The 535,402-nt window shown below is 38.3% G+C and overlaps 18 protein-coding genes and 2 long non-coding RNA genes across 49 annotated transcripts; 13 read left to right on the top strand and 7 right to left on the bottom strand.

Annotated features, from left to right (window-relative positions):
• Positions 1 to 8,682: 8,682 nt before the first annotated feature.
• LOC101737283 (high affinity cAMP-specific and IBMX-insensitive 3',5'-cyclic phosphodiesterase 8) lies at positions 8,683 to 309,282 on the top strand. Of its 15 annotated transcripts, none has more exons than XM_062674044.1 (20): positions 8,683 to 8,902; positions 36,088 to 36,161; positions 105,567 to 105,883; positions 177,504 to 177,592; positions 214,691 to 214,756; positions 216,467 to 216,672; positions 228,614 to 228,673; positions 285,939 to 285,996; positions 290,108 to 290,275; positions 290,732 to 290,934; positions 292,129 to 292,309; positions 293,595 to 293,771; positions 294,200 to 294,232; positions 295,247 to 295,336; positions 296,757 to 297,008; positions 302,031 to 302,247; positions 303,861 to 304,042; positions 305,032 to 305,165; positions 305,735 to 305,889; positions 306,617 to 309,282. In XM_062674044.1, the coding sequence occupies exons 3-20, from the start codon at positions 105,634 to 105,636 to the stop codon at positions 306,784 to 306,786; spliced, it is 2,691 nt and encodes an 896-aa protein (XP_062530028.1). In that variant the 5' UTR covers positions 8,683 to 8,902; positions 36,088 to 36,161; positions 105,567 to 105,633; the 3' UTR covers positions 306,787 to 309,282. The 15 variants fall into 15 exon arrangements, with proteins under 15 accessions (XP_062530028.1, XP_062530027.1, XP_062530026.1 ...); XM_062674043.1 differs by lacking the exon at positions 36,088 to 36,161 and adding an exon at positions 58,009 to 58,095; XM_062674042.1 differs by lacking the exon at positions 36,088 to 36,161.
• On the bottom strand, positions 44,233 to 47,824 carry LOC119629950 (proteoglycan 4-like). The gene is made up of 2 exons (XM_062674053.1): positions 47,664 to 47,824; positions 44,233 to 47,274 (listed from the first exon to the last, which is right to left on the bottom strand). The coding sequence occupies exon 2, from the start codon at positions 46,670 to 46,672 to the stop codon at positions 44,453 to 44,455; it is 2,220 nt and encodes a 739-aa protein (XP_062530037.1). The 5' UTR covers positions 46,673 to 47,274; positions 47,664 to 47,824; the 3' UTR covers positions 44,233 to 44,452.
• A 548-nt stretch (positions 309,283 to 309,830) lies between the features above and the next one.
• On the bottom strand, positions 309,831 to 356,510 carry LOC101736873 (ceramide transfer protein). 2 transcript variants are annotated; one of them, XM_004922352.5, is made up of 13 exons: positions 356,136 to 356,510; positions 355,839 to 355,955; positions 354,742 to 354,819; positions 354,573 to 354,672; positions 353,844 to 354,011; positions 352,681 to 352,831; positions 351,201 to 351,261; positions 320,269 to 320,448; positions 318,829 to 318,935; positions 316,885 to 317,006; positions 316,124 to 316,305; positions 315,421 to 315,544; positions 309,831 to 314,690 (listed from the first exon to the last, which is right to left on the bottom strand). In XM_004922352.5, exons 1-13 carry the CDS (start codon positions 356,352 to 356,354, stop codon positions 314,563 to 314,565), a joined length of 1,737 nt encoding a protein of 578 aa, XP_004922409.2. In that variant the 5' UTR covers positions 356,355 to 356,510; the 3' UTR covers positions 309,831 to 314,562. The 2 variants fall into 2 exon arrangements, with proteins under 2 accessions (XP_004922409.2, XP_004922410.2); XM_004922353.5 differs by lacking the exon at positions 354,742 to 354,819.
• Positions 356,511 to 359,664: 3,154 nt separating this feature from the next.
• Positions 359,665 to 360,358, top strand: LOC134200691 (uncharacterized). Its single transcript, XR_009975707.1, has 2 exons — positions 359,665 to 359,878; positions 360,175 to 360,358. It is a non-coding gene; the product is annotated as an uncharacterized LOC134200691 (long non-coding RNA).
• A 1,613-nt stretch (positions 360,359 to 361,971) lies between these two features.
• LOC101737093 (RNA polymerase II subunit A C-terminal domain phosphatase) lies at positions 361,972 to 369,932 on the top strand. Of its 3 annotated transcripts, none has more exons than XM_004922354.4 (12): positions 361,972 to 362,352; positions 362,794 to 362,941; positions 363,535 to 363,672; positions 363,818 to 364,068; positions 364,503 to 364,642; positions 365,389 to 365,716; positions 365,910 to 366,145; positions 366,477 to 366,622; positions 367,687 to 367,845; positions 368,586 to 368,719; positions 369,580 to 369,620; positions 369,732 to 369,932. In XM_004922354.4, exons 1-12 carry the CDS (start codon positions 362,135 to 362,137, stop codon positions 369,866 to 369,868), a joined length of 2,076 nt encoding a protein of 691 aa, XP_004922411.1. In that variant the 5' UTR covers positions 361,972 to 362,134; the 3' UTR covers positions 369,869 to 369,932. The 3 variants fall into 3 exon arrangements, with proteins under 3 accessions (XP_004922411.1, XP_062530038.1, XP_012550239.1); XM_012694785.4 differs by lacking the exon at positions 361,972 to 362,352 and adding an exon at positions 362,398 to 362,612; XM_062674054.1 differs by lacking the exons at positions 369,580 to 369,620; positions 369,732 to 369,932 and having other exon boundaries at positions 367,692 to 367,845; positions 368,586 to 368,718.
• Positions 369,933 to 371,843: 1,911 nt separating this feature from the next.
• On the bottom strand, positions 371,844 to 374,275 carry LOC101737237 (small ribosomal subunit protein uS17m). The gene is made up of 2 exons (XM_004922355.5): positions 372,377 to 374,275; positions 371,844 to 372,308 (listed from the first exon to the last, which is right to left on the bottom strand). Exons 1-2 carry the CDS (start codon positions 372,500 to 372,502, stop codon positions 371,949 to 371,951), a joined length of 486 nt encoding a protein of 161 aa, XP_004922412.2. The 5' UTR covers positions 372,503 to 374,275; the 3' UTR covers positions 371,844 to 371,948.
• Positions 374,276 to 375,462: 1,187 nt separating this feature from the next.
• On the bottom strand, positions 375,463 to 378,370 carry LOC101737384 (peroxisomal membrane protein 11B). 3 transcript variants are annotated; one of them, XM_004922356.5, is made up of 4 exons: positions 377,896 to 378,370; positions 377,619 to 377,813; positions 377,412 to 377,527; positions 375,463 to 376,720 (listed from the first exon to the last, which is right to left on the bottom strand). In XM_004922356.5, the coding sequence occupies exons 2-4, from the start codon at positions 377,672 to 377,674 to the stop codon at positions 376,176 to 376,178; spliced, it is 717 nt and encodes a 238-aa protein (XP_004922413.1). In that variant the 5' UTR covers positions 377,675 to 377,813; positions 377,896 to 378,370; the 3' UTR covers positions 375,463 to 376,175. The 3 variants fall into 3 exon arrangements, with proteins under 3 accessions (XP_004922413.1, XP_012550321.1, XP_062530039.1); XM_012694867.4 differs by having other exon boundaries at positions 377,908 to 378,061; XM_062674055.1 differs by having other exon boundaries at positions 377,892 to 377,906.
• Positions 378,371 to 380,732: 2,362 nt separating this feature from the next.
• LOC101737528 (RNA-binding protein spenito) lies at positions 380,733 to 386,465 on the top strand. Its single transcript, XM_062674058.1, has one exon. The coding sequence runs from the start codon at positions 380,733 to 380,735 to the stop codon at positions 382,977 to 382,979; it is 2,247 nt and encodes a 748-aa protein (XP_062530042.1). The 3' UTR covers positions 382,980 to 386,465.
• Positions 386,466 to 388,461: 1,996 nt separating this feature from the next.
• Positions 388,462 to 423,951, top strand: LOC101737564 (adenylate cyclase type 10). Of its 2 annotated transcripts, XM_062674057.1 has the most exons (35): positions 388,462 to 388,567; positions 390,337 to 390,612; positions 391,696 to 391,916; positions 393,649 to 393,709; positions 393,791 to 393,868; positions 395,365 to 395,584; positions 396,471 to 396,664; positions 396,911 to 396,984; positions 397,379 to 397,536; positions 398,560 to 398,710; positions 399,093 to 399,194; positions 399,712 to 399,803; positions 400,322 to 400,472; positions 400,835 to 400,973; positions 402,702 to 402,831; positions 403,547 to 403,760; positions 404,547 to 404,688; positions 405,186 to 405,326; positions 405,903 to 406,055; positions 406,762 to 406,865; positions 408,322 to 408,429; positions 409,452 to 409,583; positions 410,364 to 410,433; positions 410,512 to 410,655; positions 411,556 to 411,668; positions 412,422 to 412,594; positions 413,349 to 413,502; positions 414,932 to 415,066; positions 415,528 to 415,649; positions 416,641 to 416,840; positions 418,794 to 418,959; positions 419,823 to 419,970; positions 420,739 to 420,875; positions 421,523 to 421,661; positions 423,785 to 423,951. In XM_062674057.1, the coding sequence occupies exons 2-35, from the start codon at positions 390,426 to 390,428 to the stop codon at positions 423,932 to 423,934; spliced, it is 4,803 nt and encodes a 1,600-aa protein (XP_062530041.1). In that variant the 5' UTR covers positions 388,462 to 388,567; positions 390,337 to 390,425; the 3' UTR covers positions 423,935 to 423,951. The 2 variants fall into 2 exon arrangements, with proteins under 2 accessions (XP_062530041.1, XP_037873495.2); XM_038017567.2 differs by lacking the exon at positions 391,696 to 391,916.
• Positions 423,952 to 425,098: 1,147 nt separating this feature from the next.
• On the bottom strand, positions 425,099 to 426,701 carry LOC101737671 (neuralized-like protein 2). The gene is made up of 2 exons (XM_004922358.5): positions 425,794 to 426,701; positions 425,099 to 425,658 (listed from the first exon to the last, which is right to left on the bottom strand). Exons 1-2 carry the CDS (start codon positions 426,485 to 426,487, stop codon positions 425,549 to 425,551), a joined length of 804 nt encoding a protein of 267 aa, XP_004922415.2. The 5' UTR covers positions 426,488 to 426,701; the 3' UTR covers positions 425,099 to 425,548.
• Positions 426,702 to 428,023: 1,322 nt separating this feature from the next.
• LOC732953 (leukotriene A4 hydrolase) lies at positions 428,024 to 444,268 on the top strand. Of its 2 annotated transcripts, NM_001046951.1 has the most exon segments (13): positions 428,124 to 428,277; positions 431,042 to 431,100; positions 432,012 to 432,124; positions 434,010 to 434,149; positions 436,436 to 436,547; positions 437,687 to 437,907; positions 439,710 to 439,908; positions 440,847 to 441,071; positions 441,487 to 441,631; positions 442,613 to 442,784; positions 443,461 to 443,685; positions 444,013 to 444,167; positions 444,170 to 444,245. In NM_001046951.1, coding segments are annotated over 12 exon segments (1,818 nt in total). In that variant the 5' UTR covers positions 428,124 to 428,277; positions 431,042 to 431,054; the 3' UTR covers positions 444,235 to 444,245.
• A 2,709-nt stretch (positions 444,269 to 446,977) lies between these two features.
• Positions 446,978 to 450,795, top strand: LOC101737803 (large ribosomal subunit protein uL13m). The gene is made up of 3 exons (XM_004922359.3): positions 446,978 to 447,487; positions 447,776 to 448,054; positions 450,514 to 450,795. The coding sequence occupies exons 1-3, from the start codon at positions 447,464 to 447,466 to the stop codon at positions 450,745 to 450,747; spliced, it is 537 nt and encodes a 178-aa protein (XP_004922416.1). The 5' UTR covers positions 446,978 to 447,463; the 3' UTR covers positions 450,748 to 450,795.
• A 635-nt stretch (positions 450,796 to 451,430) lies between these two features.
• LOC101737936 (uncharacterized) lies at positions 451,431 to 456,707 on the bottom strand. 4 transcript variants are annotated; one of them, XM_062674061.1, is made up of 4 exons: positions 454,119 to 456,707; positions 453,904 to 453,993; positions 453,103 to 453,824; positions 451,431 to 452,507 (listed from the first exon to the last, which is right to left on the bottom strand). In XM_062674061.1, exons 3-4 carry the CDS (start codon positions 453,135 to 453,137, stop codon positions 451,718 to 451,720), a joined length of 825 nt encoding a protein of 274 aa, XP_062530045.1. In that variant the 5' UTR covers positions 453,138 to 453,824; positions 453,904 to 453,993; positions 454,119 to 456,707; the 3' UTR covers positions 451,431 to 451,717. The 4 variants fall into 4 exon arrangements, with proteins under 4 accessions (XP_062530045.1, XP_062530044.1, XP_004922417.1 ...); XM_062674060.1 differs by having other exon boundaries at positions 453,103 to 453,993; positions 454,094 to 456,707; XM_004922360.4 differs by having other exon boundaries at positions 453,931 to 456,707.
• Positions 456,708 to 458,380: 1,673 nt separating this feature from the next.
• Positions 458,381 to 473,016, bottom strand: LOC101738157 (sorting nexin-2). Of its 2 annotated transcripts, XM_012694689.4 has the most exons (10): positions 472,876 to 473,016; positions 471,798 to 471,911; positions 469,599 to 469,842; positions 467,533 to 467,718; positions 466,982 to 467,103; positions 466,005 to 466,211; positions 465,250 to 465,366; positions 464,041 to 464,160; positions 463,126 to 463,278; positions 458,381 to 462,065 (listed from the first exon to the last, which is right to left on the bottom strand). In XM_012694689.4, the coding sequence occupies exons 1-10, from the start codon at positions 472,966 to 472,968 to the stop codon at positions 462,015 to 462,017; spliced, it is 1,407 nt and encodes a 468-aa protein (XP_012550143.1). In that variant the 5' UTR covers positions 472,969 to 473,016; the 3' UTR covers positions 458,381 to 462,014. The 2 variants fall into 2 exon arrangements, with proteins under 2 accessions (XP_012550143.1, XP_062530043.1); XM_062674059.1 differs by lacking the exon at positions 458,381 to 462,065 and having other exon boundaries at positions 462,956 to 463,278.
• On the top strand, positions 461,965 to 464,007 carry LOC134200692 (uncharacterized). Its single transcript, XR_009975708.1, has 2 exons — positions 461,965 to 462,181; positions 462,664 to 464,007. It is a non-coding gene; the product is annotated as an uncharacterized LOC134200692 (long non-coding RNA).
• On the top strand, positions 472,817 to 483,804 carry LOC101738290 (protein PRRC1). 2 transcript variants are annotated; one of them, XM_012694695.4, is made up of 10 exons: positions 472,817 to 473,029; positions 473,769 to 473,925; positions 474,654 to 474,733; positions 475,454 to 475,572; positions 475,979 to 476,125; positions 477,128 to 477,230; positions 478,336 to 478,506; positions 479,067 to 479,256; positions 480,095 to 480,269; positions 481,922 to 483,804. In XM_012694695.4, the coding sequence occupies exons 2-9, from the start codon at positions 473,779 to 473,781 to the stop codon at positions 480,218 to 480,220; spliced, it is 1,083 nt and encodes a 360-aa protein (XP_012550149.1). In that variant the 5' UTR covers positions 472,817 to 473,029; positions 473,769 to 473,778; the 3' UTR covers positions 480,221 to 480,269; positions 481,922 to 483,804. The 2 variants fall into 2 exon arrangements, with proteins under 2 accessions (XP_012550149.1, XP_004922420.1); XM_004922363.5 differs by lacking the exon at positions 472,817 to 473,029 and adding an exon at positions 473,511 to 473,655.
• Positions 483,805 to 486,571: 2,767 nt separating this feature from the next.
• LOC101738428 (uncharacterized) lies at positions 486,572 to 496,087 on the top strand. Of its 2 annotated transcripts, none has more exons than XM_004922364.4 (5): positions 486,572 to 486,790; positions 488,919 to 489,134; positions 494,213 to 494,377; positions 495,017 to 495,175; positions 495,838 to 496,087. In XM_004922364.4, the coding sequence occupies exons 2-5, from the start codon at positions 488,952 to 488,954 to the stop codon at positions 495,919 to 495,921; spliced, it is 591 nt and encodes a 196-aa protein (XP_004922421.1). In that variant the 5' UTR covers positions 486,572 to 486,790; positions 488,919 to 488,951; the 3' UTR covers positions 495,922 to 496,087. The 2 variants fall into 2 exon arrangements, with proteins under 2 accessions (XP_004922421.1, XP_037873756.1); XM_038017828.2 differs by having other exon boundaries at positions 486,612 to 486,790; positions 488,924 to 489,134.
• Positions 496,088 to 500,209: 4,122 nt separating this feature from the next.
• On the top strand, positions 500,210 to 508,828 carry LOC101738644 (BCL-6 corepressor-like protein 1). 2 transcript variants are annotated; one of them, XM_004922366.5, is made up of 6 exons: positions 500,716 to 500,892; positions 501,107 to 501,293; positions 507,245 to 507,406; positions 507,995 to 508,156; positions 508,326 to 508,490; positions 508,570 to 508,828. In XM_004922366.5, the coding sequence occupies exons 2-6, from the start codon at positions 501,114 to 501,116 to the stop codon at positions 508,759 to 508,761; spliced, it is 861 nt and encodes a 286-aa protein (XP_004922423.1). In that variant the 5' UTR covers positions 500,716 to 500,892; positions 501,107 to 501,113; the 3' UTR covers positions 508,762 to 508,828. The 2 variants fall into 2 exon arrangements, with proteins under 2 accessions (XP_062530047.1, XP_004922423.1); XM_062674063.1 differs by having other exon boundaries at positions 500,210 to 501,293.
• Positions 508,829 to 515,092: 6,264 nt separating this feature from the next.
• Positions 515,093 to 520,572, top strand: LOC101738780 (uncharacterized). 2 transcript variants are annotated; one of them, XM_062674075.1, is made up of 3 exons: positions 515,093 to 515,182; positions 516,893 to 517,036; positions 520,105 to 520,572. In XM_062674075.1, exon 3 carries the CDS (start codon positions 520,120 to 520,122, stop codon positions 520,468 to 520,470), a length of 351 nt encoding a protein of 116 aa, XP_062530059.1. In that variant the 5' UTR covers positions 515,093 to 515,182; positions 516,893 to 517,036; positions 520,105 to 520,119; the 3' UTR covers positions 520,471 to 520,572. The 2 variants fall into 2 exon arrangements, with proteins under 2 accessions (XP_062530059.1, XP_004922424.1); XM_004922367.5 differs by lacking the exon at positions 515,093 to 515,182 and adding an exon at positions 515,779 to 515,895.
• A 1,456-nt stretch (positions 520,573 to 522,028) lies between these two features.
• LOC119630015 (magnetosome-associated protein MamJ) lies at positions 522,029 to 525,975 on the top strand. Its single transcript, XM_038017830.2, has 2 exons — positions 522,029 to 525,097; positions 525,250 to 525,975. Exon 2 carries the CDS (start codon positions 525,256 to 525,258, stop codon positions 525,913 to 525,915), a length of 660 nt encoding a protein of 219 aa, XP_037873758.1. The 5' UTR covers positions 522,029 to 525,097; positions 525,250 to 525,255; the 3' UTR covers positions 525,916 to 525,975.
• Positions 525,976 to 535,402: the final 9,427 nt, after the last annotated feature.

A 535,402-nucleotide genomic window follows, 5' to 3' on the forward strand; every position in this document is an offset into this window, starting at 1 on the left:
TGTTGTGGCCAGTTTCAAAGAAAAAAAATCTACCTAATCCTAAAGCTATTCCAACCACGCGCGGACGTGCTCACGTGGCTCAACCTGAGAGAACTTGCTGGCAGTAGCCATAACAAGTGTACCTAGTGTTTCACTGAAGCTGCCATCAGATCGGAATCGCGACCCACTGAAAACATCCGGCTAGAAACTCATGGGGTTTTGTCTATGGGCTAGATTGCACGTCGAGCTCTTTGACGAATATGACGAGAAAGTATTTAAATTCAATGAGATTTCAACCGCATGTCTTAATTTGGGTGTCTTTTGATATCCGTTCGCCCGGTAACCGCTTAGCACCAGGTTCAATATAATAATTGAATGGCTGAAGGTTAGGTACTTATCATTTTTAAGATTTTTGAGTTTTTACACTGAATGAAGTTGTTATGTGCCTATAAATCATATTATACCTTAATGCTCAGTGTTTAAGGGCTATTTTTAGAAATTGCATGTGATGTACGATGAAAAAGAACAAGTAACAAAAGTTTGTTGCTCGTTTTCTCAAAATGAACAAATTGTATTATATCCTCTTCATACACTCATGTCTTCATTTAAAGACATATCAGTGTTAATGTGGTAGGACTGATATCGTCATGATAATCGCCTTATCGTTGCCGCCGCTGACTACTCCTCGAATCCTGATCACGCAGGAACCAGTCACCGTTGACGCACTAGACACGTCCTTACAGATCCATCAGATCCAATCCCACTTTGATTAGACGCCTTTAGCTCTAACACTAGGAGTAAAGGGCCCCGGTAACCATACTCGTCGAACTCAGCAAAGAGTTCGACGTGCAACCTAATCTAAACATCAGCCCGCTGAGTTTCTCGTCGGATCTTCGCAGCGAGTCGCGATTCCGATCCAGTAGAAGATTCATTCGCGAAGCAGCTACTTTTGATGTTAGGTCTCCTTTGGAGGCGCTCGGGTAGCTGTTAGCAAATCCCACCCCTCCTGTCTGAGCCCGTGCCCACCTGTCCTGGGAAAACCTGGAAAGGTCTCTGGGCCACCAGTAATCTCTCAAACATAAAAAAGGACTAATATGATATGGTTGAAGTCGGGCGGCATATTTTGTCTTATGGCCTTTTTCCTCCAGGGTGAGCCATAGACTTTGCTCAACAGTTCTGGTTAAGCAGCAAGATCCGTGAAAGAACCACGATCGTTCTTTTTAAAAAAAGAGTTGAGTATTGGTTGATATGTCTATAAGAACTGTGGATAACATGATTTTTTTGCCACATGTAGATGAGTATCCACCGTGGTGAGTGATGGTTTACAAATTATATACAATCCGAATATAAACATTATTATACTATTCTTATCTTCTGTCGCAATTAAAAACCCCGAAGTAGAAATTAGACGACGACGTAGAAAGACAAAGAAAATGCGGACGTAGCCTAGTCGATGCCTAGCATTTTATTAGGTACCCAATAGTACATATTTATTTACTTCGTAGATAACTTAAATACAAATTTCAATGAGTACTTACCTAACTGCCTGAAACGTGTTATGATATAAATAGAAAATGAAAGTTACCCCTTTTTATTTTTTTATTAGAGCCATACACCTACTAGATTAAGTCAGCTTTAATCTAAACCTTTTTAAATCTGTAAATTCAATAACTACGACACAAATTTAAATGTTGGCTAGTGCCATCTGTGAACATACTGACAACTTAAAGTAACGCCATCTATTGAAAGTTAACTAATCTAACAGCGCCATCTAAGAGCATACAATATGCTACGTCAAATAGTGTTGTCAGTTATATCGAAATAGCTTCATCTATTTGTAGATGTCACTAAAATAAAAATTAAATAAGGCGACGTAATAGCCAAAAACCAAGTTAAACACTTCCATTAAATTATTTTTTAATTACTTTTATTGTCGAGACGAGCGAATAAGCTCACGACCCAATTCATCCAGGTTATCGCACCGCACAGATATCACAGCGCGAGTGTCGCCATCTATCCAGAGATGTCAAGTCTAAGTCCACATTGTATAAAATACAACGGCTATCATTCAAATTGAGCCACGTTAATGCTTCGAGATAAAAATTCGCAGAGTTGCGATACCTATCCGTGCGGTCATAAGATGTCGCCAGTAAATAGACAAATTATAATTTTTGCCGTTCTGATTTCTGTTAGATACAAGTGAATTTTTATTCTTTCATCGCTTTTAGTACTTATTTAAGGAATTTGAACACCCGCATATACTTTAAGCCACGACACTGAGAAATGGCAAACGGACAGTTTTCTTTATTACTGTTTAAGCGATAAGATGTTAATATTTCAATTATATTAACATTTAAAACGTAGATATACCAGAGATAAAGAAGAATGTCTCAGTCGAATTTATGAATTGGTCATATCGTATGGAAGTTGACGGCATTACATTAAGAGTTGATTTAACCGGATCCTTTTGAATAACAAAATTCGTTATGACTTCAAAGAAAATCAAAGAAGATCTTTGTCCATTCGAAAATGGTTTCCTGTATATGTCTGTTATTTCTTTGTTCATTTTCTATTCCTCTGTTTAATGTTAATGGTGGAAACATGTTGTTTGTATTATTTAATATATTATTATCGTGTCACAAAATAACATGTCGTCTTATCCTTTAGGCCACGACGACTTCAAAATCCTGTAATATTGGACTCCAAAAAAAAAAAGGTTTAAAAATACATAATAATATTAATATCACGACTCCAACTGAAGACGATCAAACGATTTTAGTGGAAAACGTCAGTCAGGAAAACTTTTAGCGAAAGTAACAGAATATAGCCAACGGAGAAAAAATGTAGTAATTGAGGACAAAAAACTGAATAAAGCACTGATCAACAACACTGAATCGAAAACACTGATCGACAATAAAGTTAAGAGGCAATGGTAAACGAGTGCTTAAATTCCGCCCAAGCTTTGTTTTGACTCTTTACATTGCTTTCTCTTTCATTGGCGAAGCAGCTGTCATTGAGTTGTTCTGAACGCTCGGACAGTTGTTAACAAATCCCACCCCTCTTGACTGAGCCTGTACTCGCCCACCTGTCCAGGTGAAAGTGGAAAGCCCTCTGGGCCACCAGTAATCCTTCTTTCACAAAAACAAAAAGAACACCATTCACTTTTCATTGTATTCGAATTGTTATTAGGTGTATGAGCCCTTATTGTGGCGAGTAAATTGAAACCAAAAAGGTTGGCAACTGACTAGGGCCCTTAATATCATCATACATGGTTTGTTTGTTTTGACATGTGGCAACATTTTGCATTCCATTCGTTGTTTTCAATCTTTTATCAGGTCTCAAACTGACATTACTTTACTGTATTTGACAGGTGAATTGTGCTTTGATAAAACAATTTTTTTTTAGCTGTATGTTGAAAGAAACCAATGTGCTCTCATTTTTTCTAAATCAGAAACGAATTGTTAGCAAACTTAGTGAGGCAATATGGCAGTATATTGGGAAATTAGAAATAAAAAAACTAAATAATAAGACGAAGGAGCTAAACTTTGAGACAGTTTAAAGCCCGGAGAGTTTGGCTATGATTGAAATTACGAGTTGATCTTCAGTGATCGTTTAAACCTTCGATTTTAGTTTAAACTACGATTGATATTACGGTCCTTAATCTTGTAACATCAGCATAAGTGCGGGCAGTTCGGAAAATTTACAAGGGAGACAAACTATCTCTGAAAACTTCGCGAGGAATCACGCATTACGGTTTGCTAGGACGGCTGCAGTAGAATTCAATTGAGATTTCTTTTAGAGTGTAGTAAGGCCGTCGGCCTTCGCCGAAGTCCGAGATGCCAGATGGTTTGATTTCTTAGAAGGACTCGCGCCCTCTCAAACGTCTTACTACTGCTTAGCTCGTACTCTCAAATCGGATACGGTAGTAACTATGCACCCCGTCGTAGGCCCCTCAGGCCGACGGCGTTAGATGATGACGAAAAAGCAGAGCTGCTGGCCGATACATTGCAAACTCAATGCACGCCCAGCACTCAATCCGTGGACCCTGTTCATGTAGAATTAGTAGACAGTGAGGTAGAACGCAGAGCCTCCTTGCTACCCTCGGATGCGTTACCACCCGCCACCCCGATGAAAGTTAAAAACTTGATCAAAGACCTACGTCCTCGCAAGGCTCCCGGTTCCGACGGTATATATAACCGCGTTATTAAACTTCTACCCGTCCAACTCATCGTGATGTTGGCATCTATTTTCAATGCCGCTATGGCGAACTGTATCTTTCCCGCGGTGTGGAAAGAAGCGGACGTTATCGGCATACATAAACCCGGTAAACCAAAAAATCATCCGACGAGCTACCGCCCGATTAGCCTCCTCATGTCTCTAAGCAAACTGTATGAGCGTCTGCTCTACAAACGCCTCAGAGACTTCGTCTCATCCAAGGGCATTCTCATCGATGAACAATTCGGATTCCGTGCAAATCACTCATGCGTACAACAGTGCACTGCCTCACGGAGCACATTCTCGTAGGACTTAACCGACCAAAACCGATCTACACGGGAGCCCTCTTCTTCGATGTCGCAAAAGCGTTCGACAAAGTCTGGCACAACGGTTTGATTTTCAAACTTTTCAACATGGGCGTACCGGACAGTGTCGTGCTCATCATACAGGACTTCTTCTCTAACCGCTCTTTTCGATATCGAGTAGAGGGAACCCGCTCCTCCCCGCGACCATTCACGGCTGGAGTCCCGCAAGGCTCCGTTCTTTCTCCGCTCCTATTTAGTTTATTTGTCAATGATATTCCCCGGTTGCTGCCGACCCAGCTAGCTATTTATTTTTGCATTAGTACTTAATACAAAAATAAAAGAATACCTATACATAGGTAGGCGTGTATTATTAATAATAATGTCGTAATATGAAACTGATGATACCGATCGTCGCGTAGATGGGATTTTATTTTTTATTGCCTTGTAGGCAGACGAGCATACGGCCCACCTGATGGTGAGTGGTTACCGTCGTTCATGGACTTCAGCAATGCCAGGGGCAGAGCCAAGCCGCTGCCTACCAAATTCTTTGATTCTGGTTGTGAATTGTAAATTATATGAGGAAATACTTATATGTAATAATGTCATTTTGTCTTCCCGATAAATTCGATTTAACAAAATAACTGTTCCAATAAGCACGACGATATTTTGAAAAAATTACAAAACCGAACAATTTTGCATCCATAAATTTTCACGCAAAAATGATTAAAAAAATTCAATCTTGTCGCACGCAAAACTTACAAAGCGGTTTATTCCAGCAGGTCCCCAAATTATCATTTTAATGGATAGCAACTGAGATGTAACGAACAGGGACCTGCTCTAATGTTTGCTTTTGATCTGAATACGGACGTTTACATCAACCGACACGTTTCACATACCTACGATAAGATGTTAATTGTGCTTAGCCCACTGAGTTTCTCGACAGATTCAGTGGGTCGCAATTCCGATTCGGTGATAGATTTAGAAGTCGTCGTAGCCTAAAGGATAAGACGTCCGGTGAATTGATGCACCGGTGTTTGAAACAAGGCGGGTACCAATTTTTCTAATGAAATACGTACTCGACGAATGTTCACGATTGACTTCCACAGTGAAGGAATAAAATCTTACTTTTGACTTACTAAATATATTTAATTCATTGGGTACAGTTTTAAATGTGTTAGAAAGAATGAACCGTAATTTTGTTACATATCTAAATTAAACCTAAATTCACAGTCGTGAATAAATTATATTTTTAAAATTGATGAAAACAATAACGGTTGGTAGGATTCAGGATCATATTTGCTTTAAATCAATTCTTGGAACCGCAAAAATTCGAGGTAAATTACAAAAAAATTTGTCTGCCATAAAATCGTATCGCATGATATAAAAACGCTTTTTCTGGGGTGTACGGGTCTGTTAGTTTAGGACTTAAGTAATAACATTAGAACCCACGTATTTGTTCTGTCGTGTTATTAAAAGTCACTCAATTTGTAGGTAATTCATTTTTAGTAGTACATTACGTCTTTCAGTAATGTACTGTTTTCTGCGCTAAGCTTGGACCGTTTGCAAAATGGAATGTAATTCAATCCGGCCGCGGTATTTTAAACAAGGCGCGTTTTGTTTTGATTATATACTCCGCGTTTAGTCTTCTTCTGTCAAACATTTGACCGGGCGCATTAGTTAAGAGCTCTGACTGCAGAACCAAGGGTCGTGGGTTCGCATTTAACTCAGCGCAGCATTTTTTACTTTTTGTTTAGGCGTGTAATATTAATAAATAAATATTTTAACGTACATAAACATGTATATGAGTGTCAGATGAACTGTGTAAAAAAATTGGTAACACTATGAACAATTCTGTACTTTGATAGATTTTACTGGATTTTTCCAACAACTGAATCGAGTGACATTTCTCTTCTGGGTCATAGTAATAAACAATTCATAGTAAAGTAGTGAAGACAAGATTCATCAACAAACATTTATGTTATCTCAACTACCTGAATAGAATAAGCCAAAATGAGCCCGTATAGAATTTAACATACACTTCCTCACCCAATCTGCAATAGAGAATCTATCGTAAATCATTTACCATGAATAAATTTAAGTTACATTTAAATAATAGGAGTTAAAGTATGCCGTAATTGCCGTTTTATTGTTATAAGTACTTCGAATTGACATGGAACCTTCATGGTTTGAGATTTTTGAGTGAAACTTTTTTTTAGTGAAACATTTGATTATCGACTTTCAGTTCTTTTTTTTATTCAGCTTAGACAAGAAATATGGATACTTCGAAAATTCGAGTGATTTTTGATTACAGAAACAGCTCGCAATATCAATGTTGCGCTTTGGAGAGGGGACTGCTAATGAACGCACCGTGCGATTATGGTTTAAACGCTTTCGTGATGGAAATTTTGATTTGAAGAACGAAGCACGTTTAAGACTGCCCACACATGTGAATAACAATGAATTGAAAGAGATGGTGGAAGCCGATCCGAGCCAAACTACCCAGGAATTACCAACAATATTGACTCATTTACGTCAAATCAATAAAATAAAAAAATATGAAAAATGGGTGCCTCGGTATTTGACAGATCTGCAGAAAGAAACGTTTCTTGTTGAATCGATACAGAAATTAAGGAATATTGGATCAAATTGTGACATGTGATGAAAAGTGGATTCTTTACGATAATCGTAAGCGAAATATGCAATGGCTGACCCAAGGTCAAACGCCGCAACAGTGTCCTAAAGCAAAGCTTACCAATAACAAGGTAATGGTAACTGTTTGGTGGTGTTATTCACTATAGCTTTTTCCGATCTGGTCTAGCAATAACGGCAGATGTCTACTGTGCCAAACTCCGAACAATGATAGCAAAAATTGCAGTGAAACAGCCCCGACTCATGAATCGATCTTCAACACTTACTGGTGGTAGGACCTCTTGTGAGTCCGCGCGGGTGGGTACCACCACCCCGCCTATTTCTGCCGTGAAGCAGTAATGCGTTTCGGTTTGAAGGGTGGGGCAGCCGTTGTAACTATACTTGAGACCTTAGAACTTATATCTCAAGGTGGGTGGCGCATTTACGTTGTGGATGTCTATGGGCTCCAGTAACCACTTAACACCAGGTGGGCTGTGAGCTCGTCCACCCATCTAAGCAATAAAAAAAACCATTATTGCTCCATGATAACGCGAGACCTCATACAGCACGAGAAACCGTTTTAAATCTACAGGAACAGCAATTAGAAACCATTAGTTACCCTCCGTATTTGCTATACCTTACTACAACGGACTACCAATTTTTTTTCGTGATTTGGACAATTTTCTACGTGACAAAAAGTTTTCTTCCCAGGAGGCAGTACAAAATGCTTTTACACAGCTTGTAGAGTCTAGATCACCAGAGTTCTATCGCAACGGCGTAAATGACCTTCCTATCAGATGGCAGCAATGTATAGATAATAATGGTAGATATTTTGATTAAATAAATATGTTAATTGAAAAAAAAACACGAATTTAATTTTTTTAGTACAAAATATATGCAATTTCATACTTTACCCCCTAATACGAGTATATAGTTCTTTATATTTAAAAGCTTCTTCTAAAAGCTAAAAGCCCAGTCTAGAGTTTTTTTTTTATCTTTAGAAGAAAAAATATATACCTAGACGTTGGATTAATTTTTGACTTGAAAAGCATTTGATTTTTGTGAAAAAAATTCAATGCGTACAGACGCTTCTGTTGCTATAAGTTTTATAATAGTAAAACATGTGATAAGATATACAGATACAAATGTATAGATAAGAAAATATTAAATTTTGAAATGAAGACTGGAATTATATTCGTCCAATTTTAAACGTGATTCTTCTTCTGTTGCTGATATAGCTGAATCAATTGTGTTATAAATTATAATTTCAGAACTGGCAATGGAATGTAAGTACATATCTGTTTAGGATCGCGTATAAATTTCATTGCTGACGGATGACTTGAATGACAATTTTACTACAAAGAAATTCAAAGAATTCGACTATCTTTAATGTATTGTCAGCGATAATATATATTTCAGAAACATATTTAAATTAATAAAAATAGGAGAATCGAAAATTGTGTGAATATTATTATGAAAATGTTTGGGCGGTGGCGGTGGCTAGGGCGGGCGGGGGGGCGCCGCGTATTCCTCATTTTCAGACACTTCAGTTAGTCGCCATGCATCGGCCAGTCGAGGTGCACGTTGATTCCCGTCGGTACAGAATCTCTCGTATCGTCGAGACGTTTTGAAACGGTCTTTCAAACCATCAACTAAAAACATCAAAGACAAAAGTGTTATTTTAATTTATTTACGTATTTTTAGTTTTTCACAAAATTCAACAATCGCATTGTGAAGTGATTTGTTTTTGTTTACTTTTTAAAACTCTTTAAAAGGTGAGTTTTTTTTTAAATACGTATCGAACAGCTGATTAATTAATTCCAGTACAGACAGCAGAGTGGAACGCTTATCTGCTAAAAAGGCATAGCTTTACAACCAGAATTAGTAAAATGTTTTGTAATTTAGATAAACATACCAAGCTGCTTCCTTTTATTTCCATGAATGTACGTCATACGAGTACATTAGTGGTTTGTAGGTATGTTTGTTTGTAAATTGTAACATACTAACATTTGTATAGATTTGAAGGTCGGATTGTCAGGTTTGAGATGTACTTTAATTTTATTACAGGTCATAACATTTTTTTTTGTTACACATAATAACTTCTAATTCAATAATTAATTACTAGAGATAATTAGCGAATTTAGATCTTAGACGAAGACGAAAGTCGATTGCCTACTAATTAATTTAATAGAGAATAATTTAAGTATACTAAAAAAAAAACTTTTAATTTATCTAAAATCTTATACCAATTAAAACTATAATTCCAGTTATTGTAAACAACATAAATCTTAATTTACAACAACAAACCTATATAATCTATGATGTTGTAACAAATACTACGTAACTAAATACTATATTTAGCGTTTCTATTTAACTGTTAACACTTCTGCGTGCAGTGAGCAGGATGAGGATGCGCAGGATCGGTTGTTGTGGCGAACCTTGTGGGAAGCTCATTCCCGATCCTGCGGACAGAATGGAAAGCAGTCGACGTCGCCCAAAACACGTCATCTCGGATCCTCCCGATCCACTAACGGTGCTTCTAGGTACTTCAAGCACCGGTCACCGTTCTCGTCGAACCCGTCGCTTGCGACGAAGGGCTCGACGAGTAAACTAAGTAACTCCCAGACACAGCCCACTGAGTTTCTCGCCGGATCTTCTCAGTGGGTCGCGTTTCCGATCCGGTGGTAGATTCTGCGAAGCACGGCTCTTGCTAGGGTTTTCGTGTTAGCATCGTCGTCAGGTTTGAGCCCCGTTAGCTCACCTACAAACGTTAGGGTTACGCTGGAATAGCCTCTCAAGGCCACCAGCTTAGGTAGCAAAAAAAAAAAAAAAGTGGGAAGCCTATGTCCACCAGAGAACATCCGTGGGTTGAAAAAAAAAACTCACTTTTACTATGAAAAATTCGACATTAAGCTCTCTGGTTTTTCAATGACTGTACACTATGTACTTCATTCAAAAGGACGTCGACCTCTTCGTTGTTATATCCACGTCTTAAAGGGCGTTCCATAAATCAAAGCGCATTTTTCTTGCTCCAAATAGATTCGCCTGTGACATAACGATGTATCAAAATATCATAAACGAATACAAAAATCTATACAATGAAACCAACGAAACACGTTTCACGCATCTGAGACGTAAGGAGTATTATTTATTGTCAAAAGCAAATAGGTATGGAGGTCGGGCGCTAACCATTTCGTCATGTGTGTCCGTGTGTTGACTCACGAGTGACTGACGACTTCCTGAACTGTACTCCACCACATTCAGGTCACAATCTAGCGGAGTGTACCCATTAGAACATATCGACAAGCGCAGCCTCTAATTAAAGCTGTTTTGTCGATTTACAGTTAAGGCTTAAGAACGTTTGTCTCCGTTTTTGGGGTTATTAATGAGCAAACGAACTCATGTGCCATCTGATGTTTTTTTTTTATTGCTTAAATGGGTGGACGAGCCACAGCCTATCTGGTGTTAAGTGGTTACTGGAGCCCATAGACATCCACAACGTAAATGCGCCACCCACTTTGAGATATAAGTTCTAAGGTCTCAAGTATAGTTACAACGGCTGCCCCACCCTTCAAACCGAAACGCATTACTGCTTCACGGCAGAAATAGTCAGGGCGGTGGTACCCACCCGCGCGGACTCACAAGAGTTACTACCACCACAATTGTGCAAATTATAATTTTGTTGTTGTGATGTTTAGTGATTATACAATAGCCCATAGACAACTTAGGAAATAATAACAATGGAGGAGTCATTATTTTCTCGGCCTAATTAGACAAATAAAAATGTTTTTTTCCAAAAATAAAGTCTGGAGTCTCTAACGACAAAATATCTGGAACTTCATTTAAGGACAAAATAATTTCATTTGGACATGTCACACCGACTCACTTACGAACTACCTATACATATATGTATATACATTTAATTAGATACATATATAGACATTAAATGCCCAGACAAAGAGGATATTAAATTCCCAGGCAAAGAGCTAACAAACGATCGTTTGGAACCTCTGGGTCTGCGGAGGGACTTCGGTTCCCTCTGTATTTTGTACCGTATATTCCATGGGGAGTGCTCTGAGGAATTGTTCGAGATGATACCGGCATCTCGTTTTTACCATCGCACCGCCCGCCACCGGAGTAGAGTTCATCCATACTACCTGAAGCCACTGCGGTCATCCACAGTGCGTTTCCAGAGATCTTTTTGCCACGTACCATCCGGCTATGGACTGAGCTCCCCTCCACGGCGGTCCCGAGGGCTATGACATGTCCTTCTTCAAACGAGGCTTGTGGAGAGTATTAAGCGTTAGGCAGCGGCTTGGCTCTGCCCCTGGCATTGCTAAAGTCCATGGGCGACGGTAACCACTCACCATCAGGTGGGCCGTATGCTCGTCTGCCTACAAGGGCAATAAAAAAAAAACCTGTGCACCCTACAATTGTTTGAATCTTCGACCCAGCTATCAAGGGCATTAACTATTGCATCTTTGGTGAGTCTCTATTGTATTTTGGAAATTAAAATATGAATTAATGATGGTCTCCGTACATAACGCATTATCACCAATTCATATGTATATGCATATATTGTTTGAAAAACATTTTCATTGTAAAACGGCATGCTATAGTTCCTAGGTAAAGCAACGTTTAAATTTAAATAATAATAAAAATAAAATAAATTTCTCAATATCATTCATTATTTGTAAATCTCTCAAGGACATATATTCTGGGAAAACTACAATGGAATATCCATGGGAAACTGACGAGTCTTGAATCTAGTGGCGTCAGAATAAAATTAATCAAATTAAGATATTATTACCTTGTGAAACTGGTTTTTTTTTTATAACTTCACGTTTTCGATAGAAAAACATTTTATTGTATCCAAGTAGGCACGAGATCTGCGTTTGTTTGAATAACGAGATCTATCATAAAAATTATCTTCCGCAAATAGTAGGTACGTTGTGTGTTCAGTAAACATACTTAGGTATGTATGTTTTATGATTGTCCTAACAAATTCTATGGGATGTTTTCGATTCGGTATTTACAAGTTTGGAGTTTCAATTTTAATTGGACCTTTACTGGTGGTAGGACCTCTTGTGAGTCCGCACGGGTAGGTACCACCACCCCGCCTATTTCGGCCGTGAAGCAGTAATGCGTTTCGGTTTGAAGGGTGGGGCAGCTGTTGTAACTATAGTGATACCTTAGAACTTATATCTCAAGGTCCGTAGTGTAGATGTCCATGGGCTATCACCAGGTGTTATCACCAGGTGGGCTGTGGTTACTGGAGGACATGAGCACGTCCACCCACCTAAGCAATAAAAAAACAATTTTTGATTTAGTTTTTTCTTTAGTTTTTCATGGACGCTATCAGATGGGGTTCGTATTCTGTCAATTGTCAAAAACCACGATCGTCATTATTCTGTTTTATAACACTCGACTTGATGCAGAATTTAATAAAAAACAATGTAACCAATGTAACGTTTTTTTTTGTAGGGAAATTACTTGAAGTATAGTTGTGAATATAAAATTTCGTTATTATTTGGTTGCAGGACGTAAGTCCGCACGGGAACGTCCCACAATCTCGGCTCTTTCTAGCAAAACAGTCATGGGTTCCGGTATTAAGGGTATAACAGCTCTTATACAATTGAGATTGCGACCTTATTGAAGTGAAACTTCCTTATCGGCGTTGGAAAAAAATTTACCGTCACATTTTTCGGTTACGCGTCACTTTTTTCCGTTACGCGCCATCTGTTTTGTATTCATGTCTATGATAATAAAATCCTTTTGTTTAAACTTTATCTAATTTAACTTTTTTGTATTCATGTCTATGATAATAAAATCCTTTTGTTTAAACTTTATCTAATTTAACTTTATTTAACCAATTTCTAGAAAGTTGCATGTAGATCATTTTTCGAAAAATAAGGCCATAAACAAGTTTCACTTCTTACGTGTGTACACTAGTACACGCACACATTTTTTTTCCTAAGGTGGATTACGGCTTTCACGAAGAGAACTGTTTCGTCCATTTGACCAAAAAAAAGATTACCTTGTAACACCGCGTCACTCATAATAACTATGCAAATATTCCAAGCAATCGAATAAGCAATATCGCCCTTTTAGAATTGATGTTGCTTAACTAAAATTTTTAAGAAAATTAGTTTTATACTTCATTCGACTTATAAGCATGTATTCTAGAAGTTTACAAAACTAAACGCATCTTTTAGTTTAGAAAAGGTCAATGTACTTTTCCAAATAAAGCGCACGCACACATTGAAGTATTAAAATCGGAAAACTAAAAAAATCTATTTCTTGAATTACACTTTTAGAGTTTACCAAAAATTAAGATATTTTTTTTTATTGCTTAGATGAGTGGACGAGTTCACAGCCCATCTGGTGTTAAGTGGTTACTGGAGCCCATAGACATCCACAACGTAAATACGCCACCCACCTTGAGATACAAGTTCTAAGGTCTCAAGTATAGTTACAACGGCTGCCCCGCCCTTCAAACCGAAACGCATTACTGCTTTACGGCAGAAATAGGCAGGGTGGTGGTACCCACCCGCGCGGACTCAGAAGAGGTCCTACCACCAGTAATTATGGATTAAGCCAATTCAATTGTAAATATGCGATATGTGAACGTATAGATAAGCGTAATAAAACAAAATAAATATTTGTTGTAAAAACGATGCCAAACGTAAATCATTGTGAATTATTAATACGCTTTTATTAGTTTCAGACGTAAGTATGTATGTTTGTAAAGAAATCTTTGAACATAATTTTGACCCCCCTTCAAAACGTCGGATTAATTAGAAATTTGGTATACTTATTAAGGACCGATGACAATTCAATATTAAAAAATATATTGAAAACATTAAAATTCAACTAAAAAATGAAAAATAAATAATAGTTTAAAAAACTAACTTAATAAAAAATGATTTTATTGTAAAAAAAAGCGTATAATAAAATCATTTTGTCTTACTTACACTATTTTTAATTCAAATTTATTAAAATTTATTTTCTATTTTTTAAATGGATTTTCTATAAAAGCGTATTTTGTTAGTTTTTTAAACTATTATTTATTTTTCTTAAACTCATTGACTTCTCAGCGACAACATATTGTAACCTTTCACCTCACTACGAGTAGTAATATTATAATCCATTTCACATTCCACGTATTAATTTCAATTTAACGGCTTATTCAGTGAGTGCACTCAGTGTCATTATGAATGAATTAATGAATGAATTATGAACGGGCATCAATTGCTTGGTCACGTCCGCAGACTATAAGCATAAAATACTGATATGTATTAAATACACTACTAAATAATACTAATAAAATAATAATGTATTAAATACACTACTAACAAAATAACGCCATCTTGTTGTGTCCTTAAAGCGGTTAGTTGACCTCAATTAAGAAAAATAGTATTATTATTCGCCAATAGATGTCGGGAAGAGTTGATTATTGAAAACACGAATAAAACAACATATTCTGAAAATAAATCGTAGCTAGATCGGTTTATCGCCCCCCTGTATACTAAATTTTATGAAAATCGTTGGAGCCGTTTCCGAGATTCAGATTATATATATACAAGAATTGCTGTTTTACTGTCTTTTACAAACAAACCAAGCTTTCAACAAAAGTAACATTGAAATCTGAACACAACAGATTTCGTTTTCTAATTTTAATTTTCTTGGACGGAGTAATTGTTTGTGGCCCAAAGGCCATTCTGGCTTCGCCGGGACAGGTGGGCGTGTACGGGATGAAGGGCAGACGCATCGCGAACGAATCTGCTGTCGGTGTGCTTAGTGCGAGTTTTTTAACGTGCTCGATAGCGTATACGTTAACTCACATTTGTATGGAGTTGTAACGTTTGCCTACGTTTGCCGCTAGCGGCGTTGTTCCAACTGCATACAAATTTGAGTTAACTTTTACGCTATCGAGAACGTTAAAAAACTCGCACTAAGTACACGGATCGAAATCGCGACCCGCTCAGTGGGCTGTTGTTATTAGCTGTAATAATTACGTTTGTTACAAAAGACCTGGAATAAACATTGACCTTTTTTTTTAACGCTGGGGAATCCATTTACGGATACCCGGTCGAGGGGGGTAACGGACCGGGTTATGTCGGACTCCGGCGCCTCCTGAGAGGAAGAAGGGGAGAAGAGAAGAGTCGAGGTCCTTCACCTCCCCCAATTTCTCACAGGAGACTACGCCTTGAAAAAGGCGCGCGAAGCACTTGCCCCGCAGAACGACTACCGACTAAACCCCATCGAGCCCCACCACTCCGACTCCACGAAACCCACGGTACCGCACAGTGCGCGCCGAAGGCTCGCCGTCGCCGGTACCCATCCTGTTAATAGGACGGCACTCCATAATAGGACGGCATTGACCTAAAATATACAAATGGAAATTACACATGGAAATTAACCTTATAATTTATTTTGTAAGCCTTTGAAAGAGCTGAAGTCTGTACTAGGTTCAAAGACCTGTATTACTGATCTCCAGGCTCCCTCCTACGTTACAGTCTTATATACATTACCCGGTCGAAACTGTGAACAAATAGAAAATAATGATCCCACAATTTTTTCCTTATGTGCGTTTAAGTGAAACATAATAATTAGTATTCCTAATTACGTTCATACGAACGTACTCGGTAAATTTTCGTCTGAGGAAAAAATAAAGGGAATTTAAAGTAAATTGTTTGATAAGCCTCCAACTATTATTACTATTACGGTTTAATCTTTAAAAAAAATTATTGTATTTCCGGCGTTTCAAATACTTTAAAGTTATCGTAGTCACGAACGACTAAACAATTATACTTCGAAATTTGAATACTGTCTAACTCAAATATTAAAAATGGTATAATGTATATATTAATACGTGAAGCAAAAACTTTGTATCCCTTTTTACGAAAATTACGCGGACGGAGGAGTATGAAATTTCCTACACTTATAGAGAATATAGAGAAGAAGTGCACAATGCTAATATTTTTTTAAAATAATGCATAAAAGATACATTAAATCAATAAAGAAAACATTACACACACTACATACCATGTATTTGAAGCACACACGCATGCATACTATTTATTGTCAAACTTTTGTTCTTGACGTCTGTTGTCAAATTGAGATTAAATATTGTTTGTCTTTGTTAATATTTTTTATAGTGTAGTCTTGGCGAAATTTGTGATTATAGAAGTATAAAATACAATCATAATACTGTACAAACTTACAATTCCAATTAATTATAGTCGAATGTCGACTACTGCGGGACCACTAGTGATAATAAAAACTCGGGATTAATTTGTAAAAGTAATTTCAGTTATGTGTACGAATCGCGAATGGTGTAGAAGATAAGCTGCCAAATGTGAGAATTCATAATGATGACTTCCAGGAAAAGGTCTGTAAGAAAATATAATTATAATATAATTTTGTACTGCAAAATTGGGACTTAAAAGTAATGTATCTAGGTGGGTGGCGGCATTTACGTTATCGACGGCTTTGGGCTCCGGTAAACACCAGGTGTTCCGTGCTTTTTTTTGCTTAGATGGGTGGACGAGCTCACAGCCCACCTGCTGTTAAGTGGTTACTGGAGCCCATAGACATCTACAACGTAAATGCGCCAGCCACCTTGAGATATGAGTTCTTATGTCTCAGTATAGCTACAACGGCTGCCCCACCCTTCAAACCGAAACGCATCACTGCTTCACGGCAGAAATAGGCAGGGCGGTGGTATCTACCCGTGCGGACTCACAAGAGGTCCTACCACCAGTAAAGCTTGTCCGCAAACTGAGCAATAAAATATTGCTATGATTTTGTTTACAAGTATAACGTGTTCTTCGGAAAAACCGTATTGCAAAGTAATTAATGTTTAGACTTCTGTAGCAAGTCCGCATTCAGGAGATAACTTCTTGTAGCAAGAGCAGTCCTCACTCAACAGGCCAAGATAGGCCATTCGCCGTCGCTTCAGCTCATAATCATGTAGATTTAAGATAAGTGCATTCATGTTTAGTTATTTGCTACGAAAATATTATATTATTAATTAAATTTTAAATCACTCGTTTAATTGGCAGCAGAGATTAATTGAAACTTTATTACAACTACTACCTATATTATGTTTCTGGAAATGAGTTATCTAATAGTTTATGTTAATCGAATGCATAAAAATGTTTTGTAAACAGGCAGTGTTGTATAGACATATTTAAATTATTAAAACGATTACAAATGTTTCGTAAAAAAAGACAAATGAGGCTTTGTTATCGATATTTTGTATCGATACGAATTGCAGTTGTTTCTTTTTATCAGCCCACAGACGTCCACTGATGGTCATAGGCCTCCCTTAAGCCTCGCCACAAAGACCTGTCTTGCGTTGTCTGCATCCAGTTTTGTTTACTGTACACATATTATTATAAACTTCACCGACAGTTTCTTCTTTCGAGCACAAATTAAACATTGTAGTAATTAAGGCAGGGGTCTTATACAACGTGGATGATAAGCCGTCTCATCACCCCGCGCTATCAACGTAGATAACAACTGATAACAGCCACTGAGCACTTAGCCGGATTTTATCTCCGGTCAGCCTCACTGAGTCAAGCTGACGTACTGTAACGTATATTGAATTATAGTTTGCTTTGGCCATAGATTAATAAAGTCCGTTGGCTGTTAGCCGAAGTTATAGTTCTGTGGTTTTGGCTTGTCTTAACTCGTAGGTACAAGGTTACGTGTACAATTGTAGTTTAAGCGCGTAAGAGTACTCGTAGAACAACTCTTCCTATTTCTGCCGCGTTGCAGCCATTCAATTTTTGAAAGGTGATATCTCCGTTACACTATGCACTTGAAACTTCCACCTTCATGTCTCAAGTGGGGCACATTTTGCACCTTTAGAAATATAGAGACCCATTTCGAAATTTTTGAATATCAACTTTAATTAAAAAAGTTAACCTAGAACGACCTTTTTCAGCTTTTTTTTTTCACCCTAACGTGCAGGTTAGCTCACGGGGCTCAAACCGGAATGTTGCTAACACTGGCCCTAGCAAGAGCAGTGCTTTGCAAAATCTACCACCGGATCGAAAACGCGTCCCACTGAGAAAATCCGGCGATAACTTAGTGGGCTGGGTCTGTGGGTTAATTCACTCGTCGAGCCCTTCGTCGCAAGCGACGAGTTCGACGAGGACGGTGACCGGTGCTTGAGGTACCTAAAAGCACCGTTAATGGATCGGGAGGATCCGTAATGACTTGTTTACGCATAATGACGTGTTTCGGGCTTTTCAGCAACTCTTAGTAATAAAATGACCAAAAGTAGCTTATAAAGGGACAAACTTATCCATCGGTCTCTTTCACTCCGTCCCCTTCCTCTACCTCTTTTCGGTTTGAGAACTTTAATTGGTGTATTACTCTTTCGTCTCTTTATACAATACCAAAACCCATTTCAACATCGCCGAATTTTAAAGTCTTTGGAACTAAAGTACTGTAGTAAACTATTATTTTATTTTATTAGACCGATACTACTATACTATTGCTGCTACTACAACGGGTAGTAGCATTCACGCTATTTTCATGTCAGGTTTGAGCCCCGTGAGCTCACCTACTAGTTAAGGTTACGCTCATATGGTCTCTCTAGACCATCAGCTTAGGTAGGAATAAAAGAAAGCTGTTTTCATTCTAGATCCTCTTCTGCGCCTCGATGTCTTTAAGACTATAAAGGCCATGACATCTGTGGATAATTTCATCACGGACCCGTTCTCCCATTTTTCGTCTTTCTAAATATTCACATTAAAACTAATACATCCTTCTTCCTAGTTCGCCGAATAATGTAAGTCAAAACTACGTAACGTAATGTTTGTTCTTCATTATATTAGTTCCGTCGAGTAAGGAGCTCGGTTTCGTAATGTATTATTGTGATTAATGGAGTTTTTATCTACATTAGACCTTTTGTTAAGAATACCTACTGTTTGTTGTGGTTGTAATATTTTTTTTTTATCCTTTTAATATATCGTCACGTTGTGTGCACAGATAGGTGGTAAACGCACCCAATGTTTATTAACCCTTTTAGTGCTGATCTTATTTACACATATTTTATAGAAATTGCTAAAGGATTTTTGAAAAAAGGTACCTTATAAGAAGTTTAACTTTAAAAAAAAACCAAAAGTCATGCTATATTAACAGCAAAATAATTTTAAATGTTAATTTATAAAGGTTATTAACTTATTAAAAACGTAAGACATGCGCGTGCTAAGACACATCCGTACAGTTCGATACCTAATACTTATAAATAAACCGCGCAATAGTCGGTATTCCGACGCTCCGCACTTTATACGCGTTAATAGAAAGTCGATCTAACGACGGTTCGCACTCAAAGGGTTAGTAATCATAAAAATGTCAGTATTTAAGTGATTTTTCTCAGTTTTATTATTTTATTTGCAAATCATTTCAAATAGACTACCATATATTATTGTTTTTTTTGGAGTTTACTCCTTAAGAATCGATTTACATATATAGGCCCGGGGTATGAAAATTATGGGGACCAAAATCGTACTAGAGAGTATAGCATGTCACACGAAATGCGTTATGCGCCTGATTGGCTCCTGATTGGCCAATCAGGAGCCAACGCGCGGCCGCGTTATCGCAGGTGACGCCGGGCTGCTGCGCCGGCAGTCCGCCACAAAGCCTCGTACTGATCGCGCGTTTCTCTCATTATTGTATTTTCATATATTTGTTAGTCGTTTGTTTTGTGTCTCGTTAATTTGTTAATAATCTGTAGTGTATCGTGTTGTCGTAATATAGAACTATTTCTCGTATTGTTTCGTTTAATTTACCGACATCGTTTTGCTTGTGGCCGGACGCCGTTCGGGTTCGATTCCTGAACGTATCAACTGTTAGTGGGTTGATACCCGAATATAACCCGCTACAAATCATTTATTAATAAAGCTTATTAAATATAAACAATTCCTTCTATCAGTGAATGGACAACTTATATATTAATTGTAAAAGTGAATTATATAGACTTACTTAATTACCGCATCCACGTGTTCCGCAACTCCCGGATCATTCTCACTAGAATACGTAACTTCCATATTTTACTGTATTCAACTGACACAAATTTATATTTATATCCAGTAAACTCCAGTCGTGCGTCGGAGCGGACACACACACTTTTTTTTCTTTAAAATACGTGGTAAACACCATGAAACCAGTGCGTTCACTGCACTAGATCATTGTCTTTGAAATTATTCGTTTACCTTCCTACACTGTCCCACTTTGACGCGAAAGCGAGCCTTTGATAAACTTAGTTACTTGTTAAGTGACATTCTGCCTACATTACCATACATCAAACGCGAGGTCTTTGAACCGATGCCGAAAATGGAGACAAAACATCGTGGTAATTGTTCGAACTATTCATATGCTACTATCACTTACGTATTCACACAATAGAACACAAACAAAAATGAGTTAACGCATGGCATTCATGACCTTGGTAAGAATAACGGGTATAAGTCGTCGTGGCCTAAAGGATAAGCCGCCCGGTGCGTTCGTATCTGGCGATGCAACGGTGTTCGAATTCCGCAGGCAGGTACCAATTTTTCTAATGAAATACGTACTTAACAAATATTCACGATTGACTTTTACGGTGAAGGAATAAATAACATCGTGTAATCGTGTAGTCAAACCCGCAAAATTATAATTTGCGTAATTACTGGTGGTAGGTCGTCTTGTGGGTCCGCACGGGTAGGTACCACCACCCTGCCTGTTTCTGCCGTGAAGCAGTAATGCGTTTAGGTTTGAAGGGTGGGGCAGCCGATATACTATAAAAACCTTAGAACTATTATCACAAGGTAAGTGGCGGCATTTACGTTGTAAATGTCTATGGGTTCCGGTAACCACTTAACATTAGGGGCTCGTCCAAGCACTTGAGCAATAAATAAAATTAAATAAAAAACCTGAGGGCCCATGAAATGAAAATTAATTTTGTTTATAAGCATTCGTGTTTCTTTTAGTAACCCATATGGCGACACGCGTATTGTTGATTGAATTCATTGAATGACTTATGCAGGGAATTGTGTAAGGAATCACCTATCTATACATCTACCTTTAATTCCTTAAAGTGGTTTAAATACTAGGACTAGATTAGACTAGGATGTTATTATTTTATTATGCTTCATCATCTTCTGCGAGCATAATCCTAGATTTACCCTCAGGTAGCTTGTGACGAGGACCATGGTGAGCGACCATATTCAGTGCCATATGCAACTGACAACACACGAGTCAAACACATTCGTTCTGAAACTCAACGCTATTTGAGTTGCGAAGTTTTTTCATAGCTGCCAGTCGGAGTTGTACTCAACGATTGAACTCTTTCTCGAAGTTAAACTTACCTAGCTGGAGTTTTCACCAGGAAAGCCTGTTCGTCAGAAACTTCGAGCATAGAGTATATGTGTTAGCATAGAGTACCTGTTCTGTACTGAAAAACTCCGTTGTTTTCGTGTTATCCATGTTCATATTAAGGGTCGTTTGCATAAAAGACTTAGTCATCTAGCAACGTCTTCCACTTCTTAGCTATACGGTGTTGTCCAACCATTTCCAGTTCAAAACCATAAAATCCTCTTGGCACTGTTGACAGCAATGCAGAAACAGATACAGCCATGTTCACATTTATAAGTGAAATAATACCTAATTTTTTTTATGTTTTTATTACTTAGTTGGGTTGACGAGCTCACAGCCCACCTGGTGTTAAGTGGTTACTGGACCCCATAGACATCTACAACGTAAATGCACCACCCACCTTGAGATATAACTTCTAAGGTCTCAGTATAGTTACAACGGCTGCCCCACCTTTTAAACCGAAACGCATTACTGCTTCACGGCAGAAATAGGCAGGGTGGTGGTAACTACACGTGCGGACTCACAAGAGGTCCTACCACCCGTAAACCTGCTTATGATTTTCGTGATCGGAATCGTAAAAGGTCAACAACCATGACCTTAGACAAAACTGCTTGACATTATCAATCTATATTTCGGTCTCTTTCGCACTTTTTGCACCCATAAATTCAATTAAAATATTAGCTTAGGTTCGAACACCGTACCATCATTGTGCAGTCATACTTTTTTATGTACATATAAAACAACCATGATTCCTTGAAATATGGGACGGCCTAGTTGCGTTAAAAGCCAATAATATACAACCTCATGTCGCTGAGACGGTACACTAGTTGCCTCGGAACGTGACGTCACGACACAAGTAAAACGGGAGCACGTCGCTTCAGGACTGCATAGTGTGACAATGTGCGACTTCCGATGCGGTCCAAGAAACTGATCAATGTAGAACGTACGATTGATGACGCTTTAAAACTGGAAGTAGGTTGTTCCTGTACATATTCAGCTAGTTCTACATATGGGCCGTTGAAAGGCAAATTTATAGCCTGCATATTGTTTTATTGTAATCAGTAGACGAAACCCGATCATGGCGAAGCAAAGCAGGGTGTACAATACATTTAGAATTTACCTGAATAATTAACCGACTCGACCGCATTAAAACGGTACAGACGTGGGCCATTAAAACAATTATTTATTCAAGAACGAACCCCATCAGCGGATGACAGCGGTTGAGGGCAATAATTGAATGTCGCTTTTGGGATCAAATTGAGGTAGTCTCTATTTTTCAGTATCAAATCTGGATAAGCCGTTGGTTGGTATAAAAAATGCGTCATCACAGTTCCATGTTTGAAATATCAAATTGATGCTCACTCAAACAGATTGACAAGAAAGCGAGTTAATGAAAACGCAGTGAAATCAGGTATCGCACGGGGTTAATGACCTCAAGGGACGCGGTCTAGCGTCGGTTGCTAGTTGATTGATTTAGAATGCGGGCTCAGAAAATGTGAAGTTTTAAAATCTAAAGTATTACTTAGCTTAATCCATCTAGACCGGTCTCCGTTTTATTTTGAACTAATATTGTTTTTATATCTTTGATAGGTGTATGAGATCACGACTCAGCTCGTGTAAAGTGGAGTCATCGATTTTAAGACATGATGTCGAAAACCCGATTTTTTATTTATTTATTGCTTAGATGGATGGACGAGTGTTAAGTGGTTACTGGAGCCCATAGACATATACGCCGTAAATGCGCCACCCACCTTGAGATATCTGTTCTAGGGTCTCAGTATAGTTACAACGGCTGCCCCGCCCTTCAAACCGAAACGCATTACTGCTTCATGGCAGAAATAGGCAGGGTGGTGGTACCTACCCGCGCGGACTCACAAGAGGTCCTACCACCAGTAGTAGTTTATTGCTGTTTCGGTTTCGGGAAATTCTCATATATGCCGCGTATAGTCTTAGTATATTGTATAACGATTATTTCACGGTTCCAATCGGAACGCATGACTGATTCGATGCAGAAATAGGTAGAATGGTGATACTTGCTCATGTCGGCTTATAATACGATCTACCACAAGTAAAAGTATTAGTTTGTGATTACCTTTCGACTCTAGCTTACTATTTCATTATGTAAATGAATGTAATTCAGTTCAATTCGTTTATTTATCAGATAACAATAATCCATCAATTCACATACACATTTAAAATTTACAATAGGCACATAAACAAAACAAAATAAAATAAATAAAAATAATAAAGAAATAGGCCTTCTCAACTTATATTATTAATAATATAATATTGGATTAGATTAGATGATTTGAATACAATATTATTTAAAATGTTAAAAAATATGTTAATTTAATTTATATTTTGATTTAATTTAAATTTTAATGAGATATTACAATGCTATAAGTAATATGACCATCAATGAATTATGTATACTCGGTATATAAGAATCGACGTGTTCCCGAAAATAAAAATTGCTCATTGCAAAGCTTGTCCGAAAACAACGCTGCTTCACGACGGGATTAAACTCAAATTACATTAAAAATTTATATTTAGAAGAAAGACATTTCTAATTGTTTTTTTTTTTTTTTTTTTTGTTTTTTTTATTGCCTTTGTAGGCAGACGAGCATACGGCCCACCTGATGGTAAGTGGTCACCGTCGCTCATGGACGTCAGCAATGCCAGGGGCAGAGCCAAGCCGCTGCCTACCATAAAATACGTTTCTTCACGCAATGTAATAATAAAGCTGAGCTACAAGTTTCACGATCTTCAGAGGGCTGGATAATACTCCGGCTACCGCCTTAAAGTATTCATACTATGCTTAGTAAATGAAGATTGTTTTCTTCGTATGTTAGGTGAATAGTTTATTGCTGTTTCGGTATCGGGAACTTCTCTTACATACCACCCATAGTCTTTTTTTTTTTTGCTTAGATGGGTGGACGAGCTCACAGCCCACTTGGTGTTAAGTGGTTACTGGAGCCCATAGACATCTACAACGTAAATGCCGCCACCCACCTTGAGATATGAGTTCTAAGATCTCAGTATAGTTACAACGGCTGCCCCGCCCTTCAAACCGAAACGCATTACTGCTTCACGGCAGAAATAGGCAGGGTGTTGGTACCTACCCGCGCGGACTCACAAGAGGTCCTACCACCAGTAGTAGTTTATTGCTGTTTCGGTTTCGGGAAATTCTCATATATGCCGCGTATAGTCTTAACATGATCGCATATTGCTTAAGCAAGATCAAACGCGTTTCAATAGCAGCCAGATGCAACATAACACAGAACATAATACAGAAACGCTTCGCTTTGACATGCACTAATTGTGATGTCTGCTTATAATTACACGCATCGACATCGACCACAAATTGGGTCTCGATAAACTAATAGCTTGTAACATTTACGTACGTATGTCCATATGTATATTAGTTTTTATTAATAGTTGCTTTACAAAAGAGGCTGATCGATTTGACGATTTCTTTTTAAAATTCCAAGTTTTTCCTTGCGTTGTCGAGTAATTGTATGCCATCCTACCCGTGTATACCGTCAACTATTACTGCTTTAAAGGATATAAAAGCGAAGATAACCGAGTTTGATATTGGAAATCATATTGTCTTGTTTCTGTACACGAGTAGCTGCATAATACCGGATGGAATGGCGATAGTATAGCACAGACGGGCGTCAAACTAAAATGACTTCAAATATATCTTCATATATATTTCTTCTGTGCGTGTGTTTGTCACTGAATTCCTGCTAAACGGCTGAAATTTTCTGTGTACCTTCAGGTAGACTTAGAATGGTTTAGATTCACAAATCAGCCCGGCAGATGCCGCTGCAGTTGGTATCTAGGTTATTTATCTTTCCTAGAAAAAATTTATATGCCAAAACAATGTTTGCCGGGTCAGCTAGTATGTATATAATATATTACCCTACTTATTCGCTGGTAGCCTAAGCTACGTTATTCCAACTACGTGCGGACGGGTAAGTGAGTTCAAGGGCTCTCAACTTGAGAGAATTTGCTAACACTAGCACTAGCAAGGGCAGTGCTTCGCATAATCCACTACCAGATCGGAACCGCGACCTACTGAGAAGATCCGGCGAGAAACACAGTGGGCTGTGTCTATGGGTTAGTTCGTCTTCTTCTTCATAAAGTGAACTTGTAGTACGACTATTCAAGGATCGATTGTACAAAGTAACATAATTTTCATTACTTAATATATAAGAAAAAGTCACGACACAAATCAAAATAATAAAGTACGGAAACTATTTCATATTTTTTAAAATAAATATTCATTGTTACGCGCTGAATGATGCATGCATAATATGTTGAGCGAATGAAATTGAGTTTAACCACTAAAATTACTCGACAAGAGCGCCCGTATTGTATTTTTTTCAATTTTTTCTTGTCATAATTAAAAATACTAGAGGTCCCGCAATAGTCGAAATTCGACTATAATTAATTGAAATTGTAAGTTTGTACACTATTATGATTCTATTGTCAAAGACTTTTTATGTTATACTTTTATAATCACAAATTTCGCCAAGACTACACACTATAGAAAAATATTAATAAAGACAAACAATATTTAATCTATTCTCAATTTGACCACAAACGTCAAGAACAAAAGCTTGACAATAAATAGTATGCCTGGTGTGTGCGTCAAATACATGGTATGTAGTGTGTGTAATGTTTTCTTTGTTGATTTAATATATCTTTATATATAACATATCTTCTCTATATTTTCTATAAGTGTGGGAAATTTCATACTCCTCCGTCCGCGCAATTTTCGTAAAAAGGGATACAAAGTTTTTCCTTCACGTTATATAGATATTTACAGTTAAATCTTACGTTTATTTTAATTTTATTATTATTATTATATGCTATAAGTTTCGGATACATTTTTCCTGGTCATAGTGTTTATTCGTCAACATTGTGTACTGTAAAATTTTCTTTTAACGTTATTGTCAGTCTTCATTTTCAAGGAACTTCATTGGTTACAATTCGTTAAATCACATTTTAACTTTAATATTTTAATGTATCTCACGAATCTGATATTCTATTTCTCAGATGTCTCATAGGGATTACGAAAGAGACCTTAATTTTCCTTATTCTATACAAAATTAAGGAAGACTTGTCTGATTTCATTTAACTTTTATTCGCTCAACCTTTTAGTTCTCGGCTCCGAGCTGTAGGTAATTTATAGTTTCTGACATTTTCTCCGCGTCCGGAGGAAAGCTGCTAAATTTTAGTTACGAACAAAGACTGAACAAGTTGAGTTATAAGTGTGAAATCTCGTATGTCTTAATTTCAATATATTGATGTTCTAATGTTATGGATTATGTACAAAATATTTACATACAAAATTAAACAGTAAGTTATGGAAATAGCACTAGATTTTTTGTTTATTTTTATTGCTTACTTGGGTGAACGAGCTCACGGCCCACCTGGTGATAAGTGGTTACCGGAGCCGATAGACATCTGCAACGTAAATGCCGCCACCTACCTTGAGATATGAGTTCTAAGGTTCAGTGTAGGTACAACGGCTGCGCCACCCTTCAAATCGAAACGCATTACTGCTTCACGGCAGAAATAGGCAGGGTGTTGGTACCTACCCGTGCGGACTCACTAGACGTCCTACCACCAGTAATAAAGATTTGTGCACTCTTTGCATATTCATCTATTGATTTTAAAATTAACACAGCTTTATTTAAGATAGTTGTCGCATTAAAAACATCATACAGAATTTCATTGCTCTTTTAATAATCGAATTTATTCTAGTAATTTGCCACTTACGACTTTTCGTTTTGATGGCACTGTAGAATTACGTATCTGTAGTCGAAGTATATGTAACGAAAACAACGTAAGCGACATCATGTCATAAACACTCGTATTGAGAAACATGAATATGTTGCCAACATAGTTTTGCTACAATACGACTTGGTTACACAACGGGATAGCGGAACATCAAACAGAAGCAGCGCTTTGATTGTGCGTAGAGCATAATAAACAGTTTTGTATTTAGCTGCAATAAAAATTCGTAATTACGAATTGCCTAGTTAATCTGTTACGATACAGTTGTAAAAATATTCACGAATCCGTCTCCGTAGTGGAGTGGTAATAAAATGAACAGCCGAAAAGTGTGGTAATAAAATTCTTGATTTAGAGGTTCCTTAGCGTACTGGGATTTAGTGGGTATTTTTTTTTGTATGCGATGAACATTTTTCACACAATGTCACTGCACAATGTATTCTTTCTAAGGAACTATGAACATGTTTAAATACATACATAGTTAATACTTGATGCCTTTTTATCGACCCGAAAGAATTTTGTAATTAAGTAGGTTAAGATATGATGAAAAACTCAGCGGACTAATGCTAAGTATAGGCCAGGGGTCGGCAACCTCCGGCTCGTGAGCCACACGTGGCTCTTTGGATATGAAACTGCGGCTTTTTAGTTCCACACGCAAATATTATTTATTTTATAAAAAAAAAAAACATTTTAAAATTGTTCTGAATCGACTAACGATAATTGGGCACCATTTCTATCTCTCAGGCCATTGTTGTAAGTCAATGTTTAATCGTTTTCATTTTTTACTTAAATAATAAGTGACTATCTAATAATACCATTATTAGATAATCACTTTATTAGATAACCATTATCTAATTTGTTGTAAAAAACACTACTTATATAAGAATCGCTACATAGTATAAAACAAAGTCGCTTTTTCTGTCCATATATCCCTATGTATGCTTTTTTTTTTTTTTTTTTTTTTTTTTTTTTCCACAGGAGAAAATCGCCGGATCCCCACCCGCGCGGCAGGTGGGGTATGTGGGAGTTGAACCTCACTAAAAACTCCTGCCGCTCACAACCGGCGCCCTACCTCGGACCGGGCCGGAGCCCAGTCGGGGCTATTGAAACGGCGGGACAGGGTTGACGCAGAGCACATTACATCCATCCCACCGTCCCACGGACGCCGGACCGGTGGCCGCCAGCGAAACGACCACCGGTTCCCTCGTTCAGCGGGCCGAGAGCCCGCTTTGATGGCGCCGCGTTACACCTTCCCCCAGAGCGGTCGGGGGAACGCGGTCTACCATCACCCGGCTTCCTATTGCGGGTGAGCGTGCAGAGCACGCCACCCCTCGTCTGGGTCCCTCCCCGCACAAAACGGGTGGGACCCCTAGCTCTTAGGGGGCCAGGTCACGGATACGACCCCGGTCCCGACCCCCTGCTCGGCGGCGGCGGGTTTCCGCGTAGTGAGGAGAGCTTTCCCTCACTCGCCCCGCCGCCTCCTTCTGCGAGATGGTGCACTCGCAGAAGTCGAGCATAGCCTTCCATGACTCATCGCTGCCAAGCATCGACGCCACGACGCCAGGCAGCGACAAGTCAGGTCCTATCTTTGCGACCAGGACACGGCGCTGCACCTCCCAAGCGGGGCAGACAGCGAGCGTATGCTCCGCCGTGTCCAGGTCGTGTCCACAATGGTGACACCTCGTCGTCGGCTCAGCCCCTATCCGGCGCAGGTACTTCCCGAAGCATCCGTGCCCGGTCAGCACCTGCACCAGACGAAAGGTGAGACGTCCCTCGCCACGATTCACCCAGTCATCAAAGACCGGGTAAACCGCCTCGACGGTCCGTAGCCCCCACGTGGGGTTGGCCAATCGCCTCGACCATCCCTATGTATGCTTAATAAAACTACGCAACTGATTTTGATGCGGATTTTTTTAATAGATAGAGTGATTGAAGAGGAAGGTTTATATGTATAATAACATCCATTAAATAGTGGAGAAATCAATAATAAATTACAGTTTCCGAAGCGAAGCGAAGGCGGGTCGCTAGTAAATATATACTTTTCTTGTTCGTTTCGTTTTTTTATCAACAAAATTATTTATGCAAGAACTATTTATTGTTGGCATGAAAACTTTTTGTGGCTCTTTAAAACTTTGAAATTTTGAAAATTGTAATTTTGGTTCTTCCGACTCAAAAGGTTACCGAGGAGGAGGCTAATTGTAACTTTGAACTCTTTCGCAGATTCAACAAGTACGGCGTCCTTTGCTTTGTTTGTTCGTGGCATTGGAATTAGTAGCGTCAGACTGCATTGGGAATGAATCAGGCGGAATCACCAGGTCGTTGCCTCGCAGGCGAAAAAAAAGCGCACGCTTTTAATACTCCAATATTTTACGTTATTATTTCGTTACAATGACGCTTGCAATTTCGACAAAAATTTCAAAAAGAGATGAGTTCCTTACGTTTTTCATTACCTACTTAACACAATACAATTTTTAGGAATATCATTCGATAGAACTATGCATTCATAATTCACGTGAAACGGTATCACTAAAATTTTATTGTAAGAAGCAAATAAAAATTAAAAAGCTAAATAAATTTAGGGAACTAGGTTTGATTTATTTAATTCATCTCGTATTTGTTTCAGAATGCGTAATTTTAAAATGAATAATACAATTGTGACATCCACCAATGATTCATTCATTGCTTTTTAATGAAAGCAATTGTCGCATTTTCCATTTTTTCATTAATTTGTACTGATTCTGATAATCTATACAACTTCTTCTTCTTTCTCTTCACCTTATGCCACTAGGTGGGGTCGGTGCAGCTAATTTTTCTCTTCCATTCTCTTCTATCAGCCGTCAGCTCAACACTCACTCCTCTCTCTCTCTCTCATATAGTCATTCACACACTCCATCCATGTCTTCTTCGGTCGCCCTCATCCCCTTGCACTACCTTGCACTACCATTTCCATACATCTCCTAGTCACATGCATCTTCTCTCTACGCATCACATGTCCATACCACGCTAATCTATACAACTGGTTTTGAAAGAAAAAAAAACGAATGATAACCTTTAAATTATTACGTAAGGCCTGCTAGTTCTAGTGCTGGTCATATGTATGGCGATCATACGTATGTATGATCAAAATAGTAATGATGATTAGTCTTTTAGTCCGAAGATGGCATTGCTGAAGCTGCATGCAGTTCTTCCGGCAACCAATATGTTGACATTCAACAGGTATGTTGAGATGACGTTTAAGATGAAATATAATTTAATTCGGCTTGAACATAAAAAAAAAACAAAGAATCGGTCGCAAATTTCGAGATTACATATCAAATTATTTCTTACAAATCGAGCACGATAATTCCCTTTTCACATCCCTGGAAACTGATGGGTTTTGTCAGATATATAAATTATTCATCGCATTAAGATTCACGAGGTTGTTAGGGTTGGTGGAAGATTGAAGAGGGTCTGCAAGATGTCCCGATTGCATGAAGATCAGGATTCGATTCAAAACACGCATATGTCGTGTTGAATACATTTTGATCATCGTAATAAATCAAAATTGTCGATTATTCATTATTCAATTCGGTTTTTTCTAGTTAATTTACGACAGCTTCGAAAATATAATTTTGGCGCCTTAACCGGTCTTAATGTACTTGATGAGCGTAAAACTGAATGATTTAATTGCCAGTCCAGTCTGGATATAAAGATATCAGAAACAAAAGAAAAAAAACATTTGAAAACAATCAGTTAATTTTTGGAACATGGAACATGTTATTATGAGCGTTTGAAACATAAAAAATGCGTCTTATTGTTATGACGTGTTTATTCTTAATTTAAAGCTCCACATAAACAATAAACAAAGAGATGAACGAATCATGTATTTTTGATAAAACGCTTTTAGTCGATATTATACACACAACGAGCGCAGTTGTAGAATATATGTACCTATGCCATTTACTGGTGGTAGGACTTCTTGTGAGTCCGCACGGGTAGGTACCACCACCCCGCCTATTTCTGCCGTGAAACAGTAATGCGTTTCGGTTTTAAGGGCGGGGCAGTCGTTGTAACTATACTGAAACTTTAGAACTTGTATCTGAGTCGACTATTATCAAAGCCGGCAATGTGACTTTTGGACAATTATTGGTAAATCAGAAAAACGAATTATTGACTTTGTATTCCATTGGCAGTCACAAAACTCTTCTGAACGACATCTTAGATAAATAACAGGTTAAGTATTAACCTTTATTTAATGCAGGTTTTGAACCGTATTCTTTGAAGGAGACGATTATATTCAAATCAATCTGTATTGACATATTAATACGTTTTTTTTTCCAAATGCACAGATTGCCACCTTTGATAATAGACGACTCATCTCAAGGTGGGTGGCGCATTTACGTTGTAGATGTCTATGGGCTCCAGTAACCACTTAACACCAGGTAGGCTGTGAGGTCGTACACCAATCTAAGCAAAAAAAAAGAAAACATGGACACGTCCCTATTGCGTAGTCGCCTTACTGATTGGTGTACAGACAAAGTTTCAATTAAAATTCAGTAACTCTTTCAAGTTTTGTACGACGAAGTTAACACGGAACAAGCGGAACTACTTGAATGTGCTTTGAAATCTCACGAACTTACGCGGCATGTGGATTAGAATCGTTATTAAACGAAAAGATAAAATGAAGATTTATAGGGTTGTCATGTAAGTGAGAGCGCGTCATTGCGAGGTTTTTTACTGGTGGTAGGACCTCTTGTGAGTCCGCACGGGTAGGTGCCACGGCCCTGCCTATTTCTGCCGTGAAGCAGTAATGCGTTTCGATCTGAAGGGTAGGGCAGCCGTTGTAACTATACTGAGATCTTAGAACTTATATCTTAAGGTGGGTGGCGCATTTACGTTGTAGATGTCTATGGGCTCCAGTAACCACTTAACACCAGATGGGCTGTGAGCTCGTCCACCCATCTAAAAAAAAAGGTTTTTTGTTCTGTATTGATATTGCCGTTTTCGAAATTAGTGTGACGAGTGATAGCCCACTAAGTTTCTCGCCGGATCTTCTCAGTGGGTCGCATTTCCGATCCGGTGGTAGAGCACTGCTCTTGCGAGGGTTAGCGTTAGCAACGTCGTCAGGTTTGCGCCCCGTGAGCATACCTACTTGTTAGGTTACGCTGACATAGTCTCTCAAGGCTATCAGCTTAGGTAGGAAAAAAATAGTGTGACGAAGCAACATTTATATTAATGCTGTGCTTATAATTAATTAATTAAATTAATTAAATAATTTAATTAAATAATTTGTTCTTTTAAAACGCTATGTAATTTTTTTATTTTTTTATAGCCGTTTAGGCAGACGAGCATACGGCCCACCTGATGGTGAGTGGTTACCGTCGCTCATGGACTTCAGCAATGCCGGGAGCAGAGCCAAGCCGCTGCCTACCGTTTAATACTCTCCACAAGCCTCGTTTGAAGAAGGATATGTCATAGCGCTCGGGAAACACCGTGGAGGGGAGCTCATTCCATAGCCGGATGGTACGTGGCAAAAAATACCAAGAAAAGTAGTATGGATGAACTCTACTCCGGTGGCGGGCGGTGCGGTGGTAAAAGCGAGATGTCGGTATCATCTCGAACAATTCCTCACAGCATTTATTAAATTATCAACACACATACTGCATATGTTAATAATAAAGCATAACAGCTTCATAATTAAATTAATAAGTATACCTATCATCATACAAATAGATCCAGTTTCAGATTAGAGAAAGGTTTTTTTTTTCTCAAATCGTAAAATCTCTACATGCTCACTCGCATTGTACACGTTCAACTTAGGCACACAACTAACAATATCAACACAATAGAAGCGTTACAGATAATGGTACTGAGTGATGTTTGACACTTTTAGTTTCATAGCCCAGGTCATTGTACTCATAGCACAGTTCGTAAAAAAAAAGATGTGTGGTGTCGTTGGACACCGGATAGAAACGAAGTTCCTTATTATACAAATGAAAATTTTAAGTTCTATTCGAGGTATAAAGAAAATAATTATTCTTCGGGTATATGTTTTTTATTATGATTTTTTTCTTGATAAAATTAAAAAAAAACTAGAATACTTTACAAAGCTATCAACTTTATTTTATTCATAATTATTTATAAATAACCGTCATCACGTAGACTATACATTAGACACTGTATAGCCATCATACTAAGACTATACATAAATAATAAAAAATCTTACGTTACGGACGTTTTTCCCGGTTTAGGGTACCCTTCCGCATCGTCCCATAAGGAACCTCGTTCCAAAACATCGCGCATTTTCTCGCCAGTTCTTCTCGATTCCGATCCGGTGGTATTTGAGATCAAGAAGCCGCAGCCCTCGATTTAAAAAAAAAATTATATTTGTGTAATTCGTTAATTTTGTTATGTGCTTCTGTTATGATTAACATGCTGTAACACCAATAATTATGTAATAATAAAACTACTGCAGAAATAACAAAAAAAAAAACTGTCGACTAATTTCTATCACTCTCAAACTAAGACTTTCTAATCAATCTAAATTGTTAATAATAAATAAATTATTATACATATATGTAAGTATGTGTACCTAAAAATATTATGAAAGAACGCTTAACATATATTACTTTTATTTGAAAACGGTTTTAAAAAACCTCTCATAAATATTAGGCTTGTGGAGAGTATTAAGCGGTAGGCAGCGGCTTGGCTCTGCCCCTGGCATTGCTGAAGTCCATGGGCGACGGTAACCACTCACCATCAGGTGGGCCGTATGCTCGTCTGCCTACAAGGGCAAAAAAAAAACAAGTTTATAGGAGAACATTTTTATTAATTTTTTTTTTTATGGCTTAGGTGAGTGGACGAGCTCACAGCCCACCTGGTGTTAAGGGGTTACTGGAGCCCATAGACATCTACAGCGTAAATGCGCCACCCACCTTGAGACATAAGTTGTAAGGTCTCAGGTATAGTTACAACGGCTGCCCCACCCTTCAAACCGAAACGCATTACTGCTTCACGGCAGAAATAAGCAGGGAGGTGGTACCTACCCGCGCGGACTCTCAAGAGGTCCTGTCCAGTATATAAATATTTGTGATACATTTTTTCAACATTTCATATATATGAGTCGTCTATTATCAAAGGTGGCAATCTGTGCATTTGGACAAAAAAATGTTATTGATATGTCAATACAGATTGATTTGAATATAATCGTCTCCTTCAAAGAATACGGTTCAAAACCTGCATTAAATAAAGGTTAATACTTAACCTGTTATTTATCTAAGATGTCGTTCCGAAGAGTTTTGTGACTGCCAATGGAATACAAAGTCAATAATTCGTTTTTCTGATTTACCAATAATTTTCCAAAAGTCAGATTGCCGGCTTTGATAATAGTCGACTCATATATATTGATTTAACAACGACACAGTGCAATAAACGTTTCCAAATCACCTATTAATTGCAATAATTACAGTTGTATCGTGTGTTATAATAATATTAATAACGTGAGTGGAATCACCGCCTATTGTTTTACGACTCGGACATTATGTAACAAAGCGACCGATCATTTCTTTGTAACGAACATAACCGTGATAATTGATAAAATTTAGCCCACTGAGTTTCTCGCCGGATCTTCTCAGTAGGTCGCTTTTCTGATCCGGTGGTAGATTCTGTGAAGTACTGCTCTTGCGAGGGCTAGTTTTAGCAACGTCACTAGGTTAAAGCCCAGTGAGCTCACTTACTCGTTCGGTAACGTTGGCATAGCCCTTTAAGGCTACCGGCATAGTTAGGAAAAAAAACTGCAGACTGTGTGGCAGCATTTTTTGTTTCCTAACTACGGGCATCGGCCACTAGATGGCTTCGCTTCGATTACTTTCTCATGGCTCCTGTAGATGGCAGTAACATATTACCTATCGTATATTTTATTTAACAAAAATTTCAACGATATTTGTCGTTGTTTTATTTTTAAAAAAAAAGAACACTTATTGCGATATAACTAAAACACTTAGACATATGCTGCCGCGACGCTTTTCGTAAATAATAATGTGTTCTACAAAGTCGTAACACATTATTTTATTATATCATCAATAGTTTTCGCAGGGCACGCGATGAAAAGAATATTTTAAGTAATTTTTTTACACCTTGTGTTACATTATTGGAGTTTTAGTAAGGATCCGTACGTTTTTTCAAAAAAGATTATAGCCTATGTCACTCGGGAATAGTGTAGATTCCAAACAATGAAAGAATTTTTCAAATCGGTTCAGTAGTTTCGGAGCCTCTTCAATACAAACAAACAAACAAACAAATATTTCCTCTTTATAATATAAGTATTAGTATAGAATTATAGATGAAGGGTTTTGTAAATTTTCAGAAACCACAAATTGATAAAATTTAGTCAATTTGTCCATAACAAATAAAGCCTTGAATGTTTTTTTGTTGTTCTTTGTTTAGTTAAACAATAATTAAATGCATTAACTTTAACAGCATATAAAGTTTAAGGGCATCGCGCAGTCATACGTTCGGTCAATATGATAATTCGAATTCATTCCTCAAGGAGGAATCCATGTTATGACGTCATGTAGTGTTGGCTCCACAATTCACTCAACACCACGGAAGCCAATAGTTCACCCGCAACTTAAGTAATTAAGTAACAACTGAACCGCCACGTTCATTAATTTAAAAACAATGGCGCGTTGCACCTCTTTGCAATACGTACGACCCAAAATGTTGTTACATATAAGTCGACGTAATTATCGTATTTCTCCGGACTTGTTTCTCAAAAGAGCTTTAAAAAATGTTTATGTGACAGGTCCTGGCGCCACGTTGCAGTCATAAACATGTGAAGCCGTGTCTGCTCGGCGGTACATATAGCTTGATATATAGGTATTTGTAGTCAAATTTTAGAAAGTTATTTTTACCTATTTTTAATACGCCTTTATTAGCTTCAGACGTATGTATGTGAGTATGTAACGAATCTGTAATCTTTGAACATGATTTTGAACCCCTCAAAACATCGGATTAACTCGAAATTTGGCATACTTATTAAGAACCGATGATAATAAACTATTAAATAAAAAATGGAAAAAATTAAAATTCAACTAAAAAATGAAAAATAAATAAAAATAGTGTAAGAAAAAATGATTTTATTATAAAGTAGCGTTAAAATTTATTTTCTATTTTTTAGTTAGATTTTCTATAAAAGCGTTTTTTTTTAAACTATTATTTAATTAGAGTCGCAGATAAGCCGACTGTTGTTATGTTATCGGAGACAGAAGCCCTTGTGACGACATTGAAGTCGTCGTGGCCTAAAGTTTAAGACGTCTAATGCATTCGTATCTTGCGATGAAACGGTGTTCGAATTCCACAGGCGGGTGCCAAATTTTTTAATGAAATACGCACTTAACAAATGTACACGATTGACTTCCACGGTGAAGGAATAACATCGTGTACTAAAAAAAAAAACCTGCAAAATTATAATTTGCGTACTAACTGGTGGTAGGGCGTCTCGTGAGTCCGCACGGGTAGGTACCTCCTATTTATTTGTATGTATTTATGTATATTTTCTGCCGTGAAACAGTAATGCGTTTCGGTTCAAAGGGTGGGACAGCCGTTACTGTAAAAACAGAGACCTTAGAACTCATATCTCAAGGTGGCATTTACGTTGTAGATGTCTACGGGCTCCAGTAACCACTTAACACCAGGTGGGCCGTGAGCTCGTCCACATATCGATGCAATAAAAAAAAAACAAAAAAAAAGCGAAGATGGTCACCTAATTCTAAACAAATCATCGCAGTGAGCAACAAAACTATCCAAATATGATAAGAATAGTTAATCTATATATTTATACAGATAAGGACAAAACAGTTGAATCCATTTACTATGTTTGTTAAACGATTTTGCTTTTCTTTAATTTGTTTATTAATTATAACATCTACGAGCTTTAGTGTTATCTATTTTTAATTACTCTAAGATTTTTAAATTATCAAATACAAAATAAAATAATATTTTTGTACATAAAATTAATTTAAATCTAGAGGTGTAACTGATTTGTTCAATATCGATCATTGGCCGAACAATTTTTGCAAAACATTTATAATTTAATCTATATATTAATACGTGAATGAAAAACTTTGTATTCCTTTTTACGAAAATTGCGGAGACGGAGGAGTATGAAATTTTCCACACTTATAGAGAATATAGAGAAGAAGTGCACAATGCTAATATTTTTTTAAATAATGCATAAAAGATACATTAAATCAATAAAGAAAACATTACACACACTACATACCGTGTATTTAACGCACACACGTTGCATACTATTTATTGTCAAACTTTTGTTCTTGACGTCTGTGGTCAAATTGAGAATAGATTAAATATTGTTTGTCTTTATTAACATTTTTTTATAGTGTAGCCTTGGCGAATTTTGTTATTATAGAAGTATACAATACAATCATAATAGTGTACAAACTTATAATTCCAATTAATTATAGTCGAATTTCGACTACTGCGGGACCTCTAGTCTATATGCGATATATACGTGAAGCAAAAGCTTTGTACCCCTTTTTACGAAAATTGCGCGTAGGGAGGAGTATGAAATTTTCCTCACTTATAGAGAATATAGAGAATAAAGTGCAGAATGTTAACATTATTTTAAACTATGCATAAAAAAGACATGAAACCAATAAAAAAAAAAATTTCACACACTAGTATGTATTTGACACATGCATGCTATTTCTTTATTGTCAAACTTTTCTTATATTGCTTATAGTCTGTGGTCAAATTGAGAATAGATTAAATATTGTTTGTCTTTATTCATATCTGTCTAACTGAAGTGTAATCTTGGCGAACTCTGTGATTATAGAAGTATAATAATAAAGTCTTTGACAATATAATCATAATAGTGTACAAACTTATAATTTCAATTAATTATAGTCGAATTTCGACTACCGGGGGACCACTAGTTTAAATTATTAAACCGAATAAATTTAAACAATTCACTAAGCTAAGCACCGATAATCTTGTGACGTCGTAAATGGCTCTTTTTTATGTTGGCCACAAATTACGTCACATGCAGGTCGTAAAGCCGCGATAAGCCATATAAATTTTGAACGTTTAAAAAGCAACTATAAAGGTATAAAATTTAAAAATAACAGACTTATCTTAATTAATACCAAGCTGGCAATAAATATTAAAATATTTTTAAATTTGTATATTGGAGTTCCTATGCAGAACAATGGAATATTTTGTAGAAAATGTAAACAAGGTTAAAAATTTTAAACCACAATGTACTACTCATCCAGAAAGGCACTCACGATATTTTCCGTCACCCCTTTAAGGACCTCATAACGGTTGATGGTATCGTCCATTTGTTCCACTACCACGTGCCAAAGTAACTCGTCTCTAAGTTAGCAAATGACGGCGGATTTTGTGAATCAAAATTTGTAACCATAATTTGGAATACCTACTATTCTCAAAGTATTATTAATAATAATTGACTTATTAAGAAATGCAATGTTATGAAACCCAGCTTTATTTTTACTTTATCCGACTTTTGAATTAGTTTTATGTTAGACTTTGCACTTATTAAAAACAGTTATCTAAATTTTATTAGATTGAAAAGAATATGTACCTACATAATACTAATGTTTAAAATACAAATAAGGGGCAAGGCATTCATAGACGAGAACGCTCTTGTATCTTTGCAGTAACTAAATGCTTTCAATGAAGTGATGGTAAATTCGAAATCTAACCATTTGACTATGAATTTAACGTTTTTGTAGACCCAGTCTGGAAGCGGACTGAATTAAAATTCATAAAGCATAGTATAAAGATTTTTAGCTGTCTTTTTGTGGGTCATTATAAAATCGTCAGGCAGAAGACTTCGAGGTCGATCCCCCATGCGCTGGATTGACCTCATCACCAGCACTACGAAAGCCACCGTAGTACAATGTGCTCGCAATGCCAACAGCCGTCTCCACTGGAGGAATATCGCTCGACGTGTGGCAGCCTTGGAAGCGAGCGGCGACGTTGAGGCCACGCCTACTCTGCCAAGAGTATCCGACTAGGAAGAAGGAATAGAATCGTCGGACTACCGCAGTAGTTTGGCGCTCAACGATCTGCGTTGGAGCTTGGCTGAGTCAAAACTCAGCAGGAGCAGGCTCCTCGCTACCATGCCTCTAGTCAACGTCGAGCCAGTGGTCATCGGTGCCAATCTGAATAGCGAAACTGAGTTTCAATAGCATGCACAACACGATCAATGTATCCTATTCGTATTAATTGTGTTTGTAATTGTCAGACAAAATTGTATTAACGAAATGGTTGGATAATCCAATAGAACAGTGCGATATAAATCTACAGGGGTTTTACAGATGTTCCATTGTAACTACTGAACCATGCATCCGATTGACTTGAAACTTGGTATCCATGTAGAAAATACATGTACTTAATGGATAGGCTAATATTTATATGAGTGTTGGATTCCCTAATAATAATGACAATAAATAATAATGTTAATTTTAAATGCCCAGCGAAGCGGTCGAGTACGGCTAGTGCATAATAAAATTCGACGATCATATTAAATTAAAACGCTCCGCTATCGCTTACAATTCGAACCAACGTCAAAAGTCATCGTATGAAAACGTTAACAATTCTAAATCGGTTTTGTCGTTCTCACGAATGACGTTGTTGATGTTATCACTGATCTTTCGTTTCCTACTCGCTTTGCAAATCGCGTAAGGCATAATGATGCTGGTATGTTTATATTTTTTTATTAGTTACGAACAGACAATCGCATCGCCTCTCTGCTATTAGGTATATAAGTATAATTAAGGACTCGGATTGATACATTGCAACGTGAATTCCACCGTCAGCAGCGAAACTTAAGGTCGAAATTTCTATAGTTTTCTAATAAACTACCAGATATCAATAAATAAACAATCACACTATAAAATTACTAAAAGTTATTAAATTGAATCGATCATAAATCACTTTTATTTTAATAAACACATACATACATACTTAAGAGATTAATATTTTAAATTAGGTACTAAATTAAAATTGATAATTCTAAACATATTCAAAATCAATCAACAAAACACTTGTGGTTAATCATTTGCTTTGGTGTCACTGTGGTTAGCTGATCGCTTAAATTAGCCCCAGATGACGTCATACCTGAACTGCCTTCGAGCTTTGTAGTTTTCGAGACAGTTAAAAAATATTTAAGTTCTGTCCTATTTAACAAACCGGACTGTATTAGTTACCTATATATGTGTGTTATGAATAGAAAAGTAATATTATATGTTAGTATTTTAGTATTTATTTGATTGAACTAGGTAATTAAATTAAAAACATGACCTGAGCAAAACGACGGAAACAATGTATATTGGTGACAAGAGCAGATTACAGAGTATGTTATTTTTTAAACGTCATAATATGACAAATGCACAATATTCATAATATAGATGGCGTTCAGTGTTGCAATTAATCATTTCAACAAAAAGAAATCATTGAGAACTCGATACGTCTATATCAGTAAATTTAAGTTTAAAATACATATTTACATATTTTGATTTTATTAAAATACATACTATATATTTCGGACCCAGTAAGTAGGCAGTGACTTGGCTCTGCCTCTGGCATTGCTGAAGTCCACGGGCGACGGTAACCACTCACCATTAGGTGGGCCGTGTGCTCGTTTATTTACAAATGCAATAAAAGAAATAAAAATAAAAATGTGAGCCGTCACGGGACGCCTGGCAGATGTGAAACATCGACATTATTTTGTAAAAGTAATATGCAGAAAAGAACAGATTGTGATAGGAACTAAATATGTCATAATGATAAAATAAAATTTTACGAAAAAATAATTTGTTTTCAAGTAAAACACAGGTTATGTGTACTGTAGTAAACAACACTGTATACACTACGGAGTATACACTATAGGTATCCGAGCTCAGTGTAGCGAGAGAGATGGCTTAACGCCGGATCGAGTGGGAGAGAATCGCACAGTCGATTGCGCATGGCGACGCGTCGCCACGCCAGAAATCGGTTTTACGTGCGGCTATAGATGTTTCACATCAATAATAACTGGGAACAAATCACGCACGGTTATCACCATCATCAGCCCATAGCATAGTAGTCCACTGCTGGACATAGGCTTCTTCAATTGCTTGCCATTGAGCACGATCCTTGGCTTCTCTCATCCAGCTCTTGCCTGCCACCCAGCACAGATCATCATTCCACCACACACATCACGCACGGTCATCTGGCACCAATTTAGGATTCCCTGTGCTATGGGTACCAGATACTGATAAACAGAGTACTTATATATGTGTAAATATAAATATGTTCATCACTCAATGTTTGCCTTATGTGGGAATCGAAATCACGACCCTCGGTGCAACAGTCAAGAGCGGCAACTACCGCACCACTGAATCAGTCAGTCATAATTAAAAAAAAATCTTTTTCGGCAAACAAAATTCTCAAAAATAATATATCCATTACAGATTTCATGTTTATTTTCCAAATCATATTACCGTTGGTTTTTTATTAATCATCATCATCATCATCATCATCATCATCATCAGCCCACAGTTGTCCATTGCTGGGCATAGGCTTCTCCTAATAGATACCACTAAGCCCGGTCTTCGGTTCTCCTCATCCACCTCTTGCCGTCCACTGTTCGGAGGTCATCGCATCACCTAGCCAGGGGGTGTCCCACGTTACGTATTCCGTTTTATTAATAATCTACTTATTTTCCAAGTATAATTAGTTATATATGTCAGAGACGGTCATTAGTTTGGTAGCTAAACGAAACGCAGCACGATTCCCGAGAGATGGCAGCACGATTGCGGTATCGTCGGAACTCGGCAAACTTCGTGCTACGACAGAGCCTAGCCGATGGAAGCGCGTAAACTTTATCACAATTACCAACCAGCCTTCATGAAGAGCGGTGCCTCCGTCCTAAGAACTGTCATTTTCGTTTGCTAACGTCAAGAGAATATTTCTAAATTGTTCTAAGATGACAAACGTGATTGGTGTACTCAATATTTCTCTTAGCTCGATCACCACCCTATTCGCTCCCACGATCTGACGACGGTGTTAATAATTGTGGTTTCTCTGACATATAGATTTATATACTAGACTAGATATATACTATATATACTAGAATACCTATTGAAAGGTACGGAACACTGAAGTGTTTGCGTACAGTATTCGTTCTTGAAATTCAAATTCTCGTTGAGCACTACAAAGAGCCGAAGTGTTCTCGGTTTATCCGGTTTCGCTCAAAGTCTCTTGTCCGAACGTTATACAACGCATCCCAAATTGAAAACAATAATGTCGGGCGCTGAGACGAAATTGTTGATGAATTCGTCTATCTCGAAACTGTTTGTGGACGTTAGTTCTATAGCTTAGTTGTACGCTTACAAATAAGATTCCGATCCGGTGGTAGATTCTGCGAAGCTCTACTCTTGTTAGGGTTAGTGTTAGCATTTATTTTTTATTTTTTTATTCCTTAGATGTTTGAACGAGCTCACAACCCACCTGGTGTTAAGTGGTTACTTGAGCCCATAGACATTTACAACGTAAATGCGCCACCCAGCTTGTGATATATGTTCTAACGTCTCAGTATAGTTACAACGGCTGCCCCACTCTTCAAACCGAAACGCATTACTGCTTCACGGCAGAAATAGGCAGGGTGGTGGTACCTACCCGCGCGGACTCACAAGAGGTCCTACCACCAGTAAATTTCAGTAAATTTCTAGCAAATTCTCTCAAGTTGAGCCCGTGAGCTAACCTACCCATCCGGGCATATCTGGAATAGCCTCTTAGATTACCAGCCAATAGGTAAGGAAAAAATAAGAGAACTATTTAATACAACAAGACAATTATACATTTTAAATTCGTCCGTTTTTTTACATTTCATTACATTTACAAGTGGTCACAGAAGATGTACCGGAATATATTGCTTTGCTTTAGTGGTCACCGAAGCCATGAAGCCGAGATAACAATATGCGTCGATACGAGGAAATCTGGTATATTATCATGTAAGCCACGATGACTTTACAAAAAAAAACAAGTCATAATTAGAAGTTTCATACAAAAACTAATTTATAAATGTTTCAACTGTTTGATGACAGCCTTAATTTCAACAACAAAAGCACTGTTAGCCGTTCATTCATTTAAATGTATTAGAAAGAGTCTCGGATTGATATACCCATTTTGAAAAAAGAAAAATAATATTGTTGTAATTATTATGCAATCATTCATTTACGTGTACTAAAAACCTAATTGCATTTGTGATGCACTGCCAAATATCTATCACACACTTTATTTTTTGATTTTTTCAGATGTCTTTTAATAAATTTAATTATGTATCCAATGTATTCGCATTTGGATGAACAATCTTATCAGCACCTAACAGTGTTATAAAAGTTTGAGGGAACATGAGCATGGCCGGTATTTAAATTTAATTTAACTGAGTATGTTAAATAATTTCTCTCAAATATTGTTTCCAACTAATAAGCCAAAATTCTACCTTTTTTTTTTTTTTTTTTTTTTTTTTTTTTTTTTTTTTTTTTTTTTTTTTTTGGTATCGATGGGGAATCCTACTCTTTACGGATACCCTGCCGACGGGGGTCGGACCGGGTTATGTCGGACTCCGCGCCTCCGGTGGAAGAAAGAGGAAGAAGTCGCGAACCGAGGTCCTCGCCCTCAACCAATTGGTCCACGGAGACTACGCCTTTAGAAAGGCGCGCTGGGCTAAGTTCAGCTCTCGCCAAACCCGCCCAGCTTAACGACTACCGACTAAACCCCAACGAGCTCCTCCACTCCGGCTGAGCGGAGACCCAGGTACCGCCATGTGCGCGCCATAGGCCCGCCTTCGCCGGCTCCCACCCCAATGTTACGTTGGGCGGGATCTGCCACCGGGGACTTCTTCCCCCTCTCATCTCCACGACTCGTGAGGGGCGCACCAGAGCCACAGCGCACCACCACCCCACAGGACCTTAGTGCCGAGCACCGGGCGCCCCCGCACCCAGCAATCGACGGCCCCTGCAGGAGCCGGGTGGGGGCTTTCTGCCCGCACCACCCGCTCCGCCTTCACTGCCTACGAACCGAGGTCCACGACCTCCTCCTCACGACTTCCTCCTCGGTTCATCGGCATGCCCGGTTCTTCATAAAGCCCCGGTCTTCCTTGTGCCCGACGGAGGCTGGACGTCCATCGGAGTCGTCGTCTCGCCGAGTTGACTTCGGTCTGCAGCAACGGGTGCGGCCGCGGGTGCAGCGACGTCCTCTCTCCTTGGTTTTCTCGGGGGCCTTGCACAGGCCTTGCCCCCCGAAGTGTGTTCCGCTGGTTTCCCGGCGGAGGCGCAGACGGCGCATCGCGGTGCCAGTGTGCATCCGGATGCCACGTGGCCGGTCTGTCCGCACCGGTAGCAGTCGTGGCTGCGGTCGACCGACGACGGGCACCGCGCACCCACATGGCCCAACGCGTGGCAGCGGAAGCATTGTAGCCTCCGGGCCTCCAGCAGGTGGACGCGAACAACGCTCCACCCGATGCGCAGCTTCGTCACTGTAACAATTTTCTTCGCCGCTGCTATCGGGCAACGAACGAGAACCTGGCCCATTCCTCCGGATCCGGGCTTGATAGAGCCAGCCTTGACTGCATCGACGGAGCATTCGCCGATGCGCGCAAGCTCGGTGCATATCTCCTCCTCCGTCAGCGAATCGTCAAGTCCGCTTATGCGGATTGCAGCGGTCACTATCGGTCTTGTCACCGTTACTCTCTTAGAAGAGAGAACCTCCTTAAGCTTCTCGGCCAGCAAGTCGGCCTTCGCGATCTGGTCCTCGCCGCTCACTATGAGTATTTTGGCTCCGGTTATTGCTGACCGGACCTTCTCGATGGGGATCCCTAAGGCTCCGGCGTCGATGCTGGCCCTCGCCTCGGCGAGCACCTCCCGGTAGGAGAGCCCCTTTTCGATGGCCTCCGGGTGCAGCCTCAGAATAACGGCCTGCGAGCGCGGAGCTCGAAGTCTCTTCTTTCTACCTTTCTTCTTAGGCTTGAGCGGGGCAGGGTTTCTGTCTCGTTGGCCTTCCGCGTTGGTCGTCGGTGCTGGCTCCTTTTCCCTTCTCGGCCGTGCTCCTCTACGCGCAACGGTCGCCCAACTGACCGTAAGGGCAGCGGGGGCCGGAGGGAATGCGCGCGGCTCGGGTGGAGCTGGTGGCTCGGGTGGAGCTGACGGCGTCGTCTTCTTGTTATTGCCCTTCTGTTTCTTGGGCTTCACTTTCTTGTTGGTCTCAAGCTGGGGCAGAGCCGCATAAGGCGGCGTTGCCTCCGACACAAGACCTGCAGTGTCTGGATCGATTTCGCTCTCTCTGCTCCTCCTTCTTGCGTCAGCGGCCAAAGGTGGTCGCAAGCGAGGCTCTGGGAGTAGACGGGCCTCCAGACCCGCGAGTCGGGCGTCCAGCATGGACCCGACTGCTCGCATGATTATCTGCAGGCGTCGCTCGTCGTCTTCGTTTGGCAGTGTTGGGGCGGGAGTGGGCTGCGCTGTCGTCTGAGCGAGGCGCACCATTTCCGCTCTTACGTCCTCTACTTCCTTCCTGAGCTGCAGGATCTCCGCCTCCTGTCTCTCGCTGAGTGCCTGCAGCCTCAGGGTTTCCTCGTTGGCCGATCTGGAAGCTAGATCTTCCGTGGCCTCCTTTATTGTTGTGGCCATCTCCTTAAGGGCTTTGATGTACGTCCCCTTCGGATTGCGCGCTTTCGCCGCGATGGTAAGGGCCATCTGGGCGGTCTCCTGGAGCCTAGTCGCGGGATCTGCTGTTATGTTCCCGGATATTAAATGTACTGCGCGCCTCTTCTCACGCAGGTTGTGCACGCTTTCCACTACCTCCTGTTCAGCGCGAAGCTCCAGCTCTTCACGTTGAGCTTTTAAGTATGCCTGCTTCGCCGCCGCCAATCCCACGTATTGGCCGGTCGTTGGAGGACGACCTCGGCCTCTCTTCGATGGTCTGGTCCTGGACACCAACGATCCTGACCTAGACGCCTCCGATTCGGTACTGCTGTCGGAGCTTGCGTTCTTCGAGCCTTTTGCCCTTTTGCGCGTCGTTCTCTTTGGTGATGAACAGCAGGAGCTGACCACCATGCTGTCCTCCGAGCAAACGCTGCTTTCTCTCCTGCGGTCTTCGTTTTGCACCGTTTCTCTTTCGTCCCTTGTGGACCTCTTCCTTTTCTCCCCGTCCTTCTCGGACTCTTTCCCGGAACAGCTTGTGCCCCCCCCAGAATACGAGGGGCAGCGTGCGGCCGATTTCTCGACCGCACGGAGGGATTCTCCTCCCGCAGAGCAAGAGGTACCCTCCTGGGGTAATAACTTTTTCAGGCTGGACATGCTCATGCTTTTTTATTTTTATTTACCTAGGGTGCGGTCCCCTAGGACGCCCTCGAGACTGGTCTCCCACCAGCCATTCGTCCCGTTGCCGGGCGTCAAAACTTGGGATTGGGTGAGAATAAAGAAAGAAAGAAGTGGAAAATATAACAAAATCTAACATAAAAATGTAACCAACAGTACAAGAGTGAAGATAGTAAACAAACAAAACACAAAGAACAAAATAACAACGAAGATAAGGACAGACAAACTCAACATAAATTAAATCAAAAATATAAAGAAAACAAAAAGACAGTAAAAACAAACTCAAAATAATAAGGAAGAAGTCGGGGGCCCGGGCATCCCCGGAAGAAACACCCTTCAACTAGGTGAAGGGCGCAGAGAGCCCAGAACCCCCCCTGCTGGTTTTGGTCCACGTCGCTCAATCTCTCCCGCCATAACACAACGAGAGAGAAGGAGCGATACCCCTGGGAGTATGACTGCTCCCAGAGGCCCGTTATCCGCCACCTACGGACGCGCCCGGTGGAAGTCCAGCAAAACTCCCCCACAGACGCACCCACGGCACGCAGAGTGCGCATCGGGGGCCCGCCCAGGTCCCGGGAGCCAAAATTCTACCTAAAATATGTTTCTAGTTCATTAGTTCAGTTACATTAATTTGGCTGTTTCAATATTGAAGTTGGTTCACATCTTTCGTAATTACATTAAAAGTTAATATAGAAGATATTTGGTTAGGTAATACCGAACTGTAGAAATAATCTTAAGTAGCGTTGCGGGGAAATTTTTATAATCATAAATTCTTGTTGTATTTTGCTGTCCAAGCACATCCGTACACAGAACAAGTGTGCATCAATTATAATGAATGTAAATAACGATTCCCGCAAAACTTTCTCGCGTTTTTTTTTTTCCTACCTAAGCTGAGAGCCTTGAGAGGCTATTTCAGCGTAACCCTAACGTTTGTAGGTGAGCTCACGGGGCTCAAACCTGATGACGTTGCTAACACGAACCCTAGCAAGAGCCGTGCTTCGCAGAATCTACCACCGGATCGGAAACGCGACCCACTGAGAAGATCCGGCGAGAAACTCAGTGGGCTGTGTCTGAGAGTTAATTTACTCGTCGAGCCCTTCGTCGCAAGCGACAGGTTCGACGAGGACGGTGACCGGTGCTTGAAGTACCTAGAAGCACCGTTAGTGGATCGGGAGGATCCGAGATGACGTGTAGTATAAATTGCCTAAAACTGTGTTATGGCATAAAAGGTAGTCTATGATCAAAATTAAATACACAAAATTTATAAATTAGCATATCTACTGGTGGTTGTCATCTAGGTAGGTAATACCATTCGACCTGTTTCTGTCACGAAACAATTTTACGTTCAGGTTTGAGGCATTGAGCATCTATTGGACTATACGTTTGAGATTTCCACTTTTAACTTAAGAGCTACCGAGCACTAACCATCCAGTGCTATAGAAAAATATCTTTGAAAACCCACTGCAAAAAATACAAGAAATCACTAAATAGCGTTTTAAAATATTAACATATTAAAGGAGATTTTCTAAACATAAGTGTCATACAGAAATATAGTGTTCGTCATTTTTGTCTAAAACTTTCAGTAGAGCCAGACGTAATTAAAACAAGGTTAATGGTTATAACCGGTGAACACGTTTTGACTGATTTATTAATAACACCAAACATTTCCAGACTTCTCGAACAAATAGTTTCTAGTGTTTATTGGCGTATATCGCTTTGCTGTTCATGCATTTCGATTTGAAGGTTAGGATAGCAAGGTTATAAAAAAAAAACTTACTTCGATATTACACCACCAGTGTAATTGGGAATTCGATATTATGTCTTCTTATATTATGTCTATTGTTACACCGGTAAGAGTAACGCCATCTATCGCCGAATAGCCGAACGAATATCGAAAGATCTTGTAGCATCTAGAGCGCTCGAGAAGTAAAACGCCATCTATTGTCAGATAGCGGAAACACAATACCCGACTTATGTGGAATATTCTCGATAATTCTAGAGATGTGGTATCAGCTATAAAAGCGTTGCAGAGATGGCACACAGTCATTTAGTAATCGGAACTACTCGAAGCGAAACAGCTAACGGATCACCTGAAGCGAAGCGGTAGAAGCGAATTGAGAATTTTAAGTTTAAGTTTAATCTTAAGTGTGTGAAGTGTTTTAAGTGTTCTATACAGTGTTAACTTGTAATTCGGTAGAATTTTTTATTTATCCCGAACTCCTAGCGCGTAACACATGTCTTCTTCTTGAATATTATAACTTCGATATATTATGTCTCATAGTGAGCAACGGTGCAGTTGAGTCTATGGGCTTTGGTAAACGCTTAACGTCAACTATACTTTGGGCTTGTCTATCTTAGCTAATAATAAGTAGCTAGGTATAGGTTAAAAGCTAAAAAAAGTTGTCAATAACCATGACAACTGTAGAGAATTCGAAGCGTTGGAAATAATACAAGGACAATAAAATTGTGAGTTAAATTGTAAAAGTAGTTCTTATTGTTTCTGTGGCTCACAAAAACCGAAGAAAATATTATACTCAAACAAAAGAGCAAGGGCAAGTTTATAGAACATCTTGAAGTAGGTGAAGATTAGGTACGATAGACACAGTCGCATTTTCTGTAAACTATTGACATACCTGTCGTCCGTTGATGGTACTATCCCAGAAATAAGCTGAAGTCCCAAATTTTTGGAACGAAGTTCCTTATCGCGCGTTGTGAAAGAGGGCTAGACGGAAAAAATCTTACGAAAAGTTGTCACGACACTTTTTGCTATAAATTCTTAAGAAAAGTTGTCACGACACTTTTGGAACGAAGTTCCTTATCGCGCGTTGTGAAAGGGGGCTAGACGGAAAAAATTCTTACGAAAAGTTGTCACGACACTTTTTGCTATAGTAAGCTATTGTAAGCTGTGCGGCGTCGCATGTTTCTCTGTCTGTCTGTCTGTCTCTCTCTCTGTTTCTCTCTCTCTTTCTTCATACCTCGAATAGAACTTTAAATTAATATTTTTATAATTGGGAACTTCGTTCCTATCCGGTGTCCCACGACACCACACATCTTTTTTTTTTTTGTTGATTATATGGGTGGACGAGCTCACAGCCTACCTGGTGTTAAGTGGTTACTGGAGCCCATAAACATCTATAACGTAAATGCGCCACCCACCTTGAGATATAAGTTGTAAGATCTCAGTATAGTTACAACGGCTGCCCCACCCTTCAAACCGAAACTTATTACTGCTTCACGGCAGAAATAGGCAGGGCGGTGGTACCTATCCGCGCGGACTCACAACAGGTCCTACCACCAGTAAAAATTAATTAACTTAATAAATACCATACGTAGATCACGAATAAACGAAAAAAAAAAAACATATTTTCACTATACACGTTTTAAGGTGTTAATACCACAAAGACTTATTGGCATCGTAAGTATTTAGGTACCTGACTTTTGGCGCCTTACATTTTTACGATAAGTACATTCATTTATAGCAGTAGCAAAGGTAGAATAGAAGTTATACGATAAAAAAACTGAATCGCGCGTACGACATTTACAAGATGGAATGTAGGTATATTGATCTCAACTGTGTAGTCATTAATCTACAAAATGTAAATACAAACCTACTTATTACCTAATTATATTACTACCTATTACCTAATTATATTTCTTTAACACCCATAAAAGTATTATTCCGTAACACATATCGATATGAATCAATGAGATGCACACACCTTCACTTCAAAGCGATTTAAATTAAGGTCAAGACGTGCAACAGATGTCAAGTACTATATAGTTGATATTTCGTAACATTCATTGACAAACTAGGCGTTATTATGTTGCATTGCGTCTGCCCTTAAATGCGCTAGTAGGTAGTTTTCATGGAAATAAATTACCTAATTGCTATTTGTCATGTTAAATAACACGCACCGGCTTCTGTGATGAGAATACGATTAAAAGTCGAAGTGTCGTAAGCCGTATCTGATCAAACAAAGGTGTCACAGCCAAGTTATTGTATAAGATGAATTGTGTTGTCTTCGGTTTTTGCGATTTTGAGACACATTTAAAATATATTTATGATTTAGTTTCCGTTTATTATTGTCATTATAAAATATTATGTATTATATAATTTGAAGTCGTCGTAGCCTAAAGGATAAGACGTCCGGTGTATTCGTATCTAGCGATGCACCGGTGTTCGAATCCCGCAGGCGAGTACCAATTTTTCTAATGAAATACGTACTTAACAAATGTTCGCGATTGACTTCCACGGTGAAGGAATAACATCGTGCAATAAAAATCAAACCCGCAAAATTGTAATTTGCGTAATTACTGGAGGTAGGGCCTCTTGTGAATCCGCACGGGTAGGTACCACCGCCCCGCCTATTTCTGCCGTGAAGCAGTAATGCGTTTCGGTTTGAAGGGTGGGGCAGCCGTTGTGACTATACTGAGACCTTAGAACTATATCTCAAGGTGTGTGGCGCATTTTACGTTGTAGATGTCTATGGGCTCCAGTGACCACTTAACACCAGGTGGGCTGTCAGCTCGTCCACACATATAAGCAATAAAAAAATATATATATATATATTATTTTTGGCGTTTCGAGTACTTTACAGTTTTCGTAATCACGGACGACTAAGGTATTCGACAACATTTGAACATTGTGCACTCCTGAATGAGCCTCTGTTCGCCCATCTGTCCTGGTGCCCCATAGACACAGCCCACTGAGTTACGCGCCGGATCTTCTCAGTGGGTTGCGTTTCCGATCCGGTGGTAGATTCTGCGAAGCACTGCTCTTGCTAGGGCCAGTGTTAGCAACACTCCGGTTTGAGCCCCGTGAGCTCACCTACACATCAAGGAGAAGCTGAAATAGCATCTCAAGGCTATCTATCAGCATAGGTAGAAAAAAAAAGTCCTGGTGAAACTGGAAAGGCATCCAGGCCAGTAATCCTACCTTAAAAAAAAATAGCTAAGAACTACTATCTATTTTTCTATGAAAATTACTGCTTTACTTTCACATTTCGATTCAAACAGATCGAACCAACAGTGTCTTTAGGTCTGGCAGGTTTGTTTCATTTGGATTTAATGCCAGATTAAGCCCTAAAGTAGTTTTAATTATGAGATAAATCGTTAGTATTCTTCTAGTAGTATTCTTATCTTTTTTTTATTGCCCTTGTAGGCAGACGAGCATATGACCCACCTGATTGTGAGTGGTTACCGTCGCCCATGGACTTCAGCAATGCCAGGGCCAGAGCCAAGCTGCTGCCTACCGATTGCAACCTAATTCAACGATCGCCCAATTCAACACTCCCACTAGATCCTAAGTTGTAGATAGGCAGGCGGTCAGTAATACAAAAATCGACATGTTAAAACTGTGTCTGTATCGAGCAATAACCTTTAAACCAGCAATTCTTGTATATACTTAATCTGAATCTCGGAAACGGCTCCAACGATTTTCATAAAATTTAGAATACAGGGGATTTCGGGGACGATAAATCGATCTAGCTACAATTTTTTTTCAGAAAATGTTGTTTTGTTCGTTTTTTCAATAATCAATTTTATCGATAATGAACTTTATGACTCTTCCCGACACCTATTGGCGAATAATAATACTATTTTCCTTAATTGAGAGCAACAAATTGCTTTAAATACACAACAAAATGGCGTTATCAAAAAAAAAAAAGGTAGGTCATCGTCTAGTTGTATTTAATAGAGAGAGTCTAGAGACACCCTATACGCCAGCTGATATTTATTTGTGTTACATTGCGCGCAGTACGAAATTTAAATTTTCGCGTATTTTTGAATGTCTTTATGAACCTTACCTAACTTTATAAGCCATCGCAGGTTGACTAACAAAATCCATAAAAAAAAACTCTTTGTCAAATACGCAAAAAATGACGCACAAAACATACATTCTAACAAAATAGCTATTTCAACAAACACGACGTATCCATAACAACCGTTTTTGAATTTCGAAACAGATTAAGTTTTTTTTTTGTATACCATGAAGGATAGTTTCTCTTGTTTAAAATAAATATATTCTTTACCGCGTAAATCGTGACCAACACGTTAACAAAGCATTCGAAAACTAAACGTCTTCCCGCCATTTCGTTACAGCAGTAATGTTTAATTAACGTTCAATTGTAATTACGAACCGTCAACTATAACTGATCGTGTTTGTCTCGTGTACTCTTACGCCGCATGGAAGACCCTGAAAAACATTAGAGGCGATATAACAATGACAATAAAATAGTCTATTATTTTTTTATTTTTTTTATTGCTTAGATGGGTGGACGAGCTCACAGCCCACCTGTTGTTAAGCGGTTACTGGAGCCCATGGGCATCTACAACGTAAATGCGCCACCCACCTTGAGATATGAGTTCTAAGGTCTCAGTATAGTTACAATGGCTGCCCCACCCTTCAAACCGAAACGCATTACTGCTTCACGGCAGAAATAGGCAGGGCGGTGGTACCTACCCGCGCGGACTCACAAGAAGTCCTACCACCAGTAAAAAATTGGGATTCTTGATGTATGTAATAATAATATTCAAGTTTCAGTACGCTTAGTGTTAAGGAATAAGGAATCCAGGTTCTTATTGCATTGACTACCGCTTTTGAAATACACAGCTTAGCCCACTGAGTTTCTTATCGGCTCTTCTCAGTGAGTCGCGATTCCAATCCGGTAGTAGATTCTGTAAAGTACTGCTCTTACTGGGGCTAGTATTTTTTTTATTGCTTAGATAGGTGAACGAGCTCACAGTTCACCTGGTGTTAAGTGGTTATTGGAGCCCATAGGCATCTATAACGTAAAAGCTGCCACCCACCTTGAGTTATGAGTTCTAAGGCCTCAGTATAGTTACAACGGCTGCCCCACCCTTCAAACCGAAACGCATTACTGCTTTGCTTGGGCTGTGAGCTCGTCTACCCATCTAAGCAATAAAAAAATAAAAAGACAATTATTATTACTAAGCAGCAGATCAGCTGCCTTAATTTAATATGTAATCGCTTCCTTGATTTAGCTGTTGTGATATTTTAAGATTGGAAAGGACTGATTGGGCGAGTCCCGTCCCGTCCCGTCCCGTCAGACACCAGGTGGCCTGTGAGCTCGTCCATCCATCTAAGCAATAAAAAAAAATTTAAAAAATTTGAACTGAAAACGACAAATTTGTAGGTCGATTCTGTTTCGAAACACTACAAAAAACCTAATACAGTCAAAAGCACCGAAATATCAAAAACAAAAGTCTTTTCATTTGCATATGAACGTAAAAACGTTATTGTGTTTTTTGAAAAAAAAAAAAAAAGAAATTCTCTCGTCTTTTGTGTCACGTATGACAAATTGTAGAGTTCGTATTTCGGTCACAAGGTGACAACGTGACTTGATAAATTGGTTAAGTAGGTATGTTTACAACGGTTTTGTGCTATGAATTATTTAATTTGACAGGCGTGTGCTGACAGACTTTCCTTTAGATTTGTTTTTCGTAATATCTTAGAACGTTTCAACGTATTAACGATTACGTCATTATAATTATATAATAGATTAACAGCGAATTCTGGATTAGCATTAAAATTTATTTCAAATATTTCCTAAGAAAAAAACTAGTGTCGGCCTGTGTTAAGAGACAATGCGAAAATATATACAAACTTTAAAAAACTATTCTTAAATTCTCACATTCGTTTTTCGTAAATCATAACAATGATATTTTTAAATTTGAAAAAGTCTTCTTCTTCGATTTTATATTTTTAAACTGGATATATTTTTATTTCACAAAGAAGTTTTCACTTAAGGTCTGTGGGTTAAGCATCGACAAATAATTTCTTGTTCGCAAATAAAAGCTTTTGGGTCCCTCGTAACAGTGTTAGAGCAGTTTGCTAGAGCTTATTTGTGGGATTGTTTAAGGGTTGCTTTTCGAAGTATAATAGATTCGATCGTATGTCGGTAAAGTTAGGGGCACGATTAATGCTTTAGCTTTGTGTTTTATAAGTATGTAGTTTAATATTTATGTTATATTCTGTAAAAAATGTAGAAGGTCACTCGTTATAAGCGTTGGTTGGTAAAAAACCGTTTTGGAAATTATAGCAACTAGAGGTCCCGTAGTAATCGAAATTCGACTATAATTAATTGGAATTGTAAGTTTGTACACTATTATGATTGTATTTTATACTTCTATAATCACAAATTTCGCCAAGACTACACTATAAAAAATATTAACAAAGACAAACAATATTTAATCTATTCTCAATTAGACAACAGACGTCAAGAACAAAAGTTTGACAATAAATAGTATGCATGCGTGTGTGCGTCAAATACATGGTAGGTAGTGTGTGTAATGTTTTCTTTATTGATTTAATGTATCTTTTATGCATTATTTAAAAAAATATTAGCATTGTGCACTTCTTCTCTATATTCTCTATAAGTGTGGAAAATTTCATACTCCTCCGTCCACGCAATTTTCGTAAAAAGGGATACAAAGTTTTTGCTTCACGTATTAATATATTATTAGAGGCGACTGCCTCTTAAGTCAAAGTCGATGGGCGGAGCCATTGACGACGAGCACTCACGTGGACTCGTGACGTCATCTGGAGGGGCAACTCGTCATCTGGAGGGGCAACCGACCGACCAGCGGGGACATCACGCCACCTCGGATCACTTTTGCTGGAAGCGCGCGCAGCGTTCACTTGTCTTAGATTTAATATTCTGTGTCGATCGTTCCTACCCACTTTTGTATTTTTTTTATTTATTTAAATTACTAAGCCGTTGCTAAAATCAGAAGTGGGATAGGGCTTGTGCCCTATCCGCTTTTGGGTTATCCTGGCGTACAGTTTATTTTTAAAATTTGCATTAAATTAACAACGTAATGACCGATATACGTGTAACTGGAAGCAGGGTAGGAGGACGCTCGCATTCGCCGAATGTTCGAGACCAATATTGGAGAATAACATTGGCGCGTTTAATTGCTTAAAACTCAAATGTGAACGTTGCGCGTGAGTCGAGCCCGCTAGGGTCGCAGATAGAAGACGCACGTCCCTCGACCGCGGACGGTGGTGGCGCCGGACCCGTGGTGGCGTTGGGAATCACATCACCGCCGCCGTCAGAGTCCCGCGCGTACGACGCTACAGACAGGATCATCGGAGCATTAAGTGCACTGTCCAAAGTAAGGTCGAACCATTTTTATATTTCTAATTTTGACCCCAGCGTTAATGATATCGATTCTTGGTGCGAAGTAGATTTTTTTTGTCGGATACCCTCTTATGAAATGTAATAAATCACCAAGTAACTGTCTCAACGATTTTATCACAACCGACCTTACGGTCTATTTTTATTGACGCGATAGAACATGCTCGAGACTGAATGCTCAGTTTCGATGGGTGGAAATAACATTCGAAGGGTTCAAAATGTTACTATTCGGCACACTCCATCAATACGTCAATTAGACAACAGTCCGACTGTCCAGGTCGGTGATCATGCAAACGGGACGCCGTGTTGTTCCATCGCCGTGTCGATTGTACCCGCGTTTGAGAATAGATGTAAAATAGTTCCACCACGCGTTGTGACAATAAAAAGGCAACTACCACATCAGCACGGAAGTTAACCGAATCCATTAGATTCGTAAATTCAGATCGAGCTCATGGTTACCTTATTTCTAAGTTTTACCCTGCCGTGCAATACATAGACACATTGTGTAAGGAAGTAGAATGGGCGAGATCCTTAACTGGGAAGGCACTGAGTATTTGTCACGAGTTTTGGGCTGTCTTAAGAGTGATGAGCGTACTTGGTTACACGTGTGATTGTCTAGTGACCGGACGTGGGGTAACTTCGTAAAAGACTTTAAGCCGTTGTGTCCGCGAAAGTTAGAGTATGCCAATATTCTTTAAAATGCTATGCAATTAGCATCAGATTGCTTTGCCTCATACGTCGAGTGCGCCAGGAGATCGTTGCTCTGTATTAAGATGGTCAGAGGTCTGACTGACAAACTCGGAACTTTAATAATGATACGGGGCATAATGGGCCTTCTGGTTGACTCGCGAACGCTAGTCTACAGATTCACGATTTGATTTAAATTTTTTTGTGGAGGTCAGGTTAGGCCGAGTCCTCGTAGGGTTCAGGCACTAGTTGAGTCACCAGTGACGCGTAATGTCAAACATTCTTGGGGTTGACTGCATGCTTCCAGAGATTTACGTGGTAACATAGTTCACGTAGATGTTGTAACGTGGTAACATAGTTCACGCAGAGATTTACGTGGTAACATAGTTCACGCAGAGATTTACGTGGTAACATAGTTCACGCAGAGATTTACGTGGTAACATAGTTCACGCAGAGATTTACGTGGTAACATAGTTCACGTAGATGTTGTAACGTGGTAACATAGTTCACGCAGAGATTTACGTGGTAACATAGTTCACGTAGATGTTGTAACGTGGTAACATAGTTCACGCAGAGATTTACGTTGTAACATAGTTCACGTAGATGTTGTACCGTGGTAACATAGTTCACGTATATGTTATGACGTGGTAACAAAGTTCACGTAAAGGTGTTACGTGGTAACGCAGTTCACGTTACGAGTGTATTATTAGCTTGACATGTTAACTTGGCCATGTCAACCAGACTTTACTCTCACAGTATATTATACACCCGATATGGTAACAGTGCCATGTCGTCAGTACATCTAACGTAACTCAACAAGAGCCTACTATACATGAACACACTGAAATGTGATGTAAAATGCTCACAAAAACTACTAACTTTTACTAATGGTTCATGGTACCAAAATCATGATTGTAATGCAAACAATCTATTTCTATGACGATATCATAGAACACCCCGATAGCAACGCTGTGCACACAGTGAGTCCTGCATCGTCAGAGATTGAAGACGGTCATGACATCGAGGTGAACGTGGACGTCCACCAGTCAGGAGAGGCCGTATTAGAGGCGACTGCCTCTTAAGTCAAAGTCGATGGGCGGAGCCATTGACGACGAGCACTCACGTGGACTCGTGACGTCATCTGGAGGGGCAACTCGTCATCTGGAGGGGCAACCGACCGACCAGCGGGGACATCACGCCACCTCGGATCACTTTTGCTGGAAGCGCGCGCAGCGTTCACTTGTCTTAGATTTAATATTCTGTGTCGATCGTTCCTACCCACTTTTGTATTTTTTTTATTTATTTAAATTACTAAGCCGTTGCTAAAAATATAGATTCTGTCAAACCATTGAAAGTTGATGATAAGTGGTGACCGGAGCCAATGTATCTAAATAACAGCATGAATCCCTCAATTCAGCTTGACAGATGATTTCGAAAGCTCAATTGTATTAAATAAGAAATTTCTTACCCTTTTAGAAATGAACGAATAACCAAAACGGAATTCAGAAGAAGATTTGTATCCAAGGGCTTAATTGGTCAAAAGGCGCATTAAAGCCCGCATGGGTAAGTACAGGAAGCCTGCATATTTCAATATGACAGTTGTTATATAATACAATTGTAGTTTGACTTATCTTTCAAAGTGGCATTCACGTTGCTATTTATATGGGCTTCGGCGACTACTTATCGATGGACAGGCCGTGTGTTCGTGCATACATGAATGTAATAGATATAATAAATAAAAAAAGCCAAGATACATTCCCAGATATTAACGCAAAATAAATTTTATTCATAGTCACTATCTTTCTCGTGATAGTCGATACGGAAAACGTAGTAGATACGTTGATTAGAAAAAATGGTACGCCTGAATATCAATAATAAACTAATTTCCACGAAAAAAAGGTAAAATTAAATCAAAACAATACTAGAAATTAGTTTCGTGTTTTGAACATGTAAGTTCTTTACACTATAAAAATATATTTGTCTTAAGCGTTTGTCGGTATCGTAGCCAATATGTATTAGCCACGGAACGCAATCACGAATTAATCAAAAACAAAACCACGGAACGCAGTCACGAATTAATCAAAAACAAAAAAAAAAAAAACAAAAAACAGAAAGGAACGCTTAAAAGAACAAAACGAATTTTAAAATTTTCAACAAACTTATTCCGAGTCGTCGTCAGGAATAAAATACGATACTTCGGTTTGTACTTTTTGTCGTTTTTCCCTCTCGTTTCTAGCTTTCGTCGCTATTTAATTGAAGGCTCTTAATATAAAAGCTACGAAATCAACGTAGCGGAAGTAAAAAAAGATCAACAAAGATATCCATTTAATAACATTGTTCACAGCGACGTTGAGAGAAAATAAATAAAATGTTCAACATTTTCTGGTTTCGTTCACGCTTCTTACACTAAAACCTGAACATTAACTTCGAAGTTAAAATAAGATTGTTTTAAGCCCGCGGCAGAAGCCAAGAGGCTCCTAGATTAATTTATTCTTCGCAAATGTTGATTTATATATTAAAATTCGCTTTCAACTTAGCGTTTGTCATTGCTTATGTTCCATTATTTTCCCGAGTGAGAAGCAGATGGAGAAAGATAGTAGGATAGTAAGTGATATAGATAGGTGGTCACGACCCTCATTGAGGAATATGACGCCAGGAGAAGGATAAGCGAGATTGGAATGAATCCGCAATATTTGGCTTTTTATCGATGAGACTCAGCTTACCCGGGAAAAACTGATTTATTAATGGGATTGCAACAAACATAATCAGAGCAGTTGATATTTACTGAAGCAGAGTTCATCACATACGTGGGAGCGTTGCGCTCGTCATGATATCCAGAAATTTAGAGGTTTCCTTAAACCAGGTTAAAAAGAGTCGTGCTGTAGGCAAATTTTTGGCTGTGCCCTTAAACATACTGTGAGTGACGGTGACCACTCACCATCAGATGGGCCCTATACTCGTGCTGTTTAGAATATTGCGTTGAGTTCGGATCCAAGTATCTTAACCGAGCAAATATAACACACACTTAAAAAAAACGCAATCCCGCTCACTAGAAGATCTTCCCTTTATCGTAGACTAAAGAATAATGGCAACCCAGTTCTTTAGACCAAGTATTTCTCGTCAAATTTTACAATTCGAAACAAAGTCTTGAAATACATTTCTCGTATTAGAAAAATGGATTCAAATTTGCTTATTTAATTTTGACATTCCAAATTTATGCGTATGTAAAAAAATATTGAAGACTAGCGGCCCGCTCCGGCTTCGCTCGGATCAACAAAAATTTCAATGATATTTGACGATGTTTTATTTTTTAAAATAAAATAACACTTATTGCGGCATAACTATAATAGTTAGACATATGCTGTCGCGACACTTTTTGTAAATAATAATGTGTTCTACAAAGTCGTAGTACATTATTTTATTCTATCATCAATAGTTTTCGCGGGGCACGCGATGTAATGAATATTTTAGGTAATAATTTTTACACCTTGGTTTACATTATTGAAGTTTTAGTACGGATTCCTAATTTTTTTCAAAAAAGATTATAGCTTATGTCACTCGGCAATACTGTAGCTTCCAAACAGTGAAAGAATTTTTCAAATCGGTTCAGTAGTTTTGGAGCTATTCAATACAAACAAACAAGCAAATCTTTCCTCTTTATAATATTAGTATAGAAAAACCTAGTTGTGAAAAATACAATTTAATATCGTAGTATTTCCGTTCTAACGCGTGCGCATGCGTTTTGCTGCCCGCGACGAAGATTTATAAGGCGTTCTGCTATTCTTTCAACTGACGTTTACCTCATACAGATCTTTTAAGATCATATCAACAGAAAAACTGATGAATACCCGTGACGTCAATCTATTCGCACCTGCCATTTATACAAACAACATAAAATTTATAACGTCAATAATCTTACTCTGACGTATTATAATAAAGGCGTTATTTCTAAACCACATCGTTATTTGCACCCCCAGAACTGTAGACAGTATTGATCTGTATTGTCATATCATACAAGATAAAACATTTTAATCATACAGTCAAAGGTAATAAATATATAAAACATAGTTCCAAAAACATTTTTCTCGTCTACCACACACTCAGGCTTGCGTCCAAGTATAACTTAGATTTTGTCATATATATATTTTTGAAGATCATGTATATACATGATTAAATATGAGCAATGAAAGATAACTGATGGTAGTTCCTCTTCAGTCCGCACGGATAGGTACCACCGCCCTGCATATTTCTGCCATGCCGTGAAGCAGTAATGCGTTTCAGTTTGAAGGCTGGGGCAGCCGTTGTAACTATACTGAGACCTTAGAACTTATATCTCAAGGTGGGTGGCGCATTTACATTGTAGTGTCTATGGGCTTCAGTAATAACTTAACACTATGTGGGCTGTGAGCTCATCCACCCATCTAATAAAAATAAAAAATAATTAAGTGTGTGGTATTATTGGAGCTCTATCTCTCCTGTAGTGTTCAGTTAGCATCTTGAATCCCGTCCACGCATAGCTGGAATAGCCCCTTAGGCTACCAGGAACTAGGCAGGAAAAAAAATTGTATCTTTTTGGGGTGGTTGGAAATACCTCTCTTTCTCCGAAGGCCGAAACTATAATTTGCTTTAATGAAGGAAAGAGACGAATATATACCTAATATGTCATATTAAATCTATACTAATATTATAAAGCTGAAGAGTTGTTTGTTTGAACGCGCTAATCTCAAGAATTACTGGTCCGAATTGAAAAATACTTTCAGTGTTAGATAGCCCATTTATTGAGGAAGGCTATATAACATCACGGTAAGACCAATACAAGTGGAGCACCAATAAAGAATGTTTCAAAATAGGGGTTTAAATAGCTCCTTAACATTCTATAATTCAAAAATATTTTCACTTTCTACGTAAATGAAGTGGGGTGTAAAATTTAGCGTTATGCCAAAGTAACTATTCCACGCGGACGGAGTCGCGGACAAAAAGCTAGTATTAAATTAAAATACCTGCTCATTTTAAATCTCTCTTTACCACGCTACGCTCAGAATCGTTTTAATTATCTTTATGCTACCGACAACCATTATTTGGAAATTGAATGTGTAAATAATCTTGAGTTGAACTTTTTGTTTGTGGGATGGAAAGATCGCGTATTACGTTGCGTGATTACTATTTAAATGTCAAAGGCATTCAGCTCTGGAATGCTTTGCCTATTAGTATCAGAATGTCACCCACACTTGACATATTTAAGCAAATTGTATTAATAATATTCGTCTTTAAATCTATTTCATATAAATGTTCTAAAATAATAATTCAATGTAACTGAATTTTTATATAAATTGGATTGTGTGTGTGTGTGTGTGTAATAGTTAATTGATTTCAACATTTCTTATCGAAATTGATTTTTAACTATTTAGCTTATATTTTAAATCTCATTATGTCATCAAATTCTCATTTAATTTTAGAAATCATGAACCTTTTGTAATTTCAGCCCTAACTGTATTAACTATATTTACTATATATTAATACGCGAAGCAAATACTTTGTACCCCTTTTTACGAAAATTGCGCGGACGGAGGAGTATGAAATTTCCCTCACTTATGTAATGTAAAGAAATAGTGCAGAATGTTTAAATTTTTTTAAATCCATATAAAAATGAATTGCTGTTCGTTAGTCTCGCTAAAACTCCAGAGCGGCTGGACCGATTTGGCAAATTTTGGTCTTGAATTATTTGTGGAAGTCCAGAGAAGGTTTAAACGGGAGATAAATATGAAAATGCTCGGAATTAAATAAAAATAAGAATTTTGTTTTTCTTTGTGTGTCCTCCGTCGGACGGATTCCTTTTGTTTGTTTTAAATTTATTTTATACAAAAGCTTAGGTATTTTATTTATCGATTGAGGCATTACGACGTCTGCCAGGTCGCTATTATGCATAAAAATACATTAAATTAATAAATAAAAATATTACACACACTACCGCGTATTTGACACACACACGCATGCATATTATTTGTTTATATATCATAATAGTGAACAACTACAAAATTATAATTTCAATTACATAAAGTCGAATTTCAACTACCACAGGACTAGTAGTTAACATAACATGTTCTACTTCTGTATTTTGGTCGCTAATATGATGTTTACCTCCGAGACACGGGAAAGATAATCTCCGATAATGACACTGTTTATCCATCAGTACATGTTAACCGCACCAACATGAACCATGAAAGGCCGTTGCTACAATCGATTTACGACCTTCATCTCTTTGTGATTAAGTACATATTAAATGCTTCCGCACCTCACGAACGACACGGGCTACTTGTCGTAAAATACGTAAGGTGATATACGTTTTGTAAATTAGTTTTGCACCGTGGTTTCTCTCGTTACATATAAATTATAACTGAAATAATATATTTTTTTTTGCTACCTAAGCTGAGAGCCCTGAGAGGCTATTAAAATTTCAGCGTAATCTTAACTAGTAGGTGAGCTCACGGGGCTCAAACCTGACGACGTTGCTAACACGAACCCTAGCAAGAGCCGTGCTTCGCAGAATCTACCACCGGATCGGAAACGCGACCCACTGAGAAGATCCGGCGAGAAACTCAGTGGGTTGTGTCTGTGGGTTAATTTACTCGTCGAGCCCTTCGTCGCAAGCGACGGGATCGACGAGAACGATGACCGGATAAATACCTGTGTCACATCGAATTTATATTAGAAAACGGGATACAATTTACGCTTGATAGAGAGATCGCGGTGAAATTTACTTTATGTCGCATTGTAAGTCGGAAATATTTGTAAATATACCTCCATACGTATTCTATCATATTCCCCGTTTGTAAGACTATCTGGCATTAGTTCCACAGATCACTATACTTTTTCTCACTGCTGTTAATCAACAATATTTGAACGATTTTAATAATGTATATACGCGTTTATGTCGATGCAACGTCTTCCGCAACGAGTCTATCCAAAAATTATTGACATGTATGTATTTCCCATTAGTTTCACTAAATGGCGCTGCTTCGATGTCTTGCAAATCGTAATTTAAATGAACACAATTGAAAAGATGAAATGCTCTTATCAGACGTAGCGATTAGCGGTGATCCTGAAAGGAAATTCATTCGTCACGTACCTTGGTATTCGTGGTAAGTTTACTGCGATTTTGTTTTCGAGTCAATAACCGTTGGAAAAACTCATTATAAAAACTTTTTTAAACTACATGCGTCAATAAAAGCAAAGGGAAATATATCGCTTCAATAAATCACGGCAGAGTAATAGTTCTTTCCGCTTTCCTGACCCTGACCCTTTGATGCTGTCCAGCCGGCGTGGGCGCCACCTACAAGAGATTAAAGCTTAGAGACAAATTAAAAACGGGCACCTGTAACAACTTATCAACATTTAGCCGTGTGAGCTTTTTCATCCATTAATTAATGAATAAAAAATTAAAGGGAAATATAATTAGATGAAAGTTAAGCTCAAATGTACACTTGAACTTTGGAACCAGTATGTTAAGCAGTGATCAGAATTCAGGATTGTTTTCAGACAAAATTTACTTTTGCTTTTTTTTGGATGGATGGTTTGTGGTCCAAAAGCCTTTCCCGCTTTACCAAGACGGGTGAATGAACTCGACAACTCACTCAGGAAGTGAGGCGGCTTGCTAGCATTTGGCCTAGAACCTCCGAAGACCCGAAAGCTGAAGAAGACAGCTACTTATCAACTGTATTTAACATCGGATCGGAATCGCAAACCACTGAGCAATCCGGCGAGAAACTAAATCGGTTGTCTATGGATTCAGTTGTCGAGTACTGTGCTGACTATACTGACGAGTATTAGTGCTGTTGATCATAGCGTTAGAACTAGTAGCTTTCATCTGCTTCAAAAGTTGAGTGGATCTGTCAAGGCATATTTGGGTCGTAGATGCCAGATCTATGAGAGCGGGGATCACGATTAGAGGGTCAATGTGTTCTATTGCCGTAATGAAAGAAGGTCCAATTCTGTCTCTGTATACATAGGAAACAATATTTACCTTCATCTATAATATCACATACACATTTACTATAAATATACATTTTAATATAACTATATTGTTGTGTGCGTGTATAAACGTTTGGAACTTCTGGGTATACGGAGGTACTTCAGTTATATCTGTATTTTATACCATATATTCTATGAGGAGTGCTCTGAGGTATTGTTTGAGATGATCCCATCATCTCGTGTTTACCATCGCACTGCCCGCCACCGGAGTAAAGTTCATCTATACTACTTAGAGCCATTGCGTTCATCCACAGTGCGTTGCCAGAGATGTTTTTGCCACGTACCATCTGGCTTTGGAATGAGCTCCCCTCCACGGTGTTTCCCGCGCGCTATGACATGTCCTTCTTCAAACGAGGCTTATGTAGAGTATTAAGCAGTAGGCAGCGGCTTGGTTCTGTCCCTGGCATTGCCGAGGGAGAGATCCATGAGTGATGGTAACTATTCACCATCAGGTGGGCCATATGCTCGTCTGCCTACAAGGGCAATAAAAAATAAATCAATAAAAACACATTTATACAACAAATATTATAATAAAATTATAGACAGTCATATTATATTTAATTTAACGTCTGAATCTTCATTAACCCTTTTCGTTACCATACCCACAGTACCTAAATGGCAAGCCTTTGAAACCCCTCCCCCACCTTTCAAACCGAAACGCATTACTGCTTCACGGCAGAAATAGGCAGGGTGGTGGTACCCACCCGCGCGGACTCACAAAAGGTCCTACCACGAGTAATTACGCAAATTATAATTTTGCAGGTTTGATTTTTATTAGACGATGTTGTTCCTTCACCGTGGAAGTCAATCGTAAACATTTATTGAGTACCTATTATATTTCATTAGAAAAATTTGTACTCGCCTGAGATTCGAACACCGGTGCATCACTCAATACGAATGCACCGGACGTCTTATCTTTTAGGCCACGACGACTTCAAAATGTTTAGATAATTACTAAACAGATTGTGGTGGTAGCCTACATATAACATAAAAATATTTAACAGATGCCTGAATTTCGCTAACAACATTTTCAAGCTAAGTTTGCTGCAACCTTCGAACAATATAATTTGGACCGTCGGTCTACCGAGAAACTTCAGCCGCTCGGTAGCAGATCTTCCCTTTGTCATTAACCCTCCAAAAAACTTATCGCAAATGAACCACCGTTATATTATTTCTGCCGCGACGCAGTAATTCGACCTCACGTCTCAAGGTGGGTAGCGCGAACGTGAAAACTGAACTCCGGTAACCCTCCCATATTAGGTAAGCTATGAGCTCTTTTGCCCCTCTGAAAATCCATCTGGTAATTTTCCTTTCTAATGACGTCAAATTTTTTTCTTGAAAAATTAAATTTTTCATGGATCGTTGCTCCCCAACGCTATTTTGTAGGCGTTTTAATCTCCGTGACTCGAAAAACTAATTAAAATATTTCAGTGCAGGAATGTTGTACTTTATTTTAAGACATGCTTCATTCATTATTCATAATTTACTTCATTTGTTTTTATAAAAACTAGTGGTCCCGCAGTAGTCGAAATTCGACTATAATTAATTGGAATTGTAAGTTTCTACACTATTATGATTGTATTTTATACTTCTATAATCACAAATTTCGCCAAGACTACACTATAAAAAATATTAACAAAGACAAACAATATTTAATCTATTCTCAATTTGACAACAGACGTCAAGAACAAAAGTTTGACAATAAATAGTATGCATGCGTGTGTGCGTCAAATACATGGTATGTAGTGTGTGTAATGTTTTCTTTATTGATTTAATGTATCTTTTATGCATTATTTTAAAAAAATATTAGCATTGTGCACTTCTTCTCTATATTCTCTATAAGTGTGGAAAATTTCATACTCCTCCGTCCGCTCAATTTTCGTAAAAAGGGATACAAAGTTTTTGCTTCACGTATTAATATATAGATAAAAGCGACCTTCTTCTATGTATACCGTCGAATAATGAAACAGTGAAACGTAAAATTATTCATTAGAACGATAAAAAACAGGTTTTGAGAATTTTCCAGGCGCCACATTGGCTGAGCGACACACTGCCAGTATCTTTGTCGAACTAAATATATTCAATGACGAAGTTATTTACTAAAACTTAATTGGTTAAGAATAAACTTTCTTTCAGTATTGGATTTTCAAGATGGAGAGAATTAGAAAAATATAAAAAAAAGTAGCATGAGGTTTCGCCTGAATTATTATCTCAAGTATACATATTTATGTCTGCTTACTATTTAATAAGTACTACCAGTAAAGACTGGTAGTAGCACGACTCGTGACCCTGCACAGGTAGGTACCACCTTTCTGCCTATGGCTGCTATGAAGCAGTAATGTATTCGTGTTTGAAATGCTATGCCAGTAATGCGGGACAGCTGTTATACTATAAAATTGAAAATTAAACCTCATATGTCAAGGTGGGTGGCGGCATTCACATATCTATTGACTTCAGTAACTATAAATATTGTAGGCTAATACAAATTATTACAATGAAATACACATATTTTATTAAATTTGTACTTAATTAATAAAAGTGCATCCTTTGATAAAGATACAAACATAGACCATAGATACAGGCAGTAGAAAAATCTATGTCACAGATCTATAATAATACATATTATAAAGACGAAAAATTTGTTTGTCTGTATTGAATAGGCTTCGAAACTGCTGAACCGATTTGAAAAATTCTTCCATTGTTTGGAAGCTACACTATTCCCGAGTGACATAGGCTATTACAATCTTTTTTGAAAAAAAGTTGGGAATCCTTACTAAGTCTCCAATAATGTAACCCAAGGTGTAAAAAAAATACCTAAAATAATCTTTACATCGCGTGCCCTGCGAAAACTATTGATGATATAATAATAAAATGTACTACGACTTTGTAGAACACATTATTATTTATAAAAGGTGTCGCGACAGCATATGTCTAACTATTATAGTTATGCCGCAATAAGTGTTCTTTTATTTAAAAAAAATAAAACAACGTCAAATATCGTTGAAATTTTAGACCCGAGCGGGGCCGGAGCGGGCCGCTTGTAAGATATAAGAAAACGATTTATTAATTATTTTAAGTTTTTTTTCTACTTGCCTCATTACCTAACGAGACAGCTCTCCGCATTAAAAAGCTAACATGGTTGCTCGACCGTGTGTTAGTATAATTTGTAGGTAGTAAACGTCATGAGTTCAGATACATAACCGAACCGTGTGCGCTCTCATAAACTCAAGCGTGAAGTAAAGCATTCTACGAATTTACGAGAATAGTCGCCACCGAAAAAGTCCCGTCCGCCATATGCAAACGAAAATTTTCAGTGTTATATTAATAACTAGCGACCCGCCCTCGCTTCGCTTCGGAAACATAAAATTTTATTATTGATGATTATTGATAGCTGAGTCCCGCGATGTAACGCGGTTATTGTCGCACCGCGGGTGACGCCGCGAGGCGAAGCTAGTCTAAAAAAAGTAGCCTAAGTTACTTCTTATATCATGAGCTACCTATCAGTGATAGTCCCGTCAAAATCGGTCCAGCCGTTCCAGAGATTAGCCGGAACAAACAGACAGACAGACAGACAAAAATTGTAAAAAAATATATTTTGGTGTATGTACCGTATATATTCATATGCATGTAGTAAAAAGCGGTTATTTCAATATTACAAACAGACACTCCAATTTTATTTATTTGTATAGATAATCGTTGTAGGACGTATCGTAGGTGAATTACGGTCCATTAGCTGTTAGAATACAGCGCAACGGTTATGCTGTAGCTCACTCCAAGACGTGAACATTATCAAATTAGATGCCGCTTTGTACGCAGACTGCAGGAAATAGGACCTCTTGTGAGTCCGCACGGGTAGGTAACTCCACCCTGCCTATTTCTACAGTGGGGCAGTAATGCGTTTCGGTTTGAAGGGTGAGGCAGCCATTGTAACTATACTGAGACCTTGGAACTCGTATCTCGGGGTGGGTGGCGGCATTTGCGTTGTGGATGTCTATGGGCTCCGGTAGCCACTTAATACCAGGTGGGTTGTGATCTCCCTATGTAATACCCCTCCCTCCCTACCTATCTATGTAATAAATAAATATATAAAGTTTTCGAAAGGCCGAAAATACTTTAAAAATAGTAAAAAACGCAAGATTAAATCGTAAAAAAAACAGTGTTTTAATTATGAATATTTATTTTTAATTTACTTGAGTTTAAAAAACATCCAGTCAGCAGCCAAAGTAGGTCAGCCAGTAAAGTGTTTTTTCCCGCTTAATTTTAAGAGGTTACCGGAATCTCTAGACACTGAGAACGGCATGAGATGAGAGTAACAATCGAAACGAAAAGAAAATCTCTCAAAGAAAAACGTTTAAAGCTATAACAATTATGGATCAAGTCACTTATCAACGATAATTTATGTTTCAGTTAAATTACGAAACAACAATTTCAACCTACATTATAAGTGTGTATTTTTAAGCATTTATGTATGATTAAAAAGTAAGTATTTTCAAGTAATGTTTGCAGTACACACTGATAGAGGTTGGCCATTCTTATAATGCGTGCAACACGTAAGACGCTTCCTATTCCGGACGGCCACCGCTCAGGTTTCGGCCACCACGTGTGATTTTTAGACTTCTTACTCGTTGAAACGTGGTGGCTCGAGTATTGCCGCAGTGGCTGTCGCGGAACGGGTGCTGGGATTGGTTCGAGGAAAATAACGAAGGCTTCAGTATGGCGTTCACACGGTCCTCGTGGCTTGACCGGCGCAGGGCGTAGGAGCGAGTCTCTTCTTGTGCGACGGCTCTCTCCTCTTCTTCTGGAGAGGTCTTGACTCGCCGGCTCGCTGTCTCGAACTGAATTTGCAGCGAGGTAGGCCCCTTATTTATGGTCGCCCACACGCACTCGGCCAGCGCTATTATGAGTCCGAGCACGGTGGGCGTCTATTGTTCTCTCGGCCGCCTCGCTCGCCTATTGTTTGCCTAGTCGCTCTATTAGTCGCCCGTATTGTGACTCGCTCCTGCGTTCCCACGCCAAATTAAAGACCACGAGGACCAATCTTTATTTACAAACAAAATATAACAAATTACTTATTTTCATGTTTAACTATTCCTATTTACATTATCTCTATTTATTTCACAGCTATTTTTCACATACTATCTATTTACGGACATTTATAACTATTTATTCTCTATTTTAACTATTTATCTATTAAACTATCAATGTCCGTCGCGAACAATGTCTATCAAGCTGCATTTATTTATGTCCGTCGCGAACATCCTCCCGCCGTGCAGCGTCGTTCACGTCGCTGCATCCTCCTTGGTGAGCGGCGGGCATCGTGGGCAGCACGATAATCTTCTTTGCCGGGCGTCGCAGGATACCGCCGGCGGTGCGCACGTCGACCACTCGTGTGATGCCGTCGGCCCCCGGGTAAACCTCCTGGATGATCCCTCGTGGCCAGGTGTTCCGTGGGAGCGTTCCGTCTGCTATTATCACGACGTCGCCTATCTTCAGGGCGGGCCCGCGGCTGTGGGGCTCCCGCCGGTTCTGCAGATCGGGCAGGTACTCCCGGAGCCAGCGACTCCAGAACACATCTGCCAGGCGTTGTGCTGCGCGCCAGTGTGCGCGCCCTATGAGGTCGGCGTCGTCAAATTTGCCCGGCACGGGGACTCGCGCCGGGCCTCCCAGCAGGAAGTGGTTCGGTGTTAGAGGGTCGGGATCGTCGGCGCTCACCGATACATGGGTGAGAGGTCGGCTGTTCACTGTGAACTCTGCCTCCGCTAGCAGAGTATGAAATATTTCGGGCGTCGGGTGCCTCGGCTGTTCCGTGGCCGAGAGCGCGGCCTTTACCGCCCGCACCATTCTCTCCCAGGCGCCGCCCATGAAAGGCGCGCCCGGTGGGATGAAGCGCCACTGGATAAGTCTTAAGCTCGCTTCATGCTCAGTCGCCTTGTCCAAAGCTTGGCGCAGCTCCTTGTCGGCACCCCGTAAATTGGTGCCGTTGTCGCTCCATATTTCCGTCGGAGCTCCCCGGCGCGCGATCATGCGCCGGAGTGCCATCACCGCTGAGTCCGTGCTGAGGCTCGCTGCCGGTTCTAAATGTACCGCACGCGTAGTGAGACATGTGAAGATGGCCACGTAGTGCTTCTGGGTGCTTCTGCCGGTGGTCACTTGATAGGGCCCGAAGTAATCGAGGCCCACGTATGTGAATGGTCGCCGATGGTGTGACAGTCTGCTCGGTGGGTGGTCGCCTGTGGCTGGACGCGGTGGAGTGTCCTTGCGGATACGACACGGAAGACAATTGTGGATTACGCTCCGTGTCACTGGGCGTAGGCGTAAGACCCAGTACGACTGTCGGCACTCGGCGATCGTAGCTTCGGTTCCGGCGTGGTGCATCTTTCTATGGATGAAGTCTATCATCAGTCTCGTTTCGCGTCGGGATCCGTCTAGCACAAGAGGCGAGGTGATGACGTCAGCTCCCTCTATGTTGCCGATGCGTCCGTTTATTCTCAATATCCCGTCCGCGTAAGTTACGGACAAGTTTCGCAGTCGGCTCGCTGGGGATATTTGTTTCCCTCGCTGGAGCGTCAAAATCTCTTCCTCGAAGGCCGCCCGCTGACTCTGTTGCCAAATGAGCGTCTCGGCGCGTCGAAGCGTGTCGGCGTCTAAAGTCTTCCATTGAATGACTGCTTGCTCTGGCGTCCGCGGTGTGTTCAGCGGGGTCTTCGAAGTCGTCTTCTTTCTATTCTTCTCCCACGTCGGGTCCGAACGCGGGTTCCGTCTGGTCCTCTTGTAATAAGTGCGCTCTCGACTTCTGCGGCATAGGTCGACGAATTGTAGTATTCGCCCCGTTGCACGCAGGTACTTCTCCCACTTGGAGAAGCGTCTTGGGTCCGGGATCGCTTCGCCGAGGCTCTCTCTGCTCACGGCGAGCATTGCGCACTTCTCTTCACCCGTTTCTTCTGCCCTTCTTGCAGTCCGTTGTACGGGCCAATCATCCGGATGCCGTCTTAGGTATTCCGGGCCTATGAACCAGCGGTGGTTTCTTTCAAAGCCGACGGGTAGTTCTCTAGTGGCGTCGTCGGCGACATTTTCCTTTGTGGGGACCCAGCGCCATTCCTCCACAGTGCTGTTTTCTTCTATGGTGGCGCTGTCAGTCCAGAACACTCGTTTTCTATTGTGTTCTTCCGTGACGGCCGCGGCCATGCGGCTGCTCATCACGGCGGCTTGTAGCTCGAGACGCAGTATCGATGTTAGCTTCACGGTTGCGACTCGGTCTTTGGCTAGGGAGGTCCTTATCTCCCCGTCGGGCGTCTCCACGCGCCAGTACAACGCGGCGTCGTGGGCGTACTTGTTGATGTCCACTTACGTGTGGAGCTTGAGGTAGGTGGCGTCCGGGTACTGCAGTCGGTTCTTCACTTAGATGGCGGTTGCAGGTGAGCTTGTCGCGCCGAAGACGATGGACCTCGTCCGGTATTCTATAGGTTCTCGTGAAGGGTTTTCCCTCCACAAGTACCGGAGCGCGTCGCGGTCCTCGCTTCGGACGCCTATCTGTATGATCATCTCCGTGATGTCCGCGGAGACGGCGACGGCGTGCTGCCTGAAGTGCCTCATCACTTCGGGCAGCGACTGCAGCAGGTCCGGGTCGGTGAGCAGGAAGTCTTTTGGGCTTCTTCCCTCTATTTTTCGCAACGGCGTCGTGCACGATGCGAATCTTCTCCTGCTTCTTGGGATGCGTCACGTCGAAGTGCGGTAAGAACCGGGCTCGATCCTTCGTACCCGTCAATGGAGTTACTTCGGCGTATCCCTTCGCTACCAGCGCTTTTGTTCGTTGCTTGTAGCGCTCTTTCAAGTTTGGATCCTTCTCCAGTTTATTTTCTACGGACGTCAGGCGATTCATCGCGGCTTCAAAATTGTTGGGCATCTTCAGGCTCTCCTCTCGCCACAGCAGTGCGGTCTCGTAGCGGCCGTCGGGTTGCTGTCGAGTGGTCTCTCGCAGGATCTTCAGCGCGCGCTCGTCCGGGTCGTTCTTCGGTGTCTTGGCGGCGACGGTGAGTCCCTCGATCGCGAAGTACTGTTTGAGGGCTTCGTCCATGTTCGTGTCGACCGTCGTCGCGTGTCCCACGAAGTTGACGCGCTGTCTCTTGCCTCCCGGGCGTGCTCCGTGCACGACCCACCCGAGCGGAGTACGAGACGCCACTGGTTGATCGCGTCGTCCCGTCCGCATCTCCTCCGTCACCAGCAGGTGCCAGTTGTCTTGGCCGATCAGTATCTTCGGCGAGGCGTAGCTCGTTTTGAAGTGATGGCGGAGGTCGGTGAGGTGGTGGCACGACGCGAGGACTTCGATGTTCAGTCGCTGTGGTGTTAATTTTAAGCCGTTGACTGTCCGTAGATTCAGTTCTTGCGGTTCCCCCGTGCGTCCGCATAGCTTCAGCGGGACGCGTCGTGAGCGTGTTGCGTCTATCTTATTGTCTCCGATGGCAGTGATGAAGAGGGGTTCGATCGGTCCTTTGGCGCCCACTCGTCTCGCGAAGTCTTCGTCAATCAGCGAGATCGTCGACCCGTCGTCCAGCAGGGCCCATGTATCTGCTTCTCCCGCCGGTCCGATAACGGTAATTGGCGCCATCTTTAGGTAGGCTGTCGCACTTCTTGCGGCCCACGTCGAGGTGACCGCCTCTTCTTTTTCTTTCGGCTTCTGCCATGCTAGCTTCTTATGCAACAGCTCGTGGTGCGTGCGTTCACAGCTGTCGACGCCGCACTTCTTCTTTTTGCATACGTGTCCCCGGGACCGGAACCGTAGGCACCGGAAACACAAATTTTCGCGCTTCGCCGTATCCCAGCGCTCGCTGACGGCTGCTCTCTTGAATTCGGGACAATCTTGTGGGATGTGCCCCGGCTTCTGACATGCTGCGCATTTCCTCTCTTCCTTTGCTTGCGTGGTGTGCGTCCTCTGAGGCGTGTTCGACATCTTCCGCCAGCCGCTGGTGTTCTCCACTCTCGTCTCTGGCTCCGGCTGTGCGTATGGGCTGCACAGATCCGCCTCGCGTTGCAAGAAGCGCGACAACTTGACGAGGTCCGGTTCTCCCGCCGGTTGAGTCGCTGAGAATTCGAACCAGCGGTGGCGTAGAGTGGACGGCAGCTTCTCCGATGTGATGTTGGTGAGCTCCGGGTTGTACATGTAATGTACGCGGTCGAGGGCCCTCAGAGCGGCGACGACATTGTTCACCTTATTCGCGAATACGCAGATGTCCCTCGGTGTGTCCGTGCAGCGTGGCAGCGCGCGCAGTCGTTCCAGCTCCGTTGCGGCGATTGCTTCTGGACGTCCGAAGCGCGATTCTAGAGTCCGCATGATCTCGGCGGGCTCGGTGTAATGCAGCAACAAGTTTTCGACCGCTTCTCTTGCTCTTCCTCTCAACGTACGCCGAAGTCTCGCAGTGTTCTCTGCGGCGCTGAAGCTGTCCGCTGATTCGGCGTAGGCGACCTTGAAGGAGAGCCATTCTTGGTGCGATCCACTGTACACTGGAAGCTCCCCGTAGTACCGATGCGATGGTCCGGGCCTGGCTTGGCGGGCGGCCGTCGCGATGGCAGCTGCTAGTTCGGCGATGTCGCTCTTCGGTGCGACAGGTACGGCAATCGGTGCCGCGGCAGGGGCCGGTAGCTTCAGCTGTTCTATTGGTGCGGGAAGTTCCAGTTGCGGTTGCTCGATGGTGGCTGGTGATCCGTGTGTTGACTGCATTACTCTTTCTTCGACTCCCTGTAGCGCGATCGATCGTTGCTGACTGAGCCATGTATCGACGCGCTGTGTTTGCTCGTTCTCGTCCTCCGTGAGTGTTGTGCGCGCATCTTCCTCCTCTTCAACGAGCGCTTCGGCTTCTAATGTTGAGATGCGGGCGGCGGCGAGCTCTGCTTGGAGTCGGGCTTGTTCTTCCTTGGCGCGAAGATGCTCTTCTTTGAGGCGCGCCATAAGCAACAGCCGTTGTGACTGTTGACTCGACTTTCTCGAAGATCCTCGTACTGGTGGCGCCATCCCGTCGCGGAGTGTGGAGCCTTCTTCTGTCGTCGAGATTTTGGCAGCGGCGTCCGTGATGTGGGACCCGTGTACTATTTGATTGGCCGCGAGCGCTGACTCCTTCTTGTTCTGGCTCGCGGATACGACGCTCTCCGTTGCTGCGTCGCCTGAAGTTGTTGCCGGTGTCGCGGTGCTGGGAGGTCTGACCACTCGTCGACAGACCCCGCTGTTCGGTCCCGTTGGCGACGCCGGCGAGTATTGCGTAGGCAATATTTGGCGGGAGGGGGGCATCGCTTGTGAGCCCCGCGGCACTCCCGGACACTTTTCCACTTGGGAGGAGGGTGCCGCCATCGGTGGCGGTCCCTGCGTCACTCCCGAACGCGGCGCGGTTGACTGGGAGGAGGTTGCCGCCAACGGTGGCGGTCCCTGCGTCACTCCCGAACGCGGCGCGGCCGACACAGCTCGTTGCTGTGCGTCTTGCGATGTTGAGCCCGAGACAGCTTCGTTGCCGGGCCGGTCAAGGCGTGACGACCTCATCTTCTCGGACCGTGTGAGCACCATTTCTTCAATCTTCAATCTTCAATTTTCTTCGATCTTCCTCAAATGAATCCGGCTCTCGAAGGACCAATATTCCGGACGGCCACCGCTCAGGTTTCGGCCACCACGTGTGATTTTTAGACTTCTTACTCGTTGAAACGTGGCGGCTCGAGTATTGCCGCAGTGGCTGTCGCGGAACGGGTGCTGGGATTGGTTCGAGGAAAATAACGAAGGCTTCAGTATGGCGTTCACACGGTCCTCGTGGCTTGACCGGCGCAGGGCGTAGGAGCGAGTCTCTTCTTGTGCGACGGCTCTCTCCTCTTCTTCTGGAGAGGTCTTGACTCGCCGGCTCGCTGTCTCGAACTGAATTTGCAGTTTTTTTTTTTTTTTTTTTTTTCCTACCTATGCTGATAGCCTTGAGAGGCTATTTCAGCTTCGCCCTAACGTTAGTAGGTGAGCTCGCGGGGCTCAACCGGAGAGTTGCTAACACTGACCCTAGCAAGAGCAGTGCTTCGCAGAATCTACCACCGGATCGGAAACGCGACCCACTGAGAAGATCCGGCGAGAAACTCAGTGGGCTGTGTCTATGAGTTAGTTCGCTCGTCGAGCCCTTCGTCGCAAGCGACGGGTTCGACGAGGACGGTGACCGGTGCTTGTGGTGCCTAAAAGCACCGTTAATGGATCAGGAGGATCCGTAATGACGTGCTTTGGGCGACGTCGACGGTTTACCATTCGGTCTACTGGGTCGGGTATGTAATTTCCAGCGGCTACGATGAGAGGGTTCTCATGTCGTGCCGCCTTCTCAAAGTGGCGCAGCGATGCCGACTGTAGATACTTACTAAGAGAGTCGAGCTCCAGGTCATCGTGGAGATCCACATTCCTAAGGAACCATGGTGCTCCGACGGCTATCCTGCAGAATCGTGATTGAATAACCTGAAGGGATTTCAAGTGGGTGCGGGCTGAGTGAGCGAACACTACGCTTGCATACGTCATGACGGGGCGTATACAAGTTTTGTAGAGAGTTACCTTATTGCGGAGGGACAGTTTGCTTCGGCTACAAAGCATTGGATAGAGTCGTCCTAGAATAAACGCGGCGCGGTCGCGTACCGTTTTTATATGGGGACGGAATGTCATCCCTCTGTCGAGGGTGACGCCTAGATATTTGACCTTCGAGACCCACGGTATGGGCTGGCCAAAGAGAGTGATGGGACTAACGGCGGAGGTGTTTGCGCGCCTACTACGGAGTGGGATGCTCGAAGTGATGTTCGGAGGGCGACCCCTTTTGAAGAGCACCGCTGCGCTTTTCGTGGGGTTGATGTCTATTCGCCACTTCCGGAACCACTGTCCCATGGTGGCTACTGCGATCTGGAGTCGCCGATGAAGCAGCGACATCTTCCTACACGAGTAGTAGATAGCCGTGTCATCGGCGAAGAGCGCTAGATGGGTCTCCGGAGACCGGGGTATATCATTGATATACAAACTAAATAATAACGGGGAGAGCGCGGAGCCTTGCGGGACTCCGGCAGTCAGTTGACGGGGACGAGAACGAGTTCCCTCTACTCGATATCGAAACGAACGGTTCGACAAGAAGTCTCGTATGATGAGCACGAGTCTGTCTGGCACTCCCATGTTGTACAGTTTGTAAATTAAACCGTTGTGCCAGACTTTGTCGAACGCCTTCGCGATGTCGAAGAAGAGGGCGCCGGTCGGGATTTGTTTACGCCTATTTAGTCCTATCAGAATGTGCTCCGTGAGGCGGTGCACTTGTTGTACGCACGAGTGTTTTGAGCGGAATCCGAACTGTTCGTCTATGAGAATTTTGTTAGCGGTAACAAAATCCCAGAGGCGTTTCCTAAGGAGACGTTCGTAAATTTTTCCTATCGTCGAGAGGAGACTAATCGGACGGTAACTAGAAGTTTCGTTTCTCGGTTTGCCCGGCTTATGTATACCGATAACGTCCGCTTCTTTCCACACCGCGGGAAAGATGCAGTGCGTCATAGCGGCATTTAAAATTGTAGCCAACATTGCTATCAGTTGGACTGGCAAAAATTTTAGCGCTCGGTTGTGGATGCCGTCGGAGCCTGGTGCCTTCCTAGGTTGGAGGTTGTGGATCGCGTCTCTAACTTCGTCCGTGGTAATGGGGGGTAACGCGTCCGAGGGCGGCAGGGAAGCTCTGCGCTCGACCTCCCTGTCGACTAACTCGGTGTGTTCGGGGTCCGCGTGTTGAGTGCTGGTGGTGCACTGCTCTTGCAGTGCATCGGCCAGCAGCTCAGCCTTGTCATCGTCATCGAATGCCGGTGGTTGGCCTGAAGGGCGTAAGAGGGGAGGCATAGTAGCGGTAGTTTCGGATTTGAGAGTCCTAGCTAGTCGCCAGTATGCTTGGTGGGAGGGCGCGAGTTGTTCTAAATAACTATGCCAATTATCGTTACGCGCGTCGCTTAAGCGGGAGTGGACTTCGCGTTGTAGACGACGCATCTGAATCCGGTTTGCATGCGTGGGAAGACGATCGTAGGCCCGGATTGCCGCGTTCCTAATTCTTAAGAGATTCCTAAGGTCGGGGGACAGTCTGATGCGGTGGAAGCTGTCCTCCACATCGACTTCTTTAGAAGATCTAATGATCGCGGAAGAGATGTGATCGGTAATGATGTTTATGGATTCGACGGTGTCCTCGGGGGATGGATTCGAATCCGGGCCGTAAGGGAGGATTGGCGGAGCGGCGTCGGCTAGGCACGTGCCCAGCTTATTCCAATCCACCATGGTCCTCGTAACAGTGACTGGGTTGTGAGGGCGACCGAGCTGCATAACGACAGGTCGGTGGTCTGAGTCGAGCTCTGACATTGCTTCGATGGAACGCAAGCGCAGAGTTACGTTCCTAAGCAATGCCAGGTCTATAGTGCTCGGACGGAGCGCGATGTTATACGGATAACATGTTGGAGTTGGGGGACCGACTATTTCAAAGGTGAGGTCGTCTATAAACGCGTCGAGACGCCTACCGTTAACGTTTGTACGATGGCAGTTCCACCTAGTGTGGTGGCAATTTAAATCGCCTGCCAGGATGACAGAGTCTCCCATGCTGAACAGTGACTCGATGTCACTGCTCAGAAGGGGCTTGTCCGGGGGGAGATAAACGGATGCGATGACGATCGGCTGGTGTCCCGTCAGCGAGATGCGGCACACTGACGCCTCGATATGTAAGAGCGAGGGAGTATCGAGAGGGACAACGTGCAGGGCCCGCCTATAGTAAATGGCAGTCCCGCCTTTGGAGGCGGTGAGTCTGTCATTCCTAACCATGACGTAATTCGCGACTTTCGGGTCGCGACGCGAGGGCTTCAGACAGGTTTCCTGCACTAATAGAATATCTACAAGATTATCGCGGAGGAATTCAAAAATTTGATCGCGTTGCCGCGCGAGTCCGTTAGCATTATAGAATGCTAACGTAAGGGAATACGGTTTTTCTCTACCTTTTTGCGCCATTGGTTACCGGTAAAGATTTTATAACGTACGCGACACGGACTCGTAGACGTCCATGTGATCGAAAGCGGCCGCGAGCCGCTGTTCGGGGGTTACCGACCTACGTATCGCGTCTGCGAACGATCGCAGACGGTCGAAGTTGACCGCGGTGACGAAGTCACGCACGAGCGCGAAGTCGTTGACGGCAGAGGGTTGCGGGGGACGGAACGCGGGCGCGGGGCGAGGTGCGAGCAGTGGCTGGGGCGCGGGGCGTGTCACGAGCGGGGGCGGGGGTGCGGTTTCCGTTCCCGCCTTCGTATACGGCAGCGGCTTTTTCCACGCCGAGACCGTGGGAACTGCAGCCGGCACGAAGGCGGGTTTCGGCACTGAAGGTGCCGAAGTCTTTGGGCCGACGGTTCGCGGAGCTGGGTGGGTTGGGCGTTTTCGCGGAGCCCTGGGACATCCACGGTAGTTCGCGGGGTGCCCTTGCTTAAGGCATAGGACACAGCTGGGAGGTTCGGTCGCGGTTTCCCTATCTCTAACGCAGTCTAACGTAGCGTGATCGCCGAGGCATTTCACGCAGCGGGGGCGCGCGTGGCAATTACGCGCCGAGTGGCCATAGAGTTGGCACCTGTAGCACTGCCCGGGAGTGCCACGCTTGTGGGGGGCTTCGATCGAGATCCCGGATAGGCCGCAAATTGTCGTGAGACATGCGATCTTCTTTTTGGCCTCCGGGGTGGGTTCTAACGCCACGAGTATCATATTATAGGGCTGTTTGCCCCGCCCGCTGTGCATCCGGTGCACACTAACTATCGGGAGGGCCTGAGCGGTCAGATCCTCCTTAATGTAGTCTATTTCTAGCTCCTTAGGGACTCCGCGTATTACTACGCGGAGCTCGCGGTCCTCCTGAAGAGCATAGGTGTGGAAACCTATGTTCTCCTTTCGGAGGTATGAAGAGAGGGCCCTATGGTCGCCCGGCGTTGCGACCTTTATCTGAATCCCATGCGCGACGTTACGCGCATGGGTGTAATTAATTTTGTTGGCCTGAAGGGCCTGAGACACGCGATTCCACGCTGTCTTCTCTTGAAGTATCAGCGGGGGCGGGGCAGCTACTTTAGGAGCGGGCGCGGGCTTGGGACGCGGCGGCGGGGTTACGCGGCGAGCGGAGTCCGACTCCGGTGTCACGACTACCTGCGGGCGGGAGGCGGTCGCGGATTTAGTTTGCTTCGTCGTGGAGCTCCGGGACTCCACGGCGCGAGAACGCTTTTTACCGCGCGTTACGGTTTGGAACCCATCCGAGGTTCCAGGCTGAGGGCTTGACGCGGATTCGAAATCCATCTCCGATTCGGTATCGGAGCCTGAACTCGAAACGATCGAGGTCGCGACGGACGAAGCGCGCGATGACGTAAACGACGCGGGCGCGGGGGTGGGGGTTGCGTTAGGCGCTATGTGAGCCGCATCGTCGGAACGTGCGCTCGAACTTAACGCGGCGGCGGGGGGCGCGCGGCGTGCCTCCGAGGCACGTTTGAAATACGCGGCGACGGACGCGGGGGGAGAGGGATTGCCACGAGAGGCCCTATATGCCTGATATTCGGCCCTAATTGTCGGGTACCTTTCCCGGAGGAACCCGACAAAATCACTGTCACTGACACTATCACAATCTTCTTTCATCTTCGGTCTTCTTGCCCAGGGGGGGCGGCCCCGGGACTTTTGTTGAACTCGCCGAAAGGCGAGGCCCCGGATAGGATTTGTAACCCCCCTGTGCTGCAGGACAGCAAGGAGCAGGGGGGGGGAATGCCTATGCCGTGAAAACGGCAATCGGCGGGGAAAAGGAAAGGAACCCGCTCGGGCTGTATAGTGCTACAGCAGGCAGAATCGCGAGCGGGGGTCTAGTCTTGAAAAAGACTGTTGTTTTGGGAAGGGTTAGGAAATCGCTAGCCTGTGAGTGCCACAGGAAGCCTGATCGTAGCGATTGGTTTTGCCTTGAAAAAGGCAGTTGGTAAGGGGTGGGTTCGCGGTTACAACACTTTAGCGCACAAAAATGGACTCCGAGACGCAAATCGCAAGCGACCAACGGATCGGCACGTCCGCACTACTGAATTGTAAGCACGATGTATTCACGGTCACTACACTGTCGAGCACAACTGTGAGTTCAGAGACGCAGCTCGCAAGCGGGCCACGGATCGGAAAGCACGTCCGCGCACGACCGAGTCGTGAGCGAGAATAAATTTGCAAGCAAGAAGGGTCGTCGTACCCCCTTTCGGGGGCACGGAACGGGCCTCGGGGCAAACCCCACTACCCGGGCTGAAACTCCCTGCCATCATAGGGCAGGGGTGAAATGATGCAGGGAGGACTTGGGGATAGGTACGCTGTTCGCTGCGTGTTCGGCGGCAATTTACATCTATATATACTTATATATAATACGATGGGCAGTCTGGTGACGGCTCGATGCCCGCGGCGGTGACACCCCGGCGCCAGCTGCTGTCCTCTGCTTCCTAAAGCTAAATTTTTTTTTTTTTTTTTTTTTTTTTTTTTTTTTTTTTTTTTTTCCTTATTGACTAACTACAAGCTAACTAAAACTAAACTACACTACTATTTACAACAGCACAGGACAACAGTCAGCGGATACGAGGGGCCCGCCACCGGCCCCATGCCGCGGCCCCGCCTCTACAAGTCAGAGGGGGAGCCGCGGCACTAGTATGGCGCTCACCCGCTCCGGGCTCCCCAGAAGGGGAAGTCCGTCACGGGGAGGGGCCGACTTAAACACTCCCCAAACGGGGGAGTGGTCCACCCTCGGGGGTGGAAAATGGGTCCCCATAGGGGGGCACCCCAACAATGTGGGGGGAAGTGACGAGTGTGGACAACTCAGTCCCATGGGGGCACTCATTATGAGCACTCCCATATCACTCCGGTTAAGCCGACTATCTTACCATAGCCGGGGGTTCCAGTAGCTCCCTTGGTAGCGCCAGACCATCAGGTGGTCTAGCGTGCAAGGGAGCTAAATTGTGGAGATGCTCGTGGGGTCCACCGTCAGCCCGCTCGTAAAGATTACGAGCTAGCCTCCGGATGAACTCCTCGAGCGACTCCACATCCAGATCCCGGGCGATTACGTCATTTCTGACGTAACGCCCTGCTCCGACTATCGTGCGAAGAGCCAGATTTTGCTGGACCTGTAACCTCTCCCGCATACCCTGCGGGATGAGGTGATACCAGGCCGCAGCTGCGTACGTGATACGGGAACGGACATACGTCTTATAAATGCCGAGCTTAGTCCTGACCGGCAACCTGGAGGCCAACACCGGCCGGAGGAGGAATCTCGCATAGCGAGCTGCCGCCAACGCCGACATGGCGTGGGCGGTCATCCTCAAACTCCGGTCGATATCGACCCCCAAGTACCGGACGCTGGATCTAAACTCGACATTAGCGCCACGGAGACTGAGCTGTCCCGGGACGACTGTTGTGCGGACTGGACCGAAGAGAATAGCCGCAGTCTTCCCCACGTTGACCGCGACCCTCCATCGGTCCAGCCACTGGGGCAGTAAGTCCAATAACCTCTGCATCCTCGAAATGGCCGCAGAGGGGAAGTTGGATGACGCGAAGTAGGCGCTGTCGTCGGCAAACAGCGCCAACTTCACGTCAGCTTCCCACGCTTGGAGGTTGCCCTCTAGCGTGGGAATATCGTTGGTATAGAGAGCGTAGAGGAATGGTGCCAGGACGCTCCCCTGAGGAACTCCGGCCGTGACTGGGCGCACCGACGACTTGGCGCCCTCGACCGCGACAAGGAAGGATCTTCCCTCCAGGTACGACCCCAGCAGTCGCACGTAGGCGTGCTGGAGGTCCGTGTTCTGCAACAGCTTGTGGATCAGTCCCGCATGCCAGACACGGTCGAAGGCCTTCTCGATATCGAGAAAGACTGCGGCCGTGTACTGGCGCGCGTTGGACCGATCCGCCAAGTGATGCATGACGCGGACCAATTGCAGCGTTGTCGAGTGACCGCTACGAAACCCGAATTGCTCGGGTCTGAGAAGGATGTGCGGCGACATCCTTCTCAGCAGCAGCCGCTCGAACAACTTGCCCACGTGCGACAGCAACGTGATCGGACGATAACTGGAGGGATTTCTCCTGTCCTTGCCGGGTTTGGGCAAGGCGATAACCTTGCCCAATTTCCAAATTCCCGGGAAGTGTCCTGTGGACAGAATGGAGTTGAACAGCCGTGTCATATATGACACGACCGTTTCAGGGAAGTGGAAAAAAGCGAGGGAGGGAATACCGTCCTCGCCCGGCGCCTTGCGCCCCTTCATCCGCTTGATGATGAGGCGCAATTCGCTGGGAGTGATGAAATCACCATCTCCCAACGGTGGCACCGAGGAGGAGAGTAGGCTTGCTACGCTCTCTTCCACCGATTGGTGGAATGCGGCCTCTGAGGGTACAGAGTCATTTGGAGCGAACTGCTGCTCCAGCATTTCGGCCAGGATATCGGCGCGGGCCTGAGCCGAGAAGCATCGGTTGCCCCTCTCGTCCACGAGTGGACAAGTCGGGGCAGGCCGATTTGAGAGCTGGCGACAAAGCCGGTGGAGGGATACTGAGGAGGGGTCCTCGCGGGCCTCCTCGATCCTCTCCTGCCAGGCATAGCCCCTAAAGGTGCTAATCTTTGTCGCCAGCTCCGCTTCCAGCTCATTAAGCTCGCGCTTTATCCTGGGACAACGAGTTGTCGCCCAGAGCCTCCTCAAGCCCCTCTTCCGGCGAATAATCGCCTTCAGATGGGCCGGGAGTATACCTCTGGGCCCGCCGCTGGGCACAAGAGTCGTCGCCTGGTCGATCGCTCCCCTGATGGAGTCAACAAGGCGGGTTGCCGCATCGTCGACCCCATCAGGGGTGTTGGGGTCCTGAATCACGGGAAGGTCGACTAGTCGTCTCTTAAAGAGCTCCCAGTCGACCTTCGGTCGTAGGGGCGAGGTCGCAACCCGGGTGAGCCCCATTCCCAGTGTCACCAGGACAGGGAGATGTGGGGTACCCAGGTCGTACAGTGCCTCGATCGTTACGGGGCACCGTAGCCCCTTGTGCACACACACATCCAGCACATCGGGCTGATAGCGCGCGGCGGTCGGGATGTGTGTGGGTTCGTCGGGGCCGACCACAGAGTAGTCGCCCCTATCGGCATCTTCTAACAGCCGCCTGCCCACTGCTGAGTTAAGTCGGGAGCCCCACGCGACGTGCTTCGCGTTGAGGTCCCCGACCAGCAGGGCTGGGCGGCTGTCGTGATTCAGGGCCCGTCTTATGTCCTCAGGGTGAAATTCAGGCCCCGGGGGTCTATACGCGGCATAAATCCGCATATCTCCCCCCGAGGTGTGTACCCTCACACCGACTGACCTTGTCGATGTGAAGGACAGCAAATCCAACTGATCATGCACCACGTCCCGCCTGACGAGGGCCGCAGTGCCCCTGAACGGCCGCCCGGCAGGGGTAAGCTCGTCACGTCGGTACATGAAATAGTTAGGAATCCTGAACGCATCCTGAGGACGAAGCTTGGTCTCGCCCAGGAGCACAACCTCTGGGTTGTACTCCCGGGCGAGAACAAGCAGGTCGTTCTTTCGGGACTTTATCCCGTCGGGGTTCCAATAAATGATGCGCAGCTCCTGGCTAGCCATTGAACTGCGCAGTCATTCGGTAGAACCCCGACAGGAGCGCCCCGAAGGGACTGGCTCCCGAGGCGATCTCACGGATTACTCCGGAGATCACCTCGGACAATTTCTCCCACAATGTGAGCAGCCAGGCAGCAAAACCGGCAGGCTGGGAGGCCTGCCGACCGCTGCGCCGCTCGCGCTGTGGGCGGGGGGGGAGGGGGGGCAAATTATTTATGTTGGCAGTAGTGGTCACATCAGCCGAATGGGCCGAGGGCAATGGTTGGCTTGGTATCGTATGGGCCGGAGTGGAGCTTTCTGTGACCTCCATGTTCTCTGGGTCGGTTGGTTGTGGTGCAGAATTCTGCACTGTAGGCACCGGAATGTCTCCGTTTGCATTCTCCCGTTCCTCTCTTTTCCTTATTTTCCGTTTTAGTTTTTTCCTCCTGTTTTTTTCCCTTTTTTTGTTTAGGGTCGTAATGCCGCTAGTCGGACGGGATATTGTGGGAGCACCAGCAGAAGTGCGACCACGGGGAGCAGGAGTAGGTTGGACTTTCTTTGACTGCCGTGGCGGGTTGGCCTGTGCCATCAGCGTGGACGCCGATGGCAGTGCCTCCACCACCACCGCAGACGGAGCGGAGTGGGAAGAGGGAGGGGGCTGGGAAGTTTTCCCTTTCCCCTTCCCCTTCCCTTTTGCTACAGGTACTGAAGCCGGAAGAGCTGTACTCCCGGCCCGAGGCGCCTGTGGGGCAGGAGGAGGGACGGTTACTCCCATCATCCTGGCCCGCTTGCGGAAGACCGCACACCGTCTGTCGACGGCGGCATGGTCCTTCCCGCAGTTGGCGCAGGAAAACGGGCCGTCCCTCGGCCTCGGGCAGTCCGCTACGATGTGCTCCCCGGCACACCTTACGCAACGGACCGCACGATGACAGTTGTAGGAGGCGTGTCCGAAGGCCTGGCAGCGATGACACTGCGCAGGCCCTCGGATCGGACGCCATCCCTCGACCGTCACCCCCGGCAGGTACAGCAGTTCGTTGACTGCGTACAAGCGGGCGAGGTCGTCCTTCGAGAGGTGGTCCAGGGCTACGTGAAACACGCATCCCGGACGCCCTCTCTGGGACCTAATGCACCTGGCGTATCGAGCCGGGAATCCCAGCTCCTTCAGGGCATTGATGATTTCTGCCTCGTCGGTGTCGGCAGGGAGGCCCCGGACCGCCACCTTCGAAGGCATCTCCTCCGCCAGGGCGTAGCAGTACCATTTAATGGTACCGTCCCTGGCAGAGGCCTCCGACAGGTAGGCCTGGACCGCCCTATACTCCTCAGCCGACGTCGGCAGAAATCTAAAGCCGGCGCCGAAGGGTCGCGCCGAGGGTGCGCGGCCCAGGCGCTCCCTAATGGCCGCCATATGGCGGGACCAATTTGGAAGGGCCTCCACCATAATTGGCGGGTGTCGGCGCAGTTCCTCCTGGGCGCGACCCTTCGGCCTCGGGGGAGGGACTCGTGAGGATTGGGAAGTCCTCTGGGCGGTAGGGATACCTGTCCTAGCTGCCATGGCAGCATAGGAGGTAGAGGGAGTGGGGTTGGGCTTAGGGACCTGTTGAGGTCTGGTAGACTCGAGGTCCATATACCTGGTGGAGTCCAGGTTGCCCGCCGTGCCGCTTAGGGCGGGGGCACCTCGGGTTGAGTCTACCGGGATTGGAGATAGCGTTGGGGAAGGAGAGCGAGGAGGGGATCTTACTTGCCTTAGGGCTGTCCCTGTCCTGGCGGGAGCCCTAGGCTTCGGAATTGGTTGGGCTGGGATTGGACTCCCAGAGGGGGACGAGGACCTAGATGAGGAGGGAGTGACCGATTCGGTTGAGGAATGTGCAGAGGACGTGGTCGCACTCTCCTCTCCCTCCGATCTAGACGAGGGGCCTATTCTTGGACGCTTGTCCTTTTCGCTCGATGAGCCTCGGTCGGACTCGGACCTGGCCTTCTTCCGCGGCCGAGAGGGCCCAGAGGGATCGGTCAACGGGGGAAGGATATCTTCCTCCGGTTCGATCCTCAGAGTCCTCTGGGCCGCGACCGGAGGCCCGGGCCGGCTGTCCGTCCCGAGTCCCATCGAGACTGTACGGGTTGCTGGTGAAGGTCTGAATCTCAGACTCGTCATAACTTGGCGTCCCTTACGGGACGGGCCGGGGGTGCTGATTATGGGGGGTGATGTCCCCCCAGACATGATTTAGCCAATAAGTTTTACTGGTCCCCACGACTGTCGGTACATTCGTAAAGTATATTCGGTGACTGTAGGGCTGACTACCGACCGAAATACTGAGTGGTTCAACTAAGAACTAATATGTACTGAATCTAATACTAATTAGTAGTACTGTAACGTAATTTAAAATAGGATTTGTAAACTAGTAATGAATAATACAACTAATAAGGTAATAAATACAGAATAAAACAAGAGTGAAACAAAAATTAAAAATACACTTACGATTAATCTGCAACGATCCACCCTGCAAGCACCCGCCGCGGCCGGCTACTTATAGTGTGCGTAAAAATTTAACAACTAATAGGCGAATAATAGACCACTCTATCAAAGTTAGCTTACCATTGGGGCTCGAGTTCCAATCTATATATATCTAAGTTAAAAAAAAAAAAAAGGAAAAACATTCAATCTAATAATTAATAAACTTTAATCTAATGTTAATAAAGAAAGAAAAAAGAAAAATTAAAAATAACTATTGACAATCGTGTGTACGCGTTGAGAACGCACTCGCCCTTACACGATACCAGTGCACCTGGAGGATTCCACCCCAGCTTATAATTAAGGTGGGGATAGAACTCCTACAACTACACAATAATTTAAAATTATAATAAATCAAAAAAACTATGTCAGTCAGCAACGACGGGAACCTACAGTATGTTCGTGATATTTACCAAAATAATAAAGATAATAAATGGATTATGAGCTATAAGAAATGAACTATACTATAAATGACCACTTAAGGAGATCGGTCGGTTCGCCAATATGTAACCGTATTTATTAAATTATATTTACAGAATTTAAAATATTAAAACTATGGAGGGTATATTGAAATAACTTAACTTTATAGTAAATAAATCTGCCACAGTGGCGCTAGTAGGTGATTACAATATGATTATTAAAATTATTATATCAAAATGAATTTAAATAATTAAGTGGTAAAAATTAAAATGATTAAACAATAGAAAAAGAAAAAATAAGGAAAAATAACTATGCATAAGGAAAATAACTATGTACTAATTCTAGAACAAACTGTTTACGGGTTCCCGACTTTGCCGTGGTCCACCACCGTAAATTGGCTTACGCGGGTTTAGTATCAGCCCCTCCTAACCCCGAAGGGTAGGGGAGGACTGGGAACGGACACAGCTGGCCAGACTCGAAGGCGCTAACGTAACTCGGTTTTTATTCTTAGAATAAAATGAGTACGCAGCTTTTCCAGGCTGAACGACAACTACCCGCAATTAACCAATGTTAGGAAAGAAAGTGTCGAACAACTCACCTGGTCCCGGGTCCTGCGTTACGTTGCTCGGAACGTCTCCGCGCCGAAACAACACCTCTAGATGCAAACACACTCACTTTGGGCACACACAATCGCACAGCACAACACAATAGGGGCCTCTTAGCACTGGTGTCCCGGGCAAAAATAGATTTTAGGTAGAGCGTGACAATTAAATAATTGTATGTCTAAGTGTTATGTGATTTGATTTAAAAAAAAAACTCTGTTTTTATGAACATGTGAGGAAATGCATGTAATTGGGCGATGTATAGAAATGGTAGTGTAAGGTAGAGGGGGAAGAAGTCGACCGAAGAAGATATGAATGGAGTGTTTTTTTTTTTTTTTTTTTTTTTATATTGCTTAGATGGGTGGAAGAGCTCACAGCCCACCTGATGTTAAGTGGTTACTGGAGCCCATAGACATCTACAACGTAAATGCGCCACCCACCTTGAGATATAAGTTGTAAGGTCTCAGTATAGTTACAACGGCTACCCCACCCTTCGAACCGAAACGAATTACTGCTTCACGGCAGAAATAGGCAGGGCGGTGGTACCTACCCGCGCGGACTCACAACAGGTTCTACCACCAGTAATTACGCAAATTATAATTTTGCGGGTTTCACTTTTATTACACGATGTTATTCCTTCACCGTGGAAGTCAATCGTGAAACATTTGTTGAGTACTTATTTCATTAGAAAAATTGGTACCCGCCTGCGGGATTCGAACACCGGTGCATCGCTTCAACACGAATGCACCGAACGTCTTATCTTTTAGGCCACGACGACTTCAAATTATATAGTACATATATACGAGTATATAGTACATATATACGAGTATGTGTTTGGCTCATACATTGTGATCCGTCACGTTTTATCACTTCTTACGCGAGATGTGTTTTTTTAGGATCGCCCATTTTATGATAATAATCATACTCGTTGTATTGATGGATGGCACGTATGTATCACTATACCACAAACCTCTTAAGTTGACTCCTTAATAATCAATTTTAAAGCTCTCGTTACAAAAAATTTACTAGCAGTAAAATCGAGCATTCCCAAAAAGCTTCTTCTTTTACCTTATCCCACTAGGTGGGGTCGGTACTGCGATTTTTTTCCATTCTCCTCTATCAGCCTTTATCATTGTCTCATAACATCATCCACACACGACATTTTTAAGTCGTCGTGGCCTAAAGGATAAGACGTCCGGTGCATTCGTGTTGAAGCGATGCACCGGTGTTCGAATCCCGCAGGCGGGTACCAATTTTTCTAATGAAATACGTACTCAACAAATGTTCACGATTGACTTCCACGATGAAGGAATAACATCGTGTAATAAAAACCAAACCCGCAAAATTATAATTTGCGTAATCACTGGTGGTAGGACCTCTTGTGAGTCCGCACGGGTAGGTACCACCACCCCGCCTATTTCCGCCGTGAAGCAGTAATGCGTTTCGGTTCGAAGGGTGGGGTAGCCGTTGTAACTATACTGAGACCTTAGAACTTATATCTCGAGGTGGGTGGCGCATTTACGTTGTAGATGTCTATGGGCTCCAGTAACCACTTAACACCAGGTGGGCTGTGAGCTCGTCCATCCATCTAAGCAATATAAAAAAAAAAAAAAAAAAAAAAACACTCCATTCATATCTTCTTCGGTCGACTTCTTCCCCCTCTACCTTACACTACCATTTCTATACATCGCCCAATTACATGCATTTCCTCACATGTTCATAAAAACAGAGTTTTTTTTTTAAATCAAATCACATAACACTTAGACATACAATTATTTAATTGTCACGCTCTACCTAAAATCTATCCTTCCTTTTAAGCTTGTAAGAGTTGAAATACTACATGGATCATTTAAATCGGCTTAGCAGTTTTTTTGTCCCATGATTGAGTACAGACAAGGTCACGCAAATACATCAGTAAAAAGACTAAAGGTTCTTTTTTTAAATTAAAGTTATTTTTTTTTAAATCAATTAACATGTCCACACTGCGTGCACATGTGCGTTCCGTTTGATTTGCCAACAAAGCCACAAAAATACTTCAAACTGTAAACGTAATTCTAGCTCCACATGACATTTTTATAAGCGCGTTCAAAATTATCTTTCTCGATGTAAGAAACTGTATACCTATGTATAATAACGGATGACAGTAAATTGATAGCCGTTTCTCACAAACAATCTGTCGCCAGAGCTTTCAAATAAATAATTCGATTGTAAAAGGAAATCTAAATATAAATTTGCATAAGATTTTAAATATGTCCAGAGATTTTCATAACAAAACTTTGTATTTTTTACTTCACAAAACCCAAAACGAAAACACTGACTTAGCGCTATGACTTGTCCTTCTTCAAACGAGGCTTGTGGACAGTACTCAACGGTAGGCAGCGGCTTGGCTCTGCCCCTGGCATTACTGAAGTCCATGGGTGACGGTAACCACTCACTATGAGGTGGGCCATATGCTCGTCTGCCTACAAGGGCAATAAATATATGTAATACGTTAGATGATACTGGAGTAAATAACGCAAATTTGATTTATCTAAAAATAGAAAATCGACAATTAAAGGTTTTTTGGCCACGTACACAACATACAGTCTACAAGCTTACATATATATATACCAGAATAAACAGACTCAGGCATCTAAGAGAACGCTTTAAGCGCTTGAACTACGAACATAAAATTTAAACTTGACGGCGCAAAGCTTAAGGAATTAAAATAAAACTCTCACCACCATCTTAAAACAATAAAGCATAATAACTGTCAAAATAGATTTCGTGTTTATACAAAGCAACAAAGATGCCATTGCGACTAATAAAATCCATGAAAATAGTCAGTCAATTGTTAATGGCACACCCAATAAACGTCAAGAATTTACTTACAATAATCCGGAGTATTGATATCTACGTGTGTTCCCGTAACACACCTAAACCTATCCAACTGTCCAATAAATTGCAATAAGAAGCCGCAATGGTCCGCCTGCGACAGAATAAACGTTGTCGAGGAAAATTTGGAAACAAGCCAACTCGCAACAGGTGTGCCGTAACACAGCACTCGATGTACGTATGATTTTTTTATGTTGTATGTTGTATTTTTTGAATGTTGGTATTACCGAGGTTTTTGTTTATGAGCTGTTTCCTTCGTTTTATGCGTATGGCAACGATATTGTTTCAAACTGACTTTGCAATGTCTTTCAGTAAGGAGCCTGCTATAGAACTATGATTTTTAACTTTTTTTTTACCTTTGCTACCTGCTTTGAGAACTGAGACCGAAATGTTATTATTTTATTAAGTTATTTTTTAATTTGTTTATTTATTTTAACAGTTAGTAGTTTTAATGTTAGTTATTATATAAACGCTAGTTCTAAATACATAATCTATACTAATATCTATCTATATATATAAAAATAAATTGCTGTTCGTTAGTCTCGCTAAAACTCGAGCACGACTGCACCGATTTGGCTAATTTTAGGTTTGAATTATTTGTGGAAGTCCAGAGAAGCTTTAAAAGGTAGATAAATATGAAAATTCTCGGAATTAAAAAAAATAACAATTTTGTTTTTCTTTTGATGTGTCCCCCGTCCCCCCCGGACGAATTCCTTTTGTTTGTTTTAAGTTTCTTTTATACAAAAGTTTAGGTCTTTTATTTATCGATTGAGGCACTACGAAGTCTGCCGGGTCAGCTAGTAATATAATATAAAGTGATATATTATAATTCAGCTTTCACACATGAATCTAGAAATACGTTGTAATAGAAATAAATAAAATTGAAAAATTAATGAATCAATTAATTCACTAAATAATTTTTTGTTCGTGTCATCAGTACAACTGGTTTAAAAGTTTACGTTTCTAAAGCAATTTCGGAATAGCAATAATCGCTCATGGACAATAATTGTGGCAGGGGTACAATCAATGCCTACAGCTATACTCAAACTATTTGAAGATAGACTAGCACTCGGGAAGCATCATAGAGGAGATTTTTTTTATTTTTTTTTTATTGCTTAGATGGTTGGACCAACTCACAGCCCACCTTACTGGAGCCCATGGACATCTACAACGTAAATGCGCCACCCACCTTGAGATATAAGTTCTAAGATCTCAGTATAGTTACAACGGCTGCCCCACCCTTCAAACCGAAACGCATTACTGCTTCACGGCAGAAATAGGCAGGGCGGAAAAAGATAGTACGTCGCAGAAAAGATATCTGGAAACATGCAATCAAAGATCGCAGTGATTCAGATGAGTATGGATGAACTCTGCTCCGGGCGATGCGATAGTACATACGAGATGAAAATGAATCATTTTGAACATGTCAACCTTATATCTTAAGTATTGGCGATACGCCATGCTAGAAACCCGAACGAAAACAGTGGGCCCTCGCCACCCGTGTCCTATAAAATAATTGATACCCTAATCAGTTGAATAAAACATAAGTGTAGAATAGGGATAGCAGCGCATAAAATAAAACTTCCACTGTTCCAAAATCTTCTGTTATAATAATAATTAATAATTAACACTTTTGTTACGTCTTGCTCATTTTTCAACCGTCTTCGCCATCTTCATCAGTCTGTCATTCTCTTCTCCCTTTCTTTCCGTTTTCTCTCACTCACATCTTCACACTAGTTTCATACGTTCCATTCTTGCCAATCCTACATAAGTGTGTTAGAATTTTTCGATAAAAAATTTTTTGTGCTGCGCTTGTCAATCATGCCTTCGTTTTCCTAAACGATTTACATATTATATTGAGGTTTAAAAACAAACATACATAGACCCCTGATATAGGTAGCGCACATCTGACATGTGGCTCGACCGTCATCACAACAATTCCATTGTTCTCAAATGTCACGTATGCTCCGTTATTTTCAATTAACAAAACAATAGTGGTTTTTCTCTTCGGATAGATCGTATTTCTTTTCATTTTGTAATGAAAGAAAAATTGTATTGGAAACTTAGTTGTTTTCTTCTACATTGCTTGCTTAATGGCAAAACATATTTATTGCTTATACGGCTGGACGAGCTCACGGCTCACCTGGTGTTAAGTGGTTACTGGAGTCCATACACATCTACAACGTAAATGCCGCCACCTACCTTGAGATATAAGGTCTCAGTATAGTTACAACGGCTGCCCCACCTTTCAAACTGAAATGCACTACTGCTTCATGGCAGAAATAGGCAGGGCGGTGGTACCTACCCGTGTGGAGTCACAAGACGTCCTACCACCAGTAAAAAATGTGATATTTAAAAGAAAAGTTTAAATTTGTGGGACCTAGTGACAAGACAGTTTAGTTGGTAAGCTACTAATTTGCTTAAAGTAATTCTGGCCATTCTTGAAAAAAAAAGTGTGCGCTGCACATAATGTAATAAAATAAAATCAAATGACGTGCAAAACGCGTCTGTCAGCTGGTTCGGATTACAGTGCGTATTCACGTAATATGAAGTTAATAAGCAGATTTGTGCTATACATAAATGCTAACTATATGCTACTTAAGTTACTGAATAAAAACTTATGATTTTTGTATAGAAGCTTTTTTATTTTATTGCTTAGATGGGTGGACGAGCTCACAGCCCATCTGGTGTTAAGTGGTTACTGGAGCCCATACACATCTACAACGTAAATGCCGCCACCTATCTGAAAAAAGTGTGCGCTGCACATAATGTAATATAAATAAAATCAAATGACGTGCAAAACGCTTCTGTCAGCTGGTTCGGATTACAGTGCGTATTCACGTAATATGAAGTTAATAAGCAGATTTGTGCTATACATAAATGCTAACTATATGCTACTTAAGTTACTGAATAAAAACTTATGATTTTTGTATAGAAGCTTTTTTATTTTATTGCTTAGATGGGTGGACGAGCTCACAGCCCATCTGGTGTTAAGTGGTTACTGGAGCCCATACACATCTACAACGTAAATGCCGCCACCTATCTGAAAAAAGTGTGCGCTGCACATAATGTAATATAAATAAAATCAAATGACGTGCAAAACGCTTCTGTCAGCTGGTTCGGATTACAGTGCGTATTCACGTAATATGAAGTTAATAAGCAGATTTGTGCTATACATAAATGCTAACTATATGCTACTTAAGTTACTGAATAAAAACTTATGATTTTTGTATAGAAGCTTTTTTATTTTATTGCTTAGATGGGTGCAAGTTACAACGGCTGCCCCACCCTTCAAATCGAAACGCATTACTGCTTCACGTCAGAAATAGGCAGGGTGGTGGTACCTACCCGTGCGGACTCACAAGAGGTCCTACCACCAGTAAGGTTTCGACTGAATTGGCTTTTTAATATTAGTCATTGCAGAGACCAAATCACGAGTATCGTAAAATACTCGTAACAACATGCAACAACGTCTCAAGTCATACTGAGCCGTACAACGGAGCAAAGTACTCAGATGCACTTAAAAGGCTAAGAATAAACATGTCTGCTCTTTCTGAATACTACCCTGATCTTAAAATGGATAAGAGCTTTGAGTTAATTATTATCATAAAGGTGTACCGTAGTAATGCAGAACACAGAAAAACAAACGAACATTTAAGGGTTTCGTAAAAAAAATATGAATACGAAAGATTCGCGTACTTAATTATTATTTTTTATTGCATAAAAATGTGTGGACGAGCTCACAGTCCACCTAGTGTTAGGTTGTTACTGGAGCCCCTAGACATCTACAAGGTAAATGCGCCACCCACCTTGAGATATAAGTTCTAAGGTCTCAAGTATAGTTACAAAAGCTGTCCCACCCTTCAAACTGAAACGCATTACTGCTTCACGGCAGAAATAGGCAGGATGGTTGTGCGCTACCCGCGCGGACTCCCAAGAGGTCCTACCACCAGTAATTACGCAAATTATAATTTTTCGTATTTGATTTTTATTACACGATGTTAATATAAACATAATAAACTTTTTATTTGCAACTGCTTTATAGTTTACGACTTAGGTCGTTGACTTCAATCCAATATCGGATCTGACTATCGATAAAATAAATTTCTTTGAAAATCGAGACAGCAGACACATTATGAGAGTTGATTAAATCAACGCTATAAAGTTTATAGCCGCGTGGAATATCACAGAGAGCACACTCTAATTGAAATGCACGCGTCGCCGTGCAAGTAATTCAGTTAGTTTCCAGTCTAATAGGGAACATAAAATACCTATGTATGTTGGAGGAATACTTGTCTATTTGATTGTACCACAGAGCTGAGTTTGTATACTAAGGCGCGGTCCAAGTAAAATAATTATCATAAGTTTTATACAACGTATAATTTTAATTTATCTCATTATATGAAGGTATTTATACAATACAATAATTTTCGGATACGTACCTACAGTAACAATTGTACCTTAATGATTCTCACAATGTCAAATCAGTTCAGAGTTCAAGAGTTACACAATATTATCATGATTACATAATTACGAATATCATAAAAGATTAAAATCAATAAAAATCAACGAAACTTTTTCAAAATGTATGCATAACTTAAATACCATTTACCATTAATGCATATAATTAATAATGGTAATTCATAGTAATATTCTTTGTATATTTTAAAAGGATTTATAAAAACTAGGGAGACCTGTGCTACTGAATTCACTGCCCGCCACAAATAGTCAATTACCTTGGAACCTGTATGTTCCATGGGGAGTCTTCTTTTTCTTCACCTTATCCCACTAGGTGGGGTCGGCACAGCTAATTTGTTCTTCCATTCTCTTCTATCAGCCGTCATCTCAACACTCACTCCTCTCTCTCTCATATCGTCATTCACACACTCCGTCCATGTCTTCTTCAGTCGACCTCTTCCCCCTCTACCTTGCACTACCATTTCCATACATCTCCTAGTCACCTGCATATTCTCTCTACGCATCACATCTCCATACCACGGTAACCGTCCGCTCTTTATTTTGTTGCTTACCGGGGCTACTTTCACACTTCCTCTGATATACTCATTCTTGTCACTCCACACATCCATTTCAACATTCGCATCTCTGCCGCATGCACTCTTTCATGCTTTACTTTGTACTAGAGGGCAGTACTCTGATGAATTGTTTGAGATGATTCCATCACCTCGTTTTTACTATCGCACCGCCCGCCACCGGAGTAGAGTTCATCCATACTACCGTGAGCCACTGTGTTCATCCACAGTGTGTTTCCAGAGATCCTTTTTGCCACGTACCATCCGGCTTTGGAATGAGCTTCCCTCCACGGTGTTTCCCGAGCGCTATGACGTGTTCTTCTTCAAACGAGGCTTGTGGAGAGTACTCAACGGTAAGCAGCGGCTTAGCTCAGCCCATGGCATTGCTAAAGGCGACGGTAACCACTCACCATAAGGTGGGCCGTATGCTCGTATGCCTACAAGGGCAATAATAAAAAAAAAACAGAACCGTTACATAAGTACAATTATCTCTTCTATTTATCAACTGATATTATTTTTATTTACTTTTTATAACAGCTTATGACAGAATATATTGGTAACAATAAAATCTGGAAAAAAAATCTTCAAAATATCACTAACAGCGTAGGCAGCGGCTTGGCTCTGCCCCTGGCATTGCTGAAGTCCATGGGCGACGGTAACCACTCACCATCAGGTGGGCCGTATGCTCGTCTGCCTACAAGGGCAACAAAAAAAAAAGTACAAACAAAACAGAGTATGTTTATATATCCATACCAGGAATATAAACCTTATGGTTTCAGTTATTGTGGTCTATTTTCTATAATTACGCGGACACTAGTTTAAATGTTTGGTAATTCCCGTGATGATTTCTGTTTTCGAATAACTGTCACGTATTCATCCCACCCGTACAAGTCGAACTCCAAAATTAATTTGAATTTCATATCATAAATTGATTTTAGCTCGCTATCAGTTCACACTTTGTACCGCAAATATATTTCTCTCCAACTTATTCCCTTGTTACAGTTGCTCTGACTTGAAACCGAATATTATTGTTCATTGTGTGACATTCCAACGTACGTACAACTTATAATCATAGGTTTGTGTTTATTGTGTGATCTTCAATCTCAATTTTGGAATTCACTTAAAAAGAGTTTGTTTTGAAAATAACACAACAGCAAAGCCAAGGGCGGATCCAACTTTGGCGCCAGGAGGGGGTCACATAGTCAAATTTAGATGCGTTCGTTCCCAAACGTTTGCCAGTATACAAAGTTATTATATAATATTAAATTAATTAAATATTGAAGGTATGTAGTTACATAAAATCTGTATGGTGACAAAATATATAAATAAAATCATTATATTCAATTAGTGGTCCACCTAAGTCCTGGAACCAGCTCAGGGGGTGGTCATGACCCCCATGACCCTCCTCCTGGATCCGCCATTGAGCAAAGCCTTAATCGTCATTTGACTTAGTACTTTTATTGATATGAACCATATTCCGATCAGTCTGTATGCTTTGATAACAATTCAATTAATAGCTCCTATTTTAAAATTGGAAGAGTAGTATTTTTACAGCTATTTCAAAATTGGAAGGGTAGTATTTTTACAGAATAACCATAGCGTCAAATCGAAAAAAAAAAAAGATAAACAATTTCCCCGAGGCCTTACTGAAGAGGCAATCTCGTTTTTTAATAGCGTAACGATTTATTCGTAGAATTTCCATCCGAAATTCCCATTCAATTCTCTCTCTCTGTGTGAAAGAGTAAATTATTCTCCCTACGGACATAATAAAAAAAGTTGAATAAGCGAAAATTACTGAACACGACAGAAATATTGGGTGGGATCTTTCAGTGCGAAACATCAATTTCGTTTCTGCGGTCGATGGGACCGCGCTCCCTTTGGGTATTTGTTTCGACGAATACAAAGTCGATTTTGAGTTAGGTAGTTTTTTTATTTTTTCCTACCTAAGCCTTGAGAGGCTATTTCAGCGTAACCTTAACTAGTAGGTGAGCTCACGGGGCTCAATCCGGAGTGATGCCAACACCGACCCTAGCAAGAGCAGTGCTTCGCAGAATCTACCACCTGATCGGAAATGCAACCCACTGAGAAGATCCGGCGAGAAACTCAGTGGGCTGTCTGTGGGCTAATTCACTCATCGAGCCCTTCCTCACAAGCGACGGGTTCGACGGTGACCGGTGCTTGTGGTACCTAAAAGAACCGTTAATGGATCAGGAGGATCCGTAATGACGTGTTTTGGGGGACGTCGACTGTTTACCATTCGATCTACAGGATCGGATATGTGTTAGGTATTAGCAGTTGGAAAAACTGCCTTTTGTAATGCTCAGAAAATGTTTGTAGCCTCTGGTTACTGCATTTTGACGAACCACCACCCATCTCGAGAGGTGGGGTCGAAATGTCAACTGTATAACTGTTTTGCGACAAAGATAAGAAGACTGGTAGTATATTCTTTTTTTTTATTGCTTAGATGGGTGGACGAGCTCACAGCCCGCCTGGTGTTAAGTGGTCACTGGAGCCCATAGACATCTACAGCATAAACGCACCACCCACCTTGAGATATAAGTTCTAAGGTCTCAGTATAGTTACAACGGCTGCCCCACCCTTCAAATCGAAACGCATTACTGCTTCACGGCAGAAATAGGCAGGGCGGTGGTACCTACCCGTGCGGACTCATAAGAGGTCCTACCACCAGTTTATTCGCAATAAACCCTACCGTCACTAAATTGTATCAGTAAAGTACGTAAAGAATTCGTAATACGTAAAAAGAAAAAGAATATAAAGGTATGCGGAAGAAGGTCCAGAGGCAGAAGTCCAATGCGATGGTCAGAGCTGATACGCTCTACTCTCAATACTTCAGTCCACAATACCATCCTCGCAGCCGAAGATAGGTAGGGCTGTCGCGAGATAATCCAGGAGAAAGTTATTAAAAGGGGCCACGAGGGCCACTGAGGATTATCGACGAAAGGAAGAGGAGAAAGAATTCACATTAAAAAGATGTGTGGTGTCGTGGCACACCGGATAGGAACGAAGTTCCTTATAAAAATATTAATTTTTAGTTCTATTCGAAGTATAAAGAAAATGAAACTGGAGGTTTCGCAACAACCCACGGTCATACGGTAACGTGCGAACTTATTGTGGTACACTTCATTCACGGTTGTTTGCATAGGAGTTAGTGTATTGCGCAAGCAAACGCTCTGAGATCGTGGTCAACGAATGATAAAAAAATATGTTATTTTTTGTACGTTATTACAAAGTTAAGTCGTACACTGTGCATTACTAATTTGTACGTTATTACAAAGTTAAGTCGTACATTGTTTGCATTACTAATAAATATCTTACGTTACGGACGTTTTCCCCGGTTAGGGTACCCCTCCGCATCGTCCCATAAGGAACTTCGTTCCAAAACTGAACATTTTCTTACGAAGCGCCTTCAAGATCGAGCACATTGGAAGTACGTCACATGTGGTCGCGATCCTCAGTAGTGAGGGAACGATATAGAAGAAGAAGAGCCTTCAAGTCACTAGTTAACACTAGCATTAATTCTAGTACTAAAATATGTTGTATCTTCTGCCAGTTTTCGCCGTCTCAAGGTGATCGAAAAACTAGTTTCAAGTCTCAAACTTAAAACAATAATATAGTATAGCTATTTTAAATTAGCGTAAGTAGGTTACGGTCTATTAATGAGGTGAAAATATTCCGCGTCATTCACTAGTGACGTCACGCGAACGCTTCATAGCTGAATAATAAAACGTAATTTAAGCCTTTGTACAAAATAAGTTTTGAAACGTAGGACTGTGTGTGTTTATATAACTATTTGTACGTGCATATATATGTATTTATGTGTGTATGTATGTGTATGTGCTTAAACATAATATATTTCACTGAATTGATACACCGCGTGTAATTCGTTTCCAAATGATTCTTATCCACCTGATTGTTGTCTGGAAGAGATCACTCTTAGCGATAAGATCGCCAATTCTACTTTTTTTGTATTTAACACTAAACATACCATAACGGGTCAAATAACCCAATTTTGAACTTTTGCATTGAAAATGCTTTCGCAAATTTGACATCATGACTTTTTTTACCAATTAATCTACAGTTATTATACTTTTTTTTGTTTTATTTAGTTTATTTTGAGTAATACTTGTCGTATACCCGTTATCTACCCGCTATGGTAGAAATAGGTACTAATGTTGGTATGATTAGTGTTAATGTATCGCATTGCTTATTTATTTTTTTGTGTTCAATAAAGAATAATCTCTCTCTCTCCCCCTAATTAAAATAAGTAATAAATTCTCTTTGGGCATTTCGACAGATTTTCTATTCGTAGTACGTAATCTTATTCCATTTTTGAAGAACGATGACAATGCTATTTTGAAGAAATAAACATTGCATAAATTAACAACAACTAAATAATATTAATACAGGCTAATTTAATTTATAATATAAAAAACATTAGTGTAAAAATCGAATTATTTAGTTTTTTTTGTATTGCTTTTGTAGGCAGACGAGCATACGGATCACCTGATGGTGAGTGGTTACCGTCGCTCACGGACGTCAGCAATGCCAGGAGCAGAGCCAAGCCGCTGCCTACCGTAATTACCATAAATGATTAGTTCCTGTAAACCAAAAAAGTTAAGCATTGAGATTTGAAGTACATAATAATATTTAGAAGTAAATATTGCTGATACGGTTGGTATTCGTAATAAAATCAAACACTACTCTACGAACATCAAAGTGGTTGTTGTTCGCATTTCGGCTGACGACAATTACTGAACCGAGATAGTTCTGTTATCTTTGGCACGAATAATGAGAGCTAACACTAATTTTAAATACTCAATAAAGTTAAACGTCATGTTTTAATTATCGTAGGACGTATTTTGAGCTCTGACAAGTACATACAACCATACAAACATAGTGCTTCTTTCTTTTTTTTATTGCTTAGATGGGTGGACGAGCTCACAGCCACCTGGTGGAGCCCATAGACATCTACAACGTAAATGTCTATGGGCATGCTATGGGCTATGCGTTTCGGTTTGAAGGGTGGGGTAGCCGTTGTAACTATACTGAGACCTTAGAACTTATATCTCAAGGTGGGTGGCGCATTTACATTATAGATGTCTATGGGCTCCAGTAACCACTTAACACCAGGTGGGCTGCGAGCTCGTCCACCCATCTAAGCAATAAAAAAAAAAAACCACCTTGAAATATGAGTTCTAAGGTCTCAGTATAACTTATTAATGCTTCACGGCAGAAATAGGCGGGGTGGTAATACCTACCCGTGCGGACACACAAGAGGTCTTACCACCAGTAATTACGAAAATTATAATTTTGCAGGTTTGATTTTTATTACACGATGTGATTCGTTTACCGTGGAAGTCAATCGTAAGCATTTCTTAAGTACATATTTCATTAGAAAAAATTGTACCCGCCTGCGGGATCCGAACACCGGTGCATCGCTAGATGCGAATGCACGGGACGTCTTATCCTCTAGGCCAATAAGTATAATATAGAAATAGTATACCTAACTATTATAATAGAAATAAGATAATGATAATATTTAATAAAGCAATTAATCAAACTTAATATTAATGTTACTGATTTTTCATCTCACGGAAGTTGTATCGCTAAATTGTTTTGTTGTTACGTCGCCGTATCAATTAATTCACCCCCTTCGCCGAATGACTGGCATCGAACAAAGACCATCGGGCGCTGATCGATTATACTCGATTCCAATAAATCGTTCATTAATGAAATCGATTTATTCACCCCGTTATTTACACTAAAATTGTAAATGCGTTCTTTATTTAGGTCGGAGGACGATGAAACTGCTATTGCTTCGCCCTTTTTATCAGTTTCATGTATTTCCCTAGCTCGTTAAGTAATTTAACATTCCAGCTACTGGTAGTTTTGCACACACTTGCACGCTACCTTTATGTGAACACGACTTAAAAATATTTCTAGAAAATTCCATCTAAATTCCACTGGTGATTGAGCATATAGCTGTGCGCTCGAAGCAAGTATTTATTCCAGCTTTTTTTTTTGTCCTACCTAAGCTGAGAGCCTTGAGAGGCTATTTCAGCGTAACCCTAACTTTTGTAGGTGAGCTCACGGGGCTCAAACCTGATGACGTTGCTAACACGAACCCCAGCAAGAGCCGTGCTTCGCAGAATTTACCACCGGATCGGAAACGCGACCCACTGAGAAGATCCCGCGAGAAACTCAGTGGGCTGTGTCTGAGAGTTAATTTACTCGTCGAGCCCTTCGTCGCAAGCGACGGGTTCGACGAGAACGGTGACCGGTTATTCCAGCGGACAGGGGAAACCGTTATAAAGAAAAACTGAGAATTCGCCAACGCCATTCTCATTGCAGTTTCTATGAGATTCAGTAACTGGCGTGCAATCTTAAAGTAAACGTACAGACAAAAACCAATTTATTGTTTCTGTGCATTGTATGTGTAATGTTATATCAAACTAATTCTACAAAGCAGCTTTGCTAAAATCAAGAGCTCGATGTGCAACTTAATCCATAGATACAACCCACTTAGTTTCTCGTCGGGTATTATTCTCTCTTCTAATTCAGTCGCGAAAAAATATCTTTATAAAAGAACATTTGGTCAGGCCGCCTAACAGTACCCTGTCTTTGGATACTTGGACATTTTGATTGGCTGTCGCATGGCTTTGTGACAATAAGCAATTAAACCTAAAAATAATAGTTAGAATTTTTGTTTAGTAACGCGGGGGCGCAGTCGGGTGCGGCAAATGGAACAATTACTTCATAGTTCATACATCACTAGTAACTATGCGAGCCTGAGTGTGTGCGGAGTAATTACAATTTTCGTACGTTATTTTATATTTACTTTATGTGGAGCTTTAGCAACGACTTAATCTATATATATATATATATATATATATAAAAATGAATTGCTATTCGTTAGTCTCGCTAAAACTCGAGAACGGCTGGACAGATTTGGCTAATTTTGGTCTTGAATTATTCGTGGAAGTCCAGAGAAGGTTTAAAAGGTAGATAAATATGAAAATGCTCGGAATTAAATAAAAATAACAATTTTGTTTTTTCTTTGATGTTTCCTCCGTCGAACGTGTTCCTTTTGTTTGTTTTAAGCTTATTTTATACAAAAGTTTAGGTCTTTTATTTATGGATTGTGGCACTGGCACTATGAAGTCTGCCGGGTCAGCTAGTTCGTAATAAAATCAACTTTACTGTTGATCTTTTTTAAGTTTCCTATAGGTGTTATTGAGCATACGACCAACCCAATGCTAAGTGGTTACCGAAGCCCATAGAAGTAAACACGCACTTATACATGATATCACAGTCTCAATTGCATTACAACGTATCGAACTGTTCTGCTCTAAAAAAGACAATATGGAGCGCTTAATAACGATCTATACCCATCTCAATCCCTACTATTACGGGCTTTAATACACCTTAAGACCAGATAAGTGACAAACGTCTTTGGAAAACGTACGGAAACCGACCGGAATTTGAATCCGTGTCCCGTACCCTGCGGGACGGTAATCCGGGCCGTTAATAATTGTAAAAATGAAGAAATCAATAAAGAATAATAACAAAAATCTTACGTTACGGACGTTTTTTCCCGGTTAGGGTACCTTCCGCATCGTCCCATACGGAGCTTCGTTCCAACAAAAATAAAAGTGTATATAAAAAAAAACACGGACAAAAGACAAAGCTTACATAATTAACATAAAATACTTCGTTATATTAGAACAAACTGTAGTTAACGGTATTAATGTTTCGTTTAGAAATGTATTACAGTTTGTTTTGACATATTTGTTAGATCAAAGAAGCGAATTATATCCACGGAGCTTTAATATTTGTTTTACAAAAGACGTACTAAGATTTGCCAAGATGTGTTTTGTGAATTCATGATATTTATATGTTCAGTGACGACCTCAAATACGCCATCTTTTACTTTTGGTTTCGTAATAATAAAAGGATTCATTCACTAGAGAAGTGCCGCTTTCTCCGTAGATTAAATCAGTACATCTCTATCGCATTTACTGATGTGCAGTTTAACGAACTGAGGTCTATGTGTCAACTGTGTTACAAAAGTCCCACCCTGCAAACTTCTAAAAGTATATTAGCTTTATGGCAATAATAAGTAAAATGGCGGTACCTACCCGTGTTGACTCACAAAAAGTCTTCGCACCAACTTCTTTTGTGCGTACCTAGTAAGTTTGAGAGTTATACTAGGTTCGTCGAATGTGTAGGCGAGCACACAGGGCTAAGCATGACGAATTTGCTAACTCTAGCAAGAGGTTTTTTTTCCTACCTAAGCTGACAGCCTTGAGAGGCTATTTCAGCGTAACCTTAACTAGTAGGTGAGCTCACGGGGCTCAAACCTGACGACGTTGCTAACACGAACCCTAGCAAGAGCCGTGCTTCGCAGAATCTACCACCGGATTGGAAACGCGACCCACTGAGAAGATCTGGCGAGAAACTCAGTGGGCTGTGTCTGTGGGAGCAAGACCAGTGACTCCCTGAATCTACTGCCGTATCGGAATCGCGACCCACTGATAAATTCCGGAGAGAAAACTCAGTGGACTAATCACACCAATAACAGTCAATAATTTCCGGTAACTAGGTGAACTGCTTCCACAATTTACCTTATACATAACTAATGCAAAAAGTTTTGATTTTTTTTTTGTATCTATAGACAAGAAGTATCGTTACAAAGTTGTATCGTAAGTAGAAAGATACATCGCATCGTTCATAATTTCTACCGCGGAACCGTGTAATAAAGAGCGTAATTAAAAAAGTTTTTACACAAAACATGCTTAAGTAAATCGATCTGATATGAGTCTGGCTTAACTTGGAGCAAGTAAAGAAAATGATGTTTTATTTACAAAACTATTTAAGTGGTCGTTTAAAATAATTAAAATGGGAAGGAAAGAATCTCATAGGCACGACCAAGGCACGACGCATTGAGTTTCTGACCGAATCTTCTTGGTGGGTCGCGATTCCGATTCGGTGGTAGATTCAGCGAAGCATTGCTTTTGCTAGGTCATACGTCAGCAAATTCTTAGTTTGAACCCCCCGAGCTCGCCTACTTATTCAGATACAATAGCCCCTCAAGGCTGCTGGCAGATAAGTAGACAAAAAGAGAACAAACAATACATTGGTCAATATAAACCTATTTTAACAGACCTGCTAGACAATCGCTAGTCTGCTAAAATTGGTATATCATCAATTTAAAAACGAATATTGTTGTAATCACTTCAGATAAGGTTTTGTCGTAACACCATGAACACACAACAGGTTGCGTGGGAGTAATTGTAAAAAATGTATATATTTATCATTTATATATTGTTATCTAAATTTAAATATTGGAATTTTGGGAATGTGTACTCATAAACCAGACCTCGAGCTGGGTCTTATACCATGTAAGTTCTCCTCTATCCAAGCTCTTTCTTGCTAAGCATTTGAACAAAATAAGTAGTCAATTCAACACGATGATTGTTTTTTTCTTCCATCACGTTCTGAATTATTAAATTATTTCACATTTAGTTACATAGGTACTATTTCTATTTCAATCAAAATGCTATTGACCTAGATTGATTAGAATCCAATACTGTAAGAAAATTGAGTTCAGAACTAAAACTTTAGGTAACATGAGATTCGTTCATCGGTAAACAGGAAACCGAAACATTTCTGTTACCCTTTCGGTATTTTATTCTTGAATATTCTTGCAGAAATGTTTTAAGTTTATATGCTGCTTGAGATACAGGTTTTATCACCTAGTTCAAGCACAGATGCAAATTATGATTGTGTTTCTACTTCTATATTAATAATAAATAAAATAAATAAATTTTCTAAGAGGATCAAGGCGCCATTGAAAGAAAAAATTTAAGACACTATCGGTTTTAGAAGATTTGTATTATTACACGATCTATTTATTGCGGTGTGAATAATATTAACATCGAATCTACGTTGTTCCAGATTTGAAAAATGCTGCAGTCAAGTGCCAGTGCTGGTGTCAGTGCTAGTGCCAAAGTGTAGTGCCAAAATGGGGTGTACCCCAAGCATGCTTCTCGATCACAAGAACCGGCGCCGGGACAGCACCGGCTCCCAAGAAGCGGCTTTGGCCAAGGTAGCTCCAACTACGCTATGCAATAAAGCTGTGCAGGCCGCAAGAGCGCCACGAGCCTCATTAGAATCTGATGGCTTCAGCATTCAACTATCCAGCAAAAAGGACAGCTATGTTTCGCAAATGGGAAACAATTTCGCGACCCAGCTTCACATTAAGAGGATTTCTGGTGAGTGAAACGCGTTTACTGATAACCCTGAATTTATTAATTTAATTATTATATTATCGCAGATTTTCTATTTATAAGTAGCTTTACCTAAATAATTATTACTTTTATTCATTTATTAGGTTGTTTTTAAAGTAAAATAAGTAGTTTTAATTTTACATGTATAACGTATTTTGATATCAATAGAATTTATCAGTGAACGTATATTTAATTAATGTAATTATTTTTCACAAATATTATGGTTAGGGACCAAAATAAGAAAATTTGACCGATTGTTTTGTAGTTTAAAGATATACAGAGAAAAAACAACTATTATACAAGAACAAAAACGTATGCAAATAATAAATAAACACAGACTTTACAGACAGAAAAAAAACTTTTGTGGTCGGGAGAGCTACATCAGTAGAAACATGCTTAATCGTTTAGACGCTAAGCATATAAACATTATTTTTTCTCTACTGTTATGTAGTAAGTAATTAAATAATAAGACACAAAAATGATAGAGAGCGGCGTACGCGCACTTTTTTTGTTCTCCCCCACGCTCGGCTCCTCCGGGAGTGGGGTGGCCTTGGCGGTGTCCGTGGTTCGTAATAGGGGGGGCGGTGGATAATCACGGAGTGCCATGCTACCTTCGCCGGCTGGTGGGTTCCTACTTTTAATGCAACTATCGAACATGGGCTATTTTGTTTCTCAAATAATGTCGGCCGCAAACAGCGTTAAGGCACTTCGTGCAAAAAAAAACATTCACTTATACTTTAAAAGATAACATCACTAAAATCGATTAATCTTTCATCGGAATCAAATCAGAAAGCTTTAAATCAAAACGATAGCTTCTAATAAGCCACTTAGCTTTCACTACTACGAATCAAGTTGCGCGATCGAATTTTTAAATTCATAATCTAACAACATTAGGGCCTTTCGGATGATCAAAGGAATTGCGTTTAGGAACATCAAAGTGTCTGTTGTTCGCATTTCGGCTGACGACAATTACTGAACCGAGATAGTTCTGTTATCTTTGGCACGAATATTGAGAGCTAACACTAATTTTAAATACTCAATAAAGTTAAGCGTCATGTTTTAATGATCGTAGGACGTATTTTGAGCTTATTAAAATTTATTTTTGTATTTCGTTTTGTTTTAATTAGACTAAAGCATTAGTTTCATTTTCTGTCTAAGCATTTTTTCCTGTTTACTCTCAAAACAAACTTTAGTACACATTTTTTTCGCAAGAAACCTTCTTTGTTCCCTTATACAAGTTTTGGGTAATGACCCAAGAGATATTAACATAAGTTTACGGTTTCCGTTGACAGTGTGTTTACCTGCATACGCGTAAAATCACACGTTTGAAATATTAGATATCGTCATCCTTCATAAGCCTGATAAAAGTAATAAAGGTTAAAATATGAAATTGCCTTTTTATTGTAATAGGTACTTCGAATTGACATAGAACCTTCATGGTTTGAGATTTTTGAGTGAAACTTTTTTCAAATGGTACCTATGAGGTCCTTCTTTTAAAAAACGTGCAACATTCGATTATCGACTTTCAATTGTTTTTTTAATTCAGCTTAGACAAGAAAGATGGATACTTCGATAGTTCAAGTGATTTTTGAATATGAGTTCCGACGCGGAACATTGATATTAATGATTTATTATTTTGATTAAATAAATATGTTAAAGAAAAATTAAAAAACAATTTTCAATTTTTCCGTAAAAATCGGCAATTTTATACTTTTTAACCCCTAATATAATAAAACTGTGTAAAATTTCAATAAAAATCTCCTAAGGAAAAAAAACATCAGTCATTCGTTCATGAAATATACATTGAAATGTAGATTAAGTACATAAACATAAAATGGCTACGTCAGTTTTATTAAATCAGAATTCTTAAAATTTCGTTTGCTTAAAGACCGGGAAAATAGGCTGTGAGGCTCCTTTCGCGTCATTCTAAATTAAGGGAACGCTCTGAGGCGCCTTAAATGACATTTCTCACATTTTTCACGGAGCATTGAAGAGGCTCAAAGGCTGATAATGACGTAAGCCCAGCGACGACGACCTAGAGTATATACGCACAATGGTGATGAACTGATTTGAAATATTTTACTCTTCAGTGAATCGGTGGTGGCTGTGATCTGAATAGCCCACGGTAAATTACGACTTATAAGTAAAATTTAAAGACATAAATAATACATAATAAATGATCTAATAAACACTCGAATGTATAAAGTGGCTACAAAAAAAAACTTCATGCAAATTTGTGACAATTAAGTTTATTAATTTGGATTTTATTTAATGTTCGGAATTTTAAGGTTGCAAACGTCGAAAAATAAACGATAAAATATGAAAAAATCATTTTGCAAAAAGAAACAGAAATTTCAACAGAAAAGAAACATTTTAGTGCTTTAAAATATTTTATTCATTATTTTTCATAAACTCTTTTTTTTTTCCTACCTATTCTAGTAACTTCGGGGGGTTATACTAGATTCACCGAACTAGTAGAGGAGTTCACGGGGCTCAAATCGGTAGTGTTGCTAACACTGGCCCTAGCAAGAGCAGTGCTTCGCAGAATCTACCACCGGATCGGAAACACGACCCACTGAGAAGATCCGGCGAGAAACTCAGCGGGCTGTGTCTATGGGGTAATTCTTAGGAAGAGCTATTACTTGAGCTAAAAACAGCGCTGCCCCATTTTGGTCTCTTTAACTGCTTCCAGTTTCCTTGATATATCCCAAATTAAGTTATCAATAAGATCTTGAGAAATTGCATTCCATTATTGCTGTAACGCGATTTTAAGATCTGTCATATTAGCGTGTCAGAATTTATTTTCTTAATTTGTTTGATTGCGTCAGTCGTATCAAAGTTTGAAGTCGCTTTATTGATCGCAGACTTTCGTCAAAGGATGGTATCTGAATGTATGATGTGATCGAACTGATGGTATCGTGGAATTCCATACATGTCTTCGTACCTGATTTTTCTTCATGCTATAACTTGCCTTCTAGCAAATACTTCTCTTCCAATGTTTCACTGAGTCGGCCGCCCTGTCACTTCTATATTTCCATCATGTTTTTTCAAGCAAAATCTGGCTCGTCTATAAATCGAATAGAAATCCAAAATTCGTCATTCCAATTTTCATTATTACGAGTAGCATTAAATCGATCTCCGTAATGTTATGTCGCAAATAGCAGTCCTCTGGCAGGCAAGTGTGAATGTATTTCGTTCAATTTATGCTTCTTCTTATGGTTTTTGTTCTTATTCTAACCTTAGAGCTTGTTTCCTACCTCAGTGGAGTCAAGGTCTGACTCTAGGCGCACTGGTAACGAACTTGACATCTCGGGTTACAGTTACGTCCTGTCTTGCGAATGTTGGCTACTGTTCCGTCTGTGAATTCTCTTGACAATAATATTACAGACTGTTGGTATTCACATTTATTTGGACTGCACATATATCTCCGGTTTCAGTTAAGGTAACATCCCTAGCTACTTTAGTTTGGCATTCTCAGTTTAATTGTAATAATAAAAAAATAATATTATAAAAGAAATAAATGCAAAAGCAGGCAAACGTTTTCGCAGTATGAAAGAACATATTGCGCTCTTATGCATAATTTAATAAAATTATTGAAAAATAATAATAAATTAATAAGTTATACCAAGGATTTGCAGTGCGTACTAGAATCACACAACAAAATATAAACCTTTTTCCGGCTGATACCTAAATATACCTATGTCAACCTATGTAAAACTTCCTATAAATTTTTTATGAGTTTAGTTATTTATATAATGATTTAAATTATTTTAAAAATAGCAAATGTGAACCTATAGTACATATAAAATTAATTCAACCAAAAACAAACAATTACACAAAGTAATAAATCTTCTAAAAGTACACTTTTTAATGAACCGTTGGTGCGTGTTGGGTTTGGATCTTGGGTAAGTTTAAGCGGTAATTGGTAACCCTAGCCACGCTCAGCTCATTACCTCATGAACCATGAGCTACGTCACTTGGATGTGGTAAATGAGTTTATACGAACTTTAGGAAAATTTATCATATTGTTACGCGCTGGGGTTCGGCATAAATAAAATTCTACCAAAGTACAACTAAAAACTGCATTCAACACTTAAAACACTTAAAACTCTCAATTCGCTTCTTCCACTTCGCTTCAGATGATCCGTTCGCTGTTTCGTTTCGAGTAGTTCCGATTAATAACTGACTACATGCCATCCCTGCAACGCTTTTATAGCCGATACCACATCCCTAGAATTATCGAGAATATTCCACACATCTGTAGTGTTGTTTCCGCTATCTGACAATAGATGGCGTTGTACTTTTCGGGCGTTCCAGGTGCTACTAGATCCTTCGACATTCGTTCGAATATTCGGCGATAGATGGCGTTACTCTTACCGGCGTAACAATATATTTTTAATCCACTTTCTCAATATGGCTTGAGTTCGAAACTTAAAGTCGTTTTTCTATTATTGCATTATTACATTGATCATTAGTTTTCATGTCATCTATTTTTCTGTCTAACTTTGCTAATTGAATGTGGTTGTATCTTCATTTAGTCGTAGGTAAGCAGACTCACCTCACGTAGTCAATATTAATAAAGTTATCTCATCCCCGACGTGAGCACGACTAAACTTATTTCTAATCTAAACGTGATCGCCTTTCTCCGGACCCATACGAACGAAAAGCTAAAAAAAAAGATGTGTGGGGTCGTGGGATATCGGATAGGAACGAAGTTCCTTATTATAAAAATATTAATTTTAAGTTCTATTCGAGGTATAAAGAAAATAAAACTGGAGGTTTCGCAGCAACCCACGGTCATTCGGTAACGTGCCATCTTATTGTGGTACACTTCATTCACGGTTGTTTGCACAAGAGTTAGTGTATTGCCCAAACGAACGCTCTGAGATCATGGTCAATGAATGATAAAAAAATATGTTATTTTTGTACGTTATTACAAAGTTAAGTCGTACACTGTGTGAATTATTAAATTGTACGTTATTACAAAGTTAAGTCGTACTTTGTTTGCATTACTAATAAAAATCTTACGTTACGGACGGTTTTTTCCCGGTTAGGGTACCTCTCCGCATCGTCCCATAAGGAACTTCGTTCCAATAACCGTAATTGAGTTTTTCGCATTTCAATACACCGAAAAAGGTTGTTGTCGCCGAAAAAGGAATGTTTTGTTTATAAATGTTATTAGTTTCAAAACTGTGTTAGATTAGAGAATTTTAAAAAACAGGTTCACTCGATGCGTTTCTATACTCAGTAGATCTCGGTAAGGCCAAATCTACGTCAATGCCTACGTGTTTTGACGTATCCTTGAGCTAAAAAACAGTTTTCACGTAACCTAAAGCTATTAATACAGCATCGTAGAGTGACGTCAGTACAATCTCGTGGTACCGAAAACTGAAGCGTGAACTGCGTACGTGCTGCTTATAAAGTAAAAATTACTGATACTGTAATCAATTTGAAAATGAAGCTCGATCAATTCGGCAGACCATTAAACCCAAACTTCGTGTACATAGAATATTTTTCTGTAATCAAAATTCGGTCATGGATTTGACGGACAAAATGTTTACAACTGATTTCCAGGTCTGTTGTGAGATTTTGTTGCTTTCTGACCTCAGTGTCGTTCTTTGGTATACCCTCTGAGAAATCATTGAAATTCATTCAAGTCGAAGTCGTCGTGGCCTAAAAGATAAGACGTCCGGTGCATTCGTGTTGAAGCGATGCATCGGTGTTCGAATCCCGCAGGCGGGTACCAATTTTTCTAATGAAATACGTACTCAACAAATGTTCACGATTGACTTCCACGGTGAAGGAATAACATCTATATACTATACTAATATTATAAAGAGGAAAGATTTGTTTGTTTGTTTGTTTCGAATAGGCCCCGAAACTACTGGACCGATTTGAAAAATTCTTTTTCCATTAGAAGCCGACATTGTCCCTGATGAACATAGGCTACTTTTTGAATTTTTTTTTTTTTTTTTTTGTTTCATGTGTGTTTTAATGTTTACGAAGCGAAGCGAGGGCGGGTCGCTAGTCGTGTAATAAAAGTGAAACCCGCAAAATTATAATTTGCGTAATTACTGGTGGTAGGACCTGTTGTGAGTCCGTGCGGGTAGGTACCACCACCCTGTCTATTTCTGCCGTGAAGCAGTAATGCGTTTCGGTTTGAAGGGTGGGGCAGCCGTTGTAACTATACTGAGACCTTACAACTTATATCTCAAGGTGGGTGGCGCATTTTCGTTGTAGATGTCTATGGGCTCCAGTAACCACTTAACACCAGGTGGGCTGTGAGCTCGTCCACGCATATAAGCAACAAAAAAAAAAAATTTTGCTACCTCGGTAGGTTACATCCGTTTAAAATCTTTCAATACATCATTTACCACGTGCCGTCTGACTGAAGTTACCTCTTGTTCATAGCGCTATAATATGATCTCTTTCAAACGTGGCTTGACCATCCTTAGCGTTTAATGATATGCATGAGCGAGGCTAACCACTTGCCATCAGGTGGGCGGTAAGCTCGTTTGTCTTCGATAGGAACAAAAACTGCAAAATAAACTAATAAAAAGAAACATTGTAAATATTTGTTATATTAAACCGTATGCACAGAACAAACACTCGGTACACTTATTCCCTCAAAAGCAATCCTAATTATGTCTACGACTAATGAGAAAGAAATGAAATTATGTATCATAATGTATATGTATAATTATGAAAGCATTAAACCTTAGAAAAGTATTGTCAGGCGGCTCCAAACCAAGTAGTAACAGTCTATAATTTAATCGACCTAATGATAAAGCTAGGCGTGTTTGTTTTAATAACTATAAAAATATGTGGTGTCGTGGGACACCGGATAGGAACGAAGATCTTTATTATAAAAATATTAATTTTAAGTTCTATTCGAGGTATAAAGAAAATAATTATTCGGGTATACATTTTTTATTATGATTTTTTTATTGATAGGAATAAAAAAAACTACTTTAAGTTATCAACTTTATTTTATTAACAATGATTTATAAAAAACATATAATAAAAATATGTTATTTTTTGTACGTTATTACAAATTTAAGTCGTACACTGTGTGCATTACTAATAAAAATCTTACGTTACGGACGTTTTTTCCCGGTTAGGGTACCCATCCGCATCGTCCCATTAGGAACTTCGTTCCAAAAGCATTTTACTAATATGTTTCTGTTCGTAATCGCCTAGTGGAATAACAAATTCGCTGTATGTACCCAACACTCGCGACTCGTTAACGCACTTCGTTCGTTTGATGATCTCGTTTACAGTTTACACTCCACGTCAAAACAATATAACATCAAACTAACACATAGGTTTTTGTTTGTAAAGCGAAACTAACTAAGCCGTACTTATTTTGTGTTTTAATTTACAAATTTTTATATGTTTATTAGGTAAAAAATTTAAAGTCGATGTATAATAGTTTACTGGATATCAAAAAAGTATTCTTGTAGAATGAATGTGCTCGCGACGGGAGCACATTCATTCTACAACATACTACAACATACATACGACAGATGTCGTCGTAGTTTTTTTTTATTGCTCAGATGGTTGGACGAGCTCACAGCCCACACAGGTGTGAAGTGTTTACTGAAGCCCATAGACATCCACAACGTAAATGCGCCACCAACCTTGAGATATAAGTTCTAAGATCACAAGTATACTTACAACGGCTGCCCCATCCTTCAAACCGAAACGCATTGCTGCTTCACGGCAGAAATACGTAGGGTGGTGGTACCTACCAAATTATAATTTTGCGGGTTTGCTTTTTATTATACGGTGTTATTTATTCCTTGACCGTGGAAGTCAATCGTGAACATTTGTTGAGTACGTATTTCATTAGAAAAATTGGTACCCGCCTGAGATTCGAACACCGGACGAAAACACACGAACACACCGGATGTCTTATCCTTTAGGCCACGACGACTTTACATAGTTCTGGGGCAGTACCTCTCCTTACCGGCTGTTGTCGTTCGCATAGTAGAAGACTGGAGCTCGTGGTCGGGTTTTGGGACGTGTTTCCCAATCTCCGGATTCCCGGGAATGATATACCGTCTCGATCGTAGGACTGGTACCGGCGAAGGCAGACTTTAAGCCGGTCGATAAAAATAAGGGCCACTAATAGCGAAACCGGTATTGAATAGGCTTGATATATGAAAGAGGTCAAGAGGTAAAACCCCAATTCATACCGACTGCCCGGCGTCAGTGTGTAGGTACGAAAAGATATTATACTGTAAAACTAACATACTTTTTTTTATGATTGAAGAATTACTGGTGGCCCCGAGGCCTTTCCATTTTCACCAGGACAGGTGGGCGAGCAAAGGCTCAGCCAGGAGGGGTGGGATTTGCTAACAGCTACCCGAGCGCCTCCGAAGGAGACCTAACAGCTGAAGAGCAGCTGCTTCGCGAATGAATCTACTACCGGATCGGAATCGCGACCCGCTGAGAAGATCCGGCGAGAAACTCAGCGAGCTGATTCATGGGTTAGGTTGCACGGCGAACTCTTTGTCGAGTTCGACGAGTACGGTTACCGGGTCCCTAAGCCTGCTCCTAGTGTTAGAGCTGAAGGCGTCTAATGCAAAGGTTATTGGATCTGATGGATCCGTAAGGACGTGTCTAGGGCGTCGACGGTGACTGGCTCCTGCGTGATCAGGATTCGGGGAGTAGTCAACGGAGGCAACGATAAGGTATTATCATGACGACTAACATACTACTAACTATACGAGACTCATCCAGGAAAACGAGTATGCGTTCCGACGTATTCACGTTCTAAGCCGTAGTAATTGAACTATGTATACCAGCGACACAGCCTGCTGACCGATTCGAATCAATTCATTTGTGTCATTTTAACCCGCAACTAATGCCGTCAGCGTTTATAGCACACATTTCTTATCATTATTATTACTACTAGATGATGACCGACCTTTGCTGGTTTTTTTTTTGATAACTCCATCTTGTGGTGTCTTTAAAGCGGTTAGTTGCCCTCAATTAAGAAAAATAGTATTATTATTCGCCAATACATGTCGGGAAGAGTTGATTATTGAAAACACGAATAAAACACTACATTTTCTGAAAATAAATCGTAGCTAAATCGATTTATCGTTCCCGAAATCTCCTGTGTACTAAGTTTTATGAAAATTGTTGGAGCCGTTTCCGAGATTCAGATTATATACATATATATTAATATACAAGAATTGCTCGTTTAAAGGTATACCGTAAAATAACATTTTTCATTAATTACGAAAAACAATGTAACAAAATATTTTTATCAAAAGAAATAATGCTAATCACCATTTCCAAGAAAATCGGTTTTGCAAAAAAATTACTCTTGTTAATAGAATAAATATCCTTAGAAATCCCATTGTACCAGTGTCCTTCTCCCCCTCTGTTTATCTTTTGTAATAGAATAAAGTACGATACGCCTGGAGCTTACTTGCTTTAGGAAAAAGAAAAAATACGTCAGAAATTTAAATTGCAAAAAAGCTACAGAGATTGACCTCGGTCGCGTTTGGCTTTCAAATTGTTTTGGGTTCTTAAATAATTATAAATCGTGTTCAAAGAAAATCAATAAATTAACCTAATGAAAAATTAAGTTTAATACTTAATAAAATTACTATTTCATACTTCAAATGGATCCATCCATCGATCTGGACTAACATGCTTATAAAATGGTATGTATACATTGAATAAATTAATGTACATATTTGTAATCTTAGACACGCCATTTGAAATTTCTCTTCAATAGCAGTAAGACGAATTTTTTCACTGTACATTGTGCCCGAGATTACTGAAGTCTTTGAGGGCTGTAACGGCCTAAAATCGTATAAAAAGTCGTATAGACTAATCGAGAGAATGTGGTAAATAAGAAATTCTACTCCAGGAATTCCCAAACTATTTTAGACAATTGACCCCCTGATGCAAAATGAACCCACATCACTTCTTCTTTTTCTCCACTTTATCCCACTAGATGGGGTCGCCACAGCTAATTTTTCTTTTCCATTCTCTTCTATCAGCCGTCATCTCACTATAAAAATTATGTTTCAAGTTTATTTTTCTGTTACAAAATACTTATCAATTTAAAAATATATAAAAACATATATCTCTCGTGTTCGTCCGTATCGACTACGGCAACTTTGCCGGGGTTGAAATCGCTTAATGAGATACCAATTTTTTCAGGAAACACGTACGCTCTACACTTTTTTCACGGAAAACCTTCAGGATGAGGAAACAACATCGTATAATAAAAACCTAACTTGCAAAATCATAATATAAATTTGTATGCCTAATTACTGACATTCATTCGGAAAGTTGTACTACGATCATACCCCACCTGGTTTTGCCACAGAAGCAGTTCAGGTATGAAGAATAAAATAATCGTCCTACAATAAAAATTGAGATTTCGACCTAGATTTTAAAAGCGGATGTTAAAAATTCTAAATCAAGGTACCTACGACCGCTTTTTCGGACCGGTCTTGTCTGGACACCAAGCTCCATGATGCCCTCCACGAGGCCAAGGATCGCAGCAGATGGAGAGCAATCGTACGAGAGAGATTGATGCAGCGGGGGAGTCATGACCCTCAGTAATGAGGAGGACGACCGCTTCTATCCGTGTTGTGAAATAAATAAAAAGCAATTCTTCTTTGTCGTAAATCTCCACTTCATTTATAGTCCAAACAAAGAACGTAGATTTATCTACCGCGCCATTTAATACAAAATATTAGTGTCTGAATAAAAAAAATATGAAAATACCTATTCCAATTTTTACAAATAAAGAATGGGATAGCCGGTGTGCTGATATGTAACGATATGACTATGCTATGTAAATCTCACAAGCAGGTACCAATTTTTCAAAAATAATACTCAACACAACCCACTCACACTCACAACTCAACACAACAACGTACTCAACACATGCTTACAAACGATTTTCTTGGTAAAGATATAATATAGTGCAATAGAAATCTGTACAACTGCAGAACTGTACAAAAACATTCTTAATTACAAAACAATTGAGATATAGAATCAAGTTTCAAGGTTCACGTTGTGTCGTCTATGGACTCCCTATCTATTGTTCACCTGTCTACGCAATAAAAAAAAAATACGATCTTCATTTATCTAAAATGTAACGTCGGTCAGTAATGAGGCGATAATGTTAGCGGCGTGCATGAAAGTCTAATTATAAATCGGATTACTTTGGTGCGAAACACATTGTGTGTACACGAACTGAAGGTTAAGTCACGGAGCATTATCACATGAACTCTTGCTTCTTGAATTCAAATTTGAAGAATATCACTTTACATCAGATGGGTGGAGGAGCTCACAACGTGTGTAAAGTGGTTAACGGAACATATTTAAAGTATTTTTTGGCGAAAAACAGAAGGAAATAAAGAAAGTTTTATAGTAAAATAAAAGTTTTTGATGTGACAACGTCTTATAATTCGATGGAGCCGGCTGCACGCACGAAAAAATATGACTCTGCGGCGTTACCTCGCTCTGAGACGTATTTTCTTATAACGTTGTCACGTTCAACTATTGTCAGTAAACCGACTTTACAGACAACCGATTTTTTGTTCAATTTTCCTTTTCCAAAAACGCCTTTTTATGGTTTTCTATAGGGAACTGCTCCTTGCCAATTTCACTCATCATGAAATTCTTGCTATAGGGCTAAGTGAATGGAACTACATAGAGCATATTTTATCAACTTTTTACACTCTACGCTAGTACTGTGGCATATTATCCTTCCACCGATGCGGCTAAAAGAGCATGTGTACCTTTTGGGTATGTGTACCAATTGACTACCTTTTCCACCTTCAGGAGTGTCCACTCGAGAGCACAAAAAAATATCTAAGTATCTTATGAATGTTTTATTTTGATACTCATCAAACAATATGAATTGTTATAGGAAATCAATTCCCAAATAGGTCGGGGATGCCGCAAGTAACTACTAGTCAATAATTCACTTATTAAATTATCGACCTAAGTATAGTCAGGCATCGTAACTATGCAGATGGCGACAGATAACCCACATAGATAAACTGATCGATGAAAGATAAGACTGAGTTATTTAATAGATATTACTAAGAAAAAACGTTAAAATAGACACTAAAAGCCTTGACAGAAGTGACAGTAATAAACCTGCCCATATAGATCAGGCTTTTATGGCAACTTGAACAGGCGTTGGAAAGGTAAATCGTAAACTCGATAATCCTTATTTCGAGGGCAATAACGTCTAAAATAGTATTGTTATCGCGGGCCAGCGTCATCCTAACTGACGCTTATCAGCTATTATCTTTATCAAGGCAATGACGCACGTGTGGCAGAGACAAGCACTAATTTACATGTAGCTATTTACTGTAGGCCTAGTCAGGACTTACCTAAGCTGTCATCAATAGCTTCTTTCCGAAAATGATTACATCTTTACCTTGAGAGGTTTGTTCAACAGGAAAATGTAAAAAAAAAAGACCAATTGCAATTGTACTAGTTGTGAAACACTTTAATACAGCTACTGGGTGTTCAGATGTCTAATATGTTAAAAACGCTACCACGACATCTTTGCCAGGAATTTTTGATAACTCAAATCATGTAACCCAATATTGAGTTGCAAAAGGCATATAAATAGCAGCTATGAAAATTACATTAGCTGAAAAGTAAATAACTATAAACAGACAAACATTTGATAACACAGGAAACACGAATACACATAATGTACAATTTTGTGACGAATGTTAAATTATTAAGATTGCGATAAGGCATTTTTATCATATTTGGAAGGACAATAGTATAGTCGGTTGTTAATAAAAAGAAACGACCTCCTGGTGGTCCTGCCATTATTCCCTCATTATCCATTCTGATGATAGTAGTATGATGTGAGTATGTAAGACCTTGTGTGCGTCCATTTTCAGCTATAATTCCAACACAATTAAGGCTAAGAACTGACATGTCAGGACTTCCATAGAAAGGTTTCACGAAATATACTAATCAGTCAATCCACGTTAATACGCACTAGCGGTAAAATATCAGTCTTCTTCTTGTCTTTATTTTGGATCTTCGAGGATTGTTGAACACAATGCCATAATTCGTTAAGATGTTTTATGTATCAAAAACATGGGTGTTTCTTGATAAAAACAAGGATTTGAGTAAGATGATTAAAAGTTTAACCATAATACATCCATCAATAGTCAAACAGTAATTAGTAAATATATTTTAGACCATACGTCATCCGGGTATCCAGCGTAAGACGATTACATTTAAAGTAGAATACATAATTTGCATCAACTAATAACATGATAAGTATTCATAACAATTACACGGTAATTAATGGAAGCAAAAACAGATACGAACGGTGTTGGGTACGCAGCACGTCACCCGTGTCGATAAGGCGAGTGACGCCAACCCAGGTTGGACGGGTTTATGAATCTTATAAGATTTCTTGAAATCCTATAAGACGCCGGATGCCCGTCTCGTGGCGATTATTCGTGTCGATCTGAAGCAGTCGATGTAGGGTCCTGAGGTGTACGATATCGTACAAGCTCACTCGAAATTAAAACTCAAAACTTTACTAATTAACGTAAACCGAGCCGACCGATCTGTCAATACAACCGAATTCAATAACCGACGATCTTTTCAATGGTCTTCAAGTCTTCAATAAATATCTTCGAGGCGCTGATGTCTTTACTCGTGCGTTTTTTTGTAATCTTCGTTCGGAGGGTCGGCGGCCGGCGGTTGGCAGGTAGTCGGTCGAGGGTCGGTCGGTAGGTCGGCAGGTACCTGACAACGTCGCAGGGTCGCTTAACTACCTCGGAATGTTACCCTACAGAGATCTCGTGTAAAATACGGCTCTCGTCGAGATCATTTTCACTATGATCGGCTCGGTTTATTCGTTATATCTATTTATTTAATAAATGTATATACTAATGCCTTATACTTAACTATTCTATGTTGTAATCCCTATCGATACATATAACTTATTCTATGCTTAATCTATATGACGCGCCCGTATAAACAAAATACCCGGTCCTGAACACAGATAAATGCTGTTTGTTACATCGTTTCGGGACGCGGGCCTTCAGGCAAATAAAATTAATTATACCCATGCGCGTAACGTCGCGCATGGGATTCAGATAAAGGTCGCAACGCCGGGCGACCATAGGGCCCTCTCAGCATACCTCCGAAAGGAGAACATAGGTTTCCACACCTATGCTCTTCAGGAGGACCGCGAGCTCCGCGTAGTGATACGCGGAGTCCCTAAAGAACTCGACATCGACTACATAAAGGAGGATCTGACCGCTCAGGCCCTCCCGATAGTTAGTGTGCACCGGATGCACAGCGGGCGGGGCAAACAGCCCTATAATATGATACTCGTGGCGTTAGAACCCACCCCGGAGGCCAAAAAGAAGATCGCATGTCTCACGACAATTTGCGGCCTATCCGGGATCTCAATCGAAGCCCCCCACAAGCGTGGCACTCCCGGGCAGTGCTACAGATGTCAGCTTTACGGCCACTCGGCTCGTAATTGCCACGCGCGCCCCCGCTGCGTAAAGTGCCTCGGCGACCACGCCACACTAGATTGCTCGCGTGTTAGGGAAACCGCGACCGAACCCCCAAGCTGTGTCCTATGCCTTAAGCAAGGGCACCCCGCGAACTACCGTGGATGTCCTAGGGCTCCGCGCAAGCGTTCAACCCTCCCAGCTCCGCGAACCGTCGGCCCAAAGACTTCGGCACCCTCAGTGCCGAAACCTGCCTTCGTGCCGGCTGCAGTTCCCACGGTTTCAGCGTGGAAAAAGCCGCTGCCGTATACGAAGGCGGGAACACAAACCGCACCCCCGCCCCCGCTCGCGACACGCCCCGCGCCTCAGCCCCTGCTCGCACCTCGCCCCGCGCCCGCGTTCCGTCCCCCGCAACCCTCTGCCGCCAACGACTTCGCGCTCGTGCGCGACTTCGTCACCGCGGTGAACTTCGACCGTCTGCGATCGTTCGCTGACGCTATCCGTAGGTCGACAACCCCCGAACAGCGGCTCGCGGCCGCGTTCGATCACATGGACGTTTATGAGTCCGTGTCGCGTACGTTATAAAATCTTTACCGGTAATCAATGGCGCAAAAAGGTAGAGAAAAACCGTATTCCCTTACGTTAGCATTCTACAATGCTAACGGACTCGCGCGGCAACGCGATCAAATTTTCGAATTCCTCCGCGATAATCTTGTAGATATTCTATTAGTGCAGGAAACCTGTCTGAAGCCCTCGCGTCGCGACCCGAAAGTCGCGAATTACGTCATGGTTAGGAATGACAGACTCACCGCCTCCAAAGGCGGGACTGCCATTTACTATAGGCGGGCCCTGCACGCTGTCCCTCTCGATACTCCCTCGCTCTCACATATCGAGGCGTCAGTGTGCCGTATCTCGCTGACGGGACACCAGCCGATCGTCATCGCATCCGTTTATCTCCCCCCGGACAAGCCCCTTCTGAGCAGTGACATCGAGTCACTGTTCGGCATGGGAGACTCCGTCATCCTGGCAGGCGATTTAAATTGCCACCACACTAGGTGGAACTGCCATCGTACTAACGTTAACGGTAGGCGTCTCGACGCGTTTATAGACGACCTCACCTTTGAAATAGTCGGTCCCCCAACTCCAACATGTTATCCGTATAACATCGCGCTCCGTCCGAGCACTATAGACCTGGCATTGCTTAGGAACGTAACTCTGCGCTTGCGTTCCATCGAAGCAATGTCAGAGCTCGACTCAGACCACCGACCTGTCGTTATGCAGCTCGGTCGCCCCCACAACCCAGTCACTGTTACGAGGACCATGGTGGATTGGAATAAGCTGGGCACGTGCCTAGCCGACACCGCTCCGCCAATCCTCCCTTACGGCCCGGATTCGAATCTATCCCCCGAGGACACCGTCGAATCCATAAACATCATTACCGATCACATATCTTCCGCGATCATTAGATCTTCTAAAGAAGTCGATGTGGAGGACAGCTTCCACCGCATCAGACTGTCCCCCGATCTTAGGAATCTCTTAAGAGTTAGGAACGCGGCAATCCGGGCCTACGATCGTCTTCCCACGCATTCAAACCGGATTCGGATGCGTCGTCTACAACGCGAAGTCCACTCCCGCTTAAGCGACGCGCGTAACGATAATTGGCATAGTTATTTAGAACAACTCGCGCCCTCCCACCAAGCATACTGGCGACTAGCTAGGACTCTCAAATCCGAAACTACCGCTACTATGCCTCCCCTCGTACGCCCTTCAGGCCAACAACCGGCATTCGATGACGATGACAAGGCTGAGCTGCTGGCCGATGCACTGCAAGAGCAGTGCACCACCAGCACTCAACACGCGGACCCCGAACACACCGAGTTAGTCGACAGGGAGGTCGAGCGCAGAGCTTCCCTGCCGCCCTCGGACGCGTTACCCCCCATTACCACGGACGAAGTTAGAGACGCGATCCACAACCTACAACCTAGGAAGGCACCCGGCTCCGACGGCATCCACAACCGCGCGCTTAAACTCTTGCCAGTCCAACTGATAGCAATGTTGGCTACAATTTTAAATGCCGCTATGACGCACTGCATCTTTCCCGCGGTGTGGAAAGAAGCGGACGTTATCGGTATACATAAGCCGGGCAAACCGACAAACGAAACTTCTAGTTACCGTCCGATTAGTCTCCTCTCGACGATAGGAAAAATTTACGAACGGCTCCTTAGGAAACGCCTCTGGGATTTTGTTACCGCGAACAAAATTCTCATAGACGAACAGTTCGGATTCCGCTCAAAACACTCGTGCGTACAACAAGTGCACCGCCTCACGGAGCACATTCTGATAGGACTAAATAGGCGTAAACAAATCCCGACCGGCGCCCTCTTCTTCGACATCGCGAAGGCGTTCGACAAAGTCTGGCACAACGGTTTAATTTATAAACTATACAACATGGGGGTGCCAGACAGACTCGTGCTCATCATACGAGACTTCTTGTCGAACCGTTCGTTTCGATATCGAGTAGAGGGAACTCGTTCTCGTCCCCGTCAACTGACCGCCGGAGTCCCGCAAGGCTCCGCGCTCTCCCCGTTATTATTTAGTTTGTATATCAATGATATACCCCGGTCTCCGGAGACCCATCTAGCGCTCTTCGCCGATGACACGGCTATCTACTACTCGTGTAGGAAGATGTCGCTGCTTCATCGGCGACTCCAGATCGCAGTAGCCACCCTGGGACAGTGGTTCCGGAAGTGGCGAATAGACATCAACCCCACGAAAAGCGCAGCGGTGCTCTTCAAAAGGGGTCGCCCTCCGAACATCACTTCGAGCATCCCACTCCGTAGTAGGCGCGCAAACACCTCCGCCGTTAGTCCCATCACTCTCTTTGGCCAGCCCATTCCGTGGGTCTCGAAGGTCAAATATCTAGGCGTCACCCTCGACAGAGGGATGACATTCCGTCCCCATATAAAAACGGTACGCGACCGCGCCGCGTTTATTCTAGGACGACTCTATCCAATGCTTTGTAGTCGAAGCAAACTGTCCCTCCGTAATAAGGTAACTCTCTACAAAACTTGTATACGCCCCGTCATGACGTATGCAAGCGTAGTGTTCGCTCACGCAGCCCGCACCCACTTGAAATCCCTTCAGGTTATTCAATCACGATTCTGCAGGATAGCCGTCGGAGCGCCTTGGTTCCTTAGGAATGTGGATCTCCACGACGACCTGGAGCTCGACTCTTTTAGTAAGTATCTACAGTCGGCATCGCTGCGCCATTTTGAGAAGGCGGCACGACATGAGAACCCTCTCATCGTAGCCGCTGGAAATTACATACCCGACCCAGTAGACCGAATGGTAAACCGTCGACGTCGCCCAAAGCACGTCATTACGGATCCTCCTGATCCATTAACGGTGCTTTTAGGCACCACAAGCACCGGTCACCGTCCTCGTCGAACCCGTCGCTTGCGACGAAGGGCTCGACGAGCGAACTAACCCATAGACACAGCCCACTGAGTTTCTCGCCGGATCTTCTCAGTGGGTCGCGTTTCCGATCCGGTGGTAGATTCTGCGAAGCACTGCTCTTGCTAGGGTCAGTGTTAGCAACTCTCCGGTTGAGCCCCGCGAGCTCACCTACTAACGTTAGGGTGAAGCTGAAATAGCCTCTCAAGGCTATCAGCATAGGTAGGGAAAAAAAAAAAAAAAAAAAAAAAAAAGGGACGCGGGCCGGGCGCGTGTTCATTTAAGTTAATATGCTAATCTTAAAACTATCGGGAATAATAAAGCAAAAGTGTATACTATTTATTTCAAAGCAACTTACGTTCTATTCTTAGTAAAATCTATGTGCGCGTTATCTATATCCTTATCTATCTATATGCACTCTATATAATTTATCTATTTGTTATTTATCTATTTGTTATAACTCTATGTCTATGTACTCTATGTCTATATACGTATCTATATAAATCTATTATAAATTCTATTCAACTTATTCTATAATTATGAGGCGACGCCGCTGTCGCCAACAAACGGTATCCTTTCTTCAAATCGTGTATTTAATTATGTCAATGACGAAACAGCGATAATACTTTGAAAACAATATCGATAAACGTTCCTTAATAATGAATGTGTTTATGAGAGGATTATTATGACAAACGAGGCTTCAATTACTTAGTTAATTTTTCCTGAGTCGCGGCACATTTTTAAATGTTTGTGACGACTTTTTTTTTTTTTTTTTTTTTTTTTTTTTTTTTTTTTTTTTTTTTTTTTTTTCCTACCTATGCTGATAGCCTTGAGAGGCTATTTCAGCTTGCCCTAGCTTGTGTAGGTGAGCTCGCGGGGCTCAAACCGGAGAATTGCTAACACCGCCCTAGCAAGAGCAGTGCTTCGCAGAATCTACCACCGGATCGGAAGCGCGACCCACTGAGAAGATCCGGCGAGAAACTCAGTGGGCTGTGTCTGTGGGTTAATTCGCTCGTCGAGCCCTTCGTCGCAAGCGACGGGTTCGGCGAGGACGGTGACCGGTGCTTGTATTGCCTAAAAGCACCGTTAGTGGATCAGGAGGATCCGTGATGACGTGCTTTGGGCGACGTCGACGGTTTACCAAACGGTCTACAGGATCGGGTATGTAGTTTCCGGCGGCCACGACAAGAGGGTTCTCATGTCGTGCCGCCTTCTCAAAGTGGCGCAGCGATGCCGACTGTAGATACTTACTGACGGGGTCGAGCTCCAGGTCATCGTGGAGGTCCACGTTCCTCTGGAACCATGGTGCTCCGACGGCTATCCTGCAGAATCGGGATTGTATTACCTGAAGGGGTTTCAAGTTGGTGCGGGCCGCGTGAGCGAACACTACGCTTGCATACGTCATGACGGGGCGTATGCAAGTTTTGTAGAGGGTTACCTTGTTACGGAGGGACAGTTTGCTTCGTCTACAAAGCATTGGGTAGAGTCGTCCTAGTATAAACGCGGCGCGATCGCGTACCGTTTTTACGTGGGGACGGAATGTCATCCCTCTGTCGAGGGTGACGCCTAGGTATTTGACCTTCGGGGCCCACGGTATGGGCTGGTCAAAGAGAGTGATGGGGCTAACGGCGGAGGTATTTACGCGCCTACTGGGGAGTGGGGTGCTCGAAGTGGTATTCGGAGGGCGACCCATTTTGAATAGCACCGCTGTGCTTTTCGTGGGGTTAATGTCTATTCGCCACTTCCGGAACCACTGTCCCATGGTGGTTACTGCGGTCTGGAGTCGCCGATGAAGCAACGACATCTTCCTACACGAGTAGTAGATAGCCGTGTCATCGGCGAAGAGCGCTAGATGGGTCTCCGGAGACCGGGGTATATCGTTGATATACAAACTAAATAGTAACGGGGAGAGTGCGGAGCCTTGCGGGACTCCGGCAGTCAGATGACGGGGACGAGAACGAGTTCCCTCTACTCGATATCGAAACGATGTGACGACGTGACGACAGTCCCACGCATACGTCTCGTTCTAATGTTATCTGATAAGCGATTTAGAAAGTTGGAATGTCATTTGGAATTACAGTATTTAGGGTCATTAAAGTGACGGACGAGTATAGTAATTATATGTGCTGTATGTCGAATCTTACTATGAAAAATTGTTATGAGTGTGTTTTCAATCTACGTTGTTTGTTAGTGCTTATTTTTGAAGAACGGTAAAATTATACTCCGTCATTTATAGATATATCCATTTCGGTTTGTTTTTCCCCTATCTATTTGCTGGTAGCCCAAGGGGCCAGCCACGCGTGGATGGGTAGATGAGCTCTTGGGCTCTAGCTGAGAGAATTTACTAACATCTGCCCTAAGAAGAGCAGTACTTTGCTGAACCTACCACCGGTTCGGGATCGCGACCCACTGATCCTGCCTGACACTGAGTTGTGTCTATGGGTTAGTTCGATTCTAGTTCGACTAGGACCGGTGCTTGAAGAGCACAAAAGCACAAACTTTATCCGGGGGATTCGACATGACATGTTTCGGGCGACGGCGGATTTGCGCTACCCTGTTGTCTGGATCGGATATGAGCACTTCGGTATATTGTACTGGTCCGGACGGACATTCACATTTGGCCGCCTATTAACTAGATACCGAAGACATACCACATTGAAATTGAAAGAGAGGGAGAGAGAGAGACAGAGAGAGAGAGAGAGACAGAGAGAGAGAGAGAGAGAGACAGAGAGAGAGAGAGAGAGAATATACCTTATTGCACACCAAAACACGACATTGGAAAAACAGTCAACAAATAGATAAGGCATCTTGTATGACCACATAAGCACTACCACCCTGCGTATTTAAACGATGTGACAGCCTATACAAATTAATAGTTATAATTGATGTCTTAAGGTGGATAGCGGTATTTACGTTGTTGATATCTATGGGCCCTGAAAACCACTTAACCTCACGTGGACCGTGATCTCGACCTATCATAGATATCAATAATACCACCGATTTGCGTTATTAATGTCTATGGAGTTCAGTGACCACTATATACCAGGTGGGCGGTGAGATCGTAGACTTCGTTAATCAATACAAAAACAGACATTCTAATTTGTATTAGTTCATTGGTTTCGATCAGAAAATACGTTAAATAGTGAAATGGACCATAATCCAACGTAAAGTAACTGACACACATACATTTAAAGTATTAAGATCAGAATGTTATATCTTATTATTTTGCAGAGTTTGGGGTTGATATAAAGTTTCGTGACTTTTTTTTTTATTGCTTAGATTGGTGGACGAGGTCACAGCCCACCTGGTCTTAAATGGTTACTGGAGCCCATAGACATCTACAACGTAAATGCGCCACCCACCTTGAGATATAAGTTCTAAGGGTCTCAGTATAGTTACAACGGCTGCCCCACCCTTCAAACCGAAACGCATTACTGCTTCACGGCAGAAATAGGCAGGGTGGTGGTACCTACCCGCGCGGACTCACAAGTAATTACGCAAATTATAATTTTGCGGGTTTTTTGATTTTTATTACACGATGTTATTCCTTCACCGTGGAAGTCAATTGCGAACATTGATTCACGTGCAATTCACGTGAAGGCACACCTAAGTTTTTGTTCTAGATTTTTTTTTAACACGTAGCGGCATTTTGAACATATTCAAATGTACGGAGTTTCGATAATCACAATCAAGACGTCCTGACCAATCCAATGCCTTTGAAATTCTCGAGTCTCCGTTAGATTATTCATTAAGCGTAATGAATTTAGCTATCAATCAAAACATTCGAAATCAATGTGGAAAATTAAAACCTACATGTTTCAGTTCGTTAACCTGGTTATCGACAGTAAGAATAGTAATGGTAATGAAAAATCGTACTTATCGATGAGAAATCGTATCGAAAGTACTAAAACCAGTTCGAACGATCCAATAGCCTTGAGTAAATACACAAAAGTAGCGTAAACATTCAGCGGTTATATCCTATAACACTAAATATTCGTAATTGTAAGACCAATAAAATATATGAATAGTTTAATTTACGTGGTTAAGGAATGCGTTTGCTTATCAGTCGACCTCCAAGTCTTGTTCATACCGACGTCTCGACGTTTAAAACGTTAATTATTTATAATTAAAACAGTTCTGTGCAAAATCGTTTCGGCGAGACCAAGATAGCGAGGACAATGTGAAATTATACGATCTCGCATCTTGGACGTGGGAAAGTGTTCAGTCTCCCGTCTAAAGAAAGTGACCGCGTATTATTAGTGCATCAAAAAAAAAAAATACGAATGTGAAACGTTTTCAAACACTTCGTAAAATAATATTCATTCAATGTTGTTTCTAAGGATAATACAAAAAAATATTTTGAAAATTCGTCTAAAGTGCAAAGTTTTTTTTCTTTTGTGACTTCATTAAAATCTCAGTGTTACAATCAGCAACCAGCAAACTCGATATCGATTGCGCTGACACAATATTCCTACGAAAGTAATGACATTATTCAGCTACTGGTTTGTTTATAGCCACAGCCCACACGTATCACATTACTGGTGATAACGTGTTGCCGACTCGATATTCTGGTACATGACGTTTCATTAACTATTCTCGGTCAACGTGTGGTTTCTGAAGCCGCGTGCTAAACTATACGGTAGCGGTTCTATATTTAAAATTCGGAGACCGTATCGATACATCGTTAAGTTTGTAAATATAATCGCGCGCATCACTATGACAGTGTTGTTTTGATTCAATTTTCGTTACCGTGACAATATAGTTAAATGGAACTCTTTTGGTACCGTATGGTCATATGCGATACGACCGTAATTAATTTTGCAAAACAGTGCAATGATGTGATTGAAAGATGTGACTTATAAATAGTTGTGTTAATTATTTATAACAGTTCAGATAGCAGTTAAAATGGATATCGACAGCGATGACACAGGTTCGTATTATTTTGACTCTTGATTTTAAATAAATATAAATAAAAATGAATTGCTGTTCGTTAGTCTCGCTAAAACTCGAGAACTAATGGCTAATTTGGCTTTTGGCTAATTTGCTTTGTAACTTTGGCTAATTTTGGTCTTGGATTATTTGTGAAAGTCCAGAGAAGGTTTAAAAGGTAAGTATGTAAGATAAGTACGAAAATTCCCGGAATTATATCAAAATAACAATTTTGTTTTTCCTTTGATGTGTCCCCCGTCGGACGGATTTCTTTTGTTTTTTTAAGTTTATTTTATACAAAAGATTAGGTCTTTTATTTATCGATTGAGGCACTACGAAGTCTGCCGGGTCAGCTAGTTTTAAATAAAATTTGGATTTTAATAATGCAATTTAAAGATATGCAATGTGTATTACGATTTATCTTAACTTCCTTTCTTCCCTTTAGGTCGACACATTGCGAGTGCTAATAAATAAATCAAAGTAAAAACACCTAGTGTGACACTGAATGTTTTTTTTTTTAAATATGAGTAGAACAATTAAATAATGAAGTAAATTATTTGATGTTTTTCATAGTATTTATTCGAATATAGCGTGTGAAAAAAAGACAATGTTTTCCTTGTATTATATGCTATATTTATAGCAAGACTAAGGATACATAATACGAGTATTATTTTAATAAAAACGGTTACGTTGTATTTGTACATTAAATACGTAGCAAAAATACTATTAAGAGAAGAATAATGGAACGTTTAATCGCATTTAATTTTTAATTTCTAATAAATATGTTATATAATAACATTATTATTTATATAACAATCGTCATCATCATTATAATTTATATATTATAATTTATATAATATTAGTAGGATAATTAGCATTTGGGGGGGAATACTTATTGTATTAATTTCGGATTATAACCGAATCACAAGATATTCGCCACTAAGGATACATACTGTCTTATCGCTCTGTCGTAAAGGGTTACCGTAACCAAATCAACATGACACAATTAATTTAATTCCCTATCAATTAATTTATGACAAAAAAATAAAAATTAATCTGCGCTTGTTTTTACTACAAAAAAAGAAAAAAAGAAGTTACTAGTCCGAGATTAAGGTAGGTAACAGGTATATAAATCAGCAATTATGGGTCGCTATATCAGTCTCGTCGTAACCCGTTTAATTTCTGAGGCGAAGAAGTCACTCGTTTCGGTTTGAGAGTTTTCGCTTAGAGCAGTAATTGTATACAATATACAACTGAAACTTAGAACTCATGTCCCAAAGTGTCTGACAGCGTGTTGTTGATGCATGATGACCTCGACCATGATAGTCGTCATGGCCTAACGGATAAGACGTCCGGTGCATTCGTGTTGAAGCGATGCACCGGTGTTCGAATCCCGCAGGCGGGTACCAATTTTTCTAATGAAATACGTACTCAACAAATGTTCACGATTGACTTCCACGGTGAAGGAATAACATCGTGTAATAAAAATGAAACCCGCAAAATTACATTTACAAATTACGCAATTTGCGTAATTACTGGTGGTAGGACCTCTTGAAAGTCCGCGCGGGTCGGTACCACCACCCTGCCTATTTCTGCCGTGAAGCAGTAATGCGTTTCGGTTTGAAGGGTGGGGCAGCCGTTGTAACTATACTTGAGACCTTAGAACTTGTACCTCAAGGTGGGTGGCGCATTTACGTTGTGGATGTCTATGGGCTCCAGGTACCACTTAACGCCAGGTAGGCTGTGAGCTCGTCCACCCACCTAAGCAATAAAAAAATAAAAAATAAAACCTGGACCTAGAGGCCATTAGTAAGTATCTACAGTCGGCATCAATGCGCCATTTCGACAAAGCGGCACGACACGAGAACTCTCTCATCGTGGCCGCCGGTAACTACATTCCCGATCCTGCGGACAGAATGGAAAGCAGTCGACGTCGCCCAAAAACACGTCATTTCGGATCCTCCCGATCCACTAACGGTGCTTTTAGGTACCTCAAGCACCGGTCATCGTTCTCGTCGAACCCGTCGCTTGCGACGAAGGGCTCGACGAGTAAATTATCTTCTCAGTGGGTCGCGTTTCCGATCCGGTGGTGGATTCTGCGAAGCACGGCTCTTGCTAGGGTTCGTGTTAGCAACGTCGCCGACGGTTTGAGCCCCGTGAGCTCACCTACTAGTTAAAGTTACGCTGAAATAGCCCCTCAAGGCTATCAACATAGGTAGAAAAAAAAAAAGATGTCTGTAGGCTCTAGTAACCACTTTACACTAGGACCCGCTCATCCGTCTAGGTAATAAAATATAAATTCTACCATAGCCTAAACACAATCTATACAGTAAATCATATAAAATATGTTGTGTAAGCCGCTTAATCATATTAACAGTAAGCGACTTTGCATTTTAATAGCTTGCAATAAAGCGTAAATATGCATGGCCGAAGTCGCGTTTACTAGCATAATTATATTTGACCCTAGAGTAAATTAGTTACGCATGACTTCAATAAGGCTTAATTTCGTTAGACTTCCACATAACAGAGGTCCATTACCTAAAGTGTCTATTGAAAGGCTTGGGATCTTATTGCCAAATGAAATTTCAATGACTTCTAAACCTTATCTATAAACTGCTATTCTATAAATTCAACAAAGCTACCTCGCCTATATATTTAAAAAAAAATGAAACAAAAATATGGATAATGTTATTCTCACTTACGTATGTTATATCCCTAGTCGAAAACTCAGTCTTTCTCCTTCGTAAACTCTTTCTACACATACCTTCTATTATTTAAAGACATCTTGTGGCTTACGTCTCAATCTCACTTTAATAATGACCAATCGTGCTCAAGCTAAAACGTATGTGCGCTTCGGGCAATAATAGGCAGAATTGTGGATGGGCACGTTTCATATTACTAGTGAAAGTATTTATAGAACATAAATTGCTAGGTTATTTCCAATAGCCTCCGCATTTTCTCTGCAAATTTGCAAGATTTATATTTTTCTACCTAGCTTCAAAGCTATACAAATATTCATCTAAAGCAGCCTTTCACAAAGTGGGTGATAGCGCCCCCTTGTGGGCGCTGCAAGCCTAAAGGGAGGCCATAAGAGACCCAGAAAAAAAAGGGGGCAGTGTGTAGAAGCTTGGGAGGCAATTTGTAACTTTATCTAGGAGTACTCTGAAACACCGACCGAGCTCTCGCCATTTACTGGTGGTAGGACCTCTTGTGATTACTGGTGGTAGGACCTCTTGTGAGTCCGAGCGGATAGGTACCACCACCCTGCCTATTTCTGTCGTGAAATAGTAATGCGTTTCGGTTTGAAGGGTGGGGCAGCCGTTGTAACTATACTGAGACCTTAGAACTTATATCTCAAGGTGGGTGTCGCATTTACGTTGTAGATGTCTATGGGCTCCAGTAACCACTTAACATTATGTGGGCTGTGAGCTCGGCCATCTAAGCAATACAAAAAAAGTGGTTTTGAGGTAGGTAATAAAAATGGGGGTGCTAAAAAATAATTAATTCTCAAAGTGAGCAGTAGACGAAATAAGTTTGGGAGCCCCTGATTTAAAGTAATCTCTAACTTTCGCTCCGCATCGATCGATCACAGATTGCGAATGCTCGTACCTATTCCGTACCTGTTCGTTTACAGAGTATAGCAACACGTTGATCGTTTACGATTTCGCATATCTACGCCGCTGGAGTACGGACGAAAATCAATATTACAATATTTACACTGCAGCCTTGATAACGTGGTTATTGATGTGTCGAACTTAAACACGTTCGCACAACAGCTACTGGATCACTGATAAGACTTTCGATGCTACGTAATTTGGAGGATATATTGTGGAGTGAAAATGTTACCTAATTTCGCTCTTGTGTGGTTGGTAACTGGTTTTATAAATGTATGGACAAATTAACATTACTTTAACCTTATAGGCTTTACTTTAACCTATTACTTTAACCTTATATATATAGAGAGAATCTTTCAGATCGTATGAAAATTCACCCTAAGCTCGAAGACGCGCAACTCATTTGGATACCATAGCGACCCATTTTGGGAGCTAATATTGAAGCTTCAATATTATAATGTAATAATTGTTGCCTTATGACTGAAACCAAAATATGTAATTCAATATACATTTTTTTAAATGGAAGAATTATTATTGCCTCATGTCTTTACCGATTTCATCAGAACTGATGAGCTTCTGCCTCAACCAGGAGGGGGGATGCTTCGAAAATAACAATAAAACGTCATTTACTATTTATCATAACTCTGTTTGACAGTTAAGAAAAAATTCACAATCAAGACGGACCATAATACAGAAGGGTTATTTTAAAATATTAATAATAAATATTTAAAAAATTATGAATTAAAAACTTGAATAAAATATATATCTAATAACAAACACGCCAAATACTGAAGCACGTATTTTACTAATAACGATAAAAGTGCATCTAGCACCGGATTAGAATCGTAATTAACTGAGAAGATCCGCCAAGAGAATCAACGGGCTAATGTCATGATGACGAGTGCGGTGACCTGGGGCTAGCAACTGCTAGTGCTAGATACAGAAACATCGTACATTACCGAGATTCAGGCGGATTGTCCGGGACGTGTCTAGGACGTCAACGTTGGCTGCTGCGTGAGCCTGGTCACGGGTGTAGTTAGCGACGACCGTGATATTTGAGGTTATCGTGTCGCATCGCCGTCACGAACTAGCGTTCCGACGGTGACTTGGTATACACACGGATGGGCTCAAGACCTAGAGCGTGGTGACGATCTACATTCCTCACGTGCCGCGGTAAACTCATATGAACTCAAAGACGAAAATATGTTCGGACCATCACGTGTATTCACCGAGAACGGTCTGGCGTTGAGTGGAAATGTTAAATGGGTTTTAAAAATATACTAAATACAAGCTTATATTAGTCATTTAGGTACTTTTATTTTTGAGGTTTGACAAATCGGAAAATACTCGTATATAAACTTTATATTTGCATAATTGTACGTTTTTCTGTTCTTAGTTGAAAGAATTGACTGTCTGAAAGAATTTATGATTCTTTTATAAAATCTTATTTATTGTTTTTTTTTTATTTTATTTTTTTATTGCCCTTGTAGGCAGACGAGCATACGGCCCACTTGATGGTGAGTGGTATTCTTTTATAACAAAGAAATTCAATTGAGAAGCGATATTGATAATCATTTTAACAAGCTTAGGCAATCCTATTATTTAAATGGCTTCATTTAAAAAAAACCTTTAAACAAGCTATTAGAAGTAAAATAGAATTTATGTAAATTAGAAAAAAAATATTACATGATGCAAAAAAGAAACGATATTGGTACATGTAGAATGTGATTTGAACTAATTATTTTCAAATATGATTAAATAGATCTCAGACTAGATTATTCTTGATAGAAATTGATCGAATTATTTGGCAGTTTCATGGACATAAAATTTATTAGATACAAAATAATTACCGTATCGATTTTTGGATTTTTTTCAATACCAGTAGGAAAATAAAATAAAAACAATAAAAAGATAAAAAACCTTGCAATTTCAAATAGTAGCAAACGATCAGGTTCCTTCATTTAAAAAGAAAAAAAAAAAACAAATAAAATTTTAAATCAGAGAAACGATCAAACCAATTGGATACCTACGTCATATATTAATATGTACTGCAATAATATTAAGACATGTTCTAATTAGAAATAGATATGTTTCACTGCCCGAGCAGTTTGGCTGGCGGCCAAATGTCACAACGGATCACATCAACGCGAATCACACTGCAATCTTATTTATACACGAATATTATGTAAGACAACATCAAAATAACGCTTTAAATTTGTCTGAGTTTATTATGCGATGTCGCATATAGAATTCTATCACACATGAGCACTGCGCCCACATAAAATGCTAAAATAGTTACGTTACTCAATTTTCCATTTTTTTTTTTTTTATTGCCGTATAGGCAGACGAGCATACAGCCCACCTGATGGTGAGTGGTTACCGTCGCTCATGGACGTCAGCAATGCCAGGGGCAGAGCCAAGCCGGTGCCTACCGTTTAATACTCTCCACAAGCCTCGTTTGAAGAAGGACATGTCATAGCGCTCGGGAAACACCGTGGAGGGGAGCTCATTCCATAGCCGGATGGTACGTGGCAAAAAAGGTCTCTGGAAACGCACTGTGGACGAACGTAGTGGCTCCAGGTAGTATGGATGAACTCTACTCCGGTGGCGGGCGGTGCGATGGTAAAAGCGAGATGTCGGTATCATCTCGAACAATTCCTCAGAGCACTCCCTGAATTTTAGCAGTGATTTTATTAGCTAAATTTAGAAACTGTGTTTTTATTAACTAGAGTGGGATTACGAACTCGCAAGCCATTCAAGCTACATCGATTAAATTGAAAAAAAGTTAGAGTCGTCATAACTTTTTAAAGCAACATCGCTTTGGGAGAGCAGTACATCCCAGGTCAGATGGCAGATTCCAGAAATTTCTGATTAAAATTTGAATAAATGTGCAATAATCGTTATTGTATTACATGCTCTCTACAACGAAGTGTAAAAATGAAAATAATCATACAATCTTTAAACAAAAATTTATAACATATAACATATCGGACCGTGTCGCTATTTTGTGCTTGTGTTGTATTTTCTTTATTATTTTAGAGCAGTTAATAACTCCACGGATGTTTTTCTGAACTATTTTTATTTTTATTACTACTATTTATTACTACTAAAAACACATCTTATTCAGCATTTGCAGTGCAAAAAAAAGAGATGGGAATCAGACAAAAGATAGCGCAAAATCGAACATTACGAAAGCAAATGAAAACTCTATATAGAAACAAAATGTTTGAATATTAGTTATTAGCTAGTCTCAAGACTAGACCTCAAGACCAGTATTAGAAAGGATTATTTTCCCTTAAGTTATTAAGGCAAAATAATCCTTTCTAATACTGAATAAATACTTTCTAATAATGAAGTTATTCAATTTACAAATTACTTAATAATAACGCTTGAATAATTCCCTCAATTTAATACTAAAAACTCGCCGCTAAATTCGATGCTACGTTATTAGGCAAAGCGTCAAGTTTAAACAATTAGTCTTTATGAAATCTAATAACATTGACACTAATCCAGGGGACTGCAATGATGCGATATTCCTATGTCAGAAGAGTCATTAGGGATTAAAAACGATTTAACAAAGAGATTATTATTTTAAACCAAAGTAATTTTGATAAAAAGATCATCATAACACAGTTACTGCTTAATAAAGCTTTTAATCATAAGTCAAGTCAATGAAAAATAGTATAGTGATACATTTCACCAAAATTAGGAAATGAGACACGGATAAATAAAAGTATTGATATGATGTGATTAAAATAGGGAAACTTGATTGTATCGGAAACTTGATTGTATCGGCAAAAATATTATTGAAAATAAGTGTGTGCGATCCAATACAAAAATAAAATTAAAATTACTAATTACATGTTTTTTCTTATTTATTCTCGGTGGAAACGATTGTTGTTTGATCATATTTGCTGGCGTTGTAAATGACTGAAAAATCGGAAAAATAATTTAAAAACACCTTGAACGAACTAAAATAACAATCGATCTTCGTTTTATTTAACGTTTACAAGAAAGAATTTTTTTTTTCTAATCGAGTCAATAATTACTTTTCACATCAATAACTATCAAAATATAACAAACCGGTTAAAATGAAATCTCTTAAATTCCTTCGAAACTATACGACATTTACGAAAACAATTGAACAAGAGTAATGAACAAATATTTATTTCACAATTTGATTCTCAGCTTCAGAACTTTGTGTTTCATTTAAAAATTGAAGGGAAAATTTGAGAATCGAAAATAACTAAGTAACAATAATGATAAATTTCATTGCTTTAAAAGCATTAAGTTAACAAAATATACTCTTAAATACGTGATGATGTATTGCAAACGCTATCGAGTTATTTAACACGTAACCTTATTAAACCAGCTCATAAAAATTCACCCGTGTATTTGACTTTTTTAAGCTATTGCATAGCTTTTATCGCGGGCCTTGAGCGCGGCGACCGAATCCTGAAATTCCGTAACGAAACCTTACATCCCTCACTCCGCCTACCATGTAGCTCGCGCAACGCATTCACACGTTGCGCTTGTGTGGTGTTTGGGAATAAGCGCGTAGCGTGACGTCACACTGCATGCGCATCATGAAAAGTCTGCCCATCTCTCTCTCGCGCGGTCTAGCTTATGAGTGTGAAGGGGACAGTTAAGGTTTTGCTTTTATTAATGTTTAATATAGCGTGGTCTTGTTTTATTATTGTTTTAATATCAAATTATCATTGTCTAATTATAATTGCATAAATTGATAAAAAATGCTATGCAATAGCTTTGCCACACGTTCTTTTTTTATCTAAACCAAAAAAATCTCGTATCTCTTCAGAAGGATTTTCATAGTGAATTATCTTTTACAGAAAGCAATTTCAGTACATTATTGTTACATGAGGACTATTCGAATCGCATCCGTAGTTACTGAACGTAGTACGTAACGGAAATGGATTCTCTGTTTACAAACGCTTCCGTTGACAGTATTCCGACTTCTCTGCGTGAAATGTTTGTAAATAAAACCGAATAAAGTATCACAGTGGTTTCTGTGTGTTTACGTGTAACTCGATTATTTAAAATCATATTTTGCTACGTCCATTTGATTTCATACAGAAACGGGCTGTTCGGATGATCGATAGTCGATAACCCCGTTCTCGTGGATCGCTCAGAACCTCTGGCCTCTGGGTCTACGGAGAGACTTCAGTTATCTCTGTGTTTTATACCGTACTAGCGACCCGCCCTCGCTTCGCTTCGGAAACTGTAATTTATTATTGATTTGTCCACTATTTAATGGATGTTATTATACATATAAACCTTCCTCTTCAATCACTCTATCTATTGAAAAAAACCGCATCAAAATCCGTTGCGTAGTTTTAAATATTTAAGTATACATAGGGACAGACAGATATAGGGACAGAGAAAGCAACGTTGTTTTATACTATGTAGTGATGTTGCATGGGGAATGCTCTGAGGAATTATTCGAGATGATTCCCTTATCTCCTTTTAATCATTGCACCTCCTGCCATCGGAGTAGAGTTCCATCAGATGTAACATCAGGTGGGCCGTATGCTCGTCTGCCTACAAAGGCAATAAAAAAAGCGGTTCGTTCTGGCTTTGCTTGTTTTGTGCTCATGTTCGTGCGTCGCGTATTAACTCGTTTTACGAAACAACTGACCATCGAGCTAAGTTCTATTATGTACGAATTATGTCTACTAAAATTACCTAAACAAAGGCACTTCTGATATTATATTTTAATTTCAACATAAGAAATTTAAATTACCGGTGGTAGGACCTCTTGTGGGTCCCCGCGGGTAGGTACCACCGCCCTGCCTATTTCTGCCATGAAGCAGTAATGCGTTTCGGTTTGAAGGGTGGGATGGCCGTTGTAACTATACTGAGATCTTAGAATTTATATCTCAAGGTGGGTGGCGCATTTACGTTGTAGATGTCCATGGGCTCTAGTAACCACTTAACACCAGGTGGGCTGTGAGCTCGTCCACCCATCTAAGCAACAAACAAAAAAAAGAATATTCTAATTAAACTTGTATACAACTAGCTATTTATCTAATATTTGCTTCTTATTAAGATGACAATAACTAGAATATTTTGAATAATTAACATGTAATTTAGAGAATGTTCCACTAGTTCACGTCCAAGCTCGGGTTACATTAAATTTGTCTTACAATTTTGACATTTAAATTTTGTAAATAAAGAGTAGGAAATACGTCCTCTTCTACGGAGATGAATATTAACATTTACATGGACAATGGCTATGTACATTTCCATCGAAAAGTTGTCAATAAATGGATGTTTGGAAAGCATGTATAACTCTTCACTCTTTGTTAAAGACTTTGTTATACTCTTCACCCTTGGATTTGTAAAACATAGCAAATAGAGTATTTAAAATACATGAATAATTCAGAAAATCTACATGTTATCTAGATAGATTAAAATTACTTAAAAAGGAAATTGTATTTCATCCGCAGTTATACTAAAGTAAACGATAACAAGCAAAAACAAGAATCATGTTTTTTATTTCAAACCTCCACACGTGAACATTAACAAAAGTTCCAAAATCGAAAATGCGTTGTATCATCTCTATAGCGTATATTTAATGTTTATTCTTAGCGTTATTATTTCGGGCAAGTTCAATGAATGTGGCGAATGGCCAAGCAGTCGAGAGATTCACGTTTTAATGTAAATACAAATAAAATAAGACTTCGTTAATCTGTCGCGTGTAATACTAGATTCTACGATTGCCCTGTCGTTCTTACAGCAGAATATGTAAACGTATTCAATTATTTTGACACACTCCGTCACGTTTTTTAGTGAGATGAGCGATTGTATTTTGGAGGAATTCCCTAAGAATATTTACTGCATAATGATATGAATCAAGCTCACATTTATGGATAACATCAACTCATAGTCTGTGGTCAAATTGTGAATAGATTAAATATTGTTTGTCTTTGTTAATATTTCTAAGTCTACAGTGTAGTTTTAGTGAAATCTGTGATTATAGAAGTTTCATAGGCTTTGACAATAGAATCATAATAGTGTAAAAACTTATAATTTCAATTAATTATAGTCGAGTTTCGACTACAAGGGGACCACTAGTAGCTCCTAATATATAGAGAATAAAATTCTAAATGTAAGATTTGAAATTTTTGCGCTGCACTATAGATTTGTGCAAAAAACAAAGGTTCACCTGAAACTGGGCTCACCTGACATTGATTGAATAAGCTGTAAAATAGCGGTTGTTTTGTTATTCAACACCGGCTTCTGTTGTTGCGAGAATTTAAAACTAGATCTTAAATCATAGGCGTTTAAACTTAATTTTTTTAAGACAAAATTAATCAAATACGATTTCGAATTGGAGTCACGATTTTGCACGATCGTTATTTAGAAAAATTATACAAGTACATAAATAATTATATATTTTTAAGTTACTAAGATAGATTATATATAATACTTACTAACAAAATATAATATTTTTTTTCTAAAATATGGTATTAATAATAATTATAAATAATATATCTCTATACGAGTAAGCCCGTTAGGCTTAATATAGTTTTCTCTTTTTAAAATTATGTTGCTAATTTTTATAATACCACTTATGATTTTTTTTATTGCTTGGATGGTGGACGAGCTCACATCGCACCTGGTGTTAAGTGGTTACCGGAGCCCATAGACCTCTACAATGTAAATGCCGCCACCCAACTTGAAAAATGAGCTCTAAGGTCTCAGTTCAGTACAACGGCTGCCCCACCCTTCAAAGCGAAACGCATTACTGCTTCACGGCAGAAATAGTTAGGGTGGCGGTACCTATCTGTGCGGACTCACGAGACGACCTACCACTAGTAAGGTCATTTAAGAAAGATTATAAAGAAAGTTTTTTGCTTGTCTAAAACGTAAAAGACGAGACTTACATTCATTACTATAAAACTCTTCAACATAGAAGATGAAAGAAGAAGAAGAAAGAAGAAGAATCACCATATTTTTAGTCCATAACTGAATAAATTACAATTCAGCTACATTCACACTTTTTGACATCCGAATTCCGTAACCAAAAGTACTGATTAGGAACAATCCTACTAAGTATTACCTAAATAATTTTGAGGTACTTTGTAGTGAGATGTATACAATAGATACGGAATGCTTATTACACATTTCCTTTTTGATGTTATCATATTTAAAAAAAAAACCATAAGTTTGCACCGCTCGGAGGCTCAGAGATATTAGTTATCTGCTGTCTAATTTTTGGAAGCCAAAACCGGTGTCACGTGGACATGAACCGAACATAAGCTTGTGCGAGGTCGCAACTATTCCAATGCCAAAGGTCGAACACAAGTCCACACTCATGTAGTTGCATCTAAAAGAGGCTTCACACTTCAAGTATGTCCGTAAAAAAACCTTACAAAAACGACTTAATGACGTCACAGTTCCGCGTTACATACACGTCAACAACACGAAACGGCTTGATGGAAACAGTCAATGAATTTGAAAACTTGTAACAATACATTTTATCACTCAGACGTCAGATCGCTTGCTGATAAAATCGAGGAGAATACGCGGGCTCAGTTTAAGTGTTCTTGCCGCGACGGAGACAATCGTTTTCGTTGCCGCGTGAAATGATATCGCGAAGTGAACTTTGAAGCTAGAATGTATCGTCACACCAAGTTTCGACGTCGCAGATGTGAGTTTGCTTTAAATTTCGCATTATTTATTACGTTTAAGCCCAAAAACAAACTATTTAAAAATGAAAATTCCATATCCGAAACAAAAATCTGTATTTGAAATGATGCAGCCATTTGTTTACTTCGTGATTTGAATGTTTACTTAAACATCAAAGTTGTTATTTGCTTAAGGTTATGACGTTGAGTACTTCGTCTAATATCTTTTACTTTTCATTTAATGTATTATAATAAACTAGTTGTCAATGATATGAGGCAAATCAAACGCATTAAATAAACCCGAATATATTTCTGTTGCCGTAGATTAGGTATCAATAATATACTTATAAAATTATCAATTATATTCTAAATTATATCGATAATAATTATTCCTTATCGCCTATTACTACCTAACGAAGTTGATTTCGACATCCAGTATCCATTTAGAGTCTTAAATAAGCCATACGTAGGAAATTGACGTTTACTCTCACAGCAGAACAATTCTACATTACTTACTAGATTTTTTTATTTTTGTTTTCAAAATATGAAGGAACCTAATTAAAGAAACGGAAGTTGTGATGCGTGAACCTGAATGTGCTTGAAGTATGACTAGCTGCCGTCATTTAAAATGCGAATCTTTCTCTAACTCCCAAGTGTATCATGCTGAATGCTATGTAGCACATATGTAGTCCTTGTAGGGATTACATATGTACCCATATTATCAACATCCTATTATGCTCGGTCCTTAAGATATATTACATACAATAATAGACATTTTCATTCCTGATGTCCATAGGTGACGGTGACTAGTTACCAACAGGTGGACGGTATGCTCGTATGCTTAGAGAGGCAAAAACGTTAGCAGGGATACTGCTCAAAAGTTGCGACATCTTAACCAATGTGCTCTTCCAAACTCTTACAATCATCAAGAAACATCTACCCATAGACACAGCCCACTGAGTTTCTCGCCGGATCTTCTCAGTGGGTCGCGTTTTCGATCCGGTGGTAGATTCTGCGAAGTGTTGCTCTTGCTAGGGTCAGTGTTAGCAACACTCCGGTTTGAGCCCCGTGAGCTCACCTACACACGTTAGGTTGAAGCTGAAATAGCCTCTCAAGGCTAGGCATAGGTGGAAAAAAAAGATACATCAAAACGAGCAAAGCATTACCCACTTCATTTTCCTGAAGAATAAGACTTTTTTTTTACATTAAGACATTTGCCGACAGATAGGGTATGTATTCCACAAATGTATTATTGCAAAAAATACATCCTATTTATGATAGAGGTAACTTGGCGTTAAACATTTGGATCCATTCATAAATTTTCTTATGTTTCTGCTATTTATAGCAAATCTATTCGGCATTACATTATTTGCCTCTGTTACTAACGTAAAACAATACTACCATTCGTTACAAAAAAAACAGATAATAAGCATTAAATAATTTTAACCTGACGATTACACCGCGTCAGATGATGGATTTCAGTAATGTCGTAAAATTTAAAATCTCCTCTTTAGTTTAGTCGGTCAAATTAAAATCAAGATTGATTAATTAAGTTACGGAAATAGATAAATAAGGTTTATTACCTTATTTATCTATTCCGTGAATTAAGTGCACTCTATTGAAGGTTCTTACTCTCAGAGCCTTATTCATTAAAGTAATCTAGAAATTGGTACACTGTCTTTTGTCAATCGGCTTTAAAAATGAGCGAAAGAGACACCAAACTATGTAAGTAACCACTTAACATCAGGTGGGCCAAGAGCTCATCTACCCAACCAAGCAATAAAAAAAAAAAAATACGGCGTTTTTTCGGCGAATAAATATGATAAAGATTTGCTACTGATTATAAAATAATAAAGAAATGTTGTATTATATAAAACTCTACATTGACATATGTAGTAATAATGTTCCGTTTGTCTAAACAGAGATGCTACGATACGATATGATATGATACGATATGATACCAAGTATGAGGTTCTGTAGCCTGCTGTTCTGGAAATGCAAGTGTAAGGATAGAGAGAGCTACTTACACCACGTTTAGTAATAACAGGCTAATGGCTAACGTTACATCAGAAGCTTAGGACTGAAGACTAAGCTACATGCTTCCAATCGAAAGTTATTAAGCGGATTTTGTAGAAAAATGATGAAATTCAATTTTCCGAGCTAAAAATGTAGCTTTAGAAAATAAATTCCCATTGAAGTCGTATTTTCATTTCGTTGTACACAATTTAACTAGTGCAAGTGCACTGAATGGCCCCATAAATCGTGCCCCTTAATGGCAAAAACCGTAACCGTAAAAACACGTTTTTCCAACGTTCTAAGTTTTATGCACACAAAGCAATGCGTACAAGGTGTACATATTATGAAGTACATTGCTTATGTCAAACGAGCTTAAAACAATAAAAGTGTTAGTTTTGATTCCCAATCCATTAAATAAGAAGAATTAAATCACAAACATCGATCGCGTTGCGAATGGACGAGGCTAGACTAGCCAAACGCCTTTTTTTAAATTTTTTTTATTGCTTAGATGGGTGGACGAGCTCACAGCCCACCTGATGTTAAGTGGTTACTGGAGCCCATAGACATCTACAATGTAAATGCGCCACCCACCATGAGATATAAGTTCTAAGGTCTCAGTATAGTTACAACGGCTACCCCACCCTTCAAACCGAAACGCATTACTGCTTCCCGGCAGAAATAGGCGGGGCGGTGGTACCTACCCGTGTAGACTCACAAGAGGTCCTACCACCAGTAATTCTAATGAAACCATTGTAAATGTTTTTCACGACATTGTGGCCTGAATTAATTTGACAGAAGTTTACTAAAGACGTCACTTTTGTTTGGTAAATTAAACTTAACTTATCTCTGTATCTCTTTAATCCAGCACAAGGCAAAACTAGATAAATATGCCGTGGAATTGGGCAGATCATCCGTCCATGTAGAAGTTACATTACAGTATGTTACATTTTAATTACCAATCCTGCTATTCATAGGAATGGACTGTCAGATATTATTAATTCGTGCTGGCTATCCACATACCATAATACTGTAGGTATTAAGGCAGTTTGGGTATGAAAATAGATAAGCTACTGCTATGGATACATGATATGAATGTATTTCCTTACTCAGAATGCTTTTAGACCCGAATTTCGCGATTCACCGCCTCCTTAATAAATTGCCGTTTGACGAAATGAGTCAGCCATTTTAGAGTAAGTTTATTGCATTTACGTTTATTGCACTAAAGCGGATTAGCTGATTATGATACATTATAAATCCTATTAAAAAATTCAAGCACAATTCATTTCTTTATTAATTTTACTATTTAAAATTAGCATATATACCATCGCTAATATTATACCTTATGTTATCTTGAGGAGTAGTTCTACTTTAAAACGTTACCTTACTGAGCATGGATCTACCGGAATCCTACTTAAGTCCCACACAGACTAAAACAAAATCATTGGATAAACTTTCATTTCATCATAATTTCGAATGGCACTGAAAGACAAAATCTTTGACAAAGTGACTACTGATTAAACCAATGTCTAGTAAAATGATGAATGAAAAAAACATCTGGTCGCTCTTTGATCTCATCATAATAATATCAACTTGACTTATTTTCTGAACTTTTGACTTTGTTGTATCTATCTAAATTAGTATCAGTTCATCGCTATCTGTGGCTGTTCTACTAGGCATACTAAGGATTCACCGGAAACTAGACAGAGGCCTTCCCTGATTATCAGCGTACTGCGAACGTGAATTGGCGTATACTGATGGTAAGGAATATTGTAAATACGCTAGGATATGTTCCAAGATACTGCCGCTAGATGGTGGAATTAACATTATAATATCTATGGGCTCAAGTATCCCCCTAACACCAGGCGGGCCGACTACAAGGGTTGGCTACAGAACCTCATATGTGGTATCGTATCATATCATATCGTTTCATAGCATCTCTGTTTAGACAAGCGGAATATTATTAGTACACATGTCGATGTAGAGATTTATATAACATTTCTTTATTATTTTAAAATCAGTAACAAATCTTTATCATATTAATTCACCGAAAAAACACCGTATTTTTTATTTTATTGCTTTGTTGGGTGGATGATCTCTTGGCCCACCTGATGTTAAGTGGTTACTGGAGCCCATAGACATTTACAACGTAAATGCCGCCACACACCTTGGGACATGATTTGTAAGGTCTCACTTTTAACAGTACAACGGCTGCCCCACAATTCAAACAGAAACGCATTACTGCTTCACGGCAGAAATAGGCAGGGCGGTGGTACCTACCCGTGCGGGCTCACAAGACGTCCTACCGCCAGTAATAAATCACTGGTATAAATCATCGTATCATGGCAAATTTTACGATCACGACTTTCTATAAGACATCATACGAAAACCAAATAAAATAACACAATAAAAACGTACGTAAAATGCACTCAGATGAGATGTAGTGGCGTCTCGTATTTTCAAGATATCGTGGATGACGCTATAAAGCTGCAGGGTATAAAGCTTCTCTATAAATCGTGTTTAGTGTCTCTTATGAATAGAAAACACGCATATTTCATATCTTATGCATTTCCTCGGTTGTTGTACGATTTATTGAAATATGTTCGACTTAGATATTTTGTACCTTTTTTTTATTGCCTTTGTAAGCAGACTAGCATACGGCCCACCTGATGGTAAGTGGTCACCGTCGCTCATGGACGTCAGCAATGCCAGGGGCAGAGCCAAGCCGCTGCCTAATGGACGTCAGCAATGCCAGGGGCAGAGCCAAGCCGCTGCCTAAAAACCTATTCTAGTAACCTCAAGGGGTTATTCTAGATTCGCCGAGCTCGTAGGTGAGCTCACGGGGCTCAGACCTGACGACGTTGCTATCGACGAATCCTAGCAAGAGCCGTGCCTCGCAGAATCTACCACCGGATCGGAAACGCGACCCACTGAAAATATCCGGCGAGAAACTCAGTGGGCTGTGTATGTGAGTTAATTTACTCGTGGAGTCCTTCGTCGCAAGCAACGGGTTCGATGAGAACGATGACCGGTGCTTGAGGTGCCTAAAAGCACCGTTAGTGGATCGGGAGGATCCGAAATGACGTGTTTTGGGCGACGTCGACTGCTTTCCGTTCGGTCCGCAGGAATGTAGACGTAGATAAGGCATTCGATATTGAACTAGATCGTGTTATTTCCAATGAGCACGCGAAATACTATTTAAAAAAAACTGGAGTATACGTTGACACCAAGAAATAAAACAGACGCACACGCCTGCCCCGACATCCAGTTATGTACCGCATTCTCATTAAATTGATTGACTAATGCCAACCTAATGCCCTAAATACTCACCGTATTGATCATAGCCGTTATTATGAGAAGCACCGAGCGGTCGTAAATATTAAAATGTGTGTTCTTGATTTAAATATTACGAGTCGACAAATAATATACTGTTTGTGTATGTCTTTATAAAATACAGATGCTTATTATTTATTAATATAGCCGTATATTTTGTGTGGCTTAGTGCTGCTTGGCTGAGTGAGGTTCATCATGGGTTCGATTCCTACTACCGAAAAATATTGGTGTGACGAAAAACTTTGTTTGTTCTATCTGTGGGTTTCTAATGTATATAGTTATATTTATTTTGAAACGCAGACCCATGGGACCAGATAACCCTGTGTGACTTTGGACTGATTTTTTACTTAACACGTTCGCTGCGGCAAGTAAAATCTTAAACCTTTGTCTGGTGCGGCGGCGTGCCAAATTGTGCCCCCAATGATTTTTCCGCCAGTGCGTGGTAGGTCTTTTTCGACACGTCAGCACAAGGTTAGATTAAATTGCTATAACTTTGCGAAAACATAATGTAGGTGAACAGTTTTTGGACTGTTGGAAAAACCTTGAACCTAACTTCTTTAGATTTGATTCGCCCCGGGATTTGCCGAACAGAAAATGAGAAATAAACCAGGGAAAGTGGCGGGTCGATATCGACCAGAACCGCACTAGAAAGTATTTTTAGTAGTGATGGGAAAGACAAAAATAAGGGGATATCGAAAATAAAACAGAATTAAAGTAAAGAAATAAAAATTGTTTATTTAATTATTTATTAATGGCTGTCTTTAAAACATTTCGCACAAAGATTTTGCTTGCACATTCTGCAGTATGTTTTAATTTTTTTTACTTTCCTTTTCACCTCGGAACTCTTCATGGTTTCCCGCAGTTTTTCATTTTCTTGAAGGAAAATATCTCCTGACTGCTGTCACTATCACTATCTGCACCGCAAATTAATTTATTTTCCAAAATATTTATCTTTCTTTTGTTGCCTGACATCGTGCCTTTAATTTTAAGGAATAAAAAAAACGTAACGTACGTCAGTTCCGATAGCTTGCCCAACACTAATTGGCGAGGCGGGCGCTCTGTGCGGTATCGGGCCGCCAACAGCCTGTTGGGACGGCGGGCCACAATAGGCCTCCTCCCGCACCGAGTTGATATTTTTTACCGTCAGTGCGTGATAGGCCGATAAAGGCCTGCCGTGATGTTTTTATAGGGAACACCTATACTTTTGACCACAATCTCAAATATATATTTGTCTTTGTCGTACCTTTACAAACACCTGAGATAATCGTTCCGCACCAGCGAGAGGGACATAGTTTTCTTCGTCCGCACCAGGTGAAATTCCGCGGCAGGCTGATTTGGGCCTGTTCCGCAGTGAACGTGTTAATTTATTTTCCTTTTAATTCACTAGGAGAGTTCGTGGTTAATGAAATTACTAAGAATAACAAATCATAATGATCCTTATATATTCAAGACAAATTAAAATAAATTATATATTTTTATCAGTTGAGTTCTCACGACGAATGATGACGTCCATGATGCTCGCAGTAGCCATTAGGCTTAATGTATTTTAATGCCTATACTAGCTACTAAATATGGGTAATTTAAATTATATTACTGGTAGTAGAACCTCTTGTGACTCCACGTGGGTAGATACCACCGCCCTGCCTATTTCTGCGGTGAAGCCGTAATGCGTTTCGGTTTGAAGGACAGGGCAGCCGTTGTAACTATACTTGAGACCTTAGAACTTATATTTCAAGGCGGGTGGCGCATTTACGTTGTAGATGTCAATGGGCTCCAGATCTCAAGGTGGGTGGCGCATTTACGTTGTAGATGTCAATGGGCTCCAGTAAACACTTAACACCAGGTGGGCTGTGAGCTCGTCCACCCATCTAAGCAATAAAAAAAGGTCATAAGTGGTATCATAAAAATTAGCAACATAATTTTAAGAAATAAGCCAAACGCCGGGTGCCTACTCATATAGATTTATTTATAGTTATTAATACATTATTTCAGAAAAAACATATTACATTTTGTTAGTAAGTATTACTTATAATCTATGTTAGTAACTTAAAAATGTATAATCATTTATGTACTCATATAATTCTTCTAAATACCGATCGTGCAAAAACGTGACTCCAATTCGAAATCGCTTTTGATAAAACTTGTCTTCAAGAATTTATGTTTAAACGCCTATGATTTAAGAACTAGTTTTAAAAGTTTTCTCGCAAGAACAGAAGCCGGTGTTGAATAACAAACAATACAACCGCTATTTTACAGCTTATTCAATCAATATCAGGTGAGCTCTGATTTCAGGTGAACTTTTTTTTTTTTTTGCACAATGCTATTATAGTGCAGCGCAAAAATTTCGACTCTTACATTTAGAATTTTATTATCTATGTATTAGGAGTTACTAGTGGCCCCCCTGTAGTCGAAACTCGACTACAATTAATTGAAATTATAAGTTTTTACACTATTATGATTCTATTGTCAAAGCCTATGAAACTTCTATAATCACAGATTTCACTAACACTACACTTTAGACTTAGAAACATTAATAAAGACAAACAATATTTAATCTATTCACAATTTGACCACAGACTATGAGCAATAAGAAAAGTTTGACAATAAACAAATAGTATGCATGCGTGTGTGTATCTAATAGAGTGTGTAATGTTTTTTTTTATTGATTTAATGCATTTTTTATGCATAATTTAATAAAATATTAACATTCTGCACTCCTTCTCTATATTCTCTATAAGTGTGGGAAATTTCATACTCCTCCGTCCGCGCAATTTTCGTAAAAAGGGGTACAAAGTTTTTGCTTCACGTATTATTATATAGATTACACTGTAGCACTCGTCCCAATTAAGTTCGCGATCGTGCGTGTCTATCAATAAGCCTTCAGTTTACTTAATAACCGCGGTCGGTGCGCACGCTTCTATCGAGGTACACTCGCCAATAGATCGAACGAAAGCGAAATAAAGTGAAGAAATTAAAAAAAAAAAATGCGAACATACTCTCGGATCGTTAACGCGAACGTCACTATTACGGCTTAATTTCGTGATTTCTTTACAATTTTAATTTAAATTTTAACATTTGTTTTTAAGTGCGGTTGAAATGAGAGCAATGTAATATTATTATTTTTGTGGGTAAAACATAAAGAATGACATTAACTGTAGGTGTTGAATTTCAAAATAAAATACGTAATCCAAACGTCAAAACATTTTTTATGAATTACGAAAGAAAACGTTTTGCGGTGCAAATTCGATATTTCCGTGTTTATATCTCTAAGTGCGCTACTGTATTTCTGTACGTAAATCGGTTTTCAGGGAATTGTGCTTTTCAGTGGAAATGTGTGTTCAACGAAACAATTTCTCATACGATATTTTTATAAACAACGTCGCGGATAGAGCGCCGTAGAACTGACAGTTGAGATTAGATTATAACAATTTATAATTACTAGTGGTCCCGCAGTAGGTAGTCGAAATTCTACTATAATTAATTGAAACTTATACTTTGAACATTATTATGGTTCTATTATAAAAGACTATTATACTTCTATAATTTCACAGATTTCACCAAGACTACACTTTAGACAAATATTAACAAAGACAAACAATATTTAATCTATTCTCAATTTGACCATAGACTTTATGCAATAAGAAAAGTTTGACAATAAACAAATATTATGCATGCGTGTGTGTGTCAAATACATGGTAGTGTGTGTAATGTTTTCATTATTGATTTAATGTATCTTTTATGCATTATTTTAAAAAAATATTAACATCGTGCACTTCTTCTCTATATTCTCTATAAGTGTGGAAAATTTCATACTCCTCCGTCCGCGCAATTTTCGTAAAAAGGGATACCAAGTTTTTGCTGCACGTATTAATATATAGATAACATTGGCAGGGCGTGTGGGAATCTGCCTGTACCCGTCGTGTCGCGAGGGAGTCATGCATTTGAAGAACGAGATACCTAACCTCATGTCTAATGGCATCATTCATGTTCTCATATCCACGATATAGCAGAAGGATGTCCGTGATTTTACCCGTCTGCCTAGAGTTATAAGAACAATACAAATTGAACGATGCCAATATTACAAAATACATATCCAGAATGAATGTTCACAAGCAGTAGTTTAAAAAAATAAATGCAATTGTTTTCGTAAACGATTTTATTAGATTAGTTTTATTTAAAAGCAAAGCGCAAATCAGAGCAAAATAAAATTTCAATGAAAATTTAGGTTGCTTTGAATTTTGAATACAAAATTAAAATCTTTAATAATTAACTTAACGCTTATTTTATACATCATTTTGTATATCATTCAATGAAATTACGACCTCTATTTACACTTTCATTTATAGTCAAGCACACGGCTAGCCTGATCCACTCATGGGCATGATAATGCCAATGGAGTTTAATTTAAAACTACTTTTAAAATTAAACATTTGAATCTACACAAACAAACAATTTACTAACAGTGACAGACAGACAGCGAAGAGCGATCGGATTTCATTCGTTATTATGTACTGACTAACATATATTCAGATATTTTTGAGGTTTTGTAAGTTTTGTAACACGCTCCTAATCATACTAAGTCAATAATAAGTTCTCGACATTTTAGTCAAGCGCTCAGATCCCGAGTTTAATTGAACTCGGATAAAAGGTGGCCAGTTAGCTAATTTGACTTTTATTTTTGTTTCATGCTTCAGCTTTAAGGGTTAAATTTGCATAAATATTTAATTTTATAAGCCTGTGTCGAATTACGTGGAGAATAGACATTAATACTGAACAGGTTGAAATGTGTAGTATATTTTTATAGCTGAGGTGGATCAACGAGCTCACGGCCCACATCGTAGCCCATAGACATTAAACACATCAATGCCACCGTCCATCTTGAAACATGAGTTCTAACTCTCACTTTTTACAGTACAAGGGCTGCCGCACCCTTCAAAACGGAATGCATTACTGCTTCACGGCAGAACTAGGCAGGGTGGTGGTGGTATCCACCCGTGAGGGCTCACATGACGCCCTACCACTAAAACGCGGAATAGTGGCCATCAAAATACAACCACTCCTCATAATGTCTCAATCATAACACGTCAACGACTGACTGGTTCGCGGCAGAAATAAGCAAAATGATGATTTATGCCCATGCGGGCTTAAAATTCACCGCAATTCCAGTTCTAAAATCAATTAATTAAATGCTAGCTATTTTAATAAAATCGTTCGTAACTTCGTAATCCTTTGCTGTACTAAGAAATTTTAACCAAACTGTTGGCTTATAAAAAATACAACCTTCAAATAATATGTAACCTAAGCTATATTGGATAACTTTTTTAACGTTATGTATATTTGTCATACTACGCACTCATTAGGAGACACGTAATAATTGGTAAATACATAATGTTATTTTGTAGCGCGAGTGACCGATCGAAATAAATTTTCGTTACGCATTGAATACGTAAACAATTTATCTATATATTAATACGCGAAGCAAAAACTTTGTATCCCTTTTTACGAAAATTGCGCGGACGGAGGACTATGAAATTTTCTACACTTATAGAGAATATAGAGAAGAAGTGCACAATGCTAATATTTTTTTTAAATAATGCATAAAAGAAACATTAAATCAATAAAGAAAACATTACACACACCACATACCATGTATTTGACGCACACACGCATGCATACTATTTATTGTCAAACTTTTGTTCTTGACGTCTGTGGTCAAATTGAGCATAGATTAAATATTGTTTGTCTTTATTATTATTTTTTTATAGTGTGGCCTTGGCGAAATTTGTGATTATTATATGTGTACAAACTTACAATTCCAATTAATTATAGTCGAATTTCGACTACTGCGGGACCTCTAGTAATATGCTTTCGACCTTTACAAAAATCGTTTTCTTTTAACAATAAATTAAAAAAAAAGTACGAAAATAATCTTACTGGAAATTTTAAAAATATTATTAATTATTCTAGAAGAATGTGAAGAAAAATCGTGCTCGTATCGAGATTTCAAATGAAAAAAGACGCCTCGTTCCTTATAACATATTTAAAGGAGAATTTAAAATCGTACAGTACTTTCGGTTTACGGAGACCAAAAAAGACATATAGAGATCGAAGTTAATGGTATCGCTTTTATCTTCAGATTTAACTTTCGAACACATTAAACATTTCGATGTCACATAAAACAATCATTTTATCGTTAAATTGATTTAAACAGTCGTCTACGGCCGTCTGGTGTAGTGGTAAGTGACATGGTCACTACACAAGGGGGTCGCGGGTTCGAATCCCGCCAAGGGAAGATATTTGTATGATAAATATAAAATGTCATTTCCAGGGTTGTGGATGTATATTAAAATATATGTATGTGTGTGTGTGTAATAAAAATCTTACATTTATTTCCGTTATCTGGTACCTGTAACACAAGTTCTTTACGAACTTATCACGGGACCAGTTAACGTGGCGTGATTGTTAGTAAATATATTTATTATTGTTATTAGTAGTCTACAATCGCATTCAAATTTGGCTCAAGTCACTTAAGTACAGAAGCGTGAATAAATAAGACAGGTTCTCTGAATGTACTCTACAACAATGATTAATATTTAATAGCAATAAAACCAAACAGTTACACTATCTAAGATAACGTGTTATTCGATTAGCAATTTGACTATCGACAGATTTCATGCGTCGAAGACATTTTTTTATTAGTCTCAATTAAATGTATCCGGAGCAATTATTTGATCGGCCTTGCACGATTGAGGTCTTACATGCTATTACCATTTTGTTTTTAATTATAATAATTTTTTATTTCATTGACATTTAAAATTCTTCATTGACGATATAAAGGTAACTAGAGGTCCCGCAGTAGTCGAAATTCGACTATAAATAATTGGAATTGTAAGATTGTACACTATTATGATTGTATTTGATACTTCTATAATCACAAATTTCGCCAAGGCTACACTATAAAAACATATTAATAAAGACAAACCATATTTAATTTATTCTCAATTTGACCAAAGACGTCAAGAACAAAAGTTTGACAATAAATAGTATGCATGCGTGTGTGCATCAAATACATGGTATGTAGTGTGTGTAATGTTTTCTTTATTGATTTAACGTATCTTTTATGCATTATTTTAAAAAAATATTAGCATTGTGCACTTCTTCTCTATATTCTCTATAAGTGTGGAAAATTTCATACTTCTCCGTCCGCGCAATTTTCGTAAAAATGGATACAAAGTTTTTGCTTCACGTATTAATATATAGATAAATATTTCAGTAATAAATCGTTGAGATAAGTAAAAACGGTAACGCGAAACTGTGCGACAGCGTAAATAAAACAATAACCTTCCTTTATACGTTTAATTGAAAAAAAAAACGAATATTTCAAGAAAAAAAGTTTCTATTAGCATAGGTTAATTTTCCAGCCAGACACCTAATATTTAGTTCCAAGGAACGAAATGCGACCTACAAAATAAAAATATCCTTTCAGCGTTTTATTAAGAAACAAATTAAGTTTTCGTTATTATATTATACTTGAGCTACATAAATGAAGTTACTTCTTACAAACTTACTAGTTAAGTTGCCTGCACCTGTCGAATGTGGGTTAAGATAGACATAAATCTTTTAAATTGTTTTAACGTAATGACTTTGATCGGTTAGAAAACTGTTATAGGGTTTTATTGAGTCGTACTTATACTCCACATACTTAATTCGCTATGACTAATCCGTGTGTTCCGCTACTTATATAAAAAAAATATTGAAGGAACTACTAAGTAACTAAGGATCATAAGCGATTGTGTTCAATTCACAAAAATAATAAATTAAAAAAGCATTAATAGTTACTCGACACAAAAAGACAACTGTATCAATTTTCCCAGCGATCCATTCAAAATTATGTCGTAATATGACGTTCATGATAATATCTTATCGGACCACGGCGGAGCAACGCAAAACCGTTAACACCCGAAACATGTCTTGTCGGACCCCCCGGATTCACTCTCGGTGCTTTTAGGCCTCTCAGTCACCGTCCTCGTCTAACTCGTCGAACTAAACCATAAGACACAGCCCTCTGAGTTTCTCGCCGGATCTTCTCAGTTGGTCGCGATTCCGATCCGGTGGTAGATTCTGCAAAGCACTGCTCTTGCTAGGGCTAGTGTTAGCAAATTCTCTTAGGTTGAGCCCGTGAGCTCAGTAACCCGTCCGGGCGCAGCTGGAATAATCCCTTAGGCTACCAGCGAATAGGTAGCCAAAAAAAAAATGATAATATTCTCCTGAACGGCAACATTCAGGTAAGAAATGTCGGGCACACCTTTTAAATGTTAGCTGTTATATTTGAATACTTATCTAGTATAGCTAGTATGTACTAGCTATTTAAATTATAATCTATATTAATATTATGCATGTGAAAGTGGGTTTTTTTGAGTTTTTGTTAACACACGTGATATTTTATATCACTTGACCCTGGCAAAGCCGGTCATAAAAGATACATTAAATAAGGCAATGCGTTCGCTTCGTACGCTCGTGATGCTACGTACCTGGTAGTTACAGACCAGAGAAGGATATAAACAAGTCTTTTTCGTGAGAGAACAGAACGTGTTCCATTATTTCTGAATCTATACTAATATTATAAAGCTGAAGAGTTTGTTTGTTTGAACGCGCTGATCTCAGGGAATCCTGTGCGATTTGAAAAAAATATTGAATTGTTAGATAGCCCATTTATTGAGGAAGGCTATAGGCTATATAACATCATGCTAAAAGCAATACGAGCGGAGTGCTAATAAAGAATGTTTCAAAATCGGATCTTTTTTTCTTTTGAGAGCTGTCGCTGCGTGCGCTGCGGAAACGGTTAAAGTTTCTTAAAGAATAACAAGAAACACCCAAACTACTTCAAGATAGGCTTTGAAAATTGAATTTTTTTCTAGATTTCTCCAGTATCCCATCATTATAATTATCATTAAATGGGTTAGTTTTTAATGATTAATTTAATTTATACTTTTAACTTTAAGAGACAACTTTTAAATTATTTTTGAACTCAATTATCTTGCTACGCGCAAAACCACGCGCTACTTTTATCATGCAAGTAAGTAAATCGAAACCGGTCGAGTTTGTCCATTTCGTTTTCGTAGCCAAGCGTAAAAGAAACAAAACATTCAAGAACTAAAACTAAAGCGCTTATGAATAAGCAATGACTGTAATTTTTCAACGTCCATTGATAAAATCATTTAATAACGCTTATAGTCACAATATAAATTGTTTCGCAACCGGTCACCGAGCGGGCTTAGATATCGGCTTTATGATTTATATTAGCCACCTGGTCGAGTCGGCTATGCGCTTAGCTACACGAGGATATTAGGTCGATCAAACATTTGCTCAATTAAATGTAGCTGTAATTAATTCGTGATTGGCATCGCAAGTATCGTAGATGATCGGATAATGACTAATTGACAAACGACAGAAATGTCATTCAAGTCTATGACTATACTTCGGTTTGTCTTCTTTGAAAGACGCAATGTGGCAATCAATTTGAGTTTTTAAAAACAAACAGTCAATGAACCGGCTAAAGTTCTTTTGTCTCGAAAAAAAGTGGGTGCTAACATGCTTCAAGTGTTGCAACATGGTTGTAGTTGTGGTGTGTAGAAAGCGTGCATGGGTTTGTATTGGATGTTGTTTAATTCCTTTGCTATTTTTGTTGGATGAGCGATAGTAAATAGTAATGCTATGTTGACAAGTGAAAAATGAATCGTTTTCCCTTTGAAATGTTTCCATGAAAATTACCTTTTACATTTTCCGCCTTATTATTAGAAATATTTCGGTCGTCATGCTGCTACATACGTCCTCGTGCTTGATACTGTTGATAATCGCGCGCCCCCGATGTGTTAAGTGTTTGGGCGATCACGCCACGGCCCTCTGCGCTCGCGACCAAAAAACCGCGACGGAACCGCCTAGCTGCGTCCTGTGTCGAACACAGGGTCACCCCGCGAATTACCGTGGTTGCCCCCGAGCCCCTAAAATAAATCGCCGCGTCGCCCGCCAAAACCGCCTCCGAGCTTCCGGCCCAGACATCAAAGCCTCGGCACCCTCTGCGTCGCAGGCTAAGCCAGCGTTCGTTCCGGCGGCGGTGCCCAGTGTCTCGGCCTGGGCAAAACCGCTGCCGTACACGAACACGGCTACAACTCCCTCCTCCGCGATTCGTCCCGCCCCCGCGACTCGTCCCTCTCCCGCGACTTGCCCTCCGACCGCGTCCGACAATCTCGCTTTAGCGATCGACTTCTTTCAGTCGATCAACTTTGAGCGCGTTAACGCTTTGGGCGACGCCATTCGCGCTGCCTCCACTGCACAACACTTTATCGCCGTTGTGCAGGAATACGCCGACGTATACGCGTCATTAAATACGTACGTCCTCCCCTCACTCCGCCGGTAATCAATGGCGTATATAAGTAGAATAAAGCCCCTATCCGTAACGATAGGATTTTTTAACGCTTACGGTCTCGCAAATCAACGTGATCAGGTTTCTGACTTTTTGCGTGACCACCAAATTGATATCTTTTTAGTGCAGGAGACACTACTTAAGCCCGCGCGCCGTGACCCTAAAATCGCGAACTATAACATGGTCAGGAACGACAGGCTCTCTGCCCGTGGTGGTGGTACCGTCATTTACTATAGAAGAGCCCTGCATTGCGTCCCGCTCGATCCTCCCGCGCTCGCTAATATCGAAGCATCAGTGTGCCGAATCTCACTGACGGGACACGCGCCGATCGTTATCGCGTCCGTTTATCTTCCACCGGATAAGATCGTTCTAAGCAGTGATATCGAGGCGCTGCTCGGTATGGGGAGCTCTGTCATTCTGGCGGGCGACCTAAATTGTAAACACATCAGGTGGAACTCACACACCACAACCCCGAATGGCAGGCGGCTTGACGCGTTAGTCGATGATCTCGCCTTCGATATCGTCGCTCCGCTAACCCCGACTCACTACCCGCTAAATATCGCGCATCGCCCGGATATACTCGACATAGCGTTATTAAAAAACGTAACTCTGCGCTTACACTCGATCGAAGTAGTTTCAGAGTTAGATTCAGACCACCGTCCCGTCGTTATGAAGCTCGGTCGCGCTCCCGATTCCGTTCCCGTCACGAGGACTGTGGTGGATTGGCACACGCTGGGCATCAGCCTGGCTGAATCTGATCCACCATCGCTCCCGTTTAACCCGGACTCTATCCCGTCTCCTCAGGATACCGCTGAAGCCATAGACATCTTAACGTCACACATCACCTCGACATTAGATAGGTCATCGAAACAAGTTGTAGCGGAGGACTTCCTTCACCGCTTCAAATTGTCCGACGATATTAGGGAACTTCTTAGAGCTAAGAACGCCTCGATACGCGCCTACGACAGGTATCCTACCGCGGAAAATCGTATTCGAATGCGTGCCCTACAACGCGACGTAAAGTCTCGCATCGCCGAAGTCCGAGATGCCAGATGGTCTGATTTCTTAGAAGGACTCGCGCCCTCCCAAAGGTCTTACTACCGCTTAGCTCGTACTCTCAAATCGGATACGGTAGTAACTATGCCCCCCCTCGTAGGCCCCTCAGGCCGACTCGCGGCGTTCGATGATGACGAAAAAGCAGAGCTGCTGGCCGATACATTGCAAACCCAGTGCACGCCCAGCACTCAATCCGTGGACCCTGTTCATGTAGAATTAGTAGACAGTGAGGTAGAACGCAGAGCCTCCTTGCCACCCTCTGATGCGTTACCACCCGTCGCCCCGATGGAAGTTAAAGACTTGATCAAAGACCTACGTCCTCGCAAGGCTCCCGGTTCCGACGGTATATCCAACCGCGTTATTAAACTTCTACCCGTCCAACTCATCGTGATGTTGGCATCTATTTTCAATGCCGCTATGGCGAACTGTATCTTTCCCGCGGTGTGGAAAGAAGCGGACGTTATCGGCATACATAAACCCGGTAAACCAAAAAATCATCCGACGAGCTACCGCCCGATTAGCCTCCTCATGTCTCTAGGCAAACTGTATGAGCGTCTGCTCTACAAACGCCTCAGAGACTTCGTCTCATCCAAGGGCATTCTTATCGATGAACAATTCGGATTCCGTACAAATCACTCATGCGTTCAACAGGTGCACCGCCTCACGGAGCACATTCTTGTGGGGCTTAATCGACCAAAACCGTTATACACGGGAGCTCTCTTCTTCGACGTCGCAAAAGCGTTCGACAAAGTCTGGCACAATGGTTTGATTTTCAAACTATTCAACATGGGCGTGCCGGATAGTCTCGTGCTCATCATACGGGACTTCTTGTCGAACCGCTCTTTTCGATATCGAGTCGAGGGAACCCGCTCCTCCCCACGACCTCTCACAGCTGGAGTCCCGCAAGGCTCTGTCCTCTCACCCCTCCTATTTAGCTTATTCGTCAACGATATTCCCCGGTCGCCGCCGACCCATTTAGCTTTATTCGCCGACGACACGACTGTTTACTATTCTAGTAGAAATAAGTCCCTAATCGCGAAGAAGCTTCAGAGCGCAGCCCTAGCCCTAGGACAGTGGTTCCGAAAATGGCGCATAGACATCAACCCAGCGAAAAGTACTGCGGTGCTATTTCAGAGGGGAAGCTCCACACGGACTTCCTCCCGGATTAGGAGGAGGAATCTCACACCCCCGATTACTCTCTTTAGACAACCCATACCCTGGGCCAGGAAGGTCAAGTACCTGGGCGTTACCCTGGATGCATCGATGACATTCCGCCCGCATATAAAATCAGTCCGTGACCGTGCCGCGTTTATTCTCGGTAGACTCTACCCCATGATCTGTAAGCGGAGTAAAATGTCCCTTCGGAACAAGGTGACACTTTACAAAACTTGCATAAGGCCCGTCATGACTTACGCGAGTGTGGTGTTCGCTCACGCGGCCCGCACACACATAGACACCCTCCAATCCCTACAATCCCGCTTTTGCAGGTTAGCTGTCGGGGCTCCGTGGTTCGTGAGGAACGTTGACCTACACGACGACCTGGGCCTCGAATCAATTCGGAAATACATGAAGTCAGCGTCGGAACGATACTTCGATAAGGCTATGCGTCATGATAATCGCCTTATCGTTGCCGCCGCTGACTACTCCCCGAATCCTGATCATGCAGGAGCCAGTCACCGTCGACGCCCTAGACACGTCCTTACGGATCCATCAGATCCAATAACCTTTGCATTAGATGCCTTCAGCTCTAATACTAGGGGCAGGCTTAGGGACCCCGGTAACCGTACTCGTCGAACTCGACAAAGAGGTCGACGTGCAACCTAACCCATGCATCAGCCCGCTGAGTTTCTCGCCGGATCTTCTCAGCGGGTCGCGATTCCGATCCGGTAGTAGATTCATTCGCGAAACAATTGCTCTTGAGTTGTTAGGTCTCCTTCGGAGGCGCTCGGGCAGTTGTTAGCAAATCCCACCCCTCTTGGCTGAGCCTTTGCTCGCCCACCTGTCCTGGTGAAACTGGAAAGGCCTTCGGGCCACCAGTAAACTTTCAATCATAAAAAAAAAAAAAAAAAAAAAACTGTTGATAATAGATACACGGCGATGACGTAATTACGAGTGTACTCCGCGCGGGAATTCGAAAAATACGATAAAAATCTTCGATATAGGTAGCAAACTGTGACGTAAATAAATGGAATGACGTTAAATATTTGATTGAAGCTAGTACTGCTAGTAGTAGTTTTATTTTTCCAACTTCAAAGGCAAAGGTGTAGAACGGCATACAGCCTAATATTTTATACCTATTTTATACCTAATCTTTTTTACCTTCAGCCTAATCCTAATATATTTATATGAAAAGTGATAATAAGAAGTGAAGTGAAGTGAAATGAAATGAGATGAGATGTGATGATATGGGATGAAATATAATCTCAGTAAAATAATGGTTATTTACTGAGACTTTTTCAGCGGTGGATCCCGAGAAGTTACGTCCAGCGGCTTTGTTTTATTTTCCCACATTTGTGCACTTTCACAGTAATAAACCACCACTAAACAGTTAATAAACCACCGTTATTATGCATTTTAACCTGGAGAAACACTAAATAGACAAAATCAAACAAATCACACAACTTCACTCCTCGCGTTCACGCCAAAAAGTCGATTGAAGTTAGATTCGAAACATAGTTTTTGTTTAATTCCGTAGACAAACGATTTAGACTACCTTGCTAAGTGCCTACGTAAAAATCACAGCCTGAACGATACTCCCACCCTTCAAACTGGATCGCAAATCACCGCTTCTCAAAGTTAATAAGTAAAATTGTGGTATATATCTGTATGAGCTGACAAGACCTCCTACCGTGCGTAAAGTAGTAATATTTCTCAAACATTGAAACCATAAGTCGGCGGCATCTCGAATAGCCCGGGCATTACGGGTGTCATTTTTAAATAGTACATATAGTTCATTTATATCTGATAACAAAATACATTTTTTTTCAATCGTCACCAAAAAAGGCTATCGGAGACTCACGTTCATACATTTTATATTCGAAAAATCGAAGACTGTTATCATACATCTATATATACATTAATACGTGAAGCAAAAACTTTGTACCCCTTTTTACGAAAATTGCGCAGACGGAGGAGTATGAAATTTCCCACACTTATACAGAATATAGAAAAGGAGTGCAGAATGTTAATGTGTTAGTATACAGGGGATTTCGGGGGCGATAAATCGATCTAGCTACGATTTATTTTCAGAAAATGTTGTTTTATTCGTGTTTTCAATAATCAACTTTTCCCGATATCTATTGGCGAATAGTAATACTATTTTTCTTAATTGAGGGCAACTAACCCCTTTAAAAACACAACAAGATGGCGTTATCAAATAAAAACCTCATCATCATCTAGTTAATAATTATGGTCGAATTTCGATCACTGGGCGACCACTAGTATAAGTAAATATAACAGGTTTTTTTTTTTTTTTTTTTTCGTGAACTTCGTTCTATACTAACGCACCGGTTGATTTGTAAATCCATTATTTCGTGATGCCAGCATTAGTGGAGCTCGGCGTATCGTTAGAGCTGATAAGTCGCAGCCTTGTGCTAATTTAACATATTATTTCATGTTGCGTTCACGTACGCCGAGACCGGCATAACAAATCTTTGAACGTGTCCATACGATTGTCGTAGATGAATTAAATGCGATCTTTAATTCAATGGTTTTTTTTTTGTTCTTTATTCTTTATTGCTTAGATGGGTGGACGAGCTCACAGCCCACCTGTTGTTAAGTGGTTACTGGAGCCCATAGACATCTACAATGTAAATGCGCCACCCACCTTGAGATATAAGTTCTAAGGTCTCAAATATAGTTACAACGGCTACCCCACCCTTCAAACCGAAACGCATTACTGCTTCACGGCAGAAATAGGCAGAGCGCTGGTACCTGCCCGCGCGGACTCACAAGAGGTACTACTACCAGTAAAATAATTTTAATTACCTATATTTAGTAGCTAGTATAGGCATTAACATCAGTAATTACGCAAATTATAATTTTGCGGGTTAATACAATACAGTAATTGCGAAAAGTTATAAAATTGCGAGCTTAACTCAACTATTAAGTTATCTACCAGCTAACCGTTCTTAAAGACGGAGAGCTTTATGTAAGTGGGTAGAAGAGTACAATCTAAACAATTTACTTATTGATACAATACACAATAACAATAATAATAATAATAATAATAATAAAAAAGACTAATACATAATATATCAGACTATATACATACACAATTACACACATAACTAACATAAACATATACATACACGTACATATATAATGAAATACATAAAATAAATGTAATTTGTTGTGATAGATTGTTTATTTCGTGCATGTACTTAGAGTCCATTGATTGCAATAGAAGAGTGGACGAGCTCACAGCCTAGCCCTTGTAAAGTTTATATCAGAGCCTATATCCCAATATGAATCTCGTCACCGAGTTTGGGGCAACTCGATATGTCAATTAAATTCAATTCAATCTAACTCAATTCAAATTATATATTTGCTAGACATAAATAAAGGTATTATAAAATTTTAACATTCCACTTGAATAAAAAGTGTGCAAATATAAAATTAATTGAAGATTAGGTACGGGTATTTACCACCACCCCGCCTATTTCTGCCGTGAAGCAGTAATGCGTTTCGGTTTGAAGGGTAGGGCAGCCGTTGTAGCTATACTGAGATCTTAGAACTTATATCTCAAGGTGGGTGGCGCATTTACGTCGTAGATGTCTATGGGCTCCAGTAACCATTTAACACCAGGTGGGCTGTGAGCTCGTCCACTCATCTAAGCAATAAAAAAAAAGAAGATTACTAACATGTCAATTTATAATATGACATTCATAAATTATAGTTATATAGAATTTAATTACATTCATAATCCATTAAAATCATAAGATTATAGATCTAATCAATTACCTACATATTATTATCATTTAAAAATTCACCAATATCATAATAGCAGCATTTCCTTAAAAAAAATATTTACATTCTTGTTATCCTTGAAAATATCAGGTAAACGTTTATAAATTTTAATGACCATACAATAAACATTTTTCTGATATGATGACCTCTAACATTTCTTACATTTTGAAATTAATTTAATTAATTTAAAAGGCTCTAATTAAAGACTGTAGCGTGGGTAGGCCTCCCATAAGATGGACCGACGATCTATCGAGGTTCGCGGGGATCCGCTGGATGCAGGCAGCGCAAGGCCAGTCTCTGTGGCGAGGCTTAGGGGAGGCCTATGTCCAGCAGTGGACGTCTCTGGACTGATAAAAAGAAGAAGAATTAAAGACTGTTGCACCATTCAAACAGAAAGGCATGACTGCGAAGCGAAAAAAATTATAAAGAATGGTACCAACACGGATAAGTGACGGCATTACATTACATTAATATATTATATGTATTTTAAAAACTTAAAATAAAACGCCTAAATAGCCAACCAAATAAACAGTTAATTTGTTTATTTTTTTATCCTGTTGATACACGGGTTTTAGAGGGCAGTAATAATTTTTTTGCATTATTATCGGTCCTTGATTTGTTTGCAAATTCTCAAGTTAAGCGGACGTCTTGAAATTGATGAAAATTACTTTCAAAGACTCGGTTATATTTAAAAAAAAAACATTTTTTTTATTGCTTAGATAGATTGACCAGCTCACAGCCCACCCGGTGTTAAATGGTTACTAGAGCCCATAGCCATCTACAACGTAAATGCGCCACCCACCTTGAGATATAAGTTCTAAGAATCTCAGTATAGTTACAACGGCTGCCGCTCCCTACAAACCGAAACACATTACTGCTTCACGGCAGAAATAAGCGGGGTGGTGGTATCTACCCGCGTAGACTCACAAGAGGTCCTACCACCAGTAAACATACACATATACCAAGCTAATAAAAGCGTGTTAAAAACTATTAATATATATCCAGATAGTATAGGTCTCAATCAGTGTTTATTATCAACGGGTAGGTCGTATACTCATCTCAAAGCCTCTGCTATTCCTTGAGTAAAACGTTTCAATACTAATTCTCACGACAACGAAATATTCCATGCAATATAAACAGCTATCAGACTCCCCAATTAGCGCTGTTGATTACGTAAATTAATTCATAATTAATTGTTCGAATCATTTAAGCGCAAAATTCGTTCGTTTTCTGAACAAATTTATTCATGGAATCTACAATTGACTGTTAATGTAATATATGAGCCTTTTTTTTACCAATATCGAATCCCAAAACCAAATTATAGTGCTGACAACATAAAAAAAAATCGATGAAACATAAATACAATGAAATAAAGAATAGTTTAAAAAAACCTAAAAAAACACGCTTTATATAAAAGCACCCCACGCTTTTTTTTACAATAAAATATATATATTTTTACACTATTTTCGATTTAAATTTATTAAAATTTATTTTCTATTTTTTAGTTAACTTCTATATAAAGCGTGTTTTTTTAGTTTTTTTAAACTATTATTTATTTTTCATTTTTTAGTTAAATTTTCTATAAAAGCGTATTTTTAAAACTATTAAGTACTTTAACATCAATTCCTGCCTTATCGACTATAGATAAAAATTATATAAATTGGCAAAAATCTTATTTTGCAAATTGAATAATGGAATGATCTTATCAAATTAGTGTATTGTCATCGGTTCTCGATAAGTCTACAAAGTTTGAATGAGGTATGGCCGTTTAAAGTGGGTCAAAATCGCGTCTAAAGGAGTCAGTTACAAACATACAAACATACATACAAGTGAAGCTAATATAAAGCGTGTAAAAAAAGTTTTATTCCCATAGTAGGTACGCTCAGGAAATATCTAAAAGAACTAATCTCCCGAACTCACCTACATATTATATCCAATATTAATATTTGTGGTCTATAACTTTTTATGAGCTAATATTACTTTTTCGTACAGTAAAAGCCGTTTAATAATACATAATGTGATGTATATGAACTATGTATGTAATGCTTTTTTATTTATTACCTGCTCTTATGAAGAGATAACACGTTATTTACATTCGAGTCTGCGTTTTTATGAAAATATACGGGGACGGTGCGTTCATAAAAATGTAGTTCATAAAAAAAACAATTTCGGAATATCGTAGGGCGTACCTTTAAGAAATAAGAAACGCGTGGTCGTGTCATCATCGATATTCAATCTTAACCATTTTAGTGCTGAGCTTATTTTCACATATTTTGCATTCTGTTACCTGTAAGGGACATATCAAAGTATTGAAATGAGATATTTATTACTATATATTATATACTATAGCTTTTTTTTTTTATTGCTTAGATGGATGGACGAGCTCACAGCCCACCTGGTGTTAAGTGGTTACTGGAGCCCATAGACATCTACAACGTAAGTGCGCCACCCACCTCGAGATATAAGTTCTAAGATATCAGTATAGTTACAACGGCTACCCCACCCTTCGAACCGAAACGCATTACTGCTTCACGGCGGAAATAGGCGGGGTGGTGGTACCTACCAGTGCGGACTCCCAAGAGGTCCTACCACCAGTGATTACGCAAATTATAATTTTGCGGGTTTGATTTTTATTACACGATGTTATTCCTTCACCGTGGAAGTCAATCGTTAACATTTGTTGATTACGTATTTCATTAGAAAAATTGGTACCCGCCTGCGGGATTCGAACACCAGTGCATCGCTACATACGAATGCACCGGACGTCTTATCCTTTAGGCTACGACGACTTGAAACGTATTTATTTAATAATAAAAAGAAAACTGCACAATTGTCGGTATTTCCACGCTGCGCACTTTATACGCATTTAATACAGTGTCGATCTATCGACGGTTCGCGCTGTAAGGGTTAGGTAAAATTAGTTTTTTTGAAACCAAAATTGAGTTTTTTTTCGGTTTTTGCGAGGTTTTTTTATCCTACCTATTCTAGTACCCTCGAGAGGTTATTTTAGATTTGCCGAATTAGTAGATAAGCTCACGGGGCTTAAACCTGATGATGCTGCTCTAGCAAGAGCCGTACTTCGCAGAATCTACCACCGGATCGGAAGCGTGACCAACTGAGAAGATCCGGCGAGAAACTCAGTGGGCTGTGTCTGTGTTAGTTAGTAATTGTTAAGAAATATATTTAATACACCTACGCTAAATAAAATAAAGCATGTTTTATAATTTATTAAAACACTGTCTAGAGTTTGGACAGTGTGCTCTTCAATTTCTTTCACCGTTTTCGTTCAATTTATAATTCAAAAATAATGAAGTCCGTTGCATTTTCTCAGGATAAAAGTTCCTTGTAGAACTGTTGAGACGTAAAATCACGAACTAGCGAATACACTATGGTATTTATTATAACTGATATAACCGGCGTTGTCCAGGTCATGTCATTGACCATGACGTAGACCAAATATTGTATGTGATAAATTCAGGTTTCAACCAAATTATTTTTACGTGATTAAATTACAAACATACAAATTTTTACATTTATAATATGAACTATCTATCTATAAATACATACTTGTTTTTATTAGACATTGATGATATTTAATAATTATTTTTTAATCTATATATTTTATTTCTTCAATATAGACAACAAAGTACCATTTCCTTTATCTATGGAACCACCGTTTTTTTTTTCAACATTTAAATATCAAAACAATGATCAAAGTCTAATACATAAAAAGAACATAAATCGATTATTGAATTATTATTCTAGTCTAGTTATTTTAATTATATAAGTATTTGGTACTGATAGTATAGACTAACTGGAAGAGAAAGTGACACTTTCTCTCCTAAATTAGGAAGCGAAACTGAATTTTGGCTCCCGGTTCCGTGGTTAAATAATAATTTATAAACGTTGTGATTTGTTACCGTATAATTTTTATAGAACTTTCAACAGAATTAAAAATAGGATGTTCTCTGCGTAATACATCAAATATTTTTGGTTCGCGGTTTCAAGGTTTAATAAGGTTTTATTCATACAAGGTCACCAGGTCACCAGCAATAACATGTGCACAACCAAGATACTTAATTCCAAGGGCACTTTTCAAACATCACCTGAAGAATGACAAGCAGTTTCTACCCCATCATTTGTAATACAATTGATTTACATATATACTTAAATATTTAGAGATCCTAAAAAACGTTTTCTCTTTTAGATTTTTATAGCATTTAACCAAAAAATAACAGGCCTTTCTCAAATATCTAGATTTTTCTGCTCCTCCCTCTCTGCTCAAGCAAATCAAATATTCAACGTCGAAGCGTAAATGTGGAATCCCAATATTTATTTTTCTCGCTGCGGTCGCGACGAACGCTCGCACTGAAACCGTACTTAATTAAAACCTCTCGCCGGAGATTCTTGGTAATTAGCCTTCTCGTGCACGTCTGTGACTCAATTAGTCACGAATAATGCAGTTAAGGTTTTCTGTTGGCTTCGTGCTAAACATGTTTAAGGGACTAGAATAAAACCGAGGTACCTCAAATCGTTTTTTTTTTTAAATTAAGAATAGCTCGCCCCAGTCCAATTTGAGACTAATGTTGCTAATGAAATGATTAGCTCATATTATTTTGGTCCACCTAATTTTATTTGTGTTTATGGACGAATATACCCGTCCATTTCTGCCTTAAAAAAAACTATGCATTTCGCTGCTTATGTTCTTTTACTTCGTTTGTCCATGAACGATGGTAGCCCATCAGTGAGTCCATCAGAAAGGCAAAAAAATTACACATATGTATATATTACACAATATTGAGGGTTTGATTTTAGTACAAGATATTATTCCTTTATAACACGATGTATTGAATTCTAATGACTTTTAATGAGTATATTAGAGGAAGTCTGAAAGTAACCCCGGCAATCAACAAATTAAAGAGCGGACGGCTAGCATGGTATGGACATGTGATGCGTAGAGAGAAGATGCATGTGACTAGGAGATGTATGGAAATGGTAGTGCAAGGTAGAGGGGGAAGAGGTCGACCAAAAAAAACATGGATGGAGTGCGTGAATAACGATATGAGAGAGAGAGGAGTGAGTGTTGAGATGACGGCTGATAGAAGAGAATGGAAGACAAAAATTAGCTGTGCCGACCCCACCTAGTGGGATAAAGTGGAGAAAAAGAAAAAAGAGTATTGATTTCTAAAACTCGCCATGACCGGCTATAAAATTTGAGCCTCGACATAGTCTAATCACTTAAACACACCAGGCCACTAGACCACATAAGGTACTAAACGTAAAACAATAAAATCACATTTACGACCAAACTCTATCAATATGGAGAGAGTTGAGTGAGCGCCAATAGTAGCAGCATTCATATCATGTATTCTAAATTTAACAGGTAATAGTAACATTCCAAGAATAATAATTAAAACGTAACAATGACACAGTATGATAATTATATTCTATATTACAGCATTGATTGATGCGGTACACTTTTTATGTATGCACACCCACTACACGGGCTTGTTCACGTTTCACGTTTTGGTATACCAGGTTTTTATAGTCTGCAAAGTTGATTTAGGTATAATGCGTTGATCGATTATTCACACCGGAGTTGAATCCCTCCCGCCCCCTCTCTTTTTTAAACGAGAGCACACGACCTTTTTGTACCAAAAATATGCTGTGCGTGGTAGCTATCAAATACATAATAATATGTATATTAGGCGGATTGGCGATTGCAGTATGTTTTTTGGTATTGAAAGAATTCCGCCACCCATGTTGTACCTTTAACACGCCCACGAAAAGATGATGCCATTCTGGGCTAACAATTAGGAGTCATGTTTTTTTTTTATAGTTTTTGAACGAGCTGTCTTTGTTTTCAACTAGATCTGTTTAGTTTTATTTGATCTGTGTATCTGCTGAAAAATATTGGCTGCGTGTTTATTCTGTAAAGTTTATCCCTAAAATGTTTGAGCAGTATTATTAGTATTATAGCAGTAGTTTTAATGTAACGCATATCTGTAATTAATGAATAATCCGGTCACCGTTCTCGCTGAACCCGTCGCTTGCGACGAAGAGTTCGACGAGTAAATTAACCCATAGACACAGCCCACTGAGTTTCTCGCCGGATCTTCTCAGTGAGTCGCGTTTACGATTCGGTGGTAGATTCTGCGAAGCACTGTTCTTGCTAGGGCCAGTACTAGCAACACTTTCGGTTTGAGCCCCGAGAGCTCACCTACACGCTAGGGTGAAGCTGAAATAACCTCTCAAGGCCATCAGCATATGTTGAAAAAAAAAGAGTGAATAAATTAACAACGGGCTTTCAAACAAAAAATGAATGGATATAGTACGTATCCAGCCTCCAACTTACGACTTGCAAAAATACCCTACACAAATACACATTGGAGATACGACGTTAAAGCGTATCAAAAATATGCAATGGATTTGAAACAAAATGTCAATTGTCAAAAGACAGTTCTTCGCTAAATAAACCTGAAGATTTTGGCCGGTTGTTGTTGTAATAAATAATAATACTGTCAATGAACTGAATTTATGAATATTCGGTTCATTCTCTTGTGACCTCACGAGTCATTGAATAAATAGTTCATATCTAAAGGTGCATTACGTAAATATTACATCACACAAATTGTGTGACTCGCTGACGGTGGCATGTATTATTGACCCGAACGTATTTGTACCGGCCTGCTTAGATAGCGAAGCAGCCATATGTCTCGTTCTGAAGAGTGGCATCTCGGGTTATAAAAATAATAACTAAAAATATGAATGTGGTTTTACGGAGACGTGGTATTAGTGGATTCCGTTGACCTCTTCACACCAGATAGGGCACAAACTCCTCAAATCACCAACGCAATTGAAACTATTCGATGGATTTTCCATTGCTTCATGAAGTGGATACCGAAGTCCATAGACGTGACTACCTGCCACTTGAACCTTGTCCTTGAAATTTGAACTGATAGAATCAATTATGTTATGTACTGTTATGACTAAAAAAAAAATAAGTCCTGTTTTATCGTTTGGCAATAAAAATATACGTTGTGATTACATAACTTGAGCCTCTGCTGACGAACCACAAGATAAATGCGATAATCAAGTATCATATGTAACGTAATTCTCAAAATCGTGTTACCTACAAACAATCAAGGCCTGTTGACTTCATTACAAGTTATTAAACGTGAAATTATAATAATGTTGTCATATAAAGTTTTGTAGATGACCTTGAAAACGATCATGGCATTTCGATTTCTTTTTATTTGTTAATTTTGCATTACACTCCGATAATTTAAAAAAATTCATCCAACGGTATGACCAATCTTGACTTAAGAAAATCTTTATATTGTAATTTTTACTGCTTATTTTGTGGTGCCCCATGTGTATTGGAGGACCTTAGATGGTCATACCACGGGCTACGCTAGCAGCTTAAAGACGATTGTCATCTAAAACTAGAGAAGACATATTTAAACAGGGACCCATTTAGAAACATAAAACTACATATCGCCTTTAATAGAGTCACGCTAAAAAAATAATTATAATACTTCAGTATGAATTTATGTTTTGATTTAAAAAGTAGAAACAGCTTCAAGTAACCACATGAAGTGTGTATATTTAAGAACGCATTCATCATTATAATTCATGATTTTCAAGTTAGAGCCACCTAATTTGAAATTTTCTATGCATAATACATATATTACACAAGACACATTAACTTACAGCCTTTGAAGGCAATTTGACTGGCACGATTTACATCGTAAATGGACGAAGAGGATAGAGTTTTCAATTCATTGCATAATTTAACGTAAGAGAAACCGTGGGCATTCGGGGAAAATAAATTCATGGAGATCAAAGTCGGTGATTGGCGTTCTTTTAAAAATCTATCAAACAAATTAAGGCGCGTGATGGCATTCTCAGTGGGTCGCGTTTCCGATCCGGTGGTAGATTCTGTGAAGCACTGTTCTTGCTAGGGCTAGTGTTAGCAACGTCCTTAGGTTAGAGCCCCGTGAGCTCACCTACTCGTTCGATGAATCTAATATCTCTTGAGGTCACTAGAACAGATAGAAAAAAAAAAGATATCATAATGCACTTAATTTAACAAGGTGGTCCTTGAGCTCGTTCCCATACGGCAAAAAAAAGATATAATGCAACTTGCATGAACTATTAACTGCTATGATAAATATGTTCAAAGATAAACTGTCTCCTAGATTGGAATTGTGCTCTATAAAAAAACTAAATCTATATTATGTACGACCTTCTTCCTCCCCAAAAATACTAGCGATTATGAATAAGCAAATGTAATTTTTAAAGTAAGGTAATAAAGTTGAAATTATCTACAGACAGAACTATCAAAAAACGCTTAAGGTACTTACTAAACGCTCCGCCGGTGTAAATCAGCGAAGTGATTTTAGATCACATTTTTTTTATTGCATAAATGTTTGGACGAGCTCACAGCATGGTGTTAAGTGGTTGCTGGAGCCCATACAAATCTACAACGTAAATGAGCCACCCACCTTGAGATATAAGTTCTAAGATCTCAGTATAGTTACAACGGCTGCCCTACCCTTCAAGCCGAAACGCATTACTGCTTCACGGCAGAAATAGGCGGGGTGGTGGTACGCAAGTGTGTTTATTCATAAAGAATTACCAGTAGATAATAAATAAATATCACGTAACATCAAAACACTTGATCTGTAACTCTTATAACAAGCAATCTGAGCATGCATTAAAGAAAGCGAATGTATTCACGCGTACTAGTTTAAAAATATGTAATGAACACGCTCTTCAACCAGAAACTCTTATCAGCGGTGGTAGCCCGCTGCCGGATATCGTCCAGAATTTTACCACCGATGACGTTGCGTTATAAATTTTACTTGATTTTTTACATCCAAAATTATTCTTTTATTACGGAAATCAGTCGTGAACTAATATTTTGTACGTGAGATTTTTTTTATGAATTGGAACGCTTCCAGTATTTAACAAACTGCGCCTGTTAATTAAATCAAAACCTTGATTCGATCACTATTTTCATGAAATAATACGTAATTATTTATACTAGTGGTCCCGCAGTAGTCGAAATTCGACTATAATTAATTAAAATTATAAGTTTGAACATTATTATGATTCTATTGTCAAAGACTATTATACTTCTATAATCACAGATTTCGCCAAGACTACACTATAGACAAATAAACAATGTTAACCTATTCTCAATTTGATCACAGACTAACAGAGCAACAAAAGTTTGACAAAAAACATGGAGTATTCATATGCGTGTGTGTCAAATACATGGTAGTGTATATATCGTTTTTTTTTATTGATTTAATGTATTATTAATGCATAATTTAAAAAAAAAACATTCGGGACTCCTTCGCTATATTCTCTATAAGTGTGGGAAATTTCATACTCCTCCGTCCGTACAATTTTCGTAAAAAGGGATACATAGTTTTTGCTTCACGTATTAATATATAGATTTTCAAATTTTTTTATAAAATGGAATAATTCTATTCGAAATATTGGCTATTCGCTATTCGAGGCTTTGAGTATATATTATATGGTCAGTTCTCTTTTATTTTGGCCCCGAATGACGTCACTCATTATCATGTTGCGTTTGGTCGCGTTTTAGAAAGATCGCGCAGCCGTTTCGAAAAATAATAACCATCCTTTTCAGTTGCGTTCCAATAAAATTTCCATTAACAGAAAACCGAAACATCCTTGTAAGGTTTCTGTTATATTCAAATTACTTTATCGTGATCGAAGGCAATCATCATTAAAGCCGCAGCAGTTCTTACAAAACAATCTAATGACATCAATTTGTTTACCACCGATTCAAGGAAAATTGAGAATCGTTAATCTTCAATCTTTTGAGTTGTAGAAGCGAAAAAGGTCTCGAGTTTATCGGTCTTGCGTTTTAACTTTGACTTTGTTCGCATTAACATTTTTCTTTTTATTTCTTTTGTATGTTTATTCTGGGGTGATCGTTTAGTGATTATCACTATATCTTCTATCTTCTATATATGTAAAAATGACTTGCTGTTCGTTAGTCTCGCTAAAACTCGAGAACGGCTGGACCGATTTGGCTTATTTTGGTTTTGAATTATTTGTGGAAGTCCAGAGAAGGTTTGAAAGGTAGACAAATATGAAAATGCTCGGAATTAAAATCCTTTAATGTGTCCCCCGTCGGACGGATTCCTTTTGTTTGTTTTAAGTTTATTTTATACAAAAGTTTAGGTCTTTTATTTATCGATTGAGGCACTACGGAGTCTGCCGGGTCAGCTAGTCATGAATAAAATTATAGTAAGACAATGCGTCTGTTTTGAAATTGATAAGATACATAAAAGTTGGAAAAACTATCAAACAAATTATGTATTTGTTTTAAATTTTAAATTCGTTAAATCTCGTCTCGATAATTTTCGTGTTAGTCGCCTATTTAACTTATATATGTGTAGTCTGTATTGTAAATTAAGTACGTTATTATTCGCGCTTACAAACAGCGGAAAGCAACTGATTGTTAAACTACTAGTCCTCTTTCGTTAAAAAGGGATAGCGAATACTTTTGTGGAAACACGTAATGCTGAGATGCAAAATTGAATATTATACCTTTAAACGAGCAATTCTTGTATATTAATATATATAATATAATCTGAATCCCGGAAACGGCTCCAACGATTTTCATAAAATTTTGTATACAGGGGATCCTGTATACTTAGTATCCTGTATAATGTAGTATACAGGATCCCCTGTATACTAAATTTAATGAAAATCGTAATTCGGGGGCGATAAATCGATCTAGCTATGATGTATTTTCAGAAAATGTTGTTTTATTCGTATTTTCAATAATCAACTCTTCCCAACATCTATTGGCGAATAATAATACTATTTTTCTTAATTGAGGGCAACTAACCGCTTTAAAGACACAACAAGATGGCGTTATCAAAAAAAAAACCGTCATCATCTAGTAGTAAATAAACTATCAACGTACGAAATTCCTATTCTATTTTATTCGTAAACGTATATTATAATAAGCATGTGGATTATCAAGGTCGTTCTTAAATGCCCAATAACAACTCTATAGCACGAAATAAATATTTTTTAATTGAACTCTAATTAACGTACGATTTACGTAATAAACATAAAGAAAAATCCTCCGAAATCATGTCTTTTGTATTTTTTGCGGTAATTTAAGAAACTCGACATAACCAATGACATAAATAGTGCTTTAAATCAATCGATGAATTAACGAATTTTCTAGAAACCTAGTCCATCGGGCTTCGTGAGCTATTTAGTTACTATTCAGACACCTAAGCAAAATCGTTCAGCGATTATTCTATTGATTAATAAGTTCAACAAGGAAGCTTTAAAATTATGTAATTCTCAACTAGCACTCCCTCACTACTTTCGGTTCATTTGCTTTGTCCTACATTCGCTCCAAGGTGACTACATTCTCGCCTCACCGACACAAGAAACTGCAGGGAACGCTACAAATAAAAATGGGCTTATTAAACTGTGCGCTAGACGGGCTTAATCGTGTACCTGGTGGTAGGACTATTTGTGAGTCCGCACGGGTAGGTACCACCGCCCCGCCTATTTCTGCCGTGAAGCAGTAATGCGTTTCGGTTTGAAGGGTGGGGCAGCCGATGTAACTATACTTGAGACCTTAGAACTTCTATCTCATGGTGTGTGGCGCATTTACGCTGTAGATGTCTATGGGCTCTAGTAACCACTTAACACCAGGTGGGCTGTGAGCTCGTCCACACATTTAGGCAATAAAAAAAAAAATGGTTTTTTTTTTTTCGGCGCATGCTTCGGTTCGCGAGTATAAATTTGTTTGATCTCCGATGTTCACTGCTTACAGTCGCCCGTTGATAGTTTCATTAATACGAAATTTGAACACAGTACTTATTGACTTTACACTAACGTCGGGCGCTCCGTGGAACAATCTAGTACTAAAATTCATTTATATGTCGTGATCTTTAAATATAATTCAGCATTGGTATCGTAATTAGATGATTTTTAAACATAAAACGTTTTCTTGTCAGTGAAAGTGTCAACGCGTGATTCGAGACATTATTATGTCGAGTGGTTTTATAAATGTCGTAGCGTCGTGTCATAACGAAATGAATTTGTGAATCTAAGATGTTGGCTGGTGAAGAAGCCAGCATTGAATTAGTTCAAAGATGGCTCCAGAGGCGAGACAGCGATGAACTTGAAACAGAAGAAAACCCATCGAAAGAATGTAATTATTGCAAATAAATATTTTCTGTTTGAATAGCATGTATATTAAATACACATACATAATTTAAAATTTAAAATACGCTTAAATAATAAACCCAACTAACAATTGATTTCATCTTTTTTTATTCTGATTTCACTGGTCAGGATATTAGAGCGAAGCTATAAAATTATTGTATTATCATCGGTCCTTGTTGCAAATGCAAATTCTCAAGTTAACCGGACGTCTTGATATCGGAGATCCTGTCCTGGTGATACCGGAAAAGTCTCCAGGCCACCAGTAATATTTCAATCATAAAAAGAAAGATGTCGGGGATAATGACTTTCAACCATTCCGTTCCAAACAAATAAACATACCAAGGTATTAAAAGCGTGTTAAACCAATTCATTAATAATTTTTGTGAAGACTCGAACGTATTTTAAAAAGATACTGATAGTCCATTAAAATGTTATATTTTTTAGGCCTTAGCGTGCGTTTTTCAGAGAAGACCTTTTTTATGTGTAGGGGGTGTAGTTTAGTTAGATTAGTTCTACAGATAATCTGTTTTAAATTTTCTGTAGGGATGCTAGTTTACGAGATCGAGATACAGCGCAAAAACCTTTTACACCCCTTTTTTCAAAATGGTGGCTGGGAGACAAAGGTGGCAACCCCACAAACTTAAACTTAAGCTTATATTAACCCGCCCTTATTCACACTTAAAAAAAAAAAATTGCGTCCTCTGAAAAACGCAACCCTAAATGTAAATTTTCAATAGACTATAAATGCACTCCAAAAAATTATGCAAAGTTAAAAATAAATTTCGACACCATCCAAATATCAGAACAAACAAAAAAATATTCATAACGTCCCAACAAACTGTTCGATCAGTTGTCTAATACATGCTATTACACAACTCAAAACAATCGAGATGATGGATCGTGACTCACGCGTTTGTCACTACCAAAGGCCCCGCGTCATTCTTATAAGTATTTTTCTAATCAATCTAGTTAACCTTAAGCTTTCGTTGAATTAACTAATGAGCTACGGCACTTCTGTTACTGAGCAACAATCTAAGGTCAAAACCAACACGGCTCCATCGTCAATCGCACAAGTAAAATAAACTTTGTATATAAAACAAATGCGATAATATCGATCTTATAAAAAATAGCTTTACAATCATACAAGAAGTCACAATCAATTCTTCGCAGAAATAGCCATGGCCGTAGTAACTTGGAATTATATTTAGGAATAAACTTACACACCTAGATTGCAAAAAAAAAAATTAAGCTTCAGTACTCTACTTATAAAATAAAAAAATTGAACATGTTTTAAAAATAGTTTTTAACCTGTCTCAATAATTTGAAAAAATAAAGTTCATTAAAACCGTTGTACTTCCAATTATCGGAATTTGACCATAATCACTTACATAAAGAGATTTAGAAAAAAAACTATCGACTAATTTTTTTATTTCCTTCACTAAAACATAACGCACAAAAAAGAAAAAAGGAAAATCGATTGACAAACAGAGAAGTCAATGGTATTTAGCTGATTGACCTTTGCCTATTTATATATATAAAGAGATAATAATAAAATGCTTACATACACTCAGATTAATCAAAGTAAAATACGGATACGTACAAATATGGATGTTCAGAGTAACATACTTGGAATAATTATTTAAAAAAGTTATGTCTGAGTTCGATATTTTAATTTTACCTCAAGGTTAATTATATCAAATAAAATGTATATTACACAGATAATATTATAACTAGAAAGGTAAATTTTTTAACAAAAGAGCGAGAAATTTAAAAGTTCAAAAAAATGGTGCGCGTGTAACTTGCTGCACTTGATAGAAGTGAAACTTTTTTGGGGTGTGTAGTATTGTGTATTTTCTTCATTTTTAATTAAAATAGATTCTTCATAAAAATAAAATATAAGATAGTTAATATATTACTGCCATCTACAGGAGCAATGAGAAACTATTAACAGCCATCTAGTGGCCGACGCCTGTAAACAGAATTTGTATAATAGAAACGACCTAGCTCGCTTTCTCTCTCTCTCTCCAAAGTCGAGTGGTTCACGAGACGCCCTGTCTATTTTCTCACTCTCGCTCGTTCTAAATTGTATCTTCCCTCTCTAGCAGTAACGAATCTGGCGCGAGGTAAATTTGATTCTCATAGCGCCTAAAGAAGTTTCGCTTAAAAAGAAACGTTATCTAAGTTTTCACTGTATTGTTTTTTGTTTAAAACAGTCCTCGAACACATAAAATTGCTATGTGATTGCTATGTGAGTCCTACGAATGCTGTCGGTTCAGAAATTATTAGCCATAAATTCGCAACGTATATTATTAGCATTTGTGGCGGCAATCAAGATTGGGACCGACCGAATAATTTACTTATGTAATCGTTGTGTCTACGGAATGTAATTTAATGCTTCTGAATTAATGATCGTTCTGTTGTCAACAGGCAGTTCAAGTGGGTCGCCAGGAGCTCGTGCCGGCCGACGTTCCTCCCTTGCTCTAACACCAGAGGATGAACCTTTAGTTGATGTCACTGTAAGTGCATTTTATTATGTATATTATTACAAAATAGTTTCGTCATTTATATTTCTAAACGATCGCGTTAACGAGTGCACAAGAAAGGTCGTGGTACGTGAGAAATGGCGACGTCGTGTGAAGCGCACCATCACTCATGACCACGACCACTCTGGGTGCAAACGACCAAGAAGAAGATAGTATTGTATAATACATGATACTGGGCGCTTGATACTGGGCTTACATAATAATTTCGGACACGGAATATTATGTAGTTAGTCAAATGGGAGTCTAATAAGGTTGTCGTACAACAAAAATAGCTACACGACTTTCCTTTTACGTCATGTTCTATCAAAACTTATTCATATTAGAGCTATCACATTTGTTCACTATTGTCTATCACGTCATCGGAAATCACGAATATTTATTTTCTCGTTTGGAAAACCAAAAACAAATAGTGCATATAAACCTCTAACCACCACCAAAAATTACCCGAAAAAAGCATCTCAAACACTAACTCCTCTCTCTCTCTCATATCGTCATTCACACACTCCATCCATGTCTTCTTCGGTCGACCTTGTACTACCATTTCCATACATCTCCTAGTCACATGTATCTTCTCTCTACGCATCACATGTCTATACTACGCTAACTGTCCGCGCTTTAGTTTTTTAATTACCGGGGTTACTTACACACATCTTCTGATATACTCATTCCTTATCTTTCTTCTTTCTTTCTTTCTTTCTTTTTTCTATTTTTTCTCCCTTGTCTCTTGTTGTTTCAACATTCGCATCTCTGCCACATGCACGCATGCCGCAAATTGATAGAAAATTAAAGACAAAAAACGGTACTCAGCCATTTTGTGTTTGCCTCTTATAATATGTATTATTATATAAATCATTATAATTATAGACAAGAGCAATTTGATTGCACGACATCGTAGTTTAAATAATACCGGCTGTTTCACGAGCACCACAATAAATCATTCCAAATAATCTGGTACCAGAGATTTATTCGTCATCAACGTAATCGATACGTTTCTAGAACATTGACGCGAACTTTCATACGCACCCTTTTAAGTCGACCGGCTCTCGATAACTTTTGACACAAATAGGACCCCTCTATTTACGAAGTCCGCTGATTAAGAAAAATAAAACATTTTTGGCGAATCAAACAAACTCGACCTAAAAATGATGTCATATCAGGAGGGGAAGTTTCATCTTTAATATTTTCTTTCAACAACAAATCGCTATGGAGAAATCGACTGAAATATTTCGTATACGTGTTCGGTATATATATCATGATAAATATTTTTAATGACCGCGACTAATTCAAGAAACACCCGATGTAGTGGTATCGAGTCATACGACTATGGGGACTTTCAAATCTTCTGATGGGAATCAAACCAGAAAAAATATAATTTGCATTTTTACTGATAGTAGAGCGTTTTGTGAACCCACTTAGGTACCACCACCCTGCCTGTTTCTTCCGTGAAGCAGTAACGCGTCGCGGTTTGAGGAGTGGGGCAGTCGAATGTAAAAACTGAAACGGAATGTGCAAATTTTGAAAATACTTGGAATTTGCTACTCAATTACGCTCAATAAAGCTTTGAACGTCTTGGAAATTAATGTTACTTTTTACACGGGAGAAGTCACGATCTGAACTGGTATCTGATAATATTCTCGAACGACATCTACGACAAAGAAGTAACACCGAGTAACGAAATAAAAATATGAAATTACTATATATAGATGTAATGTGATACTTGGTTATACTCGTAGTAGGTTATGAGATGATAATAATCGATTCCATATCTGTTTTGAAGAGCGGAGCAGTAGAGACTTGTCAGTATGCTAGAGAATTCGACATCATATCACAAACCCGACTCTCATTAACATTGTGATATAAATGGGCTCCGGTAACTACACCATGTTGGTTTCGTTGTAAACTCGTAGAACAATCTAGAGTAACAAAAAAATTGTAAGCAATATAAGATTTCTTATTAAGGACTTTTTATTTTAATGCATTAGGTATCTGTGCAATGATATATCCTATCCGACGTACCAAAGTCGATGTATACGCAACCTGATCGGTGCCTTCATCTTTAGTATATTAAACTAGCGACTCTCCTATTTTACAAATGAAATTATCCAAAAAACTACTTTAAAAATATTAAGCAGGCAATTTATAACAATAATTATGTAAGCGATACTGTATTTCTTTCTCTCGAATTTAACGAATATTTAGTTTCCGATTTTTAATAACACTTACGTAGTATAGATATGTAATATTCACTGCATCAATAAATCTTATCTTATTTACTGTCATCAGTAAACCAACGTGCATAGTAATAATCTTAAATCGTAAGCTAAGACAGGACATTATTTTCGATAGGGGTATAATATAACCTAATCTTTTCTCTTCACGACTGACGAAGCGTATGGCCGGACAATCGAGCCCTTCTTGATTATCGACAGCTCAACAAAGCGGCTCTAAGTCATCCCAACGTACACGTGTCAAGGGTTTCCGGAAGCTCCAGGCGCTCCAGCTACATACTCACATCCGGTGTGATGCGTCCTTTGTTAACGATGAAGATAATCTATCCAAGTCAATCAAAAGATAACGAAGCTGTGAAGAGGGTCTGATTTGTATAACATAATTACATAGAACGTATCTTGAGCAAAATGTCAATGTTAACAATATTAGTAAATTTTATAAAAATTGTGTTTCATGATAAAATTCATCGGAGAAGTTTCACTGTCCCCGTATCTATGGTATATATTATATTTTTGCTTTATATTTAACTTGAAATGAACTAATACTCTCCCTTTATGATTTAACTAAAGAATGCGTTCGATATCGTTTGGTCAAACTCGAGATGTAACTATTACTTTAAAGAAACTTTACTACCTTTCACAAATGAAAAACGGGATTTCGATTTCACATACTTACTCCAACGAACAGAACGACAGACCACTAATTTTTTTGGGTAGTAGGTATAGTTAGTCATCAGCCAAGCCGCTGGCGACTCCAATATGTTTGATGCTTGATAAATTACAGATAATAAATGAAGACACATGTTGCTGAACTTTCAGAAACACATGTATATACTCAATTAGGATACTCATTTAAATGACTTGCATTACGTAAAAATTCACTTCATTACTATTACCAAATTAGGTTTTTTTTAGAAAGTATTATTTTATTTCTTTGTAAATCCTTAAGAAAATTACAATCTAGTACATAAAAATTTTAGATATTTCCCAAACGACTACCTTATATTCCTTTTAACGGAACTTGTAATTAGCCGTAATCAGTGCAAGTCTAAATGATAACAAAAAACTTATCGAATTTAATCAAGAATTTGTACTTGAGTGTTTGTTTGAGCTCTAGTTGGAGCATACGTGGTGTTCGTCAGTCAGATTACGTGAATAATACATTCGTTATGATGTCATAATTATTTCTTGAAGTGGATATTATAACAGATAAATTAAAACGTCGCGTGAATTTAATTTCGTGTGAATTTACATTCAATTTTAATGGTGATAGTGAAATTAATACAATACGCGGAAGTATTTGAACTGATGCAACTGACAAATAGGAAACACTGTTAATCAACATAATTCATTAAAATAAGCTACCTACTGATAACTTAATCAACAACTAAGTTGATAGTGTCAGAATTTAATTTAGTACTTCATAATGTAATACAATAGGTTCGATATAAAATGGATAAAAACTCAAAAAACGATCAAGTTAAAGATGATAAACAAATCGGATGCTGGGCGAAATTTAAAAGTCTTTTCGAAGGCAGAGGTTTCGATTTGGAGTTCGAATATAACAACCACAGAACTGCAGTAGCAGTCGGAGACAATAATGATGGCTACAAAAAGATAGATGACAGAAAATCTGTTGAAAAAAGGACTGTATCGGAAAGTTCAGAAAACAGCTTAGAAGGCGAATTAGCCGGTGTGATAAACTTCTATGAGCAATTCTCTTCTTTAGGAGACGATACTAAAGATGATGTGGACGTTTGGAGGAGATCTTCAGGGGTTCGAAACAGAGTCTCGATTAGACCTAGTGCCTTATTAACAAATATAATTGAAGAGAACGGCGAATGTGAGGATGACGTAGAGTTGGTAAGTGCAAAAGAAAAAATTAAAAGCGAATACGCTCATTTCGGACGGCCGCATTACTATCTGCGATCATAAAAATGTAACATACTTGTTGATAATTGATTTTATTATTTCAATGACGCGTTATTTATGAAACTACTTTTACTAAATACTATTTATTATCAAAAGGTAAAAGAAAATCGACGTTTTAATAAATTAACTTCGTATGTTAGAATGAAAAGTGTCAATCAGTACATAGATCTAGATTTACGATTTGCTCAGACATCTAGTTATAGAGAATATAAAAGCATGCGTATTCAAGTGTCAGTCATTCAACTATTTCACACAGATAATTGGCGTGTTATTCACAAGTAAGGTACAAACTAAGTTAATAATTGTTAAATGTGTCAGGCCCTGTCTGAACGTTTTAGAGTATATTTAATTTATGTTTTCGTTGTTGCCAATTTATGGCTTAAGAAAACGTGTGTATGTCACAACTGATGTCTAACAATCTGTCCGCCTTTCGCTAATTAAACCAAAGCGCCAAAACATTGGCCAGCTAATTGAAAACACGAGTAATCAAAACCTGTCCACATTGAAACTAAGTTGTGTTCTAATCGAAACATGCATTAATTAATTCTTCAGTTGCCACACATCGTTGCCAGTGTTGCTGCAAGCTCACATTTTAGTAGGTGAATTAAAAAATACACACGAACGAGATGAATCTAGGGGCAATAGTTTGAAGTCGTCGTGGCCTAAAGGATAAGACGTCCGGTGCATTCGTATGTAGCGATGCACCGGTGTTCGAATCCCGCAGGCGGGTACCAATTTTTCTAATGAAATACGTACTCAACAAATGTTCACGATTGACTTCCACGGTGAAGGAATAATATCGTGTAATAAAAATCAAACCCGCAAAATTATAATTTGCATAATCACTGGTGGTAGGACCTCTTGGGAGTCCGCACGGGTAGGTACCACCACCTTGCCTATTTCCGCCGTGAAGTAGTAATGCGTTTCGGTTCGAAGGGTGGGGTAGCCGTTGTAACTATACTTGAGACCTTAGAACTTATATCTCGAGGTGGTGGCGCATTTACGTTGTAGATGTCTATGGGCTCCAGTAACCACTTAACATCAGGGTGTGAGCTCGTCCATCCATCTAAGCAATAAAAAAAAACGTATTCAAGATTAATTAAAATAGGCGAGTTTTCAAAGTACTAAAGCTATGTATCATTTGTTTCAATAACAACTTCTCAAGTAACAATAAAAATATTAAAAGTTTCGGAAAGGGAAGCTCATTGATGCTTCTTAACTGCGTTTTTAGTAATCTAAAATAGACTTCTAATCTAACCTTTAACCTTTTTAAAATTTTGCTAACAATGCCTTCAAAGGATTATTCATGCCGAACAATGTCACATTATCATCATTTTGTAACCACCTTTTTCTTTCAAGTGTAAATGACTTTAAGTATCTCAGTGTACACAGTCGTCCCAACTAAAGAAGGTGATCTGTACATTGCAGGGTTTTATTGCTAATTGAATCCCAGAAACACTATACAGCCAACATATCAATCAATTATATTGAGGAATAATTATATTGAGGAGGCTGTTTGGTTTAAGCCACATTTTTGCAACTTTACATTCAAAGTTAAAAAATTGGAAAAAAATATCATAACAAAAAAGTTATTCAGTTATTTGAATGGGGTATACTTAATTGAAGTTCAATTAAAAATCAATTTAAAACAACAAATTGTTGATACTAATCTACACTAATATTATAAAGCTGACGAGTTTGTTTGTTTGAACGCGCTAATCTCAGGAACTACTGGTCCGATTTGAAAAATTCTTTCAGTGTCAGATAGGTTATTTATTGAGGAAGGCTATAGGCTATATAACATCACGCTAAGACCATTGCAAACGGAGCACCAATAAAGAAAGTTTCAAAATCGGGGTATTTTTCCTTTTTGAGAGGTTCCGCTGCGTGCGCTGCGGAAACGATTAAAGTTACGCTAAAATAATGTATGACAAAATTGTTCCCCTTTAAAAGTTTTAAAAATCCTCCTAAAGTTTTAAAAGCTCCTTATCATTCTCTATTATGCAAAATTATTTTTATTTTCTACGTAAATGAAGAGGTGGGTAAAATTTAGCGTTATGCCAAAGTAACTATTCCACGCGGACGAAGTCGCGGGCAAAAGCTAGTACCATATAAAACGGACCTATAATTACAAAAATAAATGTCGCGTACTAACCGAAATGTCGCTTAAATAAACCAAATAGCCCACGATACTAAATTTACGGATGTTTAAACGCGAAAGTGCATCTACTATTTTGTTCATATTTAAGGCGGTAACATAGCAACGGGTCAACTAGTTTATAAGCCGTAGATAAAAGTTTTTATCTCGAAAAAATGACACACTTGATTCGATCAATAATAGTGACGTGTTTAACTAATTTAGAATTATAAATTTAATGCGGATGACAAAGTGAGGCACAACTAAAGCAAATAAAAAAGGACACCATGAATATTCGTTACATTTTATCTATATTTTCTTAATATTGAAACTGGTGGTAGGGCGCATTGTGAAAGTGCCACTCTTGCTTATATTTGACCTAAAGCAATCACGAGTTCCAATTATAAAGCCTTGAGGCTTTATGTCTCAAGCTGGCGACTGTCTGTGGCTGTGGGAGTTGTCAAATAGTTGTCAACCTATTTCGTGTGTTTGTCAATCAATAGTACACAAATATTTATTTTAAAAAGAAAGGTGTAAATACAAAACATGCTAAATGAAACCTAAAACCCGGATAAACATCTTATATCATAATAGCGGTAGGCAGCGGCTTGGCTCTGCCCCTGGCATTGCTGAAGTCTATGGGCGACGGTAACCACTCACCATCAGGTGGGCCGTATGCTCGTCTGCCTACAAGGGCAATAAAAAAAAATGTTTTTTTACTAGCTGACCCGGCAAACTTCGTAGTGTCTCAATCGATAAATAAAAGACCTAAACTTTTGTATAAAATAAACTTAAAACAAACAAAAGGAATCCGTCCGACGGGGGACACGTCAAAGGAAAAACAAAATTGTTATTTTTATTTAATTCCGAGCATTTTTATATTTATCTACCTTTTAAACCTTGTCTGGACTTCTACAAATAATTCAAGACCAAAATTAGCCAAATCGGTCTTACCGTTCTCGAGTTTTAGCGAGACTAACAAACAGCAATTCATTTATATATATAGATTAGTTAATATGATTATCAACTGACTATGACGTAAAAGTAAACAGTTTTACTAAGATATTACTTAAAAGGTAAAATCAAGCAAATAATCTGAACAAGTCCTTTTTCATCTATAAAATTTTCGTAGCAAACGAAATAAAATGCTTTGTACAGGAAATAACAGGAAAGAAATTCTAGAAATATTAAATAATTCCTTTTTGTTTCATCTCTTTTCACTTGAAAATATATCTGTTTTTCGAGAAGAACTAAACACCACTTTTGCCAAAATTTTGTTTTTTGAAATTTGAAAAATAATCGTTACTATTTATTTCCAAAGATTTTTTATTGATAACATTTAAGCTCATTAATGGCTAGTAAGTAAATAAATAAAAAGTCGGATGACACACCAGTTTGAGAGACTATACTTTTGGAAATTTATATGTCATTTTCAGGGGCTCTTTCATATCGTCTTAATTAGTAAAAATAAGAAAATTTATTCCATAAATTAAGACTGTTATGATTTTTTATAAGATAATTTAAGAAGAAATTAAAATTCAGCCGTAAAAATAGTTTTAATGATGTCAAGGATATATATGTGAAATATTTGTTAATTTTATTTCCGAGTAACTGATAATTTGCTGTTTATTTTAGTAAGCCATTGACACTTCAATTTTTGTTTTTTTTTGCTAATAGGTTTGGACTAGCTCACGGTCCACATGGTGTTAAGAGGTCACCGATGCCCATAGACATCAACCACGATTAATACCGCCGCCCATCTGGATCTGATCCAAGTCTCAGTTTTTACAGTGCAACATCTGCCCCACCCTTTAAACCGAAACGCATTACTGCTTCATAGTGGAAATTAGAAAGGGTGGTGGTACCTACCCGTCTTACTCACAAGACGTCCTACCACCAGCGCGTTATAATGTTGCAGTTCGTATTATTTTATGTTCAATGTTAATAATTAGTAGTTATAGTACAGTATTTTTTCTAATGAAATTTGTACTGTTATAATATCCGATTACAACGTGGTCAATATAAAGTAAACTGCTGACCTAGCCTCAGTTGTTTACTTCGTTTCTAAGTAATGACGCAAATCAAAAGTTCGTCAGAATTTCCGTTACCACAGAAAGGCAGATCGGTTTGAAACCTCGTGGTGGACACTCATCTAAAACGTGACAAACTTGTACTTTCTTATAATAAAATTACTTTTTTCCCAGTTTCTGTAAAAAGTGTTTAAAAGTCTTCATCATCCCACCCCGTAACAGTACCCATTGTGTAAAAAAATTATTCCGGTTTTAATTTATTTATATACTACTGCTTTAAAGAAATTTATGCGAGTGTTAGCGGCTACCAATGTTTTACAATCTCTTTATTCATTAAATTATATTCTATATGACTCGTTACGATTTTTCAGTATTTAATTAATCGATCAATAAACTTGTCGAATATCGATACGACAATTCGTTTTTTCATCAAGGTCAAATCCTTGATTAATATTTTAACATGTCCGTGCATCTAATAATTATGTATCCCTTATCTGGCATCGAAATTATCGTAATGTGGCGCTTGCGGACCCCGATAATTATATCCCAAAGATACTGTGCGCTTCAGTACGAGATAGTACAGACATAAATAAACTAGAACTCGATAAACGTGAGTATCTTATCGACGAAACAGTAAGTGTCTATTATATGATACGATATCTTCGCAATCTTAAGCTCTTAGGTGATCTGAAAAGTGTTAAAAAGTGCTCGGACTTTTGAGACTGTCGAAATTTAGAGAACTTATTGGCTTACCAATAAGATGACGTCACCAAGACCCGGGTAAACATAATGAATATAAAAGCAATTCCGCAATACGTAAGGCTAGCAAAAATAAATTTTGTGTTCAAGCGAATTCTTCATAGTTACTATATTTTTAATTATTTATTGCTAAGATGGGGGGACCAGCTTACGTCATACGTGGTGTTATGTTAGCAGTGGAGCTCATAGGTATTAACTACGTTAATTCCGCCGACCATCTTGAGATATGAGTAGTAAATCTCAGTTTTTACAGTACAGGGGCTGCCCTATCCTCCTAACTGAAACGCATTACTGCTTCACGGCAGAAATAGGCGGAGAAAATGTGGCTCCTCCCGGTGTAGACTCACAAGATCTATCAGAAATAGGCAGAGTTGTGATTCCTCCCGGTGCGGGCTCACAAGACGGCCTAGAATACTTAAAGATGGGTATACAAGTCCATAATCCGCTTTAAAATTAAAAGCTTTAAGCTCAATCGAAACCGACTCACAGCGGGCGAACACTCGTGTTTTGCGATAACCATTTACAGCATCAGAATGTGGCGTAAAACCATAAAACTTCAATCATTCCTGTAGACACATCGACACAGAATCACATCGCCTTTAACGGTGAAGCCAATCAATCGGTTATTGCATTTTAAACGACTCTCAGCCATACGGAGATCTTTCTGGGAACTAAATACGCGTAAGCAGTTAGATAGAATGTATAGACAAAAAATAACGGGTAAGTGCGTGTGGGACGACTATCTATGGTTCCGTATATAGTCGGTTTGTTTTTAATTGCTAACATAGGTGCAGAAGCTCACGACCTACCTAGTATTAAGTGGGACATCAACAACGTAAGCACCGCCACCTTGCGATATGAGTTTTAAATCTAAGTTTTTACTAGACAGCGAAAAGCATTACTGCTTCACGGAAGAAATAGATAGGGTGGTGGTACCTACCCGTATGGGCTCACAAGACACCTGAGTAATTACGCAAATTATAGTTTTTGTGGGTTTCGTTTTTATTACACTACGTTATTCCTGAATTCCTACGTTATTCCGCCGTAAAAGTCATTCGTGAACATTTAAGTACGTATTTCATTAAAATTTTTATACCTGTCTCCGGGATCCGAATACCGGCACAATCCCATCACTCGATACGAATGTCGTCTTATCTTTTAGGCCACAAAGACTTTAAAGATATGAACTTCGAAACGTAAATTATTTATTTTTATTTATTTATTTATTACACTTCATGTAAAATTTACATTGGCGTTTATTTTTTAATTTATTATTAATTACATAAAATACAAGGTATTTTAGTATTTTGTTTTCCCCCATTAAACCTGTAATTGAAAATAAATTTTAAATCAATAGTTATTCGACTAATGAATTGTTTACAAGTCTCGTACAATTTTTTTTTTAAATATCAACGATATTTAATCTTCACATGATGATTAATGAATTCAGTCCTAAAAAATCTGCATTTTTACGATTTGGTCGACTGCTTCAGGCCGCGACTATATTGTGAAAACATAATATTCTATTTATTGGAAATTCTATCATACGGTCAAGCCAGACACACATTGACTATTTGAGGTATCCACTGCTCTATTCCGATATCCTCATGCAGCTATCCTCGCCTCCATATCTCCGCCTGACGTCGTAACGATCGAGACCCATGAAAAAGGAAATATATAAATAAATAAAAGAATGATTGGGAGCAAAACACACCGGTCACCTGATCCCAAACTTTTCCCTAGGATTTTTTGCTCTGCTGGAACCACTGTTGGAACTCGAGTTTGATAAACATACGTTAAAATAGATACATTTATCGGCACTAGTGGTCTCCCGGTAGTCGGAATTCGATTACAATTAATTGAAATTATAAGTTTGTACACTATTATGATTTTATTGTCAAAGACAAATACTTCTATAATCACAGGTTTCGACAAGACTACACTTTAGACAAATATTCTGGACAAACAATATTTAATCTATTCTCAATTTGACCACAGATTATATGCAATAAGAAAAGTTTGACAATAAACAAATAGTATGCATGCGTGTGTGCGTCAAATACATGGTATTGTGTGTAATGTTTTTTTTTATTTATTTAATGTATTTATGTACTTTCTATGCATAATTAAAAAAAATATTAACATTCTGCACTCCTTCTCTATATTATCGATAAGTGTGGGAAATTTCATACTCATCCGTCCGCGCAATTTTCGTAAAAAGGGGTAGGTACAAAGTTTTTGCTTCACGTATTAATATATAGATAAAAGACACAGACAAAGAGTGAACAAACCTGTTTGACGCACGAACATTTGCCCGGTGTGTGAATAAGCATAGTTAACTACTTCGACAACGATTCTGTTAAAATTAATTACGATTTTCTATTCTCTTTGTCAACTAGTATTCTTTTTTTATTTGTTAGCTATCGATTAACTTTAGTGTTCAATACGTCAACAAAAACAAATTTTAGAAATGCCAGTGTTTTTATTCAAAATGTCATTTTCAAAACAAAGGATTCATTGATATTGGTAGAATTTCCATTGTTGTATCAATACTAGTACAGGTAAATCCGTGTTTTTTTTTCTCTTTCAAAAGTAGATTCGAATTTGTTCTTTTTGTGCTCTGCTAAAATAAACTTTAAAGAAAATTGCTATCTTTATACTTCTAGATATTCGCTATCCCGAACAATCACATTAAGGGGCTACACCACACTAATATTTAAAAAAAATATCCAGGCTTGATGAACACGGAATTTAAATCCCAAAGTTACAAGCAAATGTGTATCTTGATTTGTAAACTTTTTGATCAATTTCATAATAGTAGAATCGAATTAAAATAATGTTTATCATAATTAAAAAAAATCGATGTTAGGTCGTCTTAAGATGCATGCTCGATCTTGAGATTACATTCGATTATCAGTGAAGCATTATAAAGTATATTAACAACAACACTCACTTCCAAATAAAACTTCCCTTGACAACGAAAACCATACGGAGATTATGGATCACAAAAAAAACGCCAATACGTAGTACGGCTTCGTTTCCAATCTGAACGGTAGTAGCAGCCTCACAGCTGCGAGAGGCAGCCTATTGTTAATCGGAGGCCAAAGAGAGACCATTGTCGAGGCCTATTGTTCAATATATAATCGGCCATTCAATATCAACGCCGATGAATAAAGCATTCAGCGAATTTTCGTTGACCATGTACTATGCAAAATAATATTGTTGACCCGAATCTTCACGAGTTCGTCTAAACATTTACATATTGCTTCGCTAATATTAGTCTATAGTTCGTCTGTGTGTACGTAACTTTCTCATACAATTACTGGTGGTAGGACCTCTTGTGAGTCCGCACGGGTAGGTACCACCACCCTGCCTATTTCTGCCGTGAAGCAGTGATGCGTTTCTGTTTGAAGGGCGGGGCAGCCGTTGTAACTATTCTTTGAGACTTCAAGGTGGGTGGCGCATTTACGTTGTAGATGTCCATGGGCTCCAGTAAGCACTTAACACCGGGTGGCTGTGAGCTCGTCCACCCATCTAAGCAATAAAAAAAAAATACAAAACTTTATATCGAAGCTTGCTGTTGATCACATCTACTTTGGGTTTTGTGCACGTAAAATACAAATCAATTACGTAAAACGTGCCTCGTATAGCCATTCTTTATATAAAATTTAAAATTGTGAATTACTTACTACTCTTGACTTAACTTAGACTAGTTTGTTGACCTCTGAACGTCGCCGGTCAATGCTCTTTTCTTCAGCGAATCAGACGCTACGTTTGCCAAATTGCTGTCTACACTATACACTTCAAACCTTTTTCATTTGTATAAACCCTTATTGAAATGCAACGGATTCTAGGTCTAATGAAGCTAACATTTTAACATCTTTCATTGACTTCTGCGTATTGAAATGTTTCTTGGAACACAGAAAGAACCATCAGAATCTTAGTAATTTATTATGTTTCTTGTATCTTAGTAATTTATTATGTGTGCAATAAAGTGTATTCTCTCTCTCTATTATTTTTCTTAATAAAACATTCATCGTCCGTAACCACAGAACTGGCAAAAAATATTTGAATACAAAGCAACGGAAATTTAAATAAAATTGAAAATGTTAAACTCTAATGCGCCATTTTGAGAAGGCGGCACGACATGAGAACCCTCTCATCGTGGCCGCTGGAAACTACATACCAGACCCAGTAGACCGAATTGTAAACCGTCGACGTCGCCCAAAGCACGTCATTACGGATCCTCCTGATCCATTAACGGTGCTTTTAGGCACCACAAGCACCGGTCACCGTCCTCGTCGAACCCGTCGCTTGCGACGAAGGGCTCGACGAGCGAATTAACCCACAGACACAGCCCACTGAGTTTCTCGCCGGATCTTCTCAGTGGGTCGCGTTTCCGATCCGTTGGTAGATATTGCGAAACACTGCTCTTGCTAGGGTCAGTTTTAGCAACTCTCCGGTTTGAGCCCCGTGAGCTCACCTACAAACGTTAGGGCGAAGCTGAAATAGCCTCTCAAGGCTATCAGTAAAGGCAGGAAAAAAAAAAACTCTAAAAATAGTTATACGTATCTCAAATGACGAAAGCCCTAAAAATATCAGTGAAGTAGGTAATTTAACAAATTTGATAATGTAACAAATCTTGTTTTCGAGACAGATATACAGAATCTAGTATTAAAAATTAAAGCGTATAGGCAATACAACGTGAATTCTGCAACCCACCACCGAATTTTAATTGTACTGTACATTGTCTCACTTTTCATATCGTAACAGTTTAATCATTGCGAGTCAGAAATACATACATTTTAAGACCATTTTCTCCTCTCAACTGATTATCATTTTAGTGGCTATTAAAAAAACTTTGTTAATGATATACTAATTTTCTTTACCAATATATTTTTTTTATTTCATGAGCAAAACAGAAGATAATGTAAATAACACATCAAGTTAATCGAAATCTTGAGATATCAATGATCATCGTCTGATTTCGCTCATCGCGCGCACTCTACTTTAAATAAATATTAAGCGTAAAGTGGAAACATGCCTTACAAATAAAATAATCAGAAGGAATTGTGAAAATTCCCTTAATGTTTATAAGAGGAACGTTTATTGACGTATTAAGGCGGATCGAATAAGAAAAAAAGCAATTTCCGTTATCGCTCGCTTAAGCTGAAGATTATATTAAATGATCTACTCCAGTAATGTTTGACGTAATGTTTTTTTTTTAGTTAAGTTTCAATTTATCAAATCGAATGCCTCAAATCAGAAACTTGTCAAATCGAGCAAAACATACTGACGTCTTGTAAGACCTACACGGTTAGGTACCACCACCCTGCCTATTTCTGAACTGAAACGGTAATGAGCGCAAGTACGTTTTACCTCTTACTGGTGGTAGGACCTCTTGTGAGTCCGCACGGGTAGGTACCACCGCCCCACCTATTTCTGCCGTGAAGCAGTAATGCGTTTCGGTTTGAAGGGTGGGGCAGCCGTTGTAACTATACTGAGACCTTAGAACTTATATCTCAAGGTGTGTGGCGCATTCACGTTGTAGATGTCTATGGGTTCCAGTAACCACTTAACACCAGGTGGGCTGTGAGCTCGTCCACACATCTAGGCAATAAAAAAATAAATAAAAAAAAAACCTTGGAGACAGTCTCGTATTTCCCGGGACGTCCCGTATTTTAGGCTTAGTTTAAAATTTCCCGGCGGGACTGACTCTGTCCCGTATTCGAACCGTACGATTATGATTGTAATGATTTTTATAAATATGTTTAAACTAACTTACTCCTCGAAGTATTATCAAAAAAATTAAAAAATCTCACTATATAATTTTGTTTTTTATTTGCTCCGGGTAAAAAACTAAATTCCTGTATTTTTTGCCTATTTAAGCATTCTCCCCTTATAGGCTGAAAAAAATTCTGGCAACCCTAGTACTAATATAAACCCGTATTAAAATGCAAACTCGCTCGATCCGAACACACCGGACTTCTTATCCTTTAGATCAATGACACTAAACATTAACATTACATTGAAGCCTTGCGAAATCAACGGTACGCCATAATAGGTAGGTACTACTAAACTACTAACTGTAATACAAACTGTACTTTTTGTTATAATTTCAAAAAGTCTTCAATGTGTTGCACTGTAAAAAACAAAGAAACGACATTAAAAAATTATTAAAATCAGTTAAAAATTAATACAAATTAATTTCATAACTATAATACAATAAAACTTAATGAAAATTTCCGTAGCGAAATTTTAAACGAAATCTTCGATTCCGATCACGCAGTTGTTACGATAAACAGACTTATTTATCGATTCCGTAATCACTGTTTATATATTATATCGTCTAAACGAGCGCGCCATTGAAAATTACAAACACTAGTGGATTCACGTTACTACTTCATACGAAACATGCTTTACCGATCGTTACGAACAAGTATTTGTAAACATTACGTTCGCTTTGATTCCGATATTAGCCCCGACTTATATTTGGAAAACGAAAGATTTAAATCGAATCGAATTAATCACTCAGACGGTCAGCGGCTAAGGAATAACGCGAACAGAATTCGATTGTTTAAAGAAATTACGCGTGTTTTGCTTGATTGAAATTTATTTGTGAACAGATTGTAGAGATGGGTCGTACTAGGTAAATCAGATACTAGGTCCACCTGTTCCTAATCTTAAGAAATACCTTCTTGTTTTTTTTGCTTAGATTGGTGGACGAGCTTACAGCCCACCTGGTGTTAAGTGGATCCCATAGACATCTACAACGTAAATGCGCCACCCACCTTGAGATATAAGTTCTAAGGTTTCAAGTATAGTTACAACGGCTGCCCCACCCTTCGAACCGAAACGCATTACTGCTTCACGGCAGAAATAGGCAGGGTGGTGGTACCTACCTACCCGCGCGGACTCACAAGAAATCCTACCACCAGTAAAATACTACTGGTCCTATCCAAAGCCCTATCCAAAATCCAAACACCTAATCCACATAATCTTTCTAATTTCAATTAGAACCAATACTTTACTTAGCAAGCGATCTCAATCTGCCCATTCCTAATCTCAAGTTCTGAGTTCGTTATTAGGATTTGATTAATGTAATCGTTGGATCATTATTTGAATGATTAGTATTAGGCATTTAGGGATTGTGAGATACGTTGCAACATGTGAGTGAGTGAGATAGCGCAGGAACAGGTGGGAGCGTATGCTGAACATTCGATTTTATGTTTTAAGAATACGAAGATTAAGTGGAACAGGTGGATTATACACATTGACAAAATGGGATTAGGTGCAGCCTAGTCTCGTAAAATACCTAATATTCGGGTCTGTTCTAATAAATCCGACTCATCTCTAGCAGATTGTTCGACGCTCTAGTGTCGTCGCTGTGGGACGCCGCGCGCAATTACGGGGTAGAATCACGATCATTGATTTATTTCACGATAAATTAAATAAATTCGTTTTTTTTACTTAATTTTTTTTATCGCTTAGATTTGTGAATGAGCTCGCGGTCCACTTGGTGTTAAGTGGTTACCGGAGCCCATAGCCATCTACAACCTACATGCGCCACCCACCTTGAGATAAAAGTTCTAAGGTCTCAAGTATAGTTACAACGACTACCTCGCCCTTCCAAACGAAACGCATTACTGCTTCACAACAGAAGTAGGCAGGGTGATGGCACCTACCAGTGCGGACTCACAAGAGGCTCTACCACCAGTAAAAAACTAGCCTTGTAAATTAATAGTAAACAAGCCTTGTGTACAATTCGATAATATTTTTATTGTATATCGTTCTGCGAGCTATCATAAAACTCCGACATATTTCTGGCATTTATGTAGTGTAGGACAATCGTTATTAGAAATCAATTGAGATATCTACTAATTGTGATATTTATAATCTTCAGTAATCATTTAACACCAGACGGACGCACCGAAATTCGTATCCCACCCATATTTATTTATATATTTTATTTATTACACTTCATGTAAAATTTACATTGGCGGACTTCATGCCTAAGGCATTCTCTACCAGTCAACCAAAGGTAGTGCAGAATAATTGGTGGTAGGTGCAATGAAATTTATATTAAATTACAAATACATACACAAAAAATATATATATACACATCACATATACACATACATACATACACACATATAATAGTTTATACAGTATTGAAAGTAATGTATTAATAAATTCACTTAACAAATAACTTCATCTTAATAAATTCATGACGATTCCGCTAACTTTTCCAACAGCATTCGCCGAACCCTTAACTTGAACGCGCACCGGTTAGTAATAGTCCTGATCTCGAGAGTTAGCGCACTCCACTCTATATCAATATTAATAACGGAGAGATGGTCGCCAAAGCAACAAAAGTTATCGTGCCTTCTGACGTCATCCATCAAATCGCGTATTACGTGAAGTGTGTGTAATTATCGTGATCTCGCCGAAGCAACAGATACGCGAAATCAAATTACGGTTCCTATGACGTCATGAGTGCAATGAATCAAAAGATTATAATGTGTTTAAGTCATCGCGTGACGCTTTTCCTGCTCGTTTCGTACGAACGGACACGATATTCTTACAAGTTGTTCAATTTATAATTCTCTCCTCTTCCTTTTCTCCAGCTTATCCCAGTAGGTGGGGTCGGCACAGCTAATTTTTCGCTTCCATTCTCTTCTATCAGCCGTCATCTCAACACTCACTCCTCTCTCTCTCATATCGTCATTCACACACTCCATCCATGTCTTCTTCGGTCGACCTCTTTCCCCTCTATTTATAATTCTCTCTTGTTTCAAAAAGTTTTCGAAGACTCTCTTGTTTTGAAGGTCTAATTTACTTTTCTATTGCCATCAATCGTCCGCTCAAACATTAACTTCGAACGTGTTCGCACGTGTCAAAACATGCTTGGTAAAAACAAAGATAATTTCTATTGAGGGAATTATGGATCACAACTGGTTCTCGCGTGTAAAAAAATGTGTACAATAATGATAAGATAGAATAGGCATAATTATGGCCTAAAAATACCCACTCAGAATAGAGGGGTTTATTAAATTTTGATTTTTATGAATTTATCTGGTGGTAGGGCATGCGCTACACGGGTAGGTACCGCCACCCTGTCTGTTTCTGCCGTGAAGCAGTTACGCGTTTCAGTTTGAGATATTGATCGGCTTTGAGTAAATACACCTAAGACTCACATTTTACTGCTAAGTAGGGTGTATTGTGAGCCGGCATGGGAGATATCGCTAAGCGGCAATTTCTGCCGCGAAGCAGTCATTCGTTCCGATTTGATAGGCGGGACAAGCATTATGCAAATGAGATTTCGACCTCAAACTTCACTGGTGATAGGACCTCATGTGAGTCCGCACGGGTAGATACCACCACCACCGCGCCTATTTCTGCCGTAAAGCAGTAATGCGTTTCGGCTTGAAGGGTGGGGCAGCCATTGTAACTATACTGAGACGTTACAACTTATATCTCAAGGTGGGTGGCGGCATTTGCGTTGTAGATGTTTATGGGCTCCAGTATCCACTTAACACCAGGTGGGCTGTGAGCTCGTCCACCCATCTAAGCAATAAAAAAAAACTCAAGGAGGTTGGTGGCATTCATGTTGTCATAATATGTATGGACTCCGGTAACCAGATTACAGTGGGTGTGCCTCGCAACTTAGAAAAAACTCAGCGGGATCGTGCAGATCCATCATTACGCATAAAAAGTCTCTATTTCTTTGAAATAACGCCTATTTTTTTTTTGAAACGCATTGGACAGTTGATGTGTGGAAATTGAGCCCTCCAAATCCCGTCGCTCTCGTCTAATTACCAATTAAAACTTGTTGGTTCTTCGTCGACCGCCATAGTATTTAGTAGACAGCGCCATCACAACCAATCTGACTAGAATAACACACTAACAAAATAATACAGATGTCGAAGTTCAAGGCAGCCGTGGTCGCAAACGCGTCTGTTAATAGCCAGACGAAAACAACTTTTATAAAACGTTTGTTTGTAAGTCTAACTACATACAAACATACAAAAGCCGTATTTTGCTTCGATTGAACAAGTCAGAATCTTCTTACTGCAGGACACAAATATTTACTAAATTAGCGAGTATCTAAATGCTTGCGTCGGCTTTCTCATCAAAAGTCAGCACAATTTAACTCGTCCTGTCCTAAAAGATAAGATACCTGGTGTTCTCTGTGACTATTTTGTTTTTCAAATCCCGATCAGAAATTGCATCTGCATCGTCAATTGAATCATTTGCAATATAATATATTTTGAGTTGGTTTGAAAAATAAGCTCTATTAAGAGAGGCATAAGAACGTGAGTTTCTCGCCGGATCTTTTCAGTGGGTCGCGATTCCGATCCGGCGGTAGATTCTGCGAAGCACTGCTCTTGCTAGGGCTAGTGTTACACCATAATTACACCAAAACGCAGGTCGAGACCGCAGCCAAAAAATCCGCTATTTTTTAAAAAAATTGTAGTGTACATAAATTTTCTATAACGGGCATAGACATGAGCTTAACAGCAATAAAACACTGTAAATGTTTTGTTCTAATTGCTTTTCTTTAACAAAAGTTCACCATAACGGACAAAAATCCAAAACTATCAATAGTGGTCCGGGAAGGGCCCGCAAGTGCTCAGGGGTCACATCAGACACCATTCTAGCATCTCGACAATTCGCACTATAATATACTAGAGGCCCACTCCTGCTCCGCTCGGGCCTTTAACAAAATTTTCAACGATACTTGACGTTATTTTATTTTTTTAAATAAAATAACACTTATTGCGGCATAACTACAATAGTTAGACATATGCTGTCTCGACACTTTTTATAATTAATAATGTGTTCTACAAAGTCGTAGTACATTATTTTATTCTATCATCAATAGTTTTCGCAGGGCACGCGATGTAAAGAATATTTTAGGTAATTTTTTTACACCTTACATTATTGGAGTTTTAGTAAAGATCCCTAATTTTTTTCAAAAAAGATTATAGCTTATGTCACTCGGGAATAGTGTAGCTTCCAAATAGTGAAAGAATTTTTCAAATCAGTTCAGTAGTTTCGGAGCCTATTCAATACAAACAAACAAATCTTTCCTCCTTATAATATTACTATAGAAGTATAGACAAATGTTCACTGAAACTTTTAACGATCACAGTTGAAAGATTTCCCGCGCCTCATCGTAATTCTAACTGCACGCTAGTCATTGAACATCAGTCATTTGATCGAATTTTCCAAATTTTAAGGCTCCTACTTCCCCTATCTCTCATTTAGTTAATTCAGCACTTTTCCCGGAAGTCGAGCACCGGGGCTCACGTAGAACGTGTCTCCTTTGAATACCGAGTAGGGTCTTCTGATATCACCTTCCCGGAGCTATCTATCAAGACCCAATTTGATACTTGCGAATTGACTCAGTGAGAAGTTCTTATACAAACATGACAAATAACGTCGTTACGGTGTTTAAAAAACAGAATGCACGGTTTTTATCTGGACACAAAGGCATAACTGAAAAAAAACGACTATTAGTAATAGGGGTTAAAGTATGAAATTGCCGTTTCATTGTAATAGGTACTTCGAATTGACATAGAACCTTCATGGTTTGAGATTTTTGAGTGAAACTTTTTTCAAATGGTACCTATGAAGTTCTTCTTTTAAAAAAATGCGCAACATTCGATTATCGACTTTCAGTTGTTTTTTTTTATTCAGCTTAGAAAAGAAATATGGATACTTCGACAATTCGAGTGATTTTTGAATACGAATTCCGACGCGGAACTAACGCCGCAGAAGCAGCTCGCAATATCAATGTTGAGTTTGGAGAGGCGACTGCTAATGGCAAGAAGATCTACAACCAAATAATCTCTGGTTAAACTGGAGATACAAGTTGACTAAGATAGAAAGATATAAGATTACAAGAAGAAAAGACATTGAGTTTCTATGTTTAGATCAAGTTTTTTTAAATCTAGTTTCCATAAATAAGATACAAAACAAACAGTGGAAATCGTATATATTTTTGTTGACATTTCTTGAGAAAATGTTGTTGTCTGTAGGTAGTATTATGGTCGTATTTTTAACGCTTACTGAAAAAGACAAAGATGTGTTTAATATAAAATTTACTTCCAACAAAAAATTTTGTTTATAGTTAGAACTATTTACACTGTTTATTACTGCGACTTTTCAGATACCATACAATTCGTGGTCGCGGGTAACGATTAGAGTCATTTAAATATTGTGCATTGAGATACTACTTGCGAAAACAGGAGAAATTATTAATTTTATTTAACTGAATGCAATCCGGATAGAAGAATAAGACTGCAATTTTAAAATACCTAATGCACAAATTATGTCTTTCTCTATTCGTTTTAATTGTGATTCGATAATCAATTGACGCTGTTGACACTTTAAATATTCCTACCTTCAGAAACAAGATATCCTGAATTTTTATTTTAATACTATGTATAAACGGATCCTCAGGGTGGCGGCGACAATTGAGACAATTTACATCCACACGAAATAATATATTCTCTTTAGTACACGTTATGGTGGGTAGAATACGAATGCAACAGAGATATGCTAACCGTCGGTATTTATACAATCATCTTGACCTATTTTAATACAAACTGAGTAGGTAATATTAAACATTGTTCAATTTAATTATTCTGCTGATTATTTACGTACAATTATTATTTAATAATATCGAATTATGTAACAAATAACATTAAGGCTTATTGCGCCGGAAGCTGTCAAGCGGAAGGCGCCAATAAAATATTATAAGTATAAAGAAAATATGAATGAACTATTTACTTGATTATGAAATTACTAATTATATTATAAGAATAATAAGTTCTATATATTTCCTAAGTTCGTAAATAATTTATTATGTGAGGCCGGAAGTGTTGCTCGATAACATATGTTACTGTTTTAATGTGATTTTCAATTTACAAAATCACTTTGTGTGATATTATATAAATAATGTTACGATAGTATGCACGACATATGTTTTAACATTTTTTTAAATACAAAATTTACGACCGAAACCATCGGACGAAACTGAAGGGTCCTAGTAAATAAAGTAAATAGTAAATAAAATAAACATAAGCCTGTAAATTTAATACGTATTCTCGGCTGAATTACTTCAACATCTGTATACGTTTTAATATAACAATTACAGCGTAACATTAAACTTACCCGCGTCGGGAAACGTTTTCCTCTGCTAATTACGTAGTCATAAAATACCATAATAATTATTATATGTACCTAGAAACGCGTATTATATGACCTCGTAAATATATTAATAAACAGTACGTGAATTTCAAAATGTACACATGCACGTGTATTTTTTTATTATAAACTCTTTTTTAGCCTTCGTGTCTTTGTAGCTTCAGAACTTACTCAGCAGATGTTGAAACATTAATGCAGTACCGAGGTGATTACATGAATGGGAAACTTACTCAAGGAAAGTTGAAGCCTCAATGGTAACTAAGAAATTACCACTCTCGCGATTAATCGATCGAATAAATAGAATGATGGTAGAAATAGGTATGTGAACTCGCAATACCTAACTATCGACAATTACGCAACTTCGAAAAAAAATGGCTTTCTGTTTTAATAATATTGCAACACGAATGCCGCGATCCGCCTTGAGACGTGTAGTCATCATTATCCTGCCCTTCTCCCAGTCACCTAGGGTCGGCGCAACATGTTTTCTCCTTCCATACTCTTCTATCATATACCATTTCTTCGCTCACTCCCCTCTTACCCATATCGTCTTTCACACAATCCATTCATTTCTTCTTAGGTCTACCTCTTCCTCTATATCCTTCCACATTCATAGCTAACACTCTCTTACAAACCTCATTTTCATTTCGTCTCATCACATGTCCATACCATCCCAAACGCGCGCTCCTCAGCTTCTCTGTCACAGGTGCCACTTTAAGACCTTGAGACGTGTAGTTTATAACGTTTATTCACGTTGTGATGTCCATGGACTTCTTTATAGAAGATCAGTTTTAACGAGGTTATCCAGTTAATACCGGGTGCACTGTAATCACATTGACACGTATAAGCACTAAATCAATAAAAAAAACGCAACATAAATGTAGGTGCGGGTCTAAATGAAACACTATTTTGGGTTTAACTATACTTTTTATTTAATTCTTAGAGAGCACATTAAACACGTCTTACTCCTAATGGCGGCGTCGTGCGAGAGAGCGAGCTAGAGCTACATCCGTCCCTTTCACACACCATGCGTTCAGAATCTTTCACTCGTTCAGAAATGTTTTACAATAATTAGAAATGTTAGTAATAATTAAATAATTAAATCCTACATAAATAAGATCGATTCTACATCACTTTCGATAAAATTTGCGAAATTACGGTTATATTTAATCGGATTATCGATTTCCAAACGAAATCAACCCCTGAGAATTCTAAGAAACGATACATGTCCTATCTTATATTATGCGTTACCGATTAAAATGATATGAAAATATTAAACGCCTGATTTACACATATTAATGCACACAGAAGGCTTAGCGCAAGATAAATATTGATTTTTGATAAGAATTGATTTCTTTGTTATTGTGAATTCGAATGGTGATGTGTACGTACGGTTGTAAGAAAATTAAAACGTACAAATGTTCGAATTGTTTTTTGAATTCAAATTAATTGCGAGCGCGCGATGAGTTTTTGAATAATTTTAAAATGGACGTGATTTGTTCTAATTGTTCATTTTCATCTTTTATTTCAAATGTGAAATCAATGTACGAGAAATGCTTTTCTTTCAATCATAAGGTATGTTAGTTTTTATTTTAAATCACCTCTAAGAAATGGTTTCGAGTAATGTTCATTTCATACAATTTTGTTTCCGTTTGCTCTGCCAATTAGTATATTTGCACCCGTGGCTTGCTTCGTGTCAAAATGTTTACCAGAACGAATAGATACAACAACGAGAATATGTAACTGGCGGTAGGACCTCTTGTGAGTCCACACGGGTAGGTACCACCACCCTGCCTATTTCTACCGTGAAGCAGTAATGCGTTTCGGTTTGAAGGGTAGGGCAGCCGTTGTAACTATACTTGTGACCTTAGAACTTATATCTCAAGGTGGGTAGCGCATTTAGGTTGTAGATGTCTATGGGCTCCAGTAACCATTTAACACCAGGTGGGCTCGTCCACCCAACTAAGTGACCTCATCTAATGCAATTATTGATTCAATTGAATCGCTACGGCTATTTTAAAGCTTTGCTTGAAGAAAATTTTATAGCTCTACTGAAGATAGATCATAGTCTTTTGGAACACCACGAACTAAATTTTCAGACAGTGACAGAACAATTTTACGGTTGGGAGACTTATTGCTCAGAGCGAACTCTAACTCACAAAAACCATGAAAATAATCTTGGGAAACGCAATAGTTCTAATAAAAGAGAAGGAAAATATTTTGTTTATAAACAGGCAATGTAACTCAATATGCCCGATATCTACACTCTGAAAGAAACTAGGCTAGGCTTCTTTATTTTTACGCGTGCGATACATTGCGGGTCCCTTTTTTTTTTTATATTTACTAACAATCACGCCACGCTAACTGGTCCCGTGATAAGTTCGTAAAGAACTTGTGTTACAGGTACCAGATAACGGAAATAAATGTAAGATTTTTATTATACACATACATATATTTAATATACATCCATAACCCTAGAAAAGACATTTATATTTATGATACAAATATCTTTCCTTGGCGGGATTCGAACCCGCGACCCCCTTGTGTAGTGACCATGTCACTTACCACTACACCAGACGGCCGGTATATTATGTACTTAAAGAAATCCTAACCTTTCCTAATGCTATGTTGTAATTGTTTTTTAATACCGTCGAGTGATATTACTACGAGTATTGAAAAACCTTTACACCACGTTATGGTCCATTAAAATTATATATTTAATTTTCCCATATACATACATATATATTTTATGCTAACCTTGCCCACACAAATACGAACAAGATCTCACCCAATTCGGTAGAGCCATTCTCAAGTGAATTTCCTTTATAAATGTGGCAATTGATTGACTGAAAACAGATAAACGCCAATTCAGACACGTAATGTCCTGACGATTTTTCAGACATTAGAGTATTATTACGTATTTATTACCTTTGAAAAGTTCCCCGAGACTAAAATTAAATAAAGTAGTCTTAGATAACAAATTGATTTTCGAAAAAAAACTAAACCAGTTTTTATTTATTATTGTTATCGGTGATTATTGCAGCAACGAGGAAATGCGAAACTGTTCTACTTGATTGCTTATCGATTGTTTTCATTTTTAATATCTAATTCGACTCATATGTAATCATATACTGTAATCATATACTGTAATCATATACTAGAAGATTGCGCAAAGCGGGAATGAGTTGCTCGCTCCGGGCATTTCAATATTGTAGTAATTGTAACGTTATAATACTCATTGTAAAAAATTCATATTTAAAAAATTTATCTAATATTAAAAAATTAATAAATAATAATTTCTTATTTAAAAAAAAAAAAAAAAAAAGACATGCCCGCTGAGTTTCTTGCCAATTCTTCTCAGGACGGAGGCTAGTTCTTGTGAATTGGCGGTAGTTCTTTTGACGTTCAACAAGTATGTACTTTCATTTATGTTGAATAATTTTTTTTTGATTTGATTTGATTTGATACAATATCACGTACAATACTGGGTATTAGGAGACCGCTCCCGAAAACGAAGACAGACGACGTTTGTGTTTGTTTTGATTTTGTGTTTCATTGCTGATTTAAAAAAAAAGTAAAGTTATGTATTTTTTATGAAACTATCGTTTCATTTTGTTGTACTAACATGATGGAGCGTAAATAATGCATATAAAACATTTTAAAAATATGATTTTTGAAGCTATTGCATAGCTTTTATCGCGGGCTTTGTACGCGGCGACCGAATCAAGAAATTCCGTAACGAAAATAAAACCTGACACCCTACTCTGCCTACCATGTAGCTCGCGTTCAACACATTCACACATTGCGCTTGTTTAGTGTTTGTGAGGGAGCGCGCGGCGTGACGTCGCACTACATTTGCATCAGTAAAAGTCTGCCTATCTCTCTCTCGCGCGGTCTAGCTTATGAGTGTGAAGGGGACAGTTAATGTTTTGTTAATGTTTACAAATATAGCGTGGTCTTATTTTAGTATTGTTTTAATATTAAATTAATATTGTCTAATTATAATTGCATAAGTTGATAAAAAATGCTATGCGATAGCTTTACCGCGGCAGTCCCCGAGTGCCACACGTGTTTTTTTTTAAATCCGAATCCATTTTTCCCGTCCCATCATCAAAGGTGTCATTAGTACTATCGTCTATCTTCGTTTTCGGAAGCGCTCTTCAAACACCCAGTATACTTCCCAACGCACATGTAAAATAAACGTTTTCATGGCTTAACTTATACTAAAATATCTAAGACGTATGCTTACAAATTATAGATTTATGAGGTGTTTAACAATCAATTAAATCTGACACAAAATTTACTACTCGAAAAAAAATAAGTACTCGAAAATGTTACCAGTATATTTAAAAAAATATATATCGGTGTAATTATAGGTGTGTTACTCACGAGTCACAGAGTTCACAGAGCCGGGGATTATTACCGCTGGTCACACTGGCCCCGTAATTAGGGTCTCGACATCGCCCCTATATTGACTAACAAACAATGAGGCACCGTGTTCCTGAACTCAGACTGGCTTAATTTATTTTTGAGACTCTTCGCTGGTACACCGAAAAGTCAGAGTATTATTAAACGTAAGCAATTCGAGAATTCAAATTGAATCCGGAATGTTTTTACGTTATAATACTCATTGTAAAAATTAATATTTAAAAAAAAACCTAAGTAGAATGAAACAAAAAAAAAAAAAGACAATATGCCCGCTGAGTTTCTTACCAGTTCTTCTCAGGACGGAGGCTAGTTTTTGTGAATTGGCGGTAGTTCTTTTTGACGTTCAACAAGAATGTACTTTTACAAGATTTGATTTGATTTGAATCACATTTAAATTATGGAAAAAAATCCTTGGAAATCAGTTAACTGACTTTTAAAACAGAGATTGTCATATTGATTTGATACTTTACAAATATCATTTTGTCGCTTAGACGAAGATACAAAATTATGGTCTAGTGATTAAACTTAATTAAACTAGATGAGCATACGTAAACCAGGCTCACCTGATGTTAAGCGGGTCGCAGCTCCACCACTCGTTTACCTATCTATATCATTAAAATATACTTGTAGAGATAATTCTAACTAAAACTTAACGCTTTGAACGCTGAGTTTTCAATTAATGTCGCAAATTAATTACATCCACTAGGAATATTCTGAAGTCAAGAACCACATTAACTAAGAACTGTTTTAAGCAAATTCCACTACAGCGAATAGCGATAAATATGGTACTTACTAAAGTAGTGTCTATATATATTATATACAACATGTATCGTGAGCTTATTTGCTGATCCACAATTTACTAGACAGACCACAAATAATAATAAAGTCTAGATCGGTATAATGATAAAAAACGCCAGATTAAATAGTAAAAGTGGTCTTTATTATGTCTACACTCGCGAAATCGAAACACAATACTATATCACAATAAATAATATAATAGATGAGCTAAATTTTATATCTCCCACAGCTAACTTAGAAATCAGGGTATGGGAATTCGATAATATGTTGGTAAATAGTATCATGGAAGTAACAGCAGTGCCTTGAAGGATTCAGAGTCTGATAACTGTATCTGATGATGATTAGCCGGAAAGAGTTTTAGTATTTCCATCGTCAGGATACAAAGTTAAAATTCTAATAGAAACCGGAGCCATTTTCAACATTATCATCATCATTAATAGCCTATTTTAGTACACTGCTGGATATAGGTCCCTCCTTGGATCTTTTTAGTACTGTAGAATTAGTCTAATTATTTTCTAAAACCAATAAACATTATTTCCAATTCAGCTACAGTGCCAATTACGCTTAACTACAAGCCAATTCAATCATAGGATGTTTTATCTAACGACGTAATGACAAAAGCATTGTTTTTAAACAAATAAAATACGAGGTCAATAAAATTTTATACCGTCGTCTACGCTAGGTCTCCATTAAGCTTTGTCCCCGCGTATAATTCAGCTTCACGGTCGGCTGTCAAACAGACAGTAATCATGAGCGAAGTGGCACTTTCACAGAAAAATGCGTACGTGGATCAGACGGCAGACCTTTTATTTAATTTAGACAAATACAGATGCCGCATCGTAAATAATAAATAAAAGGTAAATTTCCCAATACAGACCATTCAAACGATTAATTATGTATGAACGGAAAAGTTTGGCAATTTCTACATAAAGACCGAACTCTTACTAGAAGAGAAGAAAAGTTTTTTTTTTGTATTCCGGTCATAATGAAAACATTTTTTTTTATGTATTTATATTCATTACATACATACATGAACGAGCTAACAAGGGAGGGTGCGTATAGCCGGATATTATCGAGTAATGAGCTAAGCCCAAACATTGAAATCTGAATATATTTATAAAAATAAAAATCAATGTTTATAATATGTACTTAAGTGTTTTTGTATAATTCTTGGTATAACTTATAATTGAAAATGATTCATGGAAGTTTTCATTATTTCTTATTAACCCTCCAAGAAAGGGGTTCGGCATAGTACTATTAATACAGGAAAGGTGGCATGCGAGTAGTTTTAAAAACCGATATTTTTCATACAAGTAGCGATTGTTACAGCGGAATGTAACCGGGTTTTGATGGCTTATGATTTTATATTAATTCTGTCCGCGTTAGGAATAAGCTAGTCTATTTATATGTATATTACTGTATTTAGGTGTGTGTGTGTGTGTGTGTGTGTTTTTTTCCTACTTTTTTTTTATTTTTTTTTATTGCTTAGATGTGTGGACGAGCTCACAGCCCACCTACTTATTCGCTGGTAGTCTAAAGGGCTATTCGGAATCGCGATCTACTGAGAAGATTCGGCTAGAAACTCAATGAGTTAGTCTGTGTAATAAAATAACATATTTACTCTTTTCATATTTCTTGGTCTCACGGTAAAAAAATAAGACTTACTGCAATTTTAAATGGAAAATCAGGGTTCAGGGCTTAAAGGGTTCATTCAAAGGTTCAATTCGAGGTTTAAATAACTACATTAGAACAATTTAATCACAGAAAATAGGCTATCAATCGAGATCATAAAAATTAATTCGATGCTATATAACTATTCTGGTCAAGTATGGTCCATACTGGACCAGAGTTGCAGAGGACCAAGCCCAATGGAGAGAGCTGGAGGAGGCCTATGCCACGAGGCACGCCGAACTGCGAGATATGTTATAAGAAATAAAATGAAAAAAAACACAAAAATGTTAAATTTCACCATGGTTGTGGTTCGGAATTAAAGGGCTTTATTATTGTTATTTATATAACTATTAAAGTAAGTCCGTGTTTGAAAGAAATCCCTTAAGAAATATTTTTTATGTACCAATTATTATTGATCCTTTAACAAGATTCGCTGTGCTATCTTAAAATAAAAATATAAAACCCTTTTAAGGTAAAAAAAAGGCTACGTAAGTGTAAAGTTATATGTTTGCTCTGAGCAACTACGGCGCAGAAGAGCTGAGCGCTAATGCACTTAAACTTGGTTACTTCAACAATATCTTGTATAAGCTTTCATTTCGTGGGATCTAAGGCTTTAGTGATATATTCGACGACATGGAGCCTGCATTAAGTTTTTAAATTGACTTCAGTTTCAATAAATATATTTTAGAGAATATATCATTTAACGTAAAGCCATGAAAATATTTTAAGTTTAAGACTTATGCGTTTAAAGCATTTAATAAATAAAATAGAAAAAAAAAACGATTTAAATATAAAATAATGTAACTCTTACATATATATTTTTTTATATTTACTAACAATCACGCCACGTTAGCTGGTCCCGTGATAAGTTCGTAAAGAACTTGTGTTACAGGTATCAGATAACGGAAATAAATGTAAGATTTTTATTATACACATACAGATATTTTTAATATACATCCATAACCCTGGAAAAGACATTTATATTTATCATACAAATATCTTCCCTTGGCGGGATTCGAACCCGCGACCCCCTTATGTAGTGACCATGTCACTTACCACTACACAAGACGGCCGTTGGTTTACATTAGTGTGTATTATCGGATTCTTATGTATAATCGACATAATTTGGCGAATTCAATTATATCTAATTAAAACGTATTGGACCGTTAGGGAAGATAGAAAAAAATCAATTAAAGAAAAAAAACCAACAATATAGAGGAGCGATATTAGACTATATTATCATAGGATATATGTCTCTGTATCTATTCTATTCTTATTGATGTAGACGATATGACGAATTTACGGTCGGCTATATTTTACTTGGGTATTGGAGATAAATAAGTTAATTACGTCGCCCATCTTGCGAGATTAGGCCGTAGTCTCAAATGTATTGTAATATCGCTCATCTTGCTCTTCAAATCGGATTGAAGACGACTATAGGACTAACCGTAGAATGAACAGCGGCGTACTCTGCGTATTATACTGTTTTTTTCTTTTTTCTCCACCTATTCGCTGGAAGACTAAGGGGCTATTTCAGCTTCTGGCGGACGGGTAGCTGAGCTCACGGTTTAACCTGAGAGAGTTTGCTAACACTAGGCCTAGCAAGAGCAATGCTTCGCAGAATCTTCCACCGGTTCTGAATCGCGACCCATGGAGAAGATCCGGCGAAGCTCATTAGGTTATTATAGAAATATACTGCTGGTATTAGGACCTATTATGAGCTAGCGCTGGTAGGTGCTACCATCCTGCCTATTTCGAAACAATCGTGCGTTATAACTTGAAGGGCGTAACAGCCGTGCTCTGATTTCAATGCTGAGTCCGAAATTCATCATTAACGGCCATTGTGAAACAACAATCACACGACGAATATCGAAACACCTCACGAATATAATCCTTAACTGTACTGTAATATTTTATCCGACCTTATAGCGAAAAGCAAAAGAATAATCTCTATGGGCAAAATTTCACAAATCGGATTTTCATCCCTAAACCTTAGTGCAGAGTACTAACCCCAAACAACCCTTACGCCAGCAATAATAAACCCATGTCACACTTACGTTAAAGCCACTCCGAATATATAATATTATACATAGCATTTTTATATTAATGATGAACTGTCGTGTGACCGAACAAAACAAAACAATGGACGATTATTATTTAAATTAGCTACATAGTGTTTGTACAGTGCTTAAAACTCGACCACAGTTCAAACTACATAGAATATTACGAAATTTGAACAAAAATGAAAACCGATTGCTACAAATAAAATGAGAATATCAACAATGTAGTCGAGTCAATTAAATATTAATTCCTAGTCATATCTTCATAATATTAAAGTATTATTTTAACTTGATAAACACCGTCTTCCAAGTGAAAAGAGAATCATCAAATTGATTCACCTATAAATTCTGAAATAACACAACACAAACAAAAAAACTAGTCGAATTTGTTCGTTACAAAAAAATTTGAAAATCAGCTGAAAAACAGAGAAAAAAAATGCTAATACACTATTTTTTCATAAACAAGTCTAGTAGAAAACTAATATATATTATTATTTATTGGTAGTGCGTATAATATTGGTATTGTAAGTCAGTGTTTCTAATAATATTAAAATTATAAGTCAGCAATCTGTACCTATTTCTCTCTATATTCCAATATTTAAAAAATATAAAAAGCGTAAGAAAATCATTCACGAAACTACCACAATCGGGTCTATTTCTGTCTCGAACGAGGCTTGCAATTTAAAAGTAACCTTTAAACATTTGACCCTTTACCCTCACGTCTCTAAGTTAGTCGCAACTTAGACGTTCTGACGTCTATAGAATCGGATGATAACGGTAGAATGTAACTGGACACTCGGGCTTATTCTATGACCATCTGTTTTAATGTATACCTAACTGAGTGATTCTTTTATACTTACGATTTAAGTCTTTAATCGCGAGTAAATCATGAAATCAAATAGCGTTGTCTCCCAGCTAATACTTAATTTCGTTCATAACAGAAACTATAATTTCGTAATTGCATCAGATTTCTAATAACGTTTTCTTTCCTTGGAGATTTCCGACGAGCGGGTAATGAGGCCTCATTCCGCGTTCCTCACGCGAAGGCTCGCGCGCGGAATACAACCAACCGCTTCTGGTTTATTTCTCAAAGGATTTCTTACGAGAAATAGGGCAAAGCCCAGTTTATGACCGTCTAATTGTTTTATGGGGTTGGTGAACTTGCAGGATCTGTGTCGGTCGCTTTGATAAGGATTTATCTGTTACAAATTAGTAAAGGAAAAATGGGAAAGGTCATGACACATGACGCACTAAACGTTAATTTACACTTTTGGCTCTTTGACTTGAGAAAATAGCATCGTCGTATTTTTTCTATTGCTCTTGTAGCTAGACGAGCATACGACCCACATGATGGTGAGTGGTTACAGTCGCTCGTGGACATCAGTAATGCCAGAGATAGAACCAAGCGGCTGCCTGCCGTATATTGCTTTCGTTGGTCTCGTGAAAGACGACTAAGAGAATCAGAGGGTAGTTCGATGACTGCGATCTCCAATCGGTAGTAGGGCGTAGAGATAGGTACAGTTATCGTGCCTATTTCTACGGAAAAGCAATCGTGCGTTGCAATTAGTTGCCCAGTCGTTTTTCAATATAATTGAGCCTTCGATCCCGGATTTCAAGTTGGTTTGGGCCACTCGAAATACGTGTCAATGAGATCCGCTAATAATATAATTCAATACCAGTTCGGCCGTGAGCTAATCAGGGTATAAAGCAAAGGAATAATTCACTGATTCGTTCAATGACCTTTCTTAAGTACACGAGTACTAGATCGAGGTATTTTCTTACTTAGACGCTATTAAATTACTCCTACTTTTGTTTCTTGAGCAGCATTTAGAACAGTTTAAATAGCTGTGGAATGAAAATGTAAAATTTAAATACATTTCCATAAACAATTGCAAATTATTGTTTTTTGCGACATGCCGTTAATTTTGCCACAGCATATCATTACTTTTGTTATAGTAACTAATATTGTCGGGATTATTGACAATGTCTTCTAATTCGATGGAGCTGGCTGCACGCACGAAAAAACATGACTCATGCGACGTTATGTCGCTCTGAGGCGTTCCATTTAAGGCTTGAATTGCAAGCGAGAGCGCCCAACGAGCGACAAAGAGGCACAATGGGCCTCCGCGTTCGGCAGCGTTCGACATCTGTCTCTCTCCTACTTGAATGAGCGATGCATCCGCGTGGGCAGCTGCTATACAATAATACATTTACATGTTTTTGTCCAATATTTATAGGTCCAATATTTATTTATTAATAATTTCCATTTACCTCCTTCTCTATATCCATACAAAATATCTATCAAACAAATAAAATTAAAATTTTCTTTTGAAAAATGAAACCATTTTATTTATTCATTCTTATGACGTTGTCACGTTCAACTATCGTCACTAAACCGACTTTACAGAAAACCGTTTTTTTTTTTTTTTTAGAATATCAAGCCCAATTACTAGCAAGGCTCTTTTTCTCATATTTTCTCGGAACTCATTGTTTCGGATTTGCTTACGTACATTCTCTTGAAAAATTACTCTTGTAATAACATCGTAAAGTCTTCGAACTATATGAAAAACGGGATAAACCCTTCTCTATATAGCTTTCAAAATTGAACCGAGTGAAGTGGATTATCTTGTTACAATACTTGAAAAACGCCTAAAGGCTTTCTGAAACTAATGAGTGGCTTTACAGATTTATAACCATGAGCTTGAGAGACAATTTAACGTGTTTTCTTTGATAGATGTACTTAAAAAACTAATTGAATCCGTAATGTAATTAATAAAATTTGTAAAGCTATTTTATGAGATTTGAGCAAATCCAACTACGCGGCAAAGAAAACAAATGATGGTAAAAAGAAAAAGTAAGGTGCCCGAGGCCATTGAAATAAACAATCCTTAAGAACCCCACTTAACGAGTGGGTGCGCCAAACCTCAGCTCGTGAACTATGTAGAACATTTGTCAAGGCTTTAATAAACAAGGATACTATAACCTCTACTGCTCTGCCAAGAACAACTGAGTATAACATCTAACATCTGGAATCAAAGAGGATAAGAATCGTGAAGATGAAAACTCAAGTCAAACAAACTGTCAGACCTCAAGACATGGCTAGTTCGTTCTGAGTGAAACGAAATATAAAAATCCAAAAAAATGTTGACATAGAAAAAAATAGATATAACAATATATTAAAATGTCAACGAATAAAACCTTAGTCGTCCCTGACAAAGGTTAAAAAGCGTAAAGTATTCGAACCGGAAATGATATAAATAACAATAAAAAACGCGAAATTAAGCCGTAAAAGTAGTTATAATTATTCCTACGAGTCGCGATAATCGAAAAAAATATGATTTGCTATATTTATATAAAGACCAACATTCCCCACAGAGCTCCACCCGTGTAGACAAACTACACTTTATATTGTGTGGTCAGCAGAAGCGGGTAGTATATATATGTATTATTTCTCAGAATTCAAACTATTTAGGGTACATTCGACCTAAATATTTCATTAGCTAGAACTACTACATGACATTAATACATCAATAATATTCACTAAGAGGTACACTTTCCCAATATAAATGGACATACACTGACTGATAGTTTATGTCTGGATTAAGATTTAATATAAAATACAATATCGATAAGAACATCTCCCGCACTATATTGTAGCTGAAGTAAGCTCGTATTTTTTTTAAACTACGTCTTTATTTATTTATTTAAAAATTTAAACATTCTTCAGGCTTATATACATTTATTTATACACCTAAAATAATAATAATAAACAAACGTTCACCGCTTCCAATCTTCTTTATAACCGTGGCAGCCCTTCTCAATAACATAAAAATGAACGGTAAACTTCACGTTTCGTATTCCACGCTACTTTTATAGAACATTCCATCAAATGTCAATCAAATTACCTACCGACGCTCGGGGAAAATTTTGACGACGAATAAATTTACGAACAGGGTGTTCATTTGCCATTCACATTCATTTGATTATGTTTTGAAATTGCTTGAATTGTTACAGAAACAAAAACTGTTAAGAATGTTATGATAAAAACATAACGAATACTCATAAAATATAAGGATCATCATCATCATCATTATCCTGCCCTTCTCCCAGTCACCTGGGGTCGGCGCAACATGTTTTCTCCTTCCATACTCTTCTATCAAATTCCATTTCTTCGCTCACTTCCTTCTTACCCATATCGTCTTTAGGTCTATTAGGTCTACCTCTTCCTCTATATCCTTCCACATTCATAGTTAACATTCTCTTACCAACTCATTTTCATTTCGTCTCATCACATGTCCATACCATCCCAAACGCGCACTTCTCTGTCACAGGTGCCACTTTCAGACTTCCTCTAACATATTCATTCCGTATTCTATCGCAACATTCGCATCTCTGCTGCATGCAATCGCCTCAATAAAATATAAGGATCAAAACAACATAAACATAACGTCGGAGGTGTATTAAATACTAAGCTGATAGACGGTAATAGATAAGTTGATAGAACTTAAATTTGATTTTTTACTTAGAAAATTCTGTTTAACTCTTCCAGTAATAAATTTTAAAGAGCGTTTTTATTGAAGCTGTGAAATTGCGTGAAGGTTTTGATCATTATTGTGGCTTTCTACTTCAAACTTAAAGTTCTTTCTAGCGTATCAAATTGTAATTAATGTACTAAATGCAATATAGTTAGTAAAATACTAAATGGATTTAATATTTTGGATGTCGAGTCTATTAATTATTATTTATTTTGAACTTAAATATTTGTGTGGCGGGTAGCCATCATACAACGCAGGATAATTGACAGATGCCTGAATCTCGCTTGCGACATTTTCAAGATAAAGCGCATATATACAAGTTCCGAACAACAACATTCGGACCGTCGGTCTACCGAGCAAAATATCACCCGCTCGGTGGAAGATCTTCCCTCCGTCGTTAAGCCTCCCAAAATTGTTAAATTTATGATTGAGCAAAATTAAATACATTAGATTTTCTCAGGATTAAGAGAGGCCTGTGTCACTAAACTAAGTTTTTACTTTTCGAAATTCCTTCAGCCTTTTTGCGTGATTAAAAGTAAAAACATTTAATCATATTTACAATTAAACTAACACTTTTATGATATTATTTCACAGACGAACCGTCAGACGACCGCTCCCCTAGTATTAATTGATATTCGTATCTCATACACGTAAAACGAACACATTATCACAATCAGTCCAAGTCTCAGGAAGTGTTTGACAGCTGTCCCACATATTCAACACGCCAAACAACGCTATATGTTAATACGTACACTGATTATGTGGACGAACTGTTATGATACCCTCTGGTTCCTAGCTTTCCTTTCATCATCACCTTTCCCGAATAGCATCAGTAGTTATGATCCTTTATTAGAGAACAATCCCCTCCCTATCCAGTGAGTCCTATTCCTAATTCCACACGGCACGGCTGCCGTCATAATCGTCATTAAATCTTTATATATTCATTTCGTCAATAAAATCTTTTTTAAAAACATATTTTTTCAACTCCGTATAACAGAACTCACATTAAAATACTCGCATAGATCACAGAGCATAATGAAAAAAAAAATTATAATTGAACTGATTTTTAGGATTGTCAAATAAATTTCAGTCGGATCTAGATTTAGTCTAGTATATTTTGCATTCGTTTTTTATCAATCAATGGTTTTAAATCGTCAATTATAAAAATTGACTGTCTTAAAGCAATATTTTAAATATAAGTTTTTGTTACAAATAAATATAATAGTACTTATGTAGCAAGTATGTTGTTGGATGTTACAAATTATATTGATATATTTGCAGAACAGATCACCGCCGCCAGCAAACATCCCAACCGCATTAATCTACTCACCGCCGGAACCTTTAGAGGTAAGTTGTTCTTAATTCATCATCGTGCACGAAAACGGTAATTTTATTTTTTTATTTTTAGTGTAATGAATTTTTTTTTATTACTTAGATGGGTGGACGAGCTCACAGCCCACCTGGTGTTAAGTGGTTACTGAAGCCCATAGACATCTACGACGTAAATGCGCCACCCACCTTGAGATATAAGTTCTAAGGTCTCAAGTATAGTTACAACGGCAGTTGTAGTTATAGTCGACAGTTATAGGTTTGATTCCTACACTGAGCAAGCTTTCTTCGATTCCTTTCACGAACAAGTTTGTTTGCTGTATTTATTGGTGTTTAGTTTATGCATATTTATTTATTTGAACATGTATAGGTGTGTTTATCGTTTATATATCAAGTAGCCGTGTAGGATTTTATTTTTATTGCTTAGATTAGTGGGCGATCTCACAGCTCATCTAATGTTAAATGGTTATTGGAGCGAAACCCTTCAAACCAAGATCCATTACTGCTTCACAGCTGAAGTGGTAGTTTAGTAGTGGTTAGAAGGGCTCACAAACGATTTCCCTATCCGTAATTAGGCAAATTTGTAATCTTTACGGGTTAAATTTTTATTGCACTATGTGCTCTTTCACCGTGGAAGCTATTAATGGATATCTGTTAATGGCAATCGAACACCGACACAGTCGCTTCGCTACACCGACGAGCGTATTTCGAAGTCGTCGTGGCCTAAAGGATAAGACGTCCGGTACATTCGTATCTAGCGATGCAACGGTGTTCGAATCCCGCAGGCGCCGGGTACCATTTTTTCCAATGAAATACGTACTTGAGAAATGCTCACGATTGACGGGTGGGCCGTGGTGAGCTCATCCACCCATCTATGGAATCTACATATATAAAAATGAATTGCTGTTCGTTAGTCTCGCTAAAACCCGAAAACGGCTGAACCGATTTGGCAAATTTTAGTCTTGAATTATTTGTGGAAGTCCAGAGAAGGTTTAAAAGGTAGATAAATATGAAAATGCTCGGAATTAAATAAAAATAAAAGTTTTGTTTTTCCTTTGATGTGTCCCCTGTGTGATTCCTTTTGTTTGTTTTAAGTTTATTTATAGAAAAGCTTAGGTATTTTATTTATCGATTGAGGTACTACGAAGTCTGCCGGGTCAACTAGTCATGTAATAAAAATCAAAGCAAAATTATAATTTGCGTAATTACTGGTGGTAGGTAGGTTCTCTTGCAATAAAAAAATTATTAAAAAATCAGTTGTCTCTAAAGTCTGTTTACTGACAATAATTGAACGTGACAACGTCATTAGAAAATACTGATGGAATGGTTTCAATTTTCAATTATCGCAATTATCGTTGCTATAAACAATTGACACCACATTCACTTTTCACTGAACTTCATACTTGACGGAAACATGTAAATGTATTATTGTATAGCAGCTGTCCACGCGGATGCATCGCTCACTCAAGTAGGAGAGCGATAGATGTCGAACGCTGCGGAACGCGGCCGCCGATTGTGCCTCTTTGTCGCTCGTTGCGCGCTCTCGCTTGCACTTCAAGCCTTAAATGGAACGCCTCAATGAGTCATGTTTTTTCGTGCGTGCAGCCGGCTCCATCGAATTATAAGACGTTGTCACGTCAAAAACTCGATACGAGTGCACCGGACGTGCATTCCTTTAAGACGACTTCTAGCTTGATGATTGTTATGTATTGATTTTCTGTTTAACAGTTGCTATGCGTGTTCCCCGAGCGCACGTCACGCGTGTGCGCCGCGGCGTGCTCGGCGGTGGAGCGGGCAGGCGGCGAGGCGCGGTCCCTGCGGTGCGCCAGGGAAACACTCGACGCGCTACGTCGCGACAACGACACGCGCGTGCCCCACGTCATCGTTGTCGACGCGCGACAACCGCAGCAACTCGATGCATTGCTGCTCGCTAGGTTTGTACCTCAATTTTTAAGCTATTGCATAGATTTTATCGCGGGCCTTGAGCGCGGCGACCGAATCCTGAAATTCCGTAACGAAACCTTACATCCCTCACTCCGCCTACCATGTAGCTCGCGTTCAACACATTTACACGTTGCTCTTGTGTAGTGTTTGTGAATAAGCGCGTGGCGTGACGTAACACTGCATGCGCATCATGAAAAGTCTGCCCATCTCTCTCTCGTGCGGTCTAGCTTATGAGTGTGAAGGGGACCGTTAATGTTTTGCTTTTGTTAATGTTTAATATAGCGTGGTCTTGTTTTATTATTGTTTTAATATTAAATTATCATTGTCTAATTATAATTGCATAAGTTGATAAAAAATGCTATGCAATAGCTTTACCGCGGCAGTTCCTGAGTGCCACACGTTTTTTTTATGTCTCGCCCCGTCGATGTATTAAAAAATTGTGCGGCTGGATAGGCATTAAAAAATTTGAATAATTAATTTTTGTCAGTACTGAAAAAAATAAAATGCTCATAATCCAGAAAAAGACTCTTTTCCACGACAAGCGTTATTTCAAATTACGATTGAAAATGCACGTGCATTAATGACTCATTTTTAATAACAAACGGTACAACATACATATATTATTATGTACGAATAATTTTTAATCTGATTTAATCCGAACAATAAAAGTTTTAGTGACGTTAAAACAACGTCAATTCCTCAATTTTACACAAAATGTTTAAGTGAATCCCCAATTTTGAATATGAAAGCATTTCGAATATTTCATTGCGTCAAAATAATTGCACAACACAATACGCCGAAGCCTATACACGAGCTATCACCAAATTCGACGGAGTCCGACATTTGGTGACATGAACTATACAGATTGCAATGCACGCTTTCATTATCCGAAAATAGCTGCACGCTACAGCTTTAATCCCTTTCTATTTTGGTCAATATAAATATGAGAGTGGGAGACTTAAAATGCTTTTACTGTGAGTGAGTACACGCGAAAAATGTGTCGAGTACAATCACGCGGTTGATCGTTAAAAGGGTTTTTGAAACGATGACTCTTTCGAAATATTCGGAAAATTGTTGCGCATATCTATATATTAATACGTGAAGCAAAAAGTTTGTATCCCTTTTTAAGAAAATTGCGCCACTTCCACAAAATTCCACACTTACAGAGAATTATTGCACAATGCAATATTTTTTTTAATAATGCATTAAAGATACATTAAATCAATAAAGAAAACATTACGCACACTACCATGTATTTGACACAAAACATACATAAAAATATACTCTTTGTTTACTGTCAATTGGCAAACTTTTGTTATTGTTTAAAGTCTGTGATCGAATTGAAAATAGATTAATATTGTTTGTCATTAATATTATTGATCTATAGTGCAGTTTTGGCGAATACTGTGATAATATTATCGAAATATAATAGAGTTTGACAATAGAACCATAATAATGTTTAAATTTATAATTTCAATTAATTATAGTCGAATCTCGATTACTGCGGGGCCACTAGTCTGAAATAAAACGTATAGAAGTATTAACTAACTTAGTGCAACATAAAACTGGCACAAGGTCAATGTCCAAAGGTAAATTTGAAATACCCATGGTACAAAATTACTATGGAGATAGAACGTGAAAAAAACGAGTTCCATACTTACTCAATAGTTTACCCGAGGACATAGATGTGAGCCTATACCTGCTAAATTTAAAAGTTTATTAAAAAAAACACTCGTTAAATACATTTTAACCGTTTACAAGGTTTTGTAAACTATTTAATGGTCACATGTTTGAAAGAACACCAAGATGGCAAAACAAAAAAAAACAGGCAATTTCGCTTCTCACACTCCCGCCAAAACTCCTCTGAACCTGTAAGTAAAATGCGACCAATGCAAAAAACTGTGTACATACATCAAATTACAAATTTGACACCCTTGGAAATGGAAGATAAAAATTTTTGATTCCACCAATAAGTTAGAGAAGAGACTTATCAGGGATTTTATACAGCTTCCGTCAATATTCCGGTCCATTACATCCGCATTATTCGTTTCCCGTCAGAGAATCCTTTTCCGGCAAATACCTTTATTCTTTGGTATTATTAGGTAGGTAGGCAACGGGTATCTCGTTCGAAGGACACGTATTGAGATGTCGCCGGGGACAAGTTCGTTAAGTCCGACCCTGTATTAGCGTTTTCCTTGAAAAGGCCGTGTGGAACCCTTAAAAGAAATCACTTCATCTTCACAACAACATAATAGCCTCTTTGAACGGTCTGAAGTTTTCTGAGCGTATTTCGAATTTGTCGAAAATTTACAAACTCATTGTAAACTTATGACATTGTAAGCTATTTTACAACATTTATATTAGAAAATTGAGAATTTATTTATTTTCAATTAAATAATTGATTTCTTGTTTTATTAATGGTGATATATACCTGATTGTGATTCTATGCGGATAGGTTATATCCTCTATATTATTTATTTCTGTCGCAAAGTCATCATGGATTTTATTACAAAGAGCAATTACAAGTAATGTTAAAAAAATCAAGCTTTTAAGATAATTTTCTCGTAGTTGTATGTATCGAGTCTACGAACTACTTGGAATCGAGGCTTCTCCCTTCTCTATCCTCCTATAGTAATAAGATAACACTACTATACTTGCAATTTCAATCCAACACACCCACATCCAAAATTTTAACTCAGATTCGTCAGTTATCAACATAAAAACTCCATCTTAATTTTCAAACGAATACACCGCATTATATCATTCACATAATGTCCTCCATGGTGCCGGAAGTCGACAATACCCAAGGAAAATACACATGTATACATTGGGCACTTATTCGAAGAGATTCATTTCCTCGGCCGAAATCGCAAATCATCGCAGTGTCCCGCGGTCGGACCTTTTTGCGTGACCCACGCAATAAAGTAAGGTTTTTACAGTAAAGAAAGATTTACTGTGGAAATAACATTGGCGGTCGGACACTAGGTTCCGAGTTTTATGTATGAAGAACTTATATCCTACGAATACATTTCCTAGACAGTTAGCCTTTCTCGTTAAATCGTTTTTTATAGCCTCCGTTCAAGATAAAGACATAACTAAATGCGGATCATATGTGAAGCACTTAAGACAAATAAAGAACTAAATATGACCAAGTTAAAAAAATGTGTGCGTGTACTAGTGTACACACGTAAGAAGTGAAACTTCTTTATGGCCTTATTTTTCGAAAAATGATCTACATGCAACTTTCTAGAAATTGGTTAAATAAAGTTAAATTAGATAAAGTTTAAACAAAAGGATTTTATTATCATAGACATGAATACAAAAAAGTTAAATTAGATAAAGTTTAAACAAAAGGATTTTATTATCATAGACATGAATACAAAAAAGATGGCGCGTAACGGAAAAATGTGACGCGTAACCGAAAAATGTGACGGTAAATTTTTTTCCAACGCCGATAAGGAAGTTTCACTTCAATAAACAAAACCACTGTTTATCTTCAAAGGCATACGAACATTCACTACTTCCAAAATATCTCCATACCAATCCACAACGAGTATTCTCGGCCTGTATAAACTATTGTCAAAGCCACTATTCCATTCTCCATCAATGTTATTACGATACGAAATTCGTACGTAACTTTATCACATCTCGGATCGAACTCATCACTCAACTCACACATAAATCGCTAGAATAGTGCACCGCTCGGAATATGTTCATATTTAATACACTGCAGATTCTTCAATTACGACAACAGACTTTAAATCAACAAAAAGGGTTGCGATAAACAATAAATCACTGTCCGAGAGAAACTGAAGCCGGCTCGGCTCTCCGACATCAGTGCTTTGCTTCTAAGAACCCATATCACAATAAAATATAACAATCTATCTATATATCTATATATATAAAAATAAATTGCTATTCGTTAGTCTCGCTAAAACTCGAGAACAGCAAGATCCATTTGGTTAATTTTGGTCTTGAATTATTTGTGAAGTCCAGAGAAGGTTTGAAAGGTAGATAAATATGAAAATGCTCAGAATGAAATAAAAATAAAATTTTGTTTTACCTTTGATATGTCCCCCGTCGGACGGATTCCTTTTGTTTGTTTTAAGATTATTGTATACAAAAGTTTAGGTCTTTTATTTATCGATTGAGACACTATGAAGTCTGTCGGGTCAGCTAGTAAACGATATAATTCAAAAAACATGGTTTTTGGTATGGGAGAATCGCTAATAATCTTGCCGCTTACCTCTGACGGATGAGCGAACTAAATAGCTCAACTCGATGGAGAAGGCTTATTATCGGCCCAAGTGCTCTCAGAGGAGTCACTACATCTCAAAGGCAGTTGCTTCGAGAGTTCATCTACCGTCGGATCGCAAACACGACCCAGTAAGGAAATTCCGACGAGAAACAAAAGGTTTAATATTTTAATGAATTGCACGGTGTCTAATGAGATTTGCACTGATATCATCAATTAATTACAAGCCATAAACTATACAAATACGACCTGATAATATCCGTTAAGCCGTAACTAAAATGCAAGTTTTAGCGTCGTAACTTGCAGAATTTAAATTAGATTTCTTGGAAATAGTTCGCAAAAGTTATAATTGCGCATTTGCTCAGTCCAGTTACATAGGAACGACTGTGGCTAATATGGAAGCGTCCCTTGCCAAACAGACAGACAGACGACAAAATTTCTGAGTTCTCGTTATGACTTATGGTATTTAGTACCATGAGCTCACACGAGTAGAAGCTGCAATCACCCATCATACTTATTCCTGCTGGAAAGCGATCATGAGTTCAGGTTTGAAGGGTGAGACGGCCATTTTGCAAAACGGCTGGATCTTCGACCTCATGTCTCAAGTTGAATAAGGGAATATACGTTGCAACGACCGTAGACTCCAGTGAAATTTTCATAGCAGGCTTACTATCCACATAGTTTAATTTTACGAGCACCGTCCTTAAGGGACACATAAGAGCCGCCTCAGGTTGCAGCTCCGCTCAGGGACCGAGGGACCGACTCTTGGATGACCGCCAGCATGCACATCACGTAGAATGGTTTTCTGTAAAAGTTATACGATTATCAAAACAATTTTTGAGAGAAGTTAGCTAAAAAAATCAATGTTTAATAGCAATTAGCAATACTACAGCAAAAGGAACTTTGATAACTCTACTTCTGAGCACTTAAGAAAGTATAAGAAATGCATGATGATGCGTTGTTTGTAGTCTGTAAGAACGATGCCCTAGAACGCACGTCTTCGGTCAGAGATATTCCAACCAAATTATCTATGAGCATTAGTGTTGTCTATTCCCTAAAAACATCGTGAAAATCCTAATTTGGAGATGCGAGTCGAAGTATCTTTTAGCTTCTCAATAGTTCAGAAAAAGAAAAAAATTTGTTGTCTGTTTTGATGAAAAATTGTGTATGCAATTCATAAAAATATTTTTATGAATTGAATTGAATTATTATCGCTGAATTATTATTATTTTGTATAATGCAAAGAAGGAGTTAATTGAAAATTACAATTTTTTCGATAAATTAACGTTTGGGCTGATCGTGCCTCTCTATCGCTTGTTCCGCGCTCTCGCTTGCACGCTCGGGCTCAGGCGGAACGTGACACTTTTTCGTGCGTGCAGTCGGTGTTCATCGACTTTATCACGTCAAAAGAGCGTTTATTACGTTCATATTCCAAGATTTGATTATTAATTTTTAGGTATATCCTGTACGATCACATCGTAACGAAATAAAGCATTTTAATAGCATTGCTTTGAAGACAAATTGCTGCGTAAAACAACTATACAATGACAATACCGTTAAAGTGTGAATTTTAATAACAATAAAGTTTCATAGTAATCCCTTCAGAGTATAATGAACAATCCTCCAAAAATATTTCATTTTTAAGAAAAAGAAAAAGAAAGTAAGTTTAAAACGTCTCTGTTGCATACGTTTGTGTCACATAAAGAAAATAGTAGACCTCAAATATGTCATTGTGTAGTCCTTGAAGTGTGGTCTAAGTCAAAAGCTCCTAATGCGTCATATCTTGAAGGCATTATATAAAAAGGCATATTTATACAAGGCATATTTTTTTGCTTATCATGTCAGCGCTATTCTATTTCTCTTAGACAAAAAGTTGCAAAATAATATCTAATATAAACAAAGTTGAAAATTGCCATATTTTTTGAGAGCTTGATGGTTCCGTTCATATCAATACCTAAAAGTAATGTAGCAGTACCTAAAGTACAGAAAATATTAAGAAAAAAACCTGTATAACCCTAATGACGTTTTCAAATGAAATGTACTAGGTTATTCAATATTTAAGTTCTGAATATCAACATTTAGACTATCTCCACACTGGGGATCTAGCAAAAAAGCAGTATTCACACTTAACCATCAGAACGCTATCAACTTTAATTAAAGCAGCTCCTACATTCTCTCACAATCCAACAAAAGCTATCAACAGTCTTTCCACAGCAAGTCAGCTTCGCAGCTCTAACCGGTGCATATCGGCCCACTCGCCTCACTTCCTGCTCCTGTGACATTACCATAGCCGATTCTTTGCTACATACGTTAATCCCCCAATCCATTAACGGTGCTTTTAGGTTACCACTTTTAGGCACACAGGCTTTTAGGCACCAGTTACCATCCTCGTCGAACCCGTTGCTTGTGACGAAGGGCTCGACGAGCGAATTAACCCATAGCCCACTGAGTTTATCGCCGGATCTTCACAGTGGGTGGCGTTTCCGATCCGGTGGTAGATTCTGCGAAGCACTGTTCTTGCTAGGGCCAGTGTTAGCAACACTCCGGTTTGAGCTCCGTGAGCTCACTTACACGTTAGGGTGAAACTGAAATAGCCTCTCAGGGCTATCAGCATAGGTAGGATAAAAAAATACGTTAATAACACGACTGTATCATATACTTCTCATACCAAAACCTCCATGTTCGACGCCGATAAAGTACCACGTTTAATTTTTTTCGGAAAGTAAACACTACTATAACAGCCAGTTTCGTAAAATCCATTCACTTCAGCTATATATATCACCTGCAGGTGATCTCTGATTTAAAAAAGATGTGTGCTGTTGTGGGACACCGGATAAGAACGAAGGTCCTTATTATAAAAATATTAATTTTAAGTTCTATTCGAGGTATAAAGAAAAGTCATTCGGTAACATGCGAACTTATTATGGAACACTTCATACACGGTTGTTTGCATAAGAGTTTGCGCCATACACTAGTATGGCGCAAACGAACGCTTTGAGATCGTGGTCAATGAATGGTAAAAAAATATGTTATTTTTTGTACGTTATTACAAAGTTAAGTCGTACACTGTGTGCATTACTAATTTGTACGTCATTACAATGTTAAGTCGTACACTGTGCGCATTACTAATAAAAATCTTACGTTACGGACGTTTTTTCCCGGTTACGGTACCCCTCCGCATCGTCCCAGAAGGAACTTCGTTCCAATAATAATGTAACATAAAAAAGTGTTGCTTTCGTGTCTTACACCGCTACAGAATGTGGAGTGCCCCGTATCTCGAGGAGATGCTCGACTATTCATTTAGTTGAAACAGACCGACCGACTCAAGCACGGGAGCTAAACAACGACCCCTTTGACTTCCAAGTAATGAAATTAAGGTAACGCCCCCCCGGAGAACAAAGGATTTCCCAAACAAACGTGAACATTTTGTTAGTCTTTGTACTTTAATCGTAACACGTTTGTAGATTATTCAAACTTATGTTGATTATGAATTATGTTGTATTACATGATGGTAAAGTGTTAGAACTTTATATACATAAATGATTGACCTTTTCGGCCCACCAGGCTTTAAGTGGCTGTCATAACCAACACTCGTAGACGTAATAATGTAAATGCTACTATCCGTCTTGAGACATGAATTAAAAGCCTCAATGATATTGAATTTTGAAGTGAAAACTTCTTTAGAATCGTTGTGATTTCAAAACGGATGCAACGGAAAAAACGACAGGTAAGAGACACAAATACAAAAATGTGTAGGATGAAGCCAGCAAAGAATGAGACAGAAATATACATACTATTTAATACAGCGCCATCTGTGAGATTTTTTAATACTAACGTGTGTATGAAAGCTCTTGTAGTGAATTTTAATTTAGGATTATACGTGAAATTAAAATATCAATTCACAGAGGGCGCTACCTTACAATTATTTACTGAAGACAAAATTTTACATATACATACTTAAGACGTTTAGGATAATTGTATTTTAATTTTGGAAGGTTTCACTTCTACCACGTGTGAATTGCACACATTTTGTTTTTATTTTTATTGGGGGGTATTATTTTTTATTACGTTGTAGATGTCTATGGGCTCCGGTAACCACTTAACACCAAGTTAGCTTTAAGCTCGTCCACCCATTTAAGCTATAACAAAAAATCCTAAGTCACAGTGAAGTGCAGGCTTTCAATTTTATGACATCAGAATTTTGCAGTAACAAAATAAATGTATACAAGTTATCAACGGTTTTCGCTACAACAAATTTCACTTACCCTAATAATTACGATTCACGACCAACGCAAATCTCAAAGTGATTTGTATGTAATTTTCATGAATTCACTTTAACTACAATCCTTTGGTAAGTAATCATTTGAATTACGCATTTCAGCCAGTGTTTTATCTCGCATTGTTTCACATACCTATACCAAAAATATCTAAACAGTTTAGAAGAAAATTTGGGTGCGTAAACAGTCACTTCGTGGAAACTTCCTTAATAATGAGCTGAGTTTTGGTGATGGCGGCTTACTCCGCCATCTGCGGCTGCCCTCGCACACTCAAGTTTAATTATAAATATTATACCTTTACTTATAAGGGATCGGTTTGAGAGGCTTCTTCATTATAATGGCGATTAATTAATTATCTGGAATAATATGAACTGTTTCATTTCGAACTAAAATTAACAGAAGAATCTCTATTCAATTATTACTTAAATTTAAGGTGTTATTGTTCAAAATTAACACTGAAAATCTAATAGATGTAAATCATCTTACAATAAATATATTTACATTTAAATTTTTCCTTATTGGACGTCTGGGTGAAGACGACTATTACTCGTATTCATTCAACTAATTGTAAATACTCGTGTTTAACTTGGTTTCATCTGTGTTATATTTATAATTTTAAATAGGAAACATTGTTTTTTTAAACGATATCTATACTACCACCATAACATATTTTAGTCCTAAATCCAATAAATCATTACGCCTAACGAATGTTTCTTCCAAATTTTAAATATATGGATCCACTGCTTGGCCTATTGTTTAGTCCACGCTTTTGTAAACTACAGTAAATTTTCTATTAACTAGACACACAAAGTCAACCACAAATACCGAACAATTCCTAATTATGAAATTCCAAATCGTGTCAATAACATCGTCTCAATTTCCAGACGCTGTCATTGCTCATTGAATTGGAATGCAAGTAATACGAGTATTACACAATTACGTACTGGCTCCATGTAGACTAAACATGAAAAGTATCTGTAGATACGAAGTAAAACGCAATTGCTTTTAGTGAGGGAAAAAAAACGTAAATAATGTGTCTAATTCCAATCTTAACGCTAAAATGCTTTTTACCGAAAAGATATCCAATGATCTGCCGAATCGTGTCTACTAGACAATCATAATACATAGTGCTATTAGTATTTAGCTTTGGATACTTTGGAATCTATACAAAATTTACAAGAAAAAGCGTCTTAATATTTTATGAGTTCAGCGGGCTTTTAAATACAAATAGTAATACCAAATAAAGTAATCAAATTTACAAAACTAATCTACTACAAATCAAACTACAAAATTTAATGTTAAATTCATCTGTTCTCTATTGAAAATTAACTCAACATTCAAATCGAGATAAATGTTGTTTTACTTCTGTATCGAAACATTATTAAATAGAAAACATTTAACTTAAAGCTAATGGATAACTAGAATAATCTTTTTCTTTTGTGCTAGCGCGTTTCATCGAAATCCGCAAATGTTTCTTTTGAACGAAGCTAAATGTTTATCTCCTCCTATTTACTGTTTGTTTTGTTTATGAATCTGTTTCTTTAGTATTAAGTAACCTTTGCTTGTTTCGTTACGTTATTAAGAGAATATATTTTATTATTAATGCGAATTATCAAAGCGGTCGTCGGCAAACGTAATATTTCCGTAGCTTATTTCATTTCGTGCGGCTAATTAAAAGGCGCTTTTAACAAAAACCGTCGAATTAATTACATGTTTCCCTTTATGTTTTTCTTCTACGTTTAAATAATAATTTAGTTTATGAAAAATACATTACAATGTTGCGTACACGGACATTTAAAATGTGAAGCCTAATTATATTTTTATTATTTTTCTGTTATGAATAGATAATAAGAAGATAATAGGTAATATGGTGCCCAGAAAACCAACAATATATTCATCGAGGGACTGTGCTATAATGTGAATTTATTGAATTGAACTTAGCAATGTTTTACAAATTATAGTGTTTTTTCAGAATTTACGTAAGCAAGAATTATTGCTTATTACATATACATAAAATACACCAAAAAGGTATGCAAGAATTATTACTTATTATACATACAATACACCAAAAAGGTATGCAACTAAATGTATTTCCTTAAACACTATATTCGCTTGGTATTCATCGAAGGTTTGCGTACCAGATAAATGAGTGTATTAAAACGCCGTCAGTTTTGGACCAAAATATCAGGCCTACGTCATGTTAGTACTAAAAATGTTTACCAAGGCACTCAAAACCATGTCTCGGATATTAGAAGATGACTCAGGACTCCGAAGCCTTTTGTTTGGTGTTGATTCATTCGATAGCGCCTGTATAGGCTTATTTGCACAACCGTCTTTTAATTTGTTGTAGATACTTTATTTAAATGTGATAATCTGAGGACTAATCATAGCACAGTCCATAATACAAAAAGTTTTAAAAATGTTATTTTTGTTGGGATGTGTGTACTGTAAAAGGTACCTAAATGAACAATAAATAAAATGATTGAAAACATGCAATACCGTAATATAGAATTACTTCACGAACTTTGTATGTAATACATTAGCAATGTGAGCAGATATGGCTGTAATAAGATCATTTTAACCACTCGCATGTGAACCCGTTACATGTAAAAGTCATGGCAAGAACCCGTTCAATAATAATGTTTGTAATGTAGACAATCGCGAAAATATAAAACAATTCATTACTCTGTACTAAGTAAAATAATCTAAAATTAACCTTAAGACTGTTCCAGAGTGAATTCGTTTAATAGATGGTTAATATGCTTTATAATTACGAGATGCACGTGCATATATTTTTCTGACTACCTACATACATGCCGGTCTTTGTACCAGAGCAAACTGTTTAATAGACGGTTAATAGGCTTTATAATTACGAGATGCACGTGCATATATTTTTGTGTCTACCTATATAAATGCCGGTAACCTCAAAGAACTATTCTTCAATTTTCCTGGAGAGCTTACGGTGTTTGTTCAGTCTGAAAGAATTTGATAATATTTGCACTAACAAGAGCAGTGCTTCGTTGAATCTACCAGGGGATTAGAATCGTGGCCCTTTGAGAAGATCTGGCGAGAAACTCGCTCGCTTTATCAGAACTAAACTTACTGGTGAGGACCTCTTGTGAGTCCGCGTGGATAGGTACCACCACTCTGCCTATTTCTGCTGTGAAGCAGTAATGCGTTTCGGTTTGTAGGGTGGGGCAGCCGTTGTAACTATACTGAGACCCTTAGAACTTATATCTCAAGGTGGGTGGCGCATTTACGTTGTAGATGTCTATGGGCTCCAGTAACCACTTAACACCAGGTGGGCTGTGAGCTCGTCCACCCATCTAAGCTATAAAAAAAATAAAGTTATTTGTGCTTCGCTCAATCAAATTTTCACATAAATCCGTTTTGTTTCAGAGCTATACGAGGAACGAAGAACACTCAGCACGTATACCTGATTGCCATCGTGAAGAAAAGGTACGTTAGATTATATTATTGAGAATATAAATGAACGTATTTTGTTTGTACAACGAGATCTTTATCTGATCAGCTTTCTGTGAATTGTATTCGGGTAATAAGAGATCTGAGGATATCTATACATTAATACGTGAAGTAAAAAAAATTTACACCTTTTTACGAAAATTGCGTGGACGGAGGAGTATAAAATTTCACATACTTATAGAGAACATAGAAAAGGAGTGCAGAATGGTATTTTTTTTTTAAATTATAAATTAAAAATATATTAAATCAATTAAAAAAAAATTACATACCACCATGTATTCGACACACACACATAATAATATATTCTTTGTTTATTGTCAATCTTTAATATTGTTTATCTATAGTGTAGTCTTCGGGTAATCTGTGATTATAAAAGTATAGTAATGTTCAAACTTATAATTTCAATTAATTATAGTCGAATTTCGACTACTTCGGGTCTACTAGTATAAATAAATATATAAAAAAATGAAAATATTGATAATGTAAATGTAACAATGTTCTTATATATTTTGTTAAGCACAACAGTAAAAGCTCTAAAGGACTCTGACTATAACTGCGTAGCGTCGCCCGTATATGGGTAAACTAACATGAGCCACTGTTCGTATAAATTTACTTTGTGTTCGTCGTATTATGCCTTTGCAAGTTTTGTGCTTATCAATTCTACACACGTCCCAATCCCACCTAATTTCAATGGGATGATTCAACTTCTAATACTAGTAGTCTAAAATAGCAAAGGCACTGTACTTTTCAAACTCATCGAAGAGTACAACATGACACTAAGACTATAATATCAGCCCACTTAGCGTCTTGCTGGGTTTTCTTAAGGAGCCGCGATTTCGAGACGATGTAGGTGCACTGGCGAAGCAGCTACTCTTCATCGGGTAGGCCTCTTTTGTAGTCGCTGACGCGGTTGTTAGCGAATCCCTCGTGGCTGAGCCTGTACTCGTCCGTCCATCCTGGTGATGTTGGGTAAACCTTAAGCCCAAAGTACCCAAAAAAACCTTTCCTTCAGAACATATATTCATAATAAGATGTCTAGTGGACTCACTTGCATTAAGTCTATAAATATTATTTATAGAGGAATTATTTGAAATGATTTTATCATCTTTTTACCCCTATCGTACCATAAACGACTGAAATAGAGCTAACCAAACTACCTAAAACCTCTGCATTCGTTGACAGCGTGTTTCCAGAGATTCTTGACGCATTTTATCGTGATATTTCCTGAACTCTATAACATGTCCGTCTTCAAATGAGGTTTAAAGAGATTCCTCAGTAGCAGCTGGCGGATTGGTTGAACCTTTGCACTGCTGACGTCCATGAGTGAGAAGAACCACTGTAAGTCGGGCGACATGTCGAAACATTGCTACGTGAATGAAAAAAATCAATAAATGGAACAGAAAAGAGAGTATTCCAATAATGGTTAATAATATGGATTATTAAATATTCATCCAACTTTCCTAACCCTAATGAAAATATAACGCGCTATTCGTAATGCGAAAATTCTCCCGTTTTCCAAAAAGTTTGTTGTACTTATGAAGCTCCACGGAGAATATATCCGTTGTAAATACGTCAAAGTTGTTCGAAGTTTTGTTTAGAATTTTTCGCCCTAAGACGACATTGAAGAAAATCGATATGGCACCGAGATGACGGGTATTTTATATGGAATCATGGGTTTTGGTATTTTAATAATTTATAATTTTTTCTTGCGTAACTTTTAATGGCCGCATTTTTACGACCTAAATCTTAATCGTACCTATACACGACGTCTCGTTTATGTTCTGAGCTTTTGAAGTCGTCGTGGCCTAAAAGATAAGACGTCCGGTGCATTCGTGTTGAAGCGATGCACCGGTGTTCGAATCCCGCAGGCGGGTACCAATTTTTCTAATGAAATACGTACTCAACAAAATAAATGTTTATGATTGACTTCCACGATGAAGGAATAACATCGTGTAATAAAAGTGAAACCCGCAAAATTATAATTTGCGTAATTACTGGTGGTAGGACCTGTTGTGAGTCCGTGCGGATAGGTACCACCGCCCTGCCTATTTCTGCCGTGAAGCAGTAATGCGTTTCGGTTTGAAGGGTGGGACAGCCGTTGTAACTATACTAAGATCTTAGAACTCATATCTCAAGGTGGGTGGCGGCATTTATGTTGTAGATGTCTATGGGCTCCAGTAACCACTTAACACCAGGTGGGCTGTGAGCTCGTCCACCAATCTAAGCAATAAAAAAAAAAATTTGAAACTATGTTATTGTATGGCCGAATCATCAGCACCATCGGATAGGCGGCGTGACATGCCGCCGACCGTAATAACTGATATCGAGCGGTATGCGCCCAAAACTACGTCAGTCGAGTGTCTTTGAAGCTGCAGTTTTGACCTAGGACACCTATTCAACCTCTGTGGTAGTGCTTGAACGCTCTAATGAAAAGGCAATGGAGTCGGTAGCAGGTCGCTTCGACAATCCCACGAACACCACACGTTTACGTCATCAAGAGCTTCTTTAAAACGCTAATTACGCCACCGGGTTAGAAGAAGGTCACATACTCAGAATACCAATAAATATTTAAATATTTTTTTTTTATTGCTTAGATGGATGGACGAGCTCACAGCCCACCTGGTGTTAAGTGGTTACTGGAGCCCATAGACATCTACAACGTAAATGCGCCACCCACCTCGAGATATAAGTTCTAAGATCTCAGTATAGTTACAACGGCTACCCCACCCTTCGAACCGAAACGCATTACTGCTTCACGGCGAAAATAGGCAGGGCGGTGGTACCTACCCGTGCGGACTCACAAGAGGTCCTACCACCATTGATTACGCAAATTATAATTTTGCGGGTTTTATTTTTATTACACGATGTTATTCCTTCACAGTGGAAGTCAATCGTGAACATGTGTTGAGTACGTATTTCATTATATTTAAATGTTTCCTGGAACCCATTTCCATGACATTGAGACATGAAAAAGAAGTCTCAAATATATGTACTTTACGTTTTTTGCTTGTGCTTCACTGCAGGATGGTATCACCTACCCATGTGAGTACACAATACGCCCTATCACCAAATAACGCTTTTTTTTATTGCCCTTGTAAGCAGACGAGCATACGACCCACCTGATGGTGAGTGGTTACCGTCGCCCATGGACTACAGCAATGCCAGGGGCAAAGCCAAGCCGCTGCCTACCGCTTAATACTGTCCACAAACCACGTTTGAAGAAGGACATGTCATAGTGCTCGGGAAACACCGTGGAGAGGAGCTCATTCCAAAGCCGGATGGTGCGTGGCAAAAAAAATCTCTGGAAACACACTGTGGATGAAGACAGTGGCTCTACGTAGTATGGATGAACTCTACTCCGGTGGCGGGCGGTGCGATGCTAAAAACTATCTATATATGTGCATTAACTGTCGTTGTACGAGGGCTGCACTAAAAGTATCGTGAATTGAATATTTCCACTGTTCCTGTCATATTAAAATCTTTGTAATTGAAAAATCCTTGGTTTTAAAAATCGAATACCATTTATTTATTTAAAAAAAGATTCTCGGTCTTGTCACGAGGTTTTGTCAAACTTGTTTAGTCGTTGAGAAAATGGAATTGACTCGAGAAAATTCAAGAGCGATGATTTATTATGACTTTCGTAGTGGTTTAACACAAAAACAGTGTGTTGACCGGATGATTTCTGCATTTGGTGATGAAGCCCCATCCAAAGCCACAATTTATCGCTGGTTTGCTGAGTTTCAACGTGGACGTGTCAAGCTCAGTGATGATCCCCGTCAAGGTCGTCCAAAAACTGCAGTCACCCAAGAAAACGTTGATGCTGTGCGTAAGCTGATTGAAGAAGATCTACATGTGACATACCGCGAAATTCAGGCAACTTTAGACATTAGCATGAGTCAAATACAAATAATCTTGCATGAACAATTAGGTGTAAAAAAGTTGTTTTCCCGATGGATACCGCATTCGCTCTGTGAAGAGCAAAAAGCGGCTCGCGTTACTTGGTGCGTCAGAACTCTCGAAAGATTCCACGCAGGATCCTCAAATGCTGTATACAACATTGTATCAGGTGACGAATCCTGGATATACGCGTACGAACCCGAAACAAGAAACCAATCACGAGTTTGGGTGTTCGAAAATGAGTTAAAGCCAACAAAAATTGTTCGTTCACGGAGTGTTGCAAAAAAAATGGTGGCCACGTTTGTCTCCAAAACCGGCCATGTTACGACTATTCCTCTTGAGGGACAAAGAACGGTTAATGCAGAATGGTATGCTAGCATTTGTTTGCCACAGGTCGTTTCTGAACTCCGTAAAGAGAACTGCAACCGCCGCATCATCCTCCATCACCACAATGCGAGTTCTCACACCGCGCACAGAACAAAAGAGTTTTTAGAGCAAGAAAACATAGAATTATTAGACCATCCGCCGTACAGCCCCAACCTAAGCCTTAATGATTTCTATACTTTCCCTAAAATAAAGAATAAATTGCGTGGACAGAGATTTTCATCACCTGAAGAAGCTGTGGACGCCTACAAAACGGCCATTTTGGAGACCCCAACTTCCGAATGGAATGGTTGCTTCAATGATTGGTTCCATCGTATGGAAAAATGTGTCAAATTTCGCGGAGAATACTTCGAAAAGCAATAAATACATTTTGAAATAGTAATGTTTTGTCACTTCGTTAATTTCCGAAATTTTCAGTGCCGCCTATGTATATATGTATGTCGGTGAAGTTAACGTTCAGAGTGGTGGTCTTCTCCGGTGAACATACTACGTGGGCAGTGACGTAGCGATCTTAACTCGCGCCCAGGGCACAATACCTTTTTAGCGTAATATTTTCCAGAAATCAAAAAAATAATCCAGCATTTTTTTGTTTTGTGGACCATTTATCGCCCTTTGTGAATAGCGCCCGGGGAATGATGCCTCTCTTGCTCTGTCCCGCTACGCCATTGTATGTGGTTTCAATGTAGATTTTGAGCGAGAAACAGCTTATTCTATTAACAGTAGTTTCTTCGACAATTCAAGTTCTTTGGATACAACGAGTAGTAAGAGAGTTTCCAAACTAGTGGTCCATGCGGCGGCTCATTGGGAATTAGGTTCGGTCGATCGTGAACAACATCTTAAGCTCAGCTCGGACGTAAATCAACCGGAATCTGCCAAAACGATGACGTCACTATCGCTTATGCCTCGTTGACAAACAGTCATCGTCGTGCATCCTTATGGAGGCACTTCCGGTCACCGTCCTCGCCGAACCCGTCGCTTGGGCTCGGCGAGTAAATTAACCCATAGACACAGCCCACTGAGTTTCTCATCGGGTCTTCTCAGTGGGTCGCGTTTCCGATCCGGTGGTAGATTCTACGAAGCACTGCTCTTGCTAGGGCCAGTGCTAGCAACGCCCTCAGCCCTGAGAGCTCACCTATACGCTAAGATAACGCTGATATAGCCTCTCAAGGCTATCAGCATAGGTAGGGGAAAAAAGGAGGCACGGAACGGGTCTCGAGCGAAGCCCTCTATCCGAGCAAAATCTCGCTACTTAATGAGACAAGGGTAACTACTAATGACCTCGGCGAATGTAAATATACTTAGAGAGTCAGTATACCGATACGAACAGTCCCGTTCGAGACACGTCAATGCAGTACATAAGCAATGCGTTGTCAATGGCTATAAAACTAAAAATGGCAATGTAATATATATCTGTAATCTAGATATAACTAACATCCTAGATGTCTAGGTGTAATCGTCAGACTGGCGCACATGACCTGTCTTTATTTCGCATCGATATAAAAAATAAATATCTACGATAAATGCCTACATACGTCAATCACATTGCTGTCACACGACAAACATACATGTGTACATAATAGACGCCGCTATTCTGCAAATATTAGTTTTTAGGTTAGGTAACATGTTACGAAATTAAAGTGCAAAATAAATGAATATAAACATAAATGAATATGAGGTAGTTTTCCAATTACAGAACATAATGCGACTCAGTGACGCACAATGCCGAATTATGCTGAAGCTTAATTGGAACGTGAATTAGTTTTCAAATGCATCAGCAGGGTGCGCTAAGTTAGCACAGTTTTAATTAACATTGATTATTTCTAAGAAACTACGACGAAACGAAAGCCTTACAATTTTTTTCAACATTAAATAATATTATTAACGATAATATAAACAAAATTTCGATCAATGCTAACTTAAAGAAAAAACACTTTTCAATTTTCTGTCACTGAGTCGGTATCGATTGCGAGTATCACGCGAGAGCAATACTTTTGAGAGTGCTCGATTGTGCGAAGCGTTGCTGTAGTTGGAACATTCAACGTTGAGTATTATGCCGCATAATGTACTCTTGTGCTGTAATTGGAAAACTACCTGAGTGAACGTAGATACATCGATAGTCGAAGCTTAAAAATAAAATAAGCTTTTTCGTATTCTATAACATATTAAATCGATCGCCTTAATGTCTTGCTATATCAATTATGTAAAACGAAGGTGAATTTTTTTGTCATTTTTAGCATTACGTTTACGCAATTATATGGTAAACATTCACTACTAAGATAGGCTAACAGTGTAATTATTTTTTTTAAATCTGAAATAAGTCGTATATTTTTTTATCGCTTAGTTGATTGAACGAGCTCACAGCTCACCTGGTGTTAAGTGGTTACTGGAGCCCATAGACATCTATAACGTAAATGCGCCACCAATCTTGAGATATAAGTTCTAAGGTCGCAGTATAGTTACAACGGCTGCCCCACTCTTCAAACCGAAACGCATTACTGCTTCACGGCAGAAATAGGCAGGGTGGTGGTACCTACCAGCGCGGATTCAGAAGAGGTCCTACCACCAGCATATCATATGGTTGAATATTTCATTATTTCAATAAATCAAGGAACTTTAATAAAACAATAAATGAGTACATGGCACTATTAAGACTTAAACATCTTAATCATTGATTAACGACGCATTTAAAAATAGAAACCAATATTAGAATTTAATTCTTTTCAACATTCATCTCCTATATCTTATCTTATACCTTTAAACGAGCAATTCTTGTATATAAATATATATAATCTGAATCTCGGAAACGGCTCCAACGATTTTCATAAAATTTAGTATACGGGGTATTTCGGGGGCGATAAATCGATCTAGCTACGATTTATTTTCAGAAAATGTTGTTTTATTCGTGTTTTCAATAATCAACATTATCGATAATCAACTTTATGACTCTTCCCGACATCTATTGGCGAATAATAATAATACTATTTTTCTTAATTGAGGGCAACTAACTGCTTTAAAAACACAACAAGATGGCGTTATCAAAAAAAAAAACGAGCAAAGCTCGCTCATCATCTGTTTAACTATAAACGAAAGAATACAAGCTAACTGTTTACCTGATCATAATTATCTTTCTGCATCGCAATGATAATATTAATAATAATAATAATAGGAGCATGCACTACCCTCACACAAACAGACTATACACACAGACACAATCAGGTAGCAAATATTATTCATCAAAAATTTGCACTCAAATATGCACTCATACAAGACACAAACACTCCATATTACAAATATAATCCACAAACCATTCTCGAAAATACTACACACAAACTCTATTACGACCGCGCCATTCTCACCGATAAGACAATTCATTATAATAGACCAGACATAACTGTACAGGACAAAGTTAACAAAATCACTTACCTTATTGACATTGCTGTTCCTAACACACACAACATACAAAAAACAATAACTGAAAAAATAAGCAAGTACGCAGAACTCAAAGATGAAGTGAGCAGAATTTGGCGACAGGAAAAAGTATACATAGTACCCATAGTTCTCTCCACAACAAGCGTCATTCCCAACCATCTTCTCCATAGCCTAAAACTATTAGACCTCAAAGAAATTCTCTACATAACTCTCCAAAAAGCCGCAATCTTGAATACATGTAGAATAGTCAGGAAATTCTTGCAGATAGACGAAAACGAAATTGCCCCTCATAATAACATACCGTCAACATAAATTTTCCTTAGTACACGCTGTGTTCACTTGGTTTAGGCCCGTGGATGTGGTTCAGACTAGCCAAAGTGCTAAGAAAAGATTACCTTTCTGAAAAATAATAATAATAACTCTTTATTTATATAACACCTTAATATGTACACAGTAAAGTAATAAAACAAAAGTCGGTATATAAATCGGCGGCCGTATCGCTGAAAGCGATCTCTTCCAGGCAACCTTACAGGGAGAGGAATAAGTTAACTGGACGGTGCTATATCTTAATAAACTTACATAAAAATATATACTTAAATACACATGTGAAAAATAAATACCATATAAGATAAACTTACATACGATTAAATACAAATAAATACTAAAAATATACAAGATAAAATACAAAAGAAGTAGGAACTTATACAGTTATATCATAGGAGCAAAGTAGTGCGATTTCAATCTGGACTTGAAAATTTAACACACATGATTTTAAGCTATTTTCATTGTATAGTAACATAGCGAATAGCACAGCTATCTCTTTACCCTCGTAAGTAATAAGGCCACATAGTCAACGTGACCTAATTTGAGTGGGACCAATGAAGAAATTTCCCGAACAAACGATCTGTCCCCACCAATTAACCTGTAACGCTCAGCCAGGGTTAACAACCCCAATGTTTCTTTTTTAATATATTTAAATATACATTTTCAGTATAGTCGTGGGTTTAATCCAATCAAAATTAAATTTTGTTCGTGGTTCAGAAAATATTTCTGATTTAGTACTACCAACATATGTATAGAATACGTAGATTTTTATGAATCATTACACATTCATGTACAAATTTAGAGCAAATCAAAAAAGGTTCCATTTCTCCAGTTATTATTATTAACATGCGTACGTACTGGCCAGAATATTAGTGAATCATTTTATTCTTTTGAATTTAAAATTAAATTATTCCTTCGATTTTCATTTTTTTAAACAACACAAATCAAAATCTACCTAACATATTATTAAAAATAAATTAAATTTACTTAAAATGTAAAAGATAATATGCTTATCGACATAATTTAGTTAAATAATACTAAACTCGACCTATCATAAACACACATGAAATGTCAAATCGCTATTTGACACTTCATAAGTCTACTTAGGTATCTATATATTAATACGTGAAGCAAAAACTTTGTATCCCTTTTTACGAAAATTGCGCGGACGGAGGAGTATGAAATTTTCCACACTTATAGAGAATATAGAGAAGAAGTGCACAATGCTAATATATTTTTTTAACTAAAGATATATTAAAGCAATAAAGAAAACATTACACACACTGCATTTCATGTATTTGACGCACACACGCATGCATACTATTTATTGTCAAACTTTTGTTCTTGACGTCTGTTGTCAAATTAAGATTAAATATTGTTTGTCTTTGTTAATATTTTTTATAGTGTAGTCTTGGCGAAATTTGTGATTATAGAAGTATAAAATACAATCGTAGTAGTGCACAAACTTACAATTCCAATTAATTATAGTCGAATTTCGACTACTGCGGGACCTCTAGTAATATAAAATTAACATTCTTAAAATAATCATTAATTTGTGTCTTTCGTATCTGGATTCCATAAATGAATTAAATCGTAAAATAAAAGTCGTATGTATGTACATAAAAAAATATTGTTAATTTAATTTAAATGTCGGAAATACTAGTTTTCGCAGCGTTTATTATAAATATTTTAAATAACTGTACCAAGCTTGATATTTAAACAAGAATAAATACAGTTCAGCAGAAATTATTCAAAAATGCTACTCGTCATTTGAAAATAATTCTAAACTGTTAAAAAATGTCATTTCAGACTCGAACATGATAAAATTTGATATGTTTCGTAGCCCTGAAGTGAATTGATTCTCTTTTCTCATTATACATAATTGCCTCATCTTCGCTTAGTATGATATATAACTATTCATAAGCCCCATTTAAACAGGTGTCATTAAAATCAGGACTTACGACCATTCATAACGTTACTGGTTAAGAGTTCAATTGGAATTTTATACCTTTTCCCGCCGCCGCCTGCCCATCTTTAAATATGAGGTCCAATAGTAGTCACCCTAACGAGAAACGTATTATTCCTGGCTGAAATAAGGTAATACTAATTCGTGGGCTTTCTCAAGATATAAAGACATATTCTAAGGGACATGGTACACTCGTAACAAAGGGTGCGACAATGTCCAGTTGCCATTTTTTTTAAGTAAACACATATCAAACTTCTCTTCACAAACGACTTTCTCGATAAAGAAATAAAAAAATTACAATTCAAATAAAACTCAATATCAACAAATGAGTTAAAATTTTTATAGCCACATCAAAATATGGTGCAGTTTAAACAATGTCATAAATTCTCAATTTGACTCATGATTTGAATGAATCAATTTTACTATTCAATTCAAGAACATTGTCGAGTTTTTTAACTTTATTCTAAAATGCAAACACGGCATTTAAAATTCAAACTCTTGAATAGTTACGAATCATAAATAACTAATTAACCGGTCTTCAACCATCAAAAACTTCTGAAAACGTAATAAAAACGAAGATAATTAATTTACTAAAATAAAAAGCAGATTTGCTTTTCGTTTTTTGAACCGAGAATAATAATTATTTTATTCTTTCATTAGTTTAATTAAAATGTTATTAAATAAACGTAATTAAAACCGTCGGTCTGATTAATGGTGATCCGAGTTTAACAGAATTTTCTGATTAGAAATTCTCCTACGAGCAATAAGAAAATGATAATGTAAGAACCAATTGACGATATACGCAGTGTCTGGCAAGAGGTGTATGAGAGAAGCCGAAGATCGTGCTGATTGGAGTGCAATTGGAGTGCAAAATTTAACGGCCGTCTGGTGTAGTGGTAAGTGACATGATCACTACACAAGGGGGTCGCGGCTTCGAATCCCGCCAAGGGAAGATATTTGTATGATAAATATAAATGTCTTTTCCAGGGTTATGGATGTACCCTTCGGCGCGCACTGTGCGGTACCGTGGGTTTCGTGGAGTCGGAGTGGTGGGGCTCGATGGGGTTTAGTCGGTAGTCGTTCTGCGGGGCAAGTGCTTCGCGCGCCTTTTTCAAGGCGTAGTCTCCTGTGAGAAATTGGGGGAGGTGAAGGACCTCGGCTCTTCTCTTCTCCCCTTCTTCCTCTCAGGAGGCGCCGGAGTCCGACATAACCCGGTCCGTTACCCCCCTCGACCGGGTATCCGTAAATGGATTCCCCAGCGTTAAAAAAAAAAAAAAGGGTTATGGATGTATATTAAATATATGTATGTGTATAATAAAAATCTTACATTTATTTCCGTTATCTGGTACCTGTAACACAAGTCCTTTACGAACTTATCACGGGACCAGTTAACGTGGCGTGATTGTTAGTAAATATTTATATTTATTACAAAAAAAAAAAAAAAAAAATTGGAGAGGTCTATGTTTAGCGGTGGACTGCTATAGGTCGATCGATAATTATGATGATGAAGAACCAATTAACTTACGTACTATAGGGGCATACGATGGCATCTCAACGTCGCTCTTTTAGGTGGTTGACAACATGGAAGAGACTATTATGATTTACTCGTTATCAACATTAAAGAATACGCTGTTTGAAAGGAAATCTCACATTTGTTTCACATATTGTTTGTCTCACAAACTGTTTATTATTTAAAGGAAGTTAGTTATACCTTCTTAAATATTATACAAGAATAGCATAAGAAGCTTTATAAAAAAATACAAACTAAACTAACTAAACCTAACTTTGTAATCCAATTATTTGATACTCGACTAGTTTTTTTACTCTCAGAAAGCCTATCCGTGTAAAAACTCACAAGTATAAGTTGAAGCTTGTACTAAAGTAAAGTACTGTTAAAGAAAAATCTCAGGAAGAAACACTATGAGGCAACATCGTAAATGTATCATGAAATCAGATTAATCCTGAGGGCATATCTTCAGCAGACGCGTGTCGCGAAATGAGATCGAAATCTAGTTGTTGTTTTGTTTAATATCTCACTCCTAAAAGCAAAAGGAGAATTGTACGTACTTGTTTAAAAATATGCCCTAAAGCTAGTAGGTACTCGAAAGGCATAACATTCAGAATTGAGTTTTTTTTTTATAGCTTGGATGGATGGTTACTGGAGCCCATAGACATCTATAACATCAATGCGACACCCACCTTGAGATATAAGTTTTAAGGTCTCAGTATAGTTACAGTGAGTGTGTGACTCATAAGTGCTATAAGTATACTAGCATGTTTACGTTGAATTGGTAAGAAACCAAAAAAAACAACTTATTAACCTACTTGAAACAACCGATCAAATTAAGGTAGAACACGCGAAGTGTGCATTGTTTGCCACAAAAAAAATCTTCATGAAGATGAGATGAGATAAGTTTAGATATTAAATCCTTAGCTAGAATAGGAACCTAGATAATGAAATTGTCGGGAGCGAATACCGCGCAACAGAAAAAGAAACCAAATAAACGGAGAACACGTTCGCGTGGTGTAGTTGAAATAAAGAGAGAAAGACCAAGAAATGTGTTAGAAATTGAAAACAGGGTACGGAATTGTATCTTACACAATAAGAACAAAGCAATGGCATGTAAAGATTATTTTATTAATTATAAAGATTTGCAAACGAAATATAAAGAAGGAGAAGAAAGATAGCTTAATCATGCATTACTCATATTAATTTACAATTACATTCATACAAGGTTTGCCTACTAACTATTAAGAAGTTTAACTATTAAGAACACCATGAAAAATAAATTGTTTGTTCTAAAGTCCATTCCATATATGGCAGTGGGCATTGAGCTTTTTTTTAATTTAATTTAATTGAAAAACGTTTTTGTGGAATAGGCTAGCTAATTATAGAAAACTTTAACCAAAAAATTTATTGAAAATCTTTAGCTACCAATATTTTTATCAGGTTTGTTCGACTTTGCTTGCGTCATCATTGGCTCTATTCAAACAGATACTCCATATTTTTATATGCTCTGTGCACGACTTAAATATCAGTTTTGTTAGAGACTTTTTGGCGGGAACGCGAGAAGTGAAGTTGTGTGATTTGTTTTATTTTGTCTATTTAGTGTTTCTTCAGGTTTAAATGCGTAATAAGACGGTGGTTTATTAACTGTTTAATATCTGTGAAAGTGCACAAATGTGGGAAAATGAAACAAAGCCGCTGGACGTAACTTCTCGGGATCCTCAAAAAGTCCACTGAAAAAATCTTAATAAATAACCACCATTTTACTGAGATTCATCCCGAATCATCTCATCTCATTTCATTTCATTTCATCCCAGTTGATTAATGTCTCAAATTAATCATCTTCATTTCATTTCATTCCATAATATCATTTTTCATAAAAATATGAATATAAATTAAAATAAGATGTGACTTAAAGGTCTCAGTTACCAGGTCATAAAATCCCTTAAAAAATCAGTTTTGTTGGACTTTTTGGCGGGAACGCGACGAGTGAAGTTGTGTGATTTGTTTTATTTTGTCTATTTAATGTTTCTTCAGGTTTAAATATGTTCTAATAACGGTGGTTTATTAACTGTTTAATATCTTTGGAAGTGCACAAATGGGGGAAATGAAACAAAGCCGCCGGACGTAACTTCGCGGGATCCTCCAAAAAGTCCACTGAAAAAATTTCAGTAAATGACCACCATTTTACTACGATTATATTTCATCGCATATCATCTCATCTCATTTCGTTTCATTTCATCCCAGTTGATTAATGTCTCAAATTAATCATCTTCATTTCACTCCATATTATTTATCATTTTTTATAAAAATAAGAATATAAATTAAAATAAGACTTGACGTAAAGGTCTTAGTTGCCTTAGATATTAATAAAACACGTCTAGCAATTATTATATATCCTTTAACTTATCTCTAAGAAAACTAGTTTCTGTTCCTTGTTTTATTTATTACGATTTAAGTAATTTTTTTCAAAATTGTCAACAGCGCACAAACTTACAAATCTAATGTTCTTTTTGTATATAAAGAGAAAATTTTTTATGTTCAATTCGAAGAGTAGTAACGTGTTACTTGTTTTGCGTCACCGATTTTATGCGTTAAATAATAAATTTTTGATGTGGACGCGTACGGAGCATGGGATCGGTTTTTATGTCTCGTTAAAAATCTCTGACCAATAAACCGAAACGAAGTCACGGCTTTTTGATAATAAATTAGATTGTGATCGAATAGTATGTTGCCCAACATAATTTTTTTTATTGCTTAGATTTGTGGACGAGCTCACAGCCCACCTGGTGTTAAGTGGTTACTGGAGCCCATAGACATCTACAACGTAAATGCGCCACACACCTTGAGATATAGTTCTAAGGTCTCAGTATTGTCACAACGGCTGCCGCACCCTTCAAACCGAAACGCATTACTGCTTCACGGCAGAAATATGCGGGGCGGTGGTACCTACCCGTACGGACTTACAAGAGGTCCTACCACCAGTAATTACGCAAATTATAATTTTGCGGGTTTGATTTTTATTACACGATGTTATTCCTTCACCGTGGAACTCAATCGTGAACATTTGTAAAGTATGTATTTCAATGTACGTACGTATGTCATACGTATCGTCTGCTAAGCTCGATCACCCTATTCGCCCCTATGATGTGTGACGATCGTGTTAATAATTGTGGCTTCTCCGACATATCTTATATTTGCTATTTCGTATTCTGAAATGAACAGAAATCGATAAAAATGTAGTAACATAAAAGAAAAGAAAATGTAATAGGGAACCAGTAGGTACTTTTAGCACCATAAACGTAACGAAATGTGTCATTTTAAATGATACCATTTTATATTACCATTTTTAATGATACCATTTTAAATGTTGGTCAACGTAAAACGATTCTCTTTATAAACCTAAACCACTTCAATGTAAAGAGAGCGGTTGTTAAGCGCTGAGTTGGGTGACCTTTTAAAAGGTTAATAATTTAGTACGTATTTTGAGGATGAAATGTAAAACACGTATATTATACATGTCGAACTTAAAATTCAATATTGTAGTAATTAAAGTAAAGCTCACATTGAATTTTAAAAACGAATTTTGTTATTAACAAACGAATGTACCACCGGATCGGAATCGCGACCCACTGAGAAGATCCGGCGAGAAACTCAGTGGACTGTGTCTATGGGTTAATTTACTCGTTGAGTCCTTCGTCGCAAGCGACGGGTTCGACGAGAACGATGACCGGTGCTTGAGGTACCTAAAAGCACCGTTAGTGGATCGGGAGGATCCGAAATGACGTGTTTTGGGGTGACGTCGACTGCTTTCCATTCTGTCCGCAGGATCGGGCATCAAATATCAAAAAAGATATCAACAACAGTTTTTTTAACAATTTAAATAAAAAAATATAGTTTCTAAAATTTTAGAAATTTTGAGCACATTTTGATTATCCTATTGCTTGCTTATGTTTGTTCGAGTTGAATTTTGTACTTGATTTAAAAAAAATAACTAAACTAAATTGTTTAATGGCAAATACATAATGCGTGTAACTGAGACCCGTATTAGAAAGCAAGGTATTGCGAAATGGGCATGAATAAAAAAATCACACTTTTAATTTCATTTTGAAAATGCAGTCAATATATGAGTAGTAAAGAATACTGTTTCAGCACTTCATCTAGTAATGGAACGAAAAAAACTGTGTAATAAAATGTTATAACAATATTGGATCGGTTGGCTACGTGACGCCACGAGAGACAATTTAATTCTAAGTCAAGATAAATTCAATTTGCGGACGGCATCGACGACTAAACAGATTATTAAGTGCAAACCGGATCGGGGAAAACCTTTGATGAAGTTTGACAAAACATTTTGACCGACTATCCGACTGAATGCGTGATTACACAAAGTTTTACATTTAATTCGAATTGTTTTAGGACGTATTACGAACAATTGTCTAGTGACGCATCATTGAAACGAAAAAGATACAGTACCAAAAACATTAAGGATATTTATGAGAAGAATTAAAACAAATAAGTCGATGGATTTGTCGAAAATAAATGAATTAATATTTTATTAATTTAATTCATTATCGTGTACTGGAAATACTTTTATAAGGGTGAAAAAAAACATTAAGGCTATGTATGACAGGAATTAAAACAAATAAGTTGATGGTTTTGTCGAATAAGTTAATTAATATTTTATTAATTTAATTCATTATAGTGTATTTCAAATACTTTTATAAGTGTAAAAATTAATTGATTATTCAAGTTTTAATGACTTAAAAATGTTATACTGTCTATGTTCGAATATATTTCATAGAAATTCTTGATGCTTTGTAATTAATCTTGATCCATCATCAATTTAATATTCGAAGGAATCCGTCGCTCCCTTCTTCCGTATTTCAATAACTAAACATTAACTCGGCTCGCCTTTCTGCGGGAGCTTCTTTGTCTGGGAACAATTATTGAATTTCGGTTCACTCCGCTGCGGTTACAATAATCAAATAATTTCAAATTTAGGTTCGTTTGTTTAAATCTCGTGAGAATGACAAAGTTTCTCTTCAAATTTATTTTATTAAATTTTGTCTTGAGCTTTTATAACAACTAAGAGCCAAACAAGCAAGACGGGTCACCTGATGGTAAGTGATTCACCGCCGCCCACGGTCAGCAGCGTTTACGCCAGTGCGTTGCCTACCCTTCAGGTAAGAATACTGAAAAATATAATTATATATAATACTGAAAAAAGTAGTGTCTCCTTTTTTTACATTAACTAATGGCAGGGCGTTAGGTTTAATCCGCGTGTTTAATTAATTTAATAAGTGTACTATTTTTTATTTTTTTATTGCTTAGATGGGTGGACGAGCTCACAGCCCACTTGGTTTTAAATAGTTACTGGAGCCCATAGACATCCACAACGTAAATGCGCCACCCACCTTGAGATATAAGTTCTAAGGTCTCAAGTATAGTTACAACGGCTGCCCCTCCCTTCAAACCGAAACGCGTTACTGCTTCACAGTAGAAATAGGCAGGGTGGTGGTACCCACCCGCGCGGACTCACAAGAGGTCCTACCACCAGTAATTACGCAAATTATAATTTTGCGAGTTTCATTTTTATTACACGATGTTATTCCTTCACCGTGGAAAGCAATCGTGAACATTTGCTTAGTACGTATTTCATTAGAAAAATTAGTACCCGCCTGAGATTCGAACACCGGTGAATCGCTCAACACGAATGCACCGGACGTCTTATCCGATAGGCGACGACGACTTCAAAACTATTTTACATGTTTCTGTCACGAGCCAACCATGTTTTCCTTAAGATGTGTAGGACAGCTTTTATGTCTATTAACTACCACCAGTAATAAACAAAAAACAAAAACAATCTGCCGAGCTCACTGTGAAATTGCATTTATTTCGCAAGTTTCTTGTAGATCATAACATATTATTTTTAGTTTTTCTTAAAGCAATATTTTATATGTAAATTTTTATTTCAGAAGGAAAATATTAAATGAAATAAATTATGTTCTAGAAGACCGCTAAAATGCACTCAAATATCTTTATTTTCACGGTAAAATTCTTCGACGATGCTTTGAATTTCACATACAAAAAAGTATATGTACGAAACTTCACGAAAGATTATTTTCTTGTTTCAAGTTTCATTTTTATAGCCCGCGGTACTTTTTAATTTCGGTCTTTTAATATTTGTATAAAAACTCGCACAACCAAAGTTGGTAATGCAATTTATTTTGTATTCGCTTTATATCCATTGTTAAAGCTTTTTATTGAATTATTATCTTATTTTGCTTTAAGCTCCATGAATTCCTTAATATACATTAATTTCAAATATTAAAAGTACCATTCTAAATGTTTCCTATCAATAAAATTGAATATAGTATCTATACATAGATAAATAAAAAACGAAAATAAGTATGTATATAAAAACTGTTTTCATTATAGTTTCTACTTGTAATAATACGTATTGCGAGCACGTACTTATTCACGCACTGCACTGTCTGTATGTGCCTCGAAACCGCTAAACGTTTCGTTTTTAAGGCTCAAACCGTTATAACATAATCTACAGTATATCTATAATTTGTTTTGTGGTACAATAAATAAATAAAAAAAAGAAACAAACAAAAAATAAAAAAATTAAGATGGCGCCTTCTTAAATTGAGGCCCACTAACTTATTCGCCGGATTTTCTTTCTTAGTGGGTCGCGTTTCCGCTCCTCTGGTAGATTCTGCGAAGCACTGCTCCTGCTAGGGTTAGTAATAACAAATTCAGCAGGTTAGAGCCTCGTGAGCTCACCTATTCGCCCACTTACACTGGCATTACCCGTCAAGGTTACTAACATAGGTAGAAAAAAATAAAAAAATTATAACCATTGATTTCTAAGGGTGGGCGGGGCGATCAATGAATGCCCAACAATAAGAAACATAAATACTCATCCAAGGTTAGAGCCTCGTGAACTCACCCATTCGCCCACTTACGTTAGCATTACCCGTCAAGATTACTAGCATGGTTAGAAAAAATAAAAAAATGATAACCGTTGATTTCTAAAGGTGGACCGTCAATGAGTGCCAAACAATAAGAAACACAAATACTCATCCACCTTTAAAAGCTAATAAAGATAAAGCCAAAACAAAAAAGTCTGTCATCAATCTTTAAAAAAACAAATCAACTTAACTTCCCGCGAAAGGAAATGAAACAATACGGACTTCAATCAAATAAAAAAATACTTGTTGCTTTTTTAATAGTCACGATACTTCTATTTGAAAATAAAATCGTATACCATCTTGTTTTCCGGTACGCGTTTCGGTCCTCGTTCCAATTATGTTTTTAATATCGGGAGATTGCTCTTGAACCGGCGACCGACGAGGGAATTTCATCCCATTTGCAGTATCGCTTTACTTTCAATGAAGCGCTGGACAATATTCGTACATTTATGTTATTTAGCCTCTAAATTTTGCAGTGGCGTTCTACTAGGATTACTTTACTATTTTTAAATAGAAACTCTTTGATAAATTAAAATATATTTTAGAATTTAAACTTGATTATAATAAATTTAAATGTAAATACACAAGTACGGGTATGTTTAAAATCATAATCTATGAAAATTAAATTTTAAATTTACTTTTCTTTTTGTTTATTGCTTAGTTAGGTGGACGAGCTCACAGCCCACCTGGTGTTAAGTGGTTACTGGAGCCCATAGACATCTGCAACGTAAATGAGCCATCCACCTTGAGATATAAGTTCTAAGGTATCAAGTAAAGTTACAACGACTGCCCCACCCTTCAAACCGAAACACATTAGTTTCACGGCAGAAATAGGCAGGGTGGTGGTACCTAACCGCGCGGACTCACAAGAGATCCTACTACCAATAAAAAAAATCCCTTTTGTATTGGCTTCTAGTCTCATATCACACGGTTTCGCACTACACGTAACAAACGTATCTACCGTGCCATAGGAGCAGTAATGGGTTTCGGTTTAAAGGGTGGGGCAAAGGTTCTAACTATACTGAGACCTTAGAAATTATATCTCAAGGTGGGCGGCGGCATTTACGTTGTAGATGTCTAACCGGTAACCACTTAACACCAAGTGAGCTACGAGCTCGTCCATCCAACTAAGCAATAAAATAAATAAATAAAAAGTTATTTTATTCTATAATAACTACTGCGACTACTGAGCCTAAATAAACAAATGAACATTCAATTATTAAAATTTAATATACCTTCAACGACAATTCAAAATTGCTTTTTAAAAAAACTAGTAAATAGTATATAACCAGGCTTTTAAACTGGTTTTTCTTCGCGATCTCTTACACTGTTATTCTGAGATTAATTCAGTTCCGAAATCAGATATCTAACTTATCAGGCCGTTACTGTATAGTCCAGTAAAATATTCTAGCTGAACAGAAATGTAGAAAAGTGTATAAAAAAGGAGTCAAAAGGTGTCCTAGGTTAAAGACTCCGTAGCATATTGCTACGCCGTAGCAATTAGACTAACAAGGTTTTTAAAGCACTAACTAAGTATTTCCCGCCGCAAATTGTAATTAGAATTAAATGATACTAGCGACCCGCCCTCGCTTCGCTTCGGAAACATTAAAACACACATGAAACCAAAAAAATAAAATATTTTTTTTTTTTTTAAAAGTAGCCTATGTTCATCAGGGACAATGTCGGCTTCTAATGGAAAAAGAATTTTTCAAATCGGTCCAGTAGTTTCGGAGCCTATTCGAAACAAACAAACAAACAAATCTTTCCTCTTTATTTTTTTTTTTTTTTTTTTTTTTTTTTTTATTGCCTTTGTAGGCAGACGGGCATACGGCCCACCTGATGGTGAGTGGTTACCGTCGCCCATGGACTTCAGCAATGCCAGGGGCAGAGCCAAGCCGCTGCCTACCGCTTAATACTCTCCACAAGCCTCGTTTGAAGAAGGACATGTCATAGCGCTCGGGAAACACCGAGGAGGGGAGCTCATTCCATAGCCGGATGGTACGTGGCAAAAAAGATCTCTGGAAACGCACTGTGGATGACCGCAGTGGCTCCAGGTAGTATGGATGAACTCTACTCCGGTGGCGGGCGGTGCGATGGTAAAAACGAGATGTTGGTATCATCTCGAACAATTCCTCAGAGCACTCCCCATGGAACATACGGTATAAAATACAGAGGGAACCGAAGTCCCTCCGCAGACCCAGAGGCTCCAAACGATCCGAGAGAATGGGATTATCGACAATCCGATATATTATAATATTATAATATTAGTATAGATGTAACTTACCGTGCAAATGATACTATGTGTAGTCCACATAAATTTCTGATTACTGATTTGCAGTGAATACACTATTCGCGTAAAGCTTAGAAACCGTTTCCACAGTTGAAAAAAAGATGACACGGTATCTATCGAAACATAAAAAAGAAACGACGCTTTTCTGGGTCCATCCCTTTAATTAAACGATACCTTTTAGTGATAATAAAATTCCTCACGACCCATCCGATGGCATCCACCAATTGTTTATGGTTAAGTTTGGTTTTAATTAGAGAGCCTAATGCATAGCACGATCAATGACATTAACAATGCGCTTGTCAATACACATCCAAATTAAATTCTAGACTTTCTTGATATCATTTTTATTTTTATTTTTATTGCTTAGGTGTGTGGATGACAGATCAGACTTGTGATCAGAAGGATATGCTGAAAACCTTATGAAATATGGCGTTTCAGAACTGAATTAGCACTAAAGTTTCAAAACTATATTCTGCGTTCGATTGTGTGAGACAGTATGATTACGATGGTCATTCGTCCACTCGTCTGACAATTTGCCTTGCTTGGTAAAAGCAAACTTGGCAATGCGTAATCAACTTATTAGTTATAATATTTTTGACTGCTGTATCTTTTGTGGTAGCCGGGCTTTATGAGAAGGCTTAAGGTCACCCAAAGAGCAATGGAGAGGGCTCGGAGTTTCCTTGCAAGATCAAATCAGAAATGAGGAGATTCGCAGGAAAACCATGGTAACGACATAGCCCAAAGGATTGCGACATTGAAGTGGCAGTGGGCAGGACACATTGCTCGTAGAACGGATGGCCGTTGTTGCCAGAAAGTTCTTGAGTGGCGACCGCGTACTGGAAGACGTAGCGTCGGTAGGTCTCCCACAAGATGTGCCGACGATCTATTGAGGTTCGCGGGGATCCGCTGGATGCAGGCAGCGCAGGACCGGTCTTTGTAGCGAAGCTTGGGGGAGGCCTATGTCCAGCAGTGGACGTCCATGGGCTGTTAAGAGGGCAAGCTATTTTAACAGCGAGTAACGTTAAAAAGTTTATAAGTATAAATCGGTTATTGACCGAGGAAAATTCGAAATTATGTGACGTCATATAAGAAACATATAAATACTCTAAAACAAGATTGAATTTCTCTATTCAATTTCCGACTAGCGTTTTTCGATTCCTTTCGCTCGATTACAAAACGTTTACTGTTCGCTTATGATTGATCCCGTTTTGTTATTTGAAAGATGCGAGAACATTGTTCAGTGAACCTTTGAAATATGTGTAGCTGTCGGGAAAAATGAGATAAGTGTAATACTACAATAGACAGTTTAACGTCCCTTTTCAAAGTTCTCGATAAACAAAGGGCAGTTTTTTTTTTTAAATCGAATAATACGTTTAATCTCAATTCGAAATTTACACAAAAAATTTGAAGTTAAAAAATTGAGGCACAAGATTTATGTTTTATTTTATTTATTTATTACGCTTCATGTAAAATTTACATTGGCGGACTTAATACCTAAGGCATTCTCTACCAGTCAACCAAAAGTAGTCTACAGTAAATAGTGGTAGGTGCAATGAAATTTATATTAAGTTACGAATACATACACAAAAAGTATATAAATATACATACATACATATATACACACATGCACACATACATACATATAATAGTTTATACAGTATTAAAAGGAATATATTAATCAAAGATTTAGCACTAATAGATCCTCTATTTCACTATGCAACAATATTTATTTTTACTACAACTCTACCTTGGATCGCTTTGCGCTTCGTATCGTATCACTAATCATGTCACTTCGAGCTTTATGGTAGAGTATCATTTTTCGCGTTGGTTCGCGCTTAATCACGCAAATGGGCAGGAATGAACGGCCGAACCTTTCCAAACAAAGTCCAACACTACGGTAATTGATAATGTCTTCGTCCGTTCTACTGACTACTAGATGGATTTATTGCACTATTTGCTAGTGCCGCTATTCAATGACAACAGCTCTCTCCGCAACTCGCTGCCGTTGTAGTATTTCTTCTTCTTCTCAATCGTGTCACTCTTGACAGAGTGGTCGTGATCGTCATTAGTGTTGGATGGGGCAGGCTTGATGTGTCTCACGATTTCCCGCCATCTCTCCTTGCTCGAAGCAATTCTACTGCACTCATTTAGGGGACCTCCCACTGCAGTTTTAATTTGGTCGGTCCACCGCATTGGTGACCTCCGGCGCGGTCTTGTACCATTAACCCTTCCCTGTACAACGAGGCGTTCTATGGACCGGCCATTTCTAATAATACGTATGTAAAAAAGCATTATATTATATTGCATTGTAATTGTAAGTATGCCCGTATTCGTTGCGACGCTTTCTTTATTGCCTAGAAACGCTGCAGCTGTTATTAGCACTTCATAAAAAGTTTCCAGCGTTGTAGTCGGAACATGAATCGTTTTGACAAACGTTTTTGTCTTTCACGAATCTAGCAACACTGCTATATTTGCACTGCTAAATTAGGACTTTTTGGCGGGAACGCGAGGAATGAAGTTGTGTGATTTGTTTTATTTTGTCTATTTAGTGTTTCTTCGGGTTTAAATGTGTAATAATGGTGGTTTATTAACTGTTTAATATCTGTGAAAGTGCACAAATGTGGAAAAATGAAACAAAGCCGCTGGACGTAACTTCTCGGGATCCTCCAAAAAGTCCACTGAAAAAATCTTAGTAAATGACCACCATTTTACTGAGATTATATTACATCCCATATCATCTCAATTCATTTCATTTAACTTCATCCCAGTTGATTAATGTCTCAAATTAATCGTCTTCATTTCATTTCACTCCATAATATCATTTTTCATAAAAATATGAATATAAATTAAAATAAGACATGACTTAAAGGTATCAGTTACGAGGTCATAAAACCCATTAAAAAAAAAAGAACACTGCTAAATTACACAATTTCACAAGCCTTTTCTTTGATAATTGAAATGAACAAACTCAACAAATCTCTGTAAAATGATAAACGATGAAACAAGTTGAGAATGATTATTTTTTAATAAAAACACAAAATTAAGAAAACAGAAAGAAATGGGTAATATAAAGACAAACGTCAAAAGTGAAGTATATAAAAACTACATTAGTTATCAAAATAGCAAAGAGGTTCACAACATCCTCCCCCTCGTGCAGAAAAGCACAAACTGGTTATGCAAACCAAGGTCAGTCAAGGCCTTAGGTGGAGAGCCTAACCAGCTTTCGTACGGGTCGGCGTAGCATTCCCCCTGCTGTTGCAACGTCCACTACCCTTATCACGCCATCTTTCCCAGGGTACACTTTCGCAACACGTCCTCGTGGCCATATTCCGCGGGGCAAGTTAAAGTCAGCAATAATTACTACGTCACCCTCTTGAAAAGCTGTTGAACTGCGGTTGCCTCTTGACTGCTCACGTGGTTGTAGGGTCGGGAGAACCTCGCGCATCCAACGCGACCAAAAATGATCCGCTAGCCTCAATGCTTTCCTCCATTCGGAACGGCTGACCAAATCGTGATCGTTCAAGGCAGTAGGTAAGGTCTGCACGGACGAAGAACCGATTAAGAAATGAAATGGTGTGAGTGTTGTCGGGTCGTCAGGATCTGTAGATACATGAGTTAATGGACGTGAATTGACAATGGCTTCTGCCTCGGCTAGTAAGACGCTCAAGGTTTCTTCTTTTGGAGCTCGTTCGGTTAATGTTGCGTTCAGAGCTACCTTTACTGATCGCACCAAGCGCTCCCAACATCCTCCGAAATTAGGTGCCGCAGGTGGGATGAACTTCCAGAGTATTCCTTGAGTGCTTGTGAAATCTTCGACATTTTCTCCGTAGAAACCTCTGAGAATGCGATTGGCACCAACAAAGCAGGTTCCGTTGTCCGAGAAAATAATGTTTGGACAGCCCCGTCTTGCAATGAATCTTCTAATAGCCATGATAGCAGAGTCAGTCGATAGACTATGTACCATTTCTAGGTGAAGGGCTCTGACAGTTAAACAGGTGAAAAGGGCCACATAACGTTTTTCATGCCTGCGCCCGATAGTCACGCTTACGGGGCCGAAGTAGTCCAGACCCGTAAAAGTAAAGGGCCGTCGATGGTGAGCTAATCTTTCAGGTGGCAGATCTCCTGTTTTCGGGTTCACCGGCAAGGATTTTCTAATTCTGCAGAGTGGACACTCTTTTGCTACTGTTCTCACTGTGTTCCTCAGCCTTAACAACCAGAATTTTTGTCTTAATTCGTTCACGACTAGTTCATAATTTGCGTGACCCGCTTTTCGATGATAAAATTGTACCAATAAACGTACAATTGGGTGACGACCGTCAAGAAGGATGGGGAAGCGTGTGTCAGGGTCAATGCCTTCTGCGGCTTTAATTCTTCCGGCTAACCGCAGCAACTTGTCCTCTCCCAAAGCGGGTGACAGTTTTCTGAGACGACTGTTCGGAGGAATAGGCTTCGAGTTCAGGATATGAAGAAATTCTATGGAAAAGCTCTCGACCTGTGTTCGTTGCATAATTTGCCTTTCAGCGGCCTTTATTAATTCCGCACTAAGAGGTGGTAGAGTAGTGGACGTTGAAGGATGGCGGGCACAAACTATTTCGCCTTTCAATTTAGAATTTCTAATGGAAGCCAAAATTACACCAAACTTTGCCGCAGCTTGAAGTACCCGGGCTGTGGCACGTAATAAGCGCTGCCAATTACTAAAATTAGCAAAAACGGCTGTGACCGGAGTCGGTAACTCTTCGACAAAGGAAGTTAGTCCGACCAACTCATAACTATTGGTCTTAAGTTCATCGGTGTTTGGTGAGGCAAACCTTGGCTCTGTAGGCCAGTCCTCAACGGATTTAAAAAGAAAAGATGGACCGCGAAACCATCTGTGGGACATGTCGAGGTTAATTGATCGCGTTCTGGTAGCGTCGTCGGCAACATTCAAGTCTGTTGGTACCCATCGCCAGTCTCTGACGCAAGAGTTTTCAATAATTTCGCCTAAACGATGGGCAACAAAAGGCTTAAAAGAGCGCGCATCATTACGTAACCACTGAAGGACTGTCATAGAATCGGTCCAAAAGAAAGTATGTGCCGGTTGTTTTCTATGACTGTCCTTAATGGTGACCGCGAGACGAGAAGCTATTAAAGCGGCCTGGAGCTCTAAACGTGGGATAGAGATAGGTTTCAAGGGTGTAACTCTTGCCTTACTAGAGATGAGAGAAAGCTCGATGCTGCCGTCTGAGTATAAAAGGCGCCAATAAGCGACACATGCGTACGCGAGCTCACTTGCATCAGCAAAAACGTGTAACTCCCTCTGAGTTGGTTCAGAGTTTTTAGAGTTAGAATACCAACGCGGAATTTCCAAAGAAGTTACTTTTGACAACTCCTGAAACCAATCAGACCATCTTAATGCTTCCGTGGGTTGGAACTCGGTGTCCCAGTCGACATTAGACCTCCATGTTTGTTGAAATAAAATTCGACCCTTAACAACTATTGGAGCTAATAAGCCTAACGGGTCGTACACACGCATGAGGTGACAAAGAACTTTGCGTTTTGTGAGAGGGTTTGGAAATGTTTCACCTAAGCCTGAGCGGAACCCTAAATTATCTGTTATGGGATTCCACAATACTCCCAACGCTCTAATATTGTTTGCAGAGCAGCTGCCAAGGTTGATTTCCAACGACGGTTGAGTGGCCCTAAGATCAGCAGGAATAAATTTAAGCGCTGATGGATCGTTGGAAATCCAGCCCCGCATCTCGAAGTAGGCATCATTGTGAACGGCAACAATATCTGCCGCCAGTTGTGCTGCCTCTTGAATGTCATCGAGAGAGTCAATATAATCGTCCATATAATGATTGTACAAAATAGCATGAGCTGCTTTAGGAAATAAACTTTCGTGCTCACGGGCGTTTTTATTTTTAATAAATTGCGCTATAAATGGACTGCAGCACGCACCGAAAATGATGGCTGTCATCCTAAACTCCTTTATAGGTTGGTCTCTGCTTGACCTCCAGAGAAACCGGAGGGCGTCCCTATCTTGCTCTCTGATCCTTACTTGAGGGAACATTTCCCGGATATCAGCAGTGAGAGCAATACGGCCCTCGCGAAACCGAAGTAAAATACCTAACAAGGACTGAAGCAGGTCTGGACCAGGTAGCAACAAAGAGTTTAGGCTGACGCCCGCATTCGTGGCTGCGGCGTCGTGAACTACACGAAGCTTACGTTTCTGAGGGTGATACACGCCAAAATGGGGTAAATAGAGCCTCAAAAAAGAAGATTGTTTATCTTTAATGTGGTTGGCGTAGTATGACTCGGGAGCACATTCTTCTGCATAGCCTTTAGCGATCATGTTTGAAATGAACACGTTATATGCTTTTGCAAAGTCAGCATCTTTAGCCATGCGCCTTTCTAGACTTAAAAATCGTGACATGGCTTGAGGGTAGCTGTCGGGAATGCGTTGTATATCGTCACGCCACGGCAAACCCACCTCAAATCGACCAGAAGTGGGGAGACGTCTAGCAGTTTTTTCTAAAATCTCGACTGCACGTTTATCTGACTTAGAATGTAGAGTTTCTTTTTTAGAAATACCTAATGAATCAATTTTGTATTGTTCCCTAATAAAAGAGTCTAATTTCTCCTCATCGGAAGGTTCGATACACACACCGTGATTAACAAACTCCACTGATTTAGTTTTACTGGACGCGATTCCATAAAGCACCCAGCCTAAGGCAGTTAAACAGGCAACGGGTTCATTCTTACCACCACACCGTACCTCGCTGCTGATTGACAAATGCCAATGCTCTGCACCAATTAAAACTGTTGGTGTAGCATCTTCATAAGTTACGTTGCAAGGTAAATTCGCTAAATGTGCGAAAGAAGCAATAGTTTCCTGCCTAATCGTTTGAGGACGCAGAGACAAAGACTCCATAGCTCTCGCATTTTTCACTAAAAATGTGTCTCGTGTGTGCCTACCCTTAATGTGAAAATCTACATACGATATCGTAGCGTTTCTACTGAGACCGCCTATACCATTAACCGTTATTTTCTGGTGAGGCCCTGTCGCACCGATTTGAGTAGCAATACTTGAGTCAATGAGCGTAGCAGTGCTACCATCATCGAGAAGTGCGTAAACATTGCAACTTCCTGAGGGACCAGAGACAGTAACGGGTAAGATTTTCAGAAATACACGTGGGCACAGAGTTAAGATGGAGCTGGGTTCTTGAACACCTGTAGAAGTGGTAGAAACTATTACCTTTTCGACAGATGCAGGTTCGTGGTGCTTAGTCGTATGATCATTTTCGGTGGATCGCGTGTCGAACATAGTATTGACAGAAGAGACAGGTTCTTTACCATGCATTAACGGGTGATGACGTATTAGACACCCATCAACACCACAAGGGTTAACTTTACATGTTTTCCACTGATGTGAACTACGCCTAAGACATCTATAACACGCTTTTACCTCACGCAGCCAGACCCACCTTTCATCAACAGATAAGGCTTTGAACTCAGAACATGACTTAATATTGTGATCTTTTTTGCAAAACGCGCATTCAAGTTTTTGTGTAGACGCCGCCTTAGAATTTAGTTTAGAGTGTGTAACTATGTGAATATTTTCCCGTTTATACGGTTTGTTTAGATGAGTGTTTTGTGGTGAATGTTGGATCGAGCAAGAATCCGGTGATAAACCGAACCGAATAAGTTGATCTAACTCGCGCCTCAAAAAATCGGACATAATTTCTAATTTAGGACGTCCTGTAGTATCTTGCATAGCAAAGTCCGTCCATCTTACTTTAGTAACCGGGTTTAATTTTCCTAAGACGGCGTGAAATAGTTCTGGAGAATGCAAGTACTCAATTTTATTCAGTATTTTAAAAGAAGATATAGAATTACGTACCTTATTCGTTATCGTAATTAACTCTTTCAAGTCATTTCCCAAACGTGGTAGATTTTTAAGAGCGGAGACTTCCTTAAATACTATAATTTCCGGGCGAGCGAAGTTCTCCTCCAGAGCTCTTATAATGTCGTTCGGGTTGTCTGTAGCCAGCAACAGTGACGCGACTGCATCTCGGGCCGCGCCGCGAAGTGCATTTTGTAACCGACTAATATTTTCAATATTTGAAAAATTGTTTTTGGTTAAATCAAAAATACGTTTGAAATGTAGCCATGTTAAGGCGTCTCCGTCGAAAGGAAACAATTCGATCTTATGTTTATGACGGTGCGAAGTAGCAAGCGCCTTGGCCGCAGCTGCAGTGTCAGCAACAGCCTGAAGCAGACTACTCTGATCAACCTCCGTGGAAATGAGCGGTCGCGTAAGTACGGCCGCCTCGGACGCTTTAGTGACGTTTAAAAGTTGTTTCTGATGAACAAAACGGTTAACAGGGGATGCAGTTGACCCAGTGGCCGGCAGAGGTGCCTGGTGGCCGGGAGGCGGAACCACTACTTGCTCTCGCCCTACTGCGGGAATGCCTCTATTAACTGTATTTTCGCCAACGCAAACTGGCTGTTCTAAACTTTGTACCCATCTTTCTGTTCTTTCTACGCTTACCCTGGCAGAACCACTGCGACTGCTGTGACTTGCCGCGGCTTCCGCGTCGAGAGCGGCAAGTTCGGCCTTCAGTTCGCCCTCCTCTACCTGCTGACGGAGTGCTGCCAGTCGACTTTCACGTTGCCTCTCACGTTCAGCCAACTCCTGCTCGTGCTCAAGACGTCGGCGCAGGGCGAGGGCCTCTACGGCGGCCTTTTGAGCCTTAATTGTGGATGACGAGCGTGATGATTTTGACTTAGACGTCTCACTCGGAGCAATGCTGTCTACATGTTGGGAAGTACTAGGTTGTATAATATTAACTTGCAAACCAGTACTAGTCGCAGGGTTTGTCGGCATGATTTTACTTTTACTGCGGGTGATCATTAAGCGAGAAACAAAAATGAAATAAAGCAGTGAAAATTAAAACAAATACTACGAAATGAACGAATAACTAAAGCTACGTAATGAAAAATAGGTACGCTGGAAAATTACTGGTGAAGGACCAAAATGAAATGAACAAACTAACCAACTCTCTGTAAAATGATAAACGATGAAACAAGTTGAGAATGATTATTTTTTAATAAAAACACAAAATTAAGAAAACAGAAAGAAATGGGTAATATAAAGACAAACGTCAAAAGTGAAGTATATAAAAACTACATTAGTTATCAAAATAGCAAAGAGGTTCACAACACTCACACCATTTCATTTCTTAATCGGTTCTTCGTCCGTGCAGACCTTACCTACTGCCTTGAACGATCACGATTTGGTCAGCCGTTCCGAATGGAGGAAAGCATTGAGGCTAGCGGATCATTTTTGGTCGCGTTGGATGCGCGAGGTTCTCCCGACCCTACAACCACGTGAGCAGTCAAGAGGCAACCGCAGTTCAACAGCTTTTCAAGAGGGTGACGTAGTAATTATTGTTGACTTTAACTTACCCCGCGGAATATGGCCACGAGGACGTGTTGCGAAAGTGTACCCTGGGAAAGATGGCGTGATAAGGGTAGTGGACGTTGCAACAGCAGGGGGAATGCTACGCCGACCCGTACGAAAGCTGGTTAGGCTCTCCACCTAAGGCCTTGACTGACCTTGGTTTGCATAACCAGTTTGTGCTTTTCTGCACGAGGGGGAGGATGTTGTGAACCTCTTTGCTATTTTGATAACTAATGTAGTTTTTATATACTTCACTTTTGACGTTTGTATTCACATTACCCATTTCTTTCTGTTTTCTTAATTTTGTGTTTTTATTAAAAAATAATCATTCTCAACTTGTTTCATCGTTTATCATTTTACAGAGATTTGTTTAGTTTGCTCATTTCATTTTGGTCCTTCACCAGTAATTTTCCAGCGTACCTATTTTTCATTACGTAGCTTTAGTTATTCATTCATTTCGTAGTATTTGTTTTCATTTTCACTGCTTTATTTCATTTTTATTTCTCGCTTAATGTTCACCCGCAGTAAAAGTAAAATCATGCCGACAAACCCTGCGACTAGTACTGGTGTGCAAGTTAATATTATACAACCTAGTACTTCCCAACATGTAGACAGCATTGCTCCGAGTGAGACGTCTAAGTCAAAATCATCACGCTCGTCATCCACAATTAAGGCTCAAAAGGCCGCCGTAGAGGCCCTCGCCCTGCGCCGACGTCTTGAGCACGAGCAGGAGCTGGTTGAACGTGAGAGGCAACGTGAAAGTCGACTGGCAGCACTCCGTCAGCAGGTAGAGGAGGGCGAACTGAAGGCCGAACTTGCCGCTCTCGACGCGGAAGCCGCGGCAAGTCACAGCAGTCGCAGTGGTTCTGCCAGGGTAAGCGTAGAAAGAACAGAAAGATGGGTACAAATTTTAGAACAGCCAGTTTGCGTTGGCGAAAATACAGTTAATAGAGGCATCCCCGCAGTAGGGCGAGAGCAAGTATTTGTTCCGCCTCCCGGCCACCAGGCACCTCTGCCGGCCACTGGGTCAACTGCATCCCCTGTTAACCGTTTTGTTCATCAGAAACAACTTTTAAACGTCACTAAAGCGTCCGAGGCGGCCGTACTTACGCGACCGCTCATTTCCACGGAGGTTGATCAGAGTAGTCTGCTTCAGGCTGTTGCTGACACTGCAGCTGCGGCCAAGGCGCTTGCTACTGCGCACCGTCATAAACATAAGATCGAATTGTTTCCTTTCGACGGAGACGCCTTAACATGGCTACATTTTAAACGTATTTTTGATTTAACCAAAAACAATTTTTCAAATATTGAAAATATTAGTCGGTTACAAAATGCACTTCGCGGCGCGGCCCGAGATGCAGTCGCGTTAATTTTGCGTTCAGAGCTACCTTTACTGATCGCACCAAGCGCTCCCAACATCCTCCGAAATTAGGTGCCGCAGGTGGGATGAACTTCCAGAGTATTCCTTGAGTGCTTGTGAAATCTTCGACATTTTCTCCGTAGCAACCTCTGAGAATGCGATTGGCACCAACAAAGCAGGTTCCGTTGTCCGAGAAAATAATGTTTGGACAGCCCCGTCTTGCAATGAATCTTCTAATAGCCATGATAGCAGAGTCAGTCGATAGACTATGTACCGTTTCTAGGTGAAGGGCTCTGACAGTTAAACAGGTGAAAAGGGCCACATAACGTTTTTCATGCCTGCGCCCGATAGTCACGCTTACGGGGCCGAAGTAGTCCAGACCCGTAAAAGTAAAGGGCCGTCGATGGTGAGCTAATCTTTCAGGTGGCAGATCTCCTGTTTTCGGGTTCACCGGCAAGGATTTTCTAATTCTGCAGAGTGGACACTCTTTTGCTACTGTTCTCACTGTGTTCCTCAGCCTTAACAACCAGAATTTTTGTCTTAATTCGTTCACGACTAGTTCATAATTTGCGTGACCCGCTTTTCGATGATAAAATTGTACCAATAAACGTACAATTGGGTGACGACCGTCAAGAAGGATGGGAAAGCGTGTGTCAGGGTCAATGCCTTCTGCGGCTTTAATTCTTCCGGCTAACCGCAGCAACTTGTCCTCTCCCAAAGCGGGTGACAGTTTTCTGAGACGACTGTTCGGAGGAATAGGCTTCGAGTTCAGGATATGAAGAAATTCTATGGAAAAGCTCTCGACCTGTGTTCGTTGCATAATTTGCCTTTCAGCGGCCTTTATTAAATCCGCACTAAGAGGTGGTAGAGTAGTGGACGCTGAAGGATGGCGGGCACAAACTATTTCGCCTTTCAATTTAGAATTTCTAATGGAAGCCAAAATTACACCAAACTTTGCCGCAGCTTGAAGTACCCGGGCTGTGGCACGTAATAAGCGCTGCCAATTACTAAAATTAGCAAAAATGGCTGTGACCGGAGTCGGTAACTCTTCGACAAAGGAAGTTAGTCCGACCAACTCATAACTATTGGTCTTAAGTTCATCGGTGTTTGGTGAGGCAAACCTTGGCTCTGTAGGCCAGTCCTCAATGGATTTAAAAAGAAAAGATGGACCGCGAAACCATCTGTGGGACATGTCGAGGTTAATTGATCGCGTTCTGGTAGCGTCGTCGGCAACATTCAATTCCGTTGGTACCCATCGCCAGTCTCTGACGCAAGAGTTTTCAATAATTTCGCCTAAACGATGGGCAACAAAAGGCTTAAAAGAGCGCGCGTCATTACGTAACCACTGAAGGACTGTCATAGAATCGGTCCAAAAGAAAGTATGTGCCGGTTGTTTTCTATGACTGTCCTTAATGGTGACCGCGAGACGAGAAGCTATTAAAGCGGCCTGGAGCTCTAAACGTGGGATAGAGATAGGTTTCAAGGGTGTAACTCTTGCCTTACTAGAGATGAGAGAAAGCTCGATGCTGCCGTCTGAGTATAAAAGGCGCCAATAAGCGACACATGCGTAGGCGAGCTCACTTGCATCAGCAAAAACGTGTAACTCCCTCTGAGTTGGTTCAGAGTTTTTAGAGTTAGAATACCAACGCGGAATTTCCAAAGAAGTTACTTTTGACAACTCCTGAAACCAATCAGACCATCTTAATGCTTCCGTGGGTTGGAACTCGGTGTCCCAGTCGACATTAGACCTCCACGTTTGTTGAAATAAAATTCGACCCTTAACAACTATTGGAGCTAATAAGCCTAACGGGTCGTACACACGCATGAGGTGACAAAGAACTTTGCGTTTTGTGAGAGGGTTTGGAAATATTTCACCTAAGCCTGAGCGGAACCCTAAATTATCTGTTATGGGATTCCACAATACTCCCAACGCTCTAATATTGTTTGCAGAGCAGCTGCCTAGGTTGATTTCCAACGACGGTTGAGTGGCCCTAAGATCAGCAGGAATAAATTTTAGTGCTGATGGATCGTTGGAAATCCAGCCCCGCATCTCGAAGTAGGCATCATTGTGAACGGCAACAATATCTGCCGCCAGTTGTGCTGCCTCTTGAATGTCATCGAGAGAGTCAATATAATCGTCCATATAATGATTGTACAAAATAGCATGAGCTGCTTTAGGAAATAAACTTGCGTGCTCACGAGCGTTTTTATTTTTAATAAATTGCGCTATAAATGGACTGCAGCACGCACCGAAAATGATGGCTGTCATCCTAAACTCCTTTATAGGTTGGTCTCTGCTTGACCTCCAGAGAAACCGGAGGGCGTCCCTATCTTGCTCTCTGATCCTTACTTGAGGGAACATTTCCCGGATATCAGCAGTGAGAGCAATACGGCCCTCGCGAAACCGAAGTAAAATACCTAACAAGGACTGAAGCAGGTCTGGACCAGGTAGCAACAAAGAGTTTAGGCTGACGCCCGCATTCGTGGCTGCGGCGTCGTGAACTACACGAAGCTTACCAAAATGAAATGAACAAACTCAACAAATCTCTGTAAAATGATAAACGATGAAACAAGTTGAGAATGATTATTTTTTAATAAAAACACAAAATTAAGAAAACAGAAAATTAAGAAAACAGAAAGAAATGGGTAATATGAATACAAACGTCAAAAGTGAAGTATATAAAAACTACATTAGTTATCAAAATAGCAAAGAGGTTCACAACATCCTCCCCCTCGTGCAGAAAAGCACAAACTGGTTATGCAAACCAAGGTCAGTCAAGGCCTTAGGTGGAGAGCCTAACCAGCTTTCGTACGGGTCGGCGTAGCATTCCCCCTGCTGTTGCAACGTCCACTACCCTTATCACGCCATCTTTCCCAGGGTACACTTTCGCAACACGTCCTCGTGGCCATATTCCGCGGGGCAAGTTAAAGTCAGCAATAATTACTACGTCACCCTCTTGAAAAGCTGTTGAACTGCGGTTGCCTCTTGACTGCTCACGTGGTTGTAGGGTCGGGAGAACCTCGCGCATCCAACGCGACCAAAAATGATCCGCTAGCCTCAATGCTTTCCTCCATTCGGAACGGCTGACCAAATCGTGATCGTTCAAGGCAGTAGGTAAGGTCTGCACGGACGAAGAACCGATTAAGAAATGAAATGGTGTGAGTGTTGTCGGGTCGTCAGGATCTGTAGATACATGAGTTAATGGACGTGAATTGACAATGGCTTCTGCCTCGGCTAGTAAGACGCTCAAGGTTTCTTCTTTTGGAGCTCGTTCGGTTAATGTTGCGTTCAGAGCTACCTTTACTGATCGCACCAAGCGCTCCCAACATCCTCCGAAATTAGGTGCCGCAGGTGGGATGAACTTCCAGAGTATTCCTTGAGTGCTTGTGAAATCTTCGACATTTTCTCCGTAGAAACCTCTGAGAATGCGATTGGCACCAACAAAGCAGGTTCCGTTGTCCGAGAAAATAATGTTTGGACAGCCCCGTCTTGCAATGAATCTTCTAATAGCCATGATAGCAGAGTCAGTCGATAGACTATGTACCATTTCTAGGTGAAGGGCTCTGACAGTTAAACAGGTGAAAAGGGCCACATAACGTTTTTCATGCCTGCGCCCGATAGTGACGCTTACGGGGCCGAAGTAGTCCAGACCCGTAAAAGTAAAGGGCCGTCGATGGTGAGCTAATCTTTCAGGTGGCAGATCTCCTGTTTTCGGGTTCACCGGCAAGGATTTTCTAATTCTGCAGAGTGGACACTCATTACGTAACCACTGAAGGACTGTCATAGAATCGGTCCAAAAGAAAGTATGTGCCGGTTGTTTTCTATGACTGTCCTTAATGGTGACCGCGAGACGAGAAGCTATTAAAGCGGCCTGGAGCTCTAAACGTGGGATAGAGATAGGTTTCAAGGGTGTAACTCTTGCCTTACTAGAGATGAGAGAAAGCTCGATGCTGCCGTCTGAGTATAAAAGGCGCCAATAAGCGACACATGCGTACGCGAGCTCACTTGCATCAGCAAAAACGTGTAACTCCCTCTGAGTTGGTTCAGAGTTTTTAGAGTTAGAATACCAACGCGGAATTTCCAAAGAAGTTACTTTTGACAACTCCTGAAACCAATCAGACCATCTTAATGCTTCCGTGGGTTGGAACTCGGTGTCCCAGTCGACATTAGACCTCCACGTTTGTTGAAATAAAATTCGACCCTTAACAACTACTGGAGCTAATAAGCCTAACGGGTCGTACACACGCATCAGGTGACAAAGAAGTTTGCGTTTTGTGAGAGGGTTTGGAAATGTTTCACCTAAGCCTGAGCGGAACCCTAAATTATCTGTTATGGGATTCCACAATACTCCCAACGCTCTAATATTGTTTGCAGAGCAGCTGCCAAGGTTGATTTCCAACGACGGTTGAGTGGCCCTAAGATCAGCAGGAATAAATTTTAGCGCTGATGGATCGTTGGAAATCCAGCCCCGCATCTCGAAGTAGGCATCATTGTGAACGGCAACAATATCTGCCGCCAGTTGTGCTGCCTCTTGAATGTCATCGAGAGAGTCAATATAATCGTCCATATAATGATTGTACAAAATAGCATGAGCTGCTTTAGGAAATAAACTTTCGTGCTCACGAGCGTTTTTATTTTTAATAAATTGCGCTATAAATGGACTGCAGCACGCACCGAAAATGATGGCTGTCATCCTAAACTCCTTTATAGGTTGGTCTCTGCTTGACCTCCAGAGAAACCGGAGGGCGTCCCTATCTTGCTCTCTGATCCTTACTTGAGGGAACATTTCCCGGATATCAGCAGTGAGAGCAATACGGCCCTCGCGAAACCGAAGTAAAATACCTAACAAGGACTGAAGCAGGTCTGGACCAGGTAGCAACAAAGAGTTTAGGCTGACGCCCGCATTCGTGGCTGCGGCGTCGTGAACTACACGAAGCTTACGTTTCTGAGGGTGATACACGCCAAAATGGGGTAAATAGAGCCTCATAAAAGAAGATTGTTTATCTTTAATGTGGTTGGCGTAGTATGACTCGGGAGCACATTCTTCTGCATAGCCTTTAGCGATCATGTTTGAAATGAACACGTCATATGCTTTTGCAAAGTCAGCATCTTTGGCCATGCGCCTTTCTAGACTTAAAAATCGTGACATGGCTTGAGGGTAGCTGTCGGGAATGCGTTGTATATCGTCACGCCACGGCAAACCCACCTCAAATCGACCAGAAGTGGGGAGACGTCTAGCAGTTTTTTCTAAAATCTCGACTGCACGTTTATCTGACTTAGAATGTAGAGTTTCTTTTTTAGAAATACCTAACGAATCAATTTTGTATTGTTCCCTAATAAAAGAGTCTAATTTCTCCTCATCGGAAGGTTCGATACACACACCGTGATTAACAAACTCCACTGATTTAGTTTTACTGGACGCGATTCCATAAAGCACCCAGCCTAAGGCAGTTAAACAGGCAACGGGTTCATTCTTACCACCACACCGTACCTCGCTGCTGATTGACAAATGCCAATGCTCTGCACCAATTAAAACTGTTGGTGTAGCATCTTCATAAGTTACGTTGCAAGGTAAATTCGCTAAATGTGCGAAAGAAGCAATAGTTTCCTGCCTAATCGTTTGAGGACGCAGAGACAAAGACTCCATAGCTCTCGCATTTTTCACTAAAAATGTGTCTCGTGTGTGCCTACCCTTAATGTGAAAATCTACATACGATATCGTAGCGTTTCTACTGAGACCGCCTATACCATTAACCGTTATTTTCTGGTGAGGCCCTGTCGCACCGATTTGAGTAGCAATTCTTGAGTCAATGAGCGTAGCAGTGCTACCGTCATCGAGAAGTGCGTAAACATTGCAACTTCCTGAGGGACCAGAGACAGTAACGGGTAAGATTTTCAGAAATACACGTGGGCACAGAGTTAAGATGGAGCTGGGTTCTTGAACACCTGTAGAAGTGGTAGAAACTATTACCTTTTCGACAGATGCAGGTTCGTGGTGCTTAGTCGTATGATCATTTTCGGTGGATCGCGTGTCGAACATAGTATTGACAGAAGAGACAGGTTCTTTACCATGCATTAACGGGTGATGACGTATTAGACACCCATCAACACCACAAGGGTTAACTTTACATGTTTTCCACTGATGTGAACTACGCCTAAGACATCTATAACACGCTTTTACCTCACGCAGCCAGACCCACCTTTCATCAACAGATAAGGCTTTGAACTCAGAACATGACTTAATATTGTGATCTTTTTTGCAAAACGCGCATTCAAGCTTTTGTGTAGACGCCGCCTTAGAATTTAGTTTAGAGTGTGTAACTATGTGAATATTTTCCCGTTTATACGGTTTGTTTAGATGAGTGTTTTGTGATGAATGTTGGATCGAGCAAGATTCCGGTGATAAACCGAACCGAATAAGTTGATCTAACTCTCGCCTCAAAAAATCGGACATAATCTCTAATTTAGGACGCCCTGTAGTATCTTGCATAGCAAAGTCCGTCCATCTTACTTTAGTAACCGGGTTTAATTTTCCTAAGACGTCGTGAAATAGTTCTGGAGAATGCAAGTACTCAATTTGATTCAGTATTTTAAAAGAAGATATAGAATTACGTACCTTATTCGTTATCGTAATTAACTCTTTCAAGTCATTTCCCAAACGTGGTAGATTTTTAAGAGCGGAGACTTCCTTAAATACTATAATTTCCGGGCGAGCGAAGTTCTCCTCCAGAGCTCTTATAATATCGTTCGGGTTGTCTGTAGCCAGCAACAGTGACGCGACTGCATCTCGGGCCGCGCCGCGAAGTGCATTTTGTAACCGACTAATATTTTCAATATTTGAAAAATTGTTTTTAGTTAAATCAAAAATACGTTTAAAATGTAGCCATGTTAAGGCGTCTCCGTCGAAAGGAAACAATTCGATCTTATGTTTATGACGGTGCGAAGTAGCAAGCGCCTTGGCCGCAGCTGCAGTGTCAGCAACAGCCTGAAGCAGACTACTCTGATCAACCTCCGTGGAAATGAGCGGTCGCGTAAGTACGGCCGCCTCGGACGCTTTAGTGACGTTTAAAAGTTGTTTCTGATGAACAAAACGGTTAACAGGGGATGCAGTTGACCCAGTGGCCGGCAGAGGTGCCTGGTGGCCGGGAGGCGGAACCACTACTTGCTCTCGCCCTACTGCGGGGATGCCTCTATTAACTGTATTTTCGCCAACGCAAACTGGCTGTCCTAAACTTTGTACCCATCTTTCTGTTCTTTCTACGCTTACCCTGGCAGAACCACTGCGACTGCTGTGACATGCCGCGGCTTCCGCGTCGAGAGCGGCAAGTTCGGCCTTCAGTTCGCCCTCCTCTACCTGCTGACGGAGTGCTGCCAGTCGACTTTCACGTTGCCTCTCACGTTCAGCCAGCTCCTGCTCGTGCTCAAGACGTCGGCGCAGGGCGAGGGCCTCTACGGCGGCCTTTTGAGCCTTAATTGTGGATGACGAGCGTGATGATTTTGACTTAGACGTCTCACTCGGAGCAATGCTGTCTACATGTTGGGAAGTACTAGGTTGTATAATATTAACTTGCAAACCAGTACTAGTCGCAGGGTTTGTCGGCATGATTTTACTTTTACTGCGGGTGATCATTAAGCGAGAAACAAAAATGAAATAAAGCAGTGAAAATTAAAACAAATACTACGAAATGAACGAATAACTAAAGCTACGTAATGAAAAATAGGTACGCTGGAAAATTACTGGTGAAGGACCAAAATGAAATGAACAAACTAAACAAATCTCTTTTTTCAACAGTTGATGATAATGTTCTGAGTTCAAAGCCTTATCTGTTGATGAAAGGTGGGTCTGGCTGCGTGAGGTAAAAGCGTGTTATAGATGTCTTAGGCGTAGTTCACATCAGTGGAAAACATGTAAAGTTAACCCTTGTGGTGTTGATGGGTGTCTAATACGTCATCACCCGTTAATGCATGGTAAAGAACCTGTCTCTTCTGTCAATACTATGTTCGACACGCGATCCACCGAAAATGATCATACGACTAAGCACCACGAACCTGCATCTGTCGAAAAGGTAATAGTTCACACCGTGATTAACAAACTCCACTGATTTAGTTTTACTGGACGCGATTCCATAAAGCACCCAGCCTAAGGCAGTTAAACAGGCAACGGGTTCATTCTTACCACCACACCGTACCTCGCTGCTGATTGACAAATGCCAATGCTCTGCACCAATTAAAACTGTTGGTGTAGCATCTTCATAAGTTACGTTGCAAGGTAAATTCGCTAAATGTGCGAAAGAAGCAATAGTTTCCTGCCTAATCGTTTGAGGACGCAGAGACAAAGACTCCATAGCTCTCGCATTTTTCACTAAAAATGTGTCTCGTGTGTGCCTACCCTTAATGTGAAAATCTACATACGATATCGTAGCGTTTCTACTGAGACCGCCTATACCATTAACCGTTATTTTCTGGTGAGGCCCTGTCGCACCGATTTGAGTAGCAATACTTGAGTCAATGAGCGTAGCAGTGCTACCATCATCGAGAAGTGCGTAAACATTGCAACTTCCTGAGGGACCAGAGACAGTAACGGGTAAGATTTTCAGAAATACACGTGGGCACAGAGTTAAGATGGAGCTGGGTTCTTGAACACCTGTAGAAGTGGTAGAAACTATTACCTTTTCGACAGATGCAGGTTCGTGGTGCTTAGTCGTATGATCATTTTCGGTGGATCGCGTGTCGAACATAGTATTGACAGAAGAGACAGGTTCTTTACCATGCATTAACGGGTGATGACGTATTAGACACCCATCAACACCACAAGGGTTAACTTTACATGTTTTCCACTGATGTGAACTACGCCTAAGACATCTATAACACGCTTTTACCTCACGCAGCCAGACCCACCTTTCATCAACAGATAAGGCTTTGAACTCAGAACATGACTTAATATTGTGATCTTTTTTGCAAAACGCGCATTCAAGCTTTTGTGTAGACGCCGCATTAGAATTTAGTTTAGAGTGTGTAACTATGTGAATATTTTCCCGTTTATACGGTTTGTTTAGATGAGTGTTTTCTGGTGAATGTTGGATCGAGCAAGATTCCGGTGATAAACCGAACCGAATAAGTTGATCTAACTCGCGCCTCAAAAAATCGGACATAATTTCTAATTTAGGACGTCCTGTAGTATCTTGCATAGCAAAGTCCGTCCATCTTACTTTAGTAACCGGGTTTAATTTTCCTAAGACGGCGTGAAATAGTTCTGGAGAATGCAAGTACTCAATTTTATTCAGTATTTTAAAAGAAGATATAGAATTACGTACCTTATTCGTTATCGTAATTAACTCTTTCAAGTCATTTCCCAAACGTGGTAGATTTTTAAGAGCGGAGACTTCCTTAAATACTATAATTTCCGGGCGAGCGAAGTTCTCCTCCAGAGCTCTTATAATGTCGTTCGGGTTGTCTGTAGCCAGCAACAGTGACGCGACTGCATCTCGGGCCGCGCCGCGAAGTGCATTTTGTAACCGACTAATATTTTCAATATTTGAAAAATTGTTTTTGGTTAAATCAAAAATACGTTTGAAATGTAGCCATGTTAAGGCGTCTCCGTCGAAAGGAAACAATTCGATCTTATGTTTATGACGGTGCGAAGTAGCAAGCGCCTTGGCCGCAGCTGCAGTGTCAGCAACAGCCTGAAGCAGACTACTCTGATCAACCTCCGTGGAAATGAGCGGTCGCGTAAGTACGGCCGCCTCGGACGCTTTAGTGACGTTTAAAAGTTGTTTCTGATGAACAAAACGGTTAACAGGGGATGCAGTTGACCCAGTGGCCGGCAGAGGTGCCTGGTGGCCGGGAGGCGGAACCACTACTTGCTCTCGCCCTACTGCGGGAATGCCTCTATTAACTGTATTTTCGCCAACGCAAACTGGCTGTTCTAAACTTTGTACCCATCTTTCTGTTCTTTCTACGCTTACCCTGGCAGAACCACTGCGACTGCTGTGACTTGCCGCGGCTTCCGCGTCGAGAGCGGCAAGTTCGGCCTTCAGTTCGCCCTCCTCTACCTGCTGACGGAGTGCTGCCAGTCGACTTTCACGTTGCCTCTCACGTTCAGCCAACTCCTGCTCGTGCTCAAGACGTCGGCGCAGGGCGAGGGCCTCTACGGCGGCCTTTTGAGCCTTAATTGTGGATGACGAGCGTGATGATTTTGACTTAGACGTCTCACTCGGAGCAATGCTGTCTACATGTTGGGAAGTACTAGGTTGTATAATATTAACTTGCAAACCAGTACTAGTCGCAGGGTTTGTCGGCATGATTTTACTTTTACTGCGGGTGATCATTAAGCGAGAAACAAAAATGAAATAAAGCAGTGAAAATTAAAACAAATACTACGAAATGAACGAATAACTAAAGCTACGTAATGAAAAATAGGTACGCTGGAAAATTACTGGTGAAGGACCAAAATGAAATGAACAAACTCAACAAATCTCTGTAAAATGATAAACGATGAAACAAGTTGAGAATGATTATTTTTTAATAAAAACACAAAATTAAGAAAACAGAAAGAAATGGGTAATATAAAGACAAACGTCAAAAGTGAAGTATATAAAAACTACATTAGTTATCAAAATAGCAAAGAGGTTCACAACATCCTCCCCCTCGTGCAGAAAAGCACAAACTGGTTATGCAAACCAAGGTCAGTCAAGGCCTTAGGTGGAGAGCCTAACCAGCTTTCGTACGGGTCGGCGTAGCATTCCCCCTGCTGTTGCAACGTCCACTACCCTTATCACGCCATCTTTCCCAGGGTACACTTTCGCAACACGTCCTCGTGGCCATATTCCGCGGGGCAAGTTGAAGTCAGCAATAATTACTACGTCACCCTCTTGAAGAGCTGTTGAACTGCGGTTGCCTCTTGACTGCTCACGTGGTTGTAGGGTCGGGAGAACCTCGCGCATCCAACGCGACCAAAAATGATCCGCTAGCCTCAATGCTTTCCTCCATTCGGAACGGCTGACCAAATCGTGATCGTTCAAGGCAGTAGGTAAGGTCTGCACGGACGAAGAACCGATTAAGAAATGAAATGGTGTGAGTGTTGTCGGGTCGTCAGGATCTGTAGATACATGAGTTAATGGACGTGAATTGACAATGGCTTCTGCCTCGGCTAGTAAAACGCTCAAGGTTTCTTCTTTTGGAGCTCGTTCGGTTAATGTTGCGTTCAGAGCTACCTTTACTGATCGCACCAAGCGCTCCCAACATCCTCCGAAATTAGGTGCCGCCGGTGGGATGAACTTCCAGAGTATTCCTTGAGTGCTTGTGAAATCTTCGACATTTTCTCCATAGAAACCTCTGAGAATGCGATTGGCACCAACAAAGCAGGTTCCGTTGTCCGAGAAAATAATGTTTGGACAGCCCCGTCTTGCAATGAATCTTCTAATAGCCATGATAGCAGAGTCAGTCGATAGACTATGTACCATTTCTAGGTGAAGGGCTCTGACAGTTAAACAGGTGAAAAGGGCTACATAACGTTTTTCATGCCTGCGCCCGATAGTGACGCTTACGGGGCCGAAGTAGTCCAGACCCGTAAAAGTAAAGGGCCGTCGATGGTGAGCTAATCTTTCAGGTGGCAGATCTCCTGTTTTCGGGTTCACCGGCAAGGACTTTCTAATTCTGCAGAGTGGACACTCTTTTGCTACTGTTCTCACTGTGTTCCTCAGTCTTAACAACCAGAATTTTTGTCTTAATTCGTTCACGACTAGTTCATAATTTGCGTGACCCGCTTTTCGATGATAAAATTGTACCAATAAACGTACAATTGGGTGACGACCGTCAAGAAGGATGGGGAAGCGTGTGTCAGGGTCAATGCCTTCTGCGGCTTTAATTCTTCCGGCTAACCGCAGCAACTTGTCCTCTCCCAAAGCGGGTGACAGTTTTCTGAGACGACTGTTCGGAGGAATAGGCTTCGAGTTCAGGATATGAAGAAATTCTATGGAAAAGCTCTCGACCTGTGTTCGTTGCATAATTTGCCTTTCGGCGGCCTTTATTAAATCTGCACTAAGAGGTGGCAGAGTAGTGGACGTTGAAGGATGGCGGGCACAAACAATTTCGCCTTTCAATTTAGAATTTCTAATGGAAGCCAAAATTACACCAAACTTTGCCGCAGCTTGAAGTACCCGGGCTGTGGCACGTAATAAGCGCTGCCAATTACTAAAATTAGCAAAAATGGCTGTGACCGGAGTCGGTAACTCTTCGACAAAGGAAGTTAGTCCGACCAACTCATAACTATTGGTCTTAAGTTCATCGGTGTTTGGTGAGGCAAACCTTGGCTCTGTAGGCCAGTCCTCAACGGATTTAAAAAGAAAAGATGGACCGCGAAACCATCTGTGGGTCGTGTCGAGGTTAATTGATCGCGTTCTGGTAGCGTCGTCGGCAACATTCAAGTCCGTTGGTATCCATCGCCAGTCTCTGACGCAAGAGTTTTCAATAATTTCGCCTAAACGATGGGCAACAAAAGGCTTAAAAGAGCGCGCGTCATTACGTAACCACTGAAGGACTGTCATAGAATCGGTCCAAAAGAAAGTATGTGCCGGTTGTTTTCTATGACTGTCCTTAATGGTGACCGCGAGACGAGAAGCTATTAAAGCGGCTTGGAGCTCTAAACGTGGGATAGAGATAGGTTTCAAGGGTGTAACTCTTGCCTTACTAGAGATGAGAGAAAGCTCGATGCTGCCGTCTGAGTACAAAAGGCGCCAATAAGCGACACATGCGTACGCGAGCTCACTTGCATCAGCAAAAATGTGGAACTCCCTCTGAGTTGGTTCAGAGTTTTTAGAGTTAGAATACCAACGCGGAATTTCCAAAGAAGTTACTTTTGACAACTCCTGAAACCAATCAGACCATCTTAATGCTTCCGTGGGTTGGAACTCGGTGTCCCAGTCGACATTAGACCTCCACGTTTGTTGAAATAAAATTCTACCCTTAACAACTATTGGAGCTAATAAGCCTAACGGGTCGTACACACGCATGAGGTGACAAAGAACTTTGCGTTTTGTGAGAGGGTTTGGAAATGTTTCACCTAAGCCTGAGCGGAACCCTAAATTATCTGTTATGGGATTCCACAATACTCCCAACGCTCTAATATTGTTTACAGAGCAGCTGCCAAGGTTGATTTCCAACGACGGTTGAGTGGCCCTAAGATCAGCAGGAATAAATTTTAGCGCTGATGGATCGTTGGAAATCCAGCCCCGCATCTCGAAGTAGGCATCATTGTGAACGGCAACAATATCCGCCGCTAGTTGTGCTGCCTCTTGAATGTCATCGAGAGAGTCAATATAATCGTCCATATAATGATTGTACAAAATAGCATGAGCTGCTTTAGGAAATAAACTTTCGTGCTCACGAGCGTTTTTATTTTTAATAAATTGCGCTATAAATGGACTGCAGCACGCACCGAAAATGATGGCTGTCATCCTAAACTCCTTTATAGGTTGGTCTCTGCTTGACCTCCAGAGAAACCGGAGGGCGTCCCTATCTTGCTCTCTGATCCTTACTTGAGGGAACATTTCCCGGATATCAGCAGTGAGAGCAATACGGCCCTCGCGAAACCGAAGTAAAATACCTAACAAGGACTGAAGCAGGTCTGGACCAGGTAGCAACAAAGAGTTTAGGCTGACGCCCGCATTCGTGGCTGCGGCGTCGTGAACTACACGAAGCTTACGTTTCTGAGGGTGATACACGCCAAAATGGGGTAAATAGAGCCTCATAAAAGAAGATTGTTTATCTTTAATGTGGTTGGCGTAGTATGACTCGGGAGCACATTCTTCTGCATAGCCTTTAGCGATCACGGTGTGTGTATCGAACCTTCCGATGAGGAGAAATTAGACTCTTTTATTAAGGAACAATACAAAATTGATTCATTAGGTATTTCTAAAAAAGAAACTCTACATTCTAAGTCAGATAAACGTGCAGTCGAGATTTTAGAAAAAACTGCTAGACGTCTCCCCACTTCTGGTCGATTTGAGGTGGGTTTGCCGTGGCGTGACGATATACAACGCATTCCCGACAGTTGAGAATGATTATTTTTTAATAAAAACAGAAAATTAAGAAAACAGAAAGAAATGGGTAATGTAAAGACAAACGTCAAAAGTGAAGTATATAAAAACTACATTAGTTATCAAAATAGCAAAGAGGTTCACAACATCCTCCCCCTCGTGCAGAAAAGCACAAACTGGTTATGCAAACCAAGGTCAGTCAAGGCCTTAGGTGGAGAGCCTAACCAGCTTTCGTACGGGTCGGCGTAGCATTCCCCCTGCTGTTGCAACGTCCACTACCCTTATCACGCCATCTTTCCCAGGGTACACTTTCGCAACACGTCCTCGTGGCCATATTCCGCGGGGCAAGTTAAAGTCAGCAATAATTACTACGTCACCCTCTTGAAAAGCTGTTGAACTGCGGTTGCCTCTTGACTGCTCACGTGGTTGTAGGGTCGGGAGAACCTCGCGCATCCAACGCGACCAAAAATGATCCGCTAGCCTCAATGCTTTCCTCCATTCGGAACGGCTGACCAAATCGTGATCGTTCAAGGCAGTAGGTAAGGTCTGCACGGACGAAGAACCGATTAAGAAATGAAATGGTGTGAGTGTTGTCGGGTCGTCAGGATCTGTAGATACATGAGTTAATGGACGTGAATTGACAATGGCTTCTGCCTCGGCTAGTAAGACGCTCAAGGTTTCTTCTTTTGGAGCTCGTTCGGTTAATGTTGCGTTCAGAGCTACCTTTACTGATCGCACCAAGCGCTCCCAACATCCTCCGAAATTAGGTGCCGCAGGTGGGATGAACTTCCAGAGTATTCCTTGAGTGCTTGTGAAATCTTCGACATTTTCTCCGTAGAAACCTCTGAGAATGCGATTGGCACCAACAAAGCAGGTTCCGTTGTCCGAGAAAATAATGTTTGGACAGCCCCGTCTTGCAATGAATCTTCTAATAGCCATGATAGCAGAGTCAGTCGATAGACTATGTACCATTTCTAGGTGAAGGGCTCTGACAGTTAAACAGGTGAAAAGGGCCACATAACGTTTTTCATGCCTGCGCCCGATAGTCACGCTTACGGGGCCGAAGTAGTCCAGACCCGTAAAAGTAAAGGGCCGTCGATGGTGAGCTAATCTTTCAGGTGGCAGATCTCCTGTTTTCGGGTTCACCGGCAAGGATTTTCTAATTCTGCAGAGTGGACACTCTTTTGCTACTGTTCTCACTGTGTTCCTCAGCCTTAACAACCAGAATTTTTGTCTTAATTCGTTCACGACTAGTTCATAATTTGCGTGACCCGCTTTTCGATGATAAAATTGTACCAATAAACGTACAATTGGGTGACGACCGTCAAGAAGGATGGGGAAGCGTGTGTCAGGGTCAATGCCTTCTGCGGCTTTAATTCTTCCGGCTAACCGCAGCAACTTGTCCTCTCCCAAAGCGGGTGACAGTTTTCTGAGACGACTGTTCGGAGGAATAGGCTTCGAGTTCAGGATATGAAGAAATTCTATGGAAAAGCTCTCGACCTGTGTTCGTTGCATAATTTGGCTTTCAGCGGCCTTTATTAAATCCGCACTAAGAGGTGGTAGAGTAGTGGACGTTGAAGGATGGCGGGCACAAACTATTTCGCCTTTCAATTTAGAATTTCTAATGGAAGCCAAAATTACACCAAACTTTGCCGCAGCTTGAAGTACCCGGGCTGTGGCACGTAATAAGCGCTGCCAATTACTAAAATTAGCAAAAATGGCTGTGACCGGAGTCGGTAACTCTTCGACAAAGGAAGTTAGTCCGACCAACTCATAACTATTGGTCTTAAGTTCATCGGTGTTTGGTGAGGCAAACCTTGGCTCTGTAGGCCAGTCCTCAACGGATTTAAAAAGAAAAGATGGACCGCGAAACCATCTGTGGGACATGTCGAGGTTAATTGATCTCGTTCTGGTAGCGTCATCGGCAACATTCAATTCCGTTGGTACCCATCGCCAGTCTCTGACGCAAGAGTTTTCAATAATTTCGCCTAAACGATGGGCAACAAAAGGCTTAAAAGAGCGCGCGTCATTACGTAACCACTGAAGGACTGTCATAGAATCGGTCCAAAAGAAAGTATGTGCCGGTTGTTTTCTATGACTGTCCTTAATGGTGACCGCGAGACGAGAAGCTATTAAAGCGGCCTGGAGCTCTAAACGTGGGATAGAGATAGGTTTCAAGGGTGTAACTCTTGCCTTACTAGAGATGAGAGAAAGCTCGATGCTGCCGTCTGAGTATAAAAGGCGCCAATAAGCGACACATGCGTACGCGAGCTCACTTGCATCAGCAAAAACGTGTAACTCCCTCTGAGTTGGTTCAGAGTTTTTAGAGTTAGAATACCAACGCGGAATTTCCAAAGAAGTTACTTTTGACAACTCCTGAAACCAATCAGACCATCTTAATGCTTCCGTGGGTTGGAACTCGGTGTCCCAGTCGACATTAGACCTCCACGTGTGTTGAAATAAAATTCGACCCTTAACAACTATTGGAGCTAATAAGCCTAACGGGTCGTACACACGCATGAGGTGACAAAGAACTTTGCGTTTTGTGAGAGGGTTTGGAAATGTTTCACCTAAGCCTGAGCGGAACCCTAAATTATCTGTTATGGGATTCCACAATACTCCCAACGCTCTAATATTGTTTGCAGAGCAGCTGCCAAGGTTGATTTCCAACGACGGTTGAGTGGCCCTAAGATCAGCAGGAATAAATTTTAGCGCTGATGGATCGTTGGAAATCCAGCCCCGCATCTCGAAGTAGGCATCATTGTGAACGGCAACAATATCTGCCGCCAGTTGTGCTGCCTCTTGAATGTCATCGAGAGAGTCAATATAATCGTCCATATAATGATTGTACAAAATAGCATGAGCTGCTTTAGGAAATAAACTTTCGTGCTCACGAGCGTTTTTATTTTTAATAAATTGCGCTATAAATGGACTGCAGCACGCACCGAAAATGATGGCTGTCATCCTAAACTCCTTTATAGGTTGGTCTCTGCTTGACCTCCAGAGAAACCGGAGGGCGTCCCTATCTTGCTCTCTGATCCTTACCTGAGGGAACATTTCCCGGATATCAGCAGTGAGAGCAATACGGCCCTCGCGAAACCGAAGTAAAATACCTAACAAGGACTGAAGCAGGTCTGGACCAGGTAGCAACAAAGAGTTTAGGCTGACGCCCGCATTCGTGGCTGCGGCGTCGTGAACTACACGAAGCTTACGTTTCTGAGGGTGATACACGCCAAAATGGGGTAAATAGAGCCTCATAAAAGAAGATTGTTTTTCTTTAATGTGGTTGGCGTAGTATGACTCGGGAGCACATTCTTCTGCATAGCCTTTAGCGATCATGTTTGAAATGAACACGTTATATGCTTTTGCAAAGTCAGCATCTTTAGCCATGCGTCTTTCTAGACTTAAAAATCGTGACATGGCTTGAGGGTAGCTGTCGGGAATGCGTTGTATATCGTCACGCCACGGCAAACCCACCTCAAATCGACCAGAAGTGGGGAGACGTCTAGCAGTTTTTTCTAAAATCTCGACTGCACGTTTATCTGACTTAGAATGTAGAGTTTCTTTTTTAGAAATACCTAACGAATCAATTTTGTATTGTTCCCTAATAAAAGAGTCTAATTTCTCCTCATCGGAAGGTTCGATACACACACCGTGATTAACAAACTCCACTGATTTAGTTTTACTGGACGCGATTCCATAAAGCACCCAGCCTAAGGCAGTTAAACAGGCAACGGGTTCATTCTTACCACCACACCGTACCTCGCTGCTGATTGACAAATGCCAATGCTCTGCACCAATTAAAACTGTTGGTGTAGCATCTTCATAAGTTACGTTGCAAGGTAAATTCGCTAAATGTGCGAAAGAAGCAATAGTTTCCTGCCTAATCGTTTGAGGACGCAGAGACAAAGATTCCATAGCTCTCGCATTTTTCACTAAAAATGTGTCTCGTGTGTGCCTACCCTTAATGTGAAAATCTACATACGATATCGTAGCGTTTCTACTGAGACCGCCTATACCATTAACCGTTATTTTCTGGTGAGGCCCTGTCGCACCGATTTGAGTAGCAATACTTGAGTCAATGAGCGTAGCAGTGCTACCGTCATCGAGAAGTGCGTAAACATTGCAACTTCCTGAGGGACCAGAGACAGTAACGGGTAAGATTTTCAGAAATACACGTGGGCACAGAGTTAAGATGGAGCTGGGTTCTTGAACACCTGTAGAAGTGGTAGAAACTATTACCTTTTCGACAGATGCAGGTTCGTGGTGCTTAGTCGTATGATCATTTTCGGTGGATTGCGTGTCGAACATAGTATTGACAGAAGAGGCAGGTTCTTTACCATGCATTAACGGGTGATGACGTATTAGACACCCATCAACACCACAAGGGTTAACTTTACATGTTTTCCACTGATGTGAACTACGCCTAAGACATCTATAACACGCTTTTACCTCACGCAGCCAGACCCACCTTTCATCAACAGATAAGGCTTTGAACTCAGAACATGACTTAATATTGTGATCTTTTTTGCAAAACGCGCATTCAAGCTTTTGTGTAGACGCCGCCTTAGAATTTTGTTTAGAGTGTGTAACTATGTGAATATTTTCCCGTTTATACGGTTTGTTTAGATGAGTATTTTGTGGTGAATGTTGGATCGAGCAAGATTCCGGTGATAAACCGAACCGAATAAGTTGATCTAACTCGCGCCTCAAAAAATCGGACATAATTTCTAATTTAGGACGCCCTGTAGTATCTTGCATAGCAAAGTCCGTCCATCTTACTTTAGTAACCGGGTTTAATTTTCCTAAGACGGCGTGAAATAGTTCTGGAGAATGCAAGTACTCAATTTGATTCAGTATTTTAAAAGAAGATATAGAATTACGTACCTTATTCGTTATCGTAATTAACTCTTTCAAGTCATTTCCCAAACGTGGTAGATTTTTAAGAGCGGAGACTTCCTTAAATACTATAATTTCCGGGCGAGCGAAGTTCTCCTCCAGAGCTCTTATAATATCGTTCGGGTTGTCTGTAGCCAGCAACAGTGACGCGACTGCATCTCGGGCCGCGCCGCGAAGTGCATTTTGTAACCGACTAATATTTTCAATATTTGAAAAATTGTTTTTGGTTAAATCAAAAATACGTTTAAAATGTAGCCATGTTAAGGCGTCTCCGTCGAAAGGAAACAATTCGATCTTATGTTTATGACGGTGCGAAGTAGCAAGCGCCTTGGCCGCAGCTGCAGTGTCAGCAACAGCCTGAAGCAGACTACTCTGATCAACCTCCGTGGAAATGAGCGGTCGCGTAAGTACGGCCGCCTCGGACGCTTTAGTGACGTTTAAAACTTGTTTCTGATGAACAAAACGGTTAACAGGGGATGCAGTTGACCCAGTGGCCGGCAGAGGTGCCTGGTGGCCGGGAGGCGGAACCAATACTTGCTCTCGCCCTACTGCGGGGATGCCTCTATTAACTGTATTTTCGCCAACGCAAACTGGCTGTCCTAAACTTTGTACCCATCTTTCTGTTCTTTCTACGCTTACCCTGGCAGAACCACTGCGACTGCTGTGACTTGCCGCGGCTTCCGCGTCGAGAGCGGCAAGTTCGGCCTTCAGTTCGCCCTCCTCTACCTGCTGACGGAGTGCTGCCAGTCGACTTTCACGTTGCCTCTCACGTTCAGCCAGCTCCTGCTCGTGCTCAAGACGTCGGCGCAGGGCGAGGGCCTCTACGGCGGCCTTTTGAGCCTTAATTGTGGATGACGAGCGTGATGATTTTGACTTAGACGTCTCACTCGGAGCAATGCTGTCTACATGTTGGGAAGTACTAGGTTGTATAATATTAACTTGCACACCAGAACTAGTCGCAGGGTTTGTCGGCATGATTTTACTTTTACTGCGGGTGATCATTAAGCGAGAAATAAAAATGAAATAAAGCAGTGAAAATGAAAACAAATACTACGAAATGAACGAATAACTAAAGCTACGTAATGAAAAATAGGTACGCTGGAAAATTACTGGTGAAGGACCAAAATGAAATGAACAAACTAACCAACTCTCTGTAAAATGATAAACGATGAAACAAGTTGAGAATGATTATTTTTTAATAAAAACAGAAAATTAAGAAAACAGAAAGAAATGGGTAATGTAAAGACAAACGTCAAAAGTGAAGTATATAAAAACTACATTAGTTATCAAAATAGCAAAGAGGTTCACAACAATAATAATATCACAAAAGTAAAGAAATATCAATAAAGATTTATTTACGTTTAAAACTATAACATATGTTTTCTTCGGTCACCAATTAAGATTCCATGTTTAAAAAGAAATTGAATCGCAAAAATTAAAGAATCGTTAAAGTACCCGTCGAAATCTTTGACTGGACTTTTGCTGACGCTCACCCGACACGGCCCGCTGGGCTGGAAAACCTTGAGCGTCCTCTCAGACAACACCCTCTTATAAAATACTTGTTTATTTTATGAAGCGTTCAAACTGACAGCTCATTTGATCACGCACGTCTATACATAAATAATTGATGAATAAAAACTAATCAGAGTGAAGTTTACTCTTTTTTTATTTATTGCTTAGATGGATGGACGAGCTCACAGCCCACCTGATGTTAAGTGGTTACTGGAGCCCATAGACATCTACAACGCAAATGCGCCACCCACCTCGAGACATAAGTTCTAAGCTCTCAGTATAGTTACAACGGCTATCCCACCCTTCGAACCGAAACGCATTACTGCTTCACGGCGGAAATAGGCGGAGTGGTGGTACCCACCCGTGCGGACTCCCAAGAGGTCCTACCATCAGCCATGAAGAATTGATTTTATTTCAAACCGTCGTTTGAACAATTTGATGGACAGTAAAATCAAGGGTTAACAGGAAAGCTTCGAATTCTTTGTTTGAATACAATGTTGATCTTTATATGAGCGTCTTCTTTTCTGCAATACAGTTTTGTATTTAGAGTTTAAACGCTTGAAATGCAACCTCTTATGTAATCAATAAATCCTCCTAGAAAGCGTAAGAGATTTAATAAAATGAATCCCTAAAGGGCATAATTTTAAATTTCATCCGCTTTCAAAGTAGTAGTAGTTTAATTGTGCCATTGGTATTGCTGACGTCCATGAACAACCCCGACTACTTACTATCTTAGGTGGGCTGTATGCTCATTTCCCTGCAAAGGCATACAAAAGCATTTGTCCTCTTCGAATTTCTGGTTCCTTATATCTTCTTCCTATTCGTACACTCTTGACAGAGTGGTCGTGGTCATGCGTCAGTCGGATCCTGCGATACCGATGCTCTCGCGATGCGACGCCATGTGGCACGATGTTTCGCAGAGTGAGAGCAATCATTTATGTTGGAGTGAGTCACAGATTTTATGAGGTCGGTCCATCGTGTTGGAGATCGTCCGCGAGATCTTTTGCACCCGACTTTCCCTTGCAAATCAAATCAAATCAAAAAATTTTATTCAACATAAATGAAAGTACATACTTGTTGAACGTCAAAAAGGCCAATTCACAAAAACTAGCCTCCGTCCTGAGAAGAACTGGCAAGAATATTAGCGGGCATGTCTTTTTTTTTAAATATTAGATTATTTTTTTCTTCTAGTCTTACATAACACGGTTTCGCACTACACGGGACTTTGTAGGCACGTATCTACCGTGTCATAGGAGAGTTACCTGTAATGTCCATTTTTCATTCAGAGCGGAAATTTTTCTCTTTAATCTCATGTTTGAAGATGAAGTGGTGATCGCTAGTTTTTTCCAAAGTTTCAAATTTTTCAAACTCATATTTCGTCTTCATTATATATTTGTTATTGGTGTTACCGACTCGCGTAGACAACATTTATGCCGCTTTGAAAATGAGGTCGACGTTTCATTTTTACTAGGGCTGCCCCGCCATTCGATCCAGCACGCATGTGTCCTTCGAAGCAGAAATACGCAACTCTCAATATGAGGTCTACCCAGCGAGCAGGAAACGCAATTACCATAATACACATTCTGTTTCATTTCCCGATTATTGTTATGGTGTTTAAAATCCCTGAATTTTGGCACACAATTTTAATTTATTTTATTACTTAGATGGATGGACGAGCTCTCAGCCCACCTGGTGTTAAGTGGTTACTGGAGCCCATAGACATCTACGACGTAAATGCACCACCCACCTTGAGATATAAGTTCTAAGGTCTCAAGTATAGTTACAACGGCTGCGCGCACCCTACAAACCGAAACGCATTACTGCGGACTCACAAGAGTACCACCAGTAAAATCCCTATTTTACCTATAATCCCTATTTATATGGGTTCATGTCTATTTTATTTATTGACGTGCCACTCCACCCCGTGAATAGGTAATCAATGCTCTTATCACGAAACGCGAGCATTATTTACGACGGATATATTCACGCCGACTTGGTTGTTTTTCTGGGAATCTGGTAAATTAGCGTTGTCATAGCTACGAGGCTTCCAGTTTCGGATAACGAGCTGTGACATGTTTTATCCGAGATAAAACAAGAGAAAAAATATCTAATGGCCGCGATTTAATCCGTGCTTTCGACAACGTAACGACAGCGTTATTAGCTTCATTGCTACAACGTTATTTGTTAAGACTTTTTGAAGTGAAACTTTTTTAGGCGCATGAGGGTAAAATTTTTACATATGTAACGTCACGCAGGTATGCAACGGAAGTGTCGAAAAATTTTAATACAGCGCCATCTATGAGATTTTTAAAAACTAACGTGTGTATAAAACCTCTTGTAGTGAATTTCAATTTAAGATTATACGTGACGTTAAAATATCGATTCCCAGAGGGCGCTACCTCATACTATAAAAGATGATTGACAATTATTTACTAATGACAAAATTTTACATATACTTAGACATTTAGGATAATTGTATTTTAATTTTTGAAGGTTTCACTTTTGTTTCTTTTTTTTTTTTACTTCGCTGAATTTAAAAGCGTTGTTGGTCCTATTTTATTACGGTAGCTCAATTTGCAAGTTGCGATTTATATAACATATACTAGCTGAGCCGGCAGACTTCGTAGTGCCTCAATCGATAAATAAAAGACCTAAACGTTTGTATAAAATAAACTTGAAACAAACAAAAGCAATCCGTCCGGCGGGGGACACATCTAAGGAAAAACAAAATTATTATTTTTATTTAATTCCGAGCATTTTCATAATTATCTACCTTTTAAACCTTCTCTGGACTTCCACAAATAATTCAAGACCAAAATTAGTCAAATCGGTCCAGCCGTTCTCGAGTTTTAGTGAGACTAACGAACAGCGATTCATTTTTATATATATAGATTAATATTCACAAAACCGTGTGCATATTATTAAACAGAAAAAGGATTATGTTTGAATGCGTAAATAAACGTTAAGTAAACGTTTGGTGCATCATCGTTATTCCTGTTTCACCTCATTTACATAAGCCAGCGTGTTGCTCAGAAACTCCTGCTATTTTTTTATCTGGTTCCATCATCCGTATAAGCGAAGACAGACTACTCAGAAAGGGAATTGACAGTTCAGTATTAAATTAGGTACTGGAACAATTCATACGGTGTACTGACGGTAGGGCATCTTGAAAGCACACATAGGTAGGTAAAATACACGATATACGATAAAATACCTGCATATTTCCGCCACGAAGCAATAATGCGGGTCGGTATGAAGGACGGGGTAGCCGTCGTTCTATACTGAGAATTAGAGCTCATGTCGTAAGATAATAATATGTATTATGAAACTTTGTATGAATCGGCAGAGATCTTCCATCGAGCCAGTGAAATAACTCGTAAATTGACGATCCGAATGTTATTGTTGTGATAAAACTTGTTGTATAAATGAAAACAACTCCAAAAAAGTCGTGAACGCGAATCAGGTATTTGTTCAATGAATTTCATATCAATTTATTTCATCTGTGTATAGTATCATATATATCTATAGTATCATATATATTAAATGAGACATTTAGCTAATCTATATATATAAAAATGAATTGCTGTTCGTTAGTCTCGCCAAAACTTGAGAAGGGACTGATTTGGCTAATTTTGTTCTTGAATTATTTGTGGAAGTCCAGAGAAGGTTTAAAAGGTAGATAAATATGAAAATGCTCGGAAATAAATAAAAATAACAATTTTGTTTTTCCTTTGGTGTGTCCTCCGTGGGACGGATTCATTTTGTTTGCTTTAAGTTTATTTTATACAAAAGCTTAGGTCTTTTATTTATCGATTGAGGCACTACGAACTCTGCTGGGTCAACTAGTTTAGGAATAAAAATTACCCCAACGTACAAAACAATACTGCGATGTCGCGCCAAGGTTTTTCCTAATTTCAACATTAGCCAAATTTTTTTTGCAACTACGAGTAATACTACAACAAAAACAAACACTTGTTGCGCTTTAGCGTGCGTCATAGTACAAACGATGACACTAATGCAAACTGAAACAAAGGATATATGTTTTATGAAAACAGCAAGCCGCCGTCACGTTATAGACGACACGCTCTCTGACGCTTCGACGTTTACACAAGAACACAATTCACACGTTCCAATGCCTGACACATGACATCGCATAAAGAGGCATCATTTTCATCACACCAGAGGGAAAAATCTAATTTGATTCCTCATGTTTCGTGTATGGTGTCGAATTAGAGCTCTGAGATAAGCGTATGTTTTGTATAACACGGTACGGAATCCCACGGGCTATATGAAGCAAAGAATATCGTAATTATTATAAGACATAATAACAGCAGATCATGTAGATTTAACGGCCGTCTGGTGTAGTGGTAAGTGACAAGGTCACTACACAAGGGAGTCGCGGGTTCGAATCCCGCCAAGGGAATATATCTGTATGATAAATATAAAATGTATTTTCCAGGGTTATGGATGTATATTAAATATATGTATGTGTATAATAAAAATCTTACATTTATTTCCGTTATCTGGTACCTGTAACACAAGTTCTTTCGAACTTAGCACAGGACCAGTTAACGTGGCGTGATTGTTAGTAAATATATATAATTATTAAAAAAAAATATATCGAGGAGTTAGATTAATTACTTGGTTTAAGTGATATTTATGCGACATTACAAAAGAACCAACTTCTTTAGCCATTTGAATGAAGTAATTGAAATTAAATTAAAAACATCAAACTTTTGATGCTAATACCAAATCACACGTACCTTTAACTACAAAGATTAATACCCCGTATTAAGAGAAATGTCGCTTAAACCAAATAACCCTTCATCCCTCGGTATATGTATAACTTAATGGATTGAAATTTAAATTGGTAGAAACTTTAAAATGACCGTAATAACCCAATAATAAATCGGAGGGAATAATAGGAATAATAAATAGATTGAAAAAGAAGAAAAAACAACACAGCGGCATGGCTGTACCCCTTCTGAATTCCATGAACGAAGGTCTGGTTTGGTCTGGTCTGGTCATAGTTACAGCGGCTGCCCCATCCTTCAAACCGAAACACATTACTGCTTCACAGCAGAAATAGGCGGGGTGGTGGTACCTACCCGTGCGGACTCACAAGACGTCCTACCACCAGTAGTAGACACTCACGAGAGGACAGGAGGATATTCTTTTTCGAAGCCATTAAACAAATCTTCTGTTTTGTTACAGTGCATATCTCAAAGATGAATTCGGTGTGCTGGCATATTTAGAGGCAGGATTCAACAGGGTGAGTATTGTTCAAATTCTTCCCTGACTCAGGCATCGATCTAAATAGCATATTATAATAACACACTACATCCCGGGTCGAAGTATCCTTTGTCAACCATGAAACCGAACATGTGGAGTGAAGTGTCGGTTCCATTCCTGTCATTTGTAATTCAAATAATTCTGTGTCGACACTAATATGGGTTCTACTTATCTTCTATCACTATTTAAATAAAATATACACATATGTACTTAAGTATATAGTTTTTGAAGTTTCCGAAAACGATTACGCAATAAGCTATTAACGTAACATTATTTTATTTAATAATAAATAATAATTTAAGTGGCGGATGAAAGGCGATTGCATGCAGCAGAGATGCAAATGTTGCGATGGATGTGTGGAGTAACGAGAATGGATAGAATACGGAATGAATATGTTAGAGGAAGTCTGAAAGTGGCACCTGTGACAGAAAAGCTGAGAAGTGCGCGTTTGGGATGGTATGGATATGTGATGAGACGAAATGAAAATGAGGTTGGCAAGAGAACGTTAACTATGAATGTGGAAGGATATAGAGGAAGAGGTAGACCTAAGAAGAAATGTATGGATTGCGTGAAAGACGATATGGGTAAGAGGGGAGTGAGCGAAGAATGAATGATAGAAGAGTATGGAAGGAGAAAACATGTTGCGCCGACTTCAGGTGACTGGGAGAAGGGCAGGATAATGAATGATGATGAATAAATAATAATTTAAGTTATAATATATATGAGAACAATTTCATGAATGAAGTTCCTTATTATCAAAAAGGTGCCATTAACCAAAATATATTTTTTCCAAATTCACTCAATCATCTATTCAAAAAAGCTATAAAAAAAAATCTGTTTTGAGAGTTTTGTAAATAAATAAATTAGTTTACAGTTTTCATGGTCATCTTTAGTAAATGTACGTGAAGTAACTTAATCTGACGAAATTACAAGCTTAATCGAACAATAAAAAAACCAATACATTTGATAAAACATTAGTTGTAATGGTGGTAAAATTAGTTGTAATTTGTTTTGTGCATCAATAAAGAGAAAAAAATATGCAGTTGATTGTTAGCGTTGTTGCTGTAATATATATTCTTAAAATATCCGATAACATTACTGTTTGAATGTTGAATAGGATACCAATAGTTATTTAGAGATAATTACTATGGAATTTTCCACGAACAAAGGATTGCATGGATACCGAGATAGCTCTCTAATCGCTAGTCATATCTATCATTGATTTTGTCGATTTAATGCAAACACGCTTGAAAATTACAACGCAATTTAAATATTTTTTTATAAACCGACACATTTCATGTTTCCATTTTTATGGTAATCATTTACAAGACAATTATCTTCAATTTTTAGCTAAACACAAAACATAATATAATCCCCGTGAAAATCTTTTCAAATATGAGTATTACGTAATAGCCTCACGAGAAGTCTAATACAAAAGTTTCGAAAGAAAAAATACGAAAATACAATCGTAACCGCTCAAGCTTAGCGAATTGTTTCGTAAAAATCATTATTCCGAAAATTTGTTACGACAATGAAAAACGATTATTTACACACGCGCAACCCTAAGCCAGGCTCTCATTAATATTCGAACCATTGATATTCAAACGTAACAGCGCATTAACATCGTTCTAGTTTTCTGTTCTGTCAATAGTGTGCCGTGTACAAAAGCTGCAATACAAAAATAATAGAACACGATAATTCTGAATTATCATACGGCAACAGCAAAGACGTTTATGTAAATGCGAACAAGTCGTTGCGTTGCGTAGCGTTGACTTAAAGTATTTCAGTATTTGAACATTAGTCAACGTTTTGCAATTCACAAAAGTTTCGGGTCTTTAGCGATACGCAACTCTTATCGTGGTCATTTTCGAATTATATCACAAGTTTCATGAATAAAATAAATTAATGTAGATTGTCGGTTTTTATACTAAAATAAAATAGTCAAATGTGACAAGTTCTTAAAATAATTGTGACCTGCTGTTAGATTGACGTCAGTCCCAAACACATTTCAAACCAAAATACATGATTGCTTCTTAGTACTCGTCGAAATAGACTAGAAACTATTTGAAAACACGAGTTCTAAGAAAATCTCATATCTATTTAGTGCGTATGCTTTTCATGGCATAACAAATATTATTTAGTGTTGAATTCATAAGTAGGGGTAGATTTATTATTTTGTTATTAATGGAAACTATTTTGTATATCAGATCATTAAAAGCTTGCTTCACAAAATAATTTACCTTGATAATTTACTTTGCCTTCAAAGGTAATGCAACAAAACCCCATTGCTATTAATTATAAAAAATCGCAAGCATATTTTTAATTAATTATATTTCGGGGATCTATCATGACATGAATGAACAATATTTGCATTGCTCTTTCCAGCTATTACAAAATTTTAATTCTCATTACATAAATTTTGTGCCATCCATAAAAAGAATGAATTACAGTATCAAAATCATTGAAGAGATCTTAAGTAGCACAGCACAACTCAATTGAATATTGATAGAGATGGCAATCGACCGCGTCATGACGGTAAATCAACTCTAATCTAAGCGTCTTTGTGCTGGCTTACAATTAGGGCTGTCACCAAATAAAACTGCAATAGAATTTCAATAGATAGCTCTTCTTCTATTTCTTGTGCCTATTTCATATCATATCATGGTCGCTCTTATCATGCTGGATAAGACCTTGGCATGTTTTTACAACTGGCTACCTACCTGACGTCCTTAGATTATCTCTTCAGCAATATATCCATTCCAACGTGCCATAGGGAGAGACTTTTTCAGTTTTTTTTATTTATTGCTAAGATGGTTGGACGAGCTCACAGCCCACCTGGTGTTAAGTGGTTACTGGAGCCCATAGACATCTACAACGTAAATGCGCCACCCACCTTGAGATATAAGTTCTAAGGGTCTCAGTATAGTTGCAACGGCTGCCCCACCCTTCAAACCGAAACGCATTACTGCTTCACGGCAGAAATAGGCAGGGTGATGGTACCCACCCGCGCGGACTCACAACAGGTCCTACCACCAGTAATTACGCAAATTATAATTTTGCGGGTTTCACTTTTATTACACGATGTTATTCCTTCACCGTGGAAGTCCATCGTGAACATTTGTTGAGTACGTATTTCATTAGAAAAATTGGTACCCGCCTGCGGGATTCGAACACCGGTGCATCGCTTCAACACGAATGCTCCGGACGTCTTATCTTTTAGCCCACGACGACTTCAAATTTTTTTTGTGTTTATTCTTTTTGTGTTTATTTTATTCTTCTTGGGTTCAATTATCTGTATTTTATTATTATAAACATAAATAAGTAAATTTATACAAAACTAATAATGAGTTCGTCCGTGACCACAAAAACTCTAAAGTGTTTGAAACATCGAAACTAATACAAGGACAATAACAAACTCAAATTTAAAGCATAAAAGTAGATTTAGTTATGTATCATCATCATCAACAGCCCACAGACGTCCATTGCTGGACATAGGCCTCTCCCAATCCACACATTTTTTATGTTTAAAATCCTTAAATTCAGTAATTTTCAACAACAGATAAACGCGTGGACTATGTCCCTTATGTGTCAGTTGAGTGACCTCTCACCGCGACTCACCGTTGTTCACAAAGATGAGTCAAGCAAAGACAAGCAAACTTTTGCAAGTTCACCGGTACTGAAATCTGAAGGCCCCTCACAATAATTATAATATCACGACAAATTTAACAGAGCCTCCGAAGCAAGAATTTTGTGTGTGCTCCGAAGCTCTTTTAAAATTTGTTAACGTCCATGTAAGCCGCTTTTGTTTCTCAATCTCATGGAAGGTAATTTTCGAAAGTCGAAAATAAAATACCTGTACCCACCGCCACTGCCTATTCTGCCGTGAAGCAGTAACGCGTTTCGGTTCGAAGGGTGGGGCAGCCGTTGTAACTATACTGAGACCTTAGAACTCATATCACAAGGTGGGTGGCGCATTTACGTTGTAGATGTCTATGGGCACCGGTAACCACTTAACAAAAGGTGGGCTGTGTGAGCTCGTCCACCCATCTAAGCTATAAAAATTTTTTTTAAAAAAATATTCTCTGAAACAGGTAATGGTGGAAACAGTAAACACGACAGCTTGGTGCGCTGAAGTACTACAGGCGCGTTCCTCAGCCGCGTGCTCCCGGGCACAGATCGCAGCCACAGCCGCCTTGGCCGCTGCCGCCGACCGTTGCAGAGATTTGGTTGCTATCACTGACGACCAGCAGAGGATCCTCGTGAGTGTTAATCTTTTGGGTATCTTAAGGCAGCGGCTTGGCTCTGCCCCTGGCATTGCTGAAGTCCATGGGCGACGGTAACCACTCACCATCAGGGTGGGCCGTATGCTCGTCGGCCTACAAGGACAATAAAAAAAAAACTTTAATTATTAGGGTTGTAGAACATGCGAAGTAACTTTGGATTCATCGTCAAACTGAAAGAAATCCGAGCTAATAATAGGGCTGGTACCTACATTTTTCATACTTATGAGTATTATACCTGTTTCAATATTATACATGCTCCTGAGACGCTGACTACTAGAATTTTCTGAGTTTTTCCCCAGTATATTTTAAGATTATAATCTCTAAAACTTCTAAATTCTAACTTCTTTCTCTTCAATGAGCATCAAATGGAGCACTTTAGGGTAAGTAGCGACGTAGATACTACTTTTGCTTACGGTCATTACTTTCAAACAGCTCACTAATAAATCCTGGTGCCGTATGCTGGGGTGGCGTTTGGAGGAAGGTCCGAGGCCAATCCACGAAGCGGCTGGAGGAGAAGCTCTACGACTGGCAACAACCGGAGCCAGGGACTGGGAGGCGCCAGTTACTCTCCGTCGCAGGGCTGCTCCAGATCCAATCATGCTGCCATGCAGGGGTGCCACTATAGGGCTCACTAAGTAAATTTTATATTTCAATTATAATGTTTAACTTCAATATATATTTTGTTATTGCTTAGATGGGTGGACGAGCTCACAGCCCACCTGGCGTTAAGTGGTTACTGAAGCCCATAGACATCTACAACGTACCTAAATGCGCCACCCACCATGAGACATAAGTTCTAAGGTCTCAGGTATAGTTACGACGGCTGCCCCACCCTTCAAACCGAAACGCATCACTGCTTCACGGCAGAAATAAGACTAATATTAATAAATGCTGTACATTTTTGTACAATACTATTATAGTGGGTATATTAAGTGACTAAATTAAAATAAGTAGTTGGCCTCTCGTAAATATGTACTTTTAAACAAATAAATGCCCAACACTACACCGAAAGAACAAAAATTCTGAAGACACTGTTTAACTCTATACTATTTACACAATGATTATTTTCATCATTCTCCTGCCCTTCTCACTCACATGGGGTCGGCGCAACATGTTTCGTACATATCTCGTTTCATACTCCTCTCTCATATACCATTTCTTCACTCACTCCCTTCTTAGACATATCGTCTTTCACGTAATCCATCCAATTCTTCTTAGGTCTACCTCTTCTCTATATCTTTCCACATTCATAGTTAACATTCTCTTACTAACCTCATTTTCATTTCGTCTCATCACATTTCCATACCATCCCAAACACGCACTTCTCAACTTCTCTGTAACAGGTGCCAGTTTCAGACTTCCTTTAACATATTCGTTCCGTATTCTATCCATTCTCGTTACTCCACATATCAATCGCAACATTCGCAGGAATTCCTATATATTGTAGATGATCGTTTCATGTCTTTTTAAAATGGCACAATCCATCCATAGTGCATTTCAAATCTGCAACGTACCATACCCGTCTGTTACGAGCTCCTTCTTTTATTTTATCCTACCTATGTTGATAGCCTTGACAGGCTATATCTGCGTTACCCTAGCGTGTAGGTGAGCTCTCGGGGCTCAAACCGGAGGTGTTGCTAACACTGGCCCTGGCAAGAGCAGTGCTTCGCAGAATCTACCACCGGATCGGAAACGCGACGCACTGAGAAGATCCGGCGAGAAACTCAGTTGTGTCTATGGGTTAATTTACTCGTCAAACCCGGTTCTACGAGGACGGTGACCGGATCGGAATCGACAGATTTATTTTACACTAAATACTTGTATTACAGGACAACTTCTCACATAGTATTCGTCTGTGAGCCGAGCGCAGGAGAGGGCGACCGTGGTAGGGGCTCGCTGCACTCGATCAGACGCGGCTCGCTTGACGTGCGCTCAGTGGCCTCGGACGGACTGCGTCGAACCTCACTGGCCAAACTACAGGGACTACCTCTCGAAGCACCCATCACTAAGGTATATAAATCATCGAACTACAAACCTAAACTTTAAATGCTTAGAGTCGATTTTCGATATTCAAATTGTATTATTGATCTTGATGTATTCGAAATTTTTGCAATATTTTCAAGATTTTTCTTGAACAAACTTTTCTTTGAATAATTAAAGACGTAAGATAGATTATCTGTAATTGAAGTTAATTCGATAAATCAATTGTATGGAAAATTGATAATTAAACTTTAAATATAATATGGTAACAATAAATTTGTTAAGTTTCAATTATGTTGATCCTTAAACATTCTTATATAGCATTTATCATTCATTATTTCCGAAGTAACACGAATTATAAAATAACATAATATTATTTAATAATATAATACAATGTAACCCAATTCGATACTAATTACGATTGCATTATGCTGTTTTAACAAAACATTATCTGGATTTACCAAATGATGAGTCATGCAATGATTCTTTCTCTTTTATCACTAGTTTCATATTGATATATGCAAGCGGGCTGGGGGTCAATACACGAACAGTTGATGAAGCAACGATACACTGACATCAACTGATTCCCCCTTATTAGACAATGGAGTTGAACGCCTGATAATTACAAAATAAGGAATTAATTATATTTTAATATAACTAAGTAAAAAACGAGCGGTGTAGTGCGTGGTTGTCTGTAATGGAAGTTTAATTTTATTTAAAAAATAAAGTGTTGCTGTTTTTTTGGCTAGCAAGTAATTTGTCTGAAAAAAATCGATTCAAGCAATAAGAAATCCCGTTTTGCTTTTACATATTATTGCATGTATTCTTTTTTTAAATTTACTTTAGTGTACCATAAAGCATAGTCTCGCTCTGTCTCTGTGAAATAGTTGTCGCATACAGTTTTTTTTTTTTTTGAACGAATTTCCTTATGCGGCTATGCGGAGGGGCAACCTAACCGGGAAAAAACGTCCGTAACGTAAGATTTTTATTAGTAATGCACACAGTATACGACTTAATTTTGTAATAACGTACAAAAAATAAAAAATTTTTTTATCATTCATTGATCACGATCTCAGAGCGTTCGTTTGCGTGATACACTAACTCTTATGCAAACAACCGTGAATGAAGTGTACCACAATAAGTTCGCACGTTACCGTATGACCGTGGGTTGTTGCGAAACCTCCAGTTTTATTTTCTTTATACCTCGAATAGAACTTAAAATTAATATTTTTATAATAAGCAACTTCGTTCCTATCCGGTGTCCCACGACACCACATATCTTTTTTTTTTGTAATTTAATCGTTGGCAACTCTAGGTGATATCTCTACTATCGGCGGCTACGGAGGGTGCTCCGCCTTCCACCGTGGCCTGTATAGAGCGAGCCGTCGACATGCTCAGGACTTCAGAGCTGTACTCACCACAGATGAGAGACGAAACCAAACTCAGAGTCGAGGACCCCATAGCCACCGATCTCATTGGCGCACTGCTATCGGTAAGCGATTCTCTATAAAAAATAATAATTTAAAATAATTTAGCCAAGAATAAAGGTGCCCTAAAACTAAATCTGTTATTATTTATCTAAAATTTAACTTGTAAATAAAAATAAAGAAAAACGTACGCTTATATATATGTACGTTAAAATAATGTAATGTAAATCATGTATGTATCTATTGACTACTTAGTAAATAATATAAATATAAAATTCAAATTATTTTTATTTTATTTATCTAAATGTATTATTATAACGACATTATTGCATGCTATTTATAATAGTTGTGTATCTAAAATTCTTATTCTCCTCCCCTACATTATATTTCTACATTTAAACGATATATTAAGCATTACATATAAATACATATATGTGTATTTTATTACTAACATGTTATTTATTTGTTTACGAACCTGTTGGACAACGGATAGCGGGAGCAAGTGAACCAAAACCTTGTCTATATGGTAGGAGATTTGTTATTACAACAAATGTATCGTCTTCTGAACTCCTTCGTAACGCTAGCCGCTTTCTTAATGAACACTATTTACATGAGCTTCAGCTATTTGTTCTAATCAATCTTATAATCATTGAAATCCTAATTTATGTGTATAGAATATGTCTTGTCGTCTTTCGATAATTATACCTAATTTACTTCTCGGGGTGTAATTGTGAAATTCAAATTCAAATTCAAAATAATTTATTTGAACTTGGATGTCATCAAAAACACACTTGTTGAATGTCAAAATGTAAAAGAAAATGTTAACTCTACCACCGGTTCCAAAAAAAGCCACAGTCCTGAGAAGAACCGGCGAAACAAACTCAGCGGGCTTTTTTTTTTTTTTGTTCTTATTACCATAAATGAGCGTACAAATAAAATCATGACAATTTATTAATGCATTTGACAATTACCGACCCCTCATTTTTACGTTATTGTTTACTAAAATTTCTCACTCAACTATTTCTAAACTTGACACTTACTAACATTTTGTGTTTATTGTTTTATTTATTAAGATCTTTATCATAAAACAATAGTATGATTTAGTGTTTACAGCATGTAAACTAGAAAACTAGATGACAATGTTTAAATAAATTTATAAAATGTTAAATGTAATAGACAGAAAAAATCTGTACCTACCTGTTTTTACTGTGCCACCACCCCGCCTATTTCTGCCGTGAAGCAGTAATGCGTTTCGGTTTGAAGGGTGGGGCAGCCGTTGTTACTATACTGAGACCTTAGAACTTATATCTCAAGGCGGTTGGCGCATTTACGCTGTGGATGTCTATGGGCTCCAGTAACCACTTAACACCAGGTGGGCTGTGAGCTCGTCCACCCATCTAAGCAATAAAAAAAACCTACTTATAAATTAAATTATAGAACAAACTTATCAAAATATATAACTTTTTTAATTGAAAAATGTTAGGAAACAGATTTTTGTATGTTTTCTTGTTATATTATATTACTGTTTTTGTCTCAGCAGGGAAATGCTAACGTCTTATCGTCGCGTCGAAGCAGCAATGACTCCACCGTCGTGCGTTCACAAACTAACCGAACCAACATCAAACACAAGGTAATTTTTACCTAAATACAGGGAGGGACCTTTTTTATTTTTATTTTTATTGCTTACTAGCTGACCCTGTACCTAAATCGATAAATAAAATACCTAAACTTTTGTATAAAATAAACTTAAAACTAAGAAAAGGAATTCGTCCGACGGGGGATACATTAAAGGAAAAACAAAATTGTTATTTTTATTTCATTCCGAGCCTTCTCTGGACTTCCACAAATAATTCAAGACCAGAGCTTTAGCGAGACTAACGAACAGCAATTCATTTTTATATATAAAAATAATTATTTTCTTAACTCTTGACTGACTGGAAAAATTATTGGTGGACACTACGGTCCTTGAAATCTTTTGCATAATTTCCCTACTACTCTTCATTTTCAAACATAGCTTGGATGGTTTTTCTATTAGGGTTTAGAAATTAGAACCTATAAACATCAGTGCATTTTCTTCAATTTTTTTCTTTTTCTCAATTTAAGATTATAGGCTGAAATCTGTTGGCTGTAGATTTCTTCAAAGCCGGTTTTGCCAGTTAAGCCAAAGCCAATTATCGATTGCAATTTGTAGATAATACTGGTGTACACCGGATCAGACGTGGGCTCGTTCACGTAATAAAATAAACTCAATGTAAGTAAACTTGTACATTGATGATTTATCGAACTCCTGGTTAGCTCACAATGCAAAGTTATATTCGTGACAAAAAATTTAATTATCGCTCCCTGGTATTCTGATTTGTGGATCGACGACCTGTTGAAGGTCCCGGGAATTCTCTGGATGAAGGCAGCGCAGGAGTGGTCGTTGTCAGTGATGTCCGGGCCTAGGGCGGTATGATTTGAGGGGCGACAAAATTGTTGAAATGCCTAAATATCAGAGACGAAAAAAAGTAAAGACAGTCCTCCTTTGAAAATGAAATCAGATAATCTATATATATAGAAATGAATTGCTGTTCGTTAGTCTCGCTAAAACTAGAGAACGGCTGCACCGATTTGGCTAATTTTGATATTGAATTATTTGTGAAAGTCCAGAAAAGGTTTAAAAGGTAGATAAATTTGAAAATGCTCGGAATTAAACAAAAATAACAATTTTGTTTTTCCTTTGATTCCTTTTGTTTGTTTTAAGTTTATTTTATACAAAAGTTTAGGTCTTTTATTTATCGATTGAGGCACTACGAAGTCTGCCGGGTCAGATAGATTTTTAAAAAAAAATATGAAATTAATATAAATTTAAAATAAAAATATTGGATCAAAATTAATAAAATTTATTCTAACATTAAGGCCAACGCGATAAACAGGGCTTGAGGTTGCATCAAGCTTAAATCCATCCAGACTTGGGACGACCTAGGTCTATAGCCGAATGATAGATAAACAGATTGTATTCAAAAAATATTAGTGTGAGGAGTGACGTCAAATTTTATTAAACTGTTCAGACGACTGGTCAACTTCGGGAGCTTCTGGACACGGCTCTGAGCTGGGACTTCGAGATCTTCCGCCTGGAGGATCTGACCCGCGGACGGCCCCTCGCGCACCTCGGGCTCGCGCTCATGGGGGGCAGGTTCGACGTGTGCGCCGCCCTGGAGTGCGACGAGAGAACGCTCCTGCACTGGCTCACCGTCATCGAGACCAACTACCACGCCGTCAACACCTACCACAATTCCACGCATGCGGCAGATGTACTACAGGTAATTCAGATCATCACTAATTCGTACATTATAGAGCACCTACTAGTGGTCCTTCAGTAGTCTAAATACGACTATAATTAATTGAAATAATAAGTTTGAGCATTATTATGGTTCTATTTCGCCAAGTCTACATTATAGATAAGTAAAATTAAAGACAATATTAATCTGTTCTTAATTTGACCACAGACTTTAAACAATAACAAAAGTTTGACAATAAATACAGAGTATATACTTATGTGTTGTGTCAAATACATGGTAGTGTTTTTGCACTCTTTCTCTATATTCTCTATAAGTGTGGGAACTTTCATACTCTCCCGCAGGCGCAATTTTCGTAAAAATCAGAATAAAGTTTTTGCTGCACGTATTAGTATATAGATTTATATGAGGTCAACAAACACCCACAAAATAAAGTATAATATATTTTTATATCTAATAATACGAATAACAATAAGTAGGCTCAATTAATATAATGAACACTTTTTTCGCGTGGTGTTCAGTGATTATCAATCCATAGACATCATTACGCGAATATTAGCACCCACTTGAGACATGAGGTCCAAGTCCCAATTATAATAGTTCATTTACTAATTATGTAGTTATTTATGTCAGTAAAAGTATGAAATACACACAATTTATTGGAACGAAGTTCCTTATCGCGCGTTGTGAAAGGGGGCTAGACGAAAAAAATTCTTACGAAAAGTGGTCACGACACTTTTTTTTTTTTTTTTTTTTTTTTCCTACCTATGCTGATAGCCTTGAGAGGCTACTTCAGCGTACCCTAGCTTGTGTAGGTGAGCTCGCGGGGCTCAAATCGGAGAATTGCTAACACCGCCCTAGCAAGAGCAGTGCTTCGCAGAATCTACCACCGGATCGGAAGCGCGACCCACTGAGAAGATCCGGCGAGAAACTCAGTGGGCTGTGTCTGTGGGTTAATTCGCTCGTCGAGCCCTTCGTCGCAAGCGACGGGTTCGGCGAGGACGGTGACCGGTGCTTGTATTGCCTAAAAGCACCGTTAATGGATCAGGAGGATCCGTGATGACGTGCTTTGGGCGACGTCGACGGTTTACCAAACGGTCTACAGGATCGGGTATGTAGTTTCCGGCGGCCACGACAAGAGGGTTCTCATGTCGTGCCGCCTTCTCAAAGTGGCGCAGCGATGCCGACTGTAGATACTTACTGACGGGGTCGAGCTCCAGGTCATCGTGGAGGTCCACGTTCCTCTGGAACCATGGTGCTCCGACGGCTATCCTGCAGAATCGGGATTGTATAACCTGAAGGGGTTTCAAGTTGGTGCGGGCCGCGTGAGCGAACACTACGCTTGCATACGCCATGACGGGGCGTATGCAAGTTTTGTAGAGGGTTACCTTATTACGGAGGGACAGTTTGCTTCGTCTACAAAGCATTGGGTAGAGTCGTCCTAGTATAAACGCGGCGTGATCGCGTACCGTTTTTACGTGGGGACGGAATGTCATCCCTCTGTCGAGGGTGACGCCTAGGTATTTGACCTTCGGGGCCCACGGTATGGGCTGGTCAAAGAGAGTGATGGGGCTAACGGCGGAGGTGTTTACGCGCCTATTGGGGAGTGGGGTGCTCGAAGTGGTATTCGGAGGGCGACCCCTTTTGAATAGCACCGCTGTGCTTTTCGTGGGGTTAATGTCTATTCGCCACTTCCGGAACCACTGTCCCATGGTGGTTACTGCGGTCTGGAGTCGCCGATGAAGCAACGACATCTTCCTACACGAGTAGTAGATAGCCGTGTCATCGGCGAAGAGCGCTAGATGGGTCTCCGGAGACCGGGGTATATCGTTGATATACAAACTAAATAGTAACGGGGAGAGTGCGGAGCCTTGCGGGACTCCGGCAGTCAGATGAAGGAGACGAGAACGAGTTCCCTCTACTCGATATCGAAACGAACGGTTCGACAAGAAGTCTCGTATGATGAGCACGAGTCTGTCTGGCAGTCCCATGTTGTACAGTTTGTAGATCAAACCGTTGTGCCAGACTTTGTCGAACGCCTTCGCTACATCGAAGAAGAGGGCGCCGGTCGGGATTTGTTTACGCCTATTTAGCCCTATTAAGATGTGCTCCGTGAGGCGGTGCACTTGTTGTACGCACGAGTGTTTGGCGCGGAATCCAAACTGCTCGTCTATTAGAATTTTATTCGCGGTAACGAAGTCCCAGAGGCGTTTCCGAAGGAGCCGTTCGTAAATTTTGCCTATCGCTGGGAGGAGACTAATCGGTCGGTAACTAGCGGTTTCATTATTCGGTTTGCCCGGCTTGTGTATACCGATAACGTCTGCTTCTTTCCATACCGCCGGAAAGATGCAGTGCGTCATAGCGGCATTTAAGATGGTAGCCAACATTGTTATCAGTTGGACTGGTAAGAGTTTTAACGCGCGGTTGCGGATGCCGTCGGAGCCGGGTGCCTTCTTAGGTTGAAGGTTGTCTATTACTTCTCTAACTTCGTCAGAGGTAATGGGGGGTAACGCGTCCGAGGGTGGCAGGGAAGCTCTGCGCTCGACCTCCCTGTCGACTGCCTCGGTGTGTTCGGGGTCCGCGTATTGAGTGCTGGTGGTGCACTGCTCTTGCAGTGCATCGGCCAGCAACTCTGCCTTGTCATCGTCATCGAAAGCCGGTGGTTGGCCTGAAGGGCGTACGAGAGGAGGCATAGTAGCGGTAGTTTCGGACTTGAGAGTCCTTGCTAGTCGCCAGTATGCTTGATGAGAGGGCGCGAGTCCTTCTAAGTAACTATCCCAATTCTCATTTCGGGCGTCGCTTAGGCGAGATTTTACATCCCGCTGTAGACGACGCATCCGAATCCGGTTTGAGTGCGTGGGAAGTTGATCGTAGGCCCGGATTGCCGCGTTTCTAACTCTTAGGAGGTTCCTAAGTTCGGGGGACAGTCTGATGCGGTGGAAGCTATCCTCCACATCGACTTCTTTTGAGGATCTTATGATCGCGGAAGAGATGTGATCCGTGATGATGTTTATGGATTCGACTGTGTCCTCGGGGGATGGAGTTGAATCCGGGCCACAGGGGAGGATTGGTGGAGCGGCATCGGCTAAGCATTTGCCCAGCTTCTTCCAGTCCACCATGGTCCTCGTAGCTGTGACTGGGTTGTGGGGGCGACCGAGCTGCGACCGAACGACAGGTCGGTGGTCTGAGTCGAGCTCTGACATTGCTTCGATGGAACGCAAGCGCAGAGTTACGTTCCTCAGCAGTGCCAGGTCTATAGTGCTCGGACGGAGCGCGATGTTATACGGATAACATGTTGGAGTTGGGGGACCGACTACTTCAAAGGTAAGGTCGTCTATAAACGCGTCGAGACGCCTACCGTTTATGTTTGAACTGTGGCAGTTCCACCTAGTGTGGTGGCAATTTAAATCGCCTGCCAGGATGACGGAGTCTCCCATGCCGAACAGTGACTCGATGTCACTGCTCAGAAGGGGCTTGTCCGGGGGGAGATAAACGGATGCGGATGCGATGACGATCGGGCTTTTTAGATCCGTCATTCTGACCAATCAACGTGTAGGCGCTTATCGCGTGACATTGCTCGTATCCGATTGGTCCGCGTAATGAGTACAGTTTCTCGAGATAGCGTTTCAACAATAGTAATTTAGTTCATAGTATTGTTTTTTTCTTCTTCATAATGCCGTAATTTATTATTATAACTTAAAAAAAAAAATTACAATTCCTTCACTAATTAATCGAAAGGAACTTCGTTCCATCCGGGTGTCCCTTGACACCTCTGAAGTTTTGTAAAGTTTTGCGCGCCACCTGTTGTGCTTGGTTTTTTGGGTTAATCTCGCATTTTTAATTGACACTATATAATTTTCGAACGACCTCATTTTCCGTAACCACGAAACCTGTAAACTATTCGAAAAGTCACGATACGAAATTTAGCTAGAATAAAAAACGCGAAATTAAATCTTAACGTTGATTTAATTATGACTGCCACTCACGAAAACCGAAGAAAACACTTAAATCTTCCCTGAACTGGCAATAACAACAGAATTAAGCTTAAAGTCGATCTGCTAAGCCGTGAACGAACGTGTGGATTACGCACAAACAAACATTTTACACATTTGTCATGACGCATAAACAAAAATAAAAATAAAAATAAAAAAAACACCTGTATTTCCTTATCCTTAACTATCATTTCAAATGTGGTATTTGTTTGTTAATGTTTAGCTAGTTATTATGCTTATTGATTAAATGTTAGTAAGAGTTAGTTTTTGTTATTGGATATGAACCCCTCCTCGGGTGAAGGCCTCCTCCAGTCCTTTCCACTGATCTCTGTCCTTGCCAGTAGTTTGCCAGTCCTTTATTCCAGTCATGACGTTTATTAACACGTAACTATTTTGTTAAACAAATACATTTGATTTAAAAACTTTTTTAATAAAATTCAATTTAATTATCTCAGTTAGATTTTTTATTGTGTCATATTAATAGACGACGTTACGACTAAGCTTTTTTAATTTCTCTAAGGCAATTTATAATTGGTATATCCTTTACAGCTAGGCTTATGCGATGTTTCACTAGCCAATGTTAAAAGGGAATCTCATGCTACGCCCACTATTACCTACGTGACGTACACTAAGTTTGAAGTCGTCGTGGCCTAAAGGATAAGACGTCCGGTGCAATCGTATCTAGCGATGCATCGGTGTTCGAATCCCGCAGGCGGGTACCAATTTTTCGCGTAATAAAAATCAAACCTGCAAAATTATAATTTGCGTAATTACTGGTGGTAGAGGACCTTTGGTGAGTCCGCACGAGTAGAGAGACCACCTCCCTGGCTATTACTGCCGTGAAGCAGCAATGCGTTTCGGTTTGAAAGGTGGGGCAGCCGTTGTAACTATACTAAGATCTTAGAACTCATATTTCAAGGTGGGTGGCGACCTTTGTGTTGTAGATATCTATGGGCACCGGTAACAACTTAACATCACCCATCTAAGCAACAAAAAAATCTTTATTGCCTCATCGACGCATTACGTATGTTACATTGTTGGTATGTTGTAACAGGCAGTGGCGTACTTCCTGGAGAAGGATCGGCTGAAGAACCTTCTGGAGCCAGTGGAGGCGGCCGCGGCTCTGATCTCGGCGGCGGCGCACGACATCGACCACCCGGGCACCTCGTCCGCCTTCCTCTGCAACGCGCGACACCCGCTCGCGATCCTCTACAATGACGTCAGCGTGCTCGAGTCGCATCACGCCGCGCTCACATTCAAACTCACGCTCAGTTAGTACATTAACACATTGACACATATTATGAGTTCACAGCCCACCGAATACAGCATCTCCACGCTTAGTTTACGAAAAAATAATTTAATCGATTAGCTGTAAAGTCGATTATTATTTTTTTTTTATTGCCCTTGTAGGCAGACGAGCATACGGCCCACCTGATGGTGAGTGATTACCGTCGCCCATGGACTTCAGCAATGCCAGGGGCAGAGCCAAGCCGCTGCCTACCTAGGACAACAGTTTTAGGTGAATTTTTACTGGTGGTAAGACTTCTTGTGAGTCCGCACGGGTAGGTACCACCGCCCCGCCTATTTCTGCCGTGAAGCAATAATGCATTTCGGTTTGAAGGGCGGGGCAGCCGTTGTAACTATACTCAGATCTTAGAACTTATATCTCAAGGTGGGTGGCGCATTTACGTTGTAGATGTCTATGGGCTCCAGTAAACACTTAACACAAGGTGGGCTGTGAGCACGTCCACCCATCTAAGCAATTAAAAAAAAAAACATTAACACACCAACACACGTTACGGTTTCACAGCCCACCGAATACAACATGTGGTTAGCTGTAAAGTCGGCTTACAGACGGTATAACGTCAGTAGCAGAACTATTCGAACTGCTAGCTCTGACGTCACGCAAGAAGAGAAATAAATGTGTCACAAGCCAAACGCTTGGGCTGATCGTGCCTCTCTATCGCTGGTTCCGCGCTCTCGCTTGCACGCTCAGGCAGAACGTGACACTTTTTCGTGCGTGTTTATTGATTTATAAGAACTTATCACGTCAACATGAGGTTCAAGTCTCAGTTGAGAGCCTCCATCTTATTTGAAGTCGGTTAAAACTTCGTTAAATCTACACGTTTTACCATTCATTATTAGCTTCATTTTTAATACGCTTTTATTAGCTTCAGACGTATGTATGTTAGTATGTAACGGAATCTTTGAACATGATTTTGACCCCCTTCAAAACGTCGGATTAACTCGAAATTTGGTATAATTATTAAGGACCGATGACAATTCAATATTTAAAAAAAATATTGAAAAAATTGAAATTCAACTAAAAAATGAAAAATAAATAATAGTTTACTGGTGGTAGGACCTCTTGTGAGTCCGCGCGGGTAGGTACCACCGCCCTGCCTATTTCTGCCGTGAAGCAGTAATGAGTTTCGGTTTGAAGGGTGGGGCAACTGTTGTAACTATACTGAGATCTTAGAACTTATATCTCAAGGTGGGTGGCGCATTTACGTTGTAGATGTCCATGGGCTCCAGTAACCACTTAACACCAGGTGGGCTGTGAGCTCGTCCACCCATCTAAGCAATAAAAAAAAAAAAATATTAAACAAATTAACAAAATATCATGGCGCATGGTATCAGTAGTTATAAATATTTTATGAACAGATATGAAGTAGAAGAGTTATTTTGATAATATCCTGAAAAGCTTTTTTAACAATAAAATATTTTTTTCTTACACTATCTTTAATTCAAATTTATTATCTATTTTTAGTTGAATTTTCGATAAAAGCGTATTTTGTTATAATAGATTTTTTTAAACTATTATTTTTCACTATCAATTCGGACACGACCGTTGGATGTTAAATACGGCGAACGAACATTACAGACGACGACCGCGTGAACATATTCAAGAATCTCGACCGCGACACGTACAAGACGGTGCGGCACCACGTCATCGACATGATCCTCGCGACGGAGATGACGAAACACTTCGAGCATCTCGCCAAGTTCGTCAACGTGTTCTACGCTAAGTCCTCCGGTAGCAAGGAGGACGGCATGCACACTGATGTAAGTACCACCACCATGTTTCATGTGGAAGGAGAGAGGAGTACAGGAGTGAATGGACGAACATAGTCCTAACAAAAGTGCTCCGTAAAGGTCACAACCCTCAGCACTGAACAATACGACGCACGGAGGAGGATGGCTGATCCCAAAAATGAAAACTTTTTTTTATGGCCTAGATGTGTGGACGAGCTCACAGCCCACCTGGTGTTAAGTGGTTACTGGAGCCCATAGACATTTACAATGTAAATGCGCCACAAACCTTGAGATATAAGTTCTAAGGTATAGTAAGTATAGTTACAACGGCTACCCCACCCTTCAAACCGAAACGCATTACTGCTTCACGGCAGAAATAGGCGGGGGTACCTACCGGTGCGGACTCACATGAGGTCCTACCACCAGTAAAAAATGTCGACGTTAAATCAACGCGTTTAATCCGATTTAATAACCGAATCCCGGTCCTCAGTCTCCGCTAGGCCCATTATCCGACCGTACTAATAATGGCGGCCTTACCAAACTTCCCCTAAAGTCCATCCTGTCCTTTATAGGAAAGCACTAAAAGCTTAATAACCCTTTGTTGTATACTTGAATACCGGTATTAAAGTTGTGAAACCGCACCGCACCGCTTCGATTTCATCGTTTGGGAGCCTATCATGGATTTCAATGGGACGTGATAGAAACAGCCAATGGTATATCATATACCACATTTCCATGCAAAATCCTAATCATGTTCCTATGCAAACGAGACCTCGAGACTCGATAACCATTTATATATATTTGAAAGAGCAAATACGCTTGTAAAAAGGAAGGTTTTTTTGTATGAATTTATTAAAAAAAAATCATCAATTTTCAAGTCATAATTTCGGTTATCTTATCATTGATTCCTATAACTAAGCTTCCTAATATGTATAAAGTAATTAATATATAATAAAATGTTAAATGAAAAAGCCTAAAATTCCTTAAGGCTGTATGTTTATTTTCACGTTATATTCCAGGAGCCATTATCACTAGACACCACAGCACTTTCTCAACCAGAGAATGTCTTGTTGGTGAAAAGAATGATGATCAAATGCGCTGATGTCTCGAACGCGTCACGACCTCAAAAGTTCGCTATGGAGTGGGCTAGACGGTAAGATCCACTACTCACTCCCGTAATAAAAACCAGTGTTATTTATAATGAGGAAATCGGGAAATACAAAAATATCGGCGCATCTATCTTTTAAATATATAAATAAAAACGAATGTTTGTCCTCAAAGCGTTCCCCCCATTCGCCTGATTTTGATGAAACCAGTGTGCTTAGTGCGAGTTTTTTAACGTTCTCGATAGCGTAAAAGTTAGCCCAATTTTGTATGCAGTTAAAACAGCGCCCCTAGCGGCAAACGTAGGCAAACGATCCAACTCCATACAAATACGAGGTAACTCTAACGCTATCGAGAACGTTAAAAAACTCGCACTAAGCACACTGGTACAGTTGTGGTTGGTACTCCAGGGGGCATTATAGATTTTTATCACAGTACCACCAATGTATACACATAATAAGTATACCTGATAGTCACAGCATAGAATGACCAGCTTTTATTACATATTTTTAAATGAATATAATAAACCCTCTATTTGTTGGAACCCCCTCACTAAAGGAATGAGGGGGGAGAACAACTGTTATATATGTAGCATTAACTATATTATTTATTTATTAGGATTGCTGAGGAATATTTCCTACAGACGGATGAAGAAAAGGCGAAAGACTTGCCTGTCGTGATGCCAATGTTCGATCGAGCCACCTGCTCTATCCCGCGCTCACAAATCGGCTTCATCGACTACATCATCATAGACATGATGGAGGCCTGGGCTGGTAACATTGATTTCTAGATAATATTTCGTAATATAGGCCTACAAAGACTACAATTGACTGAAACTACAACGATTCACATCACTAAACTATAATTTGTTTTTTTTTTGGAGTTTATGTCCTGGTATCTAGACCTTTAGGCCATACACTAAGCTACAATAGCCACTCATAAATTACCAGGTTATGTGGATGACGTAATAGACAAGTAGATGTTTTCATTAATTCTATTCTATTCTATTTCATTAATTTGCAATATAAAAACTGAGATATCTGAAATATTGAGAACACCCGAATACGTCATTTATGAATAAAGGCGGTTAGTATGCGTAGAAATGCGTAACATAAAATTATATTTTTATATATATACACAAGTTCTTGACTTTTACGTTTCATTTCTATTGCCTTCTAAGAAAAACTAGTGTAATTCATCTCATAATTAATAATATGTTCGTCACTATCTACAGTAACTCATGAAATTCGTTTGAAGAAAAAGATGTTTAATGCTTACTCAACACCGTGTAGGAGAATTAATTTCAGAGTGTGTAAGTAGTACGTAACGAAAAAGAGCTCTAGAAATGAGCTGAGGAATTTAGAACATTTCTATATCGAACTTTAGGGAGATTCCTCGGGGTATTCCCCATGGAACTTGCAAGAAGTAGAAGCATGGACTCCAAAATTTATTCGAAACCTGTAGGTACAAGATACCTTTAATAAAATCTTCGTTTTGTAGCCTTCATCGACATGCCAGAACTAGTGAACCACGCCAGAAGCAACAACCAACACTGGCGGGAACTGGACGAGGCGGGAGTGACCACGCTCGCCGACGTCAAACGTGTTCAACGACAAAACGCTATACAAGCCCCTCCCACCACTACCGCCGAACCGACAACTGAAGAATAAATTCACTATGTCATATCAAACTATCGATATACAGGGTGTAATGGAACAACTACCGAAAATTAAGATGTGTATTGTTAACTTAAATAAAATTAAATTACACAAAAAATTGATTTTGGAATTTTTGTGACAAAATAAAGAATCAGCTGATGCGCAGGATTTACTATCGCAAAGATATTCGGGTTGGATGGCCCTGGATGCCTTTGCCTTGTAAAAATAGAGATAAATCTATGCTTGGAAAATGAACGTCGTTAAGCGTTTCCCGGTTTTTTTCTTTGTTGTTTCGGATTAGAAAATGTTCCTCTACACCCTGTATAAGTTACTTCGAAAATTAAAGACATGTTTGTTATTAATGTATGTTATGTACATAATCGCGCCTAAAACCTAATCACAATTTTATATTCAATTAATAATTCTGCTAAATATCTTGTGAGTACTGAGATCTCAATCCACTTTCGTTGTAAATTCGCGACCCTGAGAGTCGAGATCTGATCACTTGACAAAAAAAATGACTTGGATCAACCACAATCGAAAATCTACTGAAAATATTTAGATCTGCGTGTACATATTAATAAAAAATTGAAATGTGAAATCATACAAAGTAACGAACTCTAACATACAGTAGAAATGATGAAAAAGGGAATTCTGGAATTATGGTGCCTATTCTTTTTCAGTGCACCGTCGTGTATGTTCAATTCTGAGTGTTGTAAACCCAGATAAAAAGTCAAATTAACCTCCTCAGGTTCTCAGAATTACAGCCAAGCCTTATAAAACAGATTTATAAGCTATTAAAAATGATTGGAAATATTTATTGTCTTGATTCACTCAGGTTTACAGACACACTTTAAATATTAGGCTATACCTAACGTTTAAAGATTGGGGTAATTATGTCCGTAAAGGCGCTTCTTTAACAAAGATGACACAGATAACATATTATATCGACCAAACAATTCGTATTGCGTGTGGAGTTCACAGAACGCGCCCCGATAGTTTGAATGTCAACGTAATAAGTCTGAAACGGATCATAGGCATGCACAGTGCCGACGGATGTGTCCGATAATACGCTTATTTTATACTATTATATCCACGTTAGTGTAGATATCAGTCATATTGTATCTGTTGATATCTACTTTTTAAGTAGTCGTATTTATTAGATCATAGATACTAACTAATATTATTGATATACTGTATCGAATGTATTCAAATTTGGATTTTCATCTTATTGTTATAGATTCTAGACTATCGACGTTTTACAATATAATATTGTGATTATGTATTATTGTAGTTGCCATTTACATACACGGGTAGATGTGTGTTAGTTACATGTGCTGTGTGACTTAATCCGTGATTTATGTGCCATAATAAAAGTATTGGCCAATATTCATTTAGTAATCGATTTTTTCAATTCTGAAATCATTTATCGCTGCATCCCATGACAGTATATTGATAAATCCTGAATTCGAACAACCATCGTTTCACTATTACCGTATTTTTCAGGCACTTTACTGTGTGCGTGTTATATGTATGTATTCAAATTTCGAAAATTTCTTAAAATTGTCATAAAATTTGGAATGGTCCATTTATATACTTGAGCTTTCAAAGAATTCCTATTTTTATATTAATCTTTATCTTGTACTCACATTCTGTATTATCGTATAGAAATTCAAAAGTTTTCTAATAATGATTTACATATTCAGGTGACTAAATAATTCCGTTTCATTCCTCTGGAATATTTATACATTTTTATCGTATTATTATGTGTAATAGTCGCTAATGTTCTACTTAACGCTACGTCGTAACTCCACGGAAAAAACAAAGTGAACTTTAATGTTATAAAAAAAAATGCTTGTGCACTTTTAAACATATTAAAAACTAAAGTACGCAAACATCCTCTGTGGTTACGACGCCAAGAAATACATTAATGTTTCTTAAAGTAACAATTTATTAATCGTGTCGAATAAGGTCTAACATATTTGGAACGGTGTTTAATGAGTATATTCGTCATTGCGACGCTGGTATTTAAGGAAAAGTGTAGTTTTTAATTACAATGTCGTTATAAATTACGCTTTCTTGTGCTCAATGTCAAATACATAGCGGTCTAAATGTTCTGCGCCGTAATTTTACTACTATATTGTTCACGTGTTGATAATTTTTTTTTTTGGATATCTACCGAAATTGATAACTGTTACTAATCAAAAAATTGACGTTTAAATGCTGTTTAGCTCAATTTTTTTTCGCTAGGACGTAGTAGCGTCGTTTAACGAAATATCTTGCAGTTGACGTACTGCTTTTTTTCCCTAACCCTACTGATTTTAATTGTAAGTTTTTATGATTGAGAACTTTAATATAAGGGGGGCTGGTCCCCGCATTCATGTGCAAGTAAGTTATTGTTGTTGTGAATTTTATAATGCGGAAACTGTGTGCGCTATACTACTCGTATAAGTACCATTAATGTTATCGTAAACTGAAATAAAGATCAAATACTTCCAAAAAGGAAAATTGTTTTTTTTTTTATAGCAAATGTTAAATGAATGTGTCGCGAAGCTGTAATGCGTTCCAGTTTGAAGGGCGGGAAAACCGTTGTACTATAGAACTGAAACTTTGTAGTGGTGAGTGGCATTTACGTTATTGATGTATACCTTTGAGCTCTGATAACCACTTAACACAGAGCTAGTTCAGCCGACTCAGCAATAAAAAAAAAGATAGATACCTATTGACCATTTTTTCTTTTGTTTGCTTGGATCGAAATCGCGTCTCATTCAGAATATCGGCGAGAAAATTACTTGGGCTGTATCTGTGTGGGTTAATTTTCACGATGAACCTTTCGTCGACGAGTTCAACGAGAACGACGTTTGGTATTCTTAAGTGTTTTTCTGGAGACGGCGACCATTTACCGTTTGCCTTTTTTTAGACAATTTAAAGAAATAGGCCATTTAAAATCTATTTCAGAATCCATAGTAGAGATATACATAGGTGTTCTGTAATTTAAAAATGGAATGGCAAAATGGACTTACTATTCATAGTGATTACGATTAAAACACAACAAATCCATGATAAAACATTTTTATTATAAACAAATAATCAAAAAACATATTTTACAATAAAACTTACAATTCCAACATTGCGTATTTATATAAATGCAGTTTTATTTCTGCGTTCGTCCGTTCTTAATTATACAAATCAAAATATTTAACTACAGTTGAAATTTTCTTCTTTTATTTTTATTTTTTGATTCGTAAGTTTTATTAGAATACCTTGCTTATGACTTAACCGGCTCCCGAATCACGAATTAATTCGTATGTACAAACTTTTAATGTGTTACTCTTCATTTTGTATGCTGAAGAAAAAAACTAAATGTATTATATTACACGAGAGTTTGCGGTGGATTATTAATAGTTATGTTACCACTTCAAAAATAGGCGAAGGGTTTACTAATGTTCGGCTGTGTTTTTTTTTATATACGTACACAGATTTCTCAGGCCTTACTACACCTTTTTGGTTGTAATGTGGTCCCATTGTTCAGTTCAATTGGTGTATTCCTTGAAATGGGTTTTCAATTCAATAATATATTTTTATCCTACTAATATTATAACGCGAAAGTTTTTAAGAATGTATGGATGTTTGTTTGTTACTCTTTCAAGCAAAGCTACTGAATGGATTTTGATGCAACTTTACAATAATATAGCTGACACATCAGAATAACACATAGGCTATCGTTTATAAGATATATTGTAAATTACCCAAAATATAACGATAAGTGTCAAGTAAGTAGGAAAAAAATCTGTTTTCCAATCCAATATCGCCAATCTAACAAATATGGCGTCGTTTCTAGTCTAGCGTATTAGATCAACGTTGAAACGCAAAGTAATTGCGTCCTTTTCACAATAACAAAGTCACTTACAGTAAATAAAATACGCAAGAGTAATTAACATCCGACGTTTAGTGTGGCAACACTGGAAATTTGATGGGAATATACTTTGACAGGTATGGGCATGAAAAAACGAAATGTCAGCAATTTTTTTTCCAAAAACCTTAGATACACAAAAACTAAAATACCCTTCATAATGAAAAACAACATTATTCGTCGCTGGCTATAATGTACTTACCTCTCGATTGTGAAGCTCAAACAGACACGAATATAGTAATGTAACAATTTTAAATTAGATGTATAAATTAAATAATCTACATGTATCGAATCCGAAGCTGAACAATTTTGTTTTTTTTCCCATTTAATCTAGTCAGGATTTTACGCCAAATTAATAGTAATGTGTATGTATTTCTGTGTATTTTCCCAAGAAAGCTTCAAGAGGCCACGACCCAGAGCATTGAGGATTATCGACGCATTAAAGAGGAGAGTAGTAATCTGCGCAAATAGTCAAGTTAATCGCTTTGATATTGTCAGGCCAATCGAGTCAGATCAATACAAAAAGCGTGCTAAATAAATGTAGGTATGTGCACACTCCCCGGCAGTCGCATACTGCGGTGATTAAGTCAACTTGCATACAATGTATTTTTATTTACAAGTAATTTTACAATTTACAATTTTACAATCGTAAACAGAAAAAAAAACAAAGGAAAGTTTGTACGGTTAACACAATCCTGATTGAAAACTATTTTAAAGTTCGATCATGCGTATTTTTATTAATTACCCATTTATGTCCCTAATTCTGTATCATTCACGTAGCTACGAACGCGACCCTGTATCGACGAACCTCAAAATAGTTTCAATCATATCTCAAAAGAAAAGTCTAGAAAATTATCGGAAACTTTCCGATACATTACATCGAAACCAATGAGTGCTTGTGAACTGAAACCATCCCAATCTTAAACGAAAATTATTAATTAAACAAGTGAAAATGAAATTATAGGTTCCTATAAATAAATTCTGCATCAGGTACTACTACATAAGAATATAATAAATATAATTCGCAATGGTTCTCGCTCGCTGGAATGGTTGGTTATTATAATTAATTCAAAACAGTAACATAACAACAAAAAATAAATATCGATAATATATTTTACTCGGTATATAATATGATTAACTGGTTTTTCTCCTACACTAAAAATATCCTGTATTCATAGTAAATTATTGTATTTACTTGCTTTTACATTTGCATGAATATAACAAAAAAAAAAAATATCGATATTCAAATCCGCTACAAAGACAAATGTTTTTGAAATCAATATACATATTATGTATGTATATTCTGATAATGAAATTGTTTTTGTAGCTTCAAAAGTAAACTTAAAAAATATATGTATGAAACAATATTGAATATATTTTCAAAGGATGAACAGTTTTATTTTAAAAACCAGTTCCAATTACAATTCTTTGGAGAAAAAAAACACGGTGCCAATAGTACAATGCAGGCTATTCGATAGATTTGCTCTCCAGTACATACTAGCGGTAGGCAGCGGCTTCGCTCTGCCCCTGGCATTGCTGAAGTCCATGGGCGACGGTAACCACTTACCATCAAGTGGGCCGTATGCTCGTCTGCCTACAAGGGCAATAAAAAAAAAATACAAATTCAGTAGGACGAGCCAAAATAATTACGAAAACGTAATAATACTATTAATTACACACGTAAATTAGTTAAACATGAAAACAAAATTGTTTAAAAACATAATTATTTAATAGTTTTAGCAGCTCGGCTAACAAAGAACAGAAGGAACTATAGCGATATTTTTTTTATGAAATACTAAAATCTAAACGAATCTATACACAAATCTCGAGTTTATTTGAACAATTCCAAATCTTGTATTTTTTCTAGTGACAACAAAAGAAAAGATACGACTCAAGAAATTGAAAATGAAGATTCTTGTACAAAATATTTTGACCGTTTTTTTTTTGAAACATATTAAAAGATCTCTGTCGTTAAATAGCAATTGTACATTGAACATTTTAGAAGATCTTTTGTCCTTAAACAGCAATTATGAACAAAATAATGTATAAAACAATTTTATATTTGTCTTCGGGTATTTCCATATTTAAAATTTCATGAATAAGATAACAGCGACAATTTAGATATCGACCCTGTACTAAATACGAGTAGGAAATGAACTACATACATATTTTTATACATTCATTTTTTGTTTGTTTAGATTCGTAATTCAATTAGTGTAACGAACACATCGAACTATCACCAATCCCTTTTAATTACCCTTTGACTTCGACTAATGACAATCTAAGAAAACAGATGCTAATAATATTACATATAACAATTAAGCTGAGGTTCTATAATACGTTATTTTTTTTTATTTTTTTTATACGCCAAAGCTAATAATTTCTTAATAAAACCTTTCCGAATCGAGATCAAACAGATAAAACAAATAAATAAAAAAATACCTGTATCGTTTTTCAACTCAATCGATTTCCAAGATCGATGATTCTTATTAAGTAACACTTAAGTCATTTTCGTAAAATTTTAATGTGTCGAAATTTACGTATTTTAAACTCAACCAAATACATACTCAGTGCGATACGGTTCCCCGAGCCGAAGCGGCAATGAACAACTACCCTCTTTTATATTTATTAACCTAAGCGTAAACACCTGTTAATTCGTGTTACATTTCATAATGAATGTCTATGAGTCCCCTTTATATATACACTGCCAAAAACTGTTACGATTGTACCAAGATGGTAAAAATATTTATATAGCAGTGGACGTGTGTGGGCTGATGGATTATACGCAATGTAAAGCAAAAGTGAACTGTCCCCAAATTCCCAGGTGATCTCCCGTCTCAGGTGATTATTAATTATGTTACAGTTTTTTATTGCTTAGACGGGTGGACGAGCTCACAGCCCACCTGGTGTTAAGTGGTTACTGAAGCCCAGACATCTACAACGTAAATGTGCCACCCACCTTGAGATATGATTCTAAGGTCTATAGTTACAACGGCTGCCCCACCCTTCAAACCAAAACGCAGTACTGCTTCACTACAGAAATAAGCGGGGCGGTGGTACCTACCCGTGCGGACTCACAAGAGGTCCTATAAATAATGAAAATACATGTAAAGTGAACATACATGTTTCGTCGCAAATATATTGATATTATCGTGTCTGAATTCGCCAGTACTAAATGTATAGGAACGGCCAATACCCCCTGACCTAATAAACCGATCACCTTACGCCGAAAAACCTAGTGTAACCATGAACCATAAATATCTAAACTTTCCTGTACATACCTTCAGTTTGTATAAGTCGATCAGGCACCTCACGACATGAACCCGAATATAATCCACTAAATACATTCGAATTCAATACTCTATAATAAATTTTAAATAATCAAATCTTTCGATTATTTTATTTTTTTGCAATAGATGGGTGGACGAGCTCACAGCCCACCTGGTGATAAGTGGTTACTGGAGCCCATAGACATCTACAACGTAAATGCGCCACACACCTTAAGATATAAGTTCTAAGGATCTCAGTATAGTTACAACGGCTGCCCCGCCCTTCAAACCGAAACGCATTATTGGTTCACGGCAGAAATAGGCGGGGCGGTGGTGCCTATCCCCGCGCGGACTCAAGAAGTCCTATCAGCAGTAATTGATTGATATAAATTTATATATACAGCGAACATATTAGAGTTGATAATCTGTATTTAGAATAACTGGTTTATCAACGTTCATTATTTCGGCTGATTTGAATTTTTATGACGATACCTTCTTATCACGCAACATCGACGTTATATAACGATAACACTAAAACATAAGAATAAATAACGTGAACTCGCATAGCGTGCGGGCGCGCGCGTCAACAGTTGAGTTATCGCGCCGCTAGATGGCGAGAGGTTTGTCCTTGCACTGGTCGACGACGTAGCCGGTGAAACGCTTCAGGAACTTGGGATATTCACGTTTGTACACGGCACGGAGCACGCCGGCCGGTGCCCAACCTCCAGGGTTCACTGGAAACATTTAGAATCGTTGTATTATACTATAATGTAAACAAGATTGTTTCAATTTTTTTTTTTTCTTTTTCCCCATCTGAGCTGATATATAGCATATAAGCCTAAGTTTTTTTAAATACGTTAAATATTGGACGCTACTCGTTGCTAACACTCGCGCTGGCCTGTAACGGGTATACTACGCGCATGCGTTTGAGTGCCGCGCATTCGCTCTCGCTCTGTCTCTTTCTATTACCCCTCCCCACGTTTAACGCAACCTTGATGGAAGTCGCATTAGAAGCTTCACTTCAAAAAGGCAAAAGGAGGTGGCTCAGCTAATGCTGTTCAAAATAGACGAATGACAGTAGATATAGAACAGAATCATTCCCGATCCTGCGGACAGAATGGAAAGCAGTCGACGTCGCTCAAAACACGTCATTTCGGATCCTTCCGATCCAATAACGGTGCTTTTAGGTACCTCAAGCACCGATCATCGTTCTCGTCGAAGCCGTCGCTTGCGACGAAGAGCTCGACGAGTAAATTAACCCTCAGACAAAGCCCACTGAGTTTCTCGCCGGATCTTCTCAGTGTGTCGCGTTTCCGAACCGGTGGTAGATTCTGCGAAGGACGACTCCTGCTAGGGTTCGTGTTAGCAACGTCGTCAGATTTGAGCCCCGTGAACTCTCGTATTAGAGCTTAGGTAGGAAGAAAAGAAAAGAACAGCGTGTGTTTATTTTCATACTAGACTAACCTGTACTGCAATAGGCGATGCTCGTGGTGATATTATCCCGCGTGGGCTGCTCGCCGGCCGGGTACGTGCTGCGGCAAGCCAGACACACGGTCACGAACAAACGGATGCACGCACTAGAGTTCGCCTGAAAACAAATTACGGGAATCGTACAACCGATCGAATATACGATACGTTACCAAAAATTATAAATGAAAGAAATTAAGTTAAAAAACCTCAGAGATCAAAAAGCAAGAGAATCCTTGAAAATTCTGGTGGTAGGACCTCTTGTGAGTCCGCGAGGGTAGGTACCACCGCCTTACCTATTTCTGCCGTGAAGCAGTAATACGTTTCGATCTGAAGGGTGGGGCAGCCGTTGTAACTATACTTGAGACATTAGAACTTATATCTCAAGGTGGGTGGCGCATTTACGTTGTAGATGTCTATGGGCTCCAGTAACCATTTAACACCAGGTTGGCTGTGAGCTCATCCACCCATATAAGCAATAAAAAAAAATAACAGAGCTTCGTAAGCATGACGGTCGTCAGCGACAAGTCTTCTCCTGTGACCGCGACGAAGTTGACGTGTTGTTCGTCAAAAACCTGAGCAACGCACCCAATTTCCAATTATACCTGCTTTTGTACTCTTTTTTCAATGTTTTTTGGTATGCAATAAAATATACTGCCTCTCTTTCTCTCTCTTTTTAGATCAAAGATTCGCAACTCACTGGGTATTCCGTGTTGGTAGTGGAATGGTTGGTTACAGCGAAGGTGTTTTCGCTGGAGGCCCTCACGTGTGACCAGAACAGTGCGTCCCGCTGCGACGCCGGCCAGATCCGCTTGAACGTTTGGTGGAACACCAGCGCATCTGATGAGATCTCTTCTACTATCGTCATCTGTTCTAGGGTAGCTGAAAAATGAACGTTATTATTAGATTGAAAAGAACTTAATTTTATTAAATCATATCGTTCACTTCTTGGCAGAGAGCCGTCGTTTTAATCCCAGTGCAGGCAAACATTCTTGTGACTAAGAGGTTTGTTTACTGTACATCTGTGCATTCTACATATGTATATATATGATACTGGTTCCCATATTACAAAGAATCCTAATTAGAAGACATTGTGCCACATCATTGCTTAGATGGGTGGACGAGCTCACAGCCCACCTGGTGTTAAGTGGTTACTGGAGCCAATAGAGTCCACAACGTAAAAGCGCCACCCACCTTGAGATATAAGTTCTAAGGTCTCAAATATAGTTACAACGGCAGAAATAGGCAGGATGGTGGTACCCACCCGCGCGTGCTCATAAGAGGTCCTACCACCAGTAAAAGTTATGTTTAGATTTACTTTGATTATAAAAATCGCTTTGAAAATTTGGAATTATCTATATTTATCATAATAAGTAGAAGAGTTTAAAACCGCAATTTGAATCTGACGGTTAGGTTATTTGTCAAGGTAAATTACTTAACTTACTAAATTACTAAACTTACTTTCCCATTCATATCTGTATCTCGGGTTGAAGAAGTAATGACACATTTCACGCGCAGAGACGCCACGCACCTTGTGCATCGCCTTCAGAGGATCCATCACCATGCCGTCGACTTCCACTTCCCTGATTAATTATAAAGTTGGTTTATATTTATGATTGACTAGCTTACCCTGCAGACTTCGTAGTGCCTAAATCGATAAATAAAAAACCTAAGCTTTTCTATAAAATAAACTTAAAAAAAACCAAAAGGATTCGTTCGACAGGGGCAAATCATAGGAAAAACAAAATTGTTATTTTTATTTCATTCCGAGCATTTTCATATTTATCTACCTTTTAAACCTTCTCTGGACTTCCACGAATAATTCAAGACCAGAATTAGCCAAATCGGTCCAGTCGTTCTATAGTTTTAGCGAGACTAACGAACAGCAATTCATTTATATATATATAGAAAGAAGATAGGTTATAGAGGTTAAAAACCGGGTAAAGTAATGGGTAAGTTAAAGGGTATAAACCGAAAGAAACTTCAATCTTGTTTATTTGTCTATACAAATAGTCCGTCATTTTGGAGCACGCTCTATCACTATACAGGGTGAGACTTTTGGCATAACCGATGCGTTCGCGAAATCGAAAATACGATAGTAGAACTAGTATTGTTTTTAACGCTGCACTTAATGTAATTTAGAATGACCGAACCATAGAAGATATGGTCTTAGGAGAGCACGAAGGTTGGTTTTTTTGTGGTTCCGTAAGCCCGCACGGGTAGGTCATCTCTATCCTGCCTATTTCTGCCCCAAAACAGACATACACTCCAGTTTGACGGGTGGGGCGACGGTTATGCGGTATTCATATTGTAATGGTCCTAGACCCCAATAACCATTGATCACCAGGGACATGACATCTTTTCCCCACATATTCTTTTTCTTTAAAACTCAATCTTTTTTTAATAAAAGAAAAAGTAACTACCCATTAGATATCACATAATCGTAATGAAACACACTAATGCTCGGTCAATGCCACGGAAGCCTTCAAAGTATGGATTTGTTTGAATTAACGCAGGATCAATCAATAGTGAACGTTATTTTGTGAAGGATTTTTGTGAGTACCATAAAAACTCTACCAATGCTTTACATTCTTCTGAACTATTTGTATAGCGAGAAATAAGCAAATGTCTAAATTAGGTATGAGATTAAAATGAAGTTATCTGAGATCAGTGATTACCAAAAAAACAGAATCTGGTAATATCAAGCCTACTGTACACAACAACTCAGACTTAGGAATACGAGTCATAACTCATAGTCATAATTAAGTTATTTAATCAAAATTAAAATAATTAATATCACTTTTACGATATCGAAACGTCACAAATAATATTGTCAGAATTAAGTATTGATAATAAAAAACGCAAACCTTAAAAAAACTACTTCAATTTATGTATGTGATTCGCGAAAACTTAAGAACTTATTTATAATAATACTAGCGACCCGCCCTCGCTTCGCTTCGGAAACTGTAATTTATTATTGATTTCTCCACTATTTAATTGATGTTATTATACATATCGACGCTTGAAAGGCAAACGTGACTAAGCGACAATGCGTGAACTTTACAGTAGACTAATTTAAAGTTGAAATACCTGAAAAAATTCTATTTTAACGAATCTAGCTGTAGGATTTAAATGATTTTAATAGACCTAGAAATATTATTTTTTTGCGCAGCGAATATGGTTATTGCCAATCATTTATGTACAAAGCAGTTATTGTCGCTTAGTCACGTTTGCCTTTCAAGCGTCGATATAAACCTTCCTCTTCAATCACCCTATCTCTTAAAAAAACCGCATCAAAATCCGTTGCGTAGTTTTAAAGATTTAAGCATAGATAGGGACCGATATAGGGACAGAGAAAGCGACTTTGTTTTATATACTATGTAGTGATATATTATTTCTATGTACCTTCTGTACATCCTCATGTCCCCCTCTTCAGCAAACAACTGCCACCCGATTTCACCGCCGACACCTTCGAACGCGGCCTGTATTTGTTCTGTCGATATCCTGTCAATCTGAAACAATATTATACAATTGCGTCACAAAAAACCTTTTTGCCGTGGTTGGTAAGCAGACGAGCATACGACCCAGCTAATGGTGAGTGGTTACCGTCGCTCATGGACGACGTCAGCAATGTCAAGGACACAGCCATGTCGCTGACTACCGTTTAGTACTGTCCACAAGCCTCGTTTGAACAAGGACATGTCACAATTGTCACAGCGCTGTCCAAAGCCGGATTGTACGTGTCAGAAAAGATCTATAATCTATAATTCTAAGTAGTATAGATAACCTCTACTCCGGTGGCGGGCGGTGCGATGATAATAACGTATTAAAAAGTACCAGAAAAAATCTCATAATTAGCTTTTATTTACATGATTTGGGTTAAAACAGAAAATTTAAATGCGTCGGTACATCATGTACCTATACTGCTGACCGCTTGTCTGACGAGGGAATTAGTGAGATAAGTTTTGAAAATAAATAGGTGGCTGAAATATGAAGAGCACTACATCACATCGTATCGCCCGTATCATCATCATTATCCTGCCCTTCTCCCAGTCACCTGGGGTCGACGCAACATGTTTTCTCCTTTCATACTCTTCTATCATATACAATTTCTTCGCTCACTCCTCTCTTACCCATATCGTCTTTCACACAATCCATCCATTTCTTCTTAGGTCTACCTCTTCCTCTATATCCTTCCACATTCATAGTTTACACTCTCTTACCAACCTCATTTTCATTTCGTCTCATCACATGTCCATACCATCCCAAACGCGCACTTCTCAGCTTCTCTGTCACAGGTGCCACTTTCAGACTTCCTCTAACATATTAATTTCGTATTCTATCCATTCTCGTTACTCCACACATCCATCGCAACATTCGCATCTCTGCTGCATGCAATCGCCTTTCATCCGCCACTTTTGTTTTCGCATCGTATCGCACGTATCATCAGCTATTAATCCGGTCATCGTTGTCGTCGAACTCGTCGCTTGCGACGAAGGGCTCGACGAGTAAACTAAACCCACAGACACAGCCCACTGAGTTTCTCGCCGGATCTTCTCAGTGAGTCGCGTTTCCGATCCGGTGGTAGATTCTGCGAAGCACTGCTCTTTCTAGGGTTAGTGTTAGCAACTTCGCCAGGTTTGAGTCACATGAGCTCACCTACTCGTCCGATAATGCTGATATAACCTCTCAAGACTATCATCATAGTAAGTAATAAAAAAAGCTCATTAATAACCCATCTAAAATTAAAAGTGAAGTCTAAAATTCAATAATCCACTAATATTCCATCTAAAATTAATAGTAATCTAAAATTAAATAGTGCCAAGAATGAGTACGTAGACATACCTCCGGCCACAGGGGATGTACGGTGAGACGGTTATCGATGGCCGGCGGTGGCAATTCAATCTGGTCGCGGGTGTGTACGGTCGGCACCACCCTTGTGCACCGCTCCTCCTCCATTTTGTCGAAGCCTGTCTCGATCGCATCGTGGAACTCGTCGTCGGGGAGGGTGGAGTGTGGACCCTCCTGTAACCAAAAGAATTTTTTTTTTCATCAGACTAAACAATATAGTTTTAAAACGAAAATTGAGGCGGAAAACAAAATTGCATTAGGTATTTTATTAACACGTATAAAAAGACATTTTAATTATTCAATTTTGTCACTCAAATGCTATAATGGGTCACGACCCAAATTTATAGTTTCAAGAAAACATTATTTTACATTACATAAATACAGACTTTTGTTCAATTTAACTACATATTTTGTTCTTTTCTTTTTCAAGCCAAACTAATTTGGCTTTTCTTTCGTTCTTGATCTCCGAGTTCAACAGGCTTATATCATATTTTATGTTTTTTCATTACTTCGTTATTAGATGTAAGTTTTGTGTGTTAATTTCACATATTTCGCAAGCTTATGCTATCAAACACGGTCTAATATAGTCATGCCACGCAAAGACCATCGCGGAACAATATAGAACCCAGCTGCCAACTACCGTGCTTTGATTGGTGAATTCAAAAAAACATCTTAAAATTCCTACAATGTATACCTATAAGGACTTTTAATTCAATCGGGATAACCAGGCGCGAACACGAATGAACAAACCAAGCCGTACTATTATATATGCCCCTCCTGGCTGAGCCCTTGCTCGCCCACCTGTCCTTGTGATACTGAAAAGGCCTCTTTAGGCCACCAGTAATCACTTATTCATAAAAAAAAGAGTAAAATTATATATGTTTTTAAATGTGAATTACAGCTATGTGATGTTTAACCTTGCTTTACGTACAGAAAACAATCATCTGATTGAGTTAATTCTTAGATAATTGCCGCTGGTTGCTTTCGAGGAAGTTTCTGGCATTGTGACAAATAAAGTTTGTATCGCATATACCTAGTAATTATAGAATAGTAGTACCATTAACGTATGACAAGATTGCAGAGCTTTTTAACAAAAAAAATTTCATACATTAAAAGATGCGTCGCAAAACCATTGTTGAGGTTAACCAAGTTTTATTTACTCATTTACCAAGATATTTATTTATGTTAATCAAATCAATCAAACATGTTTTTTGTTAGAACATTCTCTTGTGTGTCAATTTCATTTATCAATGTCAGTGTCAAATGTAATCCGTAGTACATTAAAGTTTTCTTTCCTTTAGTCCCGGCTACGAGGTACTGCTACCGCTTAATATTTCTTATTTTGGTTCTTACGACTAACCAAAGCAGTTACTAAATGCCTAACATCTGAAGACTCAGCCCATCAAGAAAAAGTATCCAACGAAACGAATAACTTTCAAATTTGGTATAACCAAATTAGAACGTCACAATAAAAACGTATGAAGAATTTTCACAATACGGAACCTAATATGTATGCGTTCAGCGACAATGCACGACAAAGAAAAACGCAATCGACTTAATTTATTACTCAACGACCTTAAGGCTGCGTATGTAGGTCGACTTTACATCAAAACAATTGTCAGCGGTTGTTATTCAAACAGTTGTAATGGGTAAACGATGCGCTGAGCACAAGAGCCTTTCTGTTTAATTTGTAACTACATAATAATATATAGTCGACGAAACTAAAACCTACTGTATACGTTCTTGTTAATGTGGGGAGGTTCTTTTACAAATCAAAGAAAAGATTTGGTTTTTAAATGATTTAGAATAATAATAAAAATTAAACTAATGATATATAGATTAACTTCAATTAATAACTACTTCAAAGCTATACATTAACTGTACTTTTTTTTAATTGTTTAAATGGTTGGACGTGCTCACAGCCCACCTGGTATTAAGCGGTTACTGGAGCCCAAAGACATCTACAACGTAAATGGGCCACCCAGTTCTAAGATCTCAGTATAGTTACAACGGCTGCCCCACCCTTCAAATCGAAACGCATTACTGCTTCACGGCAGAAACAGGCAGGGCGATGGTACCCACTCGTGCGGACTCACACTCAGGTCCTACACTGTTCTTAAAAGTATCAATTACATTTATAGCCTTGCGACATGTAATAGGTTACATTTAATTTTGATCACGTTTCGCTTTGATTTTATTCCAAACTGGGTTAACCTGTGATTGCCACCAGTAACCTATATCCACGACACAATGGATTGCTTCGTTTACCTTTTAGCGGCCCCTTTTGTTTCAGAGACCTTATTGACTGGGGATCTGTGACGTATTGTTTGAACAAATTCAATATCTCGCTAATGTCTATTAACTATCGTAAAAACATTTAAGGTCATTATTTCAGATACTCTGATAAATGTTTTAATTATCTTTCTTGTCTGTCTGTCGGTATGTTTGTTTATGTTGACGCTACATACGTCTTAAGGTATTTACATTATTGAAAGACCCTCCCGCAATATTATGGGAATTATTTCTTAGGGTACAACAGTGACTGCCACCAGTAACCTATATCCACGACACAATGGATTGCTTCGTTTACCTTTTAGCGGCTCCTTTTGTTTCAGAGACCTTATTGACTGGGGATCTGTGACGTATTGTTTGAACAAATTCAATATCTCGCTAATGTCTATTAACTATCGTAAAAATATTTAAGGTCATTATTTCTGATACTCTGATAAACGTTTTAATGATCTTTCTTGTCTGTCTGTCGGTATGTTTGTTTATGTTGACGCTACATACGTCTTAAGCTAGGTATTTACATTATTAAAAGACCGTCCCACAATATTATGGGAATTATTTCTTAAGGTATATACATTCAGCATTTATGCACCATCGTACTAACGCTTCTACCGCGAAAAAATCATAAGCTTCGATTATAAAGTTAGGATATTCAAATGTAACTCAACTTTCTACATCATATTTAAGAGTTTCAGGAACCTCATTAGCCCAGATCGGTCTTGCCCTCGTGTACCTTTCTACGCTAATAAATAATAATAAAACATTTATTATTGAGCAACTATTATTTTTATCTATAAGTTCTATCAGCAACGGCATTGCCGCCGGAAAAGCGCATGTCAATAAAGTAGATTTAATAAATACATTGCACGTATCTTTTATGTTAGAGGAGGTTTAAAGTTTACTGGTGGCCCGAAGGCCTTTCCAGTTTCACCAGGACAGGTGGGCGAGCAAAGGCTCAGCCAAGAGGGGTGGGATTTGCTAACAACTGCCCGAGCGCCTCCGAAGGAGACCTAACAACTCAAGAGCAATTGTTTCGTGAATGAATCTACTACCGGATCGGAATCGCGACCCGCTGAGAAGATCCGGCGAGAAACTCAGCGGGCTGATGCATGGGTTAGGTTGCACGTCGACCTCTTTGTCGAGTTCGACGAGTACGGTTACCGGGGTCCCTAAGCCTGCCCCTAGTATTAGAGCTGAAGGCATCTAATGCAAAGGTTATTGGATCTGATGGATCCGTAAGGACGTGTCTAGGGCATTGACGGTGACTGGCTCCTGCATGATCAGGATTCGGGGAGTAGTCAGCGGCGGCAAGGATAAGGCGATTATCATGTCGCATATCCTTATCGAAGTATCGTTCCGACGCTGACTTCATGTATTTCCGAATTGATTCGAGGCCCAGGTCGTCGTGTAGGTCAACGTTCCTCACGAACCACGGAGCCCCGACAGCTAACCTGCAAAAGCGGGATTGTAGGGATTGGAGGGTGTCTATGTGTGTGCGGGCCGCGTGAGCGAACACCACACTCGCGTAAGTCATGACGGGCCTTATGCAAGTTTTGTAAAGTGTCACCTTGTTCCGAAGGGACATTTTACTCCGCTTACAGATCATGGGGTAGAGTCTACCGAGAATAAACGCGGCACGGTCACGGACTGATTTTATATGCGGGCGGAATGTCATCGATGCATCCAGGGTAACGCCCAGGTACTTGACCTTCCTGGCCCAGGGTATGGGTTGTCTAAAGAGAGTAATCGGGGGTGTGAGATTCCTCCTCCTAATCCGGGAGGAAATCCGTGTGGAGCTTCCCCTCTGAAATAGCACCGCAGTACTTTTCGCTGGGTTGATGTCTATGCGCCATTTTCGGAACCACTGTCCTAGGGCTAGGGCTGCGCTCTGAAGCTTCTTCGCGATTAGGGACTTATTTCTACTAGAATAGTAAACAGTCGTGTCGTCGGCGAATAAAGCTAAATGGGTCGGCGGCGACCGGGGAATATCGTTGACGAATAAGCTAAATAGGAGGGGTGAGAGGACAGAGCCTTGCGGGACTCCAGCTGTGAGAGGTCGTGGGGAGGAGCGGGTTCCCTCGACTCGATATCGAAAAGAGCGGTTCGACAAGAAGTCCCGTATGATGAGCACGAGACTATCCGGCACGCCCATGTTGAATAGTTTGAAAATCAAACCATTGTGCCAGACTTTGTCGAACGCTTTTGCGACGTCGAAGAAGAGAGCTCCCGTGTATAACGGTTTTGGTCGATTAAGCCCCACAAGAATGTGCTCCGTGAGGCGGTGCACCTGTTGAACACATGAGTGATTTGTACGGAATCCGAATTGTTCATCGATAAGAATGCCCTTGGATGAGACGAAGTCTCTGAGGCGTTTGTAGAGCAGACGCTCATACAGTTTGCCTAGAGACATGAGGAGGCTAATCGGGCGGTAGCTCGTCGGATGATTTTTTGGTTTACCGGGTTTATGTATGCCGATAACGTCCGCTTCTTTCCACACCGCGGGAAAGATACAGTTCGCCATAGCGGCATTGAAAATAGATGCCAACATCACGATGAGTTGGACGGGTAGAAGTTTAATAACGCGGTTGGATATACCGTCGGAACCGGGAGCCTTGCGAGGACGTAGGTCTTTGATCAAGTCTTTAACTTCCATCGGGGTGACGGGTGGTAACGCATCAGAGGGTGGCAAGGAGGCTCTGCGTTCTACCTCACTGTCTACTAATTCTACTTGAACAGGGTCCACGGATTGAGTGCTGGGTGTGCACTGGGTTTGCAATGTATCGGCCAGCAGCTCTGCTTTTTCGTCATCATCGAACGCCGCGAGTCGGCCTGAGGGGCCTACGAGGGGGGGCATAGTTACTACCGTATCCGATTTGAGAGTACGAGCTAAGCGGTAGTAAGACCTTTGGGAGGGCGCGAGTCCTTCTAAGAAATCAGACCATCTGGCATCTCGGACTTCGGCGATGCGAGACTTTACGTCGCGTTGTAGGGCACGCATTCGAATACGATTTTCCGCGGTAGGATACCTGTCGTAGGCGCGTATCGAGGCGTTCTTAGCTCTAAGGAGTTCCCTAATATCGTCGGACAATTTGAAGCGGTGAAGGAAGTCCTCCGCTACAACTTGTTTCGATGACCTATCTAATGTCGAGGTGATGTGTGACGTTAAGATGTCTATAGCTTCAGCGGTATCCTGAGGAGACGGGATAGAGTCCGGGTTAAACGGGAGCGATGGTGGATCAGATTCAGCCAGGCTGATGCCCAGCGTGTGCCAATCCACCACAGTCCTCGTGACGGGAACGGAATCGGGAGCGCGACCGAGCTTCATAACGACGGGACGGTGGTCTGAATCTAACTCTGAAACTACTTCGATCGAGTGTAAGCGCAGAGTTACGTTTTTTAATAACGCTATGTCGAGTATATCCGGGCGATGCGCGATATTTAGCGGGTAGTGAGTCGGGGTTAGCGGAGCGACGATATCGAAGGCGAGATCATCGACTAACGCGTCAAGCCGCCTGCCATTCGGGGTTGTGGTGTGTGAGTTCCACCTGATGTGTTTACAATTTAGGTCGCCCGCCAGAATGACAGAGCTCCCCATACCGAGCAGCGCCTCGATATCACTGCTTAGAACGATCTTATCCGGTGGAAGATAAACGGACGCGATAACGATCGGCGCGTGTCCCGTCAGTGAGATTCGGCACACTGATGCTTCGATATTAGCGAGCGCGGGAGGATCGAGCGGGACGCAATGCAGGGCTCTTCTATAGTAAATGACGGTACCACCACCACGGGCAGAGAGCCTGTCGTTCCTGACCATGTTATAGTTCGCGATTTTAGGGTCACGGCGCGCGGGCTTAAGTAGGGTCTCCTGCACTAAAAAGATATCAATTTGGTGGTCACGCAAAAAGTCAGAAACCTGATCACGTTGATTTGCGAGACCGTAAGCGTTAAAAAATCCTATCGTTACGGACAGGGGCTTTATTCTACTTATATACGCCATTGATTACCGGCGGAGTGAGGGGAGGACGTACGTATTTAATGACGCGTATACGTCGGCGTATTCCTGCACAACGGCGATAAAGTGTTGTGCAGTGGAGGCAGCGCGAATGGCGTCGCCCAAAGCGTTAACGCGCTCAAAGTTGATCGACTGAAAGAAGTCGATCGCTAAAGCGAGATTGTCGGACGCGGTCGGAGGGCAAGTCGCGGGAGAGGGACGAGTCGCGGGGGCGGGACGAATCGCGGAGGAGGGAGTTGTAGCCGTGTTCGTGTACGGCAGCGGTTTTGCCCAGGCCGAGACACTGGGCACCGCCGCCGGAACGAACGCTGGCTTAGCCTGCGACGCAGAGGGTGCCGAGGCTTTGATGTCTGGGCCGGAAGCTCGGAGGCGGTTTTGGCGGGCGACGCGGCGATTTATTTTAGGGGCTCGGGGGCAACCACGGTAATTCGCGGGGTGACCCTGTGTTCGACACAGGACACAGCTAGGCGGTTCCGTCGCGGTTTTTTGGTCGCGAGCGCAGAGGGCCGTGGCGTGATCGCCCAAACACTTAACACATCGGGGGCGCGCGTGACAGTTACGGGAAGAGTGCCCGTACAATTGACAGTTATGGCACTGGCTAGGAGTGCCTTTTTTATGGGGGGCTTCGACAGCGATACCAGAGAGCCTACAGACGGTCTGTGTGTTAAAGATTTTCTTACCCTCGGGGGTAGGCTGGAGAGCGACTAGAACCATATTATATGGCTCCCTACCGCGACCGGTGTGCATACGGTGCACAGAATTCACTGGTAGGCCTTGTTCTAACAGGTCGGCTTTTACGAGCTCTACATCTAACTCTTTAGGGATTCCGCGTATTACAACGCGGAGTTCGCGCTCCTCCTGGAGCGTATACGTATGGAAACTTATACGCTCCTTACGGAGGTAAGAAGAGAGGGCCCTATGGTCGTCGGGTGTTTGAACCTTAATTTGAATGCCGTTCGCGAGGTTACGGGCATTCGTGAAATTTATATTTTTGGCCTTAAGGGCCAGGCAAACTCGATCCCAAGCTGCCTTCTCCTGAAGGATAACCGGGGGAGGGGTCTGGGTTTTATTTTGTGCCACCGGACGCGGCGACGGAGTGGCACGGGCTGGGGGCGCAACGGGAGTCTGAGGGCGGGGGCGCGACGCGTTCACGGCTTTGCTAATTTTAGCAGCCGCGGGAGCTCGAGACTCCGCGGCACGCTTCTTACCCTTCTGTACCAGGGTGAATCCATCCGTCGATGAGGCGGGGGCGAGGTCGACCTCCATGTCTGAGTCAGAGTCGGAGCACGAGGAGGCGGGTGCAGGCGACCTACGAGCAAGTGTAGGTGTTTTAGAGGGCGCGACGGAGGCCGCGGATGATCGCTCAGCTGAAACGATGGTCACGGCGGACGACGCAGCAGCTTTTCTCGCCAGTATAGGCGACACGGGAGCGGCAGGCACGACAAAGGCTGCGGTGCTCAATGCAGAAGCTCTGCACGCAGGTACAGGCGACGCAGGAGCAGCGAGCGCGGCGGAGTCCTCGAGAGGGCTCGCAGTGTGATTGGCCTTGAAGGCCAAAAACTCCGAGGCGAGCTGTGGGTGGCGAAGTCGGAGGAATTCCGCGAATACAGCGTCCATGATCGCTGAGTACCCAGGTGGGGCGGCCCCGGGTCTTGAAAACACTCGCCTTGCGGCGAGGCCCCAACTTCTCGGACCTGAGCGGTTCTATTGAACACAGGTGGCAATGCGGCGCGATTACTACAGGACAAAGAAAAAGCACAACAAAACAGAAATTACGAAAAGAAACAAAACAAATAAATACTTGCAGGAAACCACTTTGTCGGCAGATGTACCACGAACACAGAAACAACAAAAGGAAACAAAACAAATAAAAACTTCCAGAAAGAGCACTTAGTCGGCAGATGTACCACAAACACAGGCCGCGCGAACAATGGCCGGGCTAACAAAAGCCGGGCGAACAAAGACCGGGCGATCGACTGGACGATGAGCACGTCCGCACGTGACGGGTGCCTCTATCGGAATGTTAGAGGAAGTCTGAAACAGGCACCTGTGACAGAGAAGCTGAGAAGTGCGCGTTTGGGATGGACATGTGATGAGACGAAATGAAAATGAGGTTGGTAAGAGAATGTTAACTATGAATGTGGAAGGATATAGAACAAGAGGTAGACCTAAGAAGAAATGGATGGATTGCGTGAAAGACGATATGGGTAAGAAAGGAGTGAGCGAAAAAATTGTATATGATAGAAGAGTATGAAAGGAGAAAACATGTTGCGCCGACGCCGTAGTCGTCGTCGTGGCCTAAAGGATAGGACGTCCGGTGCATTCGTATCGAGCGATGCACCGGTGTTCGAATCTCGCTGGCGGGTACCAATTTTTCTAATAAAATACGTACTCAACAAATGTTCACGATTGACTTCCACGGTGAAGGAATAACATCGTGCAATAAAAATCAAACCCGCAAAATTATAATTTGCGTAATTACTGGTGGTAGGACCTCTTGTGAGTCCGCACGGGTAGGTACCACCGCCCCGCCTATTTCTGCCGTGAAGCAGTAATGCGTTTCTGTTTGAAGGGTGGGACAGCCGTTGTAACTATACTTGACACTTTAGAACTATATCTCAAGGTGTGTGGCGCATTTACGTTGTAAATATCTATGGGCTCCAGTAACCACTTAACACCAGGTGGGCTGTGAGCTCGTCCACACAACTAAGCAATAAAAAAAATAAAAAAAAACCCCAGGTGACTGGGAGAAGGGCAGGATAATGATGAATGATGATGATTGCACGTATCTTTTTACTCTTTGTTCGTTATACGAATCTACAAAACCTTCACTCGTATGTTACCTCCAATGCAAATCGATAAATATTAAAAACAAATAAAAATAATTTTATTAAGCGCACATTTGCAGTCAACAAACACTTATAACGAGATACAATATTCACATACAAGTTACACCGACGTTTATTTATTTGCATAAATGTAACATAATGAGCGTTTTAAACGTGTTAATGTATGCAAAACCGAAACAACACAATTTACGCTACATAAAAGTGTTTATTTTTAAAGAGTCAATAATAAAGAGTTTACCTCATTTCGTTCCCTAAGCACAAGACTATTCGAGAACCAAATAAATACATTGCTAAGTAACTAAACTTGACAATAACTATACCTGTACATGTAACAACTGCTTGTATTCCGTGAATCTATCAAATGAAAATAGTTTATAAAAATAATACACAAAGGGGGAGTGCCGTATTTTTTTGTCGTTGCCTTTGTCGTCGTACGAGCCATCGGATACGGACAACAGCAATACCACAGGCAGAGCCAAGCCGCTACCAATCTCTTTTAAGCTTCGCTTGAATATGAAGACGTGGCAGCTATATGTTTTGATAAAACATACTGCCTGACAGATAGATTATTCCCCAGACATCATTTAAATATTTAGATTATTTGTGCGTCACGTCTCACGCAAGAACGAGGAAACTGTCTCTTAAAACGAAATCTTCATTAAAACTACACAACTATAGACAGAATTGTACGAAACCAGGTGGTCTATGAGATATATTGCCTATTTGTGCCAGTGAAAATCTTAAATAAATAGTATAAAACAAAGTCGCTTTCTCTGTCCCTATGTATACTTAAATCTTTAAAACTACGCAACGGATTTTGATGCGGTGTTTTTTAATAGATAGAGTGATTGAAGAGGAAGGTCGATATGTATAATAACATCCATTAAATAGTGGAGAAATCAATAATAAATTACAGTTTCCCAAGCGAAGCGATGGCGGGTCGCTAGTCTTAAATAAACGTCACATAGTGTCCAAAAATAACCAAGGCTATCTATTTTATAGGCGTGCATTTAGGGCCATTTTTATCCCTGACATTTCCACAGATGGACACACCCCATAAAACCCGCGGGCGATCCATTTGCCCGGTGACGTCACAGCCGCTCCCCATGGAAACCGGAATGACATAACGATATAGAGGCATCGTAATATGGTTCCCCTAACAACGGCGAAAAGGCTACCCATTACATTATGGAGATACATTTTATGAGGTCACGACAGGGCAGGTGATAGTTATAAAAAACGGTACTAACGCAAAGGACCTAAACTGTACATTTAAAACTATTTTGTTTTTATTTGTTTTACTTTTAGAATATAACCCTAATTACATTATTTCTTTCGCCTCTGCGTGTCGACCATCATTTTATTACTGATACAGCACGCATTAAATTTCACAAACACGCAATGCGAGCATCGTTCAAAACGATGTCCATAGCCTATATGATGTTAATAACATGTTACTTTATTTAAAACTGCAAAACAAATCGATTTCAACAAAAAACTAACTCGAATCAGGTGCCGTTCAGCTAATTTTAGTTTCTTTCACGCATTAATAAACAGCATTTGTATACAACACTGGTTGATTGCTTGGCACTGGTTACAACACTGCTGGACTACACTAACGTGACGAGAAAACTTTACGAATTAATCTCGTTTTTTATATTGTCATTGTATCATTTACCACGTTTCGAAAACTGTAAAATATTCGCAATGTCCGGATAAAGCTTTTTTTTTTTACCATACCTATTCGCTAGTAGCTACGCACGGACGGATAGGCAAACTTTTTTTTCTATTGCCCGCACAGGCAGATGAGCATACGGCCCACCTGATGGTAAGTGGTTACCGTCGCTCATGGATGTCACCAATGCCAGGGGCAGAGCCAAACCGCTGCCTACCGCTCTTCCTCAAACCTGCAGGAATTCACTAACACTAGCCCAAACAAGAGCGAGCAGTGCTTCGCAGAATCTAGTACCGGATCGGAATCGCAACTCACTGAGAAGATCTGGCAAAATAATATTATTTTTATAGATAAAAATTCACTATTTAATCCGGTTTAACGTTATTTTATTATTTCGGGCATTTGAAAAACTGTAGGGTATTAAAATTTTATCTACAGTACAAACTTTTATTGTTCGCATGATTCAAATTGATATAAGTACGCAGAAGCAAGAAGATTACCGCATCACTAAAAGATTGTGTAGGTATCGGTCGTGAAGCAGTGGTTACTAATTATAGTACACAATGGTAACGTTGTTTTTTGATAATGTTACAAATTAACGTTCAAAATGCAGATTACGTAAGCTAAGGCAGCCACCATTAATTGTACTAATCAATGGAGATCAAGCAAAACGAATAAAGTCATCTTTATTAAAAGGCAAAAGCATTTTTTTTTCAATGGCGCAATCTAAATGTTACAGACAGTAAGAAACGGTTCGTTTACGGATCAATGCATTTTAATAGTTTCCGAGTATCAACTTTCGGTTTCCGAAATCGTTACTTATCAAGAAACAATAATCATAAAAAGAAAGATATAATAGCAAAGGAACAATAAACATAAAAAGAAAGATAACAACTTTACGGTCCGCATTACCTTATTCGAAAACCAATTGACTCGTGAGGGGCATTATTTCGATGCTTTCATTAACAAATATTATGAGAAATACAAAACGACGCTTGAAAGGCAAACGCGACTAAGCGACAATGCGTGAACTTTAAGACTAATTTAAACAGTAGTACTACAGTAGACTAATTTAAAGTTGAAATACCTGAAAAAAATCTAGTATAAGATTGAAATTATTTTAATAGACCTATAAATAATTTTTTTTTGCGCATCGAATATGGTTATTGCCTATCATTTATGTATAAAGCAGTTATTGTCGCTTAGTCACGTTTGTCTTTCAAGCGTCGAAAAGAACACCACAACTCGAGCTTAACACCAATGCATCACTGACTCATTTATAATTGTGCGAACAAGACAGGGGTAGAAGTGACGTAATACCGACCCTGATAAGGAAGGATGTTATTATAATATTAGAGATATAATATTATATACTTACGCCTACTAATGAACATGATAAATAAAAAGACATATCGTCTTTTCGCATTAAAAGTGTACAAATTTCACAAAAATATTCGAAATTGAGATAATACCCGGAATCATTTGGTATCACCAGTATTTTTCTAATAAATACTGTCAAAAGAGCGTAGTTTAGTTTTTTTTGTTGTTTACCTATGTTTTGACTACTATAAACAAAATTAATACATAATTTTATCTTACTTTAAAAGACAGATAATGTAACTGGTACAAAATAAAAAATGAATGTTACAAAGATGATTAATATTAAACATATCACCTCACCATCATTAAACCTTTAAAACACTCTCCTGTAAAATCAGTAAGTTTTAAGATTTTACAGTTTTAATGCGAGAAGACGATATTAATTATGTTTTGATCAAATTTATACAAATTAAAGAACAAAATAAACTCATAATATACGATGCGAAAGTTGACGGACGATTAATCCGCTTGTCATTCAATTGATATAAGAGCCTATTTTCATTACAAAACTGGAACACATATATGTAGTCTGATTACTTGTAATTTTATTTAAAGGAATGCTTTTAAATATTTCACTAGTAATCTATTTTTATTGAATGTTTTAAGTTAATTTTAACGTCAAATGAATAAATAATTATGTGCGGTGTGGACTTGTTGCGTGTCGGAATCTTAGGTTAAACTTCATGACCTTTTACGAATAATCGATTATTCATCAGCCATTAATAACCATACTAAGAAAGTTACAACAAAGACAGTTCACAAAGCCAATTCGTGAAAGAAAAATATGTATACAAAACTACGAATTTTCTACTCCACGATAGTTTTCAATAGCCTCGTTTGGAACAAATCAATATAACTATAATGGACGTTAATTTCAAATGATGTAGAGATTAAAAACCGCGCGTTACGGTGAAGGTCATCATGATGCGATCAGATATAATCTACACAATATAGACGAAAATTACAGAGATTGTTTCGATAAGGGGAACCGGTGACGCCAGTTTATTCAAAAATATTAAAATCGATGATCACAACAGTACTCTATTATTTATGTTTGATACGATGTGTGCAGTAATAAAATAATTGAAAAGACTTTGAATTTTGCAAAAACGCATTGCGCACGAAAATCATTATAACCGCAATCAAACTGTGTGTTGTTTTCATAAATTTCATTATCTATAACTGACAATAAGATAGACCTTATAATTGTTACATTGAAAATTGAATGATAAAAATATATATAAAGAAATAATAGAGTTTGTGTTCCTAATTCTAATTTCCTTCTGCGGACCTTTTTTTTTTTTTATTGCTTAGATGGGTGGACGAGCTCACAGCCCACCTGGTGTTAAGTGGTTACTGGAGCCCATAGACATCTACAACGTAAATGCGCCACCCACCTTGAGATATAAGTTCTAAGGTCTCAGTATAGTTAAAACGGCTACTCCACCCTTCGAACCGAAACGCATTACTGCTTCACGGCGGAAATAGGCGGGGTTGTGGTACCTACCCGTGCGGACTCCCAAGAGGTCCTACCACCAGTAAAGACCTACTGGAAGAGATTTCAACATGAAATAAGTAGTGCCCTTGTACGCTGTATCCTTATTGCCGTGTTTCTTGTAACAGATGTGTGTACAAAATATATTAAACAAATAATTTCGTAATAACCAGAGCGCGCTAGTATCAAATAGAATCAGCAAAAAATTGTACTGTAGAATCAGGGTAATGGATTTGATTCCCCCCAATTTAAACAAATACGACAGATGATTAATTACGAATTCGATCATCGCACAAATGAATGTCAAATCGCTCCACTTTACGAAAATAGATCGTGAGCGGTCCGGTCGTACGATGAGTTGATAACATCAGGAATATTTCGACGATGACGAATGCATCATCAAAGTAGTAACAGATGTTTTTTCGTTCATATACATACATATAATGTGAAACCAGTACGCTCTTAACCATCAAAATACATCCATTTCCACACTAATATTATAAACTAGCTGACCCGGCAGACTTCGTAGTGCCTCAATCGATAAATAAAAGACCTAAACTTTTGTATAAAATAAACTAAAAACAAAAAAAAGGTATCCGTCCGACGGGGGACACATCAAAGAAAAAACAAAATTGTTATTTTTATTTAATTCCGAGCATTTTTATATTTATCTACCTTTTAAACTTTCCCAGGACTTCCACAAACAATTCAAGACCAAAATTAGCCAAATCGGTCCAGCCGTTCTCGAGTTTTAGCGAGACTAACGAAAAGCAATTCATTTATATATGTATATAGATGTGGAAGTGTTTTTATTTGTCCTCTTTTCACGTTGACACGAAGCAACGGATTGACATGATTTTTTTAAAGTATTATTACCTTGAGAGAGCGTCATAAGTTATCTTTTATCGCAAACAATCCAATCGGAAACTATACTGGCACTTTTCGTTGACCACGCGGGCGAAGCTACGGATAACAGTTAGCTGTTTTATTATAAAGGCTCTTATAGAAAATTCGCTCATTAGTTTTATACATGAAGTAATATTGTCATTGTTAATGAAACCAAAGAGCCCATACTGAGCTATCTTGTTACAAGATGAGTAATTACAATCGACTAGGGAGCGATCATGACGAATATGGCTCAAGTGCGATTATGACTTAGGAATATAACGTCACGTTGTCGCTAGCAAACAATTCCAGATGATTAATATGCATGACGAATACACTTGGCAAAGTTACCTTGCAGTAGTTACACCAGTATTTTTATTCTTTCTTTAACTATTGTCTCGCGATCTATTAAATTTGAACCCTAACACTGTTGTGGCTATTTCAAAACTTTTTACTGAATTGAAGGTTTTTTTCGTTTTATTTAATTACTAGCTTTCGCCCGCGACTCCGTCCGCGTGGAAGTTACTTTGGCATAACGCTAAATTTTACCCCCCCCCCCCCCCCCCACTTCATTTACGTAGAAAGTGAAGATATTTTTAAATAGAATGTTAAGGAGCTATTTAAAACCCTATTTTGAAACATTCTTTATTGATGCTCCACTTGTATTGGTCTTACCGTGATGTTATATAGCCTTTCTCCAAAAATGGACTATCTAATACTGAAAGAATTTTTCAAATCGGACCAGTAAATCCTGAGATTAGCGCGTTCAAACAAACAAACTCTTCAACTGTATAATATTAGTATAGATTATTATTATGTGGTGCACCCATTTATTAGTATTAACCGCGTGCTATCCTTTTATTTATCGATGGTACCTACTAAATAAATTACAAAAAATGTTCACTTTGTTTCAAGTTCATTGAATGAATAGTTCACGTACACCTCAGGTGAGAGCTCCGTGAGCTCATCTACTCGGCCGATTACGCTGGTATAACCCCATAAGTTACCAGCATAGGTAGGAGAAAAAAACATATATAAAAAACAGAATAACACCGAAAATAATTATCTTATTAGTATAGCTACTAGTGAATGCGGTCCCTCTCCACTGTAATTATTGCGAATAAAATTTTCTTTGCTTTTCGAGGACATAACACACTACTCCTAAGGTTCGATTTCGCGTTTAATATTTCCGTTTCAATATTTACGACCTTTTAAATATATTACAGTGTTCGTGGTCGCCGACGACTGATAGTAAAATGAAAATAATACCTATACGCGAGATTAAACCGTAAAATAGTTGAATTACAATCACGATTTGTACATTCAAAAATTTTCGAATTATTGAAACTACTATGATAGTGCCCCACCTCTCTACGTTGTAGGTTTGTGAGTGAAAACTTCCCCAGGGTACTACAAGAACTGTAGCAAGCTTCATCATAATCCGATGAATGATTTAGAAACGCAGTTTACAAAGATCAAGACAATCGTTCATTGCTATTTTCTTATATAGTTTATTTTCTATATACATATTTCATTATACACATACATTACATACGAGCAACTAGTTCAAATTATTTTATTATTATATTTTTTTTAAATAAAATTCATATGGTCTAAATCCCAAAATATTTTAGGCAAGAAATCCCATTTTCAAAATAATCTAACCTCAGACACACCATTGCCAAATACATGGCTTTAAAAAAACCTATACCGCAGACACACCATTGCCAAATACATGACTTTAAAAAAACCTATACCTCAGACACACCATTGCCAAATACATGACTTTAAAAAACCTATACCTCAGACACACCATTGCCTAATACATGACTTTAAAAAACCTATACCTCAGACACACCATTGCCAAATACATGACTAAAAAAACCTATACCTCAGACACACCATTGCCAAATACATGACTAAAAAAACCTATACCTCAGACACACCATTGCCAAATACATGACTTTAAAAAACCTATACCTCAGACACACCATTGCCAAATACATGACTTTAAAAAAACCTATATCTAGTTTTCGATCGGTACAAAATACTTACCGATTCAAAAGCTTCAAGGTTGGTTAAGTGAGTAAACATGACATGTAATAAAGTTACTCGTTGTCGGATTACGTTCACGATATCATTTTTTACTTTAAACATAAATCTTTACAAATAAATAAAATCGAAATGTCATGTCAGCGTATAATTTCGTAGTAAATGCTTGTTTTCAGCTCACATTACATACGTTGCGATTGCGAAATGCACGTTCTGTTTTTTTATGCGAATTGATCTTCACATCATTTCTGACCAGACTGATTGGGATATAAACAATTTCTACGATAGTAACATAAGGCGTATTTTGAATTTAACCACATAAATTTCATTCTAGATTAGGAAATATTGAAAATCCTTGGCAGCGGCCTTGGAATATTTATGGAGAGCACACTTGTGGAATCAGGACCCTACCTGATTCCTATTAACGGATAGTGATAGTTTCCAAAGAACAGTTCTCTGTCCTAAATTATTATTACATTATTTTTTCCTTACGTATTCTCTGATAGCTTAAGAGGCTATTCCAGCTACGTCCGGATTGGTAGGTGAGCTCACGGGCTCAACCTGAGAGAATTTGCTAACACTAGCCGTAGCAAGAGTAGTGCTTCGCAGAATCTACCACCGGATCAGAATCGCGACCCACTGAGAAGATCCGGCGAGAAACTCAGTGGACTTATTATTAGAAATTTAATCTAGCATGTATTGCAGCTACGTCCGGACTGGTAGGTGAGCTCACGGGATCAACCTGAGAGAATTTGCTAACACTAGCCCTGGTAAGAGTAGTGCTTCGCAGAATCTACCAGCGGATCAGAATCGCGACCCACTGAGAAGATCCGGCGAGAAATTATAAGAGTTGTCTGATTTATAAAGGGTAACAATCCAAATACTTTCGTCTATTTATTATATTTTTAAAACTCTGCAAAATAAAAAATAAAACATATTCGAAAAAAGATCAAAGCAACTAAACGTTGATAATTGATAACGAAACGCATTATAAGTTTTTGAAACTTGGCATGTGTAAGGAAAAACTGCTTTACTAAACGGAATGAAATCGATACTGTACAGACAGACAAAAATTACCTCTACAGCAGTATAGACCTAACAAAAATGACTTTTTGCTAAAAAATAATTGGAGGAAGGCTTGGCTGTATGGGCTGTGTATCCTTCGCCTGTCCAAACGGACGAATCGACGAAAAAACGCGTATGCCGGTTCCACTATTTAAAAAAAATATACTGCTAGCGTTAACAGTTCTGTGTACATTGTAGGTATTAATATTGTGTGTGTGTGGTTTAGTTTTTGACTAAAGTCATAACACCACAAAACACTAAAATATTGAATACAATTTAAGAGCGCCACATGACATTTCTGCATTCCCGTTAAAAACTCACAACGTATGAAGGCACAATACATATCTAAAATGTTCTAAAAATCAGATAATTAAAATTATATTCGACAATGATATTATCTTTTTTTTTTATGATTGAAAGTTTACTGGTGGCCCGAAGGCCTTTCCAGTTTCACCAGGACAGGTGGGCGAGCAAAGGCTCAGCCAAGAGGGGCGGGATTCGCTAACAACTGCCCGAGCGCCTCCGAAGGAGACCTAAACTCAAGAGCAATTGCTTCGCGAATGAATCTACTACCGGATCGGAATCGCGACCCGCTGAGAAGATCCGGCGAGAAACTCAGCGGGCTGATGCATGGGTTAGGTTAGCACGTCGACCTCTTTGTCGAGTTCGACGAGTAAGGTTACCGGGGTCCCTAAGCCTGCTCCTAGTATTAGAGCTGAAGGCGTCTAATGCAAAGGTTATTGGATCTGATGGATCCGTAAGGACGTGTCTAGGGCGTCGACGGTGACTGGTTCCTGCATGATCAGGATTCGGGGAGTAGTCAGCGGCGGCAACGATAAGGCGATTATCATATCATACGCATAGTCTTATCGAAGTACCGTTCCGACGCTGACTTCATGTATTTCCGAATTGATTCGAGGCCCAGGTCGTCGTGTAGGTCAACGTTCCTCACAAACCACGGAGCCCCAACAGCTAACCTGCAAAAGCGGGATTGTAAAGTCATGACGGGCCTTATGCAAGTTTTGTAAAGTGTCACTTTGTTCCGAAGAGACATTTTACTCCGCTTACAGATCATGGGATAGAGTCTACCGAGAATAAACGCGGCACGGTCACGGACTGATTTTATATGCGGGCTAAATGTCATCGATGCATCCAGGGTAACGCCCAGGTACTTGACCTTCCTGACCCAGGGTATGGGTTGTCTAAAGAGAGTAATCGGGGGTGTGTGATATTATCTATTAAATAAATAAAACTATATGAAAAAACATGAAACTTTATAGTGGTACAATTGTCCCATACATTCTTGCTATTGTCCTTTCTTTATTTAATTGAATTACTAGAGGGAGGAACGGAAATTGTATTGACCTATTTGCATCAACATTGCAGAAAATCGACCTTCGGGAAAATACGTCAATAGTTTAGTCAGCTGTATAGTGCCACTCACCCTACATATACACTAAATGCTTTCTTAGTTAATAAAGTGATTATGATAATTTGTACAATAGTAATTGATTGATTTGATAATAAGAGGGAATTATTCTCTGTACATTTACTTCAATTTAAAAAGAGGCTTCTTTTAATTACGAATACAAACGTTAAATGTTCGATGTTACAAAGCAACCATTTCTTGTTTGTCATGTGTGACTCTTCGTTATTGATTTGGGTTGAAGTTGTCAGTCACTTAATTAAATGACAAAATACACAAGTACACAAAAGTAAAATGGTGATTGGTGCTTAAACTGGTTTGTTTGTATTTTCGGTATTCAAGTAAGGCGCAGTTACAACAGGCTTCACAATTATCACAAGTCGGTGTCCTGCAATGTGGTGTAAAAAGAGCCAGCCGGTCACGTTGCATGCCGCCGGTGTCCCTGGCCCGTATCCAGATGGACAGTCCGTACAAGTATAATGTTACCAACAGCGACGATATTGCTGCGTAATCTATATACCCATAATACCCATACAGACACGGTTTTACGGTGAAAGAATAACATCGTGTAATAAAAATCAAACCCGCAAAATTATAATTTGCGTAATTACTGGCGGTAGGACCTCTTGTGAATTCGCAACGGGTAGGTACCACCGCCTTACCTATTTCTGCCGTGACGCAGTAATGCGTTTCGGTTTGAAGAGTGGGGCAGCCGTTGTACTATACTGAGACCTTAGAACTTATATCTCAAGGTGGGTGGCACGTTTACGTTGTAGATGTCTATGGGCTCCAGTAACCACATAAAACCAGGTGGGCTATAAAAAAAATTCAAAACAGTTAAGAACCTATTTTATTCCTCTGTTCGTTAACCTCTTTGTTGTGGCTATTGATGAGATGGACTTTAAAATAATAAATATGTAGGTAGTCAGTATTTATTTTTAATATAAATGAAAGATTTAAAGGGTATTTATATCGTGGAATAAGATTACCTCATATTCAAAACTACTGTTACGGTTAAGGTTTGGTTTTTTTTTTGGTCGTTATATTACTTCAGACGTTTCAAATACTTTACAGTTTCCGTGGTCTCAAGGACGAGTTTGTGTGAGTCGTTAATTGACGTAGAAAACGTAACTAATCAAGTCACTTGCATATTTATACTATCAGTAGTTATTATAGAGACGCAAATAAATTTTTTGAAGATTTGACTTAACAATTCCATATCACTACATAGTATAAAACAAAGTCGCTTTCTCTGTCCCTATATCTGTCTGTCCCTATGTATCCATAAATCTTTAAAACTACGCAAAGGATTTTGATGCGGTTTTTTTAATAGATAGAGTGATTAAAGAGGAAGGTTTATATGTATAATAACATCCATTAAATAGTGGAGAAATCAATAATAAATTACAGTTTCCGAAGCGAAGCGAGGGCGGGTCGCTAGTACTTTATAAATTTCAAACTTACAAAAAAAAGTTTTAAATTAAAGGGAAGGTAACAAAAGCATTTGACGAAATTTAATTATTAAAGTTTAAAAAAAAGGAATTGTTTGCTCTTAATTCAAAGAGAATTTACTCGAGTAATCGAATCGATAAGATTATGTTATATTGTGCATCTCTAAACACTAATACTAGTTTTTTTTTCATTTCTTAGACGGGTGGACAAGCTCACGGCCCACCTTGTGTGAAGTGGTTACTGGAGCCCATAGACATCTACAACGTAAATGCCGCCACCCACCTTGAGATATGAGTTCTATGGTTAATATAAAAACGCATTCCTCGAATCAATTATTGTCTAAACTGCATACATAATTTTCTGGAACCTGTAAGTAATACGATCGGACCTTTGTCAATGACGTCGATAACTAATGATGTTATGTTCGCTTCACTCGAGCGACATGTCGTTTGTTCGTACGTTACAACGTTCGACATTGTTATCGATAGGTTAATGATCTGGAAACTATTGAACGGATATAACACGATTTGTGTTATTATATACAGACAGCCCTGACGATAAAGCGATACTTTAAGATGCAAATCGTGTTTTATTCGTTTACATGCGAAAGTCTATGTAAACACATCCGTACTCAATTCCATTAACAATGTTAACAAACCCGCCCGGGCAACCAACCCTGCGATAAGTGGAGCTATATTTTAACTTTGACCTCGTATATGACGGATTCTTACCACGTTCTACGTTTTTCTATCGCGAACCTATCACTATCGTATACTGGTGGTAGGGCGCATATGAGCCCGCGCGGGTAGATCCCACCACCCTGACTATTATTACCGCGAAGCAGTCATACGTTCCGACTTGCAGAGTGGGATATGCATTATACAAATACATTTGGGATTTTGAAGTGGCGACATTCGTGGCGACATTGGACGAGTTGGGAAGGAAAATAAGAAAAGCCTCGCCTTCGAAAAAAGGCTTCGCCTCGGCCAACAATTACATGTGATCTGAGGTTTACTTTTTACTTTCCAAGGGCTGTATACAATTTTTTGTCCGACAAAGGCGCAAAGCGGCAACTTTGTTTAGCGCAGCGGGACGAAAGGTGCCATTTTCCGCTCGGAGGGGAAAAAAACAATATAAACGAAAACCGGCAAAAACTTGAATCGCGCCAATGACATTTACAAGAACATCTTACTTAGATGCAAATTCCTATCAGCAACACCGAACATTCGAGACGTCGATATTCTTTTATTACTTTCATTTAATTAAACTTAATGCACTTCGTGAAATAATAATAATAATATTTATTCAAGCCTCTTAAAATGCAAACACGTACAAGAATTCTTAACACTAGTATATTAATATACATGGCTTTTTTATGAGGTATACAATAACAAAATTCCCTGACTTTTATGCTAGGAAAACCTGTGTTACAAATGTCAGTGATTCAGTGCTGTCTATTCCAGCATTCCGTACAGATATGTATATTATGTAATCAAAAAATTTTCAAAATATTCCAAAATCGAATCATTTATCCATTATAACCACGTTAAAGCATTAGTACACATCACGCAGCCGACGAGATTATTAATAGTTTCAAATAACGACGCGTTGATGATAATCTATGAATGTCTGAATAGTTTTTATCGTGGTCACTTAACTGGGTTAGATAGCAATTTACGTATGTTATGTCACACGCGTAATTACATTTCGTCTTACAACAAAATATGTGCAAAACAACTTTCAATTTATGTAACATCACAACGATTTGCTAGTTACGGATCTTTAATGAAGACGCATTAACGTTTTCGAAATTCAATCGTTTACCTTTAAACGAGCAATTCTTGCATATATATATATATATAAAATCGTTGGAGCCGTTTCCGAGATTCAGATATATATATATATATTATATATATATATATCTGAATCTCGGAAACGGCTCCAACGATTTTCATAAAACTTAGTATACAGGGGATTTCGGGGGCGATAAATAGATTTAGCTACGATTTATTTTCAGAAAATGTTGTTTTATTCGTGTTTTCAATAATCAACTCTTCCCGACATCTATTGGCGAATAATAATACTATTTTTCTTAATTGAGGGCAACTAACCGCTTTAAAGACACAACAAGATGGCGTTATCAAAACAAAAAACCGATCAAAGCTCGGTCATCATCTAGTAATAATTAATCAATGTTATGGAATAGACAAGAAGTTCGTCTTCGTAATATTTATCACACGACCAAACAGTCGAATATCTTAGGTGATGTTAAGATACAACCCTGCAAGGACTTGTTCATAATCTTTTGAATATAATGATAATATAACACACGTGTTAATAATAATGATAATGATTATCATTTTCCATACCATTCATAATGTAAAAATTATTAATCATAAGCACTCGCTAACATTTATCGCTTATATATATATAATAGTTTTATATCGTAATTGAAAAATACAATAGCGGTAGGGCGTACCACTATCCTATACATTTTGCGAACGTTCGTATTATGCTGGAACCACACTGCGTTATGCGCTATTCGTTATGTGACTACGCCGTATTCGCCAAAATATTTGTTAAGCGCGCAAACAACAAACATGCCATCCACACTTCGAACCTGTGCGCTGAATTATGCCAAATAAGGCAAATATGTGTCTTGTTTGCGTGGAGCGATGGACGTGTTGAGAGTTGCCGTAATTAATTATTTCCTAAATGTTTCTTACCAATACTTGTTGTACAAAGTTACTAAAAGACCGAAAAGAAAACGCTGGTGGATGATTACAAGTCATAAGACACGTCGATACACGACTGCCACAACTCACAAGCGAGCGAATGACACACCGAAGTGTGGGCAGTCGATGCGCATATTCGCCTTATTCGTGTCCTTTGAAGTGTGTCAAAAAACCGACAAGTCGACGGATACGCGTATTTGCTATTCGTCCTTATGTGTTATGCGTACGAATAAAGCGAATATTGGCGAATATACTCTTCACACTTCGCCGTATGCGCGTGAATAGCTCGCATAACGAATAGCGAATAGCGCAGTGTGGTTCCGGCATTACAGTGTGTACTATTGAGGTGTTCATCGGTCTCAAAGTAGACGGTGTTATTTAGTGACGCGTAAGGACTGCGGTCAACAATAACACCTTGTAGTTCATGGGCTCGTCCGCCATTGTCCTCCTTGCATCGATAATCCTCCATGCTGAGGATCGTGGCCTCTTCTAACAACTTTCTCCTGGATTATCCTGCGCCGTTCCCGCCATTGTAACGTAATTAAAATATATCTATATGTACATCAGTTATTATTCGACTTTTCTTGAAAACGAGTTTTTTTTAAATGCTTAGATGGGTGGAGGAGCTCACCATGGCCCACCCGGGGGTTAAGTGGTTACCGGAGCCCATAGACATCTACAACGTAAATGCCGCCACCCACCTTGAGACACGAGTTGTAAGGTCTCACTTTTAACAGCACAACGGCTGCCCCGCCCTTCAAACCGAAACGCAGTACTGTATGGTGGTACCCGTGCGGACTTACAAGACGTCCTACCACCAGCGTAAAGAGGTTAGTACAATTTGCTGATAAATTCAACGAATAAAAATCACACACAAAAAAAGAAATTGTTTTACGAAATTTCTCCGTATAGCACGCAATGTAACACAGTCAAATATCAGCTGACGCGCGGATTCTACCTTCACGACACGGGGATATCGCCCATTCGATTGTGTTCTCAAATATGAACGTCTTTAATATTTTTATTGATACTTGCTTAGTTTAGAAAATTTCTGCATTCTTCAATCGTAATACGAACAATTAGAAAGTTTTCTTTGAATTCTTATGTACTGCTTCGAAAGAAAGCACGTTTCGTCGACCTTCAAGAACGGAGAAATCAACTACATAGTTTGTTTAACCTTGTACCAACATAACCTAGACGTTCTTTATATATAAAGGTTACGATTTAATGAAATAGTATCAAATAAATAGTAATTTATCCAGATCACAGGCTGGAAATGCACAACATGAATAACAGTTCGTTCAACTGGCTAGGCGAATGATCGATAAAAATTTAAAATAAACTTAGGATCACTAAGCCCGTACATTATGCTCCAGTGTTCGCTCACGCGGCCCGCACTCATTTAAAATCATTCCAAGTCATTCAATCCCGTTTTTGCAGGATAGCCGTCGGAGCCCCGTGGTTCGTTAGGAACGTCGACCTCAATGACGACCTGGACTTAGAGTCCATTAGTAAGTATCTACAGTCGGCGTCGATGCGCCATTTCGACAAAGCGGCACGACACGAGAACCCTCTCATCGTGGCCGCCGGTAACTACATTCCCGATCCTGCGGAAAGAATGGAAAGCAGTCGACGTCGCCCCAAACACGTCATTTCGGATCCTCCCGATCCACTAACGGTGCTTTTAGGGACCTCAAGCACCGGTCACCGTTCTCGTCGAAGCCGTCGCTTTCGACGAAGGGCTCGTCGAGTAAATTAACCCTCAGACACTGCCCACTGAGTTTCTCCCCGGATCTTCTCAGTGGGTCGCGTTTCCGATCCGGTGGTAGATTCTGCGAAGCACGGCCCTTGCTAGGGTTCGTGTTAGCAACGTCGACAGGTTTGAGCCCCGCGAGTTCACCTACTAGTTAAGGTTACGCTGAAATAGCCTCTCAAGAATATCAGCTTAGGAAAGAAAAAGAAAAAGAAAAAAAAGATGAATACGACGCAAGGAGGAGGATTGAATGGAAACGCAATTCAGGATTTCTGAAATATTTTCCCTATACCAGCTCACAGCCCCAGTAACGCCGCCCGTAATCAGGACCACGTGAATTCATACATTCCGACATCCAAGTCCCCAAAATCGATAAACTGTAATGGAAGAAATACTATCCCACCAATCCTTCAAATCAGAAAGCCTTTACCAACATTACTCATAATATAAGGGAATAGTAATGTCGGAAAATAGTTAATTATATAGCTTCAATGATGGTATTGAAGTCGTCTTGAGGTTACGCATAACACATTCGCTGTACTCCTGTTGAGTAATACGATTATACCCGGTTCAAATCATGCCGGCGTGGGCTACATTTATAAAACAAATGAAGAGCTTCCACATTTAAAAAAAGCGTTGTGTAATAAAATGAAATCGGCGAAATTAATTAAGTTCTAGTGGTGAAAAGTATTGTGAGCCAAACGAGTTGCTATACAATCCTGCTTATTTCATCGCGGAGTAGTAATGCACTCCGGGTTGAAGGGTGATACGACCGTTTTAAGAAAAATTCGACCTCATATTCATGTCAGCGGCGTTCAGATTGCAATGGACTCCAGACTAACTTTTTTTTTATGTTTGAAATATTACTGGTGGCCCGGATACCTTTCCAGTTTTACCAGGACAGGTGGGTGAGCAAGGGCTCAGTGAGGAAGGGTTGGATTTGCTAACAGCTATCCGAGCACCTCCAAAGGTGTCCTAATAACTCAAGAGTAGCTGCTTTGCGAATGAATCTACTACCGGATTGGAATCGCGACCCGCTGAGAAGATCCGGCGAGAAACAGCGGGCTGATGTTTAGATTGATTAACTTAACCGTAGATGAGCAAAAACCTCGGCTGTCCACTAAAGCAATATATACAATATATTAGCAATAAAATAGCAATAAAATAGCAATAAAATTACGGAGAAATAACTGTATACACTTGAGGAGATTGAAATTACATATTAATATATTCTTCTTTTGAATAGCCTGACAAAATACGATCATATATGATAATCTGTATGTCTCTTATGCTTGGATTTGGGTGTAAGCTTCATTAGTCCTGTATATGGTATCCTAAATACGAAAGCCAAATGGTTATGTGTAGGTTATGGTGTAGCGGTAGCTATATGAGAGTCAGCTCCATCAATTCACTGAATCAGTTCATCCTCAAGTCACTAAACTTCCACTGAGGTCCCTCTCTTTAGTTTAGTGACCAGCGAGATAGTGATTTTATTTTATCACAGAAGCACAGAAGCGTTTACCTTGATTTCTTTATAAAACCTTCTATGTGTATGCACTAATTTTATTAATATGAAACCTTATCGTGTTATCAATCACTTTCAACGACATAATACAAACGTACACAGAACGTGTAAACATAGCCGCGAAAACAATCAGAGAATAGTTCGTGTCTCATGATGCGTTAAAACTTTAATAGCTAAGATAAAAACGAACTAATGATAATAGTTTTAAGTAATAAACTCGAATGTGTTAATTTAGTTAATTAAATAAAACATGTAGTAAGGTAATTCCCGAAACATCAACATGCTACATTATGCCTCAGTTATAGGCATGGCTAATGACAATGCCGATATTCACGAGCAACAAAAATCGCTTCGCTACGGTAACCGCGATCACGTCTTTCGTTTAACCTAATCAAAAGAAACAGAAAATTCAGGATCGCAAACCGGTTTAATCAAACATGTTCTATTTCAAGAAAACCAGATACAAACAAAACTGCAATATTCTGTAAATACTGACGCATGTAACGCTAAACACAGAAATGATAAAACAACAAGAGCTTGCCCACCTGATGAAGTAGTTTCTTGAAAATTTTAAATTTCATTATCAAACACGAATTTCTCAGAACAAACACTAGAACATCACAATAATTTACTGTAACGAATTTAAAACCAAGGTTGAAGGTAAAAACACGTGAAAATTAATATCGGATTTTAGTGTGAAAACGGAAAAAATAAATACACGCGAACGCGAGACGCGACCGATCGACGCAACGGACGCGCCGTTTGTGACTCGTGTTGAGAGTTGTGGCTGTAAAAGGGGGAGAAAGGAATTTCTAGCATAACTTTATTATCGTATAACCCTTACTACGGAACGCGATTAATGAGTCGCATAGGAAGTAACACGAACTGAACATTCATAGTCAGTTAGTTTACTTTTCAGTATTTGTCTTAAACAACGTAAGTATCATTTTTAACTAAATAAATAATAGTTTATATATATAAATAAATAATACCATGCACCCCACGCTTTTTTACAATAAAATATTTTTTTCTTACACCATTTTTAATTCAAATTTATTAAAATTTATTTTCTATTTTTTAGTTGGATTTTCTATAAAAGCGTATTTTGTTCGTTTTTTTAAACTACATATTATTTATATTTCATTTTTTAGTTGAATTTCAATTTTTTTATTTTTTTTTTAATATTGTGTTGTCGTCGTTTCTTATCAAGTATACCAAATTTCGAGTTAATCCGACGTTTTGAAGGGGATCAAAATCATGTTCAAAGATTCCGTTACATACTCTGAAGCTAATAAAAGCGTATTAAAAATACATCAATCTAGACATATTCGTGGTAGAGAAATAAATAATCAACGATGTTTTGTTTGTTTGTTAAAATCCCCGTGATCTACATTCGATGTAATAAACCGGAATTATGCGCTTATCTTTGGTAAACGCACAGAGCACACGCGTCAACCAGAAAACATCGCCATCGAACTCAATAAGACAAATGTTTGAATTCGCAAAAGAAGATTATAAGAAATACGCAACTATTCCAATTAAAAAAATTCACTCTATTTTTTTATGTTTTGAATTTTGTATGTCTAAATCATGACCAAGATTTAATATGGCATTGATACCAAAACAATTGGAAAAACACTTACTAATTGAAGAAGACTTAGACATGAGATGACATAGACATTCATGCTTGGTATATGCATCAGTGTGCTGATTGGATGGTGAAGCTGAGATCAGACTCAATTCTTAATTGAAGGGGGGTGGGATGTACATGCCGAATGGAGGTTTCGGAATCACGGGTTACCATAATTTTTTTAATATTATAATATAATGCCTAATATAATGCCTTTCGAAAGTTTTTATTTAGAATTCATTCATACGTTAAAGTCACTAACAATGAAAATGAATGTCACTGTCAAATGATCACGACAGTGCACAACATATTGGAGAGATAAGCATTTTTTTTATTTTACGCCCAGATCATTTCCACGAAAAGAATTGTAAAAAAAAAAAAAACTCAAGTTTTATATGTAGTAACTGTCTTCGAAAACGCAATTCCGGATAGCGTCAACGATTTTTGACAGGACACTAAATAAGAACAATTAACTAAAAATAGGTATGTATGTACCTAACGACGTCTGACAAGACATTAAATAAAAGCAATGAACCTGAAATAGGTTCTTTGCTTTGAAGTGAGAATCAGTACCTGAAATAGGTACTGATTCTCGTTTAATTATAATTTACACATGACCCTAGCGGTGACACCGTAATGTTTTAACTTTTTAATTAAATGACGCGCGTATTCTACTGTTTTATGTAAAGATCATTTTATTATATTCAACAACTGACAGCTTTAATTTCACGGGGTATGAACAAAAACGGCGAGTGGCATCTGAGCTTATCAAATTAATGTTACTCACGGTGACTCAACGCAGTTATTTTTCCGGTTTTCTTCAGAAAAGCCCTACAATCTGTATAAATTTTTTTCACAACAGAGTAACAATGAAATAACTGGCATATAACTGAGTCACCGCTTAAAATCGACATTAAAAATTAGACAGAATGTAATGTTCTTTTATAGTAATTTCTGTTCAAATATTTTATGAACATACAAGACTTTAATTGACTCTTCCATAACCAATAGTTTCGATAAAACTAGCTCGGACTCTATCATTTTCGAAAAGAATTAATTATAGATCATTTTCTATCAGACGATACGTGAGCCCCTTTTCTATTATTAGCCAATAACACGTTTTAACATCTGAAGGACATTGCTGTAGAATTTGAAGCCCGTGCGAGTTTAAATACGAGGTTTATCTATTTTATTTGCGCTTCAAAAGTTTTTGTTTTATAGTCTTTTTATTATCATCATATGGTCGTGGTTGAAAATTTAAACTAAACAAACACTAGACATAGTATGTATTACGTTTTGTATACGTATTCATCGATTTTAATATTTAAAATACACATGTGTTTAATTATGTATGTTTAATGTGTTTACCTACGGTGAATTTCTTTGCATTACCTTGGCTCGCCTAATAGAGAATAACATAAGCATCAAGTCCGCCAGTGTACCAAAATTCATAAAGTGGTATCCAAGTAATATATATAAATGGACTAGCTGACCCGGCAGACCTCGTACTGCCTCAATCGATAAATAAAAGACCGAAATTTTTGTATAATATAAACTTAAATCAATCAAAAGGAATCCGTCCGACGGCGGACACATCAAAGGAAAAACAAAATTCCAAGCGTTTTCATATTGATCTACATTTTAAACCTTCTGTGGACTTCCACAAAAAATTTAAGACCAAAGTTAGCCAAATCGGTCCAGCCGTTCTAAGTTTTAGCGAGACTAACGAACAGCAATTCATATATATATATATATATATATATAGAATATAGAACATAGAATATAGATTACAATAACACGTTACCCAAGTTCTTCGTCACTTCGGGTACTATGACAAAAACGACCGAAGTCCGTAATAGTTCCACCATTACTTTGTAGAAGCGTATAAGACAAAAATATCTTCTATTTATTTAATAGGTCCGATCACCTCTTTAACGAGGAGACGCGCAGGGGTGAGGAAAATTGAATCGTAAAATTATACTCCTAATGTCTAATGTTGTTTTCACGCAATGTGACACTCATGTCATGTCAAAATTATAAGCTTCTCTAGCTCACTAGAGAAGCTTATAATTTTGGGTCGCATAGAAGGCAGACGCGCCGTAGGCAGAACACCGGCTAGATGATCAGATCTGGTTAAGGAAGCGGTTGATGGTAGTCTGTACCATGCGGTCCATGCCACCGATGACAGAGCACTATGGAGGAAAGTCACATGTGGTCGCGATCCTCAGCTTTGAGAGAATGATGAATAACAGAGAAGAGAACACAATTTTAAAATGTATGTGAAGAGGGTTTCGTCCACGGTTTTGTGAGATTTCTGGAATGCACGTCAACTGGCTCCTTTTTACAATTACGGTTTGGTGATACATAAAAAAAATTTGCACTATTAATACGCTTTTATTAGCTTCAGACGTATGTATGTAACGGAATCTTTGAACATGGTTTTGATCCCCTTCAAAACGTCGGATTAACTCGAAATTTGGTATACTTATTAAGGACTGATGACAGTTCAATTTTGAACAGAAATTACTATAAAAGAACTTTACGTTCTGTCCAAATTATGTCTTTGTTATGTAATTATTAAACTATTATTTATTTTAAGTCTTCATTTAAAGAATATTATTGGCAGTTAGTGTTCAGAAGTAGCTGCCGTTTCGACTTCAGGAACGACCTTATATCGTGAATGAAAATTTCATAAAAACTCACCTCGTGGTCTGGTCCGGGTTTGGATGCTAATCTCGCTTCATTTAGTTGAGTCTTGAGAGCCCTGCATATTTAAAAATAATAATAATAATCTCATCAATAATTCACATTTACAACACATGTAAAGAAACTCATAGTTACAACAAAGACAGGTAGTATGAGTCATTTTTATTACTGGTGGTAGGACCTCTTGTGAGTCCGCGCGGGTGGGTACCACCACCCTGCCTATTTCTGCCGTGAAGCAGTAATGCGTTTCGGTTTGAAGGGCGGGGCAGCCGTTGTAACTTACTTGAAACCTTAGAACTTGTATCTCAAGGTGGGTGGCGCATTTACGTTGTGGATGTCTATGGGCTCCAGTAACCACTTAACACTAGGTGGTCTGTGAGCTCGTCCACCCATCTAAGCAATAAAAAAAATTGAGGACATAAAAAAATTAAAAAAAATTACAACAATAAATGCTTAAAAATCAGCTAACCGTGGTAAAATTAGGTGATACGAAACAAGAAATAAAAAAATAAGATGACTATTAAGTACTACAAACATGACGAAGATGATAAGCTTTTTGGAGTAGTAACTCTAAAGGACCAGACTTTACCCGAGTCCTTATCTACACTATTATCATATCGGTCTTATTTTAAGTGGAGAACATATGATAATCAATCAATAACGAGCCGTTAGATCGCGCCATAAGACCATAAGATTACTTAAAGGTAAATATATCTGCCATATACGCCAGCAAATCGTCACTGTCAAACCAAAATCTGCTATATGCAAAAACTCTATTTTGAATTAACGAGTAAAAACATTTTCGTATATAATTTTATATGAAAATGAATTTTTAAGAACTATATCAAATGAAAGCTATAGATAAATATTAAAGCTATAGACACATAAGTTTTTTTTTATACGGTAGATAGGGCTGTGAACTATACGAAAAGGTCAATCTCAAAAAGTGCACATAGCAGATTTTGGTTTGACAACGACGAAATATGATGTTAATATCACGGATCAACACCGAATTTGACTTTGATTGCAAAGCATAAAATTTCGATATTTTAGATCGTAATTAGACGAAAAAAAATACATGGCATGAAACAGTTTGCTTTTGAACTTTAATAAATTGGCCACATATGAAACAAAATGTATCAGCATCGTATTTACACTTTCGTGACATTTTAAGTATTTCTGGGCTTGTACAAAACACCTGATCGTTGTTTATGACTAGAGTGCCATCTAGTGGCACTGTGTAAACGTTAACACCCCACTCTCATAGCGTGGTTTTTTTTGAAAGTTTTAAAATTTATAAAAAAAATTGAAAAATGAGTATTATTACTATAACTATCACAAAAGCAAACTTTATACCAAAAAAAGGTATTTTATTTTCGTTTTTGTGAATAATTAACCGGAAAAAACCTAGTGTAAACCTTAGGACAAAGAACGAATTTTTTTTGTAGAGTTGTGTTATTCCACAATTCCGACGTACATATATAAGTCCTCGGCTTGTCTCGCCTGCTTCTCGCGTCGACGCAACAGTTCGACGCAGTGCTGCAGCGTCGCCACCGTCGCGCCGCACGTCGCTCGGAACGACGTACTCGTCGCCCGCACTTCGCCTGCGTGCACTCTGAGATCGTTGCCTGCATGTACATAAGAAAATGTATTAATGATTTCTAGGTAGACCTTTTAAACGGTAGGCAGGGGCTTGACTCTGCCCCTGGCATTGCTGACGTCCATTGACGAAGGTAACCACTCACCATCAGGTGGACCGTATGATCGTCTGCCTACACTGCAATAAAAAAAAAAGGTAACATGTTTTTTTTTTTTAATACCCTTTTATTAGCTTCGGACTTATGTGTGTTAGTATGTAACGGAATCTTTGAACATGATTTTTGAACCCCTTCAAAACGTCGGATTAACTCGAAATTTGGTATAATTATGAAGGACCTATGATAAATCAATATTTAAAAAAAATATTGGAATAATTGAAATTCTACTAAAAAATGAAAAATAAATAATAGTTTAAAAAAACTAACAAAATACGCTTTCATAGAAAATCCAATTAAAACATTTAAAATTTTTTTTAATAAATTTGTATTAAAAATAGTGTAAGAGAAAAACATTTTATTGTAAAAAAAGCGTGGGGTGCATGGTACAGTAGTTAGAAGGGTTATTTTGATAATATCCTGAAAAGCACCTCACACTTTGTTAGTTTTTTTTAAGTTATTATTTATTTAATTTTTTTAAGCTATTATTTACTTTGACTGTTTACCATTTCGAAATTAAGGCTTTTAACGTAGTTATTTACCGTTGACTAAAACGATAAGACATATTTTTTGCTGTTTGTTTCTTTGTTTACTCCCCATTAGTTTTACATTTTAAATTTTACACGTGAATGTATTTCTTGCTTTAAACGTGTGAGTAAAATCTCGGAACGCATGACAGCTTCCCTACAGAAATAGGCAGCTAAGTGATACCTATGTGCGCTGTCTAGCCTTACCACAATGATTATAATTCGTGCCTCAATCTGGAAGTCGATTTGACGACGTCTAATTTAAATATTCTCATGTAAATCTGTTTCTAAGAATATATTCATAGGAATGAAGCCCGGCTGATTTTTTTACAAAACCGAAAATGGCAAAAGAACCTTACCATCGGCTAATTTAACAGCATCTATCGCATCATTAGCATCATCAATTTTTGGGTAAGAATCGATACACATATCAAAGTATTGTTGCAGTTGTATTGCTTGCTTTGACAGAAGCTCATTGTACGTTTCCAGCTCAGTGATTTTCTCTGTGAGGCGACGTGTAGAGTGACCTGCAATGAAGTTATCCAATAAATATTACAGTTATGTTTTTGAAAACAAAAAGTAAGCCGATGTTAAATCAATTAACGAACATTGATTTAGTTCTGTTTATCAAAATAGTTATTCTGTACTGGACATTTAATGATAACATTCACTATGTGGATTTTGCAAAAAAAGATTATTGAGGAATGAAAAAGTTTTTTTTATTTTATCTAAAATACCATATATTTAGAGCCACAAAAAATGCTTATCGACGCTTGAAAGGCAAACGTGACTAAGCGAACAATAACTGCTTTGTACATAAATGATAGCCAATAACCATATTCTATGCGCAAAAAAAATATATTAATAAAAAAATATATTTCTAGGTCTATCTATTAAATCATTTAAATCCTACAGCTATATTAATTAAAATATAATTTTTTTCAGGTATTTCAAGTTTAAATTAGTCTACTTGTAAAGTTCCCGCATTGTCGCTTAGTCACATTTGCCTTTCAAGCGTCGATATATAAACAAACACTTTCTCTTTACTATGAAATAAAAAAAATGAGAATAAAAATTGATGTAGCTACCGTGTGACCCTGTAGACTGTAGTGAAGTGGCAGAACCATGCCTTTGAAGACCTCCTCCATTTGAGCTACTATCTGAACTTGTACCGTACCCTGATTCAACCTGTAAATTAATTACTATTTTTATAAGGTTAAATAAGTAATGTGTCAAATCGGTGCATATTTGCAGTACCTCTGGCGTTGGAGATGTCCACGGGCGACGGTGACAGTTCACTGTCAATTGAACAGCCCGCTCATCTGCCTTCAGTGGCTAGTGAAAAATACAAATTCCAGTTTACCACTAATTTCACTTGAATATCTAATTTCATTTCCATTACTCATTATTCATTGTTAAATTATAAAATTATCATCAGATTGTTTGCCTTAAAACTTTTCTTTCTATTAATAATTTATTAGTTGCTGTAGACGGACTATGTTGGTAATTCCTGGCATTTTTAAAACTCAAAATGATGAAAATAATATCTGCTTAATCTAAATGCGGATTAAATAAATTGTAAATTATGAATTTTGTTATCAGATGATATAAATGTTGATAAAAATAATGTGCCAGGCTTGTATGGATAATAGTTTGCCAAAAGATTATTTGGAATATGAATCATTTTGTTACAAATTCACTTGTATTGAATATGTCACACTCACTTCTATACATTGACCTGATTTTTATTAAATAGACTGAAGTTCAAAATACTTTATAACTTGACTGCAGATAAATTCACAGCCCATTGAAATGGGCAGCTCGCAATTAATAGTAATTCTATGTCCCAATTTAAAAGCTAATAAATGCATAAAATGAATGATGAATGATAATTAATGATTTAATACATGCACATTACCTAATATATTTTTATCTATCATACAATTAAAATTCATATTTATTTATAATTTTCTCAATATGGATAATAAAAGACAATTGTTTTTCTTTCTTGATTAACAGCATTACGTTGGTTAGTAAATGTGATTATTTAAAAATTGTAAATATCTAGTCATAGACATCAGCAACTTCACTATGACCCTAGCACTACTGAAGTCCAGATGAGCAGCAGTAACTACTTACCATCAAGCGGGATGCATGCCTACAATGGCAATACAAAAAGTATGAATTTTACTTTATTTTAGTACCTATTTTAATGAACGACATTAACTTCATTCATCGTTATTAAAAATGTACCTATGAATTGATATATTTTCGTGTTTTTTAAATATTTAATAGACTTAAATGAACATTATAAACTAGTATCAACTGGTAAACTATAAACTAGGAAGACTTACTTTGAAAGACTCTAGAATATCAATCCATTGCTGTTTCTCCTCTGGATTAGACGCTCTTAAGTACCAAACGCAGTCGCTAACAGAAACATCGAATCTACAGTCATCAAACTCGTGAGGCTGGAAATAATAAACATAAAAGCAATCAAGGCTATCCGTAATACTTGATATTCGCACGGTTCATGCATCGACAACCGAAACTTGTTAAACATTAAATAAATCTTATAAAAAACTGGGCGCCGCAAGGACAAATTAATTTCGTTATCTGTCTAGCTTTGTTCAAACGCAATGAATACTCACCTTGACTTTAGCTTTTTTCAGACATAAGGCACCGCGGCATCCTAAATTGCTTTCGAGTTCATTCTTGTAATAAGATAAAGTAGAATCCTTAAGGACAATAAATCTATCCTGCCAGCCGTGTATATAGTTTGTCCATTTGCTTAGGTATCCGCGAAGTTCAGGAGTTCCGCCCTCTTCTAAATCAGAACTATCGCTGACTGTGATGTTTTCGTCAATCATATTGTGTTACGTGTATGGAAGTGTTAACATTAAATCAACTTTAAACAAAATGACACCAAACAATGAAAAACCAAACTTTTATCTGATATAATTCCGTTTTTACAACGATTTGTTGCTTGTTGCCGTTTTTTTTGACATTAGCTGAGGAACTGCCATAGAGTAAAATAATAAATTCTTCTCCATTTTTTATTTTTTAAATAATTCTGAATTTAAGATCTCTCATAGCACCTACATAATATTTCTTAGAATTGATAAAAATACCTTGTAATCATCAGACATTTAGGTATAAATAATAATTTGGAAATTACAAACACCTGCATTTTTTTACCTATTAAGCGTTAGATACGATTATTTATTTATTAAGTTATGAATTTAAGGATGGTAAATGTTTTCTTTCCATTCACACTCAATTAAGTACACTTTTTAGATTAGTTGTATTAAGATGTTAACCTATCACATAATATAATTCGACACGACGTCTAAGGTACCACCCCTTTCGCAGAATAAGTCTTTTTTATTTTGAACTACACTCGCGAGCAAAAGTTTGGAATCACTTATTTGAAATTGGTTCCGCGCGATCTTGTGTACTGAATATTTTTTTGATAATCATAAAAATGAGATCATTTTAAAGGTTCAACTCTTAACTTTAAACTTATAACAAATTCATTAAAATCAAGCCAGTATTTATGAAGCTATCCCGTATTAAGTGAAGGAATAACGAAAAAGAGGTGTTTCAATTGTTTGATACGTCACGAGTTGCGACCTATTGACCCCTATAAAAGCACTTGTTATCGGATTTTCTTTATCAATCGACTTTCCCACGTTGACTGGTACACATCTCCGCTACTTTTGACCCTTTACCTTGTACGACAATGGAGACAACACCTACAGAAGCAGCACAAATCGTAGCCCTATTGCAAGAAGGGCTCAGCCAGCGAGTTGTCGCTCGTCGGCTCCACATAAGCCAGTCCTGAGTTTCAAAAGTTTGCAAGCGCTTTCGGAAGACTGGTAGCTTTATCCCGAGACCAAGATCTGGACGGCGCCGGTGCACATCGGAGAGGGATGACCGTTTTATCGTGTCGACTTCTCTCCGAAATCGGCATTTACCTGGTGTTGACGTCCAATAGGAGCTCCGAGATATTTGTGGGGTAGCAGCCAGCGAGTGGACAGTTTGTCGACGACTAAAGCAAATGAATCTGACCCCAAAAAGGCCTGTCACAGGCCCGAAACTCACGACAGCTCAGCGACAAACACGCCTTCAATTTGCTCGCACTCATCTTAATTGAGAAGTTGAGCAATGGAGGCAAGTCCTGTTCTCCGACGAGAGCAGGATGTGTTTGCACGGTAGCGACCGAAGAGGTCGGGTCTACAGGCAGCCTGGGGAGTGATTTGCGCAGTGCTCTTTCACTGAAACAGTGGCTTATGGGGGCGGCTCTTGTATGATGTGGGCCGGCATTTCCTTCGACGGTAAAACCGAGCTTGTTTTCGTGCCTGGCGGGGGACGAGGAGGCGGTCTAACTTCGAACCGATACATTTCCGATATTCTGCTGGAACTTGTCGTTCCCTATGCGGGATATACCGGTGATGACTTCCTCCTTATGGACGATAACGCTCGTTGTTACACTGCCCGTGTAACAACTAAATACCTCGAAGAAGTCGGTATCGCCACATTGGACTGGCCTGCGCTCAGTCCTGACTTCAACCCTATTGAGCACGTGTGGGATGAACTGAAGAGAAAAGTTCGTTCCAGAACTCGTGCTCCTTCATGTCTAAATGAGCTGAAATCGGCGTTGATTGCGGAGTGGGAAGGTATCCCACAAGAATCAATTCAAAAGCTGACCAGGTCTATGAAGAATCGATTTCAAGAGGTTATTAGGGCGAGGGGAGGGAACACAAAGTACTGACACTTAATTTTAAGACTAAATAAAAAATTTTTTTATTAATTTTTGTTGTTCTACTCATTCATTATTTTTTCATATTTCCTTGTTTTCCTACCTCCTTCACTTAATCCGAGATAGCTCCTTAACTACTGACTCGATTTGAATGAATTTGGTATCAATTTAAAGTTTACAGTTGAACCTTTAAAATGATGTCATTTTTATAAAAATTAAAAATTTATTTAGTAAGCAAGATCGCGCGGAACCTATTTCAAGTAAGTGATTCCAAACTTTTGCTCGCGTGTATACATCAAATCCCGCGCTAATTTGTTTTAGCTCAATAATACATTTCGTGTAAAATGTATTTGCATGAAACATCATATTATTACGTGCTCGAAATTAACCATATTTCTGCAGTTGCTGCGTGGTAACACGTCGTATTGAGAAATCTCTATTAAAATATTTTGACAGCTTGTCGTAGACTCTTCCCATCGATCACGTATAATCAAACTATTTGAACTAGTTGAAAATTTCAGTAACACTCTAATTTTATTGTTTATTCCACAATCTATACTATGTTATCTCTCGAACCAAGACACCGGTATGGTGATAAGCCCGATCTGTAATCGACATCAACCCCACGAAAAGCACAGAGGTGCTCTTCAAAAGGGGTCGCCCTCCGAACACCACGCTGAGCATCCGTCCATTCGCCCAATCACGATGTTCGACCAGCCCATACCGTGGGCCCCGAAGGTCAAATATTTAGGCGTCACCCTCGACAGTAGGATGACATTCCGCCCTCACATTATGACGGTACGCGACCGTGCGAAGTAAAATGTCCCTTAGAAATAAGGTGACACTCTACAAAACTTGCATACGCCCCGTCATGACATATGCAAGTGTATTGTTCGCTCACGCGGCCCGCACTCACCTAAAATCATTTCAAATTATCCAATCCCGTTTTTGCAGGATAGCCGTCGGAGCCCCGTGGTTCGTCAGGAACGTCGACCTCCATGACGACCTGGACTTAGAGTCCATCAGTAAGTATCTACAGTCGGCGTCGATGCGCCACTTCGATAAAGCGGCACGACACGAGAACCCTCTCATCGTGGCCGCCGGTAACTACATTCCCGATCCTGCGGACAGAATGGAAAGCAGTCGACGTCGCCCAAAACAGGTCATCTCGGATCCTCCCGATCCACTAACGGTGCTTTTAGGTAGTTCAAGCACCGGTCACCGTTCTCGTCGAACCCGTCGCTTGCGACGAAGGGCTCGACGAGTAAATTAACTCTCAGACACAGCCCACTGAGTTTCTCGCCGGATCTTCTCAGTGGGTCGCGTTTCCGATCCGGTGGTAGATTCTGTGAAGCACGGCGCTTGCTAGGGTTCGTGTTAGCATCGTCGTCAGGTTTGAGCCCCGTGAGCTCACCTACAAACTTCGATCAACAATAGTAACTAGATTTCGGGTCGGTGCATAAAATCCGTCTCGTCAAATAACAGCGCACTTGAAATGTGAGCTCTTATTTTGTTTAGTTCACTTCAAACACAGCCAATGTCAACCCGTCTCACAATACCGCAGTGTGTATTCAAAAGTTGCAAAAATAAGGCCCGAAAAAGCAATTTAACGGCCGGAGTATCTTACTTTCGGTAAGTACATGAAGTATAAACTATATTGTAAGCTTTAAACTTATAAATAATATTAAATTTTGAACAAAATTACCGATTTTTAACCACCGCTACAAATGTTGGCCAAAGCTCGGCCAACACATGGACAAACTTTTGCTTAACAGAACAGTAAATGCATGGAGTAGATTTGTGTTGTAATAATTTTTTAAAATTTGTTAGCAGCACTTCAAAATTAGTTGGTTAAAATTGGTTAATGCTGCTTTTGTGTCTGTTTGTTGGACTCTCATTAGATACTTAGCTTTCCATTTTTATTTTAGCTTTCCTAGCAATCACGTGTGCAGAATGGATCTCGATTGTCGCCAGAGAAAAAAGAGATGACTTTTATAAGCCAGCTAAGAACTCCGCTTATTGACACTGGACATCTTTGCCTTCCGAGCTCACGGCTACTGAAATGTGGCCGAAACATTGTAATAAAAATACCACGCTTGAAACCGTTTAAACGTTGTTTTATTATGTGCACTGGTCGCGAAAACTTAAAAATATATATTACACAAAAACGTAACGCTAATAAAATAATAAGTAATGTATAGATACTAACAAACATACATTTCCAAAACATAAAAAGTAAACAACTAAACTTTTACTTTAATTCATTAATAAATTATTTTAGTGTTAAGCGCGACTCCCTTACCTCCTGTAATAAATAGAAATCGGCATTTCAAGAAGCAAAAATAAATAAAGCAAAACGATGTTAGTTCTCAGAGCAATTAAGAGAAAAGTTACTTTATTTGTTGCACCTTAAGATTGATTTAACATTAAAAGTTGTTTAAAATATGTCTTTTTATTGGTAAGTGACAGGAGTAATTTATTGCTTTGCTCGTTTTATGTGACGAATGATCGTAAGTATTAGATAATGTTTTGGAGACTTGTGACTTTATTACTCGGTGCCATAGTTGTTATTAGTTTGAAAGTATAAGTGTTTCAAAACTTTTTTCTCCGTTTGTTAGTAAACGAATGTAGCTATATAAGTATATATTCACGCGGACAGTTTTTGCTTTAATTTTGTACGTATCCCTTTATCTAGTTACTATTGTTGATCGAAGCCTACAAACGTTAGGGCGAAGCTGAAATAGCCTCTCAAGGCTATCATAGCATAGGTAGGAAAAAAAAAAAAAACGATCCGTATGATTGCTGACTAACGACCGCGTAGTGTGTAAGTTGAAGTCGTCGTGCCCTAAAGAATAAGACGTCTGGTGCATTCGTATCGAGCGATGAAACGGTTGAAGGTCGGTTTGAAGGGTGGGGCAGCCGTTGTAACTATACTGAAACTTATATCTCAAGGTGAGTGGCGCATTTAAGTTGTAGATGTCTATGGGCTCCAGTAACCACTTAACACCAGTTGAGCTGTGAGCTCGTCCACCAATCTAAGCAATAAAAAAGGTCACATAGACAGATATCCAATTAAAACCGTAGCGTATATACGTAGCGTTTTTAAGTATTGTGTACAAGAATGAAATTTTAATCAAAAAATATTTTCTTACGTGGCTTGTTTTCTTTTTAAACAGCGAATAAATTAAATATGCATATTGCAAATTAAATATGCTTAAGGATAATACACCTAAATTATGTAGGTAGTGAATATGGATCATAGTGTTAGTATCTTTACTCCATGTAACTCCATGATATGGATAAAGTGCAAAGAAACAATTTATTTAGTTAGTAAGTAGTTTAGTTTAATAGAATCCCTACATTAAAATTAGATACATCGTCTCTTGGAGAGCAAACAAGTTTTAGGCCTGCATTAGCATTTTAACCGAGAAGTAACAAAAATTTAAACAAGCTCTATTATTTTATTTTGTTAAAATAAATATTCGCTCCTGGCTTTTACACCCTGTCGCACATTATTAATTGGTACTCTTGCATCATCATAGTTTTTATTAGTAATATGCTATTGATGATATCTACTGTACTTGGCTTAATTTCTCAGCTTTACACTGCCATCGTGCGTGAACAATACGTTTCATACTCGAAAGCATTTCATACTTTTTTTAAATAAGTCTATGCTCTATGTATGCTCAAAAGCAGCCAGAATAAAAAAGGAAAGAAATTGTCTCTGCTCACAGCACGTTTTGGGCCGGATATGAACTCCTATTCGCCATGAAGATGATTGAACCTGTACTTTATTCTCATTGGCAGGAAAAGTGAAGCCGCCAAAACTGTTTTCGAATCACCAATAAGGTACTAGGATTTTGACAAAAAGCGTTATATCCGTTCAAGATGGCCGACAAAACTATACCTATTTTTGTTCCATCAGAAAAGCCTGTGAAACTCGCAAAGTGGAAAATAAAACAAGGTACTGTGGTAACACAAGGCCAAGTATTATTTTTATACAAAGATTTAGCGGGCGATGGTGAAGAGTTAAAGAAATTTAAATCATCACACGCTGGTACTGTGTCATCGATCAAGGTGAAAGAAGGAGACGTAGTAGAACCTAGGTAAGTGACGTCATGATAACAACGATAAAATAAAAACGGTGCATATATTTCATGATAAAATGTCTAACATTTATGTCATGTTTTATTCTCATTAGATGTGAAGCATATTAATAAAGCAACGCCATTGTTGCAAATCCATTTTATCGATTGAGCGCCAATTTTGAATGTTGAAAACATTTCCCGCCCTGCATGAAATAGCAGCTCGGCTGTGCCATTAACATTGAGGATGTTTTTAAGCGACGGTGATCACTTAACATCAGGTGGGCGATACCATCGTCTGTCTGACTTTAATTGCAAGCAATGACATCTTCGACTTTATTTTGTAAAGAATGTTATTTTTAAATTTGCTTCTAATGTACAATGTAAAATTTTATATCTGCCATAATATATTTATCAGACGATGTTATCGATTGTTTCAAACGTAGTATTTTGCGTTTACAGTTCGGCTGTAGCAGATTTGGAAGAATGCCGCCATCCAACAGTGATGATGGAGATGTGCGCGGAGTGTGGAGCAGACCTCCGCAGCGAGGAGACCAAGAAGCTGGACGTGGCCATTGTACCAATGGTACACTCTGTACCTGAATTAAAAGTAAACACTTTTGATTATGTCAATTACTCTGGAGAACAATTTACAAAATGTATTTATTTTCTGATGACAAAACCTAGTGGTAATAACATTTTATGAAAAGCCATTAGATCAGTTTAATTAAATAGATAAACAGTAGGGACAGCTTTAATTTAAATGAGAAGCTCCACTGAAAGAATGCAAAAAAAATCTAAAATATATCCTGAACTGAACGTAAGAAACGTTATTCTTAATAAAAGCCCTGGATTTGGGACTCATATTACAATTTGAATGTGAAATGTCATTGTCTTCAAAATCAACATTCTCACGTCTTAGATTTCATGTAGATCTTGATAGCAAATTATACCATCAATGTATATAAATCAAACTTAAACATATACATAATTACAATTTAGTGTATGTACCTACAACACCTTGAGCATTAGTTACCTGGACTGTGATATCCATACCCTATTTTCAAACTACATTCACAGGACAGTATTTATTAACAATATTAACAAGGGTCATGCGGGTGGTATTTGGAGATCTTCAATAGGGGTGTCATACTCAAGCTAAACTTAGATTTAGTAATATTTTGATTATATTTCATATTTCAGGTGTCTGAAGAACTGGCACAAAAACTAGGTAAAGAGGATGCTGAGCGTCTTCTGAAAGACAGGAAATTAGTACTTCTGGTAGATTTAGATCAAACATTAGTTCACACTACTAATGACAATATACCACCCAATCTAAAGGTGAGGGGTTTTTATTTTTCTTCTTCTATGCAATTGATTCTTCCCTAATAGTTTGAAATTGTGATTAAATAATATGTGATTTCATTAACTAGATACTGATACTATGTATACAATCTAATGTAATATGATTTTTTTGTTTCTTCAGGGAGTATTACACTTCTTCCTAAGAGGACCTGGAGGGCCAGGGCGTTGGTGTCATACGAGGCTTCGACCACGCACTCAAGAGTTTCTTGAATCAGCAGCAAAGAACTATGAACTTCACATATGTACATTTGGAGCCAGGCAATATGCACATGCCGTAGCTGAGCTCCTAGATCCGGAAAAGAAATATTTCTCACATAGGATACTATCCAGAGATGAATGCTTTGATCCTAGAACTAAAGCAGCCAATCTGAAGTAAGAATGATATTGCTAAGTAAAAGGCCTTTCCAACATTTTCAATAAGTTTTTTCTCTTGATGAGACAGACAATCAATTGTGGATATTCAGTATAATCTGAATCAAAGTAGGTTTATTAATAGACTAAAAACAGCTTTAAATTTATCAAATTGTGCTGACAGATAGAGTTTTTATCTAACTTTATCTATTAATTATCTAATCAACACTTTCTTTTATAACTGAATACTTTTTTAATAAGAAATAATTTGTGTGGACAAAATATTCTAAAATAATGCCTTTGTAAAGTTAAAATCTCTGAGTCCCATATCAATCTTGAATATTCATAACCAAAATTTTTCTAACGTATATAATTAATTTTTAAATTAATTTTAAATAGTTTTAATTGTGACTATTGTACTTTTTTGACCATTTTTTATGAACTATAATTTACAGAGCACTGTTTCCTTGTGGTGACAACATGGTTTGCATTATTGACGATCGGGAAGATGTGTGGAGACATGCTGCTAATCTAATTCATGTCAGGCCTTACTCATTTTTTCAATCGACCGGCGATATCAATGCACCGCCACCAAGTAAGAATCTCGTAAAAGAGAATATGAAATAAAATATTAAAACTAATAATTCTGGATTAACATACAAGTTTCAAATTTAAGAATGTTTGAATCTCACTTGTAATCCATACATTAGTAATAGTCCTTCTGAAGACTTTCTTTTGTATAGCTTAAAAAAAAAGACAGATACGAGGACAACATTTTTTTTGCTAACAAACACCTCATAGTCCACTTGGTATCTAGTAATTTGTACTATCCACCTAGAGATGAAATCAAAGTGGTACTATTACGGTTGTATTGTTGAAACCGTAATGCATGACTGTTGCAAGGCAGGATGATGGTTACCTGCCACAGTGTGATGAAAATGTCATATGACTAATAACATAATTTAAAATGTTTACCCTTTCTGATCTTCATGAGCTCTCAGACTACATCATAAATATCAACACTCACTATCCCGTTGAAGATTCACGTTTCATTGATTAACAACTATTGGGCACTGGTTATTGACTGATTGCCTCATGGCAGAATGAGGGTTTCAACTTATTGAGAATAAAGATAATTACGGGTCTTACCAACATTATCGCTAACATTATTATTAATTATGGCAATATTGTTGAAGAAACAATATTAACAATTAATTAAGTTATCTGTTTTAAAAAAAAGAGGTTTTCACTAGAAATTACTTTTCCAACTTTTTTTGTTAAAAACATCTACACTTTACTAATGAATATATTTTCTGAGTTTATTTTCTTATTTGATTTTAGTTGAAGAGAAACCAAAATTGACGATCGGCAAAAATGGTACTCAACCACAAGTACAAGAAATGCCGACTTTAGATGCAGAACCAGATGAAAATCTAGAAAAACCTGCTAACAACTTTGAAAAACCTACTGAAGGTAGCAACGGAAAAGTCATAAAAGAAGTAATGGAAGAGAAGCCAGTTGATATTAAGGAAGGCAATGAAAAAATTGAGGAAGTTGAATTACCGCCAGCTGAGCCAGTATGGACAGAGACATCTGATGGACAGATAGAGGTGGAAGATCCTGATGATTATCTTATCTATTTGGAGGATATTTTGAAGAGGATACATAAGTTAGTATAAGTTATAAATTTAACTACATATGTTAAAATTTGGTTGGATGGATACAAATATAAATCATATATATTTACAGCTCTGAATACTTTAAAATAATTTTAGATCGTATAATTTACATGGAAAAATTTAAAAGATAAGAATGAGCACAATAACAATAAATGCATGTATAAAATACTTATTCATTTTCAGGCATTTTTATGATGTCTATGACAAAATGGGTCAGAAACAGATACCAGACCTTAAAATAGTAATACCTGAAGTTAAAAGTGAAGTGTTGACTGGAACTAGTTTAGTGTTTAGTGGTTTAGTGCCTACACATCAGAAACTGGAAACTTCTAGAGCCTATCTTGTGGCGAGAAGTCTTGGTGCTGAGGTGACACAGGATTTTACTGATAAAACAACTCATTTAGTAGCTGTTAGAGCAGGTAAGATACATGTTACTCTTATTTAGTAAAAATATGTTAAATACATGTGTTTTAATATAAAGTTGTGTGAATAAAATAACCTTTTGCTATGGTTTAATCTCACTAATATTCATAAATTAATATGCTTTATGATCACAACAAATTCAGTATTTATGTCGTCAATAATGGAAAATGTAAGCTTAAGCTTAAAATTTCATATAAATATAATATGAAGGAGCTGCAATTGAACAAATATTTATCTGCAGCTCATGAAAATACATTGTTGTTTAATCGCGATCTTAGGTTCTTATGTTAAATATAAATCAATATAAAATAAAATTGTAATTTACAGGCACGGCAAAAGTAAACACAAGTAGGCGAATGACTGAGAAGAAATCCAGCAAATTACATGTTGTTACACCAGATTGGCTGTGGTCATGTGCGGAACGATGGGAACGAGTGGAAGAGAAATTATATACATTACAAAGAGGTGGACAGGTAATGTACATGTCCTACTTTGGTATTGTACCTAAAGTGAAGTCGTCGTGGCTTAAAGGATAAGACGTCCGGTGCATTCGTATCTAGCGATGCACTGGTGTTCGAACCCCGCAGGCGGGTACCAATTTTTCTAATGAAATACGTACTTAACAAATGTTCACGATTGACTTCCACAGTGAAGGAATAACATCGTGTAATACAAATCAAACCCACAAAATTATAATTTGTGTAATTACTGGTGATAGGACCTGTTGTGAGTACGCGCCGGTAGGTACCACCATCCCGCTTATTTCTGCCGCGAAGTAGTAATGCGTTTCGGTTTGAAGGGTGGGGTGCCGTTGTAACTATACTGAGACCTTAGAACTTATATCTCAAGGTGAGTGGCGCATTTACGTTGTAGATGTGTTTGGGCTCCAGTAACCACTTAATACCAGGTGGGCTGTGAGTTCGTTCACCCATCTATGCAATAAAAAAAAACTTATGTGTATAATATTTATTATGAAGAGCATTTGTTCTTGATAAATTTTTTTACGCTTTTTCTTTATGTACATCTGCCATAGCGACTTACTGCATGTTGTTTTTAAAAAAAAAACGTGTGTGCAACTTGGTGCACGTGAATGAAGTGAAACTTCTTTTTCGATGTGTAGTATTATGGTTTTCTTCATTTTTATCCCTAAATCAGATTGATTTTGTAAAAGGAAATGCTGTGTATAAAAGATGCGACATCCTCAACATTTATATTACATATATATTTTTTAAATTATAGATGGAAAAATAAATAAATATATATATATATTTTTTTTAAATACTTCATTAAAATATGGGACGCTACTCGTTGCTAACGCTCGCGCTGGCCTGTAACGGGTATACTACGCGCATGCGTTCGAGTGCCGCGCATTCACTCCGCTCTGTCTCTGTCTATTCCCCATCCCCGCGTTTAACGCAACCTTGCTGGAAGTCGCATTAAAAGTATCACTTCAAAAACGACTAAATTGCTATCATAGTAAATACAGGACATTAGAATTGTGCGAGGTCTATAAGAGAACGTGGATGTGTGTGAACAGAGCAGCTGTCGTCGGCCGCCGGCGCACTGCAGCAGCCCGCCCCCGCCGCCCGCGCCCGTCGCCGCCCTCCGCCGCCGCACGCCCTCGGGACGCTTCATGGACACCATCAACCCGCTGCTCTCCTTCTCCAGCGACGACATTGCTGATATGGACCGAGAGGTAACCATCACACGCTGCCCATCTACGGCTATCTTGAAGATCACAGTCGTCCTCTCCGCTACGTACCAACTTTTCGAAGTAAATACGTAACTAACATGTTCGCAAACGCAAGACACGATGTAGGTACGTCCCGTAGAAAAAATGAAATCCGCAAAATTTATAGAATAGCAACTATCACCATCGTTTCTATTACTGCCGCAAAACAGTCAAAATTGAATCTGTAGGTGAATGTCGACATTTACGTTTTTAATTCTATAACACTGCTACCAACAGGGTTTGTATGAACTAGTCTATCCGCGTACAGAAATTAAGACAAAACACTAAAAGTTAGTTAAAATGTGATTAATGTTATAAAACTTTTTTTAATATTTATGATTTGTGAACTTGGGTTGTGATTGCTTAATGTTGTAAAGATCTGATTTTTTAGATAAAGTATAGCGAAAAAATAATTTACTGGTGGCACAATTAAAAATGCTTTTAAGGTTCATCTCGTATTTATTATTTCCAACGTTTCAAATACTTTACAGTTAACACCAGGTGGGCCGTGAGCTCATCCACTCACCTAAACAATAAATTAAAAATTAAAAGTTTCGTCGACATTACAATAATACCATTATTATTTTAGTCAACAATTTTTTATACGAAGAAATCACCGACAGATTTAGAGATAATTATGATATACGGTGCTTTCACAATCCACCTGCTAACGATTTATTTATTTATTTATTTATTTATTATAGGTTGAAGATATTTTCAATGAATCAGATGAGAGTTCCACTGATGATGAGAAACCATCCCAAGATGATGTTGATGATGAAGAAAACTTAAAGGAAGATCAACTAATTAGGATAGATGAAGAAAGTACTCAAGACAGGTACTTATGAAATATCGATATTTCTTTCAATAAACTACACCCTAGCACCCAAATCAGCTCTATCTTATTACACTTATTACAGTAACCCTTCTAGTATTTAAGTTAATTTCAAACAATACACATGGTTTTATTCGTTATTATTGTTAGCAAAGAACTATCAGACTATAAACCTGCTAGTCAGTGTAGTAACACAGTAGTAGTATAACTAATTTATGTGTATTATCTATGGTAGTAAGGTAGTCAGTCACCCTAAAGTAGGGGCTCCCAAATTTACTTTGTCTACTGCCCACTTTGAGAACAAATTATTTTTTAGCGCCCCCATTTTTTCAGAGAGCTCAGTCGCTGTCAAAGAGTCCTCCTAGATGAAATCGCTTTCCAAGCCTCTACACAACGCCCCCTTTTTTGTGGTTCTCTTACCGCCCCCCTTTAACCCTGCAGCGCCCACAAGGGGGCGTTATCGCCCACTTTGAGAAAGGCTGCCCTAAAGCATTAAATCCACTATACACCTAACTACATTTCTTGGATAGATTTTTTCGAGATTTTTTGTACACCTAACTCGTTTCCCAACGCGACGCCACTATAAACAGTTGCATTGGAAATTTTGCGTTTTTTAATTGCATAAAGCAAAATCTAATACAGGTATCAGCTGACGAAACAACAGCGTAACGTTCGGTGCTGAGAGAACGCAGGAGACGCCTTTGTGTTAAATTTTGAGTTCTGTTATGGTGTTGATTCTGTGTGACTAAGAAAAATTGATTTCAAATTGTCTACTGACTTCATAATTGTTATAACGCCAAACATTTTATATTCGCAGCATAAAATAAAAAGTTCTCTATGATTGTATGTATGTTTGTTTTCAGATTACAAGAAACGCAAGATAGCTCTAATGAATCAGAAAACGGTAAGTTTCATACCAATTTTTTACCTTTTAGTCAGAATAATGTCCATTGTGGATTGAGTAGATGACTCTCTGTATAAAAAAACTAAAATACATATTTTTTATTATACACAGACGAAGAACAGCCAAGACCACGGAAACGACCGCGCAAATCGACACCGCCGTCAGACGAAGAGCCGCCGGATGATGACGACAGCTCTTGGAACTTGATGGGCGCGGCACTTGAAAGAGAGTTCCTCGCGCAAGACTGATGTCACCTCTACACCGATGTTTTAAAAATACAAGCACCCTGTTCAATAAACCGTTCTTTTCTAATGTTTTTTTAATTGAATTTGCTGAATCACACTCTATTATGTACTTTAGACATTAATATAATTACAGCGGCAGCCCCACCCTTCAAACCGAAACGCATTACTGCTTCACGGCAGAAATAGTTGGGGTGGTGGTACCTACCGGTGCGGACTCACAAGAGGTCCTACCACTAGTCATTACACAAATTATAATTTTGTAGGTTTGATTTTTATTGCACGATATTATTCCTTCACCATGGAAGTCAATCGTGGACATTGTCGAGTTCGACGAGTACGGGTCCCTAAGCCTGCTCCTAGTATCAGAGCTGAAGGCGTCTAATGCAAAGGTTATTGGATCTGATGGATCCGTAAGGACGTAAAAGCTCTTTACTCGCGGGGTATACGTTCCGTAAGTCTGCCGCGAATACAGAAACCGTGAATATTTTACCTTTTTATTATTAGTCCATTTGACGATGCGTTTACAAAGGATATTCGGTTGGATACGTGCATGTTGCAATCCTTTTTATCCATGTGTATGTACCGATTTATAGACTAGATAAAATTGGGCGGAAGTGTAGTTTGCTGCAGTCATGCGCGTGCACAACTCAGGGAACCAATCACAACCGACGATCTGATGACTTAAAAGGTGACGTGGGCAGATCCAATCACGTAATCAACATGGTCGGCACCACCTCCCTCTCCCCCTTGTCTCGTTCCCCCAAACGAGAGACTCAAAAATGTACTCCTGCCCATGTCAAGGTCAGAGTTCAGACTCGTGCCGATTATTATACGTTGAGTATTGTGTTGTTGAGTAATTGCCTACTAAGTTTCTCGATTCCGCGTGCTTAGTGCGAGTTTTTTAACGTTCTCGATAGCGTAAAAGTTAACCCAATGTTGTATGCAGTTCGAACAGCGCCCCTAGCGGCAAATGTAGGCAAACGATCCCATTCCATACAAATATGAGATAACTTTTACGCTATCGAGAACGTTAAGAAACTCGCACTAAGCACACTGTTCTTGCTAGGGCTAGTTTTAGCAGTCTTGAATTTATTGTCAAAAACTACTATATTGATTACTTATAATAGAACATAAAATAAGGTTGTTATTCACAAAGCCAAATTATTACTCGAACGGAGCAAGATAAAAATATCTACAATTATTATTATCATGCAACATAAGAAGCCTTTTTTATATTGTGGCTCGCACGGTTTTTGCATTAGCCAGTGTCAAGTATTAAGACTTTTTTCGCCGTTATGTTTATGTACAGTTTAAGAATAATAATAAACGAAGGAAACTGTCCAGGTTGGCCATTATTAATATCAGTGTAAGTATGAATTAAATTAGCAACATGGTACAGTATAGACAAATTAGGTTGAGAAAGTAATTTTATTAATCTAGTAAATATGTACCTAACTCTGCAAATGTTAATATGAAGTGAAATGAAATGAAGTTGATTAATATTATGAAAAATGGCATGAAATGAAATCAAATGAGATGAAATATAATCTCAGTAAAATGGTGATCATTTACCGAGACAATCCCAGTGGACTTTTTAAAGGATCCCGAGAAGTTATATCCTGTGACTTTGGTTTCATTTTCCTACATTTGTGCATTTTCACAGATAGTAAACCACCATTGTTACACATTTAAACCTAAAGAAACACTAAATAGACAAAATAAAACAAATCATGATTTCTCTCCTCACTTTCCCGCCAATAAGCAATAATTTGTGAGCTTTTTACAGAACACTTTCACAGATACTAATATTATATTTGATAAGCACCTCCTTACATATTCAGCAATATGTGAATAAATCGCATTTACTGAATATTAGGCAGCATTAAAATTTTAAAAAACATATCATCCTAGTTATTTGTAAACATAAAACTTGAGAAATTGTAAAATGAAAAAAATAAACTGATTAAAACTACTAAAATATATTATAGTTGGTAGCTTTATTGATTAATGTTCAATAATTACATTTTTTTACTACTAAAATTTGCATTATGTTCACTAATTTAACTAAATGAATGTTATGGAATCAAATACCATATGGATCATTTTCATCAAAAACATGGAACTTTGTGTATGTTGGTTTAGAAGTAAAATCTTTTTTGCCATCCTGCCAACCTCTCGGTGGAGCTTTATTGTAGTTGAATGTAGACTTTAACCTTCCATACAATTCAGTTTGTCTTTCTATATCTTCTTTATATTGCTCTTTAGAAACTTTCTTGCCTGTAACAGGGTCGGTTATATCGCCAAACGGATAAACGACTTCTTTTATTTCATGGGTTATTAACTTGGTTAGCTTCTCAGGTAACGCTTGGATCAGGACTATGTCTCCAGTTTTGCATATTTTCTCTGAATCGTGGCAATAGTAAAACTCCTCTTTCCTAAAATACTAAATTGCATAAAATTAGAAATCAAATCAGCAAAGAACTTGATCTTATTGTTTAAAGTGATATTTACCATTAAAAGGTTTTCATCTAATTCTAACCTCTTTACTCTAATTTTTGCAGCATTTTGTTTAACAGTCGGTACACATTGTCCAAGTAAGAGAAACTTCCTGGCTGCATCAGCGACATTTCTTGACATTTCTTGGTTGTTTTTTTAATGATTCGTTTTGCTGTATTCCTGTATTTTGAAAATATTCCTAAATAAAATATGATTTAGGGATGGCGATTTGAATCGATTTTTTTTACGAATGAAAATCGAATATTAACTTAAAGTAACCAATCAATCGCTTTGTAAAAAAATCGAGATAAAAAAATTAAGTTCCGAAAAGTAGGTAGCAATCGTAAATTATTATACAGTTGGATGCCATAAAAACTCGATAGATCCTACAAGTGTTAATTTTTCTTTGTCTTATTGCAATAAATAAAGGTAATAAACTAAAAAAGCTATTGTTTGTAATGCCTTTTCAGAAAAGAACGATTGTTTTTTAATTATTATTTTTTCAGGCTTATAATAGTTTTTAATTGATGAAAGAGAACATGTGTAGGAAAAAAAAATTAAAAACGTGGCCCTTCGCGCTCTTTTAAAAAGCCTATTGAAATCTCAGCAAATTCCTACCATTTACTGAGAGCATCTCGCGAACCGCTTGACCGTGGCGACAGCGAACTGACAAAGCGAGCTAAGTCATTTTTTTTATACACAGCATTCTCTATTTTAAGAGAAATTTTATTTAAGTATGAAAAATGGAGAAAACCACAATATTATACACACCGCAAAAGAAGTTTCACGTGCACTAAATTACACGCGCACCATCTTTTCGATTCGCTAGTAGTCTGTGGGGCTATTCTGGCTACGCCCAGATGGGGAGACGGGTAGGTAAATTCACGGGCTCAGCCTCAGAAATTTTGCTAACACTACCCCTGCCAAGAGCAGTGATTCGCAGAATTTACTACCGTATCGGAATCGCAACCCGCTGAGAAGATCCGACGAGAAACCCAGTGGGCTGTGTTTAATGGGGACAATGAATAGACATTGGCTTTTGTTTCTGACAAAAAAGAATAGGTTGTTTAGGTACGTGATGATAAAGAAAAGAATGTACGCAAATTATTCAAATGAGAATATAAACTTTAACAAACTATTAATGTAAACTTACTTGATTTATTAGCGTCGTGATTAACTGTTTCTCATCTGTCATGATTAATTGTCAAAATTGAACCGCGTCTTTTTTTCTTTAAATATTAAAAGTTCAAACAGAATGTTTAAGAAAACGATCAGTTTTTTGAAAAGTTCTTTTTCGAACTCGGTATTTTAGTGAACAATTCAAACATTGACATATTTCGGGAAGAATCCACATCCCTAAAACGGTCAACGACCGCACCGGCCAGTGATGCCAGCTTATGAGTTTTCTTCTTCTTTAGAGGAAGAGAAAATTATAAACGAGTATTACAGTTTTTTTTATTTTTTTTTATTGCCCTTGTAGGCAGACTAGCATACGGCCCACCTGATGGTGAGTGGTTACCGTCGCCCATGGACTTCAGCAATGCCAGGGGCAGAGCCAAGCCGCTGCCTACCGCTTAATACTCTCCACAAGCCTCGTTTGAAGAAGGACATGTCGTAGCGCTCGGGAAACACCGTGGAGGGGAGCTGATTCCATAGCCGGATGGTACGTGGCAAAAAAGATCTCTGGAAACGCACTGTGGATGACCGCAGTGGCTCCAGGTAGTATGGATGAACTCTACTCCGGTGGCGGGCGGTGCGATGGTAAAAACGAGATGCCGGTATCATCTCGAACAATTCCTCAGAGCACTCCCCATGGAACATACGGTACAGAATACAGAGGGAACCGAAATCCCTCCGCAGACCATGTCCAATAGCTGACCAGGCAGACTTCGTAGTGCCTCAATCTATACTTCTATACTTAATATTATAAAGAGGAAAGATTTGTTTGTTTGTTTCGAATAGGCTCCGAAACTACTGGACCGATTTGAAAAATTATTTTTCCATTAGAAGCCGACATTGTCCCTGATGAACATAGGCTACTTTTTTTTATTTATTTTTTTGTTTCAAGTGTGTTTTTAATGTTTCCGAAGCGAAGCGAGGGCGGGTCGCTAGTCGATAAATAAAAGACCTCAAATTTTGTATAAAATAAACATAAACCAACCAAATGAATCCGTCCGACGAGGGACATCAAAGGGAAAACAATATTGTTATTTTTATTTAATTCCGAGCATTTTCATATTTATCTACCTTTTAAACCTCCTCTGGACTTCCACAAATAATTCAATACCAAAATTAGCCAAATCGGTCCAGCCGTTCTCGAGTTTTAGCGAGACTAACGAACAGCAATTCATTTTTATAATAGTTTAGGGAAGATCTTCCACCGAGCGGATGATATTGCTCGGTAGACCGACGGTCCGAATGTTGTTGTTCGGAACTTGTATATATGCGCTTTATCTTGAAAATGTCGTAAGCGAGATTCAGGCATCTATCAATTATCTTGCGTTGTATGATGGCTACCCGCCACAATAGATTTAATTTTGGATTTGAGAGATAAATACGACAAACACTACTTCTACTATAAAAAAATATAAATCATATTTAGCTTATTGGATGCTGATTGGCTAGGTAGTCCAGCATATGTTTATTTATAATTGTAAATGTATGTCTAGTAGATTGGTCGTATAGTAAGCCCACTCGAGCAGGTTTCAGCACTTTCAGTACTTAACTTATGAATAAGCTTTCAAGTAAAATTTGGACAAACACGCTATTCATTGATAATCAACGATTCTATTGTATTATTTGCAAGTGGTGGAGCGTATTGTAAGCTGGCACTGATAGGTACAACCATTCTGCATGCTTTTGCCGTGAACCCGTTATGCATGAGCGTGAAGTATGCTACTATAGAATACAATTGAGCCTCCAAATTCATATCTCCAGGTGGTTTGCGCTTTTGATCTTGTAGTGTAGGTATACAGGCTCTAGCCACAACTTAGCATCAAGTATGCTGCAGAACCAAAATCAATCTAGTGAAGTCATTACCTAACTCAACAGTACTCGTTCAGGTAGAATACAACATTAATGAAAATTACAAAATCAAAAACTTTAATGTAAATAATTTATATATTTTTTAAATCCCTTTAGTACCTTATGTACAAAATAAAATATAATTTTCCTACACCAATACCAGTATTCACAAAGTCACTCACTACAGCCTTATATATGATTAAAATTATTACATGGAAATATGTATACTGTAAGACAGCAAAAATATTTTTTACACATTTAATTTTGCTTGCAAAATTGAGAATGAAAAAACTTTATATACTTCAACAATTAAAAACTGATTCTCATCCACTGTATGCATCATGTATTCCTCAACAAAAATAATTTCTATTAATAACTTTGAATAAATCCCCATACATATATTATTTTGTACTTTTTATTTTTCATTCAAAATTATTATCACTATTTGAGAAAGTAGTCAGAATACAACTTTTAAACCTTTATTATATTTGAATTATGGCAAATTTGGAAATAGTTAAGTGTACTGCAATAAAAAAGTTGTGTATCACTGATCAAAGAATTCGCCAAATGGATGTCAGAGTATCTACTCATGGTAAACACTCAGTGCATTAAAATTATTATTATTATGTAACTAATTTATTCGTGAATGATGATGAATCATATATATGATATTGTATTTTATAGCATTTCTCATGTTCACTGAAACATCGTGACAAGACTTGATTTTGTTCATTCAAAAATTTAACAAACAATACAGTTAAATCTGTAATTTGTCACTTATTTTATGCCATTATGATGGTACCAATTTAGATATAGGTTGAACTAGAGTTATCAAAGCAGCAATGGAAGAGATAGCACCTAAAGTGCCAATCGCACTTGGACTCAATTTTATAAACCCAAGAGCTGTTAAGGGTATGAACAAGTCACATGCATTCTTCAATGTATCAACAAATATATCTCTATGACAAAGTAATAACACATGAATGTGTTTCAAAGTAGACATTAGATCAAATTTATGTACTGATAGATTTAATAAATCAGAAGGCCTTAGAAATTTTGAATTGTGTAGTTGTAACAAATGGAGTATTTCATAAAAGTCTCGTGCTAAATTTGCAATAATAGACAGTAACCAGAATTTATTTGCAGTTTGATTCCAAGTGTCTGAGTCTGTTTTTAGAAATCCACTTTTGGCCAACCATACTATGTGGTCTGCATACAAAAATAAACTATGTGATAACTTGCTAACTGTTATTGTTAATCTTAAAAATGGATCTTCTATGCTCATGCTGTCTAAAGCAATGTAGCAAACGTCTATGCATCTGCCCAACCTCAGAACTGAAAAGTTATTATATCCACATTTTAACATTTAATAATAATAATAAAAGCATTTATTGCCTTTCACACAGATTTAAGACTAATAAAAGTAGATAAATAAAAGAAAAGAAAAAGACAAAAGGAGGTGGTTCAGCTAATGCTGTTCAAAATGAATGCATCAAACAGTGCTGATTTCAGTCACCCCATTTCCCTTTGGTTTAATAAATTTTCATATTTTTTTTTAATAACTTTAAGGTAAGTGACACAAGGGTGAACTGATGGTGATTAGACACCATCACTCATGAACATCAGCAATGCCAGGGTCACAGCCAAGTGGATGCCTACAGTGATGTTTTTCAAACTAAATTTGAAGAAGAGCATGTCCTTAAACATCATATAGGAAAGTTTATTCCAGATCGATTTGACCTAATAAAATATATTTTTCTAGAAAGCGGGCACACAGTTGTTCCGAGAAGTAGAAATGAGTTTGGTAGGGGTATGATGGTATCATGGAGATCACCGGATCAACTCAAAACAATTTCTCAAATTTAAAGTACCCAAATTGTTCTTTAAGGTTCCAAGAATTGTGTAATATTGTTTACCGGTCAATAGTATTTTGTATTATGCTCTAATAAATAAAATAATAACATCCCAGTGTTCGTTTGTAGTTGGATTGTAAGTCTTACGAATGGTACAAATAGTATTTACTTACTCTTTCTAAATGAACTAAATGCATTTTCCAAATTTTTTATTCTATCTATGGAGTATTTATTAGCATTCCTGGTCTCCAATTGATGCCATACAAGCTTGCTAATATATTGAATAAATCTAGACAAGACAAATAAATCTATTATTAGTAGAGTAGAGATTAATAAAAGCCAGTTTGTATAAATAAACCTCTTCTGTCTATGAAGTTTACCTTGCCAATTTGTCTCTTCCAATGGATTGATTATTTACTTTTATAATTATATCCATTGCGATTTCGTCATGGACTTTGTGGAGTAGGGTCAAATCAAGTGAAACGCAAATAAAATGTAAACGCTACGCCAAGAGCGTTCTTAGTACATACTTGTAGTAACTTGCTCGTATGTTAATGTGGATCGTTTTTTGGAAACTGTAACATAGAGTTGCGTTTTCATTACTTAATATAAATGGCATATGCCTTTAAGATTACTTAAGTCTTACAACTTACTTACAGTCTTACTTACTTAGCAAAAAAATAGAATGTTTATCTACATACACTGGTAGCTTTTTTAAGGGATTTTATGACCCGGTAACTAAGACTTTTAGGTCGTTTCTTATTTTAATTTAATAAATTCTTATTTTTATGAAAAATGATAAAATGGAGTGAAATGAAATGAAACGAAGAGGATTAATTTGAGACATTAATCAACTGGGATGAAATTAAATGAAATGAGATGAGATGATAAGAGATGAATTACAATCTCAGTAAAATGATGGTCATTTAGTGAGATTTTTTCAGAGGACTTTTTGGAGGATCCCGACAAGTTACGTCCAGCGGCTTTGTTCCACTTTCCCACATTTGTGCACTTTCACAGATATTAAACAGTTAATAAACCACCGTTATTACACATTTAAACCTGCAGAAACACTAAATAGACAAAATAAAACTATTCACACAACTTCACTCCTCGCGTTCCCGCCAAAAAGTACCGGTAAAATGGGGCGATTAGGGATTGAAAGGCGAATCGGGAAAAAACCGGGAAAATCTTTCGACGCTCAATATAAGTTTTATATTCGTTGCAAAATCTTCCATTTTTTTGTAGTTTAATAGTAGAATGTTGAAAGTTCACAAAACAACTCTGAATATGCATGATAATAGCTGCTAACTTATAAAAAATCGCGTTTCAAATTAACTTCCTGTGGTGGTAATTATTTTAGTGCTAGAAACTTTGCTCTCTTTTATTTATTTGATAATAATAGAAGACGACTATGATTTATAAACGTTATTTAGTGTTTGAACCAGCATATATATTAAAGGTAAGTCTCAGTTGTTATTGGTTTTAATGTATTTGATTAAATAAAAATACATGTAAAAATCTGTTGTTTTTGGGGATATTGGGGACGTCTTAGGTACAAATAACAACGAAAAAGAGGTCAATTGGGATGAGAATACGTGAAATGGAAACGACCTAAGTATAAATAGGTACAGATTTGTAGGGTTGTCTATGTAGTTATAACAATATTTTTTAAATTTGTTGGTAAAAATCTGGTTTATCGAAGCGAAATTGGGAATAAATCTTTAGTTGAAATAGATAAGCAATTTAATATAAGTAAGTCGATTTTGCAGAGACATGTAACAAGATCAATGAAATCTCAAGGTGGACAAAAATGTCTAAGTAATACATAATAAAATATTTAATATTTGTTCAGAGTGGGGGTATTCATCTGATTAATCCATGGAATAACCGACACACCTAATCTCTTAACCCAGATAGAAATATCAGCACTGTCGATTGCACCTATAATTGAGGTGATGTCTGCCATGTACTTTTGTCAGTTTTTCAATTTTTTTTATTGATCACTTTGTTGGTGCAACTAAATAAATAAATAAATTAAAACTATATATAAAAATAAAAGTAGTGCCAACCCTAGCAAATTTCTCATTTCGTCCCAATTAACCGCAATTTTCGGGTAAATAGGGATTAGACCTATTTTTGCATTTTTTGCTTAAACTGGAATGCTAGTTGCATAATTTTAAATTAGACAACAAAGATGCCCCCAAGACTCAATCATTTTGATCCTGATATAGCATTATATACATCAACAACTACCATAAAATTGCTCATAAAGTTGGAATTTGTCCCTAATCGCCCCATTTTACGGTACTACACTGGTAGCATTTTTTTAAAGTGATTTTATGATCTGGTAACTAAGACTTTTTGGTCATGTCTTTTTTTAATTTTAATGACAGCTTTTTTAATGAAAAATGATATTATGAAATGAAATGAAGTTGATTATTATTATACATGGCATGAAATGAAAACGAAATGAAATGAAATGAGATAAGATGATATGGAATGAAGTATAATCTCAGTAAAATAGGGGTCATTTGCTGAGACTTTTTCAGTGAACTTTTTGGAAGATCCCGAGAAGTTACGTTCAGTGGCTTTGTTTCATTTTCCCATTTGTGCACTTTCACAGATACTAAATAGTTAATAAACCACGTTATTACACATTCAAACCTAAGAAACACTATTAAATAAAACAAAGCACACAACTTCACTTCTCGCGTTCCCGCCAAAAAGTCCAGATCATAGGTAGCTTTACTTCTCTTGGGATACAGATCAGTAATTTTCTCTATTAAGTATTCAGTTTAGCAGTCCATATTACAACAATTAGTTAATTAAATCATAGCAATTTCGACAGTAGCATGGATGTGACTTGTTATGTGGGGGTTGTCCAAAGAATTGGATGGTCTAGACCATGCTGATGACTAATGTTTTTTTAATCATGAAGTTGTCTGCATGCAATCCAAACTGGACGATATATAGTTGGAAGCGCCAAAGTTGGTTTTAAGATCAACTCGATGAAGACCCAAAAAACACTTATCGGACAAAATCCGCTACCCGTAAAGCTGGTTACAGAACCGAAACAGCGTACCTATCGTACATAATACAACTCAGAAGAAACGGCAAAATAATTTGGGGAAATATGTACAAGAAATTCAGAAATCACATTTGGCAACCCTCAGCCAAACTGCCATTTTGTGAGATTCCCATGTAATGGTCGATATTCTTGATGCTTATCAGCGCTTCTAATTTCAAATTTACATTAAATAAAGTTGAAGTGAACGTGATTATTTTAAAATAATTGTCTACTTAATAATACGAATTAGTTCGTCCAAGATTGAGGTTTTCAGTGATCTGCTGAGTGATTAGTGTTTGTAATTCGTTTGGGGTAAGAATAGTGCATCAGTGGGTTACTTTATTGTATCGACCAAAACTAATTTACAGTGACGTGTAATATTGTGATGTGTATTTCAGATAGTAGTTCGTCGAAGTGAGCTTTCATGATTGGATTACCGCGTAGCGATAGAGATAGAGATCGAATTACGGTGAAAATTCGCAATATGAAGCGAAGTTCGTCGCGTGATAGTATGCCGCGATCAAAACGGACACGCAGCAGTATTGGTAGGTATGACGATAGCTCTGACGAGCGTGGAAGCCCGGAACGAGTACGACGTCGAGTACGCTCCCCTAGCCCGCGCGGTCGATATGTGTCACCTCATCGCGATGATTACGTGCGTTCTCGTGATGCTCGAGATGAATCTGTCCGCAGCTACTACAAAGTACTATGTGTTAGTGCTTTACACCCTAAAGCGTCGGATGAGATTGTCAAGGATACTTTGTATAGAGAATATAAGAAGTATGGTGACTTTAGTATAAAAATATCCCATGAGTTGGATGAGAGAGTAGCCTACATCTGCTTCCGAAGTGCAGAGGATGCGAGAGACGCTAAACATGCCAAGCCTAGGATAATACTGTATGATAAAGTTGCTATTGTTGATCCTGTTTATGAACCTGTACGTTCTGAGTACAGACCGAGGCCTCGTAGTATAACTCCTCCTGACTATGATCGCCCTTATTCATACGCTTGGTCTCCTGTACCAGAGAGACGTCGTCCCCCTCCTGATGAGAGAGCCTATGGTATCCCTCCTACAGTGCCACCTCACCATAGAGATTTCCGCCCTCCTATGCATGAGTATCCCATGGCAGGTCCTCATGGGCCTCCAATGCATCACAGACCACCTATGCATCACCCTCCACATCCCCATTATATGCCACGTCCATACATGCCCCGGCCTCACCATCCTCCATTTGAGAAAATTGAGAACAAAAAAGATAAATTTCCAAATTACCTACACCATGTTCAACCTGAAGATGATCCATTAGCTACAAGAACTCTTTTCGCTGGTAATTTAGAAATAAACATTTCTGATGAAGAGTTACGCCGAATTTTTGGACGCTATGGTATAGTAGAGGACATTGACATTAAAAGACCTCCTCCAGGTACTGGAAATGCTTTTGCATTTGTTCGTTATCAAACTTTGGACATGGCACACAGAGCCAAAGTTGAATTATCAGGCCAATACATTGGCAAATTTCAATGTAAAATAGGTTATGGCAAAGCTACACCCACAACACGTGTCTGGGTGGGTGGCCTGGGACCATGGACTTCAGTAGCACAGTTAGAGAGAGAATTTGATAGGTTTGGTGCCATTAAAAAGATTGAATATGTGAAGGGTGAACCTCATGCCTATATTTTATATGACTCTATTGATGCAGCCCAAGCTGCTGTCAAAGAAATGCGGGGCTTTCCTTTAGGGGGACCGGAGCGACGTTTGCGTATTGATTTCGCAGACGTTGGAACAGGTGGACCCTATAGACCTAAACCTTACAGTGCACCTGTTGGTGAAGATGGTAGGCCTGTTGAAGGATATGAGGGATATGAAGGTAGTTCTTGGGAGGATGGTTATAGCTATGGTACTTATAGGGGTAGAGGTGGGCATCGTGGCCGTGGACGTGGCTCCTACAGAGGTGTCTATCATGGTACAGGAGATTATCGTGACGAAGAATGGAGACGTGCTCCATTAGATTCAGAATATGAGAGTCGCTTGCGTCGTTCTGGATCAAGGGAGCCTGGAGTCGATAGGTCACGCTCACGATCTCGTCGTAGATCACCTGATAGTGACTCTGATGGATCAATGCGTAGAAGTAGTGGGATGCTATCTTCGTCACGAACAATGGCAGAATTAGTTCGTAAAGCAACTACAATTTGGCATGGAGCACTGATTCTCAAAAATTCATTGTTTCCTACTAAGTTGCATTTAACAGACGGTGACTCTGAAATTATTGATAGTCTCATGAAAGATGAAGATGGTAGAAAACAGCTCAGAATCACACAAAGATTACGTTTGGATCAACCTAAGTTAGATGATGTTCAAAAACGTATTGCCACATCTAGCTCTCATGCCATTTTTGTGGGTGTGTCTGGTTCTACTGCTGTAGTCACCAATGAAGATGTTTCGATACAAACACGACCAATGAGGAATTTGGTATCATATCTTAAACAAAAAGAAGCAGCAGGTGTGATATCACTTTTGAACAAAGAGACTGAAGCTACTGGAGTTCTTTATTCTTTCCCTCCATGTGAATTTTCAACTGACCTTCTCAAAAGAACGTGTCACAATTTAACTGAAGAGAGTTTTAAGGAAGATCACCTAGTTATAGTAGTAGTACGAGGTGGCACTGCTTAATTATTCAAACACTGCTTTAGTATATTGTATTGTTATTTGTAGGTATATACTCTTAATTTAAGTTTTTTGTTCTACACTTTTTACTTTATATTCTTGTGATGTGTGTGATGTGAGGTGCATAAGATGTGCAAGTTTAAATATTTGTGCAGTGCTGTGTTCTCACAGTGATCAGAATTAACTTTGATGAAAATGTACAGTATAGAAGCTAGTTCAGCTAGATATCCGACTAAAAGAAGTTTATCTTACTTTTTTAAAGTTAAGTGTATAATATTCAGTGTATGATTTAGGTGATGTGTAGTGTGTGAACAAAACAAATAGATTATTTTAATTTTGAAAGTTGTTTTTTTAAACCTTGTGATTAAGTGACATATCCAGTGCAGTTGATCCATTAGTGGTTTTGTGATGTTAAGGTGTTCCAAAAAAAAAAGTATTGTGAATTTATGTTTTGGTATGTCCATTAATTTGCAAAAAAATGATTATAAAAGGATGTACAGTGGAACAACAAGTCAGTGGTGTGTTGTGGTTTTAACAGTAAAATTACCAAATTTAGAGTCAATTGAAGACAAATTTTCTACAATTTACAAATATGGTGATATAAATGTTGACTCAGTATTGTTTGTGATTTGACGTGTTTCATATTATAATATAAAACTGAAACTGGGTAAGTCTGTAGATATATTTCACACAACACAGTAGGCACTGTATTGGTAATTTGTGTGTACTTTAAAAATAGTTCTTTACAATTCTGAACTTTATAGAATTTTTTTAATGCTTACAGTTGTATGGTACATAAAAAATAAAAAATCCCATGCACTAAATGAGCTAAGGTATAATGTAATATAAATGTGATTCATTAATACGAAAAAAAAGGAAAATTACCTAAATTACTATTATCATTAATATTATAATATCATTATCATTATAATTACTATTGCATTACCTAAATTAAAGATGGAAATTGAGATCAAAAATGTAAAGAAACAATTCAACCTTTTCTTAAAGAGTACAAATAAAGTTAAAATCTTGATTCAAATTCAACAACAGTTGTCCATGAATTTTTGTGTTTCTTTACATTTGAATATTATTGAACATAAAACATGGGTCTATCTAGAAAATTCTAGATTCGAACTCTGACGAGGTTAATGGGCACAATCATAACTAACTTAATACGAAAGTGTACGATAATTTCCATCAGTGATAGCGACACTGGGGTGGTCCAGTCGAAGTTGGTTTCTATCCATTGATTTTTAATGTTGAGTTTTTGAGTTGAGTAATTGAGTTTCATAAAAAAATCACGATTTATATTTTTAACAATTTTAAAACATTTCTTACATAAACATAGCTTTAAAGCCAAAATTACGAATTTTAAGTTTTATGTTTTTGATTTAATAATGTATAGTTTTATGAAAATTTTGTACTTTTCGACTTAACTTCACAAATTATTTTATCATTTTGAACCGAAAACTATTTTGTTTACTAAGATCATATGACCTTTGGGATTGGATGGGGTCACAGATGAAAATGACATTAAATAATTCTGTTTTTCCAACTGTAAAGGCAAAGGCATCATACTATACGGTCTAATCTTTTGTGTATTCTTTTTTATGAAAAATGATACAGAGCGAAATGAAATGAATTTGATTAATTTGAAACAATCAATTGACATGAAATGAAATTAAATGGGATTAGATGTAATGAGATATAAAATCTCAGTAAAATGGTCAATATTTATATATTTACTGTATATATTTACTGAGACTTTTTCAGAGGACTTTTTGGAAGATCCCGAGAAGCTACGTCAAGCGGCTTGTTTTCATTCTTCCACATTTGTGCACTTTCACGAATACTAAACATTTCATAAACCACCTCTATTTCATATTTAAACTTAAAGAAACACTAAATAGACAAAATAAAACAATTCACACAACTTCGCGTTCCCCTTCTCGGATTACATAAAATAATTTACTTAATGTAGGTACCCATTTCTTTTGTAGCTAAGCGAAAGTTTTAATAAAAAGTTGCAAGCTGCAGTGATCTGATAATTTGTCTTTTTTAAATATGCACTTTCAAACTTAACCAATTTACTTTGAATGTGTTAGTAAGCTTATTACTTAATTTAAACTTGAAAATGATATTATCTGAGCAAAGATCTATTTGTATGTTAGTCTTACAATTTTGACATATTTTTTTAAGTTTTTTTTTCGAAGCTGTTTCCTAAATATTAGTCAAATGAATCTGGTTTTTGAAACAAGTGACCTTTTGCTCGGATCAAAATGGGAACTTACTGGTATCTACTCGTACGGTACCTAAAATCCTTAACCTTACCTTACCTATAATCCAGACATGTCATTGAGGATCAAATGAAAAAAAATCTAAAATTGACTTCACAGTGTAAAATATCGAGACGGATTTTTAAAACTCTAAGTACTTACAACACAGAAGACTTAGAATATTCACATTTTTAGTAAAAGATACCTAAACGTTATTTAATTTAATAGGTAATTAACTATCTTTTATTCTTGCTTTGATGGTTGGTGGTGCGACCCTTTTTTATGGAAATGACACTTAGAACATGTGTCCTGGTGGATGGGGAATTTGCGTTGTTCATGTCTGGGCTCCGGTAATCACTGAACATCTAGTGAGCTCGTTCACTCGTCTAAGCAATAAACAAACAATGAAACTACGACTGTTTTAGTCTGTTACGTTTTCACGACCAAACCACCGAATTTTTATTAAATTCAATAATGAAATGGTTTGAACCCTGGGAAATAATAGGATACTTTTCACACTACTGTTGAATATGGATCTCCACCCCATAATAGAAGATAAGAGGATAGAAAGTAATTACACTTTATAACGCAAACTAAAGCTGTAGATGGAAACTAGACAGTCATAAGAGTAACCGTTGTCCTACTTATTTAATGCCATAAATAATATTAAACCAGATAATATGTTAAGAAAAAAATATCTTTCATTTATTTATTTCATAGAAATTTGTCCATTTGGTGTTAAGTGGCTACGGGAGCCCATAGATTGATATCTAGTTTGCTATCAACCTGAATGCTGTTGTTACACCAAGACACGACATCGAAGACTCAATTGTATAGTGTATAGTGAATTAAATCGGAATGTGTAAATTCCCCATGGCCGAAATCGGCAAGAAGGTGGTATTGATAATAGTGTTACGCCGGTAAGAGTAACGTTATCTATCGCCGAATAGTCGAACGAATATCGAAAGATATAGTACCTAGCACCTAGAACGTTTGAGAAGTACAACGCTATCTGTTGTCAGGTAGCGGAAAAACAATACTTGAAATGTGTAGAATATTCTCGATAATTCTAGGGATGTGGTATCGGCTATCGCAGTCAGTAATCGGAACTACTCTAAGTGAAACAGCGAACGGATCACCAGAAGCGAATTTGAATTTTAAAGTTTTTGTGAAGTGTTCTAAGTGATCTAAGTATTGAATACAGTTTTTAGTTGTACTTTGGTGGAACATTTATTTATCCCGAACCCCAGCGTGTAACAATAGTACTTATATACCACAAAAGAGGCCAACAACTCTGGAATCAATGCTTTTTTTTGCTTAGATGGGTGGACGAGCTTACAGCGCACCTGGTGTTAAGTGGTTACTGGAGCCCATAGACATCTACAACGTAAAGCGCCACCCACCTTGAGATATAAGTTTTAAGGTCTCTAGTATAGTTACAATGGCTGCCCCACCCTTCAAACCGAAACGCACTACTGCTTCACGGCTGAAATAGGCAGGGTGGCGGTACCTACCCGTGCGGACTCACAAGAGTGAGTCCTACCACCAGTAAAAGTTTGAATTCGCGAGTTGCAATTTATGACGTTGAACGGCGAACATTCATAACATTTTCGGCATTATAGTTACTGCAGCACAAGAATTTCTGAACAGCGCGATTCGGGCCTACAAAATGTTGCTCAGAAACTCACTAATGAGATAAAAAGGTAATTATTGTTTAAATTGTTAGATAGTAATCAGACAATACTTTTGATTTGGAATTGTCTCATTTTAGCATGTCCTCAGCGACTCTTATTGAGTTTTTGGAGAAAATTGAGATCCTTTTCAACCCAGCCAAGCGCAAAGTTTTTCGTACCTACTCAAGTGAAATCCAGAAAGTTTGGCGGGTATCTTTTTCAAATTTTCAGTCACTATATTTCACTTTGCGATGTTAACTTCAGTTGCAGACGTTGATGGCCTAAGGCTGATAATTCAATTAGCAGATAAAAAAATCAATTTAAAACTTTATATTAATAGGCAATTCTCAGACAACGGATAAATTTTCTTTTCGTTTTCCCGACTATAGTAGTTTTTTGCTATAGTTCCTTTTTTTATGTTTTTCCAATCTTCACTATTGCATTTAAGTAAATTTTAGAAGATTGCATGGGTACTTATTGATTTCAAAGTAATTCTAAACTATAAAGCAATTTATTCGTCCATCAGCTTACTTCCTGTAAAGTAAGAATCAAGCAACATTAAAAAAATCATCATGTGAAAGTCTTGTTTGTAAAAGCGAGTTTAATGCAATAAACGTTTTTTTTATAATAAAAATGTTGTTTTATTTTGTAACCTGATTAAGTTAATCAATTCTAATTTTTTTTATAAGGGTAAATTATGAGCTTAATATCACTTGTTGTGTACCGCCGCACATGGTGATCGCCAACGCTAGTTACTCTAGCGGTCTTGAGCACGTTACTCCAATCTCATTTTAAGGACAATTTTCGCTAATGTTATAAAGAATATCAAAATTAGTAGTAGCTTCTTAACAAATAGCAGGGACGCTCTCCCGAACATGTGACATCCTAGATGAGAATGTTCCATAACAAAATACGCTGAAACTCAGGTCTCTCGGTGCTTGTAGCACCGGTCACAGTCGAACTCGTTGACTCCGACGAAGAGTTCGACGTGCAAACTAACCCATAGATACCGCCCACTGAGTTTCTCGCCGGATCTTCTCAGTGGGTCGCGATTCCGAGCCGGTGATAGATACTGCAAAGCACTGCTCCTGCTAGGGCTAGTATTAGCAAATTCTCCGTCTACCCGTCCGGGCGTAGGTAGTTGGCATTGCCCCTTAGACTACCAATGATGAAGTAGGGGAAAAAATTGGGATTGAGTTTTTATTTGGATTTTACACTCTGATATAAATATAAAATTGGGACCAAGGTTTCGAGTTAAAAATAACTAATTATCTTTGACCAGAATGCTCTAAATATTCAAATGGAACGTTCTTGCCAAAAAGTATTTATTGATAATGCATAATTCCACTTCTTACATAAGCCCTGGTGTCACTAACGTCAACATCCCTGTTGTGACAATAAAACTAGTTTTATCGAGAACTCGAGTCTTTCGATTTTAGATCAGTTCATAATACGGGATAGTTATGAGTCGTAAAAGACTGAATAGCATTGGATATATGCAAAGGAAACGTGAAGCTAATTATGATGAATACCTTTTAGCAATGAAACGAGTTCATCGTCGACATTCCAGCAAGATTACGGCCCCTCTGGAGACACTTTCGACGAGAGAACACTACAGACAACGTGATTCGCAAGAACAGGAAATGTAGGTATTCACAGAATGTGCTGAGGGTAGTTGACTAGGCAGGTACCCAACACGTAATGACTGCGAAATTTTTACTAAGAGAAACATTGCAGGCAGGCGACACGATTGAATTATGAAGTGTTTGACGGCGTTTAAATAGATTTAAAATACTCACATAATATTTATTAATTAACTAGCTGACCCGGCAGACTTCGTAATGCCTCAATCGATAAATAAAAGACCTAAACTTTTGTATAAAATAAACTTAAAACAAACAAAAGGAATCCGTCCGACGGAGGACACATCAAAGGGAAAACAAAATTGTTATTTTTATTTAATTCCGAACCTTTTAAACTTTCTCTAGACTTCCACAAACAATTCAAGACCAAAATTACCCAAATCGGTTCAGCCGTTCTCGAGTTTTAGCGAGACTAACGAACAGCAATTCATTTTTATATATAGAGACGAAGACAATTAATTATTTAATTGATGGTTTTTTTTTTTAAATAGCTGTTTTAAAATGCCTCACGGCTTGGACGGGGTTTTTGTTATACATTACATATTGATGTTTTACTGATTCTAATATGTTTTCATTTTTCATTAGGTTAAAAGACACCACTAGTACATTAACAGAAACCACCCGTATTAGTATAATAGCGTCAATGGTACCTGACGAGGTTATTTACAAACTTCACGAGCCTTCCGTCAGAATTTATGAGGCGGCTCTTATGTTTATTGATATTTCTGGTAACTAACTATGTTCTATCTGTGTTATATGCTATAACTGTATGTTCATTTTTATTCTATAAAAGCAGGGGAAAAGAAAGAAATCAACATTGACCACAGGGAAAAATAACCTGTATAGGTACCTATACCTCCTTGTAGGATATTTTAATCATTCGATGACATTTCTCCAACCTCACGTGTCCTTTTTTTTTTTAAATACATAGGTACAGAATCAGTTAAATATATTTGATTATGCTGTATAAAACGACTAGGTATCCAATAGGATAGGAGGTAGCATATATTGAATAGCCAACACGCAAAAAAATTCTAGTAATTGTTAATGCTGTACAAAGTAAAATAACTTTGAAACAAAAAAGCAACTTTGATTTAGTTTGCTGTAGTTCGCAAAAACGGATTATTTTCTTTAAAAAAAATTGTTTTGATGTATGTGTTATATTTGTAACATCATGTACCTATACCTACATATACCTAAAGACCATTGCTTGGTATAATGAGTGACACCATAACCACATCCATGGTGAGCTAATAAAGTGGTTGATTACTAGTTTTATAGGTACTTCTAAATTCTTGGTTACTTAATCCTTACCTTAAATAGGTACTACTGGTAACTGAAGCTCGCTTAATACCCAGGTATTCGTTAAACCCATACAATTAAGACATCGCCAGTATGGACTGTAGTATTTGTGATATGTTGTCCATGGACAGGCTCCATGTAATCGCTTAGCACAATGTGAACCGACAACTTAAATATATTTTGAGATGAACTAGGGATTTTAATCAACCGACATTACAACAATGAGAATTAACAGCTTATATCGTCACAAGCAAGGGAACTATCCGGGTGAAAAACTTCATAATAATTGATTAAGGCTAAGAAAAAAAAAACCTTCATTATCTGCGGCACGGTAAAGCTAGGAGGTATATGTAGGTCCACTTATTGAGTTACGAAAGACCGGTCAACTGAATTGAACAAATGAGATTCTTAATCTTCAGCTTTAAGTACCACCTGTAAGCCTCTACATTAGGTTTATAATATGTTTAAGGTTTCACCGATCTGTGTGAAAATTATACAAATGAAAATCGAGGTGGTCCTTCTAAACTTACGCAAGTTCTCAATTCATATATCGGAGCTATGGTCCAAGAGATTTTAACTCATAACGGTGACGTGCTAAAGTTTTCTGGTGATGCATTTCTGTCTATGTGGAAGAAAACATCAAGATTAACCATGCAAGATGTCGTTCACAACGCTATCGATTGCGGTCTTATTATACAAAAGAATTACGGAACTTATTTAACTGATGTTGGAGTGGTTCTCAAAGGTTAGTAAGACTTAGGTTGTAAAGCTTAGGCATGGTTTCGATCTCCATTTTTATCCCCAAATATTCAAATCCCCTAAAATGTGTAAAATAATGTAATGAAAGATATAAAAATTGAACTAAATGCCAGACTTACCTATGCCTATGTAGGAAATTTATTGCATTAATACTGTACAGTAGTAATAAAATGAAATTAATTTCAATACCTATATTATTAAATTAGTATTAAAATTAAGTTATCATTACATACACCTTTATTATTACAATATTCTTGTAATCAAGAAATAAACTCAACTTCGCGCAACGTAGGTCACTCACTGCCTAATTAAAAATTATCGTAAATATCTTTAATGTATGTACAGGTATAGGCAATTTAGTTGTGTTATAAGCGTGATTTTAACAAAGAAGATCGATGTTTGATACGAATCTTAAACTCTTATGCGGAATTTACATTACGAAATTAGAGTCAGGCATGTTGTAGGTACTCAGTTTCACGAAAGTAGTTTCGATATATGCGAAAGTAATTTCGTAAAAAACTGAGTGTCGCGAAATCCACAGTATCGCAGTAACCATGGCGCCATCAGCATCAAAGCTATATTTTGCTATATTCAATGTAGCTAAAGAAATGCTTATATATACTTAAACATAAAAAAGATATCAAGAAAAAAAAAAGACGTTGGTAGATTTGAGGATGGTTAACAAGAAGGCATTTAGGTGCAATGAAGTTAGTCTCTGAATTAGCAGATGAAGATCCTGAGAGCTATAAAAACTATTTTCGAATGAGTGAAGATAATTTTAATTTTTTACTCTAGGTGTTTCAGGTTCCAGAGAGACACGCTTGTCGCTGTTATGAAAGCGCAGGCGCTTTCGCGACACTAGTTCACGTCGCGTCTACACTATCTATGAAATTAGTTGCATGACACTAATTTCACCAAAAAATCGCGCAGGGCACGAAACTTATTTGCATTCATGAAATTAATGCACGCATTACGAAAATATTAAATTACACGTGAAACTGTTGGTAAAACTAATGTCACGAAATTAATTTCAAGCCACTAATTTCGTTATGTAAATTCGCCCTTACAGTAAAAGTGGCCATATCAGCTGGAGTTACATACTTTTCGATCATCGAAAGCAACTGCACAGATCAAAGTCATTATGTGATTGTCGGTCAACCGGTTTGGGATGTTAAGGCAGCCGAGTACATGAGCTCAGCCGGAGACGTGCTCACATCAGCCAGCGCCTGGATGTATGTGAACGAAGCCGAATATTGCACTCAGCCTTGTGGAGACGGAAGGCACACTAAGGTTATTCGGCTTAAAACACGAAACATTATTCATTTGTTACAAGTATAATTCCTGATAATAATAATTTAATATTTATTTATTTATTAGACACAAAATACACATAACATGCTAAAAAAACATACACAATAAAGAACAACAAGTAACTTAATATAAAAATATTAATTTTAAGTTCTATTCGAGGTATAAAGAAAATAAAACTGGAGGTTTCGCAACAACCCACGGTCATTAGGTAACGTGCGAACTTATTGTGGTACACTTCATTCACGGTTGTTTGCATAAGAGTTAGTGTATTGCTAATCGAACGCTCTGAAATCGTAGTCAATGAATGATAAAAAAAATATGTTATTTTTTGTACGTTTTTACAATGTTAAGTCGCACACTGTGTGCATTACTAATAAAAATCTTACGTTACGGACGTTTTTCCCGGTTAGGGTACCCCTCCGCATCGTCCCATAAGGAACTTCGTTCCAAAATCTAGCTTGTAACATAAGCCATTTGCGCACGACTAATCGAGATAATGTGCTAAGTACACAATTTTACTTGCAACTATAGGATCAAATAATGTGATAACGAAAAAACTCCACGACACTCAGCACGACAACTACAAACAAAATCAATAATAGATTTTTATATAAATTTCTTAATTGAAGTAAAATACTTTAAGAGTATTTATTGTATACAAAGTACCTAAAATATTACCAGTAGGTATTAGTTTTTCAAACAATCCTGTATACGTGGTCTCAAATTACGCCAACCTGTTTTGTCACAAGTAACTACGCAAAGCAATAAATTCTGCGGATTTGATTTTCATTACACGACCGAGGCCTTCATAATGGAAGCCTTTTATGAACATTTTTATTGGGTTTGGTTCACTCGGTATACCTATGCCATTTACGTAGTAGCGAAGTATTATAGTAGGTACTACTATTTTTTTAATTTATAAATTGCTTAGATGGGTGGACGAGCTCACAGCCCACCTGGTGTTAAGTGGTTACTGGAGTCCATAGACATCTACGACGTAAATGCGCCACCCACCTTGAGATATAAGTTCTAAGGTCTCAAGTATAGTTACAACGGCTGCCCCACCCTTCAAACAAAAACGCATTACTGCTTCACGGCAGAAATAGGTGGGGTGGTACTACTAGTACGTTTTTATTATATTTTCGATTTGTTAAACTTTTCTGGAACCTGCTAATAACTTATTGATTGCTTTACGCTTCTGTTCACATTTAGGTGCGTAAGACAAAATATGTAGGTATGTCGGGTTACGACTCAGACATCAGGAATGTAACCGAGGTATAGCACATAGGAATTTATTACTATTAAATAATCACTGATCGTAACCCAGTAATTTAAATGAACTATAAAAACGGAGACTGAACTAATTAAATGACAATCCTGAGGCGTGGTCACGGCAGTACTATTTGTCAGACGGACAGAGTTCCGTACACCCACGGCAATAGGGACAGTACTTATCGTCAAGGACAACGTTCCACATCCAATGTTGTGCAGTACTAACTGTCGAAAGATAGTGGTTGGTACGTACACCACGACGCATCCGCTCAAATGCGTGCAGAACCATAAATAATCTATGTGCAAAACTAATTCCCCACCCGACGACACCGCAATCGTGCTGCCATCTCTCGGGAATCGTGCGGCGCTTCGTTTAGCTACCAAACTAATGACCATCTCCGACATGTATATCAAACAAGACGATAACATTAAATTGCAGGTATTAGGAGTAGGGGCTTCTTGGAAAAGAGTAGAAAAATTACGCAACACATTGGTACAAGGTATATAATTTATATAGAATTTTACTACAGTTGAGTATATTTTTTTTACGAAATTCAAATTGATATCACCTTGTGTTTCAGATTCAACTGTACCTAATGTTTCGAATCATGTTGGTGTTGAATCAGAATGTATATCGAACGATTACAGGGAATATTCACGTAAGCCTTACGCTGTGCAAGTATTATACGATTTATTAAAGAACGTATCCAATCATTAATTCTTCTCAATAAGCTTGAGCGTTTGCAAAATTTGTGCATCCGTTTTATTTTTGGTCTCAAAAAATATGATCATATTTCTGAATTTCGCAAAAAGCTCAAGTGGCTCCCAGTCCGTTTCCGGAGAAATACTAGAATGTTGTGCTTCCTATTTAATATCCTACATAATCCTAACTACCCACAATATTTACGTGATCGCTTTACCTATGCCCGTCCCTCCATTGCTCCTTGTAGAACCCACATTAAAACTCTCCTCAATTGCCCTGTTCATAAAACACATGCTTACGCAAAATCGTTTTCTGTACAAGCAGTTATACTTTGGAATTCCCTCCCTCCAAGCATACGAGCGTGCAAAACCATAGCAGCATTTAAGAAATCTGTTAAGGAACATTATTTATCCTTACCATCTTAAATAAATTATATATATTTGTATAATGTATTATAATATAAAGTAAGTATATGTGTGTATGTTATATATATGTATGTGTGTGTGTATTTGTATGTATATATATTGTTTTGTATCTTGTAATATGTATATATTATTATATGTAATGTTTACTGTATGCACTAGGTTTGTGTTCTTAATTCTTTTTTCCTTTTGCGGGCCTACTGGAAGAGATTTCAGCATGAAATAAGTAGTGCCCTTGTACTCTGTATCCTTATTGACGTGTCTTTTCTAACAGCTGTGTGTACAAAATATATTAAATAAATAAATAAAAAAAATTAATTTAGTGCCGTCATAAAAAGTCATTATTAAGTCCATGGATCGGTTAAAGAGCTCAAATCTTTCATACCTACATTAATAACAACAGTAAATAATTGTTTTGAAAATAAGGAAATGTAAAAGTAGGTACCTACGTACACCTAAAATTAACGCCATACGATCGTTTTATTTATGCCCTAATCAGCTAGTGCTTAAGAGCAGCATCAAATCTTGGTGTATCCACCATCTTTGTACTAAGTTTGAAAAATTACACCTAAACCGACGAAAAAACGGGCCTAAGATTAATATAGTGAAGGAGCCGCCTGGAATCAGTGGTTACCGATCGAAGTTTTAATTGTAGGCGTTTCTCCCTGCCTCATGTCTCAATTACACAACGGCTTCTCACTCTTCAAACAGACAAGATTATGATATTTATAACTTTACGGGCCCCTTTTAAAATATACATAGGGCCATATATATTCGTACTTTAATATTTAGGTACTACCAGTGTGCTTAGTGTGAGTTTTTTAACCTTATCAATAGCGTAATAGTTAAATCAAATTTGTATGGGGTTGGAACGTTTGCCTACGTTTGCCGCTAGGGGCGGTGTTCCAACTGCATACAAAGAGTTACTTTTACGCTATCGAGAACGTTAAAAAACTCGCACTAAGCACGCTGATCATGATTACCTTAATTATAGGGTTCATTCATTCAAATTATTCTATGACCTTATTAGTTCGACCAGCAGTAGTAGCAGCCATGCGGAGTACGTGGTGGCCGTCTCTGCGTCGCTTCATGCTTGGTCCTGTACTACGAGCGGTGGACAACGACGAGCCCATGGACTTCTTGACTGAAGTTCGTCGGGTCGTCGTCGTATTTCTGAACATAATCACGAACAGCGTTTCCGAGAATGTTTTGACTGATATTGTAAATGAGGCATATAAGCGTGTTTCTTGGTTGGTTTTTGTCATTTTATCGTTAAAGTGAAAATCTATTTGTTTACGTTTAAATTTAGCAGAAGCTTATAGTGAAAATAAATGCACCTCGGTTTGATTGACTAAATTATTGTTCATTGATCATCGTAACTTATTTAAATACTATGATTTATCTATACTATTCTATACAGTACAGTATAGGTACTCGTAGTACAGTACAGTTTTCAATTTAATTATATTGCATATCAATCATTATTTTATTTAGCTTCAAGCACACCATGATTATTATCATGTTTTTTTTCACACATTTGTACAATGTCAGTTGTATTGTACAACGTACCTATCTCCCCTTCAAGTCGGAATGCATGACTGCTTTACGGCAGAAATAGGAAGAGTTATGGTACACAGTTGTATGAACTCATTAACAATACTCCATACTATTAATAAATGCCAGTTGGCGATCACATTTTTCCTGTATGAAATAACGATAAAGGTGCTTGCCATTCTTAGATTATTCCTATAGCGCCTTTTACGGCACCGCTGGAAAGATGAGATGACGCTATTTCTAGGCCGACACCGCACAGCTAAAAATCATCAAATCAATCATGTCTATACTAATATATAGGTATATAAAATTACAGTGGTTTTTACGGATGTTCCGTTATAACTACTGAACCATGCATCCGATTGACTTGAAACTTGGTATTCATGTAGAGAATACTTGTACTTAATGGATAGGTTAATATTTATATGAGTGTTGGACTCCCTACACCAGTTGCGGGGGCGTTAATGATGAGAATCTTTGTGGGTGTGAGAAATAATAATGTTAATTTTAAATGCCCATCGAAGCGGATGGGTACAGCTAGTCTTTAATAATTATACAAATCGCGTTAGTTTTTTTCCACAGTGCGGCATCGGATTCCGGTGGCTTAGTGAACAAAGTTTCAATGTTCGATAAAGACATGATGTTCCTGGTCGTATTTGGACTAAGAGGTCTGAAGCAAGAAAATGAAGCTCAAAAAGCTCTAGCGTGCGCTGATCAGTTGAAACAGACTTTGAATGAACCTAATATTAATGTTGTCTCAATCAGCGTTACTTCTGGTCAGTCAAGATTTTCTTTTAGTGTGTACATTAATAAATAAATAAAAGCACAGTAGATAATATCGTAGCTAATAAAAATCGTAACGTAATAAAACTTACCCTTGATTATTAAAACGTACTATTAAAAAAAATTTAGGAAATTTTCGATTAAGCAACTTTATTATTTAAAGTAGTCTTTTCTAAGATTTTTCTAAGTCTAAGTCTATTTTTGAAGTCTAAGCTTTTTAAATTACATTAAACTAACAGGAACAACATATTGCGGAGTCGTCGGTCATGTTCTACGGCGTGAATATACTGTGATAGGTCCAACTGTGAATAAGGCAGGTATAAAAGGAATTAAACAAATTACTAGTTTTTTCTCGGTATAAAAATTATTAAGGCTGTCACAGTAATGACCACCTTAGGGCCGATAGGCAGCGGCTTGGCTCTGCCCCTGATATTGCTGAAGTCCATGGGCGACGGTAACCACCAGACCAGCGGGTAGGCGAGCGCCCGCGTGATCTTCTCCCTTCAACCTGACCAACTACCATCAGCTTATCTAAGTTTTTTTATTGCACTTGTAGGCAGACGGGCATACGGCCCACCTGATGGTGAGTGGTTACCGTCGCCCATGGACTTTAGCAATGCCAGGGGCAGAGCCAAGCCGCTGCCTACCGCTAAAGTCTAAAGTCTAAATAGTAAGTTCGAAAAACCATTAACTTTTGGTGATTCCAGGCGGCCCGTCTGATGATGGCATATCCAAACGTAATTTCGTGCGACAAGGAAACGTTTCTGAAAAGTAAATTAAATCAAGAATACTTTAGGGTTTTGGAGATAAAGCCCTTGAAAGGCATAGCTAAGCCCGGACCGGTATACGAGTTCAGCATGACAGGGTTGGTAGAACATTATCGTGTTTGTTGAATTTCTACTGGGCTCTTGAAGTGAACGAAAACACTTTTCGACGAATGTCGAAATACCATCGCACCGCCCGCCACCGGAGTAGAGTTTATCCATACTACCTGGAGCCACTGCGGTCATCCATAGTGCGTTTCCAGAGGTCTTTTTTGCCACGTACCATCCGGCTATGGAATGAGCTCCCCTCCACGGTGTTTCCCGAGCGCTATGACATGTCCTTCTTCAAACGAGGCTTGTGGAGAGTATTAAGCAGTAGGCAGCGGCTTGGCTCTGCTCCTGGCATTGCTGAAGTCCATGGGCGACAGTAACCACTTACCATCAGGTGGGCCGTACGCTCGGCTGCCTACAAAGGCAATAAAAAAAAAAAGAATGTCGCATCTTTTCCAAGTGCAACATTTTCAAATTCCCTATAATTTAATTTTCATTTTTAATAAAACGCTCATAGTTCTGCGTTGAATAATACGCTATAATAAACTACAAATCATGCTACGTAAATCGTGTATACCTCAATATTTTCAAATGGAAATGTTGGGTGCATGTTCAAAATCGTATGGAAATGCAAAATGAAGGGGTGCATGTTCAAAATCGTACATACATTTTATAATTAATTGCATATTTTTTTTCCTACCTATGCTGATAGCCTTGAGAGGCTGTTTCAGCTTCACCCTAATGTTTGTAGGTAAGCTCACGGGGCTCAAACCGGAGAATTGCTAACACTGACCCTAGCAAGAGCAGTGCTTCGCAGAATCTACTCAGTAGCAAGAGCAGTGCTTCGCAGAATCTACCACCGGATCGGAAACGCGACCCACTGAGAAGATCCGGCGAGAAACTCAGTGGGCTGTGTCTATGGGTTAATTCGCTCGTCGAGCCCTTCGTCGCAAGCGACGGTTCGACGAGGACGGTGACCGGATAATTGCTTCATACACGTGCATACTACGTTAAGTTCATATGTGGTGTTATAATTTGAGTTTTAATGGTTTGAAATTAAACTTATATTCCAGTTGGTCGCAACGGAGTGTAGCCTCCAAGCATCCTATACTGGGCCGGACCGAAGAGCTAAGTCAGTACGAAATGTACTTGCATAACGCGATACTACAGCATCAACAGGATTTCACACGTTATCGAGACAATAAATTCGCCATTGCTTTTATTGTTAGTTGCAAATTGTTTCTCGTTTTCGTTTTAATCACTATATAGTATAAAACAAAGTCGCTTTCTCTGTCCCTATATCTGTCCCTATGTATGCTTAAATCTTTAAAACTAGGTACGCAACGGATTTTGATGCGGTTTTTTTTAATAGATAGAGTGATTGAAGAGGAAGGTTTATATGTATAATAACATCCATTAAATAGTGGAGAAATCAATAATAAATTACAGTTTCCGAAGCGTAGCGAGAGCGGGTCGCTAGTACTAAATAAAGTAGTATTTTTGTCGACGTCAATATTAAAAGCATAGGGGTTTTAGAATACCAAAAGAAATTAAGAATGTAGTAATAGTTTATGTAGGTGACATTAATTAGTAAACCTGTTTACAGGGTCCGAATTCGATAGGCAAGACTCGGTTGCTGGAGGAATGTCTTGTAAATACGCCGAAGTTTATTAAATACGAAAAGTTCGTACTGGATCACTACGATAAGGTAACAGCTTTATTTAAAAAAAAAATCGTTGTCATTACGAGCAAACAAGTTATGTGATCTTTCAGTACTATAGCTACTGTTTATTGATATGGACTGTTTTGAAACCTTTTTGCGGAAGTGTGTATGTACCTTGTGATTGGATCGAGTCTTTGATCTCATATCTGGCGGTAGTGACGTCACGATAGGGTTTTTACTTTTTAACATTTCACACAAGTGACTTAGGTAAATATAATTTATTGTCAAAGCCGTTACCAACAGTCGCCTTTTTATTTAGAATAGTTTCAATAGTTTCAGCTAGTTGCTAGATGATAGTTTAATGCTGAATTTATTTGGAGAGATATTTTCAAGAAATAAACTTTTTTGGCATTGCGATTTAAAACACGATGTAACGTTATTATGTCGAGGCTAAAAAGAGAAACATCATACACACATTACAACAAATAATAGTGAGAATAAGCGTTAGAATATGTACTTCTGAAAGTTTTTCTCTCCGAACTGTACTCATATTTTCTTTTAGGTGTCTTTCAAAGGCTTTCATTATATTCTTTCAAAAGTCTTCACTGGATCAAAGTCTTTTCGAGAAAACTCTGAAAATAGAGTTAGATTCAGGTCAGGCTTACAAATTATTTTTGATATTAGATTGTGTCTTAGTATGTAAGACCCACCAACCACCAACATGTAAAAATTAACAGAAATTAATTTAATATGAATTAAATAAATCGATTGAATTACTCTTGAAAATCCATAGTCGAGATATTTTTCGCGGAGAATCTGACTTGACCGTAAAAAAACATTTTTGAAATTGGAATTTGAAAAAATTAGTACAAAATGTTGTTGTCGAAGAAGCATTTAAGTATCTTTCTGAATATTATTTCTAATTTTTTGCGTACTTATTTCACGCTTTCATTTCATTTTACAATCGCTTTTTTTGTATGTTCGACGTGTCGTGGATAGTTTGTATTATTATATATATTTATATTTGATTTGAAGAAGAATTCTTGCTGTATCGCAATAAAACCTCAAGATAGGGTCTCGTAATATTTGAGTTATAACATATTGCCGTCGTAATGGATCTATACTTTATTGACAGTATGATTATATTTGCACTAAATGATTATATTTTGTAGTATTGATCTGAGTTACGCTACACCGATTCAAATACACGCAGTTAACATTGTTTTCGATTGTCGTTTTCCATTACCGGAAAATTTTCAACACGAAGAAGATTTGTTGGACGATTTGAGCGTCAAGCAGGTGATACGTAATGTATGGAAACGGGTTAGTTCGTTCTTCTTAATTATGAAAGGTCAGAAGTGACGTGAGTGTTGGCTGGACATGTGATGCGTAGAGAGAAGATGCATGTGACTAGGAGATGTATGGAAATGGTAGTGCGAGGTAGAGGGGGAAGAGGTCGACTGAAGAAGACATGGATGGAGTGTGTGAATGACGATATGAGACCGAGAGTGTTGAGATGACGGCTGATAGAAGAGAAAAATTAGTGCCGACCCCACCTAGTGGGATAAAGTGGAGAAAAAGAAAAGAAGTGAAAGGTCTGCATTTAAAGGATAACCGCCATTTGTATTACGTCATGAATAAATAGAAATGTTGAGGCTACCAAAATATACGGAATTGTATTTCAGCAATTCAAAAATTTATGGGTGGCCGCTATTGATAACGCACATTACTTGGACGACGAGTCTTGGAGAGTTTTACTGATAATTTTAGATACGAAGACCGTTTTTATGGTCATTGCCCTATCCGACGATGAGGAACATACGCGTGAGTATCTCCAAATAGTAACCACTGGTAACTTTCTATAGCAAATTTATAATTAACTGTGTAGGAAATAGCGTGAAGATCGGACGGCCGATGGGGCAGAAAGCTCCTTGAGTGGGGACCCCGTACTGGCAAGCGCAGTGTGGGAAGGCCACCTACCAGATGTAGCCAATGAAAATCGTTGAGTCACGTTGGATACAGGTGGCAACCGACCGTCCACACTGGAGATCGATTGGAGAGACCTATGTTCAGCAGTGGACAGTGGACAGGCTGACGATGATGATGATGTTGAGCAAACCCAAATTTAATTTAAACAGGCAGTCCTGTGTTCTGTTTTAAAGGGTCGGATAACGGTTAGCCTTTATAGTAGTAAGTATGATTTCGACCTCATGTCTAAAGTTGACTGGTGTCATTAACATCATCATGTGGACAGCAGTAGCCTTACACCAGGTAAACCATGAACTCAGCCACAAACCTAATACAATGAAAAAAGGTACGTAGACACAAAACATAGGTGTAAACTTAATATGTACATTTTATATTCAATGTACTAGTATAGATTTGTATTTTATTATTAACTAGCTTTTGCCCACGACTTCGTCCGCGTGGAATAGTTCACAAATAAATATGCAAAATTAAATGTACATTTTTCAATATTTCTGAGAGATTTTCTTAATATTTGTTTCCGTAAGAACCTTGTACAGAGTATTAGAAAACTACAAAAAAAAAAAAAAAGCCAAATCGGTCAAGCCGTTTTCATGTTATGTCGTGACAACGGAAAACGGGTTTCATTTTTATATATATAGATAAAGGGACGTCACTATTCGCCGTAAATTGTCAAGTTAAAAGGGTCGTTGAGAAGCCTACTTTTTAGCTCTTTGCTAATTTGTACGGTTTAGTGGCCAATGGATCCTCTGTTCAGAATTAAACTTTTTGGTCTTTTTTTTTATTACTTAGATGGATGGACGATCTCACAGCCCACCTAGTGTTAAGTAGATACTGGAGCACATAGACATCTACAACGTAAATGCGCCACCCACCTTGAGATATAAGTTCTAAGGTCTCAGTATAGTTACAACAACTGCCCCACCCTTCAAACTGAAACACATTACTGATTCACGGCGGAAATAGGCAGGGCGGTGGTACCTATCCGTGCGGACTCACAAGAGGTCCTACTACCAGTAATTACGCAAATTATAATTTTGCGGGTTTGATTTTTATTACACGATGTTATTCCTTCACCGTGGAAGTCAATCGTGACCATTTATTAAGTACGTATTTCATTAGAAAAATTGGTACCCGCCTTGCGGAATTCGAGCACCGTTGCATTACTAGATACGAATGCACCGGACGATCCTTTAGGCCACGACAACTTCGCACTGATTGTATGTTAATAAAGAACTTAGATGGATTTTATTGAAAAAAATAATTAGATAATTTATCTGAAAAAAATATTCCTTCAATATTCTAAGCAAGCATTCAAGCAGTTTTCGAAAATTCTCACCAAATAATACACATTGTTACGCCATTCTGAATAATTTTTGTAGTTAAACTTGGCTAAAACAAATTTTAAGATGAATTATATAGAAAATACGATATAGATCTTAATTTTAAATAGTTAGGTAAACATTATATCACATATTAGTTAGTAACATTATAATAAATTTTGTAGAATATAACTTTCACCTTCACGAATTAAGCTCTTTTCTTCTCTTTCATCCTTTACTTTAGCGACGATCAAAAATTGTCTAGAAAATAGCATGATAGTTAATATCCGACTGTCGGGCATAGACAGGTGGTTCCATGCAGCCCTGGCATGCCAATTGCTAGACGTTCAAGCGATACCGGCTGATCTAGAGAAGTTTGTATTTTTTTTCTTTTTGTTTAAGTCAAAATGTTCTAGTTTATGGGTCATGGAAGGTCTTTAGTCTGGACAGATTGTTACTTAACCTTTAATTTATTATTATTTTTTGTTTTTATTATATTTATGTGCATTGCTTTGGCTTTGATTCATATTATACTTCGTAACATCGAATATGGATAAATAAGAAAATAATAAATGTTTTCTTCTGGTTTGATAATAAAACGTATAATTTGGAATCTACCTTAGGTAGGTATGTGAAAGTAAAATAGTGTCATTGAAATTGGCATCTTGCTCGAGGTGTTTATCGGTAAATGGGAGAAATAAAAATATACATAGACAAAGACGTATGATTTCCAGAATCTTTCATATGGTGTAAAAGTGGCGGAAAAAAAAACGGAAATTTGATGGGAAATCTTTCACTTCTTAGTTGCAGAAAACGAAGAAAGGCTGTTATTGTTATCACAATAACAATCATATCTATCGATTGCTTTCTTGTACAGTTATCAATAAATATCAATTTACGAATCTATTGCTAAAATATCCAAAGCTTAACTTGTACACTATTGTACCTAACATTGTACAATCTGGCTAGTTTTTCAATATTTCTCACATTCTTCTAATTTGTTTAAGCGCTAGAGACAAACGTGGTTAACGTTTTCTAAAATTGCACAAACTATACTTATATACTGATTTGTATTTTTGCTCTTAACAGAGTTATAGAAACGGCCAGTGCTGGGATGCCGGGTTGGATACAAAACTTCGTGATCTCACTGGTTCAACGAGGAGCCTTGTCAATAGTAACGGTGACTCGTGAAGAAGCAATAGATTTAGGTGCTGTGGTTCCATCATCGACCCTGCTGCGTCGGACTGATGTTCATATAGGAGCTCAGTATGACGATGCTTTATCGAAGAGGCTTAGTTACCAAGTTAATACCACTGAACTTGTCATTCATTGTTTTTTTTTTATAAAATCCATTAATTTTACAATTCATTAATGAATAATCTGCTCCCCAGAATCAACTTCCAGGGGTAAAAGGTTCTTTGGTTTAAGCGATGTTTCGGTTAATACGCGACATTTATTTTTGTAATTAAAAATCCGTTTCATTTGGTATTAGTATCAACAATTCGATTTTTATAATTGAACTTAAATTGTACCCCATTCAAATAGCTGAAGAAGTTTTTTTTTGTTATGATATTTTTTCCCAATTTTTAACTTTAAATGGCTCTCTTGTAAAGTTGCAAAAATGTCGCTTAAACCAAATATTCTTTCACCCCTCGTCGTGGACTTGTTATCCTGTAATCTCCATGTGCATATAATTCATAGTGGGAAATCATTTAACTCGCAATGGTTATCCATAAAAACACCTGTATATAAGTATATAGGCATTGGGGGATTAACCAACCAGATTTAGTCGGCGGAGCTTAGGGCAGATCTAAGACGCGGTAAAATTGAGTCAAAAATATTTTTTTGTGTCTAGATACATATCTATGTATCTAGACACAAAAAAATATTTTTTACCCCATATTTATAATTTATGAACTAGGCTATCAAAGTGTACAAGTCGGTATAAGTTGCAGAATTTTAAAAGCTAATTGGCAGCAAACGTATAAATTTGCCATTGTCTATAGACTCCTACCTCCAAGCTTTGTTACAAAACTTATGCCAGCACAAATTTTAACAAGATGAGTTAAAAACACGTCACCCGTTTCAGAGTATCTACAGTATATTAAGCATTAGTGCCTTTAGTAAACAAGGAAGCACTTTCACGATCCAAGAAATGGATACTATACAAATGGCTGTGCTAGCGGAATCTTTTAATTTTGATGACATTACAATGGACATGAGTATGGACGGTAATAGATAAACGCTTTACGTTTGACAATACAAAATGTACTATATACACTAAAAACAAATAAAAATTGGATAAGATTGATTGACATGTTAAGATTGGGTCGGACTAGAAAGAGGGTTGACAGCCTTGTTTGTTCCTAACATCGTGGTCTTCAGTCTATAGTCTATAGACTTAATATGTCCATCCGTGTTGATGGCGCCAACAACAGCGCCCAAAATATCGAGAACTCATTGAATAATCGTATTTATTAGTTGTACTTTGTCTCCCGGTTTTTTGAACATTGATTGTTGGAAAAAGTTTCTAACTTAATGCCCATAAGCTCGGATTTTCTCCTGCGTAGCATGTACCGGAAATACATTCGCGACATAACAACCCAAGCCCAATTTAATTACATATTATATTACGTATATTCAAAAATGGGTGATTTTTAAACCCAATTAGTTAAGTTTAAATATTGTTTGACGTTAAAATTGAACTGAATTTATTGGTTTTTTATAGCTGTAATCCTGAAAACTTACGATTCTCTTAATCCATACGAAAAAATGTTGCTCAAATGTGCATCGGTACTTGGAGACGTGTTTTCAAGACGAATGCTTATGCACTTACTACAGAACGATTCTCCGAGAACTGTTGCTTTAGGTATTCACAGTTGATTTAATAATGTCAGTAAAATATTCATCTAATTATTAGTAATTAATTTTAATTTCATAATAATTTTATTTTATTTTATCAACCAGCATACGTCGGTACTACTGTAGCACTTTTTTTATTAATTGCTTAGATGGGTGGACCAGCTCACAGCCCACCTGGTGTTAAGTGGTTACTGGAGCCCATAGACATTTACAACGTAAAATGCACCACCCACCTTGAGATATAAGTTCAAAGGTCTCAAGTATAGTTACAGCGGCTGCCCTAACCTTCAAACCGAAACGCATTACTGCTTCACGGCAGAAATAGGCAGGGTGGTGGTACCTATCCGCGCGGACTCACAAGAGGTCCTACCACCAGTAAAGCACGTTCCTATTACGGCTTCTAAACAATCATGCCATACGGTTTGAAGATGTAAGATATGGTGTTGTTCTATGCGATTGAGAATCAGACTGTGTCTCAAGATAGGTGGCGGTACGTAAAATCTGTTGCTTGTAGGGTAACAACCATACACCATATGAGCCGTTTGTTCGTCTTGTTTGTAAATTTTTGTTTTTTATTCCAAAGCTGTGGCAAAACTTTTCGTCATCAGAGTGTTAGAATGTGAAGGGGGAGATTTTACTCGAGATCTATCCATGGTGCTAGTCCATCCCGCTCCGACTTTACCGTCCATGGCCCCTTCTGCACCATACTGTAAGTGCCTTGGAACAAGACAACCAGGTAAGCTAATGTTGAAGGCGATTTTTAAGTGTATTTTTTTTTTTTTTTTTTTCACAATTTGTTGACAACCCTTTGGTCTTTGTGAAATGGCGAGAATGCACTGAGACTTTCAACTTTTTGCAAGAGTCCGAAAAACTATGTACTGCTATTTAGATATTATTATAGAAACACGCTTCTGATCTTTCTCGAAGACTAAGCCCGCTATGACAACTTGGTTTAAGCCTACAGAAAAAATAAACTGGACAATTAGGACTGATTAAAACTAGCTTTATGGTTTAATTTCGTATTTTATTTATAGTATTTCGTATTCGTATTATCACTATAATATTTCCGACGTTTCGCGTAGGTACTTTACAGTTTTCGTGGTTATGGACGACCAAGGCGTTTTTCATCGTTTGAATATTATGCTAACTACCGTCTATGTTACTAAAAAAAATATTTCTAGACTTTTCGTTTAATTAAAACATGCGAGATGTAGTTTTATGTTTACGACTAAGGAAAACCGAAGAAAATATAATTAAGATCTGATACCTCGACGTGAGAACGGGAATCCGCGATGCGATCTCTGCAACTTCGATAATTATAATAGCTTAACACTCGGTGTGCTGTAGGACCACTTAAGCAAGACGAGACGACGGCTCTGAGCTGTTCTGTGTTAAAAAAAAATATGTAGCATTTTCAATTACTCACTATTTTTGTACTGTAGCGTGCTGCGAAGATCTCCCAAATTATGCTTTCTGCGGGTACATGAAATTCAGGCATCCCTTATTTCGGTCTACAACATACGATCTTCTGACTGAGAATCAAAAGGTTTTTATTATTAAACTCCTATCAGTAAATCGAATTAGCGTTTAATGTAGATTAATTTGAGTATAGTCTGTAGTGAACAATTTTAATTTTGTTATCGTTATATGAGTCGTCTATTATCAAAGGTGGCAATCTGTGCATTTGGACAAAAAAAAATTATTGATATGTCAATACAGATTGATTTGAATATAATCGTCTCCTTCAAAGAATACGGTTCAAAACCTGCATTAAATAAAGGTTAATAGTTAACCTGTTATTTATCTAAGATGTCGTTCCGAAGAGTTTTGTGACTGCCAATGGAATACAAAGTCAATAATTCGTTTTTCTGATTTACCTATCATTGTCCAAAAGTCAGATTGCCGGCTTTGATAATAGTCGACTCATATAGACACATAGAAATTAAGTAAAAACATCGTAATGGTAAAATTTTGCTCCTTGTCATTTAAATGTTATAGTTTTTGTTATAGTACATATTTATATGAACCGAATTAGCTGTGGCGACCCCATCTAGTGGGATAAGGTGAAGGAAAAGAAGAAGAAGTAGCTATTTATTTGGACCGGTTTTGAAAATGATGACTCGTGATTTATTTATTTATTTATTTAATCAACAATGTTTCAACAGCATTTAACTAGACACAGGGTACAGAGGATGTTTTCCGAAACATAAGCCAATTAAAGAAACACATTGTTTTCAAAAAATGTTAACATAATTAATGAACACAGGTAGTCCAACTAAGGTAAAGGTAAGGCAGTTAAATAGGTAGATGAATTTTGTCGAATGATAACTTGCAGAATAAGTTTGAATCTGATTATGTTGTGTCGATGTGTGTAAGTGCGTGTGATTTTTGTTTTTATTATTATCAATGGCGGATCTTATGAATTACATGGGGCTATGGCCTATGTAGGTACGTAAGGGGTACCGCATCGCTACCTACCTGAGCCAGTCTCGAGGGCATCGACCTTTCCGATACATTGAAGGCTCATGAAATATGAATGCAATCTACTACTCAAACAACACGTAGGTATACGTATGTAGTTAGATTAGTAGTAAGTGAATATTGTTTCCAGTTTAATTTCGGTCTACTTCTCATATAAGTACGTAAGTCAGTGCATAAATTAATAAGCCATAAAGGTGCAATGTGAATTTCAATTTGATTACGATTGCTTTCATGACTGGATTCTTTCATAAATACTCAAGATTATTTTAAAATTATATACTAATTATTTAGCTTTGCTTATCATTGATTAAATAAAACATTTCCGAAATGTTAATTCAGTGTGATGTCATGTAATAAATACCTAGGTACTGGATGTGCATGTGTACCTACTGGATGTGGATGTGTACTGTGTATGTGTGGGTACCTACAGGATGTGTATGTGTAGTACAGTGTAGTGAACAAAGTATTTAATATTATTTATATAACCACTACATATTTCAAATGAAAACATTTTTTTCCAGCACGATATGCACGCTAGAGCATTACTGTATTTGGAACGTTTCACACGTCGCTGTTTACCATGTGGCGGTGGATGCTTCTCGAAGTTCGTTGGTTTGCGCTGTGATGATGTTAGCACCTAATATCTTGCCAATATTACAACTAACTTTAAAGACCACGACCCTCAGCATTGAGGATTATCGACGCAAGGAGGGGATAACTAACTGGATAATGTTTTTTGAATCATTCAATTCAGTTTTAAGCAATAGCAACCCTGCGTGGAGAGAAGGTAGACGTGTATACGGCTCACCAAATGCTTTAGTGGTTATGGTGAATAATAATTAAAAAATCTCAAATAATACAATAATAAAATTGAGTAAGATGCACGTAAACTGTGAAACGTGATGCTGTCGTGATATGACGCCAAAGGTACTCGTAACAATAAGCGATTACGCTGGTGTTCAAATCTTGCAGACAGTTATAAATTTTAATAATTAAATACGATCTGAACACGTTGTTCACGAACAAATTCCACGGTAAAGGAATAACAATCAAACCAACAAAATTTATAATGTAAATTTATAATGTCGTCGTCGTGGCCTAAAGGATAAGACGTCCGGTGCATTCGTGTTGAGCGATGCGCCGGTGTTCGAATACCAGGCGGGTACCAATTTTTCTAATGAAATACGTATTTAGCAAATGTTCACGATTGACTTCCACGGTGAAGGAATAACATCGGGTAATAAATATTAAACCTGCAAAATTATAATTTGCGTAATTACTGGTGGTAGGACCTCTTGTGAGCCCGCACGGGTAGGTACCACCGCCCCGCCTATTTCCGCCGTGAAGCAGTAATGCATTTCGGTTTGAAGGGCGGGGCAGCCGTTGTAACTATACTGAGACCTTAGAACTTATATCTCAAGGTGGGTGGCGCATTTACGTTATAGATGTCTATGGGCTCCAGTAACCACTTAACACCAGGTGGGCTGTGAGCTCGTCCACCCACCTAAGCAATAAAAAAAATCAGTAGTGACGTATTATTGTTTTTCCACATGGGTAAGTACCTCTATAAAGGCATTTTTTGTTGTAAAGGAAGGCCGTGAGTTCTTTCATCCATGAATGTAATAAGAATAAAATAGTTTATCTTAAATAGGGCTTAGTACAAGAAAGCGAGGCAGTAAAACGAACCCGGCATCAAATTCGTGCGTTGAAGACTGAAACAGTTGTTCCAGGTGACCAAGATCAGCTATCTGTATTCGCTCATGAAGAATCGTCCGATTTTGCTGTAGGTATAAAAGCGTATTTGAGTAATATCTATGTAATTTCTTTAATCTACTTAATTTACAGTTTTCATAATCTACAGTGTAAAAGAGAAACGTTCCCGAAAAAGAGAGATTTTTATTATAATGGTAAGAGTAAGTGTTTTAGGGGATTTGTAGTTTGTATGATTTTATAAACTACAAATCGATTAGTAGTTTATGAATCAAAGAGTTAGTGACTCAAGTAATCTTTTTTGCTTGGCATAGGGAACGTGTTCCGTTCGTTCCAAATAAAATAAAAAAAATTACCGCCTTTCTCGTCTAGCGGAAAATAAGAGATTTTTGGAGCCATCGTCTCATAATAAAAACATTTCATTAGGGAAATGCTGGATGGAAATCAGGACAGTATATTCCGACGATTACACGCTTCGATTGCTTTTTAATTTTGTACTTGTTTATGAAAGTAGATGGTAATATTGTGGTAATATGCGGAGGAGGTGTCCTAAAAAAATTGCATGGGCTGTGTGAAACAGGATATGCAAAAGAATGGTGGCGAGTGCAGAGATGATATATTAAAGGCCTGAGTGGAAAAGAGGACATGCTGCGCCGACCTCACATAGTGTATTACACAAATATTATACATAATTGTGTTTCATTTGTACAGCAATTGAACAAAAGCAACGTTCTTGTTTTTTTTTTTCGTTTATAGATCATGTAATAGGAATGTTTACGATTTGCGATGTTACGATCCTAAATTCACTACATAATTGGGAGGTTGCTTAAAATCGATGATGTATACGTTTCAGATCCATATCATACCGGAATGTTCTAGCTTGGAACTATTGAAAAAAGAACGCTCATCTTCGAGGTTTTTAGGTATGATAAAAAATATTGTGTCGAAGTCAATTCTTAATTTTATCTGTTTCTCTTGAAATACGAATATTATTACTTCAGAAATGAAGAGATTAAAGAGATTGAGAAATAAACAAATGAAGAAGGGAGTCCGTTCGTTCTCGTCGGTCGAAACAAACAACTGTGAATGTTTGACTATTCTGATGACCGTTTACTCTCAGATTATTGATCATTGTAGAGGAGCTGGTAAGCATTACGTTTTATAGGCGTTTTTGAAGGTGATTGGCCGTTACGGCTTTGACTTAAATGTAGATATTTCTAATTCTCTATCAAGCATCGTCACATATCTACCGTTTAAATTGAGGTTAGTGTTGTAGAATCTGTTACCGGATAGGTGGATACTGCCGATTTATGTCACAAAACATACAGATGATCCGTTTTGAAGGGAAGGGCAGCCACGATATAATAGAGATCGTAAGCTCCATCTTTTAACTCGGTTGGTTGTATTATTTAACCGAATAGCATTCTGCGACGCACTGCTCTTGCTTGGGCTAGTGTTAGCAAATTCTCACAGGGTGAGCCCATGAGCAAGGACGTCTTAAATTAGGCTGGGGCCCTTGGACACACAAGAATTTGAGGCCCTTTTGGAAAGTAAAAAAAGCGAATTATAATAACATTTTTTTACTGAGTATGACAATTTATTATAGGTAATCAAATAAAGTATGATATAATATGTCATTAATGATATTAGAATGCTGTTGGTTTTTAGATGCGTTCGGAAATATTATTAATTAGTACAGTAGGAATAGGCGCAGTCATCGATATAATGGCGTAGTATATGCCTTGTAAATACCTTCTGATAAGATTACTGATTTGTGAAAAAAGTGTAATGCGCCCGACAAAAATGTTTTGAGAATAAATGTGTGAGAGAAATTGTCGGTCCTTAGGGCCCCCCTGAGAATAGGGGGCCCTGGGCACGGGCCCCGTGTGCCCTTATGGTAAAGACGGTATTGCCCATGAGTTCCGCGAGAAGCTGGTATAGCCGCTTAGGCGACCAGCGAATAGTTAGGGGAAAAAAAACATAATTAGAAGACAAAAGTTCTATTGAACATGAATTTGAAAATTTGTTTTTTTTTCTTTTCCCAGGCGAGTTCAATAAACTATACGAAGCTTACATTGAATACGTTGACATAAACCTCATTAGCTTAAACGTACCGCAGGCTATCAGACTTTTGATCGAAGTTGAGAATTTTGTTCAGGTAACTTTTTTAAACGTGCAAAAAAAAAGTTGAAATTACAGGATTTTTAACACATAAGGCAACTAAGTATATATGTATGTACTGATATGTATGTATTTACTTATTCTTTGGTGTAGGTACATTATAACTTCTGTGCTTCTGGCTGTTCATAAATTTTGAATGTGGTGTTTTTAAGTCATAAGAACTCATTCATTATTGTAAAAAAAAATATTTGGCGCGAAATCGAATTATTTTTGTAAGGTTTACGTGCAGCTCTTACCACCAAGCGGAGCGAGATTTCGTTCGTCTAAAAAAGCACTAAACATTAAATAGTTTCAAGTTTGTACGATTTCATTCTGAACTGCGATAATATACAAAATACCCCGAACGCGCGTTATTGGAATAGCCACGTAAGCTACCAATGATTTGGTAGTTTTTTTTTTACTAAATACTAAATTAATACTTAATAATAATTAATACTAAATTTAAACTATTATATGTATGTATGTATGTGTGTATGTATATGTGTATGTGTATATATGTATATATATTTTTTGTGTTTGTATTTGTAATTTAATATAAACTTCATTGCACCTACCACTATTTATTCTGCTCTACCTTTGGTTGATGGTAGAGAATGCCTTGGACGTGAAGTCCGCCAATGTAAATTTTACATGTAGTGTAATAAATAAATTAAATAAATAAATAAATTTACATTAGAAAACATTTGTCAACAAAAAAAGAAACGATAAAATGCTATCTATCAATATACAGAACGAAGACCTTTTTCCGGAAAACGTTCATAGGAAATGGATAAAGAGATTTCAGTTAGCGAAGATTTGTTCAATGCGAGGTGTTTGTATGTTGGAGTCCGGTGACCTTGCCGAAGCGAAGAAACAGCTGTTGCACGCCATGGAGCTTTATTACTATCCATTTCCAACTTCTAAGTGAAGTTTTATTTTTGATTTTTTATTCTTTAACTATTATTTATCTATATGCTTATTCAATTTTTTTTATTGGTTTGATGGGTGGACGAGCTCAGAGCCCACCTGGCGTTAAGTGGTTACTGGAGCACATAGACATCTAAAACGTAAATGCGCCACCCGCCTTGAGACATAAGTTCTAAGGTCTCAAGTATAGTTACAACGGCTGCCCCACCCTTCAAACCGAAACGCATTACTGCTTCGCGGCAGAAATAGGCAAGGCGGTGGTACCTACCCGCGCGGACTCACAAGAGGTCTTACCACCAGTAATCTATTATCTATTATCCATATATATTTTTATTCTATAACTATGATTATTCTATATTTTTATTTTATAGTAATAATATTACACAGGGTGATCACTTTGATTTCCGTTTATAAACTGATTTCTTGTAGGAAGCTACTTTTAAACAATATCTTAATTTACCTATTGAATTTGATTCAAAAAACTACACAGCTGGTTGGAATCGATAGAAAATTCCATAGACATCATGGAATATATTGTTTTTAGGAGATACTGCATTGGACGTTTTACTCGAAGTGTTGTTTTTTTATTTGCCTTATTTATAAATGCGGTGTTATTGATATTACTTTACAAAGTATTTTGTCTCTTTCTATCACTCACAAAAATGAGTGTTAGCATAAGTGTTAATGCGATATAACTAGTCCTAGAGTAGAGATATAGAGTTTATGAATAAAATTGAATGTAACCGCTTAGGCACTGGGTCAAATTACGCAGCTTTGGAGCCTCCCTTCAACAATTAATGGCTGTATATTTACCGAAGATATACCCAAAACGGATATCTGGAATCATCGGCTATTATTACGAAGATATCGCCTTCACGTTAAATATACTATACCAATTATTTTCTGTGAGTATATAGTTTTAAAATTTCGAATTTGTTTTGAGTTCGTCCGTAAGTAGTAAATAGCATTGGCGCCGGAATGCTTCCTCGCGACAGCGATAAGACACGATAACCTTCTTATCGTGGTCGCCATTAATTACACCCCTAACCCGGTTCACACAGCAGTCAGTCGCCATCAAAGCCCTATGGACAGACGTCCTGATGAATCTGATCTAGTTTTAGTGTTGTTGGACACTTCTAATAATTAGAACAACTATTGTAAGGCAAGCACGCAAGTTCACCGCATTCGTAACAATCAACAGATATCATCAGCTCGCTGAGTGTCTCTCTAGTTTTTCTCTGTGGGTTGCAACCAATTCTACTGGTGGTACATTCCCGATCCTGCGAACAGAATGGAAAACAGTCGACGTCGCCCAAAACACGTCATCTCGGATCCTCCCGATCCACTAACGGTGCTTCTAGGTATTTCAAGCACCGGTCACCGTTCTCGTCGAACCCGTCGCTTGCGACGAAGGGCTCGACGAGTAAATTAACTCTCAGATCAAGCCCACTGAGTTTCTCGCCGGATCTTCTCAGTGGGTCGCGTTTCCGATCCGGTGGTAGATTCTGCGAAGCACGGCTCTTGCTAGGGTTCGTGTTAGCATCGTCGTCAGGTTTGAGCCCCGTGAGCCCACCTACTAGTTACGGTTACGCTGGAATAGCCGCTCCAGGCTACCAGCTTAGGTAGGAAAAAAAAACTGGTGGTAGGACGTTTTGTGAGTCCGCACGGGTAGGTACCACCACCCTGCCTGCCTATTTCTCCCTTGAAGCAGTCATACGTTTCGGTTTGAAGGGGGGGCAGCCGTTGTACTGTTAAAAGTGAGACCTTACAACTCATGTCTCAAAGTGGGTGGCGGTATTTACGTTGTAGATGTCAATGGGCTCCGGTAACCATTTAACACCTTGAGCCGTGAGCTCGTCCATCTAAGCAATAAAAAACAAAAAAAAAACCCGATCCGGTAGATGCACTTGCAAATCAGTTGTCCTTGAGCTGATACGCCTTCTACGATAGCATTAGGGCAGTTTTTAGCAGACCCTTGCCTACCAGACTACCAGTCTTGGCTAAGCCTTGTCTGTGCCCAGGTTATTGCTGACGCCCATTAGGGCTACTGTCACTAACAAATGGGCCGTATCATCTTCCAAACGAAAGCAACAAATAAAAAAACGTGTGACACACGCTTGATACCGATAGGTTGCGCACGAGTGCCTTCAATAATTCAACATTTAAACTAATTTGTTTTTACCATTGTAAGTTTGATTGGAGTGGAATATGATTTTGAATATCTCCGTATTTGAATTTGTGAACGTAATGTATTGAATTACAACGCTAAATTTCAATACGCTATCCACTGATGTTTAAATTTGTTAACGTTTGACGATTTTTCGCTTATATCAGGAATGCAAAGAAACCGAGAATGCAAAATTGGAGGCTAAATGCGCTTTGAATTACGCTTTAAAAACGAATGCAAATTTTCGTCTGTTGTGCATCTGTTATGGGAACATGATCAGTGTTAATCGAGAGGAACGCAATGTAAGCTATCGCACAGACATACCTACTAGTGATGTAACGAATAAATTTAGTTATTAAATATAAAAACTACTGAAAATAGTCATGTCCATGCGGATCCATCAAATCCAGTAACATTTGCATTAGACGCCTTCATAACCCATGCATCAGCCCGCTGAGTTTCTCGCCGGATCTTCTCAGTGGGTCGCGATTCCGATCCGGTAGTAGATTCATTCGCGAAGCAGCTGCTCTTGAGTTGTTAGGTCTCCTTTGGAGGGTCTCGGGCAGCTGTTTGCAAATCATACCCCTCCTGGCTGAGCCTTTGCTCGCCCACCTCGCTCGCGTACGCACCACCCTCTCTTGTTCCGTGGGTGTTTTAAAAGACTAAGGACAACGAACATAAAATACTTTCAAATTTACACTGTTAAAATAAAAGTAATCGATTACTTAATATAACATTTATTTATCGGATAGTATTTTCGCAGTTCCGAAGATGCTTAAAATTAAAAGAACGAGCAATGGAGCTGTGTCATCGTAAACGAGGTCAGTTGGACGTAACGGAAGTGCAAGCCGTCTGCTACCTCTATACTTGCATGTTTCTGTTCTAGTAAGTCTGGTGTAATGAAAACAAATGTTAATTTGTTACAGCCTATAAATGAATATTAGTAAGTTTATATATATGTCGTCGTGGTCTAAAAGATTACACACCCGGTGTACTTGTGTCGAAAGGTGCGACTGTGCTTATGTTCAAATCGCAGGCAGGATTACCGTTTATGAAAAGAAATGAAATAAAATTATAATTTGCGTAATTATTGAGGGCTATATTCCCCCCACCCTCTCAGGGATGGGCGTCACAGCCGCTGCAGTCCCTAACACTATTGTTGTAACTCTTATTGTATATACTTGAGGAGAGGGGGATAGGATTCCAACGCAGAAAAGAAGAGGACTGTAACGGCTAACACTTCAGCTCCAGAGGATAGTTTTAAGTTAGGCTATCATTTTTACTATAATTTTTTGGACATACCTTCCGGCGAGGAAATAACTCCATAGAGCGCCTTGTCGTTCAGGGCAAAGTGGAAGGCACCAGACCGCGTGGAAGGTTGCGCGTGCGATAGACCGATTAAGTAAAGTCGGCAGTTGGTGGTTGTTGGTACTGAATGACGATCACGACCGCTCTGACAAAAGTGATACGACAAAGGAAAGAGTTACTTGAGATAGTCGCCCTAAGGTCGAAATTCTGCTCCGTGAAGAGCTACGAGCATCCGACGTGCTATACCTCTAGCATTGCTGATGTCCATGAGCGACAGTGACTACTTAAAATCAGGTGATCATTATGCTCGTCTGCTTACCACAACAAACAGTTGCTGAGACATTTCAACAAAAAATATATACGTGTATATAACGCAAATCTATAATAATAGATAATGAGATTTTCCGAATGTTTAACTTTTAGCAATTTTTTCGGACTGGAATCATCAGAAATACCTTTTTAATTAATACTTATGACTGGTGCAGATGTTACTCGAACAGCTCGTTGTGGAATACAAACGTGAATGAACTCCTTCCCTCAAATAATGTTTCTAGATTATTTCTTTTAGTGTGGAGTATGGAAAAAAAATGGAGGGACTCGAGTTGGGACTCTCAGTGATACCGATGCTATCGGATTTAACTGATCTGAACACACGACAAATGCTTTTGCTTTGGTTATTGAAGCTACTGTTGGCCGACTTGCGTATTAACGAAATGGTCAACATTATAAGAGAGTTTTTCTACATGACCGATCACTATGATTTGAGTTGTAAGCTCTTAATGCTCTAAACTATAGTCGGATTTTTTATTAGACGAAGTTAACTGACGTTTACTGTGTTGTCAGTTTTTGATGAAATAAAAATAGTGTTGTGACAAAGTGAACGATTGAAAAAACTCCTGAATTAATGAAATTGCCTCGATTGTCTAGTGAATAGTTGGTGTGCCGAATTGCCGATATCGGGTACGGGGTTCGAATTTTAGGCGTGCTTTGTACATACCAACGAGTTTTCGACGAAATATTATGTTCCTATAGTATCTACCTGTACTGAATACAGAGTGTTTTAAACATTAAGAAAAACATTGCGAGGAAGCTTGTAAGACTGTCCTATTTGCAATACAGTTGAAATTATACAAAAATAACACAATAGTTGAAATTATAGATTATAGACGTATAAAATATAACAATTATGGGTAGGTAATGAAAAAAAAAAAACTGATTGTAGTTACATACTACTAGTAACATATATTGGAGCACTTTAATACAATTTCATTGTAAAATATAAATAATATTCTTTTATAGTTTGAAATTAATGATTAACTCTTCACACTCATTGTTCATTCATGTGATTGAACGAGAACTGAACGCATCACTATTACTTTAAATATAGCAACATTATTTCACAAAGTGACATTAGCTACTGTCAGCTGGCTTCGTCTAATTAAAAATCCGACTATACATACCTATATCTATACTTATAATATTATAAAGCTGAAGAGTTTGTTGGTTTGAACTCGCTAATCTGAGTAACTACTGGTCCGATAGCCCATTTATTGAGGAAGGCTATAGGTTATATAACATGACGGTAAGACCAATACAAGTGAAGCACCAATAAATAATGTTAAAAAATAAGGGTTTAAATAGCTCCTTAACATTCTACAATAATTCAAAAATATTTTCACTTTCTACGTAAATGAAGTGGGGAGTAAAATTTTGGCGTTATGCCAAAGTAACTATTCCACGCGGACGGGGTCGCGGGAAAAAACTAGTATTAAAATAATCACAAGAGCGAACTTTTTGAAGTAGTAACCGTAGTACTTAATCTTCATCTTAACCATCTCCATCACTCCTATTTATTTATCCTTCATTCCTTGCAATAATTGCTTCACTTTAAGATTTTTACTGGTGGCAGGTCCGCACGGGTAAGTACCACCACCCTGCCTATTTCTGCCGTGAAGCAGTAATGTGTTTCGTTATGAAGGGTGGGGCAGCCGTTGTAACTATACTGAGACCTTAGAACTTATATCTCAAGGTGGGTGGCGCATTTACGTTGTAGATGTCTACGGGCTCCAGTAACCACTTAACACCAGGTAGGCTGTGAGCTCGTCCACCCATCTAAGCAATAAATAAAAAAAACGTTCACCGGGATATTTGGGCGAGCGCGTGCACAGGGGGTGCGTACGGGAGGGGTGGAATTTGCTAACAGTTGCTAGGTTGTGTGCATTGAATAAATATACTCGTACCTATACTGCGATGGGTGAACCCTTCAAACGAGAATGCAGTTTGTTTCGTAACAACTAATCAAGGGAATTCAACGCGAATCTCTTCCCGCATTAGACGTTGGAATCATACACCCCCGATCACCTTCTTTGACCCATCAATACCCTGGGCCAAAAAGGTTATCTGGGAGTAGTCCTAGATGCACCTATAACATGAATTTTACATCTCAGTTTTATAGTACAACGGCCCCACCCTTCAAGCTTAATGACTTCACGGTAGATAGGCAAGGTGGTACCACCTATCTGTGTGGGCAAGAGGCCCTCTCAGCAGTATTTTTGGTTGCCATATTTTATTGATTAGAGATGCTACTCACATAACCTTACTTACTCATGGGAAAAACGCGCGCGGCTTTAAGACCTTCATATATGGAAGCCAGTTTAGTTTCAATCAGGTTATTTTCTAACAAAAACCATAGAAAACAATTAAGATTATACATATTTTCAGCTGAAACCTGGTATTATTTTTATGCCATAGTGATACTGCTAGATACGGGCTATTGCGTGGAATCTTATGGATCCTGTGAGAAATTCTATATAACGAAAGGTGATGCTATATTGAGATCGAAAACTCCAGAAGCGGCTTGGAATTTCTTTGTTGCGATGTGGCTAATGTAAGATATTTTAATGGAACGCTTATCTCTTTAATGTCGAACAACGCACGGCTTGCCGAACGGTATTGAAGCATAAAATTGTTAAAAATAATCCGTTAAATATGATAAGTAGTACCTATTTGTCGTTTTACACAAGAAGTCGCGCGTATTTGAGAATAACCTCCTGAGGCGGCTTAGTAAAGGCTGAAAAGTTGTCATAAACTAAGGTTCGTTTTTGAGCCGAAACGTAGGTAATGTGTCATTATTACTTTGGAAACGACTACAAGACAGCTAATACGAAATCGTAATTGAAGTCGTCGTGGCCTAACGGATAAGACGTCCGGTGCATTTGTGTTGAGCGATGCACCGATGTTCGAATCTCAGGCGGGTACCATTTTTTCTAATGAAATACGTACTCAACCAAATTTCACGATTGATTTCTACGGTGAAGGAATAACATCGTGTAATAAAAATGAAACCCGCAAAATTATAATTTGCGTAATTACTGGTGGTAGGACCTCTTGTGAGTCCGCGCGGGTGGGTACCACCACCTTGCCTATTTCTGCCGTGAAGCAGTAATGCGTTTCGGTTTGAAGGGCGGGGCAGCCGTTGTAACTATACTTGAGACCTTAGAACTTATATCTCAAGGTGGGTAGTGCATTTACGTTGTGGACGTCTATGGGCTCCAGTAACCACTTAACACCAGGTGGGCTGTGAGCTCGTCCACCCATCTAAGCAATAAGTTATGTCCGCCACCCAATAAGTTATCAAATATTTTGAAAATTTTTAATACTTTTGTTATTCGATTATTGCATTCCGCAACTAATGGTGGCCACCTTAACAAGCATTTCCTTTGTGTATGCAACATTTATCATTTTCAATAGAACAGTCAGAATAGGCTCATGGGAACAATCAATTATATGGGAAGAAAAAATACGAAAAATATTATCGATGAAATATAAAGAGCACGAGTTCAATATAATGATGCTAATTCGATTGGTCGAAGGACTGTTGATCACTTTAGTGAAGGAGGTAAGTATTTGGATGATTACTTTGATGTTGTATGTGAATCATTCGGATGTAAGTAGTGTTTTATTTATTTATTGCGTACCCATTTAGTAATAAGCTCATGGCTTACCCGGTGTTCAGAGATTACCGGAGCCCATAGTTATGTATACTACCAACAACATGAATATGACACCATGAATGCTCTATGTCAGCGCCCCTAATGGCAAACGTAGGGGCGCTGTTCCAACTCCATACAATTTTGAGTTAGCTTTTACGCTATCGAGAAGTTAAAAAACTCGCACTAAGCACACTGTCACTCAATTATATCGTAATTACGTAAATTATAATTTTTGCGTGTTTTAGTTTTTTACACGATTTTATTTCTTCATCGTGGAAGACATTCATGAGTATGAGATATGTATGCATTTTATATTTAAGAAAAATTAAACTGCCTGTTAGTACTGATTTGAATTTTGTAGATAATTATAAATGATCAAAGATGTATTTAAAATGTATATTTACCACATTGGTCAGGCTTAGCTCTGCCCCTGGAAATTCTGACATCCATGAGTGACGGTAACAACTCACCATCAGATGGGTCGTATAGGTCTACCGACAAGGGCAACAAGAAAAATCTCTATAATTACCTAAGCCAGTCCAATATTTCATTATAATTTATACATTAAATAATTAACAACTGCCTCATACACTCTCGACAGCCTTTCTGCAAAATTATTTTTGTTTTTTTTTAATTAATTTCTTCCTTTTCGAAACTGTTTCTTTTTTTTACAGACGGATCAGAGAAACCTTAATAAAATTTTGTTGCTAAAAAAATCGATAAAATCAATGTTTAGAGACATGAACAAGGCATGTTGCCGAGCTCCTATGTACCGGCCGAGGTTAAAACTCCTACAGATTATAATTATTTTGTCAGTCTTGTTTTGTTAAAATGCGTTTTATTTAGTTTTTGTAAGTCATACTTTCCAATTAGCAGGCAATTCATAACGAGCTGCTAATACCGATAACATTTGAAATATCGCAGGAATCTGTATTAGCTTGGTAATCACTACTTTAGTAGACTTAATTTACCAAATTATTATTTTTCCCTTTTTCCTGAGGAGATATTGTTACTTATTATTCCTTACACTTTTGATTATGTAGAAAATCTGATGACCCGTTATGATCTGATCGTAGTGTGAAAATGTATAATATACATATTTTTACAAAATGCGTAACTATCCCATAGTATATACCAAATTAGTCGACATGGAGACCACGCACTGGAAAACGCATTGTGGGAAGGATAGGCAGTGCGTTGACTTGCGAAGGGTGGCCGGCAAGAAATTTACGAGGAAAACCGAAGATCAGACTTTGTGGTATAAATTGGGAGAGATCTATATTCAGCAGTGGACGACTACGGGTTGATGGTGATAATGTAAATAGGCGATGACAGCTTCCAACAAAGATTGATTAAGTAAAAAGTTATTCTATTATATATAATTAATTTATATATTATGGCTTAAGAGAAAAACCTAGATGAGCAAACTTTTATAAATCTAGTAAACATTTTCCTCAGGTATTACCTTTTATATGCATACTTTTTGTATATAAAAAAAAGAAAATTACAAGCATTTAATCTCTTGAAAAGAGCATACGAAAGTGCTAAACAGTGCAAACATATTTCATTACTCATTTGGATCGAACACACTCGAAGTGTAAGTACCTAGTAAGTAAAAGTACCTATAATTTAAACGGTACTTTTATGATTTAATCTCCTAGTTTCATTTTATTATTTTTGACGTTTAAAATTCGAGAAACGCTTCGCCTCGCCTTCGTTACCTACCGCCATAGATTATACACTTAATATTTGAGACATACCGCGACCGAGTTTTGTCACTGGCGAGTTTGGATGTAAATTGTTGATTTATAGGTCAACTTCAGTATACCCGCTCGCCGCACTCAACGCGTGTGAGAAAATCCTACAATTCGGTATATTAAACTGTGGCGGTAGCCATCATACAACGCATGATATTTGACAGATGCCTGAATCTCGCTTACGACATTTTCAAGATAAGCTTGCATATACAAGTTCCGAACTCAACCGAACCAAAGCATTTTCGAGTACCGTCGAATATTCTAGCTGATCCAGCGCAGGGCTATACTAGCCCAGGGCCGCACTCGGGCTCGCCACAGCACTCCCCTCCGAGATCTCGTTACAGCGATCGAAGTTCTGATCTATCTAGGCCTGGTCCGGGAATCGCACTCGTCTTCCACTTCTTGTCCTCTTCTCGCACTCTGGTGCAGGCAACAAAGAGGGTGCTGGGAATGGAGTAGGAGGTGTAGCTGGAAAATTTGTAGCTTCTTTTTTTAATTTTTTTTATTTATTGCTTAGATGGGTGGACGAGCTCACAGCCCACCTGGTGTTAAATGGTTACTGGAGTCCATAGGCATCTACAACGCAAATGCGCCACCCACCTTGAGATATAAGTTCTAAGGCCTCAGTATAGTTACAACGGCTGCCCCGCCCTTCAAAACGAAACGCATTACTGCTTCACGGCAAAAATAGGTAGGGTGGTGGTACCTACCCGCGCGGACTCACAAGAGGTCCTACCACCAGTAATTACGCAAATTATAATTTTGCGGGTTTGATTTTTATTACACGATGTTATTCCTTCACCGTGAAAGTCAATCGTGAACATTTGTTGAGTACGTATTTCATTAGAAAAATTTATAACCGCCTGAGATTCGAACACCGGTGCATCGCTCAACACGAATGCATCGGATGTCTTATCCTTTAGGCCACGACGACTTCCAACTTCTTGAGTTATAAAAGGTGGTTTCACACGATCTATTGAAACGTTGACCTTTCTACCCTGGAGTGCAACCTTGAAAAATGTTTTCTGGTGTTTTAATATTTTGTGTGAGCCAGAATATACCGCCACAATACCTATAGGAGAAAAAAGAAGCCGTCAGCGCTAAATTATTTTCGTACGCTCTACCGCAATATCATATTTAAGATTAAATTGCATTGAAGTACGAAGTTTCTGTGAGCCTCTTTTCTACGTTTAATTAAAAAGTTGATTAACAGTTCATTTCACAAAAAAAACCTACTACGGGTTTTCATTAGCATAGTCTCTCCACAAGTTAGGTTAATAATAATTAGGAGAACAGTTATATATCTCATGAAATGTTAATAACCATAGGTATGCAGGACATTACATTTCGGATTCATGGTTTAGTTGATAATTCGCACAATAACCCAGGAATAATGTGACCTCATTATTCAATTGTTTCGCTTTAGATTAGCCAATCAGCCACCTCTCACACATAAAACTAAAATTTAGGTTATTACCTATTTTAACTTGGTCATTTTAACTTCATTTAATTCATTTAATAAATATCACATTTAGCACAATTTCCTTCAGTAAAATGTTACATTTTTTTTTCATATCTGATTCAAACAAATAACTACCTACTTAAAATTGTTTTGGTTGACTCGTAGCAGACTGAATCAAATAACTGTTATATACCGTTGCAAAACAATAACAAATGTATATAATATCCCTTTTATTGACTAGCAATACCTACTTTATTTGATATATTATTATAACAAATGTGTTTATCATAAGGTGAAGTTAGTGTCCGTATAAAACATCGTAATTAATGCTCGAAGATATTAAGACGGTCCGTAAGATAAATATGTTTATTACTTTATAAATAAACTGTTTTATTTTTGAGTTCGACATGACTTTCAAGTGTCTCTCAATATCCCAAGTGCCTCCTGGCGTGGTATTTGGAATTTGGACCGCTTTGTAATTGAATTATTTTTAAATTTCAGCATTGGAGGGGTACTTTGACACAAGCATGTGTGGATCATTGGATTTATCATCTTGAACCAGACAATTTGTTGGATTATACCGATTTTGATCCTGAAAAAATTGATATAGTGCCTTTCACATTACCGTTACCTAATGATATTGAAAAATAAAAAATAATTTTTAAATATCTTTTGGTTTTTTTTTCTTCCTACCTAAGCTGAGATCCTTGAGAGGCTATATCAGCGTAACCTTAACTAGTAGGTGAGCTCACGGGGCTCAAACCTGACGACGTTGCTAACACGAACCCTAGCAAGAGCCGTGCTTCGCAGAATCTACCACACCGGATCGGAAACGCGACCCACTGAGAAGATCCGGCGAGAAACTCAGTGGGCTGTCTGAGGGTTAATTTACTCGTCGAGCCCTTCGTCGTAAGCGACGGGTTCGACGAGAACGGTGACCGGTGCTCGAGGTACCTAAAAGCACCGTTAGTGGATCGGGAGGATCCGAAAAGACGTGTTTGGGGCGACGTTAACTGCTTTCCATTCTGTCCGCAGGATCGGGAATGTATGGTTTTCTATTTAGAGGTAAGACTTTAAAAAATAAATTGTGTATAGTGTTACTGCACTTGAGTACTTCAGTCATATTGCTCGGAAATAACACCTGATAGCTTAGAGACTATTCGTGACAGGGAAGATCGAGGGAAGAGACCTCGCGGGTGCAGCCCGACAAGTTGGTTCGATTAAATGCGCACCACACTAGAAACCCCATTCCACGAGGCCCTTAACGCGGGGCCAATGATCGGATACGCGAGAAAAACAACAAAAAATAAAACTAAACATGATGGACATGACCCTCAGCAGTGAGGAAATGAAGCAAGGAGGACAGAGTTATTGTATTTACTTTCTTGAAAACTATTAACTATTCAGATAATTATTTATGTACCTATACAGCTCTTGTACCTATAATACAAAAAAGAGAATCAAATAACATCAAATATCCAAGACATAAGTATAAGCTAGTGTATGAGGAATTTACTTTTAATGTTATGCACATACAACCTTGTATAAGTTGAAAAATGTAATTGTTATAATATTTAATTAATAAATAATTATATTTTTAATAAATATTTATTATGATATTTGAATCATAATAAATATTTATTTCTAGGAAAGAAACCGGAGATATATTCGTATGGCAAACCACAGGCTATCTTCTCTAAGAAAATAAAATGAGATTATAATATGCTCAGACCTAGAATAACTTAATTATCAAACTTAATTAAATTAAAAGCATAAATAAATACACTCTGAAATGAAGAAATAGGAAAAAATATATATACTGACATCTTTTTATTTACATGTTTCAGTGAAGGTTTACAAATAAACTTTACATATATTATATTGGTTCGAGCGTTCATTTCTTAGTTCAGGCTTTTCATCACTAAAACAATCTTAAAGCAGGGTTTTTAAAGGTTAAACCATTGATAAGTAGAACAAAAGTAATATTCTTTGCATTTTTTTGTCTTTAATAAACATAAAACTCATTCTTTTGTAAGCATTCTTCTGCTTATTTATAGAATATTTTGAACTTATTTCCACATTAAAAAACCCTGGTAAGACCTTCCGCAACTAATCTTCTGCTAACACAATGAGAAACTTCAATTTGTAACAGAATTATCATCTGTATGCAAATTGTGCCACCTGTAGTGGTGCTTCAGACAATTGCAGACATTGCAGTTTTGCCATATGCCATTATTGTCATGCAGTATGTTTATAACTGCAGTATTATGATAACAAAAAGTCTTTTAGGCTTTTAGGTAAGGGTAAAGATTTCACCGAACCATTTTTCACATTCTGCAGTATTGCATCCCTGCAAATAATCTGAAGAGATTTCACTGAAAAGATAAATATACAAACTCATATTAACATAATAGTTTGAATTAAATTCATTTCTTTCAAAATACGTGTTGACTAAATTTACTCATCAAGTTGTCTATTTTATTAACATTTGAGAAACATTTACAACTCACCTCCATAAAGTTGTACAATCTTCACTTGTTTTGTTGTACCATAGACATCAACGACTGCATGTAAAAGACCTCTTGTGTAGGGTATCGATTTAGTACAAGGGCCTTGATCTTCACCATTAATTATAAAGTGCATTTCAGCTAAGTCTTGGTCATTTTTATTAAGTTTAGGACAAGGAACAAACATTACTCCAATACGGCTGCCAGCGTCCATAGGTAAAATACCTTGGGGTGTTCCATTCTGTGAGACAGTCTGTGGCTTTAAAATCATCTTAGATATGTAACCACGTGGCGTTTTTACTACATGACCATCGCCTAGGACCGAAACCCGCGGCTCGTTTTCCCATCGCCCTGGAGATACTTGGTTAACAAGTTCGACAAGTACATTGTTTTGTGATTTCGAAATCGGGAATATCCATGACATACCATTGTTAGCGAGATCTGGTAGCGCATACTGAGGCAATCCTTTGTCACCCAGAGCCGCTGCTTGTGGCTCAAGAAGTGTTAACCCGAGCCGCATATGACCACTCCATCCTCTTTCGGTTTTTTCAATTTCTACTAGAAATATTTCACCAGGTAGAAGGGGTTTTTCACTAAAAGTCAAGCCGTGTGCAAAACTAGCTTTTCTGTAGGCAACTGTATTTTCTTCGAACAATATAATATTCGAGCCATGATAATGATGGAATCTCGATAGCATATTTATAAACACATCTGATTCGACTTTAGTAAAATAATTTAATTGACTATGAACTATTGTTTATATCTAAATAACGACACAATTACACACATCGTATTAATATTACTGTAAGAATTTAAAATTCTGTTTCGTTAAAATATTTTTTTAGTCTACTACCTACTTCAGTGTCCTAATTTGCTTAAACTTTAAAGTTGACATATAAAAATTAGCTGTCACACTGACAGTTGAAGCTGTGTCACAAAAAGGTGTCACAGGCACCTTGTTGCTGTTTTTTTTCTCAGTTTATGGCAATCGAGTTCTTGGGTTGCTATTGGTGCCAGAGTTGAATTTAAATAAGTACATGTAGTTCAAATAAATCAATAGGTTTGAAAGATTTGAAGTAAGAAAAAAGAAGGAACGAGCTTCTCTCAAATAATAATTAAAGAACCTTCATTCCTGCTTTATAGCTCTACGAATGGGTTTGACTAGTGGGATTTCAACCGAGGGATTCCAACATGAGGATATAATTAATTAAACAAGGAAAATTGCTAAAACTACTGAGCATATAGCCACGGGGTCACGCCGCTGCCTCAGCCACATGGAACAGTGTTCGAACTTGTGCTATGCCGCACATTGTCACAGTCGCATCATCATTGTGACTGCGAACTCCATTATCGGTTCCCTCCGTGCAACGCGGCGCAGGTACCGGCTCAAACACCCATGGCTGATAAGCCTCTGCGTCAGTCCGAAGGTGAGACAACCACGTTCGCGGTTCACCCAGTCTGCAAGGAACGGTCCGTCCGATTTTCATCTTTTAAACTATAGGGCGAGTGAATATGAAATCTATTTATAAAATAAAAAATGTGTGTGTGTATGTATTTTCACTTAAAGTTATCTTATATATTTAGCTTTCTGAATTGTTTATGGCTTTTGTGTTTTAATTTAAAAATGTATTTTGTTTGAGGGCCAAGCTGCGGGCGCAGTTAGTTAATTGTATGATTATCATTTTACAAATGGCACAACAACAATGATTTCGTACTACTTACTACGTACTCGACCTTGAAATTATGTTCAATTGGATGAAATTCGATGAAAACGATGAGAATGGAATGAGATTATATGAAATGAAATTAGTAGGCTCGATAGACTGTAATGTCGATTTCAAACGCTGTAAGCCATTCAAGTCAATTAAGCCTAGTTTTCCAATTACAGAGCATACTGCGACTCAGTGGCGCACAATGCCAAATTATGCTGAAGGGAACGTGAATTATTTTTCAAAGGCATCAGCAGAGTGCGCTAAGTTCAGTGTTGAAAATAATGTGGTAAACAATAATAATGGGTTGAAAACATTTACGGTTATTTTAAGTAATTTGGATTTTAATTATTTCATTAAAAAATTTTTACGTCTTGAGTATTCTTTTAAATGAGTTCTAAGAAAATTATATATGCAAAGCGTTGCTGTAGTTGGAACATTCACCGTTGAGCATTATGCCGTATGCGCTCTAGTGCTGGAATTGGAAAACTATTAAGATACCTACTACGACATGAAGTCAAAGACATTTGACATTTTCCAACACAGCATTAAATTTTTGTTTATCTATGATAGGTATTTGCTTATGTCTAAAAATTAACATGTCATTTTATTCAAAAGTGGTCACGCGACCATTCCTGAATAATTTGAAGACTAGTTTCTTTAGAAATAAAATAGCATTCTTCGTTCCTGTAAGACTGATAAATTGGAAACATTCTAAAGTTAGGCATTCTCTAATAAACTTTGGTTTACACATAAAACAAACAAGGTCACGCTTCAGGTATGTAATATTGTCAGTTCAATAACCGGCAAATTGTCCTTCATCCCCTGAACTCTTTTTTCTAAAGCTTTTTCAGTCAAAGCATCACCTTTAAATTTGTTATTTGTAAATCAGTGCGACATATGATAAGTACGTTATTGCTATTGTGGAACATATTAACTTCAAATCACATTTTTAATGGATTTTGTGCTCGAATGATGATAATGGGAAATGAAGTTGATAGACTTAAATAATACAACCGAGCATTCAAATGTTTTGATTTGAGACTAACCGTTTCCTGCGATTTCTCTGGTGTTGAATTACGAAATTCATCTGTAGCATTGTTGTTTGAAATATAATTTATCTTCTTTGCAATATATAACTCAAATTTTTATTTATTATCATCATGTATAATGATATGTTTTATATTATAAATAATATAATGTACTTCTAAATTGTAAATTGTGTAGTGAAAGTACTATGCCATTTCTACCACAACTATTTATTAGTTTACTTATTGAGAAGAGTTAACATTTTTATTTATTAAAATTTTTACAGTAACAACAGGTTTTGTTATTGACATCCACTTTAATTATATAGTGTTTGTCCAACAGCAAATAGTGCTATTTCGTAGTCTTAGTTGAAACTAAGAAAACATTAAGACATATATAAAATCTACTGGCAAGATGATATTCAAAATTATGCCACAATGTTGTCATCAGGCATATATTGTATTTTTTTTTCAGTGTGCAATTGCTGGCCAGGTTTGTAATCTCATCCAGAGATTTGACAGACAAACCTTTGACAAGACCTCTGGATAAGATTACAGATCGCTGGATGAAATTACAAACCTTGTGAATAACAATAAGCACATACCATGAGGTGGATTACATGAATGTCCTTTATTAATATCAATACAAAAAATTCTGATCTCCATTTTTATTTATCTTGCTATTTCTTCTTTTAATTCAATTTCTGATTGAAGTCATGCCCCTATGAAAAATCTTCTGGGCAATCTCTTGTCCAACAAAGGTATATGTTTTGTTTGACATTATTGTGGTCTAAAGGATAAGAGACCTGCTGCATTTGTATCTTCTAACATTGTTATTAGACACCTACAGCCCTAAAGCTAAGTATGCTTGCTCATCTGTTCTGACGAAACTGAAAAGGCCTCCGGGCCACTTCTTAAGTACCAACACCCTGTCTATTTCTGCCGTAAGCTATAATGCGTTCCGGTTTGTAGTACTATAGAACTGATATTTAAAACTCATGTCTCAAGTATAGCGACCCCATGGTTTTCCAAAGTAAAATTAGCTCTATCCATTCTTAGACAATTAGAACTAATGTGCACATTTATAACTTATTACAAAACAATGACAAACCTGAGTTATTAAACACATTATTGGCTTAATTGCATTATTTGTTTAATAATAATATAAGTATAAACCAGAGCTTCTGTGTCATAAATCATTTTAGACCACTTCTAATATTATATGTATAATGTAATTGCATTGCATATAATGTTTTTGAGGAAGTAAGTCCACATATTTTTTGTAACAGCTACCTTCTGACAGTGCTTTACCTGTAAAACAGCCGAATTACTCTTATATCACAAAATTCCCATTCCGATAAAATCTTTGAAATGCTTAATACTGAGAGTTTAAAAAAAAACTTATTGACAAACGAGGTCACAATACTTATTATAACTTAAATAATAAACTAATAATACTTTAGAATTAATGATGTTATTAAAAGCAATTGATTGGTAGAGATGTAGTGACAAAGATAATATATCTGGTTTTGGCACACTTAACTTGTGAAATTCCCTATTTGTGTTTCGGAATGATAATAAATAAAACTTGTGGTAAAAAATTGGATATTGTGCATGTAGTTTTTTCACACAATATTGATGCCAAAAATTTGTAGGCGTTAAGTAAAATTAGCATTAACATTGTTTACAGGGAGTCTCTCAGTACACTATAATGTAGGTAATAAAATGAGAGTAATATTCCATTTCTTTTTGTTGTTATACTCTTTTCGTTGCATTTTTATTATAAATTGGACGCTATGGAAGTGATGTTGTGGGCATAGTTACTAATCAAAATCACATTTACTGTTGGTAGGGCATTTTGTGAGCCCGCATGATTAGTTATAGTTAATAAGAGTATTAAGTGGTATGCAGGGGCTTGGCTCTGCCCTTGGCATTGCTGAAGTCCATGGGCGACGGTAACTACTCACCATCAGGTGGGCCGTATGCTCGTCTGTCTACAAGGGCAATAAAAAAAACCTGCCTATTTTTGCCTCGAAGCAGTAATGTGTTATTTTTTAAAAAATGTGGCAGAAATTGTACTATAGAATTGAGACTTAGAACTCATGTCTCAAGGTGGGTGGCGGTATCTACGTTGTTGCCTATGACTTATGAGCACCGGTGACCACTTAAGATCAGGTTGGCGGTGAGTTTGATCAACCGTCTAAGCAATAAAAAAATGATAAAAATAATACGTATCTTAAATTACTTGACCTATAAACCTATGAATTATTAAATTGATAGCTCTATAAACTCTGTTCAAGACAGTTCTGTTATGTATTATAATGAGCAAAGTTAATTTAGTTTAGACGTGGACGTAAATGCGTGCAGACATGTTGAGCCGTGTACTCTGTTCTAATCAATTCAGATAGTGTGGATCGGGAGTTGTTATCGTTTCAAAATACCATTCAACTCTCAGCTTAGATTCGAGATGGACACGAAACATATAATTTTGTTATATTTGTTAAATTGTTTCAGTCAAGTTCCAGTCATGGGTGCTTTCAGTCCTCTGGATCCGTCTTCCTTTTCGCGGCCTGGTTAGTAATATAATTAGAATTAATTAATTAATTAATAATAATAATAATAATAGTAAACAAATGCGATATAGCGCAGCTACGTACCTACTGCCCTTTTCTGCTTACGACTTTAATCGAAACATCTTCGTCGCTTTCTTCATTGCTGAAGGTCGTGTCCCTGGAACACTCGAAACATGAACTTAAAAGGATAATTACAATACATATAACCGAATAATTCCGTTACCATAGTAACAATACTTATTCAGATCTATAGTTCCGGAATTGAAGTTTATGTTATAAATAAAACCCAATTTATTAAAAAAAAAAAACAACATATTTATTCATAACATTAATTCATTATTTTTGTTTAAATAATGTTCGTTAAGCGATAATAGTAAACGAGAGATTAAACATTAAAAGTAGATTTACATGTTTGTGGAACTCACGAAATAAAAAAAATACACATTATTAATACTATTTTGATTTCTCATTGTTTTTACGTCTGTAAACACTAAGTACCAGTTTTTCCTACCTATTCGCTGGTAGCCTAAGAGGCTATTCCAGCTACGCGCGGACGGGTAGGTAAGCTCACGGGCTCAACCTGAGAGAATTTGCTAACACTAGCCCTAGCAAGAGCAGTGCTTCGCAGAATCTACCACCGGATCGGAATCGCGACCCCTGAGAAGATCCGGCGAGAAACTCAGTGGACTGTGTCTATGAGTTAGTTCGCTCGTCGTAATCAAGTTCGACGAGGAAGGTAACCGGTGCTTGAGGGACTACCAGTTGTGATCACTTGTCTACAATGTCCAAAGTTACGTTATTTTTCGACAGTTCAACCTGAACTGGTGAGACGGCCACCAGAATATTAGGTCAAAGAATATAGCAAATGATAATATTAAACAAAAAATCTAAAATATTTTCTTTTTTTGCAGAACAAGCTGTAATAAAACACGTGACTTTATCGTTGAACGTGGATTTTGAAAACAAAGTCTTAAACGGATCCGCCACTCTCGACGTTGACGTGCTCCAAGATATCGGAGACGTGGTAAGTAGGAAGGAGATAAGTCACTCGATAATGTCACTAAGATGGCGTTGATAAAATATATTATGTTGTCATTATCATATCGCCCATCAAAACATTAATTATTGAAACGGTTCCATGTATTAAAGGATAGGTAGCAGCTTGGCTCTGCCTTTGGCATTACCGACATCCGTGAACGACGGTGACCACTCACCCTCATGTGGGCCGTATGCTCGTCTGCCGAAAGGTCAATAAAAGACGATGAAAAGCATTGTAATTCACTCCTACTTAACTCTTAATATTGGCAACATTGGATTATATTCATTTTTTAGTACTTGAATTTAAATATGAAAATCCAATTTCGGCAACGGTGTTTGTTATCCACAATCGGATAAACAGGTTTGTAGTGCCTCTGGCATTAATAATGTCGATGGTCCTATGGTGACCATTAGGTGGGTTTCAACTCAGTTGGATGAGCGATGTGCATGTATGGTTGTACAAGTCGAGCGAATTATCCAAATAAGCTGATTAAACGATATTTTCCTATAATATATCGTCTTCTCGCATTAAAACTGTATAATCTCAAAACTTACTAATTTTACAGGAGAGTGTTTTAAAAGTTTAACATTTAATATTTTTAATATTAATCATATTTGCCACATTTATTTTTAATTTTTTACCAGTTACATTATCAGTCTTTTAAAGTAAGATAAAATTATGTATTAATTTTGTTAATAGTAGTCAAAATATAGGTATACTAAAAAAAAAAAAAACTAAACTACGCTCTTTTGACAGTATTTACGAGAAAAATACTGGTGATACGAAATGTTTACGCATATTAACTCAATTTCGATTATTTTTGGAAATTGTACACTTTTAAAGCGAAAAGGCGATATATTACTACATTAAGTGAACTGTTAGTTGTACATTGAATGTATACAAAAGGACTGCAGTAAGAATGAGATTGATCCAACACCAGATTAAACGCAAAATTTCGAGTTGACAAATTGATTTACCTCTTAATGTTTCGTTAGAATATAAATGATAACTTTTTTTTATCATAAACTCAAGGTCTCTTCAAAGCTACGTCGCTTGTTCGATCATGACCCGCCAGACTCAATCTTTCAATAGACGGACATTAGCTGTATCGACGGAAGAAAGCGGAATTTTTTGAACTTGAAAAACCCAAAAGTGATTTAGCCCAAAATGCAAGTTACGAAGTTATCGCTTTCTCCCCTCGATATGATGGAGATTAAAGTAAGGGGTAGACGACTAAACGTGATCTAAAAAAATTGGGTTAGATATAGAATATCTGGTCAGATGAGAGAGAGAAAGAGTATTTACTGTACACCAAAAAATAAATAAACAATGCGATACATTAAATACAAACAAAGTACAATTGGAGGCATTGAATAAGCTTTCAGTTTCAAACCCTCTATTCGAATTATATGGAAGGAAAGCAGTACTGTCTAGGGCAGGGGTGGGCAAATATTTTGATAGTCGGGCCACATTGTAGATGAAAATTTGACCTCGGGCCAAACAGTTTTTTTTTCTAATTGGATATTGTGCGACTATTATACATACTGTAATTGTTCAATTATCATAATTATATTTTCGAATAAGAGGCGCTGAAAAGAGCGGTTGTCAATGTACAATGCTTCACGGGCCAGACAAAATTCTACCATTTGCCCAGGCCTGGTCCAGGGCATTGGTGGTTATAACTGTCGCGTGCGGTCAAGATAATGGCTAATGCAAACGAAGCATCGATCTTAAAGTCATAAAGTTGGGCGACGTTTTTCACGCAATGACCGTGAACTCTGATAACCGCTTAATTAAAATTTCGCTCTTCTATGGCAGTAAAATCATGTATTTTATCGGTATATCGTACTAATAGTAATGTGTATTTCAGGTCCTTGATTCGAGTGAACTGACAATAGAATCAATAGAACTAGACGGTGCTCAATTGACGTACAAATTAGATGACCCAGTGCCGAACTATGGCTCCAAATTGACTATACAATTGCCGAAACGAGCCTCAAGTGGCGATAAGTAAGTAATCTTTATTTTTTTTGTCAATTCGAGTACAATGAAAATAAATTGTGACGGATAAGGAATATATAGAGTTGACTTTTTCATATCAATATTTTAGGTTCGAGCTGCAATCGTTTTTATGTTATATCCATGAAGAGTATACATAAATAATAATTGATAATTCAGATCACAACAGTGCTAAAAAAGTTAAATTAATTAAGTGAATTAAATAACTTAAAAAAACTTTAAGTTTTTCTGCAATTGCGTTTCTTTTTAATTGTTCTTGATACAGTTCTCCGAAATATACAATTGCAAGAATATAGTATCTATATCAATATATCAGTAATAATAGTACAACCTATTGGAAGGCTATTGCCCGACGTTCAAACTATGAACAATATTTTCTTGGAACTCATTTTGTGCTATAGAGAAATCTCTGTAGTCTTTTGTAATAAAAAAATATGTTATTTTTTTTCTTAATATGATAATGTTAATTTTATTAACTCAAGAGTCGAATCCAGTCGAGGAATTTCAAAGGAATCTTCATGGTCCGAAAAGAGTAAATGTTGTTCTGAGGATACGCCTCTGACCTACACGGGATTCTTGTACGAACCGCAATTGGGTGGTAAAGCCGATGTTTCAACTTCTACAAAATCGGATAGCTTATGTGAATGCTGCTCTTGTACAGATGAGACATATACCGGAAACCATTCTGGGTATAATGGTTATCGAAAATAATATTGTTTCTAGTCAATCTAATAGACAATAGATAGTCAATAGTATAGTTACTAAACAATTGATAAAGATTAGTTAGCTTTTGTAGTGTACCAATAGCGTGTAGGTTTTAAAAAAAGTATCGACTACATTTAGTTTTAAAATTCATCGGTCATATGAATTTACTTGTTTAAAAAAAAGTATATTTATTTATCTTTGAAATTGGATATTCAAGATTTGATTATTTTTATTGAAAAACATTTCAATTTGTTATCTTATCTTATACCTTTAAACGAGCAATTCTTCTATATATATATATATATATATATATATAATCTGAATCTCGGAAACGGCTACAACGATTTTCATAAAACTTAGTATACAGGGGATTTCGGGGGCGATAAATCGATCTAGCTACGATTAATTTTCAGAAAATGTTGTTTTATTCGTGTTTTCAATAATTAACTTTATCGATAATCAACTTTATGACTCTTCCCGACATCTATTGATGAATAATAATACTATTTTTACTGTTTTAAAGACACAACAAGATGGCGTTATAAAAAACGAGCACAGCTCGGTCATCATCTAGTCGTTTCTAATGCAATAAAATTATAGTACATACAAGATATAAAAAAACCCGTAGATAACTCGTTGAAAATTATACACCAATTCGTATAAAAGCTATTTCTGTAAAACGTAGATCTTAGTTAGTACCTTTGCTTATAATGTCGAGAATGTATTTAATTGACAATTTCTATTCTTATGAAGCTCTTAAACTTCTAAACCAATCAACAGTCTTATGTAGGTATTAGAATCCGGTAAATACAATGAAACGATAGACGTGGTTAATAATTGTAGTAACTTCAGGTAACCTAATGAATGTACTTCAGTGTGCTTAGTGCGAGTTTTTGTCACTCTCAGACACAGCCCACTGAGTTTCTCGCCGGATCTTCTCAGTGGGTTGCGTTTCCGATCCGGTGGGAGATTCTGCGAAGCACGGCTCTTGCTAGGGTTCGTGTTAGCAACGTCATCAGGTTTGAGCCCCGTGAGCTCACCTACAAACGTTAGGGTTACGCTGAAATAGCCTCTCAAGGCTCTCAGATTAGGTAGGAAAAAAAAAAGCTAAGTAGTTTTTTAACGTTCAGCTTATGGAATGGGATCGTTTGCCTACGTTTGCCGTTAGGGGCGCTGTTCCAACTGCATACAAAATTGGGTTAACTATTACGCTATCGAGAACGTTAAAAAACTCGCACTAAGCACACAGGATCTTCCACGAAGACCCTCTGACCTGCTCGTGTTTGATTTGTTTTATTTTTATTGCTTAGATCGGTGGACGAGTTCACAGGCCACCTGGTGTTAAGTGGTTACTGGAGCACTTAGACATCTATAACGTAAATGCGCCACCCACCTTGAGATATAAGTTCTAAGGTCTCAGTATAGTTACAACGGCTGCCCCACCCTTCAAACCGAAACGCATTACTGCTTCACGGCAGAAATACGTAAAATATTGTAATGTATAAAATGTACGATTTCCGTCAGTTAAATTCTTTTGAAGCGAACAAGATATTTATTCTGTGGCTTTTTCAGGTTAAAAATTAAAATTAAGTACACAACGTCCCCGTCCGCGACTGCGTTACAATGGTTACAGCCAGCTCAAACTTCGGGGAAGAAACACCCTTATCTATTCAGCCAGTGTCAGGTAACTACAGCTTAATACAATTATTATAATTTTTTCGGAATTCAAACTTTACAAAACATGGCGGTACGCGGCGTCATTACGTGTGACGTCACTGAAGGCTAGATTGATTTTTTTTAATACATTTTACTGGTTTGGAAACAAAGTCCTTTAAGCCAAAGGCTAGTTTGAGACACCAATTGACCATATATCATACAACTCACAACATCCATTGTGATCGGGATTAAAATTGTCAGAAATATTGGATTTGATTTAGTGATTGAATCGTCATTTTAATTCAATTAAGATCACTTAACTATTTTTTGTGTTGTTTTGTGGTTAGTAGTACCGGACGGTAGCATTCTGTTGGTGAACAAGCTTTACAAATTCGATTCATAGAAATCGAATAAATTATTAAAATCGCTAGTATTTTCCCGGTCTTGCCAGTTTAAATCTCTCAGTTATATAAAGGCTTGCAGCAACATAGCTTTGAAATCTAAAAGTTTACTAATAGACACACCACTAAAAGTAATAGGAAAAAGAAAGGGCATTGAGAAATTTGTCACTAAACGTTCCACACAACAACAACAAAGCGACACCCACATTCCATTTTGTATAAGAATTTTAAAATAAACATCCTATTTTCACAGAATATATTTCAATAGTTTTACTTTGTACTAATTTGCAGCCGTTTCATGATTTTATAATAAACATCCTATTTTCTCAGAATTTATTTCGATAGTTTTACTAAATATTTTGTACTAGTTTGCAGCCGTTTCATGATTTTATAATAAACTAGCGACCCGCCCTCGCTTCGCTTCGGAAACATTAAAACACACATGAAACCAAAAAAAATAAAAAATAATAAAAATTAAAAAAGTAGCCTATGTTCATCAGGGACAATGTCGGCTTCTAATGGAAAAAGAATTTTTCAAATCGGTCCAGTAGTTTCGGAGCCTATTCGAAACAAACTAACAAATCTTTCCTCCAACTATTACTCCAAATATTAGTATAGACATCCCATTTTCTCAAAATTTATTTCGATAGTTTTACTAAATATTTTGTACTAATTTTCAGTCGATTCAAGATTTTATAATAAACATCCCATTTTCTCAGAATTTATTTCCACACAGTTTTACTAAATGTTTTGTACTAATTTGCAGCCGATTCATGCCCGTTCGATTCTTCCGTGTCAAGACACTCCATTTGTAAAGTTCACTTATGACGCTGAGGTCACGGCGCCCGAGGAGTTCACAGTACTGATGAGCGCGCTCAGAGGCGAGAGTCGCAGCACTAAGACGACCTTCAATCAGCCGATGCCTTTGCCGTCGTATCTTTTGGCCATTGCGGTCGGCGTGTTGGAGCACAGGACTCTAGGACCCAGGTATGTGTATCTGTATACATTATTATTTGTATTATCTGTATACATATTACATAATTAGCCAATCAGATGGAGGTAATATTTATGCTGTTAAATAAACGTATTGACGAAAAATATACTGTAAGACATTATTTATAATGAGAAAAGGTTTAATTTATTATTAGGAAAAAAAAAATCTTCTAAGAATTAGAACTGACTATAATCATTCCTTTATCTATACTAATACATATATATACTAATATATAAATCTACAGTGATTTATACGGATGTTCCATTATAACTACTGAACCATGCATCCGATTCACTTGGAAACTTGGTATGCATCTAGTAAATACATGTACTTAATGGATAGGCTAATATTTATATGAGTGTTGGACTCCCTACACCAGTTGCGGGGGCGTTAATGATGAGAATCTTTGTGGTAGTGAGAAATAATAATGTTAATTTTAAATGCCCAGCGAAGCGGACGGGTACAGCTAGTCTTCTATATTCATGATTATTAATTTTGATAACAGTCATATGTAATACGCAAACAATTTAATATTACAATTATTAATAATATTAATTTGCCAATGTGACAATATTTAATGTGGTGAATTTCCACAAATGAATGCTCTTTATTAATTAGCGCCTTTGAATATATTAATTATTACCTATTGAAGCACTATGATCACATCTGCATGCTACTGCTGCTTGGAAGTAAGACAACCGAGCGAGTTGCCGGCGTTAACGTCGAGTCGTCACTTTATTTGCAATATTTATTTATTTGGGAATACAAACGTAAAAAACAAACAAATAATGTATTAAGAGAAAGCTAAAATAAAAACCAAACAAGTTTCCACCATCAAAATCACCAAATAAAAAGAAAATGAACAAAGGAAAAAAATATATAAATACATATAAGTTTAAAAAAAACAGCAGTTGTTTACATTACAATTGACATTTCGAATTCGTGTTTGTTTGTGAGCCTTGTAGTCGTTTTGTCATCGTCATTTACACAATATTAAAAAATATATCGAGGGGTGAAAGAATTTTAGTTTTGGTAGTGGTCAAAAATGGTTCAGGGCGTTATCAGAAGTGATATAATTAAATAACACAACTGGTTAATCGGAGCGTTTATTCGCGACTCAACTTAAAATGTAAAAAGCAACGGAGCTTGCGGGCGCGGCCGCATGCTATGACTACGAACAATTTTGTTTACATAACAAACTGTGTCCCTACAGACTATTTAATTTTAGTTTACGACATTTTTACAGGAAAGCCATTTAAAGCTTCAAATTTGGAAAAGAATACATATTATAACAAAAAAACTTCTTCAGCTATTTGAATGAAGTAAACTTAATTGAAGTTCAATTAAAAATATCGAACTGTTGATGTTTATACCAAAATGAAACGCACCTTTAATTGCTAAGACAAATGTCGCTGAAACAAAATAGCCCTTCACCCCTCTATATATATTTTTATATTATACTAGCTGAACCCCGCGGTGTTACCCGCGGTTATTGTCATACCGCGGTTAACGCTGCAGGGCGAAGTTAGTCTAAAAAAGTAGCCCAAGCTACTCCTTATATTATCAGCTACCTATCTGTGAAAGTTCCGTCAATATTGGTCCAGCCGTTCCAGAGATTAGTCGAAACAAACAGACATACAGACAGACAAAAATAAAAATAAATATTATTTTGGTATATGTACTGTGTATACATACTTACTCGTTTAGAAAAAAGTGGTTATTTTTTTATTACAAACAGACACTCCAATTTTATTTATTTGTATAGATTTTATATTTCGTTATATTTGATATATAGGTCTAAAGTTTGGTCCGAGAAAGAGGAGATCGAACGTAGCGCTTGGGAGTTCGCTGAGGCCGAGAAATATCTGCAAGCCGCCGAAAGACTCTGCGGCGCTTACGAATGGAAACAGTACGACTTGCTGGTGCTGCCACCTTCCTTCCCTTACGGGGGGATGGAGAACCCGTGCCTTACTTTTGTAACGCCCACTTTGTTGGTGAGCATGAACACAAATCACAAGTTACTCAAGTCTCTATTACCAATAATAATAAGTTGTCTGTTCACTGTCTGCAAAGATATGATCATTCTCTTAAAGTAATTTAAATACTAACTATACTTGAGACCTTAGAACCTATATCTCAAGGTGGGTGGCGCATTTACGTTGTAGATGTCTATGGGTTCCAGTAACCACTTAACACCGGGTGGGCTGTCCCCCTTGTAAGCAATAAAAATAATAATTAAAAAAGACAGGGACTCCCTTACTTTTTTATCTATTATATAAAGGGACTCCCTTTCTTTTTTAATATGCTTTTATTAGCCTCAGACGTATGTACGTTAGACGGAATCTTTGAACATGATTTTGACCCCCTCCAAAACGTCGGATTAACTCGAAATTTGGTATACTTATACCGATGACAATACAATACTTAAAAAAATATTGAAAAAATTGAAATTCAACTAAAAAATGAAAAAATAAATAATAGTAAATTTTTTTTTATTAAAAACTACGCTTTTAAAAATGACTAAAAAGTCTGCAATTGTTAATATGTGAAGATGTCGATTGTATTGGTGAGATTAAATTAAATTGCCAAACAGCATAATAATTACTAACTCTGATAAATGTTTTTAAAAGTATTTAATATGAAGTTATATCATTGACCATGACAGATGAAGTGGAAGTCTATATTATGGAACAATCCCACTTCATGCTCGTTAGTCTGTAACATGCAATAGGTTCTAATCTCCTATGCTTTGAAATTGTCATAGTTTAGAAAAATTATTACTCTGGTATGCTTTTAATATGTATACTTGATACATAAAACTCACCACGAAATATTGGATGTGTGTTTCGATTGAATAACTGATACCTTTTTCAAACTAAATGAAATGATTGCTTCACGGCATAACATTAAATCTAAAATTAAATATACCCAGGCTGGTGATAGAAGTCAAGCAGACGTGTTGATCCACGAGATCATGCACAGTTGGACCGGTAACCTCGTCACGAATAGAAATTTTGAACATTTCTGGCTAAACGAGGGCTTCACTGTATTCCTGGAGAGAAAAGTCAAAGCTTCTTTGATAGAAGATCCAATTGAAGCCAAGAAAAGCAGAGACTTTCATAGTATACTCGGACTGGAGGAGTTAAGTGAAGCGGTGGTAAGTGTAGATTATTATATAATAACTAGCTGACCCAACAGACTTCTTAGTGCCTCAATCAATAAATAAAAAACTTAAACTTTTCTATAAAATAGACTTAAAACAAACAAAAGGAATCCATCCGACAGGGGACACATCAAAGGAAAAACAAAATTGTTATTTTTATTTAATTCGAAGCTTTTTCATATTTATCTACCTTTTAGACTTCCACAAATAATTCAAGACCAAAATTAGCCAAATCGGTCCAGCCGAGTCTCGAGTTGTAGCGAGGCTAACGAACAGCAATTCATTTTTATATATATGTATACATAATAATAAACCCTTTTTGCATACTTGTTTATGAGCTTTATATTTTACTCTTGTATATTTTTAATCCTAATATATAGCTTTTAATAACTTTGTTTTTGTGATACAGGTAAGTCAGTTAGGCGTTGACAATCCTCTGACCCGGTTGGTACCCGACCTCCATGACGTGCATCCTGACGATGCATTCTCCACGGTTCCCTACGAAAAGGGCTCGCTGTTTTTGCGATACCTTGAGGACTTAATAGGAGGACCAGGTCAGTGCTCATTCCGTAACTAAAATCATAATGTTTTCCTGCATGTCGTGATCTTTTGGTATTCATGATTACAACACGAATTGTGGCCTGTTATCATCTTAAACTATATTATAAATGATTGCTCTGATATAATTATGTAGATAAGTAAATAATTTTCTGGCCCATCTGGGTAATAGTAAGAAGTTACCGAAGTTTATATAATATGTATATGAAAACTTGAATACTGCTACCTACCTTGATACAATACATGTGGCCGAAATAGTAACTTGTATACGTGACAAGAATAATTTAAATAGTGCCGCCTATACATTTGTGCTTATAATATCCTATACTGGATCCTACTAGTACCATAAGGTTGGTACTCAGTTCAACTTATATTGTGTTCAAAATACCATATAAAATTAATTTATTTAAAACCCTCGATAGGGTAAGAAATATTATTATATGAAATAATATGGAATTTATTACAAAAACATGCTGTAATTTATACCGAATCTTACAAAAGTTGAACAAAGTATGTTAAAGTAAACCAGATAGGATGGCATTGTAAAATAAATTGTTGCCTCTGTCTATAGGATTTATAGTAAATTGATACTCAACTGTAATGACTCCTGATGAGCAGTCACTAACTGTAGAAAACTTAGTACTGCAGTCTCAATCTCAAAACTGAGACTTTTAACTTGTCGCCGTCAGATTTCTCAGTTGTCATCAGTAATGTATTTTATGTTGCCAAATTTTCAGAGGGGATATGTTTTTCAAGTTCACTTAATTTTCATATTTTGTTATACTAATTACAATTGCACTAGTTGCACGTTCTGTAGATGAATTTAAAATGTGAACGCTAGATTTGCCTTAATTGTGAGAGTGACGTGTTTTTTTATTTTGCCATCTGGATATCATAACATAAAGCAAAGCAATCCTAAAGATACAAAAACACGTTCGTGCCACAAAATTTTATATTTCCTTTACTTTTGTTTACAGAAGTATTCGATGATTTCCTACGATCGTACCTGAAGAACTTCAGTCGGAAATCTCTTGACACGGACGAGTTCAAGGCCTATCTGTTTAACTATTTCCAAGACAATGAAAAATTGAAGAGCGTTGATTGGGAAACATGGTTGTACAAGAGCGGTATGCCCCCCGTCATACCAGAGTGAGAATTATAATAATATATTATCTACAATTTGGATATGTAAATATAGACAATAATCAAAATACAAACTCATAATCATAGTTGACCTTAGGAATCTTTTGCATCAAAATCCTTTTGTAAATAAAACTGCAACCTTGTATCGCTAATTAGGCCAGTTAAAATAGTATATCTCCATCCATTTGATGATTGAAAGATGAATCATTCATTGGGTGTCAATTTTACATATTGAAGTTATACTTCTTTAGGCGCGTTATGAAAAATTGATGAGAGTGAAATTTTACGATGAGCGTGATACAAAATTAACAGAAATGAAGTTGCCCACAAGTGCTCCAATACAATTGAGGTTAACTATCCGTATGTATTATTTAGTAATGACAAACTTATTATTTAATATAATTCATACTAAATATTATTAAATTATGAACGTTAAATATTTATTATTAATTATTTAAAATTTAAAAAAAAAGAAATGAATTTAATAAAAATAAAGTATAACTTCTTACGCGCATACATAAGTACACGCACCCTTTTTTTATATTAGAATAAATACCTAAAATATACATACACGAAGTGTAAAATCCAGTCCAATCCAGTAATCAGACCAACAATTTAAAACCATTCAATTAAATAACTGTCTAAAAAATTACTTTATGGGTGATAATTATTTTTGTTTCAGCTACGACACTTCAATGACGAAACCGATAACGGCTCTCGTTGCGAAGATCAACCAGCGCAACGCGTCGCTGATATCGTATCAAGACGTGCAAACGTTTACTCCTCATCAAATAATGATATTCCTGCAAGAACTGATAAAACATCCTCCACTGCCGCTAGACATTCTCCACACTCTTGGCGCAGAGTATAAAATCGATAGTAGCAAGAATACCGAGATTTTGTATAGGTAATAATATTTCAGAGGTATAATGATTCGATACTTTTTACAAATTTAATTAAGTCTAAAACATTAAGTCACCGTAGCGCTAGTGTTGCAATAATGTAATTCTGGTCTACTGACATTTTGCAGAGTTTTTGTTAGATAAATAATTAAAAAAAAAAACGTTTTTTCCTGTTACTTGAATGTTTATCTATAATAGATTCGAAGTTTTATTGTTTAAAGTAATAAGCTTGCAATAAAGCAAAACGTGGGTCTATTCCTCATTCAGGATTCGGTTACTGTTGATATAATATGATACATTTGAAATGCCTTAAAATATCCAATATTTTGTAGATGGTTGCGGCTGTGCCTTAGAAGCAAAGATCAATCGATCTTGGGCGAAGTGTTCGATTTTGTGAACCACATAGGACGGATGCGGTACGTCCGTCCACTGTATAGAGACCTCTACGATTGGGAAGACGTTAGAAATCAAGCAATAGAAAACTTCCTCAAAAACGAACAATACATGATGCACGTGTGTGCTCATACTGTGAAAAAAGATTTACATTTAATTGACTAGTTGAAAATTAAATATCGTTTAATTTTTTAATCTTTTTTTTTAATCCTGTTTTTTAGGCAAACGGATTTTTGATACCAGCTTAGCATTCGTTCTGTCTCTTCTTTATTTTTTTCTCTCATTTATTTTAGTATTTTTCATTGGTATCTTACATTAACATTATTGACACTGTCGAATGTTAAATTTCATTGTGTATTAAAGTGTCCAGTTACTTCACAATTGAATTCTGTGATATAATAACAATGTTTTTTTTAATACTTTTATTTATATATATTTTTTATTGTCTTATTTTTGTCACAGAATATTAAATAATCCTCAAAACACGCCATTACGGAGCCTCCCGATCCAATAACGGTGCTTTTAGGTACCACAAGCACCGGTCACCGTCCTCGTCTAACCCGTCGCTTGCGACGAAGGGCTTCTACGAGCAAATTAACCCATATAGACACAGCCCACTGAGTTTCTCACCGGATCTTCTCAGCGGGTCGCGTTTCCGATTCGGTGGCAGGTTTTGCGAAGCCCTGTTCTTACTAAGGCCAGTGTTAGCAACACTCCGGCTTGAGACCCGTAAGCTCACCTACAATATAGGTCGAAGCTGAAATAGCCTCTCAAGGCTATCAACATAGATAGGAAAAAAATAAAAAAATAACTAATACATAATTGATTACTGATTTATTAATAATAATATTTTAATTCCAACTAGTTACGAAATAAATAAATAGAAGTTTGTCAGTGGTGTTTGCACTATGCGCAACTTCGATTACAGAGGACCAAAATCCAGTTTTCTAATATAGGGCACACAACATTTATGAAATACAGTTTATATTAGGAATCAAATATTCACTGAAAATTCCAGTAATTATTTAATATCAAGCAATACCCGACCTACGTACAAATGATTCGTGGTCTCGAAATCTCACTATAACAACTTGCTGGAACAGATGAAACACAAAGACTCATGCGCTGCAGACACTGGTTTTGCAACATTTTTGCAATGTCACAGATGCATGATACAATGATATTTTAAAGAGGCACCATAATTACACGTTTAAATGTTTAAAAAAAACAGTAAATTAACAATAAAAGGCAGTTTTTCCTTAAAAAATTAAATTTTGCATTTTTATGCAAGAAGTAAAAGGTGCCAAGTAATAACTGCTTCTGGTGTTTTTTGCAACTCGAGTAATACCTATACATATTTCTACCACGCCTAATATTAAAGAAAAAATTGTTAGTCCTTTGTACTATAGTTTATATTGAATAAATGACGATACCATAAGGTCCTTGTATTCTTATGTCGTGAAAAAAACTGTGATGAATTCGTATCATTTTATTGAAGTGAAACTTCTAATGCGACTTCCAACAAAGTTGCGTTAAACGTTCAACGCTTCTGGGGAGGGAGAATAGAAAGAGACAGAATGAGAGTGAATGCGCGGCACTCGAACGCACGCGGGTAGTATAGGTACCTATTATTTATTTATTTTATTTATTTATTACACTTCATGTAAAATTTACATCGGCGGACTTAATGCCTAAGGCATTCTCTACCAGTCAACCAAAGGTAGTGCAGAGTAAATAGTGGTAGGTGCAATGAAATTTATATTATAGGCCAGCGCGAGCGTTAACAACGGCTGCGTCCAATATTTTAATGAACTATTAAAAAAAAAAAAAAAAAAAATATATATATATATATATTATTTATTTTTCTTACAAGAGCAATCTAATTTAAGGATGAAAAATGAAGAAATCCACAATATTACACATCACAAAAGAAGTTTTACTTCATTCACGTACACCAAGTTAGGTGAATGAAGTTAGCCCCTCAAAAAAAATTTTTTTTCCTATTTTATACTTATTTTCTATTAATTCGTTTGTTCATCATTTGTTCATGATTGTTCACTGTTAATAATTGTTTGTTCTGCAATTATTTATTTTAAAAAAATATTTAAAAATATACCTACAAGTTAGCCCCTCTAATGCAATTTTTAATATTTTTTCATCCTTAATGACTTGTAAATATTCATTTTGGATTGTTCTTATATAAAACACGTTTGTTCTCTTTCGAAATTATTCGTTTTTTGTTTAATTTACTATTTTTATTAGTTGAATAAATGTATGCAAAAATGTGTACTGCGCATGCGTCAACTATAATGCCTAAACTTTCTACGCGGTTTTAATCGTGAAAAAAAAAACAAACATAAATCCTGAAGGAGCAATTAATTGGTATATAGTTTAATTAAAAAAATTAAAACATAAATAAATGAAATAATGTGCATTGGCGTTAAGTTAGACCAAATACATTTTTTCCATCCTCTTACCTATCGTATTAAAATGTTATTTTACTAATGTTAAGAATATAATTTCAACTGTGTAAAAAAGTTATTATAATGTATACCTATATTATCTCTTGAAAGATAAATAATGAACATATTTACTTATTTGTTTATATTACCTATGTAAACTCCCTATCTTTTTTATACCTTCATAACGATAAGTAATTAATTGCTCCTTCAGGATTTATGTTTGTTTTTTTTTCACTATTAAAACCGCGTAGAAAGTTTAGGCATTATAGTTGACGCATGCGCAGTACACATTTTTGCATACATTTATTCAACTAATAAAAATAGTAAATCAAACAAAAAACGAATAATTTCGAAAGAGAACAAACGTGTTTTATATAAGAACAATCCAAAATGAATATTTACAAGTCATTAAGGATGAAAAAATATTAAAAATTGCATTAGAGGGGCTAACTTGTAGGTATATTTTTAAATATTTTTTTTAAATAAATAACTGCAGAACAAACAATTATTAACAGTGAACAATCATGAACAAATGATGAACAAACGAATTAATAGAAAATAAGTATAAAATAGGAAAAAAAAAATTTTTTGAGGGGCTAACTTCATTCACCTCACCAAGTTGCACGCGCACCGTTTTTTTAATAGGTTATTTTATTTTATGTAATTTTATCTTACCTTATTCATTTAATTTTTTGTAGTTGTGATCAATTTTAAGAAAGTTTACATACAATAGATATAGGTAGCTTCAGTTTTCACCTCACTAAGCTTGAATGAATGGGTTAGATTCCCGTTGCCTGTCTAATGAACGAATCCAACAAAAAAGTTCTACAAAAATAAAAATAAATATAACCTAAAAAAAACATATAGTAATGTTACGTTATATTTTTCAATAAATTTATAAATCAACATCTAAGCATTAAGATATACAATGTCAGCAGCGAAACGAGTACAGGTATAGGAAGTATAGTTTAAAGTATAGATATAGGCATTTAGAAACATGAAATAAACAATTCATACAAAAGTGACATCATATTTTGATAATATTGTTTATTGCTTAGATCGGTGGACGAGCTCACGGCCCACATGGTGTTAAGTGGTTACCGGAGTCCATTGAAGTCAACAATATAAATGCCGCAATCCAACCTGAGACATGAATTCTAAGTCTCCGTCTACATTACAATTTTACAGTACATTATGTACAGTTTTACAGTACAATAAATTTATTACAATATTTTTACAGCAATGGGCAACATTTGCTCGTAGTTGGCACATATTCGACTGCAAATGGCAAGATCCTTATGAATCCGCTCACGTTATAAAAAAATATTTGATGGGCATGCACAAACCCATATACCATCCTATGAACGATTGTGGAGATGTTGTTGTCTGTATAAATAGTAGAGAGATAGCTCTTCGAGGCGACGAGTGGAGGAAACGTGCTTATTTCCACCACACTGGATACCCTGGAGGTGCTTCGTGGACTTTAGCATGGGAGTTACATAACAAGGATCCAACCATGGTAAAAACTTAAATTCGTGACAAACCATATAACAACATCGAATCTTATGTTCTAGTTCCAATAAATTATGCAATTGTATGATAAGAATGAATCTGATAGCAGTTTGTATATTTCAGAATAAATAATCTTTGTTTAAATATGTCACATGATATTAGAAAATATTAAGCTATAAAGTTATAAATAATATAGATAAATTAATAATGAACTGAAAAGAAAAATTAATAATGACAATATTTATTAGTCAAAGCTGGTCAGCTTTGCTGGCCGATCTTTGATTTTACTTTGATGTGATTGCTACCAAACTTCATTAGATCACCTGCTAAGCCAATCTCAAAATTTCATCAAAATTTGTTCAGCCATTTCAGTGTCTGTAGGGTACATACTCAAATTGACTTAAATATAACGCTTATTAAAAAATAAATATATACAAGTATTAAATAAAATATATGACAATAAAAAAACAATTACCAGCAGACAATGAGCAGCATTTAGAATAGTTGTAACAGCACAAATATGGAACTGCTTCAACGTGAACTCTTAAACGTTAAAACAAACAACACTGATAGTCGACTGTGTTTTGTAAAATAAAAATCCAGAATTATCTATTTGCTCAGAATACCGAAAGCAATAGAAAAGCTCATAATATACCACAGTCTACCTAATATTATTTCACAATTTCAGTTGCAATGAAACAACAGCTTTCCAGTCCTTAATACTGGCATTATTGCTTCAGATTAGAAATGAACAACCACTCTATAAAATAGTAATTGGGGACAAGAGATTAAAGATTAAAGCTGAGACTAAAGCTAAAGAAAATGGAATTAGCTTAATGTGTGATGGGCTGATAAAGCTAATTTCAAACAATCACTTTTTGTCTTGTGTGCTCTTATTTAATACAGCTTGAGAGTAATTTTATTATACTTGTGTAGTTTAGATGTCTTCGGTTTTTTTCAATCTCTCTTTTCGGCTGGAATCTGTTTAAACTGCTTGAACTGGAATATAATGTCTTTAGCATTAGAACTCTGTTTGAATTGTGATCTTTTGGATCAGTACATATTAAAACAATTAATAAAAATGAGGATACTGCTATAATAGGTGGCCAGGATTGTAATAGGGCTTAAAGTATGAAATTGCCGTTTTATTGTAATAGGTACTTCGAATTGGTAGCGTCGAATTCGAAGCGTGGTATGGACATGTGATGCGTAGAGAGAAGATGCATGTGACTAGGAGATGTATGGAAATGGTAGTGCAAGGTAGAGGGGGAAGAGGTCGACCGAAGAAGACATGGATGGAGCGTGTGAATGACGATATGAGAGAGAGGAGTGAGTGTTGAGATGACGGCTAATAGAAGAGAATGGAAGAGAAAAATTAGCTGTGCCGACCCCACCTAGTGGAGAAAAAGAAGGGGTACTTCGAATTTATATAGAACCTTAACTTTAAATTTTTGAGTGAAACTTTTTTCAAATGGTACCTATGAGGTTCTTCTTTTAAAAAATGTGCAACATTTGATTATCGACTTTCAGCTGTTTTTTTTATTCAGCTTAGACAAAAAATGGATACTTCGAAAATTCGAGTGATTTTTGAATACGAGTTCTGACGCGGAATTAACGCTGCAGAAACAGCTCGCAATATTTTTTTTTCTTTTTTTTATTTATTGCTTAGTTGGGTGGACGAGCTCACAGCCTATCTGGTGTTAAGTGGTTACTGGAGCCCATAGGCATTTACAACGTAAATGCGCCACACACCTTGAGATATAAGTTCTAAGGTCTCAGTATAGTTACAATGGCTGCCCCGCCCTTCAAACCGAAACGCATTACTGCTTCACGGCAGAAATAGGCAGGGCGGTGGTACCTACTCGTGCGGACTCACAAGAGGTCCTACCACCAGTAATATCAATGTTGCATTTGGAGAGGGGACTGCTAATGAACGCACCGTGCGATTTTGCATAAATTTCTTTCCTATTAGATGGCAGAAATGTATAGATAATAATGGTGGCTATTTTGATTAAATAAATATGTTAAATGAAAAAAAAAAAACAGATTTTTAAATTTTCAGTACAGATCGGCAATTTCATACTTTCAACTCCTAATACATTTCGACGCTTGAATGGCAAACGTGACTAAGCGACAATGCGTGAACTTTACAGTAGAATAATTTAAAGTTGAAATACCTGAAAAAAAAATTATTTTAACGAACCTAGCTGTAGGATGGAAATGATTTTAATAGACCTAGAATTTTTTTTTGCGCATCGAATATGCATAAAGTAGTTATTGTCGCTTAGTCACGTTTGCCTTTCAAGCGTCGATTTGGATTCAGAACAGTAGAACATTGTTATCTAAGATCCTTTGACTTGGTGTTTAATGATTAGGTTGATTTCAATAGCCACTGTAAATTTAATTCTTGAATCAGTAATGTTACCAGGCATTCAGAGTTTAATGCAATCCTTTGAAAATTTTCAGATCATAAAAAAAGCAGTGTACAGAGCAATGACTGGAAACCTTCAGAGGCGTCATACAATGCAGCGTCTTTTTATATACCCTGGAGAGAATGTACCGGAAGACGTTTTGCAAAATGTTACTAATCAAATTAGACAAATACGTTACGTACCGAAAAGACTAGACCACATACCCGAAGAAGAAGTGAAAAATTATCCCAAAGTCATGGAATACCCAGAAGATTTTGTTGTTAAATAATTATTGTATTTAAAAGATTTAGTGTGATAATAAAATGTAGTACTGTAATTTACTGGTTTAATTTGTAGCATTTTAAATGTTTTGGGATTTATAGACAATTTAGAAAAAAACAAGTTATGGTTAAACTGAATGTGTCTAATTAATGGGTGAGGCTTAGTGGATAATTGTATAAAGAGTCGAAGCTCAGGAAAAAGAATAATTTGGTTTTAACGAAAATCATGCTTACAGTTCTTTGAATAAAAATTAAAATATTATGTTACTAGCGACCCGCTCTCGCTTCGCTTCGGAAACTGTAATTTATTCTTGATTTCTCCACTATTTAATGGATCTTATTATACATACAAACCCTCCTCTTCAATCACTCTATCTGCTAAAAAAACCGCATCAAAATCCGTTGCGTAGTTTTAAAGATTTAAGCATACATACGGACAGAGAAAGCGACTTTGTTTCATACTATGTAGTGATAAGAAACCGATGCGTACTCACTATATCTATTACGCACTAGTTTAAGCGGCTCTATGATATTAACCCAATAGGTTTTACTGTAATATTGGCCTTCTAATTAAAATGGAAGGATTCTACGATTAATTTTCTAAGGGAAATGCACTAGCAAGTATTTTAATTCAAGTGGACCTTCATCGTGTCTGTAGACAAGAGCAATGAAATTAAAATGAAACTGCAAGTTTATTAACTACTTGATTTTATTTTGTATCAAACAAATATAAACTTTGTCATTGACAATCCAAAAATTAAATTTTAAAATAATGTTTTAAAGTTGCTTACGTTAAGACACAAAAACTAGTCGAATTGCGCATTTACAAGGTTCAGGAATAGTTTGAAGGATACACAAACTTTTAGTAAAAAAGTATAAAAGAATTAATTACTTATATAAGAAATGTTATTTATTAAATACAGAAAAATTATGAATGTAAATGTTCTAATTCAGATAAAAACTTGAAAAATATATAATTTATCGCCATGTAGCGTCCGGGTATCTTTTGCCGGGGTATTCACTTTGACTGTTCTCAACGATGGGGTTAACTACTTGAACAGGGCTTAAGTCTTCTGGTTCAGCGACATTTTCGACGGGAAGGTCAACAAGCTGGGCTTTCTCTAAATCTTCGGGTTGTGCCTCAATAGGTAGATCAACAATAACAAGTCCGTTTCCATCTTCGTCCAATTCAGCAGGATATTCAACCCAGCTGATCGAGCCAACTTCACTGTCATTCTCGATTTCCTCATTCGTCTTTTCAACTGGTTCATCCACGATGTTCACAGGGGCGACTTGTAAATCGGCGTCCTCAACTGGAGCATCGACGTTGTCTACGAAGCTGACAGAATCAGCCGGGACATCGGCGTCCTCAACTGGAGCATCGACGTTGTCTACGAAGTTTACAGAATCAGCCAGGACATCGGCGTCCTCAACTGGAGCATCGAGGTTTTCTACGAAGCTTACAGAGTCAGCCGGGAAATCGGCATTCTCAACTGGAGCTTCGACATTTTCTACGAAGTTTACAGAATCAACAGGGAAATCGACGTTGTCAACGGGAATTTCAATGTCAAAAATCGCAACGTTGTCTACATTTTCGCTCAATTCAATCCCGGCCAAGGCGAGTTCTTGAATGACTTCGTCGGGGATGATGTACATTCCAGCGTCGATGCTTTCGTATTTCGGTATTGGGATATCCGCGATTTGGACGGGTTTGATTGATGCGGCGGCCGCCGCTCCAATGAGTGCGAGGACAATTAGCAATTTCATTCTGAAATGAAAACGTTACATTGCAGTACATTATTTTGCAATATTGTCAAGATCTTGGGGTGTTAAGTGATGGACCAAAACGAGCAGCCCACAGCTTGAGATATGAGGTCCTAGCCTCGATAATTTATGCAATATTTTTTTAAAACACTAACAAGCTCACGAGTCTAGTTAATTTTTAACCAATTACTGGGGTCAAAGATACTATAACTTAATATCCACCACCTAACCTTTAAACAAGATTCGGAAACAATTCGAAATTCCGATGGTATTGGAATAACGGCCTCCGTACCCTTTAAACAGAAGAGGACAGGAATAAGTCTAAAATGAGATTCACTTTTCACTATGACTATCGCTAATTCCCATAACAATAGCGACGTGGACCACTCACACTCAGGTGGGTCGCATTCTACCATCGAAGAAAATTAAAAAAGCAATTTTAAAAATAGAATACTTCACGTTCCTGTGTAAAATCGATTTAATTATTATTTTAATTTTTAAATTGTAAATAAATAAAAATAATATACCTACAAAGTGTTGATAATTTATGAATTACGAAAAAGTATCATTTAATTAGGAAGAATAATCAAATATCTTACCTGTAAGTTTTATTGTTACAAAACAAACAAATCATAATTAATATTTCCGTCACTTGCTTTTATATTAAGCGACTGAATGAATTTATCAATATGATACTGTTATAATCTTCAGATTACGTTTATCAGGTCGATTTGATTTGTCCACGTATTTTTATTGGGCATAAGTTATTTTGAAAGAAATGCATAAAATCCCCTGAATTTACATCATTAATTTCCTTTAAAAATATTTGACTCATCAATTATATTCCCGATAGACCTGATTAGATACATAAAATAAAATACAAATCTCATTTCTATCTTGTTTGAACAATGTCTGGTTTCAATCGGAGTAAATAATTTGATGTTAGCGATATCATTTATTTACAGTCTGGAAAACGTTAGGTTGTGGGCACACGGAGACCTCCTATTTTTTATCCTTATTTCTTATTAAATTTGCCAGTAATGGTAGTAGGGTATATCAAAACATATATAGCTCAATCAGTAACGCACTCAGTGTACTCGTATCGTATCGTATCCAGTTTAAATCCTGGTTTTTTTTCAAAGCAAACACGTCTCTGGGTTACACATGTTCACATACCATAATATGGTGGAACTTCATAGTAAGTAAACAAATTAGAATTTGCGTAATTACTGATGTTAGGGATCCGCACCGCTAATTACCGTCGCCGTGCCGTATCTTCGCTGCGCGCACACATTCTGTTTTCAAGTGTAGGGCAAGCGTTCTACAAATTGAGAGTAACATCTTTACTGATAGTTGTCTGTCCGACTAGTCATCAGGAGATAATCGTACGCGATAACCACCTCTTAATCTAATTCTAATAAACATACTCCTATTTGTAGTAGAAGTGCCCATTTCTTAATTACCCTCTTCCTCCCAAAATTTTCTGTGTGCTTAGTGCGAGTTTTTTAACGTTTTCGATAGCGTAAAAGTTAGCCCAATTTTGTATGCAGTTGAAACAGCGCCCCTGGCGGCTAACGTAGGCAAACGAACCCATTCCATACAAATATGAGCTAACTTTTACGCTATCGAGAACGTTAAAAAACTCGCACTAAGCACACTGTTCCCGCATCGGTTGTGCTACTGTGAGTAAAATTAGGTAATTATAATCACGGTAGCACAACCGTAACCCCTCAGGGGCTGTTTACTTCTGACTGACTCCTATCTGCCGTGAAATTTGAGTTCGGACAATAAGGTATAGGATAGACATCGATTAATAGGTAGTAAATAGATATTACATAACTCTTAAGAGTATTAAGTGTGCGTCAGAATTTAATTTGTAAATGTCTTTGCTGCGGTAATCATTTAGGATTGACGGTAGTGTGATTGTCTACATGTCTTTGCTTATTAAGAAAGCCGGACAAGGGCGTTTGAAACTCGCGAACTGAGGGTTCCGTGTGAATCATGTATTGTTTGTGTTTTTCGTGCTCATACCTATGTATACGCACAATAAAAAAAATGTAACTGAAAATTTGGATTTAGAAATAAAATCCACGTAACGGTTGACGTTTTACCTGTAACGCTTAAAATCATGTCTTTTCCGTTTTGTATAACTTTTGTATAATTGCCGCTTATTTATAAATATGCCGTTTATTTATAGAAAGAATTTTTTTATAAATATTTTTATTTCCGACCGATCGACCGATTTTGAGCAGTCGAAAAATATAAAAAGAACTTTTAAAAGATATACTATCTGTTGCTGCCCCACCATTTTACCGAACGCCTTTCTGCTTCACGGCATAACCAGTAAATGGTTCATCTATTATTTTACCCACTTAGGAGTGAAATTTCGAAAATCCCTTAGCGAATTCGAATTGACTCCTTTCAACATAAATGTCAAATTGACTGCCAAATTTTAAAGTTTTAACCCTAGCGGCTTAGGTTTTTCGAGAATGAATCATTCAGTGAGTCAGGACAAATAATAATAATATGTATATTTTCGATTCGATTATCTTGTTTCGGAATTAAAAAAATACTAAACAGTGTTGTCTTATCTTTCGTTCTTTGCGAGATTTGTTTGCTGTCTTAAGATTCAATTGAATGGTAATAAAGATTGCGTTTTGGGCCTTCATTATTAAAAAATGTGAAGGTCGTTGTTCTAATTTTGTAGATAAATATCCAGTTTATTTTTGAGTAGATTCAAGTGACTAAAATATTTCAAATTAGAGGAAAGACCATACTTGTAAATTTATTATCGTCTTGTTAATCCACTAGTGTACCTAAATTGAATTAGTAGAATGTACCAAATTAAAAATTAATTTATCTAATCCTCCTCCTCCTTCAGTCGATCGCTCATAGCTGAGCATCGTGATGCGCCCGCCTGTGACCATTTTTTGTAATTTTTAGCCACTTATGTCGGTCAGTGGCACAGTGAAGTGCGTGGCTCAGTCTCATGTCCAGATACTCAGACACTTGGTCACTCCATCTTTTTCGGCTACGACCTCTGGATCGTCTTCTATCCACTTTACCCGTCACTATGAGTCTCTCCAGGTCGTCAGAGGGTTTTCTTGCTATATGACCAAAGTATTGGAGCACTCTATATAGACATTTGGTGGATAGCCTCTGGTCAACTTTTAACTATAATAAACAAACATTATGAGTCATAATGTTTGTTTATTATTTATTATCTATGATTATAATTTATGACTCTCTGCTGCAAAAACCAATTCAGATTAAACAAGTTTCAAGTGTCATTTTATCCACCATTTTATCGAATCCTCTCGAATGCAAATTGAACTGCCGCCGACTCAGTAAAAAGCAAAAATTGCATTATGGATGCTAAAATGAAAACTACTACTCTACATTACTACATACGTACGTACACACGTACCAGTTTTTTTGCTCATAATGAGCACACGAACTGCTGTGGTTTTAAACGGTTTCCGGAGTTCATTGCAGACATGGAAAACATCACAGTGCTATTGCGTTTATCTTGAGCTTGCCAAGCTTGAGCTCACGAGGTCATTTATAGTTAAATATAAACAAAATACCTTATGAAACAATCAAAAAGTTCTCTCCCTAGAAGTTCATTATGAAATTTGACTTTCCTAACAACTTAAAGCTATTTCGTTGTTTTGTTATGGCTGTAGGTTGCAATAGTGCAATTTGAATAACGATCATCGTTATCGTCAAGCTATAAACGTTTACTGCTGGTACTAATTGTATATATTCTATATTTTAATACGACCTTATAGGAATACATATAGGATTATAATTATCCTTATTAATGGTGGGAAATTAAAACATTAAATAAAAATATGAATTGTGAGCATCTAAAGATTAAATCATCATCATAATTTTTTCATGATAATTGTTCTTGTTTTCGTACTTTGTAAATTTATTCGTATAATAAATTTAATAAAAATAAAATAACAAAATATAATTTTATTACATTTTTTAACTATTAGTCTGCTTCGAAGCGATACAGGGACTTTTTACTACGCTAGTATTTTTGATTAAAGGGATTCCCAAAATTTACTTGTCTGTTCGATAAGGGTTCAGAGATTTCTTATCTGATAATTTTCAAGACAACATTAATTATTTTTACTGCTTATCGAATACTGTGCTGGTTTGATTTTTTATTCCTTATTTGAATAGACTGAGTACATATTTTACCGCCAGTGTTATCAATCATATTTGTTTGTTTCCTGATTAGTGTATTTCTTTTTTTTTTCTACCTATTCTGATAGCGTTGAGAGGCTATTTCAGCTTCGCCCTAACGTGTGTAGGTGAGCTTACGGAGCTCAAACCGGAGTGATGCTAACACTGACCCTAGCAAGAGCAGTGCTTCGCAGAATCTACCAACGGATCGGAAACGCGACCCACTGAGAAGATCCGGCGAGAAACTCAGTGGGCTGTGTCTATGGGTTAATTCGCTCGTCGAGCCCTTCGTCGCAAGCAACGGGTTCGACGAGGACGGTAACCGGTGCTTGTGGTGCCTAAAAGTACCGTTAACGACCCCCGGCGACCCCTTTTGAAGAGCACCGTTGTGCTTTTCGTGGGGTTGATGTTAATGCGCCACTTCCGGAACCACTGTCCCATGGTGGTTACTGCGATCTGGAGAGTGTATTTCCAATCACGTCTGTCTATACTGTGTACTATGAGTTTAGTACCAGGGCATTTACCCGCCACTCGCTCACTCTGGTTATCCGCCGACAACAAGTCTCGTAACATTGTACGACACTGATATGCACATTAGATTAGAATTTGTTGTTAGAAATGTTTGTAATAGAATTGTTAGAAATGCAGAGAACAGAGAACTGTTCACATCCAACCTACAGGGAAATCGGATTTTCCTCTAGTAATTTTGACACATATTGCTCGTTTAGAGGGGATGAAGTAATGAAGTTATTTTATTGTAGTTTCTAAAGTAGTAAGGTAGGATAGGGATTCTGAAAGCCTCAAGCAATCCCAATGCGCCAAGTGGAATAACGCTAGGACCCTAACATTTGTTTGGTCAAGCAGAACTATAACCAATATTAACCAATATTGTGAAGGAAAAATCGAAGCGCTTAGACATAATTGGCAAACGGATGAAGAATTACTAGTCTTAATGTCTGATCCGATCTCCTGCCAATACTTAATTCTAATTGAGTTTGGCCTATAGTTTGAAATATAAAGCGTCTCCAAATCGACTTCGGACAGTGGCGAATTCTCATTATGAACCGAGGTCTAACCACCGCATCTTTGTTCTTGGGTATTGTATAAGGGGACTTTTTTTTTATTGCTTAGACGGGTGAACGATCTCACAGCCCACCTGGTGTTAAGTGGTTACTGGAGCCCATAGACATCTACAACGTAAATACGCCACCAAACTTGAGATATAAGTTCTAAGATCTTAGTATGGTCACAACGGCTGCCCTACTCTTCAAACCGAAACGCATCACTGCTTCACAGCAGAAATAGGCAGGGTGGTGGTACCTACGCGTGCGGATTCACAAGAGGGTTTAATTTTTATTACACGATGTTATTCCTTCACAGTGAAAGTCAATCGTGAACAATGGTTGAGTACGTATTTCATTAGAAAAATTGGTACCCGCCTGGTATTCGAACATCAGTGCATCGCTTCAACACGAATGCACCGGACGTCTTATCCTTTAGGCCACGACGCCAGTCATGCGTTAAAGGTGGTTAGCGACATTTACATGTCTACGGGCGCCAATACTTTACGCCGATCAGATATTCAAAGACCACATAGAAAATATTTAATGTAGACACATTTATATGTGAAGAAAAAACCGATTTAATATTAATAAGGTAGGATAAAAAATACCATTGAAATGGATATCAACAATATACTTTATTTATTATATCCCCATCTCTTCAATTACACCGAATTACAGCTAAAATATATTTGGCAATATAAAAATAAGGAATACATTAGACTTGATACCTTTCAATCGTACTAACTACGTAAATATAATTTATACCGTACGTCTAAATGTATAGAAATTTCTGGACATTATTTGCCAATTTTTAAATGTTCACTATCTACATTAGTTATCAACATAGCCACTTTTAATAAAATTTCGAATTAAATCTCGACAAAAATTTAAACGTACGCCAATATTACAAATCAAATTGACTATAAAAAATATATTAAAGAAACAACATGGAAATCTTATAACTAAAAAGAGATAATTATACATTAGGAAATTGCTTAAAAAAAGATAAAAATGCTCTTGAAGAATATTAAATTATTTTGCTCTTGGCTCTCGTGAATTTCAAACCAACTTCCAAAGGAAATGCTAAAACATCTATGGTTAATATTATCAGACTTTTTACAATGCATAAGTCATGTATTATGTATTTTGATTATAATTTTTTTTGCTATAATCAAAGAGATCTCACGAGTTCTTCCGCTAAAAAGGTGCTTAAGATAAACTAGTGCAACGTTCTCGCACAAGACAGAAACACAAAAAAAAAAACTTTTAACTTACACAAAAAGATATTAATTAATCAAATAAGTTCTTGATTAAGATAACAAAATTTGTCTTTATACGAGAACGTCTTAATGCAGATAATAATTATTATATCTAAAACATTACACATAATATATAGTTAGATATTCCTGTGAGGAAAAATGTTTTTATATAGAATCATATATATAACATAACCATCCTTTAAGGAAATTATTTATGAAAATTATTAGACATCACATTTATTTAAATTTCACACTGAGCTTCATACTAGTTGATATTAAACTAGACATTTTGGACAAGGCTCGTCATTACGAACCTTAAGTTTTGATAGAAAATATTTCTTGGAATGCTTAAATACATTATTGTGTGAAAAACTGTTTTATTTTCTCTTACACATACATACAATAGATATATTCGTTTTACAGTTCAATGAAAACAATAGTATAGATTGTTGATCAATAAATTGATAGTGAGATAAACAAAATCAGTATCAGTGTTAACACCATTTATATCTGGTAACTTTACACAGTATGCTCAATTTGAGTTGTAATCTGATGAGTGTTCTATTTCCGGAAAAAAAAAACTTTTTTAATTATTCAAATTATAAAGATAACAAATACATTTCTAAAGAAATTGTTTTAGATATTTCTACTTGTGTTCTATTTAACGGTATTGTGAATCACAAAAGCAAATGACAAGTGCGTATATATACCCAATGCATGCATGATACTTGAGCATCATCTATAGATATATATATATATATATGAATTGATTTATTATAATATAAATGAATTGCTGTTCGTTAGTCTCGCTAAAACTCGAGGGCGGCTGGACCGATTTGGCTAATTTTGGTCTTGAATTATTTGTGGAAGTCCAGAGAAGGTTTAAAAGGTAGATAAATATGAAAATGCTCAGAATTAAATAAAAATAACAATTTTGTTTTCTCTTTGATGTGTCCCCTGTCGGACGAATCCTTTTGTTTGTTTTAAGTTTATGTTATACAAGAGCTTAGGTCTTTTATTTATCGATTGAGGCACTACGAAGTCTGCCGGGTCAGCTAGTAATATATATATCACTACATAGTATAAAACAAAGTCGCCTTCTCTGTTCCTATATCTGTCCCTATGTATGCCCATGGACATCTACAACGTAAATGCGCCACCCACCTTGAGATATAAGTTCTAAGATCTCATTATAGTTACAACGGCTGCCCCACCCTTCAAACCGAAACGCATTACTGCTTCACGGCAGAAATAGGCAGGGTGGTGGTACCTACCCGCGCGGACTCACAAGAGGTCCTACCACTAGTAAACATATTCTACTTCTCGCTAAATATAGTATTGTCTACTCAAATGAACGTCTACAGTCTACACTGTTGTTATCTCCGACAGGAAATAAAACGCACGACAAAGGATCAAATTGCGTTATCTAACTATTTTTGTGGAGCGCGCGTGTCCTAGTATCATTTAGGGCGGTCATGTTTCATGTTTTTTTTTAAATACTCGTTCATTGAGCCGACTCTTTCTTTTATTACAGTTATTATCGATCTAGGAAAGTCAATTAATTTTCAAAACATACATAACTTTTAAAAGAATACCCTTAATTCTTAGTGCGTGGTTTTTATACATATTATACTAGCGACACGCCGTCGCTTCGCTTCGGAAACTGTAATTTATTATAGATTTCTACACTATTTAATGGATGTTATTATACATATAAACCTTCCTCTTCAATCACTCTATCTATTAAAAAAAACCGCATCAAAATCCGTTGCGTAGTTTTGAAGATTTAAGCATACATACGGACAGAGAAAGCGACTTTGTTTTATGCTATGTAGTGATATTAATACATTTAACTGTCGTGACGTTTAGATAATATCGTAATATCAATGACATCTGTTCTTTTTCATATCTACACCTTTTTTTTTTTGTTGTAGTTTGGTTATAATAGTTATTAAAGTACTTTTATTACCCGAAAGCAGTATTTGATGATAAACGATTCTGAGATATATTTCATTTACTGTAAAACCTTTGCTGCAAATACAGAAATCGTCAATATGGAAACGCGCGTTTACAAAGGATATTCCGCTCGATATCTAACTAGGTACTGGAATCCATAATGGCATTGATTCTAGTTAACAAAAAAACTTTCCTTTATATTATAATATGCATTTGATTTTTTCAGTGACACGATTAGTTTTAAAATTATTGTGTATCTATATTGTTGATCAAACTATATTCATTTATTAATAATAATAATAAGATATATACGTATTAACTGAAAACTTGTAAATCTATTTAATATTATTAATTATAAACGATACGTAAACGCATACTATACGAACGTATAAATATACTATTTTTATATACATTTTATTTTATTGCCTTTGAATGCAAACGAGCATACGGCTCGCCTGATGGTGAGTGGTTACCGTCGCCCATGGACATCAGCAATGCCAGAGGCAGAGCTAAGCCGCTGCCTACCGTTAAATACTTTCCACGAGCCTCGTTTGAAGAAGGGCATGTTATAGTTCTTGGGAAACACCGTGGAGCGGAGCTCATTCCAAAGCAATGTTGATATTTTACTATAGATTTTTCAAACAGCTGTCACTTTCAGATTTCGTATACGATAAATGGAGATTTTATGTAAGTTAATAATAATATCGACGCATGAAAGGCAAACGTGACTAAGCGACAATGCGTGAACTTTACAGTAGACTAATTTGAAGTTGAAATACATGAAAAAAATCTATTTTAACGAATCCAGCCGTAGGATTGAAATGATTTTAATAGACCTAGAAATATTTTTTTTTGCGCATCGAATATGGTTATTGCCTATCATTTATGTACAAAGCAGTTATTGTCGCTTAGTCACGTTAGCCTTTCAAGCGTCGATATATTGGTTATTATGTATTTGTTATCTTTACAATTGTTCTGTTTATAGGTACGTGTGTGCCACGCGTGTACAGCTCGAGCCCGCGGTAGTTTCTTCACTCATTTGATGGCGCGCGCTTCGGGAAGGAACGCGTCCCAATATCTAATCGCCTGTAAAACGTAAACTTTAGTTAGAAGCACATGCTTAGAATCTACTAATCTATATATATCTATACGTGAAGCAAAAACTTTGTATCCTTTTTTACGAAAATTGCGCGGACGGAGAAGTATGAAATTGCACAATGCTAATATTTTTTTTAAATAATGCATAAAAGATACTTTAAATCAATAAAGAAAACATTACACACACTACCATGTATTTGGTACACACACATGCATTCACACTTTTTTGTTTATTGTTAAAGTCTGTGGTCTAATTGAGAATATATTAATATTGTTTATCTTTAATATTATTTGTCTATAGTGCGAGATTATAAAAGTATATTCTTTGACAATAAAACCATAATAATGTTCAAACTTATAATTTAAATTAATTATGATCGAATTTCGACCACTGGGCGATCACTAGTACAAATTATTAGTGAACGTGTCTTTATTGCTTAGACGGGTCAACGAGTTAACTGTTCATCTGATGTTGACATCAGGAGCCCATAGACATCAACAACGTATATGCCACCACTGACCTTGAGACATGCGTTCGAAGCTCTCAGTATTGTTACAATTACAAATTATCGATAATTTTTTTTAGTACATCCCTACTCATACAAGTTTCACTACTGATGCGGACCTTTTGGCGGGAAAGCGAGGAGTGAGGTTGTGTGATTTGTTTTATTTTGTCTATTTAGTGTTTCTTCAGATTTAAATGTGTAATAACGGTGGTTTTATAACTGTTTACTGAAACAAAGCCGCTGGACGTAACTTTGCGGGATCCTCCAAAAAGTCCACTGAAAAAATCTCAGTAAATGACCACCATTTTACCGAGATTATATTTCATTCCATCTCATCTCATTTCATGCCATGTTTCATATTAATCAACTTCGTTTCATTTCATAATATAATTTTTCATATAAAAAAGTTTTCATTCAAATAAAAATAAGATTTGACCTAAAAGTTTTAGTTACCAGGTCATAAAATCCCTTAAAAAAACTGTCTATTGCTGACGCATTACTAAATCCAGTAAGTACGCGTGCTGCGTATTGACAGCCCTGACCTGAGCTTGATGCTTCATGTGTTCCTCGAGGTAGTGCAGCAGCGTCGCCCGCAACTCATCGACCCGGATCTCCTCCCATCGCTCGATTTCCTTCTTGATGACGCGCGATATCGAGTCGAACTCTTGTTGATTGCGTTCGACTTTTGTTTCCCACTGTATTAAAAAAAAAATATACAGGATTTAATTAAAGTGTTTTAAGTCGAAAAAAAAGGCAATGTTAGACGATCGCTTTTATTAGCTTCATGCATATGTTAGTATGTAGTTGAACATGATTTTGACCTACTTCAAAACGTCGGATTAACTCGAAATTTGGCGTACTTATAAAGGACCGATGACAATTTAATATTTTTAAGCAGTTAGACCCGTTATTTACTTTAAACAGTCGAAACAACAAATTTATTTGAGCACCTTATTTTTTTTACCTAAGCAATTTGGAAACTGTTGTATTTGCCTGAAGGTACGATAATGAATAATTTATGATACCGTATTAAACTAATACCATTATGATACCGTAAACTAAAAAAATAAAAAACTATTTTTAACAACTGTTTTTAATAATTTAATAAAAATTATTAGAACATAGAGTATATATTTATGACTGAATTAGCATACAAATTTTTCAATTTTTCATTCTTATTGCACAGTAAATTATTACAAAACAGGATGGGGGAGTAGTTCTTAAAATTTTCTTAAATTATAAATTAAATTTTAAGATCAACTGGAATTAGTTTCGAGTATGTAGGATTTAACACAAAGTGGTACGTACATAGGACTCTTCAGAGATATTGTTTAGTAACAGGTACTGAATTAGTACATAATTCAGATCTTGGTACCAAATGAAATACCTTATTAAGTATAAATAAAATATAAATTAGTTCATAATTGTTTTTCTCTTGTTATTATATTTGATTTTACCTCAACTATTTCATTGGCTGCTTGTTCAGCTTTATCCGGTCGGTTCGAGAGTTCAGCCTTGGCTTTGTTCTCGCGCCTTTTAGTGAGCTGCATTTGAGCGTGTTGCCAGTTTTGGAACACCTAGAAGAAATTCACGAATTTATTATTGAAACAATACTTTTAGACCGAACTCCAAAATGATGGTTGGTTACTTTAGCACACTCACTGTAACAGTAATATTATTAGGCAGCGGCGTGGCTGTGTCCTTGACATTGTCGATGTCCATGAGTTTAATTATTTACTATCAAATTCATACAACCTACGCTCTTCAGTTAGCAATATCAATAATATAAAATGAAAAAAATTAATAAAAAAAATATTTCATCCTTCGGTCACGGACGTTCGATTAACTTAAAAACTTGCGCATGCATCAATGACCAATACAATAATTTTATTGTTTTGACTTAATATCCAGATCCAAGTCACATGATTATTACTGTTGGTAGGACCTCTTGTGAGTCCGCGCGGGTGGGTACCACCACCCTGCCTATTTCTGCCGTGAAGCAGTAATGCGTTTCGGTTTGAACGGTGGGGCAGCCGTTGTAACTTACTTGAGACCTTAGAACTTATATCTCAAGGTGGGTGGCGCATTTACGTTGTGGATGTCTGTGGGCTCCAGTAACCACTTAACACCAGGTGGGCTGTGAGCTCGTCCACCCATCGATGCAATAAATAAAAAAAACGTGAACATTTAAGAGACCCTCAACCTAACAATGAAACGAAACACTTATGGACAAAGTTTAAGGAAAGCAAAAAGTATGTATAAAACGATAGGTCACGCATATATTGGATAATTCATTTACTATAAATGAGTCGACTATTATCAAAGGCGGCAATCTGACTTTTGGACAATGATTGGTAAATCAGAAAAAACGAATTATTGACTTTGTATTCCATTGTCAGTCACAAAACTCTTCGGAACGACATCTTAGATAAATAACAGGTTAACTATTAACCTTTATTTAATGCAGGTTTTGAACCGTATTCTTTGAAGGAGACGATTATATTCAAATAAATCTGTATTGACATATCAATAATTTTTTTTTGTCCAAATGCACAGATTGCCACCTTTGATAATAGACGACTCAAATAATCATTCTAATACATGGTACTTATAGAGGAGCGTTTTTCTAAATTTGTCATTAGTTTTATAATAAACATATTTTTTACCTTTACTCGTTCATGGAATACGTCTTTGATTGATCCGATAAGCCCGAGGTAATCTTTGATGTGTTCAGACAGAATGAAGAAGTCCGTGTTTGATTGTTCCAGTCTCAAGTTTTCAATCTGAAATAATAGTAATATGTTTTTTTTAAATAGTTTTTATTAAGACAATGTTATTTGTTATAATTATTTGTATGTTACATTTAATCATCAAGTAATATTTTACTATTTTTTGGTATTTTTATTTTTTATTGCTTAGATTGGTAGACGAGCTCACGGCCCACCTGGTGTTAAGTGGTTACCGGAGCCCATAGACATCTACAACGTAAATGCCACCATCCACCTTGAGACATGAGTTCTAAGGTTTCAGTATAGTTACAACGGCTGCTCCGCCTTTCAAACCAAAAGGCTTTAGCGCTTCACGACAGAAATAGGCAGGGCGGTGGTACATACACGTGCGGACTCACCACCAGTAATTATGCAAATTACGAATTCCAACACCGTTGCCTCGCTAGTTACGAATGCACCGGTCGTCTTATCTTTTAGGCCACGACGACTACTTATTATTAATAGGCCGCATTATACTATGTGTGTGCATGAGGTCACTGAGGTGTCAATGTGCGTATTGCGGAGTACCTTTTTTTTTGGACCTTGTAGGCAGACGAGCACACGGCCCACCTGATGGTGAGTGGTTACCGTCGCCCATGGACTTCAGCAATGCCAGGGGCAGAGCCGAGCCGCTGCCTACCGAATATTTATACCTTCTCGTGCAGGTCGGCGACGTGGGAGAGCGCGCGGGAGAGGGGCGCGTGCGGGTCGGCGCCGGACAGTGAGGCGTGCGCGCGCGCCGCGTCGTGCGTGCGCACGGCCAGCTCGCGTCGCTCGCCCGCCAGCGCCTCGCACGCGCCGCCGAGCCGCCGCAGGCACGCCTCCAGCGTCTCCACGCGAAGCGCGCGCTCCTCGAACCACTGTAACAAACACATTCAAAATTTACACTATTACTACTTATTGAATATGCAATTTCGAAAAGGGCACATGTCGCATATTTTGTCAAATACGTTTTTTCATATACATGTAGTTCCTGAGGCTTACCTACACCCATTTTATAATAATTCCAGTAATTTTCAATTGCTAATTAACACTAAAATATATCTCAATAGTTAATATTTGAAATTTTACACTGCTTTAGAAAATAATCAGTTTTTTTCATTTCCTGAACATTTTACATTTTCAGAGATGTGCCTTTTTCGATATTACATTTTCAATTATATTAAACGGTGTGTTTAATGCGAATTTCTAACGTTCTCGATAGCGTAAAAGTTAACTCAATTTTGTATGCAGTTGGAACAGCGGCAAACGTAGGCAAACGTTCCAACTCCACACAGATTCGAGTTAACTTTTACGCTATCGAGAACGATAAAAAACTCGCACTATGCACACAGAGGTGAGAGTTAACCGTAAATTGGTATTTTATATCACATACTCGTTAAAAAACCCACAGAAAAAAGTATGACAAGTATTTTAATTAGTTCCTATTTGAATCTTTTTTGAACTTATACTATTCTTATCATTTAACTTTAAATATAGAAATGCAATTTCAACTGCATATTTTACACTAACAGATAACAGGTTAGCTGTGCCTCTGGCATTAGTAATGTCGATGGTCCAATAGTGACCATTAGGTGAGTTGTATGCTCGTCTACCTAATATATCAGTAAAGACTCCATTATGGACTCACCGGATCAGCCTCGTCCATTCTATAAGTGATCTTGTTGACGGTCTCACCGACTTTATTGAAGAGACGTAACATTCCCGCTCCACTCAACGCCGATGTACTTGTGGCTTTCGGTAGGTCCATTCCTGCAGGAACCATGATAGCGTTATTGTATTACAATAAAATATAAAGACTGCAGAATCGAGATCATGAAAGCTTATGAGGTATCGCCGTATAGTGTGCTTCATAAAATCTTCTACTGTATGCTATATCTTATTTCGTTTTTTTTATTGCTTAGATGGGTGGACGAGCGCACAGCCCACCTGGTGTGAAATGGTTACTGGAGCCCATAGATAGTAAATTCTCCACCTACCTTATAAGTTCTAAGGTCTTAAATATAGTTATAAAGGCAGCCCCACCCATCAAACCGAAACGCATTACCTACTGCTTCACGGCAGAAATAGGCAAGGCGGTGGTACCTACCCGTGCGGACTCACAAGAGGTCCTACTACCAGTAAAGCAGAAGAGGTCCTTCCACTAGTAAAATTATTAAACAAGAATTCTAAACAACTAACCTGACTCGAGGAATTCTCTAAAATCAGGGTCGATGCTCAAGACCGGGTGCTGGGCTACACGATTAAGGAACCTCTCTAGAGCGGCCCGCCGACGTTCCACGAACTGAGACTGCACCCCCGCGCTCGATACGCTTCCATTCACGTTCTCCGTTGAAGGGGTCGATGTCATCTTTAGTTTCGTTGTGCCTGTTCCGATAATGTTTATCTATATATTAATACGTGAAGCAAAAGCTTTGTACCCCTTTCCCGGTCATCGTTCTCGTCGAACCCGTCGCTTCGGCTCGAAAGTAAATTAACCCTCAAACACAACCACTGAGTTTCTCGTCGGATCTTCTCAGTGGGTCGCGTTTCCGATCTGGTGGTAGATTCTGCGAAGCACGGCTCTTGTTAGGGTTCGTGTTAGCAACGTCGTCAGGTTTGTGCCCCGTGAGCAATTGCTTGAATGGCTTTTGTGTTTAAACAATTTATCGTAATTGTACCGTAACCATTCATGGCCGAACAGAGACACATAAATAGCTAGCCTGAAGGTAATAATTAAATCTACGAGTTGTATTTGCAGCAGTAAAAATGAATTGTCGTTAACGTGATAAGGCACGCCGCAGCGCCGTATACTCGCATTGAGAAACCCTATTACGGCGGCATATCTACACGCTGCTTAGTGTCCGGGAAGCATCTAATAAATGGCGGCGATTCAAAATATACGTATCATTTGTGCTACAATTCGTTTAAATATATAATTAAAGATCAATTTTTGTCATCTATGCATTTCTGAACCTTTGATCCTTATTTTGATGAATTTAACTATTGATCTTTATTCCGATGAATATTAGTTTTATATTTTACTTAGAGTGTAATAACGGTGATTTATAATTGTTTAGTATCTATGAATGGCTTCTCGGGTTCTTTCAAAGCGTCCACTGAAATCTCAGTTAATAACTACCGTTTTGATTTTTTTGATTTTTTATTGCTTAGATGTGTGAACGAGCTCACAGCCCACCTGGTGTTAAGTGGTTACTGGAGCCCATAGACATTTACAACGTAAATGCGCCACACACGTTGAGATATAGGTAAGTTCTAAGATCTCAGTATAGTTATAGTTACAAGATTAGCTGTTGTTTCATCTCATCTAATATTGTTCCATTTAATTTCTCTCAATTGATTACAGTCTCAAATAAACCAAATTCATCTCGTTTCACAGCATATCATTTCTTCAATTAACAGAAAAATTATATGTATGTATGTATATTTATAAATTGTACACTGGCAAGGTAAGAAGCCATGCCATAGGTACTTAAAAAGACGAAGAAGAACACTATAATCTGAGCCTCATGAGTTTTCATTAAAGACATTGTGATTTGTCATAAGTAACACAATGGTGCAAGGAAAAAGCATTATCTATACATATCGTTGCTATTTTTATCTATTTTAGTTTGGCTTTATTAAAATACGAGGTATTTGTTATCATTTAAACAGGAAAGGATTGAATCATCCAATATATTAAAATTATAATATTTAATATACTGAGGATAAACGGATACGGATCGTGTTGTTCAGCGACCTTTCCGTTTTTCGATTTCAATATCGTGTCATCAATTTAGTTTTAAATACATTGCTGGTTTTGAAAGGAATTTAATCATTTACAGCGAAGCGAGTTGAGTTTCAGATAATGTCGACATTTGACGTATCTATTCAGATAAAATCTAATTTTCAGATTAAAATGTTTAGAATTAAAACTAGTTTGCATGTATTATTAACATTTATATATATACTGAAACGGAAGCATTGTTAGGACAATTCTTTGTGTAATTTAACATTATATAGTCTTCAAGTTGTGACCCAGAAAAAACCCACTACATATGCAATATTTTTATAAAAAAAAACTGCCTTATGCTTATTACCCTTTCAGCACACGAGCATACGGCCTTTTTGACAATAAGTAATCACTGTGGCTCATGGATGTCACCAACGCCTGGGACAAAGCTAAGCTGCTGCTTAGAGCAAACTTATGCTTTTGCCATCTAGTATTGTGATTATAGCCGTGAATAGATAAAAAGTTAAAAACTTACCAACTATGCTTTTTTCAGGTGCAGGTGGTATTATCCTTCCGGAGCGCAGATATTTCTCAGTGAGCTTTTCGTGTAAGCCCAAGAAGTCACTGAAACGTCTGAGCACAGCGAATTCGTGCTTACTAAATATCGGCATGTTTGTTTTGGTGAATACTCGATACGCGACGTACGAACTCATGCCTTCTCCAATTTTTTGTGGTTCCGTTACCGTTATTATGATATTATTTGAACGTTCTGTGGCAATCTGAAAATTAAACGTTTTTCTCTGGTTGATGGTGGATTTGTTAGTCTTGTGGTTCGTGATTAAAACTTTTAAAGATTAATCCATACAGTTCTACATAAAAATACATTGTCTGTCGTCACAAGGGTTGAGAACTTATTTTGCATATTTGTTTCATGAAGTTTTAAATTAAAGATCCTTAGGTGTTTGATGTGAAATATATATTAGATAGGATACCTACTTGGCTGTACTGGGTCTCAAATAAGGAACTAAATATTTTAGATAGCAAGTTTTGGCGACGAAGCCCTAAAATTAAGGGTTTCATTAAATTACGTTTTCAGAGCAATATAAATATTCCTAGCATCGACATGTCAGTAAATAAAATCTAAGAACTCTCTTTGATGTTAGAACCAGTCAGACAATTGTATTTGTGTCTATTTAATGGTGTCCTTTGAGTTGTGAAATAAATATACTTTCCGATCTAATGAAGACAAAGTCAAAAAATATATGCACCGATCTACAAAACTTTTTTATTATGATTAACTATTTTAAATATTGCATAGTTATTGCAGGCAAGTACATAGATTGATATAAAAACAGCTGAGTGTTTCTGCATGTATTAAGTACATAAAAGCTAATAGTAGTCTATGATATTCTAAATACATATGCCTTGTGTGTAATTTTTTTTCTACTTTTTATTTTTATTTTAGATGTGCACACCATTGTATAACCTACAAGCAAACAAACAAATATTTCCTCTTTATAATATTAGTATAGATTACTTTATTCTATCATCAATAGTTTTCGCAGGGCGCGCAATGTAAAGAATATTTTAGGTGATTTTTTTACACCTTGGGTTACATTATTAGAGTTTTAGTAAGGATGCCTAACTTTTTTCAAATAATTATATTGCCTATGTCACTCGGAAATACTGTAGCTCCTAAACAGTGAAAGAATTTTTCAAATCGGTTCAGTAGTTTGAAAGCCTATTCGAAACAAACAAACAAACAAATCTTTCCTCTTTATAATATTAGTATAGATAAACTATTTACATTATAGGTAACAATAAAGGGTATGTAACACTGACATTTTATAGAGAAAAATGAAGAAAACAATATAAAGCTCTCTCTCTGATATAAGTTCAATAGTTCAGCTGATCTCCATAGGTACTTACGGTACATATTCTGTTTTTAACTAAAGCTACAGCATTGATTTATATTTACTAATAATTGCTGTGAAATGCTTAGAAATGTATTAGTTCCATATAATTGTAGACAAGCAATCTTCTCTGCTGAATATTATATTTAAATATTTTTTTTTCTAATTATAATATTTTATTAAATCATATGAATCATCATAGCTTTAAATTTGTTTTTACTCTCTATCTAATACTAAAACTTCTTAAATTTGTTATTGTTGAGTTATGATGTGAAGCTCTAGGCAAATAAGTAAACAAGTTCACCATTCAGGCAGCACAGCGTTTTTTTTTTTTCCCCAACCTGTGCTGATAGCCTTGAGAGGCTATTTCAGCTTCACCCTAACGTGTGTAGGTGAGCTCACGGGGCTAAAACCGGAGTTGCTAACACTGACCCTAGCAAGAGCAGTGCTTCGCAGAATCTACCACCGGATCGGAAACGCGACCCACTGAGAAGATCCAGCGAGAAACTCAGTGGGCTTAAGCATGGCGTTGCTGACGTCCATGGGCGATGGTAACCACTCACTATCAGGTGGGCTGTATGCTCGTCTGCCTACAAGGGCAATAAGAAAATGTTAACTTGGTAACTTTGAGGATTTGTCCACCTGATCTTAGTATTTTTCGTAAATTAATACAATAAAAAACGGGTACACACACCTGTTACAATTTCAACCTCATATGTAGATATCAGAGAACATTGATTGCCTATTAACATATACTATGTGTATCAAAGAATTTATGGGATTAAAATTCTGTAACCAGGGATAAATTTGATATTGTTTACCTCTTCCATAACTGGACTGTTGAGAGAGGTACTTATTGAGGCTGGAGTGTCATCGATGGAAACTTTCTCCAGACCCTCACGAGCTCCATTCACTTCTGGATCCAGACTGACTTCCTAAAATATTTATTTTTATCAACAATAGACTAGGACTACGTTATTTAAAATTATATGTTTGTAATATGAATGTTAAAAAGTAGTAGGTTTTGTTAATTCTTTGTAATACATTAAATAATGTTAATTAACTTAATTCTTTTACTTAAAGATTTCAATGCATGCTTTGTTTTAGTAAAAATAATATTATATTAGTTTAATTAAAGGTGTAGTATGAAGTCACTTTAAATTAGACTATTAAACAGTAATCTATTGAGCAGATAATTTAATATTTTATGTGTACAGCTCTTTCCTTTTTCTTTCCTACGAATGTATAAAAAAAATAAACTTTCAGTAACAGATGTGATGTTAATATGATCTTGGAGTTTATTTACTTTTTAGGTAACTTAAAAATGTTTTAATTAAAAATGTTTGTGAAGCACAAATTAAAGCTAATAGTAATTTCTATTTGCTTATTACTCGACAAAAAAATGTTTTTATTTGGAAATAAATGTACAGAACATCCCCTTTGTATCTTCACTTTCCAAACTTATATCTCAGAATTTTATTTATAGCTATAACAACAGACTGATTCTAAATACGGATAAGATACATTAAAAAATTTCGTAAAAAAAAACATTTCTTAGATCTTCAAGCATTTGTAATAAATTACGCATTCTAAGAAACTCCGAATGTGTTTTGCATTTAATTGTTTAACATTCAATGACTCAGACTTGAAAAAAAAGTGTATCATTAAATTTCTTTCTGAAGATATTGACATTCACTTTGTTTTGTTATTTGAAAGGTGAAAATACAGATATTTATTTATCGGTGTATGTAGGTACAAATAATTAATGTTTTTAATTAAATATCCAAATATGTATTGCTATCAGATTAAATGTATTGTTTAAAGGGGCGTCTACGTGGTCGTCGACGTCCCTGGGGGCGGATGCGAGACACCAGTAGATATTACAAGATTACCAGATACCTGTACAGCGGACGCAAAAATATCCTCGTCATCTCGGCTATCATTGTTGATGTCAACGGTGCTAAATGGCGGAGTATCTGGGCCCGCCGACATGATGTACTTTCAGTAACTAATTGAGGATTTGAATTTTTAAAGAAATACCACTGACAAGTAGGTAAGTACCCACTTTTTAATTTGACTAGTCAAAATTTAATCAAAAACAGAAACGCTGATGATGACAAGAGTCGTTAATTATTACTTTTTTTTAAATTGTTATACCATTGACTACTAGACTTTTAAGCATATCCTAGTTGTTCAGACGACCTTTATAACTTTCGCGCATAATTGACGGCAAATTAAAAGAATTTATTAGTTCATTTAGAAGAACTGTTAAGAAAAATCTGAAGAAAATTGAGCTTTCATTAAGTTTCGCTTTTCGGAAGTATGTGACTGTCTAATAATGGACTATGGACGAAGATGTAGTGCATTTTGCGGTTTTATGGATATTCCTGAAAAGGCCATTAAATCTTGGCAAAAAAAAATTTGAATCAGTACGAACATAAAATATGCTAATTATATAACATTATTCTAGAGTACTTTGCGTCAAAGGGTAACGAAAAAAAAATAAAAAAGTCATAGTGACAAATTTTTCCATTGTCACTTGTCAAATAAAAATTAAAAAGACAACATTAACACTCGGTTTTATTTTGAAATAGATACATACATACGTTTAAAAATATTGATAATAGCTCAGTCAGCGTTGTTTTTATCTCTTAAACAACAGGGCAAAATTTAAAACAGGTTAAGCAATCCTCTCTTGTTTCGATAAAGTATTTTTGTCGAGTTACACGTATACTAAACATATTGTTGATTAACAACGATGACGGATTGAATTTATGTTTTGATATTTGTAGATTGCTAGAGATGAGTTCTGATAGAAAAAAGATTCCTGACCCTCCGACACCAGTTCCTTCAACTGGCAATTTGCTTTCAAATGTAGCACCACCGCTTCAACTTCCAAATTTTGTGACTGCTGTCGCTGAACCAATGCCTACGTCCCAGCGTGAACCGGTACGTTGGAGTTCAGTGTTGTAATAATATCGAAACATCTGTATCAAATTACAACAGTGTTGGTTGCGTGTGGCTTGTTATAAGTCGTTATAGTTAATTATATAATTATATGTATTTAAGACAAACAAATGAAAAAGTACAGTGCGCTATATTTTAAACTAAAACATAAATGTACACTACTAATGAATGGGTAGACAAACGCAACAATAACAGTAAGTATTCACATAAACTGCACTGTTGAGACTGAACTGTTCCTCAAGATACTGCAGAGATTTTTATTATAGATAATATGAAATGCTGATACAAGTAACATATAGATACCTTAAAACATAAATACAGGTAGATCAGAAATCATTCGAAAGATCAAGAGTGTATGTTAAATGTATGAACACTAAACAGATCTGTTTTCATGAACCTTTGATTGCCATTAAAATATTTTGAAGATAGGTGTATACCTACTTCCTACACTTTGATTTTGTTATTAACATATTATCTTTTTGGAAAAATTTCAAGCATTGTATTGATTTTGTGGTGAAAAAAATTCTAACATACACTTCGGTAAATCTACAACATAATCAGTTGAGTTAAAAAAATCAGTTATTAATATCAAAGATACAATTTAGGGTATAAAAGCTTAAACATATATAGAGCAGTAGATTATTTATATGCTTTCCTAGATTACTTTCTGAAAGTGAGTAGGCTCAATAGTAAAAATACTTAATTTGTAGGTGGAGCATCCAGTCCCAGTTCAGCCAATAGTAATACAACAACCTACGAAGATAGATCAGCAAGCATCAGAGAAGTTTTGGTGAGAAATTTAAATTTAACAATTATTTGGTAGAATACGGAGAGTTATTTGTTGCAAACTAAAATAATAAGATAATATTTTTTTTAATAATAATAAAATATTATAATTATCTGAAGAATATTAATTTAATTAAAAGAATAAATTAAATTACTTATAAGAAACAAAAATACAGAAAGCATTTTAGATAACATGCCTGAGTAAAATAGTCTAAAAATTCACATTTAACCAGAGGGGGCTTCCAATTCATGTTTAAACTTATGCAACAGCATTCATAGTCCATCGGCTGCTGTAACTGTTTAGCCCTTCTCTACTATACAAATTTGAAAGCAATTTAACATTTTTTTTTTCCTTACCATTGCTGATAGGCTTGAGATGCTATTTCAGCTTCGCCCTAACGTGTGTAGGTGAGCTTATGGGGCTCAAACCGGAGTGTTGCTATCTGGAATCTACCACCGGATCAGAAACGCGACCCACTGAGAAGATCAGGCGAGAAACTCAGTGGGATGTGTCTATGGGTTAATTCGCTCGTCCAGCCCTTCGTCGCAAGCGACGGGTTCGACGAGGACCGTGACCGGTGCTTGTGGTGCCTAAAAGCACCGTTAATGGATCAGGAGGATCCGTAATGACGTGTGACTTTTGTAAATATTCAACATTATCTTTTTCAAGTTAGTGAAGTAAAATATTGTGAACCAAATTAAAAGTTGATGTATTTTATTACAGCCCTGCAATCCCGCCTAGTAAAGGAACACCATTAATGTCTATACGATCACCCGAAGACTCGGAGACTGCACAAACTCCAGAATCCATACCAGAAATTTCACCCGAGATGGATTCATTCAGTTAGTAGCATAGTTATTGTATATCAGTAGATCCTACCGCTTTTCTATGTAAATGCATACCCAACACATTTTCACGAATTATTACGAGTTATAAATGAATTTACATTGCACATTGACTTTGCATATTAAAAATAAAACCAGCTAAAAATAACAATTTGTATATTTAATACAAAAACTACTTTTATGGCTTAATCTCGCATTTCTTATTGTCATACTATTTCTGATGTTTTGAAAACTAGGTTTTTCGTGTTAATGGTCGGTTTGCATATTTGCTGGCTGTGCATTATATTGTGAATCCTCACATGGGTAGGCACTGGATAGGTAGATGGGTAGGTCTTTAGAAGCAGCTCTCCATCTGAAGTATTTAGGCTCTGAACAAAATTTATGTGCTGAGTTTCTTGTCTAGGTGATATAATGCCAGGCACCGGGTTGCTGACGTGGGTGAAGGGTGCAGTTGCCAGTGGTGGTATTCTACAAAGAGTAGCCGAGAAGGCGAAGAATTCAGTAGATTCAATGATCACTACCCTTGATCCACAGATGAAGGAATATCTTAGTGAGTATGTTAATTATTGTGTAGTTTCCATATTTTACATACATTACATATTTTTTATACATATTACTGGTGGTAGGACTCTTATGAGTCCGCACAGGTAGGTACCACAACCCTGACTATTTCTGCCGTGAAGCAGTAATGCATTTCACCTTGAAGGGTGGGGGCAGCCATTGTAACTATACTGAGACCTTAGAACTTATATTTCAAGGTAGGTGGCGCATTTACGTTGTAGATGTCTATAGGCACCAGTAACCACTTAACACCAGGTGAGCTGTGAGCTCGTGAAACCATCTTCAGAGGTTTTAACCAACATTTCTCAATATAAAAATGTACAGGTCACAAAATATTGTTTCATAGTCTGCTCTGTACTTATAAAACGACACAATACTAGAGAATCTACTATTAGTAATTGTATTTTTTTACCTGGTGGCATGTCCACGGTTGTGGTAGTTTATTTCTATAGCGAAGCAATAACACATTCCAGTGTAACCATCTGAAATTAGGTGGGCTGGTTATTTCATCAGCGCTACTTAGAATTTATTCTTAGTTATTGTTATATATCTGTATTTCAATACCAAAAATATAGCTTCTGATAGAATGTATAATGTTAAGAAACAATGTAATGTTTCTCTTTTTAACCGACTTCAAAAAAGGAGGAGATTCTCAATTCGACTGTATGTTTTTTTTTATGTTTGTTACCTCATAACTTTTGACTGAGTGAATCGAATTTGATGATAATTTTTTTAGTAGAAAGCTGACGCTTCCCGTGTGGTCCCCTTTAAATTTAGTCCAGTTCTGATTATGGCATCCATGACAAAACCGTATAAGTCTTAAATTTGCATTAAGTACGTGAGCAACAAATAGATGAATAACTCATGACTGAATATCACGCCAACCGATTTCGATGATTATTGTTTTAGTAATATCTTTTTTTTTAATATTTTTAAGTCGGTTTTTGTTAAAGCTTGTTTATTTACAATTATTTATGTTATTGTTATTCAGAAAGCGGAGGAGATCTGTACATAGTGGTCGCATCGGATAAAGACGTGAAAGTATCACCAATAAGAGAAGCTTTTCAGACAGTTTTTGGAAAGGCGACTGTGGTGTGAGTATCTTAATATCGAACTAAAACGTATGTTTCCACGGAATTCGGTGTTGGAAATCTGATCAAAACATGACAAAGCGTTAGTTTTTAGTGTTAAATGGCTTAATGTGGATTTGTTCTTGAACAGAATATGCTTTTCACAAAGCACACAGCTTTGTTTTTGGACCAAAGCAATACCAGTTGTGACATATGGTAGATTCAAGCCTGCTCAATTTGTACAATGTTGTCAGCGCTGGGTCAGGTTGCGTCGTGAGCCAATACGGACAATATGTACATAGGTATTAATTACCATTGAGCTTATTTTTGTTCCGAAAAGATTTCATCTTCAGGTTTCAACGAATGGTCAGCATTAGCAGAAATCTTTGATAATTCTTGATAATTCATTCGTAGCTCCAGTAAGCACTTATGGCTTGTTCCTTCATTAGTAATAAAAACTTGTAGTTCACTTAAAAAAAGAGCTTTTGTTTCTATGTAGTTATACATATACGTAGTTGTATAAGTTTACGTATATTAATTAAGGCCGTCAGCGCACAAGTGGCCTAACCTAAAATTTTTCATAATCATGCTTATAATTATGTATATTGCAATTTATTTAAAATATAATAAATTTTGATACTGAACCGGCCTATCCATAGTTTCGGCCATAGATAACAGATGGCTTTGTAAACATTATTTTTGCGCGTATTGTTTTTTACCCACTACAAGTTCCAATTCATGAAAACTTATACCTCTTTTGTTCTTCCCCTACCTAAGCTGATAGCCTTGATTATATACCTACTAGTTAAGTTTACGCTGAAATAGCCTCTATTTCAGCGTAAACTTAACTAGTAGGTGAGCTCACGGGACTGAAATCGGAGTGATGTTAACACTGACCTTAGCAAGAGCAGTGCTTCGCAGAATCTACCACCGGATCGGAAACGCGACTCACTGAGAAGATCCGGTGAGAATCTCAGTGGGCTGTGTCTATGGGTTAATTCGCTCGTCGAGCTCTTCGTCGCAAACCACGGGTTCGACGAGAACGGTGACCGGAGCTTAAACCTCATTGCTCCATAATAGCTATGGTAAGCTTAGGTCACTTTTGCGCTGATGGCCTCAATTGTTGTAGAGGTTTCGCGGCTCAGTCTGACGTGACAGCGGCTCAGCCGGTCGGCTATGCGGCCGCTTATGCAGCAGCGAAACAGAGGTTAGCAGATCTTCGGTCCAGACATTCGGAAATAACAAACAATGTTCCCCTAGTGGCCGTTGAGAGTTTCTTGCACGAAGCGATCGCAGACAGGTATGTAGGTCTGTTTATATCAATACTCGCCAGTATATTTATCGACTTTAAAATCGTTAGGGTATTCATCACAATCGACTATCATTGTTGAAATAATATTCTGAAAATATTATGTAAGATCGATATTTTTATATTACATTACCGTATTAATGAGAATGTATTATATATCCAAAGCATAAGCATAGCTAATTACGCAAATTAAAATTTTGCGGGTTTCATTTTTATTACACGATTTTATTAATTCACTGTGGAAGTCAATTGTGAAGATTTGTTGAGTAAGTATTTCATTAGAAAAATTGGTACTCGCCTGCGGGATTCGAACACCGGTGCATCGCTCGATACGAATGCACCGGACGTGTTATCCTTTAGGCCGCGACGACTTAATATACTGTAACTTGTAACTATACTTGAGACGTTAGAACTTATATCTCAAGGTGGGTGGCGCATTTACGTTGTGGATGTCTATGGGCTCCAGTAACCACTTAACACCAGGTGGGCTGTGAGCTCGACCAACCATCTAAGCAATCAAAAAACAGTGTTGTCGTTTCGTTGCACATCAGATGGTACGAGATGTCGTTGATGATCCTGTCGCAGCCGTCTCTAGGCGTTGAACTGCAAGTGCAGTCGCAGGGCGCGGGCGTGCCGGGCGCCGCCGTGTCCGCCGCGGCCGCCGCCACCGCGCCCTCCTACCCGCACGCGCAGACCGGCTACAGCCTCACCGTAGGATCCATCATGGCCGACAGCCTACAGGTCTGAACGCCCGGTGTGTTCCAGTGTGCTTAGTGCGAGTTTTTGAAGTTATACTTCTTTAGGTGCGTTATGATTGATGAGAGTGAAATTTTACGATGCGCGCCCACCGTGACACAAAATTAACATAAATAAAATTGACCACTAAATCGCTCATTACAATACGACCGACGTAACTTGGCGAGTGTGGATATAGCCGCAGGTGAACTTTCGCGCATGTACACTCGTAAAAAAAGTGTTATTAGCATTCATTTTTAACGTTAAATATTTATTATTAATTATTTAATATTTAAAAAATAATAATAATAAAAATAAAGTATAACTTCTTACGCGCGTACATAAGTACACGCACCCTTTTTTTAACGTTCTCGATAGCGTAAAAGTGAACCCAATTTTGGTATGCAGTTGGAACAGCGCCCCTAGCGGTAAACGTAGGCAAACGATCCCATTCCATACAAGTATGAGCTAACTTTGCCGCTATCGAGAACGTTAAAAAACTCGCACTAAGCACACAGCTTAGTGCTACGCCGGTGATCGAACTTTTTTTTTTGTTTTTGAAGTGAAACTTCCTTAGAATCGTTGTGATTTCAAATTCGATGAAACGAAAAAATAAGTCCATAGAGACACAAACACATAAACATTAATAAGTATACCAAATTTCGAGTTAATCCGACGTTTTGAAGGGGGTCAAAATCATGTTCAAGGATTCCGTTACATACTTACATACATATGTCTGAAGCTAATAAAAGCGTATTAATAACTCCTGGCATTGCTGTCGACGGCCACTATTTATCTGGTGGCCCATTTCGGTATCAGCTGTTTAATATATAACTTGTTCTAGGTCCCGCACACCGACTGGCAAGAGGCGTCGACCGGCGTGTCTAGGAGGGAAATTCTTTTGTTAGCGGCTAAGTCACTGGCGGGCTCATACAAACGGGTACTAGCGGTATCCGCTGCCGAGACCTAAGGACGCGGGACGTGGAATATCATCGTGTCATTTGCGTTATCATTAAAAAGTAAGCAAACGCAATCGAATTTGTATATTTGATGGAATTTCGACTTTTTGAGGGTGGCAACATTCCGAGCGATGACAGTTGACAGCTGACAAATGACGTTATTGCCGATCTGACAGTTGACATTATTATGTAACATTCGTTTCGGGCGAGGCTACGAGAGTAATTGTACTGATATTGAGAGAATGTTAAGTGAATCGTGTCAATTAAAATTACTACTTTATTGCGAATAATAAAACAGTTCATTGCTCATTCGGTCTATTTTGTAATAAAATTTCCTTGTCGGTTTTTAGTTTAATTATAATAATAAATAATGAAAGATAAAAAGAACTAAACTATTATAGAAAAAATACCATAACATAGATACGAGGAAAAAGTATGTATAGTGATACCAGTACTAGTATCTGTATTTTAGTTTTCTAATATATCGGTAGAGGCGCTGGTGAGGCTACGTTCGGAAACACCAACGAAAACTCTACTACAAACTTAATTGCATCTATCTTTAAAAGTATTTGAGAAAGGCACCTCAGTAAATAATCGAATAGTATAAATTTCGAATGTTATTATTATTATTAATCGCTTTGGCCGGGAGTTCAGTTGGTTTGTTTAGTTAATATGCTACCAGAGGATGAGATTATTTTTTTGATAAATTGTGTTTTTTAGAAATTATATTTAAATACGAATTACATACCTATTGATTTTATATTATTTGTTATTTTCTTTCAATAAAATAAAAAAAGTTTATGTTTACTTTATCGATAAGATAACGTTGATTATTGAATACACGAATAAAACAACATTTTCTGAAAATAAATCGTAGCTAGATCGATTTATCGCCCCCGATATAATCACCTGAATACTAAATTTTATGAAAATCGTGGGAGCCGTTTCCGAGACTCAAGTTATATAATTATATCGACGCTTGAAAGGCAAACGCGGACTAAACGACAATGCGTGAACTTTACAGTAGACTAATTTAAAGTTGAAATACCTGAAAAAAAAATCTATTTTAACGAATTTAGCCGTAGGATTGAAATTATTTTAATAGACCTAGAAATATATATTTTTTGCGCATCGAATATGGTTATTGCCTATCATTTATGTACTAAGCAGTTATTGTCGCTTAGTCACGTTTGCCTTTCAAGCGTCGATATGTGATATACAAGAATTGCTCGTTTAAAGATACTAGAGGTCCCGCAGTAGTCGAAAATTGACTATAATTAATTGGAATTGTAAGTTTGTACACTATTATGATTGTATTTTATACTTCTATAATCACAAATTTCACCAAGACTACATTATAAAAAATATTAACAAAGACAAACAATATTTAATCTATTCTCAGTTTGACCACAGACGTCAAGAACAAAAGTTTGACAATAAATAGTATGCATGCGTGTGTGCGTCAAATACATGGTATGTAGTGTGTGTAATGTTTTCTTTATTGATTTAATGTATCTTTTATGCATTATTTTTAAAAAATATTAGCATTGTGCACTTCTTCTCTATATTCTCTATAAGTGTGAAAAATTTCATACTCCTCCGTCCGCGCAATTTTCGTAAAAAGGGATACAAAGTTTTTGCTTCACGTATTAATATATAGATAAGGTATGTTGTTATGAACTGTTTTTTTTTTAACGAAACTTTATTTGCAGAAGCGTAACACGCCACCGGAGCTGACGTCTCATTATCCAAAAGGAGCTACTTTGAATCGTGACTTTTCGATAAGAAGCCAATAAACGTATCGATGCCGTTGGTCCGTTTTAATCCACAACAATAAACTCGATTGCCCAATAATAAAATTTCGGATCGTAAATTATAATCGACGTTTTCGCGTCTTTAGTGTTCAATTTTATAATGTCACAATATGATGCGCATTTACGACGTTTGTTAATGTAACTAGTCTTAGCCGCGTAATAAATTAATCTATATATATATATAAAAATGAATTGCTGTTCGTTAGTCTCGCTAAAACTCGGTTGGACCGATTTGGCTAATTTTGGTCTTGAATTATTTGTGGAAGTCCAGAGAAGGTTTAAAAGGTGAATAAATATGAAAATGCTTGGAATTAAATAAAAATAACAATTTTGTTTTCCCTTTGATGTGTCCCCCGTCGGACGGATTCCTTTTGTTTGTTTTAAGTTTATTTTATACAAAAGCTTAGGTATTATATTTATCGATTGAGGCACTACGAAGTCTGCCGGGTCAGCTAGTATGTAATATAAATTTGTCACAACGCCCGCGATCGAATGTTATAAAGTTACATTTTTTTTACAGCTTATTCACGTGTTTGTTACTGTAACTTAACCCACAGACCACCCACTGCGTTTCCCGCCGGATCTTCTCAGTGGATCGCGATTCCAATCATGTAGTAGATTGAGCGACTGCTTTTGCTAAGGAATTTTTTTTTCTTTTTCTTTTATTGCTTAGTTAGGTGGAGGAGTTCACCACAGCCCACTTTTTAGTACGCGCCGTGGAATAATAAAAAAAAAAGATCCAAGTTTAAATATTTAAGATTTGCGCTGAGCTTATATAGACTCTTGAAATAGGGTTACCGGAAAGATGAAACCGGAACTCCTTTAGACATTCCTTCTATGCGCAAAGAACCGTAAATATTAATTAATTTTTGCGGGGAGATTAAAGACGAAGAGACTATCTTCTAGACCGACGGTTCGAATTATTCTTATTTTTTTTTCTACCTTTTCTGTTAGCCTTGAGAGGCTATTTCAGCTTCGCCTTGACGTGTAGGTGAGCTCACGGGGCTCAAACCGGGAGTGTTGCTAACACTAACCCTAGCAAGAGCAGTGCTTCGCAGAATATACCGCCGGATCGGAAACGCGACCCACTGAGAAGATCCGGCGAGAAACTCAGTGGGCAAGAATGTTGTTGTTCAGAACTTGTATATATTCAAGCTTATCTTGTAAATGTCGAGATTCAGGCATCCGTCAAATATCTTGAGTTCTATAATGGCTACCGTCACAATTTTGTTGTCATATAAATTTGATATATTCAAATGTCGACCATTAATATGTACCTCAGTCCTCCGCGAAAACTATGTGTTCGTAACGTCCGTAATATCTATTTCATTGAAAATAATAAACTCGATTTTAAACCGTATAAACAATATAGTTAAGTGCGATATTTCAATGAGATTTCAGTTGTTATTTGTTCAGATCTGTATAGTATAAGCAGAAGAATGTAATAATTTTAGTATCATCATATTTAAGTCCCAGTCGTTAATTAAATTGCAAACAACGTTAACACACTCGAAATCAAATAAGCTAATCGCAAAATCGGATTGAATTGGAGATTTGCTCTGTTACAGAATTAGTAATATTTTAGTTAATCAATATTCTCGATCATTCCATACAATGTAATTTTCCTTCATCTTTCCTTTTAATTTTAGTAATTTAGTAAAATATTTAAGATTCATCAACAAAAAAAGTGACGAATTGTTTAACGTTTTCGTTTAACTTGTAGATAGTTATATTGTAATTATATCTGTTACATGGTAAGATAAATAAAATTTTACAATGTTTTTTTCTTTCTCTTACGTGTACGCTACCTTATTATTTTTTAATTATTTTTTTATTCCTTAGATGTGCGGACGAGTTCACAGCCCACCTGGTGTTAAGTGGTTACTGGAGCTTACTAAAAGTAACCTTCTACGTAACGTAAAACGTAAACTTCTTCAGCTATTTGAATGGAATAAACTTAATTGAAATTCAATTAAAAACATCGAACTGTTGATGCTAATACCAAAGAAAATGACCCTTAAATAATAACAAAGATAAATGTGGCTTATTAGGCGAAAAGTCGCTTAAACTAAATAGCTTTTCAACCCTCTATATATTATTCACTTCTAATACTGGTTTTACTGGTGGTAGGACCTCTTGTGAGTCCGCGCGGGTAGGTACCACCACCCTGCCCATTTCTGCCGTGAAGCAGTAATGCGTTTCGGTTTGAAGGGTAGACCTTATATCTTACGTATATCTCAAGGTGGGTGCCGCATTTACACTGTAGATGTCTATGGGCTCCAGTAACCACTTAACACCAGGTGGGCTGTGAGCTCGTCCACCCATCTAAGCAATAAAAAAAAGAAAAAAACAATTTTAACCATAAGCGTTTAATCACGTATCTTTTTATATTATAGACAAGTGAATGCGGCCACGGCTTACTTAGTGTTAAGTGGTTACGGGCAATACCGTCTTTACCATAAGGGCACACGGGGCCCGTGCCCAGGGCCCCCATTCTCAGGGGGCCCCGAAGAACCGACAATTTGGTAACCAATTGTAGTCGAGAGCGGTCATTTTCGCAGCTTAAGAGAATAAAAAATTAAGTGCGAACAACAATGTTACAAGAACGGCTGAGTAATTTGTCAATTATGGGCATAGAAAGTGATATCCTTAAAAAAATTGACTTTAAAGATATAATGGAATATTTTGCTCAACAGTAATCCCGAAAGAAACCATTATCGCAATCGTAACCAAAAAAACCAGTAGCATTCTAATATAATTAATATGATTATATCATACTGTATTTGATTACCTATGATAAATGGTCATACTCAGTAAAAAACTGTTATTATAATTCGCTTTTTTTTACTTTCCAAAAGGGCCTCAAATTCTTGTGTGCCCAAGGGCCTCAGCCTAGTTTAAGACGTCCCTGGTTACGGGAACAGAGACATCGTAAGGTGAATGCCGGCATCCATATTTAACGGTGGCATAGCCCTCTAAGGTTACCAGCTTAAGTAGAAAAAAAGGGTTTTAAAGCTCAATTGTGCAGCTTGACGACTTCCATCAAACCGAGCGTGTGATTGCTTTGTGGCGAACTTTGGCAGTGCTGTGGTAACTGCTCAAACGGGCTTACAATACCTATCACCGTCCCACCACAATTAATTAAGCAAATTAAAATTTGTGCCGGTTTCATTTTTATAACACGATGACATTTTCCCCTAATGCGGAAGTTATTAGTGAACATGTGCTAAATACGTAATTCATTTTTAAAATAGGATACCTGCCTGCGGGATCCGAACACCGGGAAAGTCGCGTTGATCATAATATCCTTTAAGCCACAACGGCTTCAAACCTGTTGTGCACTAAAAATACCCAACATTATTTGCAATCGTTGTTACCTTGATTCAATATTTTACCTTGTATTTATCCGATAGATCTCACCGACACTAATCAAATACCAGCCTACGTCAATTTTTTTTAGTGTCAATCCACAAATTTATGGGCTATCGTCACGCTTGAGTTAGTATACTGATAAACTATTAATCGCTATGACGTTAGATAATCATATCAGTAAAAAAGTAGATAGAAAGGAATTTCGAAATAATTAAATTCGTTAGAAGGTCTTATCTTGGCTTGTTGGAGTTGGGCAAACAATTTTCTGATTTCTTTGACCCTTGAGATCTTGTGTCAAGTTAGAGGGACTTACTAGACATTAGATGGTATGACTGTTTATTAGAAAACGCTTTTATAAAATTCATTTCTTGAGTTGTTGCTGGGTGCATACTGCGCCCAAGTGCGTTATTAGCATCGCTTTGAGTAGTAAAATAGCCGCTATTTAGGCTTCGACTTAACCTCTCAAAGTTGGTGGCGGCACTCATACTATTTTCATAGGGGCTTGTTTGTTTTAATAAAAAAGAAAAATTGATCTTCGCGTTTGTTGTCTGGCGACAAAAAATCTAATCGGACTACCGTAAATGTTTTTTTGTAAAACAGTGATGCTCGAAATTCAAATGGACCTCGGAGTCTACAAAATTGGGAGCTTACAGTGTATGAGTGTAAAAGTGCGAGAAAAAAAAATAGTGCGCGTGCAATTTGGTGCACGTGCAAGAAGTGAAACTTCTTTTACACATACTGTACCTATCGTGGTTTTTTCATTTCTCAATCTTAAATCAAATTTCTATTGTAATAGGGAATGCTGTGTATAAGATAAACGACCTAACTCGCTTAGTCCTTGCCCTCTCCACGGTCGAGTGGTTCGCGAGACGCTGTCTATTTTCTCACTCTCGCTCTTCCTAAATTGTATTTTTTCTCTGTAGCAGCAAAGAATTTGTCGCAAGTTAAATTTTACTCTCAACACGCCTAAAGAAGTTTCACTTCAAAAAACACGTTCACAAGGCGATGACGACAATAAAGTCGTGAAGAAGAAATGGATAGACAAACTTTGGGATCCAGTGGTTGAAACAGTGACTATAACGTTAATGACTAAATGGCAATGTCCTGCGAAACTGGTTCTCTTGTAAATAGCGTGTCGTCTCTGTATGTTAATTTAGAAAAGACAAGGATGGCTACATGAAGGTTTTAAAAGCTCTTTGGTGTAGGTAACGGTTTAATGTATGGTATTAAAATTCAGTTCTTTATAAGACGTTCTTTAGTTTCCGTTGAATATTGTGGGTTTATTTAACTATTTTAATATTTTTTTTGATTTTGTTTTAAATACTGTTTGTCGCTGTTTTCTTAGATCGAAGTTTTCAAAGAAGAAGAAAAAAAGTAATTTCCAAAAAAATTAAGGTAATATTTTAATACAATATCTGATCTATAATGATTGTATATTATAAAGCTATAGAATTGTGGAGTTAATTACCAGTCTAGTAAATATTTGGATGTCTTTTGTATCCGTTTAGTGGGCAAAGCATGTGACAATGCATAATTTAGTTTACCTATTTTGTAGTTTTATATATATTTACGCACAACTGTAAAAGTATAACTGTTATACAGTTATAACTGGCTTTTCGGCCTTCGATGTAGAAATAAGAATATAAACTTGCTAGTGTAGGAGAGCTGGGTTGCTGTCAAATCACAGATACACAAAATGTACTATTTTTTATGAGATGAAATTAATTAAGAGCAATAATACTGTAGTTGGAGAAGTTTTACTGGTGGTAGGACCTCTTGTGAGTCCGCACAGGCCACTGCCTTGTCTATTACTGCTGTGAAGCACTAATGCGTTTCGGTTTGAAGGGTGGGGCAGCCGTTGTAACTATACTGAGACCTTAGAACTTATATCTCAAGATGGGTGGCGTATTTACGTTGTAGATGTCTATGGGCTCCAGTAACCACTTAACACCAGGTGGGCTGTGAGCTGGTTCACCCATCTAAGCAATAAAAAAAAAGTAAATAAATTAGATTTTGAACATAAATTCGAATATATTCTGTTCTTTATAAAACATTTAAAAAAAATACGTATCACAAGTTGGATTTAATAAGTAAAATAATAGTTTAATAAAACATACGTAAAAGAAGGCCGCCCTAAAAAGAAAAAAAAAACCTTGTTTTTATTCAAATGATTATGGTCAGGAGAAAATCGTACTTTCATACCTGTGCAGATTTAAAAGTTAATCGAACTGAAGCATGGTGAAAATTGCGTTAAAAGATTCCGATTACATAAATAGATAAATCTAGCTAATAGAAGCGTGTGAAAGTCAAGAAAAGTACTTACCTAATCCAAAATCTCACTAAGAGCTATTAATTCGAATTATTCGAATAAGTTGTGTAAGATTTATTTCAGTTATTTTTAAAGAAAGATTTTGTGGTTTTTTTTTATCAATAAATCTCTTATCACATATTGTGATTTTCGATTCGGTGAGCTAGCCGGTGCAAAGCTAATTTCAAAGCGCGATTGCATAGTACTATGATGATGTAAGATGATGAGTGGTCGGAATGGTATTTTAACTATGGATAAGGTGTATGTAAGTATGTACTGTTTGTGTAGCCACCACCATCCTGCTTATTTCTGCCATGAAGCTCTCCGATATGAAAGGTGTGACCGCAGAATGTAATGTCACACTTTACGTCGTGTTGTCTCGTCTATGTAGTGTGTTCCAGAAAACCCTTAACATCATGTAGACCTTGAACTCAATCAGTCTATCGATATAGGGTTTAAAAATAGACTGTAATTTGAGTTTGACTCGAATTTGAGTTTTGGTGAGTGAACGCGGCCCACCTGGTTAAGTGTTTACCGAAGCCTGCAGACATCGCTCCACTGTTAGCAAATCCCAACCCTCCTGGCCGAGCCCTTGCTCGCCCACCTGTCCTTGAGAAATTGGAAAGGCCGGGCCACCAGTAATCCCACAATCAAAAAAAAAAAAATCGCTCCCAAAATATCGCCACACTTAGGCTAGAGGTCTAAGTCATAATTGTATAGTTATAACGAGAACACTATTTGTGTTTGTTCGCGCGTGTTTTTTTATATTGCAATTTCTCACTACACTTTTCTATTTAGTGCAAAGCAAATATTTTAAATTTGACATAAAAACTAATTGGTTTTGCGAGTACTTGTGTTGTTAAAACAGTCAGTTTTCTTGTTCTGAGCCCAGTACTGTTTTGGCGTGCTTAAGAACAGTAAGATTCTTGGTAAAATAAAATATAATTCACTTCTTTATAATCATTATATTTGTCTATCATGTTTCTATTTTGTTTTAATGAGTAAATAAACTAAGGCTGTTTTTAAGCGTTAGAATTAATATTATGTTTAATTTTTAAAATAATTTGGATTGAGTGTTAACATTTATAAAAATCGACTCTGTTATCTGTTAAAAATTTTGAGAGACACTCGACCTTTTAATACGGCCTTTGGTTTTCTTTAAAAAATTTGCAATTGTCTCAATTCAAAATGACGGATTGTAAAAATATCTTGCAGTATAGCTACGAGGACCACGAATTCTGAAATATAATGAAGTACGTAGTATTTTTGTCTTTGGCGCTAACGGTTTTTGGAGATCCCGTAGTCAAGACTTGGACCTTAAATGAGCTCTCAGAAGCCATCACTTCCTCGAAAACTGACTCTACAATCAAACCTCACCTAGAAGATGCACTGAACCAGATTATGTTAGCACTCTTTACTGGATTTAAAGTGGTGAGACCAAAAGTACATTTGTATCAATTAAAACCTTATTTTTAAACGAAATGAGTCCGGATATTAATTTTATCATGTTGTATAGAATTTAAATCACACACCATCATCATCATTATCTTAATATAATTAATTCTTTCATTCTATTAAGCGCTGTTGTATAATGTGGAAGAACGAGTGTTAAGTATATATATATATATATATATGTATGTATATGAAAATAGCTATAAAATATACCGCATTTCATTAGAAGGATTTGTACTTAGATAGTAATAGTAATCCGATGTCATGTCTCAAGTGGTATTGATATTGTTATATCTCTGGACTCCGTCAACCACTTAATACCAAGTTTGCCGTGAGTGCAGGTGCCAACCGAATGGCATAACTGTAGGGTGCCAGAGTTGGCAAAAAGCAATGCTGTAAATTTTATATAATTACTTAAAACCAATCAAAGTTAGACGTAACTAAATGTCATAATTTTTATTTTACAACAAATTTAATATGTAATAACCTATTTATTCCTTTTAATATAAATTTTATAAGATGCTAGTTGTTAATCGCATCTTTGCCAGCGTGGTCAAGGGAAAGTGTCACTGTAGTTTCCCTTGGAAATGATATCTTTTTTCGGGGTAAAAAGTAAAACAAATAATTAGTTATTAACTGTAAATGAAAACATAGAATGCACAACATATTAGTGATGCTGTAGGGTAACTAATTTAGTGATTTATTAAGGTTTTTTTTTTTTTTTTTTTTTTTTTTTTTTTTTTTTTTTTTTTTTTTTTTTTTTTTTTTTTTTTTTTTTTTTTTTTTTTTTATTGCCCTTGTAGGCAGACGAGCATACGGCCCACCTGATGGTGAGTGGTTACCGTTGCCCATGGACTTCAGCAATGCCAGGGGCAGAGCCAAGCCGCTGCCTACCGCTTAATACTCTCCACAAGCCTCGTTTGAAGAAGGACATGTCATAGCGCTCGGGAAACACCGTGGAGGGGAGCTCATTCCATAGCCGGATGGTACGTGGCAAAAAAGATCTCTGGAAACGCACTGTGGATGACCGCAGTGGCTCCAGGTAGTACGGATGAACTCTACTCCGATGGCGGGCGGTGCGATGGTAAAAACGAGATGCCGGTATCATCTCGAACAATTCCTCAGAGCACTCCCCATGGAACATACGGTATAAAATACAGAGAGAACCGAAGTCCCTCCGCAGACCCAGAGGTTCCAAACGATCCGTGAGACTGGGATTATCGACAATCCGAACGGCCCTCCTCTGTATGGAGTCAAATGGAAGAAGCTGGTATTTGGGAGCCCCGGCCCAGAGATGGGAGCAGTACTCCACGCGAGGCCGGACTTGTGCTTTATAAAGCAGAAGCCTTTGTCCAGGCGTGAAGTACCGCTTCGCTCTGTTGAGGACTCCCAGCATTTTGGACGCCAACTTGGCTTTGCCTTCCAAATGACTCCGAAACTGGACATCGCTCGAAATGTCGACCCCAAGTATCCCAATACTCTCGGAAGGTTGCAGGGATACTCCTTGGAATTGCGGCGCCATGACAAAGGGGTCCTTCTTCGCAGTGAACGCGCAAACTTGTGTCTTTAACGGGTTGAATTGAACCAAGTTCAATTCACCCCATTTGGAGACTCGCCCCAGAGAGTTCTCCACTTCAGACACAAGTTTTGATCGTCTCTCTTGCACCACGCTTCGAGAGAGACTCTGATGGCCGATATATCGCGCATCCCCCGTGCTGTCATCCGCATAGCAATGCATGCTATCAATAGACAGCATGTCATTGATATACAGGATGAAAAGCGTGGGGGAGAGCACCGAACCTTGTGGAACGCCAGCGTTAATGGTCATGGTATCAGAACAGTCACCGTCTACAACGACCGTGATGCTCCGCCCATCCAAAAAGCTAGCGATCCACTTGCAGAGACCCTCGGGGATTCCGTAAGATGGTAGCTTCGACAGAAGTGCCCTATGCCAGACCCTGTCGAAGGCCTTCGCGATATCAAGGCTCACAGCAAGAGCCTCGCCCTTGCTCTCCAAGGCTTCAGCCCACCTGTGAGTAAGGTATACAAGAAGATCGCCAGCTGAGCGACCGTGACGGAAACCGTACTGTCGGTCACTGATCAGCTGGCGATCTTCAAGATACTTCAGGAGTTGTATATTTATAATTCGCTCCATCACCTTGGAAAGCAAGGAAGTTATCGCGATAGGCCTATAGCTCGATGGGTCCGACCGGTCACCCTTCTTGGGGATAGGGTGGACGTGGGCGTTCTTCCATGAAGACGGAACCCTGTTAGTGCAATAAGAGAGGCGATACAAACGCGTTAGCGCAGGCGTCAGCTCAGGGGCGCACCTTTTCAGAACCACAGCAGGGATGCCGTCCGGCCCACTCGACTAATGGACGTCCAGGAGTTGGAGTTCCCGCCTGACTGCACACTGTGTAAAGCAGATCTCCGGCAGGGAACTGTCACACCGGGGGATGTTCGGTGGTGTGGCACCCCCGTCGTCCACAGTCGAGTTCGAGGCGAAGAGTTTGACCAGAAGGTCAGCCTTCTCTTTCGCACTATGGGCCAGACTGTCATCAGACTTGCGTAGTGGTGGGAGACTAGACCTGCAGAAGTTACCTTCTGCAGCCTTAGCGAGCGACCAGAAAGCACGGCTCCCGGCGGGATAGCTCTTCAGTCGCTCGCCAATTCTGGCAACGTGCTCCGACTTCGCCCTGGCAATAGCCCTCTTATAGGACCTAGAAGTGGCGTTAAATTTCCGCCTTTCCTCTGAGGTATTAGGATCCTGGCGTCTCCTGGCATCATTCCATGCCGCGTATGCGGACCGCTTGAGGCGTGCAGCGTCCCGACTGGCATTGTTATACCAGGGTCCACTGCGACCCCCGACGGGCACCTCGGAAGAAGGAATGAACAGTTCCATCCCCCGAAGCACCACGTTTTTAAGTCGGTCCGCACAGACGTCAGGATCACCAGAGGAAAAGCAGAGCCGCCCCCATGGGTAGGATGCGTAAAATTCACGCAACCCATCCCAATCTGCTGACATATACCGCCAAACTCTTCGATACCCGGTCGTCATTCGACGACCAGGACGAGAGATCGGTACCGCAGCACGGATAAGGCAGTGATCAGACGATCCAAGTGGAGCGTCGACCACCACACTGTATCCGGCCGGATCGGTGGTCAGCAGAAGGTCCAACAGAGAGGGCTCGTGCCCCTCAATATCTGGGACACGGGTGGGCTGTGTCACCAGCTGGGAGAAGCCGTAGGCCAGGGCGAAATCGTAGGCAGCCCGACCCGGGAGGTCAGGGGTTCTGGACCCCAACCACTCTTGGTGGTGAGCGTTAAAATCTCCAAGAACCACCACCTCCGCAGATGGGTACTGCTCAAGCACGCAGTTAGTCCCCTCTTGCACATGCTCTATCAGAGCTGAACCTGCATCACTGCTGTGGGACCTGTACAGGCACGCGTAGACTCGGGTACAACCCCCGTGATCTACGCGCAGCCACAAGAGGGACAGGTCCCGTTGTTCGAGGCTTCGTAGACGGCGACAACAGACATCAGCCCGGACGAATACACACACCCCGGCTTTACGCAGGAAGTTGTGCTCCAATACGTAGCCGGGGTATTCAAGGTACGAAGTGTCATCCGGAGCAGATATCTGTGTCTCCGTCAGAAAAAGGAGGGCAGGCTGCGCCGTCTCAAGATGGTGGTGTACGGCGTCGAGGTTACTATGTAGGCCCCTTACATTGCTGAAATCCACATTAAATGTGGAATGGGGCATCGCCGACAAAACCCTTTTCCTTTTTTTAACTGTCATTTTATTATTATTTTCGGAGAGTGGGATTGGGTGGGGTAGGAAGTTCGAGGCAAAATCATGACAATACCTGAATAAAGCGCGGAACACAGTACGTGCTTGACCACGGGTTGCGTGAGAGACTGACGCAGGGTATGGAAGGGCCCCCAGTCCACCCTGCGTGCGATCGCCGGGATCCACTCCGGTCTCCGACTCCGGCACGACGACCGCACGACAGGATTTTACACCGGTTGGCGGGACAGCTTTCCCGGGCGGAGTTTAGTAGTGACACCCGGGTTCAGGTCCCCAACTGACCGGCGGGCGGCGGCGAACACCGTTTCACTGGGTCTCCCTATACCCCCGTCAAACAATCACGTCCCGCGAGCTTGCACGCACGTCTGCTCCGCATGTTCCAAGTATCATTAAGATTCACCCCGAACAAGGAAGAGGAAAGGGAAGGAATAAAACTGGCTCTCCAACCCACACGCCGGAACACAGCTAGGCTATTTGGCGGCGGACTCTAGTTGGAGGGTGGTCGCCAGCCAGTCGGACTAGGTCCTACCACCGATTATGTATTCGGCTCCCGTTTAGCACCACCCAGGGGTCACTTGTAGGGAATCGTGGGTTAAACCTACGGAAGCGGGAAGCAATCGACCCCCAAACTACCCCAGGTTATACTACAACGTGACGATTTTTATTGGGGACCCATTCAAGGTCTTTGGCTTGGGCCACAGGTCATATAACTAGAGCTACGTATCTGCAGCAATAATAACAATACGTTTATATGAATAAAGTAAATATCTAATTTCATGGTTTTAAGAGCAATGGAAGTTTAACTGCTAAGTGATTTATCTTAATAGGTTAATGTTCATTGTTGATAACAATGCATTGTAATGCTTTTTAAAGCGGGAAACAGAACATTCTTAACATGAAAATGAAACATATAGATGTGTAGGATATTTAAAAAAAATACGCGTATTTTTTTTAATGAATCATGCGCATACGCATTCTGTCTATGGTACTAATTTTTTTAATAATTATTTTCCTAGTAGCTTGATGTGGTTTAATGGTGTTTGGTGGTAAAGCGCCTAGTGAGCCTGCTAAGTAGGTATTACTACTGAGCCTATTACTGTCGTGAAACAGCAATGCAGTCCGGTTTGAAGGATGTGTTGCCCCAGCCTACAGAAAATTAATTACAGATATTGAAACTCACAAGTCATGTCTCAAGGGTGGCCATATTTACGTTGTTGATGTCTTTTGTCTTTTTGAATTTGGATTTCAGAAATCAATATACGCTTTAGTACCATCACCTGAAGGTTCAGCAACATGGACCATGAACGAGCTGAAGGAGGCTCTGAAAGACCAGAATACTAAGCCAGAATTGCGACCTGCAATCATGCAAGCTGTCGAACATCTGGATTACAACAACCATAACGGAAAACCAATGGTAGGTTTTTAAATTTCATTTTATGATCACGATAGGTCGAGGCTTCATTATCGGAGTGCATAGACTTCACATAGTAAGTAGAATTTGCTACTGACTTTCAGACATGATGTAGAAGTCTCAATAGTTTTACATGCTACAGCTGTTTAGAGTCAAACCAGTGTGCTTAGTGCGAGTTTTTTAACGTTCTCGATAGCGTAAAAGTTGGCTCATATTTGTATAGAATGGGATCGTTCGCCTACGTTTGCCACCAGGGGCGCTGTTCCAACTACATACGAAATTGGGTTAACTTTTACGCTATCGAAAACGTTAAAAAACTCGCACTAAGCACACAGAACGTATGATGTAGCTGGTGTCCATCCGTGCTAGCTCACGATGCGGCCTATTTCCTCTAATTCGATACTTCGAGTGGGGAAAGGAAGAATTTCTGAGGGTATTTAAGCAGAGGATAAAAGAAGAAAAGTACTTAGTAGGAGTAGGTATTTGAAAAAAAATACAGACAGACTGTGGTAATTTTAGAATCGTCTGACTTTAAAAGCGACGAAGAATCCTTTTAAAGATTTATGTACTTATGGAAATTATAAATAGTGCTAATTACATTGGGAATGTTTGATCAATTAGCTGTGTGTTGAAATATTTCAGAACTCAATTGAAGTAAGTACGCCAGCTTTAGACATTTCAATTTGGACACTACCGGATTTGGAAAAGGCGATCAACAGCTCTGACACGAACCCAGAACTAGTGGATCTTTTAAAACAAGCCCTCAGTAAATGGACCGAGAAAAATCCGTCAGAAAAAAACGTAAGAACTCTTTACTCATATGAATATTTCGAGAGCTTATCAATATGAGAAGATCTTACATATAAACTATATTAATCTGTTTATTGGAGTTAGAAGAAGAAGTGAAATGCGATCCCAGTCGGCTTCTTATTTATTACAATTTTTAATTTATTTGTTATTATATTGTTAATCATCAAAAGTCACAGAGGTCTGTAATTTATCTGATGTTTGGCATCGATTCATTAGCGATTGTTACATTGCATCACTCATTATCACGTTATACATTGTAATATTTGCTATAACTAATAATTTAATTCACATTTAAAATTAAATAAAACTATTTATTCGTCTTTATCGATTTAAACATAGCATAACGGTAGTGGAAGCATCTAGTAGACCTATTTTGTTTTATTTTTTGATGTTTGTGCATTTTCATAACCGATTTTAGGCGATATTAGTTAATATTGAGATAGAAATTCAAGCCCGTTAGATACCAGCTCGGCTGAGCGCAAGGTAGTCTGATATTCTCGAGTTTCATTGATCATTAATCAACAGACAGGCCGCATGCTGCTCAGCGTATTACGGCAAAAGCAAAAAAAGGAAATACCAACTAAACATTTAATACAGGCCAGGTTTATCGTTAGAATTGTCTTAATTGATAAAATTGTTTTCTTTCTTTCCAGAATAAAATTATAGTGGTCACACCTGTAGGTCTGGTGAAGACTCAGAAAACCGAAAAATCATCGTTATTCAAAAAGAAACCATAACCTCATTTTTATATTCTGTATTATCATGAAAATAATTTCTGTGTAACAAACATTTAAACTTAATAACTAATCTACATTGTTTCATTCAAATGTTTTTAAATTGTCGTTTGACAGCTCTGGTTTTGACCAAGTTTGTGTGTAAGTGAAGGAAAATATATTAAATTCACGTCATATTACGTTGTTTTTATTCTCGAATTGTTTAACGACGATTTACGTCACGGACACAAGAAAACACTAAACTACTTTGATCATTAACCTCACCGAATATCATATGAAACTACCCTCATTTAAAAACAAGGAAATATATTCATAATCAACCGTCCCAAGCTAGGATTTGCGCCTGCTCAATAAAATTAGTGTCAGAAACTTGCAAACATGGACGACGAATAACAAAATGTACCCAAAGGCAAATGTATCACAGATAAAGTTAGCTAAAAAGTTGACCTGAGACCAATACCAGTTTTTGTCTACAAGGATTAAGAATACACTCAATTAGTAAAATTATTGCTGACGTTAATGGTGTTATGACAGAAATGTTCCCTGAAGTGCTAACACTTGTACTAAGGTTCATTACTGGTTTAGGGACACACAGAGAACAAACATTCAAAGATACATTATTGTTTAAACTAATAGTACAGTTTGAAAACAATATTTCGTATGTTATGAGATGTTATGTTACGATCTCTTGGACGCTAACTATGTAGGTACTTTAGATCAGGCGGACCGTTAACGCGGCTGCTCAAAAGGACAGTTTTTTTTTTACCAGAGCTCAAGTAAAATACGACGTACACTTTTCAGAATACGCGATTTCATTGTCTTGCAAAACTCTTAGGATAATACAAATAATACGAGAGGACTTAAATTTTCCGAATGGTCGTCGAATGTGAGATAATAGGGGTTAAAGTATGAAATTGCCGTTTTATTGTAATAGGTACTTCGAATTGACATAGAACCTCCATGGTTTGAGATTTTTTAGTGAAACTTTTTCCAAATAGTTCCTATAAGGTTCTTCTTTTAAAAAATGTGCAACATTTGTTTATCGACTTTCACTTGTTTTTTTAATTCAGCTTAGACAAGAAAAACGGATACTTCGTAAATTCTAGTGATTTTTGAATCCGAGTTTTTTTTTTATTTATTTTTTTTAATTTTTTTTTTTTTTATGATTGAAGGGTTACTGGTGGCCCGGAGGCCTTTCCAGTTTCACCAGGACAGGTGGGCGAGCAAAGGCTCAGCCAGGAGGGGTGGGATTTGCTAACAGCTGCCCGAGCGCCTCCGAAGGAGACCTAACAACTCAAGAGTAGCTGCTTCGCGAATGAATCTACTACCGGATCGGAATCGCGACCCGCTGAGAAGATCCGGCGAGAAACTCAGCGGGCTGATGCATGGGTTAGGTTGCACGTCGACCTCTTTGTCGAGTTCGACGAGTACGGTTACCGGGGTCCCTAAGCCTGCCCCTAGTATTAGAGCTGAAGGCATCTAATGCAAAGGTTATTGGATCTGATGGATCCGTAAGGACGTGTGAATACGAGTTCTGACGCGGAACTAACGCTGCAGAAACATCTCGCAATATCAATGTTGCGTTTGGAGAGAGGACTGCTAATGAACGCAGCGTGCTATTTTGGTTAAAACGCTTTCGTGATAGAAATTTTGATTTGAAGAACGAACCACGTGGAAGACCGACCACACATGTGAATAACAATGAATTGAAAGAGATGGTGGAAGCCGATCCGAGCCAAACTACCGAGGAATTAGCGGCATGGTTTAACGTTACCTTACCAACAATATTGACTCATTTGCGTTAAATCTATAAAAAAATTAATATGAAAAATGGGCGCCTCATGATTTGACTGATCTGCAGAAAGAAACGCGTGTTGAAACTTGTGTTGCCTTATTAAATCGATACAGAAATGAAGGAATATTGGATTGAATTGTGACATGTGATGAAAAATGAATTCTTTACGATAACCGTGAACGAAAAATGCAATGGCTGGCCCCAGGTCAAGTGCCGTAACAGTGTCCTAACGCAAAGCTTCCTATTCCGCCCTGTCAATTTCTGCCGTGAAGCAGTGGTGCGTTTCGGTTTGAAGGGTGGGGCAGCCGTTGTAACTATACTATGGGTTCTAGTAACCACTTAACAACAGGTGGCCTGTGAGCTCGTCTACTCATCTAAGCAATAAAAAAAAGCTTACCAATAAAAAGGTAATGGTAACTGTTTGGTGGTCTCAGCATGGTGTTATTTACTATAGCTGTCTCGGAGCTGATCAAGCAATAACGGCAGATGTTTACTGTGCCGAATTCCGAACAATCATGGCAAAACTTATGATGGCAAAACTTGCAGTGAAACAGCCCCGACTCATGAATCGATCTTCACCATTATTGCTTTATGATAACGCGAGACCTCATACAGCACGAGAAACCGTTTTAACTCTACAGGAACTGCAATTAGAAGCCATTCATCACCCTCCGTATTCGCCAGACCTTGCTCCAACGGACTACCATTTTTTTCGTGATTTGGACAATTTTCTACGTGATAAAAAGTTTTCTTCCCAGGAGGCAGTAAAAATGCTTTCACACAGTTTGTAGAATGTAGATCACCAGAGTTCTATCGCAAAGGCATAAATGATCTTCCTGTTAGGTGGCAGCAATGTATAGATAATAATGGTAGATATTTTGATTAAATAAATGTCATAAATAAAGAAAAAAAACGAATTTCAATTTTTCAGTACAAATCGGCAATTTCATACTTTACCCCGTAATATGATTGCGAGATAAAATTTTATCAAAATATTGGCGCTTTGTTGTAAAAATTTAATTTCTGTTCATTGATAAAATTGAGCAATAATATTGTTATATTATTTTTATGTTATATGATTTGAAACAATTTTATACAGGGTGTAAAGTGATCGTTTCTGAATCCCGAATAAAGTAATTAAGCGCTCTAAGACTTTTTTTTTATTTTCCCTACCCATTCGCTGGTAGCTAAGGGCTTATTCCAGCTACGCCCGGACGAGGAGATCAGCTCACGGGCTCAACCTGAGAGAATTAGCCTCACTAGCCTTAACAAGAGCAGTGCTTCGCAGAATCTACCACCGGATCGGAATAGCGTCCTACTGAGAAGATCCGGCGAGAAACTCGGTGGGCTATGTAAAGACAAAAGAGAATTATATTTGCTAAGTTAAATACATACCTGTCGATGTTTTTTCAATGTCAAGCCTTCAATTTGATATTTCTTAAATTCTTAATTCATGAATATGTATTCTAAAGTAAAATTGGACGGTATCTCGTATTACTCAAAATCTCGACGTGTCACCGGTTTTTGTTTGTATTGCATCGTGAGTGGTCCACAGAACTTTATATTATTATTGACATTACATATGTAAGTCGTGTAAATCACCATTAGTTTGTCTGTCTTCTGAATACAGTTCTTTGGAACTTGGTTGGTCGTTGTTTTAAGGATATAGTACTAGATATACACGTATCAAGCGACAGTTGATGAATTTGCATAATTACTGGTAGCAGGGCGGGGCGTATTGCAAGGCCGCACACATAGATACCAAATACTATCCTGCCTATTTCTACAACGCAGCAGTGCAGTTTTGAGTGGCTACTGAAGCACATAGACGTGAACCAAACCAAAACGTATCACAGCTTCGCGGCAGAAATAGGCAGGGTTGCTCATAAGGTCCAACTACAAGTAATTACGCAAAATATTTTTTTTCCGAGTTTGATTTTTAAATACGCGAAGTTATTCTTTCGCCGTGGAAGTCATTCGTGAACATTTGTCAATTACGCATCTAATTTAAAAAAAAAATTGTATCTGCCTGCTGATTTCGAACATCGGCACAGTCGCATCGCTCGGTACGAATGGTATCAGGCGACTTATCCTAGAGGCCACGGGTATTTCTTAGATGTGTAGGGGTATTCCCGTTGTTGATGTCTTTAGGTTCCAGTAACTACTTTACAGCTAGGCTGTAAGCTCTTTATCTGTTAGTAAAAAAAGGAATATCCCGCTAGGATCGTAGTTGCCTCACGATTTTTGATTTGTGCACATCTTATATTGCATGCTAAACATGTATTAGATATAGTATGCAGGGCTTGCCGCAGTTTATAAAACTTTTATAGAATAGCAGCATTTCCTGATTTTGATTTGTGAACAAACGAATTTACGATCCATCTAAGGTTCAGTAGTTACCATAGTCACCTTGAGACATAAGGTCGAATTCTAGATTGTAATGCATTACGGCTTTTCTACCTTATGAACTGGAACGCATGTTTAATTGGCTGAAGTCGTCGTGGCCTAAAGGATAAGACGTCCGGTGCATTCGTGTTGAGCGATGCACCGGTGTTCGAATCTCAGGCGGGTACCAATTTTTCTAATGAAATACGTACTCAACAAATGTTCACGATTGACTTCCACGGTGAAGGAATAAAATCGTGTAATAAAAATCAAACCCGCAAAATTATAATTTGCATAATAACTGGTGGTAGGACCTCTTGTGAGTCCGCGCGGGTAGGTACCACCGCCCCGCCTATTTCTGCCGTGAAGCAGTAATGCGTTTCGGCTCCAAGGGTGGGGCAGCCGTTGTAACTATACTGAGACCTTAGAACTTATATCTTAAGGTGGGTGGCGTATTTACGTTGTAGATGTCTATGGGTTCCAGTAACCAATTAACATCAGGTGGGCTGTGAGCTCGTCCACCCATATTTGCAATAAAAAAAAAGTTTTAGGGCTGTAACAAAATTTCTTTAAGAAAAAATAAGGTATTTAACAATAACATTCAATATTTCTGATACATCTGTAACATAAGATAGAGTTAAAATAGGATTACTGTTTACGACCATCATTCATCGCAAATTACGTTACGTCAGTGAATGTAATAAACTAATTACGATATATTTTATTATTTTTATCAACACAACTAGTATAAATAATGAAGTTTGCAATCATATTTCAAAATTACTTGAAAACAGGTAAGTGAACTGTTTTGTTTTAAAACTATATCCTATAAATGAGGCATAGACATTTTTAGTACACTAGGACCAACTTCAAATCGTAATGTTCGTTGTGGGAAGTTGAAGTCCTCGGTATTCGACCATAAACCTCAATTTTCGGCACATCCTTGTAAGGTAACACGAAGAGGAAATATTTCTAACAATTCTGCAACTAAATTGAAACTTTTTTTAGATCAAGAATGAAATTCATTACTGTATTCGCCGCTATCCTGTCGGTGGCCTTCGGCTACCAGACTACCTGGACCGTGCATGAGCTCTCCAATGCCATCCAGAGCCCGTACACTTCTGCTGCGGTCCTGCCCTACCTTGAGACGGCTCTCAACCAAATGATGGCTGCTCTTCACGCAGGAGAAAAGATTGTAAGTATTTTTTTAATCAGTGGTTACTAAAAACAAAATTAGAAAACAAATGATAATGTCCATTGCTTGATTTCGGAACGTCAAAAGTGTCGAGCGACGTTCGCTATGACACTTTTTCCCTTTCAATTCCAGCCATCAAGGGCGACGCATCGATTTCATATTTCATAGAATAATATTCAATCTTTAATTTGTCACCTATGGACTAATAAATATCTCAAAAGCAATAAATACAGTCCACGCTCATTTACCACAACGCAACATATGGTCCTTCGAGCCATTAACAGGTTTCCATTCATCATTCCGATAGAGGCACCCGTCACGTGCGGACGTGCTCATCGTCCACTCGATCGCCCGGTCTTTGTTCGCCCGGCTTTTGTTAGCCCGGCCATTGTTCGCGCGGCCTGTGTTTGTGGTACATCTGCCGACTAAGTGCTCTTTCTGGAAGTCTTTATTTGTTTTGTTTCCTTTTGTTGTTTCTGTGTTCGTGGTACATCTGCCGACAAAGTGGTTTCCTGCAAGTATTTATTTGTTTTGTTTCTTTTCGTAATTTCTGTTTTGTTGTGCTTTTTCTCGTCCTGTAGTAATCGCGCCGCATTGCCACCTGTGTTCAATAGAACCGCTCAGGTCCGAGAAGTTGGGGCCTCGCCGCAAGGCGAGTGTTTTCAAGACCCGGGGCCGCCCCACCTGGGTACTCAGCGATCATGGACGCTGTATTCGCGGAATTCCTCCGACTTCGCCACCCACAGCTCGCCTCGGAGTTTTTGGCCTTCAAGGCCAATCACACTGCGAGCCCTCTCGAGGACTCCGCCGCGCTCACTGCTCCTGCGTCGCCTGTACCTGCGTACAGAGCTTCTGCATTGAGCACCGCAGCCTCTGTCGTGCCTGCCGCTCCCGTGTCGCCTATACTGGCGAGAAAAGCTGCTGCGTCGTCCGCCGTGACCATCGTTTCAGCTGAGCGATCATCCGTGGCCTCCGTCGCGCCCTCTAAAACACCTACACTTGCTCGTAGGTCGCCTGCACCCGCCTCCTCGTGCTCCGACTCTGACTCGGACATGGAGGTCGACCTCGCCCCCGCCTCATCGACGGATGGATTCACCCTGGTACAGAAGGGTAAGAAGCGTGCCGCGGAGTCTCGAGCTCCCGCGGCCGCTAAAATTAGCAAAGCCGTGAACGCGTCGCGCCCCCGCCCTCAGACTCCCGTTGCGCCCCCAGCCCGTGCCACTCCGTCGCCGCGTCCGGTGGCACAAAATAAAACCCAGACCCCTCCCCCGGTTATCCTTCAGGAGAAGGCAGCTTGGGATCGAGTTTGCCTGGCCCTTAAGGCCAAAAATATAAATTTCACGAATGCCCGTAACCTCGCGAACGGCATTCAAATTAAGGTTCAAACACCCGACGACCATAGGGCCCTCTCTTCTTACCTCCGTAAGGAGCGTATAAGTTTCCATACGTATACGCTCCAGGAGGAGCGCGAACTCCGCGTTGTAATACGCGGAATCCCTAAAGAGTTAGATGTAGAGCTCGTAAAAGCCGACCTGTTAGAACAAGGCCTACCAGTGAATTCTGTGCACCGTATGCACACCGGTCGCGGTAGGGAGCCATATAATATGGTTCTAGTCGCTCTCCAGCCTACCCCCGAGGGTAAGAAAATCTTTAACACACAGACCGTCTGTAGGCTCTCTGGTATCGCTGTCGAAGCCCCCCATAAAAAAGGCACTCCTAGCCAGTGCCATAACTGTCAATTGTACGGGCACTCTTCCCGTAACTGTCACGCGCGCCCCCGATGTGTTAAGTGTTTGGGCGATCACGCCACGGCCCTCTGCGCTCGCGACCAAAAAACCGCGACGGAACCGCCTAGCTGCGTCCTGTGTCGAACACAGGGTCACCCCGCGAATTACCGTGGTTGCCCCCGAGCCCCTAAAATAAATCGCCGCGTCGCCCGCCAAAACCGCCTCCGAGCTTCCGGCCCAGACATCAAAGCCTCGGCACCCTCTGCGTCGCAGGCTAAGCCAGCGTTCGTTCCGGCGGCGGTGCCCAGTGTCTCGGCCTGGGCAAAACCGCTGCCGTACACGAACACGGCTACAACTCCCTCCTCCGCGATTCGTCCCGCCCCCGCGACTCGTCCCTCTCCCGCGACTTGCCCTCCGACCGCGTCCGACAATCTCGCTTTAGCGATCGACTTCTTTCAGTCGATCAACTTTGAGCGCGTTAACGCTTTGGGCGACGCCATTCGCGCTGCCTCCACTGCACAACACTTTATCGCCGTTGTGCAGGAATACGCCGACGTATACGCGTCATTAAATACGTACGTCCTCCCCTCACTCCGCCGGTAATCAATGGCGTATATAAGTAGAATAAAGCCCCTATCCGTAACGATAGGATTTTTTAACGCTTACGGTCTCGCAAATCAACGTGATCAGGTTTCTGACTTTTTGCGTGACCACCAAATTGATATCTTTTTAGTGCAGGAGACCCTACTTAAGCCCGCGCGCCGTGACCCTAAAATCGCGAACTATAACATGGTCAGGAACGACAGGCTCTCTGCCCGTGGTGGTGGTACCGTCATTTACTATAGAAGAGCCCTGCATTGCGTCCCGCTCGATCCTCCCGCGCTCGCTAATATCGAAGCATCAGTGTGCCGAATCTCACTGACGGGACACGCGCCGATCGTTATCGCGTCCGTTTATCTTCCACCGGATAAGATCGTTCTAAGCAGTGATATCGAGGCGCTGCTCGGTATGGGGAGCTCTGTCATTCTGGCGGGCGACCTAAATTGTAAACACATCAGGTGGAACTCACACACCACAACCCCGAATGGCAGGCGGCTTGACGCGTTAGTCGATGATCTCGCCTTCGATATCGTCGCTCCGCTAACCCCGACTCACTACCCGCTAAATATCGCGCATCGCCCGGATATACTCGACATAGCGTTATTAAAAAACGTAACTCTGCGCTTACACTCGATCGAAGTAGTTTCAGAGTTAGATTCAGACCACCGTCCCGTCGTTATGAAGCTCGGTCGCGCTCCCGATTCCGTTCCCGTCACGAGGACTGTGGTGGATTGGCACACGCTGGGCATCAGCCTGGCTGAATCTGATCCACCATCGCTTCCGTTTAGTCCGGACTCTATCCCGTCTCCTCAGGATACCGCTGAAGCCATAGACATCGTAACGTCACACATCACCTCGACATTAGATAGGTCATCGAAGCAAGTTGTAGCGGAGGACTTCCTTCACCGCTTCAAATTGCCCGACGATATTAGGGAACTCCTTAGAGCTAAGAACGCCTCGATCCGTGCGTACGATAGGTATCCTACCGCGGAAAATCGTATTCGAATGCGTGCCCTACAACGCGACGTAAAGTCTCGCATCACCGAAGTCCGAGATGCCAGATGGTCTGATTTCTTAGAAGGACTCGCGCCCTCTCAAAGGTCTTACTACCGCTTAGCTCATACTCTCAAATCGGATACGGTAGTAACTATGCCCCCCCTCGTAGGCCCCTCAGGCCGACTCGCGGCGTTCGATGATGACGAAAAAGCAGAGCTGCTGGCCGATACATTGCAAACCCAGTGCACGCCCAGCACTCAATCCGTGGACCCTGTTCATGTAGAATTAGTAGACAGTGAGGTAGAACGCAGAGCCTCCTTGCCACCCTCTGATGCGTTACCACCCGTCACCCCGATGGAAGTTAAAGACTTGATCAAAGACCTACGTCCTCGCAAGGCTCCCGGTTCCGACGGTATATCCAACCGCGTTATTAAACTTCTACCCGTCCAACTCATCGTGATGTTGGCATCTATTTTCAATGCCGCTATGGCGAACTGTATCTTTCCCGCGGTGTGGAAAGAAGCGGACGTTATCGGCATACATAAACCCGGTAAACCAAAAAATCATCCGACGAGCTACCGCCCGATTAGCCTCCTCATGTCTCTAGGCAAACTGTATGAGCGTCTGCTCTACAAACGCCTCAGAGACTTCGTCTCATCCAAGGGCATTCTTATCGATGAACAATTCGGATTCCGTACAAATCACTCATGCGTTCAACAGGTGCACCGCCTCACGGAGCACATTCTTGTGGGGCTTAATCGACCAAAACCGTTATACACGGGAGCTCTCTTCTTCGACGTCGCAAAAGCGTTCGACAAAGTCTGGCACAATGGTTTGATTTTCAAACTATTCAACATGGGCGTGCCGGATAGTCTCGTGCTCATCATACGGGACTTCTTGTCGAACCGCTCTTTTCGATATCGAGTCGAGGGAACCCGCTCCTCCCCACGACCTCTCACAGCTGGAGTCCCGCAAGGCTCTGTCCTCTCACCCCTCCTATTTAGCTTATTCGTCAACGATATTCCCCGGTCGCCGCCGACCCATTTAGCTTTATTCGCCGACGACACGACTGTTTACTATTCTAGTAGAAATAAGTCCCTAATCGCGAAGAAGCTTCAGAGCGCAGCCCTAGCCCTAGGACAGTGGTTCCGAAAATGGCGCATAGACATCAACCCAGCGAAAAGTACTGCGGTGCTATTTCAGAGGGGAAGCTCCACACGGATTTCCTCCCGGATTAGGAGGAGGAATCTCACACCCCCGATTACTCTCTTTAGACAACCCATACCCTGGGCCAGGAAGGTCAAGTACCTGGGCGTTACCCTGGATGCATCGATGACATTCCGCCCGCATATAAAATCAGTCCGTGACCGTGCCGCGTTTATTCTCGGTAGACTCTACCCCATGATCTGTAAGCGGAGTAAAATGTCCCTTCGGAACAAGGTGACACTTTACAAAACTTGCATAAGGCCCGTCATGACTTACGCGAGTGTGGTGTTCGCTCACGCGGCCCGCACACACATAGACACCCTCCAATCCCTACAATCCCGCTTTTGCAGGTTAGCTGTCGGGGCTCCGTGGTTCGTGAGGAACGTTGACCTACACGACGACCTGGGCCTCGAATCAATTCGGAAATACATGAAGTCAGCGTCGGAACGATACTTCGATAAGGCTATGCGTCATGATAATCGCCTTATCGTTGCCGCCGCTGACTACTCCCCGAATCCTGATCATGCAGGAGCCAGTCACCGTCGACGCCCTAGACACGTCCTTACGGATCCATCAGATCCAATAACCTTTGCATTAGATGCCTTCAGCTCTAATACTAGGGGCAGGCTTAGGGACCCCGGTAACCGTACTCGTCGAACTCGACAAAGAGGTCGACGTGCAACCTAACCCATGCATCAGCCCGCTGAGTTTCTCGCCGGATCTTCTCAGCGGGTCGCGATTCCGATCCGGTAGTAGATTCATTCGCGAAACAATTGCTCTTGAGTTGTTAGGTCTCCTTCGGAGGCGCTCGGGCAGTTGTTAGCAAATCCCACCCCTCTTGGCTGAGCCTTTGCTCGCCCACCTGTCCTGGTGAAACTGGAAAGGCCTTCGGGCCACCAGTAAACTTTCAATCATAAAAAAAAAAAAAAAAAAAAAAAAGGTTTCCATTGCTTTGCTTTGAATGTTTACAATAAGGGCGTTCTCCAAATTCAATATTGCTGTTGTATTATTAAGAAATTAATGGGAAGTGATGGTATTTTAGATGATGGTGACGTGATTAACGTTAGCCAATAGCTTCACCTTTTTATTGCGTGTAAATTAGGCGGTCCCCGTTTTTAACGAATTTTACCAAAATCAACAGCTTGAGTTAGATTGTATTAACTATGAATATGTCTCACGTGGGAACTCAAGTACTTATTTAAAATATAAAAACTTAGTAATAGTCTTCCTCTTGGGTTTAAAATATAAAAATGTTTTTATAAAAGCAGTTTACCTGTTGCCAGGGATCAGCAACCACAGTAATGTTTTAAATTAGATTTAATTTTTCATTGCGTCCATTTCATATCATAATTTATTTAGGGCCAATTAGACATTGACCTAGGTAGATGCCATAGGCTATAATTATATTGATTTTTTTTTCAGGAAGCTGTACCCGTTACCATTCCCGCTTTGGACCTCACCGCAATGACCATTCCCGACCTGTCTAATGCTCTGCAGGACCCTAAAACTGAACCCGCTATGATTCCTTACCTTGGCCAGGCGCTCAACGAGGTCGTCACCGCCGTCCTGACTGGACAAAGCCAGGTACCGCGGGAAATTTAATTTAATTTAGTATTACAAATAATATATTATTATAGAAACCCGCAAAATTATAATTTGCGTAATTACTGGTGGTAGGACGTCTTGTGAGTCCGGTACCACCACCCTGCCTATTTCTGCCGTGAATCTGTAATGCGTTTCCGTTTGAAGGGCGGAGCAGCCGTTCTACTGTTAAAAGTGTGAGAACTTAGAACTCATGTCTCAAGGTGGGTGGCGGTATTTAAGTTGTAGATGTCTATGGGTTACGGTAACCATTTAGTACCAGGTGGGCCCTGAGTTCGTCCACCCATCTAAGCAATAAAATAATAATAATATAACGGCATACTATAATTGCAAAATAATGAATAATATATTTTAATTCTATTCCATTAAATTCTAGCTTCATTAAGCTTAGGTCTCAGGTTTTAATATAGTTTTATTATACAGGACCATACGGTTCACATTAACGGTATTTTCTTTTTTTCTTGTCTTTTGAAGTTTGTTTTGATTAATCACGGAATCGTAATTAAGGAAACCGACTCGTAATCTTAGTTCCTCATTTTAAATCAAGTTTCGTTTTTATCGTATTTTCAGGTTGCCACTCCAGTGATTATCCCTGCTATGGAAGTCTCCCTCTGGACCCTGACCGAGATCTCTGCTGCTCTTGAGAGCCCTGTAACTAACCCTGTTCTGGTTCCTTACCTGGAGAATGCCCTCAACGTGATCATGGACGCCATGTTCGCAGGACACGAAGTGGTAAACGACTAAATTATATTTAATCTCATTTGATTATAGTTGCCTTAAACTGACTATAGTTTAAGTTATATTTTAAGTTAAGTTATAGTTTATATTTCGTTATCATTACATTAACATAAGTTATGCAAAAGAATAGTCGAAATTTACAAATTGCATTTTCTAATTTCAGACTTCAATTTGTGTTTCCATCCCTGCTGGTGTACCACTAGAGCTCCCCGTAGATATCCCAGTCGAACCCGTGGACGTACCCGCCCTCCCCACTGAAGAGGCTCCTGCCGCCCCCAGTGCTCCTTCTAGCGCTCTTGTCCAAATCATCATCAACGTTAACACCGAAGTAAGTACATAAATTTTGTTGATCACAGAAATGTTTATTATTAGCGGATGTTTATTGATACTGTTTAAAATCTTTACAGGCCGCCATTGCTCCTTCCCCCGTTGAAGTTCCCGTCAAGCCCGAACCAGTCATTGTTGTTGAAAAGCCCATTATCGCTCCCGAACCGGTCATTGTTGTTGAAGGCCCACCCGCGGTGACTCCTGTGATCGTCGCTAATCCCGAAATCGAAGTTAACCCCATCGACATCATCGCCATCAACCCTCTCGATTAAGAAGTTCGGATCTGTTTTCGAAATGTACGCACTATAAAAATCGAATAAAACTGATTTATGATATAAAGAATCTTTGAGATTATTTTTCGTTGACAAGTAATGATTTGCAGTAGCATTAAGGTGGAATGAATGCGTGTCATAAGTATTCGAGGAATGTAATGAAATAAGAATTCTATAATTAAATGTGAAATAATGCCATCAAACTTTTAAAATGCTCAAAGAGATTTCGTTGAAAGATTGTCAAAAAGTTAATAACAGAGTTAATAACCCGCAATTGATTCGTCGAAGAGTGTGGCGGGATCCATATTTCACTGTGTGTTCGGAAATTATTGATCGGATCAATCATTTACGTTTTTATTATTATTGCTATCGAACTACGATGAGTCTACAGCAGATCTAGTATTGAGTCGTAGATGTCGAATATAGTTTGTCAGCAATATCGGAGAGACACCACTAAGCCAGCTGTCGAACTAGAATTTAGCAAATTTCCGCGAGACTAAATTTATCGATAGTCCCGAATACTCGACTTCTCTGTGATGCTATACTAAAACTAATGTGCCCAGACCCGTACGTGAAAGCGGCAATCCATCAGTTTGGATTGCGTCAAGGAAAAATCTTTGACCACGCGTTAAGTACAAAATTTATTAGCGAAAAGTTATCTTATGCTTATCGAGGTTTCTTAAAATTTATGAATAAAATTTTGCTTCATTCGTCCTAAGTGCACTGTAAAACGTCCTTCTATTAAAGAGGTTTGCGTTGAGAGCACACAGTGGTAGGCAAATCCTTTGCAGTGTCCCTGGAATTGCTGATGTCCATAAGCGACGGTAGTCACCATCAGTGGGTCGTATACTCGGTTGCCTATAAAGGCAATAGATATAGATAAGATAAGGCAATAGATAAGATCTCAGTATAGTTACAACGGCTGCCCCACCCATCAAACCGAAATGCATTACCGCTTCACGGCAGAAATAGGCAGGTCGGTTGTACCTACCCGCGCGGACTCCCAAGAGGTCCGACCACCAGTTCCTACCCGCGCGGACTCACAAGAGGTCCTACTACCAGTTCCTACCCGCGTGGACTCAAAAGAGGTCCTACCACCAGTTAATAGTAATTAATCCTCTTTGGAGAACAAAAGAGTTCTCCATTTCAGGCCAAAGCCTCGATCGTCTTATCTGGACTGTGCTAGGGAAAAAAGCATATTTGGTGGTATGAAAAACTTGCAGAACACCGAATTGTCCAAAAAAAAACACCAGTAATGAGAATACATTTAGGTAAAGGCGAAACTGATAAGAAAACATAAGATAATTTAATACTAAAATGAAGCTAAAGATTTAGATCTCAGGGATTATGGTCGATTTTTTTTTTTTTGAGATATGAGTTCTATGGTCTCAGTAAAGTTACAGCGGCTGCGCCGCCCTTCAAACCGAAACGCATTACTGCTTCACGGCAGAAATAGGCAGGGTGGTGGTACCCACCCGCGCGGACTCACAACACGTCCTACCACCAGTAATAGTAATACCGCCAGTAATTGGGCGAACACTAGCCATCAACAATTGCCGAGTACAGTGCTACTGTATTGCAACGGCGACAGCTGAATTCAATTCGTTTTAACGCTAGTGATGGGTTTTTCATTTCCGTATGAATCAATTTTCTATCTTTTAAGGTTCAGGTAAGTTAGTTTAAAAAATATATATATGCAAACGATCAAGCTTTTTAGCTAACGTATTTTCATAACATTAGCAGTTTTATTGTCACTGCATACATTCTAACGCGCTAAAAATAAAAATTATTACATTCATTATTTTGCATCATTCATTCATTTCATTTAGTCTAATATTGTTCGATTAGAATTGCGTTACAAATAGAAATATGGCAAAAAAATCATTTTTTTACTCTTATTCATTATCTTAGTGTGATATGCATAATGTATGTAGGGGACTCGCATATATTTATTTATTTTATAATATCTATACGAATATATAAATATACAGCGGTTTTTACGGATGTTCCGTTATAACTACTGAACCATGCATCCGATTGACTTGAAACTTGGTATCCATGTAGAAAATACATGTACTTAATGGATAGGCTAATATTTATATGAGTACTAGCTGACCCAGCAAATGTTGTGTTGCCTTAAATAAGATTTCTAGGGAAATTCTAGTGTAGAAAAAAAACCTCATTCAACCACATAATACCATTATAACAAAAAAATAATATCCAAAATATAAAAAATAAATGTTTGGGGTGGACAATCACTTAGGGGTATGAAAAATAGATAGTAGCCGATTCTCAGACCTACTGAACATACTATTGATACACAAAAAAAACAAAAAAAACATGGCTGGCAAGGTACGATTGATACACAAATAAAACCAAAAAAACATGACTAAAAAATGTATAGTGAGTAAGACAGGAGACCGGCTTCGTCCTCATCCCTACTACGTGATGTTTGCTGGATGAGTGGTGACACCTGGCGGGGATAACTGATCGATTGACAGTTGATCAGTAGGCGACCGGCAAGGGCGGGAGATCAAATTGAATTTTAAAAAAAAATCATAATTAAAGGAACTTGAAATTATAAACCCTGAATAAGAATTTATCGTACTACAATTATAATATTTGAATGCCATCTTGCAACCTTATTGCGGATCTGTGCATAGAATAAAAAATAAAAATCGGGATGGAAAAATAGGGGTTGATCGTATAAGAGTGAAAATTGAGAGTAATATGATTTTTTTTATTTTAAGTCATGACAAATTAAAATAAAAATTCTTGCCAAAATAATTAAAGTTTATAATTAACAAATAAAAAATAGGGGTTGATCATAGAGGGATGAAAAATTGAGAGTAACATCAGATTTTTTATTTTAATTCATGAAAAAATAAAAATTAAAATCTTGCCAAAAAAATTAAAGTTTTTAATTACCAATAAAAAAAGGGGTTGGTCGTAGAGGGGTGAAAATTTCAGAGTAATATTTTTTTTTAATTCTAAATCATGACAAAATAAATACAAAATTCTTGCAAAAAAAATTTAAGTTTTTAATTAGCAAATAAAAAATAAGGATTGATCGTAGAGGAGTGAAAATATAAGGTTGTATGTATTGTATGTTTGTATGCTGTATCATCAAAAACGAAAAAATGTTGTCTAAAAAATAAAAATAAAATTTAGGAGTGGACCACCCTTAACATTTAGGGGGATGAAAAATAGATGTTGTTCGATTCTCAACCCTGACCGATAGACACGCTAAGATTCACGAAAATCGGTCGAGCCGTCTCGGAGGAGTTCAATCCCGCACACCATGACACGCGAATTTTATATATTAGATTTCCCTAACAATAATCACAATAAATAATCAATATATTAATACGTGAACCAAAAACTTTGTATCCCTTTTTACGAAAATTGCGTGGACGGAGGAGTATGAAATTTCCACACTTATAGACAATATAGAGAAGAAGTGCACAATGCTAATATTTTTTTAAAATAATGCATAAAAGGTACATTAAATCAATAAAGAAAACATTACACACACTACATAGCATGTATTTAACGCACACACGCATGCATACTATTTATTGTCAAACTTTTGTTCTTGACGTCTGTTGTCAAATTGAGATTAAATATTCTTTGTCTTTGTTAATGTTTTTTATAATGTAGTCTTGGCGAAATTTGTGATTATAGAAGTATAAAATACAATCATAATAGTGTACAAACTTACAATTCCAATTAATTATTGTCGAATGTCGACTACTGCGGGACCTCTAGTAATGTTGAATTTAAATACCCAGCGAAGTGGACGAGTACGGCCAGTTTTATTATAATTACACTACACAACAATACATACATACATGCTTTATTTTCACCCACATGTATCTTACTGTCGTTCTAGCAGGATCACATTTTCACTTTCTTTGGACATGTGTCGTGACGGGGTGACGACGCAGTGGAGCGCCTTGTGCTGTAATGGCGTTATTGAGAGTAGGTACATGACCGCGCGTCTGTACACCGTTATGGTAGACCGACCAAATAAAGGCAGTTCTAAACAATCCCGTCAACAAGTGCACAAGAAAGGCCGCGGTATGCGAAGAATGGAACCCCACTGAGTTTCTCGCCGGATCTTCTCAGTGGTTCGCGTTTCCGATCCGATGGTAGATTTTGCGAAGCACTGCTCTTGCTAGGGCCAGTGTTAGCAACACCTCCGGTTTGTGCCCCGTGAGCTCACCTACATGCTAGGGTAACGCTGATATAGCCTCTCAAGGCAATCACCATAGGTATGAAAAAAGGCATAGTTACGTTTTATGAAATGCACCACCGCCGGAACTAATGATCACGACCACTCTGCCTCTTGGCAGATCATGTAAACGACCAAGAAAAAGAATCTAACTCTTCCAAAGTAAAAAATTGAAGGTATTTCTATCTTTATATTATAATTGCCTTGAGGAAGTGGGATTAAGAATAAGACGCTCGTTTACTCCTAACAAACGATATCATCTAGCATCTGTCCAAATCATTGTTTACCTCAATACCGATGTTAAGTACATTTTGACACTAAACTTCGTACTATCACTTCGTCATACGTTATTAGTACTATGCCGTCTTATCCGAGTTTCAATAACAACTCGATTGGATAAAGAACGCACGAACGGACAGTTGATAAAATTACTAGCAAATAAAGTAATCAATAATTTTGAGTATTTAGATAAGGCTTGATATATTAGAATAGTCATCAACATGAAGTCAGTGCCTATTGGATTCATAACAAAAATATTGAAATAAATCAATACATAGATAAGGAAAATAAGGGACTGTATTTCACAGAATTTTTTTTCTTCATTTTTCTCAAAGTAAATGTCTATTTTTTCAACGAGTTGATTTTAATTAAATGCCATTTGGAAGGCCAGAGAGTTCTCCATTTAAGCTTCGATCGTCCTCATTAGAGCGTGTTCCGAGAGAAACTGTGATGGCCGGTATCTCGTATATCTCCAACAAGGCGCAAAAAATACCAACCCAATATTTTTATAATTCACATTTATCTACCTTTTAAACCTTCTCTGGACTTCCACAAATAATTCAAGACCATAATTAGCCAAATCGGTCCAGCCGTTCTCAATTTTTAGCGAGACTAACGAACAGCAATTCATTTATATAGGTATATATACTCATATAGATTAAGATTATTGCCCATCACATAAGGGTAACCAGAACCTTCCAGTCTAAGTAAAAAAGCAGATATGGGTAAAAAATATTAATTACTCGTCAAAATCGGCTCGCCATGCTGATCGATCTTTGATTTGACTTTCATCCGATCGTTACCAAACTTCACATCATTGCTCGCTAAGCGAATGTGAAGATTTTCTGAATATTGCACCTTTCTTTTTGGAGTTTACTCCTTTAGAATCGATTTACATATATAGGCCCGGGGTATGAAAATTATGGGGACCAAAATCGTACTAGCATGTCACACGAAATGCGTTATGCGCCTGATTGGCTCCTGATTGCGTGATGCGTGCGCGCGCCAATCAGGAGCCAACGCGCGGCCGCGTTATCGCAGGTGACGCCGGGCTGCTGCGCCGGCAGTCCGCCACAAAGCCTCGTACTGATCGCGCGTTTCTCTCATTATTGTATTTTCATATATTTGTTAGTCGTTTGTTTTGTGTCTCGTTAATTTGTTAATAATCTGTAGTGTATCGTGTTGTCGTAATATAGAACTATTTCTCGTATTGTTTCGTTTAATTTTTTATATCCAGTAAACTCCAGTCGTGCGTCGGAGCGGACACACACACTTTTTTTTCCTATCTAATCGTTGGTAATTTATTCGGTTAATTTTTTCGGTTCGTTGGTCTATTAGTTAGTAAATCACGGATGCCTGGTTTCAAACCTCGATTTGGTTAATTTATTCAATAAATAAAAATCTTATGTACCTACTTTGATTACTTGTAATACAGAAGAAAGATCTAATTTGGGGATGTTGAAATAAAACCTTAGGAAAGTTCATTACTATGATACTAGTTTACCGCCCATAGTTTCATCCGCGTAGATTATACTTTATACCGTTTAGGCAAAGACCCGTGCTTAGTAGTGGGTAGAAATCCCGAGTTGAAACGATTTACATCTTGTGTTTCGTTAAAATCAGTCCAGTGATTTGGGCGTGAAAACGTAAGAGACAGACAGACAAAAATTCTTATTTATAATATTAGTGGATTGATTATTTAATTAGTAGCAATGTACGAATTTAAATCACATTCATGATTGATACTGATAAGTTCACATTCATAGAAATTAAAATAATTTCACATGAGGCTTATCGTCGCATAATTTCAATTAATTACATTTTTATTTTTACATCGATCAATTTTTCCCTACTTATAACAAGAGCATCTAGATTTGAAAAAAATCCTATAGTTTGATACAAAGGAAGGTAAGGATTTCGTTAAGGCTGGTTAAGGATTACGAATGTGGTTTCAACTAAAAACAATTCCTGGAGACGAATGATGCAATGGTAGTACGAAGATTGTAGAACATTTAAAATGATTTCTTGGCGTAAGGTACGATTTAGTCTTAAGGTAGCTAAATTACCCACTTCTCTCAGTCAAGTCAGTCTTTATTACTGTGCCACAAGCGGGCTTAAGAAGTCTGGGCAACTTCGATGAAGAGAAAGACCATAATAATCAAGCTTAGTCTTAATAAGAAAGTGATGCTAAGAGGCCTCATTATTGCGCATTTAAATATATGCATGTCTTCTTCCACAAGTCCCGCATCAAAAGAATAGAGGCCCCAATATGTCTAATGGTTATATATTATATGTACCAGATAAAGTAAGAGCTAACACGATACACAGGCATGTGACAAAATATTATCTAGTTTCTCAAGATAAGCTAAACGAGTCCGGTTTGGTCCAAAATTACATGTTGCAACATCTACACAATAATATTCAGATAAGATAAAAGATTGTGGGAACTTTTGATTGTCATCGATAGTTCCGAGGGAGATGCATCATTTTTATCATGTTATTGTTTAAAATTCTTATCGTCCTATGACACACAAATGACCTCTGAAATCGTAGGACATTACTTTTTTTAGGAAGAAAGGTTTACTGGTGGCCCGAAGGCCTTTCCAGTTTCACCAGGACAGGTAGGTGGGCGAGCAAAGACTCAGCCAGTAGGAATGAACATTACTGCTTCAAAAACCATTGTATTAGATATTAATTGTTTTTTTAAATAAATCATTCGTATTTACATTTACAATAATGAAAATGTTGACATTCAAAGAGTGTTTTGTTTTGTTTGGTCTTTTTTGACATATGTACATACCTCGTTTGGAGCCAGTACCTTTAGAGATATTTGGTATTTATTTTTGCCTATTGTATTTTTATTTTTATTTATTATGTTTTGGTTGGTAGGTATCGTTAGAAACATGGTACACCTACTTACATTAGATAACTGATACCTCACGATTTAGAATAACTTTTTGTTTTAAATGTTCTTTTTAATTGGTGATATTTTGAGAAAAAAAGGGCTTATTGTTTTAATTTTTTTATTGATAGCATTTATTAATTATTAACAGCTGTCAATTTTTCTTTGTCTCCACCTTATCAATCATCAATAGCTATTAAATAACTTAATAAAAACTCTTTCATATACAACTAAGAGACAACGATAATTAACCATTTTGTTTTTGCTCATATACATAATGTTCTTATCAATAGTTCTCCATAAATACTATGATAATACGAAATGTATATTGTTTTATATACATATTTCCATTTTTATATTTAATAATTACGTAAGAATAATTCGTAAAATTTAACGATTAAGTTTTAATTATATATTTTTGTAACCGATTACTTAAGGAAGGCATCGATCATCGAATTATCAGAAAGTAAATAATTACTGAATTCCGAATAGGTCGGGTTCCGTTGGCGAGTCATTTCACACGACCTAATCTTATCAAGTCATTGAAACGTTGACAATTTTTTTTCCTGCAAAATGCATTACGCACTACAAAATTTTGTATAAGATATTGATAAATATGTTATGTGAAATTTTATCAGGCTGTTTGCATTGTGCGAATTTTACCGCAAATGTTTGTGAAGCATCGTGTATTTCTGATAATAGTTTGTCGTTTTTAGGGCATTCTGACACATAGAGCCCAAGCGCGCTATCTCGATGTGATTTGATTGTGTGATTTATAAATAGGAAGGGCAGGTGGGGAGTGTCATCAGTACACTGGAGCGGATCTCAGGATCAAGTTTGAATTTTACGCCGACATAACTGTAAGTATAACTTGTTTTTAACTATTTCTCCATTACGAAACAAGCGTACTATGTAAATAATAAATTGATTAATAGATTTATGGTATGCGTAAAGCTGTAGATATGTTATCTAAATATTTATTATTTCTTATACAATTATTGTTGTGGTATAAAATTTTATCTATAGCTACTCGGATACGTTTTTTTTTATTTTTTTTATTAATCGATAAACGCACAATTTACGTTGAAAGTTGTTCGCGTGATGTTCTAACGATAGTTATTTTATCTTCCTTTTAGTATAGTTAAATTTTCAATAATGAAATATTGTGTCTCAGGGAATACTAGAAGAAGTTACACTAATAATTAACATATAGTAATTTACTTGCCTTGTTCAGCTGAGCATGAGTATACAGTTTTTTATATTGCATGGTGAAAACGAGTTTACAGCTTACCCTCTCTTAATTGGTTGGTGGAGCCCTATAGGCATCACAGCGTTAATGCCGCCACCCGCTTTGAGGTATGAGGTCCAAATCTCATACTCAATTATACAGTATAACGTTACTGTCTCAACCCAGAACGCATTATAGCTTCGTAGCAGAAACAGATATTTTCATAATCGGGTCCATGATTGTCGTTGATGACATATCATTATTCATAATTCTTTTTTTTTTACTTAGATGGATGGACTAGTTCAAAGCCCACCTGGTGTTAAGTGGTTGCTGGAGCCCGTAGACATCTACAATGTAAATGCCACCATCCACCATGAGTTATGAGTTATAAGGTCTCAGAATAGTTACAACGGCTGCCCCAACCTTCAAATAGGCAGCGTGATGGTGCCTACCCGTGCGGACTCACAAAAGGTCCTACCACCAGTAATTACGCAAATTATAATTTTGCGGGTTTGATTTTATTATATGATGTCACTCAATAGAGAAGTCAATCGTGACATTTGTCAAGTACGTATTTCATCAGAAAAATTGGTACCCACCCGAATACACCGGACGTATTATCATTTAGACCACGAAAACTTCAAAATTTTTCAAATTGATCATCATATATTGTATTAGGATTTGGTTAGGGTAATGTATTCTATAACACTAGCTGTGCTCACGATATTGTATTGTTTAATTAATTACCTATTTTTTCCCTCCTATCTGAGGTTATAGCCTGGGGGATTTTGCCGGCTTAACCGGGCGAGTAATTAAGCTCACTGGGGTCTAACCTTAGGATATAAGCATCAGCTTGGAAGTATACTTTAATTTTTAAACATGCAATATAATCATAGCACGATTCAGAAAATATGTGACGTCATCTATTGAGTACTAAAGTAAACCTGCATAGTTTCTTAACACTTTAATTAAATAGCTTAAAATTAATTGATAATTTAGGTACCGTTGAATTCTCTAAGATGTAAAGTAAAGCTAAAGATCGAAATCTATCCTTGCACTGGTTATACCTACCTCTATTATTTCATTTATATAATTCTATCCAAACGTAGGATTAGTTTGTTCAACATAATGAATAAAGAAAGTATTTATATATAAATTGATATTAAATAATAAGAATTAAAGAAAAAAAATTCAAGAAAAATAAAACAAAAATTACAGAGAAGAACTAAGCTGCTTAACGGCGATTTTGTCTGTTAGTTTCGACTGTGTGTATTTTTTTGTATGTTAATCGATATTCGGAGCGACTTTGAAAATATTATAAAATTTTGTTGTTGTTCAAAAAGCATTTATTCTACTCCCGAGGTGGCCCCATTGTTAAATTTAATAGTTATGAATGTCAAGATTTATTGGCCAGTGTGTTTTTTATTTTTTATTGCTTTGGTCGGTGGACGAGCTCACGGCCCACCTGTTCTTAAGTGGTTACCGGAGCCCACAGACATCTACAACGTAAATGGCGAAATCCGCCTTGAGATATGAGGTATAAGGTCTCAGAATAGTTACAACGGCTGTCCCACCCTTAAAACCGAAACGCATTACTGCTTTACGGCAGAAATAGGCAGGGCGGTGGTACCTACCCGTGCGGACTCACAAGAGGTCCTACCACCAGTAATTACGCAAATTATAATTTTAGTGGGTCTGATTTTTATTACACGATGTTATTCCTTCACCGTGAAAGTCAATCGTGAACATTTTTTAAGTACGTATTTCATTGGAAAAATTGGTACCCCCCAGCGGGATTCGAACACCGGTGCATCGCTCAACACGAATGCACTGGACGTCCTTTAGGCCACGACGACTTCAAACTTACTTATACATAAAATAAATAAATAATTATGTGACAATTTCACAAAGCGTTCACTAGCCGAATATCCTATACGATCGCGTTTTACGCATAAAAAAAAGATAAGGTAGGCAGACAAAGCTTACCGCTCATCACGCCGAATGCGTCAATGTTCACGATGAATCATATAATATTGTCACAGTCTCGATAGCATTTGTAAAACAGTTATCCCATCCATACAAAGGATTGTTCCATGCATGAATTAACCGTGGTACTCATCCTTCTAATCACTCAACACGACCTAACATTAACATCTAAGAAATTATAAATTAGTTATTGGATAATTAAATAGTAAAACGTTTTGTTTTGTTTTTTTTTGTTTGTTTTTTTCGCTAAAAGTAATGCACCTACCATAGGTGGTGTAGAGACCACCCTTGGTTGACCGGTAGAGAATGCCTCAGGCATTAAGTCCGCCATTGTACCTTTGTGCATGAAGTTGAATAAATAAATAAGTGGAATACCCTTACTGTACGATGAATGGAATCTCTAGCACTTATTTAAGGTTTTTTTCTAAAGTTAATTGCATTAATGGGAGTACCGTTTGCCAGATTGTAAAAACGTTTTATTTGAAACGTAAAAAGCTAGAAATATATTTTTAATACAAACATAGACAATAGTTACCACAATATAGAGTTGTCCAAGAATAATAACACCTTAATCCTGTGGTACCACGAATACTATAAAGCACATCAAAACATAAAAAATAAGGTAATGACATTTAAAAAAAAACGCTAGATTAAACCGCAAAAGTCATTTTATTTTTCCCGATCAATTTGTTTAAATTTATTTTCGTCTTTCAGATCACAAACAGAATCATGTCTGTCCCAACAGTAACGGTAAGGGAATTGTCTGACGCGATCAACGACAACACCGTCAACGCGACCCCTAAAAAGGTCTTGGAAGGTATCCTCAACGACTACATGGACCTTCAGTACGCCAAGGAGACGCCGTACACCACAGGCAAGCAGGTCCTTCCCACCGGCACGACTATTGATGACGTAGACAAGTCCATCTCTGACGACAGCGTCGAGAAGAAGTTCAACGATCTCTTTGTGAAAATTTCCGAGACGGAAAAGAGCGGTGACCATTCACCCCAATCAAAGAATGACGGAACATGGGATTCAAAACTTTCTCCCGTCTTAGTTTTAGTTAGACCTAATCTGTAAGCTATTTAAATTAGAACTAATTGTTTTTTTTTTGTTTCAGCATTTTTCTTACTTATATGTATCGCTTTTAATTTATTTAATAAAACAATAGGTTAACTGTCATATGTGACGTTTATTTTTACTTTTTTCATTCTAAACCTTGTATAACTACTTTTAATATACCTACTTTGAAGTTCGGGTCCTCTGATTTCGAAGCGTGTTTAACACGTTGCACGTATGCACTTTTGGCCTTATTTGGCATCATTCGATATTTCTATATAGTAAAAATATAAATGTATACGTGCATAAAATTAAATGCTTATTAAAACAGTGAAAGGCCTGAATTGTGTTGTGTTATGTGGTTACCGGAGCGTAGAATAAAATAGAAGTCGAAAGCCGCTATCCCTTTGGAAATATCACGTCGTCATCTCGACTGTATTATATAACGGCTGTCCCACTTTTTCCACCGTAACGTATGATTTGAAGTTGTCGTGGTCTAAAAGATAAGATGCCCGTTGTATTCGTATTGAGCGATGCGACTGTGCTTGTTGCCGATTTTTCTAATGAAATATATACTTAATAAATATTTACGACTGACTTCCACGGTGAAGGAATAGCATCGTGTAATAAAAATCAAACCCGCAAAATTACTATTTGCGTAATTAATGGCCTTATGAACACGCACGGGTAGATACCATCATTTCGTCAATTTCTGCCGTGAAGCAGTAATGGTTTTCGGATTAAAGGGTGGGGCAGCCGTTGGTACTGTAAAACTGAGACTTAGAATTCATGTCTCAGGATGATTGGCGGCGTTTACTTTGTTGATTTCTATGGGCTCCGGTAACCATTTAAAATCAGTTGGGCCGTTAGATCAGTCAAATATATAAGCCATAAAAAAAATTCGGCACAGAAATAGGCAGGATAGTGGTACTTTTTTTATTTTTTTTATTTGGTTGGACGAGCTCACAGCCCACCTGGTGTTAAGTGGTTACTGGAGCCCATAGACATCCACAACGTTAATGCGCCACCCACCTTGAGATATGAGTTCTAAGGTCTCAGTATAGTTACAACAGCTGCCCCACCCTTCAAACCGAAACGCATTACTGCTTCACGGCAGAAATAGGCAGGGTGGTGGTACCCACCCGTGCGGACTCACAAGAGGTCCTACCACCAGATAGTGGTATTTACCCATGTGGGCTAACAATAGGCTCTACTCGCACGTAAATATCAGTTTGCAATTGCAGTACACCGGGGAATAATATTTAGGGATCTCTGCTGCTCATCAAAAACCCTCACGGGAAGAGTTGGGTTCATGATAGTCTAGGCTGGATTACATAACCGAAATGTTGATGATTATCATATAATGACAATCACATTTCTCTGATATTTGGATCAAGGCAGCTTAAGCTTTAATCACTTATCGTAAATTTATTATAGTATAATAAATTAAATAGTGTTCTTTTGGTTTTTGTACAGTTCAATCACGAAAAATATTATGGTAGTACCTTACATTCATACAGTACATTGTTTTCTATAAGTTTTGGAAATAGCTCAGAATATAATAACATTAAGACGTTTTTTTTTATTTTATGACAATACCTAGTTCAGCCATAAGTTCTGTTACAGATGAAAATGCATTTTTGAAATGAAGTAATGTAATATTATTAAAGTTTATACCTACATATTTATTAAAGTAACAGAAAAAATAAAAAAAAACTATTCGAAATTCGACCTTTGGCTTTTATACAGGCCTTTAATCTTTTTGGCCACGAATCTATGATATGGATTTACGCACTGTTTCCAAGAAAAAAAAGAAAAGTATTTATGTCACAGTATTTATGGCCAGACTGGTTAGTTATATTTTTTCATAGGAGTTTCACATTCTCATAGAGTACCAACGGTTGATTTATTTAAATATATACATAGAATACACAGATTATAAATAACATTTTATGTATGATTTCGAGTTATCGTATTGTCAATTTTGACTTCCGGTGTGAGCTAGTAATAATCTTCCATGCCATTAGAAATGATAATCGCTGACACGTCATTTCTAAATTAGTTTGAAAAGTCGTATTTCCGAGAGGTTGAAAAATCAAACTTAAAACAGACAATTCTGCTATTTATCCAAAAGTGTGAGTTTGTGATCGCCTTTTGCGGTTTGCCATTTCTACAAAATCACACAAAACAAATCTATCTCTGCTATATTCGGATCCAACGATCGTTTCATAACATATATCTATACTATTTGCCTAATCATATTTAAATTAGCATTCTGTACGTTGACTTTAAACGAGATGTCCTTCGAAATATTTGTTATTCCTGTTACAGCTTGAGAACGATATGTTTATATTTAACAAGCGGCCCGCTCTGGCTCCGCTCGGGTCTTTAACAAAAATTTCAACGATATTTGACATTGTTTTTTTTTCTTTAAATAAAAGAACACTTATTGCGGCATAACTATAATAGTTAAACGTATGCTGTCGCGCCATTTTTTGTAAATTAATTTGTTCTACAAAGTCGTACTACATTATTTTATTCTATCATCAATAGTTTTCACAGGGCACGCGATGTAAATAATATTTTAGGTTAGTTTTTACACCTTGGGTTACATTATTGAAGTTTTAGTAAGGATCCCTAATTTTTTTCAAAAAAGATTATAGCCTATGTCGCTCGGGAATAGTGTAGCTTCCAAACAGTGAAAGAATATTTCAAATCGTTTCAGTAGTTTCGGAGCCTATTCAATACAAACAAACAAATAAATCTTTCAAAGCCAATCAGTATTGTCTTCTCCGTTGGTTGACAACTGATTTTTTTGGTAGCTCTAACTAGTTTTAGTGTTATTACATATATACTTTTTAATAACTCGTTTTATTTAATGTCAGCAACCTGCACCAGACAAAAGGTGAGGCGTTCTCCACGAGTCATCGAGTCATCAAACACCGGGTAAGCTGCCTCGACGGTGCGTAGACCCCATGTGGGGTTAGCCAACCGCCTTGACCACGACTCGGGCACGGACCGTCGAGAATGGGCCTTCCGCGCCCGCAGCTCACTTTAGGGGAGATGCGCCATGCTCAAAGCACGAAGCTCGTTGCGACACCGTTAACCGGCAGCGAGCGACTACGCCTACAGCTCCCATAGCGGCGTCCCAGCCAACATACATGCCGCCTCGAAGGAGACGCTGGGATATCCACGAATGACTCTGATAGCAAGGGTGCGCTGCGGTCGGTGCAGGAATTGAGCCATTGCGGCCCGGTTGCGCGGCTTAGCTCATACAGGCGCACCGTGCAGGGCCATCGATCGCACCACCCACGCGTAGAGGCGGCGCACAACCTGATTCGGCTCCCCAATATTCAGGAGCAGCCGGCTCAAAGAACCGGCCGTCCTCATCAATCGGGGGACTAGCTCCGCAAAGTGAGCACGAAAAACCCACCGGCTGTCGAACACAAGGCCGTGGTACCTCAACTGCACCCTGACCTCTATCCGAACGCGTCCAACCACGATATAGACGTTGACAGGTGGCGCTCTCCGGAGTCCGTGAAACCATAAGGTCTCGAATTTACTGAGCACCATGTCGAGGCCTAGTCTCTTTATCCTCCCGACGACGAGGCCCACTCCCGCTATGTCGAGACGAACAGGCTCTCTATAATCATCCTCCCGGGCCACGACCAACATGTCGTCCGCGTAGCAAATATCGCGGAGGCCCGGGAGAAGAGCGCCCCTCAGCACCCAGTCGTACCCGATATTCCACAAGAGGGGGCCGAGAACCAACTCCTGCGGAACACCACACACAAGCAGAAAACGGTGAAGGATTCCACCGTACCCGGTACATTCGACCGACCTGGCCTCTAAATAGGAGCTAGCCAGCTGGCGGAGGTAGAGAGGCACTCCATGCCTCTTCAGTGCCTATCACGGACCAGGGTAGGGTGTTAAATGCATTGGCGATGTCAAGAGACACCAGCAGGGCCACCCCTCCCCATGAGACAGCCTCGTTGAGGAAGCCCGCATGCGAAGTATCGCATCCACGGTCAAACGACCCTCTCGGAAGCTGACCCGCTCCGCCGACGGGTTTGTTTTGTTGCCAGCTTAGTTTTTAATATACTTACTGTAAAAATAGTAGGTTAATAATGAGGTATTTAGTATGTTTGAGTGTAACGGTCTATGTTTTTTCTACGAGTCACTTCTGAAAGAAAATACGCCTTTTTTTGCTTAAATGGGTAGACGAGCTCACAGTCCATCTGATGTTAAGTGGTTACTGCAGCCACAACGGCTACCCCGCTCTTCAAACCGAAACGCATTACTGCTTCACGGCAGAAATAGGCGGGGTGGTGGTACCTACCCGTGCGGACCAATAAGAGGTCCTACCACCAGTAATAAACAAATACCTACTATACAAATCATCAAAACAAACTTATCGGTCGTCAAATCTACATTTCTCTTAAGGATTAAATTTTTAATGCTATCAGTGACTATAACAATAAGGAAGCTTTACTGCCTTTATCGTTAACAGTCAATAAATTATAAGAAATTTATAGCGGAATTAACTATGTATGTCTAGCAGTTTTCGTCTAATCTTTATGGATTTACAAATATCATCGGAATCTTATTTCAAGCGTTAGAACGTTTCGCGATTTCGTATAGAACGGAGGTAAGTAATTTAAAAATTAAAAAAAAAAACATTCAAAGATAACATAGCTTTATACTTTATGTAACTGTCACATCCATAAAGTCGTCCATTGACGTCTTGTGGGAGTTTTTTTATTATTATTGTTCTCTTTAGGTTTTTATTAATTTTTATAGGCAAACATGAAATTTTTTATATTGGCTTTATTCGTGGCGGCGGCTACCACTGCCCCCCTCGATGGCAACACGGGTGCATTTGAAGTTATCGTGAACGGTGTTCCCGAAGGCGAAGCTTTGGAGATTGGTCACATTGTTGGCATCAAACTTAAGGAGCACGTGGACAATCAATTGGTAGCCAACAGCGACCCCCTTCACCCATTCACCGCCGCCAGTCTCGCCGAAGCTGCAGCTGCCGCCGCCGAAGAAGCTGGTCTTGAACCTATTAATCCCGGAGAGCCTGAGCCTATCGTTATCCCTGAGCCTGTGTTACCTGTGAGACCCCCGCACCCAGACCCCATCGTTCTTCCTGAACCTGTTTTCCCGGTGGAACCATCTGAACCTGTCGTCCCCGTAGAACCATCTGAACCTGTTATCCCCGTGGAACCTGAGCCCATCGATAATCCTTCGGTAGATCCGGTTGTACCGGAACCAGTGTTGCCAGTTGAGGAGCTGCCCCTTCCTGCGCCTCAAGTTCCCAATGGCGAGATTTTCAACGATGGAGTAGTACAGGTTACTCTCAATGCTCCCGAAGACGCTGGTGTTTTCGCCACCGTTCAGACCTGGTTCAATCTGTTCGTCAACTATTTCAGTGGCGGAGTTCAAACCTCGCAGCAAATCGTATAAGCTAAGGATTAACTGATATGATGATACCTTTCTAAGTATATTAAACATTTTTCTAATTCAGATTTGATTTTTTATTACACACATAAAATATAGTTTTGAATTGATAGAATTGAAACGGTACCGTAGACTTTTCTGCTGCTTAGATGGGAGGACGAGCTCACGGCCCGCTTGGTGTTAAGTGGTTACCGGAGCCCATAGACGGCAATAATGTAATAGCTACTATTCACCTTGAAAGGTGAGTTCTAGGTCAAAGTTTTAAAGTACAACGGTTGGGAATCCACCCTTCAAACCGAAAAGCATTACTGATTCATGGCAGAAATAGGCAGTGTGGTGCGTACGGACTCACAATAAGTGCTACCAAAGAATGTTCATGACATCTTCTATCTTCTATATATATATATAAAATTTGCGTAATTACTGGCGGTAGGACCTCTTGTGACTCCGCACGGGTAGGTACCACCACTCTGCCTTTTTCTACCATGAAGCAGTAATTCGTTTCGGTTTGAAGGGTGGGGCAGCCGTTATAACTATACTGAGACCTTAGAACTTATATCTCAAGGTGGGTGGCGCATTTATGTTGTAGATGTCTATAGGCTCCAGCAACCACGTAACACCAGGTGGGCTGTGAGCTCGTTCAACCATCTAAGCAATAAAAAAAAGAAAAACTACCGCAGCTCAAATTATTATCATCCTCATCGATGCGGAACAATACTTATTATTACCAGTTTTCTTACCTATTCACTTATTTACCAACAGCTTTGTTTCTTTCTTTAAGTACTGGTATTAGGGCATATAACAAGCTTGTACGGTTAAGTAGTAATCATATGTAAGTAATCCTCAAAGTAATCACGTTTATAATAGAAGAGAAGAACAATAGGTTTGCTCTCACATTCCAAACAGAGGAGCAATATTCATTCCGTATTTTGATCCAGACACATCAAATAGCCAAAAACTTGAAAAGCCGTTAATAGAATACGTAGAATATAAGTTTATATGTGTGCCCGAAATAGCACAGCCATATATCAAAAACCAAATTTACTTTGCAATTAACATTTTTAACCTCGACGTATCAAATTGTATTATTAACTTTACTTGAAATACATTTTTTTGCATAAGGCAAACATAGATCAATCTACTTGGAGCTGGTATTGAATACTGAAAATGAGTGTTGAGGCGTGTCAGTCGGAGAAGTCTTCCAAAACCAACGTACACCTAAGACGCAAACCCAGTTATGTGTGCTTAGTGCGAGTTTTTAACGTTCCCGATAGCGTAAAAGTTAACTCAATTTTGTATGCAGTTGGAACAGCGCCCCTAGCGGCAAACGTAGGCAAACGATCCCATTGCATACAAAAATGAGCTATCTTTTACGCTATCGAGAATCGTCATGATAATCGCCTTATCGTTGCCGCCGCTGACTACTCCCCGAATCCTGATCACGCAGGAACCAGTCACCGTCGACGCCCTAGACACGTCCTTACGGATCCATCAGATCCAATAACCTTTGCACTAGACGCCTTCAGCTCTAACACTAGGAGCAGGCTTAGGGACTCCGGTAACCGTACTCGTCGAACTCGACAAAGAGTTCGACGTGCAACCTAACCCATGAATCAGCTCGCTGAGTTTCTCGCCGGATCTTCTCAGCGGGTCGCGATAGTAATCCTTCAATCATAAAAAAAAGGAATCGAGAACTTAAAAAAATTTGCACTAAGCACACTGTACCTTCCTCATCTGCAATCTGAAGATCCTGCATCAGCTGCTATGTTAGCATATTCCAGTTCTCAATGGTTCGTTGTCTTTGTATGCTTTGCCATTAGTGTCATAACAGCGTGTTTCGTACCACTTATAAGTGGGTCTAGCATAAGTAATTTATGTTTATAGTTTAAAGAGGCCAGCAACATGATAAACTATTAAACGGTTTGAACAACTTGTGTGGTTGTAGGGTTGCCAGATGCGGACAAATTCGAGGACTGTAACGGTTTTGTTATGCGTAAAAACTACATACATTTATTTCTTAACGCGAAATATCAAGACCGTGAATTATCCGATTACCACATTACTAAAATTTTACGAATATAGATTTTCTTATTCTATTTATAAGGACAGGGCAGGAGTTTCGATTGAAAGGATTTTTACAATGAATATCTATTGTATAACAATATGTTTGATATCGTCGTGGCCTAAAGGATAAGACGGTTTTCGAATCCCGCAGGCGGGCAGCAATTTTTCTAATGAAATACGTACTTATCAAATATTCACGATTGACTTCCACGGCGAAAGAATAGAATTACACTACGTGTAGTAAAAATCAAACCCGCAAAATTATAATTTTGTAATTACTGGTGGTAGGACGTTTTGAGAGTCCGCACGGTTAGGTACCACCACCCTGCTTATTTCTGTCGTGAAGCAGTAATGCGTTTCGGTTTGAAGGGTGGGGCAGCCATTGTACTGTAAAAACGGAGACCTTAGAACATATATCTCAAGGAGGGTGGCGGCATTTACGTTGTAGATGTCTATGGGCTCCGGTAACCACTTAATACCGGGTGGGCTGTGAGCACGTCCATCCATATCTTCTATCTTCTTCTTCTATACTTATATATAAAAATGAATTGGTGTTCGTTAGTCTCGCTAAAACTCGGGAACGGCTGAACCGATTTGGCTAATTTTGGTCTTGAATTATTTGTGGAAGTCCAGAGAAGGTTTAAAAGGTAAATAAATATAAAAATACTGGGAATTAAGTAATGATAACAATTTTGTTTTTCCTTTGCTGTGTCCCCCGTCGGATGGATTCCTTTTGTTTGTTTTAAGTTTATTTTATACAAAAGTTAAGGTCTTTTATATATCGATTGAGGCACTACGAAGTCTGCCGGGTCAGCTAGTATGCAATAAAAAAAATACAGTAGTATTAAACTAAAGTAAATACTACGTTTTTAATTATAGCAAACTTAAAGAGGCTTGAAAGTGTATTGTAAATGTCGGGTTTGCCATTGGAAACATCGTTTAGCACATACTCAAACAAGTAGCCGTAACTTAGGTCGTTAGGAAGGATCCGCTTCTCAGTTTGCAGTGTACACACTAAGCACACACGGCGTTCCGCAAACATTTTTAATGCTGTATTTAAATCTGAATTTCAGGGAAACACTCTCGGAATGTCGGTTTTGTTAGCTTGTAACTTTGATATTTTTTTCAAATCTTTAGAAAGTATTAAGAGAGATAACGGATGTTTTAGAAAAATATAGTTTATTGTAATGCTACTAAGTGGTTTTTTCATCTGGAAGTTGTTCAAATGCGCTTAAGTAGTGAAGTGATTTCAAGATGGGGGGGGGGGGGTCATTAAAATTGTTGATATCTAGACCCTGGCTAAGACATACCGTTGAAGTTGTCAACACAACTAAGCCTAAAATATATATTTAGAGGACAGTAGAATATAATATGATTTATTTTACAACAACATAGAATAAAAACAAAAATATAAAACATTAAATACACAAAGAAAAATTGGTCATGCAGTATGTTTTCTCCCTGTACAAACAAAAAACTAAAAACCTCTTTAATATTGTTTTTGTGCCGTAGATTTGTTAACTGGCTCACGGCTCGCCTACAATTCAGTGGTTACCGGAGTTTATTAACATTAAACATGTGTTAAAGTGAAGGCCACCACCGACCTTGAAACACGAGTTTAAAGTTTCAATAATTGATTATTTTATATTATATTATACTATTAATTATAATTGATTATTTTATATTATTTATATTATATACTAATAATTATTATATTATATAATACTAGCTGACCCGGCAAACGTTGTGTTGCCTTAAATAAGATTTCTAGGGAAATTCTAGTGTAGAAAAAAAACCTCATTCAACCACATAATATCTCATTCCAAAAAAAAAAATTCCAAATAATAAAAATAAAAAACAAATGTTTGGGGTGGACAACCCTTATCACTCAAGGGTATGAAAAATAGATAGTAGCCGATTCTCAGACCTGCTGAACATATTATTGATACACAAAAAAAACCAAAACAACATGGCTGGCAAGCTACGATTGATACACAAATAAAACCAAAAAAACATGGTTGAAAAATGTATAATGAGTAAGACAGGAGACCGGCTTCGTCCTCCTCCCTTCTACGTGATGTTTGCTGGATGAGTGGTGACACCTGGCGGGGATAACTGATCGATTGATAGCTGATCAGTAGTCGACCGGCGAGGGCGGGAGACCAAATAGAAATTTAAAAAAAATCATAATTAAAGAAACTTGAAATTACGAACTCTGAATAAGAATTGATCGTACTACAATTATAATATTTGATTGCCATCTTGCAACCTTATTGCGGATCTGTGCATAGAATAAAAAAAATAAAAATCGGGGTGGAAATAATAGGGGTATAACAGTGAAAATTGAGAGCAATATGAAATTATTTATTTTAAGTCATGACAAAATAAAATAAAAATTCTGGCCAAAAAAATTAAAGCTTTTAATTAACAAATAAAAAATAAGGGTTGATCGTAGAGGGGTGAAAATTTAGGGTAGTATGTATTTTTGTATGCTGTATCATAATAAAATAAAAACAAAAAATTTTGTTCAATTATAAACTAACCTTATGATAATGTTATGTTTTCCGTTATTTTTTGTATATAATAAGAAAACGGACATGGGCCATTTTCGGCCCAGCTAGTAGTGCTCTCAAGGACACGAATGAAATATCTATAGAAAAAAACATTTCATTTTTACATATTTATTATAAAATTTAAGGGTATTTTAATGGTGGGATAAATAAAATCATAAATAAAAAGAAATTAACATGACTAAGCTACATTGATAATATTGAAGGAGTTGCCATAGGTAAAATATATTTATATTTTAAACAATTCACATTCAATTTTCTTAAAAAAGACATTATATTGCAAAAAACTAGCAAAATATATTAACGTATTTAATTAATGGATTTTAAAACTAATATAAAACATTATATCTAAACAAAAATCTATTTTTATACTTTTAAATCCGTAGAATAAATCATTACATTGATCAATAAAATTATTGATCTTAAGCAAAAAAAAAAAAAACTACGCTTCTTTAATTTTTAGTCGTTTTCGCACTCGTGCGCATTGTGGATATCATTACGTGTTTCGTTGCAATATACCTGCTTATTATATTTTTTGTGCATAAAATTAAGTCTTGGCGTTCATTGAATTAAGTCTGTGCTATAAAGTATAGTAATATAAATAATATTTAAGCTGAGGATGATGTTAAAGTGTAAGTGTATTGACAACAAATCATAGGATATAGGTTGACTTTTTGGCGGGAACGCGAGGAGTGAAGTTGTGTGATTTGTTTTATTTTGTCTATTTAGTGTTTCTTCCGGTTTAAATGTGTAATAATGGTGGTTTATTAACTGTTTAATATCTGTGAAAGTGCACAAATGTGGGAAAATGAAACAAAGCTGCTGGACGTAACTTCTCGGGTTCCTCCAAAAAGTCCACTGGAAAAAATCTCAGTAAATGACCACCATTTTACTGCGATTATATTTCATCCCATATCATCTCATTTCATTAAATTCATCCCAGTTGATTAATGTCTCAAATTAATCATCTTCATTTCAGTTCACTCCATATTATCATTTTTCATAAAATTAAGAATATAAAGTAAAATAAGACATGACTCAAAGGTCTTAGTTACCAGGTCATAAAATCTCTTAAAAAAAATAGGATATAGGTAACCTAAAAATCTTATCTTATTTTTTAAATATATCTGTACCCCATGAACAATATTGATTTTAATTTGTTTATAATAAAAGGGATATGTATATAGCCTGTTATTTAAACTTAATTTCATTACTGTCCTTGAACTTCGTTTAGTGGACCGTGCAATGTATGGAGAGTGGCCCATGTCCTTTCTATTGAAATAAACAAATTAGTTTTATTGCTAAAATTTTTAAGTAGTTCATTATTACAAGTATTTTGTAAACGATATTTCATAATTCAAATCAAATGTAATTATTAGTTTATCTGCTGTTTTCTCATTGCAATAAATGTACAATAGTAGGCAAATTTCTTAGTGTATTAATATTGAAATTGGAAAAGACTAGTATGTATATTAAGTATAATTTTTTCTTCTATTTGTCAACTGATGTCACGATGTTCTGATATTTAGATTACGTAATTTTTTTTAAACGAGTCCATTCTAAGGCAGCTAGACATCCGAAAGAGGCTCTCTTCCATCTGCCGGGAACGTGTTATGAGTTTCTTCGGACACATCATGCGGTCTCCAGACATGAATTAGAGAAGCTCATAATTACGGGTCGCTTAGAAGGCAAGCGCGCCGTGGGCAGAACACCAGCCAGATGGTCAGATCTAGCAAGACAAGCACTTGGTGGTAGTCTGTACCATGCAGTCCATGCCACCCATGATCGAGCACATTGGAAGTACGTCGCATGTGGTCGCAATCCTCAGTAGTGAGGGAACGATATAGAAGAGAGAATTTTTTGAGAATAGAGAAAATGTAATATGTACATTAAAGGAACCTAAATCTTAAAGGCATTCGATCAAGATGAGGCATTAGTAATTAAGGTCGAATTTAGATCATTAAGCCGAACACTAAAATAATAAATGCCTGTATATCTGACGCAAACGTCAAATGTTCATTTATATTGCATGAATGTTTCGGGTCTGTGTGTTTGAGCACTCTATCCATTAACAGTGCCGAGATTTTTGTACATTTTCACGAGAAGTTCGCCACTGAAGTGGAGCACTCGCATTTCCGTTGGATATTTCTAAAAAAAGAGCCGCGCGACGGTAAAAATTCAAAGTAAAAACACTCATACATAAACATTGTCGACGTCTCAAATGAAGTGGCCGGGGGACTAATCAGTTCGAGTGTTTTTCACGAGGTATAAAATATTTTTACTGGTAGTAGAACCTCTTGTGAGTCCGCGCGGGTAGGTACCCATGTCTTGCCTATTTCTGCAGTAATGCGTTTCGGTTTGAAGGGTTTTAGCCGTTGTAACTATACTGAGATCTTAGAACTTATATCTCAAGGTGGGTGGCGCATTTACGTTGTAGATATCTATGGGCTCCAGTGAACACCAGGTGGGCTGTGAGCTAGTCCACCGTCCATTTAAAAAAAAAAATATTCGTTTATGAGGATGATGAGGAATTTATACGGAGGAGAGGATTTATTTTTAATTTAGCACATTTATCGAATAATGACAGGTGACCGCGCGGCCAGCATAGCACATTAGCAGGAGCTACATTTAATGTTTTTTTTTTTTTAAGAATCTCAAACAAAGCTAGGGAACACGCAGCAACCTGTCACGCAACCGACTCACGCGACCGTTTCGATTAGACCGCAGTGCTGAGCGATCGTTACCCTACCGCGAAAGTGGATGATTCCGATTCTAATTGCGTATTCCATTCATCATGCCACTAAAGTTTTTTTTTTAGGCAAAAGGGTCATCGTGACATTACTATCGGTCAAGTATCAGAATTCATTTTGGGTAAACTAATCCTTTTCATCTTTTTTATTTCATTTTAGCAGTTTGATATTATAAGGGAATGGAATCCAAATATTTAATGGAGATGTCAGCGTTGCAATGGACTCCGGAACATATTTAGGCATTTATTTATCTTTAAGGTGTTTTAAGTTTAAGTCTTTAAGTTTGTATGATATTTTAAGAACAGCATATATCGACTTTTGGTGTCTGTACTGTGACTGTAGCCTCTTACAAATAGAACAGACTAATATCCACATTTCGGATTAAGTCAACGAGCACATTACGGACATCACTACATAGTATAAAACAAAGTCGCTTTCTCTGTCCCTATATCTGTCTGTCGCTATGTATGCTTAAATCTTTAAAACTACGCAACGGATTTTGATGCGTTTTTTTTTTAATAGATATAATGATTGAAGACGAAGGTTTATTATAATAACATCCATTAAATAGTGGAGAAAACAATAATAAATAACAGTTTCGGAAGCGAAGCGAGGGCGGGTCGCTAGTCAAGAATAATCGAATGCTTATATCTGTCTTTTTTGAGAATGCTTCAGACAATCTCGCCAACCATTCATAAGGCTTAACAAAATCCCAATATTCAATAAAGAAAACAAGCTAATTCCACGAAAGGTACGCGAGGTGAATGATTTAAACAAAAATGTCATAATATTAATAGAGAAGATGGTTGGTGCTTATCCAAAGCCCGGATTCGCTTATCGTGAAAATGAAAATGCAAGCTATAGAAACTGACGAACCTAAAGCTGCTGTTAGTCGGTTCATGTGGGCAGAGAAACGTAAATTTCGAACATTTGACGCAAGTCTGCATAGCATTTAAATATCGACGAATCATAGCTCGGCTGCCCGTGACCACGAAAACTTTTATTTTTTATTTATTTTTTATTGCTTAGATGGGTGGACGAGCTCACAGCCCATGGATATCTACAACGTAAATGCGCGACTCACCTTGAGATATAAGTTCTAAAGTCTCAGTATAGTTACAACGGCTGACCCGTCACAAATTACAAATTGAAAATATTTAATCTGGGATTAACGGTTAGTTTTAATTGTATTATAATCTCTTGTTGTTTCGTGTCTTTTGAAAGCTACGTCTCAATGTCTACAGTGAGGTTGAAAATAAACACATCGCAGAAGAAGGGGCAGTGTTGCGGCAAACAGATAACGGCATACCAAATTTTCGTTAAAGCTTATTTTAAAAAACAATTTTTTTTTACTAATGACATTTCGGCCTTTCTGGTGCTAGGAGGTTATCAGAGCCTGTAGACGACACACCAAGAATGCCGTCACTCCCATTGAAACACGAAGTCGATATGTCAACATTACGCCAACGCCCATCTAAGCTTTCAAAACTGAAGGAGCTACTGTTTTGCAGCAGAAGCAGGCGTGGTGAGTGTAAAGCTACCCGTGCCGCCCCACAGCACCCAGCCACTGATATTGGGGTAGTTTTAATAATTTAAATTTTGTGTCTTTTTTGGGTGGACGAACCCACTGCCCACCTGGTGTTAAGTGGTTACCACAGCCCATAGACATCTACAACGTAAATACCGATGCTCTCCTTGTGACATGAGTTCTAAGGTCTCACTTTTAACAGTACAACGGCTGCCCCACTCTTCAAATCAAAACGCATTACTGCTTCACTGCAGAAATAGACAGGGTGATGGTACCTACCCGTACGGACTCACAAGACGTCTTACCAAAGAATGTTAATGATGTAGTCCCGTCAATGTACGAGAAGTACTACCAGTGAAAACAGAAGTCTACAGAAGTAAATTAGTTCTAACCGAACTGAATGTCAAACTTGGCTAGGTTACTAAAGAACATAAGCACTATAGCGCGGATGGTAAGTGGTCCTTGACACGTGGGCTCAAAATCTGAATGACAGCTCTTAAAGCGTAAATGTTCTTCTAAATTCGCGACCAAACTAAGGAGCTAACACTGCCAATGGATACAATTAATTCAAAGTCCTCTCT

The sequence above is a fragment of the Bombyx mori genome, chromosome 19 (assembly GCF_030269925.1).
Source record: "Bombyx mori chromosome 19, ASM3026992v2".
Taxonomy (NCBI): Eukaryota; Metazoa; Arthropoda; class Insecta; order Lepidoptera; family Bombycidae; genus Bombyx; species Bombyx mori.

Coding starts and splice junctions, on each gene's coding strand:
- LOC119630015 (XM_038017830.2), top strand. CDS start 525,256: ATGAAATTTTTTATATTGGCTTTATTCGTGGCGGCGGCTACCACTGCC.
- LOC101738290 (XM_012694695.4), top strand. CDS start 473,779: ATGAGTTCTGATAGAAAAAAGATTCCTGACCCTCCGACACCAGTTCCT. Junction 474,734..475,453: donor CAAGCATCAGAGAAGTTTTG/GTGAGAAATTTA, acceptor ATTTTATTACAG/CCCTGCAATCCCGCCTAGTA. Junction 476,126..477,127: donor ACAGATGAAGGAATATCTTA/GTGAGTATGTTA, acceptor ATTGTTATTCAG/AAAGCGGAGGAGATCTGTAC.
- LOC101737564 (XM_062674057.1), top strand. CDS start 390,426: ATGGTCCAAGAGATTTTAACTCATAACGGTGACGTGCTAAAGTTTTCT. Junction 391,917..393,648: donor GAGACGGAAGGCACACTAAG/GTTATTCGGCTT, acceptor ATTAAATTGCAG/GTATTAGGAGTAGGGGCTTC. Junction 396,665..396,910: donor CTCAATCAGCGTTACTTCTG/GTCAGTCAAGAT, acceptor TTAAACTAACAG/GAACAACATATTGCGGAGTC.
- LOC101737803 (XM_004922359.3), top strand. CDS start 447,464: ATGTCAGCAGCGAAACGAGTACAG. Junction 447,488..447,775: donor CAGCAGCGAAACGAGTACAG/GTATAGGAAGTA, acceptor ATATTTTTACAG/CAATGGGCAACATTTGCTCG. Junction 448,055..450,513: donor ATAACAAGGATCCAACCATG/GTAAAAACTTAA, acceptor GAAAATTTTCAG/ATCATAAAAAAAGCAGTGTA.
- LOC101737237 (XM_004922355.5), bottom strand. CDS start 372,502: ATGTCAAGAAATGTCGCTGATGCAGCCAGGAAGTTTCTCTTACTTGGA. Junction 372,309..372,376: donor TAGATGAAAACCTTTTAATG/GTAAATATCACT, acceptor TATGCAATTTAG/TATTTTAGGAAAGAGGAGTT.
- LOC101738157 (XM_062674059.1), bottom strand. CDS start 472,968: ATGTCGGCGGGCCCAGATACTCCGCCATTTAGCACCGTTGACATCAAC. Junction 469,843..471,797: donor ACAGTCCAGTTATGGAAGAG/GTAAACAATATC, acceptor TTTAATTTTCAG/ATTGCCACAGAACGTTCAAA. Junction 467,719..469,598: donor ACCTGAAAAAAGCATAGTTG/GTAAGTTTTTAA, acceptor TTATCGGAACAG/GCACAACGAAACTAAAGATG.
- LOC119629950 (XM_062674053.1), bottom strand. CDS start 46,672: ATGAGCATGTCCAGCCTGAAAAAGTTATTACCCCAGGAGGGTACCTCT.
- LOC101738428 (XM_004922364.4), top strand. CDS start 488,952: ATGAAGTACGTAGTATTTTTGTCTTTGGCGCTAACGGTTTTTGGAGAT. Junction 489,135..494,212: donor TCTTTACTGGATTTAAAGTG/GTGAGACCAAAA, acceptor TTTGGATTTCAG/AAATCAATATACGCTTTAGT. Junction 494,378..495,016: donor ACCATAACGGAAAACCAATG/GTAGGTTTTTAA, acceptor GAAATATTTCAG/AACTCAATTGAAGTAAGTAC.
- LOC732953 (XM_021350302.3), top strand. CDS start 428,066: ATGATAGGTATTTGCTTATGTCTAAAAATTAACATGTCATTTTATTCA. Junction 431,101..432,011: donor GTCTTCCTTTTCGCGGCCTG/GTTAGTAATATA, acceptor CTTTTTTTGCAG/AACAAGCTGTAATAAAACAC. Junction 436,548..437,686: donor ATCTATTCAGCCAGTGTCAG/GTAACTACAGCT, acceptor ACTAATTTGCAG/CCGATTCATGCCCGTTCGAT.
- LOC101737384 (XM_004922356.5), bottom strand. CDS start 377,674: ATGGATATAATTATAAAAGTAAATAATCAATCCATTGGAAGAGACAAA. Junction 377,528..377,618: donor GGAAGAGACAAATTGGCAAG/GTAAACTTCATA, acceptor TGTCTTGTCTAG/ATTTATTCAATATATTAGCA. Junction 376,721..377,411: donor ATTTAGTTCATTTAGAAAGA/GTAAGTAAATAC, acceptor ATAACTTTTCAG/TTCTGAGGTTGGGCAGATGC.
- LOC101737671 (XM_004922358.5), bottom strand. CDS start 426,487: ATGCTATCGAGATTCCATCATTATCATGGCTCGAATATTATATTGTTC. Junction 425,659..425,793: donor GATTGTACAACTTTATGGAG/GTGAGTTGTAAA, acceptor TTATCTTTTCAG/TGAAATCTCTTCAGATTATT.
- LOC101737283 (XM_038017492.2), top strand. CDS start 181,300: ATGGATAAAAACTCAAAAAACGATCAAGTTAAAGATGATAAACAAATC. Junction 228,674..285,938: donor ATTGCCATCGTGAAGAAAAG/GTACGTTAGATT, acceptor GTTTTGTTACAG/TGCATATCTCAAAGATGAAT. Junction 293,772..294,199: donor TCATTGGCGCACTGCTATCG/GTAAGCGATTCT, acceptor GACAACGGATAG/CGGGAGCAAGTGAACCAAAA.
- LOC101737936 (XM_062674061.1), bottom strand. CDS start 453,137: ATGATTTGTTTGTTTTGTAACAATAAAACTTACAG. Junction 452,508..453,102: donor TGTAACAATAAAACTTACAG/GTAAGATATTTG, acceptor TTTTCATTTCAG/AATGAAATTGCTAATTGTCC.
- LOC101736873 (XM_004922352.5), bottom strand. CDS start 356,354: ATGATTGACGAAAACATCACAGTCAGCGATAGTTCTGATTTAGAAGAG. Junction 354,673..354,741: donor GGACATCTCCAACGCCAGAG/GTACTGCAAATA, acceptor ATTAATTTACAG/GTTGAATCAGGGTACGGTAC. Junction 351,262..352,680: donor CAAGCCGAGGACTTATATAT/GTACGTCGGAAT, acceptor TTAAATATGCAG/GGCTCTCAAGACTCAACTAA.
- LOC101737093 (XM_004922354.4), top strand. CDS start 362,135: ATGGCCGACAAAACTATACCTATTTTTGTTCCATCAGAAAAGCCTGTG. Junction 364,643..365,388: donor TATCAATGCACCGCCACCAA/GTAAGAATCTCG, acceptor ATTTGATTTTAG/TTGAAGAGAAACCAAAATTG. Junction 368,720..369,579: donor GAAGAAAGTACTCAAGACAG/GTACTTATGAAA, acceptor GTTTGTTTTCAG/ATTACAAGAAACGCAAGATA.
- LOC101738644 (XM_062674063.1), top strand. CDS start 501,114: ATGAAATTCATTACTGTATTCGCCGCTATCCTGTCGGTGGCCTTCGGC. Junction 507,407..507,994: donor TCCTGACTGGACAAAGCCAG/GTACCGCGGGAA, acceptor TCGTATTTTCAG/GTTGCCACTCCAGTGATTAT. Junction 508,491..508,569: donor TCATCAACGTTAACACCGAA/GTAAGTACATAA, acceptor AAATCTTTACAG/GCCGCCATTGCTCCTTCCCC.
- LOC101738780 (XM_062674075.1), top strand. CDS start 520,120: ATGTCTGTCCCAACAGTAACGGTAAGGGAATTGTCTGACGCGATCAAC.
- LOC101737528 (XM_062674058.1), top strand. CDS start 380,733: ATGATTGGATTACCGCGTAGCGATAGAGATAGAGATCGAATTACGGTG.